Source organism: Dermacentor albipictus, chromosome 2 (genome assembly GCF_038994185.2).
Source record: "Dermacentor albipictus isolate Rhodes 1998 colony chromosome 2, USDA_Dalb.pri_finalv2, whole genome shotgun sequence".
NCBI classification, from domain to species: Eukaryota; Metazoa; Arthropoda; class Arachnida; order Ixodida; family Ixodidae; genus Dermacentor; species Dermacentor albipictus.
Window position 1 is genome coordinate 84641699 of NC_091822.1, and position 576716 is coordinate 85218414.

At 46.4% G+C, this 576716-nt stretch overlaps 9 protein-coding genes, 1 long non-coding RNA gene, 5 other non-coding genes and 3 pseudogenes across 23 annotated transcripts; 5 read left to right on the plus strand and 13 right to left on the minus strand.

The window, feature by feature from the left end:
* Positions 1-19565: 19565 nt before the first annotated feature.
* LOC135901456 (uncharacterized) lies at positions 19566-295654 on the plus strand. 7 transcript variants are annotated; one of them, XM_070533718.1, is made up of 6 exons: positions 19566-20031; positions 150700-150765; positions 152322-152483; positions 152646-152886; positions 153118-153225; positions 153995-157783. In XM_070533718.1, the coding sequence occupies exons 3-6, from the start codon at positions 152404-152406 to the stop codon at positions 154913-154915; spliced, it is 1350 nt and encodes a 449-aa protein (XP_070389819.1). In that variant the 5' UTR covers positions 19566-20031; positions 150700-150765; positions 152322-152403; the 3' UTR covers positions 154916-157783. The 7 variants fall into 7 exon arrangements, 3 of the variants coding, with proteins under 3 accessions (XP_070389819.1, XP_070389821.1, XP_070389818.1); XM_070533720.1 differs by lacking the exon at positions 150700-150765; XM_070533717.1 differs by lacking the exon at positions 19566-20031 and having other exon boundaries at positions 148052-150765.
* Positions 36463-37826, minus strand: LOC139055729 (piggyBac transposable element-derived protein 3-like). Its single transcript, XM_070533262.1, has 2 exons — positions 37130-37826; positions 36463-36734 (listed from the first exon to the last, which is right to left on the minus strand). The coding sequence occupies exons 1-2, from the start codon at positions 37824-37826 to the stop codon at positions 36463-36465; spliced, it is 969 nt and encodes a 322-aa protein (XP_070389363.1).
* Positions 48945-56331, minus strand: LOC139055730 (uncharacterized; annotated as a pseudogene).
* LOC135916874 (uncharacterized) lies at positions 202327-205528 on the minus strand (annotated as a pseudogene).
* On the minus strand, positions 250103-273045 carry LOC139055468 (uncharacterized). 3 transcript variants are annotated; one of them, XM_070532958.1, is made up of 6 exons: positions 272839-273045; positions 272668-272768; positions 268531-268623; positions 254732-254829; positions 251866-252085; positions 250103-250232 (listed from the first exon to the last, which is right to left on the minus strand). In XM_070532958.1, exons 4-6 carry the CDS (start codon positions 254816-254818, stop codon positions 250150-250152), a joined length of 390 nt encoding a protein of 129 aa, XP_070389059.1. In that variant the 5' UTR covers positions 254819-254829; positions 268531-268623; positions 272668-272768; positions 272839-273045; the 3' UTR covers positions 250103-250149. The 3 variants fall into 3 exon arrangements, 2 of the variants coding, with proteins under 2 accessions (XP_070389059.1, XP_070389060.1); XR_011511779.1 differs by lacking the exons at positions 250103-250232; positions 251866-252085; positions 254732-254829 and adding exons at positions 265048-265110; positions 266396-266478; XM_070532959.1 differs by lacking the exons at positions 268531-268623; positions 272668-272768; positions 272839-273045 and adding an exon at positions 257948-258085.
* LOC139055731 (uncharacterized) lies at positions 290672-292939 on the minus strand (annotated as a pseudogene).
* A 701-nt stretch (positions 295655-296355) lies between the features above and the next one.
* On the minus strand, positions 296356-346116 carry LOC139055988 (acetylcholinesterase-1-like). Its single transcript, XM_070533716.1, has 3 exons — positions 345850-346116; positions 318668-320182; positions 296356-296723 (listed from the first exon to the last, which is right to left on the minus strand). The coding sequence occupies exons 1-3, from the start codon at positions 345921-345923 to the stop codon at positions 296453-296455; spliced, it is 1860 nt and encodes a 619-aa protein (XP_070389817.1). The 5' UTR covers positions 345924-346116; the 3' UTR covers positions 296356-296452.
* Positions 334717-338939, minus strand: LOC139055987 (uncharacterized). The gene is made up of 2 exons (XR_011512071.1): positions 335862-338939; positions 334717-335269 (listed from the first exon to the last, which is right to left on the minus strand). It is a non-coding gene; the product is annotated as an uncharacterized lncRNA (long non-coding RNA).
* A 3572-nt stretch (positions 346117-349688) lies between the features above and the next one.
* On the minus strand, positions 349689-370063 carry LOC135904934 (sterile alpha motif domain-containing protein 3-like). Its single transcript, XM_070533263.1, has 11 exons — positions 369355-370063; positions 364600-364710; positions 363396-363490; positions 363110-363289; positions 359862-359955; positions 355925-356083; positions 355553-355759; positions 355357-355492; positions 354411-354484; positions 353722-353883; positions 349689-349736 (listed from the first exon to the last, which is right to left on the minus strand). Exons 1-11 carry the CDS (start codon positions 369481-369483, stop codon positions 349689-349691), a joined length of 1395 nt encoding a protein of 464 aa, XP_070389364.1. The 5' UTR covers positions 369484-370063.
* Positions 370064-376613: 6550 nt separating this feature from the next.
* Positions 376614-378635, minus strand: LOC139055732 (uncharacterized). The gene is made up of 2 exons (XM_070533264.1): positions 377699-378635; positions 376614-377203 (listed from the first exon to the last, which is right to left on the minus strand). The coding sequence occupies exons 1-2, from the start codon at positions 378633-378635 to the stop codon at positions 376614-376616; spliced, it is 1527 nt and encodes a 508-aa protein (XP_070389365.1).
* Positions 378636-400005: 21370 nt separating this feature from the next.
* Positions 400006-464641, minus strand: LOC135900989 (scoloptoxin SSD14-like). Its single transcript, XM_065430614.2, has 11 exons — positions 464354-464641; positions 455757-456011; positions 451750-451872; positions 443756-443853; positions 432968-433157; positions 432194-432363; positions 426919-427193; positions 418498-418700; positions 410829-411069; positions 402321-402437; positions 400006-400659 (listed from the first exon to the last, which is right to left on the minus strand). The coding sequence occupies exons 1-11, from the start codon at positions 464590-464592 to the stop codon at positions 400477-400479; spliced, it is 2094 nt and encodes a 697-aa protein (XP_065286686.1). The 5' UTR covers positions 464593-464641; the 3' UTR covers positions 400006-400476.
* Positions 439547-439620, minus strand: TRNAS-GGA (transfer RNA serine (anticodon GGA)). The gene has a single exon. It is a non-coding gene; the product is annotated as a tRNA-Ser (tRNA).
* An 8335-nt stretch (positions 464642-472976) lies between the features above and the next one.
* On the minus strand, positions 472977-477734 carry LOC135900967 (endothelin-converting enzyme 1-like). The gene is made up of 5 exons (XM_065430594.1): positions 477708-477734; positions 477307-477372; positions 476939-477043; positions 476271-476341; positions 472977-473134 (listed from the first exon to the last, which is right to left on the minus strand). The coding sequence occupies exons 1-5, from the start codon at positions 477732-477734 to the stop codon at positions 473035-473037; spliced, it is 369 nt and encodes a 122-aa protein (XP_065286666.1). The 3' UTR covers positions 472977-473034.
* A 2050-nt stretch (positions 477735-479784) lies between these two features.
* Positions 479785-479857, plus strand: TRNAS-CGA (transfer RNA serine (anticodon CGA)). The gene has a single exon. It is a non-coding gene; the product is annotated as a tRNA-Ser (tRNA).
* A 393-nt stretch (positions 479858-480250) lies between these two features.
* Positions 480251-480323, plus strand: TRNAS-CGA (transfer RNA serine (anticodon CGA)). The gene has a single exon. It is a non-coding gene; the product is annotated as a tRNA-Ser (tRNA).
* A 3385-nt stretch (positions 480324-483708) lies between these two features.
* LOC135900932 (neprilysin-2-like) lies at positions 483709-550967 on the minus strand. Its single transcript, XM_065430531.1, has 22 exons — positions 550926-550967; positions 548419-548621; positions 546595-546734; positions 544971-545036; positions 541671-541835; positions 539000-539089; positions 536731-536957; positions 524153-524329; positions 520199-520279; positions 518815-518948; positions 517111-517318; positions 514299-514403; positions 513711-513761; positions 505721-505848; positions 498292-498347; positions 498127-498178; positions 497258-497325; positions 489044-489174; positions 487350-487415; positions 486982-487086; positions 486312-486382; positions 483709-483946 (listed from the first exon to the last, which is right to left on the minus strand). Exons 2-22 carry the CDS (start codon positions 548610-548612, stop codon positions 483847-483849), a joined length of 2415 nt encoding a protein of 804 aa, XP_065286603.1. The 5' UTR covers positions 548613-548621; positions 550926-550967; the 3' UTR covers positions 483709-483846.
* Positions 490222-490294, plus strand: TRNAS-CGA (transfer RNA serine (anticodon CGA)). Its single transcript has one exon. It is a non-coding gene; the product is annotated as a tRNA-Ser (tRNA).
* On the plus strand, positions 490688-490760 carry TRNAS-CGA (transfer RNA serine (anticodon CGA)). The gene has a single exon. It is a non-coding gene; the product is annotated as a tRNA-Ser (tRNA).
* Positions 550968-576716: the final 25749 nt, after the last annotated feature.

The following is a 576716-nucleotide window of genomic DNA, read 5'->3' on the forward strand; positions in this document are numbered from 1 at the left end:
TGTTTTGAACGACTTCATATCTCTGTGAATAAAGAGGTTTGTGGAGGTGGGCAGGGGGGTACAGCATCACGTTCATTTGAAGCTTCAGGCATTTTTCTTCATCGTGTTGCACATACTTATGCTTCTGTAGTCGCTTGAGGGTTGTGTTCGGAGGCTTGCTCGAAGAAAGCTGCCTCTACAGCAACACATAACGTTCACAAGCTTTTCCAAGTACTGCACTACACTGTTTGTGGTGCACATATGATCTTGTATGTCGCTGTTTTACTTTGGCTTGATGTAATGCACACCGGGCCGTGCCTAATTGTCAAGCCGTCTGCTTCTCTAAGGATGATTTCTATTATAATTTTGAAGGTAGTATAGGCGCTCGAAATAGCATTTTGGGGATTTTGTTGTAGCTTTTCATGCAGCAAATTAGGTGCGATACTCTTCAACGACAACACTTTCCATAACTCAAAAGATTCCACCAACGAGCTAGTTGGTGAATTCGCGTAAAAGGACTCCCTGATAGCCGCTGCATGGCGTCATCTTCAATAAATTAAAGCTTTCAGTGTAGGGTACAGAAGGCAAGATCACGGCCGTGAGCTTCTTTATCACAGTGAGTAGTGCACATTTTGAAGGCAAGCGCAACAACATTTCATGTACGATTGGTTTGCCACCTGCATGAAGTGCATCCCTGCAAGCTTCCGCCGAAGTGCCTGCCAACACTCGAGCTGCTTCTGTTGGTGAACATCGCTTTTGCATCACATTTATTGGCTTCGACATGTGTTCGCGAAGACCCTGAATAACTAGGTCGTGGAACAAGCGTCCATGTTTCCAGTGAGAGATCAATATATATTTGTTCCCAAGAATTAAAATATAGATCGTCGTTCTTAACATGACGTTCACACACGTCGGACTTATCTGTGGGGCATTCTTTCTTTCGTGCAGCATGTGATTCTATATAAAAAAACTCTCTGCCGTTGTCGTGGTGCGAAAAAAAGAAATGACCACCAGCATCACGTTGCATCTGGCCACTGGAGCAGTCGTGGGCAAAGCAGAACTGCATAGGCAACTTCATCCCATTATGAGACGCCGAAACGCTTCAGTGCGAAACCTTTCGCCGGAAGAAACCGCCGCACATCACACGACGCCAAGAACACGCTCACAGTAGCGGCAGACGAAGCAGCACCACCGAAATGAATGCAGAAATGAAAGTAGAAGCGAAACGGGAAGTGGTAGAAGTGACGAGAGACGCGACCGCAGCGCCACTAGTTTGCGGGACCGCCATTTTGGCCATGGACGTCTTGCGCTGGAGTTTGATGGCCTCGAGCTCCACCACTGGAAAAGCTGGCGCCACCGTCGGCGTGACGTGCTAGGAGGGATCACGTGGACATAGCGGCCGCGTCGGCTGCTTCGGGCGCGCCGAAGCGAGCTGAATACGAGTTTAAATTCCCTCGTACGCTGCAGTCCTCATTTAGTGGCGAAATTTTCCAGCTTCGAGTGTCTCCTTTACAACGCTTGAAAGCACTACAATAGGTAGTGGCTGCCTTGGAAGGCGCGCAACGTGGTAAGCTACTGCTCGGTGCCGCAGGGCCGGACGCACGTAACGGAGGCCGGTGTCAGCCTTATTCACACGTAGCCGCAGGACAAGACGCTGCGTGAAGCTTGGCTCGCGAAACATAAAACCGGCAAATAGTCATCGGCTACAACTCGGGTATGCAGCAAGCACAGACGCGAGGAAGATTTCTGCTACGGCGCCGGGACTGCGATGTTCCGAAAACGTGCACTGAGACGCTCGCCCGAGTCAGCTGCCCGACTAATGTCATGACGGTTTGGTCTATGAACTTGTCGATGCTATAGATACTGGCAAGTTCAGTGGAGTGGAAAGGCAGCGGTAAGAAGCACATTTAATAAAAGCATGGCATATGGTCATGTTTGTGTTATGAATTAATGCACTGGATTACAAAAAAGGAGCAGCGGGAAATCGCACGCTGAGAACACCGATAAACATACAGTGCGACGCAACTCGAGAAATAGTATTGAAAGGTCAAAGAATTTAGAAGAAAAAAAAAGATTGAATCGTCGCGACGGCACATCACAGTCCCCGTGGGCGTCGAAGTCTCTACAATGAAATTATTTTTGAACGGCTCTGATAGCGCCCACACAACAATGGTTGCTTGTATACTGTCAAATGCTCATATTCTGCGGCCTAAAGCTCATGGCACGGTGCGAAAGCGCGCGCGGAGAAAGCGAAACAGTGTGCGGACAAGCATGCAGACGCGCAGTCGGTCGCTGCGAATCTGCGCGATCGCTGCATTGAGGCTTCGTTCTATTACGCTCCATTTAGTTATACTAACGCTATAAGAACATATTTCCCATAGTCTGCTCTCAGCGTTTACCTCCCTTTCACGCAAGAAGCCGGTTTCGGGAGACTCCATCGCGGCGACCGCGCGCAGTGGCGTTCAGTGTACGTATTCGGTAAAGAGATAGCGTCTGTAAACGATTGTGTGCTCTCAGTTTGCCCAAGATTATTATTTAGACAGTAAGAAGCTTCTCTCGTTTCGAAAGTACTTACAGAGATGTCCGGGAGAGCTCGCGCATGGTGTTTTCATCGAGCGCTGACAGCAAAACCTATGAGGAGTGCGCCGCGTGATCCCTCATACTACGCCAGCGAGGCGCTTCCGATAGATGGCGACTCCGTAACTCCTCGCCGCCAATAGTAGCGGCGCCTGGTGGCGGCGCGGGAAACGACATCTGGGTCGTACCAGCTTGGGTCGTATTGAGCCCTGGCTGTGGCGAAGCACGTTTCTAGGCCGAGTTTTGCGTCGATTCGCACTTTTTTCTGCCCTGTTGCTAGTGCGAAAAGGCTCTTCACTTCTCACAGACCACGCCGACCACGCTGCGAGCTCGCCGCAGCCTATAGTTTAACGAAAACGGACTCTCCGTGAGACGTATTGCTGGAAGCAGACGGAATCGGCGACGCCGATCCGGAGAGACTTAGCTCAGCCTCGAAAAAGCGTCACCGTCGTTACTTGTGCGTCGTCGGCTGCCATGAACAAGAAGGCCTGAATCCCAACATCAGATTCTACCGTTTTCCTTCAAGGCCTCACGAAGCGGAGCGTCGGGCGCGCTGGTTAGCTGCAGTTCGTCGCGCTGGGTAAGCGAAACTTCGCGCCATGCTGACTGCTTCGCCTGCCTTGAACCTTGCTTATCTTCGTTCTAAAATTCGGTCTTTTGCACCTACAGTCCCGACGGCAGACCGACATAGCAGCAGGCATGGCTGGTGGTTCACGATTTGAGACCCAGCCACAGCGGCAATTAACAATTCGACCCGTGCGAAGTGGTGCGTGCAAATGAGCACAAATGGTCGGGCTGATTCGGTGACAATTCCCTACCCCACTACGAGCAGCACAGGTTAGAGAGTTAAATGTGCTTATCCTTGACCTCTAGCCAGCACGTTCATGAGGCAGCACACCAAGGTAGTATTGATTGCAGCACATCGATGTTCGAGCGCTGTCATTAAAAGCTACATCAAGCGAGCAGCGCACGAGCTCGCGCGATTCGCACGTAAGTACGTTACTGCGCGAGCTCATAGCATTGCATCAGTTATTTATCAATTGCTGAAGGGGCAGATGGCCGTTACTACAGTGCAGCAGGCATAACTATTTGTCTAGCGGCATGCAGTCAACAAATATTGCAGGAGGCCCGCCGTTTTGCGGCATGTCGAAAGACCGCTGCCGTTGCGGCGCGTACGATCGCGCGCTCGAGCAGTTAGTAGATCGCGGCATGCTGAAAGACCGCTGCCGTCGCCGCACGTACCGTCCTGCGCTCGAGCAGTTCCGTACACATGATGCCGGCTTATCGCTGCTGTGAATTCATTTATAGCAAGCATTTCCTCGCGTTTGTGCGCCTGAATCTAGCAGCGTGCAAAGCTTACCTGAAGTTCAACTTCGTACGCAACTCGCTTCACTTGCGATTGACACCGCGCTCAAACTTCCACGCACACGTATTCGGCGTTGCATAAGTCGTTGCCTTTACGCAGCGTGCCACCCCTGAAAAAAATCTGCGGCGCCCGATATTCGCTGCAAGCCGCGGTACAAAAAAAAAAACGAAAGTGGCGGGTCCATATTGTAAACGTGCTTTTCGAAGCAGACGACCGAGCTTGGTACTACCCAGTTGAGGACAGAGAGCGCTGTTTAGCACCATTTTCGCAGCGCCCCCTGGGCAATGCAAGAGCCCCATCTCCCAACCGGAGCTGTGAAACTGAACGGAAGGCCGTCTTATGGAAAAGACACATGGTGCTTTGTAAAAAGCGCTATTTAAAAATGCACATGATAAAAAACGCAGGAGTCTGAGCCCCTGAGCACCTACATTTGCCGCTCCCAGCTGTTTCACTTCACCGTTTATTTTTCTTCGTGCCTCCATGTTGACTACCTTCATACCTCTTGAGGTCTCTGCAACCGTGTTGGCTGCAGCTTGTTGCATTGCTTGTGGCCAGTGTTGCCAGGTTTGTCTACATATAGCCAAATTGGGCTACAGAAAAACAGTTTTGGCGTTGACTTGGGCGAGTTGGCTACGTGGCTATGTTTGGGCTACTGAAAATCTGCAGATTGGCTTTGTTTGGGCTATGAACGGCACCTTAATCCACGCTCCAGAGGTGACTCTCATAGCCTTCAAAATTTGTTTCTACTCTATGTTTTAGCTGGTTGAGCCATCAGCGCGGCTGTGCGTGTGTGCGCGAAATACTCTCCTCCCCTTCAGTGCATCGTTCTCTGAGCCGATGATTTTATCATTGACGCACTTAAATTTACACCGTGCTTCACCGTGCCAACATTTACTCCAGCAATGTCGTCTCATCATCTTATCCCGACACCCAATCCCCGGGCATCGGGATGGGCCTGGGTGTGGAGGGTGCTTCACAATACACTGTACTAACATGGCTATTAGCCCCGAGAACGAACTACAGGGGCGCTGCGAGCGCCGCTCGCGTGACGTCAGGGCAAGGACTCGCGCCTGTCGTCTGCTACAGTTCGGGCAGTGTCCGGGCGCTTTCGGCGGTGTTGTCGTTTGCGCGCCCTCGTTCTCTTTGCTTGTATACTTGTGGCGGTCGTTTCAAATACATTTTTACGACGTCTTCATTTGCGAAAATTTATTCAAAGAGCTTATTTCTTAGACGACAATGCAGCTCTCGAAGGCAACGCTACAGTGCCAGCCGAAGGAGCGCAGACAAGCCCATTGCGGGTTTTTCAATCGACAACCGCAAGAACATAGAATATAAGAATTCACGTATGATACGATACCTGCCGCGGTGCAACAAGTATGTCGCAGACGCTGGCTATACATGACTTCTGCAACAATTACAATCCGCTAAAACTTATTTGCTCACGACGAGTAGTTCATGGTGTAATATCGAATTTTTGCGTTTCTTCACAGAAACGCTCAGCGGTTACAATACTGCAGTTAGGTTCTACAAGTACAACTTGCTTCTTTGACTGCTTCTCAAAACTAGGCGGTTCTTCACGTGTTTATATTAAGCGGCGACAATTTGAAGTAAAGCTAATGAAGGCTTACGTCTATTTACAGAATACAAAATGGAGTGTACCAATATATATTCCCTTTTCTGTGCTACACGTTCAACTCACTTGAGAAATTTACTGGTGCTTGTTACTTGAGGAATATACATGACGAATTTGTTTGGCGAACTGACAGAGGCTGCTCGGCCTAAATGTTTTGTGAAATATGCCTGTTGCACCGCATGCTGCAGCCAGAAAGAAGTCGAAGCGTCAATCATTAGTAGTATGGGACATATTGAAGATATAATTCCCCTGTGGAGGGTCAGAAATCAAATGAATATATATGTAAGTCTTGTGGTGTTTTCTTTATGAATGTTTGCGATTGGATTGGAGCAAACTTTATTTTGCCTGCAGTTGGGCGAGGTTCTCTTTTATGTACCGACGAAGCGAATAGTTCTCCGTTTGCACAATTAAACAACGCTGGATCGAGACATGGTGAGACAGAAAGCGCTTGAATTTAGCTTTTCTGGGCAATCTAAGCTGCGCTGTATTAGCTCAAGAATATTTTAGCCATTCCAATTGAAGCTGTAAAAACATGCTTTATGGTTTCAATTCGAAATTGTAGTGAACTGATGGGTTTCACGAACAAAGCGTGCCTCGCCATACCGACAGTCGGTTGCTACCGTTGCGTGATAGGTGTGCCATATTGTCGACAGTGGCGTAGCAACAGGGGGGGCCGGGGGGCCGTGGGCCCCGGGTGCAAGGGGCTAGGAGGGGGGTGTCATATACGCCTGAAGACACCCCTCTTTCCGCCGGCTTGACTGGGCGCAAATTGCTAAGAATGTTCCGGTATCCAGTAGCCCGAGCTCATGCACCCGATGCATTGCGCCGCAGAATTGTCGGCTGCAGCTCTATCAACACCCCACGAAATAATTCCACGAATGTGCGGGCTAACAAATTTAATTCGCGAAATGGTCGCTAAACTATTCGCCTTAGCGAAACGTTTCATGTGGGGTGCGCTCGTGCTGTGCATTCATGCTGGGAGCAGGAGTCGCGAAACATACAGTGAGGCGTTGTAAGGCGTTGGGGCTCTTGGGTCCCTCTTCCGTTCAGAACGCGCAGCGAAGACGAACAAAGACAGCAGCAAGAGGGCGCTCAACCAGCGCGCCCGGCGCTCGCGTTTACGGCGAAGTGTTCGTTGAGAGCGACGTAGCCTAAGTGGGGCCGTCAAAAGTCGCGAATGGGATTCTCTGGATCGCCTTCAGACTCGGTTCGGCCAAAGAGTTTGGAGGCGTATGACTCGACAGGCTGTAGTCGCGGGCCCGGCGCGATGCCCTGCTCGCTTTTATGCGAAGCATACTAGCCGCACAACCGCGCTCTTCCTTGCTGCGCCGCGCGCGGCCGCGTAGCTACCATATGACGTCATAACAGCTGCAAAAGTGGAGGCTCAACTCGTGCGCTCGCTTGCGGCCGCGTAGCTACATTGGCCTCGAGCTCCACCACTGGAAAAGCTGGCGCCACCGTCGGCGTGACGTGCTAGGAGGGATCACGTGGACATAGCGGCCGCGTCGGCTGCTTCGGGCGCGCCGAAGCGAGCTGAAAACGAGCTTAAATTCCCTCGTACGCTGCGGTTTTCATTTAGTGGCGAAATTTTCACGCTTCGAGTGTCTCCTTTACAACGCTTGAAAGCACTGCAATTGGTAGTGGCTGCCTTTGAAGGCGCGCGACATGGTAGGCTACTGCTCGGTGCCGCAGGGCCGGACGCACGTAACGGAGGCCGGTGTCAGCCTTATTCGCACGTAGCCGCAGGACAAGAAGCTGTGTGAAGCTTGGCTCGCGAAACATAAAACCGGTAAACAGTCATCGGCTACAACTCGGGTATGCAGCAAGCACAGACGCAAGGAAGATTTCTGCTACGGCGCCCGGTCTGCGATGTTCTGGAAACGTACACTGAGACGCTCGCCCGAGTCCGCTGCCCGACTAATGTCATGACGGTTTAGTCTATGAACTTGTCGATACTATAGATACTGGCAAGTTCAGTGGAGTGGAAAGGCAGCGGTAAGAAGCACATTTAAAGAAAGCATGGCATATGGTCATGTTTGTGTTATGAATTAATGCACTGGATTACAAAAAAGGAGCAGCGAGAAATTGCACGCTGAGAACGCCGATAAACATACAGTGCGACGCAACTCGAGAAATAGTATTGAAAGGTCAAAGAATTTAGAAGAAAAAAAGATTGAATCGTCGCGACGGCACATCACAGTCCCGTAGGCGTCGAAGTCTCTACAATGAAATTATTTTTGAACAGCTCTGATAGCGCCCACGCAACAATGGTTGCTTGTATACTGTCAAATGCTCATATTCTGCGGCCTTAAGCTCATGGCACGGTGCGAAAACGCGCGCGCGCACAAAGCGAAACAGTGCGCGGACAAGCATGCAGACGCGCAGTCGGTCGCTGCGAATCTGCGCGATCGCTGCATTCAGGCTTCATTCTATTACGCTCCGTTTAGTTATACAAACACTATAAGAACATATTTCACATAGTTTGCTCTCAGCGTTTACCTACCTTTCACGCAAGAAGCCGGTTCGGGAGACTCCATCGCGGCGACCGCGCGCAGTGGCGTTCACTGTACGTATTCGGTAAAGAGATAGCGGCTGTAAACGATTGTGTGCTTTCAGTTTGCCCAAGATTATTATTTAGACAGTAAGAAACTTCTCTCGTTTCGAAAGTACTTACAGAAATGTCCGGGAGAGCTCGCGCGTGGTGTTTTCAGTGAGCGCTGACAGCAAAACCTATGAGGAGCGCGCCACGTGATCCCTCATACTACGCCAGCGAGGCGCTTCCGATAGAGGGCGACTCCGTAACTCCTCGCCGCCAATAGCCGGGTCTCAGCTCGTGCGCTCGCCGGAAGGTGACCATCTGTCACGGTCACGCGCTCGCCGGCGCGTGACCGTGACGTCATGCGCTCGCCGGCGCGTGACCGTGACGTCACGCGCCGGCGCAGCGCCCCTAGCGGGAGGAGCGGGAGTCAGGTGGTGGCTGCGGCCGCGCGAGTTGGGCCCCAGCTTTTCCTCCGGCTGTCGTGACGTCACGTCACGTGGTTAAATGGTGGCTGCCCGGCCACGCCCTAGGGCTGAACTGAGTGATTGCAATACGCAACGCATAACAACTAAAATAAAGGCTAGTACGCTTCGCATCCTGCGCTTAACCTTAGCTAAGCCACAGTCATTTTACTTTCCTTCTCCTGCTCGCTCCGAGAAGCCGCTGCGAAACCTGCCGTTATGTTTCACGCTTTTCTTCTTACCGACGAAAGTTTCAGAAAACTGTTGTTGTGTGACTTCATGTCACAAGTACAATGTCTGTATCAGATGCACAGAATTTTATAAAAAAAGGTGAATTTTGTAAGGATATTTCCCGATCGAGATTCTATGAAGTTATGTCGTTTTCTGATTACTAGGAACTCGGTAGCGCGAAATATATGGCAGATAAGTAATAAACATATGCTTAATAATCCCGTAATTAGTACTTATAGAGGAAGCACTTCAATTTGAGAATTGAGGACTCAAAGTGATATTATTAACTCAACAAAAACTTCTTAAACAACATCGTTTTGGGTGCTACAACCTACAGTACTTTGGCACTGCGGGCGGCGCCCAGTATAGACCGTTTTTTCGTAGGCGCCGCCATATTGTGAGCTCAGTGGCGCCGCCTATGATCAGCGCCATACTGGCTTGGGTGAAAGCGGTCTTTAGCATGGCAGGTATACGCACGGCGGTCGGTTCTGGCGTTTGTTTTCGCGGTCGTGCGCTCTGTTTAGTATGACGTGTGTATCCTACGTGGTGAACGGTTCTGTGAGACGTGCTGAAGTGGTTTAAGGCGTTATGGCCGGAATTTCTGCTGGCGTTGAGGTGGACGGAACACGCAGCGCGATGTGTGCGCGCATATTTGAGCCTGCAATCAGCCTCGGCGATCAATTGTGTATTTCTGAATGTTCTAGTCATTAATGTGACCTTATTGCAGTATTATCCTCTAATTCTAAGCTGCGGTTTACGAGCCATGAAACATACGCGATGATCGTAACAGCGTGGGTACCGTTCTGCTACGATAGGAGCTGTGATGTTAAACTTTGACAACCGTTCAAACTGTTCGCTGCAGGTTACATTGCGTGACTACTTGGTTCGATGGATGAGGTTTTTGCCCCTGAATAAAATAGTTTTGGCAAGTAATAGCAGCATACCTTACAGTCTGAATTAGGCTTGTCCAGCAAAGGGACTGTTTACGAACTGCGCGAGCATCCTAAGCAGTGGTAGGTGCTGGATTACATATATCTTTGTTCTATATACCGCATGGTCCAAGCATACGGCATCAACGGTTATATATTTATAAACGTTGTGCGGCGTGACTATGCGAGGTCCTATTGCGGCGTTAGCCCGTTTACTCTTGCTCTTGAAAGATGATGATACCCGAAATTTTTTTTCGGTTGTGTTCGTTCCGTTCTCTACGACGCACTCACACGTATTACGAAAATTTTGTCCTCAAAAATAGGCATCGCATTCTTTTTATGCGATCCCTCTCATATATTATGGCGGTATACAGGCCAAGAAGGCAATGCCGGAGCGCACAGCTTACATATGTATCGTGCTGGTTCACCAATCGCATTGATCGCTGTGTTGAGCAGCGCCATCGGCCTCATGCAGGAAGGCTAGCGTAGACATATGGTAATTTGAAGCCTACTAGACTTGAAATGCGCGAGAACGATGCCGGCGCATCACAAGTATTTGATAGCACCTGCCGCTTAGATGTTTCGTGGTTGCTTTAGGTTGGCCGTACACGAGCATGCGCTCTTATGCTTTATGTTTTACTCCCTACGCCAAGCGATCAGATAGTGAGCAGATTTACCTTTTCGTGCGGCTAATACAGAGACACCGCTTTCCTTTGTTGAATTAAAACCTATATAAGCAAAATAATTCACAACACATACACACACCGCGACTGATGATGTGCGTACACCGCGGCTGATAAAATGCGCCACATTTTTGCGCCCCCAAGAGATATTTCTGCCTACAGTAGCTACCGATGCACCGAAAGGCTTCCCTGACGACCTTATATGAACGGACACGGCGTAAATTTCACAGAGTACGATCTAAAACATCAAGAAATCGTTCCGCAGCACGCGACAGCAATACTTTCAAGCAGCGCCGCGCCGGATCGCCCAAGCCAGAGAGGAGGAAAGGCTCTCCGCGCGCCCAATCCTCCTCGCTCGATGAAACGGTCTATATGGCAGCTGCGAAAGAAATCTGAAATAGTGGACCAATGACGTTGATACCTTAATCCTCTCCATTGCGAGTGCAGACAAAAATTAGTGCAAGCTTTCGCTGGCACGGGCTTCATCGCGCCCTTTTCTTTCTTTTCTTTATGATGACGCCAAGAATCGACGCAACGCGTGTTCTATTCTGTTCCCAATCTTGCTGTGGTACCGCAGCTCGGATAATCACGTTTGTCCGTATAGCAGCAAATGAAAACAAGGCTTTATTGATAAGAATGAAGATAACTTGTAATTGTCATAGCATTGGCGCCCGCGCAGCGGGGAGGCAGGTAGCGTTTCCTAATAGGGTGGGGACACCAGCGTCACTGACAAACAATTTAATATTCGTTTTCGTTCAGCGATGCCCACAGACAAAATACTGCGTGCCATAGTACAGTGGTGAGCAGCCTTGTCTAGAGCGCGACGACGGTGCTCTGCGGTAGTGTTCCTGCGGAGCAAGTCAGCGCCACCTAACGTTGCGCTCTGGGTTTGAGTTATGCGTCCCGCGCGCATGCGCGGCAGAATCAGAGGCATGCCTGCTCATCGCTTCCTTGTCCAACCACCGCCTTGCGAGTTCGTTTCGTGCCCCGAGGGGCGCGCTGCTTGCAATTGTGAGGCTGTGACGGCGGCGAGGGCATCGCCGTGCCACCGTGTTTGACGAGTGTAACGAGACGGCCAGGCAAGCAAGCGCGAGTGATAGATTACCGCGCATTTCTGCACAGGCACCACTCGCCGCGGCCATAATGTCTTTCGGCGTGTATCTGCACTGTGTATTTAGCTAAGGGCGACAGCCGACGAAAATAGGCGATGAAAATAGACACCAAACAACCACATAGGCCCAATTCTCGCACTCTTAGCCTGGTCTGCGCCTGAAACGCGCGATCACCCGCTATCACTTGGACGTGCTTCAGAAACGCGCGATCACCCGATATCACTTGCACTTGCTTGCCTAGCCGCCCCGTGATTCGCGCGAAACGCGTTGGTTTTCCGTCCGCTGTTACATATCATTCAGCGCGGCCCTGGCGGACTGAAGCGCAAGCACTGAGGCCGAGAACCCACGAGCAGGCACCGCTTTATTTTGGCCGCGCATGCGCACGAGACGCATAGCTCAAACCCAGAGCGTAACGTTAGATGGCGCTGACTTGCTCCGCAGAGTAAAGCCCCTCAATCTCCCAAAGTAGCGCCATTCACTTCTCTCCTCCTCCGCTCGGCGCGGCCTCGACGGTGGCGCCGCCGGCAGTGGGCCTGCCGTAGCAGACGACGGCTAACACGCTACGGGAGGAAATCTGCGGAAAAGTTAGTTCGAGTCCTGCGGAGCAGTTTTTTCAATCTAGATCTTGCTTTGTCAGTCGGTAACTGGCCTTAAGAATGTCGTGTCGGATTTGCGGAAGAAATAGAGAAAAGCACCATTATTCAAGGCGTATTTAAGGCGTAAAGCGCGCGCACGTTGAAAGTTCGTGTTGCTGAAACACGACACAAGCACGCGGTGTGCTCAGGCACGCGAGTAATTACCAGAGTTTCAGGTTTTGACAGCGCGAAAGTATGTGCACGTGGTTTCGTAGGTTAATTTACGTACCTGCAGGATGCTTTTGTTCGGCCGGCGCGTGAGAGATTCCGACTGTCTGCGGTCAGCAATGCCTGGCAGCAGGGCCGTTTCTGTTCCGCGCCTTTTACAGATGTACGTAGCTCATGCACAGGTTGTGGCGGCCATGAGCAACGTTTTCACACATAGGCGGTATAGATAATTTTAACAACTTACCAGCATATGAAATCGTTATTTATTTATTACAGTGCAAATGGCTAGAATTTGATAGAAAAGAAAGAAGGAACTTGATGGGACAACTGGAAAGAGGTTCAGAAAATAATTATCCCCCTCCCTCATTGGCACCAGCAACACTTTTGTTGAAGTGCTAATTTTATCTCTGTATACTACGTGCGTCTGTATTCTTTTGCGTTGTAAGTTTTCACAAGGAAGCAGTGTTGCGTTAACTGGAACAGTCAAGGCACACAAAACAGAAGAAAAGTTGATTCTTGGGTTTTACATCCCAACACCACGATCTCATAAGGCACGCCATAATGGGGGCTCTGGATTAATTTTTTTTGCAGCTGGGGTTCTTTAACGCACCCCCAATGCACTGGACACGGGCCCGTTTTGACACGGGCGTCAAAAGAAGAGGTTGGAGGAGCCGTGTCACTTAACAAAGCCGCGCGTTCTTTGCCACTTGCTCGAAGTCAGCCCGCCCGATCTTGTGAATCCACACTTTTCTTCGTTTTGCGTTGCTCCCGGCGGATGGTAAAACAAAAAGCTTTTTGCCGTCACTGGGTCTGTTGTGGCAACCGTAGGCGCAGCAGCACGGCATCGCAATTAAGCACTCGGCCCTAACACATTGTATAAAACTACCGCGCTCCTTCAAACCGCCTGCCGTACTTCGTCGCGGAGGCCCAAAAATGGGGGTCGCAGGCCCAAGATTGGGGGTCGCAGCGCGCTGGAAAGAAAAGATATACAAAAGCGCGGCGCCTGCTCTGCGCCGGAAAGAAAAAAATATACAAAAGCGCGGGGCCCGCTTTCACGTGACACAGATTGGCCAATGGGGGAGCGGAGGAGGCTGGGGCGACAGGAGGAGTGGAGGAGGAAGCGCCTGGGTGAGCGGGGTGGCGGAAAGATCTAAGAATGGCGCTACTTTTGGAAAATTGAGGGGCTTTACCGCAGAGCACCGTCGCCGCGCTCTAGACAAGGCTGCTCACCACTGTACCTACGAAGATTTTTGTGAAGTTGTTGTTGGGCAAGATATGAATGTCGGGCTTCAGTTTTGCAAATTCAATATTGCCGCTAAAATTGGTAATTAAAACTTTATTATAAGGATATTTTTGTTACTTGTGACGTGAGTCATGTTTTCCACGATGCCGCATTTGTATTGGCTGCCAAGCCTTACAGTCTCACAGAAGATGTGCACATGGGCTTATCACACGTTATCAGTGCAGTACCCTGTGTTATTTGGTGCAGGAAAAATAGCGTGTATATCTGCTGCATTCGCGATCTCTCGAAAAGAAAGCGAAGGAGAGGGGGACCCGGGGAACGTGCGCCGTATCCAAGGCGGCTGTACATACTGGTTCTGAAACCCGGAAATTGTCGATATCTTCGCCTTCCTCGACTACATCAGGGGGGGGGGGGGTGACAGAAGACCTATGGGCCCCGGGTGCCAGACGACCTAGCTACGCCACTGATTGTCGATAAAGGTTACTGAGGGCCACTATGAAACACTTCATCGCTTGCAATTGATTGGCCCTCGATCTTAACAACGAAACTTTGCTCTCAGTAGTGATTGCTACTATGACGTATTTCTGAATTAACTATGTAAATACTCTACATCACGCGCCATCGTGTTAGCAGCCAAGAGCAATTCGTTTTTTGGGGGCCTGTTTCAGAGAGGGGTGAAACTAGCAGGAAACGTTTTCATAAAAGATGGGCGCCTAACTCTTTTTTTTACGTATTATTAAATGGCCATATTTGGCTAGAACAACTCACCAGAGTAATAAGAATCATGATGACAGCTTCGCTGGGCAATGTCTTTCTAACACGGATAACATGCTGACGCCAATTACCAAGATTTTTCTTTCATGTAAAATGCAATGTCTCTCATAGCTAAATTCTAAGGGAATATTAAGTGTTTAGCCAAGCATCGTACACAACTTCGCGTATTGAATTTGCGGACATTCTTTTTACGCAAAACTTATGGACAGACACGGCGCATATATACATTGTAAAACCAGTAGCCCCGTTCAACGCTATATAGCTTGCGATGTCCATGCCCCAAATTTTATTGACTCACGTGCTTTAGGAGAAGGAACTGTGGTTCAGGCATGGCAGCAGAAAGAAGCCGACAGCCTTCAATAAGTGCGGTACGAGCCACCCATGCCTCAAGCATACACGAAGGGCACGAGCGCGTGCGGCCGCCGAGCGAGACGGAGCGAGCGGCGTCCTGGCCGTGACGTCACACGCGAGAGGGCGCCACTCCTAATTCTCGCCGCTAATAATGCTGAGAAACGGAGAGCAATACGGTTAGGCGATCGTGACGCCGACATGAAAAAAGGGAAGCACGGGTAGATGACACGCTTCAGTGCGCCCATGGCGAAGGCGTCTGGTTGAAGTATGGTGCTGGGCACAGTGTTCGACCTAGTCCGCGTTTCTCACGGTAAGCTTTTTACTGCCATTTTCATTTGTGTGCGAAATACACTTTAACGCGACAGGCGTTAAGGGCGCCGTGTCGCGGAAAATCCGGCGTCGACGCCGTTGTCCGTGTGAGAAAAATGATCGCGAATCACGTAGGCCCTTCGGTTGGCGCATATGCATTACTGAAATAATTGTTTTTCTCAAAGTAAAACACCTCAGAAAATTCATAAAGTATGACTTACACTCAACCTGCAAACATGGTAGCGTCGAATTGTAATTTAAGTATACGTGAAAACATGTTTGTTACGCGGAACCTCCAACACAAACCCCTTTTCCAGCTGCCATTCGAAGTCTTAGTAGGGGGCCGATGGTTTGGGCTAGTTGGTTTTCCATGAGACTGAGTGATGCAGCGCGAAGCAGCACAGGGGACACTGGGAAAAAACGAGGACAAGCGGTTACTGCCAAGTAGGAGCGGCGCGCCCCGCTCGGTTCCATGCGACACCATCCAGAAGGCACTCGCCTCCGCGGCAGCAGGGGCGCTTGCCGTGCGAGTGGAATGAAAAAAAAAAGAACCAGAAAGCTCGCCTTCGTGTATATTGTTCGCATCCAGTGTTTGCAGGTAAACATTATGGTTGCATACGCTGCAGTTGCCGGGAAGCTTGAGAAGCACTCGGGGATCTTTGAATGCTATCACGTTCCACTCTTCAATGTGAATATTAAAGAGCTGAGAACCAGTTTTCATGGTACCTATTTTTTAATACAATGGAAAGTTTACCGGTCAGAGTGTGTAATCTAGAAGTGGTAACGCGGAAAACGCCGTGAAACATTTTTTTATCGGAATTATTTTATCTGCAGTGAGGATGTAGTCTTTCACTGGCAACTTGCTGAAAGCGGTGATAGGTGAGCGCGATAGTGATTATACGCCGGCATTAGTGGGAGGCAGACGAGAAGTGCGGCCGTAATTGTGACAAATTATTTTGTCTAGCAATTCGAAATTCCCGCGATTCATGTTTTCGGAAGTGCTAAGTACTTTTGCGGTAATAGCTACGTGTTTACATTTTTTCCTGCCCAACTGCTTTGGTATTTAAACAGTCAAAGTAAAACTATTCGGATTGAAAACGAAACGACGATTTTACACGTGATACGCAGTTCAGCGTGTTGCCGTAGCCATGCGTGCGCTTTTGTTTTCCGAAGCATAGAATAAAGCGAAAGTGTCTAATATTACAGCAACTGCAATATTAAGGAATATTTATGTTGTACTTAATAACAGCCGACTTACAGTAATCTCATCGACTACATCCGATGTACCAAGATTTCATTGCCAGGCCTCGCCATTTACTGGCTTTTGAGATCTTTGTGAATTTAAAATTATAATCCCTACTTCAATCGCGAACAGCATGTTTGTTTCTATCACCATAAATCGTGATCAGTTCATTTCCATCAACGTCTCACAACACTTTCTGGCCAGTTGTCCTCCAAGCGTCCTCCAAGTTCTTTGTTCGTGCTTCCATTCGACATTCATTTCGATGGTGGTGGTGGTGAAAAACTTTTATTTATAAGAAGGCCAAAAGTAAAAAAAAAATTAAAAAATTAGAAAGTGCAGCGCAGTAACTGTCTCTGCACTTTACCCCAACCTTTCCTTCCCATGAAGAATCTCCTTCTCTCTTACTGCCTCCGTCTACACTTCTACCTCTGTTGAGGCCGAGGAGGCAGCTATTGCCCTTGCCGTCACGCAAACCTCCGCGAAGTACATCTTCAGCGACTCTAAACCTGCGGTCTACAACTACGCGGTTGGACGGGTGGCACACCCGGCCATCGGAATCTTGCGTTCCGATACCGTTCCCTCTCGCCCCATCCAAATCATCTGGGTGCCCGCTCACGCGGCCCATCCTGGTAACGAGGCGGCCAATTCCATCGCTCGAGATTCGACTGACCGAGCAAGCCCGCCCCCGCCGGGAATGGATACGCGCGTCGCGCTCCTCACGTACCGCGATATCACGCAGCGCTATCGCCTCTCTCATCTCACCTTCCCCCCTCCGCACCAATCCCCTTCCCAACCCCGCCAACACTTATGGCGCCACCTTCAGGCCCATACCTATCTTACTCCCGCACGTCTTGCCCTCTTCCACCCCGGGACGCACACGCCGGCTTGTCCTTTATGTGACGGCTCCCGCGCCGATTGAGTCGGAGAGAATTGTCAGTGACGGCAAGGGCATGTGCTGGGTAGCGGCGGTACCGGGCAGCATCTACGTAAGCCACGGCGGCCTGCCGTTCGTACTGACGCCAGAGCGCAGAGGCTCGCGCTGCTCTACGGGAGGGGTGGTGTTCGGGATGCATATTTTTAGGGAGGGGTTTAACGGTTAGGAGGGGCAAGACATGGGAAGGGATGGGCAGTGATGTGGGAAGAGGAATAAGAGGGGAGAGATTAAGGGTGGAGAGAAGTGCGCGACCCGAGCGGGTGCGGGAGAGACGGAGGAGCTGGGCAGAGGGTGTTGAGCTGGGCCGTGCGGTGGGCCTCCGTCAGCTCCGCCAGGGAGTTGTGGACGCCCATCGACAGTAACTTGAGTTTCCGGGGCCTAAAAAAAGTGTTTTGTGGGCAAGCATTATGTAGCTGTTGTAGATGTCAAACGTCGACCGTCACGGCATCACGGACATTTCTTTTTTACGACGGGTTGTACAAGGGGTTACTGTAGTCGAATGTGAAAATGTATGTACATACAGACAAAACTGAAAATAGAAATGGCTATATTTGGCTACAAACTTGTTTTGCTATTATTGTGTTTGGCTACATTTGGGCTACAGTTTCTCTAGCTTTGGGCTACGCCGCGTGGTCCGGCCTGGCAACACTGCTTGTGGCATGGCTTGTGGTAATGGCGCTTTGCTTGGTAGTTTAAACCACGACCTACTGGAACTCCAGACCTGCACAGATATCCGGCTTCTATGGGAGCAGCTTGCGCCCACTTTCGTTCAACCGACTGCCGTAGGTGGCGCTTTTATAACCTGTTCGTCTGCTACGCGGTGGGCGGTTGTGCGGCGTTGTAAGTAGTACGGCAGCTGTTGTGTTGCGACGAACTGCTTCTCTAGTTGACGATTTTTGCTAACACAGTGACAGAGATGTCACAAGGCTTTGACCGGTCACTTGGCTCCAAAAGTTGCCTCCCCGAACCTAAAAAATGTCGGAGCATGTAGTCCGCTGCTCTCTAAAATAGCGTCAAATAGCCGCCCCCACTGCCTTTTTCAAGGAAATTATTATAAATCGCATTGTGTATAGAGTTCGCAACGTACCCAACAGTTTCATTGTACACGTTGTAAAATTCGCGTCTGCGCTCTTTAGAAACTTGAAGCCACCGTAATGCTCGACGACAGAACGATTACCACTCATTTTAACTCTTAAAAGTTGTCCGTGAATGCGTCACGAGTTCAAAAAGTGAATTACGCACACAGCTGCACTGCGTGCGTATCTTCAGCACCACCGTTATGTTGCCGCGTACTACGCGGAAAAGCTAGCTTTACAGTTTGAAAAGAGTTCCGTGACATGATTTTTAAGGCCTGCACTGCAGCACGTACGTTTTAAAGCACTGGGATCGCTTAATTTTTTGCAAGCTTTCTACTGAGCTAGACATCCAACGATATTAAAAACAAGATATGCTCACCTTCCCTTGAAACAGAATCGATCAGACTATTGCACATATCGGGTGGAGGACTTACTAGTGAATACTTTTACTATACTTTTACCAGATCATCTTCCTTTCACTACGGCACACAGTAGTAAATCCTAATGTCATCTACGACATTAGGCTGTCTGTAATCAACTAAAGAAAGCTAGAATATTCTATGAATCTTTTTAAACAATTTTTCCAGTCTCTTAAGGAGGCTAGGAAAGGGAAATTTATGCCGTTTATCTAGCATTGCAGCGGCCACCTATGCTCGTTGTTTACATTTCTTGCACCGCTCATCCTCTTCTAGTTTCACTATTCAAACGCAAAGCATTCGCAAAGTTGTCTTCTTTTGTATATTTGTGAATTTATTCATTTACCGCCAAAACAAGCGCTTTGTGCCTGCCGAAATGGCAAGACAAGCGCTGAACAGATCGCAGAAGCAGACGACAGCGAACAGGTTATGACTAGCGCCACTCTGCTCGTACGTTCTTTCCCTAGCGGCAAAAGGGGCGAACTAGACCAGGCGTGCTGGAGGAGGGAGATCTGTGCAGGTCTGTAGTTCAGTAGGTCGTGGTTTAAACGTGCACGCCTGTGAACGTTGATCCTGTGTGTGGCGCGTGTTGTCGCGCGTGTTGCATATTTGTGTGCAAGTGACACGGATTTAAGTATAAACCCCATGCAAGCGATCTTGCACGCGACAGCGACAAGCGACGCGATGGAGATGGCCGTCGTGTTCGCTCGTCGCCTACAAGTTGCACCCCATGCGAGCGACGACTTCGAGCGACGTCTCCCCAGTGTTGCCGGTATGAGGGCAGCAATACAGGCGCCGAAACTAGCTTGACGCGTGCTTTATTAACTTAAGTTGATGTATTTTACTGCAAAAAACAGCATAAAATATTTTTGAAAGTCTTGCAGTAGGTTCTTATCCTTGCACGTATAAAAATTCAATCGTTTGCTCGTTCCGTGCGACAATCGGAAGTACTGGAGTTATGTACATCCAGTTCCGGCTTTGCGCTATTGGCTAGTCGCTCATAGCACTTCCGGGCGACGAGCGACGAATTCTAGATTTGCAAAACCGAGCGATCGCGCGACAAGACCGAGCGATCTGTTCAAGCGACGGCCCGATCCGTCGCGCGAACCCGTCGCTCGTCGCTGTCGCGCACAAAATCGCGCTAATGGGGTTTAGCCTTTAACCATGCGGATTCTTCGACCTGCGGCTCCCTGCACTGTCGCACGCCGGACAAGTAGGAACTCTGCCTCAAGCCGTGTGGCAGTTGCCCCTCTTCTCAAGACTGGCACCAGCAGCCGTAGAGGAAAACCCTTTCTTTCCATGCTGGTCTTTCTTCCCTGGTGCCGGCAGTACACGATGTCCACGGAAGAATCAAGGGCACCACCTATTAAAGGTAGGAGTTCAGATATATCCGGATATGTAAAAAGGTGGGCTGTGTCTGTTGTCCCGGCTGTCGGGAAAATTTCTGAAACGATTTTCTCCCTGCACTCAGCTCCTATTGGCTCTCGGAAGGTTAGGTTAGGCTAAGGCACACCTGCAGGCCCTCGAGTGCACCTGCAGGTGGTTTCTTTCCAGCAGTTTGTCACGTGACTTCCGAGCGCCAATAGGAGGTGAGTGCCGGGAGAAACTCGTTTCACAAGTTCCCTCTGCAGCCGGTAGAAATAAACGCTGCCTAAAAGATGTGTCATTCGGAGTTGCGAAAACACAGCATGCTAAGTGTGTTGCAGCTTGCTCGCAGCTTAAACTGCTTTGCAAGTTGTCTCGGCATAAGAGTGGTGCGCATACATAAAACAAAAAGTTCGGCGACATGTTACACTCCTGTAACACGTGAAGGCGAAAGCTTGCTGTACACGTGGTAATGCCGTAAGTTATACGATCCGAGTTGTCAGACTCTTTGCAAGACATAATGAGCTGCAGTGAGAAGTAAACGTATGGGGTTTTAGGTGGACCTCCTCAACGACACATGCGAGCACCTAATGCACCAAATAAGGGTTCCTTCTTTCATTCTCTTTCTGTCTTCCTTTCTTTCTTTCTCTCTTTCATTCATTCATTTTTTTTTCATTGTTCTTTCTTTCTTCCGTTTCTTCATTCATATGCAGCCATTGCTTTGCTTGCTTTTGCTGGTATGAACCATTCCTGACGATAGTTTTTGCATCACTGGACTCGACACCACTTTGTTTGGGTATAAGCCATTGCAACGAGCCACATAAGTTTTTTGCCTTAATACAAGAGCACGCTCTCAGTAATGCTTTTCAGGTAAGCTTTATTGTGTTCATATATGAAATGCCTTGGTGTGACTCATTGTTTCCATTCCATGGCAAACTAGGATACAATATGTTTTCGGAACTTTGCAGTTCACAAAGGGGCCTTGAAAAACGTTTTTAAGGGTTAGTGATGTGCTTTGTGGGGGTTTTTGTATTCCTCAGCTCACTCAACAAAGCTCTTACATTTATTTGTACAAGCTTGTCATACAGCTTCTTCAGGTACAGCAGCTCTTGTAAAATTTGATGCGAAATTTTTGCTGTTTCAATGTTTTGTGTGTGCAGTGTGTGAAAGCTGCACTAAGTCATACACCGATAAACATAAGTTCAGCTTATATGTGCAGCTTGTCTGCCTTATAAGAGGTGACGAACAATCATGTTGCCGCAACGGTGACAATAGAGAGAGACAAGAAGGGAAGGCAGAGACGTTAACCATGGTCTCGCCCTGTTAGAGCGTGTGAGTCATGTGGCAATACATAGTGGGGCTAAACAAAATAGCTTACTTAGGAACACCTTCAAGCCACCTTCTGTGGCTTTTTGTTCCGGGTTCCTTTTCCTGTATTGTCATGGGAATCAGTAAACGTCGATTCACTTTTGTCACTGTCAGTAAATTACAGAACAACTAGCAGTGTGGAAGGTTGCTCCTTAATCTGTTCAGCTACACCTGAGCAACACTGGAGAAGTTCCGAGTCTTGCTGAAATATTGCTTTCCTGATGCTAGGTAAAGCGACCTTAAAGACATTGTCCCCACTCATAAACAAAAGCACAGTGGCATTTATAGTGCACAGATGAATGGGCAGCAAAAGTAAGCAGTCTTCCTTTCCTATAAAAGAACTTCAATTGGAAGCCATGATATTCTGATTAGGCAACTCCATTTCTTCATCTTTCTATTTTTCTAATGAGAAGTTTGGGGCCGCCGCTAAAGTGCCATGGGCCTGCTGCAATTAATGGCAGATAGATACCTGCCTTTGGCATTTTAATGTGGAGGAGGTCTATGTTGAGATATATTAATCTTCATGTAGGCCTCACAAGTACAGGTCAGCTGGGCTGGAATTTCACTTTGGCCATAATTAAGTAGTATAGATACTTTTTCCAAAGCAGATTGCTCTAGAAGAACAAGATGGTGCATTCAGGGGTGAATGCCCATGAATACGAAACTATCACACTGCACTTCATTCATGCTGCAAACTGTGGAACAGTAGAGGCATGACATGCGAGTGGCTGGCTGTGGAAATGGTGACTGGCAATTTAAGGAATGGAATGAATCTGTGTGACCTTGTCCACGGGCCGCTGCTACGTAAGGACTGCTTGTGTTGCCGGTCCTTCACGATGCATGGCTTTCCTCAAAGATAAAAAAATGCACTCTTCCACCAGTGTTGTATCGCTAACCTCCAAAGGAGGGACTTCAACCCCGAACATCGGAAACATGAGTACGATTCGTCAGGCAGTATCAAAGGGAGTAGCATCACTTCATGGCATAGTTTCTCGCACTTTATCTACACACATCCACCACAACTCATGTGCTACCTTATGCCCACTTTATTACCAATGATACAAAATAACTGAATGGGCGCAGACCCAAACAAGTATGTCGAAGCATGGGTGATGGCAACTACACTGACTACACATGAATGTTCGAAGCTGAATGTTTTGGGATAGTCCACAGAGTAAGTATGGGACTAGTGATAATACATCTTTGGTGCAAGCTATTACAAAGTGCAGAACATCTAGGTTCCAAGCCTTGTGCGCAGCGGGAACAAATCTATTGCAGCTAAGCACACCCTGAGTAATTAGGCAGAAAATAAATGATCAGATGGTGACAGCACTGGAGAAATTTCAACGAGTCAGAAAACAGAATATACTGACCCTAATTTAATTCATGAGTGGAAAGTTTGAATAGCTTGGAATACATTTCTAGGCCTTGTGCTACTTGCGCTGTTTCAACAAGGCCTAATGAGCACTGAAAGCGTTCACATGTTCTCTGAAACTGTGGTCAAAGCTTCACACATCCACCCATCGCCATCTACGATATCTGTCAAAACGGAGGTTTGCTGAGCCGAACAGGCGCCATGCACCTCCATTATAAACACATAGGCTATGGAGGCAGCTGAGGCAAGCAATGGACGTGTCACCACATGATGAAACATGTTGTGCCCATGGAATTACCATGAAAAGGGTCTAAACCATATGTCCCAGATAACTTGGACCAAGCTATTAAAAAGCCAGTTGTGATGATAAACGTTTTTTTTTATCAGATGTCATTGTCGACAAACTGGAGCCTGTTTGCTGACACGAAAGTTTTTAATTGCACTTATTTTGCTGGGCTAGGTAGCCGTCAACTGCATTATTGCAGTATGATACTTCGATTCTGTGAGAGTGCCACTAAGAATTAATTACAGCACTTTTGTACATCCCATTAATAAGGTGTATCAAGCACAGCACTGCTTAAAATGTGAGAAAGACTCCTTACGTCACCGGAGGCGGAGGGGGTGCCATGTGATATCACAATCAACTTAAAGGCAAACTGCAACGAAATTTCACTTTGGCCCAATTGTTTGAGTGGTATGTATGACTGAAGAAATCTTGGCAAAGCTGCAGGGCTGCCTTATTGTCAGCCTGGAGGCAGCATCCAAGCCGACAACACGTGCACGCAATAGTTAGTGGCTGTGGCGCAGATCCCAGTGCATCACATCGACGATTTTCCTGCGTTCTGCGGGCAGCTGGGGGCATCGCCTAATCTCGGAGGTCATGCTGAGGAGCCGTGCACTCTTGGTTGTGTGTCACTTCGAGTGAGCTGTAATGGTAGCATTTTTTTTTTCTTTTCAGTTTCAGTGTCAGAAATGGAAATTACTGCAAGCTTTTCATAACGCTTCCAGTCGTTCTGCAAACATGAAGTTTTGCACAGCAATTCCTCTATAGCTGCACAGCTTAAACTGGGCTTCTTATGTGGTTTAGTGTTTTGTTGCAGGTGGCCTTTAAAAACTCAGGAGTCAACCCAGTGCAATCATTGAAGGTTATGCAAAGACTGTTGCCAAAAGCTGCTAGATTGGCCTTTCTAGTTGCTTGTTTTTCTGGGAAATGCTTTCCCCTTTTGTCCCATCGAGCACTCAACAAACTCTGATGGCCATGTGTGTACATGTGAGTTGAATCTAGGACCACAAGACACTGCAGGTTTTGGTAATGTTTTCAGTCTCTTTTTTTCACATCCGCAGCCACTCTGCACTTGACAGGTACAGTGCTCACGGAATGAAACCCGTCAATTTAGGCTTAAGTAATGCGCATACTTTTGTTTCCACCGGCTGCAGTTCGTGTCGCATCGACGTAATTCTGGCGCGTAGACTTACATCGGGCTCCTCGGCACCTTTGGAGACCAAATTCCTAGCGACATGACATAGTGCTTTCGCGTTCGTTGCACATATGCAGGGTTCTACTAAATGCTCCGTGTCGCGTTTCATTCCATGAGCACTGTACATTGAACTGGTTGAATATGTTGCACTTTATGAAAATAGAGGTTCCATAGCATATTTACTGTGTCATTGGCAGTAGAAAAGAAAGGCAATATTCCGTCAGCACTCCTTTAATTAACCAGCTAGAATAAATGAATTAACCAATCCTAATAATGCTGCTCCAATAATGTTACTTCATTCAAATTCTAAATTGTGCTTGGCATTCTAAAACGTCATATTCAACAGTTCATAGTGTGAGCCGTAGCAGGTCCAGCGCTGTGAATGTGACGTCATCACTTAGTCACATGGATTTTGGTACCAACGGATGATAACGCCTGCACTGGAATTTCCGCTGCCTGGGGCATACAATGCTTTTGAATAAAAAGTTACAAGCGGGCATGCGACCTTACCTGCATGCACAGCAACACATGACATATTTTCATAATGTGTTTCACAACTATGAAATGCAGGCTAGAAGCCCTTTAACGTCGTGTTCTTGATGGCAAAGTAAAATTGCGCAATTTTATGCCACTGAACCCCTCTTTGCATGAGCACTTTAATCTGTGGAACGGCAGCTGACACTGTAAGTGCCGTTCAAATGAACAGCAGTCCACCATATAGGCTTACGGGCCTCAATCTTTTTTTCACAATTTTGACGAGGTGCAGTCCTTGCACAGGACCGTCCGTGTAAGCGCTACTGTTAGGTGGCTCTAGGTACTAGATGCAGCACTCCCACCACTGGAGGCAGTTATCTTGACAGTTGAAGCTGCCGTGCAGCACTGCTCAACTGCAACTGTTCGTCAGTTAATACTTAGTTTCTGCTAATTGCATGTTTAAACAGAGAAGATGTCTAACTTTGTAGGAGGCTACTGCTGATGGAACACTTCGAGTGCATCCTCGCATCCTGTAGCCTCTCCTTAAGTAGCATGGCCGATGTTAGTTGGGGCAAATTGAATAAAGTTGAAGTGAGCTTGGTCAAACTGCAGTGCTGGTGGTTGCCCAATTTTAAAATTAACAATCTTTACATAGTAGCCTAGCAGACACTATAGGCACATGTTGGTAAACGGGTATGACGCGAATTCGAGGCATGATAGCGTTGGATTGTAATTTGGGTATATGAGAAAACATAATTCTGTTAAGCGGAAACTGGCACAAACCCATTTTCCAGCATTTCTAAAATTCACAGAGCTGCCATAGCCTCCAAGATTTGCGCGCTAGTGCACGCGAATCTCGGCTATAAAGAGGCACGCCCGGTCTCTTGCAACGCCTCCAGATGGTGCTTGACTCTGCAGCATCGCAGTCCACGCAAGAGGTCGCGTTTCTACCAGAAAGCGTGCCTTTGTGCAAAGCATTTGCCACCAGCATTTCCCAGTAAACATTACTGTTACATCAGCTGCCTTTGCCGGGAAGCATGAGAAGCAGTCTGGGACCTTTGAATGCTGTCGCGTAACCCTTTGAGGGTGGACTTTTTGCACCACATGCGACCGCCCAGGGTCAATTTTTTTATTGCAAATTCCAATGCTTCTGAGGGACCTATTTCAAAAAAAAGAAAAATACCGTAATTTTTCTTGGGGGACCGTAAAGTAAGAAAAAAATATTTTGCACTGGTATATATGTACTCTTTATTCATGGATAAGAACAAAAAAAAAAAGGAAATGAACTTATAAGAATTAAAAATTTGATGCATTGTTATAGTTCAAGGCTTAGAATATGCGTATACGAGAATATTTATCAAGTCTCAAATGTTCCTGCTGTTACACTAATATTTACGTCCAAAGTGTAATTGAACTGCCTAGGTGAGCGTACTCGAGAAAACTGTGTGGTTGTGTGCTTGTCATAAAAGCAAAACCTGTGACAAACTTCCGCTAATCATCTTATAGCCAACCAGAGGCATTTAGATATCACGAGCCCCCCCCCCCTCAGAAGAAAAGCAAACGCATGCACGGCGGCATCCTTCCTACGCTCACCCATGTGAGCACTAAACGAGTGAGAAACAGGCGGCTGCCCTTTGAGCGATTAGTAAGGAAATAGCCATCAGTTTTGCGAGTGCAAGAAGCCGAAACTGCCCGCGGAACAAAACTCAAACCGCCGCCCACCCGCGCGCGGGCCTATGCGTGAGCGGCAGTATATAGACGTGCTGGAGCAAACTAGCTCTAAAACAAACCATGCAACGAAAACCGGGAGAGGAGGCTAGAGAAAAAAATTCCCTCTATTCCCACATAGTGGAAAGCACATGCCAGGAAAGAAAAAAATTACGAAATTGACGCGCTTTTTAAACATACAGGCGCGATAAATATACGACATCGGCCATTTTGGACTTGTTCAAGGGGCCGTACATTTATGTCATTGACCCTGAAAGGGTTAAAGGCGAAGCTTAAGCATTCCGCACATTTTTTAGTGCTGCTTGCAACTTGAAAGTCTTCTGCTCTTACCATGTTTCTACATTTGTTTTCATGATAGCCAATCAACATACCTGGTGCCACATATAACTATCAATTCCCATCACAAACGTGGCTGCCAGGGATGATGGTTCAGTCTCAGTGCTGTTCATCAGAGTGCAAGACCTGGTTGGTGTCATCATCTGCTGTTGTGGTTGCCACCATCCTGCTGCTCCCGCGCACTAGTTCAAAGGGCAGCGCACCATGCATGTAAACTGACCCTGTACTGTGCTTGCACTTTTCTGACACAAATGTCGCCATGCAGACAGTGTGTGGCTACACTCTTGACACGAATGGGAAAGGGCAACTCCATCAGGAACTGTATTATGTAGCGCGGCACAATTAATGGACCCACACTTTGTAAGCTCAGCCACTTGCAAGAATATGGCTTTTTTCCATCTCTTTTTATAATGTTGCACTGAGGTGTCACTAGTGGCCTGCATGCCTCACTTAGCTGGCTCAGTACTCTGAAAGTTTTTAGAGTGCGTAGGAAGTGGTCATGCAACTTGCGAAGTTGTGACTAGTTTGTTATGCTTTAACATAGGACTTTCAGTCCTGGGGCTCATGAATAAATGTGCCTCTATGGCACATTTAAGCTAAGGGTTAAATGATAGTGTGAGAAATTCTGTGATATTCGCCTTAAAATGCATGTTAGAGCATATGAACCTGTTGAAGCTAACAATGAAATATAATTCCTGTTTATTATTTCAGCATGTTTGTTATGCTTGCTCATTTGATTGCTGTACTTGGCTGCATAACATAAGTGAAATTACCAGTGAAGAGTGCCTGTAGCACTAAACTTTTTAGGTCCACCATGTTTTGTTCTGTGTTGACCTAATTTGGTGCGACATTTCTGCATTCATATCGCAATTTCGTTGCTTGGTCAGGTGCTTGAACAGATGAAAGGGAACAGAGCTTGCACCTTCACTTATACTAAATGCGCCTCTTACAAAGCACAGGCAAGTTTGATCTTATGAAGGAGACGCACATTGCACCTCTTCAGATGGCTCTTGTTGTGCAAGTGACCCTTGATACATCCGAGTGCAACATTATTGTAGCTGTATGTTTACTTGATATTCCACTGGTTATTTGACACAGTTATGATTTTGTATGAAATGGCAGCAGTTGCATGTTGGATTTCATACTGTATGTTTTTAACTGGAGATCTGCAAGGGGGTGGGGGGGTATGTTGTCAGCCATTCTTTCTTAGCACTTCCCAAGTTTTGACTTTTCCTTTGCTGCCATGCATGCAGTTTCGAATGCAAGGTGCTACTTTGTTGAAGGACCTTGAAGATGTTCGCCATTTATACTTCAGATAGTATGCGCAGTCGCTCGTTCACAAGAAGAACCTCCTGTTTCTGTTTTGTCTTTTCACAGTGGCACAAATTGCCTTGGGTCATTGTGATTTCAGCAGCTCTTCTGTCTCGGTTTTGTGCCTTCAAATATTTTTGTATGCTTCAAAACAGGCTCGCCAACGGTCCTGCCTTTTGGGTGCGTGATGCTTAAGCAGAAAGTTGCACATGTATTTCTTAGCCATGTATGGCCACCTGAGTTGCCACTGATGACTAGTTATCAGGACATGACTTGGAAGGACAGTAGGTGTAAAAGACATTTATTCAACCAGAAAAGGCAATGAGCCTTGCAGCCGATTGAATTTCCTTACTTGTTGGTGTGTAGGCTCAATTTGTTTTCAGCTGCTTCTGTGTTAGCATGACCAAATGAGAAGAGGTAGCTGAAACGAACAAACAAATACAAAGTACAAGGGATGTGAGCTTATTAGCTGCAAGTGCAAAAAGGTAACATGGCATTTTCAATGTCTTTGTTTCTTTTGTTTTTTGCAATAAGCAATGGTTCAAATGCAGTGAAGCCTAGCAGTGAATATGTCCCGTTGCAGCTGTGGGTATTCAGCTTGAAAGTCCTGCCTGGAAAACTGGGAGACAGATGTCTTGTCACTCCCTGGGAGAAAATGTTCAATATTTGCAAGCTGCTGTCACATCTCGGCTGGATACCCACTATCTTATACCCCTGTCACATGGGCACCTGAAAACTCCTTTTAAGGCTATGTTCACTCTTGGGAAGTGGCAAGCAGGCAGGAAGGCCAAAGCGGGTGAAAAATCTTTTCCGCGCCTGTCCAAGATGTTCACGTTTGTTTTGCCAATGCAGTGGAAACCACTGCTGCTTTCGCCCACATCCATCTCGTCCGCATGGTGGCAATGTTCATTGCACCATTTCAAGCCGTGCTCTTTCATTGACCCATCAGTTACTAAAAGCTATCATTTTGCGCAACTGCATGTGTCGTCTTTAACTTTCGTCTGGCATGGAATAAGAAAAAGACATAGTTTTGATACTTTTAGCTAGTTGCTTTTCCTAAAATTGGACAATGAACCACGGAAAACGTTACATTTTAGGACTTGATGTTTGCATGATAGTGCAGCTTCCGGTGAAGCAGAACGGCCTTCCACATCGCCCTGGCGAAAAAAATCGGTCCGAGACCAATTGAGCTCTCCGCCACAAAATAAAGCTGTTGCAGAAGGCAGCGGGAACTGCAAGCCGAGTTCAAATGCATTGACGTCTCGGCTCGATGCTGTGGACCGTCGTTGTCTAGACTCGTCAGAAGTGAGGTCATGTAAACGCGGTCATGTTGAGATCAGTCAGCTCGATTCCTGACTTGATCTGCTCTCTTCAGGTTCATGTAAACAGCCTTTGTCATGCTAGTTGTGCAGTGGCTGGTGTGGACACTTGGGATTGACACCGGCACAGTAGACCAAATAAAAGGAAAGCCTATGAGGTCGCCATGCATGAAATGTGGCATCTTGAGTGTAGTCTGCAGCAGTTCGGATAGCAGAACGCAGAGCCTACTTGCCACGCTATGGTGGCTAGCATCGCTGTCAGCACTGCTATCTTTAGCGAGCGCACTTTGTTTCTTAATGAGGCGCATCCGTTTCGCATCGAATATATTGAATATTACAGTAAAACCTCGTTAACTTGAACTCGGTTAACTTGAAATCCTGGATAATTTGAAGGCTTTCTGCGGTCCTGTATTTTCCGATGTAAATTTGAACCGGTGGCCTAGGCCAACCTGGTTCATTCGAAGATTTGGGGTGCTATGCGGTCATTCCCGATCCCGATTTCACCAGATACCCTACGAAACGACGACCATTCAGAGCCACGAGGTGATGCCACATAGCATTTGCGATTACTTATAGACGAAGCGCCCGACCCATAGTACTGCTAGCAGAAAAATCAGTCCACGGTACACCCCGCACACCGCCAAAACGCATGCCTGCAGAGGAGAAGACATGCTTCACTGCAATGTAGCGGGCATACCGATTTTTGTCACATGCTCTCGTGCTCCACTACGCACGCTCCTCACAGTTGCAGCGGTCACAGCATCAGCACGTGTTCTGTGCCGCTGTCACTGGCTGCCATTTGCCCATTCTCTCTCAGCAGCTGCGGCGATGTATATGCACAGATTACCTGTCTGTGCCATTTCGTTGTGTGCGGTGGTTAGGAGTGTTGCAGCTAGTGTCGTGCTTTTTTTTTTCTGAACTGTGCAGAAGTGCCTGTAAGCGATGATGCGAAAGTATAAGACTTTAACGCTGCAGCAAAAGTTCTGCTTGACCCAAGAAGCGTGTAAGAACACGTGTTCCAAGACAGAGTTGGCTGAAAGACACAGCGTGCCCCTCTCGACGTTGTCCACAGTATTGAAGAACAAGTCGAAGGTACTGGAGGCCTACAGCAAGACACATTCTTCGAAGGGGTCACGAGTACAGGATCCCACGTACCAAGATGTGGAATCAGCTTTACTTTGCTGACTGCTGAAAGCAATCACAGCCCACCTTTCCATAAGTGGTATGATACTGCGGGACAAGACCAAAGACTTGGATCCACAACTTGGACACGAAGAGTTCAAGTGTAGCAATGCATGTTTCAGCCATCTTAAAGAGCGCAATAATTTGACCTTTGTAGCTGTCTGTGCCGAGAGCAGCAGCGCAAACGAGAGCATCAGCGATGACTGGAAGAAACATGCGTTGGCTCCGTTGCTTTGTGAGTACAGTGCAGACACTGTTTACAACCTTGACGAGCCAGCCTTTTTTCACAAGATGCTGCCCACAAAAACGTTCGCAGCGAAGGACACCGCAATTGAGGGTTGAAAGCAGGGCAAGGAAGGAATTGCCGTTCTGTTTGGCGCGTACAGAATGGCAACAGAACAGTCCAGGACTGTTTGGGACAACAAATCAAAGTGCGACTGTTACTAAGCGAAGAAAAACTCCGTTGTCACCGCCAGCATTTTTAATGTGAAACTTCTTATTGGTATCAACCGTTTGATAAGTACGTAATGATGTACGCAATATTTGCAGTGAAATACAATGGCAGAGTGCAGCTGTATCATGAAAATAAAATGAAAATTAAAAATAGAACATAATGCCATCTCTTGGTTTCTGAAACGCACAATGAGCACTTAATGCACGAACCCATACAAAAATACCACATATGCATAACAGCTAAGCATAAACATACGAAAGGGGAAATGAGACATTAAAAGCAACTCTTGCAAAGGAACACTTCTCACAGTGGTGTTAGTTGCATTCTCTCCAATAAGATAAAACACAAATGGCACATTATCAGACTTAATTCTCATGAACAAAAACAAATTTCACATATGCAAACCTTAAAGCACTATTTGACTAGCCTTGTATTCAGCAAAAGAAAAAAATAGAAACAATGTGGTGAAGCCTAAAGGAGAGCAACAGCTGAAGGCCCAAAAGAGCAATATATGCTATAGGAAAAACAATCTGAAAACTACAAATACGTTAGCACAATGATAAATTCTGTAAGAGAAGCAGGCAACCCCTTGCAGCAAAACGGTGCCAAATTAGCTTCTCCATAAAGGAGAAAAATTTGGAACACAGCTGCCGCGTAAAAAAATATAGTTTCAATATATTGTTCTCACTCAACGAGGAAGTCATTTTTCTCGAATAAGTAAGCATGCAGTACAAGTACAAAAATGGTATGCTCTATAAATTATTCGAGTAGAATAACTATACCATATTTCCATGCGAGTGAGACTACAGCCAATTCGTGTGTAGATTCATGGATCATAACGAATGTTAATGTAGTTGCAGTTAGTGGTTACCTGGCACCACAGCACACTTGGCTTGCACTAGTCAACCAAATGCAGTGGTACCAGGCCACACCATGCTGCTGAGAGTGCTGAGCAACTTGTAGAAGTATCAAATCGGCCCTTTCCTTTTAAACTGTCTTACTGCTTTCCGTACACTCAGACTGACATCATGTAACAAGATTCTGTATATGTCACCTGTTTGAAAACATACAGCACTACTTAATATGCAGTCAGGTGCCACGAAAGGCCAAAGCATTGATTCATCTGATGCTGGAGACGACCTGCTACATCTACATCTCTAACGTTATCTGGTTGGTGTTCATACACTGGGCTCAACATAGCAGCATTTGTTAATTGCATTGGCCCCTGCAGTATTAATACCAAGGAAACGTGTTGCAGTGAGTGCTCATCTTAACCCATTGAGGGTCGAGCTTTTTCGCCATATGCGACCGCCCAGGATCGATTTTTTTTATTGGAGATTGAAATTCTTCTTAGGTACTTATTTCGAGAAAATATTTACCGCAATTTTTCTAGGGTGACCTCAAAGTGAGAAAAAAATATTTTGCATTAGTATATACGTACTCTTTATTCAGGAATAACAACAATAAAAAAAGATAAAACTTATAAGAATAAACAATTTGATGCATTGTTATACACATAGTTCAAGGCTTTGAAAATAAGCACACGAAAATATTTTGTAAGGCTCAAATGTTCCTGCTCTTACACTAATATGTACAGTCACGGACAGAATAAAATGGACCATGGGATCTCTGAAAACGTTCAATTCCCGAGCAGCCTGTAGCAGTAACCAGTAAAACTGCCCACGACAACGTTGTTAGCGTATTCTAGTCGAGGTCCAAAATGCAAATACCAGATTGCGTTGTGAGGTTGCGGAGATATTCAGCTTTTTCTTAGATTTCATGGTCCATAATATTCTGTCCGCGACTGTACATCCATAGCATAATCGAACTGCTTAGGTGACTCAAGAAAACTGAGGTTGTGTGCCTGTCAAAAAAGCAAAACGTGTGACAAACTTCCGCTAGTCTTCATCTTATTGCCAACAAGAGGCAATTAGTTTTCGCGAGTGGCAAAAAAAAAAAGAAAATGCAACCGATACGCATGCACGGCGGCATCCTTCCTATGTGCACCCCTGTAAGCACTAAACGAACAATAAACAAAGTCGCCCTTTGAGCAATTAGTGACGAGATAGCCATCAGTTTTGCAAGCGTAAGAAGCCAAAACCAGCGCGTGGAACAAAACCGAAACCGCTGCCTGCCCGCTTGCCAATGCGCAAGCGGTAGTATATAGATGCGCGGGAGCAAACTTGTTGTAAAACAAACCATGCAATGAAAACCTAGAGAGAGAGGCATGCAAAAAAAAAAAAAATTCCCTGTATTCCCACATAGTGGCAGCACATGACGGAATAGAAAAAGTGAAGAAATTGGCGCGCTTTTTAAACATACTGACGGCGCCGTAAATTACGGCATCGACCATTTTTGGACTTGTTCGTGGCTCCGTATATTTACGTCATTGACCCTCAAAGGGTTAAGGTTGCCACTTCAAAGGGAACATTATTTTTGGGTGCTGAAGATGGTGAGGATGAGGAAGAAAAAACTTTATTTAAGGCCAGCACTAAGGCCCAATAAACTAGAGTGGTTGTCCCGCTAAGGCTTGTTGTTCATCTGCCGAGTCCGAGTGAAGCCAAGCACTCCAGGAAGGAAAATAAGGAGAGGTAATGGCAATGTTATACGAGTACAGAATGTTCTGCACCTGCCCTTGTCTCCGGACAGTTGGGGTAGTGAGCTGTGCTACACCAACCAAAGTTGTAGTGTGTTAGTGGCTTGAGAAGAGTGTTCGTCTGATCTCTACGAAGGACATGTGCTTGTTCCGTTTTGAGTGAAGGATGAGGTTGGTGGAAAATAGTGCGGTTTTGCTTGATGTTCTTGTATTGTTCAACTATTTGCGCTTTGTACGTGGCAGCGTCTTCCACTGTCGTTGGATTTGGTCAGGGAATCGAGGGCGCCCGGAGGTAAATTTCGCCTGCACGTTGGAAAATCAACTAAATTCCCTCGATCCCAGCATGACCAGGCACTCAATGCAGGGTGATTGTAATGTTCGGTTTGCGGTTACAGGATTCTAATAAGATGTCATGTAGGCGTGTTCCTAACAGTCGGTGTTGTATGTTACGAATGGCTTTGCTAGAGTCGGTATAAGGGTTGATGTTACTGGACTGGTGCTTAGTGAGTAGAGAGGCTTCTTGTATGGCATATATTATCGCATGAGTTTCCAGAGTGGCTATGTTGGGAGGGTTGGAAAATGGCCCAGCTGTTTGGATGATCGGTTCTGTCTGCCCAGGTGTATATATTGCATATGCATATGATCCCTTGTCAGACCGTGTGGCGTCTGTGTATACGTGTAGTGCATGCTGATGGACGTGCCACCGGTGGCGGCCTTGGGCAGAACACACGGGAGAGGAGCCAGCCATGCGCCATAGCTTGTTGCATCGTCAATAGTGCTTCTCTGTCTCATTCACGTTTTCAGAGCAAAATAGGCAACACCCTTCACATGTGTGGGGTGGCCAAAGCTTCAAGGAATGTCGAAGAAGAATTGTTGCAGGGTGGGGGGCTCAAATACCGGCGAAAACGTGCCGGCGATACGGCTTTAATCATTCCTCGCAAAGCCTCATCAGCGGGAGCAACGGTAGCAATGGATCATCGCTTCGGTGGGAATCATAGCTAGACGTGTAATTGTCGAAGTTTGTCTGCAGTGCAGCACGCGGTTTAAAGGCATTTTGCTAAAGTACGGAATGCCATTTGCCGCTTATATTGTTTTCCGCTTCTTTACCGTGTTGCGCTAGCTAGGCAGCACAACTGCATGAGTGCATTGTGTTGTATGTTAAAGCTATTGAAGTTTGCAAGAACTGAAATTGTTGGTTTTATGCGGCCCGGTAAATCCTCGCACCAGCTGTCACGCACTTCATGTTTTTACATCTATTTTATGCGTGGCTTTGCATATGTTTAACTGCTGCTAGTTGCTTCATGCATAACTTAGGTTGATTCTCTTGAGCTGTGAGATGTTCACCCTGCCTCGTTTGTACAGGGCATAAATCGCGCTGTGCCATATTGGAATGATATCAAGCAAGTGCTTTAACTGGATTATTCTTTTCGCCTGAAGGCATTGTGGATATTGTGGTTTTTTGGGAAATGTGTTTAGAATATAGGTAGTTCAGGGGGCGAGAATTGCTAATAGTTGCTGCATATGGTATTTTTGTTCCATTTCTTGCTGAGAAGTTTGTGTACAGTTTGGGAAGTCATCACACCTCGATGCTATCTGAGCAGACTTAACATGCCGAATGATTTATTCGTTTCACAACGTAGGTCCCATCTTGCATGTGAATATTTATACTCGACTGAATTCTTTCTTATTATGCTTACGTCACAGAGGACTAAGCCCAGCCTTGCCGCCAGCGCTCGTCTATTTTGACTGGCGCTGCTCTACCTTTATATATATCATATGGCACCTCTCTCTAGTAAAATTTAAAAAAATAAAGGTACTGAAAGGTTGGTCAGACTTTATATTCGTATGTTTCCAAGCAGCTCCCTTGCGGAATTTAAAATTGCAAGAACTGCAGTGGAAACAGTAGTTCATCGGCGTATGCAGCAGCATTGCATCAGCGGTACAGCACTAACACGCGCTTTTATTAACCCGCGTGTTTGGTGACTTCGTTGACTAGTGTACGCGTTTCCATCAATACATTCGTGATTACTCTTCTTGAGGCCACTTTGGCTGCACTTATTTGGCGATGTCACATGTATTTATCAGCAGAAAAATCACAACGGCATATGCAGACAATGCATCATGCGGATTTGTTTGATATAAGTCTGCGCTAACGATGGGTGCTTGTTATTGAGGTACAGAAGCAGCATTACGGCAAGGGTAGAATTGAAAAAAAAAAACGGTCGAGACATCGCACTACTCAACAAAATTTATCGGCTAGTTAACACGAGCTCCACTTCATGTAAATGGGGTTCATGGTGTTTGGCTGCAGGACGCACCTGGCACGCATGTGGACCATGTTGTCCCAAACACCGGTAACATCATGTTTGTACCCGCACCCCCAGAGGTCAGCATCTTCCCTACCTCTGTCACCACAGAAGTAGCAGCGTGGCACCTGAACAAAGGAGAAATCGCAGCCACGAACTTCAGCCATCCTTGCTGCCGAAGGTTGTCGTCTGCTACTGCTCCCGTGCGTACTGTTGGAAGCGCCCGCTAGGTGGCTATCAGTGGCACCTCTATAGGTGGTGCACAAGGCGTATACAGTAGAATCTCAGTGATACAAATCTCAAGTGGAGGCGAAAATATTCATATCACCCGAAATTTCATATCACGAAAAAATGAGCAAAATTTGTCCCAAAACCATGAGACACGCACAAAAAAAACATTTATTTACGTGGAAAGAAGTCACGTATGTCCTTCTGAGTCTTCTCCGCGAGGTCAGCCAGCAGAGAATTTTCGAAGCTGAAGAACTGGGCTGTAGTGTTCTCATGCACAGTCTCAGATGTCACAGCACGCCGTAGAATATTGAGGGCGTGCACTTTCGGCTGCCGACGGTGGTTGGTCATCACCATTTTGGCACTCGTCTTCTTCATCACTGGTCGATATTCCAGGCTGCGACGATACATCCTCCACTATGTCTTCCACTGTGCGCAGACCACACGTGACGAGATCGTCGTCCGCGGTGACGAAATCGTCGGCACTGCCGTCAACGCCAAGCTGGTTCCAGACATCAACCGGAATTGGATCTGGCACTTGCGAGGTGGTGGCCACTGTGGATTTAAAAATCCCACACTTTGCGAAACAATTCGCGATAGTTGCAGGGGAGACGTGCTCCCAGGCCACTGCAATAAAATGCATAGCGTACAAAAGACTGATCTGCATATTTGCATCCTTATGGTCAATCTTCGCAAGCAAGCGGCACACAAACAAACCTTTAAAGTGGTGCTTTACGTTTCTGATAACACCAGCATCCAGTGGCTGCAAATTACTAGTAGTAGTGTTCGGGGGCAGGAATACAGGCATGATTGGCCAACAAACGGCGGGATTTGGTCAGCCACATGCGAAACAATTGCACCTGTCGCACCATACTGATGTTTTTCACTCTCATTCAGCTTTGTTGTAGAGCCCTGGTATACAAGAAAATCATAAATGTGGCCGGACTCACCACATAGCATGAATGCCTTCACACCCCAAGGGTGAGGCTTGCCCTTCACATATTGCTTTATGTCCAAACGGCCCTTGAAAGGAACAATCTGCTCATCAATGCACAGATGCTCCTCTACCTCAATATCGTGGCACCTTGCTTGAAAATTCTTGAGCAGAGGTCTCGCCTTCCAGAGTCTGTCATTTATGTCTGGCTTGTTCGCATCAACAATGTGAAGATTGTTTCGCAGCTTCTCGAAGCGGTTGCATGAGATCTCGCATGATGTGATGAGAGCGGTTCTCATTGTAGGCTTCCAATATAGGCGTAGCCTTGCACATTTAAGGACACCCATTATCAGATGGAGAGCCACCAGTCGGCTGATTTCATCTTCATCAGTGTTTACAAACGTGCCATACTGAAAAACCGAGTACTGATTTGTTTTCTCAGCAGGCACAGTATATATGCTCTTTGGGACATAACGGCTAAAATAACCAAATGGTGAGGGTATGTCCCCTTCGATGTGAAGGTCTTCGTGAGCTGCCCCTTTGAACACGGTCTCTGGCACCTTGAAAGGCTTTCTCGCCCATCTGCTTGCTGTTGCTGGTGCGCTATCATCTTCCAAATCAGCTTCTGAACTATCACTCTCGCTCTCTGCTGGGGCTCCAAGCACGTCCCTCTCGTCACTGCTGCCGCTAGACTGGTTGCCCTCGCCTTCCATGTCTGATAAATTACGGTTGTCCAGTTTTTCAAAGAGACTGTTGTCCAGTTCTTTAGAGGGACTATCCGTGCATTCTTGCAAGCGTCATGAGCATTTACCATGGCATGAATGAAATAAGGCCGCCGGCATCGATGCACCTAAGAAGTATGAAAAAGAATGTGGCTAAAATGACGAATGCACGACTTACATCCACTTAATCCTAATGTCGTCAAAAGTGGATATGTAAACAAAGGGCCACTACAGAAAAAATATGCAGGTTAGGCCTACAATTTTTCGCATGCCGCCTACGCTACAGTAGGAAATAAATATGAAAAATACCAGCAACGAATACTCCAGACTTCAGGAGTTATACATTGTGAAAGTCGATACTTACCCGAAGGCTGCTCAGCCATGGTACGAGCGAACACTTCATCGTCATCTTCATGCGAGTTTGCACAAAATTCTCTGCTGCTGATGGCAGTGGCGATAGAGCTCTCGGAGGAACACCCCACAAAAAAAAAAATTATTGGTTTCAGTTTCGGTTTTACAAGTGAGAATTGCATTTTACTTTGTGGGATCAATTGATGACGCCAGGGCTGAAAGGGTTAAAAAAAACAGCAAGCAAAATTTTAATACTTTTAAAACAGTCTTTATTAATGGTATCATGAGTATCATCAAGTTCGTCGTATGAGAAATCACCATCTGATACATTCCTGTCTGCAAGTCTGGTGAACAATAGGTCCGTTCGATTTACCTTGCATTGCGTGAACTAGTTCCTGGCAGTTTAGAAAAAGTGCCACACTCATGCAGCGCCAGTTCAGCAGTGCAGGCATAGTGCGACACTAGCGCCAAACTGAAACGAATGCTGAAGTGCAGGTAGTGCAGGCCTTCTGCTGGTCTTGGCGTTTCGCCAGCTGCACGTCGACTTTTGTTCATGTATTCATCCAGCCTGCCCGCGGTTAGGCGAAAGTGTTTTGAAGGGTGTACAGGCTGGTTGATATGGTGGAAAGCGCTATGGATTGCGGCGCATCATCTGCAGCCATCGTTCAAACAGTTATTGAGCTGATAGACTCGGACAGTGAAGACGAGGACTTCGACGATGTTGTCACAATTCTAGCGCTGAAGCTAACTAGGTTGCAACGCTATAGAATTCCTAAGTACTGTGAAGAAGTCATGAGTCGCTACTTTGATTTTGAATTTAAAAGACTTTTCCACCTATCGCGCAAGACGTTTGATAGACTTGCTACCGGATACATGACGTCGCCGTTCTCCCGAGTGCGACAAGAAGAGTACGTCCAAGGGTTAGTGCCGAAAAGACATGCTTGGTGGTTTTGTGTTACTTGGGTGGACAGTGCAGTATGTACTCTTTGGCTGACCGCTTCGACCTTGCTGTGTTGACTGTACACAGCTGTCACGTGCGAATGTTGGATTTCCTCAACAGTGTCAGTGAGAAGGTTATTGCGTGGCCTGGCCGGCAGGAGCAGGAACGCAGCAAGGCGAGCTTCCTTGCGAAAACCGGTGGCAAGGGGCCCCAAAACACAGTAGGCTGTATTGACGGCTGCCACGTCGAGATCAACAAGCCGACGGAATCTCCTCATTCTTACTACAACCGAAAGAAGTGGCCTTCAGTTGTGCTGCAAGGCATTGTCAATGACAGAAACAAGTTCGTGGATGTATTTATTGGATTCCATGGCTCGGCACACGACGCAAGGGTGCTGCGTGAAAACCCTTTCTTTGAAGAAGCCGCGTTGAAATGCTGCAATGGATATATCTTTGGAGGTTCAGCATATTCCCTCCTACCATGGCTGATGACGCCTTACTGAGACAACGAAGCTACTTTCCCATCATGGAAGAAAAAGTTCAACGAGGTTCATTCGCAGCAAAGAGTTGCAGTTGAGAATGCTTTCGGATTGCTGAAGCAGCGCTTCAGGCAGCTGTATCTCGTCGGTGCTGCAAGCATCAAACAGTGCGTACTTACTGTCATGGGTGCATGTGTTCCGCACAACTTGTGCAATGAAGAGAGAGATTTTTTTGACGAACTGCGGCAGCTGCCAGTGCAAGAAGAAGTTGTCAATGATGAAGACACCGATATCTTCATTGACCATAGTGTGGCAGGTTTCAGCAAGAGCTTGCCAGAAGATACTGATCAGAATCAGTGCTGATGCTGTATACATTTGAGTGTACACATCAAGCATTTTTTGTCATGGGCATGTGTGCACAAGTGCCAGCAGCAAAGAACAGTGTATTGAATAGCGCATCCATTTCTAGTACCTGCAGGGCTGATACACTGCCTTTATAGCTATTCTAATTACTCCTATAGTCACTGCAGCTATGCTCAATATGAGCAGCTATGTACAAGGTGTGGATGCACAGTTTTTGAATTTGAATGTTGCTGAAAGTTAATGCCATTAGCTATTGACCCAATAGAGAAAGTCGATAAATGGTTAATGCATGTTGGGGGGCTGTGTGTGATTTACTACATAGCCGAAATGGGGGCTGACGCAGGATGTGTTGCAAGACACATCGTTATAGCACATGCGTTAAATGAGGCTTGAGAACCACTGCCAAATATGCTTGTAGTAAAGCATGTTTTGATCATCTTATATCAGTGACTGGTGAGAAAGCAACATAACAATCAATGTTTTTGACAATTTATTCGACCTGGGTAGCTTTAGCCTCAACTGCTGTAACAAGCCGCTCCAGCAAAGCCATCTTTTTTTCAACGCGCTCGGTCCGATCCTTTTCGGCCTCCTGGAAAACATCCAGGAGGGTGTTGATGGAAGTGTCTCTGCGGCGCCGCTTGTAGTGTACATCATCCTGGGGCTGTTGCGATGGCCCTGCCTTGTTGTTGCAACTGGCCTCTGTGTCTGAAGGTGTACTGGAACAAGCATTTTAGGTTGAAAACACTTTTTGGAACTGCTCCATAATTAAGCTCAGGCAGTCTTACCATGAATCCTCAGCCTGTATTACTTTTCCTGGGGCTAAAGGGAATGGGGGTGCAATGTGATGCTCGCGCTCTAGTACCTCACCTAGCTCCCTAAACAAGATATGTTCAAAACATTCATGAATGGCAGCTCAAGTAAAACCACAGTAGCAAGAACCTCAGAACATTTCGTGATGCAGCACAAAAGGCAAAATGAGCACAGGGTTTTTGGTGAGCCTCTGTCTGCTAACCAACGTTCCAAGAAGTAGACTTGTCTGTCTTGGTGACAACAAGTCCACTTGTTAAATGTTGGCTATCAGGCCAAGGCTCTCCTCTACCTCTTGTTCAGTTTGCTACGATTTTGACCTCCAGTAAATGTACTTACTCTTCATGGCTGCAGTTGACGCGCGAATGGCCTGAGGAGTTGTTCTTCGTCTTTGCTCGTTTGTATGCCCTTTCTAAACTCTTCCATTTATTTTCGGCCTGAATTGGGCTCACATTGCAATCAAAGCATTTGTTTATTGCATTGGCAAGGGCTTGCCACAGTACCTTCTTTGTCCTGAAAAGATGCAGAGCATAAAAATATATTTTTCCATTTAACAAAACAAAAGTCAGCAACAGGGGTTTCTCAAAATGTCTGCAGACCAGTAAAGACCACTGAGAGCATTTAGAGGCTCCTGCACTTGTTTGATGACCTCTAGTGTGGACTCGCAAGGAGCAAGGAAAATGATCTTGTTCAGCACAGTTTCTGAAATTTCATTATTCTCAATGGCCAAATTGGCATTACATAAAGAAGGAAGCTTCATCAAAATGTAGTCATATCAGCATTTTGTGATGATCATGATGTTACTAACAGGTTAATACCAGTTATTTAAACAGACGAGCCAAACCTACCAGTGCTGGCAGCATGATGAGAGTAAACATACACATGAAGGAATATTTCGACAGCGCTAAAAAAGACACACATATAGACAGGGTCAGGACAGGCATGCCGAGCTTCAACTGGCTTCATTTTTTTTTTAAACAAGTAAAAACGAGAACTTTCTGTGGGTGCTTCACACTGACTGTAGGCATCCGAACCTGTGTACATACATACAAATGTGCATATTAGCAGCTAGCTAGGTAGGTGTGTATATATATATATATATATATATATATATATATATATATATATATATATATATATATATATATATGTTGCACAACATATATGAAAAAAACCAGGGAATGAAGGAGGGAAACCGCTTAACTTATGGTCAGTAAGCTTGTCTAATCACTCAGTAGCTTGGCCAAGCATGATAGAACCCCACAAAGACTTTTAACAAAAAGCTTACTGGAGGCCCCCTTTTTTCCCAAGAAGAGCCTTCTTTTCCTTGTAGTCCGAAATCGGGAACCGTGTCCTGCTTTCAGACCACAGTTCAGTGGTATCTGATTCCGGCACCTCCGGTGCCACTTCTGCAGGTGCCTCCTGTGCCGCCGTTTCTGCTGCTGCTGGCGACTGGGTGCTGGTAGGCGGCTGCTGATCCGCAAACACTACGGACATAACTGTCCCGTCTGGTTAAGAAGTAGAAAATTACTCAGTGCAGCATAATAATCTAGTCTGTGGCTGTACAATGCCGGATGTACAAAAGCTAACAATTTTTGTTTTTGTCAAGCGCAGTATATCCCAACAACGTAAACACAACTGTTTAGACTCGAGCGTACCGCACCCAATAGCTAGAATACCATTGAGTGCACATGCAGAATTAATATAAGTATAAAAAGTGTGGTCTCCCCTGCAACGCTCACGGCGCGCACGCTCCGATTCCGCGCGTGCCGGACAACCACCGCGGGTTCGAGCACTCCGAGCCGCCGCGCGTGCAGGGCGCCGCGTCCGCGCCTGCTTCGGCCCGCTCCGGCCCGCTCCATGTGCCAACGCGCAGCTGCGCGCGTACGTGCCCCGCTGACCCCACAGCTTAGGGGAAGGCGAGACCGCGCGCGCAAGGGAGACCCTAGGCAAATCTCTCGAGAAGTCACAAAGAACATTTATTAAACTGGGACTCAATACAAACATCAGTTTTAACGTCCCGTCCGAATCTGAATCTAATTACACAAAACATGGCCGAATGGTCGCCGGTGGCCGCTAATGGCGCATCGCGACAGAGAGAGAACAAAGAAATGAGCAACAAAGAACAAAGAACCCGAGCAGTAAGAAGTTGCCTATCCTTCGGTCAGCACCTGCCATCGCGCGCCCCACAGCAGAGAAAAGGGAAATAGAAAGAAACGACAGATGGGGGGCACGATCGGCAGACACTGCCTCAGGACATCGAGACGACGGAAGAGTGCACGCGCACCCACCGAGGCCGGGACCCCGACAAGCCGAAGTAACCATCGGCCGGCGGCGGACAAAGGGGGCCGTCGCCGGCAGAGAGGAACACGTACGCACCTTCAGACGCCCCAATGTGGTCTCCCCAGGCGCCCGTCTTGCGCGCGCTTACCCGGAGTGCACGCAAGCAGGGCCCGAATCCCGCCAAAATGTCGGCCAATGGCGAAAGCCTGTTGACCTTCGCGTGGGCGGGATGACAGCAGAGCGACAGTGTTTTATGACCCGCTGCCACCCCGTCCAGGCAGGGAGGAGAGGGACACGGAGCCCCCCCGGCAATACAACGCAATGGCCTCTACACAACCATCGCCAGAGCCTGAAAAACGCCGCGAGAACGAAAAACCCCACAAAAGTTACCTTTAAACGTTAACCTACGCACCGATATTGCGCCCCGCTAGCACACACAAAGAGGTATTAGTGCTAATACGCACAAATAGGTATTAGTTTACTACAGATAGTCGTGTGCCAAGGAAAGGTAAGCTTTCATACAGAAACTAACTCGCAGCAGTTAATAATGCGATTAGCGCGCTGACTACAGCGAAATATTTCTTGCGGGTATGGCGTTACAAGCAAAATGCTTCGTGCACCCACGTGTTTCATGCAACATGGAGCTGTGCCCAAACATACCTTCTGTCCTGTACGCATAGCCGTTCTCTTGCCAAACACGGCTCCCATCTTCATTGACGATCGGCGTCAGCTTCGTTGACACGCCGTCTATTGCAACGCAAATGCTGCCGTCGTCTGCTGCCATGTCTGTTGCGCTTGTGCACGACCGGCACCAACCTCCCAACACGGTGCAGGTTCTGCCTGAACTAGCCCTGCATGACGCCTGCACTTGTTTAAAACGAACGCCGTAGTTCATAGGGCGCCACGTTGCACTGCCAAAACGAATGGTCGAGTGTGGCACTACATGAACTAGTTCAGGTAGTGCAGATAAATCAAACGGACCGAATGCTTCCGTGGCGCTCATACATGCTCTTGGTCGCTGATTAGAATGATCATCGAGACCTATAAAATGACAAAAATATAAAATAAAGAAAGTATTCATATAAAACAAACACATCAGAATTGAACAAACCACTAGGAACATTCAGACAGGGAAAAAATATGCAGCATAATTGCACGACCGAGGTGCCAAGTTCACAATTGTGCATGCAACGTTTCCTCAGTACTGTATTGATTCATCTTGATGCTATTGTAAATTCATTTTACAGTCGGAAGGAAGGCTAAACGTTACACTTGTGCCCCATATAAGTTTTATCTATAAAAGCAGCTCAGCTGCGTTAATTGAAAAAAAAAAATGGAGGTCATTTACGTGCCCTGCAGTAAAATGAGGAGGCAGTTTGTGCGAATAATTTGCGCTGCTGAAAGCAAATGGTGCTAGAAGTCAAACTAAGAAACATACCGAAATGTGCACACGGCATTTCTTCCCGATGGCAGTGAAGTGTGGTGCATGCAGGAGTTTCGAAATTTGCATGCACAGTCGTGTGCACAGTCGCTGAATGGGATATTGCGTTGTACTGAAGCTCCTTGAATGGTATTCAACAATATGCAGCGCAACACGCGAGGCAACTGTTGCTGCAGAGCAGAAAGCCACGCCCGTAATTTCCAGGTGTCCCAGAATGCTGCGGTCATAAACGCGCTAGCGGCATTGCATTTCGATGGCACCCAAGAAGAGAATGAAGGAAAACTCGGCATTTGCAGCTAATTCACTATTTTGGGTACCCACAACTGAAACCACTGTTCAAGAGGGGGAACTTTGGGCCAGTTGGTCCAACATGTTTAAAGTGGAAAATATCTGCGACTTCAGGCGGGACGTCAGATGAAGAAGTGGACAGGACAAGCGTTATACCACTGTATACACCATGGTGTGGTATGCTCACAGCTTTGCTGCAGCAACACTAGAGTGTCATTGCACATAGCCTTCATGCAGAAGTTCCAGCAGAAGGGAGACTGCTACCTTGTCCCACTGCAGAGCTTGAGTGGTTTGTGCGTGACGGTGCATCCACATAACTTAGTCGTTTACTGAGCATTGTTTGTGTCTCTGGACACCTAAAACTCGCGTGCCGGGTATGCGCCATAGATCATAACAGCATCACAACGGTGGCACTGGCAGTAGCGAAAATATGCCTGGAGTGTTTGTATACACTGAAACCCTGTTCATACGTTTTTCACCAGACCGGGGGGAAAAAACGTTACAGCCGGGAAAACGCAACAGGGAGGAAAGCTCCAAAAATGAATGAAAAAAGTGCAGCTTCAGCTATAGACAATTTATTTCCACAGAGTGCGCTTTGGACTTAAAAAAGTCCAGAATGGTGGCTTGCCGTTTCTTTTGCTCGCTTGAAATCACCACACGTTTCTCAATACCCTGGAAGGCCACATTGTTGTCAGCGTCGCTGTGAGGTGTGACGTACCTGCTGAGGAGGTCCAGAGCCGCGACGGCTTCTCCAAAGCTCGGATTTGGCAACTCCCCAGCATCATGCAAATCGTGCTCCTTGTAGTCATCGCAGTCCGCGGCTTCATTCGTGACCGATCTTATCGATGCTCTGACACTCTGGCGTCACAACAGCAGCATCCACGGCGATGTAGTCGTCGTATGCGACTTGCCTCAGCTACTCTTCTTCACAAGAGGTAGTTTGCAACTCTTCAGCTTCCATGGCAGCTTCCATCTCGCCGTCCACGCAAAAGCCACACCGCGCAAAGCAGTGCTGCGCAGTTGGCGGACTCACTGCAGTCCACGCTCAAGCAACGTAGTGCATAGCGTCAAGCGTCAAAATGGTCGCAGGCTACTGTCCGCGATCAATATGCGTGAGCCAACGCTTGACAATGCACTTTCTGTAAGAATGCTTCAAGTTTCTTATGATGCCGGCATCCAACGGCTGCAAATGGCTTGTTGTATTTAGTGGTAAAAACACAAGCTTTAGGTTCCGAAGAAACGGCGGGTCTCTTGGGTGGGAAGCACAATTGTCCAGAAATAGGATGACACCCCTGCACTGGGCCCCCATCTTGTTGCCAAAGTACCGAAGAAATTCTTCGAACAAAGAACATGTCATCCATGGACGACTGTTACTACCAAGTAGCTCGGTAGTAGCTGTTGCTACCGGTTACTACCGAGTAGCTCCTTGGAATGCTCAAAAAAGCAGTCCTCAGTAAACAAAAATGGCCAGTTTTTCCTTACCTCTGTCACACTCCTTGAGTGATTAATGACCAGTCTTTCAGTTTCAGTTTATTATTCTTTGTATATTAGTCTTTGTAATGTATACGTCTCAGTCATTAAACGAGTGGCAAGCTGCTTGTTGGGATGCATTTAGCATACTCAGAAAGGAGCTGCTGCTGCTTTTCTCATTGTGTCAACAAATTTTCTTCACTCGGTAACTCTGGATGCCATTCTATACAACCATAGGAGTCACAGGTAGATTGTAGACGGGGCTGGAAGGAGTCTGGGTCATCAACAAGTTCTGCAGGCAGCACTTGTGCAGTTGGTCTCTTGTTATTGATGCAGTTTTCGAGCTTTCACATCGATGTCTGAATTCCTGTGCCAACAACTGCACCCTGTAGCAAATCGTGAAATGATGAAGGGTACATTGATGCAACTTTTGTTGCAATTATTCTCAGTTTCCGTCTGCCAGGCACTGAATACTTATCCAGGATGTGAGAACTCAGTATTCTCACCATCTGGTTCAGATTGGCATTTGTAGGCCTTTCTTGTACTTTGCATGCTTGAAGTAAACTTGGCAGAAACATTTCCCAAGGGATGCAAAATTTCTCAGCCCATTCATCCAGCTGTAAGGTGGCATCTGAAGTCACCTTAGCACAACTGCCACTCTGCCCTGATGGGACAGGAGCTATGCCGATGGTTTGAAACTTCTCAAGCAGGATGCACCTTTGCACGAGGGCTAAGAAGTCCAAGTCTGATTCTGGTAGATACCTGCAGTGTCTGACCAGTGGTTGTGAAGTCCTCCTTGCTGAGGGCTGGAAGCCACTCCTGAACAAATGACATGAAGTCGTCTGGGCTGAATAAAATTTAGCAATGAAACTGCATGCTTCAGTGCAATGACTGTGACTTTTGGATGGCCAGCATCATGTGACTCAAGTGGATAGCAATCTTGAAGGTCCTGAACAAAAATGCACTACAGTGTCCAAACAAACAGACTTTCTTGTCCGAACACGAACAAGAAAACAGACTTTCTTTTCGAGCAATAAAATGAAAATGATCCCGCCACACACCAGCCTGCTTTCCTCACAACCCAAAATCATGGCCATGCTTTTGCTTTACTTGATGCCCTTGTATTCAACTTGGTATGTGCAATACAATTCTTTTCCTGGTTCTCCACAAGTTTTGATGGCTTCCTGAACTTCCATACTGAACAAACTAGGGTAAAAAAGAAATGTAGAGTCAATCACTAAGTCTCTTTCAAAGTGACAGCTATTCCCCCTGAATGTTTGAAGATGCTGGTGTTTTTCAGCAAGTGTTAGTGTCATGTTAATTTCTGTGCACTTAGGCACTTGCGAAAATAGCCATGCTTGCTTTCATAACACACAGTCCATAACCTAATAAGCGGTCCAAACTGAGTAATGAGATAGGGGTAGTGAACCATGTAAAGGTGCTTCGGTTTCAGATGTGTACCACGGAAGAGCTCAGTTCTTCGGTCAATGTAATCTTTTATCAAATCTTTGAGCCTCATTACCATGGACATATTTATTTCTAGAGCACAAGCCAACTGAACAAGTTCAGTGAGCATCAATACTAACTCCCATGCACTCATTTCTGCACAACTTGTCATTGAAGAAAGTAGGGTAAAAACCGAAGCATATTCCAGTTCTGGATTGCTTGTCGACGCAGCTTTTTAAAGGTTTAAAATCTCCACCAGATAGTCATTCACGTCTAATCTTTTGAACTTGAATGAAATAATTCTTTTATTCAGTTCTTCAACAGATAACCATCGCTACTTGGTGATGAGATATTGCAGCAACAATGCAAGATCAAACAATACATCTTCCAACAGGTCATGTGCTAAACATGGAGGGAGCCCAGGAGCACAAGCATGAAAGTATATTTAGGCTATTAAACAAAGCATCAAATTTAATGCAGAGTCATCCTGAAGTTTCTTCGCTGCCTCTTTGTAGGTCAGTTCATTTCTTAGCTCACTGGTGTTAACAATGTTTTTCTCAAACATATTTTCATGCTTTACTAAACAAAACCTGGAGATGTATTCAGCTGTGCTTAAATTTTCCATGAATCCACTAATACTGTGGCTGCCTAGGTTGTTGCTCAGAACTGCCACCACAGTGCTGTATGTGGGAACGCTGTCCACCAACTTGCAGCCAGCTTCTAGCTTTTTGATGTCACTATTCAATGAAGCAAACACCTTGTCCTGTCTAAAAAACAGTCACTTTTTTTGCAAAGAAGCACTAAGTGAACTGCACAGGTATGACTTCCGTTCCAAGAACGTAGGTTTCGAAGCAGCAGATACACAGCTTGAATTTTGTGCCTCTTCTTTGCCGCACCTAAAGGATTTACCACTTCAAATCAGTATTGGTCCAGCCATTTCAAGTTTTGGAGCCATTTTTGGAGCAGAAAAATGCCCATTCTGGAGCACTTTTGTATCGGAACAATAATTCTGGAGCAACCTCGGAGCAGCACGAACAGAATAAAGGAGTCACCCAGAAGCGGTTGTTATTAACGAGATAAGGTTCAGCCATGTGTAACTCAGAAAAAACAAAGGTATTCACAAAAAACAGTGACAAAAACATTTTATTATTGCTGGCACTGTCTTGCAGGCGTGTTCAGTCAAGCGTACTCGAGTCCAAAGAACACGTTTACTATAACCATTTTTTTTATGTCGGCACTATCTTAACGCTTCTTGGATTTTTTTACGAACTCATCAAGCTTGCGAAGTGAATCAGCAAGGCTGGAATTTCCTTGTTCTAACAAAGCTTTACCTCGTTGCACCTGCTCCAAGCTTTTGTTCTTCAAGCCAAAAGAAATAACTTCTTCGGCCCTCTTCAGGGTTGATCGACATGATGCAACCTTTTCATCGAGTTGCTTCCGGGACCGTTTCACATCACAGTCATCTCCGTCATCCGCGGAAATCTCAGGTGTCTTTCTTTTTAGGTCCACTGCTCGGCTTTGAATTCTTTCTGCGTACCTGGCTTGCGCTCTTTTTACGCTTTGAAGAAGCTGTGGTTACAAAGGCACCTTCGTGGCATCGCTGTCGTATCTTCTTAAATATGTCTTCACATGTCGTAAGCCATTGATGCTCTCGATGGATAGTGAAGCTCGACTTTCAAGCATTCGTTTGTTTTGACTGAAGCCACGCTCACAGTCAGCATTGCCGTGGGGTAGAGATAGCAGCACTTTTACCAGATTTGAAAGAAATGGATACCTAATTTCACCAGCCGCACTCTTTTGTTGAAACAGCTTTGCCCACTGATCATCTATACGGCCTTCTGCAAGGTGAATGTTGTTAGCCAAGTCACATTTGAGCATATGCCACTCATCTACTAATCCAGACACTTGAGTACTTTGGATGACTTGTGGAAGTTCGCAGGCGAGCATTTGTAAAGAACGCACTTCGGCATCTACCCTGCCAAGCTCAATTCCAAGAATACTTGCACTTTGAAGAACTTTGTCGTTCAGAGGCAATTTCTGCGTTCGGTCCTTCGAGCAAGCCATGTAGAATGCCCGTGTACCAAGCCGCAATCGCTTTATTTGACTCGCGTCCCACGCCACCATAGCTTGCTCGGTGTCCGCACCAACTTTGGGTTTCATTTTCCACAGCGCGGGGTCCTCCACATTGAGAACCTTCAAGTCATCTGGACTTTTGTTGATGTAGGCTTCACTTCGCAAAAACCGACTGAGGATTCGCTTCACTAACGACATCATCTCCAAGTGAAGCACATGCAGAAGTGGTTCTTCCTTTTGAAATAACTTCTGGAAACCCGAGAAAAGGTCTGCACAGTTCTTTAAAAACAGCACCTTTGCATACAGGGTTTTGTCTGAAAATGCAAATAAATCTTGTTGTGCAGGTTTTGAGGTTCCAAGCGCCGTCCAGGTAAATCATCCTTGCGGAAGTATGTCTGGAGTGCTTGAAACTGCTCCTGTATGTGACAAAGAGAATCTTGAAGCATCAACCAGCGATTTGAGACATGCCTAAGAAACACATGAGAAGAAATTCCTAGCGCATCTTGACATTCCTTAATGCCTTCGCTACGGATGGCGCCCTTAACCCATATATGCCTGAACTTGGGGAAATTAAGAAAAGTGATTTATTTTCCCGTAATAATTGCTTCTGGTACCTCAGAAAGTAGAATCAACCTTTTATTCAAAAAAAAAAATTTTTTTTTCGAACTGCGTTTTTGTAGCCGTCCTACATATAGGACACTAGGCACATATACTACTCCTTTGAGTGGTACAATTTGAAACATTTCACATGGACTCCGATGTCGCATTTTTCACAACGTGTTGTGGTCTTCTCATGGCAATGAGCACACCTTGTTTGCTTCTCTTGAAGAATCACTGTGTGGTCAATGCGGTCAAATCGGCTTTGGGCTTCCAGTAAAGATTGCCGGCTTTTTCCACGCAATGGCTTGGTGCCATAACTCTTCATATACGACATCGCTATCGTCCTTCGAAATGTGAGGAGCTCTGTTTTGGTCGTTCCAATTCTGTACAACTGGAATGCATTATTCACACATGCATCAACCAGATATGTCAGGAGTGAAGAATACCACTTCTTTCCTCGAATGGCTGTGCGGTACTTTGAAATATTTTGGTCTAGTCTGTCAACTCCTCCCATGTTGCCATTATAGCTCGAAATCAAGAACGGCTGCTCCACCGTGACTTTGGACTTGTTTTCTCTCGAATATCTTTTCACCATTTGTGTTGGCTCGACCCCGTGAGCATTTGAGACGACAGTCACTGTGCTGTTGTCCTTCCAGCGACATACAATAATTTCAGATTCAGCGTCGACTTTGTAATCGTAGAAGCCTCGATTCTTGCTTTTCATTTCTTTCTGTGTCAGGATGGGACAGTTTTCTATTCGGTTATCCTGCACGGTGCCTGTGCACTTGACACCCATTGACGAAAGCATTCTAACAAGTTTGAGACTTGAAAAGAAGTTGTCAAAGAACACATGAAAACAGTAATCAAGCCTTTCTTTCAACCTGGACACCATTTCTGTAACAACAGATCCTCCTAGACCAAGCTTGTTTTTATCATCCACATTGACGCCATACCTCCCTTGGTAGGGCTCAACAGAAAGCAAATAGCCCAATGGGGTGCAAATGCACCACAATTTATAGCCAAATCGGATTGGTTTCCCTTTCATAAACTGCTTGCATCCATGCTTTCCGAAGTACTCGCACATGCTTTCATCAATGCTGAAGCAGTCTAGTAATGGAGCATACAACAGAAACCGTTCATTCAAGAGCCTAAACAGTGGTCGCAGTTTTGTGAATTTGTCTTCTTGTACTAGGTTGTTGTTGTCAGCCACATGTAGGTTGGTGAAAATGGCTTCAAATCGGTCCCGCCTCATAGAGTTCGCGACGAGTTCATTATGAGAATCACGCGAGTTTTCCCACAACATGCGACGCCTTGGAACCGGCACATAGCCACTGAGAAGCAGAATGCTGAGAAAGCATCTCATCTCACCTGCGTTCACGTTCAACAACCGATTCTTCTGTTGTGCATAGGTGTTGGTGTTTGCAACAAGCAGGTTGATGACTTCATCATCGAAAAATTTTTCAAATGCCTCTACTGGAGTTAGCGGTGCTCCTTCAGCGGAGTCTGAATCACACGAGTGGCGAGTTAAGAAACTCGCGTTCAAATCGCGTTTATCCCACTTGACACGTCGTTTCTGTTGCTTAGCTGGTGGCTCCTGGTCGTTCTCGTCCTCACTTGACTCTGAACAAGTGTCCAGAACTTCAGCACGAAGAGTGCTCTCCGGCAGATGGTCCATGCTGGTGCATTCTTCATCACCGCTTTCTTCATCTGTCACTGCCGCCGCGTGATTTTCGGGCGGAAGAATGGCCACCGTAGACAGTACAGCTTCCCCAGCGTCAATCTGGTTTAGAATGTCGTTGAGCGTTTGCGGATCTCTTCTGCGGTAAAATGAACTGCAGGGAATCTTCTGACTGCAATTGGAAAAAAAAAGTTTCTGCCATACGTCCATATGTATTTTACTATGCTACTTCAACGCTACGCGCGCGATGCATCGTGCGTTCCAGAGCGACACAACAGCGACCCCCGATCTGCCTAGCGTCCTACATATAGGACACCGCTGTTTGACAGATCGTAAACAAAAAAATGTTGCCTATACCACATTGACATTGCTTTCACAGCATATTCAATTACTCAGGAATAACTGACAAAACTCTCGAAAACATCAAAAATCATTTCAATTTATATTACTTACATTTTCTTTCTCGGCATGGCGTTCGTCGAAGCTCACGCGGAACGCCGATTTTGAAACTGCAAGCACGTGGCGAGCTGTGCTCCCACGCTAACCAAGACTTGCACGCGAGAAGGCCATAGCCTCAGAAACACCCCCTAGGGGGCGCTAGCTTTTTGATTAAAAAAAATTTTTCGAGTTCATTGAAAAATTTCAGTGTCCTACATATAGGACACTAGGCATATATGGGTTAAAGTAGTAGTAGATGCGTCGCACAAGCTCCTCGACGTCCGCACCAAATGCCTCCAGACCCTTTGAAAAGGCGTTATGCACTTCGTGCAAATTGCAGTGGCCAATATCCACCAGGCCTGACGTGTACTTGTCAAGTTTGTTTCTGACGCTTTTCATGACATAAGGGCCGTCGCTAAAGAAGCAAATAAGCCCTTGCTTCGGAAGTTCTGTCAAAGCATCTTCAATGCACTCAACAATTTTCTCTGCAGTTCCACGTCCAAGATCAAATGATTGTAGGTGGTCAACAACCACTTGTTGCAGCTTGTTAGAAAAGTACCTTACAAGTACATCCAGCTGCTGCACCCTTTGCTTGGGTTTTGGGGTTTCATCAACCATTATTGAGAAGTAGACATTTGGGTGGCACAGTTCACTTATTACTTGAAATTTGAAGTATGGACCAAGCCCATTAGAAACAATGCGGGACAACTTGGTCCTGCGACAGCTGAACCCCTTTGCAACGTGACTATCTGGATACATTCACTGGTACATTTCTGTTGCTGTGTCTCCCCAGGAAAAAGGTACAGAGTTGCAGACGACGGACATAGCAAAAACGGCTTCTGCTTTCATAACTTGATCTTGGACAGATATGCCAGCTGTCCCATGTGAAAAGTCCAACGTAGTTTGCACTAGCTTCAGTGGCTGCAGGTTTCCATCCTTGTTGCTGTGCTTTGCAGCAAATTCAACGTGCTTTTTCATCGTTGCATGGCGTTTGATGGCCGCAATTCCATGCATAGCGCATGAAATGACTGTATTGCAGAGCACACAAATAGCATCTGTTTCTTTAGTTCCTTTTTGCACCACACATTAATGACATCATTGTTGGAGTCTACTTCATTGAGGATGGATTCATTAAATTTTGTGCTTCTTCGCCCTAGAAAGACAAAACATTAAACTTGGCGTTACAAACAGGATCACACGTTTCAATGAAGAAAATAAGTAATTCCACACTGAGCATAGGTTCCCATCAAGAAACATTAGCCCGATATAAATCCCCTGAAAAAAAAAGAAAATCGGAGCATCTGCGTGGAGTCTTGCTAACGGACACATTAACGTTCCTCTTTCGATAGCCACCAATACGCAAGCGCATGTTAAAGTGGAAACTTTCAAAACTCGAATGGTTAACTCCTGATGGGCGAAAGCGCGCAAATGTGAACGTGCCCAATTTCGATACTGTTCTATAGACGATTCCGTTGGTCGTTAAACAAGGTTCCCCACTATACTCGTCTGACTGTGCATGGAAAGACATTCGGTGGTGACAAAATCCAAAGTCTGAAAGCTCAATATGTCCGCGTAAAACCTGTTTCACATGCAAGCATTTGAGCGAACGCGAGAACGTGAAGCGCGAATCGCCGGAGAATTTCCGACCTGTTGAAACTACACCGCTCTGCCAAAATTACAAGCCGATTCTCGCACTGCAGTTTCTTACTCTGTGATTACACAACTCTAACCTGAATAGCTTAAATGGTGTAAATGTATTTCACTTTAATGACACTTTAAAGAGTACTAACGGTAATGTATCTTCACGTTAATGAAACTCCAAAGAGTGCTAACAAACTGCCCAAACAAAGAATGACAAGCCACGCCTGCGCACACACGCCACTTATATCCCACAAGTGCAGAAAATTATGCTTGTTCATCATCAGTGATCCCACGAAGAGCTGATAAACGAACGGTGTCACATAAACCACAGCCGCGCTCAGTAGCACGAAGCGCGGAATTCCGATGCTGAAGGTCGCACTTGCAACGCTGCCTCGTTTCACGTGTTCATTGCATTAGAGTGGTTAGAGCAGTGATGCCAACTCAGGTCAACGTTTTATCCCTAAAACGAAGCCCCAGAAATCCCTAGATTAAAGAAAAATCCCTAGATTTTTTTGTTTACTTGTTAATGTGGCGATTTCAGCTTTAACAAAGTCTCAGCGCAGTTCACTGTTTGTTCCATTTGTTATACATTTTATCAGAGATAAATAAATGTGTATTAGCCGCATCTGTAGCTTTTTTCTTAATTTTTTGTAGAGTTATCATGCATATAGGGTCAACAGATGGCACCACCAGGTAGAGGGGGAGTCAGCAACGACACTCTGCTGACTCCCTCTGTATCTGAAGTGAACTTCGAGCAGACGACTCCCGTTTTACCACACCGCCTTTCAAGCTGCTCCTTCAGCAGGCTCATCTTCACGCGCAAAGAACCCATGCAGCCCTTTAAAAAAAGAATGGTCCCAAGTTGAAAGAGCTGGACATTGCCTGCGAATCCCCGTCGTCACACCAAGGTATTTTATTCAGACAACATCAACAGTCTTTTTATGATGCGCACAGAAAAACGAACATGTTGGACTTCGTTAAAGTTCCCTTCTCGCCTCAAATAGAACACTCAGAAGTGGTGAAATGGCGTACCTCACCGCACAGTTCTTTATTTATCAAAGTCTCAATCAAAGATTGTCGAACAGTAGTTGGAGCGACTAAGAAATGACATCACGAGAAACTGACATCTCCAAAAATGTAATCTTGCTAGTTATAGAGCAGTGATTAAGATGTAGAGTTGATAATTACAAAATCAGAAAATGGTTCCTTAAAACTGAGAATATATATGTTGTTTTGGTTGCGCAGCACGTTGCAACAAAGTGGTCTAGCATACGTGGAAAATGCTTTTCTCTAAAAAAAAAAATGCTGCACAGTAGCATTTTCTTCAATAACATAAAAACACGTACGACGCAAATGATACTGTATGCAAAGATAACGTAAACATGCGTGCAGTGTTGACGTTGACGTGTTAAGATAGGTTTCTTAACACTCTAGAATGATTATATGGCACACAAACAAGGAATTAAGACGCGCACACAATCTTAAACTCTTAATCATCGTACATATCTTTGTTCATCCTCTCCAAATGAGAAGGAGTGATCTTGAAGCTGTAACAGCAGCTGTCCTTCAAGGTTCTTTTTGCGTGCAGCAAACCGCACAACGCGTCTGTCGACAATCTGTTTCTTTGCTTTGTTTTCAGCAGGTTGACTTGCGAAAATACGCATTCGACAGCAGCGCTGGAGTGTGGTAGGCACAGAAGGTTCTTCATAAAACTTGACAGCAGGGGGTACTCTTGTGATCCGTCTCCTTTTTTCATTTGAGACACTTTGTGCCAGAACTGGCACGCAGTCAAGTCAACGTGGTCCCTCAGCGCCATGTTGCAAAGAAGTCGCCATTCCCTGTCCAGTTCGTTCACTTCATTTTCTTTCACGATCAGGGGAAAGGAGACCGCAAGCGATGCGATTGATGGTACCGTCTTTCCCAGGACAACTTTCGGGTCTATGACTCGAAGGATTTTCATCTGTCACTTTTTAGGGGGAACCGCAGGTAGATCTGGTGAGCTGCTTCAATAAAGAACTCTGAACACCGCAGCCGAAAATTGTGAACCTGATTATCGTTTAAGCCGTGCATGTTACCGGCTGGTGTGGCAGTTGGCTTTGCTCCGAGGTAAATTTCTTCCAATGCCAGGAACTTGGCTGGGTCTTCGTACCGCACATCGGACAACGGCGTGGCCTCCAGGTACTCTCGGTTGATGTACATTCCAGTATGCATTTCAGCATGGCCGAAACCTTTTCATGGAGCAAGTGAATTCTGGTTTCTTCCGACTGCATTTCCTTATTTAGGTTAGTGAAAAAAGGCAGGACGTACTCAAGGTAGAGTTTCGTTGACGGGTCAGTCAGTTTTTCCAGAGTGGCTTCTGCAGCAAACAGGCGGTCATCAGTGGCTGCTTTCTTGAAAAACAAAATCAGGGCAGGCATCTGCTCAAGCAAGCACGTCACAACTTGGAGAGACAGCCACCTTGTTTGGCTTGGGTGCAAGAGCTTGTGCGTTTTCACCTCTGCCAGCTTCTGGAATTCTTGGAAGGCAAATGTCTGCTTCGGCGACAAAAAAAGTAGTTGAAAACATCGCGTGCCAGATCTTCAACTCCTCTTGGAAGTGTTTTAAACGCATACGAGGCGCACAGATGGAACGAATGGCAAACGCACTTCATAATGAAGAGGCCTGGAATTTCTGCTTGTAGCAGCGACGCGACGGAATGATGTGCACCCATCATTACGTTCGCTCCGTCGACCGCAAAACCAATCCAATTTTTGTCGTACGGAATTTCCGCAGCACTGAACACCGCCTTTAAGCTAGTGTAGAGAGCTGACAGTCGCATCACTGACTGGTACTAAGTCCAAAAACGCATCCATTATGCCGCCGTCGGCGTTCATTACTCGGGCAACAAGTGACAGATGCTTCACCGTAGCCTTGTCAGTGGATTCGTCCACCAGAAGGGAGAACTTCTGTGTGCGGAAAAGCTCACAGAGCTCTTCGCGACTCTCCTCTCCAAGCACATTCTTTATGATTGCAGCGCACTTTGTCCGGCGGCAACTTAAGTTCTTTGCAATCTGCGAGTCGTCACACGACGCCTTGACAACATCAACTAAATGCCCCATGGCATTAAAAGGTAGATTGTGTTCCGTGACAAACGCGGCAAGTCTGATTTCAGCCTCTTTGACTGATTTGTCTATTTGAGTTTGCCCACTTATTTAAGGCATGAATGTCAGTGCGCGGGTCGATTGCAAGCTTGCAGCGCTTTTCTTGTGCTTGGAGCTTGCAAGGTGGCGGTCGATTTCTGATTTTCTACCTTTACAATCGGATCTGCATGCTTTGCAGGAAAAGTACAAGAGCCCTTTTTTACTGGCTGACAACCGCCCTCTGTACTTCGGATCCGCTTCCCATTTGGTCAAATATTTTTGGTCGTACGCTTTCGCTTTCTTTTTGCTTGGCTCACCATCATCAGTCTCCTGGTTCAGAAGTTGCCATCTGACATGCAGCACGTTTGAACGGTGAAGGTACGCGGTGAGCGTAAACGTAGTGCGTTGATGCAGACACTACAAGTCAAAATTCAACTTTTTCTTTCGTAGAGCAGCAGTCACTCGTAGCGCCGGAGATCACACGCACGATTAAACAGTTTGAAAGTCATATGGTTTCGTTTTACCTCACTGTGCAGCAGCCGATTATTTCGCGTTGCAGAACTGCTGTCGCCATCTATCGGCTTGGCAGAACACCAAACATAGATAAGCAGTAACTAGCATTTTTCATAGTATTTTCTGTTTGGAAGGCAATATAATCAGATACGCCTGCCCTGAGGCCGCCTAAAGTAACAATTATACGGCCTCTTAAAATCCCTAGATTTCACAAAAAGACACTAGAACCCTAAAGCAAAGAAAAATCTCTAGATCTAAGGATAAATCCCTAGGGTTGGCATCACTGGGTTAGAGTGAACTCTAGTTGCGTGAATGAACAGGTAGTAGCTGCTAAATTCTACCACGGGCCACCAGCGCACTGGGTTGCCAACTGCGGAAACGTTTTAGTAGGTTGCCAACTGAAAGCTTGAAAGGTTCCAAAAATAGCTGTTTTCCCACGACCGTGTCGTTTTTTTGGCGCAGCTAGGGCGCAATATTGATGAATTTGCCGCTTCTGGAGCAGAATGGTGCAATTGGCGCAGCTGGAGCACCACTGCTTCAAATGCACCTGGTAGAAAAAAAAAAAAACCAAATGCAAAGCAGTGAGGTGATCCTGAAATAGTGGTATTGACTGAAAGACATTCCCATCAGTGAAATCCTTAAAGACACCTGGTTCATGAACATTCACATTCATACACTGATCTTGAACAGTTATCTCTTAGCAACGATTTTATCATTTCAATTATTGGGACATAATGAAAATGAGCATCTTGATTGTTCTTGTTTTTTTCCAAGATGCACAGCTACTGGCCGTACATAATTGAATTTGCTCTGAAAATACTCCATTCAAAAGTAAGTGCTTCGAAAAGCTCCGCCGTTGCTGTGCAGGTTAACAATAACATCACTTTCAAACAAACTTTTTACAGCTAGCTCAATGAAATCCCCATTGAAGCGCGCATCTCTCATCTTTCTCCTTAACCCTTTGATGGTCTAACTTTTTGAAAAGAGCTTTCCCAGATGGTCAAATTTCTTTATTCTGGATTTTGAATGTACAAAATCTGTAAAGTTGGGAATAAATTATAAAAAATAGGTATTTTAGTGTCAGCATCACTCAGAACTGCATAATTTTCGACAGTATTTTAGAGTGTGGTATTCCTTGAAACATGGGTCTACGCACAGCACCTTATCGCAGTGTGCACACATAAAACGCATGTCTGTTCTTCTCTTGGAGCAATGAGTTGTGTTGGCACACAAATAACATCTTCTCTGCGTGCGGCTGCCTTGGGCAGAGGTCCGAGGCACCATCTCTGGGAAGTGATGTGTTGTCAGTCGCAGCAGGTTGTGTGAGGTTTGTCTTCCGCGCCTTGGTCGTTAGAACTAGGTCTGTAAACCGTTCTAATATTTGAGTCGCGACTATCATTCTAAACACAGCAAGCATCGTCGGAGTGCCAGTTCTCTCACGGTAGAGAATATTTTAAATACGTTCAGCAGTGACATGTCGAGCAAGTGAAAAAAGAGCTTTTTGTTCCACTTCAGTGTTTTCCTGATGCTTTTACTGGAGCCAAGCTGCATGTCTACTCTGTCAATGAGTCCCATTTTCTTCGTGTATTCAAGTACACATGCAGTACACACACATATTTTGTCCGGTTGCTCTGTGCACATTATCAGAATCTTGTATGTGGGGTCCATGTATTGTTGTCAAAATTTTTATTTCACCCTTCATCTTTTTGGAAGAGGATAGGCCCTTCGTGTTGATTTGTACAGTTCCGCATGCATTTGTTCTATTGTTTTGCAGAAATTCGAAGAGCACTGGGCTTTTGTACCAATTGTCCACAAACAGAGTGTCGTTTTCCAAAAAAGTCTGCCAGAAGGTCAGCAACAACAGAGCCTGCATACCAAGCTTCTTTGTTTTGGCCAGACTAACTGTAGCTCCTGTATAAACTAGAACCTCAGTAAATACCCGGTTTTCATATCACACATAATGAACATCTTCACTCCGAACCGGTGTCTTTTGGGTGGTATGTACTGCCGGAATGAAAGGCGGCCTGTTCAAGGCATGAGAGATTCATCTATGCGTAAATCTTGGTATGGAAAAAAAAGTCTGGAACATTTTGCATGAATGGCCTCCGTGACCGGTGTGATGGCCCTTACATGATCGGTTTGCACCGTTATCGAACTGAAGTGCAGGATGCACAGCAGAAAGCCAAAGTGGTTCACAGAAAAAAATCTCAGAAAAAAAACTTGGTCACCAGCATTGGGTCCATCGACAATAGTTGGAACAGGGTGTTCTTCTGCACCATGCCCATAAGCAGCACTATTGCCAAGAAGTAGTAAAGCTCCGGGAGGTCCACAGCCACCCAGGCTCTGAGCCGCGATGTGCAGGAGTGACATGCGCCTGCTTTGACGATGAGCGACACAAGGTCTTCATCGAAAAACAGTTTGAAATAAGCCATTTCACTTGCTTCAGGCGGGAGAAGAGAGGCCTACCCCTGCCCTGATTGCGAGTCGTCAAAAGTGAGAGGAGATGGCAAAAAAGTCACCTGTGTCCCACTGGGTGTGGTAGAGTCTTGCCCGCTTTCGAGATGTTGCGGCTGCGCTGAGGTTGGAGGTAGAACTGGTTGAATGCAATTTGTCGTCCAAAGATGAGGTGTCCTCTTAAGAAAAACTGTCTTCCGAGTCAGACTCGGTGAATGGTGCAAAATCTGAGTCGGAAGAGTCATCGCTGTCAGTGTCAAGAGAATGTGCAGTTTGTCTGGCCATATCGCCGCTTTGTGGTGCACCTGGAAGAAGAAATTGGGGTAAAGTGCAGCGCAGTAACTCTCTCAGCAGAGGACACGTCAACCGCGCTGCACAGGGGGGGGGTAGGGAATGAAAGTAGAGGAAGAGAAAGAGCACCAGAAGCAGCAGTACGCCACGGAAAAGCGATGGAGTTAAAGGCGGTCGGCGCGGCCGATGGTCTCGGCGAAAGTCAGAAGCGCGCGTAGTAGCGTCCTGTGTCACGAGGGGCAGCCCGAGGGGTGCAGGACTCCGTTGAGCACGCAGCCGCTGCGGCGGCGAACACTGCGGGGGTGGATCAGAATGGCCTCGGACTTCTTTGACGACAGCCGCAAGCCGATGGCGCGCAGGAAGTTCGTGACGATGTCCAGCGCTGCCTGAAGCCGGTAGCACATCTCGCCCGTCGCAGAGGTCGGCCCACGCACGAAGAGCGCAGTGTCGTCCGCGTAGAGCACAGCATGCACAGGGAAGGGGCCCGTTTTCGGAATGCACTCGATGATGGGCGCGAGGGCAAGGTTGAACAAAAACGGGCTCAACACGCTTCCCTGTAGCACACCGCAGCTCACAGGACGGGGCGAGCCGACTGCCCCTCCAACTCGGACAGCAGATGTTCTGCCGGCGAGGAAGGCCTCGATGTAAACAAGGAGCCTGCCCTCCACACCGAGAGCCCGCACGGCCGAGAGGATGCCCAGACGGCACACTTTCGTCCATAGAACATCCAAGGGACATTTCTTTCTGGACACCCGGATGTCCTGCGGACATCCATTTACCTCCGCGATACATCTGAAGGACATGCAGTGGACCATCCGTAGCTAGACCTTTCAACATACATAGACAGGTCCCTGGGACATCCAAAGACGGATATTCGGATATTTCTTGCAGAAAGCTTGCGGACCTAAATTTAGGCACTAATCACTTTTTACATGCTTTTCACTCTTAAAACCACGCAAGCATAGCTGAAAACTACAAATTCCATGACCTACACGGAGGTTTTAATACTTTTATTTCAGAAATGTAAGCACGAAGGTACAAAATATATAGATCTTCAAAACATAGCAGCAAACTCGCTGTAGTACAACACACAGTTGGTACATTAAATAATATAACTAGATTATCACACTTTAAACAGTGCCATAATGTAAAATATCGATCTTTGAAATAGCGCAGCAAACTCGCAGTAGTAAAACACCCACTTGGTACATGAAATGATGTAACTAGACTACCGCACTTTCAATGCCATATTGTAAAAGATACATCTTCGAAGTAGCGCAGCAAACTCACAGTAGTAAAACACCCGCTCGGTACATGAAATAATGTAACTAGACTGCCGCTCTTTAAACAATGCCATAATGTAAAATATACATCTTCGAAATAGCGCAGCAAACTCACAGTAGTGAAACACCCGCTTGGTACATGAATTAAATGATGTAACTAGACTGCCGCACTTTCAACAATGCCATATTGTAAAATATACATCTTCGAAGTAGCGCAGCAACCTCACAGTAGTAAAACACCCGCTCGGTACATGAAATAATGTAACTTGACTGCCACTCTTTAAACAATGCCATAATGTAAAATATACATCTTCGAAATAGCGCAGCAAACTCACAGTAGTGAAACACCCGCTTGGTACATGAAATGATGCAACTAGACTGCTGCTCTTTAAACAATGCCATAATGTAAAATATACATCTTCGAAATAGCACAGCAAACTCACAGTAGTGAAACACCCGCTTGGTACATGTAATGATGCAACTAGACTGCTGCTCTTTAAACAATGCCATAATGTAAAATATACATCTTCCAAAACTGCAGCAAATACACACTAGTAAAACACCCGCTTGGTACATGAAATAATGTAAGAGACTGCCACTCTTTAAGCAAAGCCATAATGCAACTAGGTTTAACCTTTTTAAAACAAAGCACTACTCAGGATATTACAACACAAACTGTAGGCCCTAGAATAGAATGCTTGGGACCATGATGTGACTAGCAGTAGTGGTGTTTAAGCATGGTCAGTGGTGCTTTAATGCAACTTGCAGAACTAGGACACAGGTCATGACTAGGATCATAAGGTGAGTTATTGAGAATCAATGCAGTTTTGAACTTTTTAAATAACAGTAATTGCGCTATAGCAAGAAGACATCTGTTAAAGGAATGCAACTTATTTTTAGTATTGATCTTCTAGTTCTCAACTAAAGTCCTACAACTACAACCTTTTGAAAAATGCTTGGCATGCCTTCCAGCACGCTAATGAATTTGGTATAATGCATTTTCCACAGTCATTCTCAGTTTTGGTCATCAGAAGGTGGCCACACTGGAGCAGCACATTATGAGGCTTTGACACTTCTATTTGCTGTCGCCGTTTATGCTGCCTACCGGCTGAGGCCCTATGTAGCAGCAAGCAGATGACTGAGCAAGCCGGAGTGAGTGTCGAACCCCCATGATGTGTTGCTTCTGTGTGACCACTTCCCGATTACCAAAACCAAGTCTGGCTGTGGGAAATGCATTAGACTGAATTATTTAGCACGCCGTGAGGCTTGCCATAATTTTTTCTAGTGTTTAGAGTTGTAACAACTTCACTGCATACAAAAAAAAATGTCCGTAGTCCTTAAACGCAAAATGTGATACCTAAAAACAATTCACCGTGTGTAAAAGGAACATCTGCACTAGAAACAAGCTCGTGGCTCCTAAATGGAAGTTATGCAACTAGAATACATTCTGCAGCTCTGATATATGCAAGTAAAATACAGATCTTGTAAGTACAAGTCTTCTGCAGAACATAAAGCCCTGTACAATACCTGGAGGTGCTATGAAACACGGGTTGCTTGAATACATACTGCAATAGTGGACACAAATTATAAAGCTTCAAAGCATCTCACTTGGCTAAAACAGAAGTCATTGGTCTAGAATAAATTAGAACTGGAAAACCTTCAGTACCCATAAAACACTCCATGGAACAAAAATGCACCTAATGATGTTTTCGGACACAAGCTCGAGCACTTGAAGAGAATTGGTGGCTTCTTGAACACGTGGTTTTAGAAGACACCTCATCCGCAAAAAGGCTTGAAGCAATAGTCCTCCAGTCTGCTATTCTGCTCAGAGGGAGGAGAAAGGAAAAAAGGGCAGTATGAGGAGAAATGATAAAGATAAGGAGTAGGATAGTATGTCAGGTAGTAGTATACCGAAGCATTTTGAAACCTCACAGACAATGCAGTAATGATGCAGCATTTTTAACATTAGTATTCGTGGCAGCACACATAGAAAATTAGACATTATGCCATCCACCCAATTGCAGCAATTGGGTGAAAGAAAAATTACCGTATTTACTCGCATAATGATCGCACCTTTGTGTCAGAAAAATTGACGCAAAATCAGGGGTGCAATCATTACGCAGGTTAAATTTCCTGCGAAAAGAAAAAAATTTTTCGTCCCGCGTTTGCTGCGGGACACCAAAACAAAAATTGCGGCCGGCGGAGCAAGCCGAATGCGATGTTTTATTATTCTCGTGAGCACATTACGTGCATTGAAACAGTTTCTTCCGTATCAGTAATGAATGATAATGTTAATATCGGCAAGTTTGCGGCAATAACAGCCATGTCCACTTTGAGCGGACAGAAACAGATGGGCGCTCTCAGCTGCCAGTGACATAGAAATACATGGCCGGCATGCTGCGGAAACTGTGGCGTCTGTCTTCACTACTATCCTAATACGGCACGTTTCCTCTAAGGGTGGGTGAATATCTTAGCTGTGTTACAAGCGTTGGCGCATGAATAGGGTACACTTTTAACGTATCAGTGTAAACGTGGCTGCTATTGTTGCCGCTCGCGATTTGTTGCGTGCCCACAAGTGCAGATGAGAAAAATTGAGAGACGCCTTTTTTGTTGTTGACAACCATCATAAAGCCTACACATAATAACGGCAGGTTTGGTTGCAGCTTTTTTTTTTTAGTCATGGACGTGCGGAAAGTGATGAAAGTAATGAAATGAGGCGTGCATGTTTGGTGCGTGCAGACTGCTTGGTTTGTCTTGAGGAGTCGTTCGCGTAGCATTCGACAGATGGTAAGCGTGATCAATATTAGCTAGACTTGGCACACGACATATCGCTGCGGCAAGTTCGGGGTGCGATCATTACACAGAAAATTTTAAAAATCGAAGTTTGACGACAAAATTCAGGCGTGCAATCATTATTCGAGGAAACACGGTATCCAGGTGGAGGGATCGAACCCAGATCTACTGATTTTTGTGGATGAGGGTGTGATTTGCTCTCTGCAACAGGACCAAATCGGTGCTCGACATTGGAACTGTGATTTTGAATAAAGAAAGGAGTTTCCTTTGTCATGAATTGATAGATATGAGTGGATGGGATCATGTATTTTATTGAAAGGGAACCCCTCCACCCTTCTGTAAAAATAAACAGCCGTACACTATAACCTAGCCCTCAAGTTCATTTGTGCGTGGCATAATTACAGCATCGACGCTAGCCATCGTGGCCTGTCTACTAGCAATCAGAGGCGCCCGCATTTTTAGATATCTCCCATAATTTGACGCGAACTTCACTAGCGCTTTACAAATTTTTCTACAAAACCTTCCTCATGCGCTTCAGGAAAAGACCAAGCTGTGTGACAGTGTATACGCCATCAAATTGTGGGTGCAGAAGTAGAGCGAGAACAAAAAAATAAAGAAATTGCTGGGGTTTGGTTGTGGAAGCCAACGTTCTGACAGAAGAGCCAGTTTTTGTGGCAGCTCTTTCAATTCTGTATATAATTTTTATATGGTCAGTGCAATTGTACATGTCATGCAAGCATGCATTGTTAGAAACCTGAAGGAAAACACTAAGTGGCAGCAAATGGGTTAGGTAATCATCCCTGGAATGTGTTCTGGAGTGGCTGAGTAATACAGCAACAGTACTAATAAGATGTGGAGAAAAAACATGCATTTTGGAGCAGCTACATGTCGAGATGCCATAATGTTTAGGGTTGAAGAGGTTTCCAACATTCAATTCCTTCTCATGCTTATGCCTTGTCGACCTTCTCATGTCACAGCTTTTGTTCCTGCCTTTGCTCAAGTACTCCAGAAGACTTTACAATTTCAACAATGCAATCCACTTGTTGCCACTTTCCTTTGAAGTTGTCACACTGACATGACATCAGCACACTAACACAGCTCTTTAAGAACACAGGTGCCCACAGAAATAGCTTCAGTTCAATCGTTATGATGTCCAAATTTGACAGAAACCTTAATTTAGATGACCCGCTGTGGTCACTTAGTGGCTATGGTGCTGCGCTTGCTAAGCATGAGGTCGCGGGATCAAATCCCGCCCACAGCAGCTGCATATCAGTGGGTGCAAAATGCGCAAGCACCTGTGTACTTAGATTTAGGTGCACATTATGAAGAACCCCAAGTGGTCTAAATTATTCCGGAGTCCCACACTATGATGTGCCTCATAAACACATCGTCGTTTTCGCATGTAAAACCCTATCATTTTCTTTAAGTTTAGATCTCATTATTAATAAGCTTATAGATAACTGTCCTACAACGTAGGAGATCTGCTACTTTGAATATCATTGTATAGTTGAAAGAATTGCTATCTCCCCTGCTTTATATTTGGGTATTTTTCCAAGCCATCGCCAGCACCCACTACAGTGGCTCATTAAGTGCGAATTTATCGTGCAACGTCCTTTACACTACATGAATCTTCTGCAAAAAAAGCTAGAAAAAACAGAAAACGAGATGCTCTACAAAAAGCATCAGTGTTGCTATTTACATACTTCAAAACGTAACTAAAACAAAGGCCAGGTATACTTAAATTTTTGTGCATTAAATGTGGCAATCCCATCTTTGCTATGCAAAGATAGATGACGACATTACAGCTAATACACACTGATAACAGCCACTGTATGTTATTTAATGTACAGATAGAAGGCAGAAACAAATCAACACAAGTTGGTTTCAGACTCAATTGAGTGATGGGCTAATGAAAGTGTTGCATAGCCATGCCTATACCTAATGCACAGTTAGGCGTAGCTATGCCTAATACCCCTGTCACACTGGGCGTTTTAATGTAATTCGAATCGAATGGCATTTCGTGCAACGAACGTCCTTAAATGTGCTCTTCCATGCCCTGTCAACTGCTAGTGGCGAGAGCTGCAGCACACGTTGCGGCAGCATCTACGTAGACTGCAAGTGAGCAGCGAGATCAGCTGTTGTGATATCAGTGGTAGAAAATTAATTCCATATTCACTCTGACACCAAAAAGATGCTAGTTTTCCAAGATATTTCATGGTACGGAGGAGGGTAGCAGAAATGGCGGAAGCGGAGGGTTCATAAGGAGCGCTCGACCATGTCCCATGAAATGGTGGCACTGCCTCTTGATCCATCTTGTACAATCTACTTGTACATGGTGGGCTCACAGACATTCGTAAGAGCAGGCACTTTCTTAATTAGAATATGTGCACATTTACCGCTCTCCTTGCTAACTGTTCCAACCATGTTAAACGCTGACTTATTGGTTCCTTTTGCATCAGACAGCAGCTAGGAAGGATATTACACAAGCGAGTCTGCAGAAATTATTTTTGAAAAGGACAAAGCACTGTCCAAGAGGAAGTCCTCCGTGGTGTTGTAGCTGTGGCGACTGCCCGTATGAATTTAGCTACTACCAAAGCAGTAAATTGTTTGTACTTTTTAATGGAAATGTCTTCTTTGAGAAATGTTCCATTAATCTTTTTTGTTCTTTACACATTTTCATTTGAGAAAGTAGAGAACAATTTTCAGTATCATTGGGCCTGAATAAATATTTTATTAAAAAACTAAGCAAAATCGACCACAGCTAAGACCTGCAGAGAAGCTTCCAAGTAAACACCTGCCCACAAGACCACCTGTCAAGGGCACTTAGTCATGCAGTAGGTTCCCAACTATGTCACTACATCTTGATGCGCAGAAATCTGCGCTTGCAGGTCCCGTAGCCTTTGCTCCACTGTGAGGAACTACTGAAATAGAGTAGAAATACTTCCTTGTTTAATAGAATGAAAATTTACCCGTTAACTGTTAACAGCTGTATTCAAACTTGGAATATTTGCCCATCTATAACAAAAACTGCTGTGCATGCATAGTGTGAACTATCATTGCATGTGGTGGAAGTAGTATGACCCCAGGAAATTTTGGAAGACCAGGCTAACACTCAATAATTACAATAGTATTTGCATACAGGAAGTGGCCATGTGGAAGGATTCATATGCACTTACATTGTCCATGTGCAGTAAACAAAACGGTTAACAATTATATATACGTGTTGATGAGCAGCAACAGTGGCACTTACCAAACAGCCCCTTCACCTGGACCTCGTATCCTTGCCATGGTGGCAAGTAGGAACATGGATGTTTTTTTCTTATCATAGATGTCAGTCGGTCCAATGGTACTTCAGGCCACATGCATATGTTGTCCGAGATCCATGAGGATGGCACAACCTCTACCTCTTTTCGACCAATAAAATCGACATTTGCATAAGCCATCAGGAAACAGAACTTTGCATGAACATAGACCACTTTTTCTTCACAGGAAACAGAAACATCAAATTAAATGAAGCGTTGATTACAACACTGAAAGGCAAGTGTTACGCAGACCCACTGGAAGAATGAAATCAAGCACACGAATTACGCAATTCAGTTGGTGTGGATCTCTGGAAGAACTATGTACTGGCTGGCGAGAGGCAGCAACAACATTTTCTTTGGATTCCTTAGAGGCCACACCTTATTCCTTGACAGAGTGGAGACCAAAAAAATTCCTATTCGTGAGGACTCGAAGGGTGATGTGTAAAAGTCTTCTCTGTGATTAAATTCTTGTCCTACAATGCAAACTTCGTTTGATGCTTTCAGATAGCAAAACTTCTGCTCAAGAATTGTGTGACCGTCAAGCATTACACAATTGTTGCCAGTAGATCCACTAAGCAGGAAAGTGCCGCATCTAGCTGCACCAAATTCAGGACCAGTGCAATAAGGTGGCAAAGGTCCAGTGTCCTGCGGGCGAATGAGCTCAAAATCTGTTGGGCCTTCAAGAAACACGTCTGGCAGCTGTAACCTTTCCAACATTCTATTTCATAATTGTTGTTATGACTTCTTGTGCTTTCGAAGCTCTTTTTTGATATGACGCATGTTATTTTCAAAGGGGAAAGCACTGAACGTGTCAACAGGACCATGAAACTTAACATCTTCAGCAAGGTGTATAAGGCAATGGACATTGTATGAAACGTGTTCTTCTGCATAGATTGTAGTGAAGGAGAGAACGAAGTGCCTCAGTAGAGCTCCAGCATAGTCGGCATGTTGAGAACACAATTCGTTGTTGGCGAGAATGGAGAGTGAAGAATGCCGAACTGTGAAGTTATCATACAACTTGGGGCTTAGCACAGATTTCACTATAAGAGGGCCGGTGTAAAACAAAAAGAGGCGGAGTTCTGCAGCTTTCCACCGTTCAACTTCAGTAACAGGACGTGTCTTTCTGGAAAATTCTATAGCAATGTGCAGCTTCAAATTTTCACTGGCCTCATTCATGAGCTTGAGCTCAAGGGGGCCAAGACGAATGGACAGGGGCCCAGTCAGCCAAAGCATCAAAAGTTTTTTTTACTACACCAAGCAGCACTAAAATGCATATAGTCCAGTGGAATGTTTCTCACTGTGTCAAGTGGCAAATCAACAAGAACAGAGGTACCCCTGTGGTGATCCGCATCTTGTTGTCTACGAAAGCTGCTATCAGTGCGCATTTCACAACCTGTCTCCAGAAGAACTACCCTGCCTCCTCTGCAAGAACCTTCACATGTGCACTTCGGACAACTACTATAGCCAGAATGGCCTTTAGTTGAAAGGACGAATGAGCGTGCCGGAGCATCACATATAATTGCCTTCACTGATACAGTAATGCTGCAACCACTAACGATTAGGCCATCTTCAAGCAAGCCTTTTAACTTAGTTACAAATGGTAGAAGAAAGTCATTTGCAGACTCTGGCTTGCTTGGCCTAACAAATGCACCAACGAGAAATGGAGTTTGTTTGTTGCCTGCCGTTGACAATAAGGCACTGTATCGGCCAAAGATGAACGTTGGAACTTTTCGATAATGGTAGTCAGTCAATATTAAACGACAACAACAGTGTTTCTGGCAACTGACCACAACCACTTAATGCATGCAGCAATCCTCTGTGAAGCCCGAAATGACAGTAATGACCGGGAGAAGGAACAGTAATAGGGCATTCGAAGCATGACCCTCGCGGCGTTTTCAAAAGAGTGCGGGCGTCGCTCGGGAGAGCCGAATGACATGGATGCTGCCTCAAAATTTTTAAAAGGTCACTCAGTGCATCCCTTTTTATCCTGTGGCTGACGGCCCATGCCTGTAACTCTCTACCAAGGTTTTTACTGTCCCCGGTAGCTGACTCGTTGCTCAAAGTGTCGTCTGGTGATGGCCCAAGGTCTTGCAAATAGAGCAAATTGCCGCAAACGCCACCCGCAGCAGACGAATCTGGGTGCAATGTCATATCGTTTACGCCAACGGACTTCGTCGCGACACTGGCATCTGACTGGGGTCGACAAAACAGCTCTGACCAGTTCTCATCGGAGGTAGACCCATCAGGAGCGCTACGATCTCTGTTAGGACAGTTATCCAAAGGCACCACTCCAGCCGAAGTTCCATTGTTGGCAAGAACACACGTTCGCCTAAGATGTCTACAAGTTGTTTACACTGCCGACCAGCTCGCTGAGCAATGCGGATCCGCTTCTTTTCAAGCTACTACAATAAGGAATAGTGGTAGGGCATAATCCGTTGTTTTATATGTGGCGTCAAGACAAACCACATCATCACTATACTTGAGCTATATCACTATATCAGTTCCCTCATTACCTCAGTCTGAATGCAAAGCAGCTGTGTCTGCTCGCATTCCTGTGCAACAGTTTCCAAAGCGTCACAGTAAGGTAACTCATCCTGTGGCTCCTCTTACCCTTCTGAATGATTTTCCACTGACTTCACATGATAGGGTCGAAAAAGACATCTTGTTCCAGGTGCTTTCTCAATCATTTGTTCAACATTGCTACATTTTCTTGATCAACTGAACTAAATCTATCCTTACGGAGTGCCTTCTGGATATGATTTTTTGTCTGTCTTTGTAGGGTAGAAATCTCTGCATGTGGTCGGGGGGCACTGCTTGTTTGAGAACAGTACATCTCGGCCAAAAAACCTGAGACAGCTCTCAACTGTTTTTACAGATGTCACACCTTGTTGTACAAGCTGACAAAATTTTTTGACACTTCTGAATTTATTGGCTGCGCGTACCCTGCACACCGGGCATCAATGTCATGGTTGCAGTGACTTTCCCTGTCGGACATGCAGACATAGAAGCGATGTTGGCGCAGAACAGGTTTACCACTAGCTTCTTCTTGCAATGTCAACCTCAGCCGGGACATCACTTCCTTCGAAGCTGTCTCGTGCTGCCATTTGGTACATTGTTCTGAGATGTTAATCTAAAGAGAAAAGAAAAGAGCAGATGGTAAACAGAGTAAACAAAATTAAGTGGTTGTGAATTTTGTCTGAAGGAAATACTAACCACTTTCAGTGATAGAGAATAGAGATAAATTTGACACATGAAAGCAAAGGCATGGCAGCTGAAATGCATAGGCATTAGAATCTCATGCCATTATATTGGTGGCATTACAGAACAATAATATCAGTACAGTAGCACTACAATAATTCTAAAAACTTTTTTACAGCTTTATCAGCATTTGCCAGGGGGTGTATACATGGCCAAGCATCCTTTATCCACAAATACTGTAATTCAGTGCTGTAAAGCGCACTTTTTTAATGCTTCTCAACTGACAGTTTCACCTATGGCATCAAATGCTAAGATTTTGCATCAAGAATTGCAGTATGAATAAGTGAAAACATCCAAACAAAAGGCAAGAAATAATAATGACAACAAACAAGAAAAATCTTGTACATTGGTGCAACAGTCAAATGTATTACAAAATGGAGACTGTCCATGTTTGTCAGGAAGCATTTCAAGATGTCTGTACAACACTCTTGGGGTGTGATCTTGTACGCGTTCCAAAATAGAACGGAGGCGGTCCGTTCTTTACGTCGCGAAATAGGCGGTGCGTTCCATTGTATTCGTCCGATAGCCGACGACACGGAGTGATTGACAGCAGATATCACAGCACAATTGACGTCATGGCATTCGTCACGGTTCAAATTGACCAATCGTGTGTGGCTCGATGGAACGGACCGCCTCCGTTCTATTTTGGAACGCGTACAAGATCGCACCCTTGGTTTCTTGGGCCTTGTAACATGCGCTAGCAATTGTAGTGTGAAATCAAACTCATGTGGTGACCCAGCGTTCCAAAAGAAGTGTAGAGAGGGATATACCTCATCTCAACAAGCATACTTGGATCATGAGGTTATTGTCATGACATAGAAATAAATTAATAAAACAAGTAACGTTCACAAGCTGAATAACATTTCATTCAGTGACTGCAAAAACAGTCATAAATAAAGCTGTAAAACTTGTAGGTTGAATAATTGTCCGTACATCTCTAAAAAAATTGATTATTAGAACAAGGGTTTAGAGGGGGAGGCGTGTACTTAAAATTTAATATTGCTCATACTCATAGACATTACCCCGTCAGTTCAGCCACTTTCAACCAAAGATACATTTCTGCACTCGAAGAGGAGCAAAGAATGTCATTCAGTGCTGATTGCAGAAAAAATTAAATTAAATTATGGGGTTTAACGCGCCAAAACCACTTTCTGATTATGAGGCACGCCGTAGTGGAGGACTTTGGAAATTTTGACCACCTGGGGTTCTTTAACGTGCACCCAAATCTAAGCACACGGGTGTTTTCGCATTTCGCCCCCACCTAAGTGCGCCCGCCGTGGCCGGGATTCGATCCCCCGACCTCGTGCTCAGCAGCCCAACACCATAGCCACTGAGCAACCAAGGCGGGTTGCTGATTGCACAATCTACATGCATTCAGGCAAACATGTCTTTCATAGCGCATATTTCAAACCACAAGTTTATTTCACAAAATTAGTGCCAACTAGTTGTGCTTAGTGGATGCCCCCAATTTTAACACTCCAAATTATCCTAAAATAATTAATTAAAGTCAATGTATGGAGAGAGTAAGAGTTTTTCATTGGAAAAGAAAAATGAGAATTTAGGCATCATTTGAAATTCGCTGCATGTCAGTTCATTACTTATTTGACTGCAAAAATCAACATTTTATTCATGACCGCTAAGCTGATGAACTGAATGTCCAAGCTGAAATGGTCTAATTTCAAGTCTCCTAATTTAAAAATAAACATGCAGTTAAAGAAGGCTGTTTACGTTATCAATGTTGATCTTCCTGGGCTTCCAGCGAGTAAATCAATCCTAAAGTCAAAAGGTTATATATAGGGTATGTGTTTTTGTGTACCCTGAATTCCGGGAACAACTCCACTTGTTTTACATGCATCATTGCAGTGCAGCCCTTCTTCGTTCCTTGTAACTTCACCTTTTTTCGTTGGGAGGTAGCTGCTGACCATTCTGCATCTTTCTCCTATTCAATGAAGAGGCGTATCGAACATCAGTATGCTATAAATAATGACAATTACATTTGGATGAGTGCATGCAGTTAGTGCATTCATTATGAGGGCAGTATTGGTTTCTTGCTCATGCTCGTCCCTTACGGAACAACAAGTTACATGGTCGCTTTAGCTCCTGCCAGTTGTCAATATTATAATTTAGCTTCGGAGCAGCACTTCGCATCTTCCCTTGGGCACAGGCACCAAAGCGCTTGGCTCGCGTTTGCATTAGATCAACCCTCCTTCCCTAACTCCTCTCCTCTTCATCCCCCACTGAATTCCGTGGATTTTACAAATTTTATAGTGTATAGTGATATAAATGCTAATAGGGCTGGGTGCTTAAACACTTTAATCTGATTAATACCTAATGTTTGAATAACTAACAATCTTTTAACTGTCGCATTACTGATTTACAAGCATATAGTACCTAAAATGGAAGAAAACTGCATTTGAAGGAGACAGGTCATTTTTAATTATGTCCACTTTCACATTATTTGATGCTCCCTGTGCTACTCATTTATGGATTTGCCTGACCTCTGCTGTGTTAATTTTGCAGCATGCCATTGGTAACAAATAAACCCTGCAACCAATAAGCTGGTTCCAATGTGCCTTACAAAACACTGGGGAGTTCATTCTCACTCTTTTTTGAGCACTTCATAAGGATCCAAAAGAATGACGTGTGGAATGTGTTTTGCAATATCTTCAATTTTCTTCAGGTTAATGTCGACTGTATGAACGTGACACCCAGTCACCTTCATATTTCTCCGTGCTACTAATAGCAGGCTTACAAATTTCGCTTATTATATTTTTCCATGAATTCTGCCATGACACACAGCACTGGAAGTCCTGCTACTAGAGTACGGTTAACTTCAGTCTAACCTCCCACAAGTGCGTGTCGCATTTTTAGATGGTATTTTTGACTAATACCAAGGTTGAGACTTCCATCCTCATTAGGGCTATATTAAATTGATCAACAGGTGAATGGGTAAATTTCCACCCCCTAAATATTAACCAATTAAAGAAATATGAAAGCATCCTGAATAAATAGTAAACGTTAACGATGTTGACAAGCATATACTTGAATGGATGCACTGTCCACTTCTGTTTCTTCAGAAGCATCGCCATTGCTCAGTTCTAACGCTATTAAATCATTACAGAAACTATATAAATACTAACTTGGAATACTTGTCCATAAATCTGTTAACGGTAAGATCCTGTTCTCTATAATTAATTACTCACGACCAGTTTCCTCACTCCACATCCACTCGGTTCACTTCTACTAACAGTTATTCATTACTACAACCTAGAACTAATCATGGCAAATTCACTACTAATTTTTCCGCCACACAACTTAGGAACTCATTAACTTGTCGTATTAAGATACACTTTCATTTATACACATTTAAATCGACCCTCCGTGAATTTTTTCACTTAGTATGTTCATTTGATCATCACCATTTTATTGTCAATTATTTTCTGTTATTAAAGTACTTACAGTGTTAGCTATAGTATCTTATTTTGAACAGTGTCCTGTGTGGCATATAGGTGCCTTGGATTTACTTATTCTACTCATCTCTAGCGCAAGGTTCCTTGTAAAGTCTGTTGACCTACCTCTGTATGCATGTATTATTTTCCATTTAAAACCTAAAAAAATTATAACATTTCACTGCAGTGATGCGGACGGCATATATGCTATCGTGAACGCGCATAAGCAGAATTTCTTGCGACGTACCGATGCTTGCACGATTCAGTGCGCAAGATATATGAGCGCGTTCTACCCATATCGGCTCCACATAGTGTCTGTTCAATTGCCACGTACCTGTCGAGCACTTCTTGAATCTTGCACCTTGTGAAGGTCTCGCCCAAAGAGGCAGCCCCTGTCCACGGTTTGGACAACCTTAAAAGGCATGTCTTCATTCACGACCACATGTCTGCGCCGAGTGCTGAACATCAGCCTTGCCTGATATAAAATAAATATTTATATAATCGTACCGTCGATCCTGCACGCGGTACGTACGTACGTACTACACGCTTGCGATGAACATACCTTTTGGCTTCACGGAGTGCTCAGTTTGGAAGCACACATTGACAGCGGCGAGGTCCCTCAGAAGCTCTTCGTATACTTCTTTGGAGTCTGCGTAACCGGCCCAGGTGTTTCCACACTTTTTGAAGTCCCGCAGGTGCTTCTTCAGTTGATATCGGAACGGCAGGCTCCATCGTGACCCCCGCCACAGAAACAAGCGGGGCGAAAACGGCACGGCCTTCGAGATTTAAGATCGAGCGGTAACCGTCGTTGCGCCCTGGATTTGGACAAGACGTCCCACGATTAATTTAGCCATTTGGCCTTCCCTCCATATAAAGCACGGCATGTAAAAACAGTTTTTACGAAATATTTTTTTGCGGAAATACACCGTTAAAAACTTAGCTGCACGGATATGTAGCAGACGCCCAGTGCGTCCTAGAATGGAAACACGTAACTGAAGCGTTCATTCGCATCGTTTGTAATAAACTCAATAATTAACCTGCGGACTGCAGCATCTATTGCGCGCTCATTGCGCAAAGCTTAAAAATTAATTGTACAGCCGACGTCCACACACGCACTCCAGCGTATATACCCTACTCACTTCATCGGTGGGAATTCAATTGGGCCGGGCGAGAAGTGCGTAAATTAATTACTGCTTTAATTTAAAACTTACTCCATTGTTGTAAGTACTGCGAACGACCCCTTAGGTGACCCTGTCGCAATGTCCGCATTGGGATTCTTATTGTAAGTGCGGGCGATGTTCGGGCACGGCTTCGGACAGGCTCAACATACATCCGATATAGTAAGTACCGCAAACGTCCCGCGGACGTTCCGCTCGCGACGTCCGCTTAAGGACGTTCGCTTTATGTCCGGCGGATGTTTGTGCTCGGCTCCGGACATGCGGACCTAAATCGGATATCCGTCGGACAATGCGTGCCGTCTGGGTGGTGTCGTGAGTCAGGCAGTCGAATGCGCTCTGGACGTCGAGGAGCAGCAAGAAGGCGGCCTCCTTGTCCAGCCTAGCCTGCTCGAGGGTGCCGACGACGACAGCGATGCAGTCCGCACTGCTCGGGAGGTAGAGCACCGTGGCCATCCGCAATCCACTGGAGCCGGGATAGAGCCATCGCCTCCATCGTCTTCCCTGGGGTATACGTGAGTGAGATGGGCCAGTATGAGGCAGGGCTGCGAGGTGGCTTGCCACGTTTCAGCACGGGGATGGCAACAGCATCGCGCCACGAATCCGGAAGGGAGCCGCTGTGCAGGACGTCGTTGTAAGCGTCGAGCAGGAGGGGGCGCTGCGGCTCGTCCAGGTTCCGCAACATCTGCCGCATGATCCGTGCCCCATGCGCACTGCGACATCGCCGGCCGCGCGACAGGGCCCGCTGCAGCTCGTGATGAGTGAATTCACCCTCGCGTGGTTTGTGTGAGCTTCGCCCCGCACGAACACCGCAGCGTACAGCGCCTGCAACGCAGCCGTGGGCGCGCTGGAAGCGGGAGGGGTGGCAGCAAAAGCATCCGCCAGAATCTCGGCCAGCTTCAGCTCGCTGAGCCTTGCGCTATGGCGATGGCCAGCACCGGGAACCGCTGTGTCTCCGGGTTCAGCAGGGCACGGAGGACTCGCCATCTATGGCGCTCATTGCACGGCTGGGCGAGTGACGAGCAGAGGCCGGCCTATGATCGGCGGCGCAACTGACGGGCGTGTCGTCTGCACACAGTGTCCAGGAGCTTGATGGCCAGGCAAGGGGAGCCGGCGGGTACGACAACACGCGACGAAGCGCGATTCGCGTAGTCTGCGATGTGCGCGAAGAAATCATCGCCGCGCGGTGTTTCGGCACAGAAATCGCGGAACATGGGCCAACGCACGACCGTTTACACACGCGTGTTGCCGCGATTCCGCCACACGAGGGAGAGAAATATGGGGAAGTGGTCGGATTACACGGTGTCCGGGGCGCGCTGCCAGTCGTATGAGCAGCGCTCCGAAACAAGCGTGAGATCTATCACTGTGGCGGTCCCGCTGCGACGGGCGAAGGTGGGCTGGCCGCTATTGATGACTCCGAGGCCGGACGCGCACATCAGGTTCTGCCCCCGAATGTTCGTCTTGGCAGAGCCCCAGCTCCCGTGATGCGCATTGAAATCGCCGCACACCACACAGTCACGCGCAAGCGAAGCGGCGAGGCGCGAGAGGAAGGACATCCCATTGGACCACAGATATCCAGTGCATGTCCAAAGGATGTCCTACAAAGGATATTTTGATGTCCGTCGGACATCCCTAAAAGTCCCGATGATGTATTACGGATGTCCGTAGGATCGTCCGACGCAAGAGAATTGCACATTCAACGAACATCCGTCGTACGTCAAAATCAAATATTCGGACGTGCACAGGACATTTGAAAATAAGCTTTTCCTATAACAAATGTCCATTGGATGTCCTGTATAGTATACCTTTAGGACATATGGTGTGGAGGATGTTCAGAAGTAAACATTTCAAAAGCAAAATGACCAGTGAATGTCCGAAGGACTACACGTTCAACTGCAGGATTTCCACTGGACGTTCAGAAATACGTTTGCCTAAGGAAAATGACCACTAGATTTTTAAACAGTATGTTCTTAAGTGCAGGATGTCCACAGGAATATTCCTTTGAAACCCCCTAGTGAAGTTTTGTGTAAGCTATGCCTGCAATCTATGAATCTCCTCGACGATAGTGAGGCTGCACTTATGTGAGTAGTGGCTGAAATTTATTGCCCTGTGTACAAAGAATTGAAAAGCAAGGCTTATCAGCCTGCTGTGCTTCATCAGCAGGGCCCGTCGCAGGTACTGTACCATATGGCTTTGGGAAGGTCGAAGTCTAGCGCACTACAATGGAAGAGAACCTTTGCGAAAGGATACAAGGCAGTGCCAAAGAAATAAATTAAGCATACCTGAGTGCCTGTGTATTTTGGTAAAGCTGCAACTTCAGTAACAGCCTACTACTACTACTGAGCCAGCCATGCAAAAATACCCTATGTAAAATAAAATCATACTACTTCCCACAGCAAGTGGTTTCTTCATCAGTGCCCTGAACATGAACGAAGCTCAATGCATTATCAACAAATCTTGTTAAAATATGTTATTGTAACAAAATTTTAAAAATGTTTGATCGGAGCAGCGCAACAGTATTGAAAAATACTGGTTCAAGCTGCCATTTCATAAATGTGACGGAAAACATAAAAAGGTGCAGCTCAAACAACAGAAGTGGCCTACAGCCAATGCTACTTATTAGGTCACCATGTCATTTTCGTTACATGAAATATGACATCAACGTGAAATTTGAAGCACAATTACTAACAAGAACAAAACTAGACAGCACCAAACACTTTTCAGGCTGAGAATACAAGGCAAAAGCAATTAAATGTATACTAAAACAGCTGAAGCACCACATCACAATAGTGTTCTCTCCAAAGTACAATTGAAAATGCCCAACAGCAACACAAAAATTGCAATGGAAGTAACCAAAAAAGCACGTGTGATCATCCGTACGAAATTTTAAATATGCTTAAACGCAACCACCACTGAGCGCACCAACACCAGTCCACACATGAGTACAGTGTGGGTTGAAAAATTGCTGAGGGAACTACTGACATCAACAACAGCAAAGAATAAAATAGACTTAACAAGGCTGAACGACCAAATAATTAAATCTATATGAAGAGAATGAATGTGATTGAATAATAAGCTCGCTGGTGAAAGATAAAGCTAAGAGCTCCAAGAAATCAACCTGTTAAGAACATGAAACTGTTGATGAACACACTGTGTCGCTTAGTACATGAAGAATGGAAACAAACAAATTTGTATCTTAATTTGCCCACAACAAAATGATAATAGCTTAACAGAGTGAACAAAATCACGTGTTATGACTAGAACTGCTACAGATCAGAGCCTGCTATAGGTTAATGAAGCTGAAAGCTCAAAGAAATAAATCTTGTCAAGCACATGAAAGTGTTCCCTGGATAATGAGCATTGATCACACATTGCTTAGCGCATATAAAAAACAGAAACAAATTTGTGCCTCAATTTGTAGCTTGTAGCATAAACAAAACAACGACCTGTTATGAGTAAAACCGCTACCCACTAGAGGTTGTTGCAGGTGGAAAAGCCAAAAACTCTGAGAAATGAATCAGTATCAAAAACATGAATGTGTTTCCTGGATAACGAGCACTGACACGACATACTGCTTATGAAAAAGCAAGCACACAAATCAGTACCTCAATTTTGTCTGCTACTAACCACTAGAGCTCTGAAGCAGAAAAAGATCTTATTTCTTGTGGCAAGAAGCACTAATCACGAGAACTGACGATGGGTATGCATTAAAAGTAATCTGCAGAGTGATAACAATGAAGTTGAGCTTTTTACACAGCAATGAATTGACAGAATAACTCGCAAATAACAGCGATAAATCAACTGAATGAACAGCACGAGTGCATCAATGCGAGATTGTTAGGGTCAATCCACAGCAATGCATCCTTCCCTAAAGAAATTCAGTTTTTGCTAGGTTTAAAGAAATGGAATGCAGCCCCGCAATATTTTAGGTGAAAGTAATTTTTCGACATGAGAGGGCAATTTAAATTTCATTGAATGGCGCAAATCTAGGCGTTAGGAAAAGCACAGCCATAATTTGAATGTTTTGTGCATTGTTGTAAGACATGCACTTTTGGTTATAGACAGACTTCTGCTTTCATTGAAAGAGGTTTGTATAAAAATTTTTCTTCCCTTACAAAATTAAAAACGACCAAATTCGATAAGTTACACAGAAATTGTAGCTTAGGAAAACTTGGAACTACTACATTAGAGCTGCGACTAAAGCATACCATGTCTTGAAATTTTATTTGGATCTAATATTGTACACTTCCTGTGAAGAAAGCTTGAATTCCTAAAAAATATTTAAAAAAATTTTTAGACATGAAATTTATGTGGCCCTCTCATTTACAAAATATTTCACACAAGAAATTTTTTCAGCTCATCTCTTTATGCCTAGCGAGACAATTCTTTAATAAAAAAACCAGAAATCGTAGAGTTTCCCACCGAGTTCGACACGGAGTTCGACACAGTTCCTACCGACTTATATTTCTGCGCGTTTACCCTTAATCACTGTGGTCATTAGCGACTAAGTCTAGCTACAATAAAAAAAAAATGTCTTACGAATATGTCTTACCGGCATTTCATAGGGCGCCACACCCGTTGTTGCTGGTCCCAACGGGTGCAGAAAGTAGCTTCGTCACTAAAAACTACAGCCCTCCAGTTTTCGGACGTCCATTCTTCCACAACTGAAGCAAACTCGAGGCGCTGTTGCTCATGCGATCCTTGAAGGTATGTCTTCTGTGCAGCGACTCTGTTCTTTATGCCTGCTTCGTGAAGCCTGCGTCGGATGGTGTCCGTGGAAACATGCCCCGGCTGAAGTTCATCCCGAATTTCGCGGGCACTGAGAAAGGGGTCCGCAACTGCGGCTGCCACTATCTATCGGTCTTCTTCATCCGTGGTCCTCCTTCGATGTGGATTTCGGACGGTATCAGCAAGACGACCTTCTCTGTAATAGGCCTGCAGGACTGTATTCACTGTCGCCATCGGACGCCCTGTTGCTGCACATATGGCTCTTTGAGACATCATTCGTCCCATTAGGCAGATGGCTTTCCTTTCCTGCAGCGTCAAGTGCGGAGCCATCGTTGAAACCCATGTGCAGCATTTTTGAAACCGCACATGGCTTTTAAATGCATTGCTAGCTACTGCAAGTGCGTAGTAATGCATTTGCGCATCGAAAAGCGCGCATGTATTGACAAAGAAAACGATGTGCGTCAAAGTTCGAGCATGAAAAAATTTTCCTAGACGTGTTATCTCGACCTCGCTATTGCGGCTTGCAGCGCCTTCACCGGGGATCGTTAGCAATCGCGGCTGTGAACCGAAGCGGCGATAAAGCAGCAGCCAATGTAACCAGTGAAACGGCGCATGCTTAGATGCAGGTATCTCGAACCGAGTGTTATCGGTAGGCGTCGCGCGGGCAGAAAAAGCGGCCCTTGCCAGCGCTCTAGACAGACGTGCTGACGACTGTACGACCATCTTCGGGTAGTTCTGCTAAAGAGGGATGGCTTCGTAACAACTTCAGTAAATCGGTAACTGTCCTTTTGATATTATGGTGAACAGCCCACATTCGTAATTTTTCTCGAAAGTTGCCTTCCGTGATCACTTTGTCAACGCTATGTGTCTCCTCCTTGTCGACAGGATTCGTAGAAAGTGGGCTGTCTTGAACAACCGCATAGGAAGCAGTGTCGACAGCATACGCTTCTAGTGAGCGTGTATGAAAATCAGCACGCCGATACTCGCCGCTGTCCACGGCATCGCAAATGACGGCGTCAGTTCTATTCTGAACATCGCGGGAAACTCCGGCTACGTGCTTGGACGGCTGTTCTTACGAACGTTGATCCTGCAACGGGTGCTCGCTTGCGCACTCAAGAAGCGCCAAAGATTTCTTCGCCTCTCGACGCGCTTTGTCGGAGACGTGCAGTTCTACAGGACGCGCCAAACACACTTCGTGCCGAAACGCGTGGCGCAGGCGTCACCAAACAAAAGGCAATATGGAAACTATACCAAGCGCGCGCAAACTCTAACACGCCCAATGGCGGCACGTCCATTTTCGAAAATCGAACCTTAATCGGATCAAGGTAACAAAGGAATACTCACATCTCTACAAGAGAGCTCTTCGCACGCCACCGAACGGAACACCTGTTCGAGGCCAACGTACGCAGCAGCATAACCTATGACAAACTACAGAAGCTACAATGCTGCACATATAGGCATAGAATAAAGAACCAACTATAGACGCCGGGTCCGCCGGGTCACTAGGCTCAACACGTGGCTGCAAGGAGTGCGAGGCGCGGATAGTAAAGTGAGGCCCCTAAGCGCCCCGCCCTCCTCGCTGCTCGCCCTCTCAGTTCGCTCTTTGTAATCGCGGAGATCGCGCGGTGAGCAGCAGGGCGAATGTCACGGTGTCGACGCAAGCAAAAAAAAAAAAACAGTTGCAGTGACGTTTCACTTCGTGAAAGCGGGTGACGCGCATGCGACGCCATCGGCCTTCGGGGCGCCTTGATGCCTACACTGTCCGCATCGCAGATCGTATTCAAGACGGATCGCGTGGCCGCGCCATACGCATCAGCCGCGAATAGAACGCGCCGTTGTAAACATTTGCTTAATATGAAAGTTACCTAGCATGATGTCAGCGCGCACAGGCAAACGTGAACACATCACACTCGATAACCGCGGACCCACGCTGTCAAATCACAGGCGTGAGCAATCGCTACAGCAGCAGCAGCGAGCGAATTAAGTGGCATTCGTGGTGTCTGTCGATCGCTTCCAACGCAAACTGAGCGATGAGAACACAGCGTACGCAAAGGTACGAGCCGTCGGCCCACCTGGACTGTGCCCTCAAAACAGATCGCTTTCAAGGTAAAGCCCGCGCGGATGCATGCATCTGAGTGGCAGCTTCATATGTGATATTGCTGTCTAGCTGACGTGTCTTTTCGGAAAAGCGTGCGCTGAGGGCAGCCATGGAAGAGACTTAACATTCTGCGATATGATCACGTAGTACATATCTTCGATTGTGTGTTGGTCCCACAATCGTCCAGTATGGGACATCCCGTTGAGAACATCCTTCGGACATCCATAGGATCAAAGTTTTGGGATTTGTGTAGATCCCAGAACTTTAATCCTGTGGATGTCCGAAGGATATCTTAAATAAGCTATCCCGAAATTAATGTCCTCATGTTATCCAGTGGACGTCCTAACTGGGACTTGGACGTTGGGATCTAATCGGGACGTCCAGAGGATATTCGTGGTCCAATGGGATGTCACACTGCAGAGCGGGGCGCACGTACACACTCGCGACCGACGTATCGGTGCCGCGCATACGGACGGTAACCGCCACGCACTCGACCACCACACAGCACGGATGTTCCGTGGCGATGAGGGAATGCGGAAGAGAGGCACGCACAATCACCGCTGTGCGAGGGAGGCCAGGCGGGTGCGCCTCGTCGGTGCAGGGCGCAGCGTCGCAGTCGTCGAGTCGGTACTCCGTGGGGCTGCTGTATCCGATGTAGCCGGGCAGCGACACCTCCTCTGCACGCGCGTACGTTTCCTGGAAGGCGAGCACGTCGTAGTCGTGCAGAGGAAGCTGCTCGGCTAACTCAGCGTGCCGACGCCGCAGGGAGTTGCAGTTCCACTGCAGGATGCGCGGCCGACATTCAGCAGGGGCACTGACCATGGTGGTTCGGTGGCTCGCTGGAAAGCCACTGCCTGCAGGCAGATGGTCCGAAGCGTGTGGTCAGCTGGCAGAATGGTGCTGACTGCTTGCGTGGTGAGCAGCAGATTCGCAACCAGCTGATCCACAGTGGTTTGGGCAGGTGGGGCAGCGGTTTCCTGTGTCTGCTGGCGTTGGAAAGCACGAGGGGCTGGTACCGGGCGCCTGGGTGCAGGGCTGGGGCCCTTCAGTGCACTGGCGTAGGACCGCGGCGAGGGTGAGGACTGCTGCGGTCTCTGCTACTCGCGAACTGCTGCCCTGACAGCGGGCCTCGAAAGTGTCGAGGTGGAGGAAGCCATGATTGTGGCCACCCTCCTTTCTGCCATTTGGGGCAAGCAGGAGTGTCCGCCCTGTGGGAGCCCCCGCAGTTCCTGCAGCGGACGGTCTGGCAGGAGTCGCTCGCCGCGTGGCTTTTGCCGCAGGATATACAGTCGCTCGGCCACCGGCAGGATTCCAGGACCTGCCCGAAGCGGCCGCACTGCCGACACTGTACTGGACGGGGCCTGTCTGGCCTCACCCTGAAGCTGAGCTTCAGAAGGCGTACGTGCTCAGGGGTGACCGGTCCCGCGAAGCGGATGGTGACAGTGCTCCCGTCCACCGTTGCCGACAGCACAGGAACGCTGGACTCGATCGCCCCCAGCATGTGTCGGAGGCAGCCCGCTCACCCCGTGTAGGAAGCCGGTGCTCTTGCCGCGCTCAGCCGGTAGTCGGGCTGTCACGGGGATCGCGTGCAGCTCGGCGAGCTTGAGCAACCCATCCAGGCACTGCTGTGTGGTGGTGTCAGCGGCCACGATGTTGCGCCTGTGGTTGACGCGAACCGCTGCAACACCTTAAGCCACTCAAGTTTTCAAATGTAGCTCCATTCTGAGATCTTTCCGCCACCCCTCTCACCCTGGCGCGTCCTCCTCCACGCCTCCTGTCTCCCCAGCCTCCTCCGCTCCCCCATTGGCCAATCTGTGTCACGTGGAAGCAGGCGCCGCGCTTTTGTATATTTTTTCTTTCCAGCGCGCGCCGACCTCCATTGTTGGGCCTGCGCGACGAAAGTACGGCAGGCGGACTGACGGAGTGCGTTAGCGTAATAGAATGTGCAGGGCCGAGAACATAATTGCGATGCCATGCTGCTGCGCCTTCGATGACGAGGCATTTGGCTAGATACATTTTTTATCAATTTCCCCCACTGGTGGTCGCGGGGTGTTGAGGAAGGCCTGGACAGCCTAGATGGCCAGCGGGGCAGCGTGGTCCGTGATGGGCGGCGGAATTTCCCTTGGCGCCTTTGAGGTGAGAGTTGGATTCGGTGTGGCGTGAGTCCAGGCTTCCTGCTTTCTTGTCAGCCACCTGGTCAGAAAGAGAGAAAACAAAAAAAACAGACAAAAAAGCGATACCAGAGAGGGAACTCGGACGGTGAAACGCGATAGGAATACAAGATACAATAATGAATGTCATGCAAAAAAAAATTATGGGAGGAAATAACCATAGTGCTATTGCGGCTGGGGTTGGCTCCCACGCTAGTTTGCCGGGAGCCTTATATGTGGGATACCCTTTGTTTCCCCAGCTGAGACCATGTATGGGCCGGAAGAATCGGTAGCATTGTGCTACAAAAAGAAAAAAGAGGAGTGACGCGCGGAAAGGTAGAAAAAAAGGGAGAGAAATAAAAACGGAGGGAAAAGGAATGAAAGATACATATCACACTAATAACAATAAAATAACGTGATAAAGAGGAATACAAGGTAAGAGAGAACAAAAGAGAAATGAAAGCTGGTAGAGATGAAAGCTGATGCAGGCATCAACCGGGCTGCAAATTCCCCGAGGTCAAGAGACCACTTGTTTCGAGAACCGGTTAAGGCAGATAAAACTGCCCACCAGTGTTCTGGCCGCAAGCCAGGCCAGTTCCCCTTCCCGTAATCCAATTTCCTTGGCAGCCTGTTTGGTGCTTGGACAGAGGAGACCACGTGCACCGAACGCCAGGCCTAGGACCTTAACCTTCTTCTGAGGATGGCGTTCGCTCAGAACGGAAATAAGGGGTTAGTATTTGTCCCTCTTGTGCGTGCACATTTTCTCCAGTGTATCTGTCCTGGCATCCCAGGCGACCGCCACATCCAGAATGAACGTTTTATCTTTCAGCTCCAGCACGATATCAGGCCGAAGCCTGGTACCGCACTTGGCCACAAGGAGGCGCTCGCCTGAGACGTCAGCATCTGGATGATGCTTTTTAAGCTTATTAATGATGGCGTTGCTGATGAAGTTATGCCGTGAGCAACGCGGCTCGTGGATGGATTCACACATCTGGAGGATGTGGTAGGTTGTTTCTTGTGCCTTGTGGCACCTTCTACAAAGCTTGGCCGAATCGTTGTTACTGTGCCGATTGGAGAGTGTCCGAGTTGGGAATAGGTTGGAGCGTAGCCGCAAGGCTTTGATACGGTCTCCGTCGCCCATGAACCTGGAGTCAGGTCGGAGCCACCTATTCCCAACTGGATCATTCTCAAAAGCGAATAAGCTTTTGTTGTTATATTTTGATTTAACTTCCGCCAGGTGTGTTTTCCTAGCAGTTCGTAGGGCTTTATCCAGAGATGAACTTTCGACGATTCCCGTCGGGACCCCGATCCTATCCTCTGGAGTTCGCCGGGTACCGTCGAGTGCGCCCTCTAGAACCGCGTCCACGATTGGGGAGCCTAGACGCTGAAGCCTCGCGAAGGACTTTATTTGATTTTCGGCCGATGCGCGAGAGAGCTCCAAGACGCCCAAGCCCCCTGCTCAATGAGGGGCATGAACAAGAAAGTCGGGAAAAGAGAGCGGTAGGTGGAGGATGCGTTTAACCTCCTGCCTAATGCTTCTGTCCAGTGCAGAAGCAATAGGCAGTACTGACAGGGAGCTGGAAGTAGCGTGTAGCAATTTTGGCACCAGTAAAGAGGAGATGCAGTGTAATTTTTAAAAGGGCTTCAGTTTGGCCGAATTAGGTCCAGTTCTTTCTGAATTGCATTAACTGAAGTCCTTGGTGGCTTGTTGACAAAGAAGTCAACGCCAAGATATCTAATGGGCTCGTTCCGGCTCTTTGGGATGACCACGGCGTCTCCCAGCCGAAGCTGGGGGACGTCGTAATCAAACCATTTGAGCCGGTGAGCCTCATATCTCCAGCCAAAGTACTGGGTCTTTTTGGGGTTAATATCTAATCCAATTTTCCTGAAATGATGCTGGGCTACCCCCAGATTCCTTGTCATTTCCTAGAGGCTTGAGGCGACCAGGATGATGTCATCGGCATACGCCATTGCAGCCACAGTCGAACCCCCTGAGTTATAGCCAAACCCGGATGAATTGAGCTCGTGCAAAAGCGGATCAAGCGCTAGGTTGAATAGAAATGGAGAGAGGGGGTCGCCCTGCTTGATCCCCCTTCGCACGGGGACTCGCGTCCCATCCATGCGGCCCCTGTAGGAATAAGTAATGAACTGGTCAGCGTACTGATCTGCGATTGACTTCACGTAATCATCATGCGCCCCGCCCTCCCTTAGAGAGGTGAGGAGTGCCTGATGGCTGACGGAGTCAAAGGGTTTCCTTAAATCCAGTGAAGCCACAAAGAAGTGACGGTTAAATCGTTTGGCGTGTTTCATGATGCCTTGTAACAATAGGAGGTTCGACTGAGCGGCCCTGTCCCTGGAAAAGCCGCTTTGGAGAGGGTGAAACATGTGCTGCTTTTGCAACCTAGCCAGCAGCAGGCGCGAGTACAGTCGGATGAGGACCGAGGAGATGGTTATCGGCCTCAGGTCCGAGGCGGCGGCTGCGTCAGGGCACTTCGGAATGAATACTGTCCGCGGTAGGCGGAGCTCCTCAGGCAGATGGTGGTGTGAAAGCCAATTATTCATAACGAGTGCCAGGACCTCTGCTGGGAGCTTGCGCAGCTCCTTCACCGACAGACCGTCCGGCCCCGGAGCCGATGCCGTCCCCATGCCCTTCAGTGCCCCAGTAAGTTCGTCTGTGGAGAAACGGGGGCATTCTGAGGGCAGGCTATTTTTCGTGCCTACTTCATTAACAGTAGGTGATGGGCGATTAAAGATCGGATCATAAACGGAGTGAATTGCCTCCAGGGTGATGGGCTCAATGTTACCTGTATCTAGGATGAGTTCCTCGAGCAGGACTTTTGGGCCTAGGGCGTACAGGCGTTGGTGTTCCTGAAATAGGCGCTTCTTGTACACCCGCGAGCGCTCGCCAGGCCGTCTCCTTAGAGGGGACTCTTCAGTTGGTTGCCTGCTAGAATTATTTCGCCTCCTCGCACGTCGCGAGCGCACTCCAAAGAATTCAAAGAGGTGTCTAAGGTCTGACATAGTCAAGGGATGTTAGACCAGGTTGGCAGCCATGCCCACGTCGTCCAATCCGAAGGAGAGCAGAGTCGCGTGGGCCTCGACTCTACTAGGGAGTGATGCTATTTTAACTGGAATTTTGGTGTCGGTCGTTGGCTCATCAGGCGTTGGCTGGGGTACATTTGGCGCAGGCAATGGGGTGGACTCTTGGGCCAATAACTCGCGATAGCGGCCCTGCCTGCGGAGGCTTTTGATGGACTCAGCCGATCGGGATGGATATATCGCGGCAAGGGCGGCGTTGACGAGCCGCTCTCCGGGCGGGTGTCTCACCTCAGCCTGTGCCAAAATTATCATCTGCGGTTCCGTCCATCTCTGATAGGAGCTGGCCGTTGGAGCCGCAGATGATCTCTGCCTGCCCTGCTCCGTCTCTCCCCGGGGAAGAGTGCCATCTGCTGGCGCGGCAGAGACGGAGGGGGATCCCTGGGGTAGCGAGGTCATAGTGTCGTCGTTAGGTAGGGCGCCATGAGGAAGTGGGGTTTTTGCGGGGGTAGCAGGAGAGGCGGGCGGCATCTGCCCTGATGTAAGTGGGCATTCCTGCTCCGAGGTGGGGTCCTCCTCCCCCTGTGCCTGTATCACCCTCCCCCGTAAAGCCGGATCGGGGTGCTGGTGCGGCGGGTGACTTCGGCCGGGGCGTGAGCCAACGGCTTTCACACTCTACCCTCCCGGCAGAGGGTGGTGATTGCCGATGTGTTGCGCAATACCCCGGCGGATCAGGCCAGACTCGCCCAACAGCCCAGTGGGTGGTAACTGGGGGGGGGGGGGGGCCCTGAGAGTCTTCCAGCACCAGAGTGCGCGCACTAACCCCTGGTGGCACTCCGGCATCACCGGCAGGGTGGTAAACCTCCGAGGAGGGATCTGCTAGGGGAGCTGGTGTCCTCTCAGGGGCGGGCGACGGCGCGTCCTCGCCGGAGGAGGAGGAGGACGAGGAGAGGTTCAGGCGGAGGGTCTGAATAGCCGCCTTGGGCCTTATGCCTTTCGGCTGAGGTCGTGTCGCGCGAGAGGTTGGTAATAACCCGTTCCATTCATTGACGCCACTGCCCTCCGCGACCGCTAGCTCGCTTTTCACCTAGGCCTCGATGGTTCTGTATTGAGCCGAGGTGACGAGGGAGGCGATGTCCCAAGTTGACCTCCCAGGGATCCAGAGGCTGGTTCTGTAATTGGAGGCAGAGTCCCCCAGCCGTAGCCTGACGGATGCGACTCGATGGATCTCTGTTAAGTCCCAATGGTGAGGGGATTTAATGCCTGATTTCGGGGGGGGGGGTAGTGGGGGATGAGTAAGATGTTTTTGAACTAGAATTTCGAGGTATCGGCCGAATTGCAGTTACTGAGGGAGGGGTTGGGGTCTTCGTGAATTTTGGTGTCGACGGGGGAAATGAGCCCACGGGGCTGCCTTTGCCCTTCGGTACCAGCGGACGAGGATCTGGCTGGCAATCCGGTGACTTGTCATGGGGAATTCTCTTGCGGCACTTAGCGTAGTGCGAGGAAGCAGAATGCGAGGTGTGGTATTGACCCTTCTGACAGGCTGTGCACTGCCATATCACCCTGAGGCTGTGTTCTTTAGTGTAGTGGTTCTCAAGATTCACCCGTGAGGTGAGCGTGCTTGAGCACTTGTTACAGTTATTATTTACGGATGGGTAATTTAGGATGATGGTTGGTTGAAACTGTTGAGTTTTCGCCTGCACCTAGCCCTGAGTCGGAGCCATTTGGGAGGGCCGCGTCGACCGCATCGTCAGCCTGTTTGGCGTCGGATCCGGGCGGCAGCGGTCCATTGGCCCGCCTCAGAGCCGTAGAACAGTGCGAATAATGAGAGGCTATTCCTCTAGAAGTTGCCTTTGTCAATCCACAGATCGAACAGGTCCATCTGATGGAACAGCCGTGCTGCTGGCTATAGTGAGTCTCCAAAGCTAACAATGTGCGCTCCGATGATGAACCGCACACATGGCAACCAGCTGGGGATAATGGGTATTTCTTTATTACAAAGTTCGTGGCCATAACCCCTGAGTAGAAGCGGGAGTACAGGTGCTTCTCCGGGGATTTAAGAGGTCCCTGTGCGGACTAGTTGATTAAAAGGGGGAGGTGATTTATGGGTAGTTTTCAGGGCTGTTGATAGGTCCCTGTGTTTAAAGTCGTTTGAAGTAGAGTGTAAGTAGTTTATCGAGCTTCGTGCGGACGGTTGTGGTAGTGAAGTGTAAGAAAAATTAGGAGGAGGAAAAAAAAATAGAATAACGAATGGGGATAATAATAAAAGGAAAAAAAAAGAGAAAAAGAACTGCAGGTAATGGAGAATTCGAATTCGCGACCCCCGGATCTGGGCCCGAGAGGTGGCTCGGTCTGTTGGCCCGCTATGCCACAAGGCATTTTGAGCAGGCGTAGCTCCTCTCCCAGGCGTCGCACTCACCTGGGGATGCCTTCATTGTGTCCGGAATAGGCATACTTTGGAGAAAAAGTGCCTCATCTGGGTGAAGCTCGAGCTTGCGAGGTTCTGAATACTAGGAAAACGTTCTGCAGGTGGCCGGTAAGGCGCTGCAAACTTAAGGAAGCTAGCGTGGGGGGACGGCGCGAGTCGCCAGCCCGCTGAAGGAATGCTCGATCGAGCGAATACCTTTTTAAACCAATTATTAGGTCCTTATTTACGATTATTTTTAGAGGAAGCGCGCCCGAAGGGCGGCAATCCGTTGGGTACACCCTTAGCTGGGTAACCCTTAGTATAGGTGCAGAAATTCGCATTTATAAGGTACATTGTAACTAATATATTATAAGTTGCATTGTAACTAATACAAAATATAAGGTACGTTGTAACCATTATATTGCAAGGTACATTGTAACCAATATAAAATAAAAGGTACATTGTTACCCTTGAAAAATATGCAGCTTTAGAGGTTACGCTGCAGTCCTTTATTTTCTAAAAGCAAATGTAACCTCTAAAGGTTGTGTTAAATTTAGGGGTTACTTCAGTAACTTATACGGATATTTTCTTCTTGATTGCATTCTATTTTTATAGCCAAACTAGAAAATTTGCACTGTTCCACTACAAGATATTGCCATCTCGAATTGGGGCGATATTGTCACGCCTGCCAGCTGGCTATCTTCTCACCTCAGATTATAGTTATGCTGGTGTTTAAATTGTGGGACTATACAAGAACAGACTTTCACTGTCAATGCATTTCATTAAAGCTTTAAAGAGAGCGTGTAATTTGCTCGGATTGGTATCGACCCAAACATTTTTCTTTCAGTCCCATAATTCAAACTTCTACATGACAATCTGTGGCGAAAAGAAATCAGAGGCAACTGACAGGCATCACAATGTTGGCCCCATTCGAGATGCAGAACATTTTGAATCGTGACGCCATGATAGATTTTATAGGTTAGCTATAACAATACAGCGCAATCACAATAAAGACATCTGAATAAATAGCCGAAGTAACCCTTAAATTTAACATAGCCTTTGGGGGACAGTTCCTGCTTGACTGCTAATATAACTCAGCTGTAAGTTTCTAACATATACTGCCATAACATAACATATAGTTAATGTCCCTCGAAAATATGTGGAAGCCAAAAATACCTTCAGTTCCTAGAGTATTACATACTTGTGCAGAAAAGCCACTGTTTATTAAAAATACATCTTCCAAAGGCACAAAATTACTTGAAGTACACACAATAAAGAAAAACACTTGGGGAAGCAACATATGCATGAGTATTGTAGATTGGCCATAATAATTTAGTTCAGGTGAGCAAAAGCATACTGCAAAGCGCTGCTGGCAATATTGTGACAATGAGTTGTTTTAATGTAGTTGAAGGCAATGTCATTATTTCACTTCCTAACTATGCACCTAGCCTTTGTAATAAGCTGTTCCGTTTAATATTCTGTGAATGTTCTCGAAAAATAAGTTGGAGTACTCTCAGGTACGAAATTCTTTATTACAAGTTTTTTGTTCAACAAGGTCTGATACAGAAATACTATCCATGAGGCCTCCCATATACATTGAAGCACAACTGTGTGAAATCACAAACATCAGAATTAATGCTACTTAATAACTGCAATACTAGATTTCTGCACAGGCACAGAGATATATACCGATCTGCTCACTGAGCAAAGGGCAAATAGAGTGCATTCTATTTTGCAAAACAACCATCTACGTGGGTGAATTAAATGCTTAAGCTATGTTTATAAGAAATTCTGAGGCCTATGAATACACAAATCAAATAAAATTAACCAGCGTTCACCACAAGGGAGAGGAACAGATGACTAGAGCAAGTAAATGCACTGCTTGTGACTAGAAGTAAACAATGTATGACGTGAAAAAAACAGTTGCTTATGTTGTAAGCCTCTCCCTCCTTTGGAGCTAACCAACCGCATTGAAGTAAATCCCACACTATGTTGTTTTTTTCTTTCACTTCAGGGTTGGTGAAAAACGTGGAAAGCAGCGCGAACAGCACTACTCCCTAGATTACATTTTTACTGCTTAGGAGCGCAAAGAGACTATCAGACGGGTAGAAAGCAGTCCTTTCACTGGCTTGTCTCCTGGCAGCACAACTTTTTGCACGATAGCAAGTATTTGGTAAAATGCAAATGGATATTCTAGAGTGCCCGTTGTATTCCAGACGTGGAGACGGTGATGACTTCGGCTTGGCTGCCAGCAAAAATACATGTCTTGTCAGGAGCGCAGTAAATGTGAGGTGCTGTTACTTGGAGCTCATCAGCTGGCAATGCCATCTATGAAAAGAAATTAAAGATGACATAAACCACTGCCCGAAATTTATTTATGTAGTTTAGAGCACGGCATGCATGTCGCATTTTCCCACATAATAAAACAAAGAGATGTACGAACAAGGGCAAAAGGAGAGAAGTCAGCTAGGAAAGCTGGCACTACTAAACCGGGTAGGTGTGTTACTCACAGTCAACATGTATTGACTGTGCCTTAGTAGTTTGGATTTCCTCACTGAAAGCAACTAACGCTCAAAACTCGCATTTGTAGCCAAGTAGGTTGAGCCAGTTCCCCTGCGTTGTTCTCTTAAATGTTCGCATCTCTTTACGCAAAACAATATCCACTGTCAAACGTTAAACACGAACAAGAGCACGGATACCTGTCCAGCTCAGCTGCATTGCACTGCTCCCGACGGCAGACGACGGGCGCGGCTGTGCTCGCATCACTGCCGACGGCGCCGCTAATATTACCGTGTTTTCTGCATTGTGTTTAATTAGTGCGAAGAGCGACAGCAACGGTATGAAATATTGCGGCTTGTGAGCGTCGGTGATTCATTCCGAAACGCCATAAGCATTCGCTTCGACGTGAACCGGAAAAGGCCTAGCGACGATATTGGCGCCACTGAGCGATGAGCGGCGGTAAGGCTGCCGACGTTGCCAGAACGACCACTCCTCGGTCGCTACTTCACCGTACGGATGCGACACAAATGGGTCCCGGTAACATCATATGATCACATCCTATCTACGGCAAGTAAATCTCGCCGTTCGCGAGGAAAGCCGCCGTCGAACGGCGGCCCGCGAACGGCGCGCGGTGGCCTGCCGTGCCGGTAACATGGACGAGCTAGCCCTAAAGTGTCGTTTTTGAGCGTGGAAGAAACACGGATGCATTTCCGCGCAAATCGCTGCTTACCCCTTTGCTTTCTCTCTCTCTTTTTTTTTGCACTTCCCTGACCTATAATGAAAGAAAAGCTGCAGCCTATATGCTGAATACAGACAAACCAGTACAATACAAGAACACTTACCAAGTTCGTCTATTTTCCCATGCGATCCGGGGCTGTGGTCGCAGTAGTCACAGCGAATGTTAGCCGAAATGAGGACTTTGAAGCACTCACAGTCACAAAATGGCTCTTTGCAGCGGCCGCGCATTATCCCAAACAAAGTCTCTGTTCGTCACTGCCATTGCCACTGACAAAATTGGCGCCGAAACTAGCAACAAAACACAGATGCACAGCTCACAACACCATGTTTGCAACTACTTCCCGTCATGCAATGCTAAAGCTATATACGGAAACGCGGAGAGATGACATAAAAACCGCTGCTTCTGTACTGAAGTACAGTAACTGAATGCACGATTCGGACATTCTGATCCGGCTGCACATATTCAAACGAAAACAGGTTCGTTGAGGGTAAAAAAAACACAAACTTATGGACATAGTCCGCTCTTGGAAACAATGCTGCTGCATTGAACAGAATTATTCTTTATAGCTATCATGGTGGTAGAACTTAAGCCAACTGTACTTTTCATCTGTCTACACGGCTCCGTTGTAATGGAGCGGCTGTATGCGGCTTTTCCGTGCTGGGTTTGCTGCGCTGACATGCATTGGCGCGTTGCATCAACCGTGTTGCTGCTGTACAATATAGGGAAATGTGGCGCGTTGGAGACGTTGACTCGTACCGTTGCTGAGTGCACAAAAAATAATGGGAGAAACGTGCCAAGCGTTTTAATGATTGCATTTTGTTTGCTCCGAATTCGCACCTCGGCTGCAAAGATTGTTTGGTAAAATGCTCAGTTAATATATCTTCCGTTGGGGCAACACTCATTAAATTCTTTGGACGCTTTCTAGGCAACGACGCATTGCGCTGGATGGCTGTAATATGAGGAAAATGTTCGTACATCAGTCTGCGATTGAGCTTACTCCATGAATGCACCCAACCAAATTCGCACTGAGTAAACATGGCAAAAGGCCCTTCCAGGTTCCTACCATATAATAATTATAACCATGCTTCTTTTTTCTCCCCTCATGAAGAAGGCAGAAGTGCCAGAGGAGCATTATTTTATCATGTTATATGCTAAACGTATGTCAAAAGGGCTCCCCAATCCGTGAATGTGAGACCCATAAGAAACACCAAAAACACTTGCGGCGGCATGTGTCGGCAGCGGCATGCGACGGCAACGAGATAGATTTCTGCAGGACACATGTAGGGTCTGTGAAAAGCGCTAATTGTATATAAAACTTGCTCAGTCGATGGTTGTACTTCCGGCAAGAATCGTCATTATTCTTGCAGAACGTTCTTTTCCCGCGGCCTACTTCCGATATGCGGCTCTGCCGGCTCAATGAGTAATTCGTTCTCACTTAAAGGAGTACTGACACAAAAAATTTGAAGTCGAGATAACTTGTGAGATCGATTTAATGGGTCACACACACACATCGTGCGTAAAATATCAGCGGTGAATATCGCTTAGAACATATTTAAAATCAATTTTAAAGTACGTGCGCGCAGCCAACCGTAAAACAGAGCATCTCGCGACATTGACATCACCCGGGTCTGTAAATAGCCAAGAAAACGCTACGTCATGTGGCTACGTCACGAATTTTCGTTGGCTGCCATGCGGCTTTACACGTGCTCTTTACACGTGCTGGCCGTCGCCTGCCGCAATATCCGAGTCGCTGCTCTCCAGTGGGTCAAATTGAAAGTGATTGGCCACGTCTAATACGGCGGCGACTCCCACATGCAGGAAATCGTCGCCGCTGGACGACGAAAATGAGCACGACGACGACGATGATGGCGAGGACATGGCAAACCACGTGCCAGCGCGCCGCACGCTGGCTGCGCGGCAGAGCATACGTCATGGCTTTTTGCGAACACGTGACCACTTTGTTTACACTCCCGGTGGACCGTTTCGTTGCTCTCTGAAACCGAAACTTGGACTGGTCGCTACAAAAAAGACTGCAGATAATTACCTGTCGCGCTCTGAAGTAAATGAGGTCTCGTGCCGTGATTACTGGGTCATTAACTACTTATTAAAGCAGAAAAAACCACATGGATTTTTTTTGTGTCGGTACTCCTTTAAAATTTGCCACTGAACACCCGTACAAGTGCTTATCAAATGGATCAACCATGTGTGCACGCAGGTAACTTATCCTGCGCTTTGTTAATGTGTAAATTGCGAACTTCCCCTCCCCATATAATGTCTCCGTGTGGTCTCGGTTAAAGGTTACTAAAATTTTATAGGCTACAATATAGAGGTTACATGCTGGCAGCAGATCAATGTAACTTAACTAATAAGCAGCACCCGTCTCACTCAGTTTCGTCATTGTAACCCTTAGCATGAGCAATATAATGAAAACATCAAAAGGACGGGCGAAGTAACCGTTATTTTATTCGTTACTCATGTTTATAGGTATACTTATAGGCTACCAAGATTAGAGTGTATGACTGTTTGTTTTGATTACGTTTTCTCTTTTCTTTCTTGTTTACGGGATCGAATGCGAGTGCTGCATATATGTTTCTGCATGTGTTGGCTATTGGATGAGTTACTATTATTATTAAAATTATGGGAGAAGAAGATTAAGGAGAGTTGGAATTATTTTAAGGTTGAGTATTGTATCGTGGCTATGAGGCGCACGAGAGGGTTAAGATTTTAAATGTACACGTGCTCGACGTCGGCGCGCCGGCAGGTGACCGCTTTAGTTAAGAGGATTATAAAATGAAGCACAGAATATTTAAATTTAAAAATAATAATAATAATAATTAAATAAATAAAAAAAGCGAGAGGCATAGATTAAATAAGATTATTGCGCCGTGACGCGTAGGGAGGAAACTTCAGAAGTAAAAATGCGTGGCGCCGTCGTGCCCGCAAATATTTAAGAAAATGTGTAAGTTTACAGCAGTTAACATGACAATGCAGCACTCGAATACGTCCGGAAAGGAATTTACTATAGGAGGACCATCCTTGCGATTAAGGAGGCATATTAGGTTTCTAAATATGAGTTAATTTTTAAGAGATGAGGCGAAAAGGAATGACCATCGCGCTTACCGAGAGGAACCGCCCGCACGGCACTGGACCAAGAACGCTACTGGGACATTGGCCGTGTGGTTGACACAAACGACCCCTGCCCCCGCCGTTCCGGCGCGAGCAACGCGCGTCCGCATCCGCTACGGCGAGAGGAACCGCCCGCACGGCACTCGACCAAGAACGCTACTATATACACTTTATTCAGTTTTTCCCCCACTGGTGGTCGGGGGGTGCTCAGGAGAGGCCTGGACAGCCTAGATGGCCAGCGGGGTAGCATGGTCCGTGAAGGGCCGCGGGGATTTCCTTGGCGCCTTTAAGGTGGAACAGAGTTGTTTTCGGTGCGGCGAGAGTCCAGGCTTCCTTGTTTCTTTGTCAGCCACTTGGTTAAAATGGGAGAGAAAAGCAAAACAGAGGAAAAAAGAAAAGAAAAGGACAAAACAACCCAAACAGACACAAAAACACATGGAAACACAGACGGAAAAACATGATGGAAAAACAGGTAAATAATGAAAGGCATGCAAAAAATTATAGGCGGAAATAACCAGAGTGGTAATGCAACTTGGGTTGGCTCCCACGCTAGTTTGCTGGGAGCCTTGTATTTTGGTTTCCCTTTTGTTTCCCCAGCTGAGGCCATGTATGAGCCGGAAAGTCGGTAGCATTGGGCTACAAAATTAAAAACAGGAGTGACGCGCGGAGAGATAGGAACGTAAAGTTAAAGAGAAAAAAAAACAGAGGGAGAGAGAAAAAAAGGACATTTACAAGTAATAATAATAAATAACGTAACACAGAGGTCATGAAGGTAAGAAAGGGAAAAGAGAGATAGAAAGCTGCTAGAGATGAAAGCTGATGCCGGCATCAACCGGGCTGCCAATTCCCCAAGGTCAAGAGACCACTTGTTTCGAGAACCGGTTGAGGCAGATCAAACTGCCCACCAGTGTTCTGGCCGCAAGCCAGGCCAATTCCCCTTCCCGTAATCCAATTTCCTTGGCAGCCCGTTTGGTGCTGGGACAGAGGAGACCACGTGCACCGAACGCCAGGCCTAGGACCTTAACCTTCTTCTGAGGATGGCGTTCGCTCAGAGCGGACACAAGGGGTTCGTATTTGTCCCTCTTGTGCCTGCACATTTTCTCCAGCGTATCTGTCCTGGCATCCCAGGCGACTGCCACATCCAGAATGAATGTTTTATCCTTCAGGTCCAGTACGATATCAGGCCGAAGCCTGGTACCGCACCCGGCCACAAGGAGGCGCTCGCCTGAAATCTCAGCTAGGGTGCCTCGATGCGCGCGCCCCCGCTTAGGGTGAGGACATCTGCGTCGTCTGCTACGGCGGCCGCCATTCTCGCTCCCACTGCATGCTCGTTCTCGCGGAGAACGGACTCCTCCGCTTTCCGGCTCCCTATCTCACGCTCGGCAGCGACTGGGGCTAACCCCCTTTCTCCCGCGCTGTTATGCGGAGGGCGTTAAAAGGCTGAATGGGCATTTTTCTTCGTGAACGGAGGCGCGGTAAACAGGATTGCATGGGAAACCTCACTGATGTCCCAATGCAAGTGAGTGAATTTGATCGGTAAGAAAATTCAGCCGACGCGGTCAATGCAACAACGTCTTGGTTCTGCACGCTTTGAAGAAACAGCATCAGCAACGGTAATAAAATATAAAGTCCCCTTTTCGTCTGGTAACAGCCAGATGAATACAAAAGCTGTTACCCAAGCAAACATGAAATCATTTATTCAGTGCTTATGAAAACACACAAAGTTAGAGATTTGTGTTTAATGGGAACGTGAACACTGAACATTATTGCACTTTTTAAAAGTCGACATTTATGTTAAATAGACCGTAATTGATAAAATAGTTGTGATCACTATATATATAGATGCAGACTTCAGACTTTGAAGGAAAAGGCTCGCAGAACTGCAGATTCCAGCTTGCTTACGCAAGGCTGACCCCTGCACAAGTCTTGCTTCCGTGGCCACTAGGATGAGTGCTCGGAATTTGTCGGAGATGAATTCGGAGCCTCACTCTGGCATATGCAGCAGTCAGCATTTTGCTTATTCGTTCTTTGTGAGCCATGCATGTGTTCACTGAGGGTTTGTCTATGCCTTCGAGATAGGCTATCAGAGAACGAAGTGGCGACTTCATGGTGAAAAATTTGCCTGTGCACCATGAGTTGACAGCGGTGAAATGTTCCTCGTAGTTTTTTAAAGTTTTCATGACATCAGCGCTTGGATATACGAGGTTTTGCCCATCCCTGACGTATTCCTTGAGTGCAGTCAGGGAAGCATACTGATCGTCAGGCTTGCCAAGGAGAGCAGCCTTGCACTGCGGACAAGTTATAGATTTCAAAATTCCTTTCAAAATAAAACCGCCAAGGTAAAACAAGATGCGGCACTCGGTTGACGTGAGCTCTTCAATGAACAGAATTTCCGTGTCGTTGATTTCATCGACTTCGCTTTCTGCACATTCCTTCTTGCTATGTGCAAGCAGATCGACAAGGTATTCGCGGTCGTCAAGTTCGTAGCTTGTTGATCTCGGAGTGTGAAGAAAGTGGCTGACGCTGACGAGTCGGAGTGCACACTTCAAGTCATACGCAGTGGGCACTGGCTTCATGAGCCGCACCACAGAAAAAAGGTTTTCTAGGCAGTCTTGCAACAGCCTGCTCGTGAGGAGGAATTCATACCCTTCACTGCCAAGAAGCACTTCTTGAAGGCGAAGGACAGCCGTTGTCGCAATTAGGACCCCTGCTTGCGATGGCTTCCACTGAGATCCAGTGCCCATTTTCAGTTCTCTGATGGTGTCTGTTGCCGTGCGTAGTGTGTCCAAGGCGGCATGATATTTAGTAATGTTCCTGCGGCTTAGCGCCATGGTGGGATGACGCGATGACATGAGGGCATACCACCTAGAAACGAGGTCCATAAACCACGCTGTTGTTTCGGCCTCTGGCTCAATCACTCCTTCTTTTATTAGGAACCGAATAGCTGGTGGGGCTTCACGGAAGAGCTGGACAGCGACTCCTACTTTCATTTTGGTGAAGTGCCCACAACTAATGTGGGTTTCTGACAAATTTGGTGCTACCTTAAGTTCGTTGGCTGCGTCATAATCCAAGACGGCCTGTACATGCTCCAATTTCACCTTCGAGGCCGTCAGTCCGTTCCTGCTTACTGTAGTATCACTGAGTGTGAAAACTTTTGAGCTTAGAAGCTGTCCTTTCAGGTTCTTAAGGACATGTGCCGGGTCCGAGATGAAAAAAAGTTCCTTCCCTTTTAAGGTTGGGTGAGGTATTGAGCACGAAGTTGTCGAATGGCGGTGGCTCGAAAAGCCAAATTCTCTCCACATAGCGCGGTTTGCTGCACCCATGTCACATGTGATAACACGGACTCTTAGAGAAATCTGGCTGCATATCTGCACTATTTCCAGGACATATGCCTTGAGTACAGAGCCGTCCACGTGCCTACCAGTGAATTCATAGGCTATCACTTGCTTCCATCTCTGGTTTACCCCACCTAGCATAAACACCAAAGCATGATTGGCTGGCTCTTCAGGCTTTGAGGGCAACGTCGTTCCTCCCAGAAGCACGTCTTCGCCACGGTCGAGTTCAAATCCGGGTGCTATCTCCATTTCATCTAAAAAGAGAACGCAGTCTTTCTTCACGTCCTCCATTCCCTCTGCTTTCGACCTCATGACGTCGATCACTTCATGCAGGATACCTGGCAGAAACTTCAGGCCCTGAATTCTTCTTGCTAACGTTCTGCTGGATGGAAGAGGGTAGCCAATCTTTCTGAGTGTTTCATACCCGGTGGTTCCACAAGCAAATTTAATTTTTAGACCTTGCTTTACTGTTTGCGCTGACCACGAACTACCATGATTGTTGTTCCGAGAAAGAGCACGAATTTGGTCTTCATTTAAAAACTTCGTATTTCGTGAGAAATTAGTTGCCTCTTTCTGCAGCTTGCGTACCTGCATCTGTAGTTTTTTGACAGTGTTCTTAGATTCGTTATGATGTTGTCTAAGCTTATTATTGGCTGCTGTGAGATCTGCAATCTTCTTCCTAAGCTCAGCTGCCTCAGAATCGAGGGGTTGGGTCGCAGTAACTATTGCAGTTTCTTGAAGCCGTGCATCCCTGGGGGTCGAAGTAAGTTGCCCATTAGCATTGTTGGTTTCCGTAGCCGCCAATCTCTCATTTATCTCCCCGTCTGACGAAGAATCAGCGGGAGAAAATTCCTGCGTAGTTGAGGGAAGAACGTTTCTCACTTCTCGTGAAGAATTGTGTGCGGCTGCGTCGTCACTGAATAATGCAGGCACGTGTGCATTTCGTTCCCTTGGTGGCCTTCGCTCTTTAGGAAGTTCTGGAAACAGATAAATAAGAAAAAATGCCCATTACATATATTTAAGATTGTGTTAACTAAAAGCAGAATAGAAGGCGCGCCAGAAAATTTAATATGTATGCGCATGAATCGTTTCCTCACATAACTTTTTCAAATGTAGATAATGAGCCGATAAGCAACGTGGTAACAAATACCAGGGTCAGGAGGCATCTCACCTTTGAATGGGAACACCGTTGGTACAGCATTAGGCTTGAGCTTCTTCCACCCATCCGCGCGGTTCTGTTCGAAGCTGCTGGCTTCGAAATGAGCCTGCAGATGAATTTGATATTGAAATTAGCGGCGCATTTCCGGCTCGATAATGAAAACAATGAAGGCAGCACGCAAGAGAACACAGTAGTCCAAATATCAGTCGAATTACTCGAATGAGAGCCTCAATCTGCACATAACATATCCTGTCTATCTCATTCACTGACTTAATCCGCCATCGCAGAACGAAGCGTCGGGTTAACAGGCCAAAGAACAAATTAGTCGAAATATCAGGCGAATTACTCGAATGAGCGCCTCAATCTGCACATAACAACGATCTCTGTTAATCTCATTTACTGACATAATGCGGCGTCGTAGGACGAAGCGTCCGGTTAATAGGCAGCGGAAGCTACCCAACGCCGCACACATGTCAAAAACAACTTCAGAAATCGTGAGTGAATTAATCAAAATTGGTTCCTGGACCATCCATTTGCACAGTAATTGCCACAGCTTATGTGCCCTTGCTTGTCCTCATGCTCTGTGCCTTGATGCAATGTTTGGGCCCAGACCGCAATTCGCTGGCAAGCGCCTAGTAAAGGCAATTACCTTTGAATGAAAAGAAGCGGCGAAAGCACGCGTGGTACGTATTCCCCAGCGGACACGTGTCGTGCAATTTCGGATGCGAACAAGCAAGCGGCAGACAATGGCCTGTACCGCGCTGTAGTGAAACTCATTTACTTTGTTTTAGTGCTTCACGCAGCTTTTTTAAGCCGAGCAAGAAGAATATTGAACGACACTTAGCTGCCCAAACGCAACAAAATACAAATAAATCGCAACAAAAACAGCACTGAACCAACATGTGGCACTTACGCTGCAGACACACGAGGAGTTCGTCGGTTGCCACTTGTCACGCTTGACTCGCACCAGCCACAGAAGCCGCCTTTTTGGGTCCCTTGGAAAATGGAACATCCTCCAACCATTTCTCGAATGGTTGGAGCACTGAGGAACACAATATCCAGGCATTCTACGCCGATGAAAGCCGCGCGAACGCAGCAGCGTTTCGAGGACGCCCGCACAGCAGCGCGGCGAAGTCGACGCGGGCAACGCAATGGCGGAGGGAGCGCGCGAAAACAGGTTTAGGCGGCGCCGGCTGGTTCAAAGGGTGACCTCACCCTAAGCGGGGGCGCGCGCATCGAGGCACCCTAATCTCAGCATCTAGGTGACGCTTCTTAAGCCTATTAATAATGGCATTGCTGATGAAGTTATGCCGTGAGCAACGCGGCTCGTTGATGGATTCGCACATCTGGAGGATGTGGTAGGTTGTTTCTTGTGCCTTGTGGCATCTTCTGCAAAGCTTGGCCGAATCGTCGTTACTATGCCGATTGGAGAGTGTCCGAGTTGGGAACAGGTTGGAGCGCAGCCGTAAGGCTTTGATGCGGTCTCCGTCACTCATGAACCTGGAGTCAGGCCTGAGCCACCTATTCCCAATTGGATCATTCTCAAAAGCGAATAAGCTTTTGTTGTTATATTTTGACTTAACTTCCTCCAGGTGTGTTTGCCTAGCGGTTCGTAGGGCCTTATCTAGGGATGAGCTTTCGACGATTCCCGCCGGGACCCCGATTCTCTCCTCTAGCGTTCGCCGGGAACCGTCGAGTGCGCCCTCCAGGACCGCATCCACGATTGGGGAGCCTAGACGCTGAAGCCTTGCGAAGGACTTTATTTGGTTTTCGGCCGACGCGCGAGAAAGCTCCAAGACGCCCAGGCCCCCTGCTCGATGAGGGGCATGAACAAGAAAGTCAGGGAAAGAGTGGGGTAAATGGAAGATGCGTTTTACCTGCTGCCTAATGCTTCTGTCAAGAGCTGAAGCAATAGGCAGTACTGAGAGCGAGCTGGATGTAGCATGTAGCAATTTAGGCACCAGTAATGAGGAGATGCAGTTTAATTTTTGAAAGGGCTTCAGTTTGGCCGAATTGATTAGGTCCAGTTCTTTCTGAATGGTGTTAATTGAAGTCCTTGGTGGCTTGTTGACATAGAAGTCAACGCCGAGATATCTAATGGGCTCGTTCCGGCTCTTCGGGATGACCACAGCGTCTCCCAGCCGGAGCTGGGGGATGTCGTAGTCGAACCATTTGAGCCGGTGAGCCTCATATCTCCATCCAAAGTATTGGGTCTTTTTGGGGTTAATGTCTAGGCCAATTTTCTTGAAATGGTGCTGGGCTACCTCCAGGTTCCTTGTCAGTTCCTCCAGGCTTGAGGCAACTAGAATGATGTCATCGGCATAGGCCATTGCAGCCACAGTCGAACCTCCCAAGTTGTATCCGAGCCCTGATGAGTTGAGCTCGTGCAAAAGCGGATCAAGCGTTAGGTTAAACAGAAACGGAGAGAGGGGGTCGCCCTGCTTGATCCCCCTTCGCACGGGGACTCGCGTCCCATCTGTGCGGCCCCTATAGGAAAAGTTAATGAACTGATCAGCGTACTGATCTGCGATTGACTGCACGTAGTCATCATGCGCCCCGCCCTCCCTTAGAGAGGTGAGGAGCGCCTCATGGCTGACGGAGTCAAAGGCTTTCCTTAAGTCCAATGAAGCCGCAGAGAAGTGACGGTTGAAATGCTTGGCGTGTTTCATGATACCTTGCAACAATAGGAGGTTCGACTGAGCGGCCCTGTCCCTGGAAAAGCCGCTTTGGAGCGGGTGGAACATGTGATGTTCTTGAAGCCTAGCCAGCAGCAGGCGCGAGTACAGTCGGATGAGGACCGAGGAGATGGTTATCGGCCTCAGGTCCGAGGCGGCGGCCGCGTCCGGGCACTTCGGTATGAATACTGTCCGCGATAAGCGGAGCTCATCAGGCAGATGGTGGTGCAAGAGCCAATTATTCATTATGAGTGCCAGGACCTCTGCCGGGAGCTTGCGCAGCTCTCTCACCGACAAGCCGTCCGGCCCGGGAGCCGAAGCTGTCCCCATCCCCTTCAGTGCCTCGTCAAGTACTTTTGCAGAGAAACGGGGACATTCTGAGGGCAGACTGGTCTTAGTGCCTACTTCTCGCACCCTAGGCGAGTTACTAGTGAAGATTGGGTCGTAAATGGAGTGAATTGCCTCGAGGGTGATTGGCTGGACGTTAGCAGTATCCAGGATAAGCTCTTCGAGCAGGACTTGAGGGGTTAGGGCATACAAGCGTTGGTGTTCCTGGTACAGGCGCTTCTTGTATACCCGCGAGTGCTCGCCAGGTCGCCTCCGTAGAGGGGACTCTTCAGATTGCTGCCTGCTTGGGTTATTCCGCTTCCCCGCACGTCGCGTGCGCACCCCAAAGAACTCGTAAAGGTGTCGTAGGTCTGACATGTTCAACGGATGGTCAATAAGGTTGGCCGCCATGCCGACGTCATCTAACCCGAAGGAGAGCAGGGTCGCGTAGGCCTCGTCTCTTGTATGGGGTGATGTTAAGTTAGTGGAAATTTTGATGTCGGTCGTCGGTTCGATAGGCGTTGGCTGGGGTACATTTGGCGCAGGCAACCGGGTGGATTCTTGGGCCAGTAATTCCCGGTATCGGCCCTGCCTGCGGAGGCATTTGATTGACTCGGCCGATCTAGATGGGTAGATGGCAGCGAGGGCGGCGTTGACGTGCCGCTCTCCGGGCGGGAGTCTCACCTCAGCCTGCGCCGAAATTCGCATCTGCGGTTCCGTCCATCTCTGATAGGAGCTGGCTGTAGGTACCACAGAGGACCTCTGCCTGCCCTGGTCCGTCTCCCCCCGAGGATAAACGCCATCCGCTGGCGCGGGAGAGACGGAAGGGGATCCCTGGGGCAGCGTAGCCAAAGTGTCACCGTTAGGCAGGGCGTCCTGAGGAACCGGGGTGTGGTCGGGGGTGGCAGGAGAGGCGGGCTGCATCTGCCCTGGTGTGCTTGGGCATTCCAGCTCCGGGGTGCGGACCTCCTCCACCTGTGCCACTGTATCACCGCCCCCCGTGAAGCCGGATCGGGGAGCTGGTGCGGCGGGTGACTGTGGCCGGAGCGTGAGCCAACGGCTCTCAAGCACTTCCCTCCCGGCAGAGGGTGGCGATTGCCGACGTGTTGCGCAATACTCCGGCGGAGTCAGGCCAGGCTCGCCCAACGGCCCAGTAGGTGGTGACTGGGGGGGGCCCTGAAGTTCTGCCAGTTCCAGTTCCAGTTCTGCCGAGGAGAAGTGCAGGTGGAGTGCCTGCTGAGCCGCCTTGGATGTCCTCCTGCCTTTTGACAATAGTCGTGTCCCGCCACGGGTTGGTAAAAGCCCGGTCCACTCGTTGTCGCCATCGCCCACCGCGACACTCAGCTCGCCTTTCACCTCGGCCTCGATGCGTTTGTACTTATCTGAGGCGACGAGTGAGTCGATGTCCCAGGTTGACCTCCCAGGGATCCACAAACTGGTTCTGTAACTGGAGGCAGAGTCCCCCAGCCGAAGCCTGACGGTCGCGACTCGACGAATTTCGGTTACGTCCCAATGGTGTGGTGATTTAATGCCTGATTTCGGGGGGGTAAAGGGGGATGAGTTAGAAGTATTAGGACTAGAGTTTTGAGGTGTCGGCCGAATTTCAGTTACGGAGGTGGGGGTTGGTAGGGTAGTGACTTTTGGCGTAGACGGGGGTAGTGAGCCTACAAGGCTGCTCTTGCCCCTCGGGACCAGTGAAGGACGGCTGGGTTGGCCCTCCGTTGACTTGTCGGTACGTGCACTCTTGCGGCACTTGGTGAAGTGCGACGAAGCGGAATGCGAGTCGGGGTACTGAGCTTTCTGACATGCCGTACATTGCCAAATCACCCTGAGGTTGTTTGTTTTGGAATAGTGTGCCTGAAGATACACCCGGGAGGTGAGTGAACTCGGGCACTGACTACACTTGTTATTTGATGACGGATAATTTAGAATGATGGTGGGATTCGAATGTTTTGAGGTCTCGCACAATCGTGAGTCGGAGCCGCTGGTGAGGGCCGCGTCGACCGTGCCGTCAGCCTGCTTGGCGTCGGATCCGGGCGACAGCTGCCTGTTGGCCCGCTTCAGAGCTGTGGAGCAATGGAAATAGTGCGAGGCTATTCCTCTAGAGGTTGAAGTAGTAGCTTAGCGCAAATAAAACCACGAACACAAGGGAGACAGACAAGGGCAAGCGCTACTCACAACTGTTTATTGGAAAGGAATATGGACGACCAACTAGCCCAACAGTCAACTCTCTAGAGGTTGCCTTGGTTAGTCCGCAAATAGAACATGTCCATCTTATGGAAAAGCCGTGCTGCTGGCTATAATGCTCCTCTAAGGCTGTCAATGAGCTCTCCGACGAGCCGCATACATGGCATCTAACTGGGGACAACGGGTATTTCTTTATTGCGTAGTTAGTGGCCATGAGGACCGCCTCTGAGTAGACAATAGAAGAGGTAATAAGGTGCCTCTCCGAGGGTTTGAGAAGTCCTTTTGTGGACTAGTTGAGTAGGAAGTGTTTATAGTAGTTTGATTGAAGCTTCCCAGGGGAGCTGCAAGGTCCTTGTGCGGACTATTTGTTTAAAGGAAGAGATTATGCTATTTCGGAGAGAGTTAAATAGTTCCGTGCGGACGGTCGCGGTGGGGAGTGTAGGGTGATAAAAGAAAAACAAATCTAAAGGAAAAAAAGAAAAAAAGTTTGAGGAGGTGGGATTCGAACCCGCGACCCTGCGAACTCAGCCGGAGAGGTGGCCCAGTCGGTTAGTGCGCTATGCCGCAAGACACTTTAAAGAGGCATATCTCCTCTCCCAGGCGTCGTACTTACGTGCCGATTCCTTTATTGTGTCCGGAAAAGTCGATGGAATGAATTGTAGAATGAAGTACGGAATATGTTCGGGAGGAAAAAATAAATAAATAAATAAATAAAATAAATATGTAAGTTAAAAAAAAACGAGAGGAATAGATTAAATAAGCTTATTGCGTCGTTATGCGTAAGGAGGAAACTTTAAAAGTAAAATTGCGTGGCGCCGTCGTGCCCGCAAATATTTAAGAAAATGTGTAGTTTTAAGGCAGTTAACATGGCAATGCAGCACTCGAATACGTCCGGAAAGGAATTTACTATAGGAGGACCATCCTTGCGATTAAGGAGGCATATTAGGTTTCTAAATATGAGTTAATTTTTAAGAGATGAGGCGAAAAGGAATGACCATCGCGCTTACCGAGAGGAACCGCCCGCACGGCACTGGACCAAGAACGCTACTGGGACATTGGCCGTGTGGTTGACACAAACGACCCCTGCCCCCGCCGTTCCGGCGCGAGCAACGCGCGTCCGCATCCGCTACGGCGAGAGGAACCGCCCGCACGGCACTCGACCAAGAACGCTATTATATACACTTTATTCAGTTTTTCCCCCACTGGTGGTCGGGGGGTGCTCAGGAGAGGCCTGGACAGCCTAGATGGCCAGCGGGGTAGCATGGTCCGTGAAGGGCCGCGGGGATTTCCTTGGCGCCTTTAAGGTGGAACAGAGTTGTTTTCGGTGCGGCGAGAGTCCAGGCTTCCTTGTTTCTTTGTCAGCCACTTGGTTAAAATGGGAGAGAAAAGCAAAACAGAGGAAAAAAGAAAAGAAAAGGACAAAACAACCCAAACAGACACAAAAACACATGGAAACACAGACGGAAAAACATGATGGAAAAACAGGTAAATAATGAAAGGCATGCAAAAAATTATAGGCGGAAATAACCAGAGTGGTAATGCAACTTGGGTTGGCTCCCACGCTAGTTTGCTGGGAGCCTTGTATTTTGGTTTCCCTTTTGTTTCCCCAGCTGAGGCCATGTATGAGCCGGAAAGTCGGTAGCATTGGGCTACAAAATTAAAAACAGGAGTGACGCGCGGAGAGATAGGAACGTAAAGTTAAAGAGAAAAAAAAACAGAGGGAGAGAGAAAAAAAGGACATTTACAAGTAATAATAATAAATAACGTAACACAGAGGTCATGAAGGTAAGAAAGGGAAAAGAGAGATAGAAAGCTGCTAGAGATGAAAGCTGATGCCGGCATCAACCGGGCTGCCAATTCCCCAAGGTCAAGAGACCACTTGTTTCGAGAACCGGTTGAGGCAGATCAAACTGCCCACCAGTGTTCTGGCCGCAAGCCAGGCCAATTCCCCTTCCCGTAATCCAATTTCCTTGGCAGCCCGTTTGGTGCTGGGACAGAGGAGACCACGTGCACCGAACGCCAGGCCTAGGACCTTAACCTTCTTCTGAGGATGGCGTTCGCTCAGAGCGGACACAAGGGGTTCGTATTTGTCCCTCTTGTGCCTGCACATTTTCTCCAGCGTATCTGTCCTGGCATCCCAGGCGACTGCCACATCCAGAATGAATGTTTTATCCTTCAGGTCCAGTACGATATCAGGCCGAAGCCTGGTACCGCACCCGGCCACAAGGAGGCGCTCGCCTGAAATCTCAGCTAGGGTGCCTCGATGCGCGCGCCCCCGCTTAGGGTGAGGACATCTGCGTCGTCTGCTACGGCGGCCGCCATTCTCGCTCCCACTGCATGCTCGTTCTCGCGGAGAACGGACTCCTCCGCTTTCCGGCTCCCTATCTCACGCTCGGCAGCGACTGGGGCTAACCCCCTTTCTCCCGCGCTGTTATGCGGAGGGCGTTAAAAGGCTGAATGGGCATTTTTCTTCGTGAACGGAGGCGCGGTAAACAGGATTGCATGGGAAACCTCACTGATGTCCCAATGCAAGTGAGTGAATTTGATCGGTAAGAAAATTCAGCCGACGCGGTCAATGCAACAACGTCTTGGTTCTGCACGCTTTGAAGAAACAGCATCAGCAACGGTAATAAAATATAAAGTCCCCTTTTCGTCTGGTAACAGCCAGATGAATACAAAAGCTGTTACCCAAGCAAACATGAAATCATTTATTCAGTGCTTATGAAAACACACAAAGTTAGAGATTTGTGTTTAATGGGAACGTGAACACTGAACATTATTGCACTTTTTAAAAGTCGACATTTATGTTAAATAGACCGTAATTGATAAAATAGTTGTGATCACTATATATATAGATGCAGACTTCAGACTTTGAAGGAAAAGGCTCGCAGAACTGCAGATTCCAGCTTGCTTACGCAAGGCTGACCCCTGCACAAGTCTTGCTTCCGTGGCCACTAGGATGAGTGCTCGGAATTTGTCGGAGATGAATTCGGAGCCTCACTCTGGCATATGCAGCAGTCAGCATTTTGCTTATTCGTTCTTTGTGAGCCATGCATGTGTTCACTGAGGGTTTGTCTATGCCTTCGAGATAGGCTATCAGAGAACGAAGTGGCGACTTCATGGTGAAAAATTTGCCTGTGCACCATGAGTTGACAGCGGTGAAATGTTCCTCGTAGTTTTTTAAAGTTTTCATGACATCAGCGCTTGGATATACGAGGTTTTGCCCATCCCTGACGTATTCCTTGAGTGCAGTCAGGGAAGCATACTGATCGTCAGGCTTGCCAAGGAGAGCAGCCTTGCACTGCGGACAAGTTATAGATTTCAAAATTCCTTTCAAAATAAAACCGCCAAGGTAAAACAAGATGCGGCACTCGGTTGACGTGAGCTCTTCAATGAACAGAATTTCCGTGTCGTTGATTTCATCGACTTCGCTTTCTGCACATTCCTTCTTGCTATGTGCAAGCAGATCGACAAGGTATTCGCGGTCGTCAAGTTCGTAGCTTGTTGATCTCGGAGTGTGAAGAAAGTGGCTGACGCTGACGAGTCGGAGTGCACACTTCAAGTCATACGCAGTGGGCACTGGCTTCATGAGCCGCACCACAGAAAAAAGGTTTTCTAGGCAGTCTTGCAACAGCCTGCTCGTGAGGAGGAATTCATACCCTTCACTGCCAAGAAGCACTTCTTGAAGGCGAAGGACAGCCGTTGTCGCAATTAGGACCCCTGCTTGCGATGGCTTCCACTGAGATCCAGTGCCCATTTTCAGTTCTCTGATGGTGTCTGTTGCCGTGCGTAGTGTGTCCAAGGCGGCATGATATTTAGTAATGTTCCTGCGGCTTAGCGCCATGGTGGGATGACGCGATGACATGAGGGCATACCACCTAGAAACGAGGTCCATAAACCACGCTGTTGTTTCGGCCTCTGGCTCAATCACTCCTTCTTTTATTAGGAACCGAATAGCTGGTGGGGCTTCACGGAAGAGCTGGACAGCGACTCCTACTTTCATTTTGGTGAAGTGCCCACAACTAATGTGGGTTTCTGACAAATTTGGTGCTACCTTAAGTTCGTTGGCTGCGTCATAATCCAAGACGGCCTGTACATGCTCCAATTTCACCTTCGAGGCCGTCAGTCCGTTCCTGCTTACTGTAGTATCACTGAGTGTGAAAACTTTTGAGCTTAGAAGCTGTCCTTTCAGGTTCTTAAGGACATGTGCCGGGTCCGAGATGAAAAAAAGTTCCTTCCCTTTTAAGGTTGGGTGAGGTATTGAGCACGAAGTTGTCGAATGGCGGTGGCTCGAAAAGCCAAATTCTCTCCACATAGCGCGGTTTGCTGCACCCATGTCACATGTGATAACACGGACTCTTAGAGAAATCTGGCTGCATATCTGCACTATTTCCAGGACATATGCCTTGAGTACAGAGCCGTCCACGTGCCTACCAGTGAATTCATAGGCTATCACTTGCTTCCATCTCTGGTTTACCCCACCTAGCATAAACACCAAAGCATGATTGGCTGGCTCTTCAGGCTTTGAGGGCAACGTCGTTCCTCCCAGAAGCACGTCTTCGCCACGGTCGAGTTCAAATCCGGGTGCTATCTCCATTTCATCTAAAAAGAGAACGCAGTCTTTCTTCACGTCCTCCATTCCCTCTGCTTTCGACCTCATGACGTCGATCACTTCATGCAGGATACCTGGCAGAAACTTCAGGCCCTGAATTCTTCTTGCTAACGTTCTGCTGGATGGAAGAGGGTAGCCAATCTTTCTGAGTGTTTCATACCCGGTGGTTCCACAAGCAAATTTAATTTTTAGACCTTGCTTTACTGTTTGCGCTGACCACGAACTACCATGATTGTTGTTCCGAGAAAGAGCACGAATTTGGTCTTCATTTAAAAACTTCGTATTTCGTGAGAAATTAGTTGCCTCTTTCTGCAGCTTGCGTACCTGCATCTGTAGTTTTTTGACAGTGTTCTTAGATTCGTTATGATGTTGTCTAAGCTTATTATTGGCTGCTGTGAGATCTGCAATCTTCTTCCTAAGCTCAGCTGCCTCAGAATCGAGGGGTTGGGTCGCAGTAACTATTGCAGTTTCTTGAAGCCGTGCATCCCTGGGGGTCGAAGTAAGTTGCCCATTAGCATTGTTGGTTTCCGTAGCCGCCAATCTCTCATTTATCTCCCCGTCTGACGAAGAATCAGCGGGAGAAAATTCCTGCGTAGTTGAGGGAAGAACGTTTCTCACTTCTCGTGAAGAATTGTGTGCGGCTGCGTCGTCACTGAATAATGCAGGCACGTGTGCATTTCGTTCCCTTGGTGGCCTTCGCTCTTTAGGAAGTTCTGGAAACAGATAAATAAGAAAAAATGCCCATTACATATATTTAAGATTGTGTTAACTAAAAGCAGAATAGAAGGCGCGCCAGAAAATTTAATATGTATGCGCATGAATCGTTTCCTCACATAACTTTTTCAAATGTAGATAATGAGCCGATAAGCAACGTGGTAACAAATACCAGGGTCAGGAGGCATCTCACCTTTGAATGGGAACACCGTTGGTACAGCATTAGGCTTGAGCTTCTTCCACCCATCCGCGCGGTTCTGTTCGAAGCTGCTGGCTTCGAAATGAGCCTGCAGATGAATTTGATATTGAAATTAGCGGCGCATTTCCGGCTCGATAATGAAAACAATGAAGGCAGCACGCAAGAGAACACAGTAGTCCAAATATCAGTCGAATTACTCGAATGAGAGCCTCAATCTGCACATAACATATCCTGTCTATCTCATTCACTGACTTAATCCGCCATCGCAGAACGAAGCGTCGGGTTAACAGGCCAAAGAACAAATTAGTCGAAATATCAGGCGAATTACTCGAATGAGCGCCTCAATCTGCACATAACAACGATCTCTGTTAATCTCATTTACTGACATAATGCGGCGTCGTAGGACGAAGCGTCCGGTTAATAGGCAGCGGAAGCTACCCAACGCCGCACACATGTCAAAAACAACTTCAGAAATCGTGAGTGAATTAATCAAAATTGGTTCCTGGACCATCCATTTGCACAGTAATTGCCACAGCTTATGTGCCCTTGCTTGTCCTCATGCTCTGTGCCTTGATGCAATGTTTGGGCCCAGACCGCAATTCGCTGGCAAGCGCCTAGTAAAGGCAATTACCTTTGAATGAAAAGAAGCGGCGAAAGCACGCGTGGTACGTATTCCCCAGCGGACACGTGTCGTGCAATTTCGGATGCGAACAAGCAAGCGGCAGACAATGGCCTGTACCGCGCTGTAGTGAAACTCATTTACTTTGTTTTAGTGCTTCACGCAGCTTTTTTAAGCCGAGCAAGAAGAATATTGAACGACACTTAGCTGCCCAAACGCAACAAAATACAAATAAATCGCAACAAAAACAGCACTGAACCAACATGTGGCACTTACGCTGCAGACACACGAGGAGTTCGTCGGTTGCCACTTGTCACGCTTGACTCGCACCAGCCACAGAAGCCGCCTTTTTGGGTCCCTTGGAAAATGGAACATCCTCCAACCATTTCTCGAATGGTTGGAGCACTGAGGAACACAACATCCAGGCATTCTACGCCGATGAAAGCCGCGCGAACGCAGCAGCGTTTCGAGGACGCCCGCACAGCAGCGCGGCGAAGTCGACGCGGGCAACGCAATGGCGGAGGGAGCGCGCGAAAACAGGTTTAGGCGGCGCCGGCTGGTTCAAAGGGTGACCTCACCCTAAGCGGGGGCGCGCGCATCGAGGCACCCTAATCTCAGCATCTAGGTGACGCTTCTTAAGCCTATTAATAATGGCATTGCTGATGAAGTTATGCCGTGAGCAACGCGGCTCGTTGATGGATTCGCACATCTGGAGGATGTGGTAGGTTGTTTCTTGTGCCTTGTGGCATCTTCTGCAAAGCTTGGCCGAATCGTCGTTACTATGCCGATTGGAGAGTGTCCGAGTTGGGAACAGGTTGGAGCGCAGCCGTAAGGCTTTGATGCGGTCTCCGTCACTCATGAACCTGGAGTCAGGCCTGAGCCACCTATTCCCAATTGGATCATTCTCAAAAGCGAATAAGCTTTTGTTGTTATATTTTGACTTAACTTCCTCCAGGTGTGTTTGCCTAGCGGTTCGTAGGGCCTTATCTAGGGATGAGCTTTCGACGATTCCCGCCGGGACCCCGATTCTCTCCTCTAGCGTTCGCCGGGAACCGTCGAGTGCGCCCTCCAGGACCGCATCCACGATTGGGGAGCCTAGACGCTGAAGCCTTGCGAAGGACTTTATTTGGTTTTCGGCCGACGCGCGAGAAAGCTCCAAGACGCCCAGGCCCCCTGCTCGATGAGGGGCATGAACAAGAAAGTCAGGGAAAGAGTGGGGTAAATGGAAGATGCGTTTTACCTGCTGCCTAATGCTTCTGTCAAGAGCTGAAGCAATAGGCAGTACTGAGAGCGAGCTGGATGTAGCATGTAGCAATTTAGGCACCAGTAATGAGGAGATGCAGTTTAATTTTTGAAAGGGCTTCAGTTTGGCCGAATTGATTAGGTCCAGTTCTTTCTGAATGGTGTTAATTGAAGTCCTTGGTGGCTTGTTGACATAGAAGTCAACGCCGAGATATCTAATGGGCTCGTTCCGGCTCTTCGGGATGACCACAGCGTCTCCCAGCCGGAGCTGGGGGATGTCGTAGTCGAACCATTTGAGCCGGTGAGCCTCATATCTCCATCCAAAGTATTGGGTCTTTTTGGGGTTAATGTCTAGGCCAATTTTCTTGAAATGGTGCTGGGCTACCTCCAGGTTCCTTGTCAGTTCCTCCAGGCTTGAGGCAACTAGAATGATGTCATCGGCATAGGCCATTGCAGCCACAGTCGAACCTCCCAAGTTGTATCCGAGCCCTGATGAGTTGAGCTCGTGCAAAAGCGGATCAAGCGTTAGGTTAAACAGAAACGGAGAGAGGGGGTCGCCCTGCTTGATCCCCCTTCGCACGGGGACTCGCGTCCCATCTGTGCGGCCCCTATAGGAAAAGGTAATGAACTGATCAGCGTACTGATCTGCGATTGACTGCACGTAGTCATCATGCGCCCCGCCCTCCCTTAGAGAGGTGAGGAGCGCCTCATGGCTGACGGAGTCAAAGGCTTTCCTTAAGTCCAATGAAGCCGCAGAGAAGTGACGGTTGAAATGCTTGGCGTGTTTCATGATACCTTGCAACAATAGGAGGTTCGACTGAGCGGCCCTGTCCCTGGAAAAGCCGCTTTGGAGCGGGTGGAACATGTGATGTTCTTGAAGCCTAGCCAGCAGCAGGCGCGAGTACAGTCGGATGAGGACCGAGGAGATGGTTATCGGCCTCAGGTCCGAGGCGGCGGCCGCGTCCGGGCACTTCGGTATGAATACTGTCCGCGATAAGCGGAGCTCATCAGGCAGATGGTGGTGCAAGAGCCAATTATTCATTACGAGTGCCAGGACCTCTGCCGGGAGCTTGCGCAGCTCTCTCACCGACAAGCCGTCCGGCCCGGGAGCCGAAGCTGTCCCCATCCCCTTCAGTGCCTCGTCAAGTACTTTTGCAGAGAAACGGGGACATTCTGAGGGCAGACTGGTCTTAGTGCCTACTTCTCGCACCCTAGGCGAGTTACTAGTGAAGATTGGGTCGTAAATGGAGTGAATTGCCTCGAGGGTGATTGGCTGGACGTTAGCAGTATCCAGGATAAGCTCTTCGAGCAGGACTTTAGGGGTTAGGGCATACAAGCGTTGGTGTTCCTGGTACAGGCGCTTCTTGTATACCCGCGAGTGCTCGCCAGGTCGCCTCCGTAGAGGGGACTCTTCAGACTGCTGCCTGCTTGGGTTATTCCGCTTCCCCGCACGTCGCGTGCGCACCCCAAAGAACTCGTAAAGGTGTCGTAGGTCTGACATGTTCAACGGATGGTCAATAAGGTTGGCCGCCATGCCGACGTCATCTAACCCGAAGGAGAGCAGGGTCGCGTAGGCCTCGTCTCTTGTATGGGGTGATGTTAAGTTAGTGGAAATTTTGATGTCGGTCGTCGGTTCGATAGGCGTTGGCTGGGGTACATTTGGCGCAGGCAACCGGGTGGATTCTTGAGCCAGTAATTCCCGGTATCGGCCCTGCCTGCGGAGGCATTTGATGGACTCGGCCGATCTAGATGGGTAGATGGCAGCAAGGGCGGCGTTGACGTGCCGCTCTCCGGGCGGGAGTCTCACCTCAGCCTGCGCCGAAATTCCCATCTGCGGTTCCGTCCATTTCTGATAGGAGCTGGCTGTAGGTACCGCAGAGGACCTCTGCCTGCCCTGGTCCGTCTCCCCCCGAGGATAAATGCCATCCGCTGGCGCGGGAGAGAAGGAAGGCGATCCCTGGGGCAGCGTAGCCAAAGTGTCACCGTTAGGCAGGGCGTCCTGAGGAACCGGGGTGTGGTCGGGGGTGACAGGAGAGGCGGGCTGCATCTGCCCTAGTGTGCTTGGGCATTCCAGCTCCGGGGTGCGGACCTCCTCCACCTGTGCCACTGTATCACCGCTCCCCGTGAAGCCGGATCGAGGAGCTGGTGCGGCGGGTGACTGTGGCCGGAGCGTGAGCCAACGGCTCTCAAGCACTTCCCTCCCGGCAGAGGGTGGCGATTGCCGACGTGTTGCGCAATACTCCGGCGGAGTCAGGCCAGGCTCGCCCAACGGCCCAGTAGGTGGTGACTGGGGGGGGGCCTGAAGTTCTGCCAGTTCCGGTGTGCGAGCACTAGTCCCCGGTGGCAGCCCGGCATCGCCGGCGGGGTGGTCAGCCTCCGAGGAGCGACCGGATAGGGGAGCTGGTTTCCTTTCAGGGGCGGGCGCCGGCTCATCCTCGCCGGAGGAGGAGGAGGCCGAGGAGAAGTGCAGGTGGAGTGCCTGCTGAGCCGCCTTGGATGTCCTCCTGCCTTTTGACAATAGTCGTGTCCCGCCACGGGTTGGTAAAAGCCCGGTCCACTCGTTGTCGCCATCGCCCACCGCGACACTCAGCTCGCCTTTCACCTCGGCCTCGATGCGTTTGTACTTATCTGAGGCGACGAGTGAGTCGATGTCCCAGGTTGACCTCCCAGGGATCCACAAGCTGGTTCTGTAACTGGAGACAGAGTCCCCCAGCCGAAGCCTGACGGTCGCGACTCGACGAATTTAGGTTATGTCCCAATGGTGTGGTGATTTAATGCCTGATTTCGGGGGGGTAAAGGGGGATGAGTTAGAAGTATTAGGACTAGAGTTTTGAGGTGTCGGCCGAATTTCAGTTACGGAGGTGGGGGTTGGTAGGGTAGTGACTTTTGGCGTAGACGGGGGTAGTGAGCCTACGAGGCTGCTCTTGCCCCTCGGGACCAGTGAAGGACGGCTGGGTTGGCCCTCCGTTGACTTGTCGGTACGTGCCCTCTTGCGGCACTTGGTGAAGTGCGACGAAGCGGAATGCGAGTCGGGGTACTGAGCTTTCTGACATGCCGTACATTTCCAAATCACCCTGAGGTTGTGTGTTTTGGAATAGTGTGCCTGAAGATACACCCGGGAGGTGAGTGAACTCGGGCACTGACTACACTTGTTATTTGATGACGGATAATTTAGAATGATGGTGGGATTCGAATGTTTTGAGGTCTCGCACAATCGTGAGTCGGAGCCGCTGGTGAGGGCCGCGTCGACCGTGCCGTCAGCCTGTTTGGCGTCGGATCCGGGCGACAGCTGCCTGTTGGCCCGCTTCAGAGCTGTGGAGCAATGGAAATAGTGCGAGGCTATTCCTCTAGAGGTTGCCTTGGTTAGTCCGCAAATAGAATATGTCCATCTTATGGAAAAGCCGTGCTGCTGGCTATAATGCTCCTCTAAGGCTGTCAATGAGCGCTCCGATGTGCCGCATACATGGCATCTAACTGGGGACAACGGCTATTTCTTTATTGCGTAGTTAGTGGCCATGAGGACCGCCTCTGAGTAGACAATAGAAGAGGTAATAAGGCGTCTCTCCGAGGGTTTGAGAAGTCCTTTTGTGGACTAGTTGAGTAGGAAGTGTTTATAGTAGTTTGATTGAAGCTTCCCAGGGGAGCTGCAAGGTCCTTGTGCGGACTATTTGTTTAAAGGAAGAGATTATGCTATTTAGGAGAGAGTTAAATAGTTCCGTGCGGACGGTCGCGGTGGGGAGTGTAGGGTGATAAAAGAAAAACAAATCTAAAGGAAAAAAAAGAAAAAAAAGTTTGAGGAGGTGGGATTCGAACCCGCGACCCTGCGAACTCAGCCGGAGAGGTGGCGCAGTCGGTTAGTGCGCTATGCCGCAAGACACTTTAAAGAGTCATATCTCCTCTCCCAGGCGTCGTACTTACGTGCCGATTCCTTTATTGTGTCCGGAAAAGTCGATGGAATGAATTATAGAATGAAGTACGGAATATGTTCGGGAGAAAAAAAAATTAAATAAATAAAAAAAAAATAAGTAAGTTAAAAAAAAACGAGAGGAATAGATTAAATAAGCTTATTGCGTCGTTATGCGTAAGGAGGAAACTTTAAAAGTAAAATTGCGTGGCGCCGTCGTGCCCGCAAATATTTAAGAAAATGTGTAGGTTTAAGGCAGTTAACATGGCAATGCAGCACTCGAATACGTCCGAAAAGAAATTTACTTTAGGAGGGCCATCCTTGCGATTAAGGAGGCATATTAGGGTTCTAAATATAAGTTAATTATTAGGAGATGAGGGGAAAAGGAATGACCATCGCGCTTACCGAGAGGAACCGCCCGCACGGCACCCGACCAAGAAGGCTACTGGGGCATTGGCCGTGTGGACGACACAAACGACCTCTGTCCCCGCCGTCCCGGCGCGAGCGACGCGCGCCCGAATCCGCTACGGCTGCGCAATGATTGTTCACTTTGAAAAGAGCTAACTCGAGACGCTCTGTATGCTATGAAAACGTTCTGCAGGTGGCCGGTAAAGCGCTGCAAACTATGGAAGCTAGCGTGGAAGGACGGCGCGAGTCGCCAGCCCTGTAGAGGGATGCTCGATCGAGCGGAATACCTTTAAAACTAATTATTAGGACCTTATTTAGGAATATTTTGAGAGGAGACGCGCCCGAAGGGCGGCGATCCGTCGGTTATGAATGTTTTGTTTGGATTACGTTTTCTCTTTTCTATCTTGTTTACGTGAGCGAATGCGAGTGCTGCATGTATGTTTCTGCCTGTGTTGACTATTGGACGAGTTATTATTATTATTAAAGTTATGGGAGAAGAAGATTAAGGAGAATTGGAATTATTTTAAGGTTGACTGTTCTATCGTGGCCATGAGGCGCATGAGAGGGTTAAGACTTTAAATGTAAACGTGCTATAAACTCTTTATTTGCTTCCCCTTCGGTGGACAGGGGTAACCTTGCTGGAGCCGGGAACTTGAAGAACGACCGTAGTAGGTCCGCTTTGAAGGCTTCATGGGTTTCCACTTCACCTCTGTGGTATTGATGTTGCTGTTTTGCTGGGTCCGCTGTTGGCTCCAACAGGCTTGAGAAGTCTTCCTCGGTTTACACTAATAAGAAAAAAGGTAGTAGTAACAACAAAACACAAAAAGTAGGGCATGCAAGAAAAAAGGTTAAAAAGGACATGCCGAAGAGACCTATGCATCGGGGCGATGCTCTCGCGCTTTTGGCAGAGCACCGGAGAGGCAGTTGTGCACTGACGTTTCCCGATGGGACCAGCTGAGTGGCCAGAAGAAATTTTTATGGTGTTTAACCATGATAAAAAAATGCAGCAGTTGGAAAAAGTAGGAATGTAATAGTGACATGTACATGTTTTGCTAAGTACCCCTAAACCCTTGCTATGACGCCTCGATATTTCTCAGTCGAGGAATTAAGACCCAAACAGATGTTTATAGGACCCTCTAAGTTTACTAATTGCGGATGCTATTTTACCTATTATATTACCTGAAAAATTTGTGACACCTAGTACCTTATACATTTAACTCATATTTATCATTACGTTTGCGCACGGGAATTTAAGAAACAAATGTGTCACGCCTGAAACCTTATACTCTGAACCTATACTATCATTACCTTTACGTACAGGAGTTCACACGATTTTAGTGAGTTACTGGGGGAATGCGGGGGAGAAAAGTAAAAAAAAGAAAAGGGGGGGGAACAGTTAAAAAGTTAAGTATTAGGTGAAAGCAATAAAAAAAAAGGAGAGGGGAAAAATAAAAAAAGGCAAAAAATAAATAAATAATAAAAAAAGGGTGATATGCGGGCTGAGCTACAAGGATGGCATCAAGAGGGCTGCTGTTTCCCCGGATCAAGCGATCACTTTTTTAGAAAAACGGTTGAGGCAGATAAGGCTGCCAACCAGTGTGCGTGCCGCAAGCCAGGCTAGTTCCCATTCTTTTAAGCCAATTTCTTTCGCTGCTCTCTTGGTGCTGGGACAAAGGAGACCGCGTGCGCCAAACGCCAGCCCTAAGACCTTCACCTCCTTTCCAGGGCACTTGGCCTGAAGTACCGGCACCAAGGCCTGGTACTTCTGGCGCTTAGCAGCACACATGCCTTCCAATGTCTCCGTTCTGGCATCCCAAGCGATCGCCACATCCAAAATGAATGCTTTTTCCTTGAGCTCGAGGACAATGTCGGGCCTAAGCCTTACACCGTCCCCGGTCACCAGGAGGCGCTCGCTCGAAATCTCAGCATCCTTGTGCTTTTCCCGCAGTTTAGTAATTATGGCCTGAGAAATGAAGTTATGCCGTGAGCAACGCGGCTCGTGGACGGATGGACACACCTGGAGGATGTGGTATGTGGTTTCCTGTGCCTGATGGCACCTTCTACAAAGCCTGGCCGAATCATCCGCGGAGTGCCGATTGGAGAGCGTCCTTGTTGGAAATAGGTTACTACGCAGGCGCAGGGAGCGGATGCGATCGCCATCTCCCATGTACCTGGTGTCTGGCCGAAGCCACCCATTTCCAACTGGATCGCTCTCAAAAGCAAATAGGCTTTTGTTTGTGTAATTTTTTTTCCAGTCCTCCAAGTGTGTCTTACGTGCTTGCTGTAGGGCTTTCTGTAGAGACTTAGGCTCTACGAGGCCGGTCGCAACGCCCATCTTCTCCTCGATTGCCTCCCGGTCTCCACGTAACGGTCCTTCCAACACCGCGTCCACGATTGGAGACCCTAGACGTTGGAGCCGAGCGAATGCTTTCACCTGGCATTCAGCCGCCACTCGCGAAAGCTCCAGTACGCCAAGGCCTCCTGCTCGATGAGGAGTATGGATGAGAATGTCGGGGAAGGAAGCCGGGAGATGAAGGATGCGTTTGATCTCCTGACGTATGTCACGGTCGAGTCTTCTGGTTAATGGTAGAACTGTGAGAGAGCTGGAGGCTGCGTACATCAATTTTGGAACCAATAAGGTCGAGATGCAGTTAAGTTTTTGAAATGGCTTCAACTGGGCCGAATTAATCAGATTGAGATCACGTCGAATAGTATCAATTGAAGCCGTCGGGTGTTTGTTTACGAAAAGGTCGACTCCCAGGTATCGAATGGGTTCGTTGCGAACCTTTGGGACGATCACGGCATCCCCAACTGTTAGGTTAGGAATGCCGTAGTCGAGCCATTTTAGTCTGTGGGAGTCGAACCGCCAACCAAAATATTGGGTTTTTAGTGGGTTTAAAGCCAATCCGATTTTTTTGAAGTGACTTTCTGCAACCTCCATGTTTCTCTTCAGTTCTTCGTAAGATGAGGCTACAAATAATAGGTCATCCGCATAGGCCATCGCGGCGATCGTTTGAACGTTGATGGCATAGCCAAAAGCCGAGGAATTAAGCTGGTTTAGTAGAGGGTCCACTGTTAAATTAAAAAGAAATGGAGACAAAGGGTCCCCCTGTTTAATTCCCCTTTGGACATACACCCTGATGTTGTCGCTTGTCCCTCTGTAGGCGTAAGTGGTTGCTTGCGAGGTATACATATCCCTGATACTCTCCAAGTATGCAGTGTGGCATCCGCCTTCCTCCAGAGCCGCAAAGAGTGCGTTGTGGCTGATTGAGTCAAAAGCTTTTCGAAGATCAAGAGAAGCAGCAAAGAGGGGCCTGTGGAATTTCTTGGCATGCTTCATCACGCCCTGTAAAAGGAGAAGGTTAGATTGCGCAGCCCTGTCTGGAGAGAATCCACTTTGTAGTTTATTAAAATCATAGGAATCCTGCAATCTTAAGAGAATTAGTCTAGAGAAGGTCCGGACAATTACTGACGAGATTGTTATCGGACGAAGCTCAGCCGCAGAGGCTGCATTACAAGTTTTGGGAATGAAAATTGTCCGGGAAAGACGGAAGTCATCCGGCAGACGTCGGAAGCACAGAAAATTATTGAAAATTACTGTCCAAATGGCATTCGGGATTTTCCTCATTTCCCGGACGGTTAGGCCATCCGGTCCTGGTGCCGTGCCTGTGGCCATGTTCTTAAGAATTAACTGGATTTCGTCCTCTGAAAAGAGGTTAGCCTCATGAGGCAAGGAATGCTTTGCTATACCAACGTTATTGACCGGAATAGATTCTGTTCCTAGGATGTCATCAAAGACGCTATGGACGTCACTCAGTTCGATTACCCCCAACTCCCCCTGTTGACAAATTAATTCCTCTAAAAGAACTTTCGGCCCTAGGCTGTATAAGCGCCGATGCTCTTTATATTGACGCCGCTTAAAATCTCTAGCCTTCTCGTTTTTATGTCTAATCAAGCGGATTTTGGCGTGCTTCGCCTGCTTCGACTTCCGTGCCTTTATCCCGAAATGGTTATAAATAATTGCTAGATCTGTCATTGTTATGGGCGTGTTACAAATGTTTTCGGCCAATCCTGGAAAATTAATGTTATAGTCTGTAAGGATCTGAGTGACGTCCTCCACATTCAATGATTCTATCGTGGGGGGCAATTCAACATCATGGCTCTCCTCGAGAGACAAAGGGCTGGGCTCACTGTCGTCGTGATTCTGGCACAGCTCGGACTCTCTGGCGAGAATCTCTCGGTAGCGGTTGCGCTTTCGGAGACCTTTGATTGCGTCCAGCGATCTAGAAGGATAGATCGCAGCTAATTGTTGATTTACGTTTTTTCCACCGGGGGGAAGGGACAGCTCAGCTCTGGCCAGAATACGGACCTGCGGTGTCGTCCACCTACAATAAGAGCTTGCAGCCGGTACCGCTGCCGACCTTACCCTACCCTGCCCGTCCGAACCCGGATTCAAAGGCGAACCTGCTACTAACTCGGGTGACTGAATGATATTTAAGTTGTGAGATAAGTTAACATTACTTGGACTAGAGGTATTACTTGCTTGATAGGGGGTTGGAGCCGGTGACGCAGGGGCGCATCCATCCTCTGGGGAGAGCCCGTCGTCGGGACTAGAAGAAGACACTGGCCCTCGGCCAAGTTCGTGGAATGTGGTGTCGTTTCCAACCCTCTCCGTACATAGTGCCCCATTCCCAAGACCGTCGTTTCGGCCGGCTAGTGAGGTCAGGGGGTGGGGAGCGAGCGTACTCAGCTGAGCCGGGTCCTCATCGAGCCCCCCTCCGGCCAGAGTGGGCGAGAGATGCTCAGCAGCGCTGTCCCCGGCTAGCTGGCATGCCCGTTCGTCGTCTACGTGGCTTTCGGAGTAACACTCGGCCAGAATACCCTGGGCCGCTCCAGCGAGCTCTAGGTCGCGAGCCTGTTTCTCTACGCACCCTGGGGGCACACCGGCATCGCCGGCAGGGGGCAAAGGTTGTGGGACATTGTCTCCACTGGGCCCAGGGGCAGACGACGACATGTCCCCACTAGAGGTAGAGGTCAGAGAAATTGACAAGTCCACAGGGATGTCTGACTTCTGTGCAGTTGCACCCGCTGAAGGATTATAACCCCGCCTCCCCGGCTCACAACGAAAAGGGATTTTAATTCTCTCCGAATCAGGAATGCTAGATTCAAATTGCAAAAATTCAGTCGACCGAGTCAAGCATGCCACGTCCGCTGCCGAACGGGCCGGTAGGTTTAAACTTAATTGGTAGGCGCTGGCAAGCGAACCCATCTGTGCCCTAGAGGCGACGACCACACGCATCTCCCGCTCAGTCCAGGCCGACTGATCTCCTCCCACCGGAGTCCCTCTCCCCGAATCATCCCCAGGTTTATTTTGCCGATCGACTTTATGAGCCCGGCTACCCCTGTCTCTCGAGCTACTTGAAGCTATGTGCCTAGAGTCTGACAAAGTCTCTTTATTCTGAGTTAACCTACTGACGCTGTGGTTTCCCCCAGACGAGGGCTGCGAAGAAGAATGTTTCTTGCGACATTTTGTAAAGTGGGCGGATGCCGACTGCGAGGTTTTGTAGCTGTATGTACTACAACTGCTGCATTGCCAAATTATAGTTAGCCCGTGCTTAATGAGTACGTGCTGTTCTACTTTAACCCTGGAAGAAAATTGTGCAGAGCACTTAGGACAAATGTTGCGGGAAGGCGGATAACTTAGTGTAAGCTCCTTATGTTGGGTTTTAGCTTGCGAGGAAACACCCTTGATCTCTGCCGAATCGACTTGCGATTTACACTGGCTTACCACACTATCCACACTTGAAGTAGTATCGGTTATGGAGGAGTCTTTATTCTTAGAGCAATAATTATAATGAGCAGCGACTGAACGTGATGAACCCTGGAAAGCACATAGGCTGCATTGCCATTTAATGAATAATCCATGTGTACCTGTATAGTGCCTCTCCAGTGGTGCCATTCTACGCTCGCTAAAGTTGCATAGGTGGCAGTCCAAATGGGGGAGGGGGTATGGTAGTATGTGGACGTTAGAGGCCATTGTAAAAGTAGGGAAGTGAAAACAGGTAAGCCCAGCGCTCCATATCCGCCCCCGATTAGTGGGTTATAAGTTAAACGTAGAGGCGGAGAAGAAGAAATATTCATTACTAGGGAGAAAAAAAAAAGAAGGGACAGGAGGAGTGGGCTAAAACAAAAGGTTTTTTTTTTTGTAAGTGGGGGGTCGAACCCGTGAACTCAAGGAGTAACGTGAAAATGGTAGCCTAGTTGGTTAAAGCAATGCGTCGGCAGTACTTTCAAATTGTTTTTTTCTTTTAACTGGGGACGTTTTAAAGGAAACTTTGCAGCACTTTGCCACAAGCCACACTTTGCAGCAAACAGTGTTGCGTGGCTGGAAACCGGACCGGTCAAGTGAGAAAGTAGCGCCACGTCTCGCCCTAAGCGAGCACTACGACACCTACTGGTGTGGCTTTGGCGTCCAACAGACACCAGGTGGCGCTCTCTACACACTTACAGTCAAATAGCAGAATTTGAGGGAGCGTGAAGCAGACGACCAAATGTAACAGCAACATGGCGAGTCGGCAGAAAACGTTCAAATACCGATGAACGCATGAATGCCCGCCACCGAGCCGCCAGTGCTGTGTTTACCTCAAGCATCTGCATGCCTTTTAAGCGCTTGGCGCAACTGCACTTGGATCCTGAAACTTGTTAAATTAAGGCTGCCACGAGCCAGGGGATGTGAATGCCTAAGCATTCTGACGGGAAGTGTTTGCCTTGGATTAGAATTATTTGTTTAAACTATTTGAAAAACCTGAAACAACCGACACGGCTGGAAAAAAAAAAGCAGCCGGTCTTAAAGGAATTATTTAAACTTGTTTAACCCATAACTTTTAATACAAGGGGAAAAAAAGGAAAGAAAATTGCCGCCTCTCACGACATCGGGAGCGGATACCAGGCCCAGGGCATGACCAGCAGGCTTCAGCCGCACATCGGTCCAGACGACTCCGGCGTGTGGCAAAACACAGTAGACTGAGGCTGCCACCGCAAATGCCTGGCATATGTATACCCCCTAGCTCCGCCCCGCGACGCGTGAGTGGATGCAAATCCTATGCCCTGATATTTTAAAATAGGAAAAAAAAGCAGATACGGGCAAGATTAAGCTGCAGTTATTTTATGCAGTGTAGCCATTGCGTGGCGGTTTGACACACACACAAAAAAAAAGCGGGCCTGTTCAAACGTAGCCAAGAATGAACGATAAATGACATGAAAGAAAAGAAATGATTGTAGGCTACGTGAATAGCCAACAGTGCATAACTGTTTAAATCCTGTTATCCGCCCCCTATGTTTTCCCCTTTCCCTTTTTTGCTCTAATAGCAATGGCAGCAGAACCAATCTAACCAAGCGATCAGCGCCAAAGGGAAAAAAAAAACGAGCAAACACAACCCCCCCCCCCCAAAAAAAAATAAACCAGAAGGTGCGAGGGGTCGCAAGCCACACTTTGCAGCAAACAGTGTTGCGTGGCTGGAAACCGGACCGGTCAAGTGAGAAAGTAGCGCCACGTCTCGCCCTAAGCGAGCACTACGACACCTACTGGTGTGGCTTTGGCGTCCAACAGACACCAGGTGGCGCTCTCTACACACTTACAGTCAAATAGCAGAATTTGAGGGAGCGTGAAGCAGACGACCAAATGTAACACAGCAACATGGCGACTCGGCAGAAAACGTTCAAATACCGATGAACGCATGAATGCCCGCCACCGAGCCGCCAGTGCTGTGTTTACCTCAAGCATCTGCATGCCTTTTAAGCGCTTGGCGCAACTGCACTTGGATCCTGAAACTTGTTAAATTAAGGCTGCCACGAGCCAGGGGATGTGAATGCCTAAGCATTCTGGCGGGAAGTGTTTGCCTTGGATTAGAATTATTTGTTTAAACTATTTGAAAAACCTGAAACAACCGACACGGCTGGAAAAAAAAAAAAGCAGCCGGTCTTAAAGGAATTATTTAAACTTGTTTAACCCATAAATTTTAATACAAGGGAAAAAAAAGGAAAGAAAATTGTCGCCTCTCACGACATCGGGAGCGGATACCAGGCCCAGGGCATGACCAGCAGGCTTCAGCCGCACATCGGTCCAGACGACTCCGGCGTGTGGCAAAACACAGTAGACTGTTCTATCGTGGCCATGAGGCGCATGAGAGGGTTAAGACTTTAAATGTAAACGTGCTATTCATAGTTCCTCATAGTTACACACGCCGTTTACCCGCGCTTTCCTTCACGTTGACATTCAGAGCACTCGGCAGAAATCACATTGCGTCAGCACCGTCAGCGGCCCTCGCAATGCTTTGTTTTAATTAGACAGTCGGATTCCCCCGGTCCGTGCCAGTTCTGAGTTGGCTGTTTTCTGCCGGCCGAAGCAAGAACCTCAGGCGCGAAGCCCACGGAAAATGCACAGTTTGGCTTTCCACAGGAAGGTCCCGACGCTAGTCCGGGCTCGGCCGCACCGCTTTTTACAGCGGCGAGCCTCGCTCAGTACCGGTGCAGCGCCGCAACAGACACAGCGAGGGCAAAAAGCTTTTTGCTTTGCCGTCCGGCGGGCGCAACGCAAAAAGGAGTGTGGAGTCGCAGGATCGGGCGGGCTGACTTCGAGGAAGTGGCAAACAACGCACGGCTTAGTGAAGTAAGGGCCACGGCTAGTCACAACCTCTTATTTTGAGCCTAGTTCAGGCCTTCCGTTTCGAAAAAGTGTGTGTTCATGCTCTGCGTGGTCTTTAGCGCGTTGTTTGACTTTTTTTTTTCTTTCGAATGTGCTCTCTTTGTTTCATGTAGTTTCGTCTTGCGGTGAAATGCACGCATCTGCAGCTGGCCTGTGACATAAAAGCGACGTTGTTCACGGTGTGTTTTGAGCTCCACAGAAGTGAGCACATTCTCGACGCTTTTGCAAGGCTCACTGTGACTTACGATACAGTCTTTTAGCTTCGAATGTACGCCCGCATGTATTGATTTGGTTTGTGGTGATTAACGTTTCAACGTTCCGAAGCGGCTAAAGCTAGGAGGTCGTAGTGGATGGCTCCGGATAACTTTATCTAGCTCGCTTGGGTATGTTTAACGTGCACTTTGATCGTAGAGTCTTACGTGGGCCGGTAAATTCCTCGTTGGCGTTTCATAATACTCGCGCGCTAGCGCTGCTTTAGAAGTTGGCGCCTCGGCGCGATTGTATTTCTTCAATAAATTTTATTTACTAGTTGTAACAACGTGTCATTATTTCGTATTATTGACGGCGCCTCCTGGGCACCAAAGCGGCAACGGGAACACCAAAGCTAGAACCAGGGCTGGATGGGGCTCGCCGAAGTCTGTGCATGCCAAGAGGGTATAAGATCGCGGACAGCCAATTTTGTATGCGAACACTCCCTGCGACGCCTGCATTAGTGTAATGTTACGTGCTCTTCAGAGGCCTCCGTTAGCCATTACATGTGCCCTCCTGGAGCAGTACTTGTAAAACAAAAAATATATCGTCACGATTACCAAAGCAACCCGCAATGAAAAAAAAACGGCCCTGTTGCCAGGCATTGCTGACCGCACACAGCCGGAATCTCTCACGCGCCGACCGAACAAAAGTGTCCTGCAGGTACGTGAATGAACCTACGAAACCACGTACACATACTTTCACGCTGTCAACACCTGAAACTTTGGTAATTACGCGCGTTTGAGTACACCGCGTGCTTGCGTCGTGTGTCAGCAACACAAACCCTCAACGTCGCGCGCTTTACGCCTTAAATACGCCTTGAATAATGGTCATTTTCTCTATTTCTTCCGCAATTCCAAGAAGAAATTCTAAAGGCCAGTTACCGACTGACGAAGAAAGATCTCGATTGGAAAAACTGCTCCGCAGGGCTCGAACGAACTTTTCTGCGGATTTCCACCCGTAGCGTGTTAGCCGTCGTCTGCTACGGCAGGCCCACCACCGGCGGCGCCACCGTCGAGGCCGCGCCGAGCGGAGGAGGAGGGAAGCGAATGGCGCTACTTTGAGGGGCTTTAGCTACACCGGGCCGCGAAGAGAGGGCCGCAGCGAGTGCGAGGCACGGGGCTTCCTGAAAGGCTCCGCCCGGCGCCGAAGGACGGAACAGCACGGTACCGATGACCGCAGGATCAAGGGGCTTTAGGTCAACGGGGAAGGAAGGAAGGAAAAAAACTTTATTTAAGGCCAACACTAAGGCCCAGTGAAGTAGAGCGTCTGCCCCGCTAAGGCTCGTTGTTCATCCTCCGAGTCCGAGTGAAGCCAAGCACTCCTGGAAGGAGGGGAAGGGTAAGGAAAATGAGGAGAGGTAATGTCAGTGTTACATGAGTACAGTATGTGTTCTGCACCTGCCCTTATCTGCGGACAGTTGGGGCAGTGAGCTGTGCTACGCCAACCGAAGTTGTAGAGCATTAGTGGCGTGAGAAGAGCGTTCGTTTGAACTTTACGAAGGACATGTGCTTGTTCCGTGTTGAGTGAGGAGTGAGGTTGGGGCAAAATAGTACGGTTTTCCTTCATGTTCTTGTAGTGTTCAGCTATTTGCGCATTGTACGTGACAGCGTCTTCCACTGTCGTTGGATTTGGCCAGGGAATCGAAGGCGCCCGGAGGTTAATTTAGCGGGCACGTTGATGAACCAACTCATTTCCCTCGATCCCAGCATGACCAGGCACCCAACGCAGGGTGATTGTAATGTTCTGTTTGCGGTTACAGGATTCTGTTAAGATGTCATGTAGGTGTGTTTCCAACAGTCATTGTTGTATGTTGCGAATGGCTTTGCTGGAGTCGGTATAAAGGTTGATGTTACTGGAGTGGTGCTTAGTGAGTAGAGAGGCTTGTATGGCATATATTATCGAGTCAGTCTCCAGAGTGGCTATGTTGGGAGGGTTGGAAAATGGCCCAGCTGTTTGGATGATCGGTGCTGTCTGTCCAGGTGTATATATTGCATACGCGTATGATCCCATGTCAGAGCGTGTGGCGTCCGTGTATATCGTGATGCATTTCCTGTCTATGTGGTGATGTTTTGCTTGCGCTTGACGTCGACCGTCATGTAGGTGTGGCATCATAATTTTTGGTATGTTTGTAAATGCAATGTTGCGTGGTAGCGGAGGGCATTGGTTAACTGGTGTCAACTGGATAGGGGCGATCACTGCTCGTTTCAAGACGTCGCATCCTTGCTCCGTACAAGACAATCGCGCTACTTGTCTGTCTCGGTGTTGCTGTGTTAGTTCTGCGAAAGTGTGAAAGAGGCCCGTTTGTTGAAGGCGCTCATTTTAGGTGTATATCGGTAGGCCCAGGGCGGCCTTGTGAAGGGTGTTAAGTGAAGATTCGAGTTTTCTAGTTTGTGTTTGTGTCAGTGTTAGGAATGGGGCGGTGGACAGAAGCCTACTATACATGAGCGCAGTCATGAGCTGTGTTGCTTGTTCTTCTCTCAGTCCGTGTTTTTTGCTAATGATTCTTCGCATTAGGTGCGTGAGATTTCGGCAGTCTTTTTGATATTGTATGATGTTAGAATTAGCTTGTTGTGATTTATGATAAAGCCGAGTATTCGACACGATGTAACTTTTGGTATCTGCTTGCCTAATAAGGTGAGTTGTATCAGGGCGTTTGTTTTCTTTTGGTAATGTGTTCGATTCATGAGGAGAAGTTCCGACTTTTCTGCTGAAGGTTTGAGTCCGGCTTTATGTAAGTGGTTAACTATGGTCTCAACGCCTTTCTGGAGGGTCGTTTCGACGTTCCCTGGAGATCCGGTTTCGCACCATAGGGTAATATCGTCGGCGTAGAAAGTGTGGTGAATGTTAGGGATTGTGGATAGCTGCCTTGATAGCGCTGTCATGCAAAGATTAAAGAGGGTGGGAGATATAATCGATCCTTGAGGTGTTCCACGGGAAATATTGATGGGGGAGGAAAGAGACTGCGCTGCCTTGAAGCGTGCTGTCCTGCCTTTGAGGAAACTGCGTATGTAATTGTACATGTTGGCGCCACATCCACTGTCGTGAACCGATTTGAGTACATGATCATGTGTGACATTATCGAATGCCTTTTTTATGTCTATTGCCAGAAGGGCTTGGGTCTGTGCTGTCTTTGGCTGCAGAAGCGTGTTCTGTAGTATGAGAAATAAGTCCTGTGTGGAAATGTTCTTACGATAGCCTATGAGCTGGTGCGGAAAATGTTTCGTGTTATCCAAATGTTCTTCTAGTCTGTTCAGTGGAAGCCGTTCCATTGTTTTGCCCATACATGATGTTAAGGATATGGGTCTGAGGTTGCAAAGCGTGGCTTTTTTCCCTGGTTTTGGGATCATGGTAATGTGTGATGTTCTCCATTCGTCTGGGTGGATGCCCGCGTTCCAATGCTCATTTATGTGCGAGAGAAGTGTTTCTTTATCTTCATCGGGCAGATTACGCAGAAGAGTATATGTGATGCTGTCAGGACCCGGCGCCGTCGCCCTATTGTTTTGCAACAATGCTATGTTTACTTCTGCCATAGTGAAGTCACCACCGATGTTGTCGTTTGGAGGGCCCGTATAGTCTGTGTACAGTGACTGATGTGCCGCAGGTATGTAAAGGGTCCGGAGTTCATCAAATGTTTTTTTTGTTTATACCTTGTGTACTGGCGTGTTTCTCTATGGTAGGGATCACTTGTTTGTGCTGAGCACGGCACGCAAAAGATGCCACGTGTGTTTTTTGTCTAACGTATTCTGGATGCTATCGCAAATATGGTTCCATTCTGTCTGTTCGAGCGTCCTGGCATGATTGATCGCTTGAGTAGTTATATCATCTACCTTTTCACGAAGCTGATTGTTATGTGGTTGCTGGGATAAGACTCAATAGTTTTTTGCGCTTTTTCCAGACGTGTGTGAGGTGTGGGTCGGGCCGGTCTGCTGGTGCTGAAGTTGTGTGCGTGTCTGTGATTGCTGTCTTAGTTTCTATGAGGCCTTTAGCCCACGTGTCCAAGTCATGCCCTGTGTCAGTGTTATTCTCCCTCAGTTTCGGGAATTCGTCTCAATTTGTGAAGGTGACTGTAGCGCGGCGCTTTCGAGGCGTCATGTGTATAATGATGTTTAGTATGTCGTGGTCGCTAGTTAGGTTTTCACGGGTGTTCTCCCAGCTCGTAGCATATTCACCTTTGTGCAACGCGAGGTCCGGTGTAATAGGAACTTGATTTTCGCCCCTGCGCAAGTTGTTACCCCCGGAGTGTTGAGAATTGTGTACTGAAATTTGTTTATGTTGTCTTCCGGCAACCTGCCCGTTTTCGTGTTCGCCTTGTATCCCCATGATGTGTTGGGCGCATTAAAGTCTCCCATGATGTAAATGTCATGAGTCTTCTCATCTTTTTTAGCGTGCATGAAGATCTGACTAAGGTTTTACGTGGATTTTGGTGGATTGTAGACGTTGTACAGCTTGGCAGGTCGTTGTGAGTTGTCCGGGTATATTGTGGTTATTAAGACATACTTTGCTAAACATTCTGGTGCTATTTCCGTGTAGTGTTTAATGTTATGTTTTAGGTACGTTGAAATTAATGGTAGGTTGTATTCATTGTGCGCTGAATGTGTAGCTGTGTATCCTGGGATGTTCTGTTCTTTGTATGTTTCTTGGAGAAGTAACACATGTGGTGGGTTTTTCAGTTTTAGGAAGTATTGCCTCATTATTGCTTTTTTGTTACTGAGACCACGGCAGTTCCACTGCCAAACGCAAAATTTTCCGTCCCTTACTTCTGCCATGGATTAGCGACCTTTGCAGTCTTAGACTGGGTGTTGGAGGTGTCGATTGGGTCATCAGAAAGTTGTCTTTTGCGAATGAGACATGTGGTCCATGTTTTCGGAGCTAAGATCTTCATCTGGAAGAAGGCGCTTAAGCATGCGGTCTACTCGTTGTTCCAGCACGGTTAGGCGTTTCGTGACGTTCGTAGGCTGAGGCAAGTTTTTCGGCAATATCAGTGAGGCGGTCGAGTTTCTTTTCTATGCTTTCAAAGCGTTCTAACAGGGTCTCTGATTTGTTTAGACGAGACTCTAGCGTTGAAGGTGTCTTGTGGGAATGCGCGTGTAGAACGTGTTGCTGATATTGTGGTGCTTCGTAAATTGGAGTAGGAGACTATGCTTGTGATGTTAGGGTCTTGAAGGATGGGGATTGCGGGATGATAGGAGTGCTTGGCTTACCAGGCGCCTTGGGTATGATTTCCCAGACTGTGGGGTGCGCGCAGGGCTTTTGCTCGAGGCCGGTCGTTGCACGTTCGGTGTAGCGCTTGCCGAAGTCGTCGGCTGTGACAGCAGTGTGTTAGGTAGCACGTCTTGCTGCTTCTTCTGGGGCTGTTGCGTCTGCGTTGTTTGCTGTTGCTGTCCGTGCGATAATAATGCAGGGTATTCGCGATAGTAATCAGTTGAGGTTGCGGTGTTAGGGGCGCTGGAACCAAGCGTAGGCTGTTGCTCGTTGCGCAGTTTGATGCGTTGCAAGTAGGCTCGTTCTGTCTTGTTATGGTCTGTTTTCCTTTTAATTTGGCATCTGGGGTCGTTGGTTCTATGATCGCCACTGCAGTGCAGGCAGAGGAGAAAGCATTGGTGTTCCTCTCCTGCCTGCTTGAATTGTCTCGTGCAGTCAGGACATCTGAAGATAGTTGATTTGGTGGGGCAGTTGTCAGCACGATGATCATACATCAGGCATAAGGAACAGAACTTTGCTTCGGGGTGGTGTGGCAAACATCGGAACATAGCTCGATGATAGAGGACTTTCCTGGGGACAATGCTTCCTTCAAATGTAATAATAGCAGTCTCTGAACGGCCCATCATCCGGGAGGCTAGTATGGTGGGCCCAAAAGTGTCCAAGTTCTGCATCAGGTGCTCCGAAGATGTGCCGGCGTCAACTCCATGGATAACCCCTCTGCAGGAGTTGGCCGGCGCGGTTATGTATGCTGTGACAGTGTGCGTGGCTGGTCCAAGTGCGAGTTGAGACATGGCAGCGATTTTCTCCGCTGCTATTGAACTTGGGGTCTTGATAACAATTATATTGCTTCGCAGCTTAATATGCAGTGAGAGATCCAGGGCTTCGTGTGGGCTGAGGGAGGCTTGTTGCCGCACGGGTTGTGAGATGTGGTGCTATTTGTGCTGAGGGAGGTGCACATCACTCTGAGGCCTAATTACGACTGTGTTGAGCGCAGCAGGGTGAAGGGGGGCGGTAAGATTCTTCTTCTTGTATTGAACTGTTGTCCAGCTGTGTTCAGCAGCATTCTCGTTTTGCTGAGTGTCCATTACATTGGCTGGCTCGGTTGCGGCGGCAGGCAGGGTAAGGTCCATTCTAAGTGAGCGAGGCGCCTCCGATTGCACGTTGGCGTCTACAGCACCCGACACCTCGTGGCACGCAATCGCGCGTGGTGGCGCGAGGCTGGCGTCGACGGGAGTGGGGATAGGTTCCAGGATTGCGTCTCAGCTCTGGCGTTAGGCGTAGCGACGTGGTCGGATAAAAAACCCTTGTAAAATCCAAAAGATTGTGGAGGGCACGACATCCAGCTGTTCCTTGAGCGAAGCCCAGTCCGAAGATAATGTCGTCGATAGGCTGGTAGCAGGAAAAAACGATGAAACGCATGAGATTGTCGGAGCTCGATGCGAAGGCGTCGTGACTGGTCGACGCCAACTAGCGTCCTCGGTCAACCGGGAGTGCAGCAGTCTCCGGGGCCTTCGCACGCCGACTGTCCCCCCTCGACTCTACGAGGGTGAAACCGTCTGAGGTTGGCTCGCTGGCGGGTGGTGTCTTCCTCTGTAGAGACGCTGCAGGCACGACAGGGGTGACGGGTAGCGGGTGGGCGCTGCGAGTCGTCTGTAGCGTCGGGAGACGAAGGCGAGGCCAACGGGCGAGGCATCGGCAGGAGCTTTGTTGTGCTTCTGCTGCTTCTTCCCCTTGCGTTTCGGCAGCTGAGCAGGCTGGCGTGGCGGGTCCTTCAGGAACCGTGCCGCGGGGTGCTCGGGGTCCTGCTGGGACGAACCAGTGGGTGCATCGTCCGCCAGTTCCATCGCGTCGGCAGCGTTCTCGCGTGCAGCCGGACCGCTAGCAGACGACGCTTCGGGGAAGCGCTCAGCGGTTGCTTGCGACGCGTGGTTGCCTCCTCGTCGCTTTCCGTTTCGCGAGCTCGTTTTCTGGAGCTCGACAGGTCCATGCCTCGCCGTCAGAGAAAGGGAGCGGGATTGAAGCATGGGGCTCCTCATGTGCTGGGAAACCGTCCACGGGGTGCTCCAAGGCTACCTCGGGGGCTGACGGCTTCGTGGGGTCACCTGGGGTATCTTCAGGCTATGGGGAAACCACGGATGGAGTGGTGGTGCCCCGTTGACGGAGCCATTCGCCCAGCATGCGAGTGGCCTGAAGATGAAGGTCCTCGTCGAGGGAAGCTCGTCGAGGGACGCGGGGCTGAGCGTCACCCGGCTCTAGCTGGCGTGGCGTCGGTGGCGCACGGGCGGCGGGCGCTCGCTTGGCGAGCGAAACACCATAAGCTGCGAAGGCCTCTTCTCGCGTGCGGGAAGAAGCAATAACTTGAAGGAAACTCGGTTATGAAGGAGAGCGAGAATACCTCGTGAGCATTGGTGATGGAAAAGTAGGAAGCCCACATGTCACCTGGCTTAGGGTGGTGATATCTCTCCTAATGTTGCCCAAAACTGCCGCTAAACTTGACGGGCAGCCATTTTGTTCCCCAGATAGGGAGCACCCCACTTCTAGCTACCATATCCCCGGTCGCAGGGCTGATCTGCAACATTAGTTTCTGTTCTAGTTTTTTGACATTTCTGTTGAAGTTAGTGCCACCCGAAAAAGCTGTTCCGACAGTATACAGCAGTTAATCAGGGATGGTGCGTTACATCGAATATGTCGTTTCAGCACCCGTGTCACGTCTGCGTGCATCTTGACGCCAGAGGGCAGTGTTTATTAATTACGCAAGGAATCACGAAAGGGGTTCCTCATAACGATAACCACTGCCCGAGCTTTGATGTCGTGCATCCAGAATTTAGTGTTATGACGGTAATCGAAAGTTTTCACAAGACCAACTTTTTACCTACACCACAATGGCATTTACGCGTGCTTGATGCAATGAGCTACACACTTGCCTACGAGTGCACCGTAACTCAAACAAAAAGGCAAAGTGCACTTTTGAAGAAAGCTTTTGGGAATCCGGAGGCTGAAATTAATGATTACGATCAAGTGTTGTAAGCATTTCAGTTTGTACAGATTGCCACTGAGTTAACCAACTTTAAAGCAGTGTTTCATGTCATATTAATGCTTTTCACACGTGCGTTAAGAAAATAACTTGCGTAGTGTCTTCCATAGTATGCTCAAATGTTCAGTGTTGTGTGAGGTTTGCTGAAATGGAATTGGAGAAAGAGAAGCAATGTAAACAAGGGCACCCATAAGCGAGACGACCTAAAATCATGAAATCAAATAATATGTTCAGGCACCTTCGTGTCAGCGCACAAGAAGCTTCTTTTATTGATTTCTATTGCCAGCTCTCAATCACTGGTAACTCTCAAACAATGGGAGATGCTCATTTCTTAAGTGGATAGGAAATTACGGCTTTCCGTCATCAACATCTGTGAAACCAGAGAAACATTAGTACACGACTCAAAATCACTCCTGTAAAACATATTTGGTGCACACTAGTGATGTAACTGCGAACAAGTTCACTATATTTAAACACTGATGTAAAGCAGCTTCATTGCTCAATGCACACTTTTGCATAAAACAAAACATACTGATAGCTGCAAAAAAAATCAACATCAGTGCACTACAAAGGACAAGAAATGTGCTAAATTAGGAGGTCTAGTAATGCAAACAACCTAAATAACAATGAGTAACATCATGGCAACTCTCTGTGGGAGTGAATGACTTAGAGCTCCTAAATAATGCAAGGAATGGTGGTGATGGCTTACGGCTCTGGTCACACAAAGAAGACAATTGCGGTTATTTCTGACTTGCAATTTAATGCTCACTTCCCAACACACTCTTGCCTCGTGAAAAAACTTGAACCAGTGGTTTACACATTTGCATCCAGATTCAACACTCACTCCTGTAAAACTTCACCTCTGATGAACACACTAGTGGTATACACTGCAAACCAGTTTGCTATTTCTAAATGCTAACCCGAGCAAGGCAGTTTCATTGCTCAGTGCAGACACTTTGCAAGCAACAGCATGCTACACAGAGGTCACATAAAACAAAGTGCACTTAAAGATGTGAACAATTTACGGTCGAGTAATATACGCATGACACATACAGCTGAAGTGGTAGAGTGTTATAGTCGGATACAACGCAAGAAAAAAGTGACAGATGTCCCTCAAAGAAGGCCCTTCAGCCAATTGCCTCGACCGATTTTGATGACCCCACGGTTGATACCAAGGAGTGGCATTGTTGGGAGTGGCAAATGAAAGGCAGTTAACCATGGCTTAATTGGATCAGCCGTGGCGTCATTAAAACCCATTGATGCCTTTGGCTCGAGGGCTTTCTTTGAGGGGCATCTGCCACTATTTTCTTGCATTGTATCAGACTACAGATAAACACATCACGAAAGCAAGGCTGTATCATTGATCAGCTCACTGGAAGCATGTAAACATGATGTTACTGCATTCAGACCAGGGTTGTTGCGGCGCATGTTTTACTAGACATTCCATCCACCTTCTGTGCATGCTGCTGTCGAAGATGGATCCTCGGTCTTGCCCTCACATACTTTGGCAGGAGGATCTTCCCTGCCTGAGTATGGTGTGTTTCACAGCAACCTAAGTTCACTTTTACAGCTTTGCACAAGGTTTTAATGGTTAAAGTCCTTCTCTGGTCTTCTTTGAGGAACGGGAATTTCTTCAATGCTGTCATTTCTTGTGCTGACCTTGATTTCTTCACAAGACTGCAGTTATCTCTTTGGTTGCTCATGAAGCCTCTGTAGGTTTCTGTACTTTTGAACCAAGTCCTTGTTCCTTTTTCTCAGCTCAGCATTCTCTCTGTGAATAGACAAGAGTTGAAGCCGTAGTTGTTCCAAATGTGAATGTAGCTTGAGAGATCTGTTTACTTGACGGCTCATTATAATGATGTGGCCTTCCAGCACTTGAGGATTCTGCCTCCATAGGTGAAGCTGTACTCAAAGGAAGGCTACCTCTATCGATGAAATCTTCCCCGCTGGCTTTGTCTGTTCTCAGACTGGGCAACGCTGTCTGTTTGGCCAACAGTGTCAGCAGCTATGTGCGGTAGCGAGGTGGCTGCCAAAGGTAGAGCATTCTCTGGTAGAGTGGTGGAGTTTAGGTTACATACGGCATCCTACTCCCCCCCCCCCCCCCAAAAAAAAAGGATGTCTCTGGAGCTACTGCCAATGCATTAGCACTTTTGGACGCAAACATACTCTCACAAGCTGGACGTAGCACTGGAGGAACTACCAGTATCTAAGAACATTGGAGTGGAGTGGCAGTGTCCTGGGCACTAGTGTTGTCACCCGCAGCTAAGTCTTGTGTTTGGTCGGCCGTTGGTGTGCAGACATGCTTAAGTGCAGCACTACCATATCGTTCACTTCCAGTGGTGTCAAGATCTGGGGCTTTGCATTGGCGTGGCTGTAGGTAAGCAAGAGGATTTTTTTGAGGTTTCTGGTGTTTCGGGATGGCTACAATAAAAAATTTTATTCAATAGGTTAACACTACATTCAAGAACTGCAGAAATTCTGCATTTACAAGAGAGCAACTTACTCCCTGTACAAAGCATCTGCAAAGCAACTCAGGGAATAGTAATATCAGCTGGGTTTTAAAACTCCAAAGCTGTACTGTGGGGCTTCATATTTCCTGCCTTCCATGTATAATTAATGGCATCTGAAAGCATGCAATTACTGGTGATGACTCATTCGTGCAGACTGTGCTCAGCAGCGGGTCGCGTTCACCGCTGAGGTACCATAGGTAGAACTAGAATTACATATTGTCCAGAATTTTGCCATTTTGAACTTAAATGTATGCCCGATGATAAAGAACAAATGAGACAGCACAGAATACAGTCCGCTACAGGATATTTGTTTACTTCAAGGCGCTACCTTTCACACCGGCATCAACTGAATTAGAAAGAAAAAACTACCGGGGGCACTTAAGTCTCCTTATGTACTGTAAATGCATAAGTAATAAGTGCTGCTGTTTCGCTTCTGTTGTGTGTTTTCGGGAACCTCGCATTAACCACAGCTGTGGTCTAGTGGTCTGGGCGTCCGCTTCAGCTGCGGGAGGCGGCTGGTTCGAAACCCACCGCCGGACATGTCCTTTTCTTTTTGTATTTTTTTATTCAGTTTCTGGTTCTGCGGACACTTTCAGCTCATGCAAAGCATGAGCCAAGTAATGCTTACGCATTAAAAGGACACTATACTTGGTTCATATAACCATACTCTAGGTGTCTCTTTGAATACAAGGCTATATCTGTGTTTTACTTTTTCTATCTGGGTATCTTACATATGAGGGCATGTAATGTGTAGAGAAGATAAGCAATGGACCCTTAGAGTAGCAGTGGGGGTTCCAAGAAAAGGAAATAGAGTATGGGCAGGCAGAGAGTTAGGTTGGCAGTATAGATTATAATGTTTGTGTGAATAATGTGGCCACAGATGGCACAGGGATGGGTAAATGGAAGTCAGTAGGAGAGGCTGTCTCCTGCTGTGAACCTTGCTAAACTGATAGTGATGAACCTTTGCACTCTTCTATAATCAGCGGAGCTCACACGTTTGAACTTGCACGAAGCCACCATAGCACTACTGTATATGCGGACATGGCAAACCTCTTTGCATATATTTCATATAAATAGGGCTGTGCTGTATTCAAGAGATGAATCACAATTTCAAGCTTACCTCGACGAGGGATAAGTGTGGGAACTGCATCTTCGTTGTTCTTTCTTCAAACAATGAATTTGTGCTTCGTCCCATCGTCGACAGGCTTTTGAAGCGAAACTTTGCTGTTCCGCATACACTGGTCACGGTTACTAATAACAATGTTGTTCTTCCACTTCTGAATTTCAGCCTGTGCTCTCAGTGCTTCCAGCTGGCATGTTCTTCGCCAGCATTTCTAGTTCTTCCGAATTTGACATGAGAGTCTGAATGGCAAGACTGGTTTATTATCGCCAATTGCAGCTCACAGCTCTGGTTCCTTAACGGATGACTTTACAAAAATGATTTCACCTGACCTCACCTCTGCACAGGCCACGGACATACATCTCCTGCTGGAATCATACAGTGACATCTCTGATTTCGTCGACATGCCTTTAGGCCAAACATCTGTTGTTCACCATCGAATAAACGCTGGAGACACGAATCCTATTCGTGGGCGTTCCTATCATGTATCACATGCTGAACGTAGTTATCCAATCAGAAGGGGACAAAATGCTCTGCAAAGGGGTCATGAACTATCAGCCAACACTTGGGCTTTGCCTGTCATCCTTGTGAAAAAAAGATGGTACCTGGCATTTTCACGTCGTTTATCACCACTTAAACAAGATCACGTGAAAAGACATGTACCCACTACCCTGCATCTCCACCAGTCCATCGGTTCGGTTGCCAAGAAATTTCTAAATTATTTTTTTCGCACTCCTCCTCGCCCTGACTTGGAAAGTATCACTTGATGGGTGTCCAGTTCTTAGCAAGTCTGTATAAGGTCGTGAACAACCTTAACCAGCGGACAGAAGTATAACCCGGCACTTTGCTATATTCCTGATCACAGAAGTCCAAAAAACATTTTCAATTCCCCTACACATTTCGAGGTAGAAAAAGATTATTTGAAGACCTTTAGTGCAAGTGTTTTGACGTCAAACTTTCGACTTCACTGCATGCTTGTCAGCGTTCTGCGCAACATGGCAATTACAATTGGCCTCCATTACTTTCTGCATTTTCTAGAAAGCTGAGTTGTGTTTCCCATAATTTAAAGAAGCAATATCTGGGCTATACACAAGGGCTCGCGCTAAAGAAAAGCCCACCTTCTTCAATCTTGTTGCCAAGAGTTCAAAGATGGCGCCAGAAGTCTCATTTGCGTGCTCACAGCAGTTGATGAGAGCATCTGTTATTGCGACACCATTCACATCGTACAAACTCACTGCGATGGGGAAAACATTTCTATTTCCCTTGTTGGAGGCATCCGCGGAGAGAGTAAACGGAAGGTAGTAGCCAGCTGGGCAAAGTTTCCAGACTATACACTTGATGGTGTAAGGCGCCAGTGCATACTTCTCGAGATGTTCCATCTTCATTCTTTCTCAAGTCACATTCTAGGAGCAACGTCCTTTTTCGGGAAGACATATTGTGCCAACTTGCTGTCACAGTTCATTGACAGGTAACTGTAGTTGTGCTTGATCCCGTTGAATATGGTGCCCAGTTTTACAGCAGTAATATTACCTTCTGCGCTAGAAGTTGCTGGAGCAAAGAACTTCGTAAGTGCAGCCGGCTGTTTTGAGGCGAGGCTCTTATGTTTCTGCATTGATACATGATGCTTAATTGACAGCATTAATGTCGTCGAATTGCACTGTAAATGTGCTTGCACGTAAGGGGCACCTAGCGGCTGTGGCGTCATCATCCATGGGCAGGAGCCAGTTCTCGTACTCGGCTTGAGACTTCCAGTCTTTCCGGAACACGCGTTGACGTAATTTACGCCGTTACGAAGGCAGATAATTCGCACTGATGATGCAAGCATAGGGAGCACGTAACCATTGATGATGATCTTTGCTCTATTCCAAGAATTGGTATACTTGAAGGGATCTTGCCTTGAGATCTTGCCTCCCGTGCTCATAGTGGTCGTTTTGTTGTGTGTTGTCCCTACCACTCTTCCTCCCTTTCCTTCCCCTCCATATAGAGAACCGCGCTTGCCCGAGCACTTTCTGTGCTCGTGTGTCTTTGTGGTGCTTGTGTAATTCAAGACATTCTCTTTCTGCCGACAAATATTTATCGCTCTTATTCTACAGAGACTATCACATTATTAGAAGCCTTAGCATATATCCACACCCTGCCTCACAACATCCTCCTACTTTCAGATTTATTCAGATTGCCTCTCATTACTTACGGCGCTTGCTAACCTAACCAAGGACTGATATCTATGTACATGAAATCAAAAACTTACTCTTCTCCATCTCCTCCCTGCACCTTGTGGCACTTTTCCATGTGCCGGCGCATACCGGTGACGTCGGCAATGAGCTTGCCGACCTCATTACCAACTTTGCTGCATCACAAGGTTTATCCCGATTCATTCTTGCTAGTCTGGCGTCTATAAAAACAAAGATGCATGCCCCATCCTATGCTCAGTGGAATGTGGCTTGGACACATGAAAATCGCAACGCTAAACTCTTCAAATTGATTCCGGTGATTGACAGTATACCACCCTTTTTCCCGCCAAAAAAACCACCGCGCATCTCATCACAGCACCTGCCAGGTTACCCTTCTGTTATTTCCGTTTCACTCTTTCACCACACAGTAATTGTGCGTATGGTGCGACTTTCATTGACATGCAACACTTTTTCAATGACTGCCCTTTAACTTATCAGATCACTTGCTTGCTGAAAGACAATAATGCGATTATAATAATGCCTGCACAATGTAAAATGCTTCTATCGTACAAGCAAAAGAGAGTGCTTTTAATTCCTCTCTACTGTCTCGTATTTTCATTCACATTCCCTGCGTGCTCTTTATTCGGTGTACATACCATGAACGGGGTTTTCATCTTCATGGTTTCTTTTTTTTTCTCTTCCTTTCTTCTTCTCTGTCCTCAGCTTTCGTTTTGTAGTCTCCTCTTTTATGCTAATCAAAGCGGAGCCAGTCTCCGAGGACACTGCAGGCGGAATGTCTGATTTCATTTCTCATGGTTGTCAACTTCATTTCTTTAATCAGCACCTATAGTTGCCAGTTCACTTTTATGACTGGTAGTTTTTCTCTTTCTCTCATCCACATGACCGTTTCTTGATCTTTTTCACCTGTCATTTTGGTCTCACATCCACCTTACATCTATGAGTTCCAGATTTCCAGTTTCACCATTGGAGCACACAGTCATGCCAGACCATCAACCTGCATCTCGTGACTTCTCACTATGCAGAACCTGCCCGGGCTCTGTTTATGGCGCATTGACCCAACGATGCGCAACCTATTTTTTCTCCTCCTTTCTTGTCTTTCATGTTTTCCATTTCCATTTTTTACTTCTTCCTTTCTTTCTGTCCCTCATTTCTTTTGTTTCCTTCCTTAGTGTTTCCTTTTTTACTTTTTCTTTTACATCTCCCTTTCATCTTTTGTACCAATAAATGAATTGGATGGTTGGTCGAGATGCTACATGCCATCTCAGTACAAACTCTTCGCTCATGTCATAATCTGTTAACACTAACATTTATTTCTACTTTGTTACTATGACTTCTCCGCGGCATTTGTTACTTTACACAGTTGGCTTTCTTATTAAATTCCCTCTTTTGTTGTCTTCCCTTTTTCATTTTCTTTTGATTGGCTTTAAACCTGCGATACTAATGGTGGTGTAGGTTCCCCCACTTTTCTTTAAGTTCTTTTTTGTCTTGAGGGGCTCAAACATTTGTTGCAGTTTTGAATTGATGCTTGCAAAACATAAAATAAAGAATGGCGATATGATGGTCAATGATGGCCGGTCTTTGGTGCGGAGTGGCAACTGACCCACTGTCTGAAAAACCAGCCTGGCGGGTCGGAAACCGGGCAGGTGGCAACCCTATTTTTGAACCGTGTACTCCAGCGCTGAAGGCATTGCCTCCAGCAACTTGGTGGGATAGAGGTCTGGCGAGTGGCACACACGCTTTATTAGAATAAAATCTGGATTTCTATTCCTGAGCTGGCTCCACAGAGAGTTGTGCTCTCCGCACATCAAGTTTGCACCACCTGTTGCTATTCCAACACAGTCTTTAAGGCCGAGCCTGTGATCAGGCAATATGTCCATGAAGCACTGATGCATCACTTCTGCTGTTCCATTTGATACTTCTTTCAACATGAGGAATGTGTCTGAGATGCAGTTTGTTTCGTAGTTGAGAAAGTGAATAGAAATGCAGAGTTGTTTTGCAGCAGAAGCATCTGTAGATTCATATAACCTTTAGGAGTAAAGCCCCCGGGGATTCCTTCACCATTTTATCCAGCTTGCGCTTTAAGTGTGGTGCCAATACATTCTTGATGACAGCTGTGCATTTGGTACAGTTCATTCCAAACTTCCTGCTCAGTTCTTGCAGAATTTCGCCAAGCTCGCCAACCACACTTCCAGTGTGTGCAAAGTGGTGTACAATGTAATTCGAACTTCCAGCCTTGCTTGGTCAAAATTTGGCTTGCTAACCTGAGCCAAGAACTTTCCTAAGTTGCTGTGCAGCAGGCACAGGATAGGCTTTGTGTTTCTTAGAATCGGTGTGCTTTAGGACACCCATGTAATGAGGCCTCAATGCGCAGTTGCAGTATTTGCATTTCACAGCTTCTCCATGTTCCGTTTACGATATCCAGTCTGGAAAATGTACCGAAAGGCAACAAATCAGAAAAAAGTAATAGCTTAAATGCACAAACTGTTTAGAGAAAATAAAACCGCTCTGGCGAAAATTTCGTACTACTTTGCCAAATAATAGGTTTCCTCGTTCGCTTTATGGCATCAAAAACTAAGCCATGTATGGCCTGCGTCAGTATAGAAACAACGATATACCGCTATTGGCAATGGAGTGAAACCGCCTGACTCCTTATGTTCATAAATACAATATGACCATCCTTCAAGACTACCATAACCACAAAGCCCCTGTAGATAACACACACCTTTAGGTTTTTGGTACAGGAGCCATTCATCATGAAATCTTTTTGCATTAGCGTGCTTCCCCATGCTCCAGTAGTTCCCCTCAACAGCAGGAGAGGTAAGGGGTGCACAGCTTTCCTGCAGATAAATGAAAGAATTTCATTGCAGTGGCATCATGCCAAGTAATCCATCAACTTAATTGCAAAGCAGCACGAATAATTGCTTAGAAAGTATTGCGTAGCCCTCACACTGCACGCACCACGCTTCAGACATGAACTGTGCGGTCAACCTTTCGCTGCACCTTTGCTTCAGTGCAGTTTCTGGACACTGCCGAGACAAGCCGACGTTCTGGTCGGGCCATAAAGTATGTCAACAAAAGTAATGTCTGCGTGCAGAACTAAGAGGTATTACAGCAGCGAAGACATGCAGCCCCACAAGCTCCGCTGTTGCCAAGCCATTCAGAAGAGTCGCAGTAAGCAGCCAACTCGCCGTCTGACACCAGCACCTTGCAGATCAGTTTACTAACACACATTTCGCCGGGGGACATGCCAGTACCTCCTAGATAAATTTAGGAGGTGCCCAATAGCGCATCATGCGGGCCTTCTACTTGTGAGTCCAAAACCATGAGAAGAGAATGTTGTCACCTGTTTGTTGGGATGACACTGAGCCTAGAATCATTAACTCAGCCGAGACCTTAGCCGAAAATTGCCAGAAATTCGCCATGTTGCCATTCATAATTTCAGGTCATCACGAGCCTCTCAAGTTTGCCAATTTGGCAAAAAGTAGCCACCAGTGGCAAGCACTGGTGGCCTGCTGCTTGGGACTAGACTAAATGTAATAGTGATGTTACATCCTGTCAGAGCCAAGGCAGACCAGAAGCCGCAGATGGTTTGCAGGTAGTCCGGGTCTGTATAATCGAAGAGGCCCAATGTAGTCAGGCTGGCATTGCAAATGCTTGCTGCCATTTTGTCTGTGACTGTTGGCTCTGATATAGCAACGATGGTGAATATTTGCTGCAAGGACAGTAGCGAAGTGCTGGCGTGACCATGTGTGACAGAGGAAGGTGAGCTTATCTTCTAAGAAGATAACATTATCTTACAGATATCCCAGGCTATATACAGCAGATGGTAAATTTTGTGCAGTTAGAGCCGATCTTCATGACATCATGTGGGCGTGCCCCTAATAGGAACCAAAAAGTGCAACAGCTCATTACCTCTTCTTCCCATCACCGCCCTAGAGCAGTGAAAGACTGCACTGCTCAGCTGACCCGGATTTCCCACTCTGTGTCCAACGCCGCCAAAGCGTAAGGCCTGGCCGCCGCGTGAGGAAGAAGACAGGCCCTGCAACTCCCCTCCTCCTTAAATCCCACCTGGGATTTACTAGTACAGGGAAACACCGTTAAACCGTAGTTGGCCTGAGCTCAGAAAAAGTATGTACTAAACAGGAGCACTGCTTAACTAAAATAGCATGAGATCGTCTATTCACCTGTCAAAAACAGAACTTGGAGAGAGCGCGATGAAAGTGCAAAAACATGCAATAATTATTCATTTCGCGCTACAAAAGTGTGTTATTTTCGTTTGCTGCCGCGGGCGCCCTAGTGGCGACGACAGCGGCCTCAAACTTACTGAAGCTGTGAGCCAACTTTTCAGCCAGCCCCCTCTTCTCGGCAAACACTTACATGATACATTCCTCGTTGGCATTGCATAATAGAGCTCTGTGCACGGGCGCGATAGTATTGCAGAAGTCGCGGGGCGCTTTTTCTGTTGTGGGGTGCTCTTCTCGTCAAGACGACTGCATTCATGAGGCTCACTAAGGCGCAGCTGCTGCCACTGTCGGGTCGGAATCGTCCGTGCTGTCACTTTCAGTGTCGTCCTCATTGCTGTCATCAGGCAACACTTCGGCAACAGAGGCAACGATGGCAAAATGTCGAACCTTGTAGCAGACATTTTTTCGCGGTCACAGCAGCGCTGCCGAACAACTTCACATTCCAAATGCCACACAGCATAGTCATAGGTAGATCCCTGTTGCATGCCAGCGCCGAGTTCTTCGTGTCAGGTAGCACAAACAATTTCCAATTTTTATTCTATGCTGAGCACCCGGTATTTTTTTAATGCGAGCTTCAGCATGATGCGTGTCGCTGCCACGACCTCGTGGCCCTTGTTTGCACAACGCCAAAATGATGTTGATGTGGCTTGATGGGCAAACGAACAGGGTGCTTGGAGACCATTGTTGCGATCTCTGAGGCTTGTTGTTCTGACGGGCCACCCGATGGGGATGATGCACCGCCGTGATTGTGCGAAGAAAAGTGGAAACACTTCGTGTTAACCGGTACCTATCCAATAAGCTGGTACGCGTTATGCGGATACAAAATGCATTACATTCAATGGCCGCTGACTCCGGGATTTGGCTTTACTACTTTTAAACCGCAACTACCGTTTAAACAGGTATGGTTTAACGAGGTTTTACTGTGCTACTACTACTACTCACAGATGGTGTGGGCCGTTTCAGACTATGGGCTGTATTATACACATATGGGAGTTGTTTTCATGTACTGTGCTTTCAAGATGCATTACGTTGCAGTTTGGCTAGATTGGTTGATGAAAGGATATTCATACATTAGCGTTTAGTTTCAGGCAAGGGCATATACACAGCCAGTAAGGGCAGAGTCAGGTGCTTCTCATTTGCTGATGCAGAAGCCTACGCGCTGTCTGCTCCGATTGGCTACAGCCCAGCGAGCCAAGGGCAGCACACTACGTCAGAGCCTCTGCCCAGCACTACACTTGTCTACACAAGCCTGTATGAAGTGCAGTTAAAAAAAAAGAAAAACCCCACTATCTCCTATAATAACCGCTCATGCTAACCACGATTAACAAGTGCAACGTGGGCCACAAGTTAAGAATATAAAAACAAAGAGCAGAAGACAAATGCTGGTGCAAATTTTGTTGTTTCTAAGCCATATGCCATGCTGTCAGGGGGCCCGGCAGTTCACTTGCCGGTGGGGTCAAAAATGAAGCTACAGAGGGTGTCCTTGCTCCGATTGCAGCAAGTCAGTGCTTCTTACTTTCAGTGTGACCTGTCACTGCTCATCTTCCCATGTTGCTGAGCGAAAACTGCTTTCTGCGTATAGTGCGCTGCATTCGCATTATATTCAATGGGCCTAACCCAGGCTGCACACTCGCAATGTTTCGGAATAATCGAGTGCTGGATGAAAGTGCACTTGAATGAGGTCATACTTGCCACATCAAACAAAGCTCGCCTGCGGCGCCACTGCAGTGATGAAAATTAAGTCTGTTCAGAATGGTGTCACTAAAGACGCGACACAAATTGTTACTTTGTACCTCTGCCAGCATCTTTTTATTTGTGCTGTGTGCTTTTCTTGTCTTTTTTGCGCTTGCTATGTCTCTCCCAATTTCATAGCAGGTAAGTATTGTACATCTGTAAAAAAAAGATATTTATAGCTCATATGCTGCACTAGCCTGTTGCATAGACAATGTCAACTTTGCAAGAAAATAAAAATCTATAATCAATCTTTTATTGGCGGGACCATTAGAGCAAACTATACAAGTCTGATTTTCCATCTTATACAATAGTGTATAATTTACATAAGAGGTAAACACGGTCCTGATGACTTGATGGTAGTGTAAACGCATGCAACTTGTATATCTGGTGTACCTGTACAAACGAGGGAAAAACACAGGTGAAGTACACAGGATTAAAAAGAACCTGCAACTTGCACATAGATATGAACATGTCACTGTGACAGCCTGAGAGCTGTTGTTTAGCATTTTCTTAGCCTGTTGGTCTGTGGGCACAAGTGCCTGTCTTGTATGAAGTGGCTAAGCACAGCTTTGTGACAAGACTTTTTTCTATCTGCCACCTAAGAATGCGCTCTGTAGTAGTCGGGCTCCGCCGGGAGACTTCCGGCAACAGGAACATAATGTGGGCAATGCAAGTGCAGATTTTGGTTGCTAAAGCTATACCAGACCGATGGCAAGCAAATTTTTTAACACAGTTGAATATCCGAAATACTTGCGACTTCTTAGAAGCAGAATGATCAGGTTTTCAAATTAAATAATACAAAGTGAACCTGCCCCCATTAAAACTTCATCTACAAGAAACACATTCCTGACAGATTGTCGACACCAGCTGGTGTCGTCAAGAACAGTGAGATACTGGGGGGACACTCTCTAGGTGCTGCATTCTGCCCATGCTAGCTCAAATAGCTGACCAACAATGAGTTGGAAACTTGTTCCTTGTGGTTGGGCTTTGAAAATCCTGTTGCCGCAGGCAACCATAAAGCAGTTACGTAACTACTAGTGGAAATATGTTAATGCATTGCTAACAAACAAATAAACCTCTTAAGAGCATTGAAGTGTACAAAAAAATTGCCGCCGGGGCTCTGGAACAATAAAAAAAAGTTTCGCATCACTGGGTTGCGCCATTGTTTACTGGCAGCTTGTGAATACACTGAAGCCCAATTGTAACTGGTGTATGCACTAAATATAGTTCACTATATCAGGTAATTCATTAAATTCAAACTTGTCTATAACAAAATGAAGCAAACTCTTGTATTATGCTTGTTCTACGCAAATTTTGTCTTCAGTGGAAAAATTAAGCCAATGTTGTCTGCTTTTTTGTAAACAAAACCACACATAGTAGACAGCAACTTTTACTTGTGCCTTAAACAGCTTGCCAGTCACTAAAAATGGTGACTGGCTCGAAAATGGTGACTGGCTCGATGGGATCTTGCTTGTAGTATACTGCCGGCATGCTTCTGAGTATTCTCGAATTTAGGCACAATAAGGAAAAGAAGAAAGCACGACAACAAAAAAGTTGCCTCTGTTATGAGTAAGCGTATTACTTGAGTATCAGTCAACAAGTTTTGTGTGTGCGATATGGAGGATAATTCACTTTATGCTGGTTTGTTATATTCAGGTTTGACTGTAGAACTGTACAAAGAGAAGAATGCTACCTACTGTGAGTGTGGATCTTTGCCATTACAGTAGCCAAACATGACATCGAGCACACAGTTACTTCTTATCCAATTCATCTGCCAAAGGGCCAAGGGATCTTCTGTGAAAGCTTCTTGAGCAATAGACTCAACAAATATCCAGTGCTACTCCACTATATATAGTGGTAGCCTGCACACACAATGCAACTCGTAAATCCAATTTTTTGGCCACACACGAACAGTGAGGGAGCTTGCAAGTGGAAAATCTTCCGTGTTGGCCTTTTGTGTGCATTTCAGCCAATGTTTGCGTAACATACTCCGATTAAGGCTTAAATTTTCTGGTGTTCTATCCGATGCTACATAATATGTATTTGCAATTGCGAACAAGCCACAGTCAAGCATGTTGCACTTGTTTTGTGCCCTTAAGTGGAAATGGTCAGCGTTGGCAACTAATTTTAGCATATGACCGATTTGCTTGAGGGCATCGGAAGGGGTGGGGTACCTTGGTCAATTGAGTCATATACGAAGACCGTGTTTACATCAGCATCAGCATTGGTTACTGTAAGCCAGTGATTGGGGTTTTGTATGTGCTAGATTTGAATAAAAGGGCTTTTTACTTGAGTATATAGTAAACGATGGCCAAGTAGCACATCTGGAAAGCTGTCGCAATGATGACATTTTTCATAAATAAAGGTTTGTTTTACATTAATCACGCCGTCTGATATCGAGATACCCTGTACTAAAGCATTTAAATTGGCATCTGAAAGAGAGTAGCATTTGCAGACATTTAACATGTTTGCTGTCACCATTGTAAGGCTTACTATTTTCTTCTGTGATGGCAAAAACTTGCACTTAACAGCTTTGATTTTCTTTGGCTGTCCTCTTCTTGCTTTCACCAAAGGTACACCGAGCTTTGTAATGTTATAATGCCTGCAACCGCTTGTAGCAGCTATTTCGGGTAATGGAACTAGTGTACCTTGTAGGCTAACTGTAATTTAATTACTAGGAAAGGTGGTTAAGTTCCTGATGAATGTGTCACATGATGCAAGTTTTCCATTATCTCCTTCTCACCACAATTAGATAATATAGATTAGCCACAGTCTTTGACATTTCACGAAGTCTCTTGCAGGTGTATAAATACTTTTCTTGTGTAGTGTCGAACTCCACGGATGGTGGCAGCTGAATGCTGCTTGTCACAGCTGGTGTGGCACTTGAGGCCATGCAGCTATCACTCAGGAAATTATCCTTGTACCACCTGCCCAGTATGCATGCTTTGTCAAAAAGGTCTTGCTGGGCAGAATGGCGAGCTGCTAAAATGTGTGCACAAGGTAAACTGTACTGATTATAAAAAGCACGCATGCAATGCGTCAGGCATAATGAAACGCTGTGCTCAGAACGCCCCGAAGACACTACCTAAGAATTAGTATTGGAAGTGACCAGATAACCTACTTCTTTAAATGCTGCTCAAATACTCTGCTGCTCTGCTTTAAATGCTGCTCAAGTAATCGGTACACGGAATGGCCGTGCATGACGCCTGCTCGCAGCCAACAGCACTGTGGTAGCTGACGAAGCCAGGCAGATTGAGCTCTCCCGGGCGGACGTGGGTTTCTTGCAAAGCAAGCACGTCGCATCCGTCCGAAAGAGCCCCATCCGCCAGCTCTGGATGACGAGCGTTCCATTGAACGATGCGCGGCCGTTGCTCCACTGGTGTGTTAGCCATGCTGGATCAGGGCGTCATGCATTTCCAGAGCTGCCACACACATGTGGCGCGCTGGCGAGTCGGCAGGTACCGATTCCAAGAGTGCACGCAATGCCGACGCGAGCGTCGTTATAGACGAGGCAACCTAAAGTTTGCCCGCGCGGCACCAGCGCCGAATGCTCCCCTAGCGGACGGATGGAAGTTTGGAGGGTCGTCGGTGCGCGAGCGCGCGCCCGTGTTCTGTACGGCGGGAGCGCTCGCGCTGGCTCGCGCGCGTTGTTTTTGCGATGGCGAGTGCGACCTCATCAGCCAGGAAAGGTGGCACGCAGTACTGCTGTGTTGTTGACTGCCACAACAGCCTTGAGAACACGAAAGGTCGAACGCCGCCCGTGAAATTCTACAGATTTCCGGGGAAGTGGTACGAGAAGGGCAGACGACAAGCATGGATAACTGCAGTGCGCCGAGTCAAGTAAGTACCATACTTTCGAATTCGCGTGCAATATCACGGCCGCTCGATGAAAACGGAATAGTGATATGCCTGTTTTTAGCGCGCAACCGTTTGTTTAGTCGTGCCGCGTTGTTGAATTGTGTTGACATCCGCCGCTTGTTAGCGGTAAATGCATGCGTGTTGCGCCGCTGAGCTCGACGACGCGAGCTCGATTCCCGGCCACGGCGGCCGCATTTCGATAGCGGCGAAGTGCAAGAACGCCCTTGTTACCGTGTGCTTTGATTTTTGTGCACGTTAAAGAACTTCCGGAGGTAATAATTATTTCCGAGACTCCGCATTACAGCGTGCCTCATAATGATTTCGTGGTTTTGCATGGTTTTTGGCAGTTAAAAGCCCCGAATTTATTTGGTTGTACTGTGCCTTCACTCGCAATCGGCATGGACGAGCTTTAGATAATTATTTCGCTTTTCCAAATGCTGCAACTTAATTTACTAGTTGTGCAGGTAACGAGAGGGGACGCGCGCTACTTTTGTGTGATAGCAGACCGCATTTAATGCAAGCCGCGGTCGTCGCGAGCGTCGGAGCGACAGATCGGAAAGCAGCCGCTCGAGATGTGCGCGTTATGTTTGTTGTTTGGCCACGCTTTCTAAGTTCACAATAGCCAAGCTTGCTTTAAGGTAATTACCACCTTGCACATTCTTGCTGATTCACTCTTCCTGCCAAAAATTTTCGTTTCCTGTAGTAACCGGCCATTGGTGCAAGCTTACTTTAGCTGTTCGTCCGACGAGGCACTAGATTTGCTTTGGTGAGGCAGGTATCTCTGATGCTCTAATAGTGCTGTTGGTCCTAAGGTAATCGCTTGTTAACGTGGTCTGGGTTCATTTCGCGGAGCAGTCTGTACGAGCCAATTCTCATTAGCAGTGAAAAGGCACCTTGCTGATTAATGCGATGAGTTGCAATGACTCCAACATCTGCATTAAATAAGGCGTGATTTACACTAAATATTTATTGAAGCATGATATAAAGCAATATGCGCCTATGTAGTACTTAAATTGTTAATTTTGAGCAGATGTGTGTTTTGGCTGTTGTGCTCTAGGATTTAGTGCACTCTGGGAAGGAAACTGCTTTAGTGTTCTGGTGAAGCAGCGCACTGACCAGGACAAGGCAGACACACACATGAATACAAGACACTTGGTGTGCTTGTGTCTCTCCTCTTTGTACTGGTCAGTGCGCTGCTTCACCAACACGGTATGATCATTAATCACCAACTCGCCCAACCTCCCACATTACTGCGTTAGCTTTATAATGCAGTTCTCTTCGTGCCATGCAGTGAAGTTATTGGGACAAGAAATAGGCAGCACAAGTTACAGGCACTAGCATCTCAGAATCGCCATGTATAAAGGCATGTACAGTTTGCCAAAAACATCTTAATCTGTGATTTGCCTGAACCTAAGCCTGAGAGGGTATAATGAGCTATAGGCTAGGCCACGTTGCTAAAGATGGGAAGATGGTCTTTCTCTTTGGTATAGTTCCATGCCTATTTGTGTCTAATACATGTCTTCTTTCTGTGCTCGCAGTGTTGATGACACTCCCTGGGAGCCATCCAAAAGCACACGAATTTGCAGCACCCATTTCGTTGGAAACTGCAAGAGTGACCTAATGGAACATCCATCATACATCCCTACCATCTTTCCACCTGTGTACCGAAAGAAGGCACCAGATCGAGAGAGGGCGGAAAGGTATGACTGGCAATGCGCAAGTATCACGACTTTTAGTGGTAGCACTCTTGTAGAATATTATATGCACACATTACCTTTGCGAACATTACCTTTGCAAACATTTTATTGGAAGTAATTTAATTCCCATGACAAATAGGCTCATGTCATTTCTATGCGATGCAGATGGGAGCGGCGTCTAACAGAGCAGTGGCAATCGCAGCAGTCGTCTCAGCAGTCAGCACCACTAGAACATGCGCTTTTGGACTGCAGTGACACAGCTCTAGAGCAGCAGCAAGACACATGTGAAAGAGATTCCACAACGTGCCTTTCTGAATTGACAGAACTGTCAACAAGCAACCCACTGGATTTCCAGTCATCGAGTAGCATGACAACAGAAGTTCCTGCTGCCAGAGTGACTGATGTTGTAATTACATGTTTTTATTCATAAACAGGCCAGCATTATTTTATCGTAGAGAAATATTTAATTTTAAGAACGGTAGCAAGAATGGCTTTAGGTGCACTCCTCTGTCCAGCAACTCTGTGCTAGTTCTTGTCCTGTCATTACTATTTTGTAAGTGCCTTCAATATATTTCCATGTAGCAAGCTGTGGCAATTATTCATTGAAGCCTGTGCTGTTCTGTGGCAACTATTTCAGGGATGCCAGACAGAATGTTCTGCTTCAGGCAAGCTGGACCTCCTGCTCTCGGCAACCAATGGGACTGAAGCATCAACGCAAGTCACGCATGCTGAACAAAGTGACAAGGTTTGTGATTGTACAGAACTTGCCAATTACATTTTCAGTTTTTGTGAGGAGAGTACTATGCAAATGAAACCCAAACTGAGAGGTAGATAGTGGAATCTATGCTGAAACAGCATGACTTGAACAAAAACAAAAAGCTACACACTACAAGGAAAAAACTAATAATTTTGTTGGTGTCCTTGTTCCAGTTGCACCTTTTTAGCTTAAATTTAGGATGAACCAACTGAGCCTGCACCAAGATGTTGAATTTAAGAACTAGAAATGAACAGTCAGGGAACATCAACACATTGTTCCAGCAAGATTTTTAGCCATGCTGAGGTAAAAATATTGGTGCCCGTCAGCCATCTACTGAAAGCTTTCTCGCGCGTAAACAAACTGTTTTTTTTATTTTCTCAGAAAGAACAAATTCTGGAGAAGCTTATTACCTAAAGCTGTTATGGACAGCATGACTGGGTCATTGAACCCTTTACTAGGTAGTTGGGACTAGAAAAATGTTTCCCACAAAATATAACACATAAAATGATAAATATGGCATATTTGCCACTATTTCATTATACCAATTACACTAACGAAATTATTAATAAATTATGTCAGTACACCATATGCAGTTTTATTAAAAAAACACAGATGCCAGAAAAAAATATTGAATACTCATGTAATCACGATAGCAATAACATGCAGTGGTTTCGTGAGCTTCCTAGCAGTTTATTACTGACCCATGGGTATATTTTTTTCAGTGCATTATAGTAACCATTTCCTCCAATTTGTTTAGGTGACTGGCACAGACTATAACTGGAAAAGAAGATGCAGCTTTGAGGGCTTCAACTCGGTGAAGGACAATGAGGAAGCTCTGCGTGACCTGTGCGGCGTTACACTGCCTGTGTTTAGTCTCCTGCTGAACCTTCTCCCTCATTCGAGGTACAAAAGCACTGATGTGACGCGTGAGGACAAACTTTGTTTGTTTTTAGCTAAACTTCGGCTTGGTGTGACATTCAGTGCACTTGCTGCAATATTTAGTGTGAGCACCACAACTGCATCAAATGTGTTCAGGAGAACACTTGACCTCCTTAGTGTTGCCTTGGAAGACTGGGTGTTTGTGCCTTCACGAGATGTTATCAAACTCTCTTTGCCCCTCCCATTTAAAGAACATTATCCTAATTGTACATTTATAATAGACTGCACTGAAATTCGAACAGAAATGCCCTCTAAAGTGGAACAGCAACATGTAATGTTTTCTCATTATAAAGGGACTTACACACTCAAGTTTTTGGTAGGTATAATTCCTAATGGAATGATAGCATTTATGTCTAAAATGTATGGTGGGCGGCATACAGACTCTTTTATTACACAAGACTCTGGATTTTTAGAGCTTCTAAAGCCTGGAGATCTAGTGCTAAGTGACAAGGGCTTCCCAAGAATTAGGACAGAAGTTGAGGGAAAGGGAGCAGTACTGCTGATGCCACCGTTCAATACGAATGGAGGGCAAATGTCTCAGGAAGACATGGACATGACGTATCAAATTGCATCAGTTCGCATACATGTGGAGAGGGTAATTCGAAGGCTGAAGACATATCGTATTCTAAGCAACACAGTGCCCCTGACTTTAGTACCACACATGAAGAAAATAGCTGCTGTGTGTGCTGCCCTTGTGAACATGGAGCCCCCTATAATCAAGAAGCAAGAGTCCAACTAATTGTTCGTTCTGCAGACTACTGTGTTTTACATGCTGTATTTGTTCTGGAAAACTGCTTCTAATACTTCATTGTGCAAAGCACTTTATTGTAAGCCTACCTTTAAATTCACCTTCCTTGCTTGTAACTGCATTCAACCAAGAACATTCAGCTTGGTTTTGATGTAAGCTCATGCAACAGCATCGTTTAATGTTTGTTTTAACATGAGAAACCAGTGCTTTTAAATGTGTGTTCTGTCCTATTATGCCAACTGGCAATTCCTCTAATGTAGCATACCCTTTACTTTTATATTTTGAGTGTCACTCATGTTCACATAACAGATCTGACAACAACATACTGTTCAAAAAGGGCTTTAGAAATTCTTGTAGTTATATTTGTCAGACAGAAGAACCCAACAATCATTTTAGCACATTTTAGTGTTTTGGCTCTCTTAGTGGAGGCTCGGTTAGTGTAACATGCATTCCATTCTGTTTGAGTCACTCTGTTTTGTGTTGAATAGCTTACATGTTTTCTTTACGAAATGGATAGGTAACATGGACCAGTGACTTCAAAAGAAAAGGACAGTTTTATTGTTTTTGTTGTTGCACAACAAACTTTATTTACAGTTTCATACAGGCTGCATTTGAATGCTAATACAAGAGACTGTACGTGTTTAAGCACACTTTACATAGTGTAGTGGCGAACCTGTGCGTAGCTATTCGTTGATTTGTGTAACTTTCTGTTGCAATGTAGTAACAAGAACATAAGAACTGCTGGTGTTTCTATTTGTACTCATCTTTACATCACAGTCTTTACGTTACCCGTGCATGTGACTAGAAGCACTAAGCATGAAAGCTTTTTGTTGCAAACGAATTTATTTTGTTAACTAGCAGCACACCTATTTAAAAGCAGTAGTATTTCTTGTAGTTCTGAGTAGTGCTTTACTAGTTGCAGGTGTGACTGCAAAGATGCTGTCATTTAAACTGTTGTTACCCGTGTTGTTAGCATGACTGGTATTAGTGTTATTAATGCAGTTGGGGTGGTATTGGTATGAGATGATGATATGTAGCAATGGTAAGGGACAGGAGTATTGTACTTTGGTGAGTTACTTCATGACTTGAGTAGGAAAAACAGTACATTCAGATGAATGTGAAAAATGGAAAACAGTGATAATAAACAATTGTCAAGCACCAATAATGTTCTGAATGTACACACAACATAGGGTTGCTTGGGCGATTATGCATGATTGGCATTTGGTTGTTGGGGCCATTTACTTCCCCTTCATAGCATATTGATGATGCACTGTTATTGCTTCTCAAATAGTAAGCATGCAACAGACATTAGAGTGCTACATAAAAAATGTTGTGTTATCACATTAGTCTCTCTGTTAGAGACACAGAACACCGCAAGCAATGCATGCCCATGATATTGGTGCAACAAAAACAATTCTGGCCTTTTACATGCCATAGCAGCAGATGTAAATTTGCACCATCTGGAGTTATTTAACGTGCACAGTACCTAATGTTTAGCCGAACAATGATAGCTAGCAGAGAGAGTAGGAAAGAAGCAAAAGGTTTACATATAGCAAGAAGACAACATTGAGAATTTAATATACAAAAATCTTGCATAACTGAAGGCACAAAATCAGAAAGTTAAAATGGAGCAAGGCGCAGTGCCATGACTAAACCATAATTTAAAACAATGCCGGAATTAGAAATTTAAAATAAAAGTACTCCATCTTAGGAATCAGCTTCCACAAGAATAATTCATCTCTCTTTACATTCACAATAATGCTCTGGTTTGGGCTGTACACGTACAGAAGAGCCCGCTGAAGGTTTAGAACGTACAGCTGAACCTCAATTTGTGTGTAATAACTGTGTGTCTTCCTTAGCTCAACAATGTCGTTAATAAATGTAAGGTAAGGCAGCTCACAGGTCCTTTGCTCGTAATTGAGAAAGGGTGCATTTCTGTACTTGTATGTGCACTTAATCTCTATGAAAACAGTTTCGCCACCGAGATTTGCAAGTCCGTCGGGGCTGCAGCATAGCCATGGTTGTTCTGGCAGAACAATGAGACCCATCTAGAGGAGACAATGTGTGTAAGTTAATGCAAGTAATATTATAGCTAGCATAGATTTTGAATATGTGCACTTACTCAATGATAAAGTAATAAATGATTGAAACTCATCAAGAATGTCACCTGAACTATGCGTACACCAAGTTTTTGCTCCAGATTGCGCCTAGCTGTGGCCTCAGTTTTGATTCCTGCAGAAAAATTTATTCAGATGCGCACATGTGCATGTCAAACGGAATGGTAAAGAAGGCAGGCACAGCACTTTATTTCTAGTCTTCATTTTTTCTGCCCATCTATTGCACTGTTTGATTCCATTCAACATGCACCAACTGTACCAGTTAAGCTCACAACTGCAGTACATGTGCAATAAGATTTGCTTCCATTTTGTCATAAATTTTGTTATTGTCTAAGTTCTGTAAAAAACATGTGCATGCAGTGCAACACTTTTGTGCTTAGTAACCTTACCATAATGCATTGCAGCACTTCTGTAAGTGCTGTGCCTCAGTAGCTGCTGGGCTGCACTTGTTAATCCTTCATCATTTTTCTTTGTTAGAATGCTGTGAGCCTTTGTACTGCTAATTCGCACTCTTCGTTCCTCATGCCACCTGTACATTTCAAAAGTTCCAGAGTCTGTATTATTGGATAGTCATGAAATGCGTGAAACGAATTAAATAAAATTGAAGTTACCTTGTGCAGTTTGCTTGCTCTTTTGTGAGCAAAGCAAGCCTTGTGAATTTTTCTTTCAAGATCACTTTGGTGGTATATTCATGTGCCTCTTTAGGCTGTAGCTCTGAAACAAAATCCCACTGCTGTGTTGTCCTGCTGTCAACGACAGAGAGGTAATGGTACACTGGTCTGCTAAGCATTGTAGCAAGCATCTCGTCAAGGGTGGCTTCATCTGCTGCATTTGAGGCCTGCTCAACAAGCTTATCCAGAACCTGCCGGCAGGTCAGGTCGTCCTTGTGCATTTTGGACAGCATCATTACCTCTTTCAGGGAACAGTCTATCTCTGCATAATGTAGTAGAATGTCTCTCGATGCCTTTTTCATATCCTTTGAGTTAGATTGTTGAGCTGTTATGGAGAAAATGTGCATAATGACTGTGCATACCAGGGTCTATGCAAGCTGTAATTAAGTTGATGTATGAACTCATTTAAGTCTAACTTGACAGCAAAAAAGTGTGCAGGAGATGGCAAAATTTTTATACAAGCTCACCTGGAAACAAGTCTAGGAGATCTTGTTCTGGCTGCCGCAGGGGTTTGCTAGTTGGCTTGCCCCACTTTTGGGGCTCACTTGTGCAGGAGCTGTCTTCGTGGTTATTTATGTATAGGCACACAGCAGCGGCATGTTTGCACTGGCCCTGAATACCGGCTTTGCAGCTGCATTTTCCTTTGCTTATATTTAACTGGCGCTTTACAGGGCATGACCACAAGAGCTGAAGAAACAATGGCAATTTAGGTGCATTATTTAGCTGTCTGGTTGTGTCAAGTTTCATATCAATGTCTTTAACCAACACTACTATAATATTGTCAAATGCTTGCAAAAGTTCCTTCCCTTCCCCAACACACGAAACATGTGTATGCCTGAAACACCTAGATCATCCATACACAAATATATTGACTCATAATGACCCCGCATTTACTTCACGGAAGTACAATGGAACTTGAGTGATGAAAGGCAGGCATGAGCATGTTAGTGAGTGTTGGTGAGTGGTAGTAGACATGTCAGCATGAGTGGGTGCTGGTCAGTGAAAGTGACTGAATGCGAGTGAATGCAGAAACGTGTGGGTAACTACATATATAACCCGCAAAAATAACAATGAGTGAGTATCAGTTTAATTATTCTGCTGGCCTGTGGTCAGGCACAGGTTCCTTAGAGAGAGCACAAATATTCTACTTTAGAGGCTACTGTCACTGCTGGCAGCATAGTAGTGTTGTACAAATTAGCCTGGGCATGCAACGGTCTTCCACCAAGAATAAAAGCCAACTGATATGATAGACACAAATGGTTACTGCATGTAGTGGCTGCAAGACTGCATGTCTAGAAGTTGTGTGCATGGTTGCTGTGTTGCTGCCTCTAAATGGGGGTTCATATTTGAGAATTCGCATTTGGTTATTCTGCACAAATCGCAGCACAAGGACACTTTGCACTTATGCTCGACCAAAACCTGCACCTACTAGGCAAGTTGAACTAGGCTAAAAGATTACTCCTGACAGTCCGCAATTGCATAAAAGGAATCTGCGCACATCACGCGGATATGCAATTTTAGCTTTGTTACCATGCATACCAAGGGCAGACAAGCGCAAGTTGCTGATAGAACTTACGCTTTTAACTGCAAAAAAAAAAAGATACATGTGAATCCTGAAAACACTCTTTACTCCATTATTTTCTCGTGACCAAGCAGAGCTGCTTAACCTGTGCAATAAAGGTGGAATCGCAAGATATGCGCCGTTGCCCGTAGGTACGCAATTTTTGATTTGTTATACGTAGAGCAGACAAGCATAGGCGTAGCCATGGGGGCATTTAATACCCCTCTCTAAATAGGTTATGTATAAACACACGCTCGCGAATATTGGGGTGCCGGAACACTACCTCTCGCTCGTCTTAAATGAGCTGTGCCCCAGTAGATAAGCGTAAAAGGTATAGCTGATGTAGCACAGCTGCAAAGAAAATATTTTTGTAATGATCTATTGGGCAAGTGAGTAGGCGATGATGATCCTTTAATCAACGAGCAGCGTCGGAAGACGCAGGCAACGGATCGCATTTTAAGCACTGAACTCTCTCAACACGTGATATGTCAAATGAAACCTCGCAGTGACACTGGTTCAATGCAAAAACAAGCAGGCTTCGCGAAGCGATGACATCGATAACGCTTGCCGTTGTTCACTGACAGGTCCGCGCAAATCAGAACGAACACAAACGTGTAATTTACTAATGCTCCAGCCAAGAAATTTAGCAGCAAAAGGTGGAAGCACAAAATGAGAGCAGCCGTGTGCGCGCGCTCAGCTACCGAGGAAACTAACGGCAATCGTCACCGTTCCTGCACATCTCTGCAAGTATGCATGGCCGCTTTGTACCTGCATTATATAGAAATACAAGTGGCTAAACTTCTGAACTTGGTGCATACCTCTAACTCGACGTCGTATACGATCTTGTCGGACACCTGTGACACGCATTTAGCTTTCACTGTCACATCACCGTCCACGATTTGTTCAACGCCGTACACGTGCGGAAGCAGACGCTCCCCTTTCGTGAGGTTTCCGCCACGAAAAAATCTGTCGGCGTCGGCAATCTTCTTGAAGCCGCATTGTAGTCTTTGCATCGCTGTTGCGCAAGCAAGCGATCTGCCGCCGTCGAAAACGGAGCGCCGTGAGCACGAGCAGCGAAGAAAAGCGCGGACGAAACAATGTAAACCAAGTGGTGACTGCGCGACAGCGCGACCACGCTGATTGACCTTTCCACATTGGGGGCGCTGTGAGGCGGCGCAGTAGCGCCGCCTGGCCATGGTTTTCTCGTCTATAACGAGGTCACGTGCATCGGGTCTTGTCGCGCTGCGGGGCTGTGCAGGGCTACAGTGCTCTAGAATATGGGTAGTGGGTTCAGGGAGCGGCCGCCGGTGAGGCGGCTTGTGTCGACGATACCAGATGGCGCCACCAGAGCATAGGCTGTATGAGATGCGGCGCGCTGCGCCGTGGCTGCGCACTGTGTATAGAATTGTCGCAGAAATAAACAAGGCTCTGTCTTTTAAAAGAGGTCCTACAAATAGGTGAGGCTGTACACAGATATTGTCGGCGAATCAAGAGAATTAGATATAGTAGTAGCCAACAGCCGATAGCGCGGTCGTGCGGACGAGCGGTCCCGTTGATCCTTCGCAACGCTGATCGCGCTCTTTTGCAGGTACGGCTCCCATATTTCAACGTTAGTGCATAGTAGTATTATCGCCGCCCATAGGAAAGGCTGAGTAAAGGGAGAGGAGTAAACATCCTATAGATCATCGGGGTTATCCAGCCGCCCACTCGAAACTGTCGGCAAACGTGGCTGAGCGTACTCCAGCTTGAGCCATCGGAAGTGTTTTAGTAGAGGGGCGGGGCAACGAGAAATCGCAATAAAAAAAAACGCTTCACTTAGAGACCGTTGTGTGTACCGCGAACTATATCCGAATGCGATAATATTAAGTGTGGTATGCATGCCCCTGCTTTAATTGTTCTGATGCATGCATTTCTTTTTCTTCAAAACGAAGGGTCAATTGCCGCCGATGTATAAACGCTGATGAATGCAAGACAAGACAAAATAACTTTTATAAAATAAAGCACTCCTTTATTGCAGCGCTCCAACTATGCCCAATGTGAAACATATTCTTGAATTTAGCCGCGCGACTATGAGCACTTGCCCATCTTAGCATGAAGCTTCTTTTTCCTTCGAGCTTCTCGCGACTCATTGATTGATTGAACATAAAAATCTAACCTTGTCAAAACATAAAACTTGACAATGCTGGCTGTGAGCGCTTCTGAATGCTGGCTGCACCCTACACCACATGAAATCTGAGATTTGCCCAGCACCATAACATCTACTATTCTGAACCTGCACAGGCTTTCCTGACTAAAAAAAGTTGTGAAAAGGTTTTCCAGCCTTCTCACCGTCAAAAAAAGCACGCGGGACGGGTAGAGCAACCCTCCTTTGTCACAAATTGCAGTGAACTCATTGTCCTGGCTTTTCTCATTTGGCGCCTGTAGCAGCAAGTTTTTGCATTCGACACAGTCAGTGCGTGCAATGAACTTGCGCGCTACATAACCTGCCATGTAGTGTATTAGCCGGTCATCGCTGTTTTCAATGACATAACCGCTGTGATCTGGAGATATTTGGCGTAGTTTGCCTTCAGCCAATGAGAGATTGCCCGACTCTATGAGTTTGTCAATGTCTTCCTCTGCAGTGTTGGCATCATATGCATCCAGCAAGGAACTAAGTGGCTCATTGCTGTCGGCGTTTCCTGATCTCACTACGCTCGCTAGATTATAAAACGAAAGACAATTCACTACAATCAAAAAATTGGGTTGGTGTAGGGTGATCGTTAGATCCACAGGACTGCCTTACGATACCGAAAAAGTTCTCCAATAGATCCTGGCTCAAGCGCGATGTCATTAAATACTTAAAGCCCTGTGTACTCAGGCGGCTGGGTAGGACTGCTAGCCGCGCGGGCGGGCGCGCCGAGCCTACAGCCCACGCTACAACAGCGCCACCGCTTAGATCCGGGACCTGTCGACACTCGCCGCCTCACCGCATCGCATGGAGCGCGGCGGCTCCTGAACCCACTACCCCATATTCTAGAGCACTGTAGCAGGGCTGCTCTCGGCGACTGGCTGCGGCGCTGTGTTGCCGGTCAGTACGTCGCGAAAGGAGCGTCCCGGCTGAACCGTCTGCGATGGGCGTGGCTCGGGGGCGCGCTGTCCGGTGGTGGCAGGCTGCTGGTTCCGCGCTGTAGGGGCACTGCTCCTCGCGAGAACCAAGGCTTGTCGGCGCGTGATGCGCGGGACGGTTCTCGTGAGTATGCTCGCCACCCGCCGCTCAAGCTGCCAGTTGGGGCAGCGTGGCTCTGCTGACTCGTGCGGGCCGCGGCAATTAATGCAGCGGATCCGCTTTGAAGTGCACGCGCTCGTCGCGTGCGACCCCGCGCACTGGAGACAGCGTGGGTCGCGGGAGCAGGTCACTGTGGCGTGCCCGAAGAGCCCGCATCGACCGCACTGCAACGGCCGGTGTAGCTGCGGACGCACCTTGCGGCGCTGCTTAAAGAGGTGTACCACCTCCGGCACGTCTCTGCCAGCGAAGCGGAGTGTTGCCACATCGCCGCTCCAGGTGACGGCGAGTACGGGCACACCCGGCACTCGATCCCCTCAATGATGGAAGGTCCATCGATCGTCGGGTCCACGTTGAAGAGCGTGCCCGTGCAGGAGTTGGCGATAAGTGCCTTCGCCCTGACGGGCACGTCGCATATCACCCGGACGGCGAGTAATGCAGAGAGGTCCGTGACGGGCAGCGCGTCGACGGCCACGACGTTCCGTCGAAGGTTCGGCCGTACTCGATGGGTCCCTGGAACTCCAGCGAGGAATGCCGCAATCGCGTCGCGCGATGCCGCAAGGAAGTGAGCCTTTCTTGCGAGTGGTCGGTAAAGGACAGTTTCCCGTGCTTCCGTGGGCGGTGCGGTGTCTTGTACTGCAGCAGGGTACGCTTGAGCGTACGACCATGGCAGCGACGGTGGTGATCGTTGTCACCGAGCGCATGTTGCGGCGTTTGCGCCGGCTGTTTTTTTTTTTTTTTTTTTTTTCTTGCCCGGCTGCATCGCGATGGGGAGGAGAGGCTCCGCGGGTGGAGGCGGGGCCTCGCATCGCGTATGCGCCGTGACGTTGCTTGTCGGCGCATGCGCTGTGGAGCTACTCTCGGGAGCGTCGCTCTCCGCCGCGTTCGTGCTCGCCTCGGTCTCGGCGGTGGCGACTACGGGTGCCGGGGGCTCGAGCGGCGCTCGAGTAGGCACGGCTTCAGCGCTTCGGTCGGCATCAGCGGCGATGCCGACACTTTCCTCTTGCGCGCTGGGCGACGGGGAACGGCTGTTCGTTGAGTCCGTGGCCAGGGTCAGCTGGCTGTCCTCCCTGCTGCTCGACGAGTACGAGCAGGAAGGCGGGCAGCTGCTAGAGCGGCCAAGGTAGATGTACTGGTAGCGAAGGCTCCATGCAAACTACGCAAACGTGACGTAGAATGACGTCACGCATACGTATGCTTCTGGCGCGAATTATAAAGCGGTCTTTCTGTAGGATCCGCGCTTTCGAGCCCGTACCTCTCGAAGGTTGCTGCCTTTCAGCGCGCCCTAACCTTTGCCAGTCAAATGTGCTAGAGTTCCTGCTAGTTATGGCCTTGTTAATGTGCAATTGGGAACGCAATGAAAGTGACTGATAAAGGAGGGGCAGCATAGAAAGGCAGCAACACTTCCAGACACTGGCGAAGCATGCATGATTCGTAGTGCAACTACTGGTGCTAGTACTTTTGAGAGCTTTTGAGTACAGCAAGGTATGATGCACAAAGCACTGGCTCAAGTGCACAGTTCGCAATAGAGTGTACGGCAAGTATGGTTTTCATAGTTTCATATTCATTGTTTATTGCAGCAACCAAACAAATACAGTCACAAAGCACACCCTTGGCACACAAACAAAAAATACATGTCACAGGCAGCACAAGCAGTATTGTTTAAGTTGGCTAATCATCTCAATAGTCACAGTGCAGATAGGAAAAAGCCCTGAAGTGCCACGAACGTTGTCAGTTAGGAAATCGAAAAGTATAGAAAACAATGCTACGACAGCTTCAATTGAAGCAAACATAACATGACATAAGTAGGCGCATCAACACAGACCATAGAGCACACTGGGATTATTCTTCACATTTAATTTCTTCAGCTGAAAGAATATAGCAGGTGCGTTTAAATCTGCAAGGCAATGTTAAAGCCAGCTTTAGCACCCTCAAACGTGCTCAACGTAGGAGCAAATACCATACATTGAGCCGGCGTACCATCTCCAGAGTACTTCTAGTCGTTAGCCGGATCAATTTGAAGTAATTTTACGTCATCAAAAGTACACATGAACGTCAACAAAAGTACACGCTGTCGCAGTGTACCACGGAGCATCGTTTCTTCACGTGCCGCAAGCTCATCTTGAAATGAAGCGCTAAGCGCTTCAAAAGAAGAGCGCGAAGCGTGCAAAGACGGAAAAAGACTTCGCACTGGCCGCACGCTGAAGGAAACGACAAAACCGAGAAAACTGCCGCAGCGGTGCAGCGGGCTGCAAATCTTACCGAACGGTGACAAAGAAGCGACGTGCAAGGACGACGAAAACTTCGCAAAAGGAGCATTTTGAGACCGGCGAGCTAAATTTATACGCTTTACCAGGCGCGCCATCGCAGACAGCTGGCGATAACAAATCGCTTCGTAAGCTCCCGCCACTGTGGCCGGCTTAGCCGGGTATCGAAACAAGGCCTGCAAAGACGCGCTGTAATGCACCGCACACTCATAAATAGGGGGCAGGTCAAGAGTGTTGCAAAAATACAAAATTTGCCAGGTTTTAAAAAAATGACTTACCTCTTTCATAAAACAAGGTGCTAATATATTTTTTCTTTTCTATTGGCAGATTACATTCCAATTTTGTAGCTTTATCATTTCTTTATATGAGTGTTTTGCCCCCCATCCTCTGGTTGTGCTGCAGTCGCGCTAAACCACTTTTCGGCCCAGCCTTCGCCACCACTTTAAATCCGCCTTGGAGCGGCGCGAGCTGCCAGTCTCGTCGTCGCTCTCGGTGCCGGTGTTGTCTCCGCCGTCCTCCTCGTTAACAGGGGCAACGCGGCCGCGTCGTCGTCGCTGTGTTGCCGCTGGTGCAGTAATCTCTGCAAGTTCCCGACCGTAGGAACCTCGGGGATGGGGCAGCAGCCGCGGCAGGTTGCTCCTCGTTCGTGGTGGTGGCGCAAAACTGCCGTCTCGCTTCCGCAAGAAGCAGTTTGAGCGCCGGCGAGTGCGCTGAGGTGGGGCCGCGTGGCTCTTGCACTGGGTTGTCCGAGACGGACATCCTCAGTGCAGTGGAAGAAAGCCCTGGACGCTGGGACCTCCGACTGTGTCTGCACCCTTGGGAGCCCTAAAAAGGGCTACGCTCGAGCGCGCGGTCGTGGGTGCAGAACACGGGCGGCATGGAGGTTCGCTGATGAGTTCGATCGCGGACCTCAGGCCTGCCTGAAAGCCTGCTTTTCCACTTTTCCAATGGATTCATCGCGGCCTCTTGGCAGCACCTTCGTGAGAAGTGTGAACAAAAAGAACAAGCACAGATACTGCTGCATTAACGATTGTCACAACTGCGAAGTCGGTATCAAATTATACCGCTTCCCTACAAAACCGGGGGAAGCAACGCGGCGGCTGAAGTGTGTCGTCGCGGTTCGTGTCGGTCTTGCGAATTTCTGTTAAACGAACTAAGACGTAAATGCAAAAACAAGAAAAATAATAAAAAGGAACCAGCAGCGGCATCCGTAAAAACACGCAATAAAGCGTCAACTGCATAAAAATGCGTGAACTGATTCCCGCTCTTGTAAATCAGTTTAGATAGTTGTTTAGCTCGTCTTGCTCCAAAACAAACGCAGAGTGGTTGTTACGTGTCAAATCTAGCTTTGTAAGCACTCCGTGCTGGAGCTTTGTATGCGCTGTGTTTCTTCCTGCGTCAAGATCAAGACGCGAATGCTGGAACCGAGCTCATTCGTGCCGATATTTTCTCGAACTTAGAACAACAGAACTAAGGTTGGAGTACACTGCTGTGGAGTATTGGAAAATTAGCATTTATCTCGTGCATGCTAGCGCATCTTTGTTCAGTCTTCACATTGTTTAGTCTCAGCTGATTGCTCTCTTTGATGCTTCAGCGGTAATGCGTTCTCATATTCGAGTCCGAACGACAATACCAGAATATGCCCGAGGCGCTTCGTCAACGAAGAAAAAAGCACTTATCTGCCAAATTCGGCAAAACCTCTAGAATTGTGAAGTGCAAGGCACGCTCCAAGTAATGAAACGACAAATGACAGTTCAAAGACGTCCACAGCCGTATTTGCTTAAGTGGCATGAAATAATGATTTGTTAACTCACATTGAGTTCGACGTCGTAAGCATGCTTGCTTTGTTGTGACAAATACTTCGCGACCTGCGCTGGTTGCTTAGTGGCTATGGTGTTGAGCTGCTAAGATCGAGGTCGCAGGATTAAATCCCGGCCTCAGCGGCCGAATTTCGATGGGGTTGAAATACCAAAACACCCGTGTAATTGGATTTAGCTCCACATTAAAGAACCCCAGGTGGTCCAAATTATTCCGGAGTCCCCCACCACGGCGTGCCTCCTAATCAGATCGTAGTTTTGGCACCTAAACACCATAATTTAACTTAAGCACCTCGATGTGATGTCCGTGCTGTTTACCTCTTTGACACGATACACATGGTTGTAGTCGTAAATTTTACGTCCGTTCTCAAGCGCTGGCGGTCCAAAATGGGCCTCGATGTTTTCGACTGTCTCAAAACTGCAATTTAGAACGTCCGACAAAATTCACGCGAGTGCCGCAAAAGCACGCCTCCGTAGCAGTGGCCGCTTCGCTGTTTCGCACAACTGACACGGTGGCGCTGACGGCTGAGCTAATCGCAGCGCCGCCTGACCATTGCAGGGAGCCTATTGAAGGCCTGGCTGTCTCCATCACATAACATAGTTGTGTAGCGGAGCCCATGCCTTTATAATGAGTGGCCAAATAAAGTGTGTGCCGCTTTTACCTCCATTCGGCCTGGCTTACTGGAGTTGTTCTTTTGGCAACTGTAGCCAGCTAGCATACCTTGGGTCATCCTCCTTTGACCCTAGCTGGCACCCCAAACATAAGTTCGATAGGACGATGAAGTCAAGCACATATCTTGTAAATAGCTCGATCACTGTCCCAGCACATATATGGGATGAGTGGCCCCTGGTCAACCAAGTCGCACCAGTGGAAACAGTGATGTTTCCAGGATTTCCATAGTTCAGATCAGCATACAGCCTTTTCACGGTGCTCGCGCAGTTGTCAATAACGAACGCGGCAGCCTTCTACGAGGCAGGGTTCATCTTCAATTTGACATAATCTTGGTAGGTCTTCGTGTGCATCCCTCTCTGCGAAATATTCAGGGTGGAAAAACGATCATTTAGTGTAGTTTGTCCATTCCCTGTGCTCATTGCCGCGCGAACCGCGAGCGCACTGATTTCGAAAGGGCCGCGCGCCACGTCCCCCCCTGCTCTCGGCGGGCTCCATACAGTCTTCAGTTCTCCGCACTCATCACAGGTCAGCGCAAGTTTTGCAGCGATGCTATATTCTTCGTCTTCTTTGGAGATGCTGCCAGGCCCGCCAGACACACGGCATTTCATGTAATGAAGCAGTTCATTCACCAACGCTAAGCTTACGATGGTGAATGGCGTTCCAGTCGTCGTGGCTCCTCCCAAGTCTCGAAAAAAAGACCGCTTGCGTCGTGTGGCTGACGTCGATGAAAGGTCTTGCTGTATATTACTCGCACAGCACTCGATGGTCACTTTTTCGGCGTCGGAAACCCAAGGAGTGTCAACACGCACAGCTCGCGCGTGTTCTTTGGTCGCGGCTATCGTGTCCGCGATCGCGGGTGCCGCGTTCATGATAAGGCCGGCACAGCCTGCTTCTGTGTTCTCGGCGGCAGAAGGTCTCGCTGGTGATACGCTGTGTGCTCTTGAACGCCGTTTGGCCGTTTTCTCCTCTTCCCGAACGCATGAACAGTCCGGAACTTCCGATGATCGCCTGCCATCGCACCAATCGCACAGCCCATAGAGTTAATATACCCAACTCCAGAGGAAAAGCTGGCCCAAAAAAAGTGGGAACCGCTAGGGCGCCGTTCTCTTGCTACTAGTCAACATGGCCAGCGCAGTTATTATTGAAAGAGCTGAGAACAAGTACAGGGGACCTTATGCTTCGTCATTGAAAAACGCATACCTGATGGCTTTATGAAGGTGATGTGCGATATAATTGCACATGGCTCAGTGAATGTGAACCATGTTGGCCCGCGAAGTGCAGCCACCGAAGAAACAGGCCAAGCACGCCTAGTAGTAACGAACTCGCATCTTTTTATTCCTCGAACACGACTACTGCGGCCACTTATATCTTGCCCGCTAGGCATGGCGCAGCAGCAACACAAAAAAAGAAGCAGTGCTGCTTGGGGGCGCTGCACTTCAGCTACTTTAACATTGTATCACCCCTTCCCTCTTAAGATATATGCTACGAGGAGTACTTGATCACTGGTTTTCGAGTTCTTGTGCTACGTTGCAACTTTGGAGTGCAAGGTAAAGACATGACAGGGTTGTCCACGGCACAGCTACTTCCACGTGCACTTCCAGGCGATTGTTCCTCATGTAGCACATCGGGTGCAGCTGCGAGATGTATGGCTGGTTCTTTTTCATGAAGCACATCTGGGACAGCTGGAGAATAGAGGGGCAGCTGCTCCAGTTCAGGAAAAGCTACTGTGCCAGCAGGACAAATGGTGCTGACTGCGCAAAGTGCAAATGGTCGTTGTGTCGGCTGCATGTCGAACCGTCTTGACAAAGGACATGGGCTGACGGTGGATTGACATCCAAAACACTGGCAGGTACCCATGGTACTAGGTGTTACTACGCCTAGTAGTAACGAACTCAATCTTTTTGTTCCTCGAGCGCTACTACTGCGGCAACTTGTATCTTGCCCGCTAGGCATGGCACAGCAGCAACACAAAAAAGGCAGCGCTACTTGGGGTACTGCATTTCAGCTACTTTGACATTGTATCAATGCGTTAATATTAAGCTTGCAGAAATCGCGTGCTAAGTGCGTGACTTATGTAAATCACGATCTACGCATTCATGCAATAAAGCATGGCTTGAATATCGGTTCCGAATCTTTTTTTGGCGTCACAGTAGAGCATTTTCTTACACGCGGAGCGGTGTTTTTATCTGCAGGCTTCCCTTTAGTAGGGAATTCCGGTGCCCCGGAATTGTATTGGCGAATCTACAAGCAAGTTATAGAATCTGTTTAATTATAGAACTTTGAACAATCATGCTTCTACAAAGGTCACAGCAAAAAAACAGCCTGATGTCGAGTATTTCTGCGTTAGGAAGCAATCAAGAGGCGAGTGCCTAACGAAATCGAGTGCATGAACCCATATATTAATAGCGTAGACGTTTTATTAACTATGCAATATTTTGATCACTTCCTCGCATGCCATTTCATGTGCCATATCTTTTCTGGTCATAAATGTGTGCAGCGAATCTATTTGGATGACCGACTCCGGGCCTGTGGGATTGTTCACTTACACTTGATGCTGAGTCTTTTGCATGTACCAATAAACTGCAGATATGCACATCAGATTCCTACGAGCATTCTCAAAATTCAATTATTTTAGACAACATGCACATATGCAATACCAACATAATATCAAATACCACTAAGCAGTTGGGACACATTTTTGTTGAGTATATCGCAGGTAAAATAAGTAGATAATGTGGACAGCTCCAGCTCATTTTCCCGCAAAATCACTAACACTGCCATGGCGCTCTTTGGCCATACCGGGCCCTCGTGCCACTAAACCACATTCATTCATTCATTCATTCATTCATTCATTCATTCATTCATTCATTCATTCATTCATTCATTCATTCATTCATTCCAGCTCATTTTCCGTAAATCAATGTGTACAAGCGGTATGCAAAAATAACTTCTCGTGCGCTGATTATTTTGCTGTATAAGCAAGAGAACCCCCCACATTAGTGTAACTGATATGTTGTACATCACACTAATATGTGTTATAATTTACCAAGTGAGATGAGTTACTTTTATGGCTCATTCAGTCAAATTACACAGCAAGCTGCATTCATCAATCTTCCATTGGATTTTGAAAATATATAATAAAACATGTTTCCGTGTTATGTAGATATGCAACGGCAAGCCCTTATTTGTGTTCCAAAGGTAAAATTTAAGCTCTAAATTAAAGAAGACATTTCTAGTCAGAAACAAGGAAAAATGGTGAATGCATAGTATCAGAAGCACAAGGTACAGAAATTATGAGAAGTGTCGGATTATTTTAAGCAAAGGAGGGTATTTGAAAATGCAAGACTCTTTAGTGGAGGTCAAGCAAGTCAATAAAGGCACAATACTCTGCAAAGTTATGCGAGTAATTGGACAGCAAAAAATGTGTAAGGAAATGTTTCTTTCTGCGACAGAAAAGCTGATGATTGTCAATACATTAGTCACTTTAGCATCATGAGACTGCTGCTTGATAAATTCAGAAACAAACCAAAAAACAAGCCACACAAAAATAAAAAAACAATTTAATGATGCTGTCTCTACACTGGGATAAATAAAAAGAAACGAATCACATCTAATGTGGACATATCAGACACCTTGCGAAACACTGAAAGAAAAATTTCATTTCGAGCTATGGCACTTGCCGCATAGATGTGAGGGGCCTTGTAACAATAGTGATAGTTACCACGGCATTTAGAAATTGAAAGCATTCATGCAGACAAGGATGATTCATTGTATTTCTCGCTACCGCTTCAAATGCCTTCATCAAGTGTTACAATGCTGCACGCAGCCATACTAAGGATCTCACAGCAACACCTGCCGGTAAAAAGCAAAACCAGTCAAAGTGCTGGTGTATTCTGGACACTATCTTTGAAAACTTTTAGGCAAAAAACTGAAAGAAGCAGATATAAGAACTGCATTTATTTTCATAATTTCCCATTTGAATGGCCTTTTCTTTTTGCTTAGACAATGCCTACGCCTAGCCACAGTAGCTCCCTCATGCAGACTCTGCAGGCCAAGAGGCCTTGGAGGCAAGTGCAGGAAGTAGGCAAGAAGCAATAGCACTGGTACTGACATTCATCCACTTTCTTTCTTTTTCTTATGTTTAGGCAGCCAGCACACCTCGAACAGCCACCTTGACTGTGGGTGTGTCACTCAAATTGCCAAGGAAACATTTAAGGGAAAGCGACAGGCAATGTAAACAGCCACTTCTCCATGTAAACGATACTCTTTCTCTCAGATGACTCCTACGCCTCGCCACGCCAGCTCACCTGTGCAGACTCCACCAACAAAGATGCCATGGAGACATGTGCAGGTCAGAGGCAAGTAGCAGTGGCACTGGTGTTCACATTCACCGAATTTCCTTTTATTACGCTGAGGCAGCCAGCGCACCTTGACTGCGGGTGTGTCAGCAGGTTCCTGTTGTACATATGTTCATAATAAACTTCAGCAAACTTGAACTTGATTATAAACTTGAAATCAAATGGGACATGGTGCTTTGCTTTCTTGAACATGTAGTGTACACATGTTATACTTTGCAGTGCTACAGAGCGTATTTTGAAGCTTTCCTCTACATTTTCACCTTTAATTACATATGTGTTGTGTGGCTCTCAATACTGCAGTTCATGTTGTGGCAGCAGCGTTGCCTGTGTATTGCACACTGGATTAAGCTTGTGACAACCACATGTGCAAAATGCCTTTACTTCTCTCACATATACAAAATAAGCTCCCATGTAGTTCTCAGTCTTACAATAAAAATAAAAGTAAACAATCCGATCGTGGAATTGTGTTTATTACAGTAATTCCTATGACAGTTATTCACAAGTTTACAACTTGAACTGGTCAATCCGTCATGAGAAGGAACTGTATGTACGCATATAAAAAGAAGGGATATGTGTGCGTGTTTGTAGGGGGGTATAGGATTAGGGCAGCATGAAAAAACGTACCAAGACCTCCTCTAGACCGATTCCTTTAAGGTACCGTAGCAAAGCGTATTATGCATACAGTTCACACAGTTAACTCTAATATTACTACATACGCCAGGTGATGAGAGCTAGATATGCCACGACTCTCATTCGTGACTGCACCGGATGCCCACCATATTAACGCGACAGCGTTAAGGAGCTCGCGTCGCAGAAAAGCCGTGGGCGTCAGCGGCGTTGGCCGTGAGCGATAAATCCCAGAAGGCACTTCATAAATAAAAAACATCTTGCAAGATGGGCTGGTGGGAATGGAACCAGGGTCTCCGGAGTGTGAGACGCAGACGCTACCACTCAGCCACGTGTTCGATCGTTCAAAGCGGGACAAAATCGCCCCTGGTGAATGCAGTGTTGCCTTAGAAACCTGCCGTAGAAAGTTATACTGCGGTGTATATCGGTAATTAGGTATGACCACGTTACGCAAGTCTTTCTTTGGCTCTTTTTGATCCGGAGTCTGTTACATTCGCATTCATTTCTTGAAAAATGGCTGTTGCTGCATATTCATGTCCAGTATTGAAGCGTAGCACTGCTTCTGCTACGGCTGCCTCCACAGCAAAAAGGGAGAAATGCTGCTCTTCGGAAATCGTATTCCAAATGACCGAGTGGAACGATTCATTGGAGTTTTGGGTTCTGCCTCGCTTGCACCTCTCCAGCAGCTTTCCATCTGCCAAGCACTCATACACAGGCAAAAGGGCCTTTGCCACATCCGCTGGCAAGTTATACTTGTGCCTTGGTTGTGGCTCACCTTTTGCTGTTGCCATATTATGACGGCACCAAGAATCCTTGCCACTTGGGCACAGGCTGTAGTTAGAGCAGCTATCGGTTGATGTGACATGGTGGTCAGTTGCCCCTACAGCTCTCATTGCGTCTACATCACGACGTCACATTGCGTCTACATCACCACAGTGAGACTTGAGTGCTTGACCATAATAGGCACTCAGTCTGTTAAAGGGGTCGGCTGTGAGCTTCCCCTTCCCACCAAGTCCCCGCATGCCTTCACTTTTGTGCTTCTAAAGCAGGTTTCGAAGCTCTGCACCCGTACGTTTTTGTATATGATTGATGCAGTCTTCTTTCTGTAAATCTACAAAGCCATACACCTTTGCATTCTTGATAGCATTAAAAGTGCGGCTGTCACCGTCACACAGCAGGGTTGTGTACATTACTTTGTTGCATTCTAAAGATCAATCCAGCCTCAACTTCCTTTTGGGCAGATTTGCAATCAATGTTCTTCTGGCATGGATGGGATTTCCTCCACCCAGCACACTCATCAGAGTCAGGTTTGGGTCCAATTTCACAGCCCAAACGAAATTTCAAAGCACGACGTAGTCCAGGATGTAGCCAGTAAATAACTCTGCCACTGCACCGATTCCTGTATGCGAAGAATGACCTTGCATCATCCAGGTGCCATCAAAGCACACAGCAGTGTTGCTTTTGTGTTCAAAACACAAGTTTTCATAAACTGCCAACGCTTTTTTTGTGCCCCGCACCATAACAGCCTCAGTTGCATGCGCCGCAGCGCGGTTCAGAGTTTTTTTCAAATGCCGCTGGAACGTCTTGTTACGGAGACCTCGGCCAGACAGGCCCATCACTGCAAAACTGTCATTCATGGCTGTCTGACCGTTACCTGTTGCGAGCATCGCGCGCCCAACAAGGATATTAATTTCAAACGGGTTGCGTTTCTTTTCACCCTGTACCTGTCGCGAACTTCACTCAGTCGCTATCTCGGCACACCACTTGCAGATCAGCATCAGTTTCACATCAAGGCCATATTCGTGATCTCCTGTCACCATCTCCACTAGTCCTTGACAAGTCTGGCAGTACAAAGCGCCAAAAGGTCATTTACCGCACGCATGTCGGCGGCTGTAAACGCTGCCTTATGCTCGTCTGTGACCGATGCTGCTGCGCCGCTGAGTTCCGTGAATGGCTCCATTTTTCGCATCATTGCTGCCATCGACGCAAGCAGCTCGAGCATAGCCTTTCCACGAGCGCATGCCTCCCTCACGTCACTGTCGGTGACAGTTTTCGAGTCAATTCTCACTCGGCCGGAGACTGCAGATGCATTGGGTCCACTGTCCTGCGATGCAACATTCAGCAAGGCATTGTTTGGTTCTCCGTGGCAGCCGGGGGATTGCTCGTCCGTGCGTCAGTCGGTGAGTCTGGTGTCCGCAGGCGCGTTGGGTGCACTGTCCAGTGAAGCATCGTCCAGCAAAGCATTTTCTGCTTCTACGCGCCTATCGGGTGGCTGACGATCTGCAGAAGTGATGGGTGCACTGTTCAGCGATGCGTCGTCCAGTGAAGCATTGTTTGCTTCTCCGCGGCTATCGGGCGGCTGCTCGTCTGCACTTTCTCCTCGTAGGTCGCTGACTTCAGACAGAATAGAAGATGATTCCCCTACTTTCTTCTTTCTTTTCCTTTGTCTCCGGCTGAACATATACATCGAAAAGTGCTTCTTTGGTCCCCCGGGCATAGTTCCGTGCCGTAGCAAGGACTCGTTCAAAGTGGCGGCATGTGCACCGCTCATGCCATTGCCAGGGCAACCGGCCTAAGCCTATCAGATGGTGCCATTCGGGTCACACGCTTTTGCTGACCAATGAGAACGCGCGTTGAAGAAAATTTTGTGCTTGTTTTATTTATTATGCAAAAAGTGAGGCGGGCAGACAGGACACAAGAGAACAGAAGTTAGTGAAGAAGAAAAGTTTTACTGTGGCTGGCACATGGTGGCTGGCCAAGAGAGGATGGGAAGCCGGATGTGCGAGCTTTCAAACAAGACCAACATGGCATAGGTGCGGCTTTTCGTTATTGCGCAGCGCACGGTCGAAACTAGCGCTGTTTGTCCTCAATTTACAGGGCGTTCTTAAAGACTACGCTATTTTAAATCGACATTACGGTGCAATTACGCATCAGATTTATATGGAAATTTGCTCAAAGGTGCAGAATTATGCGAGGAATACAAAAATGAAAAGACTGGAAATCTGCTTTTTTTGACCGATTTTAGGTCCCAAAGAGCTGCGTCTCCTCTTCAACTCATCGAAGTGCCACTTCGGACGCCGAGAGATTACAGTGCTAGGCCATCTCGTCGATGCTTGCGGAATACAACCCGACCCGGAGAAGGTTCGAGCGGTAACAGCTTTTCTTGTACCTCAGTCTGTCAAAGACGTCCGGAGTTTTTTGGGGCTATGTTCTTATTTCTGACGGTTCGCGAACGATTTCGCAGCAATCGCTCGACCACTTTCTGAACTTCTGAAGAAAGGCGCACCTTTTACGTGGGGTTCCCCTCAGGGTGCGGCATTTTCACACTTTATCACGATTCTCACCAATCCACTTGGCCCACTTTGACCCGTCGGCACCTACAGAGGTCCGAGCCGATGCCAGTGGTTATAGGATTGGCGCCGTCTTATCGGAACGCCAACACGGACACGACCGCATTATAGCCTACGCTAGCCGGCTCCCGACTGCAGAGCGCAACTATTCGATCACCGAGTGCGAATGTCTTGCTCTTGTCTGGGCTGTTTCACCTCAGTAATCACAGACCATCATGTGCTATGTTGGCTCTCGTCGCTCAAGGATCCCACTGGCCGGCTCGGCCATTGGACCTTCCAAATACAAGAATATCCCTACACAGTGACTTTCAAGTCGGGACGCCAACACCAGGATGCAGATTGCCTCTCTCGCTACCCAGTCGAAGACGCGACCTCTATGTCTGATACTGACACCGACGTCTGTGTTCTCACTGTTTTTCCACTGCTCCATGCCGCCGATAAGCAGCGCCGTGACCTGTCCTTGCGTATCATCATTGACCGCCTGGAATCGTCCCTTGCTGACAGTTTCCTTCCCTTATTCACACTTCAAGATTGCGTACTCTACCGCGACAACATTCTCCCCAATGGCTCTGCGTTATTCCGTGTGATCCCTAAACACCTTCGCGCGGCAGTTTTCCACGAACTTCACGACCACCCCACTGCCAGTCACCTGGGTGTGTCACGTAGCTACACCGGAGCCGTTGACACTTCTTTTCGCCAGGGCTTGCTCGCTCCGTTCGAAGATACGTAGCTGCGTGTGAGAAATGCGAGCGACGCAAGACACCATCGACGCTCCCTGCTGGGTACCTTCAACCACTCGACATTCCCGCGGAACCATTCTTTCGGATTGGTTTGGACTTACTTGTCCCTTTTCCTCTTTCTACCTCTGGGAACAGGTGAATCGCTGTGGCCACGGATTACGCCCCACGCTACGCCACCATCCGAGCACTTCCTACAAGCAGCGCCACAGATGTTGCCGATTTTCTTCTACGCGTCTTGATTTGTTACATGGAGCTCCGTGACAACTTCTCACCGACCGTGGCAAGACATTCCTATGAAAAGTTATCGCGGCCATCCCGCAGTTGTATGCCACATGGCATAAGCTATCCATGTCATACCATCCGCAAACAAATGGCCTCGTGGAGTGTCTCAGTCGCACTCTCACAGATATGCTCGTGAAATATGTCTCTTCAGACCGCACTGACTGGGACCGTTTGTCACATTTGCTTATAATTCCTCGCGCCACGACACAGCTGGTTATTCCCCATTTTTCCTTCTGTTCGGCCGAGAACCAGCACTGCCCCTCGACACAACCAGTGAATATGCACTTGACGCCATCGCTCGCTGTGCCCACGCAAGGGAAATTGCCTGTGACTGCCTTCTGAAATCCCAAGGAAGTCAAAGGCATTTGTACGATTGGCGACACTGAGACGTGCACTTCCCGCCCGGTTCTTTGGTGCTTCTGTAGTCTCCGTCGTGTCAGTTCGGCCTGTCAGAAAAACTGCTGTCTCATTACACAGGCCCATACCGAGTGCTTCGTGCCGCGACTCCAGTCACCTATGAGATCGCCCCTGATGCCCCATCTGCTTCCCAGTCCAGTGATATCGTGCATGTTACACGACTAAAGCAAAATCGCCCTCCCAGTGATGACATTTAGACGCTCCGGGACGTTGCTTCTGCCGCCGGGGCTAATGGTACATGCATATTGCGTTTTCTTGTGGCTGATGCACGTGGGCGTCCCGACGAAGACGACGAATGCTCATTGGCTTTCGAGCTGTCAGCTGAACTGGCCAGCGCTGCAGTTACCTCTTGTAAATGTACTTTGTAAATAGTCTTCAGTCTTAATCCTTTGTTTGCATAACAATATCCAATAAACAGACGGAATCGCTTAAAATGGCGCACAACTAACATATACGAACCCACGACCCAGACATTGCGTGTGGCAGTGGCTGATTTTTTCCATAGCCTCCTTTATTTTTCTGTGCCTGGTCAATGGCAGCCGGGGCCATTGCCAGGCGCCGTTTGTGCAAGTACGAGAAGCCGCTCCCAGATGGCGCGCGCAGAAGTAATACGTAGCGTAGAAAACGTCGCGCTTTGTTACAGCGCAGCTTCCATTTTTTTTCCAAGCATACATAACGTGGGAGAATGGTCGCAATGTTGGCTACCTATGTATTGTTTTCATACATATACAAGTGTATGTAAATGAGTAGTAGTAGTATAAGACTTTATTCAGGCACAAAACATTAGGCGCCTAGGATGTCGATGGCCTGATGCACGAGAAGGCGTCGTTCACCTTCAGCTCCAAGCCAGTCTAGCCAGTATGGGAGGGGGTGGGAAAGGAACCTGATTACAGAGCAACAGGGCAGGAGAATAGGTTGGCATAAAGGGCAGGGCAGTTGGGACATAAAAGATCGCGACGGAATTTGTATACGTAAATGAGGAGTTAGATTACCAAGCAAATTGTGAACAGGACAGCTGGGGCATACTGATAGCTTGCGGCTGCAGCATAGTTACGATTCCAAGGTGAACTTTTAGTTTGTCGGCTTCATCACCGACGATGCTATTCGTTTTGCTAGTTCCTACAAAAAAAAAAACGCACTAGCGTTAGAACGCTTAGCTTACCTCATAAACAAACATTATATGAGAGTATTGCTCAATGGCTAAAGAGTCTGCCTGTGAACACCATTTCATGTTCCGAAGATGTTTTTTCCAGGCAACCTTGAAAGTGTAGGGGAACGAAAAGACAAGGAGCATCTATTCGACATGCAAGAACTTTATTGTCATAAGCTAGAAAAATCATAACGGCAAATACATGTCACAGCTTCAGCAACTTCCTAGAAAGTGGCTTGGATGTAAGTGGCTTGACTATGACCCTCCTGTCTGTCACAGACAAGGTATAGTTTGTGCATACTGGTCTGAAGAACTTTGTGCAAACTGGTTTCAAAAGTTTGTGATGGTCACTGCAGGCACATGCACATTTTAATGCCCCGTGTTCTGCAAGGACATCCACGGCAGTTGAGACTACCGCTTGAAGGGGCTTTGCCAGAAACCTTCTTTTCTCTAGCATCACTTCCATGCACTTTCGCAGTGTGTAAAGCACATAGACGAACTCGGTAGATGGATAAAAAAAGCCCTCCCCTGCCCTGATGTCGTATCAGGCTGTCGCTGGGCGCAGGTGAGCCAGATCGTGTGAGAAGAACAGTGCAGGAGCTGCAGTCCATCTTCTCCTGCACAACACGGGCCAAGTAGCCTCCTAACATGGCAAGTGCCGCAGTGTCTGGTGTAGGCAGCAACCTTTTTGGGTTCTTGAGGAGATCACCAAGGAGCCTCCTTATCTCTTGTGGAAATAAATCCACATGCTGGGTCACTGTAGGCTCACTACTCAGTGGTGCAAGTGAGTGGTTTGAAGTGTCAACAACATTGGTGGTTAGCGAAGCTGAAACTAAGCCAGTCTTCAAGTCCTTCTCCACACCAGAGAGGATTGCTCGAGCATCTGTGTGATCGTTGCTCCCAGCAGATCACCTTGATCATCCAAAGAATGATTCAGTTGAGTCCGATGAGAATTTTCTTGTCAGAACGTACTTGAAGCCTTCTACAGCAAGGAGGTGCTTGACGCACTGCACATTTGATGTTGTCACAACAAGGGCTTGATAAGTTTCCTTGCTAAGGAACTGTTTCGCTTGGCGATGACGTCGCATGTTTTCAAGGCAACTTAGGAATGACGTCATTAGCCAGCTTAGATGTGCATCATCAGCACTGTCAGGCTGCCTGCTGTCTGACAGTTTTTAATGAATGTGTTGTGCACAGTTGCTCACATCAATCAGCAGGAACCAATGGTGCATCATATCCATAAACTCAACTGTAGGCCCCACAGCAGCAAAACTCATATCGCATGTGCGTCCATCTTATTCTTTCAGAAGCTAAAGTGCAGCAGTGACCAGCGGTGATAAAACCTACACAGCTCTTGACACATTCATTTTTTCAGTATTAGATGAGAAAACATGCTTCCTTGTTAAAAAGCAAACCGGTTTAACAATGCTGTCTTGCTGCATCTGGTACAGTTCTTTCAGGCGTGAGGAAGACACTTCATCACCTTTTTCAAGGTTCCTGGCAAGGAATTGGGACCGCACATTCTTGATAATGTGACACTGGTCGAGCGCAAGGAACAATTTTTGTTTTGGATCTTCAGGGTGCTGTGTGCAACGACTTAAGCTTCCACCACACAGAAGTTGAAATGCAAGGACATTAATCTTGTGATTCTCAGACACAATGCACACAATCTTAAAGCTTATCACTTCAACTTCCTTTATCGCAAGCTTTATTTATGGAAAGAGCTCCTGTCCAGTGCAATTCCTTGTGAAGAAATATCCAACAGGCATTCGAACCTGCACCGACAACCCTGTTAGCACAAAACACAGAAGTGAGTTAGCCAAAACAGGTTCACCAGTAGCTGTTTCTTGAACTCTATTTCCCACATCAACTTCTCCTACAAACGCGTCTCTTTGCTTGTACTGTAGTCTCTGTTGAATCTGCATCTCGTCCACAACTAAGGAGAACACTTTAGCTTGCTCGGCTTTTAGGTTGCTTACCTCCGCCTGAAGCCATTGTTTCACAAGGGAGGTGAACTCTACCTCGCAAGAATTTATTCCTAGGTATCTCTGTAGGGTTGACCGGCTTGGCAGCTTCAGAATGCCTTCTTTGCGGATATGCTCGTGGGCCTGGGTTAATAGATTTCTAAGAATAATGCAGTGGCGCGCTACTAGATCTGACCAGGTAGGTCTGGTCTTGCTGAAATTCTTTATTTAATCTACGAAAATGCTTGCACCCAAGTGCTTCTCGCCCGCCGACTTTGACAACACAAGCAAACGTAGCGATATTGCACTCCTCTTTCAGTCACCTGAGCTCCTCCTTATACCTGTCTACAATTCGTTGATTCACTCTATTTTGAGTTTTCATGCCGCGCTCTTTTCGTCGCCACTTCTGGCGTTCTATTACAGACATCGAGCTGTGAACATTACTTGGGTCGCTTCGTCTTTCATACTGCAGTAGGGCTCGACGTAGAGCCGATCGTCACCACTTGCAACATCCATGTTCGAGGAGTCAAACACGGGGGACGATGCAGTAGGTAGCGGAGAGTCGGCAGTGACATCGCGAGGCAGCACCTCTTTTAAGCTTTCTAGTCTTGCATTCTTGCTTGTAGTCGTCAGGCAGGAAATGTTTGCTGCCTGACGACTACAACGTCACTTGCAGCCACTTCACTCTTAAATCGTTGTCAATAGAAATTTCATGGAATGAAATTTCTGGCACTTTCTGCTTCGCTTCTGATTTGCATCCCGGCACACAGCAGTATGCCATAGCTGATGGCACACGCGAAACGCTGCGTAAACACAATGCAAACGAAACGCCAACTGATCGCCGCAGCCCGCATACCGCACAGCCCTTGGATGGATGGATGTTATGAGCGTCACCTTTAGAACGGGGCAGTTCCAAAGAAAAAAAACTGAACTCTCACAACCAAATTTTCTGATCCCCTATTGCGAGCTTTGCTTTTGTACGTCTCCGTTTTTTTTTTTGTCATTTCCCTACTTCCACCAATCATCCATTCGCCTCTTACTAATCTCTATTGCGGGCACGTTTACTTTTCCACTGCTCTCGCTGAACCCAAGAGCTTCAAGAAGACCATTGGTGCCTAAATCGGCTGCCGGGCAGACGTCTTCGCATTCTAATAAAACGAGCTCCATCGTTTCCCTAGCTTTACCGCACCAAGCACATGCTTCTTCCTTCTTATCTCTCGCTTTATAGGTGCGTGTTCTAAGGCATCCCGATCTCGCTTCGGAAAGTAATGAGTTCCCTTTGAGTTATCATAAATTGTTTCTTCCCTGATTTTGTTTTTCCCTGTTAAGTAGTTACTCATGGCATGTTTCTTTTCCTTTGTTGCCACCCATGAGATTATTTCAGACTCTCTGACTTTCCGCTTGACCTTCTTGGTTGCTGTGGTCCCCACTTTACAGGCCGCATACTTGCTGGTAAGCTTCCTAGTTCTTTTCCACCAGTGTGAATCAGTGTTTTTCCTGTACAGATACCTGAACACTCTCCCAGCCCATTTACTTTCTTCCACATTCCTCAGTCGTTCTTCATAATCAATTTTAGTGTGAGCTTCCCTCACTTCAAAACTAGTCCAGCCCATATCACCCTATACAGCTTCATTTGTAGTAATCGCATGAGCGCCCAATGCGAGGCGTCCCACTGACCTTTGGTTGCCATCGGGTCCTGATTGCACCCCTGATTTCAAACAGACAACTGCATTTACAAAAGTAAGTCCTGGAACCATTACACTTTTCCACATACCTCGGAGGACCTCGTACCTATTGTGTCCCCATAGCGCTCTGTGCTTCATTATGCCTGCATTTCTCTTCCCCTTTACTCTTTTGGTTTTTTCCTCTGTTTCCATATATATATATATATATAGCCTTCGTTTATCCATATACCAGGGTATTTATATTCTGTTACCTGAGGTATTTCTTGGCCCTGTATCCCCACTGTCTGGTCACTGTTTTCATTGAATACCATAACACCTGATTTTCTAACACTAAATTTCAAACCTAAATTGTTGCCTTCCTATCCACAGATATTAGCCAGACGTTGCAAATCACTTTGCTTGTTAGCTAGCAACACAATGTCGTCCGCATAAAATAAACCTGGCAGTTGCTGCTCTACTGCTGTACCCACCTGTTTGTATGAGAGATTATACCCGATATAACATCGTTCTATCGCCCTCTCTATCCTCACCATGTACATCATAAACAGCAGCGGGGATAAATGGCACCCCTGCCTCAGTCCATTGTTGATATGAACTTTCTCCTCGCTCCTCATCCCTTTTCGTTCAGCACAAACGGTATTTTCGAGGTAAATGTCTCTCAAGAGCTGTAGACAATCGTTACCTAAGCCTTCCCCTTCCAGAATATCCCACAAAATGTTGCGGTCTACATTGTCATAGTTGTCCATCTTCATCTAGGATATGTTGTTGTATTGTGTTTGACTTCCTGCCTAATAATGTTATGTGGTTCCAAAATATTCCAGGTGCGGCCTTCTTTTTTTCAAGTATTTCTGTCAGCCAACGTTCATTTTCACCTTTTATCTTTGCTTGCACCAGTATTTGAACCATAGACTTTTTCTCCCGGTATATTTCCCATTTCCTGGCTACTTCATCCTGTGGCAACTGCACCTTCTTTGCCTGCCTGTGCTCTCGGGATGTTTCTGTCGTTCGGCGATCGCTTCTGATATCTCCCTGTTCCACCACATTTTCGGTTTATTTTCTCCTTTCCAACGAACCTGTTTCTCTTTTCGTATTCCTGTCGTTACTACATTTAAAGCTCACTATATTCCCACTCTTTACTTGGCCATTTGCCAAGTTGTTCCTCGACTATAGTGACTAGATTTGTTATTTCTTCAGCGTTCAAATTTGGACTGGCCATTTTGCACTCCTTTCTCTCTTTCCCAACTAGATATCGCATTTTCGAAATGATGCGTTTATGGTCATTCCCTACGCTGCTAAACCCTTCCTCATTGATGACCATTTCTCTCAACTTATCATGAATTCCTTCGGTCATTAGAGAGTAATCAATGGTCGATTGCTGGTTTCCCACTTCCCATGTGATCTGCCCTTTGAACTTAGGCCCTGTATTCACGACAACGAGGTTATGTTGCTCACAAAGGTACAGCATTGACTTCCCGTTATAATCAGTATGGCCATCTAAATCCTGTATGTGGGCATTCATGTCATCTAATAGGACAATTTCAGCACCGTTCCCGAAACCCTTAATACCAGCGCTTATACATTCCACTAACTCTTTATTCTTCTCTCTGCAATTTTTTCCGTTCCACAAATACATAACGCCCAGCCAAGATTCTTTCCTAGTCATTGTACCTGATAGTCAAAGATGCTCTTGACATTGTCAATTTACTCTTTTCCATTTTCCGACTCCCCCTCCCTTTCTTTCCGACTTCGTTCTGTTGCACCCTTCCCAAACATAATTCTCAATAACTGGCGGCTCTTCTGAGTCTCTAAGGTGCGTTTCTGCAACCACATACACCCTGTCAAGAATGGCGAGTTGCGCAACAAGATTGCCACCTTGCCACCCGATTACGACAAGGGGTGCAAGACGCGCACCTCTCCCTCTCCGTCGCTGCAGCTGGGAGGCGTTCAAAGAAGCGGCCTTTGCGCTGGAATCCGCCGCCTTCCTCCAGCCCCTTCGACATTGTGACGGGACGAGTTCGGTGCGTGGACAATGATTCCAGAGTTCCCCAACGCGGAGCTGATTTGACACGCCTGGACAAGCCGCCGTGGGGACGACGTATTTTTGTGCTTCTCACGGTTCGGAGTGGCACGGAACAATGAGCGACGCTCTATCGGCAACGATAGTTTCCCGGAACGGCACCCCGCGCGGTTGCCTCTGTGTACAGAGCGCGGTTGCCTTTGTGTACGTAAACTGATCTTCAGAGCAGCTGCGAGTTGGTGATGTGTAAACGAACAGTCGCCGCGTCGTAGGAACGGCGGATCGAGTGTATAAAAACTGTGGTTGTGCGAATGCTGAGGACACACTTCTCTTGAGCAGTCATGATAGACTGAGTCACTTCTCTCATGCAGTCATGTTGGACTGTTACTCTTTTTCTCAAGCAGTCATGTTAGACTGATTTAATTTCTGTAAATAAACCCTTTTCCTCGTTCTCGATGAGAAGCAGTTCTTCACTTCATCAACGATCTCAGCGTAAATAAGTTGGACGACGGCATGGGCCAGCTACCTTCGAATTCATGCCACACTCCAATCTTTGCAAAGGACCACGGACGAAGGGATTGAGCCCCCAATCCTGACAACTGGCTGACAGCGGTGGGATGGACTTTGCGACATGGTGCTGTATCTGCGGTGAGTGCTTGGTTTTTGCTTTGACTCTCTAGGCTTCATTTTGTGGTTGTTCTGTTTAGAACAGTAGGGAAGCTAGATTGTTGTGTGTTAGCTAGGTTGTGTTTTCCTAGCTAGATTTAGAGAGCAGAATCAAGGCAGTAAAGCAGCAGTCATGGAGTTAAGGACACTGCTGAGAGACGAGTTGTTGATTGTTGGTGAGGAACTGGGCCTAGATGTACGCAAGGAAATGCTCAAATCGGAATTATTGGAGCTAATTTCCAATCAGGCCAGTGAGGAAGATATTGAAATGGGAATGGAACTTCTCAAAAAGAGAGAGAAACGGGAAAGAGAAAGAGAAGAACGGGACCGAGAAAGAGAAGAAAGGGACAGAGAAAAGCAAGAGAGAGAGGAACGCGATAAAGATCGCGAGTTTCAGTTAAGGAAAATGCAACTTGAACTTGAAAGCAAACGTTTGGAGTTGTCTCAAGGAAGTGAAGGCGCTCTGGGTCGATCAAGTGAGGCAGAATCGTACCGCATGGACAGGCTATTAAAGCCATTTGAGGTCGGAACCGACATAGGCTTGTTCCTATGCAATTTTGAAAGGACTTGCGAAAAGATGAACTTCGGCCCGAGTACATGGCCGCAGCGGTTGCTGTCTATGTTGCCGTGTGAGGCGGCGGAAGTAATCGCCAGACTGAGTGTGCAGGATGCATATGATTATGCAAAAGTTAAGGCTAGTCTCCTGAAGAAATACCGCCTTTCAGCCGAAGCTTTTCGGCAAAGGTTTAGGAGCACAGGCAAGAAAGATAGCGAGGGCTATCCGGAGTTTGCATATAGCTTAAAGGCCAACCTAGTCGAGTGGCTTAAAAGCGCGGAAGCGTACGACAGCAGAGACATGATCATTGAATGCATGTGTCTAGAGCAGTTTTACAAAACCCTCCCCCAAGCTGTGAAACTGTGGGTGCAAGACAGAGGTAATGTAAACACTGTGGAAAGGGCGGCTGAATTAGCCGAAGAGTACGCAACCCGTAGAAAGTTGAACGCCGAGGAGGGAAACTGGGACGGTCGAAATGGACCGCGGAAACCATTTCCGTTCAAAAAGGGTGCGCAAACTAGACGATCAGAGCCTGTAGACCTGGCGGAAAAGCCCGCAGAAAAGAGCGAGGAGAAACTTAACGGAGAAACCGCACAAAAAGAACAGAAAAGAAAATTCGAATCTGTTAGACCAATTCGCTGTTACAAATGCCACAAACTGGGACATATAGCTGTAAACTGCGAGAAGTCTAGCGTAGTTTTTTCCTACGTGGAGGAAAAAGATGAGAATATGGAACTTTTAAGTCCGTATCTCCACAACCTGCAAGTTAATGGAAAACCATGCCGAGTGCTAAGAGACAGTGCCGCCACGCTGGACATTGTCCATCCGTCTTACGTGATGGTAGAGGACTTCACCGGAGAAGTAGCATGGATAAAACAGGTTGTAGAAGAACACAGCGTGTGTCTGCCCATGGCCAAAGTCAAAATCAGTGGACCATTCGGGGAGCTAGAGACTGAGGCTGCAGTTTCCAAATTTTTGTCACTGCAGTATCCCTACATCTTTTCGAATCGTTCGAATCAGTTACTGCGTGACAGAGGGCTCAAACTGGGAGAGGGCATAGTACAGGCATTGACCAGAGGCCAAGCTCGTAAGATCGCGGCGCTTTCGGCTGAAAATGCTCAAGCTCCTCCAGCTGAAGCAGAAAAGGGGATAGCTTCAATACCCGAATCCGAGCTAGGCCCGAGGGACAAAAGAACAGTTGAGGAGAGCCTGCCAGTTGACCAGCTCAATGAGAGCGTAGCACTAGAGTGTCAGAGTTCTAGCCTGCAGGAAGAGCATGCAGACGCGCTCACAAGCGAGACAGGGTCGTTATTATCACCGGCCTCAAAGAACTTTGATCAACTCTTGCGCGTGGATAGAGAGTCACTGGCAGCTGAGCAAAAGAATGATGAGAGCTTAGCTAAATTACGTGACACAGCTAAAGAAGGCATTGCTAGGCGCAACGTAACGATACATGAGAGAGGAGGATTGTTGTATCGGCATTACAGAGATCGAAAGGGTAGGATTTTAGATCAGTTAGTCATACCTACTAAGTATAGGGAGGACCTTTTGAGTCTTTGTCATGGAAATGGGTGGTCCGGCCACCTAGGCATAAACAAATCAAAGGAAAGATTGCTTATGGAATACTACTGGCCTGGCTGTTTCAAAGATGTAGAAAACTTTGTAAGATCATGCGACGCCTGCCAGCGTTCTGGTAAACCAGGAGAGACTTGGAAAGCTCCACTGAAGGTAGTGCCCTTAATAACAGAGCCTTTCAGACGACTTGTAATAGACACGGTAGGGCCTCTTCCAAAAACAAAATCAGGCTACAGGTACTTGTTTACCATGCTGTGTCCGGCCACCAAGTTTCCAGAAGCAATCCCTTTGAAAGAGCTCAGCTCCACCGAAGTAGTAGACGCGCTTTTGACAGTGTTTGCACGAGTTGGGTTTCCAGCCGAAATTCAGGCAGATCAAGGGTCAGTATTCACGAGCGCACTGACTTCCACATTCTTGAAAAAGTGCGGGGTAAAGTTAATACACAGTTCTGTCTATCACCCTCAGTCAAACAGTGTAGAGAGGTGGCATTCGGTGCTTAAGCGAGTTTTGCGTGCGCTCTGTTACGAGCATAAGGAGGACTGGGAGAACTGTCTGCCGGCAACTTTGTTTGCTTTGCGAACGGTTCCACATGAAGCGACAGGGTTCTCACCAGCAGAACTAGTGTATGGGAGGACACTCCGTTCTCCACTGAGAATGTTAAGAGAGATGTGGGAGGAAAGAGGGGAGAGTCCAATCGTGGTTGAATACGTGCTAAATTTACTGGAACGGCTAAGCGCAACCCAAGAACTAGTCGGAAAGAACATGGCACTAGCTCAAAAGAACGCCAAATTCTATTACGACAGGAATGCGAGGCTTCGTACGTTTAACGCCGGAGACCAGGTAATGATCCTCAAACCTTCAAGAAAGAACAAGCTTGAAGTTCACTGGGACGGGCCCGTTAAAGTGTTGCACAAACTTTCAGAAACTAACTATGCTTTGAGAATGCCCGGTCGCAGGAAGGAAGTGAGGATATATCACTGTAATTTGATGAAGCCGTATGTAGAGCGGAGCGGAGTCGTTAACTATACTGTCAAAGAGCCGGATGGCATTAGTACCAAGTTTAAGGAGTATAGGGCAACCTCCAACTCTGAAATCGGCCTAGAAGAAGTAGTAGAACACTCGGTAAGCTCTCATGCTCTAAGACCCGAGCAGCTAGATGAGCTAAAAGGGGTGTTAGGGGAATATCTCGACAGATTCAGCGATCGGCCGGGTAGAACCGAACTGATAACGCATGAAATTGAGCTGACCTCTACCGAACCAGTAAGATCAAAACCTTACAGGGTGTCTCCAAGACAGAGAGAGATTATGGAGGCAGAGATACAGCGCATGCTAGAGTTGGGAGTTATTGAGCCCGCTGAGAGTGACTACACGTCACCGCTAATACTCGTAGAAACCCCTAACAAGGACCCTCGTCCGTGTGTTGACTACAGGAAGTTAAATGCCATCACTAGGGATCAGCTGTACCCGATACCCAACATTGAGGAACGAATTGAAAAAGTTAGCGCTGCTAAATACATTTCAACTATAGATCTCGTGCGGGGGTACTGGCAAGTTCCCCTTTCAGAAAGTGCCAGCCGCTATGCCGCATTCATCTCGCCTGTAGGCACTTTTCGCCCTCTCGCACTCAGCTTCGGGCTGAAGAACGCGCCGTTTAGCTTCTCTAAGTTAATGGATATTGTCCTAAAAGACTTACAGGAGTTCGCCTTACCTTATCTTGATGATGTAGCCATTTTTTCGGACAGCTGGGAACAACACGTATCGCACCTCAAACAGGTGTTCTCACGGTTGAGGGAAGCCGGCTTAACGATGAAAGCGGAAAAGTGTAGGTTTGGTTGTTCGCAGGTTACTTATCTGGGCCATGTTGTTGGTCAGGGCATGAGACGGCCGGCTGAGCTGAAAATAGCGACGATTGGAGATTTTTCTCAGCCGCGCACGAAAACGGACGTTCGTTCATTTTTGGGACTTGTGGGGTACTATCAACGGTACATTCCGAATTACTCGCAATTGGCAAGTCCATTAACAGACGCCCTCCGAAAGGGAGCACCGAGTAACGTACACTGGGATAAGGACAAAGAGAACGCTTTCCAAAGTTTGAAAACGCTATTGGTTTCTCGCCCTGTGCTTCGCGCGCCAGACTACACAAAGGAATTCATAGTTCAATGCGCCGCAAGCGACAGAGGTATGGGCGTGGTACTTAGTCAGGTCGGCGACGATAACGAGGAGCATCCTATCCTCTACGCCAGCCGTAAACTAAATGTAAGAGAGGAAGCCTACAGCGCTTCAGAGAAGGAATGCGCTTGTTTGGTTTGGGCCGCCCAGAAGTTGTGTTACTTGTACGGAGCGAAGTTCATCTTCGAGACCGACCACTGTCCTCTGACGTGGCTCAATCAAATGTCACACAAAAACGGCCGCTTGCTCCGATGGAGCCTCACTCTCCAAGAGTACAACTTCTCCGTTAGATATAAGAAGGGAAAGTTGCATAGCAATGCGGATGGTTTGAGCAGGCTAATTTGAATTCTGCGTTTGAGGGTCCCGCCTAAATTTTGGGGTTACTAGTGTTAGCTTTTCTTTAGGCGAAGAAAATCCCCTCTCATTCAGCAGAATTCCCTCCATTAATTGCTGAATTTGTCAGCAGGAATTTGCTTCAGAAATTGGCATAGTGAAATGTAGCATTTTTTTTGTTTCTACACTTTTGTTGTTGTTGTTTTTTTTGAAGCCTAGCGAGTCTAAAGTGAGAGCCCCCCGCAGGGGCGTCTGCGCAAGCAGGCGTTTGGTGTGTTGCGACACCACGGACCCGAGCACACGAGGGTTGGACCCTCCCGCGTTTAACCGTGCGTGGCTTAGCCGTGTCCGGGGAAAAGGGGATCCTGGGGGTTGAGCCGATGCTGGGTGTTCGGACCTTTAAGGCCCCCCGGCGGAGGCAACACACCCCTTTGGCCTCGGCTTCACGTAGACGGCACCCCCGGACTGACCCACCCGGGGGAAATCGGTAGTTGCCTTTTCCTGTCTCTCTCTCCCTCCAGTCTTCGTCTTTTTCTCACTTTTCATCTTTCCTGTCTTCTCCTAGCTTCCGTTTACTTCCAAATTTTCCAGGCAGCAAGGGTTAACCTTGTGTGAATAACCAACCTAGGTTATCTCATATTTGGTTATAGTGATAACGTACAACTGGCGTTTGCAGGACCTGTTCTTACAGTCCCTGTAACGTCCCCTAGTAGGGCTCCACGGTGGGTGGTTGGCGTTATTGCCGAAAATCAAATTATTCTATGGCTAGTTCCTTCCCTACCCTCCCAGATCGCCCTCAGAAAAGAGGGCGCACCGAAGACGTATTTCAGTTTTTTGGACGACAAAAACCCAACTTCCCACGATTTCACGTAATTCATTCGGAAAAGTCAGATAAACAAGTACGCACGATCTCCCCATTTCTAGTTTCGAAGTCTTTAACTGAGGTTCTTGGTTCAGGTTACAAGGCATCAAGGATGGCAAGTGGAGATCTCCTTTTGGAGCTCCGTGACCTGAAACAATACGAAAAGCTACCTAATCTAGTGTCTTTTGGAGACTTTCAAGTGACAGTGACTCCGCACCGCACTATGAACACTACACGCGGCGTTGTCTCAGATGATGACCTGCTTCAGTTGACAGAGGCAGAGCTCCTAGAGGGCTTCAATGAGCAAAATGTTGTTAATGTGAAAAGAATAAAGATGAGGCGCGATGGTAAGGAAATTGCGACCAAACACCTAATTCTCACATTCAATTCAAGTGTCCTGCCCGAATCAATCGAGGCCGGGTACATAAAGCTCCGTGTCAGGCCTTACGTGCCCAATCCACTCCGTTGTTTCAAATGTCAGCGCTTCGGCCACAGCTCGCAGAGCTGCCGCGGCCGCCAAACTTGTGCTAAATGCAGTGCCACAGAACACACCACTGAAACTTGTGAGAACGCTCTCCGCTGTGTAAACTGCGATGGGGAGCACGCCGCGTACTCGCGGTCGTGCCCTTCCTGGAAAAAAGAAAAGGAAATCGTTACAGTCAAGGTCAAGGAAAACATAACTTTCAGAGAGGCACGGAGGCGGGTATCATACCTGCCCAAGAAAACCTTTGCCGATGTGGCGCGTCAGGGGGCAGCGTCACAACGGTCTCCGGCGACTGCCCGACCCACACGCAGTGAGTCGGCAGTTACGCCGTCTGCCCCCACGGCGGTTGCAGCTAGCGCTGCTCCGCCTACCGAGGAAAAGGGGCCATCGACCCCGAAGGTGGGTGCAGCCGAGGCTGCCTCAACCTCCCAGGTCCCTCCTAGCGCTGGCAACGGCCGGCGCAGCCAAATCCCCCAGGGAACCCCATCGACCTCCGGGCTGGTGGGCGCAGGGGTCTTGCCCTCCAAGGCGAGACTCTCCCTGGTGACTTCTCGCTCGCAAGAGCAGGTGTCCGGCGCCTCACAAGAGGCAATGGACACTACACCTATCCTCCAGGGGCGCCAAGCGCCTAAGGAGCGGCGAGGTTCACTCGAACGCTCCAGAAAGGGCAAAACTCCCGTTACAGGGCCTCGAAAGGGCTCTGTAATTTAATCACAGCAATTTCCATAAACACTACTTCTGTTTCTGTACACACAGCACATATTATCACCCAATATGGATACACAAATTATTCAATGGAACGTCAGAGGTCTTCTCAGAAACCTTGATGACGTGCAAGAGCTCATTCAAAAACACAATCCAAAAGTGCTGTGTCTACAGGAAACACACTTAAAATCCAAACACACAAACTTTCTCCGTACGTATGTTACGTTTCGCAAAGATCGCGATGATGCCGTTGCATCATCGGGTGGTGTGGCGATTCTCACTCATAAAAGTATAGCATGCCAATCTTTACAGCTACGTACGCCCCTTGAGGCAGTGGCGGTGCGAGCTGTTCTGCTAAACAAACTCATCACTATTTGCTCGCTTTATATACCCCCACACTACAATCTAAACAAACATGAATTTCAGTCCTTCATAGATGAATTGCCAGAACCGTACGTTGTACTTGGGGATTTCAATGCGCACAACAGCCTTTGGGGCGACTCTCGTATAGATGCGCGAGGTCGTCTTGTTGAACAGTTCCTCTTCTCTTCTGGTGTATGCCTGCTGAATAAGAAGGCACCCACATATTATTCTCTCGCCAACAGAACATTTTCATCAATTGACCTCAGCCTAGTTTCCCCGTGTATATTGCCTGAACTCGAATGGGAAGTTATGGAAAATCCTTACGGGAGCGACCACTTCCCCATACTGATAAGAACATCTAAAGAAAACGAATGTCCTCCACAAACTCCTAGGTGGAAGATAGACACAGCCGACTGGCAGAAATTTCGAACTCTCTCTAGCATCGCATGGGCTGACCTATCTTCTTTAGAAATTGATGCTGCTGTGGATTATCTTACAGCATTCATAATAGATGCCGCATCACATTGCATATCCGAAGTAAGTGGTTTGGCATGCAAACCACGTGTACCGTGGTGGAACAGTGAATGTCGGACCGCCCGTAAGAACCAGAACAAGGCGTGGGGGTTGCTGCGAGCTTCTCCCACCGCTGAGAATCTTGTCAACTTTAAAAAAGTAAAATCCCAAGGCAGGCGAACCCGCCGACAGGCCAGAAGAGAAAGCTGGCACAAGTTTTTATCGAGTATTAACTCGTTTAGGGATGAGGCCAAAGCTTGGAACAGAGTAAATAGGATTAGAGGGCGGGAAACATATTCACTCCCCCTGGTAAACACACAAGGCGATACCCTGCAAGACCAGGCAGACTCACTTGGGGAATATTTTGAGAGCGTGTCAAGTGAAACAAATTATACACAGCCCTTTCTCAAATACAAACAAACAGAAGAACGTAAGCCACTAACAACAAAAGATCGAGAAAATCAGCCTTACAACCGTCCTTTTAGTATTGCTGAATTGAGAGCTGCCTTGAGCGCATGCAAGAGCTCCGCACCAGGATCGGATCGAATCATGTACGAAATGCTCAAAAATTTACACAATGATACGAAAGTCACACTACTCACACTCTTTAACACCATCTGGGATGCAGGGCACCTTCCAATTGCGTGGAAGGAAGCCATTGTGGTCCCTGTTTTGAAACAAGGAAAAGACCCTTCCTCAGTGGCGAGTTACCGCCCGATAGCCCTCACAAGTTGCATTTGTAAGGTGTTCGAAAAAATGATAAATCGGCGACTCATCTTTTTCCTTGAACAGAGCAAAATTCTTGATCCTTATCAGTGCGGCTTCCGAGAAGGACGCTCCACAACTGACCACCTTGTACGTGTAGAAGCAAATATCCGGGACGCATTTGTACACAAACAATTCTTCTTATCCATATTCCTCGATATGGAGAAGGCGTACGATACGACGTGGCGTTACGGAATCCTAAGAGACTTGTCAGAAATGGGCATCCACGGTAATATGTTTAATATAATAAAAAGCTATCTGTCAAATCGTACCTTCCGGGTAAAAGTCGGCAATGCACTCTCACGCCCTTTTACCCAAGAAACGGGCGTACCCCAAGGAGGCGTGCTCAGCTGCACGCTTTTTATCGTGAAGATGAACACGCTTCGTGCATCCTTACCACCCGCCATGTTTTACTCTGTTTACGTGGACGACATTCAAATAGCTTTCAAATCTTGTAACCTCGCAGTCTGCGAGAGACAGGTACAGCATGGCCTGAATAAAGTCTCAGTGTGGGCAGACAAGAATGGATTTAAGATCAATCCTAACAAAAGCTCTTGCGTTCTCTTTACAAGAAAGAGAGGCCTGGCTCCGGATCCTTCCTTAGAACTGTGTGGACAACGAATACCTATCAGCAAAGAGCACAAATTCCTAGGTGTCATCCTTGACTACAGACTCACTTTCGTCTCCCACATTAAATATCTTAAAGAAAAATGTCTGAAAACAATGAACATAATCAAACTTCTATCCCAGACTACGTGGGGTAGTGACAGAAAGTGTTTAATGAATATCTATAAGAGCCTCATTCGATCACGACTAGACTATGGTGCCGTGATCTATCACTCTGCAGCCCCGAGCGCGCTAAAGATGCTAGATCCGGTCCACCATCTAGGAATCCGTCTGGCCACTGGTGCTTTCAGAACGAGCCCGATTCAAAGCTTATACGCGGAATCAAATGAATGGTCCCTCCATCTACAGAGAACTTATATCAGCCATACATATTTTCTGAAAGTCCACTCAAATCCTCAACATCCCTGTTTTAATACCATTCATGACATGACATATGCTACACTCTTTCGCAATCGTCCCTCCGTAAGACAGCCTTTCTCGCTGCGTGTGAGGGAGCTTAGTGAAGAAATGCACGTTCCACTCCTCGAGCTTCGCCTAATGCATCCAGCCAAGCTGCTACCTCCTTGGGAGTGGCAGCTCATACATTGTGATATATCTTTCGTGGAAGTCACAAAGCATGCTCCAGAGATTGAAATCAAGATGCATTTCCGGGAACTCCAGCACAAATACTCCTGCACGGAGTTCTACACAGACGCATCAAAGTCACACGACGGGGTGTCCTATGCAGCCGTCGGTCCATCCTTCTCAGAATCCGACGTACTGCACCCGGAAACTAATATCTTTACGGCTGAGGCCTATGCCCTGCTGTCGGCCGTAAAGCATATAAACAAATCAAAACTCCCGAAATCAGTGATATATACGGACTCCCTCAGTGTTGTGAAGGCCTTGATGTCTTTCTGTAATCATAAAAATCCAGTAGTTATTGAACTTCACTCCGCACTGTGCAAATCATATATATCTAACCAACATGTGATCATATGCTGGGTGCCTGGACATAGGGGCATCGAGGGAAACGTTCTAGCTGACCAGATGGCCACATCAATCTCATTGCATGCAGATAATCCTACTGCTTCGGTCCCTGTCACAGACCTGAAGCCTTTCTTAAGAAGGAAACTACGAAGCCACTGGCAACGTATGTGGGACAAAGAAATAAATAATAAACTGCATGTAATAAAGCCACAATTAGGTTTCTGGCCCCCTGTAACAAAATCCCGCCGGACAGATGTCCTATTCTGCCGTCTAAGAATAGGACACACTTTTGGCACACATAACTTTTTACTCACGGGAAACGAGCCTCCAACCTGTGGTAGATGCGGGGAGAGGCTGACCGTCCTCCACGTCCTCCTGGAGTGTCGGGAAGCCGAACATGAAAGAAAGAAGCATTTTCCCTTAGCATACCGGCAGCGCATCCCCCTTCATCCTGTTATGTTACTCGGCCCGGAACCTCTATTTGATACTAACGCAGTCTTAAGTTTTCTGAAAGATGTTGTCTTGCATGTTTTTAGCCCCACATGTTCGTAGCGCTTCCTCTCTTCAGAGGATGTCGCTGTGATCATTATTTTGAATAGCACATGCCTCTAGGCCCTTGTGGTTCAAGGGCTCAGGCGAGGCAGCAGTGCTCAAAGTAATTTTACCATCTTATATATTTTATATCTTGCATCATTATTCTACGATGGATTTTAGTGTTTAGAGTATTCGTCATTAGTCATCGCCATAATTTTATAGCACGTAGATTTTACGCACTTTACAGCGACAATTTTTTAGGCCACTTTACAGCCAAGTCACATCTCCATATTACATCGTCAACATCACCACTTGTCATGGCGCTCATTGGCCAAACCTGGCCCTTGCGCCATTAAACACCACATATCATCATCATCAAGTGAGAGCCAATGCACGTCATCTCGGCGCAGAGCCGTGTTGTGGGGTTCATTTTGCAGTTGCCTGTCCTTGTTGAATGTTTTGGGGCGGTGACATCAATGCACAAGTGGTCGCTGCGAGCCAAGACATCAATCCCCCCCCCCTGACCAACAGCCGTTCTCTTCCTGCCTAGCGGTTGTCAGCGCTAGACAGTCGAGACTTTTCGGGCCATGGAGGCGCTGTCAAGAATGGCGAGTTGCGCAACAAGATTGCCACCTTGCCACCCGATTACGACAAGGGGTGCAAGACGCGCACCTCTCCCTCTCCGTCGCTGCAGCTGGGAGGCGTTCAAAGAAGCGGCCTTTGCGCTGGAATCCGCCGCCTTCCTCCAGCCCCTTCGACATTGTGACGGGACGAGTTCGGTGCGTGGACAATGATTCCAGAGTTCCCCAACGCGGAGCTGATTTGACACGCCTGGACAAGCCGCCGTGGGGACGACGTATTTTTGTGCTTCTCACGGTTCGGAGTGGCACGGAACAATGAGCGACGCTCGATCGGCAACGATAGTTTCCCGGAACGGCACCCCGCGCGGTTGCCTCTGTGTACAGAGCGCGGTTGCCTTTGTGTACGTAAACTGATCTTCAGAGCAGCTGCGAGTTGGTGATGTGTAAACGAACAGTCGCCGCGTCGTAGGAACGGCGGATCGAGTGTATAAAAACTGTGGTTGTGCGAATGCTGAGGACACACTTCTCTTGAGCAGTCATGATAGACTGAGTCACTTCTCTCATGCAGTCATGTTGGACTGTTACTCTTTTTCTCAAGCAGTCATGTTAGACTGATTTAATTTCTGTAAATAAACCCTTTTCCTCGTTCTCGATGAGAAGCAGTTCTTCACTTCATCAACGATCTCAGCGTAAATAAGTTGGACGACGGCATGGGCCAGCTACCTTCGAATTCATGCCACACTCCAATCTTTGCAAAGGACCACGGACGAAGGGATTGAGCCCCCAATCCTGACAACCCCTATTTGTTCTCTATGCAACTGCTCCTCAATCTCTGCCCACTTTTCCTTTCGTCTTCCGCCCTGCATACTTATGCGCTCTTTTTCTTGCTTTCCTTCTTTTTCGGTTATCGACGGCTATGCTCTTCCGTTGTTCCCCTAGGAGACCTTCTTCATTACTATCTACTCTGACCTCCTGAGCGCCCGTGGGCCCCTGAAAAAGCAACAGCGTGACCACCAAGTCGCCAGCCCACTTCTCGTGCCAGCCTGTAATGAAAGTGGATCCCGTCTCGTTTAAAACCACCACACCTTTTCACGTCCCAGTTTAATTCGACAACCTCGAAGCCTTTCTCTCGGCTCATTTTCCATGTTGCCTCATTAGGAGCCACTAGGGCGCTTTCTACGTGACTGTCACGTACAGGCACCTCTGGCACCGTGCACACCACGATGTGCACCTGAGGGGATAGCTCGCGCAAGTCGTCCACCCCCTTCGCCAAGCGCTGGCATAGTCCTGTCCCTTTCCTGTTTAGGACGTCATTTAGCCCACCTGCTACTATAACAAGGTTATCCATGTGGGCATTTTTCGCGAGCTTTGCTTTTACTCGCTCCATGACAGAACCAAGCACCGCCACGGAAATGTCCCTACCGCCACTCTTTTATCGCCTTTCACCCTCTCCACTATTGGAGCTCACCTTCGCCAGGGCTGGCCGTGCCGCCCCGCGGAAAAATTCAGCAGAGGGGCATTGCCTTCAGATGGCACTTCAGCAGCCTTTGAGCAGGCACAGAAAAAAATAAAGAAGTCTATGGGTACAGTGGCTACAAGGGGGAAGTGTGAGGAGCGCGCCCGGGCAGGCGAAGCGCTTTGGAAGGAAAGGGGCAGATGGCGCTGCAGCGCGCATACACGTCAGATTCTTCGGCTGCAGCGTTGGTAAACGCGTGTTTTATACGCGCCGGACGCAGTTTTTCTTTCGTCATGTTTCCATGGCTCTCACTATATTACAGAAATCGGTTCTGCTGGACACTTGGTTGTACAAGAGAGCCGGAAATATTACTGAGTTAATTCCAAATTGAGCAGAATGTCAAGAGAAAGCAGACTTACCGTTTCCATGTTGGATCGCCCAACAGCGTAGATTATTTCGCGACGGGTTGATTTCTGCTGTACTCGGACAAAGCACCACATGTTCAAATGCGCAAAATTTCTGAATAAAGCTTTATTTTGCTAAGCTGCTCTGGTAGCGGCAAAATAAAATGATTTCCTGGTACTTGGGAGTGAAACCTCTTCCAAACAGTCCTTAGGTAACCCGCCTCAGTTTGAAGTGCTTCTTTTTTTCCCGCGATGATTCCCTCTCTTTGTTAAGGGATTTCATGTAGAAATGAAGGCGTGTTAGCAGGAAAAACTTGGTGATGTGGTTGGTAATACTCAGCCCATGAAGTTCACAGCCAATCAAGACATTGTTCTTCCTGAGACAGCATGTCAGCTGATCAAGGCTGTCATAGTGCAGTTGGTTGTTGCTAAACCACATAGAAAAGGTGAGTTCTAACGCCTCTACAAACGAGAAAAGTTCGTGGGATGGGTAGAGCAGACCACCTTTGTCACAAAATTTGGTAAATGTCGAGAGTTCTTTGTTAGCATTCTCCGGATTCACGAGAAGCTGATCAAAACAGTCTTTGCAGTGAGTTTTCAGGATGGTCTTTCGTGCAACATACCCTGCAATGTAAAACACCAGGCGGCTGTCGCTCGTTTTTTCATTGTACACATGGTCAGAGAGAAGCTCAGATTTCTGGAGCCTTTGTGAAGCATCTTCTATCTGTCCTCTGTCAAGAAGTTCATCCACTTCACCGCCTGCTTCCTTCTCACCCAGCAAAAACTGCAGGGTGCCTCCTTCACAGTTTCCGCTGCTCGGCGCTTTCACTAAGTTATAAAAACTTAGGCAATTAACAGTGATGAGGAACTGGGTTGCGTTGGGGTGGTCATTACAGCCGGAAAACTGACGTATGACGCCAAACAGTTTTTCCAGGCTATCCTGACAAAGGCGGCTTGTCAGCAAGTACTTGTACCCAAGCTTGTCATGGACATACTTTAACAGATCTAATGTTGCATGGAGGGTAACCCTCAGTCCTTCAGCTGTGCTTGCTGACAAAAAACCTACTCTGGAAGGTGCCAAGGATCTTTCCCATTTGTTAAGGTACTCGATGAAATCTTTGATGTTTTTCTCTTGAATGGACCCAAGTCTTAGAGCTTCGGATGGAATACGTGCTGTCATCGCCTCTATTAGCTTGGCCATTGTGCTGACAAATGCCTCAGTTGCTGCTGGGTCACCCCAATTCCTTTGAATTTCATTCTTGTAAAAGAAAAGGCCACGAACGACTTCTGAGCTGAAAAGTTGGAATGCTAAGTTCACCCTCATTTTCTCAAAATTATTGGGCTTCACGTGGCATGCACTAATTTTTGGCATGACCTTGAGGGTGACTGCACATTTATCTTCCTCGTGTGCCACCCTGATGTGCTCAATGTAGGCAGCACCATCCGGAGTTTTGTAGAAGCACTTCAGGAAACCGTTCCTTACGCATTTTATCAAGTGGGGAAAATCTGACATAAAAAAAAGACGTCTTTCTTTATCAACAGGATGAGCAACCGACGACTTCACACAGCTCGAGGAACCAGATATTCCAAATATGCGCCACATAGAGCGGTTCCATGAAGCGCCATCAGCTGTCACAAAATCAACCTTCAGGCCAGCTTTTTCGGCAAGAATAACAGCTTCTAGGACGATTTTCGACAACAGAGCTGCCTTCACATTGCCCCTTGAGGCAAAAACACCAAGTATTTGATGCCAAGAACCGCTTAGAGGTTGAAACATGACCACTAGACCGTGATCACAAGGCACATGTTTCTCACTTTCGGGGGTGAATTTTCCTAAGTCCACAAGTCCCTCAATCTTTCCCCCTCCAACTACACTGAAACACTCCGACAGTTTCATCTCATCTATTATCAGGCCACCGTGGCACCTGAATTCATCCATGGTCTTCGTTTTCTTGCCAATCCCTGCAAGCACAAGGGAGTTGAAGCCAAACCCGCTCTTATACTTCCGCATATATGTCTTCAAGCAGGTTCTGTTCGGGAGTGTTAGTATTCCCTCTCTTCTGACGTGCTCGTAGAGTCTTGGACTCTTCATGCGCATTATAATGCACTCGAGTAGCCAATCTGGGTTGTATTTCATCCCTCTCAGTGATTTGCGACGAGCTGCCTGAAAACACTGCAGTACCGCGAGCCTTTGCTTAGGTGGAAGAGCTTTTAATCTGTCTTCCAGGACGCTCTCTTCCAGTTCTACACTCTGCCTCTCAAGATCCTTGATGGTTTGTGTGTAGACTGACAACTTGGCCTTGAGTCGCCGAACAGTTTGCGTTTGAAGTTTTTTCTTCCTTGAGAGTCTGGGAGCTGAATTCTGGCTACGACGCTTTTTTGATCGCTGGTTCAAAAGAGCTTTTCTTAGATGCTTGCACATCACACATGGCCTACTGTCATGCGCTACACCACGACACTTTATGCTTGAAATGATTGCGTCAAAAAAGTGAAATTTCTTGCTTCCCAACGCAAACGGAAATTCATCGACTGTGCCGGCTCCAACACAGACTTCCATGCTGTCGACCTCTTTCAAAAGAGATGTAGGATCGGTGGATGACAGCCCCGACTGGCGCACTCCCTTTAAAAAAACATCTTGTTTCACACAGTTCGCTTCTTGTGAAAACACAACCAGCTTGCTTGCATATAGGACCCGTTTATCCTTCCCTGGTTTGCACACACTGTAAGCCACAGTCAACGGCGAAGGGTTCAACGTGTGCATGCCCCACGAACACGACGGTAAAGTGAGGTCCTGAAACGAAGCTGTGCAGTACGGAACCTCCTCGAAGCCCACACTCACAGAAACGGCACTGTCTTCTGCACATTTCTTCTTGGCTGGAGCTGTGGGTTCAGGCTTTGCGGGCCGCTTCCTGTCAGGCGGCAGTTGCTTCGATAAATACTTTGGTAGGTTTGGGAAAAGCGTGGGCACAGCTCCAGGAAGCAACAGAGGCCTGCTTCTTTCGATTCGGACGAGCTCTCCATTCACTGTGTGCTCAAAGTACCTTGAAATGTACCTTGTGTCGAAATGAAGCTCGCACACCGCAGAGTTCTTCTCGAGTTGTTTGTCAGCACGCGGTATAGCCCGCTGCCACTGCGCCAACGCCAGTTCATTCTTGGGTACACCAAACAGCGACAGTTTCATCTTGCACGATTTGTAGCCAGTAGTGCACCCAGGCACAAAACAGTGGCTCTGTTTTCTGGGCATCACCACACATACAGCGCACAAGAAATAACTCACACAACTGCCGGCAAAGCCGAGAGAAACACGTGCAGCACAGCTCACGCCAGCGTATGCCACCGCGCCTTGCCCATCGACTGACGTGCAAACGTCGTCGAGCGCCGCCTGTCGGATCCTCCTCAAAGGCCTCAGTGGACCGCATACGGCGAGCGGCGCGCTGCTCACACTTCCCCCTTGTAGCCACTGTACTATGGGTGGGCGTGATGATGTCGATGCCGATGCACCGCCCATGCCCAGTGACGTCACATTGTTTGCAAACAGGGAGAGGTCTATAGTGTCGTGTCGAAGTGCAGAAGGAACGCAAAAATACGCCGGGAGCCCAACAAACAAACTACATCCAAAAGCGACGGGTCGCCGAACAGGCGAACTTCGTTTGCGCAACCGGTGTCACTGGTTTCGGAGGCCTGTTCTACGCATGACACATGCATCTGTCATGCCTGGCGTGCCGTAGCTTGTTGCTTGGTGAATGAAGAAAAATAAAGTGCAAAGTATAGGTTCATTTATACACAAAACGTTATAGTTTTAGCGGGAAAGAATTAAAAAATGAAACGCTATCTGCAGTGGCGTAGCCTGAAATCTCATTCAGGGGGGAGAAGCTCGCGTTGAAGCTCGCGTTGAAGCTCGGTCTCCTCATTATGAAATTTGTCGAGGGATCAAATACATGAATAATAACTGCATTGCATTGCCAAATAAGCTGTAAACGAATTTGAACGCTATGCATTGTGAAGACAGGGAAAATATGTATTTTTTATATACTCGTATGTCCGAAATATTGTACCTGGACTGATAACAATGCTTCCATCCTTTTTGTCTATTTTATAAGTGAAAGAATATCACACGAACTTTATAACTATATCAGTTGGAAACCAGCAAAGCACTGCATGCTGCTCATATAAAAAGGCTGTGAAATGAACAAGTTGAGGACAAATATTTTAGTTTTGATAAAACTCTGTCATTCAAGAACCTTGTTTACATTTTTGTGCAAATGCAACGGCGAAGGAAAAATCTCGAAGATGTTGTTCTTTGTTCCAATGTATTGCGCAGGCGCAGCGGCAACGAGTCGTGTATTGTGAGTGATTGCACCGAAGTTATAGTCGCAACACAGAGCACACATAAAAAACACGAGTTCTGCAAAATATACGAGGCTGAGTCAAATGAAAGTGAGCCAGTGCGACTATATGACAAATGGCGTACTTTATTTAAAAGTAGTCTCCACGACCATATAGACATTCGCAGTGGTGATCCAGCCACTGCAACTTTTGGAGCAGAGAAAATGCTGCTTTGGAGCAACTTTATATGAGAACTTCATTTTGGAGCAGCAATCGGAGTAGCAACTAATTGCACAGGGATACCTCTCTCATGACCACTAAAACTAAGGCTTTGATGACTGCCACAGTTCTGTAAAGCCATATTTGTCATAGTTCTCTATCACCAGATTAAGTCTTCACGAAGAAATGAACCAGACCATCAGATTTAATGCAGTACTGCAAATGAAGGAGGATGTACAGCTTATTAAAGTATACTAAAAGTCCAAACACCAAACTGCAAGGGGTGTCTTTTGACTTTTTTTTTATTTACTAAACAAAGATGTGCATTTTTCAGCATTTACTGCTTTTTGCTCGCCTTGTTCAGTTCTTCCAGCTGTGAGAGCTCAAAGTGGAGTTGCCTTCAGCTAATAATGTATTCCCACCTTCAACTTCTTCCAGGCTCTTAGAATTCAGTCCAGAAGAAATGATGTCTTCTGCTCGCTTCAGCAATGCCCTACATGAGGTGACCTTTTCTTCCGAGCTCTTCCGGAGCCACTTTTCGTCGACAATGTCAGCACCAGTGCACGGTGGAAGATAGTATTCTTCCATTGTGCACCACTGTCTTTGCCTGCAAACCTTTTCCTTCTTTCCGACTGATGTGCACTTGCAGTTCTCTCTGCATATCGGGCTCTGGATCTCCTTACACTTTGCTGGCATCTCCATCATAGCGGCGAAGGTACGTTTTTTCTGGTGCAGTCCATTAATGCTTGTGATGCATAATGAGTAGTAGTTTTCGTACAAGCGTTTATTTTCACTAAACCCTCGTTCGCAGTCTGCATTGCCATGCGGTAGACACAGCAGACACTTCATGAGCTTTGACGACAACGAATGCTTCGGTTGACCTCCAACAGTCTTCTATTCAAATATTTTGGCCCAATGAGCATCAATTCGTTCATTTTCAAGGGCCAGAAGGGGACCATTGGAATCAGACTTCAGCATATACCACTCATCAATTACAGACAAAGCTTCTTCATTCTTGATTACTTGAGGAAGCTGCGGCACAAGGTATTTTAGTGATCGCACTTCGGACTCAACATTTGTTGACTGTAAACTGAGGAGGCTGGCGCATTTAAGAACTCGATTGTCAATCGGAAGCTTATGAAGAAGGTCCTTGGCACAGGCCAAGTAGAAAGCCTGTGCTCCAAGATAAAACCGCTTCTTCTCACTCAATTCCCATTGATTTTTCGGTGTCTGTACGAACTTCAGGTTTTGACTTTCAAAAGGATGAATCCGTCACGTCTAGCCTTTTCAGTTCTTCAACGCTCTTTTCTGCAAACGCCTTATGATGCAGAAACCGACTTAGGACTCGCCGGACTAGAGCAATTAGTTCTCTGTGAAGTATATGCAGGAGTGGCTCTTGCATTTGAAACAGCAGCAGAAATCCACTAAAAAGCTGCGCACAGTTCTTTAAGAACAACACTTTAGGCAAAAGTTGCTTCTCAGAAAATGCTGACACAAGCTTGTGGTGGAGGCTTCGACTGTGGTATCGTTGTTTTGATGTATTTCCCTTTACCCTTCGAGGGTAAATGACGTAAATATACAACGCCGCGAACAAGTGCAGAAATGGTCGAAGCCGTATATTTACGGCACCGTCCGTACGTTTAAAAAGCGCGCCAATTTCCTATCTTTTTCATTTCTGTCATGTGCTGCCACTGTGTGGGAATATAGGGAATCGCTTTCGTGCGCCCCCCTCGTTTTATTTTCGTTGCATGGTTTCTTTTAGAGCTAGTTTGCTCCGGGGCGTCCATATACTACCGTTCGCGCATTGGCGCACGCACGCACGGGCAGGCGGCGATTCGGGTTTTGTTCCGCGGGCGGTTTCGGCTTCTTGTGCTCGCAAAACTGATGGCTATCTCATTATTAATCGCCCAAAAGCGACTACTTCTTTCTCACTCGTTTAGTGCTCACAGGGGTGCGCATAGGAAAGATGCCGCCGTGCATGCATTTCTGTAGCTTTTTTTTTTGACATTCGCAAAAACTAATTGCCTCTGGTTGGCGATAAGATGAAGATTAGCTGAAGTTTGTCACATGTGCTTTTTTGACGGGCACACAACCGCACAGTTTTCTTGAGTGCGCGCACCTACGCAGTTCCATTATGCTATGGATGTACACATTAGTGCAAGAGCAGGAACATTCGAGTCTTGCGAAATATTCTCGTGTGCGCATTTTCAAGGCCTTGAACTATGTGTATAAAAATGCATGAAATTTTTAATTCTTATAAGTTTATTTCCTTTTTTATTGCTATACATAAATGAAGAGTACATACATACCAATGCAATATACTTTTTTTCTCACTTTACGGTCACCCTAAAAAAATTGAGGTACATTTTTTCGAAATAAGTCCCTAAGAAGAATTGGAATCTGCAATAATAAAATCGACCCTGTGCGGTCGCATATGGCGAAAAAAAAATCGACCCTCAAAGGGTTAAGAGAATACATACAAAGTGCTTCACACTGTTCTTCAACACGGCACAACGAATCCTGTAGTGTCAGCCAGCGATTAGAAACGTGGCATAGAAATACATGAGAAGGCATTCCTAAGGTCTCCTGGCATTCTGTCAGTGCTTTAGCGCCGACAGCACCTTTAAAGTAGTAGTAATAGATGTTTCTTACTACTTCTTCGACATCCAAGCCAAATGTGTCCAAGCCTTTTCCAAATGCATTATGAACCTTATGGACATTACAGTTGCCAATGGCGACTAAGCTTAGTGCCACATGCTTCTGAAGCTTGTTCTTTGCGCTCTTCATAACAGTAGGCCCATCGCTGAAAAATGAAACAAGCCCTTGTTTTGGCAGATCTGTAATTGCTTCTTCTATACAGCCAACAATTATTTCAGCGGTTTCACGGCCAAGATCGAATGACTGAACATGCTCTACAACAACTTCCTGTTGGCTGCTGGAGAAGCAACGTGCCACGACATCTAGTTGCTGCGCCCTTAGCTCTGGCTTTGGTGTTTCATCGATCATAATGGAATAATAAACATTTGGCTTGCATAGCTTGTCCTTTGAAGTAGGGACCCAGTCCATCTGATACAATGCGTGCCAATTTCATCCTTCCGCAGCTAAACTTTTTGCCTGTCACTGTCGGGGAACATGCAGCGGTAAATCGAAGTTGCCGTGTCTCCCTATTAAAAAGGAATTCCCTTGGCGACAACAAACAAAGCAAAAATAGTTTCTGCCTTGCTGACTTGGTACTCAAGTGATGCATTACCAGACCCATTAGAGAATCCCAGTGTGCCTTGCACCAATTTGGGTGAATAAAGATTCCCGTCCTGGCCTCTGTGTCTAGCAGCTGCATGAATGTGTTTCTTCATCCCTGCATGACGCTTCACTGCTACTGCTCCATGTTGCACACAAGAAATGGTGCAGTTGCAGAGAATACAAAATGCATCTGTACTTCGGGTTCTACTCTTGCACCTACGATTGATCGGATCATTATTGTAGTCCACCTCGTTGAGTACAGAGGCATTGAACTTAGTGTTGCGGTCTGAAAACACAAGAGGAAGTTATTTGATGGCAGGAAATTTTCACATGACGAAAGCACGCTTTAGAAAGACTACCCAAAACCCAATTTGTTTTTAGAGTGTAGCACGTGACGTCGTGCCAAGACTATTTCGTTGGCAAATCTTCTTACTAACTCTACGGTGTTAACACCAAACGTTTAGTATAATGCGCAAGCATTTTGCATACAGCTTTGACACATGATGCGAATTTGGATGCCAGTTTGTCGTACGACTATCCTCACCTTAAACGCGCGGCGTCAGATTGCTGTCAAATCGCACGTTGCACACGTGACCAACTTTCTCGATGTTGCCGTGCTGCTGTCACGTGGGGCTGACGGCCGCAGACAATCGCACTGCCCTGGCAAGGCGACACAAGGCGCTATAAGCCCCATTTACATGAATGCGACAGTGGCGCATTTGGGAAATGCAATGCAACGCTGTTTACATGTAGCGCATTAACTCTTGCGAGAACGTAGCGCCACATGGTGTCGTGTGAGGGAAGTGCAGCCAACTTCCGGTGCAACTTGTTTCCGGTAGTCGGCCGAATGCACATTGGTGGCAGAGTGCCGACTGTACTGACTACCGAGAGCCTGATGCTTGTGCAAAATGCTTGGGAATGCAGCATTCCGTCTCCACCTTATGCTACTTTTGTCGGTATGGACCAACTTTCACGTCATCTTGTACGCTGTCGCCGGCATGCCGCATCAGCAGCGACGTCGTTGGATCCGGTCGGCCTACATGAAAGCACTTGCGCACGCAATAGGTTTGGCAACATGCTCTGCCGTCAACGATTTGGTTGTCATACAAGGTGAGAACATATCTAAAGGATCCTGTTAGGCAGACACTGTGCTATACTTGTTGATGAGAGAATTTAAGCCTGCTAGTACTCCCCAAAACCAAGCAGTGTACCGAAGCAGTGTACGAAGACGAGTGGCGTTCGTAACGAAATATTTTCGACAGGACTCGCGTTGTGATCGGCAACAATAGCCGTCACACGGTCCAGATATTATCATTGAGTGGGTGAGCTTTAGCGCAAATTCGCGATTGAAAACATCCATCTGAGGCCGGGGATCAGGTCAGCTGGCTGCCAAATTCTGACTACGTGTTCGTGAGCCTGACCCAAAAGTACAGGGAAGTGCTTCGAGATGTTCGTTCACGTGTTGACAAAAAAAAGAATAGACGCATCGCGTGAAGTGATAAATTTTGGTGGCCGCACTACTTGCGTAGCTTCCACAGCGTTGCACCTGATGTAGGAAACGGGGTATAGAAACGGGAGGTTGGTTTTGCGCTGAGGCAGCGCCGATTGTCGGAGTTGAGCCCACGGGCTTAGTAGCTGTCATCCGCTCAACACATCGTCCTTGTCACGCTGCTTGCATCATTTCCGTCACGCTTTCTCTATTTTGTTGACTACAGATCGCTAAAATCAGTTTGCGCCACCGAGTATCAAAACTAGATGCAGCAGAGAGAAACACCTGTCAAAGCTCCATGCAGCTGCGGTGGGGTTGACGACGCGACAAGGGTCTGGTTGGGAGTTCCGGCGGCGCGGTGGGCAAGCTGTGTGAACGATGCGAATTTCAGCGGCAGGAGAATTCCGTTCGCTGTAGACGCCGGATTCCCCAGTGTAGAAGCGCTTTCTTTCGCTGCCAGCGCTGTGGCTGGTACGCTCGGGATGAAGTCTTTGAAGCGCTTTGTAGAACATTATTGCGTGCGATAGCCGAAAAAGGACAAAAGCGATTGCTTTGCTTTGCATCGAGTGAGAAAAGTACTGGATGCTTTCTTTTGCGGTGCACAATCACAATGTTTGCTTTTGTGTGGCCTGTACATGTATTCTAACTGACCAAAATAAATGCGTCAACTCTGGAAGTTAGTGGTAAACATCAAGATTTCTTTATTCATATCACAACAGCTTCTGCCATGGGAGCAGCACGTTCTTCAGGCTTCAAAAGTTCTTAATTTCACTGATCGTCCCACAGCGCACACATCACCCAGTGCTGTCTTCTGTTGCATTTGGATGCACTGCTCTTGCAAGCAACATTTGACACTTCATGTGGCGTTTGTGTACATTTTAATAAGTATATTATTTATGTGCTACTTTGCATTAGCAGCTTTTTTCGAAATATTTCATGGTTTCTCACCTTTGTTATGGGGTCTTTGCTGGAAAAAGAATGGAAGCAGAGAAGTGTCTGGATGAAGACTCGTTCTAATGACTGGTGGGACCGCATCGTGGCAGCACAGTTCACCGACGAGGACTGGAAAGATAACATTAAAATGAGCCGAGCTTCATTCAGCGAACTTGTTTTACTTTTGGAACCATTCATGTCGTCAAAGACATAATGTGTGCGACAACCACTACCAGTGCAAAAGAGAGTACCTGTTGCCCTTTTCGAAATGGCCAGCTGCAGTGAATACAGAGTGGCAGAAAATCAACTTGGTGTTCACAAAAGCAGCGTCAAAAATTGTGTTTACATGTTCTGCCAGTCGCTTGCACAGCATTACCTGAACAAGCCTATAAGCATCCCTACTGCCACAGAAGCTGAAGCTATTGCCAGGAACTTTGAAGCAAGGTACCACCTCCCTCAAATATTTGGGGCCATCGATGGTACTCATATCCCTATCATGGCACTAAAGAATGGATATCGTGACTTTGTGAACAGAAAAATGTGGACATAGTACAATGTGCAGGCTGTAGTAGATGACCGAGGGCGGTAAGTTTCATTTCACAAAGCATTCAGCTCTCTTTTTCTCTTGGGAGTTTTCTCCCAGCAAACATGGGAGCCAGTTGCCTTTCCTCCCACAAGCTCGTTTCTTGCACCATAGTTTGTTGTTTTTCTGTAGCAAGGACTGCATTAGAGCTGGCCAATTAATGTTGGTGAATAGATTGCACAAGGACAGTTCACTTGTAAGTTGTCATAGAAGAGCCCTTGTTGCTGGAAACTATATTCTTACCATGTGTCTAATTGTAATTATGTGTCTAGTATGTATGTTTCAGATTTCGCAGTGTTACCTGCAATGCCCCAGGAAGTTCACCTGATGCATCTGTGTTGAGGCTGTCGTCACTGTTCCAAAGGAGTGAGGAGCTGTTGCCAAGAAATCATGTTGAATGGCTGTTCAATCCTACTCATGCTATTGGGGGATCCTGCATATCATGGTTTGCCTTGGATGCCGAAGGGATACACCTCTCAAATGAGCAGGAATCATTTAATGTGTTCCACAGCAGCGGTCGCAATCTTGTGGAGCATGCCTTTGGGAGGCTAAAGGGGCGATGGAGAGTGCTACTGAAGCGAGCCGACATAAATTACGAATTTATGCCGACGTCACAGTAGCTGCATGCATTTTGCACAATTTTTGTGTAGAGAGAGGAGAGACAGTAAGTGATACACGGATTGGTGATGTTAAGTCATCTGAAGATGAGCTTTGCCAGCAGCCTTCAACCAGACCTCTGCACACAAGCTCTGTTAGTGAAGTGCGAGATTTCCTCTGCAATTTTTCGGCTGAGAACTTTACACTTCGGTCTGCATCGTAGGGAATTGTATATTGTGAAGTTCTGAAGACAGTCAAATGAAACAGAGTTTTAAGCACGGTTTTTAAAAGCAGTGTTTATTTGTTAGAAGTACAGCTCCCTCACTTCACTGCTTCACTCGGGCTGCTGCCTTGATCCTGAGGGTGTTGTGTAGAAAAGAGAAAGTCCTTCTTGCTGGAGAGGCTGGCTAAATGAAAAGGGATGTGGCATCTGCCCAAATGGTGCTGAAGGCTGGCCAAATGCTGGCACAGGCTGCCTGACGAATTGTGCCATCATGGCTTCGTTTCCTTGAAGGAATGATGCCGTAATTCCCGCCATTACATCTTTGAAATTATGATTTTTCTGTTGTAGGAGCTCTTTCCGCTGCCTAAACAGAACTTTGTTTCGTTCTTGAAGAAGTGCAGCTGTACTTTGATGCTGCTGCTCCAATAACTCAGGCAGTGCCAAGGTGCTGTTCCTGGACCGCTTTGCTGGTGGCATGGTAGAGCCAGTAGTTGCTGCAAGAAACAGTGCACTACGGTAATCACCATAAACATAGGAAAACCTTCGTTTTTGGCCATACTGTCACATCACATGGGAAAGCCATTTGAAATTGTTGCATCCAGAACAATAAATGAAGTGGATCCGGCGCATTGATGTTACGAAAACCATTATGCTGGTAGCTGTCTACCTAGCATTGTTGATGATTATGCAAAGTACAATCGGGGGAACCAATGTGCTTATGCAAGAAGAACCACTATGTGCCTTACGCAAATGTGTGGGTGTGTAAAGACAGCAGCAAGATGACGTCGCTGAAGTCATTTCTACTTTGGCCGTTGGACGCGAGCTTACGAAATGTTTGGTTCCCCACGGGTACTGGACTAGCGTAGAAAAAGGAAACGTGGAGTGCAACATGATCAGCGGCTCCATGTTATGCCATCACATGTACATATAAAAACATTCCATGTGGTATGTGCACATGTATAAACATTCACCTGTCCTCTCTTCCATCTGTGCCTGTAGGAACTGAACTACTCCATTGCTAACAACACAGACTGTACCATTAAGAAAACACCACTTACGACTTGAGCTCATTTCGGAGGTTTTGCTGCCACCAGGTGAATCGAGGCTGTCAAAATGCGAACGCCTCTTGTCATCACTGTGACCTGAATTGAAAAAGATGATGGTGTCATTGCATACCTCACCGTTAAATATACATCTGCTCATTTCATTTATGTGTAAAACAACTCCTTTGCTCACATTTTATTTTCTCAATTTCTTGTTCTGCTTTGCTACAAGCCTAATTAATTGCTTCTTGTTCTGCTCTTTCTGTTTCCATGTACACAAATATTGTATGCTTGCACACCTATTGCTTTTGCTTCCTGACCGTTAGCTCCAGTTTTTTAACATAAGGCCCCTTTTCATTGCACAATAAAACACCCTTGGCCAGTGATGCAAATGTCTTCAGCGTTTGCAATAAATGAAATCATGAAACTTGGGTTGCTTGTCTTAATGTTTAAGTGCCAAATGATGGGAGATTACAATTTCATCAGGAGAATTTGTTTCATCCGGAGAATGCAGCTTTACTAGTTGTTGCTGCTACTGGTTCAGAGCACAGATTTGCACACTCAGTACGCTTATGCCCGCACTCGTTTTTAACGTTTCTAAAGTGAACGGTGGTGAGCGCGTGGAAGTAGGTGGTGCGCTCACCATCGCTCGCCATTATGTGTGTGTATATATATATATATATATATATATACACACATATATATATATATATATATATATATATATATATATATATATATATATATATATATATATATTACGATATCATATAATAATATAATGAGCGTTTGTCCAGGAATTTCGCCTTGGCAGCCTTCATCGACTGGTCTTGCATCAGCTTAAAATGGGGTGCAGCTTCAAATAAAACTGTGCACGCGAGAATGCTGAGCTGAGAGGTTGAACACACGGGAGAAAAAAAGCCGTTCCACTTGTTTTACCTGTGTCGTCCTCGTCGGCGACACTGACAGCATAACTGTCAAGGCCATATTGATGGGCCTTGACCATGGAACGGTGGCAGAGATTGGCGCTTAGTTTTTTATACGATCTCCATTTAGGTGGCGCTGCGCCGCTGAACATTTGTAGCTCTTTCCCAGCAAGAAATTTTTCTCGAGACATGAGTGTGAGTCCGGCAAAGCCTTTCAGAATATCAGTGAGCTCAGCAAGACAACTTACCTTGTTGTATTTCCCTTTTAGATTTTTCCAGTAGGTACGCAGCTGTTGCCAAGTCCGTACATATCCAATTAGAGCCATTTCTTGAGCCTTTGCGAAATAAACTTGATTTCTCTTGTGGCGTGAATCTAACAGCTCACCACTATTTAATTCAGATATGATTGCAAAGAAAGCAGTGGTTTCCACTGCGGAGAAATAGGTTGGCGTAGAGCACGCTGCGGCGAGCGAAGTTGCCGTGGGGGACACCATTTTGCTTCTGCTTCAAGCGTTGCTGTTTCCCAGTTTCACCAGTGCGGCAGTCTTGCAGCTAATTCCTTCCCATAATGCCTAATGCGACGATCCTTTGTTTACATGCTCCGCGAGAGTCGACTCGCGCCCGTAAATCTACCTTCGCCTGGCGCATTAATGCGATATGCCTTCTTAGTGCATTACTGTTGTTTACATGAATGCGATGCGATAGAAATGTCATGCGATGCGACACTGTTGCATTCATGCAAACGCGGCTATTGGCGGCGAGGAGTTACGGAGTCGCCCTCTATCGGAAGCGCCTCGATGCCGTAGTATGAGGGATCACGTGACGCGCTCCTCATAGGTTTTGCTGTCAGCGCTCACTGAAAACACCACGCGCGAGCTCTCCCGGACATTTCTGTAAGTACTTTCGAAACGAGAGAAGTTTCTTACAGTCTAAATAATAATCTTGGGCAAGCTGAAAGCACACAATCGTTTACAGCCGCTATCTCTTTACCGAATACGTACAGTGAACGCCACTGCGCGCGGTCGCCGCGATGGAGTCTCCCGAACCGGCTTCTTGCGTGAAAGGTAGGTAAACGCCGAGAGCAAACTATGTGAAATATGTTCTTATAGTGTGCGTATAACTAAATGGAGCGTAATAGAATGAAGCCTCAATGCAGCGATCGCGCAGATTCGCAGCGACCGACTGCGCGTCTGCATGCTTGTCCGCGCACTGTTTCGCTTTCTCCGCGCGCGCGTTTTCGCACCGTGCCATGAGCTTTAGGCCGCAAAATATGAGCATTTGACAGTATACAGGCAACCACTGTTGCGTGGGCGCTATCAGAGCTGTTCAAAAATAATTTCATTGTAGAGACTTCGACGCCTACGGGGACTGTGATGTGCCGTCGCGACGATGCCATCTTTTTTTTCTTCTAAATTCTTTGACCTTTCAATACTATTTCTCGAGTTGCGTCGCACTGTATGTTTATCGGCGTTCTCAGCGTGCAATTTCCCGCTGCTCCTTTTTTGTAATCCAGTGCATTAATTCATAACACAAACATGACCATATGCCATGCTTTCTTTAGATGTGCTTCTCACCGCTGCCTTTCCACTCCACTGAACTTGGCAGTATCTATAGTATCGACAAGTTCATAGACCAAACCGTCATGACATTAGTCGGGCAGCGGACTCAGGCGAGCGTCTCAGTGCGCGTTTTGAGAACATCGCAGACCGGGCGCCGTAGCAGAAATCTTCCTCGCGTCTGTGCTTGCTGCATACCCGAGTTGTAGCCGATGACTGCCGGTTTTATGTTTCGCGAGCCAAGCTTCACACAGCTTCTTGTCCTGCGGCTACGTGTGAATAAGGCCGACACCGGCCTCCGTTACGTGCGTCCGGCCCTGCGGCACCGAGCAGTAGCCTACCATGTTGCGCGCCTTCAAAGGCAGCCACTACCTATTGTAGTGCTTTCAAGCGTTGTAAAGGAGACACTCGAAGCGGGAAAATTTCGCCACTAAATGAGGACCGCAGCGTACGAGGGAATTTAAACTCGTTTTCAGCTCGCTTCGGCGCGCCCGAAGCAGCCGACTCGGCCGCTATGTCCACGTGATCCCTCCTAGCACGTCACGCCGACGGTGGCGCCAGCTTTTCCAGTGGTGGAGCTCGAGGCCAATAGGCTACCCCACCACTGCGAGCGGCGCCACTAGATAGATGGATAGATACTGTGGCTTTGTCCTTTGTATCGAGCGGTCACACCGTGTGTCCTAGCCGGAACAAAAAGAGAAGAAAACGTTGCACACACACAACATATACATCACAGCCCAGGAGTACTGTGCCCACAAGAGTGTGGCATAGTCAGTCTGAGTCTAGTGCGGCGTATTGCCACCCACCATTCAGAGAGTCGTTACTTAGTTACTGTCACTTCAGCGTTCGTCTTGTTCATAAACCGAGCGCCTGCGCCAGCGTAACACCCCCTCCTGGAGTCGGTGAGAGGCCAGCACAGCGCAGGATGAGCTGCTCCGCAGTTTTCTCGCCCACACCACACATCCTGCACGTTGTGCTCTGGAGACTTGAGTTGAAGTGCTGCCGGTAGGCAAGAGTGCGTAGAGCTCCCGCTCGTGCCTCGAAGAGAAGGCTGCTGCCCATGCCATTGTCAAACAGCCGCTCCATTCGAATTTCCTGCTTGGAACTCCTGTACAACTCAAGCGTTGGCTTCATATCCATCGCCTGCCTCCACATCTCCCTTTCTCATTCGCGGACTTGGGTACCGACAGCCAGGGCCCACTTGCGCTTGCTTGTCTCTCACAGGGTCGGAGAAAAAGCTGTATCGCTTGCACAGATATTGCAGGCGCTTGGTCCACCTGGTGTGCACCCCACAGCGATGTAGGTAGTCAGACCTGTTGACCCACTCAAGTGTTCTGCAGCTTGACTTTGGCGGAGACACACAAATCTGTTTTAAAATGTATAAATGCTAAAGACTCTCGAGTCTTGGTGTCTTCTCTTTGGTTCTATTGCGGCTGGCTCGTAGTAAGCGCATGCAATGGTTGCAGGAGTACTTGAAATGCTGGCAGATTTGTCCTGTTTGAAATCTGGACAGTCTGGGCTCTGCCATGAGTGGCATGAGGTCTTCACACGACCTGCGAGACTAAAGCAGAGAATGGATGGACGCGTATGCGTTTCCTTACGACTATGCTAATGCTTTCGCGTTCATACATGTAAGCAGCTTTATGTGCCTATAACTTTTTGCTTTTATTGTAGCTTTTGCTGCCTTACGGCTTCAAGCACTGATTCGTTATTGGTCGTCTGTGTTGTAATACTGACTTCACTTAGCTGTGGTATGGTTATCTTATAAATTGAAATGCAAATCAATCACACGTGTAGTCTGTCAAACATCTTGTCGAGCATTTGCTTGCCTACTGGATACAGCTTTGTCTGCCAGGAAGGGCAACTGTCAAGCCTCCATTGCTAATGATTAATATTTATTGTCATGTACTTTTATTTAGTATGCTGGGCTGCTGGCGCAAACCTTGCACTTCATAGTTTGCATTCAATAGACAAGAGCTAAATGCTGTGTTATCATTCGGGTACCATGCGTTGGCTTGTATTCAGTGCTTCCATTTCAGCATTTTGCAGCTTTGTAAGATAAGGAGAATGCACGCATATGCAGTGCCAAAACACAAGGTGACAATTGTAGAACCTCTCACCACAAAATAAAATTTAAGCACAGAACACTTAATGCTGCAATTATTGTACACATTTATTCATTAACGAAAACATGATTGCAGTTGTCAAGTCACTTTGACGCTAACATGAAACTGCAGAAAATGAATCCAAGCGAATAAACCAATTTACTGACATTACCAGAAGCAAAGCACCTACTTAATTATGGGTGCCTCCATGTTCACATGGGGCACCCATAATGGGCACTCACATGGGCACTCACATGGAGCACCCAGTTCACACACTGAAATGACTTTGTTCATGTGCGGGACCAGACTTAGCAGTACTGTGTTCCATAGGATATGATAAATCTTCAACTTTGGATTACTCTTTGTACATGGATGCGCACAGAAGCAATCTCGTATGTATTCTCCATGTCGTATGGAGACAGTTGTCTCCTGAATTAAAGGGAAGTATGAGTAGCACCGCACCACTCTCCTCTACAGTTATTCAGATGCTTGGAAATCCTTTGTCATTTAACATTAAGTCCCCTGGTTTAAGAAGCTGCAGGAAGCCAGAGTCTTGAGTTATGAACGAATCGGTGTGTCGTCCTCCGTACATCTTCAGTTTCAGTTTATTCGTCATTGGATGTGAAACTTATGCCATCTGAATTATGCCTATTAAGACCTTCAGTGTGTATCCTCCTTTTTAACGTGAATATAGCATGTGCTGACAATCTGGATTTGAGGGTGCTTCTGTGCGGATCGCTGTGCAATCTATTATTAAGATACAATTTGGATATATTTATTTAAATGGGTCAGGCAAAGAAAGCTTGATTATTTCCCGGGAAGGGATGAAGACCCAGTTCTTCACGGCAATGCTCAGAATACCAAGCGTTTGCCTGAACACGGTTGATGCTGTTGTGGCTGTAACACTGAATACTGCTCCTAGGGCACTGTATGTTATCCCAAGTCGCAGCTTGGCCGCGAAGAAGCACAGCTTGTCTTCACTTGACATCGCATTGCACCTGACCTCGGTGGTGGCAACATGTTCAGAAGAAGGCAGAAGGCTTGCAGGGTTACTCCACACAAATCTTGCAGTGCCTCTTCCTTTTCCTTTAGAGACTCAAAGCCCCAAAATTCACGGTCTCACGTCTAATTCCCATCCGCGCTTGCAACTTTCAGAATGAAAAAAAAAACACAGCATGATGAAATAAAAAAAGAAATAGGTAAGAGGAATACAAAGTGGAAAAAGTTATATGCACTCCAGTGTAAATCCATTCATCCTGGAGAGGAAATAAGCAACGCCGCTATAAAACGAATGTTAGGCAGGACTTATGGACATAGGACATAGGCACAGCTTATGCTTATGTATTACAGCATATGCAATATAGAGCGAGAATTATTCTAGATTGTCTTGCTCCTCTTGACAAAGCTCAAAAATGCCACCATCGACATCGACAACTTCATCTGCATCTTCTTTAAGGTCAGCAATGAGATCCCTATCTCTCAAAAAGGACAAGATCCTGCGAGTCGTCAATGCTATATGAGCCGCTCCGACTAGGTTGCGAAAACTGAGCCAACACAATCACTCCAAATATAGATTGAAACTCCCTGGCACGGGGCACAGGTGTTTTAAACCTGACTGAGCTAAACAAATGTTCAAAGGTATCTGGCTCAGTCGACTCAGCATCAAAAACTTGAAAGCTTGCTTCATAATGTAGCACTTTCGCAAAGCGAAAGCAGCAACGATTGACAAAACAGCGCCAGCCTGCATAGGTTTCCAGGCTCCTTTGCCAGTCTTCTCAGCTATCATGAGCCCTGTGAATAAAGCAATGAAGTCTTGCAGAAACTGCATGGCATTGTCTGCTTTATGGGGGCAAAGATCACTTAATGCAGTCTTTCTTGTGCATGACGTCATTATTGTGAACCAAGAGTATACTTGGTCAATAAAAAATGCGGTTGTCAGAACTGTGTTTGGCAGCAGGGCTTTGCCAACCAGGTACCACAAGGCCGCACCTGTGCTATGATGCATGAGTGAATGTGCCGAGGCGACATTCATCTTTTCCTAATGATTTGGGTCTAGGTTACAGGTCTTTAGATGTGGCATTAGCTTCTGTTTGTGCGTCTCGACTATAGTGCAAGCCTGTGAACAAGTTCAAGAGAGACCTGCAAAAAACAAAAACAAGTTACAGTAGACTCATTTGTTTGATTATTATGGCATCTGTAAACATCAGTTTATAGCTCTGAAGACATCTGGAGAGTAACCGGACGCCTTAAATATCCCTCACAGTGTGGTGTATCAGGTAAAGAGCTATCATGCATTTTGCAGACTGACCTTGTTGCTGGGAGGTTTATGCCTGGCAACTGTCGCTTTATCCAGGATAATTTTCTGGCCCCTGACCAGATGACCTCTCAAATTTTTGAGTAGGTGAGGCGAATCCGCTAGAAAATGCAGCCGTCGCCCACTGCCACAGGTGTGGTGACATGACGTCTGGGGCTTGCCATATTTCGGAGCACAGAAGCCACAAAGCCTCTAAATTGCTTTGTTTCCTGGGCCCATTTCAGTGACCACTGCATTAACTATGATACCTGCAGCTTCTGCTCTCCTGAGGGCATCGAAAATGCACTGTTTTACTTGCTGAGCACCAAAAGAAGCTGGTAAAGGAACAAAGGCAGAAAAGGTTAATAGGGCACCAAATATAAGTGGCATACTCATAAAACGCAAAAAAACTACGAAAGGTTAAACCAAAACGCAATCCTATAACTGAATGTTCTTATGTAATTGTTATTTCACAGCAGTAATGTTGACATTTCCTAGCTTTCATGCCACTTATGCCTAAATATTGCTTTAAACTAATGCACCAAAAGCAAGCACACAATAAATACGCTGTATGAAGGAGATTTGCAAATAAACTGATAAGCAACAGCCTGCTTCCATCGAGTCATCAGTCCAGCCAGCATGAACACCAGCGTATGGGTTGTGAACTCTCCCTTGAGGGACGGATTAGATAACCTAAATGTGGGGTGCCCTGCATTGGCAAGCAGCGATTTCGAGAGATTACTACACTGTGAGCACTTTCATGGCAACGCAATACACAAAGTAGTGGTGGGGTTGGTTAGGGCAGCTGCTAGCCTGGCAGACAGTGCCGCGACGGCTGGACGACAATGTGATGACAATGATGCTCTATTCGAATGACTGGAAGCGATCGATAGTCATCAGTGTCATCACAAAAATGGGTCGTCATTATTATTGGGTGGCTAAATTGCTTCAATATAATCGCATTACTGTCAACATTTGGTAACTTACCGCGCGGTGTAGAAAACAAGTCTGTCACAGGAACGTCAGTGTTCGAAAGCTTTCTGTTCATCGCCCCTGCAAGCAAATAGGTGATTACGAACACTTAAAAGTTTTCCTTAGTGATATATCTGGCATCGCACAAAGAGCAGATTCATGCAGTTGCAGAACATTAGTTAGTGCCCACGTCGTGCCATAAGTACAGTGCAACACATCATTTATTCCTCACTACCCTAGAAGTAGAATCCGCACGGGGCCTAGAGTGTTACTCAAGCAAATGCATTTGCTCACCTGAAGGTGCTGAAGGTCAAAGGTAGTACTGGCCTCCTCTTGTGGTGCATTTAATGTTGAGCAGTCTGCACGCCAAAGAACTGCACTTCAAGAGAACAAAGACAGGAAGTGTCGCTTGCACTATAGAAACGCTAGAGTGGTGGTACGCTCAGTGTACGTACAATGCAATTATCATTCAGTACACAATTCAACACTAGCAGACACTTGTCTCCACTTATAAGGACTGCAGTGTAGGCTTCAGGGAGTGATAACATCTGCGTGTGGCCTTCTGTGTGTTTAAAAAGAGCATCCTCACCTACGCCCTCAGACATGGCAGGTGTATCTTGCGGTACCAAGTAGTCTGCATGATAAAAAAAATATACATCAGTAAAACTGCCAGAACAAGTATCGCTTAGACTAAGAAAAGCTACGTCAGCAGTACTCGCAATGCCTGCTGCATTTATTATTTGGTACCTGATTCAGCACTAGCGAACATTCCTGTTCACTCATGAGGGCTAGAGTGTAGGCCGCACAAAGCAATTGGACCAATAACATTATCTCACCCGCAGACGCCTGGAGTGTGGCAGCTGCATCTTGCAGTACTGAGTTGTCTGCGCAATAAAAAAAACATACATCAGTAAAACTCAGTGAACAAGTATCACTTGGACTAGGGAAAGCTACGTAAGTGGTACCCCAATGCCTGGTGCATTTATAATTCAGTACACAATTTAGCACTAGGAAACATTTGTCTCCACTTATGAGGACTGTAGTGTGAGCTTCACAAAATGATAAAGCCAAGAGCACTATCTCACCCGCAGCAGGCGGGGGCGTAGCAGGTGCATCTTGCGGTATTGAGTCATCTGCATGATTAAAAAAAAACGTGCATCAGTAAAACAGAGAGAACAGGCATCGCTTGTACTAGGAAAAAAATGTCTTGTGCATGATTATTTGGTACGTAATTTAGCACTAGCAAACATTTGTATTCTCATGAGGGCTAGAGTGTAGGCTTCACAAAGCAATTTGACCAAGAGCTTTATCTCACCCGCAGCAGCGTGGTGTGCGGCAGGTGCAACTTGCGGTACTGGGTCATCTGTATGATAAAAAACATACATCAGTAAAACTGAGTGAAGAAGTGTTACTTGGACAGTGATACTCGCAATGTCAGGTGCATTTACTGTTCGGTACACAATTTAACACTAGCAAACATTTGTATCCACTTATGAGGAGTGGAGCGCAGGCTTCAGAAAATAATGGCCTGTGCCTGGCCTGTTAGGTGTCGACCAAGTGCATTAACCTACCTAAAGGCGCTGAAGCAGCCTTGAAGATGACAGGGTTCTCTTGCGCCATTTCTAGTGCTGAGCAGTCTGTACGATAAAGCAGACACGAGGAAAAGATAGAAAATAAGTGTATCTATAAACAACTAGTTGCGGTCGCTGAGAATGTCTGGTTTGGGTCTGTAGTCTCACATGATCTTGATGTGGTGACGCTATGAGGTGCTTCTCCACGTGTGACTAGTAAGGGTTAGGGTAAGGGTTAGGCTATAGGCACGGCAATTGAAACTTAGTGAATGTTCACTGAAGGTGTAACAGCCCCTTTTTAAAAAGGATAGCATTGGCATACTCTGCTGTGCACTTACAAGAAAATAATATGCTAGGCGCAGCATTTCCCTTTAATCGTTTTTTTCTCATTCCGTCCTTCGTCAAGAAACTGATCAGGTGTGAAGTGATATCCTGCGTGCAAGTAAACCATCACGGTGAGCGACCACACATCATACGTGGCACGAGATGTAAATGACCGGCACCATTATACAGTAAGTTTAGTACTATAAATCTTTCTTTCATCCAGTGTTCGTTTACCAAATCTATCGTTTTCCGCTTGCGTAACGTATGAAAGAAAACATGCTAAATAGACCTCAATTTTCTGTTTTTGAGATATTAATACGACACCCTGCGAGCCGCTGTTACGTTACCAAGTCTTTCGAGAAAACAATGCTCTACAGCTGCGGTACTGAGGGCTCGCTATCGGATGCTCCTTAACAGATGCCCCTCTACAGAACTATACTACCCCTAGTTACCACACGTTAGAGGGGCAAATTGATTGTGCAAGCAACTTAAGTATACTAAAGGCTTAGGAATAGTTGAGAGGAACAGCGCCCTACTTTCACACATACTAGTCCTACGTATGTTTCACTTGTCACGTACCACCTCTGGCTCAATATCACTTTTTGCATTAAAAATGCTGCTTTTTAGTAATGTAACCATATTCTATAGAACCCAAAGTGGGACGCGGGGGGGGGGGGGGGGGGTTAGGCAGGTAGGTAGGCACAAAGAGACCATTCAATCATAAATTTTTATTTCAAACACGCAAAAGCCATTTTTGTTTTTCTAAATCAACCCGTGCGAAAAGTTTCTCCTTTACTACTTCTGGCTGGAATGTATTTTCTTTAGCAAATGTTCCTTTTTGCAAAAATGCGCAAAGTTTTGCTAGCACGTCATGCGTACATTTACCTTTAGCACGAGCATGGCTTTTAGTGTCGCCACTTTAAGCTGCGTCTTCTCTGCGGTCCATATCTTGTTCATGAGAGAAAACACCCTCTCTACTGGTGCATTTGTACCTGGCAGGCACATGCAATATTCCAGCACGGTCATCAAGTTCTGACAAGGCACATCATTCTTCTCGAAGTGCCCGAGAATCTCCACCCAGCGTTCCCCAGCAGATATTTTCTGCGCCTTCCATTCCTTAATTTTTTCGGCGGTCACATAATGTGAAACATTATTGATTTCATCAAACATGGCATTCTCATCAACAGTGACATGATTGAACTCTGAAGTTATGAGTTCTACAGCTACCTGCACGTCATCCCAGCATGGGGCTGACCCAAGCGAGACCCATAGAAGGCTTCTGACTTCTTCATTCATTCGGGCAGCTCCATTTCGGCCTCAAAAATAAGTGAATGAATCTTAAATAGTGTCTCTGAGCGTTTCCATGCCGGAACCTTTCGCAGCTTTGTGGCCATCCAGTTGGCCGCCTCCTGGCATTCGTCTGGTGGGCTTTCGGTCCTGGGTACTCCAAGCTTCCTAGTACTCTCAATTCTGCTCAGTGTGCTGCTGCAGCTACCCAGTGCTTCCTGTACAGCTTCTTCAAATGAGTCATTCTTTCTTCTTTTACTGTAATGACAATGCCGCAGTTTTCATGGGGAGTTACACACACATAAAAAGTTTTGCAGAAAAAATTAACAGCAGAGCTACCGAGACTGTGCTGTCGAGTACAGTCGCACATGGGAAGGCTGCGCTGGCGGCTGGGCTCTGTTTGTGGCACTGTTGGACCTGGGTGACGCATGAAAAGAAAAATATCATCTCTTAAGAGAGATACAATGTAACATGCCTTGAGACAAGCTCACCCGGAAGATGCTGCAGCCTCAGTCGGGGTTGCACTGAGCAAGCTGAAATACATAGAGAATGTGTTTCTATGAGACAACAGGATATAAAACGTCCAGTATGTGGTGCACAGCATTTTACTGCCAGCAAGACAATTTATGCAATACATTATCCGTCTTTGTAAGCAATAAACTATTTCATTTAGCAAGTGTGTTTCATGCATGTGTGTTCTATGATTGATCATTCACAATAAATTCTCAAGTACCCACCCACAGCTCTCTTCATCCTCTGAATTGAACACAGGTGTTCTCCCAGAGCATCTGCATTGACATCAAATAACAAACAGAAGTACGTAGACGTGATACATGGTAGTGCTAACAAAATGTGACAAAGCATACATTTCATCCAGCACTTCTTCAGCACACTGTAAAATAATTTACACCCCTAAGGGTTTTTTTCGGTGTCTATAACTAACCCCCTAGCACCCTTGAAAAAGCTGGGTTTTATAGGGAATTACACCCTTATGATGGTTATTCTATATTCCAATAACACCCTATCCCTTGAGGGTGTTTTGAACAACATATTACCCTTCGACCCATGGGGTGTAAGGGTGTGATCAGGAATATATTACCCCTTCACCTATCGGGTGTAATGAGCAATATAATAGCCCTTGAAGTACGGCATGTGGAAGCGGGTACATATGCACTTCATTGTTTGTTTCTAAGTCTACAGTTAGGCTAGCACACAGAAATGTTATGTATGGTGTGCATACAATAGGTAATGTGTTTACAAACGCACTGCATAGCAACTTTGAGAGAAAACACATTATCACTTGTGAGTGTTCTGCGTGAAATGGTCCCATTTATCACAGATACAGATTGACTGCATGGAGGGTCATTTATTCTAGCCTCCTGTACAATATTTTGAGCTTGCACTATGCCTTGTGGTGACAAGTCTTGCGGCCGTTCTACATTGAAGAACAGTCTCATTCAAACCAAAGTTCCAGGGCACAGGCGAGGATGATGATGCCTTTTTGTACCTCCATTCCAATGTCCTAAGGCGAGCCATCATAGATGAAGCCATTTCTTCATTGATCACTGTAGCCATCTGCTTCGTTTCTACCTGCAAAATGATTTCTTGCAATTTAATGTCAGGAAAAGTACACGAAACATGACTAGCAGCGCTTCCCTGCATCATTCACTTTAATATTTCAAGATCACATGAAGAGCAGGTTAAAGAAAACAAGCACAGATAGTGCTTACTTCCAGGAAATCGTTATTTCGAAAGAATAAGGCATTTAATCTGCCACATCATGAATGTAGGAGAGACAGGCTACACAACTATATGAGGGCAATTCAGAAATTATTGCCTCCAAGCCCACTACTTTGCCAATATTACAGCAAACAGTTTGAACTTTTTATCATTGATGCACTTATGCTTAAGCTATCGAATGTCACTTGCCTCGTCTTCCTATCTCTTCTCGTTCCAGAGTAATCGAGCAATTCATGGCATCCAGTGGTGACGTCCAGTTGAAACAACAGGCTGTAATTGAATTTCTGACTGGGGAAGGTTGTGCGAATATCAACATTCATGGCCATTTGACTGCAGTTTACAGGAATGCCTGTGTTGACGTCAGCACTGTGCAGAGGTGGGCAAGGACTGTGAAAGACCAAAATCCTACCACATCAAATCTCCCGGATCAGCACCGAAATGGATGGCCCACAATGGCTTCTGATGAGGGTCATGAACATCAGCAGATGAGTTGACTCGGTGCAATCGCAGAATCAAGCAACACCAGATTGCAACACTCGCCATTTCCATTGCCTCAGTGAACCACATCATTAAAGACTTGCGTTACAAGAAGACTTGCGCTTGTAGGGTGTCACGGTAACTGACGACTGACATGAGAAAGTCGAAGCATAGCCAACAAGTTCAATTCTTGTAACCCAGGAGGTTTTTAATTATGTGGTTCACTGAACCAATGGAAATAGCGAGTGTTGCTGCAATCTGATGTTGCTTGATCCTACGATTGACCCGATTCAACTCGTCTGCCTGATGTTGATGATCCTCATAAGAAGCCATTGTGGGCTGTCCAGTTCAGTGCTGATCCTGGACATTTGATGCGGCTGGATTTTGGTGTTTCTCCGTACTTGCCCACCTACGCACAGTGCTGATTTCAACACAGGCATCCCCGTAAACTGCTTTCGGATGGCAATGAATGTTGAAGGGCGCAGAACCATCCGCAGTGAGAAATTCAATTACAGCCCACTGTTTCAACCGGACATCACCACTGGATGCCATGCATTGCTCGATTACTTTGGAACGTGAAGAGATAGCAAGATGGGGCAAGTGACATTCTATAGCTTAAACATCAGTGCATTAATGATAAAGAGCCAAAATGTTTTCAGTACTACTGGTAAAGTAGTGGGTTGTGCATCAGTGCACAACCCACTTTTGTGCCTCAGTGCATAAAAGTACATTTTGTTAAAAAAGTAAGTGGAACAACAGTGCATTTTTCCGGCAAGTTTGATGGTGCATATCTCCAAACTGACGCCATTCTGGAAATCAATTCCAAGTAGATACACCTTGTAATCTCACTGGCTATGATTCGTAAATTACAATATGTGCCCCAGATATGTGGTGGCGCTGGCAAACACTCCCAGCGTTCTACTAGGAAGCATAAATACCCAAGAAAGTGATGGGGAAACGGCGCCCGCAGTAGCTCAATTGGTAAAGCATCTAACGCGTAATGCAAAGACGTGGGTTCGTTCCCCACCTGCAGCAAGCTGTTTTTTCATCCACTTTCATTTCCATTAATTTATCATTTCTTTATTTCATTTGTTAATCACAAGTAATTTACCCTAACTTGTCCTTGGTGTCAGTGTTTGCTGGCTTCTTAGGATATGATTAATAAACATCGGGTTTCTTGGTTAAGCCCCTTTCTTTTCGGTTATATTAGCTATAATGTAATTCATTCGAAAGATAATTTTTTTAATTAGTTTAATATGTTTCGATTTCTTGTGCTAGATATATCTGCGTGTTTGAATATTTCTGCTCAAGGACTAGAATTATGCTATATGCAACAGGACTATATTTAAAAATTCCACAAGACTGAAAATCATCACCCGGCATAAAAACAGTGTGAACTTAAAAACAAGCTTCAGTGAACCTTATTGAATCAGCAAATGGCCAGTGTAACTAGTCTGATCATCCTGGAAATCTTTTGTAGCTTATAAGCATAGTGAATTTCAATTCCACATTTAGGAGTGCAAATTTTTCTAGAAGTCAGCTTTTTCTTTTTAACAGCTAGCATCCCTGCCAGTTTGCTTAAACATAATGTTGCATGACTTCAACAGTACTGCACAATCACTTTTTTCTGCTCAGTGTCTAGTGATGTGTCTTTAGCAGCTGAGATAATTAATGTTCATGCAGATAAACATCAGAAAACATTGCAATAACTGCCAAGAAAATGCAATCATGCGTTTTGTTTACAAAAGAGCATGTGCTCTACCTTCTGCCAGGTTTGTTTTCCGTGTCAGGCTAGAACGGAACTTGCACAAGAGGCACCTTTTGCATCCATGAAGATATTTTATGAGGTTATGGTGGTGTCGAAACATGACATCAACCATAACACTTTAAACTATTTTATGAAACAGGTATTTGTACAAAGATAGAAAAGGAACCAAATTTGAATTTATCACATTTGGTTTAGAGTACCATAGTATAAATGGCTCAACTAGTACAGGTACGCAAACGGGCTAGTTGGTATTGGTCGATGACGTTAGACGATGTGAACTCGACAAAGGATGGAGAAAGAGGCGATAGCATTTGTTCCATTTCTCGCCACTTTTGACGTCCCTTGTACAAGTCTGTGCTGTCTGTTGAACATCATGGATCAACTAGTACAGCCTGAAAAAAATATGTCATGAAAGAAAACTTGACTTTCAACCTCGACAATTCTGCCTGTTAGGTATTATGGTTTCTTTAGAACCTATTTCTTTATACAAAGTCAGACCCATCAAGTAAAGCTTACTGAGAAAGAAATGAAGAACAACGTCAACACCTCTCAAGGCACATGCATCAAAGGAGTCAGAGCATCATACACATTACCTTTAGGTGCAAGAGTATTCTCTTTCTTAGGCAAACTGCATTTCTAGTTTCTTAAAGCCTATATATTTATTTGTCACAGCTATGGGAAAATCACAAGGTGGAAAAGATGTGTTGGTGCAACTTCAACTATTATGTACAACAGCAAAAGGTAAAGCACAGGAAGTCTCACTGCTCCTCTGTCTAAATGACATTCAGTTTCATTTGTCATGTCCACTCCTATCCTGATGGCAGCAGAAACAGGAAGACAGCAGCGTGGTTCAGAAAGTAGATGAACGAGCTGATATCCTAGCTGACATAAAGAGTAAAAAAAGGGAGCTGGTCAGGCCATGTAGTGCAGACGTGAGACATCATTAACTAGCGCGAAAAAGACAACGGACGACAGCTAGAAGCACACAGGACAGAACTCTAGGCTTCAACTGAAATTTTGGCTACACAGAAACATAGGATTCAGGGGATGCGACCTCAACGCATGGAAGCAACATTTATCTTTCCTTTTCCCTGCCTGACACAGGAGGTATTGGAGCCAATCGATGGGCAGGTTCATTTCGAGATACGAACACTCTTTTTTGGCGAGAGCAAGGGAAGGGGTGCTTACACACTTATCACCCGCTTTTCGATGCAAAGTGCTTCGAATATTTTCATGTCGACCTGCCTCTAGAGCCGCGTGGGCAGATGAGTGCTTTGAAACTGCTCAGTGCATGAGCACTTACAGCAATGATTGGCCAGATGGCCACCAGCCATGACAGCTGCCCTATCCTTGTTCCCCCAAGCGGTCGTTTAAACACCGACCTGTTTGGCTTGAGGACACATAGGGCAGCTTTGAGTGCCTTGGTGGCTGGTGGCCACATGGCCAATCATCGCCATACATGCTCATGCACCGAGCAGTTTCAAAGCAATCGTGTGCTCAGGCAGCTCCAGAAGCAGGTACATAGGGAAATATACGAACCACTTTGCATCAAAAAAGTGGGGAATAGGTGTGTAAGCACCCGTCTCTGGCTCTTACCAAGAATGTTCGTAAGTGAAATTAACCTGTTCATAAATTTGTTCCGATAGCTCCTGTGTTGTTTCTGTCCGTCGACATTCTGTGCATTCCATGTTTCTGTGTAGCAAAAATTTCATTAGAAGTCTAGACTTCTTTCTTATGTGCTTCTTGATGTTGTCTTTTTCACGCTAGTTATTGATGTCTCAAGTCTGCACTGAGCACCAACTAGCCCAAGTGCCTTCTTCAACCATGTAATGCATAGGGCAGATAACCGGTGGCACATTCGAGTTACAGAATGGATGCCAAGAGAAGAGAAGGGTAGTCAAGGACGGTAGAGAAGTAGACTACGATCAAGTCAAAAAATCTTGCAGGCTTCACTTCGAATCAGCTAGCGCAAGACAGGGGTAATTGGAGCTCACTGGGGGAGGTCTTCATCCTCCGGTGAAAAAAATATGTAGGCCAATTGTGATGAAAAAAGTATACCTGTCGGGTCAGACGTCTTCACTGTCTTTTCAGCAACGTGTAGGCCCAAGACAGCCAGTCGGTTCCCATGCAATTGCTTCATGCTGACTGCAATTGCTTCATGCTGACTGCAACTGCATGGGCACAAGAAAACAACCCACCATTAATACCATTCGAGATTGACGACTCAATAAAAGGACCTCTCAAAACTGCAAATACAATTAAGCATTTACCAGCTTAATAAATACATATATAAAGGCCAAGAATAGTTACAATAACCATACACTTTATAACTAGACATTAAAATAAGGTAGTGAAGCGTACAATAACCGTAGGACGCTAAGTGCAATTCATTTCAGAAATACTGTTGACAACTGACAGGACGCCTTAGGCAGGGTTCAGTCACACAACAAGAAAACAAATAGTAGTAATAATAAGCACGCCTGCGTGAAACCAAGAAACGAGTACAAGGACGAGAAAAAAATTGATTAGGCTCGGTGTGCTTATTTATACAAAAAGATAAATTTATAAACAAATAGCGCAACGACGCATTCATCCGCAACAGCACGACAGCTTCTATAACAAACGAGCACAACTTAAAGCGATTGATAAGTACATAGCCGGGATGGTCGTGGTTCTTTTCTTTTGCATTAGTTCTAGTCATGAAACCACAAGCATTGCAAGCTGCCTGCGCCATTACCTACCACGGGACCTCCGACAAAAAAAAATAATAACAATTGAGTGAAAGTACACAAGCGACATTTAAAACGGTTGTCACACTGCACACTTTTGGCCGCGATCGATCCTGACTGGAATCGAATTTCTGGACGCGTTTGGCCTCGTTGCACAATCGGTGGACGGGAGCCAATCGCGGTCGAAAATTTCGATCCAGAACGCGCTCAATCGTGCTCGAAAGTGGCCGTGTGACACCGGTATAAGTCTGCGCCCATCTTTGGTAACAGAAAGAACCAATTAGTCAAACCAAAGTATTATTTCCCTGCCTGCGCCGAATACTGACGCGTAGCAGTACTTAATTCTCTACAACTCTAGTTGAGGACACGTGAACAATGAAACATTCTTTTTTTTTTCTTTTTCACATTCGGTGCCCATAGGCTACGCCTGGAGTACATATACTACACTCGCATCCAACACACCTTGCGCTGTCCTTTAAATAAATTACGCGAAAATTACTACCACAATGACGCACCATAAAAAACGCGACGCTGAACGTGGCTACGTACGTACCTTTTATATGAGCAGTTCATGCGCCTTGCAAAAGGCCCTCGGTTTGAAGACGGAGCGCTGTCACGATCTGTACTCTGGGCACGCCGTTTCGTTTACGTAGTGGATGGACCATGTTGACGATGCATTCCGCCGAAAAACAAAACGTCCACTTCATCACTGTTCAGGCCGAATGGAAGATGTTTTCTCCTTCGCCACGAATGACGGCCGTCGTAGGCGTAGTAAACACACTGTCACAAAGAAACACCGATGTCGTAGGCCGCTGGTGCCCTTCTTTCTCACGCATAATCGCGTCGCCTTCACTCCGGACGCTCACTTCGCGTCGATGAGCACAAAAGTACACGAAAACGACGAGGTGGTACAACCTAAACGCAGCAAAAAACAATCTAATTACTCACAACTTCAAGAATGTCACGGAGAACACACACATGTGCTCCCGGCGGCCCGCCGCGAGACGCAGGAAATGACGTAGCGGCGATAGCGGCGACACCCTTCGGGGGAAGTTATTTCAATTTCGGTTTCGTTTTCAAGGCATAAAAACAAATATTCTTTTAAACTATGTGTGTGTATTACTTTCAAAGCTATTTATTTTACGCTACCTCTAAGCCATTTTCTGTGTTTACGAGTAGTTTCACTGGAAATTTATTTCCAGAAACATGGGCTGATATCAAATCAAATGGGGCAAAGGTGGGCTAGTAACTGCGTGTAAGTGAATTTATTTGTCGATGCTTTCTTTTTTGTTTGTTTGCTTGGACGTTCATTTGTAAAGAGACGTGGCCCTTCCTGATTGTATAAGATACAGAGGTACTTGCGAGTCTGTCTTTTCTTTTATGCACAGAGAAACAGAGAGAGAAAAAAAGCTTTAATTGGCATTTTCAAGAAGTTCACAATGCTCATATTTCTGAACTGGAGTGCTCACTCAAATTTTAAATAGCTTGGATTAACGGCAGATATAAAAGTACTTGCATAATAGCTTTCTAAACGTATAGGCGACACCACGAAATTTCACATGTGCAGAATTACACGAAAACCTTAAGTTTCCAAGTACGAAAAGTCTTTCTTTGCGTGGTGTCGTGAAAGTGCAACCGAAGCGAATCCAGATCTCGGGTTTTTTTTTTCTTTGTTTTTATGAGCGGGTGAGCGAGTGGGGCCTATGACCGCTCAAAAGCAAGAACAACTATAACAATGATTCCCCTCTGGTGGACAGCACCATGAGTTGTCGTTGTCATAATCTGATGTCGGTCTTTGTCTTACTGCAGTTGCTTATAATAGCAGTTTGACGGGTAATGAGGAAGATATATTCAAAATCGAGGTATTTTGTGTATGCGGTAGACAAGTCATTTTCGACCCAACTACGCTCGCCCTCAAACTACCACGAGCAGAGCAATTTAGTATTGTTCCCATTCAATAGCTGTGCCTATACCATCGCCGAACCCCTTTGCTCGGCGAGGGTGCAGCTGTGGTAAAGGCTATTGAATCACAACAACAATTTCCTGGCAAAGTGTGGGAACTGTGATGACATTTCGTCTGGGTGTTGGCTTTAAGCATTCTCTTGTCTCCCCTTAGTACCATACTGTCTCTCCTCTGCGCTGTTGCATGTGAGTACAAAAAAGTAAGTGCTGCACCTTCTGCACTACTTTTGCGGTGGGTGGGGGTGGGCAGAAGGGGGCTAACGCGTAATTAGTCTTCCAGAGGGCATTGTGTCGATGGCCAGGGTGTTTCAGTGGGCATTGGCCAAAGAGGTCCAAAGAGTATTGTAGCGATGCCCACGAAGTTCTCGCTAAAAGGACTCGCACACGCCTTCCCCGCGTCCCTCTCATGTTCATTATGCACGCTCTCAAACCAGCCACCGACGCGGCTGGCAAGCCAGTGACAGCAGCAGCAGCAGATTTGGAAAAAGTGAGGGAGGAGGCACAGAAAGCTTCGCTTTAAAATCTGGCAGAGTGCCCCTGTGCACGCTGTAACCTGCAATCCAGAGCTCTGGTGTTTTGACAAAATTCAATTTCATTCTGCAAAGTATTTCTTTCCCGTATTCAGCATGTGCACCTGTCCTACCCGTCTCGCGAGGGGAGACGGGCGAGTCTCGCGCAGGTCTACATATGCCAAGACATCGCGGGCAGGTGGGCAGTAGCGCGCACGCTTGAAAAATGCCTCACCACTGTTCCGTGAACAAAGATGGGTCTGCAAATGCCCCGCCAATTTCTGGAATCTCGTTATATCTACAATGATTGGCTTGTTATCCTATTCATGCATGCAATAATACTGTCTCCAATTTGGGAGGGGAAATATTTCAGTAAATACCGTTGTTAGTCGGTGTTGTAAATACTTTATGCATCGCAAGTTGTACGTTGGTTCTCTATACTTTCTTAGATTATTCTCCCTTTCTTTTTGAGCACTCCGTTCAGGCAGCTGTTTGTAAGCCAGTAGAACGTTCCTTTACTATACAACTACAAACTTAATAGTTTCTTTTTGTACAGCCAGCTTCGTAAATTGACGCAGACGCGAAGCCATGAGCGTTTTGCACGGCTCTTTCTGCAGATGCTGCTTGAGCAAAGCAATGTGGTGGGTGAGAAGGCTCAAGTTTGCCAACGAACCTACCTTGTTTATAAACTTGAGAGAAGCAGAACGAATTGGGGTTATTGATTCGGCGAAAGAAGGTCAGGTGGGGTCAAAGCTTCTCGAATCGGCGTATCTTTTGTCCGCGTATGGTTCGTCGCACCCTTTTCTGCCTGTTTTGTCATGCTTGAAAGAAACCTAGACGACCGCACTGCTTTAGAGCAATTGTGGCGCGTCCAGCTGCATGCTGTCACGTGGCCTATTCATTTTGCTAGATTCCTGGCGTCCCAAAAGCAAGAGCTGCACTAGTTCTGCCTTGCTGAAAACATTTTGAACATTTTTCTTTTGGTTAAGTATTCAATACTACAAAAAGTAGGTGCGCGCTTTTGGATTCCGCGGAATTTGTGCGTAACGACATTTAGGAACTGTGTGCCACCTAGAATACTGTGACATAATAGATAGTAGTGCTTCAGCAACAGGTTTTTCCCAGGACATATTTAAAATGGCTTATCAAAACAGACAGTGAAACGGAGGGGGACTCCCTTCAGGAGTTTTGTCGGCTTTGAAAGCCCGATATGTCTCGGGGGAGAAGAGCTTGGGGTAAGCCAGGGCCCATTTCTGGATCCGCCACTGGTTTTTAGTGCCGTGGGACACGCCGTCTCTTCGTGCAATTGTATGTTTGTGAATGTGATAAAAACAAACAAAAACACCCTTGCACCCACCCCCAATATTCTTAGTCAGTGCACCCTTTCGGTGGGTAAAAGGGTGTTATGGCATCCAGAACTGCCCTATGCTTCGCAAAAAGTCATGATGATGGGATGTTTCTTGAATGAAAACACCCTTCAAGGGTGTTATGATTCGCAATTCTCACCATCAAGGGTGTAAATTATTTTACTGTGCAGGCGACGGGCTAGGCCAACTGCATATAAGATTTATCTATGTTGAATGAATATTTGTCAGAGTACCACATGCAGGTCCCAGTACGTAAACAGAAACAAACAAAATAACAATCGCCTGCAGCACTGGTGGTTGGCAGTGCCTCTTCGGCCTGCTGTAGGTGTCTGTGAGGGCAGGAATCATTATGTAAACACCTAAATTAAGCATTCAAGAACATAGGTAAACATAGGATCAGCACCTACCCATCTTGTGGCACTGGGATATTCGTGGTTAATCTGGAAAGCAACCACACAGCGGGTATTGTATTCCACGATACACACACATAGGTTAACATTTCTCAATTATGCGGCTATATGCAAATAATAAACGCTGTCCTGCATCGTACCGTAAAACCCCCGAACAACAAAATAATGAAACGTAAAAGTGAGAGTAATTTAATAGTTTTATTATAACTGCTTCGATAATGTCGCCTATGCGAGAGCAGTGAAATATGAGTTTGCAAGCACGGGATATCGCAGCCATCAGACGGGGGCAGGAAAATGTTGAAAATTTCAGTGGTAGGTATGTGGCAACAAATGCAGTCACTTTTTACATGGAGAAAGGGCGAGCGCACGGCCGGCAGAAAACAAAACCGCGAGCAACCGAATTTATTGTTTCTACGTAAAAATGACATGCATGAATGTGTTCTAGGATGAAAAGTCCTTATTTAACGAAGAAATACAGAAATACGTCCGGCCGTGCGCCGCACGAATGCGCCTCGGGCACGGCGCGTAGGCACATGCCTCTTCAAAGTATCGAACAATACAGCACCCTTATCGAACATGATAAGAGAGCGGCCGTATTCAGAAATTAATGTCGCGGCTGGACTTGGTCAACATGCCCGAGAGGGTCATTTCGTTTCCTTCGGCGCATCAGCCGTTCACGTGAGCCACGGCAAAGCTAAGTCGCATTTCTGAATACAGTAGTAAATGCACCCATGCACTAGCGAGCATACATTTACCCAGGGAGCAAATATTCCAATATACGCACCAGATCAAGTCCCTGTGCGAGCGGAAACAGAGGTGAAACAGTCTTCACAAGTGCATCTTACTTTTCCGCGTAGTATGGCGTCTTCCGCCGAAAACTGTCAAGAATGTTATAGTACGTCCACTCGGTTTTGGCTTTCCCGTCCTTGCCGGGAGCACCACTCTTGTAGGCCTTGTTTTTCTCGACCGCTACCTTGAGCCAGCGGTCGCGGAAGTTCTTAGACTTCCCCGCTGCCTGCTCGCCTGCATGGTATGTACAAACACTATGACATGCTGACACATGTTCCCGAAACATTAAGAAAATTTCACCAATTACTCACCTGTCATCCCAAACTGTTTTCCGATAATGTGCCAGCGGTTGGCGCGCAGGTCCTTATCTTTGAAGTCGGCGTTCGATTTATCGTACAGGCATGGATAGTAGCGCAAAAACGCTTCCATTGCGACTTCTTCGACGATGTCTCGGTGGCAGTGTGGGAAGGCTTAAAGGGACCCTGAAACGAATTTGGCGATTTTCTACAAACGTACTGAGTCGTTAGAGTAGGTTCTTCTGATCATTAATTGATGCATCTAAGTGCTCTGCGTAAAGCGTGTAATTTATTATAAGGTTTTAAAAATACACATCGCTGCCGATCGCAGCGCACTGCTCGGCGGAATTTTAAGCCGCCCCTACTCATATGATGCAAATAACCCATATTACGTCACATGGGCGAGCTATCTGATTGGCTGACCAGGGCGCGAGGTCGATAATTTTTCCAACTTTATGGTAAACAAATGACGTTAGTAATAGTTTGAATGTTAGTTAATTTGTTTTTATAACAAGAAAGTAACAAAGAGAATGCACAAGAACAATTTTTCAGTACACTTAAGCACTTCCGGCACACAGCAAGTGTCGTCTGCTTGTGTTACAACGTGCTCTGTATTTGACGAGAGCTCCGCCGTCAGTGTCGGTTTGTGTTTTCGCGAGCGCTATGATTCGACTTTGCTGCCTTGTGGACTGCAAACCTAGCGACCTGCAAACCGCGAGTCCAGTATTAGGGCAAACGCAAGCGCAAGGGGACAGGGTCTGGCCGCTTGACTGTGCGGGATGAGCCACGAGATGAGAAGGGCAAATGTGAACGGTCTGCACGGTGCAGCCACCTGGTGGCACAGAGCTCAACCATACACAGTAGCAGCAACGAAGTGTATTCTTTGCTGCTGGTGTGTATTTTTCGCAGGAGTGTAATCATCAACACGTTGATTTATAAATGTTTAAAATGCTTTACACTTGGTTAGAGCAATATTAGCGCTTTGTTTGACTGGTTAAGAGCTGCGCCAGCAAGTGTCTGGACCGTGCAGACCGATCAGGCTGCTCACGTACGTCTAGGCTAAAGTTCCTTCATCAGCTTGAATTTATGCCTCCAGTCATTTGCCGAAATGACCAGCTTGCCTGTTTTTAGCGGAGTACCGGACACATTCGGCGCTACGACAGAATGCTCGCAACGCACGCTGCTTCGATAGCTCTCGGTCGACGGCCAAGCGGCTAGCGGAGAGGTCTCGCGCGGGAGGGGGCGTGTTCCTAAACAACCGGAAGTGAATGATGTGACGTCGCATTGTGACGCTGAACCAGTGAAGGCGGAGCTTAGCGCCGCTCACTCGGGGAGCGAGTTGAGGAGGAAAAGCATAGCTAGGGAGGAGGGTAACTTCTAATCGCTTGCAGCTCCATTAATACGTAACGCTTCACTTAAATTGTGGTGCGAATGTTCTACTTAAGCTGTACCCTACGCGCCTGCAAAATTTGTCCGAACCGTTTCAGGGGCCCTTTAACAAAAACAGCCCCCTTGACTGGAAATGGCCTCTGAGATTTTACGGCGTGCGTGTCCGAGATTTACGGCGTGCGTGTCACGGAGCCCATAGATTATGATGCTTTTGCTTATGCGACAGGTGGCGCCACAACAGCGCGGCTCGTAAAACGGCTCGCTTCTGATTGGTGGTCGTTTTGCGTCTGCCGCGAAAAATTGGTCTCGCACCCATTCGCGCGTTTGCCGCGCGTTGCTGCCGCTTTTCGTGAATCTTGCCGCGCGCGTTTTTGTCGCTAGTGTGGACGTACCATTAGAGACATTCAGTGTGTGCGAGGGATTGTGGGCAGTCGTGAGTATGTTCACAAGCCTCTTGTCTTGCCACCGTAGGGCCGCCACATTCCCTTTTACACGGAAGGTGTGACCCACTTCTTTCATCTTGTTCTTGAGAATCTCGGGAAGCCCTTTCCTTTGCTGTCGTACTGTGGCAACTGAATAGATACCTTCTTCGAAGAGGTTGTGGAGCAGTTCTGTCGACGAAAAGAAGTTGTCGAACACCACCAGGCACTCGGTTTGTGCCAGTTCCTCAGTGAACGTCTTTACCACACGAGTGCCTAAGCCACTGCCATCACACTCTTCTCCGGTATAAACGTCAAACTGGATCACAAAACCAGTAGTGGCATCTGCGCGCACCGAGACTTTGAAGCCGCTCTTGATGGGTTTTAGAGGCATATACTGCTTGAAGGACTTCCTCCCCTTGAAACGAACCATGCTCTCGTCAATTGAGTAGCAGGAAGGTGGTTGCTAGCACTCTCCAAATTTGCTCATTACTGACGCCATAAGCAGCCGTATCTTGTGCGATGGGTCATGACCTGGCTCACCTTTTGGCACTGACGTTGTGTTGTCATTAGCATGGAGAGTCCGCAAAAGCATAAAAAAACGGGATATTGGCATGATGCAATTGATCGCAGGTACGGTGAAGTCGCTGTCGGTACACCGGTGATCCCTTCGGTTCTCGAGCTTGTGAAAACCCATTTTTATTATCATGCCTAGAAATGCACGCATCTCTTCGATTGTTGTGTCTTTCCACCCTTTTAACTGTTCTTGTTTTGTTGGTTTCACGCACAAGTTGGTTTCACGCACAAGAATTTCCTCAGCTTCACCAAACAGTGCCTCGAAAATCTGCAGAGGTGTGCACGTCTCGGGGAGCTTTGACGACGCTGGCGGAAATGACGAAAATTTCGGAATGCTTTTTTCATGCGGAAGAGAGCGCATGCCCCAATCTTCATCATCACTTTCAAGTTCTGCAACGCTATCGCTGCTCGAGTTGGCATCTGAGGAGTTGATGCAAGCTGCAATGCTGTCGTCTAGATCTTTCGGTCGGGTAACAACTGCTGCTGGCTCATCAACATCGTCATCTTCACTATCCGTCGAGTGGTCTACATCGTCAGGAAGTGAAAAAAAAACAGATCTAAAGCCTCTTCTGCAGTCAGACGTCCGGCCATCTGGAGGCAGAGAAAAGATAGGGAAACTGGCCTGAGTTTGCGTGCAAAGCCCGTAGGGAAATATGTTCCCACATGACAGGCCTGTTTCACACCGCATTTTTCTCACGTGACAGCTTGAACAAGGCTCTAAAACACCATAATACGTTAAAGGAGACTTCAAAATATCGATTGTATATAATTTACTTACTTCACTGGCAGCAGGGGACACAGCATCCGTAATTTGATCTCCTCGTGGCGATCGACGCGCGCCAGAGCACTCGGAACGAAAAAAAGGCGCCAAGTTCCAGAAAACGTGCAGTGGCACCTAGCGGGTCGCAAAAGAAACCATTCTTTTTTTTGGCTATGTTTCCAAGACCTTCCACTAGAGGGCGCCACAATATTGTATGCGAAGTCACATGCCTTTGGCAAGCATAAGCATTTGAATGAAGTGGGAAATATATTCCCTGCGGGCGCTTAAGGGTTAATACACAGTTGAATTGGACATGTGCCTGCAAGGCAGTGAACAATTCGTGACGTGCATTCGTGGTTAGCTTACATGATGCCAAGCTATAACGAATTAACAAAAATCAAAACCAGCGTGCGGCTCTGCTATCAGCGATTTGCTTTGTCTAAAAAGAAACTTTTCTTCTTCTTTTCACCTAAGGAAAAGGAAGAAGGTAGCCATTATGCCACACTTCCACCAGCTTTCGCAAAGGTTGAAAAAGGTGGGATCATGGCATGGCCTAGATGTGGTGTTTTTTAGCAAAAAAAAAGTGGGTAGTGTCTGCGCAGTGCAAGAAAAATTGGAGGACGCTTAAGCTTCGCCTTCAAGAGTGGAACGCGACAGCGTTCCCATCGACCCGCCAAGGGGTGTAAGACAATGCGCTACGGCGCAGGGATCACTTACGAGGCGCCCCGCATCGGACTTTGCGGCCACCTATCACACGGAGAGCGTCGAGCAACGCAGCGTTCGGCGCGGCAACGAAACGAGCGTCTGAGCAAGCGGTACGAACCAAAGAACTCGGTGTCTCGGAGGGGGAAACGATCTACGCCAGCCAAACGTCGTGATCGGCACGGGCAGAGAGATAGATAGATAGTAATCTAAAGAAAGGAACGGCGCTTGATTCTGCAACCCGCGTGGGAGCACGGCGAAGCGCCGTCAGGGGAGAGGGAGTCGGGGCAACGACGCGCCTGGCACCGGTCCGCGCACAGCGCGCCACCTGTCGGGGCAGCGCCGTACATTGAGAGGAGGGGGTCTTCTGTGTTTGCCGCAAGATGACTCTGCGTGTGCGGTAAGCGCAGAAGAAATGTAGCGCAAACGTACTTCGCTACTCGTGTAAATGCGACTTCTGTAATTTACATGCTCATAATTACCGATATACACCGCAGTATAACTTTCTACGGCACGTTTTTAAGGCAACACCGCGTTCACTAGAAGCGCGTTTGTACCGCTTTCAAGCATCGAACTCGTGGCTGAGTGGTAGCGTCTCCGTCTCACACTCAGGAGACCCTGGTTCGATTCCCACCTAGCCCATCTTGGAAGTTGCTTTTTATTTATGAAGTGCCTGCCGTGATTTATCGCTCACGGTCAACGCCGACGACACCGGCTTTTCTGCGACACGAGCTCCTTAACGCTGTCGCGTTAAAACATGTGGAAATAGGTGCAAACGCAAAAGATGTCTGCCCTGTTAGGCGAACTGATATGTTTGTGCCTTGTACCATTGCAATCATGTACAGCATCCCCCTCAGGTGTGGCCAAAGTATACGTGGGACAATTAGTGCAGTGTGTAAACGTGCACATGAGGGAGCACCAAAATGGACTGAAAGGCACTGTTTGCTCCTCGCACATGGCAATGCATTGCCGTGACTATGGGTGCACTGCAGAATTCACCATGACCTAGATTCTTTTTCGCCACCCAGACCAATTGACATGTCATATTTGTGAGGCTTATAGAATACAGAAAGCAGGACCAGAATGCATTAGCCAGCCTTCAATAGCACTCCAACAAAAAGTAATTTCCGCTGTAGACGACGCAAATTGTTGATAGCCAAGCAGCCAGCTGGCTTTTTGTTAATTCATTATTGTTTAGTGTGAAATGCCAAGAACCACTAACAGTTATGCATATATTACTGACATGCACATATATTGAAGTACACAGACGAATTCTTTTCCACAGTTATATAAATTACACATACCCTAACATACTACCATAATTTAAGGAGATGATGCGATAGTTTCATTACCTGACGGGCGGAAATTTCTAGACGACACTGGCATTTTACATAGAATGTAAATGAACTAGCCTTTTTCTTTTTAAATTGGATTGTAAAACACCTTGTATTTGGCGCACCATAGCCTTAGACGCCTTTGCGCCACTAAACCACATTTAACTAGCATCCCGGATGGGGGGCAGCGTGGGGGCCGTGCGAGACGATCGCCGGCGGCGTCCGCGGCGACGGTTTCGCCATACAGAAAGACATTCAACCAGAGCCGACATTCCCATAGAGCCCAGCGGCCGAATTGACTGTAGCGCACCAAGCGCATGGGATTACTCCTTCCGGTTTCGGTTTTGGGCGCGCGCGTTTTGAAGGCTGTTGGCAGGCGCTACGCCGGCTGCGCTACTCGGCGCTCTTTGTCTCTTCTATTGCTCATTCGCACACTGTCTTAGTGCGGAATCGTTTGTTTATTTAAAACGATTGCGACCGATCTTTACAAGCCTCCATCGAATCTGTGCCACATGCAATTTCGTGAACTTGACGCAAAACGCCTTGTAGATGAGGGAATGTTTATTTCGCTCTATATAAATGCTCGTTCCGGGCTTTTTGTGCGTTCATCCAATGTTGTGGCACGAGGTAAGTAGTAGTAGTTCCAGTACGAAGCTCCACTGGACGGCATGAGCTGAAGAAAGTAAATTACAAGCATGTGTCATTTTGGTATTTAGCCCTTATAGGAACAATGCATGTAGAGGGGAAACATCCCAAAATGCTGAATGGGCTACATTATAAACAAAAGCAATTCGCTTGTAGATACATGGTGTTGAAAATACCCGGCTCATTCCATGCCATACCGTACATTTTGAAGAAAACGTCTGATTCCCAAGCATCCCCTTCATTCCCGGCCATTATTTCCTGCACTTTAAAGGCCGAGGTACATGAAGTGCTTTTCTCCACGAATTTCGCACAGCAAGAAACACCGAAGTGGCATGACGCCCAGCTTCTGCTGGCTGAGGTACATGGAGCGAAAAAGTGGCACGTTCCGCCTCAGTGTGGCCAGACAACGCAAAACTGCTTTAGCCAACATGAAATGCACAAATAAAGTTTATAGGCCATTGCTCTTTCTTTACAACAACAAAATATAAAAGAAAAGCCCTAAAACATTGTCTAAAGCTCCTTCCGTTGCTTTTAATAATGTGTCAGTATATTTTGTGCCTGTTTAGCGGAAAGATTGCGTTGGAAATAAGCGGTATGGCCAAGTTGTGCTTAATCGGAAAAGATGGACCTACAGACGTGCCTCCGTCTTTGCGTCCTGTTTCTGTTCCCCTACTAGTCACTGTTCTTTTTCAGTGCCTTCTTTATGGTTAAAAAAAGCCTTCAGACGCACTAAGAGCGACACAGGAAATATTTAACGAAGTAGACTCCGCTGCCTAGATTGTCTCCGTGGGGGGTTCTTCGTCGTCTGCTTCTAGTGAAAAAAAAGTTGCTGCTAATGAAGCTGCTCGAAGAAAAAAAGAAAAGGAAGCGGAGATTCTGAATACATCCAGTGTAGGAGGCAAGAAAGCAGGAGGGCGATTTCCACACCGCAGTGTGTACCGCTTTTGTTAATTGCGAGCGTTTATCCTCTCTTCTGGATGCCTTACAGTGCAACCTAGTAATCACCCTACCGCTTTAAGAGATAGCTTACCTGCTTGCGCCTTCTATAATCAGACTTTGCACCGTTAGAGGAGCACTATAAATGAGGCAGGTCTTCAATCGCGATCAGCTAAGGCTCTGCAGCGGAAGCTACGAGCGCGCGCCGCTAGCTTCCAGGCCTGCGTCTTTGGCCAATGAGCGCGTGGAAAGAGCACGTTCGTAGGAGCTGGCGCATCGCGCGCGCGGCTTCCGCTGCATAGCCAGAGAAAGCTGTCCCTGAAAACAGCATAATCTTCATGATTTGCACTTTCAGGATGCCAGCTCAAAGTCAAGCGTATGCCTTGGCCGCTCTTTTTAAGTGTTGAAAAAAGGCAAGGATGGCTTCACATGAGCTGCAATAATTGTACTAGAAATGGGAAACTTCGTGGAACGTCATCGTCAGTATTTGCATTCTCGTAGGGGTGCTTTCTCACATAACTCGGAAAATCATTGTTGCTGCACTTGTCTCCGAGTACTCTCACTCATTTTAGCCGGTAGATCAGTGGTAATGGTGCTCGGTTGCTGACCCGAAAGACGCGGGTTTTATCCCAGCCGTGGCGGTTGTATTTCGATGAAAGTGAAATGCGAGAGGCCCGTGTACTGTGCGAGGTCATTGCATGTGAAGGGCCTCGGGTGGTAAAAACTATTCGAAACCTCCCACCGTGGCGTCCGGCATAGCACAAGTCGATTAAGGATGACCAACCCCTAAACCGTTAAACCTTTGCATCCATTTCCTAGACGACAGAAAGACATCCTAAGGATGTCTGAATTGAGATATAGGTACATTCCAGGGATGGGGGGGGGGGGGTCCCATTTACACCCCGATGATACAAGTGACAAAAAACTGACACGAAAAGTAAATTTTCTTGTATGTCCCAGACTGGGAGGTTTTTGGGACCTTCCCGGGAGGTTATTGGGATGCCCCAGATTGAAAAATTTGACGGGGTTATTGGGATCTCTTGCTGATTTTTTCTTTTGCTAACTGCTTCACACTTTTGTGGGATGGCAATTGTGAAATATATTCACCGCCGAAGTCAAGAAACAAAAATACGACAGGAAGTGATCACCAAAATTATTTATTGCACAGTTAAGCAGTACTTAAGGTGCACTGTCTCAAGAAATGAGAGCTTCGTCGTCCTGTTCTGAAGTTCTGTTCAGTGGTCTTTGTTGCTCTGATGCTGCCCTTTCTGTGGTATGGCAGAACCTAGACATGGCTGCTTTTTCGATGTTTTTTAGAGTAGCTTCCTCCTGGTTTTGCTTGATATTTTCTATCAGGCAGGCTGCATAAGAAAATAAGTGTCCAGGGTGGGAGGAAAATGAGCTACGGCAATGCAGGCAACGAAAGTCATAATATTGTAGCAAAATACTTAGTGCACAGTAGCTTGTAAACGTTCAGCTCACAAAGCTTCATTTTGCCTTTTGCGCCAAAACAACTGCACTGTTTTGCCATATCCCACGACATCACGCTTTTTGAGATGCATGCATTCTGGCTTATGGTGTCACCATCTTGGACAACCATGTGTCTTTTCTGGTAGAAAATGAAATAAGCAATAATCGGTAAATCACTCACGTGTTATATGAATAACGCTCAGTGAAAAAAAAAGAAAACAGTGAGCTTGCACTGCAACTCATTTTGCAGAAAACAGTAAGAAAATGAAGGGGAAACAGCTTCATTACCATTCGAAGCTTTGCTTCCTTGTTGACCCCGAGTTGAGGATCCCAATCAACCATGTCTTTTGTGGTCAAAAATGGCAGATCACGAAGGTTTTTTGGCTCTCTCGGCATACTTCTTCAGCATTAGTCCTAACTTCTGCCGAGAGCTGTGTGTGCGTCTGTTGTACCTGAATTGTATTCAGGGTGGACAATATCCTCTCCATGAAGGCTGAAGCAACATTTTCACATCAAGATCAGTTATGTCAACACATCTGCGATGCTCATACAAAACTGTTGAAAGTGAGCAGTGCCTCATAATTCCATTTACGAGTCATGTTCAAGCCCACCATGCTGAGTCTTTTAGCATTGCATGCGTCTTGAAAAAGTGAAGAATCATGCTGGCAAGAAATCGCTCATTACAAACAGCAGAATGTTGAACAGGGCCACAGGACACAAAACAAGCCCACGCGGCATTTCATCCTATGCCTCATATGTGTCACGCTGCTCAAAATTCTGGTGTTTGACAAGATGTACTATTCAAATCAAACATGAGAGGTAAAACATCGGCATCATACCAAGCAGTTGCGTATCCGTTCGTAATCCTGAGTAACTGGGAGATGGGCTTCAAATTGAGAGCCCCGCAGGGGCGTCTGCGCAAGCAGGCGTTTGGTGTGTTGCGACACCACGGACCCGAGCACATGGGGGTTGGACCCTCCCGCGTGTAGCCGTGCGCGGCTTAGCCGTGTCTGGGGAAAAGGGGATCCTGGGGGTTGAGCCGATGCTGGGTGTTTGGACCTTTAAGGCCCCCCGGCGGAGGCAACACACCCCTTCGGCCTCTGCTTCACATAGACGGCACCCCCGGACTGACCCACCCGGGGGAAATCGGCAGTCTACAGTGGTCAGGTATCAGCCTCTGTAAATATCCCACTGTTTTATATGCTACACACGCGCACTGTCGTGTATCTCGAAATGCGCAGATGATATCGAGTTTACCCTCTTTAGAAAAAGCATGGCGAGCTTCGTGCGATCCCAAGTGTTTTTTTTTTAGCAGACCTTGTTGCTTTCAATTCTGCCCGTGAGATTTTATTCTTCTTTTCTACTTCCTGTACATGAAGGTGCTACCGATTGCGATGCCGACGCTACGACCACTGAAGAACACAATGGATCTTCAATGAATGGCAAATTGTTCTGCACTGAACAAAAGTCTGTACAGAACTACTGTCTACGGCGAGCTCTGTTAAGCTTTTCTTTCACGGAGAGTCCGCGCATTGTACCGTTCTCCTTTCACTATAAAACCCTCATCAACCGGCGCGCCCGCTCTTCCTCTTTGTTACAGAAATAAGAAACAGAAAGGGTCCCTCTCCTTTACCACTGCTCTACAAGTCTTTATTTTTCTGTGGCTTTGAGGAAGAAATACTAAGCTTAGGTGTTTATTTTACCAAGTTTAGGCTTTAGGTGTTCATTTCACTTAACTAGAACATTACTGTTTTTATGCTAGCTCCTTGGCCTTCTCAAGTGCTAATTCAAACACAGGAAACACACTCAAGAACTGCTCAATTTAGGAGCAGGCATCCTCCAGAGGAGCACTTGGAGCTATACTTCACTGCGTTAACTCATATATCAACAATGTATTCAAAATATGTGCAGCCAAATACATTAGTGGCAGGGGCTTTTGCGAAGACGCTAGAAAAACGTTTTTTTTCTTTGCCATTGTCGTAACATTTGTACTATTTGTTTCGTAAAGAACAAATGCTCAATTAATGTAATGATGGACAAAAGTATAGGAGGCAATGTCTCAATAACCAACATGTACAGATCATGCCTGAAGAATTTTCGTGCCCTGTTAAATCTACCTTAACGGTTCATTTACATTACTGCTTTTGAACTATCAAACACATGTTCAGCTGCATCCGTTGGTGTACCTGCAAGTGGGGCTGGCCAGTTAAGAAAGGCGAAGTAAGTAAGGGCACGTGGTAAGTATGCTTTCGATACAATCACCATTGGTTCTAATGGAAGCGGAGAGGGGGGCAGAGCTTACGGTTGCTTTCCTGAAGAGACCCTTTATTATGCGACGTTTCTAAATTTACACCGAAACAAGTTCCTTAGCTTCGAAAAACACACTTACGAGGTCGCAAACGACATGTAGATTGTGTGAATTTTTTTCCCATCCGCTAATTGCTGTAGGGGGATACCCACCATCATTCGTTGTATACAGCTCCAAAGCAAATGTGGATACAGCAAAACTCGCTTCAGGCTTGGAATAAGCAGTCTGCTGCTCAGAATAGGCTGCACCATTAACCAATGCCTAACCTTTATTTCTTCTCGAAAACACAATTTTGTCCCCCACAAAACCAGTCTGTGGTATCGCCACTGATCATTCTCTATAAGTGAAATGCTTTGTGCAAGTAAATGGCAGCCAAGAACAGTATGTAGCTGATCTGGTTTCAGACAAACATAGAAAATTTTCCAATATTATGAACAGTTGAAACTTGTACTTGGTTTAGAGTGATTCAGTTTGCTCCTGTTAGAACAACATTCTTTAAACTGGATCCCGAACTTTTTGCAAGTTCATCTAATAGGACATTACTGCATGTACGGTATCTTGTGTTACATTTACATGGATGCTTGCACAGACACACATATACACAATCTTCCTGCATTGCTTCTTTCCCTTAGGTGCAACTCAAACTTCATTGCTGAAGCAATTATGCCCTTTACCTTAACAAAGTTAGTGCTGGGCACAGCAAGTGCAATGGTTATGAATGATGAAAATTTATTTTGGTGTTGTACATTCCAGCTCCGGGGTGTTAGTGGACAAGCAGGGAGACAAAGCTGCTGCTTGATTTGTATAGCACTTATTTTCCTCAAGTGGTCCCTCTAAAATAAATTAGAAACAAAAAAGCCACGTTCGAAAAAATGGCAGTAGAGCTGCAACGCAGAACTGGTACGGTCAAGAGCGGAGAGCAGTGCTGCACGAGGTACAAAACAGTGCTAAAGAGGAAAAATGTAGTAGTGGAAAATAACACATCTGGCAATTCTCCAGCTGATGTCCCTTATGAAGATGAGCTGGAGAAGATCAGGTGGCTCGATGACAGCCTGGAACCAGAGGTAGTGAGAGATGCGAGCGGTGTGGTGTCAAGAAAGACACACCCACATTTGCCAGCATCAGAGTCCGTCTGCCATGGAATGTCTAGCTCTGCAAGTTCAACTTCTAGTTCCACAGAGACTGCAGCTTGTTCCCTTGAGCAGGAGCAACAGCCAATAGACCATGACAGAAAAAATTGCCCAAGTACAGCCTGGATGCTACAAACGACTGCATTTTTGGAAAAAGTCGAAGAAATTGAAGAGCGCAGGGCAAAGCGAAAAAGGAGAGAGAGACATAAAAAAAGAAGAACGGCGACATGAAAAGATGCAGAGGCGAGATCAAATGCCTGCAGAACAGATGAACCTTCTGCGTGAAGCTTTGGCTTAAACCAAAATGATTGAAATGCAATAAAAACATGTTTATTGCAAAGATGGTGCTCCTTGACATTACTAGAGTATTGGACATATTCCTTGAAGAAAATAAAGCAATCACACTTTGACAATGCATAACATTGCACATACGTATACACAACACCACTTTTCCTCCCTCTGAACATTGTATTGACAATGTAAAAGAAAACTGTTACACAAAGATTGTCTTCTGCCATATTTTGTTACTGTGGCTTTTTGTATTAATTTTAATTATTTTAGGTCCTTTTGCTTTATTGAATTACGTTTCATAAATAGCAGCTGCAAAAGTGTTCTTTCTTAATAGGATACAAAGTTTATTCCTCTTGCGCAGTACGAAGCACTACATGAAAGAGTGGAGACTGGGCAAAAAGCTGCTAAAGGCAGCTGAGAGAGCACCCAGTGCCCCAGGTACACATGAACAGCAACGGGTTGGTATATACAAGATTTGCATGCAACATTTTTCAACGGAAAATCAATATATGGTGCATTCACACACTACAAAAGAGAAAACAATACATAATGTCAACCTAAACGTTTACAATATAATTTATGCCTATTCACAATGTAAGAGGAGTGGTTTCAAAATACAAAAGCATGGATGTCAGCTGATTTCAGGATGTACCTTCTAAACATACATTATTTTCAGCAAATATGTTGAGATAATGAGACACATTGTATGATAAAGATTGTCTGCGATATAAGGTGCGGCAAAAAGGTAGACGACAAGGCCAGTGATGTACATTGTGGGGAAGGGTATAATGATGGGGGTTAAACTCTTGGTATAGGTTCATAACTTGATATAATTGCATTTTTGTGCATACACAATAAGTTGAATGGATATAAAGCATTAATGCTGAGAATACCAAACTGTTTAAAGTACAGATAACTATGGGATTTTCATGGTAGATTTGCAATTAGCTTTATTGCTCGTTTCATGTTCTAACTGTTAGGCCATGATCACGCATCTACTTTTCTCATCCCTGTGGAAGCTAACTCATTTAGATGTCTGGTGCAAGGAGCATGTCGCAGAGCACGAGCCTGTGGCACATGCCAGTTTTCATAATTATTTTCCATACATTACTTGATTACTTATAATTTCATTGCATTACAATATTTACATGACATAGTCACATTATCTCTTACATAATACACAAGAAGCTACCAGTTTGCATTTCCTGCTCAAATGTACATTGCTTGAAGCAAGCATTCCCGCTTCGCTTCGCCTTGTCGAGGCAGTGCAGCTTCACTTGATGTCAGGGAGCCGCAGTTCTGGCTGTCGTCATCTGGTGGCGCTTGCCAGTCCCATGCTGAGCTTGCGTCGTAACTATATGGTGGCACATCGACATCACCACAACTAATGCACAGGATGTGCAAAACACAACAAGCAATGATAAACTTGTCCATCTTATCAACAACAAAAAAATCCAAGTGCAGCAGCTAGCGGAACCTGCCCTTGAGGTCCCCGCAGGCGTTCTCAATTTTGACTCTCGTTGCCGAAAATTTTAGGTTAATGGGTCGCTGTCTTGAATTTAAACGTCCATAGTCGCGAAATGATGTGATGAGATAATCACGAATTGGGTAAGCATCATCCCCAAGAACATGGAACTTCCCAGAGCAACAAATGCTAGGCAACCGTTCGGCAAGCCTAGACTTTCTGAAGATCCTTGAATCATGAATTTTGCTCGGATTGCGTCCAGAAGCCTCTTCTTGTAGTCACAGACAGCTTACGGAGTCAACGATGGGCAGTTGTGCCTGTTTACGTATGTAGAGCGCACCTTCTTGGCAGGACATCGGACGCTTACATAGGAGCCATCGATACATCCAATAGTATTGGGCACACGCGACACCTGCAATATTAAGAGAAATTTAGGAACATCTCTGACATATTTAAAATTTAAGCATCTTAACTGAATGAATGTGCTTCTCTTGAATGACTAGCCATATCGCCTAAATGGGGATTGTTTTTAATAGGGCTGGGTATACTTATGACGATATAAGCGGAACTGATGTCAAGATATGTAAAGGGAAAGCATGATGGCACAGACTATTGTTGCTAAATAGAGTGCGTGGCATGAAAGAGTGAAATATCATTAAAATTCTTACTTGCTCAAAGTGTGCCTATAGCTGATTGAGGTCTGCTGGGAATATTATGAGTTCTTTGGCGATGTCCACTAAATGATCAAGTATACGCTCAACAATCCTGAATCCCGTTGCATCCCAAATGCCGAATCGACTGGCCACATACCTCAGGCACGCTTGTTTGCAGCGAACCTGAAAAAAGTATACAAACTTTGTGAGGAATCTGTGTAAGCTAAAAAGTAAAAAGTAATACCAGTTAAAAGTAATACCTTCAATAAAATGCTAACCGTTCACATAATGGTATGCCCTTCAATCTCTTCAGGTGCTATGCACGATAATAAAGCTTGCAAGCTTTGTGCCTCAAAAGTAGGAATATTAGCCATGTATACAATGTATTGCTCACTCCTTACAACTTTTTGAACGGAAAAAGGGGTGGAAGCCTGGCTACTACAGGCTGCTTTTATCGCTATGCCTATGATATATGTACAAGTGTGTGCACAAACGTCATTAAAACTTTCATCCTTCAACATCTGTAATAAAAATGTGCAAGATAGACTGCAGGTTAGCTTGTAAAAGCTACACTGTGTATAAAAACCGCCCTTGCGTTCCCTGGTTTTCTTCATCATATACACCCATCAGTGCACGTGTGTTGCATGCAACCAGTGGACCTTATACTGGACATTTATGCACTGTCAGCAATCCTCACATGCATAGAGACAGGAACAGGATTTCTGCGTGAAATGGGAATTTCAAACGAGTAAACATTTAAGGTTTGGAATGACCTCGGAATTCAAAAATACTACCGCTCGATCTAAACCACGCACCTTGTGCGTTTTTATCGCGCCGCCGCGACAAAACGAACACCAAAGAATTGCATTATATTTCACTACTTCAAGAAAGCATGACGTAAGGTTAAGTAAACAGGCGCACAATACTTAACACAGCTCGATGACCTACCAAAGGAAGATCAGAACGTCCTCTTCAGCGGTTTTCGAAAGGGACCCCGCCACGATCACTACGTGGATAGAACTCGGAGTCCTCAAACCTCCTTATCAGGTCCTCCGCTACACTTCTAGAATCTAAAGTTCCTGCGAAACTGTAAACAAGCAAATATTTAATAAATACAATAACGAGACATCTGCACTATTATGTGGTGCTATGCTTACCTCCTCATCCGAGCACAACTTCCTCAACGAATCTGACAATCCTAGGACATTTGCGCGGTGGTTCTGAGAATGCCTCTGAAAAGAAAGCTTCGTATAGTGATTGCTTCATCTCGCAATCGCTGTAGTCCGAGCTGGAAGAGCTGCTACGCGGAACTCTCATCGCTAAACGCGAGCTCTGTAGCAGCACCGACCGCAGCCATTTTGCTAAGCAACACAATGTTGTGCGTACCGACCGGGTACCGATTTCGCTTGAAGGCGGAAGTGACGCGTTCCATTTCCGCCCGAATCCGCGTCTCGGCGGCGGAGCAAGTGAGAGCGATCCGGCGCGGAGCGAGTTGATCCGAAACGACCAGTGGAACGCGCGAACGCGCTCCAGATCGACCAGTGAAATTCGGATTCGTTGCCGCGGAGCAAAAGATCCTGCTCCGAATCGACCAGTGAAAAACGCCATTATATTCGCCATACCTCTCATATTAGTTGCACGTCGCTGGCGTCCACCGCTGCTCGATTTTAGGCAACACAACGCAAGGAGCCGCAACGGCGGCTACGGTAACGCGTGCTCCATGCGCGCTCTTTCACGCCGGCGCGATAAGTTGCAGGCGCCAGGCTTCGCTGCCGGCGTGGGTTCTCTGTCGAGATTGCTTTTGCGGCATTGTCTCCAGCAGTGGGTGTAATAATTATAGCAACGACGCCTCTCAAAACAACTTTAATTCGATACTACAATACACAGCCCGTTATGAAACTTTCTTTTCAAAAGTACCGTCAGGAAGAGATGACTGGAAAAGCGAATCGAAAAAAAAGAAAAAAAAACTAGTCGCTCGTGAAAGCTTATTCACGGAAGCAGATAAAAATGGCACTCCGTGGGTTGAAAAGGTCCTCAGGGGGATGAAAAGTTGCCGTCGACCGCGATGACTTGTCCTACTCGCCTTGGAATCGAGTCATAGAGCGCTGCCACTAGCTCCGGTCGTCCGCGCAGCGCTTCCCACTCTTCCTTCACGACATGCCACAGCTGATCCGCGGTGCCACCACAAAGGCGCCAATAGGACACCGGCGTTCAATATTTCCTTTTTATTCTCTGAAACGCCGTGGTCGACGCGCTTTGTAGTGCGCGCTGCTATCCAGATTTTGGTTATGTCCACCCTTATGAAAATATGAGATGAGTTTCATATGAAAGTCAGACGAGTTTTGACATCACAGTCATCTGACTTTCTGATGAGTTTCTTTGGAATTTTCTGATGTATTCCTAATGTCATTCTATAACATATTGGCCACCGTCTTTCTGTAGAATACTTGAGTGTTTTTCTTGCGAGCATGAAATGTCTTCCTAACGTGCACTCCAGAGTAGTTTTCTTGCGACTTTGTAATGTCTTCCTAATGAACTTCTAATGAGCTTATGCATTATTTTACTGGCGTTTAAAGCATGGCTATAAAAAATTAGGCACCATGTGGTAACGTTTTTCGATGCGTCCTGATCCACAGATATTATTTAGAGTATACACGTGCCTGCAGCTGTCTTTGGTGCTTGATATGTGAAGCCTACTTATATGTGTATATCTCAAGCAAAGGTGCAGCACATTTTACAACATGTATGTGACTCATACGTATGCTGCACATAAGACAAATCTCAACAAAAAGAAGTTAAAAACATTTAATAAATACACACATGCTTCTTATACACTGTACAGGTAGGTTAAATGAACGGAAAAAAATAGCATGTCTTGTATATCCTAGTAGTTTCATTTAATCTCCCTGCTAATCATGGAGGACAGGCTGCTCTTGATCTGGAGAGTGGTAGTGTCAAACTGGGTGCACGTGTACCCTGCATGGAAGAAAAAGGACAAAATTAACAAAACTTGGCAATCAGCCAGTGAAATACACTGTATTTAACCAAATCATAGACCACACATAGCCGATGTGTATCGTGTACAACACCAAAACTGCCTCCACAGCTTTTGCAACCGCCCACTTCCAGAGCTAGTGTCATCATCACAATGTGTGAGAACGCATTCCACATACACTAGTGATAATGTGCGAGGTTAGCTACTAAAGCTAAATGAAAATATTTGATGTGCTAAGTTATAGCCACAGCACACCACAAGTTAAACTGGTAAAGTGGTTAGTTTAGGCATGTGTAATCATCCTGCTCATGGCTTTCAGTCAAATATCAAATGCAATGGGATCTATGGGGAGCAACATGTACCGTATTTACTCGCATAATGATCACACTTTTTTGTCAGAAAAATGGATGCAAAATCAGGGGTGCGATCATTACGCGGGTTAAATTTCTGCGAAAAGAAAAAAATTTTTCCTCCTGCATTTGCTGCGGGACACCAAAACAAAAATGGCGGCCGGTGGAGCAAGCCGAACGTGCCGAATGCGTTTTTTCTTCTCATGAGTACATTACGTGCATTGAAACAGTTCCTTCCGTATCAGTAATGAATAATATTGTCAATATCAGCAAGTTTGCGGCAATAACGTAGCCATGTCCACTTTGAGGGGACAGAAACACATGGGCACGCTTAGCTGCCAGTGACATAGAAACACATAGCCGGCATGCTGCGGAAACTGCGGCATCTGTCTTCACTACTATCCTAATACAGAATGTTTCCGCTAAGGGTGGGGGAATATCTTGGCTGTGTTACAGGCGTTGGTGTATGAATAGATTACACTTTTAACGTATCAGTGTAAACCTGGCTACTATCGCTGCCGCTCGTGATTTGTTGCGTGCCCACAAGTGCAGATGAAAAGAATCGAAAGGCACCTTTTTTGTTGTTGACCACAACCGTTATAAAGCCTACACATAATAAAGGCAAGTTTGGTTGCAGCTTTTTTAGTCATGGAAGTGCGGAAAGTGATGAAAGTAATGAAATGAGGCATCTACTTAAGAATGTTTGTTGCGTGCAGACCGCTTCGTTTGTGTAGCATTCGACAGATGGTAAGCGCTATCAATATTAGCTAGACTTGGCACACGACATATCGCTGCAGCAAGTTCGGTGTACGATTATTACATGGGAAATAAAAAAAATTGAATTTTCATGACAAAATTCAGGGGTGCCATCATTATGCGAGTAGAAACGGTAGCGGTCCACAGATAGCAATAAAAAGCTGCCTGATAGCTCGGAAATAAATTTTCATCCTGTGAAAGTAAATCTGCATCTTTCTTGATTGCAAGATGCGATTCTTGTGTTAAAAATTCTGTGGGCTTTGTGTGGCCCATGCTATGGTGGAGGGCTCAGGATTAATTTTGATCCACCAGGATTCTAACACGCTCTGAATGCATGGCACATGAGTATTTTTGTATTCCGTCCCCATCAGAATGCGGCCACTGCAGCCTTGATAGAACCCACAACTAGACTAGTGCATCGATGTGATACAGCCTAAAAGTACACAATGCTACAAACAAGGATCATCTTTCTATGTACTGCATCTTTGTGGATTAAGCTACTACATACCAATGACAGCATTCAGCTTTAACGGGCAAAGCCCTTCTTTCACTGGGCCCTCTTTGTTGGTGTTCGACCCCTTCCCGTACAGGGATTTTCCCCGGAGGCCTTCATCTCCGAAGACATGTCGCAACAGGTTGCGGGCAAATTTCGTGGGCAGGCCACCGCAGTGTGCACGGAGGCGGCTGAGCACTGTTTTTTCCACCAGAATGCCATTTCCAATGTCCACCTGCATAAAGAAGGCAAAAAAAGACACATTGAGATTTCCTTAGTTAAGGGCTATGTACACACAACGCAGGCATTACAATGCTTTAAATGTAAAAAGAGCTTGCACTTGATCTAATAAAACAATGAATTTAGTTTGTTATAATCTTTTCTGCATATATAACAATCCAAGGTCAAATGCCCTCCTGCATTCCAGCAAAACCACTTTGGATACCATGACTTGCAACACTAGCTGTAGTTGCAAAATAGTACAGAAGTCGGACAATAATATTTGGCGAAATATACTAAAAAATCATTCCATTATTCAAGATGCCTATATTTCATATGAGGACTTCTAAAAGTGTTCTGTAGACAAGCATTTTGATCTATAGGCACAACAAGAATTATCTGCACCAGAGAAAAAGGAAAATACTTATGTTTACTCATGAATCATTCATGTAATGGCGGCCAATATTTTGGTTTCCATCACATTAATAAATGGATGGTGTTAGTATTTGAAGGCTCAATTAATCCTGCAGGCACCAAAAATCGGGGTGAAATATTGGTCAGGGACTGTTTTTCTTTTTTTTCTTTCTTAAGTATAAATTTGGCCCTAAAACCGGGCCCAAATCAAAAATAGTAAAGTTACTAGTGTCTAAACAACATTCACAAATGAGCTTTAAGCATATGGCATCTTACGACTGAGTACTGAGTATTGACAAACCATAAATGCTGTCTGCATTACCAGCGCGAAGCTCTACCAATTGAGCTACTGTGGCGCCGCCTTCCCATCCACTTTCTGTTGTATTTATGTTTTACTAATAGAACTGACCCTGGGAATGTTAGCCAGTGCCACCACTTACTAACCTCGCTAGTGGATGTCGAACATCCTTTCTGCCGCAGGCGTCACGAGTATGTGATCTTTCTGGGTGAAGGTATCTGCTCAATAAACCCGCACATGCTACCTGAAGGCATCAATGTTGCGGGATTCGAGACCCTCGTTATGTAAGGACGAGAAGGGGGTTAACTGACGGGCCCAATTTTTATTAATCGTATCATGAGAAGCCAACAAACGAAGACACCAAGGACAACACAGGGGAGATTAATTTGTACATACTAATCGAAATGAATTCATGGAATGGAAAGTGGATGAAAAAACAACTTGCCACAGGTTGGGTATGATCCCATGCCTTCGCAATACATGTGCGATGCTCTATCAATTAAACTAGCGTGGCACCACCTTCCCATCCACTTTATGGGGTACTTATGTTTTACTGTGTACTAAAACTAACCCTGGGAATGTTAGCCAGCACCACCACTTGCAAACCTTGGCGGCGGATGTGGAACATCCTTTCCGCCACAGGCGTCATGAGTATGTGGTCTTTTTCGGTGAAGGCAACTGGTTGTTCAACATCCACTGCCAAGGTTAGTGAGGGCACTGGCTAACACTCCCAAGGTTAGTTTTAGTAGCAACATATAAATACCCCAGAAAGTGGATGGGAAGACGGTGCTGTGGTAGCTCAATTGGTAGAGCATCGCATGCGTAATGCGAAGACGTGGGTTCGTTCCCCACTGCAGCAAGTTGTTTTTCATCCCTTTCAATTCCATTAATTTATTATTTATTTATTTCAATTATTAAGTACAAGCAATCTCCCCTGTGTTATCTTTGTTGGCTTCTTAAAATACCAGCATAAATGTTTCAATTTTAGGAGTCGTAGTGCCTCTGGGGAGATTCGACCATTGGCAAAGTTTCGTATGGCCGTCTGGGAATCACTGACCATTATGCCCGCTTGTGTTTGTGCTATGGCTAGCGCGATAGCTATTTCCCTTGCTGTTTCTGCGGCACAACTCCTAAACATAGCTAATAACAACCACGACAAAGTGTCTATCTTATCTGGACAGCCGCTCACCCAGTACCAGACAGTAGCCATGAGGCAGCGCACCGCATGGCTCGAGAGCTTACGGACCGACCCTGGGTTAGCCCCGCCTCACCGACTACAGATGAGCGGGAAGATCGAAGGACCAGACTTCACGAAATTACACAACACCATAGATTTCAGAGTCGTACATTCCCGCTGCCAACCCCAAAATTAACGAAAAGTCAGTCTGTCAAATGGCGGCATTTACAGACCAGATCCTGTCTGAGCCCAGCTACTATGCATCTAATACACCCAGATTTATACACGACGAACAAATGCAGATGTTGCGACTCTAGAGCCACCCTGGAGCATATCCTATGGGAAAGTACAGCTGTAATACAGGATAACGGTGACCAGTGGCGTAGCTAGGTCGTCTGGCACCCGGGGCCCATAGGTCTTCTGTCACCCCCCTCCCCGGGTGTAGCCGGCTGAAAAGGGGGTGTCTTCAGACGTATATGACACCCCCCCCCCCTCACTGGCTCCTTGCACCCGGGGCCCACGGCCCCCCGGCCCCCCCCTGTTGCTACGCCACTGACGGTGACCCAGCCTCAAACAGCGACAGCAGCGCGCTGGGAGGCTGCGTTGCTCAGCTCAGACCTGCAGCACCCTCTGGGCTGTCCAGCGAGCCAAGGAAGACAAAAAGGGGCCACCAACCCTTGGTCGAAACCTAGGCGAGGTCCAGGCCTACCCCACCAAATCAGAGGGCACTGAATAAATGAATTAATAAATGTTTCAAGGAACAGGCATCTTACTTGCTCGGCCTGCACCACTTGTGTGGCCTTCTGCACGTCCGCCAGGCCCTCTAGCCTCCTGACTAGCTTGTTGGCTTTCTTCAGCATTGCGAAGGACTCTAGAGCAGACACAGAATAGGAAAGAAACATGGCATCATTTCATACATAACTGCACAGAACTCCAGTTACATGTCATGCACCTGTTAGGTCTGTGTAATAGTTGATGTACCATTCTGGTCTTGTGAAAGTGGTGAAGTCCCTCTTGGAATTTGTGAATACAGTTAATAGATACGATGCTAAATTACTAGCAGTCAACTGTATAACAGGTGTACCAGCTAACAAGAAACAAGTTCTAAAGAAAAAGCTTTATGTGCACATGTAAAACAATTCAAATAGAAAGTCGGTTAATCAGTGATAAAGCCCCGCAGGGGCGTCTGCGCAAGCAGGCGGTTTGGTGTGTTGCGACACCACGGACCCGAGCACATGAGGGTTGGACCCTCCCGCGTGTAGCCGTGCGCGGCTTAGCCGTGTCTGGGGAAAAGGGGATCCTGGGGGTTGAGCCAATGCTGGGTGTTTGGACCTTTAAGGCCCCCCGGCGGAGGCAACACACCCCTTTGGCCTCGGCTTCACATAGACGGCACCTCCAGACTGACCCACCTGGAGGACATCGGCAGTCGCCTTTTCCTGTCTCTCCCTCCTCAAATCTTCGTCTTTATCTCTCACTTTTTTACCTTTCCTGTCTCCTTCTCTCTTCTTTTTACTTCCTTTCTCCTGGCGGCAAGGGTTAACCCTGTGTGGCTATCCAACCTTGGGTACACCATATTCGGTTATAGTGACGGCGTACGACTGGCGTCGTGCAGACTTGTATGCAAGCTCTGCCGCGTCCCCTCGTTGGGCTCCGTGGTGGGCTGTCGGCGTTGTTGCCGAATATATACAATTTTTCATGGAAACTTCTTTCCCCTCCCTTGCTGATCGCCCTCAGAAACGAGGGCGCACCGAAGATGTCTTCAAGTTTTTTGGACGTCAAACCCAGAATTTTCCCCGCTTTCACGTTATTCATTCTGAAAAGCCAAACAAAGTAGTCCGAAACATTTCACCATTCCTTGTTTCAAAATCCCTGACTGATGCTTTTGGTCCCGGTTACAAGGTGTCGAGAATGGCAAGCGGCGACCTCCTCTTGGAGCTCCGCGATGTAAAACAATACGAGAAACTACAGCAACTAGTGTCATTTGGCGAGACCCCCATAACAGTAACCCCACACCGTACAATGAACACCACCCGTGGTGTTGTGTCAGATGATGATTTACTTGAGCTGACTGAAGCGGAACTCCTGGAGGGGCTTCAGCGAACAGAATGTGATCAACGTCAGAAGAATAAAGATGAGGCGGGATGGTAAAGAGATTCAGACGAGGCACCTAATAATTACTTTTGGATCAAGTATCTTGCCCGAGTCAATCCAGGCCGGGTACATCAAGCTCCGTGTTAGGCCTTACGTGCCCAATCCACTCCGATGTTTCAAATGTCAGCGCTTCGGCCACAGCTCGCAGAGCTGCCGCGGCCGCCAGGCTTGTGCCAAATGCAGTGCCACAGAACACACCACTGAAACTTGTGAGAACGCTCTCCACTGTGTAAACTGTGAGGGGGAGCACGCCGCGTACTCGCGGTCGTGCCCATCCTGGAAGAAAGAAAAAGAAATCATTCAAGGAGGCACGCAGGCGGGTTGCATACCTGCCAAAGAAAAGCTTTGCCGAAGTGGCGCGTCAGGGGGCAGCGTCACAACGGCCTCCGGCGGCTGTGCGACCCACAAACAGTGAGTCGGCAGCTACGCCGTCAGCCCCCACGGTGGTTGCAGCTAGCGCTGCTCCGCCAACCGAGCAGAAGGGACCTTCTACCCCGAAGGTGGGGGCAGCTGAGGCTGCCCCAACCTCCGCGGCCCCTTCCAGCGCTGGCAACAGCCAGCGCAGCCAAATCCCCCACGGAGCCCCATCGACCTCCGGGCTGGTGGGTGCAGGGGTCTTGCCCTCCAAGGCAGGGCCCTCGCTGGTAAATTCTCGCTCGCAAGAGCACGTGTCCGGCGCCTCACAAGAGGCAATGGACACTACAACTATCCTCAAGGCGCACCCAGCGCCTAAGGAGCGGCGAGGCTCCCTCGAACGCTCCAGAAAGAGTAGAACGCCCGTTACAGGGCCTCGAAAGAGCTCTGTAACTTAAGGCATCACCTCCGTTTCCATACCCCGCAGGGGCGTCTGCGCAAGCAGGCGTTTGGTGTGTTGCGACACCACGTACCCGAGCACACGAGGGTTGGACCCTCCCGCGTGTAGCCGTGCGCGGCTTAGCCGTGTCCGGGGAAAAGGGGATCCTGGGGGTTGAGCCAATGCCGGGTGTTTGGACCGTTACGGCCCCTCGGCGGCGGCAACACACCCCTTTGGCCTCGGCTTCACGTAGACGGCACCCCCGGACTGACCCACCCGGGGGAAATCGGCAGTCGCCTTTTCCTGTCCTCCTCTCCAATCTTCGTCTTTCTCTCTCGCCTTTTTCATCTTTCCTGTCTTCTCATCACTTCTCCTCACTTCCTAGTTTCCCGGCGGCAAGGGTTAACCTTGTGTAGCTAGCCAGCCTTGGCTATGCTGTATTTGGTTATAGCAGCGATGTACGGCTGGCGTTGGCAGGGTTTCTCTAGCAGCAACTTCTGTCACGTCCCCCTGTTGGGCTCCATGGTGGGTGGTCGGCATCGCGGCCGAAAACCCAACATTACTTATGGAACATGCTTTTCCTCAACTACCTGATCGCCCTCACAAACGAGGGCGCACCGAAGAAGTTTTTCAGTTTTTCGGACGCCAAGTCCACAATTTTCCCCATTTTCATGTGATCCACGCAGAAAAACCAGCAGCAAGTGCGAACAATCTCCCCGTTCCTTGTATCTAAGTCTCTTACCGAAGTTTTTGGCCCAGGATATAAGGTGTCAAGGATGGCTAGCGGTGACCTCCTCTTGGAGCTCCGCGACCTAAAACAATTTGAGCAACTGCCTAAACTTGTATCATTTGGGGAGACCCAAGTAGTAGTAACCCCGCACCGCACGATGAATACCTCCCGTGGCGTTGTCTCCGATGATGATTTGCTAGAGCTCACTGAGGCTGAACTGTTGGAGGGCTTCAGTGAACAAAATGTCATAAACGTCAAAAGAATCAAGATGAGGCGAGAGGGTAAAGAAATTGCGACCAAACACATAATACTCACCTTCAATTCAAGTGTCCTGCCCGAGTCAATTGAGGCCGGGTATATCAAGCTTCGTGTAAGACCGTACGTGCCAAATCCCTTGAGATGTTTCAAATGTCAGCGTTTCGGCCACAGCTCGCAGAGCTGCCGAGGCCGCCAGACATGTGCGAAATGTAGTGCCCTTGAACACGCCACTGAAGCATGTAATAACTCTCTCCACTGTGTGAACTGTGACGGGGATCACGCCGCGTACTCGCGGTCGCGCCCCTCCTGGAAGAAGGTAAAAGAAATAGTAACTATAAAAGTAAAAGAAAATATAACGTTCAAAGAGGCACGCAGGCGGGTAGCATACCTGCCAAAGAAAAGCTTTGCCGAAGTGGCGCGTCAGGGGGCAGCGTCACAACGGCCTCCGGCGACTGTCCGACCCACACGCAGTGAGTAGGCAGTTACGCCAACTGCCCCCACGGTGGTTGCAGCTAGCGCTGCTCCGCCAACCGAGGAAAAGGGGCCATCGACCCCGAAAGTGGGCGCAGCCGAGGCTGCCTCAACCTCCCAGGTCCCTTCCAGTGCTGGCAATGGCCTGTGCAGCCAAATCCCCCAGGGAACCCCATCGACCTCCGGTCTGGTGGGCGCAGGGGTCTTGCCCTCCAAGGCGGGCCCTTCCCTGGTAACTTCTCGCTCGCAAGAGCACGTGTCCGGCGCCTCACAAGAGGCAATGGACACTACACCTACCCCCAAGGCGCCCCAGGCGCCTAAGGAGCGGCGAGGTTCCCTCGAACGCTTCAAAAAGAGCAAAACCCCGGTTACAGGGCCTCGAAAGGGCTCTGTAATCTAAGACATCCCTTCCGTTTCCGTAAACACAGCACCAATTAAATTTAAAATATGGATACACAAATCATTCAATGGAATGTCAGAGGTCTACTTAGGAATCTTGATGATGTTCAAGAACTTATCCATAAACACAATCCAAAAGTGCTGTGTTTACAGGAAACACACTTAAAATCCAAACACACAAACTTTCTCCGTACGTATGTTACGTTTCGCAAAGATCGCGATGATGCCGTCGCATCATCGGGTGGTGTGGCGATTCTCACTCATAAAAGTATAGCATGTCAATCTTTACAGCTACGTACGCCCCTTGAGGCAGTGGCGGTGCGAGCTGTTCTGCTAAACAAACTCATCACTATTTGCTCGCTTTATATACCCCCACATTACAAATTAACTAAACATGAATTTCAGTCCTTTATAGATGAATTGCCAGAACCTTATCTGGTTCTTGGCGACTTCAATGCACACAACTACCTGTGGGGCGACCCTCGTATAGATGCGCGAGGACGTCTTGTTGAACAGTTCCTTTTCTCTTCTGGTGCTTGTCTACTGAATAAGAAGGAAGCGACATACTATTCTCTTGCAAACAGAACATTTTCTTCAATAGATCTTAGCCTAGTCTCCCCGTCACTATTGTCTGAACTCGAATGGCAAGTTAACAACAATCCTTACGGAAGCGACCACTTCCCAATACTGCTTAGAACACCCGAAGAAAAGGAATATCCACCACAGGCTCCTAGGTGGAAAATTGACACTGCCGATTGGGAAAAATTTCGAACTCTATCTTGTATTTCGTGGGATGACATGTCCTCGCTAGAAATTGACGCTGCAGTCGAATATTTTACAGCCTTCATAATAGATGCCGCATCTAAATGTATATCACAAGTAAATGGTCTATCCTGCAAACGGCGTGTCCCGTGGTGGAACGACGATTGTAGGATCGCACGTAAAAATCAGAACAAAGCGTGGGGGTTGCTACGCGCCTCCCCCACTGCGGAGAATCTTATTAACTTTAAAAAAGTAAAATCACAAGGCAGGCGAACCCGCCGGCAGGCCAGAAGAGAAAGCTGGCAAAAGTTTTTATCGGGCATCAACTCTTATACTGAGGAATCGAAGGTCTGGAACAGGGTTAACAGGATAAGAGGACGACAAACTTATTCACTCCCCCTGGTAAACACACAAGGCGATACCCTGCTTGAACAAGCAGACTCACTTGGGGAGCACTTTGAGAGTGTATCAAGCTCCAACCATTATTCGCAATCATTCCTGAAATATAAAGAAATAGAAGAATGCAAGCCACTCATCAATAAATGCCGACAGAATGAACCCTATAATTGCCCATTTAGTGCTGCCGAGTTGAAAGCGGCCTTGAGCGCATGCAAGAGTTCCGCACCAGGATCTGATAGAATCTTATATGAAATGCTCAAAAACTTACACAATGACACGCAACTTACACTACTTACACTTTTCAACACCATCTGGGATGCAGGGTACCTTCCAACCGCGTGGAAGGAAGTCATTGTAGTCCCTATTTTGAAACAAGGCAAAGACCCTTCCTCGGTGGCAAGTTACCGCCCGATAGCCCTCACAAGCTGCATTTGTAAGGTGTTCGAAAAAATGATAAATCGGCGACTCATTCATTTCCTTGAACAGAGCAAAATGCTTGATCCTTATCAGTGCGGCTTCCGAGAAGGGCGCTCCACAACCGATCATCTCGTGCGTGTTGAAGGGAATATCCGGGACGCATTTATACATAAACAGTTCTTCCTATCGATATTTCTCGATATGGAAAAGGCGTATGACACAACGTGGCGTTACGGAATCTTAAGAGACCTGTCAGAAATGGGCATCCACGGTAATATGTTTAATATAATCAAAAGCTATCTGTCAAATCGTACCTTCCGGGTAAAAGTCGGCAATGCACTCTCACGTCCTTTTACGCAAGAAACGGGTGTACCCCAAGGAGGCGTGCTCAGCTGCACCCTCTTTATCGTGAAGATGAACACGCTTCGTGCTTCACTACCACCCGCCATCTTTTACTCTGTCTACGTAGACGACATTCAAATAGCTTTCAAATCTTGTAACCTCGCAGTCTGCGAGAGACAGGTACAGCATGGCCTGAACAAAGTGTCAACGTGGGCAGACAGGAATGGATTTAGGATCAATCCTAACAAAAGCTCTTGTGTTCTTTTTACAAGAAAGAGAGGACTTATCCCAGATCCTCGCATAGAACTGCGTGGACAACAGATACCTGTAAACAAAGAACACAAATTTCTGGGTGTCATACTTGACTACAGACTCACTTTCGTCCCCCACATTAAATATCTTAAACAAAAATGTCTCAAAACAATGAACATAATGAAACTTGTATCCCAGACTACGTGGGGTAGTGACAGGAAGTGTCTAATGAATATCTATAAGAGCCTCATTCGATCACGACTAGACTATGGTGCCGTGATCTATCATTCTGCAGCCCCGAGCGCGCTAAAGATGCTAGATCCGGTCCACCATCTAGGAATCCGACTGGCCACAGGCGCTTTCAGAACGAGTCCCATACAAAGTTTATATGTAGAATCAAATGAGTGGTCACTTCATCTGCAGAGAACATACATTAGCCAAACATATTTTCTGAAAGTCCACTCAAATCCACGACATCCCTGTTTTAATACCATCAATGACATGACATATGCTACACTCTTTCGCAATCGTCCCTCCGTTAGACAGCCTTTCTCGCTGCGTGTGAGGGAGCTTAGTGATCAAATGCATGTCCCACTCCTCGAGCTCCCCCTAATGCATCCAGCCAAGCTACTACCTCCTTGGGAGTGGCAGCTCATACAATGCGATATATCTTTCATGCAAGTTACAAAACACGCTTCAGACATTGAAATCCAAATGCATTTCCGGGAACTCCAGCACAAACACTCCTGCACGGAGTTCTACACAGACGCATCGAAGTCACATGACGGGGTGTCCTATGCAGCCGTCGGGCCATCCTTCTCGGAATCCGACGTACTGCATCCGGAAACTAGTATCTTCACGGCAGGGGCCTACGCAATATTGTCGACCGTGAAGCATATAAGGAAATCAAAACTCAAAAAATCAGTTATATATACGGACTCCCTAAGTGTTGTGAAGGCTTTGATATCGTTCTGCAAGCACAAAAATCCTGTTATAATTGAACTCTATTCCGTCCTATGTAAAGCATATGTATCTAACCAGCATGTGACTATATGCTGGGTGCCAGGTCATAGGACCATCGAAGGTAATGTTCTGGCGGACCAGATGGCCACGTCAGTTGTACGGCCTTCTGCTAATCCCACTGCTCCAGTTCCTGTCACAGATCTGAAGCCCTTCTTACGGAGGAAACTACGGAACCACTGGCAACGCCTATGGGACGCGGAAACAAATAATAAGCTCCACGTGATAAAACCAAAGTTAGGATTCTGGCCCTCTGTAACAAAATCACGCCGAACAGATGTCCTATTCTGTCGTCTGAGAATAGGACACACATTTGGCACGCATAACTATTTACTCACTGAAAATGATCCTCCAACCTGCGGTAGATGCGGGGAGAGGCTGACCGTCCTCCACGTCCTCCTGGAGTGTCGGGAAGCCGAATATGAAAGAAAGAAACATTTTCCCTTAGCCTACCGGCAGCGCATCCCCCTTCATCCTGTTATGTTACTCGGCCAAGAACCTTTATTTGACACCAACGCAGTCCTGAGTTTTCTGAAAGATGTTGTCTTGCATGTTTTTAGCCCTACATGTTCATAGCGGGTCCTCTCTTCAGAGGACGCCGCTGTGATAGCTCCTTGGTATAGCACATGCCTCTAGACCCTTGTTTTCAAGGGCTCTGGCGAGGCAGCAGTGCTCCAAGTAATGTTACCATCTTATACATTTTATATTTTGCATCATTCTTGTACGATGGATTTTAATGTTCATAGTATTCATTAGTCATCGCCATAATTTTATAGTACGTAGATTTTACGCACTTTACAGCGAATATTTTTAGGCCACTCTACAGCCAAGTCACATCTTCATAATACACCGTCAACATTACCACTTGTCATGGCGCTCTTTGGCCAAACCTGGCCCTTGCGCCACAAAAAACCACACATCATCATCCGTTTCCATACACACAGCACTTATTTACCTTCAAAATGGCGACACAAATTATTCAATCGTACGTCAGAGGTCTTTTTAGGAACCTTGATGACGTGCAAGAGCTTATACAAAACACAATCCAAAAGTGCTGTGTCTACAGGAAACACATTTAAACCCACAACACGCAAACTTTCTCCGACAGTATGTCAAGTTCCGCAAAAATCGCGATGATGCTGTCGTATCATCAGGCGGTGTTGCCATCTGTATTCATAAAAGTATTTCCTGTCTGCGTTTACAGCTACAAACGCCCCTTGAGGCAGTGGCGGTTCGAGCTGTTTTCCTAAACAAACTCATCACCATTAGCTCTCTTTACGTGCCCCCACACTACAAGTTAACGAAACACGAATTCCAATCCTTTATAGATCAATTGCCAGAACCTTATGTTCTTCTTGGCGATTTCAATGCGCAGAGCTCCCTGTGGGGCGACTCTCGTATAGACGCGCGAGGACGTCTTGTTGAGCAATTCCTTTTTTCTTCAGGTGCGTGCTTGCTGAATAAGAAGAAACCCACTTATTACTGTCTTGCAAACAATACCTTTTCTTCAATTGATCTGAGCATAGTTTCCCCGTCTATACTGCCCGAACTCGAATGGGAAGTTACAAATAATCCCTACGGAAGCGACCACTTCCCCATACTATTAAGAACACTTAAAGAAAATGAATATCTACCACAAGCTCCTAGGTGGAAGATTGACACAGCAGACTGGGAGGAATTCCGAAATTTAACTAGTATATCATGGGATAACATGCGTTCTTTAGAAATAGATGCTGCTGTGGAATACTTCACAGCCTTCATAATGGATGCCGCATGCAAATGCATACGTGAAGTAAGTGGCTCGGCATGCAAACGGCATGTCCCGTGGTGGAATGATGAATGTAGAGTCGCACGTAGGAATCAAAACAAGGCGTGGGGGTTGCTACGTGCTTCGCCCACTGCAGAAAATCTTGTTAACTTCAAGAAAGTTAAGTCTCTAGGCAGGAGAACCCGCCGACAGGCCAGAAGAGACAGTTGGCAAAAGTTTTTGTCGAACATCAACTCGTTTACAGATGAGGCGAAAGTATGGAACCGCGTAAATAGAATTAGAGGCAGACAAACATATTCACTCCCTCTCGTAAACACACAGGGTGATACGCTGCAACATCAGGCAGACTCACTTGGCGAACACTTTGAGAGTGTGTCAAGTTCAAAACATTATTCGAAATCCTTCCTAAAGTATAAACAAATCGAAGAATGTAAGCCACTCAAAGGAAAATGTCTACAGAATGAATCGTACAACTGCCCTTTCAGTATTGCCGAGTTCAGAGCTGCCTTGAGCTCATGCAAGAGCTCTGCACCTGGATCAGACAGACTCATGTATGAAATGATCAAAAACCTACCCAGTGATACCCAAGTTACACTACTCACACTTTTCAACACCATTTGGGCTGCAGGATACCTCCCAACTGCATGGAAAGAAGCCATTGTGGTTCCTGTTTTAAAACAAGGCAAAGATCCTTCCTTAGTGGCAAGTTACCGCCCGATCGCCCTCACGAGTTGCCTTTGTAAGATATTTGAAAAAATGATTAATCGGCGACTCATCCATTTCCTTGAAATGAGCAAAATGCTTGATCCGTATCAGTGCGGCTTCCGAGAAGGGCGGTCCACAACCGATCATCTCGTACGTGTTGAAGGAAATATCCGGGACGCATTTATACATAAACAGTTCTTCCTATCGATATTTCTCGATATGGAAAAGGCGTATGACACGACGTGGCGTTACGGAATCTTAAGAGACCTGTCAGAAATGGGCATCCACGGTAATATGCTTAATATAATAAAAAGCTATTTGTCAAATCGTACCTTCCGTGTAAAAGTCGGCAATGCACTCTCACGGCCTTTTACGCAAGAAACGGGTGTACCCCAAGGAGGCGTTCTCATCTGCACGCTCTTTATCGTGAAGATGAACACGCTTCGTGCTTCATTACCACCCGCCATCTTTTACTCTGTGTACGTCGATGACATTCAAATAGCTTTCAAATCCTGTAACCTCGCCGTCTGCGAGAGACAGGTACAGCATGGTTTGAACAAGGTGTCAGGGTGGGCAGAGAAAAATGGATTCAAAATCAATCCTCACAAGAGTTCTTGTGTTTTGTTTACAAGGAAGAGAGGCCTGGTTCGAGATCCCTGCTTAGAAGTGTGTGGACAACAGATACCTGTAAACAAAGAACACAAATTTCTAGGTGTCATACTTGACTGCAGACTCACTTTCGTCCCCCACATTAAACATCTTAAAGAAAAGTGTCTAAAAACAATGAACATAATCAAACTTCTATCCCAGACTACGTGGGGTAGTGACAGGAAGTGTTTATTGAAACTCTATAAAAGCCTCATTCGATCACGATTAGACTATGGTGCTGTGATTTATCACTCTGCCGCCCCGAGCGCACTAAAAATGCTAGACCCTGTCCACCATCTAGGAATCCGACTGGCCACAGGCGCTTTCAGAACAAGTCCCATACAAAGTTTATACGCAGAATCAAATGAGTGGTCACTTCATCTTCAGAGAACATACATCAGCCAGACATATTTTCTGAAAGTCCACTCAAATCCTCAACATCCCTGTTTTAATACCATTAATGACATGACATATGCTACACTCTTTCGCAATCGTCCTTCCGTAAGACAGCCTTTCTCGCTGCGTGTGAGGGAGCTTAGTGAAGAAATGCACGTTCCACTCCTCGAGCTTCCCCTAATGCATCCAGCCAAGCTACTGCCTCCGTGGGAGTGGCAGCTCATACAATGTGATATATCTTTCATGCAAGTTACAAAACACGCTCCAGAGATTGAAATCCTAACGCATTTCCGGGAACTCCAGCACAAATACTCCTGCACGGAGTTCTACACAGACGCATCGAAGTCACACGACGGGGTGTCCTATGCAGCCGTCGGTCTATCCTTCTCGGAATCCGACGTACCGCATCCGGAAACTAGTATCTTTACGGCTGAGGCCTACGCACTGCTGTCGGCCGTAAAGCATATAAATAAATCACAACTCCAGAAATCAGTTATATATACGGACTCCCTCAGTGTTGTGAAGGCCTTGATGTCATTTTCTAAGCACAAAAACCCAGTCATCAACGAACTCTATTCCGTCCTATGTAAAACGTATATATGTAACCAGCATGTCATCATATGCTGGGTGCCCGGTCATAGGGCCATTGAAGGCAATGTTCTGGCGGACCAGATGGCCACATCAGTTGCATCGTATTCTGTAAATCCTACCGCAGCAGTCCCTGTCACAGATCTGAGGCCCTACTTGCGCAGAAAACTGCGGAACTACTGGCAACGCTCGTGGGACATGGAAACAAGCAATAAACTGCATGTAATCAAGCCACAATTAGGTTTCTGGCCTCCCGTAACAAAATCCCGCCGGACAGATGTCCTATTCTGCCGTCTAAGAATAGGACACACTTTCGGCACACATAACTTTTTACTCACGGGAAACGAGCCTCCAACCTGTGGTAGATGCGGGGAGAGGCTGACCGTCCTCCACGTCTTACTGGAGTGTCGGAAAGCCGAATCTGAACGAAAGAAACATTTTCCCGTAGCATACCGCCAGCACATCCCCCTTCATCCAGTAATGTTACTAGGCCCAGATCCTTTATTTGACACCAACGCAGTACTAAGCTTTCTGAAAGATGTTGTCTTGCATGTTTTTAGCCCCACATGTTCGTAGCGGGTCCTCTCTCCAGAGGATGCCGCTGCGATAATTATATTGAATAGCACATGCCTCTAGGCCCTTATGGTTCAAGGGCTCTGGCGAGGCAGTAGTGCTGTAAGCAATTTAAAGTCTCGCATATTATAAACATTGCATCATTCTTTTACGATGGATTTTAAAGTTCATAGTATTCGTCATCAGTCATCGCCATAATTTTGTAGCACGTAGATTTTACGCACTTTACAGCGACTATTTTAGGCCACTTTACAGCCAAGTCACATCTTCCATAATACATCCTTAACACTACCACCAGTCATGGCGCTCTTTGGCCAAACCTGGCCCTTGCGCCACAAAACAACACACATAATCATCAATCAGTGATAAAGAAACCATTGAGAGGAAGCTTTAGCTCATTTCCAACTCCTAATTTCCCATTCAAATACATGTAAAATGCACAAATGCTTTTATGAGGCAACACTAGACCAATCTGAAAGAAGCTTGTCACATTTGAAAGAAAAATTCTAGCGGCTCAAGGAAGCAGAATTCTTTTATAGGGCCTGGAATCTTTCGCAAAAATTCGCATAACTGGTATGCCTAAAAAAAAATAATGCAAAAGTTTACAACTCCATAACTCTGCACCAAAAAGCAATATCGTGCTTCTGTAGACTGCATTTGCTACAGCTACAGCCAACAAATTTGACACAGGAATTTATATATAATGTGGAATTGCTGCAATTTTTTATGAGCGTTTAGCAAAGGTCCTACTGACAAATTAATGGTATATATTACGGCAATTTCGCATGCTTACAGATTTATTACTAGTAGTAAGTAACAGAATTCTGATACCATTTTTATTGCTTAGTTGTACATTCGATAAGAGTTTTTTTTTTAATTTTCAATTTTTAAGAATCTTCTAAAAAATATTGATGGCCTATATAAAATTTTGGCTTCCTGCAGTCAGTAGGTTTTAACTTTTCTTTTTAAGTGCAACAAAGTCAAACAAAATCAGTGCAGTGGTTGCTGAAAAAAAGTATTTAGATAGGTGCTCCGGAGCTAAAGCAACCTCTTAAGAAAAATCTATGTTGTTAGCATCGCTTCTCCAAAGTGTTGCTAACAACATACAGATGATTTCATCTGCACAGAAGGCTTGTTTTTTACTTTTTGTGTGTGTTAGCAGGGATACCCCCCATATTTAGAAGTTTTCAGTAAAATAATGACTACACGATAATGAAGATTTGTCCTCAAAAAGAAGCATGAATCTAAAATATTCCAGTGAAACAGTGATGGCCTTAGTTTGTGCTACACCACCTAAACAGAATAATGAACGTTGCAAGATATATTGCTAGCCCATTTTTTACTGACCTAACTGCAAAGCACCTTTAACTTCATTTAAGAAAACATAGGGCCGATAATTTGTTTTGTGCTTATTAAACCTACCTGCCTCAATGTTCCGGCTACTTTATCATTTATTATACAACTGTTGCATAATGCGCTGTAAGAAAGACACCGATTGAATACATTTAGGAATTATTCCTGTGGCAGAATTCTTGGAACCATCCTGCGTCTATTAAGGTAGTGTATGGCAGAACAGGTTCCAGTGAAATAGCAGCAATAAAATTTTTTATTCATACCAGGCATTTCATGAAACAGTGAGTGATTTGCAAATAAAAAGCCTATAAGAGAAAGACAGGCAAATTTTTAAAGCATTATTTGTGGTGGCAGACATTACACCTATACACTAATCACTAAAGCAATCATTAATAGAACACCTGCAATGCAGGTGGCGATACTTGTTACAATTTTTCTAATAGCCATGTCTGGCTCCTACATAAATAAAGCGTATGCAGGTATCTGGATCGGAAATATGTGACAAATAGGGAAAAAAATCTGAGACGTGTGGAAATAAATATCTCACCAAGGTTGTTGTTTGCCGCTTCTAGCTTCGTTTTCAGCTCCTGCACCTGGGCCTCCAAGACGACGACCTTTCTCGAGGCCTCACAGTCACACCCTTCACAATGTGCCCATAAATATTGCACGAGTCAAGATGACAGTTTAATCAAGCATCAAGTGCATAGGGTGAAAAAAATCCAATGGCTTCCTTTTTAGTAAACAGTGCTTCACCAAATTTATTTGACCTTGTGTGAAAGTCACAAAAAGCAATGACAATTCTTAATACGAGTGCATGAATATTTCAAGTCCATGAACAAGGCACTTGAAATAAAAAATTACCAAAATAATTTAATTATATTTAGAATAATGGATTTCACTCTGCGTCGTTTGAAGTATTTTCTACTTTTTCAACTTGCAACAGCTACATTTGCATGTTTGGCAGGCTTCAAGCAAGCAAGCAAAAAAAAAAGATTGCAGAACAAGAGTGTGATAATTACCACAACCTAGGAGTTGTGCAACTAAACCAATGCAGTAGTGATGGCGTCCAGATGTTTCTTCACTTTTAATGCACCCTATCTCAAGGATAACTGTGCTTTGTTCAAGAGAAAGCTGTTATGACTACAACTATGGAATCTATTCATATCATGAAGGGTTGCAAGGAAGTTTCCATAATTTAATGCACGATTTAAGAAGTATTTCTGAAGTGGGGCCATCAAGATCTGTTCTAGACAATGTACAACTCCATATTACACAACACTTTTTTGATCCAACAACCTCCTTGAGCGAGCTAGCTCGTGAGCATTGAAGGTGCAAGGAATGCAGAACTCCAGGACAAACAGCGCAAATAACAAAACAGCACAGTAACAATACCTATGAACTTCCGCTGGATAGAAATGCAACAAAAGAACAGAAACAGGAAATGGTGGACCAACAACATCGGCTATATCCATGGCTACGTATAGCCACTCCATTGACTTCTACGATGATGATAGCGCATTTTCAATTCATGCTTCTGTTTTACTAGCAAGGCAGCATGTTCGAAATGACGCTCTTGTTCCTATGCTTTCTTTGGCACAGGCTTGGTGCAATCTTCTGCTATATGTCATGTTAGAGCAGAATGGCAGAGGACTGTTCTTGGCATAATTTGGCACCAGTGTACCACCACTGAACACATGTGCATAGCATGTAGCCCCTGACAGAGGTGAGCTAATGATTTATTTGACAGTGTGATAGATAGGTAGATGATGCATTCTCACAACCATCACCTTCTCTTTGAGCACATTATGCTTGATTTTGTCAACAGAAGATTAAAAGAACACCAATTTAACTGACCCGTTGTCAACACAATCAAAGCTCACTGTGACAATTTATTTCACTGGTTGTGTGCATGTGTGCTTGCCAGGATAAATGTCTAAACTGACTGTGAATGACCTACATTTAATTACAGTGACTACCAGCTGGCAGATACAGTACAGTGCAAGAGGTTGATGTAATAGTTCTGTGGAAACCCGCAAGATGGAAAGAAGTAATTAATAAAGGGAAAATGGAGATGTTCACCCAATCGTAGCAATTGCTGCAAAGAAATGCCTCGCACTCCCGGACCAGAATGAATTTTTCTTCAACTGCGAAGCTTTTCTTTCGAGGAACCCATGAGTTTTCTTTGTGGCAGTTGCTACGAATGGGTGGATGTCTCAGTTTCCCTTTATTAACAGTGCAAGAAGGGTGAGCTTCCTGCAAGAAATTGCTGCCTCAGTTTTAGACTCAAAAAGCAACACGCAGTAGATGAACTAACAGCCACGCTTCCACTTGGGCAGAAATGAGCCCAGTTATGGTGTCCTATGTGCTCTAAATTTTGCATGAAAACAGCTGGAAAATGTGCTCTATCAAAGCGGAAAGTTGGACCAGTTGGTATATGCTCATAACGACAACGGAGTGAATGGACACAGGACAAGCGCTTTCCTGTGTCCATTCACTCTGTCGTCATTTTGCTCAAGCTGTTACCATTACAAATGTGCTCGGTTGTGTCAGTGCCGAATAACCCGGCACATACGTGCTGAGCGGTGCATAGCAGAAAAAGTTGCTGTCAGTGTAAGAAAGAAACTGCACACTTTGTAACACGAAGAACAAAAATAGTTTACGGTACAACTCTGTTGTACAACTATTGCAATGTTGGTCCGACAGGGCACTGCAGTGACGCAACAGTCCCGTGTGCAGGGGCAAGCTCTAATGGGGCTGAAATCGCTTGAAAATCATATTTGCAGGTATGCACATTTCTTTGAAAGTCCATATGTTCTGGTGAAGCATCAAGGTACAAAATAAAGACAAGATGACGCATAGTGTGTTAAAAAAAAGTGGTAGTTGCATGAGCAACTTTTTGATCATACTGTCAAACTAAAGGTGATCTAATCTGTGCATATCATATTGACCGCAAATAAAGACGGGCACTGTGGAAGGGAACACATGAACGACTCAGGCGGTAACTATCAACTGGTTTATTCGCGGCAGCCCATGGGCATATACGGACAAATAGAACATGCGCAGAACACAGCAAACAAGAACACTCATCAGCCTAGCGGGGCAACCAATTATAAAAAAAAATCTATTTCCCATTTAAACAACTGAATGGAAGTGTCACTAACACAGTCTTGGCCTTTCTTTTTTTATGTGAAAAGCCTCCATCGGTTCCCATGCAGTCTGGTCCTAGCTTCTCCCCAGAATCTATCTCCTTAAAAAGAGGTGCACAGTGACAGGCATTGCAGTGCACAGGCAAGTGCGCGAATTCATCTTTCGTTAACTTTTGTTCCGTGTTCCCTGGCTCGATCATTCAGGTATCGTCCTGTCTGCTCTATGTAGGACTTGCCACACGCCAGGAGGATTGCGGCTCTGTCGCCGTACCTGTCGCGATCCTAATGAAAGGCAAGGCTGTGGCAAGAACCATACCAAGCCGCATGCAAAATTCAATGTAGGAGTTGTGTACATGATCCCCCTGGAGTGTGGCAAATCCTACATAGGGCAGACAGGACGGTACCTGAATGATCGAGCCAGGGAACACGAACAAAAGCTAACGAAAAATGAATTCGTGCACTTGCCTGTGCACTGCAATGCCTGTCACTGTGCACCTCTTTTTAAGGAGATAAAGATTCTGGGGAGAAGCCAGGAGCAGACTGCACGCGAACCGATCGAGGCTTATCACATAAAAAAGAAAGGCCAAGACTGTGTTAGTGACACTTCCGTTCGGTTGTTTAAACCAGAAATATATTTTTTTTTATAATTGGTTGTTCGCTAGGCTGATGAGTGTTCTTGTTTGTTGGGTTCTGTGCATGTTCTATTTGTCCATATATGCCCACGGGCTGCCGTGAATAAACCAGTTGAAAGTTACCGCCCGTGTCGTTTGTGTTCTCTTCCACCGTCCCCGTCTTTATTTGCGGTCAATATGATATGCAATAAACACTAACTAGGCCAAACTGAAGTTCTGCTGAAGGATGTAATCTTTATGAGGGGGCTACGTGATATGCACACATATTGACAAGCCGATGTTGTGAAAGCGCCTTTCACTGCAGTCAACATGCTCTGCAATGGAATGCATTTTTTTCAACTGAAGTCAGCTGAATACCAACATTTTTGCACTATTGTGTCATTATTCCTTAAATATGCTGGAGATATCCAGCCCTTTATGCAATATCTACTTGCACTTAGAAATTAGTGGTAACTCTGATAGTGTGCTATATTTATTAGGACTATAGTTGCACAGGTGTAGGTGAGCTTTAGAAGAAAGTGCTTTTAGCATAATTTAATCGCCATTATTTGCCTCTTAAGCCGACGTGATATCAGAACAAAGAACTACAACATAATTGTTTGTGCTGTTACCACCACCTAAAATTATATATTTAGAAAGTATTTTACTCATTGTATTTTGCCTGTTTATCCTGCTCTACTCACTCCCCCCTGTAATGCCTCTGGAGCCTGAGGGTATAAATAAATAAAACTTCAATCTCCTTTCGCACACGGTTCACCAGTGCAAGACTGCGACTGCAAGAACACATGCCTTGCACCGCACTCGGAAAGAGTACGGCGCAAGGGCCAGCCCGCGGCGGTACGCAATAAGCACAGCTTTGGCAACAGCAAATTAATAGCAAAATGACGAAAACATTTGCCGGTGTACCTTTCTTTTTGACGCCACCTGTCCCAGTGGCTGTTCGCCCCTCCGCTGCAGGACCGCTTTCACTAGCTGGGTTCTTTTTTTCTCCAGTGCTTTGTGCACGCCTGCGTATTTGATGCGTACAACACATTCGCGATTAGGAAATTTACAACCATTGTGCCATTCTGCACTCACCAAAATCGAGTAATTGTGCCTCCGCTGGCGCCGAGTCATCGGTCCACTTTATCGACACAGTGCTGCCCCGGACCTGGTCGATAAAACCTTCTTCCGTCAGCAGCTGGAATCCCAGCTGAGCGTCGACGATGGCGCGCACCGAATACACGTCCCAGGACTCTTCTGTTAGCCATTTCACCAGCACATGCGTCATGCTCTAGAATTCAAGCTGGCCGCTCCGCTACAAAAAATATATCTATACACAACCAAATGCGCACGTGGGAAACGTCACCGCTAGGCCTGCCTCAATATTTATACCAAGCCCGGCTGAACGAGCGATGGCGCTGCTGTCTAGACAACCTTACATGGTAGAGACACACACACGCAAGCATAATCCGAGAGGCAAAATCCATAAATTTATTAAAAAATTAAGTAATTGTGTTTAAACGGACATATAACAAGGGTAATGTCGTACTAAGGTACCTATGGTAGTGCGGAATATTCACGAAATGAACTAAAATAAATCAAACAAACATTCATGCCCCTCGTAGCCAAGCCGCCTAGCCTAGCCACAGCCACCGCCACAGCCATTCGCTGGTGTTCGTCGTTGTACAACGTGCGTACGTCCGCGGGTTTTTGTTGTTGCCTTTGGTTGCTTTGTGCTCTGTAGGTGTGATTTCGTTTATCGTTCCAAACAAATGCGTGGGCATGGCACCAAAAAGGAAGTATATCGAGTACCTTTGGAACTCTGAAGTTGAAGTGCCGGTTCGCACAAAACATCGTGTCAAGACGCTAGCTGCCACCGACAGTGATGCCCGATCTTCAGAACACCACTCTGCGGACTCCGTGGAACACCTGCAACCGCGCTCCCCCGTAGAGACGGCCCGTGAAAGCTGTGACATCAATGCTTTTGCATGTGCGCCATTGCCCCGTCCCGGCACTTCACAGGCTAATAGCGCCCCTCTGGATTCTGATGATTCATCTCAACTGCATTTCGACACACTTCAGACTCGCTGCAGTACTGACGACTATGACAGCGCCAGCGAAAGTGAATTGGACGAAGCCGCAGAAGGCGAAGAACCAGATAGCGCACCGTCGGAGACGAACGCTGAGCTGGTAAGATTTTAGGGCATCTAAATTAACGGTACCCACACGGATCGCCAAAGTTTTGCTTTATGAAGTTAAACTCCATGGGCTATATTAAGTTAGTGAAATTAGGTTCTTATTTCATCTCCAATTTTATATAACTCATTGTCGGGTACTTTACAGAAATATTAAGCTCCAGAGTGTCAGAATTACCGTGACTTGAGTTTACATTGAAGATGAAATGAAACGAACATTACAATGTCGACTGGAGAAAAAAAATCCAAAGTGAAGGAGAGAAGCTTCATGTTCATTTTTAACAATTAGCTGAACTCTCAGTGGTAATAAATCACTCTATTCGATGTAGGTAGCAAACAATCGGTCACCGTTTGCAACGGTCAGTTTGTTATAGGCTGTAGTAGCCTCACATACAAATGCATAGGCTAGAAATAACTGTTATAAATTATATAGGGAACAAAGAACTGCCGGTCAGCCAGGCGCATCTCCAGCCTATTAAATTCAATGAAGAATTGCCGGTTCTGGCTACTTGCAGGGAAAAACCTCCACACCGAGTTCTACCTCTAGCTTCTTGCATACCCTGTCAATAAACTTCTTGACAAGGAATATAAAATTATCAGAAAACAGTGTATTTAAGACCTATTAAAGCTTGTTTCCACAACCCTATTTAGGCAAGCTATTCATTTTTTTGTTTAAGCATTGTGTAAGTGAGACAGATTAAAACAATTCTTAACATGAATCTTTTTCTGTACCTATGACAGGACCAACCATTGTACCCAGGCTCAAAGGTCACTGTGGCCGAAAGCCTTCTACTCATTATGGGGCACAGCATTCGCCACGACGCTTCAAGAGAAGCAACTGAAAGTCTTCTGAAGCTCCTCCATGCACATGTACCGGAAGGAACGCTGCTGCCAACGTCAAAGTATACTTTCTTCCAACATTTTAATGGGGTCGACATGAAAAAAGCCAGGCACTTTTATTGCCATAGTTGTTCATCGTACCTTGGCCCTCTTGAACAGGTTGCACAAGTTACGTGTGATAAATGCAAGGCTCAGCTTCAGGTGCCTGACCTTGTGAAAAAAGCTCTATTCTTTTTTGTGTTAGACATTGAAGGGCAAGTACGAGATATTATGAAAGCAGGGCGCACCATACCTGTTCAGCAGTCAGCTTCGCTTGACGTTACTGACATCACTGACAGCGTGGGTTATCGGAAGCTTACGCTTTCCGCTAGTGATATCAGTTTAACGTTCAACACAGATGGCGTTTCACTCTTTGAAAGCAGCAGTTATGGAATTTGGCCACTTCTTGCCCAAGTAAATGAATTACCGTTCAAAGAGCGGGCTAATAATCTAATTCTAGCTGGTTTATGGTTCGGTAACCACAAACCGGCTATGAACACTTTTCTTTTGCCTTTTGTGCTCAAGATGAATGAGCTTTCATCTACTGGTGTAAAGTGGCAGGATTTTGAAGGTTCTGAGAGAACAACCAAAGTGTATCCTGGTCCTTGCACTGTTGATAGTGTAGCCAGGAGTGAACTTATGGGCATGACCCAATTTAATGGAAAACATGGCTGTGGTTGGTGTGAATCCCCAGGGCAGGTGGTTGCCCGAGGCAACGGCCACTGCCGTGTCTACTCTGCGCCAAAGTCTATGCCCAAGCTGCGCACAAGTGACTCGTTCATTCAGCATGCCCACAAAGCCAGAGCACTAAGACAGAAAGCAAGTTGTGGAGTCAAAGGCACAAGCGTTCTCACACTTCTGGCTTCATTCACATTTTGTTCTGGCTTTGTGGTTGATTATATGCATGCAGTGTGCTCCGGCTTTGTTAAAGCAACAACATTAATATGGCTCAAGTCAAGAGCATCCCAGGGCTTTCACCTTCGTGATCGGTTTGAAGAGATCGATGAAAGGTTGTTGGGCATACGTCCTGTCTGGGAAATGTCTAGGCTGCCTAGGTCGCTGAAGGAAATGAAGTACTGGAAAGCTGCTGACTGGCGAAACTGGTTACTGTTATACTCACCTGTTGTTCTCTCTGGGTATATACCTTCAAGAAATCTTAAGCATTGGCTGTCTTTTGTGAACATGATGCATTGCATGTTGAGTGACCGGATCGCACTTGAGAAATTGCATGCCATAAAGATTAGAATGTTAAAGTTTTTGCGGGAATATGAGGAGCTCTATGGCCTTAGTAACATGACCTTTAATTCGCATTTACTTTTGCACCTGGCTGACACCGTAAAGGAATGGGGCCCCCTGTGGGCTTACTCCATGTTCCCATTTGAATCGATGAATGGCAAGCTTACAAAGATGGTTAGGGGTACCAGACACCCTGAAAGGCAGATTGTCGAAAAGTTTTGTTTAATGCAGGCTCTTCCACTGTTATGGCATCATGTCACAAAAAGGAGCGCTGATGTTGACGACATTTTCCGAATGCTAGTAAAGGGCTACAAGCTGAGAAAGAAATGTGTGAAAATTGGGGAGGTCATGTTCTATGGCAAGGGTGTGCATAGGACTGATGGCATTCACTATAAGAAGATGGCAATAGGCTCCTTCACATTTTGCACTGCGGAACTTGATAAATCAAAGAGAGTAAATTCTTTTGTTTTTGTGGATGGTAACTTTGGCCGTCTAATTGACATAATTGCTGTTTGTTTTGAGGGGCATGCGAAATGCACATGTCTGAGACGCATTGTGCTCCACATAGAAGTGTTCAGGGTATGCGGCGATGTATTGGGAACATTTTGCAAGAACAGTTTCTCTCAGTTTGTCTTCGCCAAATGCACTGGAGAACACATCACAGTGCCAATGGCTGATGTGCAAAAATGTGTTGCTGTAGTTTGCAATAACAAGACATACTTAAGCATACTGAATGATAAATTTGGTCTTGAGGCGATTTAAAGAGTTGCTAAAGAGAAAATTGTTCAAATCAAATTTGGGTTTTCACGTGCCAAAACCACTTTCTGATTATGAGGCACGCCGTAGTGGAGGACTCCGGAAATTTCGACCTCCTGGGGTTCTTTAACGTGCACCTAAATCTAAGCACACGGGTGTTTTCGCATTTCGCCCCCATCGAAATGCGGCCACCGTGGCCGGGATTAGATCCCGCGACCTCGTGCTCAGCAGCCCAACACCATAGCCACTGAGCAACCACGGCGGGTCAAGAGAAAAGTTGTTTTGGGTAGTGTTAGTACATTGCTCTTCTGCAATGCCAAAACAGCCACTCTTAGATGCTTGGTAAGCCAGAAAAGATGTAAAAAAAAATGGAAGTCTGGTGGTGACACTTGGAGTTCCTGCACCGTCTCACTGTAACATCATGGATTCCTACTTTGTCCCTTCAGGCGTAGATATATTTTCATTGGTCAGAATGAATTACATTGAATTCTAATAGAGCCAAATTTTTAACTTGGGAACTTTCAAAAACATTACGTGAACCACAACAGCTTATATGCAAGAAGAATATTGTGGCATCCTTGATGTCACACTGGTGTACCTACCCTGAGATATCAGCACAAAATTCACAAAAGGTACTTTGACCATCATTTTCTCTTCTAATATATCAACTTATTGCATTTAAATCAATAAAACTAGCGTTCTTCCAGAGTAACTTATCAGTCCCAACAGATTCAGTGTTTCTCTTTAGTGCCCCTTTAAATACTCCTTAAGCCAATGCTTAAAATTTCTTGAAGGTATATACCCAGAGAAAGCGTTTGATTTTGTCGAAACCTCAGCAGTCATGGAGGCATTACGGAACCAGGGTGTAGATGCGCCGTATGTAAAAATACTGAAAGATATCTATAGCGGCTCCACAGCCACCATAGTCCTCCATAAAGAAAGCAACAAAATCCCAGTAAAGAAAGGCGTCAGGCAGGGAGATGCGATCTCTCCAATGCTATTCACAGCATGTTTACAGGAGGTATTCAGAGACCTGGAGTGGGAAGAATTGGGGATAAAAGTTGATGGAGAATACCTTAGCAACTTGTGATTCGCTGATGATATCGCCTTGCTTAGTAACTCAGGGGATCAGTTGCAATGCATGCTCAATGACCTGGAGAGGCAAAGCAGAAGAGTGGGTCTAAAAATTAATCTGCAGAAAACTAAAGTAATGTTTAACAGTCTCGGAAGAGAACAGCAATTTACAATAGGTAGCGAGGCACTGGAAGTGGTAAGGGAATATATCTACTTAGAGCAGATAGTGACGGCTGATCCGGATCATGAGACGGAAATAATCAGAATAAGAATGGGTTGGGGTGCGTTTGGCAGGCATTCTCAGATCATGAACAGCAGGTTGCCATTATCCCTCAAGAGAAAAGTCTAAATAGCTGTGTCTTACCAGTACTCACCTACGGGGCAGAAACCTGGAGGCTTACGAAAAGGGTTCTACTCAAATTGAGGACGACGCAACGTGCTATGGAAAGAAGAATGATAGGTGTAACGTTAAGGGATAAGAAACGAGCAGATTGGGTGAGGGAACAAACGCGAGTTAATGACATCTTAGTTGAAATCAAGAAAAAGAAATGGGCATGGGCAGGACATGTAATGAGGAGGGAAGATAAACGATGGTCATTAAGGGTTACGGACTGGATTTCAAGGGAAGGGAAGCGTAGCAGGGGGCGGCAGAAAGTTAGGTGGGCGGATGAGATTAAGAAGTTTGCAGGGACGGCATGGCCACAATTAGTACATGACCGGGGTTGTTGGAGAAATATGGGAAAGGCCTTTGCCCTGCAGTGGGCGTAACCAGGCTGATGATGATGATGAAATACTCCTGAAAGCAAGCTGTGAAAAGAATTAGTCTTTTAATACGACCATGGTCTGTAATACTTAGACCAATTTATTTTATTCCATAGAAGGGATTCTCAAAGCATGTTTGTGCATGTGTGTAGTACGGTATTTTGGGACTAAGCTGTGGTATAAGGTGTTAGCCAAAAGTTCCCGGGCTGGTGTCATTATGTGGGATAAAAGAAAAGCATGTGCTTCACATGAGTAAATGTATTGAGTGGTGAGGTGATAGGAGGGTGTTCCAAGATTGGCAAACGCACTGGGACAGATGCATTCAATCCCACGGAGACTGCTTCAAAAGGTGTTAAGCTTAAATCAACGTATGATAACAATAAACCGTTCTGTACACCCAGTCCAGGAGCTTTCGTATACCACCTCATATATTTCCACATTTGCATAAACTATGGCAGCTGCTAGATGGCATTACATGGTGGAAAAAGTCTGTTGCCACTAGTCTTTGGTACATTATAGTGTATACTGTGAGTGACTATCCGGAGATGGTTGTTTACCCTGAACAATGTGTAAAGGTGAAAATTAAATTAGAGTTTTACGTGCAAAAGCCACCATCTGATTACGTGGCACGCCATAGTGGGGTCTCCAGAAATTCAGACCACCTGGGGTACTTTAATGTGCACCTAAATCTAAGCACACGGGTGTTTTCGCATTTTGCCCGCATCGAAATGTGGTTGCCGCGACCTCTTGCTTAGCAGCCCAACACCATGGCCACTAAGCAACCGTGGTGGGTAGTGTGCAAAGATAAAACTCTGAAGTTTGGCAAAACAGCCTTACAGACATAGGAGCTTGTTCCTGACACATATGGCAGCGAAACATAATTGGTATTGGAAGTATTTTAGTGGCTAAAGAACTTTGTCTGTAAGAGAACATTGGCAGATAACACAAGGCAAGGGCACCCTTCAACCTCACAGAAGGACTGCAATGTGGCTTAGATCAGGAAAATCATACAGCAAAACAGTCCACATGCTATCATATGCCGTCAACATCACTATGGCTATATGATACCAGATTTTGCATGAGAACTTAAACGTAAGCTAAATGTTAGACTAGTGCCACACTCGCTTAAAGGGACACTAAAGGTTGCTATGAAGCACGACCGGCTTTATTGCTCGCGACCTGCTCACTATGCCGGCTCTTATGGTGGCGCGTGTCTGCGTAAATATCACGTGACTTCAGGAGGGACAGGGCGCCGCAACAGGTGGCGCCACAAGTTACCCTCATTTCGGCAGCGCCCGCCGTACGCTTCTGTTAGCTTCAGTACGCTTGCGTTACCATGTTGCCGGTAGGCCGCGTTAAACCGCATCGTTTAAGCACGCACCGCAAAGACGTGTTAATATTCATCAGATGCAATCATCGTGGACAGCTTTCTGTATACAGTGGTAGTTAAGAGCGCGAGCTGTCAGCTAACACGCCTAAGTCTCTGGCTCATGAGCGCGCGAGAACAGCGCAGAAGCAGGCGTCTTGTGCTCGTAGCAATTCCCCTGCATAGCCAGAAAAAGCTGTACGCAACTAAAGGCTGATAGCGGTAATATTTTTCTTTCTCAGCGCAGCAGTTTTGCAGCTAAAACAAGCTCAAAAAGAGGTTGTAGTGGTGGGCGCGGCTCTGGTGCTACTCAAGCGGAGTTTTTTTTTTCTTTCTTTGCGCGCACAGCTGCACAACCTGAACACGATTGCTTCTGCTCTGTAGCTAGCAGCATCCCAGGGTGAAGCCGCGCTACTTTCCGCCAATTTACGACAAAAAGCGCACTATGCACACTTACTCGTTTTCAGGAGCATTCACCCGATTGTTAATCATTTCAAGACGCACTCTACATGAAAAATGAATAAAACCAGACTAGAAAAGCTTGTTTGCCAGACACAATAGCCAGTTGTGACCAGAACTTTATTTCAGGTCAGCCAGATTCTTACACTTTTAGGACCGTTCGTGATTTCGTTTTGGCACTAATTAATTTTCATTTGGTGTGCTCTTCTGTGAGATAAGAAGCAAAATTGGACAAAAATGGCCTCATAAACTTGTGGACAATCAGCTTTAGCAAGGCCCTTCTGTGAGGCTCTGTGGTGTCCTTCAAGCACACAAACAGCGGATTTTTTGTAAGTGACGGCAGCACTAGGTCTGCAAACTTCTTATGTGGTGTTGGCCCCCTAACAAGCACAGGAGCGACACTTGATGCAGCACCTTTCAGGCGGCTGACAAACCCTGCGAAAGCCAAGGTAGGGTACGATAGCCCTCCCCTGTCCATGCCTGCTATGATGGCAGTAGTAGTAGACTGAGAGGCTGGTGCCCTCAAATTAATGAGACAGCCCTCACATGTGATACCCTTTGTGTGCGCCCGCTCGATTTGCAGAGCGGAACGCAGCAATACATCATCGTGGGCGATGATTTTTACAGCCTACGAAATGTAAAGGCTCTCAGCAGTAATTGCGTTCTTGGCACGTATGTGGGCAGCAATCAGAACAGCCGGAAACACGGTGTTCAGACAAGCACAAAAACACAACGAAGAAGCCGCCACTGCTACCGCTACACCAGCCCGCACTCGCCGTGGGGGTAAGTTCTGGCGCCACGGAGAGCAGCGGCGGTTGGGCGAACTAAGAATGAACTAAACAAGCAGTAAAAAATCGGTGGCTACGGAGGCGGCGCCGGTGAACAGGTCGCGAAGTAATAAAGCCGGTCGTGCTATGAAGTCAAGGTAAAGTGATAAAGCAATGCTCTAGAACCTCTAAGGCGTCAATCCAGAACAAGACTGAGACGGCTGTTATGCTCACTCAATGTGCTGCCAAAAATCACCAAATCATCAAGGTAGCGCAAACAAATTTCCCATTTAAGTCCTCTGAGGATAGTATCCCTAAATCGTTCGAATGTTGCTGGCATGTTACAAAGGCCGAATGGCATAACATTAAATTCATAAAGACCGTCTGGTGTCACGTCTGGTGTCTGGTGTCTCCTTATCTTCTGGGTGCATGGGTGTCTGCCAATACCCCGATTGCAAATGTAGTGATGAAAAGTAGGCAGCGGAATGTAGACAATCGATGACATCATCAATTCTAGGAAGCAGATACACATCCTTTTTGGTGGCTGCTTTCAGTTTCCTGTAATCAACGCAGAACCGCCATGATCCATCCTTCTTTACTAAGGTTACTGGTGCTGCCCACGGACTAGAGGACTCTTGAACAACACTTTTCCGTAGCATGTCTTTCACCTGTCTAGCGATAACAGTCCTCTCCGTTGAAGAAAAGTGGTAAGGCTTTTGCCGAATGGGGTGCGCAGATCCGGTGTCAATTCTGTGGCGAGCACGAGAACGCGGGAGTGAAGCGTGCTGGTCGCCTTGTGTGAAACCGAACACAGAAAGATGTGCCCACTAAACTTGTGCGAGTGTGTGGTGCTCATGTCAGGGTAGCGTCTTGTTGATCATCCGTAGGATCTGTTCTTCAGAAGTGCTTCGGTGAGGATTGCTAGTATGAGGCTGCTCCTGCTCGCTTAGAACTGTAATGGAGTTGTAAGTAACCTTGTCAAATTCAGCGAGCGCGGGAAAACAGCAGGGAGGCAAGAACAATTGCAAGCCCACAAGTTTGAGGTGCCATTCACTACTCTCGCGAGAGAGCATGGTACAAATGCATCTTTCTTCGCGCAGCTCGACGTAAGTGGCTGGACTTGCGTGTCAAATGATGAAAGGTCGGCAGCAGCGAAATTGACAGGGATACGTGACAGCGACCAAGGCGGTAGCAGCAACTCGTTCGAAACAACACTATAGTTTTTCTCTGGTAAGGATGTGTCGGCAAGGGTGGCGAGAAGCGCGCTATTCAAAGCAATTTCACCTGTGCCTCAGTTAACGGATGCACGACATTCCTGAAGAAATTCAATCCCGAGAATCACATCATGAGTGCACCGGGGTAGTATGAGAAATTCTGTTTTAAGATCTTCTCCTCCGAATAAAACACTTGCAACACACGCACTTTGTTCTTCACCTTCACAATAGGCAGAGGAGTATTTCGCAGAAACGCAGACTGTCCGGCGACCTTACCTCCATCGGCCACGCCGGCTAGTTTCCCCACGGCGGTGGTGAGGTAGCACGTCGCCGTGGTATCAGAATCTGTCGGCCAATGGTCGTCATAACTGTCACGTTCAAAATTAGGCCATGTTGGTGGTGGGTCATATGTTGTCTGTCAGCGCCAGTGACAAAAACGAGCAATCTGTCCTGAGGCGCCTCAGCTGTAACGCACAGGCAATGCGTGACCAACGCTTTAAGCCTTGGGGTCAACCCTGGGACGCTGCGAATAGTAAACGCGATCTTCCGAATTGCGATCCGTGGTGGTAGCTTGACGAGGGCGTTGATCGTGCGTCATGTCGTCGGGAAAGGAACGTCGGTGCTGTCGCAGCTGATTGACTCGACAGTCTGCAACGCCTGGTATGGCAGACAATGCAGACACAACAGGTGGATGTTCTTGAGGTTGGTTAGAAGCGCAACCGAGCTCCAAAAACAAACACACCAGAAACTGCTGCCGAGCATATATACCGGTCACAACACGCAGCATTCACCCAAGCTATCAAGCAGACATCATATAGATATCACCACTGCCTACGCAATATGGCGATGGCCATGAAAAACAGGTCTATAGCAAATCACAAGGTGTAAACAACATTTTGTGCCATTTTCTGTCTCATGCATAGTCTATGGAATTAATATATTACATGGGTCAGCGTTCACTGCATATCCACTGAGTGTGCATACTCCTAATGCAAGCAGCCTTTCCAAGGGGTTGTACTTGTGTACCATAGTGGTTTTATTTTTCGTATGTTGTGTCATGATTTCTTATAAAGAATTAATTTTGAGCTCTGTTCATTTATTGTTTGACATGTTCTTGTGAGACATTTTCTGTAAGGTATAAATAGTTTGCACATGCTTCACTTCTGGTCTTTTTTGCAAGTATGTCTGCCATTTCCATTGCTCACGCTGCTCTATTATTGATCCAAGGTTCCTTGTTGTGTCCTGATCATTTCAGTCTGTACAATTGTTGGTTGTCACTTGAAAAGAAGTAACACTGCCACGAAGCCAAACTACACAGAACCAGGCATACACTATAGGTCTGCACCGTTTACCAAATGTGATAACATGGCAGCAAGAACTCTCAGTGCTGTAAAAAAAGAAAGTTGGGGCCTTGTTGCTAGCCCGACTAAATCTGTATCATTTATAAAGCATGTATCACCACTTTTATTTATTTAAGCGATAGATTCACGATTGTGGACTGCACAAGGGACAAAGAAAGTGAGACTAAAAACACATTCTGTTTGTTATATCGCTTACGTTTCTTTCACTTAGACTGCCCCCAACCATGAGTCGGACCAGCTTACCAATTTGCTGCTCTTGTGAACACAAGGATTGTAAACTAAAGCTAATTAGTGTGGATCTAATTAATTATGTCCAACCGCTGCAGTTTTGCCTGAATGCAAGGAAGCATGAAAGATTGCAGTAAACTTAAAGTTTTGTGGCTGCTTAGGCTTCACGACACTATACTCGCTTCATAAAGACAGAGTGTACCTCCCATCTAGTAAGCCAGATTTCACGGAAAGGAGTGAACACATGATTGAAAGCTTGTGTTCTGCACACACATGCACACACACAAAAAAACTGCATGCATGTTTGAATCTGTGTGACAGGCAAGTCTTGTGTGAGCCAAGAAAGTTTTCACTGCCGCACGCAGAAGAACATGTTTTAATTGTCTCGTCTCACTGAGCATGGTAATAAGGTGTACCTGATGGCAGGTGCTGTGCTGCTAGGTTTTTAACCAAAACAATTGATAGCTTACTGTGATTTATACACTTTAATTTCTTGCAGAGTCGATGTTATTTGTAGAGAGCACCAGGTAATTATAATTATATTTGCACATATCATGGCTGATATCACCTCTGTATCACCTCTTTCTGAGGCTCGTGTCAGCTGCACAAGCCAATCTTGTACGAAGGGCAAAATTCAGGACTTCTAATTGTTCCATTGCACAGCTCCTAGGCCAATAATCACCTGGCATGTATGCATTGAAGTGAGCGACAAACACAGAGCGTAATACAAGGAAGGTACCTAGCAAAGGCGGATGGTCAGGAGAGGCGATGAATGTGAGGTGACATGCGCGATGAATGTGAGGTGACATGCACACTATGTATACAATTTGATGAAAGGAAAATGAAGCATAAGACAGTGAACATGTAGTTAGTGAGTCCTCTCTTTGAATGACTAGTTTGGGCAACCTTTGTCTTTTTGTTTAATCTATGTCCCTGTTAAACTTCCCTGTATATACCATTTCACCCTTGTATATTACTTTATTTACCTGAATAAGATCAAGACATTATTCTTTGATAATGTTGTTACCACATGTTTTATGCTCACCTGCAGTGCTGTAATTTCCCAGACCAACTGTAATAATAACTGCAATGGGACAAATTATGCAGGACTGTACAAAGGTAATAATTGACAGCTTGCATGTTTGCACCTAATCTAGCCTGGCACATTGTGTTTTCTAGAAAGTTGTTATGCTTTGTTGTTTGCTGTATGTTTTCATTGTATTTTGTACAATGCCTCAAAATGGTGCGAAAGTGTCTATGCATGGCGATCAGGCTTTTATATGTTAAGTGCTTGTTTGTACTTTTTTGTGTGTTGTGAGTTTGGTCATTTCTTTTACTGTTAGTTGGCATGACTTGTGTGAATTCTTTGTCAAACTAATAAATAATGTGTGCACAAGTGTAAATGTGGGAAAAAATAAATTTTGCATGGTTTCTGAATGAGTGTTTTTAATAGCTTTTTTTAAATATACCACCACATTGGTAGCACTGCTCCATCGCTCCATAGAACTTCATCCAAATTTACTGTTGCAGCCCATTCCGAACATCACATCTTTACCTACGAAAGATGTTTTCGTGAACAAAATGTTCATTTTTTGGGGGGGAAAGTAAATGAAAGAGCAACTACTTGTGTCTACTAAATTGAAAATCAAATTTGTTTCTGTGTGTATGATACTAAGGTTTTTATAAGAATGTTAAGCATAGTTTGGGTGACTAGGTGCAATATAGGTAAACATATCCTGATCACATGATAGGATCATAACCTGATCAGTAAACTTTTCTGAAATCGGTATGTGATAGCTCTCTGCAGCTTAACATACTATTGATAGCACTTAACTGGTTGAAAATGTAGGCACGTGCCACATAGTAGATTGTACTAGTTCTCTTATGAAGCACTGATTCCAATTTCACTTGTTAATATATCTGGCAACTTTCTTTTCATCAGGAGAGCTTATTCACCACCCGACATATTCAGGGCGTATGTATGCTTTGACAAGAATAAGAATGTAAAAATTACCATATTTTAATGCTATTAGCCTGCTTGGGCAATTCACCCAGTGCGTGTATGTCTGCACCTAAACTCTTTCCCACCATCTTGGGTCAGCTTGTAGTCCATCGTCAAATAGGTAGAGCATCCAGTTGTAATGACGTAACTTGCTCGAAAACCGTCCTTTGGACTGACTTGGCTCACTGCCTATGTAACTCTTGGAGTTTGCCGGTCTTCAGTGATCCTCTTTTACGTCAACTTGGGTCATTGGGTATCTACCACTGTTGTGCACTGTTGTGCACTACCACTGTTTATATAATCATTATATAAAACACATAAAAAATTACCCACAACCATAACATGCATTGCTAATAGCGTTAAAGATGCCAATCATCTCGATGCACTGCCACATTTTTTTTGTTTACGCTCATGTCTCCTTTTGTTTTCCTCACTTTATCCCGAAAAGATTGTAAGAGTGTTCACTTTTCTAATGATTGTTTGCTTCTCAATTTAATTAGCACCCAATTTTTAGCAGTTCTTTCATATGTCAACAAGAATAACTCCTTTACTACTAAAGATTTTTAAGTGAAATGTGGTACACTCATTTCTTATATAGTCGAATGAATTATCACAAAGAATTACTGTACAATTTCTAATATGGCTTCATTTTCTAGTATTGCATACCTATCAGAAGAGCATTTTCTTCTTCAGTTAATTCATCATTGTGTTCCAAGGACCTTTAAGATGTTTAATAGTTTTGTTTCATTGCACAGATCAATGTCTCCTCTATGTGACTGCCAAAGATATATTATGGTTAGCTAAAGTTATAACTGCAGGCATGATAGTTGCCTTTGTTAACACGTTAAGTAATGAAATAAAATGTGTTGGGTGCATGCTAAAGAACTTGGTGAAAATTAATCTGAAACCTCCCCTTCCACCCCCACCCCCCACTGCACTGTGCCTCTATTGTGGCTTTCGCATAAACCCCAGAGTTGGTTTTAAATCAATATTTTTGGCAAAATATGTAACACTGGGATTTGCATAAAAATGTACTCTATGTGATAGAATAATCTGTATTATTAATGCTGAAGCATTATATGGCTCATGAGGTGGGAAATCTGGCATTGGCATGACCAAACGATGGACCAAAAAGTCAAGTGAGCCAATTGAGGCAGTTGTTGATGTTAATTAAAGCTGGTTTAATTAAGAGAAAGTTCATTATGACACTAACCCATGTTCTTTGATGTTAAAGCGAAGCTAGTTAAGAGACAGTTGAGATATAGTTAAAGCACTCACACTCATCACCTTTGGTGTTAATGCATAGCTCATTACGGCACTCAATCCCACAAACTATGGGGTTAATTAAGACGCAGCTAATTACATAGTTAAGGTAGTCGAACCCACAACCTTTGATGAGAGTCGTACCCCCGACCTTTGGTGTTAAGACAGGATAATTAAGACAGTTGGGATATTTGAACCCACGACCTTTAGTGTTGAGGTAAACTTAGTCAAGATATAGTTAATTAAGGCACTCGAAGCGACTACATATGGTGTTAATTAAGCAGACGTTAATTAAGGCACTAGAACCGACGACTTTTGGTGTTAAGTCGAAGTTGCTGCACTCGTACCGACGACTATTGGTGTTAATTAAGGTTTAAGGTGAGGGTAATTAAGGCACTAGAGCAGACTGTTATTGTTAATTAAGGCACTCGCACCGACGACATTTGGGGTTAATTAAGGTGAAGTGAATTAAGGCACTCGGACCGACGACTTTTCGTTTTAAGGCGAAGTTAAGGCACTCGAACCGACATCTTTTGGTGTTTTAATTAAGGGGAAGTTAAGGCACTTTAACCCGCGACTTTTGGTGTTAAGACGAAGTTGAAGTTAAAGCACTCTAACCCACGACTTCTGGTGTTAATTAAGACAAAGTTAATTAAGGCACTTGAACCCACGAACTTAGGTTTTATTAAGGCGGAGTTAAGACGACTGAAAGAGCATTGGCCTGTCCCTGTGGTCGCAATGCTTTCGCATTCATCACGTAGAGATAAGTGCCTCTTAAAATTTTCTCCTCCCCCCCCCCCAAAAAAAAAAGATTCATGACTCAATTGACGTCGTATACTATGTTATGTGATGTGCTTTGACATTAGCAATAACAAAGAAAGTCTGTGTACTCCTCTCATCAGAAATCCTATGGTGTATTGTCATTTGAGTTTCTGATGTACTTCTAATGCTAAAAAACATTAGACGCTGCATTTCTGATGCTTTTCTGATGACACATTAGGAATGCATCACGTCCTCTACAGAAACTCATGGTTCATTTTCATAAGGGCAGCCAATTGACCCTGGCGGACTAGGGCATGTTTAAAAACGAGAACGGTCGCATTGGCTTCGTCGCAAGAATGCCATCTCGGGTGGTGATCAGGGAGAGAAGGCGCATCGTGCGGCTTTGCATCGAAGGTGTCCCTCAGCGTGAAATCTGCCGCCGCAACAGGAGGAGCAGAACATCGGTGAACCGCATTATTCAAGCCTATAGGCATGAATACGGTAGAATTAGTGGGCGGCCAAGGCTTACAACGTTGGAAGAGGTCGAATGAATAATTGCTGCTACTGGTATTGACCCGTTTCTGAAAGCCAGAGAAATTCACGACGCACTGGACCTCAGTTGCTGCTGCGAGACTATCAGGAGCAGATTGCGAGAGGCAGGTCTCATGAACTGCGTTGCCGCTCAAAAGCCGCAGCTGACGACGAAGCAGAGGGAAGAGCGACTCAACTTTGCCCGAGCGTTCGAGCAATGAACTGCAGAGGAGAGGCGGGAGGTCATCTTCACGGTTGATTTAACGTTCTGCACACTCTGGGACCAACAGCAGCGTCTGTGGCGTCCGCTGAAGAGCAGGTACGACCTGTCATCCTTGCAGCTAAGGGAAGTTGCGCGTAAAGTTCTCATAACTAGTCAGCGCTGAAAAATAAGGATTGTTTCCAACGCATACGAGTCTTAAAAATACAATACAGCCTCATTTGTCGTCTTACTGAATGACTTGACGTAGGTTCAGTATTGACTACGAAGTGTTTCTTTTACGCCATTGCATATCAGCGAGCTGAATGTTAGACAGGGTATGATTGGAGCCTTCATCTTTATTTTCTTTCTAAAGCAGAGTGAGGTGGCTGTGCGTTAAGTTTGTACCCGACATATGTTAATGACTACTCTTTCATATACCCAGGTATGTCCCCGGCCGTATCCACAGCGTGCTCACCAGCGGCCGCTGCTCGGTTAGTGTTTGGGGCGCCATCAGTAGGGACGGCCTTGGCCCACTCGTGCGGGTCGAGGGCTCGTTCACCGGGACCAAGTACTGCGAACTCCTCGTCGAGCACTTGATTCGATACGTTCTAGACGGGGCATTCCAGGACGGGTGCTACGTGTTCCAGCACGACTACAGCCCTGTGCACAAAGCACGCGCTGTGAGCGCACTTCTGGACAGCTACGCCGTGCGTCAGCTTCCGTGGCTGCCTAACGGGGCTGATCCTAACCCCATCGAGAACATTTGGGGAATATTGAAAAAGACTCTTGCCTCACGGCGCCTTTGTGGTTGGCACCGCGGATCAGCTGTGGCATGCCGTGAAGGAAGAGTGGGAAGCGCTGCACGGACTACCGGAGCTAGTGGAAGCGCTCTATGACTCGATGCCAAGGCGAGTAGGCCAAGTTATCCGGTCGACGGCAACTTCTCATCCCGCTGAGGACCTCTTCAACCCACGGAATACCATTTTTATCTCCTTCCGTGAATAAGCTTTCACGAGCGACTAGCTTTTTCCGATTTGCCTTTCCAGTCATCTCTTCATGGCGGTACTTTTGTAAAGAAAGTTTCATAACGGACTGCGTATTGTAGTATCGAATTAAAGCAGTTTTGAGAGGCGTCGTTGCTATAATTATTACACCCACTGCTGGAGACAATGCCGGAAAAGTAATCTCGACAGAGAACCCGCGCCGGCAGCAAAGCTTGGCGGCTGCAACTTATCACGCCGGCGTGAAAGAGCGCGAATGGAGCGCGTGTCACCATAGCCGCCGTTGCGGCTCCTTGCGTTGTGTCGCCTAAAATCGAGCAGCGGTGGACGCCAGCGATGTGCACTAATATGAGAGGTATGGTGAATATAAGCAAAATAACAATCAGAACGAGTCTTCGTTCCTTCTCAGTGCCGCGGTTTGATGTCCCGCGTCCGCCAGCTACGCTTCGACAGTGCCATGTGCTAAACTACCGACGATGCACCGTCCCCCTCGTCGCGACCGTCAGCAGCAGAGCAACTGAACGGCGCACTAAAAATTTATCAGGCGTGACAAGGCCCCGCGCGAGAGCGAGGGCGAAGTCTGGCGTCACTCGGGGCACTCTCGCCGCCAGCGCGCGGAGCGAGATAGCAGAGCTCCGGCGTTGCCCCGCAGCCGCTCCGGCCACCTAAGCCGTGGTCCGTTTGCTTTGTTGGCCGACAGTACAATCGATTCCTGTTCTGACACAATTAAGAGACCAGGAATGCATTTCTCACATTAGTACAAGCAAAGTGACTGTTCTTTTTTCTCTATGGCGATGACATTAAATGGCAAGAAATAAAAGCAAAACATTGAACTATTAAGCAGACATATAAAAATAGTAAATACTTTCTCTAAAAAGGAAGTCTCACACATTGAAGTGTGATATCTGAAACAGGCCAAAAGTGGATGTTAAAGATTGGATGCCGAAAATATGTTAATAAGAGCGAATTTTCATAGATAGGTATAAAGGTCTCACAAGTTCTGGTACTTCCTTCCAACAACCACAGGCATGTGGCTCACAGCACAGACTGCAAAGTTTTCATCTTTGACAATGCTATCATCATTTAGCATGCACATGCAGTCCCTCTTGTTCACTTTTATGGCGATCTCGAGAAAATAGGAGACCTTTGAATTGAGGTCCTACGCAACGGAGTGGAAGTGGTCCATTATCATGCTTCATCAGCAGTTCTTCCTTTTCTGTGAAGCATACTGAGCCTGAATCAAGAGCAATATAAATTTCTGGTCTGCTGGACGTGCTAGCCAACGCCCGCTCTTCCATAATTTGATTGGGAAGATGCTGAAGAGGCTTCTCAGGCTTACATACTTCTTTACCCTAGGCATGTAATTTTCGAAGAGGAATGCACTGTAACTATGCAGAGGTCCATGAACTCGAACGTTGTCTGCTACGTGAACCAAACAATGGATATTGAGTGAAACATCATGCTCACAGTATATTTCAATGAACACTTTAACAAAATGCACAAGCAACCCCTCTGCATACTCCCAAGTTCTGAGTGCATGACAACGGGCTACACAGAATGCTCATGGCGGCCTGCAACACCATAAAATTGTCTGCCAGATGATCAGGTATCTGACTTCAGGACCACGGGGCCAGAGTACAGCATAAGAAGCGGGAACTCTGAAGCCTTCTACCTCTCATTGTCTGACAAGTTCCTCGGCTTTCGAGACATCTCTGATGGCAGGTAGTGCCGTATTTCAGTACTTGCTCCTAACACAGACTCTCTTGATCCTTTCCCTATTCTATGAGGCTTTTATCCTTTAATCCAGAGCAGCAGAAGCTTACGAACGACGCCTAAACAAGCCAGGTGCATATACTAAAGTGGAACCTGCCTAATCAAGTCAATGGGAAGATCGTTGAGGATTGTTACCATAATGCGGTGATCTTCCTGATATACATTACGAAAGCTTGCATCTGTTCGCAATGGGGCATCAAGTTCACAGCAGCACATACGACCATGCTTATGGTTCCCTTCGCTTGTGCGTTTTGGACAACTGAAGTATCCACTGTGACCCTTAATACCCAGAATATAAGCCTTAGCAGGTGCATCACAGAATATTGCACCAAGTTCCACACGAATCAGTTGGCTTCCGACTGCAACACCATGACGCAGGGCCATTTTCAAGTCAAACACAAACTGCTGTAGGAAGGCATTAGACTGAAAAGCCTTAGACTGGCCATAATAAATGCCAATTAGAAATAGCTTACTACTTTCACAATTTGCTGCTCTGTAGAGAATAGGCCAGAACTGGTCTCTTGTGCTTTTTGTCAAAAGCAGTCCATCTACACTCACTTGGAGTATGAGTGGGTTATGCACAGGCAGAACATTTTTCAATGCATCCTGAAAGCTCTCAGTTAAATCAAAAGGATAATACTGGCCTGAACCCATTGGTTGAACACCATAGGCTAACCTTGGTGTTGACGAGAGAGCTCTAGCAGATTTCGGGAGGCCAGAAAAGCAAGCATGCGAGCGCATAACCTGCAATACATGTGTGACAGTAATGTGGGGCACATATCTCTCTATGCACCGGACCTGCAGCTTTTCTTTGAAGGAAACTTTGTTTGGCTGGTCTCCTTGGGACAATGTATATCACCTAGGGAGCGCATTCGTTCAAGAGTTGAATTACATTGCCCACCATCTCTCGCTGGGCTGTCAAGACATGCACGAACTTCGTCGGTGCTCACATCTGCCTCCAGAAGTTCAAGTGGAGTAAGAATACTGCAACTAGGCCCATCACCACTCCAAGAAACTGAATGCTGAAACGACTCGGCTGCCGGCCTTACCACACCCTCTGTAGTGGAATAGGCACTCGGGGCTTCAGTTAGGCATGAATCTGAATCTACCACTTCAGCAGATAATATTCTATACTTCCAACATCCCCATAACAGTATTAAGTTAAGGTCTTCCTACACGGCGTGGCGCACGCGCCGGTACGCAGTCATTTAGCTGTGTCAAACGCACACACGTGCCCAAGAAGATCCATTGGAATCTCTATTAGACTGACAGTTTCAGCAATACATAGACACTATTCGGATGCAGTAATTTCCGCGCAAGTCAAAGCAAAGAATGACATCACCTAAACTTACTCCCACTGGCCATATTTGCCGTACACGTGTCCACAGTCGGCATGCACCAACACTAGAATAGGAAAAGAAAGAAGACGTGTGAAAGCTGCTAATAATGCATACTAATGCCCATGCAGTAATCGCGAGCGTTCAGTATATGAAGCACTTACCTCGAAGCTTAAGAACCCAGGGACTTAGTTCCAAAAACCTTGCTACGATGCTGGATATGTTAGCACTAATGACACACGTACTATAGTGCTGTTTGCGTGTGGTTTAAACCAATCCAAATGTCAAACAACGCCGCGGAATGTACCAGCTGTGTTGCCATAGTGTTGCAATGATAGCGATGGCGCTGGTCATTACACGCCGAACTCGCACCTTAAAAATAAATATTGGAATGTTATTATTTTTGTTGGGTAATTACCTATACTTCTATAAAGAATAATTTATTTTGGCGCTTCAAATATGTTTTTTCGTTCTTTTTTAAGCTTTTAGTAATGCTAAACCACGGCTTGTTCAGCCGTTTTCTCTCCGTCATAGAGTTTGTCACTGAGAAACTCTATGCTGTCTGTATGCGGCTTGTGCCGTTACGCGTCTGCAAAACACGTACGGCAGCTGTCAGGTGGTGTCGGTGTAACAATTCATTGTAGGAAGACACAAGTGAGCGCAATATATTTGCATTTAACGACATTCGCGGAATTTATACTTCGTGGAAAACCCGCCGTGGTTGCTCAGTGGCTATGGTGTTGGGCTGCTGAGCACGAGGTCGCGGGATCGAATCCCGGCCACGGCGGCCGCATTTCGATGGGGGCGAAATGCGAAAACACCCGTGTGCTTAGATTTAGGTGCACGTTAAAGAACCCCAGGTGGTCAAAATTTCCGGAGTCCTCCACTACGGCGTGCCTCATAATCAGAAAGTGGTTTTGGCACGTAAAACCCCAAATATTATTATTATACTTCGTGGAAAATTATATTTAACAATTTTCCATGACCGCTGTGCCGCGCGCGAGCCCGCCACATTGAGGGAAATATTGGAGTTCTAGACCAATAATGACAATCAGACACGAAAACATCAATTGTCACTGCTTTTTGACATTACTCGACTAATGCAATGGTGGTGCACTCCCATACACGAGGGCACCAGTTTGATGTCCTAATTAAAGCCGACCATGGATATTTTCAGGATGATCCCAACGTGTACGTCCCTAGGATGTTTTCGGGAGCTCCATGTTTGGACGTGGGGTGTTTGGACCTTTTAGGGACATCCCTGGGATATCGTGCGTCGTCTGCGAATCCGCATGGGCCGAGGAACGCAGCCGGGAGTTAGGAATTCACCGTGAAGCAGTTTATTGTGTTTGTTATAAACAGCCAGCACGAGCCTGTTGCATACCACTCTCGACTCCGCGCTACTCACGACAGTAATCGTGAGAAAGTTATATTTTGGGTGGAGATATGGCTATTTAGTACTTAAACAAACGCTGCAAGATGAAGTGACCACTGCATCTCTGATTAGCTGTTCGCTGCACTTCAAAAAGTGCTGCCCCTTGATTGGCATGTATTGAAAGGATAAGGCAGAAACTGTGACTTTATCATGAAGAGCGGTATGCCCTTAACATATTTATTTTTGTTTTGCTGTCAATATTTGAGTACGAATTCCTGACGAAAGACCCCGAAATGTTTTTTTTCTATACTACAGGATGATTTCGAAACAATTTGGCGACCTTCATAAGCTTGTCCGTGAGGACTTGGAGCGCCATAACCTCTGCCGGGAGCCTCTTAGTTCTAAAGAAAGGTTGGCTATTACTCTCAGGTACTCCAATACTTGTGACAGCACTCACGCTTTCACCCAAGTTATCACCTGTTCTTTTGTTGTACGTAGATACCTTTTCTCGGGAATGGCCATCAGGGAGGTGGCTATGTTGTTGATGGTGGCGCCATCAACATACCGGCTATCATCCATGATACTTACAGAAACATCTGGAGCCACTCTACTTGCCTGTGAGTATTGCTTGCCTCAGTTTCTTGTCACCTCTTGTTTTGTAGCGTGTATGTTTTATACATATTAAAGAGCCACAGATGCAGCAAAATAAAGAGAATTGTGAAGTAATGTAAAATGGCTGAAGTCAAGTTAAGTAAAAAGCAAAATCAGTTTCGGCACCTCACTAGCATGCAAAACTTTTCCTTCATTGTGGTGTGCGTTTCTCTTTCCGAATTCTAGGAGCCACGACCAGAACACTGGGAAACCATAGCATGATACTTCGGCATCCGCTGGCACTTCCCCAACTGTGTTGTGGCAGTTGATGGTAAACACGTGCAAATAAGTGCCTCTACATTCTGGCAGCAGGTTTTACAACAAGGTATCGAACAAGCCGTGCAGTTTTGCATTAGAAAAATTGAGGTCACGGTCAGTGGTCTCTTCTGGGAGTCAGTGACCCTGACCTTCAATAGAGCACATAATTACTCTCCCCCCACACACCTTCCGTCGACCAGGTCCCTTCCACGAAAAAAGGAACCTATGATGACACGTCAGGCGCTGACACACGATGCTACCTCACATTCCTCCACCAACGTTATGTAGTACCCCTTTCTTTTCAATAACACACCCTCGTTCGTTGCCTCGTCCACCGGCCTTTCAATAAGCGGACCACCAAGGCACGCTACCAAGTACCTGTTTGAGATGGCCACCGCGTGTTGACAATTATTATGAATTTCTACTGTGGCACATAGCCATAAGGAGGGATCAGATGTGAAGCGCATCCACATGTTAACAATGATGGTCATTATTTCGATACCATAGTTATACGTATACAAGACACCTATACATATACTATACCTCTACCTAGACATACCTATACGAGGCAGTGGGCTATGATGTAGTGGCCGCATACGCCATAAGAAGCAATGAGGAAATTTGCGCCAATAAAAAAAAAAAATTCCACGTTGCGTAGCACGGGTGACCGTGAGCACATGCGTGCGCCTGTTTACGCCAAAGGTGAACGAAACGGACAAATATATAGCGTTTTATTAACCGCAACATGAAAGCTTCGCTTGACATAGATTCCAACGTGTGCTAGATGTGCATAATCTTTTACTACTGTTTTTATGCCCCTATACAGGCACGTTGCCCGTTGTCAATGATTGCATCATCGCATGCATGACACCATTGTTTGGCGCACATTGGGCATTACTGGCCCTTGCGGCATGGAACCCTGCGCACCACTGTCCTCATCGTGTTACGAGTTCTTCGTGTGCTTAATAATAGAAAAACTAGCAGTTGAATCCTCACCATTCGTTTCCCTAACGACCAGACATATCCGGCACACGACGTACCAGTGCATTCGCACCTTACTCTGAACGAAGAGAGACATTGAAGTTACCTTGTCTACATGTACAATGCATGATTGGAATTTCTTACCGCGAAGATTTTCATAAAATTGCAGTCCTTCGTAATTCATTTACATTGTATTATTTATTTTCACCCTGCTTAAACGTTCTATGCGTAGTGTGTATGATGTATATAAAATAAAATAATATGTAGGTGAGAAATTTATGCGAGACCATGTCGCATATAGAGCCGCATAAGTTCTTCCGCCAGCCGCCGCAGGCTCCCGTCGAAGACATTCAAGGCTGTCATGGCCCGCTGTGACGAGCTGACCGGCTCTAGTCCTCTATCTTTGAGGATATCTTCATCCAGCAAGCAGTCGTGGTCTGGGGTGCTGCTGTAGTTGTAGCCGTCGTGCGTGAGCCGCACCATCTCGTCGTTGGACCCATTGTGAATCGCCGGCCACGAACTGCCGTCTACCAGCTTCGGCACAGACCTGCGCGACCAGCAAGATCCACAAAGTTGCGCTGCGTGCGTTCGCTCCTCGCGACCTGCGCTAATAAAGCGGGAGATTGCTGATGCGCAAATGCGACAACGAAATGGAACGTAAAGCAAACCCATTCACTGCCGTGTCGAACGCGCAAGCAGCCCGCTCCTGCAAACTGAACGTGCTCGTAAGAACACGATGCATTTATCACAGTGTGCAAGTTTGTGTGACCGCGCATATACCTGGGCTCGCCACCTCTAAACCAGCAGGCGCCGTCAAGCGTCGTTCGCAAGCACCAGAGTTGCACGCTTATGTTCTCTGCACAGCAGAGAATAGGTATGTACTTTTGACATGAGTACAGCTTTGCCGCAACCTCGCATTAAGGCGCTTGAAAGCAGGGACGTTTACGTCATTGGAATTTCACGTACAATGTGGCTCGCAGCCTGAAATTGTTGCCAGTGTTCCTTTTAATTAAATTATAACTGTTATCAAGTCATGTCTCGGCGCAAGCGAAATAGTTATCGATAGTTGCAGTATCGGAAATGTCTTCATCGTTCTCTCCAGCTTCATAAAAAAAGAAACGTCTGACGCGTTCCCAATAGTTTCGTATATCACTTAAAAATGTTCGCTGACAATTACGATACTCTCTAATGCAAAATTTGAGCGCAGCTCTATAAGTGTTTTCATTTGGCGTGTCATTATATTGTAATATGAATATATAGGTACTCGGCTTATATTACGAAGAGAACGCTGGGAGTAGCACCGCTGGCGCACCCAATCTCTCTCTTGCGGCATATTGCAGTTGGAGCAAAGTGTGGTGCGACTGCCTCGTTAATCGGGAGATCGTGTGAGGCAGCGCGAGGGTGACGCGCTGACAGACTTCCGTTCATGTAGCGCTTTGTTTCCATACAGGCGACGTGTACTACTCTAATACCATATCGTAACCATCGTCGCCGCACAGCCCGTCTTGCGCGGTACTACGCTTTTCACGCTTTTGTTCCACCGACGACGATAGCGGCCCTTCGTCGCGAGGAAGTAGTGGCACAATTGGGGGGGGGGGGGGGGGGGTGTTTGGAGGGTTTTGTCAGCGGCGACAAAATCGAAGGGAGCGCAACATCGAGCGTTACTCGAAGTCGCTCGTCATTGCCTCTTGCAGGAGCAGACTACCGTGACAAACACTGATACCGCGGACTGACCTCAGCAGCTGACGTCGCGGGCGAGTGTAGCCCTCCCCATGCCACTGCGCCTGTGCTCATCTGTGCCTCCCCCTGGGAAGCACAGACGAGATCGCCCACGCGGCTGCGGATGCCGTGGCCGCCGGCAACTTCGCACATGCGCAGGCCATCTCCCCTTTCCTGCTCTTCCGCTTTCAGCCTCACGCTTTCACTGTAGCTTTCTCCTTCACTTTCCTTTTCGCCCTCTCTTTCATCTCCGCGTTCGCTTCCATCTTTCTTTCTGCTCGTTCGCTCTGTTACGAGGTACGGCGCCGATGCAGGCCGACGCTCAATGGAGGAACGGGCGCATAACAGCTACGCTCTAAAAATTCTGGAGTGTTACGCGCCAGAACCCCAATCTTAGGAAGCAGGTCGTAGAAGGGGACTCCGGAATAATTTTGACCTTCTGTGCTTCTTTATCGTTCATTTAAATCTTAGTACAGAAACGTTTCTTTGCATATCGCCCCCATCGACATGCGGCAGCCGGGACCGGGATCGAACGCTCGACCTGGAGTTCTGTGGCGCAACGCCATGGCCACTGCAGGTACCGCTGCGACTAGTGTCGTATATCTAGAGTGTCCGTGAGCACCAACGATGAATCTTGACTATATGGTGACAAACGAATAAATAGCGCTCAGACTCGACCCTAAGGATTAGATTGCACGATTGTGCTAGCTGCCATCACTATGATTTCAGTGCTTTTTCCCCCGTGTATTCAGAAATGCGCGCTAACTTGAAACAACGATTTGGCCAACTCCGACACTGGAGAACACCTGACAATGATCGTGCCAAAAATTATCTTTGCCCTTCCTTCGGCGCGCTTACGTCAGGCGTTATCTTCTGCTGGAGTTCAAGTCGTGGCTTCAAGTTAAAGCGAATTTCTGAATATGGGGGTCTCGCACTTTTGGCCGTTTCGGTTTTTCGCCATCATTACAAGGTGAAACTGAAAAAAAAATTCCAGTGAAAAGTTAGGCGCTTATGGCATCGTATGTCGCAGGCCAGCGTTTTCTGTAATAATTGCTGGAGGGAAGTGTGGCGCTGCGATTGTTCAACCACCATGGGAATGATGGTTAGTACATGGATTCCTCTGATGTTCGTGCTTGTGGCTTCAGACATTCTTGTTGTTTCGTTCATTACGCTTTATCTGCCTTCATTGGCCGAAATTACGGAGCAATCTATATTGTGAAGACAAAGATGCGCACTTGGGCGCCGGCGCTCACACTGCGGGCGCGAGAAAAGAAGATAGAAGTAAACCGGGCGTTCTGGTGGACTGCCGATTGTCTGCTTCACTATCTCATTACAATGGCGCAGCCGCCAAACGAACCTTTGCTTGACGACCCACCCTCGGTGATCGCGTTGCGGAGCTGGCGAATCCTCCAGCATCCTGCTGCTCCAGCGCTTGCCGCAGCGCTCGGACACGCGCTCGCGGTTTCTCGGCCTCCCATCTTGCCGCCCCGACGCCTGTCATTCCAATTTCTCAGGTCGTGGATCCCCCTCACGTCGCTATGCAAAACGCTTTACCGCCAAGGGGCGGCGTGCACGCCCCCTTGGATGTGGATTCCGCTGCCGCGACTCAAGCGCCTAATGCATCGGCGGCGGACGCTGTCCATAACCCCTCTAGTGCAGCCTCTAGCCACATGGCTATGGTCACACAGGCAATTGCAGCGCTGACAAAGCGCCTGGAAGACGACACGGGTTCCATCCCTACAGCGCTTGCGCGTAGCGCACTTCCTTCACCATCTCCCGCGGAAGTTCCCGATTTCCACGGCTTCGACGACGATCCAAAGTTGTGGTAAAACACAGCCAATTCATTAGCCTGTCGACACGCCTTGTCGGAGGACGTGAGGATGTCGGCTCTCCGAAAGCCGGCTTGGGGATGCCGCCAAAGCGTCGCACAAGTTTGCGGCTGTATGTATACTTCCTGGGCCGAATGGAGCGCTGCTTTAGTGACTTCTTTCCGCCAGCTCCCTTCCTATGACGATCGCATAATGCGCATGCGCGGCCGCCGGCAAGCACCAACCGAAGAGATAACGCTCTACGGGTGTGACAAGGTCAACCTTCCCGAGGACTGCGGCATCAGCTGGCTCTTTCGTGCTGCTCGCCAGTATGTGATCGACGGGTTGGTCGACTATGGGCAGGTTGCAAGTGCTAGGCGGCGCCCCGTTTTTCCGACCCCTAGCGCCATCTGACGAATAGTTGCGCGAATGTGGTAGGATTACTCACGGCGTCAGCAGCCCGCACTGCGTGTTTGGCGTGCTGTCAAACGACAGCGATGGCGCGAAACAGCGTGCCGATATTAATTTTAGCCGGGTTTCGGGGAATCACAAGATCTTCATAGCTTTTTTCGTAAAAGGAATTCAGAGAAAGGAAGTCGTCTATTTGAAGTGGGGCACGTCTACGACGTGAGGGAAGTGTTGAACTCGCACTGATCGGAAGCGACTGCTAGGTTTATTCCGCAAACGAAAAATAATGCACCAGCGAGATGCGTGAAGCTCAGCGTAATTTACTTCGTTATCTACGGTGTGGACGCATAAAAGTGCAGGCGAAATTGATTCTTGAAGATCGGCGACAGCAAACAAATCCTAGCGGGGAGCTGCGATTGCCGTGCTGGCATCGCAGGGAAGTGCAAGGACGCCGCGGTAGTTTCCCTGTACATACATGACGGCAAATACGAATCCAAAACATCTCATCCAAGAACGTGGGGCGTATGAACGACTCGTAAGACCTACCAGAGGTATTCTAACGTTGCTCTCCCCAAACACAAAAAAAAAGGGGATGAACTTATCAGTTGTGTAAGACTACGCTGAGAAAATATTTTCGCCCAAGTTACTGGAAGTGCGATACTTTTATGTTGCGATTTTTCAGTGCGTGCAAAGGAGGTTCCAGTAAACCACGTTGTCAAAAATTTTGGTGATCTCATCTGCACCTTCGTTGATATGCTGCCATGGGCGCAGAAGAGTGTATGCCAGCTCAGCCGGCTGCAACCCCTCCTCAAATCTCTAAGCAAGCCCTAGCGCTGTTTGAATGGGAGAGGATTGGGAAAGAGTTCCACGGCTTTACTGCGGTACAGTGTAGGAACAAACTACTTTGTTTGATGCATATCCTAGTACGTACTGCAGGCAGTGGCGTAGCAAGGGGGGGGGGGGCTCCGGGTGCAAGGGGCCAGTGGGAGGGGGGGGGGGGGGTCATATACGTCTGGAGACACACAGAAATTGTTGATATCCTCGCCTTCCTCCAATAAACCCGGGGGAGGGGGGGACAGAAGACCTATGGGCCCCGGGTGCGAGACGACCTAGCTACGCCACTTACTGTAGGTGTCCCGTTGCTGCCATCATTGCTGTAAAAGCAAAGAATTCAGCGTTATAACGCACTTGGCATAACGCCGGAACTTAAAACAGCTTATGCCGTCGGACGAGCGCTATCCAGTGTGGACGCCGTTCTGCTTCATACGGTCGGCTTGGAAACCTGTAAAACTTTGTTCATCGTGAGCTGGTGTACGTGCTGTTGCAGCCCACTACTCAACAGCTCAAGTTGCACTTCGGCATTGCTCAGAAAAGGCAACCGCTACGCGCGAAACAGTGCACATACAGGCTTTCCGAACGCAAGCGGGCCGGTCGTATCCTGCCGGTTCTGCGCTCGCCGCCGCGAGGGGCGCCCTAGTAGGCGCGGGAACTACGTTCGCAACCTGCCTATGCTTCCATCTTCTGCTCAGCCTCCGTAAGCAGCCACCTCTGTTTTCGCTCGAAAGGCAGCTGAACTGCAGCATAGCAAGCGCCCTCGTATTGCTGCAGGCATGCCGGAGGTATGACCTTCACTGACCATCTCCACACGACGCGGCTGCTTCTCTTGTGCTCGTATTGGCCACAATGACAAGGATTGCCCTCATCCGGGAAAAACCCGGATCCAACACCAGGCCTGCCAATCTAATGTATTAACAATATTTGCGGAAGGGATAGACGACCTCTTGGCGCTTGTGGATGCCGGCGTTGAGAGGACCGTTCTACACCAACCTCATGCTCCTGGCATAATCCGTCCATGGACGCAACCTGCGCTCTACAGGCTAGAAGGCAGCGCTATGCCAGTGGGCACGCTCGACATTCATCTTCCGAATTCGGCCGGTACAGAATCCTCTCCAGCTGTTCCCGTCTTCGAGGACCTCCAAGCCGACATGATTCTGGGGACGGATTTCTTGCTGTCCGGCCAGATTAAAATCACCATCGACCACGGTAGTGTTGAGCTCCGCCCTTCTACTACTCTGACCCAGAGCACTATGGCTACTTCCACGCCAGTTCCGACACCGACAGGTGAGCCTGCAAATTCGTCTATCTTGTGCTGGGTGCTCGCTCGCCACGCTGCATTGTTCGCCCATAGCACGGTTGTCCTCCCAGGCAATAGTTTGCAGGTACATTATGTACCCACGGCTGACCTCTTGCCGATATATGTGCCACTGAGGAGGTACGTGGAACGGGTGCATACCGTGATCGCAGAACACGTGCGTGAAATGCTTGATGCGGGCATCATTCGGCCCTCTATAAGCCCGTGGGTAGTTCCCGTCGTGCTTGATCATTAAAAGAATGGTTCTTGGAGATTTTGCGTCGATTACAGGCAGCTAAACAAGTGTACGACGCGACGCGTACTCACTACCTCCAATTGATGACGCTATTGATACGGTCGGCCATTCCAAGTTCATTTCATGGCTTGATTTACGCGCGGGATACCAGCAGATCAACGTCGCTGAAGAAGATAAGTGCAAGACAGCCTTTCGGACTCCTTCAGGCTTGTACGAATTTAACTGCATGCCGTTTGGTTTGCGCACGGCTCCTAGTGCGTTTTAGCGTGCCATGAATTGCGTGCTAGGGCCTCTGAAGAGCCAAGCTTGTGTAGTGTACCTGGACGACATCCTGGTCGTTGGCGCAACGGAAGAACACCTTCGCAATCTGGACGAAGTATTACACAATCTTTATGAGGCGGGCTTTCTGTTGAACCGCGAGAAGTTCCAGTTTGGTCTCTCCAAGATTTCATACCTAGGACATACTATCTCTCCAAACGGCATCCAGCCGCTGCCGGAGCGCATTGCTGCTGTGGCGGAATATCCCGCACCAACTTGCCTGAAACAAGTTTACAACGCCAAAGATGTCTGGCAGGCCTGAAAAGAAAATGAAAGGCAGAAACTGATCAAAACACTTAGACCGCAACAAGGTACACCTTTAGTACGAAAATATAATGCGCACTGAGCATGTGAATGCGGCCCATGTTTACCATCACGGCTACACAACTCAAGAAACCATGGGTAGCTCCATGTTTCACTGCTTTGTTGCACAACGGACAACAGATTCCTACAGAAATTCCATAACTGGCTCTGTTCATAGCCAAAAGTAAGCAATACCATTTTCAAAGATTTGTTACTGGAGTATGTGACAAGAATGCAGTGGTCCCCACTTTCTATCCCACTTCTACATGAAAGAGATCTTCCGAAGTTGCACCAGCCAATTATAGCACATTTCCATGTTGTCATCGAAAACTGCTTTCAATATTGGCATTCCTGAGAAATTATATTTTAAACCACAATGGAACAGAGGGCTGATGCACAATGGTTTGTCAATTTAGCTTGTACTGAATTCTTAGGTTGTCATTGAGTAGACCTAGTATACTTGGATGTTTTAGGCTTGTACATCTTTTCAAGGAAATCTTTATATTCATAAGGTGAAAAGGAGATAAAAGCAGGAAGAAAGGCACGCTGCCCGTAGGCTCTGAATTCACATTGCGCTGCGACAGCTACAAGTTCCTTCATAACTTAATGTATATCTTTACAAATGCAGCCTTGACTACAGGTCTCCTGCTCATACCAACGGTAGCGGGTACGAAGCGGTTCCTATGCTGCAGCCTTGTATGCAGGCACTTCGCTACATGATCCTTTTATGCCACCTGATCCCTCAAGACTACCGATTTCGAGGCCCCACTTCAAGATGTAGAAAAAAATGAAAAAATTGGAAGGACTCAATTTGGTTAGGTAGACACTAACGTGAATGTACATTAAAATTAATGTGTACAGTGAAAATGAGGCAAACTAAACAGAAGCATAGAATTAGTGTAGATTAAAAAGATGATCTTAAACCTTATTTTTCATAATCTCATAATGACAGGTTAAAAAAATGAAGGCCAAACTTTTTATTTTATTTTGCTCCGAAACCCCAGCACTTGTATGTTAGTGTGACGCTTGCACTTCAAACAATCTCCTTTGTAATTGAGCCAAACAATCTCCTTTGTAATTGAGCCATTGTGGCACATTATAAATTCTCAAATCCTGCAGAGTTCAGTCTTTCGAACAGGCAGAATACAAGAATACTACCTTGACCAACTAAAAATTAATAATTAGGCCAAGAAAATGCTGTCAAGCCCGCATAATATTTGCCTTACTAAGCCACTCTGGTAAGAGCTGCTTTCTTTTTAGGTAACATAAAAATACAGCACAGCTTATTCTGCTTAGCGCCCCTTTAGATTTATATAACCAGCCTCAGTCCCTCTACCCACTACGGTGTTCATATATATAACCACATATTTGAAAACTATAGAAAAATCCATGAAGGATGATGCAAGATGGCTTTAGATTAAAGATATTTAACACAGGATTCAGCATGCATTGATGGACAGGGTTAACTGGAGGTAGCTAGGGGAGACCTTTGTCTAGCAGTGGACATAAACAGATGATGATGACAAGACGGGTAGTAAATTTTGTGATACTACTGTGCAGCTATATTAACTGAAGCAAAGTGATTTCGTCTTCATACATGCCCATCATGAAAATTTAATGGCAATACTTTTATGCACCGACACTCTCCAACTGTAACAGAAGTATGTTTTGTTTATCGTGCCATATGTACTTAACATTCTTGATAATGTAAAGGTTGCTTAGGTACCATCTGCTTAGGACAAATACTGAATAAAATGCATATTATCACAAGCTGGCATTGAACAAATGTCTGACCACTTTTGCTTCATCCCAGCCTTGGTTACCAACCTCTGGCATGTTCACACTAAGGTACTATATTGTTGAGATATCATTCCGTTTAACACTCCAGAACAGCACAGCGGGCCATGAGAAATGCTGTAATGGAGGGCTCTAAATTAATGTTCACCATCTTGTGTTTTTTAAAGTGTACATAAATCTAAGTACACAAGCATTTATTGATTCTTTACCCATAAGCATACGGCTGCCACAGCTGGGAACTGAATTCGTGACTTAGTCTGCAGCAAAATGCCATAGCCACTGTGGCAAATCGGGATGGTTAATTGTGTAACAGTCCACCTAGTCGACTGTTTATTTCGTACATTGCTGTTCGGCTGGAGCTGAACAAGCAAAAATGAGTAAGGCGCCTCCAGCATGCCTCCTCTTTGCTCATGCTGCTTCAGCCAATTAGCAGCGACTGAAATGGATGTTCAACTAGGCAGACCCGTACAGAACAACCCCCCTGGTGTAATGGTAAATAGACTACACAAATTAACAATAAAAATGGACAGTATGAAGCAACAACCAAAATAATATTCAGCCAGAATGGCAAGGCATCAGTAAAATCTACAGGGTACATACTCACAGGTTCACTGATTCACTCGAAGCTTCTGGGCGAGTCTCATTATTTTCATACTCACATTGGTGCGTGACTTTTTTGCACCTTGACATCTGCTGCCCTTTGACGGATTTATGTCAAATATCTGTCTGTAAAACAAGTAAACACATCAGACACAAATTCTCAGTGTGAACAGCCTTGTTGGCATTCTCAAGTGACTTTTTTTCTAGCTACCTAACCAAAAAAATATGGGTCAATTCCAAAGATAGTGCAGCCAAAAACTGAAGGAAGGTTAAAACTGCACAAAAAAAGAAAGAGGACAACGAAAGGAACACACAAGACACCACAAATGCTTTTGGTGTGTTGTGTGTTCCTTTCCCTTGTTCTCGTTTTTTTCGCACAGTTTCAACCTTCTTTCAAGTATGAACCAACTAGCCCTCAAGAGCATCCTACTAAAGTCTAAAATTGTAGACTGATCCTGCAGGTAGCACAAGTCTGACATTGTGGGCTTAACCACATTCTCGTTGCTCTTCAATTGAAAAGAAATCCTCTTAAATTTATGCGACGCTACATAGAACTTTGTCACACAAGCCGGGTTATCAAAACTGCACTTGCTCTGGTAACCGATTCCGCGAATCAGGCTCCACCTTCAATGTGGTATGTGACGTCACATGTATTATAAAACGCAGGCACCTTCCGTGCCACCTCACTCTACCCTGGTTCCTGCATCGAGTTCATGTTGCTCTACAGCACCATCTCGCACCAGAAATTCCAGCTCAGTATGCAATATATTCATTTTCATTTCAAAAGAATTTTATCCACATACTTAGATAGTCCTGATATATGTGGTTTGCCCATTCGTTCTTTTTGAAGTAGATGCATCAGTTTAGAAAGTGCCCACATTTCAACTGCATTGTTTATATCTCATTTGTGATGTTACATGCCACGAGTGTGCCATCCAGTCAGAGTAAAAGCATGTAACCTCTACAATTTGAAATAGTAACTAGTCCACTTTAGTCTTTGTTCAGGAATATAGGTACGCAAAATTAAAATGAAGCACTAAAGGAGATGCATGAGGAGCAGTTACAAAGAAAGCAATCAAGCAACAAAGCAGAGGGCACCGGACACTAGACAGAATTCTCTGGTAATCCAAGTGCTGATGTGCAGGTGGTACACCTAGCAGTTCCTTTTTAGCTGTCCTCCTTGAATCTGAACAAGCAGACTATGTGTTCCTGTATACATTACTACGAAGTCCACAGCGTGTTATTTGTGTGGCTATTTTTCATGACACCTATTAGAAAAGGCTGTCCATAAGATAAACATTAAAATTAGGAGGAAAACATGTGTTTGTTCCCAGTGCCAAGCCTTATCAGACCAGAAATACCATTCTGCGCTATAATAAGAACACTAGTCAATGGCCAGCTGTAATTTTAACTGATTATCAGACCCAATAACGCCATGTAATTCAAAACTCTATAGATGGTGCAATGTGCAATGCTGGAACAGAAATAAGCTAAAGAGGGCAGGAGCCCAATGCACTTGCATGTGGTTGCAACAGTTCAAGAAAGTACATATGCCTCTGGTACTGTAAAAATGTAGAATGGCACTTGTTGAAAATATTATGTTGTGTATGATCAATATGTATGATAACTCACAGAAGCGGTGTTAATACACCGAAAAGCTTTGAAAAAGAAGCAAGTGAGAGAATTTATCAGTATGTTACATTTTGCAACTTAAAACTAAGAGAATACCGATACACATTACACAGGTAAATAAAAAAAACATCACACGTGGCTTCAGCAACTTGCAATTGACATGCTCAATGAATGTTGCATACGGTGTCTTGTACCTTTGCAAAAACTCCAATGTGGTGGCTGCTCCATCAGCATAGGGCATATTTAGTACATAGTATGTTAGGAACAGCAGGCACGTCGCCTCCACAAAATCTAATCCTTCTGAAAATAGGAGCTGCTGTTCTGCTGCTATATAGCAGTCTGTTTTGAAGATGCTCCCTGCAATAATTGAATGATCAAAACACAATTACACTCTATTTCAAAACATTTATTGACATTTTATAACCTGCATTATTTCCCTCTGGAAAAAAGATATAATGAATAAATTGTTGCGCCAAAAAAGGAAAATAAAGACTTGGGAAGGAAGAGTACGAAACGACAGATTGAGCACTGATTGAGCGTCGTTGGGTACTCTTCCTTCCCAAGTCTTTATTTTCCTTTTTTTGGTGCAACAATGTATTCATTATATCCCAACCAACTCGCCCAGCAACAAGTTCTACTCAGAAAAAAGATAGCAGACCATCGATTCCTCCTGTTCTATACTCGTTTACTGTAACAGCAGCACCTTCCCGCATTGGAGACCATGATGTAGTTTTTGCTTGCCTGCTTTCTCTGGAAATAATTTTGCTCACCCACTACAGGGGCATAACAATAAAAAAACTAGTGATTGTAGGGCTGTTGATTGGGCTAGATGTTGTAAAATATTGTATTAGATTAGGAATTTGAAAAATATTTCAAATTTTATGTAGCCTTCTATAAAGAATATTTTATATAGCCTTTCAATGAAAATAACATATTTTGGTATATCAAAGAAGGAAGAGAGTTGTTTAAATGAGTAAGTTGCAGCTTTATTGTGTTTGCCATATGCACCTTCTTTTCTGTATGACAAAGTAATGCATTTTGTCGAATGTGAAACATGTAAAGTGTGGAGCATTTAGGGCTCACTAATGCGTAGCTCTCATACTGCTGGCGCTATAGCTGCAAGTTTTTGTTGAAGCTGTGCCAATGCACTGCACAGATACGTAGAAAAGTACTGGTGTGCCCCTAACCACAAGTCATCTGCTGCAAAGTTGAAACATTGTAAACTTGCAAGAGGGAAAATCAGCACAAGCTCTACACTGAGGTGTTCCCTTTAACAGTGGGCTACACTGCAGCTGGCATGTACAGAGGGTTCAGAAAATTTCTGCCTTATCTCTGATGAGGCAGAAAATCCAGCATGATCAAGCGGTGGTTAGAAAAATAGGGCCGACAACACAAGGAGTAAAAACATGTTTAAACAAAGTAAATTAATAACTCTGAAAACAAAATTTCGTACATTTGGGTCTAGGTGGGAGTCAAACCCAGGCATCTGGGGTGCGAGACAAGCAAGCTTCACCAACGCTACGGCAGCTGGATGGTTCTGGCTGACTAAAAATATTCCTAGTGCGTGTGTCATTGCACACATCACGTCACAGCCATCTGGCTGTGACATTAGAGTAGAATAAGGTGGTTGAATTAATTAAGGAAAAATAAGACATCCACCCATTCGTAAGAATTGCTACAAAGGAAACCCATACGGGTTCCTCGAAAGAAAAGCCTCGCAGTTGAAGAAAAGTTCGTCCTGGTCCGGAATGGGTGGATGTCTTATTTCCCCTTAATTACTTCTCACCGCCTTGCGAGTTTTTGCACAACCATTACGTCAAACCGTGGCCTTTGCCTTGAGTTGTTGGCAAATTCGACTTCGCCCTGCCATTTACCAGCCGCCTGGTTAGCTCAGACGACAGAGCGGCTGCCCTGGAAAAGTGGTGGTCCCGAGTTCGAGTCCCGGACCAGGACGAACTTTTCTTCAACTGTGATGCTTTTTCTTTTGAGGAAACCGTATGGATTTCCTTTGTAGAAATTGCTAGAAATGGGTGGATGTCTTATTTTCTCTTAATTAATTCTCTCCACCTTGCGGGTTTCCGCAGAACCATTACGTCAAGGTTGTTTAATGTTGGTGCAAATTAGAGCAAGGTGAATTAAGGTAGAGTTGTAACGGACACGTGTGACAATGTATGACATGTATCATGGATGTAACCGATTAATTAGAGAAGACAAAATGATTTCGCATTCAAATCATGTAAGGACTCAATTTTTTCTTTGTGCTATAGCGATGGTGAAGCTAGGGTTGATGAGGTGGCCTGATGATAAGAAAGATTAACAGTGAAGGCGACAGTCCTCGTCAGCGTAAGAGTGGACTAGAGGTCGCATAAGGTTTCAAGCCCTTTACTGCTGCGTCAGTAATATATTCCTTCAGTAAAAGAAGTAAATCTCCTTCATGCACTCTGGCACAAGCAGGTGCAATGAGGTTGTGATCACACAGTCGACAAATAATATTAATGCTGCAACAAAACAAGCATATAGCTCCAACAATGCCTGTTTCACATAAACATATTTTTGCAGCTTTTTTCCACAGCTTCATATTTTCAATTCACATGCATTAATGGCTGTTGCTGTGGTTTTTACATTTTGGAGCACTTTGAGGAAGCCTTAGTTACTGTTGGCATACTCATTTATATTGCTACAGGAAAAGCTAACAGCTGCAGTAAATATATCAACAAAGAATGGACAAGAATGTTAATGCAATATCCCTTCTCAGCCACATTAGTTGCATCTCCACTTCATAAGCAATGTCACAGATCAGTCAAATGCATGAAAGGCCCAAGGTCACATTTTCTGCACTTGTGAACATGTGTGAAATCATAATTAAAATTACACCAAGTGAAACAAGCTTAGTAAGTAGGGCAGGTTCCCTCCAAAAATGTGCAGAAAGGGGAACGTGACAAATATGACTTCTGTAACCAAAGAGTTATGTTCACATCTTATAACAGACACGCTTGCTGCCTAGATATTGTTGCACCATAACAGACACTGAAATTCAAGACACATAATTTGCCGTGCGTAGCAGTGCTGACACTGTGGTCAATTGAATAAGGAATACAAAATACAGAAGTATGAATTCCGAACAACAATTGTTAAACACTTTCATTCTTTATGTGTATTTCAAGATTAGACTAACAGCTATCTTTCAACTCCTGTTTCAGCATCCCATAAATGACACATAAATTGTAAGACTGCCTTGGAAATGAATATAACTTTTATGGCTCCAAAGTGCTTCCACTGTTAGCTTCAAGAAGCACAACTAAATTCCAGAAACACACATGGCCCTGGTCTCATTTTTGCCACAAACATAAAAATGCTCATGATGACAACAATAGAAAAATACTTCTAATTCAACAAAAGGCCGTGAAGTAATAGGAAGGTGCTTAGGACAATCAAAGAATTGCAGATCCAGTCACTAGAGAGCTTTAGGTTCTGGAACGCAAGCCCCACCCAAGTACTGGGGGTCTCAATACGATTGTTGACACTTCGCGCTCTTTTGTGCTTGCTTTGGGTTCTTTTGGGTTCAGTGTAATCGGGACTTGTTGGCTACTTAACTTCTTTATACAAGGATCAGTGGACATTAATATCTGCATTGGAACCTACCTAGTACGACGATGGTAGGAGTTGAAGGTAGCTGACCAAGCTCCCCCACAGGACTGGTGCCCTCCTGGATGAACAAAAGGATCCCGTGTACACAAACTATACACACCAAGTAATCCCACATGCAACTGCTGTCCTTACAAAATCTCAAGCATTAGAGGTGCCATTCTACACAGTTCACTTTTAAAGATGAGGTCTCCCTTGACAAGTTCAGATAAATTTGAGATATCTGGAGTCTGGGTGTCTAATCACTACCGTCTGATAAATTAGACGAATCGATGTGTTCTAGTTCACATAAAAAGGAGTCAGCATGAAGCTTGGAACAAAAAAGAGCACACCAGGTTAGTGCAGAGTTGTGTACAGAACAGTAGCATTGCATAAATAGGGGAAAGAAAGAATATGCTGAAATTAAACCCAGATCCACTTGATAGAGCTATGCTCGCTTAAAACTAAAACTGGAAGTGTGGCAATGCTTGACTACTCAACAAAAAATGTAAGCACATTCCAAAGTAGTGCAGTAAAAAAAAATGAAAAGGGCTACTTGACAGATTGAGGTCCCGGAACAGAAACATTCATCTTCACACTTCTCAACAGCAAAAACTATTCTCAATTAGTCAAAACGATATCGAATTTTTTTACAAAAGCAATGCACAAAGATACAACCTACCTCAAAGACTTGAAAAAGGCACTTCTCGTCGTCTTTGAAGTTGGCACACAGAAGGGGAAGCACAGTCACCTGAACTGCTTCCTCATTTTCATTTTTATGGTCCTGGACATGCACGACTATGTGCATGGTGTCCTTTTTTGGAGTTAGCTCCATTAGGTGCATCAGTTGTGGCGCACATTCCTGAACTGCTTCCTCATTTTCATTTTTATGGTCCTGGACATGCACGACTATGTGCATGGTGTCCTTTTTTGGAGTTAGCTCCATTAGGTGCATCAGTTGTGGTGCACATTCCAGCATTCTTTCACGAAACGTGGCCTGTCAATGTTGCAATTAAACAAAAAATTACAAAAGAATGAATATGCTACAACCAAGTAGGTCTACTTATTGAAAACATATAGCTGTGAGAGAGTATCAGAGAATGATTTCACGAATTCAACAACTATCATAAGCAGAGTAACTAGCTGGGCTGGTTGGTTGAACATTGTGGAAGGCTACAGCACAAGAACTGACGGAGACAAAGGGGGCACACAAAGTACACAGACACAGCGCTGACTTTCAACAAAAATGTTAATTTTGTCGCTGCAAAGCTAGTTTTAAAGCGAACACTTGGGAAAAAGAAACAAGGTCACGCATGCGCACAGAACCTGCTTGTATTGCTATCGCACCCTGACATTTGAATCGAGGTGCGTCAGCTATTTTTCACACAAGGCTATCGAGGGACAACTGACACAGTTATTTCCCACACGTGAAATTGCAACAGCCTCGATAATTTCTCTAGTGAGGCTTGATTGTCTCCTAGATGTAATCTTGCATTTGTGGAAGATAGGTTTGCACCCACAGTCGCTACAGTGCATGCCTAGATGACATTGAGTAGTGTTGCTAACATTGTTGTGGTGTTCCCTAAGCCAATCGTTAGCCAGCCAGTTTGCCCGATGTAGACATTACTACATGAGATAGGTATCTCATATACGACACACTGGGCACATTGTGTGATGCGCTGTCTGATTAGTTTTACACTGGGCCTTTTCTTGGGAGACAGCGTAAGTCTGCTTGCTCAGTCACACCAGTTTTCCATGCGCGAAAGAACTTCAGCATTTGCACTTCGGCCAACCTTAAAATATGGAATAACTGCCTTCTTTACGTTGTCACTACGTCATCCTTCTGTGAATTGTGTCCTTGCACGACCAACTTTTCTAACTTTCTTAACTAAGCCTTCCACGACACTAACCTGCAAGCACAAGGTATATCCAGCTGTGCCGAGGCGGGATACTTGCGACCGAAAGTTTTCTGCCGCCTTGCGCACACAAGATTTCTTCAAGGCATTTGAAAGGCAAGAGACAATACTTCTCTTCAAGAGTTTAGAGTGTGCAGACCCATATGGAAGTAAAGGTTTGTTCACCCTTGGACGAATCATCAAGCACACATGCTGCATCAAAAACTGAAGCCGCACGTCGAAAAACCGAATGTTATTTTCTTCAGAAAGCTCATGTATCAAGGTTAGGGGTCTTCTATACATATATAAGAACACAAAGCACACTGCGACAGTGAATTCACCGTTATTTGCAACGTCAAGAACTAAACAATCATCGACGTATCTAAAAATATGAACATTTAAACCATGGAATTGTAAGTAAAGATTCCTATCACATTTGGCTAAATATAAGTCACTGAGCACAAGCGCAATCCTGTGTGCACAAGGTGGAAGAGAGCTTTCAGTCGCAGGTATCCTGCCTCAGTGCAGCTGGATATACCTTGTGCTTGCAGGTTAGTGTCACAGAAGGCTTACTTAAGAAAGTTAGAAAAGTTGGTCGTGCAAGGACACAGTTCACAGAAGGATGACGTAGTGACAACGTAAAGAAGGCAGTTATACCATATTTTAAGGTTGGCCGAAGTGCAAATGCTGAAGTTTTTTCCACGCATGGAAAACTGGTGTGACTGAGCAAGCAGACTTACGCTGTCTTCCAAGAAAAGGCCCAGTGTAAAACTAATCACAGACAGCGCATCACACAATGTGCCCAGTGTGTCGTATATGAGATACCGTTCTCATGTGGTAATGTCTACATCGGGCAAACTGGCTGATGCGTTAACGATTGGCTTAGGGAACACCACAACAATGTTAGCAACACTACTCAAGGTCATCTAGGCGTGCACTGTAGCGACTGTGGGTGCAAACCTATCTTCGACAAATGCAAGATTACATCTAGGAGAAAATCAAGCCTCACTAGAGAAATTATCGAGGCTGTTGCAATTTCACGTGTGGGAAATAACTGTGTCAGTTGTCCCTCGATAGCCTTGTGTGAAATATAGCTGACGCACCTCGATTCAAATGTCAGGGTGCGATAGCAATACAAGCAGGTTCTGTGCGCATGTGTGACCTTCTTTCTTTTTCCCAAGTGTTCGCTTTAAAACTAGCTTTGCAGCGGCAAAATGAACATTTTTGTTGAAAGTCAGCGCTGTGTCTGTGTACTTTATGTGCCTCCTTTGTCTCCGTCAGTTCTTGTGCTGTAGGCTTCCACTACCATAAGCAAATTGAGAAAACCGATTGTTTAACTGTTCCAGTTATTCACTGGAAAATTCAGTGATGTTCACCTTGGCATTACTCTCAAGGTTGCCTTGAGCTTAGTACAGTAAGAAAGGGGCGATGACTACTGGCATCACGGCATTGGCAGGGCTACTGTGCATGTGATGAATCTGGAAAGATTTGTCTGCTCATTTACACTTGATCAGCTTTCAAACTACGAACCAGCTTACGAAAGTTGACATTCGGCATCTTATTTCTGAACTACTCCAGAGAAATTCAAATGGCTTTTGAGATATCATTCATTTTTGTTTCCATAAATTGTATTTAAGCATTGAAGAGGAACATTCTGTAGTTGAAGAAACATGCATGATCCTGCTTTACAATATTTGCTTTTAATCTAAACACTTGCTCCCTTGCAACAACTGGGGTAACTCCATACCTTCACATCCTTCCCGAGAAGTTTGTCCGCGTGCTTGTAGAAGCAAGGTGTGATGAATAGAAGTGGCCACTCCTCCTTCACTTTCGATGTGTGTGGACATGGATCTGTATTAATGAATGTTCTTTGTTCTATGTATGTGTCCTGCATGTTTTGTGTTGCAAGAGTCATATTAATTTCTTTGTAGTTTTTCCTTCCTTCATGTTTCATGAATTGTATTTTTTTCTTTGGTGTCATTTGGGGGCTCCAATCTACGGACTGGCTGCCAGTTGGCACAGCCATACGCCCACCTTCTCACTTTGGAGCCCGAAACTCCTGTCGTAGGCGAGGCAGACCGCTTGCCGCGATTTAAATTTTCAATTCGGTTCTCCAGCTGCTGGAAAAAAGAGTCATAACCTCTTCCCAGCAGCCCCCCATCGAACTTCTTATCTTGAAGAGAGAGGGGATACACAGCTACAATTTGTGCAGCTGTGCTGCGTATCTCCTCTCTCTTCGGTATTGAATACAGATTTAACAAATTATCTGCCACCCGCCTCACCAAGTCCCTTCTCTCCCTTGGAAGGAGGGGCACTTGACTCCCAAGGGGCTCTCTAAGGCTATTCGGGAAGCTGCTAGTGTCTAACGGAGGTGGGCTCATGTTTGTAGTGTCAAATGTATTTGTGGCGGCATTCAATGGGGCTTCATGCTCGGGTATGCCTAATAGGTAAAAGGAAACCGACATTTAACAAGTAAACCCACGGACTCGCGTGACGTGACAGAAGAGCGTAATGCCTTCACATTGCTCCTTCGCATGCTTTGCAGTTGCCGCACCATATACAGGTAAAAATAAGTTAATTTGAAGCGCTGAGACTGTGCAGCTTACACGACGCTACATATAAAGGTTCGAAAGCAAGGGTCTTACATGCATTCCATAATGGCTTCACTGCACGATAGCTGTGTAATGCTGTGAAGGGACGCGAGAACAAGTGCAAACCACGTGTCATTTTCTTCTGACGCGCGCTACCGCTGACAGTAAATTTTCTCGCAGTTCGCAACTTAAGAAAATGGTCAACACGGCATACATACGAAACGCAAGCACAAAGTGCCATGCCTTTGGATGGGCGAAAGAAATGAGGTTGTAGTCCTATAGCTTCACAGCAACAAAGGCAATCCAGAGTGTTGTCAGATACGCCCGCAGCTGAACGACAGTTGTTGCCACATTCGTTTTCCATTGCTGCTTTTGTGTCAGTCTATATATGTCCCATAAGCGCTGAAAACATCGAACGCGTGAGCCCTTTACGCTCGCCAACGGAATTCCTTATAGGGCTCGCACGTGCGACTCTGCCCGACTCGCAACAGTGATGGGCATTTAGGGCTTTCCCGTGTGGCTTACAACTGCTGTGCATAAGATCACTGACGAAAATAGTAAAATAAAGCTTACCTGATTTTAAATCAGAAGTCCAGCGACGAGGCACTTGACGAAAGACGGGTCACACGGCGCTGAAGAAACTTGGTCAACCTGACGACCACAGGAGCAGCGGACCGAGTGAAGTGTCGCCCGTGTCGCCACCTTCCGCTTGCGCAGTCCAAATTTGTGTCACCGCTGGACAGCTAATGAGTACTAGCTAGTGAGTACGCGTGATAATGAGCGCCTCACCTCGACCGCACAATATTTTCTGATTTCTATTTATGATAACAGTCATCGCCTCAAAGAGACATTCGGATACCTGCAGTTTTCACTCTCAGTGCACGCTGCCCGCCACAATTTACGGAAATTCTCCGTTTTTGGAAATACGGACGATAAACACGTTTTTTTTTCTTTTTAACTTATGCTTCCTCCGTTTTCGACAAAACAGAAGTGTCGTCCGTTGTTTTTACGTAGAATCCCTCCGTTATTCATAAAACATGACACTGCCTGTATTTTTTACGTATGTTTTCTACGTTATTTTACGGAAATTTTTTGCAGTGTGGCTGCGCCGGCTTGAATGCCGGCCTTCATTCTTTCTGGCAGAGACACGTAGAGAGCCTCGACGAAGGCTGTGTCACTTTGAGGGCGTCTCCACTCTTCTTGTAAAGCTTCCCACAGTTTATCAGCGGTCGCCAAGTTCAAAGAGAGCGTTGAAAGGTTAGCCTTCAAATGTGCCCAAGCATGCTCTATTAGGTTCATGTCCGCACCCGCCACGCACCACTGAAGGCACATTACCCCTAGTTTATCTAAAATATGTGTCACGCCATTTGCTGTACGGAAAGGAGACAGCTGCTGTAGGAATAGATAGTACCTATCCGGGTGTGGACCATTCGATGCATGTGGGATCATCTCGTGATACAGCAATGTGCAATACGCAGCACTCGTAAATCTCCCAGACATGCTTACAAGGGAACTTAGGCCGTCGCGCGAGATAGCCGTCCACTCGTTTACTGAGGTGCGTGCGCTTGCGGCCACCTCCTCGATGTTCTGCGGACAGACGCGTGTGTTCTCTATGCGCCACACTCTTTCCTGCTGGTACCAGTGGCTTGAGAAAGTATATTCGCCGGAGAGGACGACCTATTTCCAATTCGACATCCTCTAGCTGCTGTGATCGAACGGCGAACCTCGGCGGAGCAGTTTCATTGGCAGCTGTGAGAAGGGGCTTCTGAGCGGCGACGCAACTTCGGAGGCGACGCAATTCGCCGTACCATGCTGTCACTTACATTTGCTAGGTCGAGAGTACTGCGCACGTCCTTCGCACCTTGAAATGGCTTCTCATTCACTGCAGAAACAATTTGTAGGTCTTGGTCCATCGACGTGGCGCGGGGTCGCCTCTTGAGCGGCGCATGCTTAATGCATCCTTCATCTAGGTATTCTTGGACTATCCTGTTGACGGTCTTCAACTGGCAGCCTGCCAAGGCAGCAATGTTGCGCTGCGTGTAACCTTTTTTCGGCAATTCGACGACTCCTCCCGCTTATGCAAAGCCACTCGCGACATCGTTACACGCTGAAACACAGATAACTGCTAGGCACGGACAGCCGTGATCTGCTTTTATAAGCATATTCCACGAAAGAAAATATAAAACAGGTGTATGAATTATCAGCCAACGCCACCTAGATATAAGCAAATCCAGTGAATCACGGCAGGCTACGTCACGGCCTCTCCCTCAGTAGTTACCAAGCTTGATGGGTCATTGGATGTGGTTTCGCGCACTCATATCGACTCATATAATCGCTTGCAACCGTTGACACGCAATCAGCTGCCATATCGTAGCAACGCTAGCGAAGCGGGAGTGCAAACAGCTAGCGGAACCGTGTCGCCCTTTTCACTTTGTTTCCGACAGCTGCCGCCGCGGATCGCCCCACGTCGGGTTCGAGGCTATTTGCCACGCCCTCGCGTGTTCCCGCTCATATTGCTCAGGACAGTACGTACGAATTTAGAATAGGTAATCGCTAATGACGTCACAGCCGGTGTTTCTCTTGCACTCGTCCACTACCTATGTAAACTAAAAAATCGCCGTGTCGTAAGCTCGCGTCGAACGGCCGCCGTAGAAATCTCGCTGTTGCCGTCATACGTTCATTTTCAACGTGGTCGCCGTCGTGCTGTGGTCACACGCACGCACGCACGCTCGCAACCCATACACACGACTGCTCCAGTTTACACAAACGACTGCTCAATTTAAACAAACACTTTGCTCCACCTGGAATCGCTTTGCAGAGCCCCAACCAATGCGGAGCGGGCGACTTGGAGGTACGGAGGTAAGAAAGACACAATCGAAGGGAAATAATTCTTACAAAATACTGGCCTAGTCTGGGTCCTCCGGTGACATCAAATGCATCCGCCAGTTAGTTGATCTCGTACTTACGAAATAAAAGGCAGACGGATTTAGCGAGTGTTAACACGAAAGTGGTTCTTTACACGTTGGTTTTTCGCGTACTCGTGATCGGGATTTGTCGAAGTTATGTCACTCACAGCTATTTAGTAGATACAAAAACATTTCTAAGGAGGATTTCTTGTTGGGCTATAGTTGGTTCGAATGACCATTACAAGACGGGAGCAAATTGACACACATACGCAGAGGACAGACGATATGAGCGGTCTGTTTCGTCTCGGCATTCGTATGTCGTGTCTGTCCTTTCTATGTGTGTCAAAGGGTGCGCCCTCACCTAATGAAAACATTTCTCGGCAAATTAAAACACTAGTGAACTTGCGTGAATGTGTTGTTTTTCCAGAGCTAGCAAAATTCCGCCCATCGTTTTCTTTGTGCGTAAAATATTGTTCTGTGAATAATACCAACAAGCGTCTTACCCGTTATTTGCGAAATTGGAGAGTGTGCGAATCATGCGAAGCGTTGTGGCTCTTTCTTCGCCCGTGCAAAGCTCAGGGTAGAGAAAAGTTAGTGTGCCGAATAATACAAGCACCTCTTCGCCGTGGGTTGTGCGGTCGCCATCGAGCAACGTAGACGATGGCTTTGGCTCGTAGATGTAGTAATAAACGGTCGCCCCGCTTTTCGCGAGCTTGGTTGCGAAACTCATTGCCGGACAACGGAAGAGCATGCCGTCGATCAAGTCGACCCAACCTTTATAGTCTGGGTCGTCGACGTCGTAGTGCTTCTCTTTGAGGATGTCGAGCATGATGTCAATAACCGGATCGCTCACACCGCCTAAGCGTTCCTTGAACACCGCCCTGATGGTTTCTTTGGGATGCGTCTGCTTTTTGCCTTGAAACTGCTGCCGAAGGGTCTGGAACAACGACGTGGCCTCGTTCAGGGTATTGCTCATCATAACTTCTAGATGCCTTATGTCACGTTTACCAATTTCTACGGCGTCCGCGGGGAGCAGTGGTCCCTCTCGGCTCGGTGTGAGTTGCATGTGCACTTCTTCGGAGGCTTCGAGGAGTGCCGAGGCGTTTCGCTCTTGAAGACAGCGCAACACGGCGGTCGCATTATCCGACTGGCACTGAGTGGCATCTGCAATCGCTTCGAAAGTGGCCCGTGCCTTGCTGCCCGCGTTAGGCATCAGGTCTGGTATCACGGTGCCACTCAGGAGGTAAGCCCTACGGAAGGTGGACGGCGAACCCAGTGGACTAGCCATCAGGAGCGTCAGCGATGTGGCGCCTGCGCTGTCGCCGGCGACCAGGATTTTGTCGCGGTCTCCGCCGAAGCGGCCGATGTTGTCGCGAACCCATCGCAGCGCCAGAACTTCGTCGTGCAGACCCATGTTGCCCCGCACGCCGTGACCCGTGCCCGAGTTGAGGAAGCCGAAGAGTGAGACGCGGTAGTTGGGCACCGCGACCACCAAATTGCCCAGACCGGACAAGAAGCGGCCGTCGTAGAAGTCGTAGCTGCTCACGCCGCCCGCGAAGGCGCTTCCATGCAGCCAGAACACGACGGCGTGCGCCCTTCCAGGATTCACGCAAGCACCTGGTACCCATACGTTAATGTGCAGGCAGTCCTCAGTCGTGTTGGAGGTATTCATGGTGTAGTTCCTTGACTTCTGCGTGTCCGGCTGCTTGCAAGGTGGTCTCTTGTATGTGGCGTCGAAAACTCCGCTGCGCGGTTTCGCGCATTTGGGCACCATAAATCTGTTTCGGCCAAAGGGAGGTTCCGCGAAGGGGATACCGTAGAAGGCGACGGTGCTGTAGACGGTGTCTGCGATATTGTACTGAACGAGTTTGCCTCGGACTTTTCCTGCCGAAGTCCATACGACCAGGCATTCCGACGATGTCCGAGCAGCAGGCAGAGGGTCCTTGAGTTCTAGGATGATCATGGTAGTACAAAGGACCAAACCGATGAGGCAGAGGCTCACGGCAAGGACCCTGCAACTGAAATGGCATGATGTAAACACAAATGAAATAAACAAAGGGCAAGGGAGATGAGCAGCGTCTTGGAAAACAAAAAAGCTAGCAAACTGCATTTACATCTTATATCACTTGATTACTGTGGTGAGCATCAGTGAGATGCCGACTCGTCAATATAGGCCCGCGTTATCTTGTAAAGAACACTGTAGGAGGTGATTCCACGTTGTTGTAGAACCATGAGTTATAGGTATAGTTGCACTTTACAGTGTTCTTCTACTGCTTCAAACGTTTTTTTAAAAGCCCCAATATCTGTTTGAATTACTTAACTACAGAATAATTATGTCCTGGTCGAAATGATTTCCAAGGAAAGCCAGGGCAATCACTTTATTATTAAACTAATTACAGTAATATACTGTTTAGTTATAGGCCCTACGGGCAATGCTTATATGTCAAAGTGGAAGAAAGTGCAGTTCCATACTCCACGCTACCTAGACTTTCCTCTAGGTGGGGTTGCTTTGCCGCGGGCTGGCGCGCTCAACGCGCTCCTGTGTATACTCTCTCCAGCGCACAGTTCTCTTTTCCACCTCCAGGCGCCTTCCTCCTCCGGCGCTCGCCTTTCTCGCGGCAACACACATAATCTTGCCGATTTCACTGACGGGGCATGTACGCGTGTGCGTAAAAGCAAAAACAAACGAAGAAAGTGCGCCGTAATGTGACAGAGAAGAAACTGATTTGTGAGCGGCAGCAGTGGCACCTCGTCAAACGTGGTTCCAGAGATCGCGTACCGTGTGTACAGCGTGTGTGGGCGTCGGAAGGGAGGGCTTGCGGCCCATGGGGAGCAATCGCCGCCCACGTAACTACGCCTGCGCCCGAACCGACGCTCTCACCAGCTGAGATACCACCTCGGCTGGGTCTCCCGCTGGATTACTGGTCCAGGAGGACTGCCGTCCTTGAGCCTTGCTGAATGAGCGCTCGGGAAAGCGGAACTAGGTACACCTTGTCAACTGTTGAATGTGACGCGGTGCGCTACTGCTGTGTGCTCCCGAGCCCAACCCCGCATTCTGAAAACCGAGCATGCAAAGGCTCTGATTCGTCGACTGGGGCGGAGGGACGCCTGAGCTATATGCGGCCAGAAGACAACGCCTGCCGTACGACCCTGCAGTCTGACACAAGTTCCACGACGTCTCCTGCACGTCGACAGCGGCTTCTACCAAAAGTGTAGGTTGCATGATTACCTTTCACTAATTCATATATAGCTGTGTGTCCTCTAGAATGTATTTTAGAGAACCGTCGCGTGTGTGCTACTTCGATCTGGAAGGTGTGTCTAATACATGTATGACGTGTGTTTGCGCTTCTGCGTGCTGCATCCATTCTTTCTCCAGTGATGCCGAACTCAATGCCATCACGCACATTTGCGCCGGCGGTTCTGTACTCAAGCGATGGCCACCACGACGCCGGCACCCTGAACGTATACATCGAGTCCTGCAGTCCGGAATTAGTGAAATGGGTTGCTTCCCTTTACCTAGGATTTCTAATTACGCCGTTCTTGGACGGTCCGTTTCTCACATCAAAATCCTTGCTGTGCTCCTTCGCATTGCTGCGAAGGAGCGATTGCTGCGCTCCTTCGCAGCACAAGGTATTGTATCGCTTGCCATAGAACAAATTTGCTGTACTTCATGGGCGTTTGCACGTTTATATAATAGTGCTCGGCTAAGCGCAAAAATCGGAACTGATCGCGAAGTAATGCATTTTGGGGAAGACGCACTATTTATTTCATGAGTACGCCACATATAAGTAATGTTCGCGATATATATATATATATATATATATATATATATATATATATATATATATATATATATATATATATATATATATACACACACGATTTATCTTGGCGCTATTCCACGGAGTTAGTATTGATACACCACGTGGTTTAACATGCAGACACTTTAAAAATGCGCAGTTTCACTGAAAAAGTGAAGCATAGATTGCGATCGCAAATTATGAGACAGCTATACGAAGACGGTACTTTTATCGGTCGTACAAACTTGTAAACGTTCGCTTACTGGGTGAATTAACAAGCATAAAGTTACGCGCGCACAGGCCAACAAGAACACATCTCACTCGATGACCGCACAAACTCGCTGTTGGAACGCTAGCCAGAGGAAGAGTGGCAGCAGCAGCCAGCGAATGGACGGTTCGTGCTCCCTCTCGCTTCAAGCTAACTGAGCGATGAGAACACCGCTCACACAAAGCTATCAGCCCTCGGCGCCGAGACCCTGTAACCATTGCAGATGGCTTTCGAGACGGAGCCCGCGCGGCTGCGTTCAGCCAGCCGCCGCCAAAGTACACTCTAAAAACAGTTTGCACCCTTTGGGGTGTATATCTGTCCCACAACAATAATCGTCATCTGCCTTGCTTGCGTTTCCTTTCTTGAAAACTCGGCCCTCGCTACTTTCCTGTCGAGAATGCTGCGTCACACTGATAACGCGCATGTCGTTCGTGACTGGGAAGTACCGGGCTCGCCACGTTAAAGAAAGGAAACGCGGGCAAGAGAGATGACGATTATTGTTGTGGGACAAATATACACCCCAAAGGGTGCAACTGTTTTTAGAGTGTAGAACTACTCCGCCGCCGGAGTAGAAAATTTGGAACTGCTTGGCGCATTAACACAAGCACAGAATCTCCGCCCACACACTTTTGGTGGCACTGCTACAGAAAGTTGTCGAGTGTAGCTTAGACAAAATTATACGTTGGCCTATACAATCTAATTCCACATTCCTGTATACTATAGTGAAATCTATTACAGCGTGGCCTATATTTTCCAAAGCCAACCTCTTCTCTAAGCCCGAACCACACGAGCGGTATTGCCTCCCCCTCGCAAGAAAAAAATGGCAGCGATATCTGGGAGTCGAATACACAACCTCGCGCTCGGTAACTAAGCCACTGATCCACAGCATCGGGTACTAAACAGGAGTTGAAAGTACAGTGCATGTTAATTACCGTATGGGAGTTCACGATTCAAATATGCATAACTTTAATGAGCTTCTGTGAATATTGTAGCCTAAACCCGCCGTGGTTGCTCAGTGGCTATGGTGTTCGGCTGCTGAGCACGAGGCCGCGGGATCGAATCCCGGCCACGGCGGCCGCATTTCGACGAGGCGAAATGCGAAACCACCCGTGTACTTAGATTTAAGTGCACGTTAAAGAACTCCAGGTGGTCGAAATTTCCGGAGTCCTCCACTACGGCGTGCCTCATAATTAGAAGGTGGTTTTGGCACGTAAAACCCCAAAATTAAATATTGTAGCCCAATAAAAATTGTAACAGTACGCTCACATACGAAAGAATTTGCTAATTTTGAGGAGGCTAAGAAGGAGCTGCCGCGACGTTTTCTATGCTTCGTCACAAAATGCGCGGACGGACGCCTGCATAAAACTAGACCTGCTAAAATCAAGTCATGCGCTGACAGTTCATCGAAATGCACGTATAGTACTTCTTGTGCGGCCGGACGTTCTTTTTTCTTTGCCATTGTATGCGTCGTAGGACAGCGTGTGATGGGTTTGAAGACAGTGCGTGTAGCGCATGACTAGTCAACGCAAGTTCGAATTTTTGCCATTGCACCGGGGCTTTCAGCCGTTACCCAACTAACGTGGCCCAAATAGACCAACCTACATGACCGCCCACCTCTGCAGCGCAACAAGATACCATACCAGCGTGTCGAACAAGGTCTTTTGAGGGTTCGGTTCGGGTCGGCGCCTTTCGGTTCGGTTAGCAGAACACAAGTGCAGGCTGAAAGAGAAATAAATGACCTGTGCGGTGGGCGTCCAGCTTTCAGCGATACGTTTATTATGCGACTTACAGCCATTACACCAGGATTACTCATGCACGGTTCAGTTGTTTTGCATATCACGTGACCACTATCTCTAGTCTTCCTGACGTGTAGAGAAGCGGGTGTTTCGAACTGGTCACAGTCGAAGAGGATATAATAAGTGGTCTGTCGAGCTTTCGAGGAATTGTGGCACATACTGTAGTTGGGAGGTCGAGAGATAGCATCATCATCAGCCTGGTTACGCCCACTGCACTTCAAAGGACTCTCCCATACTTCTCCAACTACCCCGGTCACGTATTAATTGTGGCCATGTTGTCCCTGCAAACTTCTTATTCTCATCTGCCCACCTAACTTTCTGCCGCCCCCTGCTACGCTTCCCTTCTCTTGGAATCCAGTCCGTAACCCTTAATGACCATCGGCTATCTTCCCTCCTAAATACATGTCCTGCCCATATCTTTTTCTTGATTTCAACTGAAATGTCATTAACTCGCGTTTGTTCCCTCACCAAATCTGCTCTTTTGTTATCTCTTAACGTTACACCCATCATTGTTCTTTCCATAGCTCGTTGCGTCGTCCTCAATTTAAGTAGTAGAACCCTTTCCGTAAGCCTCCAGGTTTCTGCCCCGTAGGTGAGTGCTGGTAAGACACAGCTGTTATTCGCGCTTTCTAGATACGCTAGCGCCGCCGCGCGCATTATTTTGGAACGCGGGAGGGGGTGATAGATTTCCCGCTCACGCGGTTTCCGCAGCTGTGTTGGCATTTTGGTGCTCTTCGTTCTGGAAGAAAGCAGCCGGCGAGCGAAGAGCAACCGCATGTGCAGTGCGCCGCAACGCACAAATCGTGCAATATTCGGAAAAAGTGAGCCTCCACCACTTTCCAAAAGAGAAAAAACGGAGGGAGTTGTGGGCGATCAATCTCCGCATCGGAAAGCAAAGAAATGGTCGTATGTAGCGATAATTTTAACAAAGACGACTTCTTTTGGGGCCACCTTGGTGGGTGTAATTGACTGTTGCGCTGCTCTCAATGATTTCATTTGATTTTTGTGGTGAGCTGATTGTGAAATTTTGCCTTAAAGTCGAGTTGAAGCCCTTACCAATGCGGCTGAAGCGAAACGCCACGCCTTCACAAAAGATCCCTCTGCGCTCCCACGAAGGGAGAGTGAGGCCTAGGGTTGGCCGAAGAAAGCCCCGCCACACAATCCCAAGGTAAGTTTAAGTACCCAAGTGTCACCGTTTATTAAATTTCCTGCTTGTGTCCGTGCTGTTTCGGTAAATATTCCGTGACGGTGCCTGACGCTGTGTCGTGAGCATTGCAAACTACAGAACGTATTACGCAACTGTTCTTAGTCGTTCTGTGTGAGAATCAAACAGGCGGTCAATGCACAAGGCGTTCCCTGCTTTTTTGGCTGAAATGAAAATTGTGTAGCCATCGGAGGTCGTGCGCACGCATTTGTGATTTTTTATTTGTTTTGCTTGGTCATAAAGCATCTCTGCTATTGACCTAACAATGTTGCAGGAAACAACGGCCAACAGGACTACGTACCTGAAGCGGTCATTGATGACGATTGCGCATGCGAGCCTCCTGATAATTCGGAACAAAGTGAATACAATAGTGAGGATTATTTTTGTCCGACCCTCGCGCCCAAGTTTTGAGGATGTATATTGCGTTACCACAGGTTTAAGTTTGCAATTTCACCCAAACAAGGCGAGCTAGGTTGTGCAACTGTAAAGGGCAATATATCGAGAGTGCTACCGTCGAAAGATTTTGGGCACCTAGATAAATACACCCTCTACTCTTAGTAGACTAAGGCCTTTGTGATGTCACCTTAGGCAAGTGACCTACTGGAGTGACTCTGACGCAATAGTGTTCTTTTGTGTGTGTGCATTTTTGGATTGTAAAACTTTATTTGTCCAACAGATGTAGGGAAGGCTTTAAGTCTTCCCACCTAGACGACGGCCAGGAGTCCTTGGACTCTAGCGGCGATTTCGGCCAGTTGGACGGTCTTTAGTTGAATCTCCGGACCGGAGCTGAGTAATAAGGTCTCCCATTGTTCTAAAGACTTTATTCTTCCCTCAGAGGGAGCCTGTGGGCATTCCCACAGAATGTGATTAAGATTAGCCCTGGCTTTACATAGCTTACACTGGCTAGAGTACTGACCCGGGTAGTAGAGGCTGCACGACACCGGGCTTGGAAACGAGTTGGTTTGCAGGCGACGCCAAGTGGAGGCCTGGCTCTTGTTTAAGGATGCATCAGCCGGAGGATATTTAACCCGCCCTAGTCTGTAGTGTTGTGTGATCTTTCTGTAGCACACTAAGCGGTCTCGCCCCATGAAGCCTTCGGCTAGCCCACCAGCTCGGAATGTGAGTCCTCGAGCTAATTCGTGGGCCGCCTCGTTCCCAGCGAGGGAGGCGTGCGCAGCTGCCCAGATTATTTCAATTTTCCTGCTATCTCTGCAGGTCTGCAGGATTCTGTTCGCCTCGGGAGAAATTCTGCCTCTGGCAAAGTTCATCACGGCAACCTTAGAGTCGCTGACTATAATTTTGGCTGAAGTACGTGCAATTGCAAGTGCTATGGCAGATTCTTCTCCAATTTGAGAGCAATCCGTTGGAACTGTGCCACTGGCTATCAATCTAGTTTCAGCGCTCGCTACAGCTAGGGCCATGCGGCCGTTGCCATAGTCTGCAGCATCAACGTAGAGCACGTGCTTCGAGTTTTTGAAACGCTTCTCAAGAGCCTCGGCCCGTTTCTCTCTGCGTTCCTTGTGATGGATCGGGTGCATGTTTTGAGGCAGTGGTGGGATTATTAGTCGGTTCCGCACGCTTCGCGGCAGGTCGACTTTGATGCCTTCCTGCCCCTCATAGTTTATGCCTAGCCTAGTTAGGATTTTCCTGCCCGTAGGGCTTCCCGCAAGTCTCTCATACTGCGAGATCCTCACTGCTTCAATAATCTCCTCAAGCGTGTTGTGGAGCCCTAGAGCTAAAAGCTTTTCATTTGCAGTGCGGATGGGAAGCTCTAGCGCCTGTTTTATACTTTTACGTATGATGCCATCAATCTTCTTCTTCTCGAATGACCTAAAACTGAGGAAGGGAGCAACATAAGCTATTCTACCTATCACAAAGGCCTGGACTAGCCTAACTAGATTCGCTTCTCTCATCCCGGACCGCCTGTTGGCGATCCTGCGGATCAGCCTCATGGTCTGCAGTGCGCAGCCGTCTAGTTTCCTTATTGTTTCGCCATTAAAACTGTTGGCCTGAATCAAAAGTCCCAGAACTCTGATTTTGTCCACTTTTGGAATGGGGACCCCCCCAGCTGTGAGAGAGATTTGCGGTTCCTCCTTACTGGCCCTGCCTTTCGGCTGGTATAGAAGCAGTTCCAATTTTTGCGGTGAACATTTAAGTCCCCTAGGTCCGACGTAACTTTCAACTGCCTGGATAGCCCTTTGGAGGTTTCCTCTATTTGGGCATCGCTGCCCCTATCTATCCACAACGTAATGTCATCAGCGTATATACTGTGATTTAGTCCTTCAATAGCCTCCAGTCTTTCAGGGAGTTTGATCATGGCCACATTGAAAAGAAACGGCGAGAGCACAGAGCCCTGTGGGGTCCCTTTGCTGCCTAATTTAATGTCATCCGATTGGCATTCTCCAATCTGGATTTTTGCTTCTCGGTCTGACAAGAAGTCCCTAATGTAATTGTAGGTTCGTACGCCTACTCCCAAGTCCTGAAGGTTCTCAAGAATGGCTTTATGTGTGACGTTATCAAAAGCCTTCGCTAGGTCAAGCCCTAGAATTGCCTTTGCGTCCCCCGTTTCCGCATCGATGATTTGGTGTTTTAGTTGCAGCATCACGTCCTGGGTGGAGAGCCTGGGCCTAAAGCCCACCATCGAATGCGGATAGAGGTCATTATCGTCCATGTAGTTATTGAGCCGCGTTTGAATAACGTGCTCCAAAAGCTTGCCTGCACAAGAGGTTAGAGAGATAGGTCTTAAGTTCTCTATCTGGAGTTTCTTGCCTGGTTTTGGGATCATCACCACCTTAGCGGTTTTCCACTGATTTGGTAGTTTACCCTCTTCCCAACACTTCTGCATAAAGTTAGTTAATGCAGTTATAGAGGTATCGTCTAGATTGCGTAGCATTTTATTGCTAACGCCATCCGGGCCTGAAGCTGATTTGGTTTTGAGCTTGGCAATCTCCGCCCGGACCTCCGCCTCGCTGATGGGTTCGTCTAGGCTGGAGTTGCCTACACCTTCATAGTTAGGTAGGGGTTCCTTGCTAGTGTCCCCTATGTATCTCTCCTGTATGTCCTTCATTAATCTACCTCCGTACCTTTGTACAAGTGAAGAATTTTTTGAAGGTTCTGTCGCTGCGCTGTTTTGCAGCCCTGTGGATCCAGCAGGTAGCGGAGTAGATTCCATGTCCTAGCTAGGCTGCAAGGGCACTTGTTGAACTTCAAGAGCTGGGCCACACATCCAAGCTAAACAAATCCATTCAAGTGAACTCACTGGACTTCACACATAAATTTAGGATTTCGGGCGTGCTTCTTTCTGACGCTCACCTAAATAATTTGACTGGCGTACCTTGCCATGCACTTCCAAACAAGATTGTTTCACTCGTAGAGAAGTATGAGGCGGTGAACAAGATGGAAGCTTCTGTGAGGGACAGAGTTGTTTTGGTGTTCATGGTTCGGAAACAGGCTATGTCATTTTCCTGTCTCTGTGTACTTTCTCAGTGCAGCATTTCGTCCGTGCACAGATATTTTGTGCACACACTGCCTCTTTTTGCTGCAGTCCTGAAAGCTGCCATTGTGTGGCCTTCAAAGGAGGCCTTTGAAGGCCTCCTTTGCCTCCAAGGCCTCTTTGAAGGCCTCCAATATGCCTTTGCACTTTAAGCAATATCGGAGAGTGCGAGGTGTTGTAGATTGCACAGAAATCCCACTTGAAAAGTATCGGTGTGAGAAATGTCGGCTGCTGATATATTCACAACACAAGTCGACTCACACTGTAAAATTTCCCATATGTGTAAGTCCAGCTGGCACAATAACATTCATCAGTGAAGCATTTGGTGGACGAGCCTCAGACAAAGCCATTACAGCTGAGTGTGCAATATTGGAGAAGTTCGAGTCATTCACTGATGACATGGTTGATAAGTTTTTTTTTTCATTGAGGACTTGTGCAGTGTCCTTTTAATTGGCCTAATTCGGCCACCTTTTCCTAAAAAGGACTGCCACTTTGACCGCAATGATGCTCTTAGGACAGCTGATATTTCTAGGGCACGAGTTCATGTACAATGACCAATACACCGAGTTAAAGTGTTTAAACTCTTCAACTCAATCCTGTCCTGGGAAATACTGCCTTATATCAATGAGCTGTTCACAGTTGCGTGTGGTAACTTGTGCACACCAATATTGGCTGATGATAAATTTCAGTAAGCGCGCTTGCAAAGCTGACACAATTCATCATAATCCTCACAAGTCTATTTTATGTCCACTACCTCTCCCTGCGATCTCCAATTATCCCTGTCATGTGCCAGCCGATTCCAACTAGTGCCTGCGAATTTCTTTATTTCATCACCCTAGCCAGACTACTGCGCTTCCCTTCTTTTCGCACCAATTCTGCAACCCTATGGTCTAGCGGTTATCTATCATGCGCATTACATGATGTGCCCAGCTCCATTTTTTTCTATTAATGTCAATAAGTATATCGGGTATCGCTGTTTGCTCTCCGATCCACACCGCTATCTTCCTGTCTCTTAACTATATGCCTACCATTCTTCGTTCAATCACTCTTTGCGCGTTCCTTAACTTGTTTTCAAGCTTCTTTATCAGTCTCCAAGTTTCTGCCCATATGTTAGCACCGGTAGAATTCACTGATTCTACACCTTTCTTTTTAATGATAATGGTAAGCTTCCAGTCAGGTTTTGGCAATACCTTCCTTATGCACTCGAACTCATTTGTATTCTTTTGCTGCTTTTACTATATCTTGGAGATTGCTGGTGCTATTACCATGCTTATCTTTCAGTGCATACATCTTGGTTTGACCTATGCCAAGTTTCCTTCTCACTGATTTCATGCTGCGTCCATCTTTTACTGCTTCAATCTTTCTCACGTTGTAATTTCGAATATCCCGTATTTTCTCTTTGTTTATCACTTTTGACAGTTCTGGGAGTCCTTTCTGATCTCTTGAGCTGGACACGTTCATTCTTTGTCGTTTCTTTCTTAGCCGCTTTGTTACTTGGGAGAGCTTGCCTACTGGTTGCCTTGGTGCCTTACCTCCCACTTCAATGGCTGCTTCTGAAGCCAGTCTAGTTACAATTTCATTCATTACGTCTCTGTCATCTTCATCTCTCTGTTCTAAGGCTGCATATTTGTTTGCAAGTATAAACCTGAATCGGTCTGCTTTTACCCTTACTGCGGCTAGATTGGCTTGTTTCTTCCTGGCCAATTTTAATCTTTCTCTCTTGAAATTGAGGTGAATCCTAGCCCTCACTAACCTATCCGCGTTGATCAGACACATATCGCTATGTTTACGCAACACTAACTGGCGAGTGTTAATGTTACTTGAACAGAACAGTCTCTTTTGGTTTGTATTCCACTTAATTTTAGTGACATCTTCAGCTGTTCAATTATAAGTACTGTCTATAGTGTATGCTGTCGGGGCAAATAAGTGGGATGGTTATTTTTCATTTTTTCATCACTTTGTCGTGTACATTGCAATGTGTGACTAAGTACAGCTGTGAACGTGTGGGCATTGCAACCACAAAGACGTGAAGAATGTGAACCGAGAGCAGGTGGCAAATATAAAAGCATGCCAGAAGGAAGAGAGACTGCATGGTGAACGTGAGGGAGCTCTCGCTGCGAAGCCGCCGAAGCCGCAGGACCAGTGCACCGTCCCAGTACTAGAGCTGCTGTTTCCATACCAACCGTTGGCCTGTGCTGGGGGAAGCCCACCCAATGCAGCTGTTTAGCCCATTCCTGGGGCCAAGAGTGATTTCTGCTGAGCAGCACTTCTTGGAGTGCCATTACGCACATTGTCTTGGAGAGTAACCATAAGCACTGGGTGCAGAGCCTGTGTCTGGGTTGAGGTCCACCAGAGGTGCTGATGGCCGCCGAAGTTCTCGAGTGCAACGTGGACAGGTATTGCGCACGGTATCACAGTGATGTGTTCTCGACTGTCAAAGACAGCTATATAACAGTGCCACCGGTGCCTCGATTCAGCTCCAACGAGAAGTACACCACCAGGACCACAGACCCACCACTTCTATAACGTCAAGTGAAAAACTGTGAGACGACATTCACAGTTTTTGGACACTATGCACTCTCGATGTAGTCGTTTTTACTTTCTTGCATGACATGTCGAACTAAATAACATTTTGTATTGTGTCTACCAAGTTCTTTTCCCTTAAGTTGTAGCCGATAAATTTTTTTTTGCTTCGAGTCTCTCAGGTGTCCTTTAACGTCTCATGACACAAACAACTGACAACTGTCCCAACTATACCAGACCTGTATTCACATGTGGCATACATTTATTTTCAGACAGCCTATACACATGGAAGTGATGTCTACACATTAAGACATATGAAAGTTGAGGTGGGCGAATATCAACATTTTCTAGTATAAATTGTAAATATTGAATATCAGATAGCAAAGCACAGACACATATATACAGCAGGAATGTTTATTGTGGTATGTTTATAGGTATGATGCGTGCACTGCCAAGTCCAAAAGAAAGCTGCTAACTTTATCAGGTAGAAATGACCAGTTTTAAATACAAAAACTAATTTGCAAGTAAAAAACTATACTTATATTTGCTCAACTATTTTAGAGTGACTGCAAACAAGCTCTTCAAGAATTATAAGCTGCTGTGCGACTAGCTTCCCGAAGAATGTAAAATAATCGCTCAAATACAGAAAGATCAACAGCTTTCTTTTCTGTCTTCTGCAACACGTGCACTGTAGACACTTGTAAAGGTGTCATTTGCAGGGAATACATCAAAGGCTGTAGCGTAAAAAAATGAAACTCCGTGACTAGACATACTTTCTTTAGCAGGTAGTGAACAGTAAATATAAATTAACAATGGCTTATTTGCTGCTACATATATTGCAATTCTTAAATATTACAAAGTACTGAATATCTTTTCTTCCAAGTATCCCCCCTCCCACTGAATGGAAGTGATCAACAACGAAAAAAATATTTGAACATCAACATACTTTCAAGCCTTGCTAATCTGCACAAGCTTAGGTAGTACCCTTTTTAAGTAGACATGCTGCAGTCTGTCTACAAGTACCTGCATATGCTCGGTGTCTCTCGGCACATGTATGACTAGGCTCTCTACTTGTGAATGTACTATAAAATGACACACCTTCATGTTAAGCAGGAGCACGCCCAGTTGAATCTGGGAATGATACTTGTGAGCACGTCTCAGTGCATAATTTTCTCCATCACACACAATAAATGCCAGCTTCTTAGCATTTACGAGGTCTTGTATGTTAAAGTGCTTGCCTTGAACAGGACACTTCACTTCCAGCAAGACATTTGTTCCCCTCTGCTGACTTATTCCATCCGGGCTGTAGCCAAGCCAAGGAATATCTGGAATCACGACGAGTCCCAGCTGGCTCACGCTTTGGTTATGTGTCTTCTCGTACTGTTCAAGTGCAAGAGGCTCGTTATCTTTTCCATACATTGTGGCTTCATTTCCCTTGAAAGGCTCCCTGCAGTACAGCCTGTCCAGCTTTGCTTCCAAATTGCGTGTACCCCTTTCTTCAAACGTGTAAAGCTCTCTGCAGATGCTTCCAGTAATTCTTTTTTTTCTTTCGCTGTGCCGCAGAGTGTATGACTGATCGGTTCTCTCGCTGCATATTTCCCTAGCTTTGTCATAGCAGAGGTACACATTTTGAAGCTAGAAACTATTTTCATTTCCATTTAGATGTTCAAGAGTAAACCTTTTCAGGTCTGTTTTTTCACCATCTAGCACTGATTCAAAAAATGAGAATTTTGTGTACTCTCTCAAGTAGCAACCTTGCGTGAAAATTGTGTCGATGGCGCGGACTATGTCGAATTGCTCGTAGAAGGGGTTGACTTTCTTGTACGAGCTGTGTGTTTTCCCATTGCATCAATAAGTTCTTTCCTAATCATGGCTTGGAACATCTTCAGGGACATTTCTTGGTTGAAGCTGCTCGACGTGGCAAAACAAACTAATCGGCCTTGGTTTGTAGATGATGGCAGAACTGGCACGTCCCCAATGTTGTTGCACCTCCGTGCATGACAATGAATCCAGGGATGTGGCATCTGTCCTGTACATAAAAATAAACATACCTTGCTGAGATACTCTCTGTTCTGGCTTTCTTGTGCATTTTTCATATGATTCAAGAAAACGTTTCCTAACAGTGTCGCGATGGGGAGAGTTGGAATTCCATGATGTAACTTGGTAGTGCGAAAAGAAATGAGACAGGCGGGAACCATTTCAGTTTTGCGTTAGCGCTTGTGTGCGTTGGTTCCATATTGTTTCATCCTTTGTTTCCGTGTGATAAGTTACATCAACAATATTTACAGCACATTCAGAATAAAAATCCCACAGTAAACAAATAAAAAGCCCAGAGGGTTTAAAACATTTCTGGGCCTTCTGTGGTTATTAATACAGCCTGTGCCCATCTGAAGTGACTGAAGCAACCCATACTTGATTGCTATGTAGAAACATGTTCTTGAAACTCGGTTCTGAGTGTAACAACAAGCACCAGATGGCATTGAAAAGGCATCATTGCCATTGGTTTCCATATTTGCCTTTTACAATGTGGCTCTTAGTTCGACATAACGTAAACGAATTCACTGCCACTAGGTGCACATTACAGTCAAGCGAACCAACGAAAATAAATAAACACATGATGTAAAAAGTTGAACCTGTTCAAATATATCAAAGTGGCAAACACATGTTTGTATCGACCAGAGAGATCGGCCTTGCACGGGCATTCTCCCTGAAAACAAATCAACGTTAAGCACGCAAACGACCTTAAAACCGCGCTAATTATTTACAGAGTAAATGGGTAGGCTTCCACATGCATATTGAATTCTGGAAGCCGAAGACAACACATTGGTGCTTTTATGACACTAGAACGACGAAGTAGCGCAGTTTAAGCCCGAAAATTTAGTTAAAAAAAAGTGGCATTTAACGCGTCGCACTTTGGCAAAATCGCCGTACAACACGCGAAAACTCTAATCGTGCTGGAAACGGGGCACGCTGGCACACCTCATCGTCTTGGTCATATCTTGTAAATGGGCACTACTGAAATGTTTCCGTGTTACCTGGCATTTTTAACAAGCATTCCACAACTAAGCCATTGCAGGGAGCCATGAATGCACATACTGTCACGAATACAATGTTTATTTTATGCAGCGCCGTTGGGGGTACAGCGCTTTGTTTACATCCGAGCGCTACCAATTAACTGCTTAGTATCAATTCTCGTACATCACGTATTGCTTAAGAACACGTAAGGAGAAATACTGACCTTTACGGCGCCGGTTACATTGCAGACTTGAACTTTTATAGTATGCGGGGGGCCTCTTAGGGCGCTTATCTGCAGGCAGAGTGACTCGACCTCGACAGCCGCGCTTGTCGTCGCTCGTATTTCAGAGCATAGTATATGGCCAGCGTTACACGCACCCTCTCCTTCTACAACATATCTGTGCGTTTCCTTAGTGTTGTGGCGAGTGGCAGAGTAACGGAGACAATCCAAGAGCACGTACCGCACTGTTTTATTTCAGTGACAGCGAACTATATATATAGGCTGCTTGCCTATGACGTAACATAAAAAGAACGAATCATGTTTGACACGTGTGGCACAGCACTTCATATCACTTCTCCCTTTCTTCTAAAACTGAAGTCTTTGCACGGGTCTTCGTTGTCGGGTAGACCTCCGTAAAACCGGCGGACTTGGAGGACAGAGAGCCTGGTCGGCTGGGAGGGACGTTGGAGGTGTTGTCGAAGGAACAGGCGCAGCGCCAGTTGCTTCTGGAGTGGCCAGGCTGCACCGGCCTTCTGGCGTTGACGTGGGCCGATTCTTGTTGTCCGGGCTGGGTTGAAGCGAGTCGGGAGCCTCCGCTTTTGGGGTCACGGGTGACGCAGGCACGCGACGGAAAATTTGGTCGAAGTGACGTCTGGCTAGGTCATCTGGAGTGTCGACCGTTACAAGGCGTGAACCCTCTGTGCTCTTGACGATGCCTGGACGCCAATGCTTCCCTTGGCCAAAGTTGCGCACCCACACCTGGTCGCCGGACTGGAACCTGGGAGGCTGCGAGCAAGTTCGAGGTAGAGACGGGACGGAAGTATCCAAGCGCGAACGAATTTGGTAGTTCAGCAGCATCTCTGAAGGAGACTTGCCGCACGGTAGTGGGGTACGTCGATAGCCTAGGAGCACTCGCGCTAGTTTTGTTTCGAGGTCGTTCACCATCGAGTGCTTAAGAAGGCCATCCTTTTTTGTGCGGACCGCACGCTCTGCCAGACCATTAGATTGTGGGTGGTACGGTGCACTACGTAGATGAGTTATGTTGTTGACAGTCATGAACTGGGAAAACTGCTGACTTGCAAACTGATGCCCGTTTCTGATACAACTGTTTGCGGCAAGCCAAAACGCGCAAACAATTCTCGAAGCCGCGCGATTGTGACTTCTGTGGTCGCCGACTTGACGGGAAGTGCCTCAATCCATTTAGTATGCGAGTCGACGACTATCAGCAGCATGCGTCCCTCTATCAGTCCGGCGTAATCAGTGTGAAGCCTTGACCATTTAGTTCCCGTTTCTGGCCAACAGATAGGAACCTGTCGATGGGGCATTGGCCGAGCTTGTACACATGAGATGCACGAACGTGTAAGGCTTTCGATCTCACCATCCAACCCAGGCCACCAGAACAGCGTCCGAGCCAGTCTTTTCATCGCAGATGCACCCTGGTGTGACCGATGTAGCTCAGCGAGCATGGAGACTCGCGCTTTGCGGGGTACGACGATGCGATGACCCCAGTAGAGCAGGCCTTCAACGCTTGACAGTTCCTGTCTTCTGCAAAAATAAGGTTGAAGGTGATTTTGACACGGTGACAAGCGTTTAGGCCATCCATTCAGTACAAAGTGCTGCACAACGCTAAGGTTTTCATCGCCGTTCGTCAGCGCCCGTATGGCATCCGCTGGCACGAACGAGCTGTCAAGGGTCTCTGAAGACAACACGTATTCTGGTAAGGTGCCCGATCGACAAACGTCTGTTATTGGCACGGGCAAGCGGCTGAGTGCGTCCGCGTTGGCGTTTTCCTTGCCGGCCTTGTACTCTATGCGGTAGCTATATTGGCTTAGAAACAGAGCCCATCTCTGAATACGTGCCGACGCCATTGGGGGCACAGGTCGATCTTCTCGTAGAAGTCCCACGAGGGGTTGGTGGTCCGTGACCAATACAAACTCGCGGCCCAGCAGGTAGTCTCGAAACTTTGTTACTCCAAATACCAGTGCGAGCGCTTCCTTCTCGAGCTGAGAATAATTCTTTTCGGCGTGTGTTAACGTGCGTGAACGGAAGGCAATGGGCTTATCCACTTTTCCAATTCGGTGCGAGATTACGGCACCTAAACCCGAAGGTGACGCATCGCATTCCAAACGCACTGGTTGGCTGGGATCGAAATACGTCAGAACAGGCGAACTCAGAAGTGTTTGTTTAGCCTTGCGATACGAATTTTCCTGCGCCGTTCCCCAGTGCCATTTACGCTCTTTTTCAAGCAGAAGATACAACGGGGCCAGCATCGTTGACATGTGTGGCAAGAACCGGTGATAATAAGTCAACAGACCCAAAAACGAGCGCAGTTCGCTCACGTTCGTAGGCCGTGGCGAGTCGCGTATTGCTGCCAGGTTCTTTTCAAGCGGATGCAAGCCGTCTTTGTCAATGCGATGGCCCAGCTAGACGATTGAGTCTTTGCGAAAATGGCATTTTTCGGCCTTCAGCTTGATACCATTTTCTTGAAGCCTGCGCAAAACGTCCCGAAGTACTGAGCCATCATCGTCTTGACGTTCCGCAATCAATACATCGTCCAAATACACCTGCACGGCTGGAAGACCGGCCAGGACCGTTTCCATGCGCCGCTGAAAAATCGCGGGAGCCGAGGCAACTCCAAACGGAAGACGGTTATAGCAGAACAACCCTTTGTGTGTGTTTGTCACGGCCAACTTCCTCGCCTCCTCTTCCAATGGGAGTTGGTTATAGGCATCCTTAAGGTCCAGTGTTGTGAAAAATGATCCCCCACGTAGCGACGCGAAAATGTCTTCAATGTTTGGTAAAGGGTACTGCTCAGTTATGCACGCAGCATTGATTGTGGTTTTGAAATCGCCGCAGATGCGAAGGGAACCGTCTTTCTTGAGTACTGGTACGATTGGCGCCGCCCACTCAGAATGTGCTATGGGCGATACTCTACTAAACGGTCCAGCTCAGTTTCCACTTTTTCACGAAGAGCATAAGGAATTGACCGCGCCTTGTGGAACTTCGGTTGGGCGCCTTCTCGAATGTGGAATTTCACAGGTGGCCCCTGTATGTTTCCAAGTCCTGGCTCAAAAAGGGCAGGAAACTCGGTCCTGAGGCTGTCGGGATCTGCTGACGTCGATTGAACCGTAGCGAGAAACCCGGACGGCAAAAGCGAGAACGCTTGAATTAAGTCCCTTCCACAAAGGCTGGGACCCGAGCAGCCTGTAACTAGCAATGTGGCAGGTACAGTCTTCCCCGCAAAATGGGCTTCAAGGAGCAGTTCACCGACAATGGGTAGCTTGCCCAAGTAACAGCTGAGCGAGCGTTTGCATTTCGATATGCGTGGCCAAGTCAGACGGTGCTTTAGATGAACCTCCTGCGGAATGATAGAAAACGGTGATCCGGTGTCAATAATCATGTTCAAGGGCACGCCACCCCAGCGGATAACTCTGCGGAACGCCTGGAGCAAAGATTTCTTTTCCCGTGATTCCTGCAATGTGAAGACTGATGAAATATCGCCTTCCTCCGTTTCAGACACAGCGCTCTCATAATGAACTGCGTTAGCAACGCCATCGCGCCTACGACCAGCCCGGAGGCCCGACTGGGAGCGGCATTTTCTTGCGAAATGACCAGTCTTCCGACAGCGAAAACACTGCTCCTTTTTGTGCAGACAGTCGCTTGCTTCGTGATCGTAGTTTCCGCAGAGCGCGCACTCAGTATGGCTTTGCTTATCTTTGGTGAAGGTCTGATATCGGCGCGATTTACTCGCTACAGTGCACACCGCTGCCTCATTATCAAGTCTAGTCATGGCGCTTACTTCCAGTGCGGCTGTCTCTGCCGCTATGGCAATCGTTTCAGCTTGGGCAAGTGTGAGCTCAGTTTTTTCAAGCAACGTCTGCTGCACCGCCCGATTTCGGATGCCACAAGCAATGCGATCCCGTAACATACGGTCCAAACTAGTGCCGAAGTGACAATTATCCGCAAGCTTGCGTAGCTCGACAACATAGTCCCGGACAGATTCGCTTGCAGCCTGATCCCTTGTAAAGAACTTGTAACTTGCGGCAACCTCATTAGTCTTCGGCGCATAGTGGTTATTTAGAATGGTAAGTGCGTCCTTGTAACTCAGGCCATTTACTTTCTGGGGGGCGCAGTGCCCAGAAACAACGCCTACCGCCTTCGTTGACAGTGTAGAAACCAAGAGCGCCCTTTTCTTATCATCTGTCGTAATATCATTTGCTTCAAAAAATGCCCCCAGTCGAGTCAAGTAAATATCCCACTTATCTTGATGTTCGTCGAAACATGGGGTACCGAGGTTCGTAGCCAGGGCCATGACCGCCGATGCTCCGTAGACTCGATTACTTTCAGTACCCAGCAGGACTCCCAGCGCTACCAAGACGCCGCTATTCGTGGCGGCGGCTCCGCGGCGTGATCATCCTCGTCGCCACTGTTGTGGCGGGTGGCAGAGTAACGGAGACAATCCAAGAGCACGTACCGCACTGTTTTATTTCAGTGACAGCGATCTATATATATAGGCTGCTTGCCTATGACGTAACATAAAAAGAACGAATGATGTTTGACACGTGTGGCACAGCACTTCATATCACTTAGTAAGGTCAAGGATTGTGCTTAGAGATACTAGAGGCCCGTGAGCCGCCAGTACATGGAGACGCCCAAGCTTTCGTGTGGCCTCCATCACCTCTATCTCCGCCATATTGAAACATCCTCCGCGCCACCTATAGGCGCTGGAAAGTGCGAATACACTTTTCTCTTGAGGGATAATTGCAACCTGCTGTTCATGATCTGAGAATGCCTGCCAAACGCACCCCAGCCCATTCTAATTCGTGTGATTATTTCAGTCTCATGATCCGGATCCGCCTTCGCTAACTGCTCTAAGTAGATGTATTTCCTTACCACTTCCAGTACCTCGCTACCTATCGTAAACTGCTGTTCTGTTCCGAGACTGCTAATCATTCCTTTAGTTTCGATACACTGGCCAATCGAAACACTGGCCAGCCTTTTTGTGGCACCTTATCCCTGTTTACAAATTTTTACTCCATTCTACATGGTAATTCTAAGTCAGTAAGGGTCGCTCGAGGCAGGTTAGGCTGAAGACTTGCAATTTGTAGAGAAAGCTTTACCTCCCTTGGGAGCAACCTACAGTAATGCTCTGCCACCTTTTTCAAGGATGCGGGCTCAGGTAATGACAGTGCTATCACACAGTAAAGCTGTTGTGGCTCTTTGCGAATACCTCTGACAACTCGCCAGATTTTGTTCAGTGGTTTCCGTATGCCCATCGTACCCACAAAAGTTCCTCCACCTTTTTCGGTTCAGTATGGTGAGGCAACGCCGCATGTGTCTTTGGGCCCGTCCACAAGTTCTGAGGGCTTCCGTATTATTAGCACGTAGAGCCAACCTTTCGGCAGGCCCTCAAATGGCGCATAACCTTTCGAATTCTTCGTCGTTCGCCGGTACATAACGATGCTTAGTGGCAGAGCGGATACCTTGAAGCAGTGAGCTGTTCTCGGTATTATTTCTGCATTCGTAATCGAGGCTGTGATGTCTACGGCTGCTGTGTAAGTTTCCCAATCTACGACTTCAGTTTCGCTTTTCCGGACGATGTCCGATAATGAAGGCCAGAGATTAGGATCGGGTAGGATCGCTACTGTGAGTCTCGAAATCTGTACACCAGCCGCACATATAGGCAACTTCTCTTATGCGAATGTGACGTCAGTGCAGCTAACAGTCTTCGTGTTTTTAGGTATCTTGTGCTGCCATCATTCACCAGCTCTATATTGTATCTTGCAACAAGGTTCACCAGTTTAGCACCACAAGCAAATGTATGTGAACTGCCCCAGACCTCGTTAAGTGCCCTGAAACCGCCCCAAATAGTATGTGGAAATTGATACCCTTTTCTCTTGACGGATAATGGCAACCTGCTGTTCATGATCTAAGAATGCCTGCCAAATGCACCCCAGCCCATTTTTCTGATTATTTCAGACTCATGATCCGGATCCGCGGTCACTACCTGCCCTAAGTAGATGTATTCCCTTACCACTTCCAATGCCTCGCTACCTATCGTAAACTGCTGTTCTGACTATTAAACATTAGTTTTGTTTTCTGCAGATTAATTTTTAGACACACCCTTCTGCTTTGCTTCTCCAGGGCAGTGAGCATGCATTGCAATTGCTCCTCTGAGTTACTAAGCAAGACAATATCATCAGCGAATCGCAAGTTACTAAGGTATTCTCTATTAACTCTTATCCCCAATTCTTCCCAATACAGGTTTCTGAATGCCTCCTATAAACACGTTGTGAATAGCATTAGAAAGATCGTATCTCCGTGCCTGACGCATTTCTTTATTGGGATTTTGTTGCTTTCCTTATGGAGGACTGCGGTGGCTGTGGAGCCGCTATACATCTTTCAGTATTTTTACATAGGGCCGTCTACACCCTGATTCCGTAATGGCTCCATGACTGCTGAGGTTTCGACTGAATCAAACACTTTTTCGAAATCAATGAAAGCTATATATAAGGGTTGGTTATATTTCGCACATTTCTCTATCACCTGATTGATAGTGTGAATATGGTCTATTGTTGAGTAGCCTTCACAGAATCCTGCCTGGTCCTTTGCTTGACAGAAGTCTAAGGTGTTCCTGATTCTATTTACGATTACCTTAGTAAATGGTTTGTAGGCAACGGACAGTAAGGTGCTCGGTCTATAATTTTTCAAGTCTTTGGCGTCCCCTTTCTTGTGGATTAGGATTGTTAGCGTTCTTCCAAGATTGCGGCGCGCTCGAGGTTATGAGGTATTGCGTATACACGGTGACCACTTTTTCTAGAACAATCTCCCCAGCATCCTTCATCAAATCTGCAGTTACCCGATCCTCCCAGCTGCCTTCCCCCTTTGCATAGCTCCCAAGGCTTTCTTTACTTCTTCCTGCGTTACTTGAAGAATTTCAAATTCCTCTAGACTATTCTTTCTTGCGTTATCGTCGTGGGTGCCACTGGTACTGTATAGAACTCTTCAGCCACTTGAACTATCTCATCCATATTAGTAATGATATTGCCGGCTTTGTCTCTTAACGCATACATCTGATTCTTGCCTATTCCTAGTTTCTTCTTCGCTGATCTTAGGTTTACTCCGTTCCTGAGAGCATGTTCAATTCTATCCATATTATACTTCCTTATGTCAGCTGTCTTACGCTTGTTGATTAACTTCGAAAGTTCTGCCAGTTTTATTCTAGCTGTAGGGTTAGAGGCTTTCATACATTGGCATTTCTAAATGAGATGTTTCGTCTCCTGCGATGGCTGACTGGTACCTTGTCTAACGAAGTTACCAGCGACTTTTATTGCACACTCCTTAATGATGCCCATAATATTGTCGTTCATTGCTTCAGCACTAAGGTCGTCTTCCTGAGATAAAGCCGAATATCCGTTCTGTAGCTTGATCTGCAATTCCTCTATTTTTCCTCTTACCGCGAACTCATTGTTCGGCTTCTGATGTACCAGTTTTTCCCGTTCCCTCCTCATGCCTAGGCTGATTTGAGATCTTGCCATCCTATGGTCACTGCAGCGCACCTTGCCGCGCTCGTCCACAGCTTGTATGATGCCAGGGTTACCGCAGAGTATGAGGTCTATTTCATTTCCTTTTCCACGTTCACTTTCGGCTATCCCGCTTGCGGAAGGAGGTATTCATTATCCGCATATTATTCCGTTCTGCAAACTCTACTAATAACTCTCCCCTGCTATTCCTAAAACCTATGCCATATTCCCCCACTGACTTGTGTCCAGCCTGCTTCCTGGCTACCCTGGCATCGAAGTCATCCATCAGTATAGTGTATTTTGTTTTGACTTTACCTATCGCCGATTCAACGTCTTCATAGAAGCTTTCGACTTCCTGGTCATCATGACTGGATGTAGGGGCGTAGACCTGTACGACCACAAATTTGTACCTCTTATTAAGTTTCACAACAAGACCTGCCACCCTCTCGTTAATGCTATAGAATTCTTGTATGTTACGAGCTATATCCTTATTAATCAGGAATCCGACTCCTGGTTGTCGTCTCTCCGCTAAGCCCCGCTATCACAGGACGAGCCCGCTTTTTAGCAGTGTATATGCTTCTTTTGTCCTGACAACTTCACTGAGCCCTATTATATCCCATTTACTGCCCGCTAATTCCTCCAATAGCACTGGTAGGCTCGCCTCACTAGATAACCTTCTAGCGTTAAAAGGTTCAGATACCAATGGCGGCCTGTACGGACCCATAGATATTTAGCATCCTCTGCTGCGTCACAGGTCTGACCGCCGCCGTGGTCAGCTGCTTCGTAGCTGCTGAGGACTGGGGGCTGGGGTGTGATTGTTGTATTCGTATAGGAGGTCGTGGCCAAGTACTCCACCAGGGTGGCCAATCCTGCTCTGGTGAGGGAGTGCATTGCCGGTTCTGGTCACCGGGATCATGCCGCACTCCAGGCCTGTTTATGCATTTTTATGAACACGCGAGTTTTTTTTTAATCCGGTGGAAAGCTTCGCGGCACCGGGGTTCGAGCCATGGTTCTCTTGCATGCGAGGCGGATGCTCTACCTCTACGCCACCGCTGCCGACAGATATATCATGAAGCAAAATAAGCAAGATAAGAAATGTCTGTACTCAACTAAATTTGCTCACGCTGATCATTGTCCGGCAGAAGATAAGGTAATATAGGTCATGTAATGCTAAACTTCCTATCGACCAGGGTTAATTTTTGTATAAATGAAAGAAGGCGCCTATTTCTTAGAAAACACGTCGGACCATTTCCCAATAAGAAAGCCGAAGTAACCAGCGCAATATTAAAATTCACCCTGCACAATTTTTGATATTTAGCTTAGGTGTACGGGCGTCGCATAAATGCAAATAATAAATAATTTCCTGCAAAGGTCACGTAAAATTCTGTGTCGACAGAGAACAGTTTGTCGTGCCGGCACTGAGTGGAACACGGTAGGTATTGCGTTAAATTTGTTTTAGTGTGAATGACAGGAGATACTGGAGAGCTACAACTTTTTTTTGACATTCCGTAACGATACATGTTCCATCCTGGCTTTCTTCAGGATGGTCGCTTCAACGCCTTCACAAGCAGGACTAACCTAAAACATATACAAAGACGCTACAGTGACAGAAATTCGAGGTAAGACCTAATAATAGCCGAGCACAGCGAAACCAAGTCGCCTTGTGCACGTTGCCTGGAAAATTTCGGCGAAGCCCCAATCTAGACACAAGAGCAACAGCAGACACCGAACGTGCCGTACTAATAAACTGCAAAGGCACACCGGACAGCGAAACCCCCACGCCGCTGTGCCTGTACATAACTGTTGACGTAAGCACAAGCAGTATCATCCACGACGACACCGCGCCGCCGACGCTCCGTGTAGACAGGGCGCGCCTACTTTGCGCGCAGTGCACATTTGAGCGGATCATCGTACGTTTTAGCCGCTGCGATCGCTGTGTAGAGCCACGCGATTGTTTCCGCTCAGCACCAGAGTGCGATGAGAGAGCGGGTCTTAGGAGCCCACCGCGCGCTGTGCTGTATGGACGCAAGAAATATATGTTCTCGTGGAATTGCGACAAACACAACCTTGGGCTGAACCTGGGGCGCCACCGGATCGGCACGGTTTCTCCTAAAAGTTCCGCTTAGGGCTCAGCTCCGATGTAAACTGTCCATTCGGTTCCGGTACAGCTGAAATATAAACGGCTGAGCTCCAGTTTTCGGTTCAGTCCCGGCTAGGTTCGACATCGTGTGTGACCATATACGCACGCCAGCGTACACGAGCAGTTACAATGTAGTAGTTCTTTGCCGCTGCTATGCACAGCGCAGCCTTGTCCAGAAAGCTTGGATCAATAAAGGAAGTGCTCAGGGAATAAGCCGCCGCGGTAGCACGCTGGCTGTGGCGCTGCGCTGTTGGGGTCGAGGTCTTGGGTTCGATTCCGGTTGCAACGGCCCCATTTCGACGGAGGGCGAAATACAAAAATGCTCGCGTACTTTGCGATGTAGGTGCACGGTACAGAACGCCACGTGGTAAATAACTTAGTGCGGAGTCCCCCGCTACGGCCTACCTCATAATGAGATCGTGGTTTTGTGGACGCGTGAAGCGTCAGAATAAAACGCGTTAATGTAACGGCGCTGTAACTGGCGCATTTAACGCATTCTGTGAACGAGGATTTCTTCGGAGCGTCTCACTTTCGTAACTGCTCGGGCTGGGAGATACGACAAACGTGTCTTGTGCTCGAAGCTTCCCAGTACAATAAGTTACGCAGGGTGCCCCAACTATCATGCACAAAGATTTTTAAAAATGTGCAAATGCCACGTAGCTGGACAGAAACGAGGTAATGTTGTTTGTCGTCGCTTGGAGATATTCTGATTTTTTTTTTCTGCATTCCGCCTAATAACATCATTAATCTTAATTAATTCACATGTCAAATATTTTAATTAAAAGAAAAGTAGGAAATAGAAAATTGCAGAGCGACATAAAAAACTCGCCATACTGTTTTCTGTTCTTCAATATGTGCTTCCAAAGTGGTTTTTCTCAGCGTGAAAAAATCCGCGAATACACGCGAAGTGCCTCGAGTGGTCGGTCGCGCGGCAATTTTTCGTGTATTTGTGTGCTTCCTTCACGCTCGGAAAACATTTGTGTAGCACGTTGTGTCGGAAGCACTTTATGTTGCCCCCCACCCTCTACCATTCTCTGATTCATATTTTTTATCTAATTGTAATATTTTAGAAGATCGGTGAAAAACACTAATTGGGCAGAACGCAAGAAATAATCTAAGTATCCCCTAGCGACGCCAAATAACGTTACCTTGGTTCTGTCCAGCTACGTGGAATTCGCATATATTTACAGTTTCGCGAAAGTTACGCGTGACACCGTGTATTTAAGCGCAACATTTTCACCATAGAGTCTCTCCACAAACTTTACCATCTAATTTCTCCAAGAGTTACAAATATATTCGTATTTCTATTAAACAAACAAATTCTGCACTTTTACTTAGCAAAACCACCATCTGATTATGAGCCACGCGCTTTGACCACAACGTGCACCTGAGTTTAAGTACACGAGCGTTTTTGCATTTCAATCTCACCGAAATGCGGCCTCAGCGACCGAGATCGAAACCGCGACCTGAACCATGGCAGCGCAACGCTATATACTCAGTGGGCTAGCACCGCGAGTTGAACTAACAGATCGCCCTACTTGCTGACCAGGTGTCCTCCGACGAAGTTCCGATGCCTCGCGTTAATGTTACAGCTACCCTCTCAGCCGTGTGGTGGTCAGGCTGTGATTTCTCCAGTTGTACGCTATCTACATCTTGGTAAGCTAAATCTAGAAAAAAAAACGAAGGCCTGTTGGAAAACTCACAATCCTGGAACTGTCTTCTTGAGCGCCACAGGTGGTGTCGCCTTCGATGTCGCCTCGTTGACAGGAGATTTCATCTCTTTGACCTCGTCGTTCTCTTCTTCTAAGAACCGGCTCGCATACTCAGAGAACGCACGTGCGGCAGAGCAGCACAGCGTGGTTAACTCGCAGAACAGCGTTCGTTGAGGAAATTTGATTTTAATGGCGCCGTATACCGTTGCGGCTGAAATGCACCGTTGCTATAGACTTCTTGCTGAAGAAAAAAAAAGGTCTTTTGATTTTGCAGAGGCCAGAGTAGATGCGAAATTTATATTGCTTGCGAGGGTTTCGACGTATCTTGAGGCCAGACCGAGACATTGGTTTCCCAGGACATATATATATGGAAATGGAGGTACGATATTAGGTGCACGGCATGATCTGTGAAATGCGCTGAGATACTGCAATTTCATTCACACCAAGTACAGAGAAATCGGCGTGATAGGCTGCTCATTTCGCTGCTACTCCGCACTGCAAAAGAGGAAAAAAGAAGCAAGAGTACCAGTGATGATAAGCAGCAGGGAAAAATTATTGTGAGGCAGATCTACAGTCACGCCGAAATAAAATGCGAATGCGTCAAAACGAGGCCAATTTTCCTGTACACGTTCACCGTTTATGTATATGACAATGGGGTTATTTCTTCAGTGGCTTATTTTTGGGACCACAGCATCCTCGGCACCCGGCTACGCCGCGATCACACAGCTATCCTTGAAGTGATCAGACGTAACTGGTCGTGTATTTTTATTTATTCATATGAGAGCTTCATTCTAGCGTAATAGCATATTGCGCAACAGCCGCTCTCTTAAAGCGGAGCGTCCGGCCCCGTGCTATGCAGCAAACTGAAAAGGCAACCTGCAGTCGCGACTAGTTAGGCGGCGCAGCGATTGCTCACCTGTCAGCGCCGCTGGAGTTATGCGAAATCTCGTTGCGGTGGCTTCTACGAGGGCTTGGGCAGAGCGCATTCGAAGCGCGTCTGAAACACGGTTTTGTATCGTGGCCTTAGGGTAGCCAAAAACGCTAGTGCCTATTTTCCACCGCCGATATGTTAAAGTGAACGTCGGCTTTTCCATATATATATATATATATATATATATATATATATATATATATATATATATATATATATATATATATATATATATATATGGTGTTGGAAAGTAGACAACACGGATGACGCAGGTCAAGCATATTCGCGACGTTTAACTGCAATTGAGGAAATAATTGTTATATTCAACTTACATGCGCAAGTACCGCCACATGCGTTTTTCAGTGGTCATTTGTAGTTTCATTACAAGAAGCTGGACATGGTCTTTCGCGCGATGCGTGTAGAAATTCATCTTGCACCTTGTGTCCGGGTCGATGAACGACTTTCCATCAGGTTGGTAGTTCGCTTGCGATTTAATGGCACCAGCACACGTGACGCCTAATATTCATCTCTTTCGTTTCGCAGTTGATCTTCGTTCAGAACACGACGCTTTGACGCCCTCGGTGACTGTAAACACTGCGGAGCTGTCATTGATTTACATCAACCTACCCGAAGACGTCTTGTACGAAGAGCCCGCAGTCTTGGCAAAGCCATCGACAACGTCTATACATGACAGCAAAGCGCCACTGAGAAAGAAGCAGCCGTCGACATCTTGTACACGGCTGGACATATTGTAGGCAAGCAGCCCAGATGAGTCCTGATCGTGCTTTTCGTTATGCAAGTGCTTTGAGCGTGTTCTCGTATTGCCGTCGGGGTTCTCCACCGTGAGAGCAATCATCATTGCAACATAATAGAGCGCGATCAGTTGACACTGCTAAACGTTAAAACAGTCATCAAAATATGCGAGTGTGCGCGAGTGAAATCCTCATTGCAGAAAACCCGACTTGTGCTGCGATGCGCTACAGCGTTGCTGTGCGCTATCCTTAGTTCAGTGGTAAGCATGAAAAATTATCGTCATTAAGGAGACCGGTGTCCGCACCCCACGAACCAAATTATCATTTTTCATTTTCCCCCAGTTACGCCGTCTGGTTCTTTGCGCACAAAAGAGTCGCACGTGTGTGCTAACGCACAACAGAAAGCACGAGCTAGTACAAAGCTTCAGCACGGAGCGCTTACCGGACAAGGCTAGATTTGACACCCAACAATCATAGCGCGTTTTCTAACTAAAACAGTTTACTGTTTTTCAACACACAATGGTTTTATAGAAACTAGCGACAGCACGGAAATTGGTCTACGAGCTTTTATATGCAAGTATGGCTTTATTGTGCGATTTCGAAGCAGCTGCCTGCTACTTATTTTGACCTTGGGCAAGTTCCAGTTTGTTCGAGATAAGTTAGCAACAGCGACACTTGACACATCTAACCGCGATGATCAGCTTCAGCCACCCCCTGGGGCGCGATCGGAGATATTTTGTTCGATACGCGTTCTGTTCAGTTGCTGCAACGTCACAAAGTTGCAGTATGCAAAATTTGTGACAGCGGGGCGGAGAGAGCAGCCAGTCAGGAAGCGGTCACCTCCCCGGAAGTTTACCTCCGTCGTTTGTCGTCTGCTTGCAAACAGTATACTACAAAGCCAAATGTTTCTCGTCTTCCAATTGAATGAAATCTTTGTCTAAAAAAATGTATTTTTTCTTCTCAAGCCCAAACACGTTTTCAAATAGCAGTACGTCTGACTACTGCAATTTATAACTATTAGGTTCTTTGCGTCGTCCCTAGGTGGTGTCGCGCACAGCGAGAAGGAAAAAGAAAAAAAAAACGACGGGAAGAGTGGCGCACTTTTCAAGAGGCAGCGACAACAGCCCAGTGGCTCGCTGGCACCGATGATGTTGTCGATTTCTCTGTGCAACCAACGAATTATTTGTTTCGAGAAAGAAAAACGACGCCGGAATTCACTTTCTGTCATTTCTTCAAACGCGTTTCGCACCGCCACCCGCTATCCTCCTTCCTCTAGAAACGCCAGCGCAACAACCTAAGTTTCCAACGGAAGCGCCATTTTCTAGAATTAAACTATGGATCAGATTCAAACGTGCTATTCCGCAGCCGAAAAGGCCGCCTGTTGGATCCAATCCACCAGACGCGCCATGCGAAGCCGTATGATCGCTCCAAACTTTTCAACTCCCGTCGCGTTCGGACGAAATGCTCGGTGGGCGGATGATTGACAGGAGCGTGTCGTCATTTTGACGTCACCAAAAACGGGGCGGTGCCCCGCGGCTGGCGACGTCGGCGCGGAGTAGGCCAATCGCGCGCGCCGGTAACCGAACGAACACGCCGAACAACCATCTCCGATCGCACCCCTGTTCCGTGCTACAGGCTTGAAGGAAAGCGACAGAAACTGACGCCGACGTCCCTTGTGCGGTTGTGGCAATATTTGAAACCGTAATATCTGCGGTCATTCTTATTGGCATTAGTGAAGGACAAGCTACAAAAAAAAGAAACATACCGGGGCAAATGCATCGAAAATTGTAAAAGCCTGCGTTGTGGTAGTAAACGCGCTGGCAGTGCGGATTACGAACCAATGGGCAAATGGCGGTGACTGACAGCTAGCGGTTCCTTTCCGGAACTACGATGCGGCGCGACGTGTAGACCTAAACAACCTTGCAAGGTGTCTATAGGGATGTTATTTTCTCTCTCGCAGTTGTATGTATAGTGTAACCAGACGCTGGATCGATAAGAGCACCCCATTACATTAGTAGAACGGTTTCCTGTAGAATGCTGGCCAGGAAAGCGTCGAGAGTGGCCGTCGACGCAACAAACGTGCTGGGCAATCTCAAAATGCGTTTTCGGAGCGCGACAGCTCAGACGCAGGATTCTGCCTGCAGGCCCTACATCTGCTCCAGCATCAGCTTCAGAAGCAGCTTCTTGTCGCTCATCTAAACACATGTACCCCCACGGAAACGAGTTACTAATGAAGTGCATCGCAAGATCAACTAAAATGGGAACGCTACGACCAGCATGTCGGCACCGTACTATTTATCGTCATTAAGAGAAAGAGAGATTTACTGACAGGACAGACAGATAGGCAGGCCTGGTCTGGTGTGCTTTAGTGGTAGTTTGAGGGGCAGGCCCTATGTAAGAAGAGGCCTACCTTCAATATCCAAAACAATATAATGTGCTCCCTCTGACAGTAAACACGACAAATTTGTTAACACGGTGCTGCTTAGATGCTTGATTTGCTGCGGTATACCGAAGCACACAAAGACTTTGCCGACAGATAGCCTAAAAAAACAGAAGCCGTCTGTTCGTTTTGCGCGTCTATGCCAAAATGGCTGGGAGCACGACGCGTGTTTATTTTAAGTAGCTATCATTGGTTATACTCCTGAAGAAGTTTGCACCCTTTTGGGTACAAACTCAGTCCGCCCACCTTCCGCGGCTGTCCGAGAGAAAGAAAGAATGCATGTAGCAGTCATGTGCGCGTTTTATCCAGTTTTGCCGGACTTCAGACATATATGACACCCACCCCTCACCTGGCACCCCTGGCCCAAGGCGCCCCGGCGCACCTTTACTACGCCACTTTTTCTGCCGCATATGTTAGCACCGGTATAATGCAGCGAATGTAAACCTTTCTTTTAAAAAAATAGTGGTAGGCTCCCAGTCAGGATCTGGCAATGCCTGCCGCATGCACACAAATCCATTTTTATGCATTGTGAGTTATTGAGCTACACACTAAACAAAAATAACGCGAAATGGGAGTAAATCGCTCGTCCTGTATCGCATTCCCTTTTCTGGGTTTTTTTTACTACGTACCAGTCGAGGTAAAAATTTACTACCATGCTGACCAAGTTTTTTGCATGTAGAAACGAGAGTAATTTTTTAATCTGTGTGAAGGTTTTTAGGGATGATAGTGGCACTATATTTTTACTTCCATCACAAAGTTCTAGCGGCTATTCCTGAGAGTTATTTTTCAAGCCCATTCGAGAGTTTCTTGCGTCTGATGCGAGAGTATTTTTTTACCTCTTTCATTAACTTTTCTCAGCTTTTTCCGAGAGTAACTTTTCAAGCCCATTCGAGAGCTTTTTGGAGGTGATGCGAGATTCCTTTTTAATTCATTTATCTGGTTTTCTAGGCTATTCCTGGGAGTTATTTTCAGGCCTTTTTCTCGAGTTTTTTGGTACTGATGTGGGGGTATTTTTTTACCTCGTTATCAAGGTTTCTCAGCTCTACCTAAGAGTAATTTTTTAAGCCCATTCTGTAGTTTGTTGGAGCTGATCTCGTAGTATTTTTTTACCTCGTTCATCAGGTTTTCTCGGTTCTTTCCGAGAGTAATTTTTCAAGCTCATCTTGGTGTTTCTTGGGGCTGATGTGGAAGTATTTCGAAGTCAATTGAAAGACCACAAGGATGATTTCAAAGATCCCAAGCATGAGTGATTTTTTTATTAGTTCTGACATGTTTCTCATAAAAAGTCAGGCATGAGTTAATCATCACAAAACTGTGGCCTTAAAAATGCTGTGATAAGCATAATAAATATTTGTACTAACAAACAGACTGGGGGCTGGTAACTGCCCATTATATCTCTCATAGCAAAGTAAAATATGACAACACATTCAATGTGCAATTTCACTAAACTACAGTGAAAATAAAGTGACACACAACACAAAATCTAACTCATAAATACACAGGCGGTACTAGAGATGTTCACATTAGACCCACTGAATATGCAGATCATTCCTTCAAACAGGCGGTTGTCCAGAACATGGGTGTGCAGTGCATTCAATGGATCAGTGTGAACCATAACTATTCAACATAAAAATATTGCACTTAAGGCCAAATGACATCTGCTAAAGGCCACTACTGCCCCAGACGAAATGAAACAACCATGTGGTAAATACAGCAAGCGTTCGTGCTATCACAGTGCAACACATTTAAGAAGTAGTGAAGCTAAGTCAGTAGTAGAGATGTTCACATTAGACCCACTGAATATGCAGATTTCTTCAAACAGGCAGTTGTCCAGAACATGGGGTGTGCAGTGCATGCAATGGATCATTATGAACAATACTATGCAAAATAAAAATATTGCACTTAAGGGCAAATAGCATCTGCTGCTAATGACCATTACTGCCCCAGCGGAATGAAACAATCGTGATAAATACAGCAAGCATTCATACTATCACATTAGTGTAGGCAACTGCCCACCATATATTTCATTGCAAAAGAAAAACTATCACAACACATTCAAGATTTAGTGAAAGTAAAGTCCAGTGAAAATAAACAAGTGACAATATACAAAATCTAACTCTTAAGTATTGCAACAAACAAATGAGAGAGCACTAGAGATTATCATTAGACCCAGTGATAGCGTACTGACCTTCAAACAGCTAGTTGTCCAAGACATGGGTGCACAGTGCAGTGAATGGATAGTTATGAAGAAAAATGCAACTATGAGCAACATGTTCTATCAACTTTCAAACTTTCAAGAAAAATGACCTCACTCAGATGAGGAAAGTGGTCATTGCTAATATACACATGACAAAACATATATGTGAAAACAGCCATTAACTGATACTTGTCCCCCTTGTGCTGAAAGAAAAAGTATGCAGCCCTTTTTCCACAGAAGAGGAACATGTTGCACAACTGTATTGCGGTACTCATGCGTATAAGCCAGATTTCAATTTCGTTGCCTAAACATTGTAGTGCTTCTTAGATAGTCTAAAAGGTAATTGAGTCTGTTGCCCTTATCTGTTTCTAGGCATGCGGTTGCGATGGATGCCCTATGCTTGCGTCACAAGTTGAACATAGTGCTACCTAGGTGCGACTACAAGTATGTGTATTTGTAGCTGCCCTCAATCCCCTTCATGTTGCCAGTCAGCATCTATGATGTCTCTTTGTATTGTTCATCTAGCACTGTTTACACACAGAAGGCGTGTCTGAATACCAAACCACCTTATTGTCCAGTTACTTTAAAGTAAATGCGTTGTGACAAAGTGTAATGTTAGAAGTACATGATAAAGAAAAAAAAAGAAAAATAGCTAATTCAACTCCCCCTGCATTACCCATTCCTGGACCATTATGTTTTGCATAATACACTTGTGCTGATTAAAAAGGGCCACGTTGGCCTAACCCTAGTGGCAAGGACATCCTTCAAATTATCAGTTGGTACAGAACCACTGAGCATGCTGCTGGTGCTCTTGCCTCTGCTGAGAATACCAGTCGCATACTAACACACATTTTGTTGCTAAAGGTTCATTACAGAGACTTTAAAGAGAAACAGTAAACTATTTTAGACTGATAAAACAATCTTTCAGAACTTTGTATTCATGAACATTGTGGCAATAAGCGGATTAATAGAAGAGAAAATGGAGATTTAACTTTCATTTTTCAAATTTTATGTAAGGCGCCACACATCAGTGTGAAGTCGTACTTCAACTAAGTTTATTCTTTGACACCTTTAGAACAGAATTCATCAATATTGGCCAGTAGAACATGAACTAGACCCAAACAGACACCGTCAAATTTCATAGCACAGCGAGCTGGTGCAGGAATTATAAGGTGGTGGTGGCGACACCAGTTTTCGTTTTTGCAAGTTATCTGGCTTATCAAGCCAATTCTAACGGCAAGAGTTGTTTTTTTTTCGGTGTTGTCGAATGATTTGATAGAGCTCAAATGAATTTTGAAAGAATTTTGCCCTTTTAAAGCAAGCACTGTGCTACATGGCTTGGGCAACCTGCCGGCCACAGAACCCAGAAGTGCTTTTGTTAGGCAAAATAATTTTTACAGACGTTTCTGAGGATATGCATCCAAACATTTTTTGCCTAGCAAAAGTTCTTGTAAAAGTTTACTAGCTCCAATGCCTTCACCCGTGGCTTTGTGTGACTCAAATCTAGAAAGCAGTGTTCAGTGAATGTTAAAATCCTGTGGGCCTTCTTTGGGTATATCACATGGAATACCCAGAACGAAGCGAAAAGGCAGGCCAGGCCTGCCAGCAGTGATGACGTGACAAACAGTCGCTGCGCATCGATGTGTAGCGCGAGGGAGCCATCAGATGCCCTCTGGAGGCATGGAGTTAGTGGGACCGCAGCTGTCTGTGGAACAAAACAGAAATTAACAAAAAATTTATTACACAAACCTAAGGTCACTCTATAACAAGTCCTTAATTTTGATGGTTACAAAAAAGCAAATGCCTTGTTTTATTCATTCATAAAGTGTGTGTTATATTTAAGTTTTCCTAAAAGGGGGCATGTTTAGATGTGGAAATAAATTTGTCTTACTGAAAGTCACAGCATATGTGCGCAAAGCACACAATTCAGAAATACACTAACCAAGACCTTAAATAAAAGCTAATACACTGGGACTGCACAAAACATGGTGATTAAATTTTCGCTAAGCATTAGTTTTCGGCAACAGATGTCAGATGAAATCAGTGTTTAGGTTCCCTTGAGCAAAAGGGTCAGCAGCTCCCATCTAGCGAGGGAAGAGCAGACGCGCAGGGCCCCCAGAAAGTTTATAGGTAGAAACAGGCCCCACATGCAGTCCAGAAGGAGATTAACACAACTGTGCTCCAGTCCAGCTATTGCATGTGTTAATAGCTCCTCTGTCTTGAAGCACTTACCTCTGTTAAGATAGCATCAAGCGATTCATTGCAGCGGCCTGCAATGAAGTCGAGGACGCCAAGCACACCATCCTCTGCAAACAGTGAGGGACACACTTCAGTACTATTTTACTCTCAAGACTTATGAACTATACATACATTTTATGTAAAGAAAGAAATTAGCTAGAGCTATGCATGTATCGGCATAGTTACTTCATGCATAAGGCTATAAAGAGACAGGGCACACATCTTGCCATTTCTGTAGCGCTGCTGCATGCTGGGCTTGTTGGCATGCAAACTTCTATATTCTTGCACAAGCACACAGGGACAAAAGGTAGATGCATGCACCACATCCAAGTCTTCATTTTATCTCGGTCTGCTTATGCAAGAATGTTATCCAAGTTGTAGTTTTTGCTATAAACTTTTAATGCAACAGTTGTTTGCAATGCTGTTATATTATTGCAAAGCTGTTTCATATTCATTGGAAAGTGTACCCATGCCGTGTAGTCAGCATTCCTGGCCATCTCAAGCACACCTTAGACAGCATATTACAAAGAAAACAGCTCATTCTTAGTGTTCAAGAATCCAATCCGGATGTTAGTAACCTCATGCAGATTTCTAGTTTTGAATCAGAAAATTCAGTGTGGTGCCAGAACTACATCTTTAGAAGACAGTTACCAATCAGAATCATCACATGAAGTCACATTAAGCAGGCTCCTACAAACTCGGCATGCTCTCTCATACTGGTTAATCCTCTACAGCTTGAAAAAACCTGTTGTAGCTTGCATGTGAAATAGTAAAGAAGTTACTTGCTCTGGGTACATTTAGCTCAAGTGAATAAAAGTAATTATGCAAAAAATTTTATTATAAAGTAACTCATGTATATACAGAAATGGTTGATCCCTGAAAGGAGTAGCAGTTTTGTCAACACTGAAAATCTATAAAAAATAGAAACACATAAAATTACCAGCAGCCATGGCAGAGAACCGCACAACCTCGTCCTGCTCCGCGTGGTCTAGAATGATGCTGCACAGACGGCTGCAGCCATGCTCAATACTGTCGAGTATTGTTCTCTTGAACAATATGTTGAACTCCATCAGCAGCTGAAAACGGAACCATTATGATTAGCATGAATGGCATGAAAATGTTAATCATAAGCGTACCGAGTGTTCTGTTGCCAGGAAAGGATACTGCAGGAGCGCCTCCGACAACGTGACTCGCCGAAGGCACTCGTGCCGTTCCTTGGCTGTTGCAAGAAGACGTGGCCGCAAATCTTCTGGATCAGCAGTTGCAAAATGTTCCTGCAGCCACTCATTATGTTTTTGTCGTGACTCCAAGGTCTCTCCATAAATGATGAGGTCATTGTTGTTCTGCAATATGTAAAACCAGCACCTCAGTGACGAAACTTTGATAGTTAAAGGAAAAATATCAGTGAAACAAAAAACAGCCAAAAGATGTGCACCACTGACAACACTTTGCCTGCATTTTTCAGAGGGGCATGCAAAACAAAACAGAAATAATTAACAAACACTAACAGAGAGGCGGCATAGCTTCTTGTTCGCCACCTCCACCACTGGCTCCCTGGGAGTTTTGCGGTAGCTCTGGGCCCGAACCGCTTGCATTTCCGACGACACATTCACTGCCTTCTTTCTGTTGTTCTTAAACTTGTTCTTGAGGGCAACTTTCCACGATTCCTGTAGTATATTTGAACAAAGATGCATAAAAGACATAACTTTCGTTAATTTAGTGCATAAAAACACACATGAATTCCAGTTGGCTAAAGAAATGTGTATGCATACCTGGAAGAAAAGCCTGTTACCTGTTACGGTGCATCGCAAACAAATTTTTTTAAAGGTACTTGTTCTATTTATACCATTTCATTCTGTTGGATATTGGTTGTTTTACTTGTGTAAGTAAGATTGCCACCTTTACAGACTCGCGCTGCCCTTAGCAGATTACAACACAGTCAGATTGACTGTCCAGTTGTGCGCAGCATTAATGATTCTGCCAACAAAATTGTCTCATATGACATATCTCTCGTTGCCCAACGCATACCTTCACACATAAAGATCGCCACAAATAATGAGGCTGTTCGGCTGGCTTCACTTGCGCTCATAACAGCTGTGCCTGCCCTGAAATATTGTGCAAGCTTGATGAAGCTCGTCTGGTGATTTGTCAACACCTACTCAAGCAGCATCCAGACTAGCGCGTCGCAAATGGACTGTTCCCACCCCGTGTTCGCGATCAAGGCTTGCCTTGTCGCACTAGAGCACTACTAATCAAGCTAAGGGTTGGCTGTGTGAACATGTGCGAACGTTTATAATGACAAGGACATGTGGCTGGTCTATCGTGTCCATTGATACTGTAGTGTCCTGCTTCCACAGCACAGCGCACGTCGCTTGTGAGAGAATGTCACCTTCTTGGCCTGCAGTGTACGACACTCAACGAATATTTGTACCCCAGTGGTTGTGCGTTTTGACGCAGTCAGGTGCATCACTCTTACTTTTTTAAAAGAATCTACCTTAGGGTCATATTTGTAGCCTATTTCTGTTTCCGGGTGACAGGAACTCTGACACTATTTTTTCTATTTCGACAATATTTAGTGGCGTGACCTGCAGTGACCAGCCCTACTGTGTGTGACCTGTATTGTGTGCGTTCTACCTAATTTTTTGACATATGTAGTCTTTCGTTTATCTTCCATCCCCTTCTTCCTATCTTCTATTGCTGTTGCTGTCTCCTGTTTTCTGAAGAGTAAGCAGGCGTTGTGCCCCTTCCGGTGCCAGCCTGCTCTTCGCATCCCTTACCTGTCTAGTATATGTACAGGTTGTTTCCGCAAGCACTTTAAAGAAATTTCAAAGGTTGCCTGCGGCAGATAGCACAATTCTGGTTTATGAGCTGGTCTATTCAATGAGACAGACATTACTTGCGCAAAAATCGAAATGCATAATCAACATAAAAGGACATCTTGTTGGGCGAGTTGGTCACAATCCATCTTGAGTACTAGGTGCGAACACACACAAGACGCAAGGTAGGAGACGGGACAGAGCGCCACTTACAACTGCTTTATTCGGAGGCATACCACACACTTATATAGCCGTCTTAGGCGCAAGGAACGCAATCAGATCAAGATTGATATGGAAGCGAACTGGTTAAATATTTCTCAGCCATACATAAAGATGTTCACGGATCGCTGATGCACATACTTCCTTTCTTTTCGAAAAAGAAATGGCTTGCAATGCACCGTTGAAGTGCCTGAGGGTAACTGCCTACAGTTTCAAGATATAAACGTTGAGTTTTGTGCGGATCAGATTTGTTGGGCATATGCACCTCGTGCAAAAAAAGAGCTCCTGCCATGCGACTCCGCCCATTTGAAGTTAATAAAAAGGGGGATTGCTTCACTTTGCCTGAAATCCGCCCTCGGAAAATCGTGCCCTCACAGAATGCAGTTTTAGCTGGCAGAACCAATTGGCTAGGCTGTCTCCAGCTGGATTCCCTGATTCGATTGTGATGGCAGTCGCTTAGAGCCTAGTACAAAAAATGAGTGCGGCTGTGAGAGCTGAGGAAGATCCCCCTCGAGATGAGGTGGTGAGGCCTGTGGTGGTGCCCTATGTACACAAGATGGCCCACAATTTAAAGAAGGTTGCTAGCAGACATGGGGTACCGCTTGTGTTTTTAGCCCCCAAGAAGCTAGGAAGCCTTCGCTCTCGTATTGAAAGAATACGTGAAGATAAAAATCGATGTGGCACCAAGCATGGGAGACCGTTCATGAAGTGCACCGAAGGTGTCGTGTACGAAATCTCCCTCCTATGCGGCCGCTCCTAAAAAGGGCTAATTCAGCCCTGCGTTAACGACCGAATTAGGGAACATGAAAGAAATGTAGAGCAAGATAAAGAAGGGCCAAACATATCCAAGCACATTAAGTCCTGCCCGTCACGCTCTTGTGAGCCATGCTTTGCAGGGACGCGTATTCTAGCAAAGAGTAAAGATAAAAAAGCTCAGGAAGTAATTGAAGCTTTCTTTATCAGAAAGAAAGGAAGCATGTGTGTCAGCGACCCATCAAAATCTTTATATATGGTCGAGAAGAAATATTTAACCAGTTCGCTTTCATATCTATCTTGATCTGATTGTGTTCCTTGCGTCTGAGACGGATATCTAAGTGTGTGGTGTGCCTCCAAATAAAACGGTTGTAAGTGGCGCTCTGTCCCCTCTCCTCCCTCGTGTCTTGTGTGTGTTTGCGCCTAGTGCACAAGATGCATAATCGACTAATTAACATACATTCCCTAATGACATTTTTGAACTGATTACCTTGTGGCCTGTATTGCAATTTACAAATTTAGCAGTGGAGTTCGCAAGGCGGATCCATCTGGAACGAATTCACAGTATGAAACCAGTTTCAAGATATTAATTCCCGAAAGTTGCGGAGAAATGCATTGGCATTCCAGTTACTCTCCTCATGAAACATCGTTATATGCATTAAAGCACGAAAGTAACTTGAATGCCAATGCATTTCTCCTCAAAGTTCGGAAATCAATATCTCAAAAGTGGTGTCATCCTGAGAATTCTTTCCCAGCGAATACGCCTTGCGAATTCCACGGCTAGAATTTGTAAACTGCAATATGGGCCATGAGGTAATTAGTTAAATCTTATTAATTATTTAATTAGTAGATTATGCATTTCAATTTTTTGTGCAGGTAATATCCGCCTCTTTAAACAGACCGGCTCATGAACTACAATTGTGCTATATGCCACAGGCAACCATTAAAATTTTGAGTGTTCGCTAAAACACCCGGTATGGTTTCAAAACAAATAATGTTACTGTGCATGAAAAAAAAAACATTTCAAGTACTAGTTCTGTTATGCAAAAAAAGTAAGGCGTGCAGACAGGACACAAGAGAACTGAACAACATGCCTCACTTTTTTTGCATAATGAATCCTTACCAACTAGCTCAGCTTTCTGTCGTTCTATACTAGTTCTGTTTCTACCATTTCATTCTGTTGGATCTTCCTTCTTTTACTTGTGTAAGTGCACACAGGATACATAACACTGAGAACTCCATGAAGCTTTTAGTGATGTATGGTACCAGCACACCACCAGAGATTTGAACTTTGTAGCACGAGTTTCCCAGATTTTGATATATTCTATCCATTTCCTGGATATAATCTGAGCTTGTTGCATATTACATAGAAAGACTCGGCTATTTGAGGTGCCTGAGTGAAGTTACACACTATTCAAGGTTTCTGAATTAGGCTTCCTAGTTTCATAAACGCTAAATCATTAATGCCCATCCTCATCTCAACATTGCATTGAATAAACTGCGCATCTTTCTTCTTGTTGTCCTTGCCTGATTATAAGACCCTGCAATGAGCTCTGCCACACCACATCAATCCAGCTGTCAGAACAACTGCATAAGACCTCAATGTGGCACCTATGTACTAAAATGGGAAGGAAAAGATGGCAAAAGTTTTACTCACCATGCCACTACCTTTCTTTACATTGTCACGCAAGTGCGGATATTTTTGAATCAGTTGTTCCACAGCAGTGCAGTAAAGCTCCTTAGAAGGGTACCTATTCAGAAGAGATGTATCAATACGTTTGTATTATCAGTACAGTATGAAAACATCTCAGGAAAGCACTAAAGTTGTAAAGAATCTTCAAAAAGCCAATTAACGCAATAATTATTTCTTAGGTATATTATAAATGGTCGAAATAAATTATAATTGGTTATCAGCCCCTGACTCAACATAGGCCAACCTGCAAACCACTCTATGTCCAAGCAAAAAAAGAAAAAAGATTCATGTCAGACAAAAAGTTTCATTTTAAAGGAACTCAGGAAATACACTACGCAACTTCAGTTTCCTACATCCATGAATGGAAGCATTTAAACATGCACACATGCACACATACATAGGCAATGCAGTAAGCTGTTTATAAAAGTGCAGGTTGCAAGTGGCACTACACCTCTGTTAAGGGCATGCAACGCATCCCCTCAGTCGCTGTACACATTTGTAGACAAGACTTATTTTTGCCATATCTGTGCAGTTGTGGCAAGGAATAGATCATAAAAATTATGCTTAAGGTAAATTGAATGTTCTTTTTACCTCTAGTACCTCCGTTGTACTGAGGAAAATCTATCGCTACCGAAGATCGCTTTGGAGAAGGCACTACAGTGTTTGATGGGTGGTGTAACAGGGGACGTTTCTGTAGCAATTGCGGAATTTTTTTTTCTTTCTAGTAATGCTTGCAACCAATAATGAACTTGCACAAGTAATCCATGCTAGTCTAATTCGTGACTGAAGGGGCTATCTCGCTTGTTAGTCAATTGCTACTCTTTGGCACTTACATTATAACCTATTAAGGTAGTGAGACTATTCTGCCTGCAAGTCACCTTGCAGAAGCAGAACTTATGTGTGAAATTGCATTGTTGTGTAAGAATACGTGGAACTAAGAAGGTGCCACCCTCCAGCTTATTTTACTCACAACAATATAGCCACATTAATATGCATCTGCCTGCAGTAGCATTAACACATACCTACAAAAACTACACCCACATTGCAGCACTTGGACTAGGCAATGCACACAACAGCCACCCAAGTATAAATCTAGAAACTAAATTTCTTCATTAGCAAGCACCAAAGAAGCTACGCTGGCACATTTGTAATGACTACGCCGGATGTCTTTCACGTTTTCTTAACACAGTGAAAGGCATCCGTAATCACATCAGTGGCACTTTAGATGTTCCTTCTTGTGTGGGTTTTTTGAGAAGTTATTTTGCTTTTCAGTTATGAACCAACTAGCCTGAGAATAAGTGCTTCTGTTTATCTGGGCTCAGCACTTTTTTCTTGCTATTGGAATGCTACTTCAGGCAGTATAGAAAGTGTTTCAGTGAACACTTGCAAACATATTTAAAGGTTGCCTGTGGCAGATAGCACAATTCTAGTTTATGAGCTGGTCTACTCAAAGAGGCGGGCATGCAAAAAAAATTTTAATGCCTTATCGACTAAGTAATAGAAGTGCACTAATTGAGTTTTCTTAACTAGTTACCTTATGGGCCATATTGCAATTTACAAATTGTAGCCATGGAGTTTGCAAGGCGGATTCACTTGGAACGAATTCTCAGGATGACACCAGTTTCGAGATATTGATTCCCGAAATTTGTGGAGAAATGCATTGGCGTTCTAAGTACTTTTGTGCTTGAATACATAATACGATGTTTTTTAGGAAAGTAGTTAATTAGTGAATATTAATTATTCGATTATGCATTTCAATTTTTTGTGCAAATAATATCCGCCTCTGAGTAGGCCAGCTCATGAACTAGAATTGTGCTATGTGCCCCAGGCAACCTCTAAAATTTTTTTTAAAGTGTTCGCTGGAGCACCCAGTATTAAAAACAGTTGTACCCTCCTGAATAGTTGGCCTGGTGCATTCTGTGTGCTTCAGTTCACCCTTCAGGTTAGATAAATTTGCAATCGATTTCCTGATAGTCTGGTACACAACAAAATTGTGAGCATAGCACTGAGTTCCAACAGCCTCTCAGTCACTAGTGCTGTGGACTGCCATGTGTTCATTGCAATGTCAAAGAATATTTTTACTGTAGTTGCCTAGAGCTTGTTCGGCTACGCGATTACTGCACCTTGCAATGGGCCTTGAGACGGTTCGTATTGCAATATGAGTTGGGCACTCAGATTTAGATCGCTTACCAGTTCAACTGGTTTTTTAGCCAATTCCCTGCACTAAGTAAGCAGTTCCACCTGGTTCACTAGTTGTTGCAGCTGGGAACCCGTTAATAAATCACCGCATCTAGTAACAACCAGCTGAATATTTTTTACTATTGCACAGCATATACAAAATTTATTACTTTTTGACCATGAAAAAAAATCATATTCTTCGTTTACCACATATCTTAAAACTAAAGAAAGGCAAGAAGAACCTGGAGGAAGCTGTGGGAAGTGTTAGTACAACCAAAACCACTAGAAGCTTGCGGAGAAATGTGTGAAAACTATCCCGAGGTTAAATAATGTGGAAGCTATGGCTGTCAGAACTTTCCCTTATAGAGAGTATACGTGTCTGCAATATCACACAATACTAAGATCAACAGCTGTTCCAGTTTATAAACATAAGTTCTCATATCTCAATTCAACACTGAAACACTGCACGAGAAATTAAGTTTTTTGCTGTAATACACCGCTTGTGCAAAAGCAAAAAAAAAGTTGAAACGGGAAAGAAAGAAAAATAGACGCGCGTCATTAGTACTGTGATTCAAACTGCCTGCCTTGACACCAAAGGTGAATGCCCTAACGACAGTGTTACGATGGGAGCCTGCTTTCTCTTGTTTCATGAAAAAAAGAAGGCAGCAGTACCATGACAGCAGTCTTAGCAGCACTGTGAGAGGCTTACCACAGATGGTTTACCACCAGAAATAGCTGTGCTTTATATCAGCATTAACCTAGTGAAATTATTTTTTTATTTAGTGGTATAACTGGTTTATTGCCAAATTCAGTCACTCCAGACGGATACCAGTAAGACCTATAAAAAAATTATTTGGCACCAGGTGCTTCGAACTAAGAATTCTACAATAAAGAAAGTCCACCAGTCATCAACATTAGGGATCAGCGTGATTGCTATCACTGCGGTCCTTAACAGGTGGGACTGGAGACCAAATTCTATGCATGTCGACATAACATGGGACCATACATTAGGTTAATGCAAAAGCACTGCTTACCATACTATCTCGAAACAAGCTTGAAAAAGGCGGTTGATGATTGCTCGCCTCACCGGTCCCCCCACGGGCTCTTTCCGCTGTAGGACCTCTTCGTATGGGCCGAATGATGGCAATTTAAAGTCCAAATAGTCAAACTGCTTTTGAAGTGGCACATGCACCTCCACGATGGAGGAGCCATCGCTGAAAAGGATTGTTATTGTTAAGTTCACAAAATAGTAACTGCTTTTAGCTGCAGTGAATGACAAAGGGCCTTTCTGTGCCTTTTCTATGAAGTACCAGCTCTTACCTGAGACCAAGAAGCTCATTAGTGGGGCCAGCATTGTCGGACGCACTTGAGAAGCTGGTGTCCGGGCTCGTGCACTGCACAGCAACCATGCTTTCCTGCAGCAACAGTTTCCGATTTGTACATTAACAGAGGTCCTCAATGAAAGAATCAATGTCACTTCACTAAGCTGTGCTTTCAATTAATAAATTCAAGCATATTGCAACAAGGCCATTTGTGGTGCTGGCAATAATTACAGCCCTTCGAAATTATAGTTAAACGTGACCTGTCGCAGCAAGGTACTTGAAATTGCTTGAAAACCTGACTTGGCTTAAAAGAATATTTTCCCTTTTAAATGTAAGATGCACCAGCTAATTCCAGCATAATAGCAAACACTACTAATACCAAGCAGCATGACAAGCTAGCAAGTCTGCAGAGTCAGCCAAATTCTATGTAGCATAGGTAAGAGGAACGAACTATGGATTACTTGAACCTGATACCTAAGCCTGAATCTGCACCTGCATCAGGTGCAGATTCATCAGGTGCGGATTGAAAATTAACAGCTCCACATCCGGACTCCCTTGAATTTGAATGCCTCTACCAAATGTACCTTCCTTCTCCATCTCCTCTGACAACTAAATCAAGGAGATGTCATGTTTCCATTACAAGTATTGCGTCCTTTATTATTTTTTCTCTTCCATTTTCGCAGTGCACCGCACTTACAATTATATGTTTCGCAGGTTCTGCATAAAATGATTTACCAAACTCACGTGTCATAGTCTGCAACATTGCAGGCAGTGCCTCTGATTTTCATACTCCGGCTAAATGTGGGACTCCCTTGAAAGGAAGGGCGCACAAGCTTCAAATTCGAATTTCAGCTGTATTTTGCAGGATGCAGTGGTTTGATACTTCACAAACACAATAAGTGTGTGATCTACACACCAGGCTTGTGTGTTTGCATTGCCCTAACCTGATGAAGGGCCCTTTAACTTGTTTCCTTACCGGGTCATAGGAAATGGGTGAATTGGATCGACAGCTTTTCGACATGTGCTGCCTGAACTCTTCCAAAAGCAACGCCATACACCGTATGAAATTAAGGCTGCACTTTTAACTGTGTCAAATTTTTCCATTTTTACCACACTGAGGAGACAAACAATTAAACACAAGCATGCTCTAAAGACAATCCCCTGGTGGCTGCTTGACTTCTATTTCAGAAGAATACACTCACATCTGTATGAGGCACTGTTTTTCTTGCCACCTTTATCTTCGCCTTGGTGGGAATTATGGCATCTGCCTCCAGGTCAATGAAGTCATCCAGATCGTCGTCGTGGATTTGGAGCTGAACAAGGCATTTTAATTATAAATATCAGTGTTTCTTGGGTGCACACATACTATTACAGCTCTTCCAATGCCTATCAGTGCAGCCTGCTCACAGCCCAAAAGAGCAAGAATAGAAACATATTACACATGGTGTAGACTCATGTTGTTACATCATCATCAGCAGCAGCTTGGTTACACCCACTGCAGGGCAGAGGCCTCTCCCATACTTCTCCAACAACCCCGGTCATGTACTAATTGTGGCCATGCCGTGCCTGCAAACTTCTTAATCTCATCCGCCCACCTAACTTTCTGCCGCCCCCTGCTACGCTTCCCTTCCCTTGGGATCCAGTCCGTAACCCTTAATGACCATCGGTTATCTTCCCTCCTCATTACATGTCCTGCCCATGCCCATTTCTTTTTCTTGATTTCAACTAAGATGTCATTAACTCGCGTTTGTTCCCTCACCCAATCTGCTCTTTTCTTATCCCTTAACGTTACACCTATCATTTTTCTTTCCATAGCTCGTTGCGTCATCCTCAATTTGAGTAGAACCCTTTGCGTAAGCCTCCAGGTTTCTGCCCTGTAGGTGAGTACTGGTAAGACACAGCTATTATATACTTTTCTCTTGAGGGATAATGGCAACCTGCTGTTCATGATCTGAGAATGGCTGCCAAACGCACCCCAGCCCATTCTTATTCTTCTGATTATTTCCGTCTCATGATCCGGATCCGCCGTCACTACCTGCCCTAAGTAGATGTATTCCCTTACGACTTCCAGTGCCTCGCTGGCTATTGTAAATTGCTGTTCTCTTCCGAGACTGTTAAGCATTACTTTAGTTTTCTGCAGATTAATTTTTAGACCCACTCTTCTGCTTTGCCTCTCCAGGTCAGTGAGCATGCATTGCAATTGGTCCCCTGAGTTACTAAGCAAGGCAATATCATCAGCGAATCGCAAGTTACTAAGGTATTCTTCATTAACTTTTATCCCTAATTCTTCCCAATCCAGGTCTCTGAATACCTCCTGTATACACGCTGTGAATAGCATTGGAGATATCGTATCTCCCTGCCTGACGCCTTTCTTTATTGGCATTTTGTTGCTTGCTTTATGGAGGACTACGGTGGCTGTGGAGCCGCTATAGATATCTTTCAGTATCTTTACTTACGGCTCGTCTACACCCTGATTCCGTAATGCCTCCATGACTGCTGAGGTTTCAACAGAATCAAACGCTTTCTCGTAATCAATGAAAGCTATATATAAGGGTTGGTTATATTCCGCACATTTCTCTATCACCTGATTGATAGTGTGAATATGTTCTATTGTTCAGTAGCCTTTACGGAATCCTGCTTTGTCCTTTGCTTAACAGAAGTCTAAGGTGCTCCCGATTCTATTTGCGATTACCTTAGTAAATAGTTTGTACGCAACGGACAGTAAGCTGATCGGTCTATAATTTTTCAAGTCTTTGGCGTCCCCTTTCTTATGGATTAGGATTATGTTAGCGTTCTTCCAAGATTCCGGTACGCTCGAGGTCATGAGGCATTGCGTATATACAGGGTGGCCAATTTCTCTAGAACAATCTGTCCACCATCCTTCAACAAATCTGCTGTTACCTGATCCACCCCAGCTGCCTTCCCCCTTTGCATATCTCCCAAGGCTTTCTTTACTTCTTCCGGCGTTACCTTTGGCATTTCGAATTCGTCTAGACTATTTTCTCTGCCATTATTGTCGTGGTTGCCACTGGTACTGTATAAATCTCTATAGAACTCCTCAGCCACTTGAACTATCTCATCCATATTAGTAATGATATTGCCGGCTTTGTCTCTTAACGCATACATCTGATTCTTGCCAATTCCTAGTTTCTTCTTCACTGTTTTTAGGCTTCCTCCGTTCCTGAGAGCATGTTCAATTCTATCCATATTATACTTCCTTATGTCAGCTGTCTTACGCTTGTTGATTAACTTCGAAAGTTCTGCCAGTTCTATTCTAGCTGTAGGGTTAGATGCTGTCATACATTGGCGTTTCTTGATCAGATCTTTCGTCTCCTGCGATAGTTTGCTGGTATCCTGCCTAACTGAGTTACCACCGACTTCCATTGCACACTCCTTAATGATGCCCACAAGATTGTCGTTCATTGCTTCAACACTAAGGTCCTCTTCCTAAGTTAAAGCCGAATACCTGTTCTGTAGCTTGATCTGGAATTCCTCTATTTTCCCTCTTACCGCTAACTCATTATTCGGCTTCTTATGTACCAGTTTCTTCCGTTCCCTCCTCAGGTCTAGGCTAATTCGAGTTCTTACCATCCTGTGGTCACTGCAGCACACCTTGCCGAGCACGTCCACATCTTGTATGATGCCAGGGTTAGCGCAGAGTATGAAGTCTATTTAATTTCTAGTCTCGCCGTTCGGGCTCCTCCACGTCCACTTTCGGCTATCCCGCTTGCGGAAGAAGGTATTCATTATCCTCATATTATTCTGTTCCGCAAACTCTACTAATAACTCCCCCCTGATATTCCTAGTGCCTATGCCATATTCCCCCACTGCCTTGTCTCCAGCCTGCGTCTTGCCTACCTTGGCATTAAAGTCGCCCATTAGTATAGTGTATTTAGTTTTCACTCTACCCATCGCCGATTCCACATCTTCATAGAAGCTTTCGACTTCCTGGTCATCATGACTGGATGTAGGGGCGTAAACCTGTACAATCTTCATTTTGTACCTCTTATTAAGTTTTACAACAAGACCTGCCACCCTCTCGTTAATGCTATAGAATTCCTGTATGTTACCAGCTATATTCTTATTAATCAGGAATCCGACTCCTAGTTCTCTTCTCTCCGCTAAGCCCCGGTAGCACAGGACGTGCCCGCTTTTTAGCACTGTATATGCTTCTTTGGGCCTCCTAACTTCACTGAGCCCTATTATATCCCATTTACTGCCCTCTAATTCCTCCAATAGCACTGCTAGACTCGCCTCACTAGATAACGTTCTAGCGTTAAACGTTGCCAGGTTCACATTCCAATGGCGGCCGTTGTTACATTCCAACCTCTTAAGACTTTTTCCCCGAGCTGATGATGCAGTTTCCTATAGATATTTTTATCCATGTAATAGCTACACCCAAATTATCCAAGAACTACAAACAGGGTGGCTAATTACAACATGCATCTGAGTGGCACGTGCTTTATTGATCGGGAATGAATAAGGGCATGCAAATGGTGTAACATCATGTTGCATACTAATAATATTTACTTTAGTGCGGTGATGTGTCATGCACCAGAGGCCTCAGGAGAGCACCTTGGCAAAGTAGACGGCACAGAAAATACAGAGCGTTGAAGTGGCAATTATATGTGAACAGGAAGAAAGCAAACCTAGGGGCCCAATTTTTATTAGCCATTTCATAAGAAGCCAACAAAGATATATATAGGAACAACTATGCATAGTTGTGTTCTCATCCATTCTTATTTTCATTAATTTATCATTTATTTGACTCAATAAGTGCAAGTAATTTCTCCTATGCTGTCCTATGACTTGGCTTCTTATGATATGACTACTAAAATTTGGGCCCTTCGGTTTCCTTTCTTCTCGCGCGCGCATATATATATATATATATATATATATATATATATATATATATATATATATATATATACATGCGCTTTCACGTAGCTTGAGCAAAATTAGAGTATGCAAATGCCACATAGCTGAGAGATACTGAGATTATTTTTTGCGTCTGCCTAATTAGATGATGTCTTAATAAACTTATCAGTTATTATATTTAGATGAAAGGTCTAAATAAAAAAATTGTAGTGCAACATGAAAAACTCCCGATGCAGCTTTAGATGTTTTTCTGAACGTAAAAGAATCCCACGAATGCACGCAAAATTTCCGCGCGACAGGCCGCTTGAGGCACTTTGCGTGTATTCGCGGGCATCTTTTACACTAGGAAAAGCACTTTTATGTACCGCGTATTGAGCAACAGAAAGCTGTATCGGGAGTTATTCGTGTTGCTCTACAATTTTCTCACTTACACCATTCATATGATCATAACTGGGAAGTTTATTAAGATCAATTATCTAATTAGTCGGAATGCATAAAATATCTCCAAGCGACGGCAAACAACTTTACCTTGGTTCTGTCCAGCTACCAAGCATGTGCATGGTTCAAATTAGGTGAAACACCCTGTATGGCGCTGAAGCACGTGCCGATTCTTGGTAGTATTAAATTTTTGTCACGTTCCGAAAATTACTCTCACGCATGTAAATATACCACGTGCGGACAAATCTCACAACGCGAAGGATATGCATGTTCTTTGTTTCAACTAGTGGGTCAATGCAGCGATTGTCACAAGTATCTTGTAGCGCGAAAAAGAGACTAAGACAAAGAAACACAAATCGAAAGTACGGGAGCCTTCGTTTTTTCAGTCCATAATAGTTGTAACAAAAGTACCCAAAGTTGCTAGTTGGCATGCATTCATGCTTGGGAAGTTACAAGCAGCGAGAAAAAGCGCGCGCACATGCATAGAGAAAGGGATACAAAAAGCGCTTCTCTTGTCATGAGTCCCTCTGTAGCTGTCCGCGCTGCTTGTAATTTTCCAACTATGCATGACTACTCACGGAAGTGACACTATTAACCATCCAACCCAAATGCAAAGCTGTCAAGGTATTCAAGGTACTCACCAGTGTGTTCTCGTTGACGGGCACAAATGGCGCCAAAGCCGCCAGAAGTTCTGAATGGGCTCCTGTCGGCAGCACGAGCTTTTTACGCTCGCCTGTTTCCAAGATGGCTAAACACACTACCCCCGCCATCTCGAAAGGTACTACTGCCGGACGTCAAAGTTCGTAAGCTGGCGGGAACCGCGGAGCTCGGGAAGTGCGCGTACTCGTAGAAGCGCAACGGACGGCCGCGCACGTATGACCTTAGCGTAAGGAGCATATAGGAACTACTGAGCGCCAAAACGAGCAATCGCAGGGAATTGCGGGGCGCGCCGCTAGCTATAGTAGCTTCTGATTGGACGACGCGGCGGCATCAGCGGCATGCCCGGCGCGCGTATTTTTCTGCGCGGTTTCAACTGTTGATCGTGCGAAGCTTTCCGTCCGCTTTGTCGATCAGCAGTGTCGTACCATTCATGCCGCTGATTTCTGGGTATCAATTCGCTCTGAGCGCGACGATGACGAGCCAAGAAAAGCAAGAATACGCAGTTTTTCTTTTTCTTTTTTTTAAGGATACGCTGTTTTCACAAGCGAACTCTGGTTTTCGTTTCGGCAGCCTTTTCTGTTTCTGCCAGGTTTAGCTCTACGACATTTACCGCTGCTTCGACGCACCGTCACTGACTGCTGTGCCCGCGGGTCAGTCAGACGTACGGACTAAAAAGCTATCTTTATCCGATAATTTATCTAGCAAGGTTTCGACTTTTGCGCTGCTGCTTCTGTTTCCTTGCGCGCTCGTCGGGGAGTGGCTCAGAGCATGTGTGTGTGTGCGTGTGTATATATATATTTATATAAGGAATTGAGCCGACGCCAGAAACTCGTTTGGACCTTTTCATCGAGTGGCATGTGCGCAATGCCCTCTGGAGCTCCCTGGGAAGTCTCTGAACCAACATTATATGTTATATGGTAGAATCGTAGTGGGATATGCCTATTTCGGGTTGGCCAAGAACGGACGGCCACCCAGTGGCACATGCTCAGTGTTGTATAAAACTAAAAGTAAATCAAGAAATTCGTTAAATAAAATTCACCAACATTCCATTCACACATCGGCGTGCTTTGTAGGCGCCTGTGAGGCGACATTATATTTTCAGGTCTTATGTAGCAATAATAATAATAATAATAATAATATATGGGGTTTTACGTGCCAAAACCACTTTCTGATTATGAGGCACGCCGTAGTGGGGGACTCCGGAAATTTTGACCACCTGGGGTTCTTTAACGTGCATTATGTAGCAAGCTTTCTCTCTCTCTCTGTTTTTTTTTTCAAACATATAAATATATTCATTTATTTATTTGGTCAGGATACAAGGACTATGTAAGCCACTTTATAAGTCACTATCATACAATGGCTATTGGGGGCGAGGACTTACGGAGTCGCTATCTGTCGGAAGCGCTTGGCTTGCGTAGTATGAGGGATAACGCGGCGCTCAATAAAAACAGCGCGCGGGAGCGATCCTGGACATTACTGTTACTCTCGAAACGAATGAAGTCTTTTACTTACTGTAAAAATAATAATCTTGGACAAAACAGAAATACACAATGGCTTACAGACACTATCTCTTTACCGAATGGGTACAGTGATCGCCCAGTGCGGGTGGCCGCCGTGATGGAGTCACCCGAACCGGTTTCTTGCGTGAAAGGTCGGCAATCGCAAAGAGCGAACTATGTGAAATATCTTCTTAAAGTGGGCTGTCTGAATAACCAAATGGAGCTTAACAAAATGAAGCCTCCATGCAGCCATCGCACGGGTTCGCGGTGCATGCATGCATGTCCGCGCACAATGTTTCACTTTCGCACCGTGCCGTGAGCTTTAGGCCGCAGCATATGAGCATTTGACAGTACACAAGCAACCATTGTTGCGTGGATACTGTCAGAGCTGTTCAAAAATAATTTCGTTATAACAGGGACTTCGACGCTTATGACGGTGACTTGTGATGTCCCGTCTCGACGATTCAATCGTCTTTTTTTTTTCTAAAGCATCGGACATTTCAGTATAGTTACTTCTCAAGTTGTGTCGCACTGCATATTTATCGGTCCTCTCAACAAGCAATTACCCGCTGCTTCTTTTTCTTAATCCAGTACATTTCATTGGTTTGTGCTACACAAGCATGAGAATATGCCGTGCCTTTTATTTCAATGTGCTTTTTACCGTTGCCTTTTCATTGCAATGAACTTGCCATTATCTAGAATCAACAAGTTCATTGCCCAAAGCTTCATGACATCAACAGGGCTGAGCGCGCGGGCGAGCGTCTCAGTGCGCGCTTTCTGCTGCTCACCGAACATCGCAACCGCGACGCTGGACCAGAAATATGACTCGCGCAAGTGCTTGCTGCACGCCCGAGTTGTAGCCGACGGCTGCTTGTCAGTTCTAAGTATCGTAAACTTCACGCAGCTTGTTGTCCTGCGGGCTGACATATGAAGGCTGACATCCGGCTCCGTTGTGTACGTCCGGCACTGCGGCATCGAGCAGTAGCCTACCATGTCGGATGCCTTCAAAGGCAGCCAGTACCTATTATAAAGGTTTGCGAGTGTTGTCAAGTGCACACCCGAAGAGAGAAAACCTCCCACTTAATCAGAACCGCAGCGCATGTGCGTCTTTCATTTTCAGCTCGCTTCGGCGCTTCCGAACGCGGCCGCTGTGTGCACGTTATCCCTCATACCCCGTCACGCTGACGGAGGCGCCAGCTTTTCCAGTGGTGGAGCTCGCCCCCAATATAAGCGCAAAGGTACAGGAAGAGATGATATACGTTACGTAAGGAAGAGAACTATTTACATTCATACAGCCGAGGAACTAAGTAAAATTTATTCGTAGCTCGCTTGTAGATCGAGTGCTGGGGAGTTTAAACCACCCGACCGCGCACACCGGCACTGACAGAAGCCGAGTCGCGAGGCTCGAGAGGCCGGGCAGCCGACAGGAAACTCGTTCGCGGACTTTGTTGTAACCACTGGTTCATATGTAACAGCTGCGCGCTTGCAAATCCGCTTGTGACGTGTACGGCCCTGCAGTAGTGAGCAGCGGGCAAGTGTGATTCTTTGGGAATCGTATCATATAAAAGTTGTTTGTTTCTTGTAAAGGAGAGAGAGCGGTCACAGCTTTTGGAGCTCTGTCGCTCGACAAGCTATGGTTGACATATACATTTGTAAATAAAACCTGTATATGAGATGCTGTCGCAAGCCCCATTTGCAACGCGTGGACTCAATATCAAATAGGGTGAGGAGATCGACAGTTTTACCATCGCGAGAGGCGGCCCTGCAGGGGCCTGAAATTATAGCGTCATCTTCAACTCGCTCTGTATGGAAATATTCTGCCGACGCGCCAGGAAGGCACTTTGCGGTCAAAATATATACTTTCGTCGACGGACTAGCACAACAAAATCTTGCTGTTCACTTATAATCTCGATCCTTGCACACAAATTAAGCCCTCTACTGTGCGGGTTCGGCTGTAATGCCGACTGTTGAATGGCGTAACTGTCCAATAAAAGGCACTTTTCATGGCGAAGCAACGACAAAATACGTGCGTCTTTTCGCTTCCGGAACAAAACTAATTGACTATTTAAGAAGGTATTTACACGAGTCAAAATGCAGCAAAAGAAACACAGATTGCCAAGTCTTGCTCGACACCAACACGATGTTTCAGCTCTCATTTTTCTCGGAGGCATCAGGGATCTGCACCTTTGTAGTAGTATAAGACTTTTATTCAGCCAAAAATTACAGGCCGAGCATATCGACCGCCTGGGCGGCCAGTCGACGCTGTTCTTCTTCACCTTCAGCGCCAAGCCAGTCGAGCCAGGTGGTGATGGAAAGCGAAGGGGGAGGGTAGGAACTTGATTGCTGAGCAGTCGGACAGTAGAATAGGCAATGGGATAGGTCTGCATAAGTAGACGGGCAGTTGGGACAGGAGGGGTCGGAGCGATAGCGATAGAGAAAGAGGCGGGAAGGGGTAACCAGTGCATTCATTTGGATGTGCCGCAGAAGGCGAACCTCCGGCACAGTGAGTGATGGATGAGGGGGAGGGTAGAGGCGCTTGTCGAGACGGAGCTGGAGGTAAACTTCCTTGATAGTGCGGCGCAGGGAGAGTCCCCCAGAATCCTGCGAGGGCCCCGACCAGGGGATCAACGGTGCCCGGTTAAAAACATCACGGGCGAGCTGATGGGCCAGCTCATTGCCGTCAATCCCCGAATGCCCAGGGACCCAGCGGAGGAAAACGGTGGAAGGTTGCAGTGCGGAGACCGCTCGTTCGACCTCTTGTTGGAGTGAATGGGGTAGGGTGCGGTTCTGTATGTGGCGAATGGCGGCTTGGGAGTCGGTGTATATCGTGTACTCTGGGAGCGAGGGCAGGGAGGGAAATGATTGTAGGGTATGTACAATGGCAAGGACCTCGAGAGAGAGTGCATCCGGAGGGTGTAGGTACGGCCCACTCGTGTGAGTTTCAGGTGCTGGGAGGTGGGGATGGTAGATAGCGTAGCCACAGGAACCTCGAGGGGCTATGAAAGAGGCATCCGTGTAGGCTACTCCCTGGGTAGTAAAGAGGGGGGAATGATGCTGCGCGGCCGCGTGACGACGGCCGGCATGTAGGACAGGGGACATATTAGACGGGAGGGGGAGAATGCGAAGATTGGGCGCCGGGGTGGATTTTGGAGAGGTAAAGGAGGAAACGGGAATGGGAGAGATACCCGCCTGGGCCAGTAACCACTGACCCTGACGGGTAAGAGAAAGCCGGGCAAGCTGGGAGTCACGGTGGAGAGAGAGAAGAGAACGAAGAGGATGGAAGAGGCCTGTGGCAAAGAGCTTAGCAGTGGAGGTGGTGATAGGGAGGTTGAGAGCTGCCTTGTAGAGGCCAACAAGGGCGGTTTCGAGGGTGTTAAGCTGAGTGTGGGTGAAGGAAACGTAAGGCACAAAGTACAAGAACTTGTTGAGGGCGAGCGCATGGGCAACTCGACACGCATGAGCCTCGTGGAGGCCCGAGCGCCGAGTGACCACGCGCCGCAGGAGGTGAGTTACCGAGTGACAAGTCCTGACCGCGTGGTGTAGGGCTTGCACATTCTTGGCTGCATGTAACGGGAAGCCAAGAACTTTGCATTGGGGGACAACAGGAATGGGAGAGCCGGAAAGATGTAGGGAGATTAGGGCGTTGTGGGAGCGCTGGTATGAGGAGTAGTTAAGAAGGAGAAGCTCGGATTTCTCCGGAGCAGGTGACAAGCCAGCAGTGGGGAGAAAGGAGTTAATGAGATCGAGGCCACGTTGCAGGGTGTCCTGTACGTGACCGGGAGAACCAGACGAACACCAGAGGGTGATGTCGTCGGCATAAAAGATGTGGTGGAGGTCAGGAATCTGGGCTAGTTGGGAGGCGAGAGGGGTCATAGCAAGATTAAAAAGGATAGGAGAGAGAACAGCACCTTGAGGAGTGCCACGGGTGAGCGGGTGGGGATCGGACAGATGTGTGTCCACTCGGAAACGAGCCACTCGGTTAGAGAGAAAGGAGCGGAGATAAGAGTACATGTGGTGTCCGCAGTCTAGGGAGGAGATCTGAGACAGGATATGGTCGTGGCACACACCATCGAAGGCCTTGCGGACATCAACAGTCACAAGAGCGTGGATCTGGCTGGGATTGGGTGAGAGAAAGGTGTGCTGGAGGATCAGGAACATGTCCTGTGCACAGACGCGCCGTCGAAAGCCGATAAGAGAGTGGGGGAAGAAATCTTTCGCTTCAATAAGATCAGAGAGGCGAGTCAAAGCCATTCGCTCAAGGGTCTTGCCAACACACGACGTCAAGGAGATAGGGCGAAGGTTAGAAAGGGAGGGAGGTTTGCCCGGCTTCGGAATCATAGAAATAAGAGAGGATGTCCAAGCGCTCGGCAAGCAGCCGCTGTCCCAGGCATTGTTGAAAGTCTGAAGGAGGAATTCCTTGGAGTGGTCGGGGAGGTTGCGGAGTGTAGTGTATGTGATGGTATCCTCACCGGGAGCCGAGCGAGAAGCATTAGCAGCCAGGGCAGCTTCGAGCTCCCGGAGAGTGAAAGGGCGGTCGAGGTCTGGGTTAGGATCGCCAGAGTAGGCTGGGTAGGAAGGTGTGAGAGGGGGTGGGAGATACAAAGAAGTGATCTTGTCAAAGACCTCGGAGGGAGTCCCCTGAGTGAGGGCTTTTGCTAGAGTGGGAGCAAGTGCAGGCTTCGTACCTAAGAAAGATTTAAAAAGGGACCACGTGGATCGCGAGTGTAATGCAGAATCGAGGCCGTCACAAAGCGCACTCCAACGAGAATGCTCGAGGGACGTGCCATGGGCGACTATCTCGCCCCGCAGAGCAGCAATCCGAGAGGAAAGTTGGGCATTCTTGGGTTGGGAGCGCAAAGAACGTTGGAGACGTTTCATCCGACGCCATAAACGGAGAAAGTGAGGATCCGGGTCTGGGATAGGATGCCGTGAGCGAACGCGACGGCTACTGGTCGAAAGCGCAGCGGAGATGCGCGACGTCCAGTCATCGTAAGATTCAAAGGAGGCGGAAAGGAGATTAGTGCGAAATGCGTGCCAGTCAGTGTGAGTGGTTGAGTGCGATCGAGGGATGTGGGAAAGTGAAGCGGTAATATGAATGAGGAAATGGTCGCTGAGGAGTGTTTCAGCTGTGACCTGCCAGTGAAAGGAAAGGGAGCCCCGAGAGAAAGAGAGGTCGGGTGTCGTGGAGCGCTGTGAGACAGTGCCCGCTCGAGTAGGGGAGCCAGGGGTATTAAGAAGGGTGAGGTGGCGTTCCTGGGCAAGACAGTGGAGAAGGCGGCCGGGCTTGAGGGTCTGGGGGTAGCCCCAGAGCGTGTGAGGGGCGTTAAAATCGCCCCCAAGGAGGAGATGGGTGGTGGCGGGAATAGAATGAAGGAACTTGCCCAAGGCAGTGAACAAAGAGGATGTGGCAGGGGGATTATAGAAAGACATAAAGGCGAGTGAGATGCGCGATGAAGGTCGGTAATACACAACACCAACTAAATATTTACGGAGGTTGGAGGGGATATCAAGTGGCTCGACGAGGACGTCGCTGCGTACATAAATGGACGCAAGCGGCGTGCCCGTCGTGGCATGGTAGGCGCGGTAACCTGGGACGGTGCGGGCCGTCCGAGTCTCCTGGATAAGGAGAAAATGGGGCAGGGAAGGGCGGGTGAGGAGATACTGGTGGAGGGGGGTCTTATTGTGGCGAAGGTTTCGACAGTTCCACTGCACAATCTCGAGGTCCTCTCCAGGCGCCATGTTTACGATAGATTAGAGGTAGAAGAGTTTGCGGGGACACGTTCCTTCTTTTTGGCCGGGGGCAGTGACTCCTGGAGGGAGCCCAGCATAGAAGCGAATGATTCCAATTGCTTGGACTGGGTTTGGAGGGTGGTGAGGATCTGGACAATCGAAGTTTCGAGCTGAAGCAAGCGAGTGTGGTGTGCAGTGGTGGTGGTTTCTACCAGGTCAGCCAATGGGGCGACCTGGGCGTTAGGGGACGGGGTGATGAGCGTGGCAAGGTGCTCATTTAGCTTGGTAAGCTGGGATGTAAGAGAGGAGGTTGTTGTCTTTAGGGTTTGTGTCAATGCGTGGATTTGCTGTTGTAAATCTTGGGAGATGCGCTGTTGTTCGCGCTGGTGACGCCCAAGCATTGTGAGCCGGAGATCGAAGGAGCGGTTCTCGTCAGTCAGGGATGGCGAGGGTATAGTAGAGGAAGAAAGGGATGCTTGCACCGAGGGCCCTTTGACTATAGCGGCGTAGGAGCCTGGAGGTGATGGAGCCTGACTTGACGGAGATGCATGATTAGCAAAGGAGGCGGAAGAAGGGGTGGGCTTCGTGGCCCTCCGCAAAGCTGTGCGACGGAGAAACGCGGCTTTGGCACACTCGCGTTGTTTAGCGAGGAGGAAGGGGCAAGTGGGGTCGAGAGAGGGATGTGTGTTTACCTGGCAATGAATGCACCATGGTTGGGCACACGCGTGAGCGGTAGGATCTGCGGGTAGGGGTGCAGCACAACGGCGGCACTTGGCCGGAACGTCGTGCTGAGGGCATTGGTGAGCACGGTGTCCCAGAGCAAGACAACGGGTGCATGTGGGGGGCTTAGGCTTATGAGGGCGGCATCGGAAAGCGACGCGTTTAAAATATACGAAGTGGGGTATGACGGTGCCAGCGAAGGTTATGAGCACTGATTCTGTGCTGCCCATCATACGAGCAGCGAGAATATCAGTCGTGTATGATTCAAGGTCATGCATGAGCTGAGTAGGAGTAAAGTGACCACCAACGTTATGAATGACGCCGAGGCAGGAAATGGGAGGATTGGGGGCATATGTTTTGACGGTGATTGGCTTACCGTGGAGCTGAAGATGCGTGAGAGAAAGTAGGAGTTGGGCGGTGAGAGGGGAGTGTGTTTTCAGAAATACAAGGCTCTGAGCTGGCTTGGCCTGAAGGGTGATCTCTGCGCTGGTTTTGGAGGAGAGATGTGCGGCGGAGACGATGGCGGCAAGCAAGTCGTAAAGAGGCAGCTTGGGAGTGAGGGTACCGGGCAGAAGTTGGATCCCAACTGAGATGAGCTCGGTGCGAGGGCGGGCGGCGGAGGCAGGTTTGCGGCTGGTACTGACGGTGCTCCAGCCGCTTTCTAATGATGGCGTATTATGGTCGTTGTCTGGGGACGACGTGAAATCCATCTCCGCCGACGAGTCGTCAGCCGGATACACAGGGGTCAAGGAGGTAGGGGCGACAGAAACACATCTCGAAACATTGGGAATGACGTTGGTGGGCGTAGAGTTTGCACTGTCCAGCACGGCAGAAGTGGTGGATCCGGTGGGAGCGGCTGCAACAAGCGCGTTCAGCTGCGATTCTGATGTCTGATTGCAGCACTTTACAACAGGCGCCAATGTGGCCGGAATAGACGCGGCGGCATCCGTGGCGGCGACGGTGAACGCTGCAGGCTGCGACACGTTTAGTGGTCCGAGACTCTTGGCGTCGCTGACAGCGTGGAACTTGGTCGTAGGAGGCATTGAGGCGACGAACCCTGACTGCGACGCGGCGGTCGAGTCAGAGCTCTCAGCGTTGCTCACAGCGTTGAACGTGGCCGGAATATGCACGGCGGCGTGTGCGGAGTGCAGGAACGCAGCCGGTTGAGGCAGGGCTGCCGGCTTAGAATTAGGCACGTCGCTGGTAACATTCAGCGTTGACAGAGTAGGCTCAGTGGCACCGGCGGCGGTAGAAGAGGAGGCCAGCGGGGCATTGGTGGCTGTCGGCTGGCGGGTCTTCGTGAGACGCTGCATGTCAGAGGTGCAGGCGCGGCGAGTTAGGGCTAGCGCGGCGCCGCGCCGCTTCGTAGATTTGGAGGGGCCTGGAGGGCCAGCCTGGCGTCGGACCGGGAGTCGTATGGTGTCCACTTGTGGCGGAAGTCTTCGTGAAAAGATGAAGAGTAGACCCAGGGGCGGGCAAGGCCCTGGACCGGGCCAAGGACGGGTGAAAACGGAGCACGATATGCAGCCAGATAACCAGAGTGGCGCCACCTATCGATCTTCTGCACCTTTTACACCCTGCAAGTGGCAATCAGTGCGTCTCTTCAAAACATGTGGAATACATGTACAGCATGATGTTCCGGATCTTCGTGGCGGAGACCGGGGTCTCTGACTATATATATAAAGCAAAACGCGAAGTTGCCGCATATTATTCACAACAACCGTGAGGCAGAACAAGAAGAAAAAGAAAAGGTGCTGGAAAACAAGCGTGTCAATCGATGTGGTTTAACTCGCTACAATTTGAAGCATAGGATAAAATTAAATAAAATGAACACATTATATTCGTGTCCCGAAACCAAATTATAACGCGAGGCGCGTTATTAGGGGAGGAAATTCCGTAAAACAGCTCCCATTATATTGTTGCAAATACGGTATTTGTTAACGTAAAACTCGGAGAAGCAGCACAGCCTCCGAAAACAGCAGTGGAAACTCTTGCACCTATCCCTTCTTCCTTCCTACCACGGATCTCGGAAGTCACAAGTACTCGCTTTTTCTATCTAAATAGAGTTTCTTTCTATCGAGATAGAAATGCAGTGATTGTGGAGAGGAACAGGCGCTATCTGCAACGCGCGAAAGATCGACAAGCAAGCGAGCTGTCGCTGTGAGCACCCACTTGCACTATATGGAAAGAGAGAGAGAAAGTGATCGCTTGGAGGAAGAGGTGCTATTGGCGCTATTTTCGCGCGCGAAACTGCGAAACATCGACGAGCGAACCACCTTCAGAGTGCTGCGCTCAGATTCTGTTCAACTTCACGCAGGGCTCCCTTCCAGAGTGCGATGACGTTTATAAGTACATTTATCTTTTTGTGAGCCGGAGGTTACGCAGCCACGGCGCTGCGTACTGCGTTACGCTCCTACGGTAAGTTGCATGCAGCGGGTATTCCCGCGTTCTTTATCTTATATATGATGTGAATAACCAGTAAACTCAATTGAACGGTTGTTGTTTAGCTTAACTTTTGCGAGGATTTTACTGAGCGTCCCCTGAAATAAGAGTCCTTGTAGAATCACCCGGTATGCAGGGTGTTAATTTTTAAGTTTTACGGAATTTTTAGAAATTGTCTGTGGCAGGTAGCATAATTCTTATCACTTAGCCGGGTTATTCGATGCGGCAGACATTAGTAACACGAAAAGTCGAAGCACATATTTAACAAATTAAAAAAATCGCTAATTAACTTCTTAGTTAATGACTTTACGACACATATTTTAATTTACGAATTGTAGCCGGTGAGCTTGTCAGGCGTATCCACTTGGAATGAATTTCCAGAATGCCACAAGTTTAGAGATATGTGCCATCAAACTCGCTGTGAAGATGCATTGTTCCATTTACTTTTTTACCATAAAGCTGTTTTATACATTGGAGCACAAAAGCAACTGGAACGCTCATGTATTTCATCCCACAATTTGGGAAATATCTCGAAATATCGTTGAACCTTGCATTTGCAAACAACTTTTTTAGTGAATTGCAAACCAACTTGCGGATCACAAAAGCTCCACACACAGAACAATCGTTAAATTAAAATGAAAGAAGAAATACGGACGTGGAATCAAAGTTATACAATTATCACAATACAGTACGGAATACGTAATCGCGCAACCATTAAACAGCGCTATTTTTTTTACGTATGGTATTTATAACAATCAGTGTAATGGTGTATGTACAGGAACTACATTTACAAAATTATGATCAAGAGATGGTTATAAACAATGACAGGATAACAAGCAGTACACACAAAGAAAACACCATACAGGGGAAAACCTTCCATCTCCACGAGAATTTGAAAGAAGTTCGCCACCTAATCAAAAGTGTATGTCAATTCAGCTAACATTCATTTTGATCGTAGATGTCCTTTAGGCGAATAATCATATGAGAGAAATGTACTCTTGAAAAAGATATTCTTTCTGCATTTAGGTCTTGCATACGAGTTTATCATAGGCTATACCAATAATTAAGCTGGCAGCATTGGCCTTCACTGCATGTTGCCTAATGCAGGCCTACTGATAAACCTGCATTAGGCAACGCTCGGTCAGTGCCAACAGTGCTATCTTATTGGCATAATTGGCACTCTTGGACTAACACTGTAGCGATGGTTATAGTTATGGCAAAGTGTACGGCATTCTAGTTCACTGTAGTTATGGTAATGAAGGACACGCCCTTTCTTTTGTGAAAACTTTATACCCATTGTGCCTGTGAGCATTTGAATAAAAAGAAGTATGACTTACAGCCAATCATAAAAAGGTTTTGTGATGTTCAGGGAGAGACGAAGTCTTCTAAAAAAATTAACACAAAAGATTTCTTTTGCTTTTGAGGATATGTAACAAGCAGTGGAAGAAATAAATGTTTAAATCATCATAATAAACACGCATCTAAGCACAGCCTCTCTAGATACACAGGCAGAGCTTTTCAGGCTCTCTACAGAGACATTTCATACAATTTTTGTTCACACTTTTACATAAGTGAACAAAATTTCAGATCATGAGGGAGAAAGACTTCTTTTGTCAAAAATGCTCCACTTAACCAGAAACGTCTACAATGGTCGAGCTGCCAAGCCTGGGACACTTGACATGGAATGACCCAGAATACGAAAAGAAAAGAAAGAAAAAAAAGTAAAACCACAGATGTATCTTAACCTTGATATATCACACAGATTTGGAAGCCCACTCAATCATGGACACACAGTGGCAGCTTTGTTCAATGAGAAGTATGCCCATAGTGCATCCCTTCATTGTGGGAGACCTCCGTCAGGTCTATATATGCCACGCCAGCATGCCGGCGACATTGTCAATGATTTTCCGCTCAGCTAGAGACACACGGTATGGGCGGCGCCACACGATGGATGTGTCATCTGTCAGAATGCAATGCTCTGCAACGGTTGCTTGGCCCAAGATCAACGAATAGACGTCAAAAGAAGTAGCGTGTTTTTTTTTCAACAAATCAAGCAGCTGTTGCGTCTGCGCAGGAGTCAAGTCAGAGCTGATGACTGCTGTCAGGGTGGTAGACGAAGAAGGGTCCTCAGAATAGACTGGTGTAAGTGGTAAGACACATACAATACAAGCAAAAATCGGTTGACGAAGTCGTGCCAGTAGTTCAAAAGAAGTCCGTAGTTCCAAAGGAAATTTTTAGCTTCACAAAAAGCTAAACGGTTCTCACCCATTGATCACACAAGAATATAAAGATCTTTTACTTAAGTTATACATTACGATTATGCTTATTACTATTATCAAATATTTTTTGGGGTCATGGTATTACTCATACAGTGACTTCATTGGGTCCAATTGGAATCTATTACCTCCTATTGAAAGATTCCATTGAACTCAATGGTTTTGTTTTGACTGGGTGGGTTGCTATCAAGCACACAAGTACTTCAAAAACTTTTTTGCTGAAACCATATTGTCCTGTTTGCATCAAAAACTTTTTTGCTGGAACCATATTGTCCTGTTTGCATCAGGCATTCTATCACATGCTATGTTCTTTCCCAACTGATGGATGAAACCAGCATACAAGTGTTAAGATAACTGTATTACATAACGCACAATGCATGGGCTGTTTGTCTATTTATTGAATTATTAAATTATGAATTTATTAAATACAAATGATAACTTCCTGTGATTGCAAGATGTTTAACAGTGTAAATGGTGATATTCAGGTACCACTGGAGCTTTCGCATTCTGTCTAGTTGTTATAGCTATGTATTACTACATTCTTTCTCAATAATGTACTTTGCTATTCCAGATGGACTCGACGAATGCCTATGCTTGTCCCCGGTGCCACCAAAGAATGTGTTCTTTAGCTACCCTTTTCAGGCACTTCTGCACATGGCATGGCACAGAGAGTAACTGGCATTGCAATCTGGAAGGGTGTGTCAAGACTTACAGACTGTATAGCACCTTCCGGAAGCATGTCAGGCAACACCACAACCATTTGTTCCTGACAAGTACCAGTGAGACCCCTGTGGAGCCAGTACACTTCAACAGTGCACATGGTGCGATCGAGGACTCCTTCAGTGTGTCCAGTGATGAAGAGCCTGAATAGGGATGTAGCAGCAATACTGTGGTGCTTGACACCAGTGATCAATGTGCAAAGCATTTGTCCTCTCTGCTGTTGAAGTGGCAAGAGGGGAGACAATTACCGGAAAGCACGACTAATGAAATTGCCAATGATTTGCTCCACTTCATTACAGAGTTCAAAGCAACATGTAATTCAGTGGAAATCACAAGGCTTGAGCATCTTGCGACGAAATCCGGACGGGAGAACTATTGGAAAAGTGTATTTCCTTTTGTGTCTCCTAAAGCCATGTATCTTTCAGATTGCCAAGATGAGTGCTTTGAATATGTTCCGATCCTAGAAACTATAAAAGCGGTTGCTGGGGTGCGCAAGCTTTTTGGAGAATTCAAAGAATCATGTTCAACCCTCTTGCAAGACATATCTGATGGCAGCTATTTTAAAGAGCACAGCATATTTAGAAATGCCAGCACAAAAAGATTATTGGCCATTCACCTCTATTTTGATGACTTTGAAATATGTAACCCCCTGGGAAGCAAACGCGGAAAGCATAAACTTCTGGCTGGGTACTTAACAATCTTAAATCTTCCACCACAATCGCAATCAAAGCTGAATGATAAATACCTTGTAATGCTTGCAAGGACATCCCTTGTGACCAAATTCACTCTTCATAAAATTCTTGAACCACTTCTTAAAGATCTGCAGCAACTAGAAGCAAATGGCATTGAGCTTAACGGCGAAGTTGTGAAAGGCTCACTTTTGTTTGTGAGTGGTGACAACTTATCAAGCCACCAACTTGGTGGTTTCCGTGAATGTTTTTCATCTGGCCCTATCTGCCGGTATTGCATGGCAACCAGAAATGAAATTAATGACAAATGGCATGAGGATGACTTTGTTATTAGAACAAAGGAAATGCATGCCCGTCATATTCAACTCATAAAGCAAGATCCAGCTCTCTCTAATACCTATGGTGTTACAGGTGAAAGCTGTCTAAGTGCTCTTAATTCTTTTGATGTGACTCAAGGGTTGCCACCAGACGTTATGCATGACCTTTATGAAGGGGTCATCCCATTTGTCATGAAGCATGTCATCCAGCACATTGTATCAAGTCAGCTTCTAACTCTAGACCAGCTGAATGAGCGGCTTGCCGAATTTCCTCTTCGAGGAGGGGACAAAAAGTCTCGATTGCCACCCCTGTCACGTGCAGCAGTGTTTGGAAGAACAACCATCAAGGGGTCAGCTGCTGAAAAGCTCTGCTTTTTTCGTTTTTTCTCTCTGCTTGTCGGAGACAGTGTCCCAGAAGGAAATCCTGCGTATCAAGTATACCTCGAGCTCCGTGCTATAGTGGACATTGTTCTTGCACCACAGGTGTCTCGTGGTTCTGTTGCCTATTTGAAGGTGCTTATTGAGGACTTCTACAGTGCATTTAAGGAAACTTTTGCAGATGTCAGCATTATCCCAAAGATGCACTATCTGACTCATTACCCCAGCTTTCTACTTTTTTATGGCCCTCTTTCTAAACTGTCCTGCATGCGTTTTGAAGCAAAGCACCAATTTTTTAAGTCTCTCACTAGGAAAGTACGCAACTTCAAGAACATTTCAACAACACTGAGTCGTCGACATCAAATGCAGCTTATGTATGCTTTGACACAACCTCAAGAATCACTGACCATCATAGGGAGCAAGAGACTAGAGCCAGACTTATTACCTGACCTCTTGAAAGACAGACTTCGAGAACTCTGGCCGAATACAGCAGACGTGCACTGTGCGGATTCTGTTACTGTCTCTGGAAGGACGCTAAGTGTGGGTGCTGTCGTACCTTTGCTTGTACCAGATGATGACCTTCCTGAGTTTGCTAAAGTGACACTGATTGCAGTTTGTAACCTAAAGTTGTTTGTTTTTGCCACCATTCTTGACACAAGATATTTTGATGAGCATTTTCATGCCTTTGTTGTAGAGAGCACAGCTCATAATGTCATAATTGATAATGTTCCGCACCATAGGGAATTTTATGACCAGCTGTACATGTACAAACAGGGAGGCAATAATTATGTTAGCCCTCGTTATGCTTTCCTCACAGATTTAGATGAGTAACATGCAGCAGAAAAGCTCTAAACTTCTACATTTTGTGCTCATCCTTGGTTTTTCTGTAAGCATGTTCATTCATTCAAATAACTTTATTAAGTGCCCTGCGATTTGTTGGGGTGGGTCTCGACCCCGCCTAGGTGTCGGCCAAGTGTTGTTGGCCCTTGGCGGCTTCCTCGGCTCGCTGGACGGCCGAGAGTTGGTGCTGCAGGTCCGGGCTGAGCAACGCAGACTTCCAGCGTGCGTGGAGGTTGTTGCTGTTTGAGGCTGCACCAATGTTACTGTGTATTATACCCTTACATTCCTATCGGATATGCTCTAGGGTGGCTCTAGAGTCGCAATTAATGTCTGCACTTGTCAGCCATGTATAAATCCGGGTGTATTAGGTACACGATAGCTCGACTCGGATAGGATCTGGTTTGTAACTGCCACCATTTGACAGACTGTTCTTTGCTTAATTTGGGGTGAAGCAGCGGGAATGTGCGCCTCTGCAATCTATGGTGTTGTGCAATTTCGTGAAATCTGGTCATTCGATCTTCCCACTCCCACTCGTCGGTAGTTGGTGAGGCGCGGCTAACCAAGGCTTGGTCCGTAAGCTCTCGAGCTATGCGGGGCGCTGCCTCATTGCTACCATCTGGTAGTGTGTGAGCAGGGGTCGAGATGCACACTTTTGTCGGGGTTATTACCTGATTTTATAAGTTGTAGTGCCTCTGGGGAGATTTGACCGTTGGTGATGTTTTGTATTGCCGTCTGGGAATCAATGATGATTACATCCCCTTGCGTTTGTGCTGTGGCTAACGCGATGGCTATTTCCTCTGCGGTTTATCCGTGTGGCGTGTTCACTGTAGCGCTTGTCGTGCATTTTCCCTCGCAATTTATCACCACTGCTGTATAGGCGCGCTTGTGTCTGTATCTAGCTGCGTCTACAAATGTGGTGTCCTTGCTGTTACCAATTTCTGTATATCGCAGGCTCTGCTTTCCCACCTACCCTGATAGTGAGTGGGATGCATATTCTTGGATAGTGGAAGGACGGTTATCGTGCCTCTGATGTGTCTGGGTATATCTGCTTTGATGCCATGTTGGATATGATGCCCTATACCCAGGCGACTCAATATTTGCCTATCTGTTTTAGTTTGGACAGGCGTTCATACTGTGCTGTGTGCTGTGCCTTGATTAGCTCACCCAGTGTATTGTGTAGACCTAGCTGCAGTAGTCTATTGTTGTTGGTGGTATTGGAGAGTCCGATAGCTTGCTTGTAAAGTTTTCTGATTAAGCAGCCTAATTTGTATCATTCTGACGAGTACCATGGTAGGTACGATGCCACATATACTATTCTGCTCAGTACGAATGCTTGGACTAGTCTAAGCAGATTGTCTTCTTTCATTATTTATTTATTTATAAATAAATAAATAAATTCCACTATGTTTTTTGGCTATTCGTTTGAGTAGCCGCATGATTTGAGATGTTATATTGTCTAATTTACGTATGGTCTCCATTGTAGCTGCTACTTTCAATGATGAGCCACAATACTCTGATCTTGTCAACCTTGGGTGTAGGCGTACCATCCGCCGTAGTTAGGTAAATTTCCGGATTGTTTCGTTCCTCGTAGTTGCGTGGTTTTCGGCCATGTCGCGATGGTATATAAATGAGGAGCTCAGATTTCTCTGCTGAACACGCGAGTCCGGTTCCTGCTGGGTATTGTTCAACTGCTTCTATTGCATGTTGTAATGTGTTTTCAACGTGTCTATCGTTGCCATCGCTTACCCAGAGGGTGATATCATGAGCGTAGATGGTATGATTGCTGCCATCGATTTCCTGTAGCTTTGGCGGTAATCCGATCAGAGCCAGATTAAACAGCATCGGTGATATTACGGAACTTTCGGGCGTACCTGCTCTTACGATTTGTAGTTCTTCAGAGTTAAGGCTTCTATCTTAATGTTTGCTTTTCTGTTAGTAAGGAAGTTTTGTATGTAAGTATATACTCGTTGGTCTAGGCTTAGCTCATTTATTCTGTTTAATATTGTACCGTGGGTAACACTGTCAAAAGCTTTCTTTAGGTCCAATCCTAGGATAGCTTTGGTCTTCCGGCTTGTGTTATCTATAATTCGATGCTTAAGTTGAAGCATTGCATCCCGTGTAGACAAATTTCTCTGGATGCCCAACATTGTAGGGGGGAGAATGTCGTTGTCCTCGAGATAGTTGGTCAGTCTCATAAGGACAACATGCTCCATGAGTTTGCCCACACAGGACGTGAGTGAAATCGGTCTCAGGTTCTCCAACTGTAACCGCTTGCCTGGTTTAGGTATTAGAATAATCTGGGCCATTTTCCATTGTTGTGGTATTGCACCGAATTGCCAGCATTTGTTTATATACTTGGTAAGTTGGTCTACAGAGGCATCATCGAGATTTCGAATCGTCTTGTTTGTTATTCCGTCTAGTCCCAGCGCGGATGTAGTATTAAGTTTTTGTAGAACTGCTCTCAATTCCGCTTTGCTAATCTCTTCGTCTAATTGTCTGTTTTTGGTGCCTGTGTAATCTAGGTGAGGAGTTGGCTTAGCCCAAGATAAGTACCTTGTGGTTATCTCATCGATAAAAGCTTTTTCAGTTTTGTCATATGCATGTAAGATTGTATTTATGTTTTGTCTGTACGTGGCTTTACTTTCCTCAGAATTCAAAAGGTGGCGGAGCAAAATCCACATTCTGGATAATCCTAACTGATTATTCATATTGGTCCATTATCCGTCCATTGCTTGCTGTCATTTTTCCATTTTCAGGTCTAAGGCTATTAGTGCATATTGTGTTTCCATGTCAGAGAGGGATCTTGAGGAAGAGGCAACTGGAAGCCTATGACCTGCTGTCTCTTGTAAGAGGACTGCCCCAAGACTGTACGGTGATGCATCTGCAGACACAGTGAGATGACTGCAAGGGTAGTAGTTGGTGAGCACCAGTGTCGTCGTCAGTGTTTTTTTTTAATAGCATTGAAGCTCTCTACTAGTGGTGTATCCCAGCACCATTAAGCATCACTGTGAAGTAGGTCACGTAACAGTTTTGTGAGCTGCGAGAGCCCTGGGAGAAATTTGGTCAGGGGATTAGCCAATCGCAAGAAGGATCTCGCTTCTGTTGCATCTGCTGGCTCTGCTAGATGACAGACCGCGTTGACCTTTTCAGCATTAGCACTGATACTGTTTGTTGATACAACGTACCTAAGGAATCTCACCGACTGCTGGTGTAGTACACACGTTGCTGAATTTAAGGTGGTGCTAAGAAGTACTCTGTGGAGTCATGCATCATGTTCTTCCTTCATGCAGCCAAACACTATCATGTCGTCTTGCAGACATGCTTGGCTGTGCAGGCCTTCTAGCACTTTTAGCATTTCCCTCTGGAAAAATTCAGGTGCTGTGGAAATCGAAGGAACTGAAAACGGCCAAATGGCATCAGGAAAGTGGTGTACCTCTGGGACTCGGCTGGCAGTGGAGTCAATTGCCAATAACCGGAACTTGTGTCGAGCTTGCTAAACATGCAGCTCCAGAGAATTTGGCAAAGCATTTATCGATGGTGGGCATTAAGACTTGTTCACGCAGAATGTTCTTCAACCCCTCAAAGTCAATGCAGATTTGAAGCTTGCCTCCTTTTTTTTTTGCAACTGCCATAGTTGCACACCACTTTGTGGCCTCTTCAACCTTTCTGATGCGACCCAAGCACTCTAATCTCTTAACTCACGTTTGGCATAGGGCAACATGGGCAGAGGTACTCACCTCAGGTACGTAATAGCACATAGGAATATCATCATCTTGCATTTTGTCCTGACTAGGCCCAGGCATGAAGTCAGGTATAGAATGTTGTACAGGTATCAGGTATAGAAAGTAGCATAGAATGTTGGATGGGTCGCTGACCTAGCAGGTTGACTCTTACCTCCAGAACGCTTGGTAGGACATCTAAAGTAATTGATCGCGAGACGTCCAAGAAGTGCGTGACTCTGTCGATCACACAAATTTATTCTTGACACAACCGGCCACTCCAGCACAGGCTTGCACTGAACAGTTCAATCGTTACTATTTTGGTCCTGCTAAGTCCAAGTAGCTGTTTTTTTTTTGCTTGCTTTAAGTTGCCTATAACTTCTTCGTTGGTATAGCGGTTATATCCGCGCCAGTGTTTACCTCGAACTTCATGGGCAAGCCGTTGACTGTCGCACCTCTGTTACGCCTTTTGTAAGCGGATAAGCACACGGCGGCGAAGTGCACACGTCCCTTTTTGTCAAAATCACTGCACGTTTTGCCGTTCGCTGGGCACACAATGTGTGATGGTGGGAGCGTCGTTGAGCCACACCCCTTGCACGTCGGCGCAGTCTGCTCGCGCTGGTTTTTCTGAGCCTACTGATTTGACTTTCCTTTGCTCTTGGAGTTGCGAGCACGGGTGGCGGCGGCTTCTCGGCGTTAAGTTGCAGCTTCTCGCTTAACCACGAGCCTATCTCGGATCAGTCAGTTCATCTGATCGCCATACTCGCAGGTTTCGGCTCGTCTGAATAGTTCGGCGGCGAACGTATCGACTGTCTCGCGCGCTTCGTGCTTCCGGCTGTTGAACTTCGCACGGTCGTGTATGACGTTCGTCCGCGGCACAAAATATTTCGCGAACGCTCGGGCATCTATGGCTCGGGTTTCTGTGTCGTAGCCGAGTTTCTCGGCGTCGCGGAGCTAGGTAATCTTCGGCTTCACGACCCATGGCATAGACGAGGGCGTTTACCTGCTTCTCGTCAGCTTGCTTCCCAAGTCCTCAGATAGCGCTCCCATCTCGTGAACCACCGTTTCCACTCTTTGGATCGCCGAAACTGGTTTTTTGGGCTGTTCAACTACGAACGGGTTGAGCGGAGCGGTAAATTCTTCGTTGGTAACGTTCTCCTCGCACGGGCGCGGTACGTCGGATAGACTTTCTCGCGCCTGCGGTGCTCCTGCTGCATGCCGGATTATACTTTTCTTGCGCCTTGCGGCGCTCTAATTTCAATATAACTTCACTTTGAGTTGAAATGTTTTGGAAAGTCACGGAGAGCAGCATACGAAAAGCCTGGCACAAGCGAAGATACTACTACAAGAGAGCAGGCCCGGTCTCTACTACGGCCCCTACTGCTCCTCTGGAAAAATCAGTTATGTTATATTGAAGGTAGAGCGCCGCAAGGCGCAAGAAAGGTATAATCTGGCATGACTGATACAGCACGAGCGCCGCAGCCGCGAAAAAGTCCATCCGACGTACCGCGTCCGTGCGAGGAGAAGGTTACGCCAACAAGGAATTTACCCGGAGCGGAGCTGTAGGCATTGAAAGCGAAGCCATGTGTAGTGAAGTTTTGTGTCCGGGGCACTGCGCCCCTGCGCTGTGGGAGTTTTCAGACTTCTATTTCAACGGTGCGTTTCTCACGGCGTTGTCGAGCATCCTGCCGCTGCCACCATGTCGTGGTCGTCTGCCGAGCATGTGACGAGATTGACGAGACGCAAGTGTTAATTAACAACTGTTTAATAAGCCACACTCGCATGGCTACATGCCGTCTCGGCTGGCGCCGGCCGCGGTCTGCTAGAGGCGTCATCGCGTCATTCCGCATCTCACCATATGATTTCACCATGGATTGATGGATGGCTGAACCATTTAGATCGGGCGGCGGCCCACACCACCTAGCCGTGACTATAGTAATACGTGTGACTGCAGATAAGTAGTATGCATGTAGTTGTACTTAGTGGAGGGTTACATTTCACTCGTCTTAATTTTAACCACCAAACAGATAATCTCTGTTTGGTTATTTCTACCTTGTCTGCGCTGCCCCTAAACCACAATGCTTTGAAAAAATCCACCCTGTTGCTTTAAACTGTAGGGTGAAACCCTTTATAGAAAAATATCAGGTGTTCAGCCGTTTCTTCCTCTTCACACACACCGTATAACGTGTCTATCCCTTGATAGTTGGTTCGGTACGTCTTAGTCCGCAATACTCCCGTCCCGTCCTGACTTCAAACAATAAAGATCTTCCCCTAGAATTATTGTAGATATTTTCTTTGGCAATTTACTGCTTGCAAAATATGTATGTTCCCAGTGCTGATTTCGTCTGCATGCCTATTTCCCACAGACCCCTCTCTGTTTGTTAGACCTTGCCCTTAACCGATGATTCTTGGCTTGGCCTCCTGTTGCTGTCCAGATATTTGCTCGACAATTTTCTGGTTCACTTCCTCCATTTTGTGTCAACATTCCTCATGTACAAGTAGCAGAAAACTTTCCTAGCCCACTGCTTCTCCCCCATTTCTCTCAATCGCTCCTATGTCCTGCTGCTAGCTTCTCTGCTCTCAAATGGTGAGCACACTGTCTCCCTGTACCCTCTACATGGTGTATTTCCATGTGCTCCCAAAGCAAGCCTACCTACCCCACATGGCTTAATTTCCAACCTTTCTCAAACCTCTGATCTCACGCACAGGACTGCATTGCCAAAAGTCAAACTAGGAATCATCACTCCTTTCCAAATCCCTCTCGACCACTTCGCACCTATTGTAATTATTTACTTGTACCTATTAATTATCACCTATTGTAGTGCCCTATTTTTCACCACAGCTGCATTCCTGCTACTTTAGGTCCTATCTTTCGTGTTCCGTTATGTACTCAGCTCCATTGTTTATCCACATGCCACAATATTTGTGCTTATCCACTACCTCCAGTGTAACGTAGCTCCTGTATCCTATGCTTGCCACCTTTATTTTGATTAAAAATCATGATTGCTGATTTCTCATTACTCAAGTTTAAACCTAACCTAGCTGCTTCTTTACTGCAGATGTCCATCGATCCCTGCAAATCTTCCTTGTTGTCAGCCATTAGTACTACATAATCCGCGTACATCAGTCCTGGTAATGACTGTTCAATCTATTCTCCCTGGTTGACCAAAGAAAGGTTGAAGCCAAGTCCGCTCCTCTCTAATTTAGCCTCTAATCCTTGTAGGTACAGTGTGAACAACAAAGGTGCCAGCCCCTGTCTAAGCCCCGTTGTATCTCTATAGGCTCAGATACCTTTTTTTCCCATTTTATAATCCCCTTGAGACTGTTGTAGATATCTTTTAAGAGATTAGTTACTCCATGTTCCACATCTAGTGTGCCCAGTCTGTGCCACAAGTCCTCTTGAATTACACTGTTGTAAGCTCCCTTTATATCCAGAAATTCTAGCCATAGGGGCATGTATTCCTTTTCTGCTATTTCGATGCACTGTGTCAATGTGAACAGATTGTCCCCTAACTCCTTTGTTTCTGGAACCAACCTTGTAGTTCCCCCAGCGTCCCTTCACCCTCCACCCATGCCTATGGACACGTGCGCGTAGTGCCATGTCATATTAGTCCCGCACACGAAACTCCCTCGAGGACAAACATACAGCAAAAATGCAACATTTTATCTAAATTTACAACTGTATGTTATTCATTGTTAGTCTTCTCGGGTACTGAAGAAAACTGGAATGATTGATTTAAAAAAAATTAGCATGCGAACTAGGGCCTATATAGTCAGTTTTCATAAAGCTGTTTTGTTTACAATACCGTTTGATTAATATAAGGCTGTATAATGGGCACCTGATCACAGTGTCCTTTATGCATAGAGAAGCTTGCATGGCGTTATGGCTATGGGAACTACAAATAGGAGTCAGAATAATCTATTTACTTTTGGTCATCTGTGTAGCCCATATTAGTCATTTCTCCTTGAATTCCACATTTATTGGCAATTATTCCTAATGGGACAAATTTTTACCTATTTTATGGCCCATTCCATTTTCCAATAAGAATTTGTTGCCGTCAGCCCTTGTGTCTTGCTTAAACTAAGGGATTCAGAATAATAATTTCTAGCTGCAATACAACATGAGCAAACTCCCCCATATACTGTAATATGTACTAACTTCTAACAATTCAACTGCATACATTCTGCTGTCATCTCCCAATGGGAGCCAGCATTAGAGAGTGGCCAGTAACGTAATAACTGCTCTCCAAGCTGATGTTAAATACCAGTATGCTGCTATATGCTACATCTGAAAAAAAATGAAAAAAATATATATATAGAGCTCTAGGTAACAGATTCTATATAGCAGTCACCATGTAACAAGCTTTCTTTTACGTGTGTTAGAGAAGAAAGGAAATGTGAAAACTAGTAGATCTCTTGTACAATTAAAAAAACTTTGTCTAAAGTGGTCTTGTTTAAGAGTTTTTTGGTGTTGCAAAACGAAGAGAACTACTCTTACTAGTCATGGCTGACAAAATGCTTGTTGAATGAATTCGGTGATATGTAGGGCTTTCATAAGGAAGGGCAGCAATTGTGTCTTTGCTTTCAGTTAGATCACACCAAAACAGCATGAAAAGAGTAGGCTCAACTCTAACAATAGAGGCTGCTTTAAAAAGCAACTTCAGAAAGCCCACCTTACCTCTGATGAGTTTGTAGTTGACACTAGCAGTATATGATTAGCTTTAGTAAACAAAGATCTCATGTTTCCAATTATAACATTTGTGATTGTTTCTAGATACCTAATAAGACTGATGCGCTGGCAAGGCTTTTGAGTATGTGCTTTCTGATTGTTCGGTAAGACTAAGGAAAAACTAAACATGAAAATTTTGAATGTTTTGGTTTTAGCCAAGCGAAATAAAAGTTATATCAGAAGGTACTTTTGGCAGAAGATACTGAAAAGCTGAAACCCCACTTATGAGCACACCTTCTAAAAACAGCTGTGAAGAATAGAGCTTCGTTAGTTGCTGCTTTTCTATGCATATGAAAAGTTTGACAGAGATCACAAATATGCGAGAATAGTATGAATGCATGTTTGCCTTAATAGTGCAAGGAATTCAGACAACCACACAAGAGAAAACTACATGACAATGAAGCACTAACTTCAAACTAAAGCTAATTCGTGATGAAAAGCACCTATTTGACCACAATCACAATAACATAAGAGCAATAAACACAAATAAATCATGGCTCTTGTGCCCTCAAAAAACCAAAACATCAAATCATGGCTTATCACACTGTTGCACCCTCAGGAAAAAAAAACTGAACATGAAAGTGAAAACCATGCCAGAGCTCGTATGCCTGCACAAAAGGCAGACAGGTAGTATCAAATTGATACTAGACACAACTTTTGGGGAATTACAGTTAACTGTTATCAAAGGGTGGCTAACACTCGAGCCATTTTTGTGGATGTAGAACGCTTGATCTATTTCTCGAGTTAATCTATCTTGTATACACACACGGTAAACCTATGCTGTACATGCCTAGATACACATACAAGGTGTCAAAACTAAATATAGAGAGAGACTCAGCACCAATGTAGATGCATGTACATGAACCTAACTAGGCCACTGTCATGAGGCATTATCTGAATTGTCTTTAAGTATACCACCTTTGAGAGGCAAATATTAGGGCAGTCCCATTCGTGCTTCAATTCTGTGGACGGGTTGATACATGAATTCCTAATATGACTCTCAATCTTGTTTTAACGACCTAGCTGAATCAATGACAAATAAAATATGCAATGATCACGATAGAATTATGATAAAAACATGCACCTGCTAAGCAGCACTGAAGGAGCATTGAAACTTTTGAGGGAGGGTCGACAGACATCCGAACAGAGATTTGGGAGCCCATCACTGCTTCGCTGCAATGCTCGCTCACAGGTCCTGTGGGATGCATGTTATTTTTTGGCATTTCACAGCAGTCTTGCAGCACCCCTGTTGTACACCACTGGGTTAGGGCTCTTTGGCCAGCATTGCAATAGCTCCTGCCAACTTGGATTAGAACCTCCTGCACATTTCTGAATGGATTTGATAATGTTAGCTTAGCCTTTGTCAAATCTGTATACCGAGAGGGAATGCCACAAGTTCCAAGTACATTTTCAAATTTTAATAGAGCACAATATGGTGAAATTAAGATGGCTGTCATCACCATGCATCACACCAACGTTGATGATAGGATAATGATACGTATGTCCCTCAGTAACAGCCCCGAATCTGGCCTTTGGTTATATACTAAGTGGCATGAGTTTAAGTTTGGAATCTTGTATCTCTGGATTTTGTTGTTAGCCAATGTAGCCTGAGCTTTGCAAGATTGGACCAACTCAGCTTTGTTAATACCGTTTTATTTTATCTAAGCTAACACATAGTAATGCAATCTCCAGTTGATATAATCAAATGAACTTATTCTGGGGTTTTCCTAGATGAAGCAGGTGAGGTTACGATAAGTTGAATTGGCTGTGCTTAAACAATAAATGTAAAGGCATAGCAAAACCATTAAGAGCAAAGCAATACAGCCATAGTAAACACATTCATATGGGCTTTAATGCATTTTTTCTCTACAGTTACAACAGAAAAGCATTTAGAACGAAGTTGCATTAGGCTACTGTTGACTGTTTTAAACAAGTAGGACTGTGTGTGTCATCATACCTGTAGACCTGTTTCAGCACAACACGTTCAATTTTGCTAAGGTTGATGCAGATTGAACTCAAGGATGATTGCGCACTGATTGACAGTCATTTTCAAGCACAGGAATGTGCATGCCAGACATAACTCACTCCTTGGTGCAGTGCTGCTGCACAGCTACTCAAGGGTATGCAGAGTAACATTCAGAACACGCTCAACGAGGTGGCTTGAGTGACTGACCAAGCAACACATCGCTCAAGCAGCATTGATTTTCCCCTGCATTGAATCATACATGATTGCAGTGTTTTAAAGCCATAAGCTTAGTGGCTTAGCTTAGACTATGGTTATAACAGGTAGCGTATGTCAGTGCTTCATGTCTATTTGGCAAGCTCACCTAGAGGTATCAGTTTAGAAGGTGTTTTTCATAACTTGTCTTTCAGCAATTCACTCTTGTAGGACAGCTTTGGGTGCCTTCTTTGTGCATTTGAGAGTTGTCATTTGTATCCCAGTCAGCAGACTGACTTGTGGTGGTATTTTGGCTCATATTGTGCTGGCATCACAGTCCTGAACATGCAGAAAGCTGCATGTTCAGGACGGTGATGTGAGCACAATGTAAATGAACAGTCATTGTAGTAGGACGTACCAGCAAGTTTTTCTAGCTCTTGGAGATACCTCATGTGTCTTGCTTCATGCGTTGCCTGCCACCTTTGTATGATTTCAAGTGTCAGTGCTATCCACGACCAGAGCCAATGCAGTATTACTTCCTCTCACATAGTGAAGCTGTGCAACAAGGCAAAGAGGAAATGAGCCTCATGCTTTTTAGCAAGAAGTCGTTATTTGTTGGAAGCAAAAACTGAAAGCTGAGCGACTTGGAACTGATTCACACTGTGGGCTGTCATGATAAACACACGAACGAGAAATGAAAGCGTCGATGGCACAGGCATAATCCATGCTTTGATTTCTCTTCCTTGTGGTTATCATGCGACCCACGGTATGTATGTTAGAAGCAAGATTAACACCGGGGTTGTCTTGATGAGCTTCATGTACTGTTCTGTTGTTCCATGTACTGTGTGACGAGAAGACAAATATATTTCTTGGAAGATAATGTGCATGCACTCAGGTAACCGTCATCTTGTGATTGACAGCTGCTTCTTTCCTCACTCCCAGGCTAAGTGGGTGCTTTCGTACTTTTCTCACTTACTAGCTAATTGCTTGCACAGTTTGGTTTCTATATGATGATGGGATGCACTGCTTCCTAGGTTAAAAAAAAAGGCATTTATTGTGAAATATGTATAGTCCATAAAGCTCAAAATAAACTATGCTGCCATTGAATACTGTCACATATTTGTGTGTGTCTATTCACTTGTGTAGTTTCTTGCAATAGAGGGATAAGGCAGATGTGAAGAAGGCCTGTGATGGCACATGCTACTTTCTTGTAGATTCTTGCTACTGGTGTTGCTGTTGCCTTCTGAGGTGAAAGTGTTGAGTGCTATTTTATACTTCACTAGTTCAACGTACTTGATCAGGGGACACCAGTTGACTTAACTGACCTTGCTGAGAATAGCATGAGTCATATTAGCTAGAGCTAGGGGCTCTGGAAGTGTATTTGAAATGTGGGGGCAAGAGCCAGACTCCTTATGCCTACACAAACTTATCTCTTTCTTATTCTGAGCCCAGTTAAGGCTTAATATTTTGTACATTAGAGGGGGCCAGTTATCCACTGCAGTGAGCGCCGCACAGATTCCATTGCAAGTAATGAGCTTGGCAGAACATAATTTTTGGCTTGGGCAAGCTATTCGAGGTCATGAACATGAATTTTGTCTATCGAAACTGCCTATTGGTGGCCAGGTATTTATTTATAACTGGGCAGCCACATCTTAAATTTAAGAATCACTCTACTGCAGACGTGCCATCGCCCTGTAGTTAAGAATTCCTGAACATGCTTTGAAGCATACAGAGCACCTAGTGTACAACTTAATATGAAGTTTTATAATTTGCGTAACCTAAGTGGTTTGGGTTCTCAAAGAGACCTTTGCATATGGAAAGCGTCATACCCCACTTGTGTTATTTTGTGCAGCTTTGGGATTGTCTTGTATAAGTTTCTGGCACTCTTTTGTAAGCCCTGCGGTTTGTGCCCTCTCTTTGCACACTCAAAACTTAAAGCTCCCTATTGTCAAGGGCATGAATTTCAAGGTATTTGGCACAACTGGCAGGATTCAAGGAAATTCTGCTGTTGGTGAGCCGCGGTTACACTTGCAGTTTAACAGGAGGAGTTCCGAGTTGAGATTGAGCTGTTTGAATTACATGCATGCATTTTTGGAGATTCAGCTGTAGCCACTAGTGACATCAAATCAACTTTTGTATGCCCGACATCATGGTCAAAGTAACACGTAAAACGCACAAATACACAGCCTTTGCCACTGCAGACGATAGATGGCAGCCAACAGCAATCAACGGTGCTTCCTTGATCAGTAGATGTGGGTGTTAAGGTGTACCCTATGTTTACACTGGGAAGTCAAAGTGCTACGTAATTTAAGAGCACTATGGTTTGAGTCGTGAGCCCGTGCCATTGTGGCTCCCACTAAAATCAGTGATGGTTGCTTTTATGTAATATGACCATTGGCCACTGTTTTGCTTGGTAGAATGCGTTTGGGTCTGAGAAGGTGTTTGTACTGAGGGAAAGGTTCTGTAAACCAACATTGATGCTAATCAAGTTCTATAGCTCCTCAGCTGCATGTATAGAGTTACATTTGTTTGGTGAGGAGCAATTATACAATGTGCATAGCGACCGTGAAGCAGTATGTTGAAAACATTGGTGTGCATGGCTGTTTACATAATGGGTACAGCCTTGTGAAATCTGCTGTGGCAGCAATTAAAAAAAAATATGGACAAATCTGCTCATCCACAATTTGAACCCCCTGTTGGAGTAGAAGAATGAGCGTTCCAAGGTGTTTTTTTTTCTTTATTATACCATTGTCACACGGCCACTTTCGATCGCGATCGAGCCTGATCCCGTTCGAAATTCTCGATTATGATTGGCTTCTTCTCACGGCTTGCTCAAGGAGGGCACACACGACCTAGAAATTCGATCCTGATCGGGTTTGATCGCCATGAAGAGTGCGCGGTGTGACACCCACATTGCACTACTCGGAATACGAACTAACGCTCGACATGATCGCATCTATTTCTAGTGCGTGAGGCTTTCCATTGACTGTCGCTACAACTAACCAACGTTTTGTTTCTTTTGCGCTGCAGTGGGCCGTGACGATTCCGTTTATAGCTTCAAAATGGACAATAGACAGCCGTTTTCTCGCTCGTAGAAGCATGAAAAGGTGGGCTTGTGCTTGGTAATGAACTCTGACCTACACGTTTGCTTCCGGCCGGAGCAGCAGACGCGACAACTCGCCGTTTGTAGGCTGCCGGCCGATGGCGGTATCCCTCGCGAACGGCGAGATATTTCCCTGCCGTTTAGAGGATCGGTCCAGGAACGATTCTTGAGGCGATTTTTGTCGCTGAATGCGAGCATGGCCCGCCGGTTCGCCGTGCAGAGCGGAATCGGAACATTATTTTTCGATTAGTTCGCACTGACGCAAAGCAGTCGGTTGGCTCGTCGGTCGTGCAACGGGCGGCGCGCCGGCATAAAGCCGCGTCCACTTGAGACACGCACAGTACATACGTTCCAAGTCTCCAACGTTCTGCGGTTCTGTTGGCGGATGCACCGCCACGGCATCTATATTTGCCATTTCTGCCGCGGCCGTGCCCGTCGCCGAGCATATATATATAGGCTTAACTGGATCAAGCAGAGCTTGCATGATTGCGGAGTATAGTGGTAGTATTTAATCACGTGACCTTCAGGTTGGTTCCAGATCACGTGGTTTAGAACTCTCAATAGATGGTTTTTGGTTACGTGATCTAAAACTCCGTACGTCGTGAAGCCGGCTCATGACATCCTTTTACTACGTTTCTCAGAGCTGGTACTAAAACGATGTAATGTAACGCATTTTACTGCCTCATGCCAGAGTAATTTTCTGGTGCAAGGTAGTCTTCAAAGCTCATGAGCCGCAAAAACCCCAATGTCGGCTCGCTTTTGTTTACAGTGTAGATAAACGTACTCCTTCACAGACTTTAGAAGCTGACTGGCGATCTTGAACTCTTGTTCCGTTGCCAGGCTATTGAACACTATCTGTCTTCTACATATTAATATTTAACCCCACTTTTACCCTTTCTCTCTCAAGGTCCTCAATTGTGTTTAATAAATCAAACAATAATGCTACCAAAACACCGTTTAAGTATTCTAAAGAAGTACATAATTTACACTAAAATTGCATTCGTAGATCACTATGAGTAGCTATTCCTCCATTTGTGTAGGCAGTTAAAAATGGGTAAAATGGTTTGTTTTGGCTTGGGGGGGAGGGGGGGGGGTGTAACCTCTTATGTCGCTTACCTCTCCGTTTATTGCCGACGTATGAGTGGTCGAGAGAGTGGGGAACCAAGTGTTTCCCTACCTTTTGCAACTCGATGATCTGCCAGTTCCTCTCGGGGAACAGACGTCATAGCGGAGTTTTAATCATCTAGGGAACTGGCACGCAATGCGCGATGCACGATGGTTTTTTGCATTCAATGTTCACAAATGCCAGTGCTATCGGTACGCATATATTTTAATGTTATCAGAACAAGGCATTCTAAAGCTCTAGAGGTTTCGGTAATATTTAGAAAGTCTGTACTATAGCGGACGGTTGAGACACGAAGTAACTGCGATAAAAATGTTATCGCGAAGGAAGCGGTCACAAACACGAAGCCCTAAAGTCCAGCCATAAAAAAAGGGAAATGCATGGAGTGCACAATGACAAGGCAACTCGTAATGGCTCTTCGCAAAGTGACTGCATAAAAAAAAAGAATCGACAGAAAGCTATGAGAGTGTGTCTAATCTGCTTCCTCTAGGATGTTTTACGGGAACTTAGGCAAGTCTTCAAGGTGAAATTCAGCGCAAGGAAACAAATAAATAAATAAATAAATTACCGCGTGTAATATGTGACTCGAATTCCACAGGCGCCGAAATTATATAACGTGCTGAAATGCTCACATCTAACATTTTGCGTGAGTAAAATGTGTCAGGGTGGCAAACGCGGCTTCTCAGTCAGTTGTCCTCCGTCCGAAGACGCGATGGTACCATCGCGGTAGTCGTGGCACGCCTCGTAGATGGCCCCGCTTCGACGGCGGACGGCAATCACGGCCCCTGGCCACGTGAAGGCTCTCAGCTCGTGACCGCGCCACTTGAGACTGGCCAGCACGTCCTGAGAAGAGGACACGCTATGCGTTAAGCGTACAGTAAAATCAAGTATCCGAGCTCTACGGCTGTATGTTCTCTTATCCCTGAACCTAGCTCTTCAGAAAAGCCGTTCCAGATTGCTTATTTGAAAGTTCTGCATTTACTGCTACAACCGACTTCTGCGTGTTTACTTGTATTACATCGTTGACTGTTAAGCCTATGTGTTACTGTTGCTACTTGTGAAGTAAAGGGGGCGAGACCTTGGCGAACATAATAAATGACTTTCTGTTTGTGCGCACCACAGTGAACATTTCACATTGGAACAAAAGTTCATTGATCACTTGACTGATTGACCTATGGCGTCCCTCATGAATGTACACTAAAGCGTACATTGAACATTAGAACACGCACTACCGCACCACAAGCATTTAACTCGCCACATTAATCTGCATTGTAAAAAACCATTCATATAATATACACTAAAATAGGTATTCTCCCAAGCGCGTGTCAAAAATAATATTCTAGTTTACCTTCGACTCAAGCATGAGGGTAGGCTCAGGATATATGGGACGTTCGTCACTCTAGGAGAAAGCAGCCTCTCTGATACATGGTAATCGCCGAGGACGTAAGGCCGAGTTCACTGAACATGATGGAAAATTAAAGGTGAGCAAAATACTAATGCTGCTCTGAAATATTTTTACGAAATTCACTATGAAGCTTAAGAACGGTTTTACACAATACAAGTCATAATATACGTGAACAGAATCAACAGTATTTGTTAATTGGTAAATGAATGCAACAAAGCTTAAACCATCTCTTTCACAGCTGAATAATGGAAAACTGTGCTTCGTGTTGCACGAATTGTGGCTGTTTAGTTTTTCAAGGATCCTCGCCATGTATTTCAATCTTTCTAGCACGCCTCACCATTCGGTTGCAGCTATTGCACTTTGGTGCTGAGCAGGAGGCCCCAGTTATTCTGCGCCTTGGTGAAAGAAAACACCTCCGCCTAACAGTGGAGGCTAAAAAAATGCGCTACAGAAATCGTGGGCGACTTTCCGCAAGAAAGCTTCGCGTGGTTATAGCGGCGGCAAGAGTGTAAGGCGAACATTTAAACTTGACGAATGAAAGCCACGGTCCTCGGTGTAAATAGAAAAGGCACTGTTGATGTTCTAAGCCATTGAATATATATTTAAGTAGAAGATCCCCGTAGCATTCTTTATACCAAAGAAAAACGAGATGTAAAAATTGCATCTCGTTATTCGTGGCGGCGGAACCTCACAGCTCAGCAGGGCTGGTAATTGCATGTCATTTGGCGAAATTTACTAGCGCGCCTAAGGCGTACGCAAAGGTTTTTGATGGCACAGATTGTTACAGATTTCTATGGCAGTGCTATATGCCTATATATCTACGATCACAGTGGTTTTGAACAGCGAGAGAACGGATATAGCCACAATGCACGTGTAAGCGTTACAATTCGAGTTCGTAGCAGAGCATGCTGCGAACTGAACAATACAGAAGCAGTAGAGAAACGAGACGAACGCACTGCTATTATTATTCGTCTAATTTGGTGCTGCTCCTGGTATGTCTATTTCGCAATGAATCAGGTTTAGTTCATGGAAACTATGGAATCATAGTTTAGATGAACTAGTGTAGACAAAAGCGCAACATTTTCGCAAAGTTCAAGACCTTATCGGTGGTGTTCTCGTGGTAGACGACGTTTTCGGGATGCAGCTGGTTGTGAAGGCGGCCGGCGTCGATGCTTTGCTTCACGTTGTGAGCCATCCACAGGCACCGTACCAGAACCTGCATACACCACAGACAGGCTTGTTGTTTTGTTAATGTCGTTAAATGTGATGCAAATAGCATTAAATGACCCATTGCGCAAGAAATCCGGCGTCTGTAGCAGCGAAACGGTACCCTAATTCCTGTAGGCTGCGATGGCACGTCATATGCGCGCCCCGACGGAGCTGATCGGGCGAAAGGAAACACCTGCTGACCCGCCAGCTGTTGAGTCAGGGGAGAGGGCACCGCCACGACGTTACGTCGCCATCGCTATCGGAAGCTTGTGTTTTCCGCGCGTTCTTTATCCGCGCAAGCTCTCGCCTGCTTTCTAACTGCGCATCGGTAATCGCTATAAAGAAATGTATAAAGAACAGAATAAATTCGAACGGAGAAACGCTGGCAGTACTGAGTTTCAAACCTACGATCCCAAGCTCATAGGCCAAGTGTCTTGCCCACTGGGCTAAACCAGCGCCTCCTTGATAGCGGGCCTCTGCACTGTGCTTTATGGCATCATTCTACTTGGTCCGAAATTTTCATTGCCAAGCCCGGCGTGACGAAAGCGATGACGTCGAAACCACCGCGGCTTATTCGGGACCGTCCCCGATAGATTCTATGGCAGTCGGGCAAGGTAGCATGACGTCACGCATCGAAGTGACCTGCCTTTTGCTATTTAGAAGGGGTGGGTCATGCAACTCAACGCGCTCGCTTGCCCGCGAGGAGTCCATAGCTCGAAGGTACGCTCAGTGGCGTTGTAAGGGACTATAATGCTTTCGCATTCACAACTCATTAGAAGCGCTGTGGTGTCTTCGGCTTTTTTATTGTTTAAAAGCTGCTCGGGAACAGCACCGCTTCAGGTCCCATCCGACAAACTAGCTTCTCTTCAGCTCATCACAGCTGATCTTTTCCATGCGCGTAAGGGAAATATCCTCCCATGTTTGTTCAGCACAAGTGCAAAAATATGTTGGAATCCCACGCTTATGAACATAGGCGACGTAATAACAACGAAGCAGTCGCTTAAGCGCTCAGAGCTGTGCTTCACATATTAAGTGGCACTTTCAAGTAGCACTTCTGTCTGAAATGGCGGGATTTGTTGCATATCTAGAGTACCTCTTATGGCATATTGAAAACAAAAACAACTCCTGAGTCACCTATTGCACAGCAAAGAAGCTAGGATGAATAGCTCATGGTTAATTTTCAGCGGGTGTTCAGTGAAACGATGCTTCCGTTTTCTCCTCGCTTCCCAGATTCAGCAGTTTTCTTCGAGGACATGCTTACAAGTGTGTTTTGGTGATCGTGATGTGAACCGGTGAGACGTTGTTGCTAGTCGTCCATGGCGCTCGCACAACGAAACTTGCTTACGCTAGTTATGTAGAAACGTCTTACTTGCTCACCTCGTGTGAACACGATTATTTTGCTATTCCATTAAATCGGCAGGTTTCTCCATGCACCGCTTTTTCTGTGCGGTACTTCACGTGTTTCTGTGAAATGGTGCCGTGAAACTCGGAAACTATATTAATCAACGACCGAAAAGCCCCCAGGACCGACTGACGACGAGCGCACACATGGATTCACCGGGAAAAGCGGATTCAACGCAGGCGACTGACCTCATCCATTTACCGACAGCCGACAGGTACAGGGATGTCGAGCTTACCACGGAAAGGCCACTTATCAGAACGACGGTAAGCCTGGCCTTCAATGATGTCTTCGTGGCACTCAGTGAGGCGACACTTCAACTTCCTCTCATGAGCACCCGTCTCGAAATACTTCAGGAGAGGCTTTGTTTCCTGGACGAAAAGGTCGAAGTATTTACGACGACGCAACACATGAAGAGTACACCCTTGAGGTAGACTACTGGGATAAATTGGTTACGCTGCAGTCTAAAATCAGACTTGCTATCGATATGAGGCACAGTCCAAACAGCGACGACGTGCCGTAGATCGCTAGGCGGCGAAATTGTCAGTTTAGTACTCTTGCGCCTTGAAGCGTTGCATAAAGCAGAACCGGTAAGAGACTGCAGGAGAGAAGCTTCAAGCTGTGACCAGACTGAAGAAGGTAGAAGAACGAACGGAATTAAGAAATAAATGTTCAATTAAATTCTAGCACCTACTGAAAAGGAAGTGCGCGAGTCTAAAATTTGCTGTAACATTGGTATTGATGTGATGAAGGAACTGAAGACATTTACCAACCAATGTCATCGTCTTCGACTTTAGAGCTGCGTTGGAGGCACAATAATAATGAACTAGAAGCAGCTCCTCTAGCCACAGTGATAACGAAAGGGTCTTTGTACAGTGTGCAGGACACGCGACCGATGAAAATAGCAACACACCGTTCATGAATGTCTTTGACGAAGAGTCCAGGAGTTCACGAAGATCTCATTTTCACCTAGGAGTCGCGGTGCTGTACAGACAGAGGACCGCATACTCATTGCATTGATGACCACGAAGGCTCACGCATGAACCAAAGCCGATGAATTCGAGCCAATACAGGCGCCTACGAAAGAAGGCCGATCGACGCTGCGCAGTCAACGTAGAATAGCATGTGGCCACACCCCTGTCGTTCGCTGCCAGAACTGACTGTTTTAACCCTTAAGGAATCCTATGTGGCACAACCTATAACGTCCAACCATTGAGGCATTTATTGGCGTAGATGCATGAGAGACCAGATATCATCTGCGCAAAATCAATTCATCGCAAAAACAAAACGAGGTGCCCATTGCGCCGAGTGCTTTGTCATCACATGACGATGTTTACGCTGTTTCAACGGAGATGAAGCAACGACAACAGCTTAGTAAATGTATCCTCCTAGAGCATCGTACATACTACGCATGCACATTAGAACTTGCAATGCAAAACAAAGTACAACCAGAAACCTTCTATGCGTTTGAAAAACCCTGGTACAACTGTAAATTCGGAAAGACGACAAGGACAGGGCACAGATCGTGGTGACTTCCGACCACAAGGTGTACTTGCACGAACCAATGAACGAGGTCGCGATGTTTCCTTCACATTCTCTTACGTACTGGAACTTCACCGTCGTTTTTATATGGTGTAACCTTATTGTCTCTTCGCCACGGACACGGAAATTAACCGTCATGTCGGTGTGGGGAGTCTGCAGAAGCTTCATCGTCGTTTACCTGCTGCCATCATTATGATTACTTTGCAGTTCCATTAAAGCACCATGTTTGCCCTTTGGCCGCTCTTTCTGCCTATATGGCCCTTTGCGTGTTTCTACAAATGATTTGTGGTAACATCTCGATATTCATCCGTAATAAGTGGTTGTCAGCGACCGCCTGATATTCGAGCCAGACGCTTTTCGTCCTCATTCGCCGCAAAAAAGGTACGGATGGCACACTGAGAAATATTCTGCAACCTTTTACCATGTTGTTCGTGAACATTACCTAAGATTTGATGGCGGGTAGCCACTGCATTTGGAGTGCTTTAGCGAGTAAATTATATTAAGAAACTTATTGAAAGGAGCTGGCCCGGCTTTTCGTTTGTGTGAGCAAGCAGACAGCGCACTTTAGAGAAATTTGAAGCTTGAAGTGTACACTTTGATGATAGTCAGCACGTGTCCCCGAGCAAGCTGACGGAATTTGAGCGTATTGGGTGCGGTAGAAAATTTGCATTTGAATTTTTATAGCGGACTGAAAGCGTACGGTACTATGGCAACACTAAGTGGAAACACTAAGTGGCAACACTAAGTAAAAAAAAAAGTCGAAATTGCACCCACGGGACCGGCTCCTCGGAGTAACATAAGCCTATTTCGAAGGTCTTGCTTATGTGTGCTCCAACACCGGAAGCGAATGCAGGAGCTATAAATACGATATGGCCGCCATGAGTCGTTTAGTTTTTGTATGTGCTCTCGGCGCTGTGCTGCTGCTGCTGCTTTTTATCGTGTGAGTGAAGAAATTACCGGCACATTTCAGCTGCGGTGCCCCTGCTGCGCCGCTTGGTGCCATAAAGTGCGGCAAAAAACTTCGATGCGATCTCCAACTGTTTAAGAGCATTCAACACGGTGATTCCTGATTTACTGAAGTCTCAAAGTCAATGCCAAAATGACGGGCCCTGTCGGTGGGAGGGGATTTGAGGTAGCGATCCCGAATTGAAATGTTTAGTGAACAGCTGTCCTAAGGGCGTAGTATTTTGTGTTTACCATAATACTGGGCCCTCTACTCTCAGAGACAATGATGAACAGAGAACAGCCTAACGCCCGTGTCATGACCTGTTCAACGAGGGAATCTCCTGCTACAGACAGTTGAACTGTTCTGCGGCAGCAGAATGCCGCTTAGCTTCGGTAATAAAACCAAAACCGGCATGTGCGACATGAGGTGGCCGTTATGCATCAAACGATAACGTGATGTGCAGCATTTATGTGTGACGGGCGTTGCAAGACAACGTGGTACAAACATGTAGATATATTTTCCGTACTTCTGTGTTGATCAGCATTGCAAGATAACGTGGCTTGACCATATGCGCCTCCTATGCGCAGCATTTCTCTGTTGATAAGCGTTGCTAGATAACGCAGCGTAACTATACACATCTTCTAAGTGTATTTCTGCAAGATAACGTAGTTAGTGAGGTAAAATAAAATCAAGAAATAGATAACCTAGTGGATTTGTACCGCTGTTGCCGCACGTTATACACAGATTAGTGTACCAGACTAGTGAGCGAGCCGAAACGAACACAAAAATGTCTTGATGCTTAACTCCCACGTGACTACCTTGTGGGTCATAACATCAATAGCCATGCATCTGAAATTGAAGAGTTGTAAAAAAAAAAGACCTGTTACAGGAGTAAGAAGTTTTGCATCTCAAATTTACCCAGTTTTTTGACACCATCTCTGATTCTGATTAAAAAATCATAGTATTTTATCTCATTGTGGGAAGTAACGATTCAGGTGATTTCTTCCCGAAAAAAGAAATGCCGTGAGGGCCCTTCACACAGCGCACAGAAGTGAAACTGCCTCGTTGAGAATAAGTTATACAATTATTGCTTCGGTTCATTACTGCGGAAGTTTATTGCTGAAATCTGGAGGTGGCGATGTTTCATGTCTGCTATAACTTAATATTTCTTGTTTGAAGGTCCAAGTAAAAGCAGCGCCTATTTAGCATTGTGTAGTATGTGTTATCGCCCATTTAGTTGGAAAGAGTAGTAACTTTTGTTTAAAAATTGGAGGACGCTTAAGCTTCGCCTTCAAGAGTAGGACGCGACAGCGTTCCCGTCGACCCGCCAAGGGGTATAAGACAATGCGCTACGGCACAGCAATCACTTACGATGCGCCCCGCATCGGACTTAGCGCCCACCTATCACGCGGTGAGCGTCGAGCAACGCAGCGTTCGGCGCGGCAACGAAACGTGCGCCTGAGCGAACGAAACGAACCAAAGAACTCGGTGTCTCGGAGGGGAAACGATATACGCCAGCCAAACGTCGTGATCGGCACGGGCAGAGAGATAGATAGTAATCTAAACCGGGAGCACGGCGAAGCATCGTCAGGGGAGAGAGAGTCCCGCGACGCGCCTGGCAGCGGTCCCAATGCGCGCGCGGCGCGCCTCCTGTCGGGGCAGCGCCGTACATTGAGAGGAGGGGGTCTTCTGTGTTTGCCGCAAGATGGCTCTGCGTGTGCGGAAAGCGCAGAAGAAATGCAGCGGAAACTCACTTCGCAACTCGTGTAATTGCGACTTCTGTACGTTACATGTTCATAATTACCGATATACACCGCAGTATAACTTTCCACGGCTCGTTTCGAAGGCAACACCGCATTCACTAGAGGCGCGTTTGCACCGCTTGGAAGCATCGAACTCGTGGCTGAGTGGTAGCGTCTCCGTCTCACACTCCGGAGACTCTGGTTCGATTCCCACCGGGCCAATCTTGGAAGTTGCTTTTTATTTATGAAGCGCCTGCCGTGATTTATCGCTCACGGTCAACGCCGACACCGACGCCGACGACACCGGCTTTTCTGCGACACGAGCTCCTTAACGCTGTCGCGTTAATAGAAAAAAGATGTTTGATCTGAACAATCACAAGGTTTCGCAGAGCTCGTTCTTTGTTTCGCCTCCACAGCACACCATGTCGACGCCCGCATTCCAGCAGGCGCCTCTTTCTTGTGGTCTAAATGAGCGCGCTGCTAATAGTTCGAGCCATCCAACTGCCCGATAACGATTTCAGTGATCTCGCTGAACGCGGCATCACGCTAAAATATAGATAGTGTCAAAGCAATGGAACTCTGAGCAGGATCTTCGGTTTTCCCGGGAAAGCGAAAGTCGGCCCTTTCGCAGTCACACAGTACTTCAACATTAGGAGCAGGCACATGGCCGAAAAACCCTCGCATGCTACTTGAAGGCGTCAAACGTGGTGGAGTCGGCACACCCTCGCCATACAGTGAACGAGTTCAAAAGGAAATGAGTGACCAAATTCTTTTTAGCCACAGTCATATGGGGCCAACAGCTAACGAAGCCAAGGAATGCATAGGGGATATACGCGTTCGTCTTCAATTAGAATGTAGAAATCCTAAAGGGAAAATGAAATTGTACGAAAAGGCTACTTGCGGCCGGGGTGAGATTACTTGAACGCCAGAGCACGCCGCATGTATAATTAGCTATCAAAATTCTGGGAGTCGATCTCCTTGTTAATTGAGGGCACATCATCAAATTAACGATTTGAAGTCGCTCAGTGCCACGCTTCCTCAGCCGTGTTTCAGAGTCGTAAATACGGTTTTAGATATCGCCTGGTAACAGTGCGGCAAAATGCATTTGTTATCTCTCAGAAATACCTCCTTAAAGGGAAGCTGGAAGGTTTTCCAGAAAAAATGAGTGAACATCTGTACATAATGGTTTTCAACCCTCCGAATTCGAATATCGTAGCGAAATTGAGCAAAAGAAAGCGCAAATATATTTTATTTCGACGAAAAGTGCAGCAGCGGACACGCCCAGCTCGCGCGTCTCGTTTCCGCCTGTGATTGGTCGGGTGCCTCGTGACGTCAACTCTAGTAACCGACCGCTGCCGCTACATATGAAGCGCGGTGCCAGGTAGTTTGGTGCTGTTTTTCTGAGACGGTAATGGAAAATTTAGAGAGACTGCGTTTTTCTGAGGAGTTCGGCGTTACTCCCTACATGTACGAGCCGATTGCGAAGAGCCGGCCTCTCGAAGAAGCAAACGATGCTGGTGCGAGCAGTGCTTTCGACGCGAACGAAAGCAAAGTCTTGGGATCTTTTTGTGTTGGAAATGCTCTTTGGGGAGTATGTTTTTTGCAAAGCGATCTAGTGAGCTCGTTTCCGGTCAAACAACTGTAGTATTGTGTTCCTGCATGCCTCCACGTGGAACGTAAGCGGGCATGCGATCGTCGGCATTTGTGCGCTGTCTAAAGCTGTCGGCAATCTACAAAGACGGTTCAAACGCGTGAAAAGCTTCCCGGTTCATGAGTACGTGTAGTGACCTTCATATGTTGACTACCACGTTGACTACCACTCACGTTGACTATACCACGCACGTTGACTGCCGCTCTACATACACGCAGACGCACCAACAAAGGAATGCAGGGTCGATCGAAGCAGATTACGATGGCACGCACGCAGAAACAAGAGCGGTCAGGCACGGTCGCCGACGCTGCGAAGGAACAAAACACTAGAGTTGACGTCACAACACCGCGGTTTCCGGTCTCCGCTCGCATCGTCAGCGTCAGCAGCAGCGCGCGGCATTCGACGGGGGGCGGAGCTACAGCGCAATTTCAACCGACGATTACGTCGCTCCTAATTGAAAAAAAAAACAAATTTTACCTACATGGTTTATAAGTTTCCCGCATGAGCGTCTTATTGAATTCGACAGACTCTTCAGCTTCCCTTTAATTCGTTGCGAGACAAGCTTAAGTTCAACACCAATATCTATATAGGGATATAGGGAGATGGATATCTCTAAAGTCGATATTGTTTAAATAAGAATTTCAAAAAAATTGAACATGATTTCTGTATAATGGGTTTTTAGTATAGCGCAAATATAGCATGCGTGCTAAATTTGCCAAAAAATATTTAGTGTGTACTTGTTGACTATCTAAATGAATATACTGATTTCTCATGAATGTTCTCTCCATCATGTAATCTCTATAAGACGGACAAAGTTAAACCAGTTACGACGACCAATGTTCGATAGGTCAGCGAAGAAAGACTAAAATAAGCGTGTAACTTGACACCTAAGATCGCACGTGCGTTTTGCTTGCCTTGTCTGTCGCTCCAGTGCTGCATTAACTAGTTTACTATTGTTCCCGCGCCCATCTATGGACAAACAAGGCAGTTAGCTATTTGTGTCACTCTGTCATCTGTGCTAACGCTTTGCAGTTGCGAGTTCTTAGCTTTGTCCCAACGGGTCATGTGTCGACGCCCAAGTTTCGGCGCAATAAAAGAAAGAACAAACAAACTTCTACCTGAACTATGCCAGAGATGATCGCCTGTCCGCCCGTGGCACTTGTGGCGAAAACGACGTTGCCTTTCTCATCGACAATCAGAGTTGGGCAGAACGATGACAAGGGGCGCATTCCGGGTCGGATATAGTTGTTCTCGCTGGAAGGCATTGCGTGTCCACTCTGTTCGTACGGCGAAGAGAAGGCGCTCATGTAGTTGTTGTACCACACTCCGGTAACCTCCGACAGGAAGCGGGCCCCGAACCTAGACGTGACCACGAGAAACATGGTGGTATAAAAATATTTTGAGACTGGTTCTGTTTTACGTAACTTATTCATGTTCAACCAGTGTCACCTTTGAAATCGTCTCAAAGGTTTCTCACCGTCTGTGTGACTCTCGCCGCTTTTAACTGTCAGACTCGGCCTTCATTAATGCATACATGTATAACGAAAATTTTGTCAGAATCTACTGTGAATACAGTGCGCCCATGCCACTTCTAGCAGCAACGTGCCCTCGAAAACAAAAAAATGATAACCCCTTTCCCTACAAGAAAAAAGGGGTAAGCGAAGCTTGTCCTGCGTGCACCTGACCTTCGTCACCGTTATGTAAACCACAGGTAACGGTGGCGGATTGGTTCTGCCTCCCGCTCTCTCAACTGGGGATCTTACTTTCGCTGCTGTCGAATTGTCTGGGCTCGGGAGGCTCTCACGGATGGATCGGCGCCCCGGCGGCGATCTCTTTCACAGGCGACGCCTGCGCTCGTCGAATGCTGCCTGTTCTTCGGGGGAACGCACAACGCGTGGCCGTCCCAGCCGTTTTCTGAGATGGAACTGAACGAAAACGAAGCCGGCGCATCACCCGCGAAACCCTTTCCCTCCCCGGCAGAAGCAAAACGGCTCTGAATGGTGGCGCGCGTGGCATGAGCGCGCGCCTGTGCAGCTTGAATCCTAGCTAATGACTGACGCTCGGGCACCGGCGCAGTTGTCAACTCATCAAACAGCCCTTTCCCGAAGCTGCCCTGCTGTGGGAGCAACTCGGTTTTTTTTTGTGACCACGACAACGCCACCTTAACATGCTGGTCAATGCAAGCTTCGCTCGAAAAGATAAAAAAAGAGGCATTGCAACGCGTCGCATTTCCAGACATGTGCATTAAATGTGGGTTTTTTTTCCCGACGTCATCTTCCGATGCGCTGATAGTCGGTTCAACAACTTGCGACGTCAGTTGCAGTAAACAAAGGTGGAGCAACGAGTATCTCAACCGGAACTGTCGCTTTTTGGCCAAAGCAACCATTTACACGACAAAAGCCGTCGCGCAACCTCGACGCTGTGTGTCTCTTTTGTGGTGTGTAGTAAAAGCCTTTACAAATGCTGTTTTGGATAGCATGCACCAACACTTTTTAAAAAAGAACCTACCCGGGGAGTTTCCTTAGGTTAAACACATTTTATGCGAAGCATATTACGAGAGCTCAACCCAGCTCCTCAGGCGCGGCGGTGTCGCCATGAAACCACGTGACACCGTGACGTCACGACAGAGGAGAAGTGGCTTTGGCTCAACTCTTGCAAGACGGGCTGGGTGGGAATCGAACCAGGGTCTCCGGAGTGTGGGACGGAGACGCTACCACTGAGCCACGAGTACGATGCTTCAAAGCGGTACAAAAGCGCCTCTAGTGAATGCGGTGTTGCCTTAGAAACGAGCTGTTTCTAAGGCGTGCGTCTCTTGCTCAGGCGCACATTTCGTTGCCGCGCCGAACGCTGCTTTGCTCGACGCTCACCGCGTCCAATGCGGGGCGCGTAGTCGCTGCCCTGTAGCCCATTGTCTTACACCCCTTGGCGGGTCGACGGGAACGCTGTCGCGTTCCACTCTTGAAGGCGAAGCAGTAATGCATGAGTTGTTTCTTCGTCTAGCCGAACCAAATATAGCCAAGCAACAGCAGTTCACCAGACTAAACAGTGGTTCAACAACTAAAATAAAGGCTAGTATGCTTCGCATCCTGGGCTTAACCTTACCTAAGCCACAGCCATTTTTTTTAATAAAAAATAAGTATAAACGTAGCGACCACGCACTCCCTGCAGAGGATTTCCTGGGCGAGGCGGGCATAGTTTGACCCTAATAAAGTGAACGCCAGAAGTCTTTATCTTTAACTATTTTTAACAAACATTTTATTTGAATTTTCACACAACTATTTAGAAGACAAACTTGAAGGTAGTCACATTTTAATGCACTATCATTTTTAAGCAAATGTTAGAAATTGCACCTTATCTGCCATATCCTAGAACTATAGTAGATTGGAATAAGCTGGCCGATAGAACTGTAACACAGGACTCATTATCACTTTTCGAGACATATCTTTATTAAAAATTTTTTTTTGCACTTGCTGAGATTGTTAGTGATAGCACTGTTTTAGTGTATGATTGGGAAATATCGCTGAAGTAACGTTAAAGCGCTTGTTTTTTAGCCTGTTTTTTGCGCTTGTGTGAAGCGCTTGTGTGAAGAATGTTTTGAGCGCAGTTCTTCATTCTTGCATTTATTTTGTTCTGTAAACTTACTCGTGTACCACGCTGCTCAGATCTTGTATAAGATCGCAGTATTTATAAATTAATTAAATAAATAAATACTTATCGAGATTCGCTGTTAATCCAGGCGATATCGAAACCGAGTGCGCCGGGAGTGGATAAGAGCCGGCAGTGCTGTCGTATCAGGCAGAAACGCTGTGACAAAAAGCGCGACAAAGTTTGATACTGAATGTAGCGGCCAGTCGCAGCTGACAGTGACACGGCATGTTTTTCGGCAAGGAGGAGGAGGAGGAAAAACGTTTATTCAGCTGTAGAAAAAATTGATGAATTTCGCGGAGTCAGATGGTGTCTTCCATCTTCTTAGTAATGGCCGTCTGCCCATAGTCCAGGGCTCCGCTGGATGCCGCTGCCAGCTGGGCCTGTCGGATCAGCACTAGTTGGACGTCCTGATGGTCGCTGGAGAGCATTCCTTCCCATTGCTCTGCACTCGGGTTTGGTATTATTGCTGCCGCATTTGTTTTCTGGCAGGCCCACGTTATATGGTAGAGCGTGGGTGTTTGCTGGCACCATGGGCATTTGTCAGTGTACTGTGTGGGTTGTATTTTACTGAGTGTGTTTAAGTTCGGATATGCACCCGTCTGTAGCAGCCTCCAAGCTACGGAGTCCTTTCTAGTGAGAGAGCTATGCGGCGGGGGGTACCACTTCGTGCTGCATTATAGGGGTTTAGGATAGCCGAGTGTTCTCTGGGGACTGGCTCGCGAGGTCATTGGCGGAGGGTGCTGGGTATGTAGTGTATCCTCGAGCTACCCTGTCGACCTCACGTTTGCCTTCCACGTCCGTGTGACCCGGCGTCCACACTATCGTGTGTCTAATTGGTTGTTCTTTTCCTGGGTTTTGTGTGTGGTGATCTTCAGAGCAGAGTACGCGGAGAGCTCCGTGACCTATTCTGCCTAACATGTAGTTTCGGCATGCTGTTTGGGAGTCGGTTAGTATTGTTAAGGACGGCCTAGTCTGATAGCCCTCTGCTGCCGCTAGAGCGACGGCCGCTTCTTCAGCCTCGACTACTGTTCAGTGCCGTAGAGATACGCTGAAGATTTCTCGCATGTCCGAGTTTATCACCGCCGCTACTGCGTGGGGTTGGTCTGTCAAGCCCTTCTGGTGTATGTGGCTGCGTCCACGTATACCGTTGTTGCCTGGGAAGCTAGTGACTCTTGGATGTATTCGGCCCTCGCCTTCCTGCGTTCTTCGTGCAGGTTGGGGTCCATGTTCTTGGGAATGGGGGCCACCTTGATTGTGTTTCGTATTTTGTCCGGGACAGTCGCGGTTCCTTGGGTTTCGTGCATCCGTTCGCTGCATCCCAACTTCTGCAGAAACTCCCTGCCAGACGGTGTCTGTTGTATGCGCAGCTGAGCAACATGTTGTACCTCTCTTAGTTCTTCGAAAGTGTTATGATGTCCTAGTGCCAAGAGCTTCTCCGTGGATGTGCATTGTGGTAGGTGGAGTGCCGTTTTGTATGACTTGTGTATAATCGCGTCTATCTGCTGAACCTCGCTCTTGATTGGGTTGTAGTACAGTAGACTAGGTAACCCGGCTGATCACCAGACTCTTAACCAGCTTTAGGGTGTCTTCCTCTCGCATGCCTGAGAGTCTGTGGGAGATGCGCGTTATCACGCGAGCGACTTGTAGAGTTGTTGTCTTGAGTAGAGCAAAGATTTGTGAGCAGCATTGATTCGACTGTATCCACATGCCCAAAATTCTTATGAGCGTTTTCTCCGGTATTAGTTTTCCCTCGAGGTAGACGCCAAGCTTGAGCTCGTCGCTAGTCGGGCTTTTTGGCAAGCATCTGCCGCGACGTGCCGTACGAGTACTTTTCGTCACGAGGCGTTTTCGTCTGACGCAGCATTGGCGCTTGCTCTGTTTCGATATTGCCTAGCCTGAACGTTGAAATTCGAAGCTTAATATCTCGAATTAGATGCGATTTTGAAGATTACAAAAATTGGCATGCCGTAAAACGTGCCTACCTCAAAATTTCGTACCTAAGCCTAAAGCCTAATAAAGCAAGTTAGCTTTTGTTAATTTGACTTCTGGAACTCACGTTATTAAAGATCGCCCATTTAAAGTGATCAAAATTTAATCGCCCATTTAAAGTGCGGCCCCTTTTTGCTGACACTAATCTGTACCGTCATTCACCATTACTTTTGGCAACATATAATTGGACTAAACTACCGAGGGACATTGTATCTGCCAGACATCCACCTGTTCGTAACATTTGCTACAAAGCAAACCCATGCGGGTTCCTCGAAAGAAAAGCCCCATAGTTGAAGAAAAATTCGTCCTGGTCCGGGACTCGAACCCGGGACCACCGCCTTTCCGGGGCAGCCACTGTACCGTCTGAGCTAACCAGGCGGCTAGCAGATGGCAGGGCGAAGTCGAATTTGTTGACAACACGAAGCAAAGGCAAGAGTTTGACGTAGCAGTTCTGCGGAAACCCGCAAGGTGGAGAGAAGCAATGAATAAAGGGAAAATCAGACATCCACCCATTCCATAGTCTCTTCAACTATGAGGCTTTTCTTTCGAGGAACCCGTATGGGTTTCCTTTGTAGCAATTACTACGAACGGGTGGATGTCTGATTTTCCCTTTATTCATTACTTCTCTCCACCTTGCGGGTTTCCGCAGAACTATTACGTCAAATTGTATCTGCCAATAATCATGATGTTTTTGTTAACAAGTTGAAGGTTTTCCTAAATGTATGATTATTTCTGTGTTGAGTGCCTACTTGCGTATGTTATTTTTTCTGTACATAATTATGTCCCTGGACCTTTCCAATGTTTTTTTTTACACGTTTGTAAGTGTAACTGCCCCCCCCCCCCCTATGTAATGCCCGAATGGGCCTTTAGTGTATATGAATAAATGAATAAATAAAATATGTGCGCCTCGTCTAGGAAACGCTGCTGCAATAACGCCACGTTTGCTGTTCTCAGTCTTTTTGCAAAAATATGTATAGCACAAAAAACACCCTGTATATGCAAATAAAACGAGCTGTATGCTATCAGCTATTAGAAGAAGCCGGAATTATAATTAGTTTGCTTCATAGTAGCTGATCAGTAGTTCCTAATAAAGCTGTCATTCTTATAATTGCGACACCTTGCGAACGTCAAGCGATTCGAGCACATTTCGCAACACGAGTTTGATATCCTTGCGGTCCGCTATTGTCATGCAAACAATTTATTTCCCGCATTTAAGTTGAAGTCGGTGAAATTAAAAAGAAAGGCTGGTAGGAACTGTGCAGAATGTCACTGAAAAGCAGTGCCAGCTTTTATAACGCCCTAGGTATTCACCGAGTGGTTGTGGGACATCTTTTAAATTGTACTGAAAATTTTAGATGCGCTCTACGGGAATTTCGCACAGTACATCTAAACGACGAAGCATTGACAAGGGTGCGACAGATGCGGGAAGGAAGCCCACGATAGGCAGTCATTCACGCGCTGACGCAAGAGGAACTGAGCTGGTACTGCAGATCCCCATCGAGCGAAACCTTTTACAGTGCCATAGCCATGGGCGCCGCCATATTTGGTCACGTGACAGTGCCCACCATTCAGTGCTTTCTAACTGACATTTGCACTGTTGTTTGCAATGGCTACCGCGGCCGTATGCACGGCTCAGCCAGTCGCTGTGTATTATCACGGTGATCTGTGACTTCGCAAAACTTTGGTTAAACCTGCAGAGGTCGTGTAGGTACGTTTTATTTAGTCCCTTCGTCCGTATTGCAATCTTATTGTGGGAAAGGTTGTCGGCTGAAGGCGTCGAATGTACGAGCCTGATATTTGCTTTTACTGTTTATATTCGCATCTTTCAGCGGTAGATTTGTGAGGCTCTTACGACCGTGCGAACGCTTTCTTCGTCAGCTGTATTTGCAACAAGTTCGTGCGCGAATAAGTGTTTGGGCACGTGAAGCAAATGCCTGTTAGCGACCGGCTCCGACCTGGGTGGTACAAAGCGACCGACTTGTTTTTGTCACTAGCATTAGGCAATTTGGAAATGCTTTTTGCGTTATTTACAGCGCAGAATAAAATATATTCTCCTACGCATGGACGAAAATGTTGCATGAGGCTGAGCGATCACTGGCTCGCTTTATGATTATCAGCTATGAAACCAAACTCGGGGTGCCCGCCTATTCCACGCTCGACTTCGCTGCTATAGAAAGTGAAGTTGGTCGATTAAGTGACTCGCGCTTGCGGGGGGAAGACGTAGCGCTGACTTGCGTGCGTATTGTGGCTGAGCATCTTGTGGTATTTTGTGCTAGTGGTGGCGGCAACGCTGTGTTGTTGGTGCAGGTGGTGTTGGCCTAGAAGTCAATGCCGGCAATTCGCTATTCACTGCTGGCGGCTGAGCTGGTGGGGCTTGCCTTGCGCAGAACGTGTGCGTGACCAGGGGTCGTAAACACTGGCACTCCTTGTGCAGCTAAGGCGGCTGCAGCTCGCGCACCATTTCATCCCGCACCTTGAAGTCTCTGTTGCAGCTTGTGCCACTCACTACAGAGCATATCTTCGTTCTCTGTTCGACATTTTAAGTGAGTACTATTAAGCGATCCCTTTCCTAACGGCGGAACGTTGCAGGTGCGACCGGAGGAGGCTGATGCCTGCTTGCTCTCCATTCAGAAGGCATTCAATGGCGGTGTGCCCGTGGCGTCCCCCTGGTTCGCGGGGCGCAGACTGCTCGCTGTAAAATCTGTATACTTTACGCTATACCCTCTGCACTTACACGGTTTGTATCGAAATCTATCATCGTCGCAAAGAAGCTAACGCTTACGAAACAGACGCGACATTTAGACTAGCCGCAGCAGAGCTACTCTCAAGTGGCGCGTAGCAAGACAAATGCTTTGCGAGTCGTTGAAGCCGATATAACTGTCCTAACACGCATCATGACCTTTAATCTGTGTTTTTAGCGCCTAAACTACATTCTGATTACGAGGCCTGTGGTATGGACGATCTCCGGCGTAATTTTCACCACCTGAGTTTCTTTCACGTGCACCGAAATATATGTACAAGAGTGGTGTTCTATTTAGCCCCATTGAAGTACGGCCGCCGCGAAAGGATGAAACCCGTGACAAAAAGTATAAAACGATAACGAAAAGACATCATATCAAACAGGAAACAAATTCGGCGGCCATAACTCACGGTGCATTCAGACTGCTGACGAGGCAGAGCGCATCACCATCTGGGCTGATGACGCACATCTGGCCTGAACCATGGTCGGTGCCAGATGACGGCTCGAGTCCGTAGTAGCTAGCGTCCGCGTTGGGCAACTCTCTGATCCACCCGCGGGCCACGGATTCAGACACATTCCCGTTCAGCAGCTCCTTCAGCAGCCTCCTTACCGACTGTGCTTGCAAAATGCGATGCACAGGATTATTAATAATTCGTTTTGCCGAAATGAGCAAGGAGATGCATAAGCTTTGCCGAAATATTCAAGGAGATGCAAGTTTCATATAAGGAAAAAAAGGTGTCATTGATCTGAATGTAGCGGAATGGTACAAAGTGTTCCAACGTATCAATGGTAGATCCACAAATGGCGGGCTTGGGGGCTCGTCTTCCTTTCTTTCTAGGTACGCATTGATGAGCACGACCTCCCTTGCCCCCTTCCCTCGCCGCGCGTCCGACAGGCTACCTTTTATCCACCCGTGTGTGGCACTACTCCGCGCTTTGGCCAATTGAAAACTTTCTCTTACATTATGTGAAGAGCATCAGAAAACCACGAATGGTAGTTGTTAATCGCTACGTCTTCGAATACCGCGTAACATTGCGCGAATGCGATGTGTTGGGACCAAGTAGGACGAAACTGAACACCGTTTTAGGCACGCATATCGAATGGTACCCGAAATTGTGGAAGCAATCGGTATTGAAGGCTACAAATATATGTTTGAGCCAAGCTTCTGTAACTCTGCACATTAGTGACAGATTTCTTGCTGCCAGCCCTGGGTAGCAGGCGTTTACGAATATTCGGAACTTCAGAATAACGAATCGAATATTGCCCCATTCGATCCGGTTCTCGAATTGATTAGTCACTATTGGAAAATCCCATTACTTTAAAGTGAATCTGTGTGTGGCTAGCCGATTCGTCTGTCCGTCGCCTGTACGCCGAAAATTCCTCCGCCGCAACCCCACGAGCATGTGCGAAAATAAAGAGGGGCGCGCTACTGGCTGCGTCATTAGTGACGTCGTTGCTCTCCGTCTCAGCCGAGCGCCCTCGCAGCAGTTTCTCCGCGGATCCAAAATGGGTAGGTCGCGCGTCACACGTGCTCCCGAGCCGCAAGCAGATTTCGATCAGCAACGCCGCGGGCAGACTCGGGAACGAGCTCGTCTACAACGTGCGCGATGCTGCAGCCCGGGCACAAGAACGGGCTCGTGCAGTTGAGCGTAAGAGGCAACTGCGTACCGAGGATCCGACAGCCTACCAAGCTGTCGTTTAATGAACCGTCGGGATTATTCATGGGATAAATACTGGGGCCGCCCGTTTCAGCTTCGCTGGCTGACCATGTGTAAGGAGTGCTTGCTTGGGCGGTGATCTTTTGCTGTTAGATATCCTGCAGGTGGAGTGACATGACACTGAAGAACATCAGACGTGGTCGTGGAAGGCGCAAGTCGAATCCGCCACCTTTGGTGGGAGTCGAACCCATCTGGAGATATGGGCGAACGCACGATATCTACAAGTTAGATTCCAATTGACAGCGCGAAGGTCGAGAGTCGAACCCTCGAACTTTGGTGGGCGTCCAACCCACGTCCTTTGGTGCGAAGGCACTCGAACTCACGACGCAACATAGAGATATGGCGAACGACAAGTATCTCGCAGTTTGATTCCAATTGACGTCGTGCAGGTTGAGAGTCGAACCCGCTACCTGTAGTGTTAAGGCACAGTTCATTAAGTTCTGGTTAATTAAGGCACTCGAACTGGCGACCTTTGGTAGGAGTCGAACCAGCGACAGTCGGTGTTAAGTGAGTCACAATTAAGGCAGGAATAATGAAGACACTAGAACCCACGACCTTTCGTGGGAAGAAACAACAGGAACTAGCAACGCGTTCAAATGAAAATGTCAAGTAATACAATGAATCGATCGTGAGGGCGTAGACTTTCGCTTTCATCCGCTTTAGCGTATGCTAAAGTGACTGTCAATTTTTTTTCTTCGTTGTCGTGCGTGGGATCCACGTGTTCGAGCTCCACAACTTTATGTGGAGGTGGGGGTTTCCGTGCTCTATAGTTACAAATGGTTGTTAACCAAGAGCACCGTTTATCGCAAAGCACCAATGAGAGCTTTACCTAAACGGATTCCCACAGCGAGTAGGATCTGTAATGTTTTGAACATATATGACCCATGCATAGCCTACAAGTAAGCACCGGTTTCATGGACAGTATAGAATGCTTGCTGTACCATAAATGTCGGGAGGAAGTGGGTTCAAACCAAGCGGAGATGCGACGCCGTCGCCTCAACCTGGGGCGCAATGTGCAGCGTGAGTATGCTGGACGGCTCTCGCTAGGGTCTGACCTCACCGCCGGTGGGACTGCGGGCGTTTGTGTGATTGTGGCGCTGCAACTAGACGCTGGATTAGCTGTCCGGCAGGAAGGTGCAACAACGTCCCATCCTGTAGTCTTTTTTATTTTTTTTTGAACTTCCCAAAATGTCAGGTCGTCGACTGTACACGATCAGGCATGGAGCGAAATTGCGACATCTTTCACCTTATCCACGGTGGTTTAATGTACTATATATAGCACGATCCGTCGCTCAAACAGCAGACATTTATTTCTAAATGCGAACACTGACTATAGAACGATCACGCAAGGCAGTCGGCAGTGGCTGTCGCCTGGTACTATTCATAAGTATATTTGTGCCCTCTCACCCTCTCATCAGATAATATAGGGTGTTTTTCTTAACCACACACGCACAAAAAAAGAAGGTATCTGTGCCAGTTGGCACAATTTCAACCCTTTATCTGAATTACACGATGAAGCGGTCATTATTACTACGAGAAAAAAATTCTAATACAGTAATTAACATAAATAGGGTAAAGAGTTTTAATCAATTACTTTATTTCAATCTGCAAATTGTAGCCAGTGAGTTCGTAAGGCGTGTCCACTTAGAATGAGGGCTATGCAAGTTTCGAGATATTAATTTTCGAAGTGCTCAACGAAACAGATCGGCGTTCCACCTAATTGTGTGTTTCAATGAATAAAACAGCGTTTTTTTTTTCTACGTGGAACAACAGTGCAATGTTACCGCAAATTCGATGTCACATATCTCGAATCGTGCGCCACGCTCAGAATTCTTTCCAAGTCAATACGCTTTAAAACATCACTAGCTACAATTCGTAGATTTATATATGTCCCGTAAACTAATCAGTTAAACAGATAAGTAGTGTAAAGGTATTCATTATTCAACTGAACAGTTTGATTTCTGATAGAAGTAATGGCCACCTCATCTAGTATTTAGACGAAGGCCTTGAATTGCGCTATTTTCCACAGGCAAAATTTAATAACTTGGTGGAGATTAAAAAAACAACATCGCATACATAAATACGTTTCGACGCAACATATTTTATGCCATAGTAGCACACCATCTGGCGTAGCTGTTCGAACTGAAAAAAAAAAACGCTTTCCCTTTCGGCCTGCCATATATCTTTCTAGACTGTAAGATAATGCATGGTCGCACAGGCTCCAAGGATCCCCCGAGTTTGAGGTGATAAAGATTGCTTAGTTGTTCCTGATGCTATTTGTCTCTTCAAGTAAAGCATGCTTTAAAATGTGCAGTGTAATGACAGAAAATTTCGAATGTTGATAATACCCAAATGTGATTTTCTCACCATTAATAGTGAGAAGGTTGTGCACATTGTTCGGAAGTTATTTGAAAAAAATATTCTATATTTGAGTAGATAGGATTTGCTTCTGGCACCATTGTGTTCGTATTTGGTTCGGTCACAAAAGCTACTATTCCCAAACCCCTACCTAGTAATAGAAGATAATGCTCGCATAGTGTTCCATTCGTGCCGTTATCGTGCAAGTTCTGGCATGTGCATGCGCCATGAAATACATAAATGTACCAATGTGTTTGACAAAGAACCGTCTGGCCAGGTGAAGTCGCACTAAAGTAATTATAAATCTTGTCACTAAACAATGCAACAGTGAAATTGATGTGTCGGTGCCCGTACTGCAACGTTGTAGATAAAACAGAAAAAATGACAGTCACCTAGGTATCCTTACGTGATTTGAACGCGAAATCATGAGGACTTGTCAAGGCTCTCACCTTTATTAAAACTCCACCTTAATCCACTTAGTTCTAACTTGTAGTGACCTTAATCACCCTAATTCACTTTATCTTAATCCACTTTAGTCCGCCTTGAATTCAATCCTATGAGTGGGACATAGCGTCTGGCCGAGGCCGTGGCTGTTAAACGTGGGATTTCGTAGTGCGCACCGAAGCAGGTCCAGCACCGGGAACGTGATGTCATCACTTGGCCACGTGGGCTTTCTTGCCATCCGACATTGACACCGGACGCCGGATTCTTCGCTTCATGAGGCATATAAAACTTTCGCCTTAAAAAGAAAATGGTGGACGCTGGAACAGCTTATGCACTTTTAAATTTGTGACGAAGCGATTTTGCACAACTGGGGTGAAGATAACCATCCATTCTGTTAAGGGTGCTTCTCAGCAGTTCGAATCATGAGTTATTCCAGATGAAGCCGCGATGACATATTTCGGTCTGTCGCCAAGCTGACTGACGAGTCCCAACCTATGGTGTGTCCAGATGGTGCATCGCGCACCAGTAATTTGTTTGTCGACATGTTTGTGTTTGTTTGTTTGAATACCTTCAAGCCCCATAGGGCGTTACATAAGGGTCCACTGTTGACGTATTTTGGAGAGGTGTCAAATGTTGAATTAGATTTCCCCTCTCACCCATATCATTTGGTACTCAACCAGCGTATGGTATATTCTATATCCTACCAGGAAACTTGCATCCGGGCAGGGCGCCATTCATGTCGAAGATATCTTAAGTTTACGGCTTGGCGCGTGAGCTATATATATGCATGCTGTGTTTCCGGAAAATGTACGAAAGCACTTCACTTGTCTGCGCCATATACGGAGCTGCTGCACATTTTTGGAAATGCTGGAATACATACTTGCCTTTCCATTGACTTTTGATGGCGTGTTTCGTGGCATTACAAATAAAATGCTTAGGACACCCATTGCGCTAGACGTTGCCTTCAGTCTTTCACTCCGCTGTTATATTGGTCTTGTGTTAAATTGGTCTGCATGATTAACAAGTGAAATCACGGAAACCGCTTATGACGCGCCGGGTGCAACGAATTGAAGTGGAGGTATCTACGAGAATGCGTAGGCTTCTTGTACACAAAGACAGCCCACTGAAAGACTGTTCTACTGGCGCGTCTAGGAACGGAATGCAGCCATCGGCCTTCACTTCGACAGTGCCACCCGCCGTGATGACGTGAGTCTTTGCCTTCCCAGACAATGATGCGATAACTTACCGAAGGTAACGTGACAGTCGGAGTAGGGGTGGGTGATTGAAGTCGACGATCGGTCCTAGCGGCGTTCCACTCTTTTGCATCTTGCGTAAACCATAGATGGCTGGTCCAGAAACATTAGTGCAAAAGGGCTGACGTAAAAATGATCTGATGGTAACTTCTGTAGGGCACTGTATTTTTGAAGTGGAGTCACTGCAGAGATTTCGGTACGTAATGCCGTTTTCGAATAAACATGCCATCTTCACTTCACAGGTGGTCCGGTCTGTGACAACGCTGACGTTTCCTATATCAGTAGGTAGCACCACAGTATCAAGGGTGCTCTTAACAAAGCTAAGGGCCTTGCGTTCTTCTTGAGCAAGAACTTGTAAGCGCTTGTACTTCCGTATCCGTGAAAGTATGCCCACCGCCTTCGTTCGAACATCGTCAAGCTGCGAGTAGCTCTAATTGATGCACTTCCGGATCAAGCGCAGAGTAGCACCTTTTGCGGCGCATACCAGTTTTATCGAGTCCGGGGCTTTGTCTTGATTGAAATTAAGGCATTTGCTCATAACAACCTCTTCAGCAGCAGACAGCCTGTAAGAAGACACGTTCCGCACTTCAAAGCCTGAAGAAGGTGCTGGCCTGTTCGTGCCGCTAGCAGCGCTGTCAATTTTAGTTCTTGCGATCCTTTAAGTTTTTCTTTTGTCCGTAGCATCTCTTGGTTGGCTGTGAACTGGGTACCAGGTAGACCGTTGGGTACGGCGCCTAACAGTTGCTTCGCAAAGAAGGCCTCGTTCCCAAGGCGACTAATGCTATTCCCACACTCTCCGATGTGTGCTATCAAGGGCAAGCTCTTGGCCATGGCGATAGCTTGGTGACCGAAAGGCTCATTCGCGGATCGCTTAAGTTGCAGGGAGTTCGGAATTGCTTGACGATTCTTCCAGGAAAGGTTGCAGTTGAGATTCGCGCTGAAGACTGCTAGTTGAGATCAAAGGTTAACAAATCAACAGCTTACGGTAATGACCGTTTGCTTATGTTGTCGTCATAGGCTGTTGTAGTCAAGTATTTGACGGTCTAGGGTTTTACCTGGCTAGGAAGCATTGTAGTGGAGGGATTGAAAACCTCGTCACTGACCAATACAACTACGAAATTGATGTTTCGGTGCCTATGCGGGAACCTTTTCAGAAAACAGAAAAGGTCGCTTTCCACAGAAAGGGAATGCATTGGTAGCAATAGCAAAGTATTATTCAAGTATACGAAATGAAGTTCATAGCCTGATCAGCCGTATTAGCTGCAGTAGACATTCGCTTACAAATCAAACTGGCGAGCGTGGTATCACGCGCGCACACGCAAACATGGGCATATCTCTTTCAATGACCGCGAACACATGCTGGCGAAATGCTAGCGCGATAAAGAGCCACATCATGTTTCAGCGCGGCCGCTGAAGGAGCGAATGCTTCTGCTGCCTATCCCTTCAAGCTTCTCCGAAACATGAGATTACGCGACCTCCACCACTAGGCACGTGCGAAGATAGAGCACATGCAGCCACCAGCCATCTCCGCTCGGCCATGATTTGCACCTGCCCGCCAAAGATCGGCTCCAAAATAGGGCGCCGATGGCGCACAGCTGGGACAAAGGAGGAAACGGGCATTCATTCCCCACCCCGCATTACACGGGCTTTATCTCCTGACCTCTAACATTGCGCAAGCATCATGCCACCATCCTTCTCTGTTCCCAATCGCCCGCCTCTCCTCACGGCCACATCATACGGCGTCGGGGAGCGAAAGGATCTTCTCGCACACGGACTTGATTGGACACTTGTTTGGACGCCGACGACGACGGTTTAAATTCGCCTAAGGTATCTGTACAATTGCTGTTAAAATAAAAGGAAAGTGGACACCACTGGAACAGTTTATGTACTCTTAAATATTGTCCTGTTGATTTGATTCAGACGATGCAAGCACCTTGGCGACAAACAGAAAAGCGTTATCCCTGATTCATCTAGAATCACTCATTATTCAAACTGCAGCCAACACCCTTAATAGAATTGATGGCAATCTTCACCTATCTATGCGAAGTCACACAGGCTCCAGGCCATCTATTTCGCCGTTGTATTGGTCATTGAGAATTTATAATTGCTGTACATATAGGACATAGATGGATGCATGCCTGGAATACAACACTTCTAAATAATACTGAGCCATTGTCACGTTTTGGACAGCCATGAATTCTACGAACGGAGATTGCTCGTGTTGAAAGCTACCTTTAATGCAATGCATGCTTGTCATGATCACGCCCTCGAAACGTACCACTTTGCTCTCGCTTGGTTTTCTTTCGTGCAGGTGGGCGCATGACACTGCCGTGATTTATATCACTTGAGACGCAAATAAAATGCTCATATTTAAAATAAATTATTTGTATTTTAAGGCCATATCCACGCAACGTCACACGGAAGCAGAATGTTGCGCAAGAAGGGACGTAGTCTATGTCCACGTCTCAGCTACCAATTAGGCTACGTTGTGTGCAGCGTTGTTAACAAAGCAAGCATGGTACGCGAAGCGTTGAACAACCTGCCAAACACTGCCTGAATATAGCGACATTTGGATGCATCGATAGTTTCACTATGCATGCCAACTGTTTATTTATCGTAAGTATGCGTTTTGGCAGCTTTATCGGCATTTACCGCAGTTTTTCTGGCATAAGTACATACTTCGTTTCGCTGATGAATTCTCAAACCATTTATTTGCAGGTGGGCGCTACCGCATATTGCACACACATGTATGATCATGTGGTCGGTGAATTACGTGCCTTTTTACTTTGTTCAGCATTACCGTCGTGACTCACACCAGTTCTGAATAGATGACTTTTGGGCCAATTGGTGCAGGTTGGTGAATTGTTGAGCAGGAAAAGGACGGGTAGAAACGAACTCAGCTGAATGATACAACATTGTGTAAGTTTGTTTAGTTATTCCGTTCTGAGTTTTACGTATTTGCCCCACAATGATACCTTTTACATGAAAAGTGTCGAATCATGACGCGCCGAAAAATCTAAAGCAATGACAGGGATGGCCACTCGCAGCGCACACAAACCTGTCTGACTTCCGGCGCCTCTGGGTCTCCCAAATGAGAGCGCCGTGCGAATCCGAACTTGAGAGCCTCCACAGTATAGTGCGCACTGCTGATGTCGTCGGGAAGGCGGCCGCCGCGCTGGATCTTGTCTACAATAGACATCACGAAGGCGAGAATAGCGCCAGACGTCGGCGGCGGCGTTGTGAACAGTCTGAGGTGCGAAGATATCACCATCGACACGGCAGCAGTAGCTTCTACCTTGAACGATGCGAAGTCCTCCGCGGTCAGTATTCCACCTGGAAGAAAAAATTGAACATGCTTGCTCAGTAACGAACAGAAACGAATTCCCTTGGGCATTTAGAGTGAGGGCGTCTGCACGTGCCCTACATTCGAAGCTCTGGCACAAAGTCACTAGGACAAAATATGTGACGCTTTATTCCACTTCGGAGAAAGATGCAACCATGATTATGTAGTAAGGAAGAGCAAAGAATTATCTCGGGCCTTTCGATTAAGGGCGCCTGCACGTGCACCAATTCAGAGCTCTGGCACGATGTCGAAGCCGAGGCCAGAGGGCTGTTGCCGCCGCCGACGCGCCGCAAAGGTCCAAAAACCCGGCATTAGCTCAACCCCCGAAGATGCCCTTTTCCCCGGTCACGGGTAAGCTGCGCACGGTTCGACGCGGGACGGTCCAACCCTCGTGCGCTCGGGTACTTGGTGTCGCAACACACCAAACGCCTGCTAACGCACACGCCCATGCGAGGTAGCCTTAGAATGCGTAAGCATTAATATACGCTGGGAGTACCTAATAATCACAGGGCTTATATTGGCACTTCCACGTTTGCAGCGCGCTTGCGCACCCAGCGCGGTTTGCTAGCAGAACATGGTGCGGTGCAAGCCCCACTCCTTGTGAAACAGTCATGGGAGAGGGTGCCCAGGGCACCCTCCGCCATGCCTAGCTACTCTGGCCGCCACTAGATGTCGCCACAAGCGGACGTGCTTCTCCTTGCTGCCACTTTCTGGCACTCTAAGCAGCCTCCGCAGAACACAGCCCGCGCGCTCGCGTGTTTTCTTTCGTAAAGCAGTACCATGTACATTGCTAGCATGTCGGCGAGGGTGTTCAGCCGCTGCGTGAGACTATTCACCGGCGAGTGGTAAGAAATTATTCTCCTGTGGCTTGTCTGGCTATTACGGGCGATGACTTACGGAGTCTCCATTTGTCGGAAGCGCCTCACTTGCGCAGTATGAGAGATAAGGCGGCGCGCTCCTATAGGTTTGGCTATCGGCGCTCAATAAAAACAGCGTGCCGGAAGCCCTCCTGGACATTTCTCTCAATACTCTGAAAACGAAAGCAATTTTTAACTGTCTGAATAAGTCTTGGAAGAACAGAAAGCACTGAATGGTTTACAAACGCCACCTCTTTCCCGAGTACGTATGATGAACGCCCACTACGCGCGGTCGCCGCGATAGAGTCACCCGAAACGAATTCTTGCGTAAAAGGTTGGCGCTCGCAGAGAGCGAACTATGTGGGGTATGTTCTTATAGTGTCTATATAGCCAAACCGAATGGAGCATAACAGAATGAAGCCTCAATGCAGCGATCGCACGGGTTCGAGGTGACTGACTGCGCGTCTACGTACATGTCCGTGCACTTTCACTTTCGTAGCGTGCCGTGAGATTTAGTCCGCAACACATGGCAGAACACAAGAAACTATTCTTGCGTGGACACTGTCAGACGTGTTCAAAAATAATTTCATTATAACAGGGACTTCGACGCCTACGACGGCGTCTTGTGATGTCCCGTCGGGACGATTCAGTCTTTCTTTTTCTTCTAAAGTCTTGGACGTTTCCATACAAGTATTTCAGAACATGCACCGCACTGCATGTTGATTTGTCATTTCAGCGAGCAATTCATTAGCCGCTGCTCCTTTTTCTTAATACAGTCCATTTCATTGTTTGGGGCGACACAAGCAGAACCATATGCCATGCCTTTTTTAGTGTGGTTTTTACCGTTCCCTTTCCATTCCAGTGAACTTCTAATACTCTCTCAAGCCGCCTGAGGTGATCCTCGAAATTCCCGGCGAAGACGACGAAGTCATCGAAGTGTAAAACACAGGGCTGTCACTTCGTAACACCGTGCCCATCACGCGCTGGAACGTTGCAGGCATCGAGCACAGTGCGAATGAAATAACCTTGAACTCATAGAGGCCGTCTGGTGTGATCAATGCGGTTTTCTCGTGATCCTTCTCGTCGACTTCTATTTGCCAGCTTAGCCTGTCTTGAGATCCATCGAAGAAAAGTATTTGGCATGGCAGAGGCGATCCAGTGCGTCCGTGGCAGGGGGTATACGTCGTTCTTTGTGATCTTGATTAGTAGACGATAATCGACACGGAAACTTGGGATTCCGTCATTTTCTTCACCGAGACTACAGGAGATGCCCACCGGCTCCTCGACGGCTGGATGGTGTCGTCGCACAGCATTTCATGGACTTGTTGCGTTCACGTTCTCGCGTCAAAATACGGTAAGGGTTCTGGCGAAGTGGTCGCGCGCACTTTTCGGTTCTTACGCGATGCTTTGCAATTATTGTTTGCCCAATCCTCGATGGCGTCGAAAAGCAGCCTTTGCATCGTCGGAGAAGGCTTCTGAGCTGTTGCTGCTTACCCTTGGGGAGGCTTGGATTTAAGTCGAAGTCCGGTTCGAGAACTATGGTCATCGAGGTAGAGGGGGCAGAATCCGAGAGGAGAAAAGCATTGCTGGTTTCCACAATTTCCTCGATGTATGCGATCGTCGTGCCCTTGTTGATGTGCTTCAACACCTGGTTGAAGTTTCTGAGTTATACGCTCGCTTTCTCTCTATGCAGTGGAGCGATCCCTCTTGCGACCCAAATTTCACGATCGACAGTAGACGTTGGCCGCCTTCCATGACGCCTTCTATGTCTGCTAGTGTTTTCCTGCCGACAGAAATTACAATACTGGAGCGTGGCAGGATGCTGACTTGATCTTTGAGCACGCTCAAGGCGTGGTGACTGCGAGAGCTCTCCGCCAGTATGGCTTGATCTTCGGAGAGCGCTATCAAGTTCAACGTAAGGTCGATGATTGCGCCGTGTTGGTTCAGGAATTCCATGCCGAGAATGACGGCTCGTAAACAGTGTTGAAGGATAACGAGGGCGGCAAGGTACACCCTGTCATGAACGGTAATTCTTGCTGTGCATATAACAGTCAGCGTAATGAGGTATCCTCCAGCGGTACGAATTGGAGGGCCTTCCCATGCAGTCTTAACTTTTTTCAACTGCGCGCCGATTGGTCTAGTCATGACGTAGCAGTCGGCTCCTGTGTCCACTAGACCGGTGGTTGCGTGGGCGTCGAGGAGCACGTCGAGGTCGGCGATTCTTTTTCTTGCGTTGCAGTTTAGTCGGTGCGTTGGATAATGGCTGCATCGTATTGTTCTGTTGTTGTTCAGTGGCTGCGACGTCGCGTCGTTAGTTGTTTTGGTGGGATATTCTTTGCTTTTAGACGTGATGACGGCGTCTCGTTGGTACGTCGTCGAGATAGTATTTTCGGCATCTTCACCTGCGGCGTAGAATTTTCGACAGTTCGACGAACGGCAACGGCCCCTCCATCGGTTACTGCTTTTACTTTTCCGGATGTGGGCTGACAGGCCGGCCCCGGGCTGGCTCATTGTATAGTCGGCGTTGCGGGGACAGGTAGCGGTCCGGTGACGGCGACGGTCGTGGAACGCTCCACTGGCGGCGAGGTAGTCAGTGATATCACGTAGCCGTTCACCTTGCTGTGAGCGCGGTGCATTAAGTCGAACCCTCGCAGCCCCAAGTAGCGGTATGGGCATTGGTGGAAGACATGGCCGGCTTCGCCGCAGTGATAGAGCAGGTGGTATTCGGGGGCGTGCCAAATGTCCCTCTTCCCCGGATACTTGCGCTGGGCGATGTGCGGGCTGACGACGGCGGCAGTGGAAGGCTGAATATCGGCGTTACGAGGCGCTGGCGCGGTCATGGAGGGAAACCTTGACGGCGTGCCACTGTGGCCTATGTCGCCGCTTCCGGCTGGACTTTCGGCGTTGCCAATCGAGGCTACCAGGGTCTGAGACGTTGGGGGTCAGCTTTTGCAGCTCTTCCCTTACGACCGCTCTGATCGTCTCACGCAGGTCGTCAGCGCCTAGCGATTGAACTGCGACGCAGTTTTTTGTAAGTGCACGGTGGTTCTATTTCCTAGTGCGCATGCCAAGCGTTTACTCGATCGCTGTGGTCTCCGAATGAAATTCTGCTGCAGTCTTGGACGGGTTCTGTTTCAATCCGGCGTATAGTTATTCTTTCACAGGCGGATCAAGAACCGAACTTTCTTTTGTTCAGCCATATCGAGGTCGGAGAAGTGCAAGAAGCCAGTCATCTCCTACGCGAAGATCGCTATGTTCTGATTCGGTAGTTGCACTCTGCTATCTAAGGGATCTTCGGCCCTTTCCTTTCGCATGACGCTAGTGAAGGTCTTCACGAAGTTCTCACAAAACGGGTCCCACATCACCAGGACGGTCCCTCTGTTCTCAAACCAGGTCCGAGCGGCGTCACCGAACAAAAAATAGATAGGGCACAGTTTGTCGTCGCCGCTCCAGTTGGTGAGCGTCGCGGTCATGTCGTATGTCTCAAGCCAGGTTTAAAGGTCTTCAGCCAATGATCCGCGGAAGGTCGGTGGCTCTCTAGGTTGCAGCAGCATGGGAGATGCTTGGGCTGTGTTTGCGGTCGTTGACTTGGACTTCATCATTGTAGGCTTCTCGGGAAGAGTTGTCCTTACGTTGGTGTTGTCTTCTGGTTTCTGGCTTGTATCACGGCTTTGCGGGGGCGTTTGGTACGTGAACGTACCGAGCACATCCACCAGATGTGACGTAGTAGGGACAGTGAAGAACACAGCGGCAAAAGTATGAGCGAGGAAACAAAATTTTTGTCGGGCGAACTTGTGCCCACAAAAAACAAGCTGCATTCAAACCAGAACAAAAACGGCGAACACAGTCGGCGATCCATCGGCGGGTCAAGCGCGTTGGCTTTTATACTTTACTCGTCGAAGCTTCTAATGTAATCGCTGGAGCCCACGTAGTTTCCAGAAACTACCACACCATTCGCGTTGCGCATGTAATTTGACAATACAAGGTTCGGCGACGACATACACAACAGACAAAACGAACGACAACGTTCGCGGAAGTTCCAAATCATGCAGGTGCGTCTTAACATTTGTTAGCCGGTGAACAGTGGTCACCGGAGAAAAAGAGACATGCGAAGATGTCATTATCTTGCTCACCATCGCTCCTGAGCTCCTTGATCGAGGCTTCCATCACCGGTCCCGAGTGGAGAAAGCGCCCCCTCACGGGACTATCGGCTATCTGGCGAAGCGTTTCAGCCAGCTTCTCGTTGCGGTACACGTCGCCAGGCTTAAGGACGCGCGTCGTCGTGGGGTTTTGCAGATACTTTCTGCGCGTTAAAAGCGGAGGCGAAGTTAACATCGTGACTTTCAACTTTTAACACCAAATACAATGAACCAACTTGCCCAACAACGCATTCTGCTAAACTTTAATCTGTTACATGCTGCCCAAGTGATAGATAAGGTTCCTAGAAAGCGAACCAGATTGACTGCACTTGTCCCCTCTGTCCCGAGGACACCAGAGGAAGCGGCTGGAAGGGAGATGCCGTGGCAAAGGATGGCGTGGAGCCGAGCGCGAAGGAACAGGTGAATAAGCAGAAGTTTTTGGTAGGAATAACAAAATGAAGTGTTTTTTGGTCGTAGGAATGGGTTTTAACAAAGCCATGTCCAATTGCGATGATGACAGTTGTACGTTTCCGAGATGACAAAACCGTATATAGAACAATCCTAAAGAAATTTCTTTCAATTTTAATATTCTGTTTCTACAGCTAAATATGAAAATTTTTAACAATGCTCCTTCTACTGTTTTTGTTTACATAAATAAGCACTTTACCTTTGTTTCTTTTTGTGCTTGTTTTTGTTTTGTTACCTGTCGCATAGGTCAACGAGCCTTTATGCAGCGCTTGCAAGCAGTATAGTATGCTAACGCCAAACCTGGCGCTGAAGTCTGGGTCGTCAGCCACTGTGGCGATGTTGCGGGCCAGATCGTCGTACACCCGAACACCCCCTGCGGCAAGCGTGATCGCATCCTCGAACAGTTCTCGCCAAGGGACGCGGCTGCCGGTCACGTTGAGCAGCAGTTCGTAGCCCTTCAGCTCGCCGAACGTCGCTACAGCTCTTACACCTGCGCACACGCGTTACGCGCACAGTAAATCAGTCGCAAGGTACTCTGACCAAGCAGTACAGCTGTGCGCTGCTTTTACTCTACTCGGTATCTTGTTTTAGGCCGAGTACCAAGCAAATCAGGCGTGCGCTCCGTGATTCGTAGTTTCGTCTCGTGCAATACTCAAAAGGGTCAAGACACACCCTCAAACCACACGGCCTGCACATTTTAAACAAAAAAGGGGTTAAAAGGAAGATGCAGATTGCACGCGATCGAATGCGGTAGAACGGAATACATTTGGACGAAAGGGCAAGTACCTTTGTCAAAACGTTGGCCCCTGACACATGCCTCGTTCAGCCAGCGATGACCTCCACATTTGTCTCTGCTGTCGAGTGCGACAAACGTATCGCTTATTTTTTTTTTTTGCAAGTGGTATTTCACAAACGCAGGATGATAAATAAGATCGTGCATTGTACAAAGGAAGAATACAGTGTCGGGCGCGTTTAATTTATTTTCATAAAACACGCAAACGTATTTTAACATGAACAAGCAGACTATTGCGGAATTAAGGCCAAATGGCTACTCGTTGGAACTATGCCACCGGTGTTATTATTAGTTATGTCTCATTTCAATAAAGTCTATAAGTACGCATACTAGAAAATTTCATGTGGCGGCTATTAAAAAGTTGGGTCAAGAAACAGCCGACAAACACCTAAGATAGCGTCACAGATTTGGTCTTGTTCAGGGCAATAGTATCTGCACTGCTTGACACATTCCATAGCCTAAAACAATAGGGCATCCCATTGAAACAGTTCGCAGTCACTTTACCACATTGCTTCACGTAAAAACATATTACACCAGCACTCTGAGCAGGCTCCATGCTTATGTTAACGAACAACAGCCATAGAAACAACAGCAGCTCAGTGGCTGCGTCATTCTGCTGCCGAATACAAGGTCCGGTCTTATTCCTAGCCACGGTGGTCGCGTTCCGGCTATCGTTGCAATGCGGATGCAATCCTCGTCTGTTGCAGTTCACTTGCTTCTTGAAGCACGCCACAGTGCTGTAGTTCATCCGAAATCTTCCACTACTTGACGTCACTCACAGCCCCCGCGTTGCTGGAAGACTATAAACTTAAAAACTGATCACCGATCATCAATTAGCACAGAACCGTAATTTACTACGTTCTCAATGGAACGTAGTAAGCAGCTGGGCAGAGACCTCTTTTGAAGACTCGGTAAAACCGGGTTGCTGGAAGTGTTGCTGTCTATGAAGACTCCGAGAAAAGTTGTACAATTTTCGTTGAGGATGGTTCTTTTCCATCCTATCCTGAAGCTGACCGTTTTTAATGCACACCGCATAATAAGCGGCAAAAGCATTCTCACAGAAACGCGACCCATAAAAGCACTGCTGCCTGAGTTCCTAATTTAAAGCCTTTGCGGAATTACGTTTTGAAGGCGATATGTAAGACGATGCGTAGACGATACGTAGATAATACGAAGATAATACGTAGACATTAGGTAGATGATTCGAAGACGATACATACATGATACGAAGACGATACGTAGACGATACACGCTCATTCAAAATTGTTGCTGCCTGCGTTGTCAAATGCCAGCACTTCAGGTGAATATAACTTTTTACTATGAAGCAAACCACGCCTCTGCTGGGGCAGACCGAGCAATCGCGAAGCTAGCGAATCAGGCTGCACTGTAAAAGGACGAATCCACGGAACCAATGAGCACTTTGAGAACGATTAAAAAAATAATTACACAAAGGAAAAAAAGCAGCAAATTAACAAAGGCTGACTCGTTGCGTCCAGCACAAAGCTAGCATGGAGACCATAACGACAATAAAAACATAGAACTGCATCTAAAGGGTCAACGAAAATTTCTCATGTGCGTCAAAATAGGGAGAACTCGCGCGGTATTTCCGCTGCCTTGCCCTCTGACTTGGTTTCACGAGGAGGAAGACAGACGAAACGCAGTCTGTAACCACAACGAAAGAACGCACGAACGAATGAACGAACAAACAAACCAAGAATATGGCCACACGACCGAAAAAACAAAGAAAATCACGCGGAATGTCCTCTGGGAGTTCTTTAAGCATGCGTGAGCATTGTGCCGCTTTCTCATCTCCATGCAGCCTGGTGTCATTACCGATGTTATGAAACATAATCCGGCCAGTATAAATGGCGGAGCTGCTATGGCGTGAACTGCTGCGGACGGCGGCACAAATGAATTGACCGAATCTAACTACTCCAGGTAGCGGCGCCAGGTGGGCTGATGACATTCCGGTTATTTTTAGCCGTTATCGCTCACTCTTTAGCGCCTTATCCGTCCGCGTCAATCCAGTGCCAACCGTGATCATCCGTATTCTGGCGGCGGCTGCGTATGGCGCGGCCGCTCAGGCCTGTGTTCTAGCCGCTTAGGAGAGCACTCGGAGCTACCACCGTGTGTGGACGTGAGGTTTGGAGGTCCTGCGTCAGTAGCAGACGCTACAGCGTCTTACGCGCTCTTCCTCGCCCTATTCCGATCACGACAACGGACGCTTCCTGCGACCTTCCATGGCGACGTCGAGATCACCACCGATGCAGCAGGGACGTTCGCGGCGTCTCTGAGCCACCGTGCAGGTCGTGCTCGAGCTAAGCCTCAGCGTGGTCAGGATCGGCGTCCAGGGACTGCCGACCTTGTCCAACACCACGAACACCCATTGACCACGATCGTAGAGGTAGAAGCTACCAACGGCGACGATCCAACAACAGAAGGGTATCCAGAAGACCCGGCGGATGGATCATGGCTCACCGCTCGTGGCAGGCAGGGTCGTGGTGCCGACGCTAAGCCTCACCCAGCAGCCCGCCGCCGAGAGACGCAGCATTCGAACCAAACTGTACCACGACGACCCTAGAAGCCCCCCACCTATGCCCATTGACGATTTTAAAGTCATCCTGTCCCCGAGAAACGGTCTGACGTTCGGTGAGTGGCCTCGCCACTCTCTGACTCGCGCCTTCGGCATCGAGGCGCGCCTCAAGGAACAAGAGGTTGACGAACTTCACCTACGTGTTCAACGTGCTCAAAACATCACCCTCATCAGCACACCAAGCGAAAGAATCGCGACCAGCCTTAACAAGATGACATCGCTTACTCTTGGCTCGCATCGCTACCCCATCTCAACACACATCGCCTCCCCTGATAATTCGTGCAAAGGGATCATCACGGGTCCCGACACAGGGACTACATCAACCGAACCTTTAGACCATCTGTTGGCACCTGGGGTGGAAATCCTCCATGCTGGCATGATGGGGTGAACTACCACGGCAATCATTACATTTGCTGGCCTGAAGGTACCGCGCTACGAGAGGTATTATGGGGCCGAGTACCGGTGCTACATGCACACCCCGAGGGCCCAGGTCTGCAGCATATGCCTTACAGTGAGCCACCGTGCGGACGTCTGCCCCACGCCAAGCATCAAGCGCTGCACCACATGTGGGACTGAAAACCCATCCACCACCGAACCTCACCAGTGCCAACCCCGGTGCCTGACGTGCAAAGGGGACCACCTGACAACCGATCCCAGCTGAAGTAAAACTCTTGCTTGGGCTAGTTGGTTCATGCTTGAATTAGTAAAGGCAAGGCGCAGAAGACCATGACTGAAGAAAAAGAACGCAAATGAGAGGATCCAGCTGTCCGGGTCGGGCAGGAAAGCCACGCAGCAAGCAACGAGTGCGCCAAGAATTAGAGAAACAAAAACGGAAACAGCATCGTCCGCTGGCCTAATCTAGATAGCGACGAAGCCGATCGCGGTCCTGATGCCGGTCTCGATCTCGGTCCCGATGCCAGTGCGCCGGCTCCGATCCCGGCTCCGATCCCGGTCCCGTTCTCGGTCCCGATCCCGGCCACGATGTCGGAGCCGAGGCCCTGGCGACTGTTCTAAGAACCGCGAGCGGGTGCCACCGTCATCTTCATCATCATCCTCGTCACCAGCGTCGTCCCCACCACCAGTGGCACCACCACCGGCCAAGAAGAAGCCGCCACCACTGCAGCAACAGGTACCATTAGCAGCGCCCGAAGCACCAGCCGGACCTAAAGGGGTAAGTTGGCAGAGGGCCCCCACCTTCACTGCGCAAATCTCCCTCACACTCATCCAAACCTCAGTACCTACCACAAACCGAATCCCGATCACAGGCGCCTCGCGCCAAGATCCCTCCCCAGTCCACAACTGCATTGTGCCGCGACATACAGCATCAGCTTCGACGAGCATTGCACCGAGCTATGTAGGAGATGCGAGAAAGCATTCTCACGGAGGTCACAGAAATGATCCGAGCCGCCTATGTAGACTTCGAAACTGCCCTGCTGCAACCAATGCTATACATGAAATCACCAACGATCTCACGCAGAGCGCGAGAGAGCTCACGGCACAACGCCTTCCCCCTAAATCATCCTCCTCCTCATCCTCACTAGTCGCACGCGCTACAGCTAAGGTCCCTCTATAATAAGGTAGCGACGGGGCTTTAAGCGACATCCGCCGCGCGCGCCACCTAGTAAGTTCCTGTAGTAGACGGCGCCATAGGTCACCTGCGGCGCCACGGCGTTCGTGAAATGAAAAAAATATCTGCACACGCGCGGAAATAAAACCTACTGGTGCCTGACTGTGGTAAAAACGAAAGAACGGCCCGAACTGCTAACGCTAGTCATTTTATTTCAAATGAGCGCTGAAAGGAAAACGCTCAAGGGGGCGGAATGAAGCCTTGATCGCCTCGATTCCGTATGTTTACATTTTGTTCGTTTGCGCTCAATCACCGCGCGAGCCTTGGTGATTACTTGCGCTTAATCCCGTTTGCTCTGTGAATTCCTTTGCTTGTGTCTGTGCTGCGTACACATAGCGGTTACCTTGAACGGATAATTCGTGCAGGAAAGAAGGCTCACAGTCGCTTGGACCGAAAAACTTTCGATATAACGTAGCGGAAACATGCGACCCTCACGGCAACTAAACAACATCATGTGTGTGTGTGTGAAAACGAGTGCGCCAACAGTCTTTTTGCCGCCGAGTGTGTCTTTCTGTTAGCCATTACACGACGACTGTTGTGTTTTGTGGTTCAGTGCTACGCGCAAGTGCAGCCATCGTGACATTCTGAAGCGGCGGTATGGATCGTGTCAGCGAGTCTCCTCGATCGTGTTCGGGCTGCCATCGCGATCTAATCTCGCGGCACACCAACATCGAGCGCAGTCTGTGCGCGTGTGTGAATGCGGTTTACTGTTCTCGTGAACCGTGCGACGTCGCCACGTAAACTTGAATCCCGACGCGCAATGTTGTGTTTATGCTTTTTCGCCTCCGTGCGCCGCTAAAGCCGCGTAAAAATTAGAGGGCCCTTATACGAAACGCACGCGGATTGGCCTAGCCATTACAGCACTGTGTTTTGTTGGCGATCCGTGTATCGCTTCTGGCGTTTTTCTTATGTAAATTTGCAGATGTGTGTTTTTCATCAATAAGATGGCATCGCCGATTACTGAAACATCTTCGAGTGTAAGGGAAACTTGGAAGGAACGAGCTCGCAGATGTATGTGATGTACTTAATATATTGTATTATACTTTAATATTTGATGACCAGTAGCAGTGGATATGCAGCATTTGTTTTTAAAAGCAGAGTAATGCAGGCACTTAGGAATATATTTATTCACATATTCAATGCACAAAATACGGTTAGAATATACGGAGTTGGAAATGACTTTTTGGACATGTTGTAAAGCGCAGTTAATAACGCGCGCACGAACAAAGGAAAGTATACAAGTAGAATTCGCTGCTGAAATTTGTTATTTTATATCGCACGTAACGCAATGCGGATATTTGCCAGCGAGTTAATGTGCTTCTGCCACACTATTTACTCGCATGCTAGGTAATACGGCACTTGCTAAGTCAACGGGCTCATAATGCACTAAAATCAATAATCTCCACAAACTTCGGCCGTCAACATTCATGCGCGCGAATGAAATACTATCCAAGCTTTGCACATACACGTGCATATTTTCTGTCGCACCTTCGTATCGCTCTACGTTACTTTCCTCGTATAGTCGTGCAGTTACGGGCGGTTCAGTCTTTCCGTCCAATTCTGTGCAAGCATACTTTTCTTCTGGTTACGTTCTGGTTCCCGCGCGCGATGCAAAATAACTTCTTGCCGTCCTTCGTCCGGTTTCGGCACCCAACGGCGCAGCAACATGGCATTTCGGCCCTCCCGGAACGAAATTATCGCAGCAATGGGCATAGCCCAACAGGCGAAACGCGCGCACTTCGCCCGGCGCACAGGAACCTTCATGAATAAAGGGAAAATCGGACATCCACCCGTTCGTAGCAATTGCTACAAAGGAAACCCATACGGGTTCCTCGGAGGAAGAGCCTCATAGTTGAAGGAAATTTCTTCCTGGTCCGGGACTCGAACCCGGGACCACCGCCTTTCCGGGGCAGCCGCTCTACCATCTGAGCTAACCAGGCGGCTAGCAGATGGCAGGGCGAAGTCGAATTTGTCGACAACACGAAGCATAGGCAAGAGTTTGTACTAGTTGTGCGGAAACCCGCAAGGTGGAGAGAAGTAATGAGTAAAGGGAAAATCAGACAGCCACCCGTTTCTTCAACTATGAGGCTTTTCTTTCAAGGAACCCGTATGGGTTTCCTTTGTAGCAATTGCTACGAATGGGTGGATGTTTGATTTTCCCTTGATTCATTACTTCTCTCCACCTTGCGGGTTTCCGCAGAACTACTAAGTCGAACTTTCATGGCGGCAAAGGGGCGGGAGCAACGTCAAATATCACTGATCGGCCTATTGCTGGCGTCGTCGGCTGGATCAAAGCCTTTCTGTGCTTTAAAATTATTGAGGAACTTTAGCTTGACCAACCTCAGCGCCGTCACTAGCGACAAGCGAGTGCGCTCACCTGTACGTTCGCCCAGCCCAGCTACAGAATGATGGCTCCTGCAATGCAAATTCAAAATAGAACGGCGGGACTAACGCCGTGGCAGTGGAATTGCAGGGAGTACCGATCTAAACGGGGCTCACTGCAACACTACGTCGCCGTAGCGTCAAACCGCCAGACATCATACTTCTCCAAGAGCCCAGGCGCCACACTTGCTCCTATCAGTGGCTACGAGACCATTAGGCGCTCGGACGAGGAGAAAGTGTGCGTGCTCGTGTCCAGGAAACTCGCCTATGCCCATGCTGCTGTCACGTCAGACATCCCTCATCAAATCATTGAGATTGCCCTCACGGACAGGCGACAAAATAGCCTGTATATCTTAAATGTATACAGTGCACCTTGTGCTCGGTGGGACAATTTTCAGTGCCTACTCTTGGAACGCATCACGTAGGGCCCAATGTCCGTATGTGCGGTGACTTTAATGCCGCTCACGTGGCCTGGGGCTATCGCAGTAACACACCAAAGGGCACCCGACTTTGGGACCTCACACATAATCACCTATTCACCCTCATAACAGGTCATACCCAGCCTAGTCGCCAGGGAAATAGTGTCGACAGAGACACTTGCCCGAATCTCACATTCACTAGGGGCGTCCAGGGCGAGTGGCTGAACACTGGTGAGACGCTGGGTAGCGATCGCCATATTCTCATCATCCGCACCACTCGCACAAGTTACAAACGCCCTGAAAATAAAACTAGCATTACAAATTGGACACAAGCGGTAGGCTCACTGTCTGCACCGATTTTTCCTTTGAATGTTTGAAAAATAAAATGTTATTTCCCGCACCCGTCTCGTCGTAATGTCGCGGTGAAAAGAGGGAGGGGGGATCATTTAGATTTTTCGAATTTAAGCACCCCCCTCACTTTGGGCATCGCGATCGTGAAAAAAAGGGGGTGCTTAGAATCGAGTAAATACAATATCTCTCCCGTGGCTGTAAGTAAAGCTATCCGGACTATTTGTATAGAGAAGAAAGTGACCCGCTAGGCACTGACATAACTGTCCACGCAATCAAAGCCGCATTCGCAGACATTCATATGAACACCGCACCCGTAGAGGTCGGGATACAGTACACTCTACTGCGAAATCTCGCGGATGAGGACCTGGAAACGCTCTGTGCTATGTACAGTCAGCACTGGCACGCCGGCACTCTCCGTCTGGAATGGCGACGTGCCGAGATAACTTTCATGCTCAAGCCCGGAAAACCCCATGTGATTCTAAACTTACGGCCAATTTCCCTCACATCGTGCATCGGAAAGCTGCTTGAGTATGTACTCCTAAAACGGCTTCAACCTTTCTTGAAGATGCGAAATTCCTTCTCCCATACACAGTTTGGATTTCGCCCCCATTTGTCCGCTCACGATGTTCTTCTTCAGATAAAAGAGGACCTCGCTGCAACACAACCTCCCGGTTCCGTCGTGAGAAACGCCCACTCCATGAGAGCACAAAGCTCTCGTGACCTGCAGGACCTCTAATAAAGTTGATTTCCTTCATTCCTTCACCAAAACACGACCACTTGATCATTACAGACTCCCAAGACGCATGTCGAGCCTACGTCAGGGGTCATATACCTCAGGAAGCCGATCGCGCTCTCGGCAGCACACGTAAGCTACCCGTCGTTCCAGATCCGTCAATACCACGCATCAGGCTGATTTGGACACCTGCTCATGCCTGATTGTCGGGCAATGACTGCGCTGATGCGGCTGCCCGAGAGCTAACCTGTCGGTCACCTGGCAGTGAGGCGAGCAACCCATATCAAGCCTCTCAGAATTTGCCCAAGACATAGCGCGACACACCAGACTTTTACAGACTATAGGGCGCTTGCGATATCACCATCCACCCAAATCCTTCTCCCAGAATGAAGCCGTATCCCTGAGGCGGATTCAAACCAACTCATATCCGAACGTCCTCCTTCTCAACAAGCTCTCCCCAACGTTATATCCCACCACCTGCCCAGGCTGCGGTGCACCACCGACGGCGTTCCACGTCACGATTGAGTGCCAAAAACTACCTAAGGATATCACTGTTCTATGATCCCCCCAACCAACATATGCGCAGCGGGAGGCGACTCTGCGTCGCTCCGAGCCTCAGGTCTGGCTGGCCCTGATACGAGGAGCACGAGCGCTAGCGACAGGCATTGGGGCCTTGGACTGAGGGCCCCAACCACATAAATCCTTTCACTTTACAATAAAGTTTCTTCTCTTTCTCTCGCCGCTTAGTTCGCGTTGAAGGCAGACGCGCGGGCACTATCTTGAAAGGGATCTGCGATGAGAACACAGTGAAGATGATAGTGATCTAAAGAAAGGAAAGACGCTTGATTCTGTAACCCAACACAGTGCGCCGGGTGCTGATAGCTTCGTTTGCACTGCATTGTCACCGCTTAGTTGGCGCTGAAGCGAGAGGCAGCACAAAGGTGAATTCGCTCGCTCCTACCGCCCATTTCTTCAAATCGATTGTCTTACGTGACGGACGGATCAACAGACTGACGGGTTTTCTAGTTTTGTAGGCATAAACTTACGCATTTAAAAAATCCGCGTGTCGTGCCCACTTCAGCAACAGCGCTCCACGGGATCGGCTTGGTCCCACTAGCCAACGCTTTTACCGCCACTGAAGTCACGCGATACCTTTGTTATTTGTTCGCTGTCTCCTCTGCGATGAATACTGACGTAGAGCTGATTTGTGCGAGGTGACGATTCCGCGTCGCGCTTGCCCACGTGAATAAATGATGACATCTTTCGCAAATCTGGTTTCATTCAGGTGCAAGTGGCAATCACCTTTCGTGGAGCGCTGTTTTCGTAATATAATGTGAGCGGGGACATCTTAAAGTGACTGCACCGTGCTTTGAAGCTTGAAATATCTAAACGATGATGTTAAACGTCCGTATGCTGAGCGGCGTGCTACGATAAACGTCATAATGCAGCTGTGTGTATTAATTTACACTCCAGAAGGATAGACGTTTGGTCCAGTTAGTAGATCTTAAGAAGTTAAAATAGTGCGACACACGTAGAACTCAGAGGAAAACGAGACTCACCAGATCCAATTAATACTCGCGCATACGCTTGGTTGAACAGGGTGTAGGGTTTATATCGGGTTGTAATTTGTAAGTTAGTGATCCTTTGTCTTCTTTCAGTCCTCTGTGTATCCCACCATTTCAACGTTTTGATTTTGAGCCCAAGGTTTTCATTAACGTCCACCGAATGCAAAATACAAAACCATTTTTTTCCCTACGCTTATGTAAAGGTGCCGTCGCTGCGGTTAGGAATTGAAATTGAGACTTGATTCTCACTCGTAGAACACCAGATCCACTGCGCCGACGCGGCGGCTATAGAACGACGTCCTTTACAGCAGACGTCTCCAAAGTAGGCGTTTTCACGCTTGTAAGTTGTGAAGTAGATCAACTTTTCAATTATGTACAGCAACAGCGGATGACAACCCATCGGAAGCGACGTGGGGGTGACTAGAAGCATCAAAACACGGGTGCTGGGCTGGTCGCTGCATGAATAATTGCGAGAAATGTGTTGCACTAAAACAGGAGGGACGACGGAACCAACACAGAGCGGTGCACTCGCTGACAGGCACGGCAGTGCTCCTGTCTGTTTCTTCTGCCGTACGTCATCTCTTACAGTGCCACAACACTGGTAATTAACCAGAGTCACGCTCACCGGTGAACGAGGCGTTGATGTTGCTCCGGAACATGCCGAGCGAGGACGCAGCTGGGGCCCTGGCCGTGGCCAACACAGCCGTCGCGTTCGTCGTCTTCCTGCGGGCGTCGTCGTGACATAGGTGAGCGCACCGAGAAATTACGACAGTGAGTCGCAGTTTTTCCGGTTCTGTTCATCGAGATGTGTATTGACCACAGCATCTACCAAGCTTTCGACGTTTAAGCGCGGTGATAAGGAGGTCGGAGATTTAGCTCTATCTTGCAGCCCTCAGAGCGAAATGCACCTCCTGTTCGTTGCAGAGGCATAAGAGCCAACAGTAAGAAAAATGGCGAAGCGGGTGAGTTGGAAGTAATTTATTGTAAGCAGCGTGTAAGCTGACGAGCACAACTAAATAAGAGTGCAGGACGAGTGCTTTCTATCGAAAGTAAGCGTGTGCATAAATGCATGCAGACATGAAAATGGCAGCCTCGAAACAAATGAAGCAACGTTAAGGTCAAACAATCAAAATCACGTTCCATCCATGAAAGACATTTCCATTGCTCATTGTTAGGAATGGCCGGACGGGGTGGCAAGTAACGTGCCAGCTTTCAGCCCGCTGCACGTGTTCCTATCCAACCGGACGGGGCGCCCTTCAGAGAACTGCGAATAAACCGGCAGCCACGTGGCGCGGGGTAAGCTCGGGAATGTGGTACTCGGCCGCGCCACCCAGGACAGAGCAGAGTTCTACGAAGCCCCTCTGACGTCGCCTCCGGACCTTTACACCTGTGTGTGTGCGCGGCACGTGTATGACAGCCCTCATCCTCCAAAAGGGCGGGTCATCTACGGTGATGTCGAACGGTGACGTCGAACGGTGACTGGACAGACTTTCCGTCCACTGGGAATCAAGGGGATCAAGTGCTTATAAGCAGCGTTTGCCGGCTGCTAGTGTGTGCTCGTCGGGTTCTCGTCGTCGGCAGCTGAGTGCTCGTTGTCATGCTAGAAATGTACTCGTGAGCTGTGTGCTCGTAAGCTGTTTGCTGTATGTTAGTCTTGCGGGCTCCATATGGTGGTCACGCTAGACTGTCGATATATGTCATGTTTCAAATGCAAATCCTGCAAATAAACCCTGCTCGCCTAAGTCCTGACGAAGAGTCAAGTTCATCCCTACAGTTACGACTGCCAAATCTAATATCTGGTTGGCAGCGGAGAGATCAGCCTACGGCTCCTAGATCAGCCTACGGCTCATAAATCGGCCTACGACTCGGAGACAGCAACGGTAGCTGACGGACGTTGGCACATGGTGACCGACCAGCATCCTGATCAAGTTGGAGGCGACTTGCCATTGACCACCTCTTGCAACTGACTGGACACGGCGGAGGACTGGTGATATGGTGCTTCTTCAGTGGGTAAACGTTTGGTTTTCTCTGTAAGATTTACCAGGCTTCAATTTCTCTGTGTTTTTGGATTTGATTCGCTGGGATCTTTTACTTGTATTCTTGATTTGCGTGGGTATCGCAACAAGTATTGTGTGACAGCAGAGCCAAAGCTTGAAGTAGCGACCATGGTCCTAATGTGTTTGACGAGGGCTGACCGGTTCTGGTTGTGTGAAGAGATCGAGGTAGACGTAGAGGAGGACTTGAAGGTATCAGAGATTCGTAAAACCATTCTAGAAAGTAACAATGATACGAAATTCATAGAACAAAGGGGTAACCGAATTCTAAGTAAAAAATGGGAACAGGAAGCAATTAGGCAAGAACAGGATGAATTTAGGCAAAACAGGAAGAAGCTAGGCAGAAACTGAACGGGGTTTCGCAGGAAGAAGGCATAACAGAAGTAACGAGGCAGTACGTTGCTGCATTGAACAATGAGATTCGATGTTTTGAGCAGTTAATCGAGCAAAGTCAACAGCGGCTTGAGAAATCTGTAGGCTGGACGCAGCAAAAGTGGGAAGAAGTTGATAACAGATTTTGCTCAAAAGCCGAGAGAAGTAGCAGCACCTGCGAGATTAGCAGCACGTTCATAAGTGAACTCGATGTGCTAGCAGCTAACAAAGCCTTAGTGGCAGCAGAGGCCGTTAAAGGCCGGAGTGAGAGCGACGAGGTGCTGTGCCAACAGAGGACTGTAGAGACAGCTAGGCCAGCTGCGAACAAATTGGCATAGTTACCGCGCGTGTGCGTCGCTTGTAATGTTAGCGAGGTTGCTAGCGAAGTAAAGCGTACTGCTGACCCGATAGACACGGGCACCCATGTCGAGTCAGATCTGCGTGCCGAAGAGAAGTGCCAGCTGGACGATGCAGTTGAGAGTAGTTCTCGGGATGGCGAGCTCCGTAGCTCACGAGAGAACAACTGCATTGTTCAGGAATCGGTGCGGCTCTCCGCCAGTCTAGGTAGCCAAGAGAGGAATGATTTAGTTAAGGATCATTCAGACTGTGCGGGTAAGAGACCGATCCGGGCCGACGTGATGTGTAACGGCCAGCAGGAGGCGCGAGATGACAGCATCAAAGAGAGTTCGAGGGGAAAGCGCCGCAGAAAGAAGCGCCGAAAGGATCGGAATGCGGTGGCTAATGTAGCGAAGCCAAAGACGGCGACAGGCGCGAAAAGGCAGGGCGCGGAGAAAAGAAAGATGCGGTCGTCACGGACGACGTGTGCGCATCAAGCACGTTTTAGCGACCGGTCAAAAGGAGACCGAGAAGCATGTTCTGCACGGACGCGGACTAAGGGCACGGGGAAGTTAAATTCCTCGTCGTTCCGTCGTTCTTTTCGAAGCTCAGCGTGTAGGGCGAGGGAGCGCAAGGTGGCAAGACGAGACCAGGTGGGATGTAGCGATGCGTTCAATCGAGGTCATGATGAAAGCGGCGCTCCAGGACGAAAATTGGCATTAAACTGTAACGTCTTGGGGGAGCTGACAGTGAGTCAGCCCTTTTGTTGTTCCTCGGTAGCCAGAGTAGCTTTCGGACCGCGACCACCTCGGCTACGGCTCAAAAGCATGAGTCAGTCGTAAGCGTTTGGAATGGGAGGCCAAGAGAACTTCCGTAGAAGGAAAAAAATGCTGTTTTGTTTTATTTTTTAGCATTTGGAAAATATCGCGATATAAGACTACAGTTTCTTTGAGTATGTAAGGTATGAGCTTTGTTTATGTTTTCTTTGAGAAGCTCCGAGAGTTGAAAGACGCGTTTTAAGTAAACCTGGAGCTTAGCGAGTTGTTAGTTAATAGGCTTTCTTTTTTTAGTGTCTAAGTAACCAGGTGTGAATGTTATCGTTGAGAGGCCTATGGTAACGCGCGTGCGTATTAGTTGACCTTCTTTTTTTATATAAGCGTTTTTTTATTTTCTGAGGTTAACCGCGTGGGCTTTCAGTAAGTGCGTGATTTGCACTGAGAAGAGCTCTTAGTTCCTTTAGCGCGTGTCCTGTGTGGACGGAGTGAAGCAGATTGTCAATGACTTGGTTGTGCTCGTGTGTGTCGAGGGCAGCCGTATTCTGACTTCTCTAGTACGCGTGCGTAGAGCTAGTTAGTAAAAGACACATTTGTTCAAAGGTTCCTCTGTGTTGCGTAAGTTACGCAAATTTGGTTGTTTGTTTAAGGAACGTGTCCTGTGTGGGTTAAAGGAACAAATGTGAGTAAGCGTCGCAAGTACGCGTTTTGAATAGAGACCACAAAGCTAGCGTGATTCTATTTACGTACCTGTGAAATTGGCCAGACGGTTCAGCGGCAGCAGTACATGAGATAAGTACGCCACTGTGATAGGATAAGAACAGGCTGTTCGCGAAGTTAGGCTGCTTAAGTTATGTTTGGGTATTGGTGTTTGCGAGCCTTCGGTTTAATTCTGCGTAAACCTTTACTCTTGTGCAGCGCGACGGTCGGGTTTGGTCGAACTCAAGAGGAACGTGAACGCTCGCTTTGGCGGCACAAAATTTTGGGGCAAAATTTGGCAATTCCCAGTTTAGTGACATGCACTGAAATTTTGATAGGAGGCCTGGTGGGTTAACAGCTGATTCTGGGCGTTTGCATGTTGAGTGGTATTGTGTTGCCGGGTCGACTCTTCTGTGCCAGTTGTTGTGAGATGGTTGAAGGCATTCCAAGTACGCGGGAAGTCAGAGAGCAAAGTCATCGTCTAGCTCGCCAGCCATTCTCTTCCTGCCCAGCGGTTGCCAGCACTGGCCAGGCGAGATTTTCCGGGCTATGAAGGAGCTGTTAGGAATGGCCGGACGGGGTGGCAACGTGCTAGCTTTCAGCCCGCTGCGCGTGTTCCTATCCAACCGGATGGGGCGCCCTTCAGAGAACTGCGAATAAACCGGCAGCCACGTGGCGCGGGGTCAGCTCAGGAATGTGGTACTCGGCCGCGCCACCCGGGACAAAGCAGAGTTCTACGAAGCCCATCTGACGTCGGCTCCGGACCTTTACACCTGTGTGGGTGTGTGCGGCACGTGTATGACAGCCCCCATCCTCCAAAAGGGCGGGTCATCTACGATGACGTCGAACGGTGACGTCGAACGATGACTGGACGAACGTTTCCGTCCACTGGGAATCATCATCATCATCATCAGCCTAATTACGCCCACTGCAGGGCAAAGGCCTCTCTCATACTTCTCCAACTATCCCGGTCATGTACTAATTGTGGCCATGTTGTCCCTGCAAACGTCTTAATGTCATCCGCCCACCTAACTTTCTGCCGCCCCCTGCTACGCTTCTCTTCCCTTGCAATCCAGTCCGTAACCCTTAGTGACCATCGGTTATCTTCCCTCCTCATTACATGTCTGGCCCATCCCCATTTCTTTTTCTTGATTTCAACTAAGATGTCGTTTACCCGCGTTTGTTGCCTCACCCAATCTGCTCTTCTCTTATCCCTTAACGTTACACCCATCATTCTTCTTTCCATAGCTCGTTGCGTCGTCCTCAATTTCAGCAGAACCCTTTTCGTAAGCCTCCAGGTTTCTGCCGCATATGTGAGTACTGGTAACACACAGCTGTTATACACTTTACTTTTGAGGGATAGTGACAACCTGCTGTTCATGATTTGAGAATGCCTGCCAAACGCACCCCAACCCATTCTAATTCTTCTGGCTATTTCAGTCTCATGATCCGGATCCGTGGTCACTACCTGCCCTAAGTAGATGTATTCCCTTACCACTTCCAGTGCTTCGCCACCTATCGTAAACTGCTGTTCTCTTCCGAGACTGTTAAACAATAATTTAGTTTTCTGCAGATTAATTTTCAGACCCACCCTTCTGCTTTGCCTCTCCAAGTCAGTGAGCATGCATTGCAATTGGTCTCCTGAGTTACTAAGCAAGGCAATATCATCAGAGAATCGCAAGTTGCTAAGGTATACTCCATCAACTTTTATGCCCAATTCTTCCCACTCCAGGCCTCTGAATACATCCTGTAAACATGCTGTGAATAGCATTGGAGATATCGTACCTCCCTGTCTGACGCCTTTCTTTATAGGGATTTTGTTGCTTTCTTTGTGGAGGACTACGGTGGCTGTGGAGCCGCTATAGATATCTTCCAGTATTTTTACATATGGCTCATCTACACCCTGATTCCGTAATGCCTCCATGACTGCTGAGGTTTCGACTGAATCAAATGCTTTCTCGTAATCAATGAAAGCTATATATAAGGGTTGGTTATATTCTGCACATTTCTCTATCACTTGATTGATAGTGTGAATATGGTCTATTGTTGAGTAGCCTTTACGGAATCCTGCCTGGTCCTTTGGTTGACAGAAGTCTAAGGTGTTCCTGATTCTCTTTGCGATTACCTTAGTAAATACTTTGTAGGCAACGAACAATAAGCTGATCGGTCTATAATTTTTCAAGTCTTTGGCGTCCCCTTTCTTATGGATTAGGATTATGTTAACGTTCTTCCAAGATTCCGGTACGCTCGAGGTTATGAGGCATTGCGTATACAGGGTGGCCAGTTTCTCTAGAACAATTTGACCACCATCCTTCAACAAATCTGCTGTTACCTGATCCTCCCCAGCTGCCTTAATAAGAGGTACAAATTGAAGGTGGTACAAGTCTATGCCCCTACATGCAGTCATGATGACCAGGAAGTCGAAAGCTTTTATGAAGACGTAGAATCGGCGATGGGTAAAGTCAAAACAAAATACACTATACTGATGGGCGACTTAAATGCCAGGGTAGGCAAGAAGCAGGCTGGAGACAAATCAGTGGGGGAATATGGCATAGGCTCTAGGAATAGCAGAGGAGAATTATTAGTAGAGTTTGCAGAACAGAATAATATGCGGATAATGAATACCTTTTTCCGCAAGCGGGTTAGTCGAAAGTGGACGTGGAGGAGCCCGAATGGTGAGACTAGAAATGAAATCGACTTCATACTCTGCGCGAACTCTGGCATCATACAAGATGTAGACGTGCTCGGCAAGGTACGCTGCAGTGACCATAGGATGGTAAGAACTCGAATTAGCCTAGACTTTAGGAGGGAGCGAAAGAAACTGGTACACAAGAAGCGAATGAATGAGTTAGCGGTAAGAGGGAAACTAGAGGAATTCCGGATCAAGCTACAGAACAGGTATTCGGCTTTAACTCAGGAAGAGGACCTTAGTGTTGAAGCAATGAACGACAATCTCATGGGCATCATTAAGGAGTGCGCAATAGAAGTCGGTGGTAACGCCGTTAGACAGGAAAGCAGTAAGCTATCGCAGGAGACGAAAGATCTGATTAAGAAACGCCAATGTATGAAAGCCTCTAACCCTACAGCTAGAATAGAACTGGCAGAACTTTCTAAGTTAATCAACCAGCGTAAGACAGCGGACATCAGGAACTATAATATGGATAGAATTGAACAGGCTCTCAGGAACGCAGGAAGCCTAAAAACAGTGAAGAAGAAACTATGAATAGGCAAGAATCAGATGTGTGCGTTAAGAGACAAAGCCGGCAATATCGTTACTAATATGGATGAGATAGTTCAAGTGACTGAGGAGTTCTATAGAGATTTATACTGTACCAGTGGCACCCACGACGATAGTGGAAGAGAGAATAGCCTAGAGGAATTCGAAATCCCACAGGTAACGCCAGAAGAAGTAAAGAAAGCCTTAAGAGCTATGCAAAGGGGGAAGGCAACTGGGAATCAAGGGGGGATCAAATGCTTATAAGCAGCGTTTGCCGGCTGCTAGTGTGGTTGCTCGTCGGGTGCTCGTCGTCGGGATCTGAGTGCTCGTTGTCATGCTATAAATGTACTCGTGAGCTGTGTGCTCGTAAGCTGTTTGCTGTATGTTAGTCCTGCGGGCTCCATATGGGAGTCACGCTAGACTGTCGATATATGTCTGGTCTAAGATGTAAATAATGTAAATAAATCATGTTCACCGAGTTCCTCTCTACGACCTTCAACTCCTTCAAATGGTGGCAGCGGCGAGATCGTCCGACGACTCCTACATCATGCGCTGATAGTAATGCTTCGCAAAGCAATAAGAAAGCTGCGATTACATTCTGAATAAAGATCCAAACGCAGTACTAGGCATCGATCGAAAGAAATGCACTTTTCTTTCTGGTGTGTTTACCTGCGCTATTCTTAGTTTTTCATTCAAGCGTACACCTTTCAACCGTAGATATTTTTGCGACGTGATAAAGGAAACTACAATCTAACAAGTAAAATGATGTGTTGATGAAATGATTACCTTATTACAAGGCCTGTCGATTTCTTCTCGCTTTATTTGCTACGTAGGTATTCGAGCATATATTGCGTATCTTTAAGTGAAATTCGTTCGGCAGTCAAGGGGCCCTGCATTACACGTGTTCGAGTGGTATTGTTGTTCTAAACGCGCAGTTACAAAGTGAATCATGTATGGTTCACTTTGCATGGAAAACCATGCAATGTAAAAGGGTGGATGGTCGTAGCAATGCAACTTCGAGAAGGAAGTTAGAAAAACAAGTGGCAGGTCGAGCCTTCCACAATATCTAAATGCACGTACTACCTCCCAATCTGATCTCATGGTTCTTCGCAGAATCTTGTTGCAGATTGTACGCTCTAAAAGATTCTATCATGCGCAGTCTCCGCACCGGTTGTAGTAGGTGGCCGCGAATCCCCCTCCAAGTCCGCACCGGTGAGGCATGACGACGCACATGCACAGCATGGTGGCCACGGCGGCGTCGCCCACGGTTCCGTTCTTGATAAAAATATTTCTGCGGGACAGAGAATGAGACATGCAGTCAGAGTGTAGCCAAAGTAAGTGTTTCGTTGCCCCCTTAACATCCTCAGATAGTATTCCTTATGGACTGTTTGCAATTGGCGTCCCCATGGCCGCTATATTGGGCACTGTACAAGCAGAAAGAGACGTGACACCAGTGTTGGACTCGTTCGTAGTGAGGACTCCTAGCTAGCGGGCACAGACGCCAGCGACATTAATTTCGTCAGCGTCTGTATCGCAACAAAGGCAGGTTACCTGCTGCACTGAATACCACGCACTGACGTCATCGTGGTCATCATGTTTGGGTGTTAGCACTGTGAGGTGGGGTCGTGTCGGTGACGTCGGGTGAAAACGTTTAAACGTTACCAGAATAAGGGCCACGAAAACGCTGAGATACTAAATGAGACCCTTCGCTTTCGAAATCCGGATGAGGGGTTATGCCGATGGCCAAAGGCAACCTACGTTTCGTGCGATAAATGCGTTTAAACAAGCACTTCACAACGCGCTTACGTTATTTAGAATACGTTCACTGCATATTAGGATGTTTGGCTACTTCCTATTCATTTGGATTCACTGTGACTAGTGTTCCTGCAGGTTTATTATTCATCACACAATGCACCTGGCCACACTCCCAAATCAAGCTACCTTTTGACTGTCGTACCCAGCCCGTCCCAATACATAGAAGAGCATACCGATTCGCAATTTGCACAAATTGGCACGTCTAATCAGACCTGTTTTGTACTGTTTTGTAATCCGAGACTCACTGGCTAAGTTGTGCGCTTATTACTTCTGTGCACGTGGGTTGACCGGCGCAGCATGCTCGCGTTATTCTGTGAAGTCAATGCGGGCTCTTGTTCAGTAGTTAAAATACGTGGCCGGAAGCCTAAAGTTTAATAACGAAAGCTGTCTCCAGGACCAACGGCATGTTGAGGTAACTGGCGCTGAATGCTGAGGTGGCATCTAAAAATTTAGAGGACGCTTAAGCTCTCCTTTAAGAATGGAACGCGATAGCGTTCAAAGACCGCTTACTGCTTTTCGTGCTTCCCGGCAACTGCGGCTTACGTAACGGTAACGTTTACCGGGAAGCGCTGGCTGCGAACGCTATGCACGAAGGCGAGCTTTCTGGTAGAAACGCGGCCTCTTGCGTGGGCCGATCTGCTGTTATTGTTTCGCACTTCTAATATTTCAGTCTGAGAAGAGCTGACATAAAGGACACGCGCTGTCGGGTTTTTTTTTTCATTACGTTTTTTGTGGGCTGCCGTTCTAAAAATTCCGAGGAATAACTTTGTAAAGAATGAAAGACAAGGTATATATGAACAACTATGGTGGTAGAGAAGTGGTTGCGTATGCGTGGTTCGGAATTTGGTTAGAAATTATTTTTGCCGAGGCGAAGTCTGACGGCGGACGCCGGACTTTCTGCGACACGGGCTCCTTAACGCTATCGCGTTAATACGCAGACGTCAGGCTATTTCTACAACGTTGCTGATGTTAGAATGTCGTATAATGACAACATGGAGGCACTTACGCAGAACGTGTTCAACGCGAAATCGAATGCATATGACCCTGAAAGCATCCTTTTGCTCCTAACAAATGCGCACTTCTTACCCGATATCATAGCACTGCTAAAAAGTCACAGGACATTGTACGCCTCCGTCACAATATGTTCGCAGGAGTGTTGAGTGCGCTATAAAGCAGTACTCTCATGGCGAAAAAGCGTTGAGCGCTGACAAAAGGACACAGAAGACTGAAAAACCTGGCTCGTCACGACGCAGGCGCATTAAACGGACATAACGACGACTTGTATAGAACTTAGGCAGCATAATCGTATAAAACGAACAAGTGGAAGAAATTAGCTTACGAAACTATGGCTGTAATGTGAGTTGTTAGTGCATAGCGTGACCGAAGGATAGATGCAACAAGAGAAAAGTGGCCGAACATGAGTGCGCATTTTCAGTTTTTATTTTATTGCGATAGCAATTACACGAACACTTCAGACACCGTCCGCGTGACCGTGTTGTCCAGTGTAAATTCAGGTTCCGATAAGATTCCATCGTGCCTCGCACTACGCATGCTGTGAGTGCGAGGGGAGGCGCGCAAGCTTGAGCCAAGAGGGATGGTCGCTTGAGGCGCACCATGTTATCTCGGCTCACGATGAAGGAGGGAAGCGCGCGGTACAGTGATCAAGCGTGTGCCAGAGGGGCGGGGAGGGCGGTAGTGTAGGTGAGGGAGGAAAGAGCGGCAGGAGATTCTGCGTCAGCTCCTCTCGTCCAGCCGTTCGTTGCCGCGCCGTATCATGGAGATAACCTCTGGCAATGGCAAAGGCGGGGCGAGCCCAGATAGCTGGTGGCTGCGCGTGCGCTGTCTTCACGCTAGCGTAGTGTAGTAGATCACGTAAACTAAAGTTTCGGAGAAGCATTAAAGGTAGAGACACCAGAAGAGTTCGCTACCCTTGGTTTGCGCTCTTATCACGTCAGCCTTTCGACAGCGGGTTTCCGTGGAAATCGAGTGCGATCGTTTCATGTGCAGGTGGGCGCGTGACACCATGCTTGCTAATTTAATTGGTTAGGGAACATTCACTCCAGTTATACGGCAGATAAAACTACAAACCTTACGTCGTGAAGTTGTGTAATTATTTGCAATTGCTATCAAGGTTCCGGCTTTCAGGCGAAACGGAGACTTCTCTTAAATTTTATTCCTTGTATTTTCTATTACTGTACGTCATTCTATCCAAACAATAAAACTCGTTCTAAAAGGGGATTGTCTCGTTTTCTTATAGATAAGTATAAGCACTGACCGTGTGCTAGCTAAGACAGCTCACAGAGGAATATTTCAGTGACAAACCTGACTTTGTGTCGAAATGCTTAACGCAGTATCTACAAAGAGGAAGCACATCTGTGAAATGCGGTATAACGATTGAGCTGAACGCGAAATTCAGTGGCAAAGGAAACCGATGCGAATTCCTGGGAAACAAAAATATGTCGGTGTTCGTTCACCTGACTGACAAGTATCGAGAAAGCCCTACTCAGACCGCAGGGGAAGCACAAGGCCAATACAAGCGCGTATATACTCAGCAAAACAGATGGAACGATGCTCAGTTCCATTAGAAAACGCTGACCTAAAACGCCTCTTGTGGGATTGTGAAAATTAGAGCGGATTCGCCAACGGGTAATGAAAGACCTGCCTATGAAACAGCGAGCACATTCCTTCTGTATGTGTATTCATCCCAAGGAACGGTCACTGGAGTAAAAAGAAGCGTCGGGCAGCCTCTTGGAGTTCATCCGCACAGCGCAGCCCAAGAATTTCATTTAGCCCTGATAAAGCTGCCAAATGAGTAAGCGGGAGCACTCATAGAGAGAGAGAGAAATGCGGAAAATTCTGCCGCCGTATATGTAGGCGCCTGCATGGTACTCTGTATAGAGAAGGGGATCAGTGACAGAAATGCCCCAAAGGCATGAAGGCGAAAAACATTTTTTTAAAAGAGACAAAATGTGTGATCACCGTATGCGAACCCTAGGCGCTTACTAGAGACAACAGTGGGAAGGTGGGAGATATGGAAATTCAAGACGATGGGCAAAGCTAAAGCCAGGTGAAAGGGGGAGCCAATGTTGCGGCAAGTTGACTTGTCTTGAAAAAGAAAAGTACACTTGGGGAAATGTTGCCTCCTGCTTTCACCTTGTTCTAGTTTTGCTCAGGCGCTTACGCTCTTACTATTAATTTACCGCGCATAAATTCACTTAGAATAGCAGCATCGCTTTTATTCTCCGCTTAGAGCTACGTTAACGCAAACTCCAACTTTCACATTTCGGCAATACGGCATCATTTTCGTGATCGCTGCCTGTCTGTAAGCCTTCGACGTCTTAGCAGACGCTCCCGCCGTACCTGGTGACGTTGTTGCACTGGCGGGCGCTCGAGACGACGACCCAGTCACGGTAGACGCCCATGACGCTGGGAGAGACGAAACGCGGCTGGCGTTTCGGAGTGTAGTGCACCGTGCCGGCGTAGAGAGAAAGCATCAGGGTGACTAAAATCGCCACCATCACCAAGACCGAGAACACAGACAGGGTCAGGATGGTAGCGCGTTGGCCGCACATCGGGAAGTGGCAGTCCTCGGAGCGAGGGGTCTGCCTGCTGCGGCTGTTGGCCGATATAGAGAGGAAAAAAATATTGTCCTTTACGAGCCAGAAGGCGGAGCGCCAACAGAGAATGGTTACGTTTAGAGTTCTTGGTGAACTCTTAGAACGGTGTTGAACTATGCGCGGATGCGATTGTACGCTGGTGCGCCGACACTCCTAGCACCTTTAAATTGTGACCAAGCCTTGTAAGGCCTCTAATGACATCGCACAGTCGCAACTTCTTTGACGGTGAAATTGCATCGTTTTCAGATTGCGAGCACAACTATTGTTGTGCACTTTTTCATATCCTGAGAATATTTAAATGATAGGCATGGGCTGTGAATGAAGCACTTTATTACCTTTGTTCGCGCTGCACGTTCTTGAAAATTATGCAAAATAAATGGCCTCTCTGAATCATCTCCAGTTACCGCTGTCTCGTGCTAGGCGATTGCAACTTGCGCCAGCAAATTTTCTAATTTCATCACCCCGCCTAATTTTCTCTCGTTCTCGACTGCACTTCCCTTCCCTTGGCGCCCGTTCCGTAACTCTAATGGTCCACCGGTTCTCTGCCCTACGCATTACAGAACCTGCCCAGCTCCATTAGTTCCTTTCTTAATGTTACATACAATATTGGTTATCGCCGTTTCCTCTGATTCACACCACTCTCTTCATTCCTCTTAATGTTACACTTAACATTTTTCGGTCCATCGCTCTTTGCGCGGTCCTTCACTTGCTTTTGAGCTTCTTTGCTAACCTACAAGCTTCTGTCCCATTTGTTAGCACAGTACATAAATAGCATGTATATATAGACAAATGTATAGGTAACATCACGGTAACGGCGACGCCTAAACCGAAAATTCGCCTGGAGTTTCCATATAATTGCTGTCGCAATAAAAAGTTTCAGGTAAATGAGATGGAAAATGCGGTGTGAGCTGCCCCTTAACTGCAACATGTATTGCGAGATACACAACGGAAAAAAAATGTTTTACGTCGGTAATACGTGCGTGTTGGAAATCCAGCCTAAGTGAAGTTTGCTTTATTCGCTTCGATTATACGCAATGGAAAAGAACATAACATGGCGCGCACAATTTTATGTTACTTTCAGCCTGTGCAATGCTTCGCCCGCGTCGCAGTTGAGTAGAAGGCTCACGTCTACGTGTGCCTGGCGAGACACGAACACCAAACCCGTAGAGAGAGACGAATAAGCGGACATGCCAAGTCCACATGCTACACCTGAGCGCTTGTGCGCGATAACATCAAGTTTATCGCGATTGTAGTCGCTCCAGGATCGGCTCGCCTTACGAGCCGTATAAAGCCCTCGCGATGACGTACATCGTGCACTGGCGTCAGGCCCTTCCTGTCAAGCCACCACCTTTGATTACACAGTATCCGGAATGGGCCCAGTTTTAATTGCACCATCTCCGGGATCGGCGCAGTCTACATTTACACTGTCCCCGAGGTCGACCCGGTTGACTCGGCTAGAAACTGAGCACCAACCTCTTGAAATCCTGGGGAGATAGGAAAACATAAGTTAATTAAATAGTCGATTCGTGCGACTGGGGAACGATCAACACCAGAGAGAGGGAGTGGCGGAACTGACGGTGATTATGCAATAAAGCAGAGAGAGAAAACTCTAACATGGCCCCCTTGTTCACGGCTGTGAAGAAATGACCAGGAGTCACTCAACAGTTGCAGTAGACTACAGGAAGTACGCAATGGCACTACCTAAGTGGCAGCGGCAAACGTTCAAAAGCGGCCGTCGCGCATTCAACGAGCACTGAGCTGTTGCTCTGCACATGTGCCAGGAACTACGTGTGAGTTGACGACGCGCGCGGCACTCGACATTCGAGAACGCGGTGAGTAAATCCTAATGGCCGTTCAGAGGAAGCTGTACCTCTGGCCCAAATCTGATGCCGGCTATGCAAATAGGTGCGAAACGCATAAATGCTTTCATGAGATAGTCGCTGGACCGATTTTAATGAGATGTGTTGAATTCTGTAGCGAGACAAAGTAAAATTCCATTGACTGTAGACAGCATAATTTTAACGCGACAGCGTTAAGGGCTTCATGCCGCAGAAAATCCGGTGCCGGTGTCGGCGAGGTTGCCCGCGACGGAAAAATTTCGTATATTGTGGGCATTTATTTATAAGCTATTCCTTGTCATCTGTACATGATCATCATCATGTGGGATTCAAATGGGTTTCTTCTTCAGCATCGCTTGTGGGGCTCGCTCTTGAGTGTGATCCGTGCTGTGGGCGCGGTCGGTTCGCCGCATCTTCGACGCGTAAAAAACGTCGTGATAACTGCTGCGTCACAATATATTTAGGTATACTATGTATATATGCCGCGCCTTTCTATATGACATGCGGTATATGCAGGTTACATTACCACACCGTTCTATCACTAAAGTTGTTCATGCCTTCTTTTATATTTTTGGCACAGTTATTTCTCGGAATTTTAAGAATGACAGCCCACAAACAAATGTCTTGAAATAAAACACCGACAGCGCATGCCTTCTGTGTTAGATCTTCTCAGACTTAAATATTAAAAGTGCGAAACAATAAGAGAAATGTGAAAATGATGTAGTCTTTTTTGGCGCAGCTGTGCACCAAATCCAGGTTGGGCCCCCGCAAAAGGTGCGTTTCTACCAGAAAGCTCGATTTCGTGCATAGCATTGGGCGCCAGCCTTTCCCGGTAAACATTACAGTGACACAAGCTGCAGTTGCCGGGAATCGTGACAATAGTTAGGGATCTTTGAATGCAATCGCGTTCCACTTTTAAAGGTGAAGCTTAAGCGTCCTGCAAATTTTTTTATTTTGCGCCAGATTTCATTTTCAAACGTTATAAAACATTCGTGAGCCTGAAAAAAAAAATAGAATGGAAGCACGAAGTTTACACATACGTTAGTCTGCACGAAAAAGAGAGATCGCAGTTCTGTCAACTGCACTGGTTAGAGCATCTAGAGCAGACAAATTCAATACATATGCAGCTTGCGTGAATCAGTTACAGCGTTTACGATGGTTTTGCAAAGATGCCTGTCCATAGGTTGGCTTATGAATCACAGGGAAATATAATAGTAATCAGGTCTGGAATTCTACATGCCAGAATTACGATATAATTATGAGGCATGTCGTATTGGGAGACTACACATTAATTTTGACCACCTGTGGTTTTATAGCGTGCACCCAATTCAAGGCACATGAACGTTTCTTGCATTTCGTCCCCATCCAAATGCAGCCGTCGAGGCCGGGGTTTGATGCTCCGCCCTCGGGTTTAGCAGCGTAACACCAAATCCATTACGCCACCACGGAGGGAAGGGCTTAAATTATATCAATTTCGCGTGCTTTAGATGCATAAGTAGATGCAGTCTACAAAATATTTACATAGTTTTCTATTGTACAATTAAACAGCTGTAAACTTGATTGACACCCACCGTGGTTGCTCAGTCCTTATGGTGTTGGGCTTCTGGGCACGAGACCGCGGTATCGAATCCCTGCCACGGCGGCCGCATTTCCATTTCCATTTCATGAAATGCGAAAACACCCGTGTACTTAGATTTAGGCGCACATTAAAGAACCCCAGGTGGTCGAAATTTCCGGAGTCCTCCACTACGGCGTGCCTCATATTCAAAATGTGGTTTTGGCAGTAAGACACCATAATTTAATTTAAACTTGATTGACTCGTTTCTCTAAATCTTGCACACCTATACGGCCTAAAAAAAAAAAGAAGACGCTGCCTACATTCTGTAAATATTAACTTTGTTTTTTGACTGTACGAAACGTGATCAAGTTCGGTGCAGTGGTTGCCGAGAGAAAGGATTTTTCTTTTCTCATGTATTTCGATACGAGACCCCTGAGCGAAAGCTTCCTTTTAAGTGCTAATGAGTAAGACTAATATGCTGTAAATGACTTCTGTTAACACGCGATAAGCGCAAATGACGCGTTCCACATGCACAAACGTTTACTGTCCACGACGGTTGGTGGTTCTTCGTACGGCGCTGTCTGGCTGTATGGCTGTCTGTAACTAATAAAAATGCGGGATCCGAGACACAGTGGTGGATTTTTGCTAGGCAAGCCACACACGCACACACACACACACACACACACACACACACACACAAACACACACACACAAACACACACACACAAACACAAACACACACACACAAACACACACACGCACACACGCGTGCGCGCTCGCACGCACGCACAGAGAGAGAGAGAGAGCGAATCAACTTTTATACTGAGCCCTTAGTAAAGGTTGGTGCGCGCTGGCATTAGATGGGGTGGAACCTTCTTCTCAGGTCCCATATGCGTTCAGCAGTTCCTGGCCCCTAGCCGCCAGCGCGAGCTAGGTCGGTATGTCGGGGGACTGAACTACAAGGTATCCCATCGTTCGGGGGGGGGGGGGGGGGCTCGGGAGGGTGGGGGGTAGGGATGGAGGGGGGTTCTTAAACTTAGTGTACTCTGCAAGGATGTGTGCTAAAGTGCCTTTTGATCGTCTGCAAAACGGGCATGAAGTGTCATGCTCTGTTGGGAAAATCTTGTGCAAGAGCACGGGATGCGCTAGCGACTCCGCTTGCGTGCGTCGCACGATCGTTTGCTGCATTCGGTTGAGTTGCGGATGCGGACGGGGAAGCCTACATCTGCCGCTTCTGTACATTTGCGTGATTTCTTTGTAGCTTGTCACGGGGGGCGGTAGCTCTGGCTGGACCTCGGCCCAAATTGACAGTTCTCGGGCATAGTTGTCGGCGAGTGCGTTGCCTTCCACTTGCGAGTGAGCCGGGACCCACACGAGCTCAACGGCTCTTCCCGGTGGTTTGAGTTTGGTGAGGATCGCTAGTGCAGCTGGAGAGATGTTCCCCTTGCGGTAACTTGCGTAGGCGGTCTTGGAGTCTGTGACCACGGCCCTCACTCCCGGTTGTGCGAGTGCAAAGGCCATATCTTCTGCTTCTGCTGTATTCGTCGTCCGTATCGAGGCGCCTGTGTGCAGTTTATCGATGGTGGTGACGACCGCCGTTACTCTGGTGCCGTGCTTGGGAAGCGAGGCGTCCGCGTAGAGAACCTCGGGATCCTCTTCCAGCTGTCGAGCCAGTGCCTTGGCCCGCGCAGAGCGTCTCTCGTCGTTCCTCCACGGCTGCATGTTCGGGGGAGGGGCTTGGTCTTAATAATGTCCCTCCACGTCGTGACAGCGGCTCCGTTGTCGGTGGCTGTTCAAATTGCCATCCTGTCGTGCGTAGGACGGCCCGACCGTGCTCTGTCCGGCTCAGCCTTACTCACTGGTGGGATAGGCGTGCTTTCACCAGCTCTTCCACCGTGTTGTGGGCACCCATTTCCAGCAGCTTCTGCGTTGACGAGTAGACTGGGATGCCCGTGGCGAGTTTGACTGCTTTCCTTATCGTCGCGTTCAGCGTCTCGCCGTGCACCTTCGCAAGGTGGAGGTACGGCGCGGAGTACGTTACGCGTCCAACGACGAATGCCTGCACCAGGCGCAGTGCGTCTTCTCGCTCTCTCTCTCTCTCTCACACACACGCACGCACGCGCACACACACACACACACACACGCACACACACACACACACACACACCTTGACGGATTGTATAGTAGCCTAAACAACTAAGATTCGCATTTGAGATTCGCTAATCATGCGTGTTCTTATCAAGCTTATACCGTCAGTGCCAGTTCGATGACGGTAGCTAATGGCGAGTTAGTAACGAATGAGTATTTGTTGCGAATAAGAAGCCTTTATTTAAAACGTGCTGACACGGAGTCGCGCCATATATTTTGCGCCAAACCGAAACTGAGCGCGTCAGCAGTGACCGCAACAACTTCATAAGTAATCTTGGGCGCCAATTTCTCCCTTAGAATAGATGCAAAACGCAGAAAAGATTTTATGAGACAACCACTAGACGGATTTGAATAAACTTTCTTTCAGTACACAAAAAAAACTAAAATGTAATCATTCTGAAAAATGGAACATGCATTTTAATGTTCGAAAGTGCATTAGAGTTTTTCCAGAAAATTATCCACATCCCAGCACCGATGGGATCAATCGCACGCTTGTTGATCTACAGTCGGAATACAAGTATCTAGGAGTCTATTTCACCGAATCACTCTCTTGGCATCAACATATTGACACTGTCATAGGAAAAGCTAGTAGGATGCTACATTTTATTCGCAGAAATTTCAAACAGACAACACCCGAAGTTGAAGAAACTTTATACTTCTTACATGTCAGAACAATAATTGATTTTGCGGTGTCTTATGGGATCCCTATCAAGATTACCTCATGAATAGACTGGAAAAACTAGAGAACCAAGCAGTAAGGTTTGTTTGTAATAATTACAGCCAGTACTGTAGCGTTTCAGAAATGAAGGCCTCTTTAGGATGGGATCTTCTACATATACGTAGGTAGAAACTAAGGCTCGAACTATTGCACCAAATATATAACAGTCAGACAGGTATCCATCGCTGTAACTATCTTCTGGAACCAGATTACATATCGACTCGCGGTGATAACAACAAAAAGATGTCAGCCTATTACTGCAGAATAAACAATTTCTACTACTCTTTTTTTCCCCAAATCTATTAGACAATGGAACATTTTATCAAATAATACAGTAAATGTGTCGAATAACGAACCATTCTATTCTAAGCTGTGACGGCGCTCTTGTAAAACAACTGTAAGTGTTATATATCCTAAAAACCTGTTTGTTTCACCTTACTTGCATGTCTTTCTCTAAATGATATTGTTGTGCTTCTGTCTGTGAGTATAACTCTGCAAAAGATTTTTCTGTTTTACTGGTTAGGTTTTGTTCCCTATACTTGATGCATTTATGGCGATGTAGGTACTGTGTACACGAATGAATGAATAAAATAAAAGCGGTACTTTAGTTTATGGCGTAAAAGATTGTACAAGGATTTCCGAAAATAATAAGTTAATAAAACAAGTGGAAGCATCAGGTTTACAAATCGACAAGTCTAAACAACGAAAACATGGACCGCTGTTCTGTAAAATATTCTTCTTAGAGCACCTAAGCAGACAAATTTAATATATGAATTTACAGTTTATGTGAATGTGTTACAAGCTTTACGAGGGCTTCGAAGTAGTCTTACCCACATCATAGAGGCATATTTCAGCAAGGTGTGCAAGACATCAAGTTCGTCCAATATTATTAGTTGCAGTTTACGGATTTGTGGTGGCGTTCCTCCTTGCTGAGTGAGAGAGTTGTGAACTTGGTACTCTAGCTTTGTATCTTTAATTTTGCACATTTCAGTTTTATCTTTAAAAAGATTGACGGCCTGAGTAAAATATTTGCTTTACACAGTATCTAGTGTATAATTTTTTTCCTTCAAGTGCGAGAAAATGCAACCACGTTGGTGCAGTGGTTCCTGAGAAAAACTACTTCGTTCCCATTTATGTGGCTAGGAGTCGCCGAGGTAAAGCTTCCTGTAAGGGTCTTTTCTTTCATCCTCCATTTCCTTCTTTATTTATCCGGAATAAAGCGATTGCATTAAACACAATCCTCACCTGTACATATATTGAGAATCCAGCAAAATGCAGTTCGACTTCGTTACGCTTTCCTTGGCTAAATTGTCTACTGTCTTCGTATGGTGGCTACTACAAATATATAACGACACAGCCATAAACTACTGCTTAAGTTCAGAAACAGACACGCATTCACCTTTATTTTCGAACTGTATTTCTTCAGTGGGTAGAATTGATTCGGTAATATTTTTGATTGAGTGACACAATTTATAACATCCAAACTTGTTCAAGTTATAATATACTGCTTAGTGAATGTCTACGAAATAAATATGCGCACCGAGTTATCATTTAGCCCTCCTCAATCAATATTAGTTATGACACTGCGCCCACTTATGAGCGGAGCTGCCAAGGTCGGCGTTGCAACGCGCCTTCCTGTGATAAAACGAATAAAACGATAAATAAAAGGCGGAAGAGTAGAACGCTTTCTACCAGGGATGACTCGAGAATGAATGATCCCATTGCTGTTTGATCGGCCGCAAGGGATTGTGTGCGCTACAAATTGAGCGCGGAATCTTTAAACAAGCTGACAACGCACGGAGCCCTATAACCTCGCGTATTGTTAGACAGTGCAGCGATAGCGCAGCCACAAAACGCGTGTTTTGTGGCTGCGCTCGTGTGGTAGCCTCTCGGTTACCACATTACCAATTCGGCTACCAACGACGAAGGGTGAAAGGACGGAAAATTAAAAGAATAAGCAGAGAATAGCCTCGTGAGACCCCAGCTGACGAGGCGTTGCTATGCAAGCGCTCGTGCTTTTGCACACGTTACCGTCGCAAGTGTAGCGTCGCGTACACAGTGGATGGTTCGCTCCTCACCTGTAATAATTGTATCCAAGGTGCGTGCCACGTGACCTGGATCCGCTGGTGGCGCCCGGGCTCCGTGTCCCACTACGCGTCACCATAGAGGACGGGGTCGTTGAAGGCGAGCGGTGGCCGTCGGCTGTAGCCAAGTGGCTCACCGGCGGAGAAGGTGCCGACGGCGTTGTTGGCGACTTTGTGTGGGGCGAGTGCCGTTTCCTTGGTCGCCGCCCGCCGTCCATCTTGGGGCTATCCATCGCGGTTGTACTTCTTCTTTTGCGTCTTCTTCGTGTTCGCTCCGTAGCCACGGTACCCCACAAACTCAACGCTTGGCTGGGGTTTCACGTTTAACAACGACATACTCGGCAGCCGTTGTCCTGAAGGTCTGGCATTCGTAATGACCGGCGTCCTGACTTCAGCACGTGGAATAAAGCGGACCCTTCCTAAGCTTTCTGCGCGATGCGCGGTTGCATAGGTTTATAAAGTTTCTTTTTATTCGTGTGCTTTATGGCAGCCCACCACGGAATGTCAAGAACAAAATCATAACACATGTCCCTAGGAATTATCGACAAAGCAGCTATGCTGAAGGGCGAAGCAGAATCAGAATATATTTATGGTTGCTTGTGCGTACGACTACCCGGTTTTTGACTAACCCCGCACTATTGATACGTGCCCTGCTTTAAACGGTCATAATGATCATTATGACTGCTATAATTCTGTTAACTCAATGACTGCGAACGGTACATACGAGCACCCGGCTAGTCATTGCGCTTCTAGACTACCATGTCAACTTGAGAAGAAAAGCACGGTGCTCCCGAAAACATCAGGCCGAACTGCGATGAAAATTAGCTCTTGGAGTGACTGGAATACTTTCTGAAAGGTGCAGCTCGTCTGTAGTAGTAAATGTGCGCAGGTACTGCATTTCTAGAGCACAACTTGATTTGCCTTCCTATGCTCTTTCTCCAATATCCCTATTGGTAAAAATCTTGTCCGTAGCATCATTTTATTTTTATCTGGGGATCGCCCCTCCACCACCGATGACAAAAATCTGTCTGTGCAACTCGCGACTCCATGTAATTGCTCGCTACCTAGCGGCCGTGCCGAGAACGAGCTGATCCAGGTTCAGGTTTCAAGCGAAAGAGGGTGTCCTATCATGGCACGTGCTGAATTCCTCGTATTTCTCAGATCGTTGCAATGCCGCTGCACACAAGCCAGAACAGGAAAAAGACGACGTATGTCGAAAGATGTTTGCTGTGTAGTATTATGCGTGTCATCGCGGTGGAAAGACAGCAATGTATGGTTTCGTCGTTCTTAGAAAGAAACAGACGACGCGCATCGGCGAGCGACTTGGATAAGACTGGAAAAGGTGACCGATATTATACTGGTATCGAAACACTTCAATCGGGTTGACTTGTTTATTCTCAGCGAGTAGACCATTGTTTTCTTTTTGTTTATTTTAAATATCTTGCTGGCGTTTCGAATCGCGAAGTGCATGTCGTGATGTGCGCTTAAGCTTGATTTGTTTTTTCGTTCATCGTTTTTTGCCGCAGCATTAGTGATACTAATGCTTTAAGCACCAGGTATATTCTCACCAACTTACTTTTATCTGCAAGCATGGCAGCAGGAGTGATAACTGCCTCGGGAGATCTGAAGCTGATCCAGACACATGCTATGCCGCGAAGTGACTCGACGTTTTCATGGGGTGATTTAATTTATGGGCACATGCAGAGCGTGTTGTTTTCTCATGCAACGGGGGTAGTTGCCAGTTTATTTCCTCTACCTGCGTGTCCATTGCCTCTACTGAGGTGCTGGAAACGCGCTCTTGCGAGCGCCCTGTTTGACGTGAAGGCCCGTCTCGGTAGACGAAACCTTTGAGGGCACCAGCCCGTAGGTCGATGGCCCCTTCTACTCGGGTGGCGGAGCAGCGCTAGCCGCAGTCGCCAAGGGGGCGCATGGTGTCACTGGTGCGTCTGGGCCGGTCAGCCACCGGAAGCCGCTGTGTCGCCGCCCCCTGACGCGCCACGTCGGCAAAGATGTTCTAGGGCAGGTATGAAACCCGCCGGCGTGTCTTCTTGAGTGATACGATCTCTTTTACCTGGCGCGTTACGATTTCCTTTTTCGTTTTTTTCATGATGGGCAGGACCGCGAGTATGCGGCGTGCTCCCCAGCGCACTTCGCACAGTGGAGTGTGTTTTCGCACGATTCAGGGAGGCGTTCAGCTTCACTGCATTTCGCACAAATCTGGCAGCCTCGGCAGTTCTGTGAACTGTGTCAGAAACGCTGGCACTTAAAGCATCGCAGAGAGTTCGGGACATACGGTCTGACCCGGATCTTGATATACCCAGCCTGGATTGTCTCGGGCAATACGCTTCAGCCAACGGTGAGAATGAGGCGCTCCGTCTGGATTTATTTCCATTCGTGCCTGATCTTAATTTTTTTCGCACTGACCACATTTTGCTCTTTCCGAAGTTCCATAAGGTCGTCATCAGAAACAACGTCGCGGATGGTGTTCATAGTTCTGCGTTGGGTAACAGTAACTGGAATGTTCCCAAAAGACAGAATGCTCCGGAGCTTTTGATGTTGCTTCTTGTCATGTGCAGTTCTAAGAGAAGGCCACTAGTAGCCAGTTTAGTAGCTTTGTAGCCTCGGCCTATGGCATGACTCAGACATTTCGTAACAAGGAAAGGTGAGGTGACTCTCACGCTCTTTTCTGGTTTTTCAGTGTACCACATGATACTTGGGAGGTTCTCTCGGTTGCGGCCAAAAATTGAAATACTTCGGTTCACCCTCGTTCGTGAAGGTGATGAGCATGTTTCGGAAAAAAACTGTGCATAAAGAATCTTGAGTTTTGGGCAGCAACGCCAGCCACTCACCATGGAGCCCAACTTGGGGACGCCGCAGTAAGTGTAAAACAGGTCCTGCAAATGCCAGCTGTACGTTAATGCTATGACCAAATATGGTATACGAAGGTTGGTTGCACCACAAAAGATTATTGCTGCCCGGAATATCCGGAGTAATTAGAAGTAGAAGATAGGAAAGATGAGATGTAAGAGAGAAAGACGAAGATTGGAGGGGAGGACAGTAAAAGGAAACTACCAATTTCCCCCGTCTGGGTTACCCCGGGGGCGACGTCTACGTGAAGCTGAGGCCAAAGGGGTGTGTTGCTTCCGCCGAGGTGCCTTAGAGGCCCAAGCACTCAGCATCGGCTTAACCCTGAGGATCCCCTTTTCTCCGGACACAGCTAAGCCCCGCACCCAATCCCCACGTGCTCAGGTCCGTGATGTCGCAACACACCAAACGCCTGCTCACTCCGACGCCCCTGCGGGGACGCAGACGACCTTATCACACGTACCAGCTAACTATACAAAGAAAACTGTATCCAGACTCACAGAGAGAACTATAAATTGTTTTTATGCCAAGACACACTGACCAAGTAGCATTACAGTTTCTACCCTCGGTCTATCAGTGCAGAATATCCGTATAAAGCTACTGAAAGTACGACAGACGCTACAGCCTATAAATTGTGGGACGCTGTATGTGATATACTATAACACGAGTCTCAGTGCGGAGCTGCCTATCAACATCGAAAACAGTCGAGTATCGTACCTGTAGCAGAGGAGCAACACCACGTACAAGTGCTTGTACCTTTCGGGTTCCCGCTATGCACAGGCACTTCATTTTTGTAATCTCCTGCTCGCTTGATATGCTTTAAAGAACTCTGATGCAGCTGCCTAGTCAGGCCCGATGTTGGCATTCACTCCGCAGCTATTCCCGCGATTTTGTTGCGCATATGCTCGAGACCGATCAAAATAAGGCAATAGGCAGTAAGACCTCTTTCAGCTTCCACGAAACACTTCGATTCCACACAAAAGAGAAACGTGATCACAGCACCATGTGAAAGAGCCGCCATGAACCTTGACGTATAGTCATCTCTGCTTACTTCGACAGCGTCGCCAGTCCAAGTAGCAGATTCTGGAGTTACCAATAAGGAGACGATAACCGCTGTGATGGCCAACAACGGCGATGGCCAATCGCAGAAGTTACGTACGCGAGAGAAGTCTCTCTATACGGGTTCAGACCTTTATTGTTGTGCTCCCGATGCTCAGCTTAGAAATGCCAGACAACCTTAGTGACAACCGCTCACAAAAGTCCAAGGAGTTAGGAAGCATGAAAAAAAAATCAGGGATGCCCGCACAACTTTCCGAACCTGCACCTCAGACTCACAAGCTGCGAGTACCGTCTCGTGAGCTTCTTTCACAATATTACTTGTTTAAGGTTTAGCGATGCACTGTGTGGCGTTAGGCGCAGCGAGAGTGCCATCTGCTGCTAGTTCGCCCACACTTTCAACAGTTCGTGCAGTTCATAGTTAAAACTTGGCAATTGAGCCGACCGACAACAGAAGTTATCCTGTAGATTTCGCAAAACTTTAGAGTGGGGTTTTAAGTGCCAAAACCAAGATACGATTATGGGGCATACCATAGAGAGGGTAACCATAGAGAGGATCAGGTAACAGCAGATTTGTTGAAGGATGGTGGACAGATTGTTCTAGAGAAACTGGCCACCCTGTATACGCAATGCCTCATGACCTCGAGCGTACCGGAATCATGGAAGAACGCTAACATAATCCTAATCCATAAAAAAGGGGACGCCAAAGACTTGAAAAATTATAGACCGATCAGCTTACTGTCCGTTGCCTACAAAGTATTTACTAAGGTAATTGCAAATAGAATCAGGAACACCTTAGACTTCTGTCAACCAAAGGACCAGGCAGGATTCCGTAAAGGCTACTCAACAATAGACCATATTCACACTGTCAGTCAAGTGATAGAAAAATGTGCAGAATATAACCAACCCTTATATATAGCTTTCATTCATTACGAGAAAGCGTTTGATTCACTCGAAACCTCAGCAGTCATGGAAGCATTACGGAATCAGGGTGTAGATGAGCCATATGTAAAAATACTGGAAGATATCTATAGCGGCTCCACAGCCACCGTAGTCCTCCATAAAGCAAGCAACAAAATCCCAATAAAGAAAGGCGTCAGGCAGGGAGATACGATATCTCCAATGCTATTCACAGCGTGTTTACAGGAGGTATTCAGAGACCTGGATTGGGAAGAATTGGGGATAAAAGTTAATGGAGAATACCTTAGTAACTTGCGATTCGCTGATGATATTGCCTTGCTTAGTAACTCAGGGGACCAATTGCAATGCATGCTCACTGACCTGGAGAGGCAAAGCAGAAGAGTGGGTCTAAAAATTAGTCTGCAGAAAACTAAAGTAATGCTTAACAGTCTCGGGAGAGAACAGCAATTTACAATAGGCAGTGAGGCACTGGAAGTGGTAAGGGAATACATCTACTTAGGGCAGGTAGTGACGGCGGATCCGGATCATGAGACGCAAATAATCAGAAGAATAAGAATGGGCTGGGGTGCGTTTGGCAGGCATTCCCAAATCATGAACAGCAGGTTGCCGTTATCCCTCAAGAGAAAAGTATATAATAGCTGTGTCTTACCAGTACTCACCTACGGGGCAGAAACCTGGAGGCTTACGAAAAGGGTTCTACTCAAATTGAGGACGACACAACGAGCTATGGAAAGAAGAATGATAGGTGTAACGTAAAGGGATAAGAAAAGAGCAGATTGGGTGAGGGAACAAACGCGAGTTAATGACATCTTAGTTGAAATCAAGAAAAAGAAATGGGCATGGGCAGGACATGTAATGAGGAGGGAAGATAACCGATGGTCATTAAGGGTTACGGACTTGATCCCAAGGGAAGGGAAGCGTAGCAGGGGGCGGCAGAAAGTTAGGTGGGCGGATGAGATTAAGAAATTTGCAGGCACGGCATGGCCACAATTAGTACATGACCGGGGCTGTTGGAGAAGCATGGGAGAGGCCTTTGCCCTGCAGTGGGCGCAACCAGGCTGATGATGATGATGATGATGATAGAGAGGGATTCCGGATTAATTTTGACGATCTGGGGTTCTCTACAGTGCACTCAAGGAACGGTACACGGGCGTTCTTCTAGCTGGGCAGTGCGCTCTGTCATCCTGGCGTCTTTCGGTGCCTGCTGTGCCGCCTTCAGTCGGTTTTCTTTTTCTAGCTGGGCAGCGTCCATGTGAATCAGGGAACAGTATGACGTGGTGCGGTGTGGGCTGGTGGGGTGTGCCGTTGCGAACATGCACTCCGCCTATTTTAAGATTGTGTGCTAGTATCATCTCCAACCAATCTGCCTTGCCGGTTGCCATTTCATGCTTACATCTACACTCGACTTTTTTATGCATCTGTTATCGTACTTTCGTCATCATGGCGTCGTGGTAGTGCCATCGTCATTAAGACTTTGTCATCCGTTTGTGATCCTACTGTCGCCGTCATCCCATTGTCCCCATGTCGTCGTTATACAATCATCATAACTATTAAATTGTCATCTCAATGCCGTCGTCGTCATACCTTTGATTTCCATCGACGCCACTGCGTCGAGTTATCACCTCTCCATGCTCTTGGACAACCTTTGCAAACGAGTTTCATAGCGAAGTGGCGCGATAGGTGAATATGTCGCAGATAGTCTAAGCAACAGAAGTCTCAGGATGACCACTAAAGGTGTTAAATAAACGTGACTTCAAAATTATGATCTGCGTTATACAACTCGTTATGATCTGTCGTTGTACAATCGCATTAGCATCGAGAGTAATCATGAAATAAGTTCTGCCGTAACGTTTTTTGTGAGGGCTGCCTTTCACTTCTATTGAGCGAGGCCATTTCGTTATAAAAAATGGCTGTGGCTTAGGTAAGGTTAAGCCCAGGATGCGAAGCATACTAGCCTTTATTTTAGTTGTTGAACCACTGTTTAGCCTGGTGAACTGCTGTTGCTTGGCTATATTTGGTTCGGCTAGACGAAGAAACAACTCATGCATTACTGCTTCGCCTTCAAGAGTGGAACGCGACAGCGTTCCCGTCGACCCGCCAAGGGGTGTAAGACAATGGGCTACAGGGCAGCGACTACGCGCCCCGCATTGGACGCGGTGAGCGTCGAGCAAAGCAGCGTTCGGCGCGACAACGAAATGTGCGCCTGAGCAAGAGACGCACGCCTTAGAAACAGCTCGTTTCTAAGGCAACACCGCATTCACTAGAGGCGCTTTTGTACCGCTTTGAAGCATCGTACTCGTGGCTCAGTGGTAGTGTCTCCGTCCCACACTCCGGAGACCCTGGTTCGATTCCCACCCAGCCCGTCTTGCAAGAGTTGAGCCAAAGCCACTTCTCCTCTGTCGTGAGGTCACGGTGTCACGTGGTTTCAAGGCGACACCGCCGCGCCTGAGGAGCTGGGTTGAGCTCTCGTAATATGCTTCGCATAAAAAAAAAAAACTCATCAACCTTCGAAGATCTGCCGCCCACTAGACCAAGAGTGGGTGGGGAGGGGTTCCTCAGGACACATTAAAGTTATTTCCTCCCTCCTTCGAAGATGCCGCCCGAGTCCAAGGACTTCGAGCTGCCACCTAAGGTCACCACAACAAAAACTGCCGGACTATTCTTTAATAAAGTTTTTTCTTCTCCTTCAACCTTCGTCGTGTGGGCTATAGTTGCCCCTAAACAAGAATGGCGTTCGTGGCAAACACCAAATAACGCTTTGCCCAAATGGACTCCCAAAGCGTGTGCTATCAGTATAATTTTAGATGCGCTTATCATTCTTTGTGAATTTCTCACAGTTTGCGGTCGGTTGGTCACCGGTCGGACGGGTGGTTTGTCTGTCTGTCCCTCAATCAGTGCGTATGTATGTAACCTCTTTCGCTCCAACTTGGGTCACTGGATAGGCCGTTGTTAATGGGTAGATAATTATCGAATACGCAAAATACGAATGTTCTTTTACTGATGCGGGAAATTTCGGATGCCCGCAAGTATTGAATTGTTAGATTCCTTCCGCAATAGTTACTTGCGTTCCGAGTAATAAGGGGCAGTACTATATTCCTAATAGTATGTGTACGCAGGAGAACAACAAAACAATCATGAGTGTATGTCCTCAAGTTCCCAAAAAGAAATCGCCCCTGAATATTGGTGCTAAAGCAGAGAGAAAATGCTTAGTTTACGCATAGATTATTTATATCTGTAAGACAGGGACCTGTCCAGCCATGTAGCCTTGCAGTGATTGCTGCTAAGCGTATTGTGCAAATTTTCGCGGCTCCTGGAGGAGCTATCATCATGTATTTCCTACGCCAGTCGCTGCAAAGCAAAATTCTATCTCATTCCTGCATTTTATCTCTGGAGTACTTATGGTGGCTGTCGTCTTGAACTGTTCAGTCAAAGCTGTTCGTGCGCAACTTATGCTCCAGGTACCCCGTGCGACATCATGATGCCACATTTCTGTATCAGTGGTTTAAATACAGTTTTGCTCCATAGAAATGCATGTTTGAGCGATACTAATGGACTCTATCGCGATTACCGAGAATGCATCACAAGAAAATATTGCGTAAACAAGATGAAGGGGTTTGATATATTTTCACAAAACAGTTGTTTCTTTTATTATTCCAGCTATTTCGTGTAGAAGGCATACACCGATCTCCTGTGGCCAGTAAACTTCATGAGGAGCGTTGCATACGAAATCACAGAAGTGACAACACTTCAGGCACTTTTTTCACAGAATATTTATTTGAGGTTAACCTTCAAGTTTGTTTTCCTAATTCCCAATTTCACAGCTTGCCGTGCTCCTATAAAATTGAACACTTGTCAGGCGTTCCCAGGACACTCGTATCCGCGCAAACAAAGTCTTTTGACATTCGAAACGAGCTCTGCATGGGAACCACAATTCTGCAGGAATAAAAAAGTACAGTTACAGTTTCCGTTCCAGAGATTCATTTCAAAAAGTAGCTGGCAACGGTGAAATGTGGTAATACTGGCATGCTCTACTTTTGAAGAACTTCAGCATACGTGCTTTCAATTAATGTCGTCAGAGCACGAGAGTGGGCGTGGACAACGCATCATATTGCTACATGTTCTGGCGAGAAACAAAGGAAAGAAAGACGAAAGTGACCGCGAGGCAATTTTGAGTGGTAGTGCGCTGCTCGCATACTAACATCCTTTGTAAAGTCTACAATAGCCTTCCACAAAATCGCGGCATATATTTTCACGCGGAGTAAGTATAAGCCTTATTATTTTTTTTATTTCGGTTACATTAACCGATTTTTTTAATGCATGGCCTCGCATACAGGTTGCGTTGTGCGCATAGAGATCGGCGTGGGAGGGTGACAATACTTTATGTATGCTTTGATGGTTATATTTCTTGATGTAACAATAAAACTTTTGACAATGGCGGTACCTGAAGTTTAGCGAAATAAGTATGCAGACTAGCAAATAATCCAAACGAACAATTATTTGGTTTCTAGAGTTATGATGGACACTGCGTACTTCAAGAGTTGACCCGTTCAGAAAATGCACAGTTGTAATTCCAGTTTCGTGAACAATCGCGCCTTCCAACACATAATTTTCACTCTGAATAATCACAAGCACAATAAAGCTGGGTGAAAACGAATGAGCCTGTATTCAGAACAATCTTTAACGCTGGCATTTTTCATTGAGAAAATTCCAACCAATTACTATGCCAAACCAACTATTAGGAAAGGCGGCCGGTGAATGGGAAAGAGCACTTCAAAGTAAGAAAGGTTTCTGAATTGGGCACAGATACCTCCGCGTGTGGAGTCAAGTTTTTGTCCTCTATTTTTATAGAGCTCGACGATTTCTTTTCTGCAAACTCGCCCCTGTGTTCTTCGTACGTTGGTTTTCAATTCAGGCAAATGGCAAATTTTTACATTATAAGCATGCTTCCACTTTCCGAATTCCTGAAGAAGAGTATGGTGAAACTTAATTTGCTTTATCAGCGCTTATCAACGGCGAGTACGGAGAACTTATCGATGGCTATAAAAGAAACGTTCGCAGTATTCATTAAACTCGGGGCTGGAGGCAAACTACCAATGTAAGTACAGCTTCGCTCTCGCAACGTTACGTCGTACTACAGTGCGTCAAGTGTTTTCATATCCCAAGTACGCTTGCCCTCTAACTAGTGTATTGATTTGCCGGTGTAATACAACTTCAGCGGAAGAGTTGCGACCAATTTTTAAAAAGAAATTGCCGCGACTGGTGCTAACCGAGTGGTGGCCAAGTTGCGCAATTGCTTTAGTAGTCCAGGTCATGAAATGAGGACCACCCAGCACTAACCTGACCGAGGTCTTGCAAGACACTTTGGTATGTCCTTTGGGACGCGGTTAGAACAGTGCATGATTGCGCAGTGGTGCCACCGTAGCATACGAGCACAAAGTGTTCCAACAAACCGACGTTCACCGAAAGCTAGCGCGAGCTTTGAGCGGCCGCAATCACCCCGAAACTGGCCACAAGCATAAGAAACTTGATAGATTATCAGTCGCTAGAAAGGAACAGAACCATTTTACTTTTCAGTAACTGACGCGCCCGTCTACAATGCTTGATTCTGCTGTACTAGTGCTGTGACAGTAGCAAAGTGACAGTGTCCTGCTGCTCGAAGCCATGTGAGGGTAGGTAGGATAAAATCTGCCGACGATGACTATTCATCTATGGAGCACCGGGATCCACCCATCGACGACCAGGGCTGAGTGGTCTCCTTAGGCTGCGTGGCTGTAAGAACCAGCTCATTATCTTGGTTCTTGGTCGTCTCTCCTCGTTGCCTTGAGTACCACGCCTTTAGTTTCCAACCAAGGACTTCAACCTAGACCTTAACTACACCCATATTGCACTCACAAACCCTATGATCTCGAGGGCAAGCATGAAAAACAAGAGCCTGTGCGTGAAGTTTTATCACAGCATTGGTGTTATGCACAGTATACTTGATCAGTATCTGTTGGCAACGCAAGCTTGCAGCAAAAAAGAAAAAAAAAGAAAGGCCGTGTCCTTCCACCTTGTGAAGAAGGATGACCAGCGAAGCTGTGTATGCGGGCCTCTTAAAGGCGAACTGCACCTCCGCCGTGGGTCAGCCCGGCATTGCACTATCTTTGGGATCGGGCCACATATGAGCAGTGCTTAACGCCTGCTTCACGTCCGCCGCGGGTCGGCCCGGTATTGCTCCATCTTCTGAATTTTGCGTCTATACATTGTTGCGGCTTAGGGTGGCGTTAGGGTAAGGAGTCCACCAAGCCCATCCACGGCTACGTGAGATTGTAGAAATGAAGGACAAAGGTTTTATAATTTAGTTACACGGCTCCAGTTACGGAAGCACACTCCATGCAGGAGCAAGTGAAAAGTCTGAATTCATATCAGGACCATCTGTCCTATTGCTTGAAATACCTCCGCTTTTATTACCGTCGTCTTCCCTAGCCGAGTCGACTAGGGAATCTTAAGACGGTCCAGCAGCAAATCACAATCGGAGCCATCGCGACACCGCGCCCATGCTCGCAACACTCCACAGCCTCCGAAGCCCGATGGTTTGGAATATGCGACATGATGGGAACCTGCGAGCGAATGCTAGGTCGCCGTAGTTGTTTGGTAGAATTGGTACCTCCCCCCCCCGCCCCCCTCTTCATCCTTAGCTCAGGCTGTCAGGTAATGGTGGGGTTGGTGGCCTTTTGTGGACCCGTCAAGAGTCGGTGTTCATGCTGCGCTGACCTCAGAATAGGTGTTGATTGAGGGGTGGTGGTTTGCCTTGCGGGAAACGTCCAATTAGCGCCTTTGCGGCGTTAAGACGTAACAACATGGACACGATCGCGGAGGAACTTGCGCTTAATAGCGGCCCGGTATTGCACTATCTTCGGCATCGGCCCACGTATGGGGAATGCCTAATGCCTTCTTCACCACCACCTTGGGTCGGCCCGGCATTGCGCTATGTTCGGCATTTTGTTTCTAGACACAGAGACGATCCTGGGGGAACTAGCCCTTAACAGCTTCACTTAGCTGTAGAAAAAAAAAAAAACTCGCTACTCACCGAAGCTTACTGTCTAAGCCTGTGAGGTTCAGCATACTCTTGTATTCTTTGCTCTTCGTCGTGCAGAAGTTCTGCGTAAGGAAACGCGTGAAGTGTTGAATAGGCACCGTATTCGAGGTGTGATACTGCATAATAAAAACTCGTACATAGGTGCAATGGTATTAACAAAATAAACGCAAGGTGGAAACTACTGCTATAAGAAATAACGTTACATTTGTTCAAAGAGTGAAATCTTTGAATAGGCCGAATACGAATTAAAATAGATAGGAGTACCGAATCGTGCGCTTCGGAATGAAATGCGCAATGTTGCGCATCCCCGTTTGTAAGGTTTTGCGGTAACATTTTGAGGAAGACTCATCCAATTTCTTTCTGAAGTGTCAGAGAAGAGCTCTCTATTCCAAAGGAAAAATATAACATAGTAGTGCAGCACAGTATAATAAAATAACTAATTTGCTGCGCATATGTTTCAGCATTTACTGCACAACCACTATGCGACTTTGCGCAATCGTGCAAGTAACATAAAGCTGCACTCTAAATATGCATTTCTCTTGCAGCTCGAAATTTGTCACTTTTGGGAGTACAATAAAAACCGCTCAATTACCGTATGCACATTTGGTGGTGGGCTGATTATCCCAGAACAACTGGTGCCTAGTTATTTGAACACGTACCATAGCGAACTGCAGAAAGAAGTATTGGTTTAAGGTGAGCTTCATGTCGGGAATGTTAGAGCTCACAAACTCTTCTTCGTACTTGGCCATGAATATTAGGTATCCCTGGAAGAATATTTTACGAATATAATTATAAGGACATGTTGGTCTGAAGTCAGCTTCTAGTTATTCCAATGTGTTAACAATTTCTCTAGTGGTCGCTACTGAAAGCTAAGAAGCAGGTTCGCGAGGAAGACATTTATGTGAGTTCAGCTGATGCGATAGCCACTTGACTGTCGACAGGTTAAGATAGCCAAGAGCGCAGCGTTTTGTTTGAAGGCCACTTGCATCTGTTACATCATTATTGCATATATTCATGCGTTAAGTACCTTGTACGCAAGTGACAGCCCACCAGACATCATAGTCAACTCCTCTAGTACCTGTGGATAATCCATCTGAAAAAATAACAAACAAAAACATTGGGTGAGCATAATTAAAAAGTGCAATTCAGTGGGACGTTGGCCTACACAAAATCTAGAGCGGAAGCTATCCACTCAAAATTTTGACTGAATTTATTCCTTGTAGTTCGATAAATAACCACCACACGGAGCAACGTACGCTCCACGTGCTATTACAACTTCCAGACTATTTCCATCTGCACAAAAAAAAGAAAAGAAAAAGAAAGAAGGCAAGAAACATCGTATCTTAGCTGAAGCTAGTCCATAATAATACAGCGTTCTTCAATTGCTTGTTGCATTTTTAGGAAATGATGCGACCATCATTTGCTAACCCTATCTTCTGGTTTGAACGATTCCATGCTATCATGTTCTGTTTGTCTCATAACCCACCCTTTTATCAGTCCAAAATTTGAATTTGCGAAATCGTATGTGTTTCTTTAAGACCCATACTCGCGTATGGACTACGTCAATATGCAGATTATGGGGCATGTAAATTATATTATTCAGCGTATTGTGATAATAGCAATGCCATTATGTGCTTCACGCGATCTAATTCCGCTTAAAATGGAGAATGGCACAGTTCACAAGCACGCACACAGAAGGAGAGCAGTTAAACGACAAGCGACTGCACTTTAGTAACCGCATTGAGTCCCAGTGACACATCGTTCAAAGCCAGCCTTGAGCGCTCGATAGAAAATATTCTCCAAAGTGATTTCGCAGTTTTCATGCCATTGTGCTAAAGCACACGCAGCTGAGGCTCTAATTGCTTCCGCTTAATTTCCGCGGCTGACATTGTTCGGGATAGTGTCCTTTAGCATTCAACTAATACGGCTCGTTATACCCGATCTAGCCTGTTTTCTGGAGCATCTGTGAAAAAAATTATTTTGTTACTCTATTGCAGCTTTGTTGCAACATTGCTTTCACAGCACACGTCTCTCAAGCTCATATACGTCGAGAGACTTCAACTTTCTTCGCTGACGTGCGCTACGCTGATCGGCGTGAATGCGTTGCGTTTGCGGTAGATTATTCTTTTTTACCTTCAAGGCAATGAAATAAATGGCCTTAATAACAAAATCCACCACTAAGAGATTTATGACATTTCTGTTCTTTTTGTTCTCTCTCTCTCTCTCTCTCGCTCTCTTCTGCAGCCACAGCGGACAACTTACTGTGGTGTTCAGTATGAACTGCAGCGTTGTGTCCGTGCGGGAAAGGTCCTAGACAGGCAGCGCCGAAATACACAATATTTGTTCATTAAGTACCAGGAGATGGAACGGTGTTTACTTCTCGAATTGTCGTAAGTAGGCGATGCTGTGCAGTCTTGGAGTCTCATAGACAACAGACAGCGCGTGGCAGTTTATGTTCAACGCGACTGTACGTTAACACTGCCTTTTGCGTCAAACAAAGCATTAGAAGGCCCGCGGATTGGGGTCGGAAGCGAACGCACCCAGAGCTACCTTTCACTTGGTTGATGCGAATACAGACAATACGTTCTGTTGTCGCGGGATGGGATAGCAAGCGCTCGTAGCCAAGAATGAACGTGTACACCTGAACAAAAGTAGCGTAAATGGCGACCAAATTTGATTCAAGCACAGGAATTGTAGTAATGCGAAGAGGTGCAGTCGCACGACAAACCTCACCTGCAGTAGGGCACCTCGATCTGCGATCGCATCAACATTTCTTGCAGTACAGTTCACCACGTCGCTGAATTTCTTCCTCGTGTACTCTGAGTGCCAGTTCTGGATTTTCAGTCGGTCGATAATGAAGGCACCTACAGAAATTAAGGAGATTAGGAGAGGGCGCGAAAAAATTCAGCGGTGATTTAGCAGTAAGTGTTAGAGAAATGCGCGAGCATTACGTCGCGCATCTTTGAGTTTCCGGATCCATGGCTTAAACATCGTTCATCACACCGGAAAGTGTTGTTCAGGAGTGCACTTCACAAACGTACTGCCTCTGCGAGGAGCAAATTGCAACTGACGGTGGTTCGGAGCAGACCACCGTCAGTTGCGTGCACGCACGCACGCACGCACGTACGCACGCACGCACACATCATATATATATATATATATATATATATATATATATATATATATATATATATATATATATATATATATATATATATATATATATATATTTATATATATCGGTTAACCGAGGGGCCCGATTTTTATTAGTCATATCATAAGAAGCCAACAAACACTGACACCAAGGACAACATAGGGGAAATTACTTGTGCTTAATAAATGAAATAAAGTAGCGATAATTAATGGAAATTAAAGTGGATGAAAAAACAACTTGCCGCAGGTGGGAACCAAACCGGTGGAAGGTCTGTGAGTGGTGGCACTGGCTAACACTCCCAGGGTTCTACTAGGACACATAAATACCCAAGAAAGTGGATGGGAAAACGTCGCCGCGGTAGCTCAATTGGTAGAGCATCGCACGCGAAATGCGAAGGTTGTGGGTTCGGTTCCCACCTGCGGCAAGTTGTTTTTTCATCCACTTTAATTTCCATTAATTATCGCTACTTTATTTCATTTATTAAGCACAAGTAATTTCGCCTATGTTGTCCTTGGTGTCAGTGTTTGTTGGCTTCTTATGATATGACTAATAAAAATCGGGCCCCTCGGTTAACCCCCTTTCTTCTCGTTATTACATAACGAGGGTCTCGAATCCGGCAACATTGATGCCTTCAGGTAGCATATGTGGGTTTATTGACCAGTTGTCTTCACCCTAAAAAGATCTCGTTCTCGTGACGTCTGCGGCAAAAAAGACGTTCCACGTCCGCCGCCTAGGTCTGTGAGTGGTGGCACTGGCTAACACTCCCAGGGTTCTACTAGGACACATAAATACCCAAGAAAGTGGATGGGAAAACGTCGCCGCGGTAGCTCAATTGGTAGAGCATCGCACGCGAAATGCGAAGGTTGTGGGTTCGGTTCCCACCTGCGGCAAGTTGTTTTTTCATCCACTTTAATTTCCTTTAATTATCGCTACTTTATTTCATTTATTAAGCACAAGTAATTTCCCCTATGTCGTCCTTGGTGTCAGTGTTTGTTGGCTTCTTATGATATGACTATATATATATATATATATATATATATATATATATATATATATATATATATATATATATATATTTCCTTTCACACCGCTGCAGCTAAGGGATTAAAGTAAGTCTCAGCTTTGCTTTGGGGCAGTACACATGCATCTCCTGCGTTCTACGAAGCTAAACCGCAGGAAAGACGAAGTAGTACTAAGCCCGAGCACCATTTGCATTCGGAAACGAAGCTTTCCCCTATTGCTAAATCTGCTGGGCTGCTGAGCACGAGGTGGCGGGATGGTATCCCGGCATCGGCGGCCGCATTTCGATGGGGGCGAAATGCGAAAAGAGCCGTGTACTTAGATTTAGGTGCACGTTAAAGACCCCCAAGTGGTTGAAATTCCCGCAGTCTTCCACTACGGCGTGCCTCATAATCAGACAGCGGTTTCGGCGCGTAAAACCCTACAATTTAAAGTGTGCGACACGGTCTGAAGTTTCGACAGCTGCGTGCGCATCACGGACGACCTTGTTCATTCTTTATTTATCAATGTCTGTTCCTATACTTCGTATCAATTTGCGCACGCTGTGAGGCGATCGTTAAGCACATCTCAAATTTGCTGTTGGATACACTCTGAGAAAAGCTTACACCCTTTGAGTGGTATCTTGCCACACAACAATAAACGTCGTCTGTGTTGTCCGAGTTTCCTTTCTTTAACGCTGCGAGCCCGGTACTTCACAGGAACGAACGGCATGCGCGTTGTCAGCATGACATAACATTGTCAGCAGGAAAGTAGCGGGCGCGGCATTTTCAATAAAGGAATTACCGCAAGCAAGGCAGGTGATGATTATACACCCTGTAACCTTCTTTTTTTTTTTTGAGAGTCTAATCGTCATTTCACCCGCATTTCGTTTTTTTCGACGCTGCAAGCCCGGTACTTCCAAGTCACGAATGGCATGCGCGTTATTAGACAGTTTTAGTTCGCCGTGCGTAGGAGCACTGCGTACGCAGCAAACCCGCGGTGGCGTCAGTGCGCATGCGCAGGAGCACTCACGGTATCTTGCGTGCGCCCGCAGCTTTTCAAAAGCTGCGTAGCGTCCGCTGCAGGCTCAGCGGGCCGTTCTCGCGTGTCCACGAGAGCGCGTTTTTCGATATCGTTCTTGCCGAAGATATGACCGGCTTGTGGTTTGGCTTCTTGGCGGCTGATATTGGCTACACAGTTTCAGAAGGTGGCATATCGCGGCGCTGAGTATAGCACACTACTGGTTCCTACTCAGGCAAGTAATCAATCCACTTCTCTACTTTCGCGTCCGGCCAACTATTGCCGTATCGTGCGCGCGTGCTTCGCTACACGCGCACAACCTCGCGCGCTGCGCACGTGGGCGGCTACGGACGCCCAACTAAACCTGTCTATTAACGTGACATAGCGTTCTCGACGGGAAAGTGGCGAACGCAGCGTTTTGAAGAGAGGAAACGCAAGCGAGGCAGATGACAATTATCCTTGTGGGAGAAATATACACTCCGAAGGGTGTAACTGTTTTAAGAACGTATAAAAATATGTGTGTCCTATGGTGGTATCGAACTTCTGAGTCCGAGCACAGCAGCCCAATGCTTGCACTATTAGGCCGCGATAGCACGCAAGCTGCTCTAATCCTAAAGTCGCGCCTTTGAAGTGTCTGGTGCGTGCGTCACGCGCCATTGTCGCGTCATTCTCTCATGGAAGATAGCGCTTTGAGTCGTTTTATTGGACTGCTCTTCTTTCGCGACGGGCCCGCCTTTAAGTGCGCTGCCTTTGGAACCGGCCTACATTTTCCGTCAGACGGATACCTATAGCAGAGTGTGCGAGGTCGGCCTATAATGCCATTGCATGAAAAGACCGCTATGCATTTTGGTCGTTTGGGTTATATGATTTCACGTTTACGAGTGTATTAACATGTAATGAGGCAGCTGCGAACTGTTAAATGCTAGATAAAAGAGACCGACGAATCTGCTGCCGTGGTAAACATTGTGTTTCCCGTCTAGGCACGGGAAATGTTCGCGCGAACCAAGTGCCACGCCGGCTGAAAGTTACGTGCGCAATAAGCCATTTGCGGATTCTGTTTATTGACTTTTTTATCCCCCTCTAACTGATTTCCCCTAATCACTGAGATTCGCCAATTTACCCATATGATCGAGTTTCAGTACCTTCTCAGTTAAGAGCACACGCAATACCTAACCATGACGCAAGGTCTGTATTATCCGATATGAAAATGGCCATGACCTTTTGTTTCCTGTGTGTTTCCTTCTTGTGCCCTATGTGACCTGTATGTTTCCTTTTTCTATTTGCGAACTTGAGGAAACATACGTCATGTGTGCCGCATCTTTACTCATTCTTTCGTACGATTCCAGTAAGCAAATATGTTTCTTGTAGGATGTGTCCTTTGTGTTTACGGAAGTATGTTACCTGTATGTTCACTCTATGTAACCTGGCTGTGCACTCCTTTTGGCTGTAACACAAAATGCACACATTGATCATCTGTTAACACATGCTGCAGCTAGATCTACCTGTAAGATGTAATATACATGTAGTGTCGGTATCCACGTAAAAAGGAGCTCAGCCGTTTCGCACCTTGGCCTTGTGTGATACTTTTCGTATGGTACTCTAAGAAAATCATACACTAAAGTTAGCTCACAAACAAATGCAAAACCTGCGGTCACTGCTAAAGATGCATTTCTTTGCAAAACTGCGTGTCGTTGCTCTGTTGATATAAGCACGGGTAGAAGTATGCCAGCCGCGATCCTGCAAATGCTTGCTTGTGCTGAGTAGTGGAAGTTGTATACGGAGCATGGCCGTATTTGTTTGTTTGCGCGGGCATGCAGGTAGTACGCCTATTTCACTTCGGCCGAAACTCCAGCTGCCGTAGCAAACGAGCCGTTGCCACGTTTTGGCGTCTTTGTTCCTTACGCTACGAGGAAATATGGTTCCGCGGATTCAAGATAACGTCAAATATTCTCTGAAACACGACGGTTGGCGCCATGACAAGCGTGTGCATGTCCAGTAATAAACGGCTGCCACAAACGGAAATGCCACATTTCTGTATCAGTGGTTTGAATGCAGTTTTGCTGCATAGAAATGCATGATTGAGCGATACTAATGGACTCTATCACGATTACCCAGAATGCATCACAAGAAAATATTGCGTAAACAAGATGAAGGGGTTTGATAAATTTTCACATAACAGTTGTTTCTCTCATTATTCCAGCTATTTCGTGTAGAAGGCATACACCGATCTCCTGTGGCCAGTAAACTACATGAGGAGCGTTGCATACGAAATCACAGAAGTTACGAAATCACAGAAGTGACAACACTTCAGGCACTTTTTTTCACAGAATATTTATTTGAGGTTAACCTTCAAGTTGCTTTTCCTAATTCCCAATTTCACAGCTTGCCGTGCTCCTATAAGATTGAACACTTGTCAGGCGTTCCCAGGACACTCGTATCCGCGCAAACAAAGTCTTTTGACATTCGAAACGAGCTCTGCATGGGAACCACAATTCTGCAGGAATAAAAGAGTACAGTTACAGTTTCAGTTCGAGAGATTCATTTCAAAAAGTAGCTGGCAATGGTGAAATGTGGTAATACTGGCATGCTGTACTTTTGAAGAACTTCAGCATACGTGCTTTCAATTAATGTCGTTAGAGCACGAGAGTGGGCGTGGACAACGCATCACATTGCTACATGTTCTGGCGAGAAGCAAAGGAAATAAATACGAAAGTGACCGCGAGGCAATTTTGAGTGGTAGTGCGCTGCTCGCCTACTAACATCCTTTGTAAAGTCTATAATAGCCTTCCACAAAATCGCAGCATATATTTTCACGCGGAGTAAGTATGAGCCTTATTATGTTTTTTTATTTCGGCTACATTAACCGATTTTTTTACTGCATGGCCTCGCATACAGGTTCCGTTGTGCGCATAGAGATCGGCGTGGGAGGGTGACAATACTTTATGTATGCTTTGATGGTTATGTTTCTTGATGTAACAATAAAACTTTTGACAATGGCGGTATCTGAAGTTTAGCGAAATAAGTATGCAGACTAGCAAATAATCCAAACGAACAATTAATTGGTTTCTAGATTTATGGTGGACACTGCGTACTTCAAGAGTTGACCCGTTCAGAAAATGCACAGTTGTAATTCCAGTTTCGTGAACAATCGCGCCTTCCAACACATAATTTTCACTCTGATTAATCACAAGCACAATAAAGCTGGGTGAAAACGAATGAGCCTGTATGCAGAACAATCTTTAACGCTGGCATTTTTCATTGAGAAAATTCCAACCAATTACTATGCCAAACGAACTATTAGGAAAGGCGGCCGGTGAATGGGAAAGAGCACTTCAAAGTAAGAAAGGTTTCTTAATTGGGCACAGGTACCTCCGCGTGTTGGGACAAGTTTTTGTCCTCTATTTTTATAGAGCTCGACGATTTCTTTTCTGCAAACTCGCCCCGGTGTTCTTCGTACGTTGGTTTTCAATTCAGGCAAATGGCAAGTTTTTACATTATAAGCATGCTTCCACTTTCCGAATTCCTGAAGAAGAGTATGGTGAAACTTAATTTGCTTTATCAGCGCTTATCAACGGCGAGTACGGAGAACTTATCGATGGTTATAAAAGAAACGTTCGCAGTATTCATTAAAGTCGGGGCTGGAGGCAAACTGCCATTGTAAGTACAGCTTCGCTCTCGCAACGTTACGTCGTACTACAGTGCGTCAAGAGCCTGTGCGTGAAGTTTTATCACAGCATTGGTGTTATGCACAGTATACTTGATCAGTATCTGTTGGCAACGGAAGCTTGCAGCAAAAAAGAAAAAAAAAAGAAAGGCCGTGTCCTTCCACCCTGTGAAGAAGGATGACCAGCGAAGCTGTGTATGCGGGCCTCTTAAAGGCGAACTGCATCTCCGCCGTGGGTCAGCCCGGCATTGCACTATCTTTGGGACCGGGCCACATATGGGCAGTGCTTAACGCCTGCTTCACCTCCGCCGCGGGTCGGCCCGGTATTGCTCCATCTTCTGAATTTTGCGTCTATACATTGTTGCGGCTTAGGGTGGCGTTAGGGCAAGGAGTCCACCAAGCCCATCCACGGCTACGTGAGATTGTAGAAATGAAGGACAAAGGTTTTATTAATTTAGTTACACGGCTCCAGTTACGGAAGCACACTCCATGCAGGAGCAAGTGAAAAGTCTGAATTCATATCAGGACCATCTGTCCTATTGCTTGAAATACCTCCGCTTTTAATACCGTCGTCTTCCCTAGCCGAGTCGACTAGGGAATCTTAAGACGGTCCAGCAGCAAATCACAATCGGAGCCATCGCGACACCGCGCCCATGCTCGCAACACCCCACAGCCTCCGAAGCCCGATGGTTTGGAATATGCGACATGATGGGAACCTGCGAGCGAATGCTAGGTCGCCGTAGTTGTTTGGTAGAATTGGTACCTCCCCCCCCCCCCGCCCCCCTCTTCATCCTTAGCTCAGGCTGTCAGGTAATGGTGGGGTTGGTGGCCTTTTGTGGACCCGTCAAGAGTGGGTGTTCATGCTGCGCTGACCTCAGAATAGGTGTTGATTGAGGGGTGGTGGTTTGCCTTGCGGGAAACGTCCAATTAGCGCCTTTGCGGCGTTAAGACGTAACAACATGGACACGATCGCGGAGGAACCTGCCCTTAATAGCGGCCCGGTATTGCACTATCTTCGGCATCGGCCCACGTATGGGGAATGCCTAATGCCTTCTTCACCTCCACCTTGGGTCGGCCCGGCATTGCACTATGTTCGGCATTTTGTTTCTAGACACAGAGACGATCCTAGGGGAACTAGCCCTTAACAGCTTCACTTAGCTGTAAAAAAAAAAGAAAAAAAAAACTCGCTACTCACCGAAGCTTACTGTCTAAGCCTGTGAGGTTCAGCATACTCTTGTATTCTTTGCTCTTCGTCGTGCAGAAGTTCTGCGTAAGGAAACGCGTGCAGTGTTGAATAGGCACCGTATTCGAGGTGTGATACTGCATAATAAAAACTCGTACATAGGTGCAATGGTATTAACAAAATAAACGCAAGGTGGAAACTACTGCTATAAGAAATAACGTTACATTTGCTCAAAGAGTGAAATCTTTGAATAGGCCGAATACGAATTAAAATGGGTAGGAGTACCGAATCGTGCGCTTCGGAATGAAATGCGCAATGTTGCGCATCCCCGTTTGTAAGGTTTTGCGGTAACATTTTGAGGAAGACTCATCCAATTTCTTTCTGAAGTGTCAGAGAAGAGCTCTCTATTCCAAAGGAAAAATATAACATAGTAGTACAGCACAGTATAGTAAAATAACTAATTTGCTGCGCATATGTTTCAGCATTTACTGCACAACCAGTATGCGACTTTGCGCAATCGTGCAAGTAACATAAAGCTGCACTCTAAATATGCATTTCTCTTGCAGCTCGAAATTTGTCACTTTCGGGAGGACAATAAAAACCGCTCATTACTACCGTATGCACATTTGTTGGTGGGCTGATTATCCCAGAACAACTGGTGCCTAGTTATTTGAACACGTACCATAGCGAACTGCAGAAAGAAGTATTGGTTTAAGGTGAGCTTCATGTCGGGAATGTTAGAGCTCACAAACTCTTCTTCGTACTTGGCCATGAATATTAGGTATCCCTGAAAGAATATTTTACGAATATAATTATAAGGGCATATTGGTCGGAAGTCAGCTTCTAGTTATTCCAATGTGTTAACAATTTCTCTAGTGGTCGCTACTGCAAGCTAAGAAGCAGGTTCGCGAGGAAGACATTTATGTGAGTTGAGCTGATGCGATAGCCACTTGACTGTCGACAGGTTAAGATAGCCAAAAGCGCAGCGTTTTGTTTGAAGGCCACTTGCATCTGTTACATCATTATTGCGTATATTCATGCGTTAAGTACCTTGTACGCAAGTGACAGCCCACCAGACATCATAGTCAACTCCTCTAGTACCTGTGGATAATCCATCTGAAAAAATAACAAACAAAAACATTCGGTGAGCATAACTAAAAAGTGCACTTCAGTGGGACGTTAGCCTACAGAAAATCTAGAGCGGAAGCTATCCACTTAAAATATTGACTGAATTTATTCCTTGTAGTTCGATAAATAACCACCACACGGAGCAACGTACGCTCCATGTGCTATTACAACTTCCAGGCTATTTCCATCTGCACACAAAAAAAGAAGGCAAGAAACATCGTATCTTGGCTGAACTTGGTCCATAATAATACAGCGTTCTTAAATTGCTTGCTGCATTTGTAGCAAATGATGCGACTATCATTTGCTAACCCTATCTTCTGGTTTGAACGATTCCACGCTATCATGTTCTGTTTGTCTCATAACCCACCCTTTTATCAGTCCAATATTTGAATTTGCGGAATCGTATGTGTTTCTTTAAGACCCATACTCGCGTATGGACTACGTCAATATGCAGATTATGGGGCATGTAAATTATATTATTCAGCGTATTGTGATAATAGCAATGCCATTATGTGCTTCACGCGATCTAATTCCGCTTAAAATGGAGAATGGCACAGTTCACAAGCACGCACACAGAAGGAGAGCAGTTAAACGACAAGCGACTGCACTTTAGTAACCGCATTGAGTCCCAGTGACACATCGTTCAAAGCCAGCCTTGAGCGCTCGATAGAAAATGTTCTCCAAAGTGATTTCCCAGTTTTCATGCCATTGTGCTAAAGCACACGCAGCTGAGGCTCTAATTGCTTCCGCTTAATTTCCGCGGCTGACACTGTTCGGGATAGTGTCCTTTAGCATTCAACTAATACGGCTCGTTATACCCGATCTAGCCTGTTTTCTGGAGCATCTGTGAAAAAAATTATTTTGTTACTCTATTGCAGCTTTGTTGCAACATTGCTTTCACAGCACACGTCTCTCAAGCTCATATACGTCGAGAGACTTCAACTTTCTTCGCTGACGTGCGCTACGCTGATCGGCGTGAATGCGTTGCGTTTGCGGTAGATTATTCTTTTTTACCTTCAAGGCAATGAAATAAATGGCCTTAATAACAAAATCCACCACTAAGAGATTTATGACATTTCTGTTCTTTTTGTTCTCTCTCTCTCTCTCTCTCTCGCTCTCTTCTGCAGCCACAGCGGACAACTTACTGTGGTGTTCAGTATGAACTGCAGCGTTGTGTCCGTGCGGGAAAGGTCCTAGACAGGCAGCGCCGAAATACACAATATTTGTTCATTAAGTACCAGGAGATGGAACGGTGTTTACTTCTCGAATTGTCGTAAGTAGGCGATGCTGTGCAGTCTTGGAGTCTCATAGACAACAGACAGCGCGTGGCAGTTTATGTTCAACGCGACTGTACGTTAACACTGCCTTTTGCGTCAAACAAAGCATTAGAAGGCCCGCGGATTGGGGTCGGAAGCGAACGCACCCAGAGCTACCTTTCACTTGCTTGATGCGAATACAGACAATACGTTCTGTTGTCGCGGGATGGGATAGCAAGCGCTCGTAGCCAAGAATGAACGTGTACACCTGAACAAAAGTAGCGTAAATGGCGACCAAATTTGATTCAAGCACAGGAATTGTAGTAATGCGAAGAGGTGCAGTCGCACGACAAACCTCACCTGCAGTAGGGCACCTCGATCTGCGATCGCATCAACATTTCTTGCAGTACAGTTCACCACGTCGCTGAATTTCTTCCTCGTGTACTCTGAGTGCCAGTTCTGGATTTTCAGTCGGTCGTTAATGAAGGCACCTACAGAAATTAAGGAGATTAGGAGAGGGCGCGAAAAAATTCAGCGGTGATTTAGCAGTAAGTGTTAGAGAAATGCGCGAGCATTACGTCGCGCATCTTTGAGTTTCCGGATCCATGGCTTAAACATCGTTCATCACACCGGAAAGTGTTGTTCAGGAGTGCACTTCACAAACGTACTGCCTCTGCGAGGAGCAAATTGCAACTGACGGTGGTTCGGAGCAGACCACCGTCAGTTGCGTGCACGCACGCACGCACGCACGTACGCACGCACGCACACATCATATATATATATATATATATATATATATATATATCGGTTAACCGAGGGGCCCGATTTTTATTAGTCATATCATAAGAAGCCAACAAACACTGACACCAAGGACAACATAGGGGAAATTACTTGTGCTTAATAAATGAAATAAAGTAGCGATAATTAATGGAAATTAAAGTGGATGAAAAAACAACTTGCCGCAGGTGGCAACCAAACGGGTGGAAGGTCTGTGAGTGGTGGCACTGGCTAACACTCCCAGGGTTCTACTAGGACACATAAATACCCAAGAAAGTGGATGGGAAAACGTCGCCGCGGTAGCTCAATTGGTAGAGCATCGCATGCGAAATGCGAAGGTTGTGGGTTCGGTTCCCACCTGCGGCAAGTTGTTTTTTCATCCACTTTAATTTCCATTAATTATCGCTACTTTATTTCATTTATTAAGCACAAGTAATTTCCCCTATGTTGTCCTTGGTGTCAGTGTTTGTTGGCTTCTTATGATATCACTAATAAAAATCGGGCCCCTCGGTTAATCCCCTTTCTTCTCGTTATTACATAACGAGGGTCTCGAATCCGGCAACATCGATGCCTTCAGGTAGCATATGTGGGTTTATTGACCAGTTGCCTTCACCCTAAAAAGATCTCGTTCTCGTGACGCCTGCGGCAAAAAAGACGTTCCACGTCCGCCGCCTAGGTCTGTGAGTGGTGGCACTGGCTAACACTCCCAGGGTTCTACTAGGACACATAAATACCCAAGAAAGTAGAGATGGGAAAACGTCGCCGCGGTAGCTCAATTGGTAGAGCATCGCACGCGAAATGCGAAGGTTGTGGGTTCGGTTCCCACCTGCGGCAAGTTGTTTTTTCATCCACTTTAATTTCCATTAATTATCGCTACTTTATTTCATTTATTAAGCACAAGTAATTTCCCCTATGTTGTCCTTGGTGTCAGTGTTTGTTGGCTTCTTATGATATCACTAATAAAAATCGGGCCCCTCGGTTAACCCCCTTTCTTCTCGTTATTACATAACGAGGGTCTCGAATCCGGCAACATTGATGCCTTCAGGTAGCATATGTGGGTTTATTGACCAGTTGTCTTCACCCTAAAAAGATCTCGTTCTCGTGACGTCTGCGGCAAAAAAGACGTTCCACGTCCGCCGCCTAGGTCTGTGAGTGGTGGCACTGGCTAACACTCCCAGGGTTCTACTAGGACACATAAATACCCAAGAAAGTGGATGGGAAAACGTCGCCGCGGTAGCTCAATTGGTAGAGCATCGCACGCGAAATGCGAAGGTTGTGGGTTCGGTTCCCACCTGCGGCAAGTTGTTTTTTCATCCACTTTAATTTCCTTTAATTATCGCTACTTTATTTCATTTATTAAGCACAAGTAATTTCCCCTATGTCGTCCTTGGTGTCAGTGTTTGTTGGCTTCTTATGATATGACTATATATATATATATATATATATATATATATATATATATATATATATATATATATATATATATATATATATATATATATATATATATATTTCCTTTCACACCGCTGCAGCTAAGGGATTAAAGTAAGTCTCAGCTTTGCTTTGGGGCAGTACACATGCATCTCCTGCGTTCTACGAAGCTAAACCGCAGGAAAGACGAAGTAGTACTAAGCCCGAGCACCATTTGCATTCGGAAACGAAGCTTTCCCCTATTGCTAAATCTGCTGGGCTGCTGAGCACGAGGTGGCGGGATGGTATCCCGGCATCGGCGGCCGCATTTCGATGGGGGCGAAATGCGAAAAGAGCCGTGTACTTAGATTTAGGTGCACGTTAAAGACCCCCAAGTGGTTGAAATTCCCGCAGTCTTCCACTACGGCGTGCCTCATAATCAGACAGCGGTTTCGGCGCGTAAAACCCTACAATTTAAAGTGTGCGACACGGTCTGAAGTTTCGACAGCTGCGTGCGCATCACGGACGACCTTGTTCATTCTTTATTTATCAATGTCTGTTCCTATACTTCGTATCAATTTGCGCACGCTGTGAGGCGATCGTTAAGCACATCTCAAATTTGCTGTTGGATACACTCTGAGAAAAGCTTACACCCTTTGAGTGGTATCTTGCCACACAACAATAAACGTCGTCTGTGTTGTCCGAGTTTCCTTTCTTTAACGCTGCGAGCCCGGTACTTCACAGGAACGAACGGCATGCGCGTTGTCAGCATGACATAACATTGTCAGCAGGAAAGTAGCGGGCGCGGCATTTTCAATAAAGGAATTACCGCAAGCAAGGCAGGTGATGATTATACACCCTGTAACCTTCTTTTTTTTTTTGAGAGTCTAATCGTCATTTCACCCGCATTTCGTTTTTTTCGACGCTGCAAGCCCGGTACTTCCAAGTCACGAATGGCATGCGCGTTATTAGACAGTTTTAGTTCGCCGTGCGTAGGAGCACTGCGTACGCAGCAAACCCGCGGTGGCGTCAGTGCGCATGCGCAGGAGCACTCACGGTATCTTGCGTGCGCCCGCAGCTTTTCAAAAGCTGCGTAGCGTCCGCTGCAGGCTCAGCGGGCCGTTCTCGCGTGTCCACGAGAGCGCGTTTTTCGATATCGTTCTTGCCGAAGATATGACCGGCTTGTGGTTTGGCTTCTTGGCGGCTGATATTGGCTACACAGTTTCAGAAGGTGGCATATCGCGGCGCTGAGTATAGCACACTACTGGTTCCTACTCAGGCAAGTAATCAATCCACTTCTCTACTTTCGCGTCCGGCCAACTATTGCCGTATCGTGCGCGCGTGCTTCGCTACACGCGCACAACCTCGCGCGCTGCGCACGTGGGCGGCTACGGACGCCCAACTAAACCTGTCTATTAACGTGACATAGCGTTCTCGACGGGAAAGTGGCGAACGCAGCGTTTTGAAGAGAGGAAACGCAAGCGAGGCAGATGACAATTATCCTTGTGGGAGAAATATACACTCCGAAGGGTGTAACTGTTTTAAGAACGTATAAAAACATGTGTGTCCTATGGTGGTATCGAACTTCTGAGTCCGAGCACAGCAGCCCAATGCTTGCACTATTAGGCCGCGATAGCACGCAAGCTTCTCTAATCCTAAAGTCGCGCCTTTGAAGTGTCTGGTGCGTGCGTCACGCGCCATTGTCGCGTCATTCTCTCATGGAAGATAGCGCTTTGAGTCGTTTTATTGGACTGCTCTTCTTTCGCGACGGGCCCGCATTTAAGTGCGCTGCCTTTGGAACCGGCCTACATTTTCCGTCAGACGGATACCTATAGCAGAGTGTGCGAGGTCGGCCTATAATGCCATTGCATGAAAAGACCGCTATGCATTTTGGTCGTTTGGGTTATATGATTTCACGTTTACGAGTGTATTAACATGTAATGAGGCAGCTGCGAACTGTTAAATGCTAGATAAAAGAGACCGACGAATCTGCTGCCGTGGTAAACATTGTGTTTCCCGTCTAGGCACGGGAAATGTTCGCGCGAACCAAGTGCCACGCCGGCTGAAAGTTACGTGCGCAATAAGCCATTTGCGGATTCTGTTTATTGACTTTTTTATCCCCCTCTAACTGATTTCCCCTAATCACTGAGATTCGCCAATTTACCCATATGTTCGAGTTTCAGTACCTTCTCAGTTAAGAGCACACGCAATACCTAACCATGACGCAAGGTCTGTATTATCCGATATGAAAATGGCCATGACCTTTTGTTTCCTGTGTGTTTCCTTCTTGTGCCCTATGTGACCTGTATGTTTCCTTTTTCTATTTGCGAACTTGAGGAAACATACGTCATGTGTGCCGCATCTTTACTCATTCTTTCGTACGATTCCAGTAAGCAAATATGTTTCTTGTAGGATGTGTCCTTTGTGTTTACGGAAGTATGTTACCTGTATGTTCACTCTATGTAACCTGGCTGTGCACTCCCTGGAGTGCGCATCCAGGTAACACAAAATGCACACATTGATCATCTGTTAACACATGCTGCAGCTAGATCTACCTGTAAGATGTAATATACATGTAGTGTCGGTATCCACGTAAAAAGGAGCTCAGACGTTTCGCACCTTGGCCTTGTGTGATACTTTTCGTATGGTACTCTAAGAAAATCATACACTAAAGTTAGCTCACAAACAAATGCAAAACCTGCGGTCACTGCTAAAGATGCATTTCTTTGCAAAACTGCGTGTCGTTGCTCTGTTGATATAAGCACGGGTAGAAGTATGCCAGCCGCGATCCTGCAAATGCTTGCTTGTGCTGAGTAGTGGAAGTTGTATACGGAGCATGGCCGTATTTGTTTGTTTGCGCGGGCATGCAGGTAGTACGCCTATTTCACTTCGGCCGAAACTCCAGCTGCCGTAGCAAACGAGCCGTTGCCACGTTTTGGCGTCTTTGTTCCTTACGCTACGAGGAAATATGGTTCCGCGGATTCAACATAACGTCAAATATTCTCTGAAACACGACGGTTGGCGCCATGACAAGCGTGTGCATGTCCAGTAATCACGCATTTCTGTTCGGCGGGTCTCGTAGCTGCCTGTATAGGCGGCCCGCCATTGCAAGCAGCCGGAGCTGCACGGGAAGCGCGCTGATTGGCTCGCGTCCACCAGCAAAGGTTCGCGCATAGTTTGCTTAAAGTGCCTATATATGCTTTTTTAAAGAAGACAGCAAACCCAGGCATTTGAACTCAATAAATAGAGTTTAAAAATGGCCTTCTTTCCAGTTACGACTTTCTCTGTGTAACAAAATTAAGTCGCGAAGGCCGTGCCTTTGCAAGCTGCATTTTTCAGAAGCGAACGTAGATGCTGGAGGCTACATTCACTTGTTAACCGCAGTACGGAGTTTCCGTAGCAAGAAATGTATGCCCGGTAAAGTTACTCGACGTGAAATTCAGCTGGGCCGCTGGGCCACGTTGTGTGACCATGACTGCTCGTTGCAGTAAGACTGTAATTTAATCATATTTTGGAAATGCCTAGATGAAATGTCGTCCCTGTCGTGCGCATTAACCATAAGGAAACCCCTGGACTCGTGTAAGGCTATTATTTTTGCGTATGTTTCGTGCGATACGCCAGTCTCTAGTATGGACTACAGCGCCCAGCCGAGCTGCCTTTATTCTCATCTGTCCTGGTTCTCTTCTGAGAAACGTTGTACTGTGGCTTCAAATCACGGTGTGTAGAAGGGCTTGTTGAAAGTCGTGCTTTTGTGTGCTGGAGTTCACCGGCGATTCGGGAGTGTTTGCGGCGCGAAGAGCGTTGGTGCCGCGGTACCCGCGAGATCAAGGAGCGTTTGATGACTTTGCATCTTGAAAGGTAAGCATGTCTCGTGCTTGCGCTCATTCTTATAGCTTGTAGTTCCTCTAATAAGCTTTGTGCAGTGAGAACAAAGCGCTTTCAGTGCGTAGGTCCATGTTACTGCGCACATTTAAGAAACAAAATTACGACAGTTTCTGTGAAATGTATTACTTCTTATTGCTTGCTTTCTTTCGGCAGGGAAGTATGTGCTACCACCCGTGAGTGCTGTTAGTGAATGCCCAAGCATTTATGTAAACGCTGAAAGCTACTGTTTCTTCGGTAGTTTTCCGACAAGAAATTCTTCCGTATATATGCGTTTCCGCAGGTTAGACGTCTAATGCATGGCGATGTGTTATGAGCAGCACGACTGGGCACGCGACAGCTGTTTTTGACAATTGCGCACACATTCGCGTGTGTGAAGATTTTTTTTATGGATACAGTTTAGCTTGCAGTCATGCTTCGCGAGAACCTGTCTACATTGTTTCTTTTCTTGGATGTATTCGCGTAGTTGTATTCCATGTTGCGCAGCAAATATAGGTCAATATCACAAAAGCCAACATTCTTTTTTAATCAAGACGTATAGATCAGACGCTGGCTTTTATTATTATTTGCATCTGCAGAACATTATGTCAGCTTTTGTGATGATAGTTTAACACAGTGGGTTGCAGCAGTGCATAATAGAATAAGGTGTGCAATTTTGAAGAGGGGCTTTCCACTCGATGTTTGCCTCTCTTATCACCCACCGTTCACGTGCGGCTATTACTGTTAACTCGGAAGGAGTGTCAATCAGACTTCTGAGGAAAAGGAATAGCAGTTTCGTACCTGACTGGACGGGCAGATAGCAAGATTAGTCTGTTTGAAAGAACAGTTAGTTTAAGGCTTTAGTGTTGCCCTAGTGTTTATGAACTATCTTTTGAATTCTTCATGCTTATTAGCTGTGTACATGCAGGGAAACTGTTCTTGCCTATATGAAATGAATTGCATAAGTGGAACCTTTGGCCTTTAATTGTGCGCTTTCTTTCTCAGGTGCCGACCGAGTTCTCATCCAAGCACCACATTCCCGAGGTACGTCTGCTTTGAGTAGACGTGCTATATCGAATAACAAGCAGATAGCCCAATAAACTACTTCTAGTCTCAACGAAACCGTTGCAAAGTATAGTAAAAATTTTCAGTTAAATTTGCAAGCATTTCTGCGACCTGAAATCTTTCTATCCGAATATTACACTTTATATTTGTGAGAAAAACATATTTAGGACAGCAACAACACTGCAACGAGGAAGGTACAGGTCGTACTCCAAGTGTTATATGTACTAAAATTATTATTATGAAACAACCTCGCGTGACTTTCTGTGCCATACAGCAAAGTTCTCATCAGTATTCTGCATATTGTAGAGAACAGTAACCCTATAATGAAAACCAATGCGAAATTTCGAAAGTTACGAAATCTGCATAAATGTAAAATTCGCACAGGGAACTCGTCATCTATGCAAATCTACATAAGATACAGAACTTCAGCAGTAGGGCCACATAAAGGGTGCATTAAAGTGGGACACATGTCGGAATCGTCAAAGCAGTGGCCAAATTTCAAGTTCTAGGATACATGAAGTACGGCGGCAAAAAGGACGGGCACATGCACGAAACATACAAGCAGCAGCCAAATTTCAACATGTAGGAAACATAAAGGATGTTACCTTGTGTGAACTCCAGGAAACATACAGTACACATAAACGACATACCTATATTCTTAAGGGATGCCCCGTCTTTGGTCGATGAAAGGATGCCGCAATTTTCTATGCGAATTTAGGAATCTTTATTTTAGTGTAGGAAAAGACTCCAGGCAAGGAGTGAAGAATTTCGATATTAGCATTCCCTTCTTCGTGCATGGGGCGACAGTGAAAATATTCTGGCTCAGACTGCCTGGGCACCGCTGACAGACAGGTGTCTTTTGCAGTAGCGGAGCCGGGCAGCAGTTCGCCCGAAAAGGTAACGAAGTTCGGTTACCGAAGAAAACGCTCAAGCTTTGGGGTTTCTTTGTGCTTATTGACCGTTATTGAAAACAAGTACGAAACTAAAATGAATATTTTCAACTGAAATCTTCCACAGACGACTATTGTGAACCACGTTTAGCCCGGTGCTTTTAAACTGAATACGCAGTGAAGCCCTCAACCCAGAAGAGACCTTTTCTTTTTTTTTTTTCATGCAGAGCGCAATCTTATTCAACCGTAAAATATTTAGTGTTTCCGAAGCGAAATAGAAGGCTCCCACCATGGTGCTCGGAAAGGTGGTGATGTACTGGAAGCATCAGCCATTAACTTTAACGGCTCAGACTGGCGTAGTCCTTACGCGTACGCATTTCGCTTACATAAAAAATTGGGCGGATATTATGCGTTGCAAGAATTAAACTACGAGGTTTACATAAGCGCAGTGCTATAGTAGAACAATGTAGTGCGGTGGCTCTCTTTAAATTAGGTGGGTAGTGTTGGTAAAATCTTTTATTTAGACCAGCAATGATTGCGCCGCACAAAATTCAAAAACTAACTTTCTCACCTGTGAACACGATAGTTTCCATAAACTTGATCGATATCATGGCGCCTATGGTACTGAATGCATACACACTGTGACGGAAGAAGAAGGCGATGTCACTGCACTTGAATGACAAACAACACGCGTCTTGTGAATGGGCGAAAAACAATGTCGCAGGTTCGCCCGAGAGTAGTTTATAGTAGTTTTATCTTACAATCTTTAGTATCTTTATCCGTACATTCTTTTCAAAATTCGCTTACTAACAAAATTATCAAGCAGTGTGTCACACGCGCAGGCAAACCTGAACACATTCGATGACAGCGGACACTCGATGTCAGAACGCGGGCGTGAGGGAAAGCTTTAGCAGCAGTGAGCAAATTGCCCTTCGTGGTGCTTGTCACTTCAACGCGAACTAAGCGGCGAGAACACAGCGTAGCAACTGTGTTACGGGGTAACTTGAGCCGTAGAAGCAGAATTTTAGCACATCTGATAGGTAACTTTATTCCTTGTAGTCCTAATCACGGCCCCTGTTTTTTTTTTCAGTTGTACAATCCCTAAGTAATTCTTTAACGAAATACTTGCCCTAGCATAATCCAGAAAGTGGCTGACTGATGGAGTGGCGCGTTGTCATACGAAGGCTATAAACGTGCCAAATAAGGTGCCTCGGAAAGGCTAGCCAACGTTTCGATGGGAGCACTTTTCATCGAAGCGTTGCATTGCCCAAACATATTAACTATGCTACGCAGATGAAAGATTGCTTGAAGTATCGTATACGTGTCAGCTTGCAGACATAACAGACATAACATAGACTTGCTACTGATAGCAAACAGAACTTGTCTATAGTACACGACGGCCAGCTTGAAGAATTCGTTAGTAAATATCGGTATACGTACGGAGGAAGTTCAGTCAGCATCGTCGCGTTGTGGATCATAACTATCGGGATCACTGAAAGCAAAAGTAGCCTATGTAAGCTCGCGACAAATTCACGACATGGAATGCATAGTAAGTGTATGCACTCATAGTGAAATGACACTTAATCGAAGTTGTATTTGCCTTACCTAACTTGTTACACCAATGCAAGTAATGAACATTGGTTGAAAACGGTGTGATGTACCTGCAATGAAAAATTTTTACAACTCTCACACATTAAGTGCTACGGATCATTGCATCAATGCATTCAATAAGCGTTGGTCTTCAATGTAGCATAGGTTGAGGCGAGGCCCTGAAAAGGATTTTTATAGAACAATGCTTGCGTTTGGATCAGTTATTGGCGATTCAGTATGACCTTAAAAGACATTTAACAGATAAAACGGAAAAATCGAAAAAGCGTAAATAGGAACACCACACCATCATTGTTCTACTGTAGTGTCGTCTCTTTGCGGGTTTTTGGGGCGAAGGGTATTTTTGAACCAAGGTTAAGGAGTCAAGTGTCCACAGGGATCCTTGGAGGTACTAACGTGGTGACATCTTTGGTGAAGTTCCTTATTAAGCCTGATAAACGGGAAAACATTATATAACCAGCACTCACGTGTTCTGCTCTTTGCTTTGTTGATTGTTTTTAATGTTTCATTGTCTTATTTAAGAGTGTAATACACTTCAGAGTGTTCATGCCTTCCTGACCAACAGAATTGAAGTACTCTATTGATCGTACCTCGGCAAGCGTTATAATGTCGCTATGCTAGCAATGCTACCACATATTACGCACTTGAACCAAGGAGCCTGGAGTACACATATTAGTGAGAACAACTTGCCCATTATAAAGTGTATAGGCATCGTGCGCTAAAGTTAGACCACATAGCCAAGCCAGTAGAGAAAGCGTATCTTACAAGAGAAGCCCAACTACACGTACGCTTCCCGACGCGTGATAGCTCGCGCTGGCGCGCCTTGCGTTTGTCGCGCATCGAGAGGAATGACGGTTCGCATACGCAAGACATGCCCCAGCGCCCGTCTACTTGGGTCACTGAGAGGCGTTTTGACAGACATCGTCTGTTATGCACTGTGCCTCGAAATGCTGAAAAACAGATAAACGCAATCGTTTTATATTTAGAGCCGAGAAAATAATTAGGAGCTATTTCGTTCGGTGAAGGTGGATAACCAGCGAAGCTGTTGAACATCACTCAGGGTTAGACATCGGTAAATGTATTTATTTTCATGATTTCGCAGTGGTAGTGACAATACCTCGGTGATTACTGTGATATACTTTGATTGGTGAAGTTAAAATTTTAGGCTGATTTTTGGCCATAGGTAAATTTATACGCGACCGTTGTTGAGTAGTATTGTGATTTGTATTGGTGTGGAACTTCAAACCTAACTCTTGTAGCACAAACTGAGCGAACCATTTTGTTGTATCGGCCGTTGTGTCGCGCGCTACACACTGCGCAAGCGTGAAGTTTTCTTTCTAACTCGCTATGTCCCCTTTCCATTCCCCCTCTCCTGGAATACTATATAATCACCCTGCTGTTGACAATAAAGGCTCATTTTTTACCTGTCTCGTTCCCGGGCGTGTACGTACGTTTCCTTCCTGCCGTGGCCTAACGGCCGCCACTATGTTACAGTGGCGACGAGTCAAGACGACACCCACGCAGTCAAGGCAGACCCAGACACCCCGGCCCTGAAGACAGCCGTGCCAGCGATTTCCATGGCTTTCCAGATGCTCCCGAGCTTCGACGAAAGCACAGATAAGTGGAAGCCGTACTTGATCAAAGTCGAGGCGTATTTCGAAGCAAAGTAAAAAGAGAGCACTTCTTGTGGCTGCACTGAGCACGCAGACTATTCAAATCCTTGCCGGAAGGGTGGCTCCCCACGCGCCTAACTCATTGAGTTATGACGAAGTTATCAAAGCCTTGAATAAATATTATGACCCTAAACGGAACGAAATTTCGGAGAGCTACAAATTCTTCAGCCGTTGCCAACTGGAAGGAGAACCTATTCAGGCTTTCCTCGACGAGATCCGCCGCATCGGACACAACTGCAACTTCGGCAGTTGCGTTGACAGGATGATCCGAGACAGGATTGTCTGCGGGATACGCTCAAGTGCAGTACGGAAACAACTCTTGGCAAAGAAAGAGCTCAAGCTACAAGAAGCCGAAGCGACAGCAATAGCGGCTGAAGCCGCGGAAAACGATGCGCTAAAGATTTCTTCAGAAGTAACGCCACTATTGAAAGTGCAAGTTCGACGCCGGCCAACACCCAGAGAAAGCGCCGAAAATGCAGCGTGTCGGCAATGCAGTAGATGTGGAAGCTTCAAACATGATTCTAACAGCTGCAGCTGGGCCAAAGTGCGCTGTTATCACTGTGGTCAACGTGGACATCTCGCAAAAATGTGTCCCAATCGCCGCGACAAGCAACTCGGGGCTGCTGCACTTGCGCCTCGTGGCCAAACATTAACAGTGCAAGAAACCACATCGGAAGATTGCTATGAAAATGCTCATATGTGGACTTTCGGCGCGAACGAAGTGTCTCGAGCCGCCAATTCGCCGCACATTCAATTGGGGCGGCGTAGAACTGGCAATGGAAGTAGAGACAGGATCACCAGTGTGCGTCATAGCGCGACAGGTTTTCGAAAAGCATTGCAAACACTGGCGAAATTTGAAGCCTTCACATCTGAAACTTTCGTGCTACGCTGGAAGGCTGCCTGTGTTAGGCGAGCTTCGGTTGGCTGTTGCGCACCAAGGTGTGTCAGTTGAATGCGCGCTCATAGTACTAGACTGCACCGGACCAAGCCTGTGCGGTTGAGACCTGTTAACCCTGCTGGATAGGGCTGGAGTTCCGGTACTGCAAGTCAGTAAAAAAAAAGTGCCGGTGACGGTAGCAGCCATCAGCCACCTCAACGCCTTACGCAGTAACTACGAAGATGTCTTCTCGGAGGAATTGGGCCTGTTGAAGGGACCCCCAGCCAGCTTGGTGCTCAAGGACGGTGCGGTAAACAAGTTTTGCAAGGCGAGACCGCTTCCGTACGCGCTCCGCGACAAGGTGGCAAAAGAGCTCGATCGGCTAGTGTCGCTAGGCATAATATCGCCCATAAAATATTCGGACTGGGCGACCCCCATAGTACCAGTTCTTAGAAAAGATGGCACAGTCCGGATTTGCGGGGATTTTAAGGCCAGCTTGAATCAGCAGTATCCCCTTCCGGTGATTGAAGACATGTTCGCGTCCTTAAGCGGTGGTGAAGTTTTTATTACACTCGACTTGAAAGATGCCTACAACCAGGTGCCACTTCACGAAGCTTCACGCAAGCTGTGCGTCATTAATACGCACCAAGGCCTATTCTGGTACAACAGGCTGCCGTTCGGTATTTCCTGTGCTCCTACTATATTTCATAGGAAGATGGATACCATTCTAGCGGGCCTGCCTGGAGTTCAGGCATACTTAGATGATGTGCTTGTGTCTGAAAAGGCGGCAGACAACGGAGCTCGGCTGAAAACAGTGTTGCAGTGGTTTCGAGAGCATGGCGTAAAGCTGCGATACGACAAATGCAATTTAAGGCAGCTATCGGTTACTTATCTGGGACACCGTATCGATCGTATCGGTCTTCACCCGACGGAAAAGAACATGGTAACTATCATGAAAGCACCGAGCCCTCGTAACGTGAGCGAGCTGCGTTCGTTTGTCGGAATGCTAACATTTTATTCAAGGTTTTTGCCGAACATGTTAAGCGTGTTGTCCCCGTTGTATCGGTTACTAGAAAAGACTGCGCGATGGCAGTGGAACCAGTGCCAGGAAACTGCGTTCGCCAAGGCCAAACAGTGTCTCAAGAATGCCGAAGTGCTTGCCCATTTTGACCCGTTAAAGGAGCTGAAACTGGAGTGCGACGCTTCCCCACACGGCATTGGCGCAGTACTGTTTCACACAGTAGGCAGCGTCCACAGACCGATCGGATTCCGTTCAAGGACTCTCACGAAAGCCGAACGGAATTACTCGCAGCTGGAGCGTGAGGCGCTGGCACTCGTTTTTGGGGTCACGAGATTCCGAGACTATCTGTTGGGCCGTGAATTCACCTTGGTTACAGACCACCAGCCTCTCGGATTGCTAAGGGCCGACCGCCCTACACCATCTATGGCTGCAGCTCGCATTCAGCGTTGGGCCCTCTATCTCGGAGGATATTGCTACAAATTTCAGTACACTTCCGGAAGACGACTGCTGAACTCGGACGCCCTCAACAGGCTTCCGCTGCAATCACCCGGTCCCAGTATGGAGCCCCAAGAGCCGCAAGAGTACGTTTTTTCTTTGGCAATCGTGGAAAAAGGCACAGTCACGACATGAGAGCTGAAAGACCTTACAGCCGTCGACTCGACACTAGATCGCGTCAAGCATTACGTGCTACGTGGTTGGCCTAGAAGCTCGAAAGGCCTTAAGCCGTGCCTGGCGGTATTTTTTGACCGTCGACTGGAGTTGTCCCTGGCACTTGGGTTAATTTATTGGGGCCATCGAGTGGTTATACCTGCCGGTGCGCGAAAGCGATTGCTGCAGCATGAAACCCACCAAGGGTCTTCGCCGATGAAATCGATTGCGCGTTCGTTGTTCTGGTGGCCAGGCCTAGACCGAGAGATTGAGGAAATGTCGGCTCAGTGCAAGAATAGCATCGACAATTTGCCCATGCCGCCAGCCGCTCCACCAGCAAGCTGGCCACAAACGTTTGAGAAGTGGTCGCGCATCCATGTGGATTTCGCCGGACCGATAGAAGGCAAGATGGGGCTTGTGCTAATCGATTCGCACACCAAGTGGATAGAAGCGCTTCCTCTGAAGCAAGCGACCACGACAGCTACAATTCACTGTTTGTGGGACATATTCAGCAGATTTGGCGTGCCCAGAACGATAGTTTCCCATAACGGAACACAATTCACTAGTCGTGAATTTACATTTGTCGAGAACATGTCGCACGTTAGGACCGCCCCCTTCCACCCGCAATCTAATGGGGCTGCTGAAAGAGCTGTCCGAACAGTGAAAGATGGTCTTCGGAAGTTGAATGAAGGAAAATTGGAGCGCAAACTAATGCGGCTACTGCTCAATTACAGAAGGACGCCTCAGAAGTGCGGGAAGTCGCCATCACAGATGCTGCTCGGATACCAGATTAGATCGCGCCTGGATACGTGTTTCCCGAAGGGTAGTGGAGACGCACCGTTCGATAACCAGGAGTGGCTGCCCCAACTAAAGAGCCGTGTGCACGTTCGCAACTATGGGGCAGGAGACAAATGGATACCAGGACATGTGACATCTACATCTGGGACCCGAATGGTTACAGTAGAAACACCTGGAGCAATTGTCCGGCGGCACGTGGACCAGGTGCGTCGTCGGCCTACAGAAACGCAGTCACCCGACACAGCGGAAGACGCGTGCCCGGACGGTGCTACATTCAGGCCAGAGGAATCCGCGCCACAGCTCGATGTGAGACTGGAAGCATCCGCCTTGCCGCCTGCAGTTGGGGATCATCATGCTGAGCGCGCCTTCCCGGCACTTCCATCATCCGGAGCAGTAGTGCCAAGCGAACCCGCTCAAGTCCTACGACGTTCGACGAGGACGAGGAGACCGGTTGACCGATTTTAGGAGGAAGAAGTGTTGTATCGGCCGCTGTGTCATAGTGCGGGCTACACACTGCGCAAGCGTGAAGTTTTCTAACTCGCGATGTCCCCTTTCCATTGCCCCTCTCCTGGATTACTATATGATCACCCTGCTATTGACAATAAAGGCTGATTTTTTTACCTGTCTCGTTCTCAGGCGTGTATGTACGTTTCGTTCCTGCCGCGGCCTAACGGCCGCGACTATGTTACACATTTCTTGTTTGGTTTTAAAATGTCCGCATTGAAGTCTCTAACGATGATCACAGGCATAGCGTCACGACGGCTAAGCCATGCCAAGTGCGTGGTCATGAACTTGTCGATATCACGCTCGGGTGTTCCTAGAGATTGTACACAGTGCAGATTACAATTCTGTCTTTCGGTTGTACGGCACGACCATCCCCAGAGTCGGTGGCCTTGTCCTTTTGCGAGCCAAATGTGTACGAGTGTAGATACATTTTGTCCTCTGCTTATATGGCAACACCTCCTGATCGGGAGTCCGTGTGCTGTTCGCAAACGATTCCATTATACCCACCAACTTGAAACAATTCACCTTGATTGATTTACTTCATTTATAATTATTTTTAATTATTATTAGGGGCGAAGTGCTTGAATCCTGCTTCAGATGCACCGCGGGTTGGCTCGGTATTGCACGATCTCCGGTATCTGGCCACGCTCACCTTTTTTATTGTTTATGCACAAACACGGAGAATACATTGAACCATAGCCATACACAGCTTCGCTGTTAAGGCACATTCTTGCACGACAGAAGTGTGCTTCACTGAGTGTTGATTGTACCACGCCGTAGCTGCGTAGCCAGGCTTGTGAAAATGCGAGGCAGCCAGAGCCCGATATCTGTCTGGAGCCGATATCCGTGCTCGCACCGCGCATCGACGCATACGAACTTGTCCGCACCATCTGTGCATGGGGAGGCGCGGCAGCACGTGCTTTCGCGCGCCGGCAAGCATACGTGAAGTTTGGCCTTTACGCTTTTGCGGTGTCCTCGACGCGACAATTTCTACCTTCCGCAAAGGTAGTACTACGTTGCAGGCTGTGTAGCAAAGTCCCATAAATTACGCGTCCGAAGGCTGCCATAGATCGGCCAACGATTCGCTTGTAAAATTCCAGCAAGCCATAAAACTAGCACGCGTCTGTTTTGTTCGGAGTGGCGCCTCCTTTCTGACGTCGGCAGAACTTGTATAAAGTTGAAACAGCCGCAACACCATATGGTTGGTACCCGGTGCCTATAGAGAACGTAGCTATTTGCATTTCTTTCTATTAACAAAAAAAAGTCATCACTAGCATATTTTCTTACATTGTCTGCCATATTCAACTAGAAATTATGGCACCAGCTCGTACTTAACGAATGACAGGAGGGTTCTCATCTCCCCGACTGAGTCTGTTCCATTTTCCGTAATATTTTTTGGATGGAGGAAGTATATCTCCGGAGATTTCGGGTGACGGTGATCCTTGCAACAGCCACCACTTGTACCTAGGTTTCACTGTATGAGGACGATGCCGAGTGCACAACATGATCCACTCCAGCCCTTGCTGCGGATCCTCACCAATTACTTTAGACATGGTCTAGGACAAAGACAGTCCGCGTAAGTCTGCTTAAGGGTGTGAAGTTGACAAGTGATCAGCCTGAACATATACAACGATGGCTCATGTGCAGTTACATATCACAAGTAGCTGTTGCAGTATCTACATTAGAGAAGCTTCCATGCTTATATGTTATTTAATTTTGGCATTATGTCTCATGGTTACCCATGCCTATGGAGTTAAAAAAAATCTGCGAGATTGGTTAGGTTTGTAGCATCCGCACTCAAAGTAATCAGAACTCACAGAAACACGGAGGCTCGTACAAGATACAAAAGTTTGCCAGTCACTGCGATGTTCAGAAGTTGTTGCTTGACAAAAATGTCCCGCTCACCCATGCCCTTTGCAGTCATCACCCGTGTCATTCCTTAGGAGCCACTTAAGTAATTTCGCAGTCGCATTCCGCCTGAAGTTCAACTCTATCCCAGCAAAAGGAAAGTCGTCATGCCACACGTCAACAACCTTCAAAGAGAAGACAGAGAAGCGTTAAACAAGCTCATAGAAATCAAGTCAAGCAAGAACAAATAAAGCAGCACTACTGATTCAGGTTAGTCTGAACCATAGTGACACAAAACATAAACTCATAGCAAATCATTCTAGCGTTATGCTATCTGCGAAAGCTTCGTAGTGGAGGTAGCAATGTGACTTGTATTAAAGTGCCAATGTAACTGTTTGAAGCAGTGTGGGCTTAATTCAGCTGCTGAAGGAAACTAAAGTAGTCTTGGTTGTGGCGGTGGCAAAACCTTTGGTGGCGAAGAATGATTAGGCAGTGTCTAACGTTCCTGAAAAGAACGAAAAGCAGGGTTTTAACTTAGCCAGTGCTTGTTTGCCCAGGAAGCCGAGAGGTGCTTCAGAAGTTGGAACATTTTCTTCTAACAGGAAGAACACGACATTCCAGCTGCTATCACAATTCGCAAAGTGAACCCACCAGATCTTTATACACGTGACTGAACAGGCAAACGCCGATCAGTGCCTCCAAACCTAACCTAATTTCACCTCTGTCATAGCGCACGCAACTGAAATTGTGCGCCTAGCTCGGCGTATTACTTGACCGCATTCGCGCATGGAATACGCGATTCTGGCGCCCGGAATTACGCACTGCTCCATGAACCACGCACTATGAAAAAAACAAAACTTTTTACAGAGCTGCGCGCGCCGTTTCTATTCCTGAACAAAACCGGCAAAGTAATTTCTTGTCTTTTTAAGACGCTTCGCAATGACATTCGAAACATAATTCCTGCGTGCCTGCATATTTACTTTAAAAATGTGATGTGCGAAGCAGGGTCGAATTAGGAAAATTTTCATACACTGCAAGTTGTGTGGCGCTGTTTAGTATGCGTTCCTACGCAAGATTTTCTGAAGCCGAACTAATTTGCGGAGATGAAGCGAAGCAAACCATTCGGAGCAATGGTGCGAGAAGGGATCATACTCGGCCCGAACTTGAGAGCTGTCTCTCCTCGGTTGGTTGCCAACCAACGTTCCCTCTTGGCCTTCTCACGGAAAAATTTGAGGACACCTAAGCACTTCCTGTGAGTGGTGAATGTGAAACCATTAATGTCCGATTGAACGCCGCTGAGCGGTGCTTCCGAGTTTTGCGCTGCGAGTAAAGTACCATAGCGGTATGTGCTGCCCGAGACGGCAAGCAGCGGCAGCAGCAGCCTGCGGTGCCAACACCGCATGCCACCATCGTCCTGAGCGAGGAGGCCAAAGGGGTAGCAGCGGCCACGAAGGCCAGTAAGCGCGCGCAGAAGCCAAGACCAGTTGGGGGGAGAGTGATACGGACCACGTGCCGGCTTCCGAGAGCGAGAGTGGCGTTGCATCAGGTAGATGCCCTCTCCCCTCACGCGACACCTGGAACGCTAGCGCGGCTACAGCGCTTCCCTTTTGCACGCTCTGCTCCCACGAGGCGCGCTCGTCACGTGGCGTCACAGTCAATGCGAATTTAGGGGCCCTTTCGCTGCTACACACACCGCGTACTTTTTCGCTCAGTTGGCTATTTGATCCTCTCGCATCAATAAAGGGTAAACTTATGTTATTTTAAAGTCACGAATTGCAGCTTAATTTATTTCAATCGTATAAACTCTCCAGGTAAACTTCCACCTTCGCTATCGCCACGATATTCCGTATGAAGTCGAAGTACGATCACATCGCGGCGGCGCGTCGTATTCTGCAAGTGCGATTGAAAACGTCCGAGGGTACGGCGACAAGAATAGCGGCGCGATCTCGCGCGCGCAAGGGCAGAAGGCGAGGAGGAAACGCCGTGTTCCGACACGTGCAAGGCAGCACGAGGCTCAGTCGTTATACTCTGGCGGAGGCTGCCTATGAAACGACTGAATGCCGCCGCACAGGCCCTATCTTGAAATGAATTTAGTTTAGTTGCGATAGTGTTCAGAGAGACAAGGAATAAAAGCTGACCAAACAGCTTGAGAGGACCTGGCCGCCCTACTCACACATCGGCATAACGGTAGTCGCAACAGGACAAAAAAAAAAACAGTATATACAACGCAGTGTACATGGCGCATGAAAGTGATCCGCAGTGGGCACAAAGACTTGCGCGCCGAGGGCTGATGGCTTATGTGCGCTACGTATTCGCCGTTTGGTTTGCGTTGAAGCGAGAGGCAACATGGAGGGCAATTATCTCGCTGCTGCTGACACTCTTCCTCACGCGAGCGTTCTGACATCGAGTGCCCACCGTCATTGAATGAGCTGTATAAAGGTTTGTCGGCGGGTGTGACATCCTGTTTGTTGATCTTGTTAGTAAGCGAATGTTGAAAAGATTGTATGGCAGAAACTACTATTCTTACTTTGTATAGCTGTGTAATAATTTGCTATCGCAATCGTTATGCCTTTCTGGCGAAACTGCAATATTTTTTTTCTCTCCTAGTTCGTGCTGTGCATTCCATTTCCAGCAGCGGCTCTACATGCTCTGCCTTTGACAACAATGCCCGCTTCGTTCGCGGTGCCTCTGGGTATTCGAACACTATGGGGGGCGCGTGCCGTGGAAGGCGAGACCTGTGACACCATCGGTTGCACACGGGGACACCAACACTCCCGTCTGAATAAGAGCACGCGTATGTTCGTTTGTATTTTTCAGCTTCTGTTATTTTATTTAGTTATGAATAGTGCCAATCTCAGGGAAGAGGTTACAAGTACGTGTACAGAATAAATCACAACGCCATGGCAACAACCGTGCAGTAAATACTGGAATCAAAATGAAATATTCCTAGAATAGTGTAATGAAGCAGAAGCAGACACGTGTATGTGCCGACTGAAGAGGGAGACGAAGGACCGTGCTGTGATCGCGAGCGAGCCCCGTGCTACGTGGAGCCCTTGCAGTGGATTTATAAACCTAGCGTTCCACAACGGTGTGACCGACAATAAACCTCGTCGCATTTGGTGGAGGTGCTGGGCTTCCATTTTCGCCGCGACGTCTTGACACTGATCGCCGGTCGGAAACTCGGCGTTCCCCTTCCCCAAGTCGGCGTTAGATTTCGCCCCTGCGTCGTTAAGCTCCCACTGAAGAGCAAAACTCACTGGTGCAGTTCCTGAGGCAAGAACTGCAAGTGCATCGACGTTCGCAAGACCTCAATCTCCGCCGCAAAATGTTGTCACCGTTTTCGTAGAGGGGATACCTGCAGTGGCACTAGGCGATACCGGAGCAGTCGTTTTGATCATTCACGAGAACCCTTGTCGCAAACTACGAAAAGTGACTACAGCTCCATCTGGCCTGGTGCTCGCCACTGCCACCGCGCAGCGAATTTACCCTTCATCTGTATGCACGGCCCGTGTCGTCATCAACGACGTTCTGTAAATAATGGAGTGTTTCGTGCTACCATCGTGCTCTCACGACCTCATCCTTGGTTGTGATTTCCTGACACGTCATCATGCTTTCATTGACTGTTCACATGCGGAAGTGTCGATTTTACCCCTATGTGAATCACTGCTGACAAGCTCTCCTCACTCTGCCGACAAACACACTGTTGATGCCGACACAACCATACCCCCTTAGTCGTCGATGGCTCATGTCCTGTCCTCTGATGCCGCATTTGACGCCACTGTAGTGTTCACGCCGTCCGATGTGTTTGCTCAGTGCAAGGGCATTGTTCTTCCGTTTGGCGTGCTCACTATAACATCTGGGTCAACTGTGATGCTGACCACCAACTACTACCAGTAGCCGATCAGCCTACTGCGTGGAGAGAACCTAGGATACTGCCAGGCGGTTGACTACGTTGACGATCTCGATATTCCTACCGACTCCCTCCGTTACGTTGACGCCCATCGCTTCGGTCTCAGACTCATCACCTTCAGTGGGTTTTGACAACGCCATCGACACTGTTCTTTCCCCATCTCATCGCCGCCAACTTCTCACCCCTTCACAAGTTTCTCTCTTCTTTCTACTGTCATTGGACGTCATTGGGCCGTGACACTGGTATTTCCCACACCATCGACACCGGTTCCCACTCCTACTTGCGATAGCTCCCCTATCGCGTCTCCGCCCAAGAGCGTCAAATCATTACGGGGGAAGTGGACGATATGCTCAAACGTAGAGTCATCCGTCCTTCTCAAAGTCCGCGGCCTTCACTGGTCGTATTGGTAAGAAAAAAAGATGGCTCCATTCGCTTTTGTGTCGATACAGACGCCGGAACAGATAACGAGAAAAGACGTTTATCCACTGCCTGGGATCGATGACGCTCTCAACTGTTTACAAGTCTCAGAATATTTCATTTCCTTGGCTCTGCGCTCCGGGTACTGGCAAGTTCCAATAGCTGAACCTGACCGTCCGAAAAGCGCATTCGTTACACCCGATGGCCTGTACGAGTTTAACGTCATGCCCTTCGGGTTGTGCAACGCGCCTGCTACTTTTGAGCGTATGATTGGCACCATCCTTCGCGGCCACTTATGGAAGACCTGTTTATGTTACCTCGGCGACATCGTCGTCTTCTGAACCGATTTTCCGACACACCTCGCTCGCCTGCATGACATTCTGAGCTATCTTACATCTGCCGGCCTACAGCTTAACCTCAAGAAGTGCCGTTTTGCTGCAAGCGAGCGAACCATCTTGGGTCACGTTATCTCAAAAGACGGCGTCCTCCCGGACCCAGACAAGCTCCACGCCGCTGCAGACTTCCCAACGCCCATGTCTATCAAACCCCTCAGAAGTTTATTTGGCTTATGTTCCTATTTTCGTCGCTTCGTACGCAATTTCTCATCCACCATGGCGACTTTGACAAGTTTACTTTCCGCCAGTAACGACATAGCCGCGTGGTCACCTGACTGTGCTGCAGCATTTCAGCAGTTGCGCCACTTGTTGACCTCACCACCGATTCTTTGCCACTACGACCCTGATGCTCCAATGGAAGTTCCTACTGACGCCAGCGAAGTTGGCCTTGGCGCGGTGTTAACGTAACGGAAAGCTGGCTATGATGAATATGTCATCGCTTATGCGAGCCGTACTCCAAAGAAAGCAGAATTAAATTGCTACGCCACAGAAAAGGAGTGCCTAGCGATCATCTGGGCACAAAGCAAGTTTCGCCCATACCCTTATGGCGGTTCTTTCGCCGTAGTACTGACCACAATGTCCTTTGTTGGCTTTCTTCCTCGAAAGACCCGTCGGGACGCTTGGGACGTTGGGAGCTTCGCTTGTAAGGGTATGACATCCGCGTCATATAAGGCTCCGTTTGCAAGCACTGCGACGCTGATTCGCTGCCTCGCTCCCCACTGACGCCTGATTTGGCGTCTCTGTCAGCTTCCTCGTCCACCCTGTCACCACTTACCTACACTGACATGATCACAGAACGCAAGGACCCGACACTTGTAATTTTACTTGACTACCTTGCCGCTCCGTCTGATGTCCTTTGGACACAAGCGCTAAGCCGCCAAGCAACCCACTTTTCCGCGCGGGACAACATTCCATATCGCCGCAACTGTATGCTCGACAGTCCGAAATGGCTCCTTGCTATACCTCGTCATATGCGCTCTGACGTCTGCGCGTCTTTTCACGCTGATCCCCTAGCGCTCATGCCGGCGTCCTCAAAACTTACACAAGGTTGCGTCGGCGCCGTTACTGGCGAGGCATGTATACAACTTCGCGCAAAAGTACATTCAGTTTTGTACTACATGTCAACAAGGCAAGACGCATACCCAGCGTTTCACAGGACCGTTTCAGCTGCTACCATGCCTGTCTCGTCCGTTCGACCGCGTGATACTACTACTGAGTGATAGGGGCTGTGTCTTCCTTTCGGAGGGCATCCAAGCCCTCCTCACTGTGTGCAGCATAATTCTCCGAAAATCTATCGCGTGCCATCCCCAAACCAACGGTCTGAGCGAGTGGTTCAACCGCACACTTGGCGACATGTTGCGGATGTATATTTCATCCAACCACTCCAACTGGGACACCGTACTCCCCTTTGTTACGTTCGCATACAACACCGCGACGCAGTCGACTACCGGCTTTCCCCCCCTTTTCCTTGTGTATGGCCGTCAGCCTTCATGCCCTTAGGACACCATACTGCCGTACCACCCTGACGCTACAAGTATACTCCAGTTTCCAAACTCGCCAAATATGCTGAAGTTTGCCAGAGCTGGCACGTGCCCTGACTAGCTAGACTCAAGAACGTCAAAAGACGTGACATGACCGTACTTGTCAACCACCGCACAACTTTGCTCATGGTTCCCTTGTGTGGCTTTGGATACCAGCTCAGATTCCTGGGCTTTCTTACAAACTGCGGATGCGTTGTCACGGTCCGTACCGTATCATCGTGGCCGCTTCACCGGTCAACTACATCGTCGAGCTGCTCACAGTGTCACCAGTCCTGCGCCCTCGTGGGCGAGAGACAGTACATGTCAACCGCCTAAAACCGTATTACAACCCGCTCATCTACGCGCCATGAATCTCCAGGATGGCTACGCTTCGCTCCTGGGGTATTGTAATGAAGCAGACGCGCCCCTGTGTATGCGCCGACTGATGAGGAAGACGAAGGACCGTGCCCTGATCGCGAGCTAGCCCCGTGCTACGGGCAGCCCTTGCAGTGCTTTTATATACCTAGCGTTCCACAACGTTGTGAACGACAATAAACCTCGTCGCAATTGTTACAGCACTAACAGACATAAACTCTTGTTGTAATGTAAGAACGACCCTAAATGGGATTAATATCAGCAAGTTTGTGCATGTTCAATACACCGCTACAAAATACAATATGTGATGTCCATGGTAATACAAATAAAATTAAAATGTAGAACATAATACTCGATAATTGTGTAGGAGTCCACGCCTTAGAAATCTCGATAGTAATTTGTCTTAATCGTGCAATAAAAGGAAATCTTACTCAATTATTCTTGTAAACTGGTTTAGCTAATATGCACTAGTGGTTAAAGTTACAGGGTCAGGATTATTACACTCTACTATTGCCATTGAAAAGCATTAATATTTCAGGCGGTTAGAGTGATACGTGTATTCAATGAGTGTGAGACTGTTGCGTGTAAGCCTCACCCACTTTATGCAAATGTATCTTGTATCTATATTTACCTGGCTGTAAAGAAGGTAGTCGATTATTTGAACCGTGCTTGAATCGCTCTATCGTTAAAGCTAAGATATTCAGCCATATTTAGTAATTCGGTGGGTCAGTTTGAAAGTTGCTATGTGTTTAATATACACGCACACTTAACCGCCTTTCTTCCTATGCTTCCCAATTTATTAATATTATGGTGCATGTTTGGGAACCATGCAATGCTAGCGCATTCCAGGACTATTCTAAATTTTTTTTTACCCACCGTGAGGTTACGTTAGACGAAGGTGTCTTCTGAGAAGAGATAGTTGTTTTAGAGCGGTTGGTGATGTGACGTCGCATGTAGAATCGTTGGAATGTAATCCAATGTATTTGTGTTCTAAAAGTCCAGTTGGTTGGCATTTAATGTCAGTATACTAAAAATAAGACAGCTGCTTTATTGTGCTTATTGTTAGGACAGAGAATTCAATAATGTGTAGGTTAATGTCAATATGTGCATCATTTAAAAACGAAGTCCAATGGCTCACTTACAATTGCATAGTTCTCAGATAAGCTACTTTCTTGGTAGAGTACTCAATGATCTGTGAACAGCCTAATTGGACAAGCAAACTACACGTAGGTGCTTGATGACGTTGTCCCACTAGTTGATCTACGCAAAGTTCCTTTCTTTTTTCTGCCTTGAACAAACCTGATGAGCCTCCGTTTTCATTAATGTAACATTGGTGGTAGACATGCTACAGCAGAACCAGAAAAAAATAGCCAGTGAAACAATAACTTAGCCCTCGCACCGTACCGTTTCTACTATTATCTATCGCTCACCCCGTCGTCTGATGTCTTCCCGTCAGAGATTTCTATCTTCATGGCTTTAATCTGCGATCAAATGTAAAAGGAAGGCACTCGTTGCAAATACAAGAAACATATTTTCTTCGAAGGAAGGAAACGACTTATTGCCCCAAATAAGAGGGGAGTTTTCTGAGTTTTGTCAGTCCATCAGTATAAAAACAAAAAAGCAATGGTGACACCTTAATATGAACTTACTGGCATGTCCTAGCTCCTACTTGAGAAAGAAGCGCCTGTTTGCGTAGCAGACTGCGTGCCCAACAACTATTGTACAACAACAGTAGAACAAAACGCCAAGACTGCACTTCATAAAAATAATACGATAGCGCTTCCGAGCTAAGATAAGTACGATGGAAGAAATCCACAACTAAAACATAACTTCATTGAATGATAAGATGACAAGCATCATCCTAAATAACTCTTTAGGATTGTTTGGTGCTCTTGTAAGAGCCCGAGACATTGCGTCGAGCGATTGGCGCAATGTAACACAAGGAGCGTTGTTTTCCTCTAGGCCGAATGAGGCGTGCATCCCATAGAACCCAACAAATAAGGGCTCCCTCACTGTACCTTCCTCATAGCGACTTCCTTGGTTTCTCTGTCCATCCAGCCCAGCCAACGCACTTGACCCAAAAATGTCTCGCGGAGCTCATGGGCAATCCTCAGTACGTATACCTGTGAGAGAAAAAAATTCATGCGATAAGTTATAGAAACGCACACCGATATGAATTCAGTTTTGGCAGTCGCCTCCAAGCTGACTACACCAGACCATCTAGGCTCCCGTTGCAGCGACAATGTATTGATTGGCATCTGTATGTTCAGCAGTTACATGTGCCATTTTACCACGCTAAGCAAAGTGCAGCAATGATGGAATTTACTGACGCTTAGGGTTGCTTAGTGGTATACTTGTGTCCAGTTTTTTCGAAGCGCACTAGTGCCCACGGCCGCTTTCACAGATGCAAGCCAAAAAGGTAGCCTGATTGTAGTTTGCGCGGTGAGGTGATTAAATGCCCTGCCCTAGCAGCATCTGCTGATGTAACAATGCCAAACGCGATAACAACCGTAGATTGTCGGCTAAGTTATGGCGGCTCCCTATATCTCTCAGTATGCGGCTTATGCAGCATTCAGTATTAAACAATGTGTGCATCTCAGAGCTGTACACCTCCGCCGCGGTACTACACTGGCTATGGCGTTGCGCTGCTCAACTTCAGGACGCGGGTTTGATCCTGGAAGTTGTATTCCGATGGCCGTGGAATGCAAAAACGCGCCCGTGTACCGTGCATTAGGTACATGATCAAGTAGACCAGGCGTTGAAAATTAATCCCGAGCTAACCACTTCGGCGTGGTCCAGCACTGAAAAATTTTGGGATATACGTCTTACAAAAGGCAGTAGCAAGTAAAGCAGGCGGGTAACGACATTTCGTGAAAAAAAACATTTCCCACATGATAGACATGGGTCAAGAAAAAATTACGCCTGAAATAACCTCACGGTGACCGGTGACGGTAATGCGAATAGCAATCGAGCACGGTAGCGACAGTCCACATTACTGAAGTCACGCTTATTTGACACGTGTTCTGGTAATCTTGAGACTTTCGCTGTTTCGGCTATATGCCACATACTGCGATGTTGTCCCACTCTGCTGTGGCACTCGCTTGCCAAGGTCACCCACGAGTATGAAGGCACGATGACAACTGCATGACAATGGCAATGGAATGACAAAAAAAATATAATGTCGATGGAGCGACAATGGCGTATAACGAGGGCAGAATGACGACAGCGATATGTAGGTTCTATACATGACGTTACAACGACGGCAACGTGACGACGACATGGCGCAAATGAGATGACGATGACTGAATTACGACATTCGCACGACGATGACGAATCACCACAACCGGATGAAAAAATAAGAATAATGACGATGGCACGACGCTGATGACGACGGTATGGCAAGGGTTGCATAACGGCTTGTTTGTGACAACGACGTAACGACGACGATGACAAGACAACGGTGGTATATTTACGATTGAATGACGACAGCATGGCTGTGACAAAACGCCGGACTACGAATGACGTCTTTAGAACGACGAAGGTGGTTTGGTAACGACGTCATCACGACAATACAATGATGATACTGAAGTGATGTCGATGACGAAACAACAGCGTGACTACGATGGTATGACAACAACGATATGGCAAAGAACACTTGACGATGATTGTATGACGATCGTGCAGTGACGACGATGGCACGACGACGGCATTAGAACAATGGTAAGATGACGAGTGTGTGATGACAATGGTGTGACAATGACTGTATCACGAAAGCTGTATGACGAGGGTAAGGTGATGACGATGGCATGAGGAAAGTCGGCTGAAAATGCTACAGTGAAGTGATGGCACGACCACGAAGGCATTACGACGACAGTCTGACAATGAATACACGATAGCGATTGCCTGCTATTAGACAACTAGGAACACTAAGACAACTAAGACTAAGACAACTAGACAAGACAACTAAGACTAAGACAACTAGGAACTAGAAGGTGCAACGACCAGGGCACGACGTGAGTAAGATCGCGTATTTGGAATGACGACAATGTAGCCATCACGATGGCATCATGACCAGAAGCACATACCAAGGGGCCCAAGCAACTAGGAGCACTTGGTTGGCGTAAGAGTCTACACAGACAGACAGACAGACAGACAGACAGACAGACAGACAGACAGACAGACAGACAGACAGATCGGCTCAAAACAACGGATGTAGCAAAATTTGTGCTGCGGTAGGAACAGGCATCTACTTTGTTCTGGTGTGGAACGCGGAGGAACATCACTGGTCCTGCGGCACAAGAACGGACGCCATGGCCCGTGGACAATGAGAGTCGCTCATGCTTGCAGTGGTAAGTACACGGTGCAAAAGAAATTGTCGAGATCACGTGAACTAAGCCAGAACTTGCTGCTGACCAGAAATTTCTGAGCAAGAGAGAGCGAAACAACATCATTGAAATAAAGAACGCGCGTGGAGTGTGGAGCACACTTCGATGTCCCCACAAGCTATTGCGGCTCGCCAGGCCTAGTCGAGGGTCGCCACTTGGTTTCCCAAGTCCCGTTCGCGAAGTCGCGCCTCCCACGACTAATTGCCCAGCAAAAAGAAAAGGGGGGGGGGGGGGAAGGTCCACCTGATGACAGTTCGGCACCAGCAGTGACCAACCTCGAGTGAAACTAGTCACATATTGAACATTACAAGGATGAACTGAGTGCCGCCAGTGTGACGGACGAACTGCAACGGCACGCTGGCAGATGATAGCGATACCAGACGAGTTGAATGTACAGGTAGAATAAAAATATCGGCTGGAGAGATGTCGAATGCTATAGACTCACGCAAGCTCTTCGGTACGATGTGGCCTGGAAGACAATTCTGGCGCTGGTTGCAGGCGCCATCTTCATGGCAAGCCTCGCGCACGTCTCCACTGTGTTGCGTGTGCTGATTACGTCAGTGCCGGTGCGGTAGAAGTTGGGCTGATGCTTGAAGGCGATGTGCCCGAGGCTATCCACTATCAGCCATCCCAGATAATTCACTAAGGCGCGCCTGCGTCGGTGCGTAAGAAAGAAAACCGCGACACGTTTAACCCTCGAAATAAAGATTACTATACAGAGGTTATGCTCACTCCACTAGGACAGTGGATGTGAGGTAAAGCTAAGACAAGAGCAGTACAGGAGGCACTTCGTCCTAAAAGGCGAAGCACGTGGATTACCTGTAAAGCTCGCACAAATGTTTTAGCCAGCGTCACTCACTACCATGGCGACGTATATGGTACATCAATTCAGCGGCAGGTGTGTACATTCATACGCGGGACTCACCTTGTACGCATGCACAATAACCCTACAAATTTGACGGAACTTCGGCCGCCGCTGCAGCGTACTAGAAAAGCGCATGAAGCTCAATTAGGAGGATGGGGGTTTGGTTCCCAGCTGCAGAAAGTTGCCTTTTTGTGCAGCTTCGATCCGGCTTTCCTTTTCATCTAATTTTTTAAAGAAGTTTTCCCCTATGTTTTCTTTGTCAGCATTGTCTATTTGCCACACGGATCCAGGTAACGCGTCTTACCAAGACAGTGTTAACACCCATAATAGTTTACATATTTTCACCCACCGTTGTCCAGCGTCTAACGAATGGCGTAAGGTTATCGCCCAGCGCAAGACGCGCCTTCCTTTGCTCTAACTTTCTCGGATTTTGTCGCCAATTTTATAGTGAGGGAACCTTCTTTAATCTTTATGCGTAAACGACGCGAATAGTGTTGTAAATTCTGGAACACACGCAAGCACCAGTAATTACGCTGGAATTTACGACGAGGAGTTTGTAAAGAGCCTACGCGCTTGACGCATACAGATCATATTTTGAAGACTGGCGAATGTGAGCTATAATAGTTTCGCGGAAACCCGCGAGATGGAGGGAAGTAATTAATAAAGGGTAAATGAGACATCCACCTAATCATTAGCTCCGATGGTAGAGCGGCTGCCCCGGAAAAGCGGTGGTCCCGGGTTCGAGTCCCGGACCAGGACGATCTTTTTTTCAACTGCAAGGCTTTTCTTTCGAGGGAACCGCATGCGTTTCCTTTGTAGCAATTGCTACGATTGAGTGGACGTCTGGTTTTCCCTTTAATAATTGCTTCCCTTCACCTTGCGAGTTTCAGCAGAAATATTACTTCAAACTCTTGCCTTTGCTTCGAGTTGTCGATAAATTCGGCTTCGCCCTGCCATCTGCTGGCCGGCTCGTTAGCTCTTATGGTAGAGCGGACTGCCCAGGATAGGCGGTGGTCCAGGGTTAGAGTCCCGGACTAGGCCGAGTTTTTATTAAACTACGAGGCTTTTCTTTCGAGGAACCCGTATGGGTTTCCTTTGTAGGAATTGATACGATTGGGTGGATGTCTCATTTTCTCCTTAATAACTAATGAATGTGCTCTCCTCTGTGGTTGTGCTTCAGTGTTACTTGCTTTTCTGGGCAAAAGTTCGTCCTATCAGGAGCTAGTTTTCGTTACTCAATTGTGCCACTGCCTGGTTTTTACCGTCACGAGAAAGAACACTTGCTTGTTATAAGGGTCGCTGAAAAGCCTCGTCAGGTATTCCAGGTAGGCCATGTTCCAGATGTTTACAGCCGCGTCTCTGACGGAATAGTTGTCGCGGTCGCCGTAAAAATCGGCAAGAAAGTAGTGCCAGTCTGTCTGCAGAAAATACAAAACAAAAAACACTTGCACCCACACACGTATAAACCTTTGGCATCCTTGGTTGCTTGCGCCAGTAATGCGGGCAACTAGGTGCATAGGTGTCCCTTCGTTTCATTCAGGCGCATCCCAAAAATACGCTCACATTTCACGGGTGCGAAATACACGTGTTTCTGAATAAAGCCACGATGACGAACCAATTGCGGGATAATATTTTCTTAAAAGCCCCGATGGCGTAACATGCGAGAGATTATGATAGAATAGGAGGATGCGAGTTCAGAAGGTCGCAGTGAAGCAAAGAAATTAACAAAATAACGTTCGAAAACTAGTGTCCGATCGCCAAGCTAGACAGCACATCATAAGGGACGCCCTGGTGGCGGGCTTCGAATTAATACTGACGTGCAGAAGAATAGAAAAGCGGGCGACCTATCCATTTCTTGTCCACTGCCACAAACTGACAAAGACAACGGAAATAGGATGGGACAGGCGCTGTTCTGACGATAGAAATTTGATTTGGAAGCAACAGGACTGTATAAATAATGAAAAGCATATCAGCAGGTCACGTGCATGACAGATGTCACGCAGCCACGAACAATCAATAAACGGAAACTCGTCATTCTACAGAGAACGTGAATGTTGACTAAAACGCACGTCCTTATTCTTGCTGATGTTATACGGCTGTACGACTTCACGCGCCCGAATATCGCGCCGTTTCATAACGACCGAGCTAACCACAAATGAAGGCACGCAGCCGCAACCATGGCAATGACCGGCAAGATGCGAAGACGCAGCTCCTTTTAAATAGTGAGAATGCCCACGTGACCTGACATTGATACACCGGCTTGTCAGCCCCATGCACACGCTTCCGCATGGCGCCAAAATCCTGTGAACCACCCCAGAGGAACAATCGGCGTACATGTTTTACAGAACCACCGTTGAGACTGCCTCTCACACAGTGCTTGATTAAGTTACATCCAGATCCAATGCTTGATCCAGATCAGCGCTTGACCGGTGCTCTTGCTGTTGTGTTAGTCAGCTGGCGCTGTATGAAAATTCATTTTGACCATTTAATGTTTTTTAACGCGCGCCTAAATTTGTTAGTACACAAGCGTTCTTGAATTTCGCCCCCCTTGTACAGATTTTAACGAAATCGAACGGATTACGAAGCAGGACAGCAGACACAAATCGTGCTATATACGGCTGGAACAAATTCACACCCTCTTTTACTTATATTAAAGGGAAGAACTTACCAACGAGTCGCGCGCAGTTAAGTTCTGCAGCGGAACACTTCCGATGTAGTAATCTTGGGGAGTTGGTTTGAGCCGAAACATCTGCGAAAGAAAGAGCGCGATGGAACTGTAGGTTAACATGGCACAACGTCCGAAGGATTACCTCAGTGACACAAGGATGTCTCGAGTTTCCTTCTGTGGCACGTTACGGCGTGCCAGGGTCGCTCAACTTGTATGCCTAATAGTCGATAGCAAAGAATAAATTAAAAAAAATTATGGGGTTTTACGTGCCAAAACCACTCTCTGATTATGAGGCACGCCGTAGTGGAGGGCTCCGGAAATTTCGACCACCTGGGGTTCTTTAACGTGCACCTAAATCTACGTACACGGGTATTTTCGCATTTCACCCCCATCGAAATGCGGCCGCCGTGGCCGGGATTCGATCCCGTGACCTCGTGCTCAGCAGCCTAACACCATAGCCACCGAGCAACCACGGCGGGTGTCGCAAAGAATAAATGCCCCATTATATAGTGGCCAATGGATATTTCTGAATCTCCGAAATAAAGAACGGCAGTCAAATTCTATAACGCATTGAAATGCTTGCTCGTGCTTCGTGGCTGCTAGATGCACGTCTTGGTCAGTGTCCAGCCAAATAGTTCCGGTACATGGTTGGAGAATCAAGTAGTAGTCAGTGGTAAACCAAGAATGCCGCGTAGGACGCTTTCAAAGAAGGGTTACGGAATTCTTGGGCTACTTATTTTATAAATCAACATCGTTGAACAGACTGCGGCTTACGAGCTCTCGAAGAGAGCTGCGGTTAGTCGAAGCACAGCCAATGACAGAGAGCGCAGCTAAGATATGGTCGCAGAAAAGCTGCCTCATTTTAGCTTCGAAAGCGAGAATGGTTAGATGGAGCTGCATATAATGGTTGTGTAATTTTTTGCTTTAGTGCAGATGATTATTATTATTGTTATTATTATTATTGTTATTACTAATAATAGTAGTAGTAGTAGCAGTAGCAGTAGTAGAAGAAAAATATGATACCCTCGCTTCCGCAGCGCTAAGAACCAGGGGGGGGGGGACCCTTTCCTCCTCTTTCTGCATGGCGGCGACGGTGTTCTATGCAGTCACGTTATCTTGACTCTCTAGCGGCGTCAGCGGCATCCAGCGGTATCAGTCGGTCGCTGCTAGCGCTGGGGGGATGAAAGGGGGGCGGAGCTGGTTACGAGGCCGACGACAACGCCGACGCGAAACCCAGGAACGGACGCCAAAGAGCTGCGCTCTAAAAATACACGTCAAGCACGCTGACAAAAGTGGCGCGTTCAGCTACAAGAGCTAAGGTTGGGAGAAGTTGGCTTTACATATAGAATGAGTGCAACGCACTGCTGCTAAATAAGGCGCAAGGATGCAAAGAAGTATAATTCAGTGTCTTCTGCGTCTTTTCTTTTCGTCCTTTCGATTTATTTCACAGTAGCGCGCTACAGTCAGTCAATATGTGCTACGATATTATGCTGAACCTTCTACTCCAGCACACAGCGCCAATTGAATAGGCTATGCCAAGACGACCTCCCTTATCGTACAGATAACATTGTAACATAGTTGACGACTGTTTCGTTATGCCTGTTACCTACATTTACCGCAGTTACTTCTCCAGTGCGACATGCTAGCCGAAAGCTAGGCCTCTTCGGATCGTCGACAAGGCATATCGTGTGAAAGCAAAGGAAAATAGCTGCACAACAGCATATCGTTGGAGCGCCGAGAACAGGCCGGCGAAGGAATTCTGGCTGCGGGACATGACGTCAGACAGAAAGGCCGAGGTGGTTAACACCAGTGGGATGCGTACCTCTATCGCGAAGCGATGGTTTCTTCAGGGTAATAAAAACAAAAGATACTGAATGTCGAAAATGCTAGAAAATAATTGCACTGATGGGCGCCTAGCACTGGCGCCATGACACGTTGACTGTAGCAAATCATTAGTAATAATAGTGAAAGCGTCTTTATTCAGGGGACGGCCCCAAGGCCTGGAAGGAGATGGGGTAAATGTAAGCAATGAGCAAATATATCTTTATCAAGCCCTGCCCTGTTCCTCAACACCACTACAAAATTGTGCGAGTGAATGACGTTTTGCATGGCTTCCAAAATTGTGGTGTTCCGCCGTACGTTGGAAAAACGCGTCATGTTGTGGTATAGGAGGCCGCACTTCTGGCGCTGGTGCGATGTTGTGGCGCGTCCTCAGACAAGCGGGAAAGTGCTGCTCATCAGCCTAATTGCAAAGAAGAGGCCGCGTTCGTCATTGGATATTTAATTTAAAGAGTTTAAGGCATCGATAGTCGAGAGAGAAATTTGTAACATCTTTTCGTATCTCCTTAAAAGGGCATTGCTACGAGACAGCGAGTGCTGTGCGCAATGATGACGAAATGTCGCGTGTTCTTTGGACGACACCTACTGAACAAGCACAGTTGCTCGGAAAAAACTTAGCAAAGTAATTGTATCTGTCGTAACCTGTCACTGACAAGTATTTGGAACTTGCCCTTCAACTATGCATGCCTTAAACGCCCTTGATCAAACGAATTAGCAGGGATTTGGCGTTTTCCGCGCATTTAATACCGCAAGAAGCACGTCGCAATTATGGGAAACACTATAGCACGAAAGGCAGTACGGCAAGAAGCTGCGGTGGAACACAGGTACGTGTCTGGAATGACATGCTAAGGCGACAATGATTTCCAACTGTCTGCAAAGCGTTCAAAAAACCACACTTGCCACGTGAGGACTAATGATTGACTACGCGGATGGATGTCGCAAAAGTACATACAGGCTTTTAGGTACGTTTTTCTGTGCAGAGTCTCCAACTACCGCGTGCTTCATAACCAGAATTTGGGTTTGGCACGTATATCTCCAGGATTCATCCCTTTTGTTGGTACTGCTGCTCTTCAACTTTCACTTGCAGCCACTTGTCACACTTTTGTCTCTCTGTTTTCATACCATGGTTCCATACTTCACGTTATTATGGCGCTAAAGATTCCGACCTACGTGGTTACGCATTTGGCCCGACATTCAGTTCTCTCACGTCGTCCTCGGTTGGAAAAATGCAATGTGCTAAATGCAATGCGGAATATGTCATTACATTAAAGAAAGCGCAGACATATATAGCATTTGGCGCTTCACCTGACTGTGTCAAAGTCGGACAGTCTTGGGAAGTAAAATTAGCTGCAAGTGGTAAACTGTACACGACAAGGACTTTAACAGTGGAGTGGGAACTGATCGGCCCTATTACGATAGTCATGCTTATGATATGATAGCGTATATATATGATTATGATACGAAAGGCAGTACGGCAAGAAGCTGCGGGGGAATACAGGCGCGTGTTTGGAATGAGATGCTAAGGCGACAATGATTTCCAACTGTCGGCAAAGCGTTCAGAAAACCACACATGCCACGTGAGGACTAATGATTGACTACGTGGTTGGATGTCGCGAAAGTACATACAACGCTGGGAACTCAGCGTTGAAGAAGCTAGACCCGATAATATTGTAGAATATTGTAGCAAAATGAACACTACCGTCTGCGGCAAACATGCACTAGATTACTGCGGTAATGAATTCGCGTGACCCGTTTATCTCACCATTTTGCTGTCATCCCACAGAGTGAAGGACAAAATGCCCACAAAGCACGTCATTTCCTTCGGAACATTCTGCCTGCCGAGCAACCGCTTCATAGGGTGGCGTACTGAATGAGCAAATCTAAGAACCATTATCAGAACACAGGCCTTAGCGCATAGTAGTCTCAGTTATAAAAAAGGGGTAATCAAAGCTTTAATACTTATTAGCAGATGCTTTCAAGACCCGAGCATTGCTTTTCGATGAGCACATCACCAAAATAAATTCATGTTTGGAGCATCGATCATGAGTAGACGTGAGAAAGGTAACAATATTTTTACCGTTCATGACATATTAAACTCCTTGACACTTTGCTCACCTTGCTGAGATAATACTGCAGCCTGATGATCTCTCGAGCGATGCCAGCGAGCTCTACCCGCTTCCTGAAGGCACGAAATACATCCGTGACTGCGTCTTCGTATTGCCGGAACACGGGGGTATCTTCTTTGCGCAGCAGGAGAAACTCCTCTGGCAGATAGAGCTTCGGTGGACCGATCTGTGTCATGATCAGGACGTAGGTGCATTCCTTACTTCACCTCAGCATAGAAGTTTAACGTCCTGACAATTTACACAGATAACCGAGCACAGGTTGATTATCACGTGGACAGGAAAGTACACATCCTAATAGTGCATGAATAAAAGTAAGCAAAACACGCATTGTTCGAATACAAAAGAATGCACTTCAGAGCCACTTCTGTGCAATGGCAATGGGATTTCCATGCCTGGAGACACAGTCGCCTTACTGGCTGGTTCGGCCTAACGAAGCAAAATATTAAGAAGTGGCGCAACTTCGGCGAAAGTAACCAGCGGCACGTTGCTCGCAATGTTCCTGAGTGACTCAGGCTATTTCGCACAGTGCACATAGTTAAATGGCAAATTTTTTTAATGCGAACGCCTCATATTCGTTTCGTGGCTTTCGTTCTGTAGCAGCCCCACTATATCGCATGCACGGCGACAGTGAGCAGTTCCATCCCGACTCATTACCAGTAACCTACATGCGTATCGTGTAGGTTACTACACTAACCTTACGCGTGTAGGTTACTGGTACACTATCGCCGCTCACGAAGAACACTACCACCGCTTCATAATGCTCTGACGCGAGAGAAAGACGTAATACGGCAGGAACTCCGAACAAACCCACATCTGCACATGAATCTCTATCGTGCCATAATACAACCAGCGCTGTATTCCTCTAAACACCCACACTACGATCAATGCGCAACGCTTCGCCACATACCATGGGCTTGCGCAAGCACACGAGACCTCGCACCCATAACACACCCTTCCACACGGCAATGGGAAGCAGCCTGTCCAGCGGCGACTCGACGGACCAGCTGAACCTGGCCAACCGAGCGAGAAGGGCAGCTAAGGCGACTGGACTCCTGGACTGAAGGGACCACCCAGTGCAGAGCGGAGGAGCAGCCTACGCTCGTGTGCTCTTTTGAATAAAGTTTATTTTCTCTCTTTCGCCTCCATGGCGCCTGAGAAGACGACGATGAACTCGAAGGAGACACATGCGCTGTGGAACCGGTCACTTCACGTTGCATCGGCCTTCGTGCTGAACTTCGTACATCACCGCCCGATAATAAAATGAAGTGCGTTCCCTTCACTTGTACTTGACAAAATTACAAAGCGTTAAAAAACAACTGTCGAAGTTGTTTTCATGTTATCTCTAGCGTGGCTCTTTTTTTTTTCTGGGTGATAGATGACATATTGCACACAGGAGAAGAAATTTAAATATTTATTTTGACTGAACACGATAATTCATTCACGGGCTCAACACTAACACTTATCCTGCCATTGCCGATATTGTGGCGGCGTTTCCTTCTTCGCTGTTTTCTAGATCACCCTTAGATAAATACACTGGGGAACTGGCGGTAACATACTACACTGCAAAATCTGAGGACACATGTGTAATTCATTATTAACGGCAGCGCGACAGCAAGGTAGCACAGCATTAATGAGTAATCATCATCATCAGCCTGGTTACGCCCACTGCATTGCAAAGGCATCTCCCATACTTCTCCAACTACCCCGGTCATGCAATAATTGTGGCCATGTTGTCCCTGCAAACTTCTTAATGTCATCCGCCCACCTAAGTTTCTGCCGCCCCCTGCTACGCTTCCCTTCCCTTGGAATCCAGTCCGTAACCTTTAATGACCGTCGGTTATCTTCCCTCCCCATTACATGTCCTGCCCATGCCCATTTCTGTTTCTTGATTTCAACTAAGATGTCATTAACCCGCGTTTGTTCCCTCACCCTGTCTGCTCTTTTCTTATCCCTCAACGTTAAACCAGCATTCTTCTTTTCATAGCTCGTTGCGTCGTCCCCAATTTAAGCAGAACCCTTTTCGTAAGCCTCCGGGTTTCTGCCCCATACGTGAGTACTGGTAAGGCTGTTATATACTTTTCTCTTGAGGGATAGTGGCAACCTGCTGTTCATGATTTGAGAATGCCTGCCAAACGCACCCCAGCCCATTCTTATTCTTCTTATTATTTCAGTCTCATGATTCGAGTCCGTGATCACTTACTGCCGTAAGTAGATGTATTCCCTTACCACTTCCAGTGCCTCGCTACCTATCGTAAACTGCTGTTCTCTTCCGAGACTGTTAAACATTACTTTAGTTTTCTGCAGGTTAATTTTTATACCCACCCTTATGCTTTGCCTATCCAGGTCAGTGAGCATGCACGGCAATTGGTCTCCTGAGTTACTAAGCAAGGTAATATCATCAGCGAATCGCAAGTTACTAAGGTAACCAATGAATGAGTACACACCAAGAAATCCCGAATTAGTATTTTTCTGACACGTGGGTTACCCAGAAATAAGTACATCTTCAAGTGAATAAATATCCTTTTCGGATAACGTCAGGTTGCGTATTCACAAAAAGCTATAACCATATACTTGCTTGTAGTACCAAATGTCAGCCAATCTTGATTCTGGAGATACAATTAGCCAAGGCGGCTAACCAATGGCAAATATCAATTACTCAAAAAACTTTGTGAATTCAAACCCGGAGATCGTATTCACAAAAAAAGTGGTTACACTGAAATTATTTGTGAAACAATACGCGAAGGCCGTTCGCAATGTTGGTCATACTATTCGCGAAGGCCGTCGGTGAGTGCAAAAAGCACATACGAATGAAAAGCTTTGTGCATTCCGTGTGATGAGTTGTGACAGCTTTCGCGGCGAAAGCGGTTACAACACGGCAGACATCGTTGAACGCTTGCGTGTAGTGGTAGGGGGCGGCGCGCGTTCTGAACTCGACAGGGAGCCGGTGTTCTATCTTCCGATGTTCTATTTTAGTCAGAACAGACGCGAGGGAGTGTTGTTTGGATCACCTCTTCGCAGGATCTCGTTCGCGTTCGCGACCTTGGGTGGCTACAGTGACTCCCTGTTTCTGGGGCCTCAGGTGGGACCTGCTGACGGGCTCGGGTGGCTACGTCGTCCGCTAGATCGCCGGCTCAAACTCCCAACGCGAGTCTATAGACAAGAGTGGGCACTTTCGCTTCACGAGCGCCCTTCGGGCTTCCATTCGGCAATATTGCTGTGCTGCCTTCGCGCTACCGGCTTAACCGAAGTGCAGCCTCTATGGTACTGGTGTCACGGCATTGTTCTCGGTTGTTTCCCATCTTCCTCATACCGTAACTGAGCGAAGTTACCGAAGCCAGTGTTGAGAGGACTTCGAAAATGTTTATTGCTTTCAGCGGCGACGGGAGGCTCGCGATAGCGAACCGCACCACGTACCCTTGGACGATATACAAACAAATTGTAGTTACTATGTATTTGTATCTGCGGTGTATCACAAAGCCGTGCTCTACATACATGTATTCTTTTCCCACCCGCGCCTTAATCTATTTTGCTTGAGCTCCGGGGCCCACGGTCAACTACACTGGGTATGTGGGTCCGTGTTTAATAAGCGCTTATGCTGGAACTGATCGTAAGCGCACATTCCAGCCAGTCTTGATGGTAGACATATTATTAGCCAAGGCGACTGGTCAATGACGATGAGTCCTTACGAACGAAGAGCGTTGGGATTTGGGCCGCTGAACTTGTACTATTCCGTGTGCAGTTTTAAACACGGACATAATTCGCCCAGTTTTTTACTGCGTTCGCAGTAGAGTCTGACAGAACGTATAGTAACGTTTTCTGGTTCTTTTAGATATTAGTTAGGTGGATTTGATATAAGTTAGTATATTGTTCTGGGTGAATGTTCTGAAGCAGTGATGATTAAGGAAAACGTGTTACCGTTTATACTCGCGTAATGGGTGCACCCGTGTAAAAGCCGCACCCAGAACTTTGTAAAAAGAATCCCGAAATGTACATTTAGTAATTACACGTGTATAATCGAACCCTTGCCTTTTGAGAAGGTTGGGAATGTTATCTGTTGTATGTCGCGATAATTCCGAAGCTTTTCTTGTAATAGAAAAACAAGGCAGCGGTGCCGAATTTTCGGCTCCATCAGGCAGCGAAAGCACAGCTTCAGAGATTCAGCAGCTGCCTCCGAGACGCTGTCATCACTAGTTTGAGGGGCGCCACAATTTATTACATCCGGCAGGTCAGGCGCTACGGGAATAGCCAAGAATAGCCGCAGCCAGTACAAGCAAGTACTGCAGTTCAATCAAGGCATGTACCACCGAAAATATTTACGAAGGAAAAAAAAATTGTGCGCCTTTTTCTGCGTGTAATGGCTGCACCAACGATTTTCACGCCAAATCTCGGAAAAGAACCTGTGGCCATTGCACAAGCAGATACGGTATTTTACAGCCTCCACCAGACTACTTGTGGTTTGTTTAGGGGTTTGTGCGCTGCTGGATACAGTGTCATCGATAGTCTGCAGCGTTCTGTGCTAACGTGGTAACTGTCGAGGCATTCCGTCCTCGCTCCCTTCCGCAGCTGTCCTTTCGCTAAGCTAGTGAATCTTCGAGCTATGTTACGAGCTGCTTCGGATTCCAGGAGTTCTTGTTTTGAACCCACCGTGGCGGCGTAGTGGTTTAGCCGTGGCTCTGCAAAGCCCGAGGGCGTGGAGTCGAATCCCGGCCAAGGCAGCCGCATTTCGATGGGGGCAAAATGCAAAAACGCCCGTGCACCGTACAAATTGGGAGCGCATTACGGAATTCAGGTGGGTAAAATTATTCCGGAGTCCCCGACTACGGCGTGGCGGATATTTATATCGTTATTTTGGCACTAACAAAAGAAGTCAGAATTTTTAGTTCTGCTTTTGCTTGTGATTTTGTTTGCTAGAAGTGCCATTATGGCCTTTGCAAAACTTCTCATAGCCGCCTTGTAGTCGCTGTCTTTTCTATTAGCTGTTGCGGATGCTATTTCCAAGGCGATGACCGCCTCCTGAGTGGTTTCCTTTTTCCGACGCGTGAATCCAGGTCCGCGCTAGTGTTTGTTGCGTATTGTCTTTTAAGGCGATAAACATGTTATATCTATTCGAGTATTCTGCCCACCAAAGTGGGCTACCCCAATAAGGGCTTGCCGTCGTTTGTACAGGGCTCTGGCTCTTTATTATTTAATAATAATAATAATAATAATAATAATAATAATAATATCCTTTATTTCATGAAAATAGTACACATTCAAAAAACCGGTCAGCCCAAGCCATGGAGGCTTGTCGGGCTGTACTCGGCAGTTAGCGACAAGTACTAAAAGAAATGAAATAAAGCATGGTTAGCAAGCCATAAACTGAAGCAATTTACAAAAAGCAAACTACAACGAGAAAGGAGGCTACAACACAAAAGCAAAGTACCACAAACAAAACGTTAGCTACGAGCAAACGCAAGCTAGAAAAGATACAAAGTGAAACAGACAAGGATACACACCAATCTAGACCAAACGAGACTAATCGAAACTATAGGACAGGCTCTAGTGAATGACAACTAAACAGAAGAATAATTAGTTTTGAGGTACAGCTTGAGTGTCCGTTTTGATGAGATAGAGTACAGTTCATTGGGTAAAGAATTAAAAACGTTAGGAAAATAATATTTTCTGGTAAAACGACCAAAACGGGTATAACACCGCGGGGTAGTGAACGTATTATGGTGCCTCAGTGGTCTGGCAGGAATCAACGGAAAAAGAAAATCACTGTTCCAAAAATCTTTTATCACCACAGTTTAGAAAAATAATGCTTCAAATGAGGGTAACTGCAAAAAGGAAAATAGGTTAGTATTAGGAGGAATGGTCTCATTGTATGCAACGTTGCGAAGAACAGATTTCAGAATAGAATTCAATTTTGCGCGCCATGTAAATGAATAGTGATAAAATATGGTAATTCCGTATCTAAGATAGCTGTACACAAGTGCGTGAACAATGACTTTCCGGACAGAAAACGGGAACAGGTATCTAGAGTTATACAGAAGACAGGATACTGAACGTAGCTTTTTGCTAATACCTGTAAAATGAGTGTTCCATGTCATATGAGAATCAAACATGATGCCTAAGTATTTTACATTAGTTGCGAATTCTAATGGTATGCATTTGCAGTTTATACAATTAGAGTTGTGAACAAAAAATGGCACAGGACGATCAATTTTTTTATGGGGATTATGAAAGCAAACTAGTTTTGTCTTTTGTCTATTAATTCCAATCCCGTTACTTGTACACCAACCCATTACAGACGTGGTATCTGCTTGAAGGTTATAAACGCATGTATTAAATGATGCATGAGTTGATAGAAGGACAGTGTCGTCGGCGTACTGGAATATGCAGCATTTTGATACAATTTGAGGCAAATCATTGACGTATAGGTTAAATAAAAGTGGAGACAAAACAGACCCCTGGGGAACATCCGATTTTAACATTATTTTTGTACTGGAATAGTCACCTATGCGCACCACCTGAGAGCGATTGCTAAAATAACTAGACAATAACTTTATAAATGGGCCCCTGAAGCCAATTCTTTCTAGCTTATCAAGAAGTAATGTGTGAATAACGGAATCGAAAGCCTTACTTGCATCTAAAAAAAGAGCGCATACGAATTCATTATTATCAAAAGCTGAATAGATAGCGTCCGTAAATTCGTCTAGTAGTGAAATAGTGCTTTTTCCCTGGATGAAACCAAACTGTGCTTGTGACAGAACATTATTTTTATTTAGAAAATTGGTCATCGTTACGAGCAGGTGTTTTTCAATTATTTGACTGATTTCAGGAAGAATGGAAATCGGTCTGTAGTTCTCTACTTTGCTATGAGAACCACTCTTATAGAGCGGCTTAACCACAGCCACTTTTAAATCGTCGGGAATAACGCAATGATCCATATACCCATTAATAATGAAGAGAAGAACGGATTCAAGCACAGAAAAATTACGTTGAATATCATGAATGAATACCAGGTGGTTTCTTAGGTCTAAAGCTAAATAAGATGCTGTGCAAGTCTGCTGCAGTAACCGGTGGCAAGAATGCCGATCGTACAGTATTAGGGACAGCTAGGGTGGTTGCTTGGGCTAGTTGGTAATTCATGATCAAAAATAATGTACAGCGCAAAGGACAAGGACAGTGATAGGCGACATACACAGCGCTGTTCGAGGTTCCACGGCAAACTTCGGCCCAAGGGCTAACACATGCTGGAAGCGTCACATCTCCAATCCGGTGCACATTGTTCCTCGGCAGGGGTTTCTTCTTAGGAGTAATGGCACGTAGTTGTAGAAGCGCATGTTGCCAGAGATATTCAGCAGTTCTGTCGACGATAGCAGACAACTCACGCCACTTTTTCTTTGCCGTAGACGGTCTGTCAGAACTGTGAAGTTGAAGAAACAGGACGTCACGGTAGAAGCGGGCCTGGCGTTGCCATTCCGAGCGCAGAATCTTGCAGATCCTCACGCTATGCCCACAAGAAGGTCTGAACCCACCACACAGGGCTGCCACTTCGGGAGGTAGGATCTTGACTCGGATGCAGTAAGCGAATGAACGAGCTCGGCACACGGCAAGAGCAATCAAACTGACCAAAACACACGGACTTGCTGAGGAACCGGGGAAAGACGAAGGGAAAGGGCCCATTGTACTAGAAATGAAGTGAACTAGGGTGGTTGCTTGGGCTAGTTGGTAATTCATGATCAAAAATAATGTACAGCAGCGCTGTGTATGTCGCCTATCACTGTCCTTGTCCTTTGCGCTGTACATTATTTTTGATTAGGAACAGCGCTAGACGCATCTGGAGCAAAAGGCTGAAGATGTGAAGACACTACAGAAAAAGAGTAATTAAATTCTTGAACGGCTGACGTAAGGTTGCTGAAATGTTTTGCGAATACTTCTTCTAAAGGTTGATTGGTGTTTCGTCCGAATACTTCATTAATAGCTGACCATGTCTTTTGGGGGGAGTGTTTGCTTTCATAAAAGATCTTGGTGTAATACTGACGCCTTGCCGACCGAATCATGGCGTTTGCCCTGTTCCGGAGCGATCTGTACAGATCTCTAAGGTGTGTATTGTTCGGGCAACGCTTACAACGTGACCAAAGGGCATCTTTTTCTTTAATAGCCGTCAGTATATCGCACGTTAGCCATGGAAGTTTGGGGTTGCGTTGTTTCACGGTGATTGTTTTCTGGGCGGTAATTTTTAAGGAACGGATTGCATCAACAAAATGCGTATAAGCGGTGGACGTCGTGACATTACGTAAAAATTTGGTCCTGTCATAATTGGCCACAAGACTGTCAAATTTAGCGATATCAAGGATGTTTAGGCGTTGAAGGTTAGGGCGGGATCTAAAGGGAACTTGAAACGCAAGATGACAGCCTACAATATAATGATCGGCCAGTTTACACTTTACTACCGCTGAAACAGTGCTAGCCAATGGGGCTCTTACATTCACATGGTCAAGGCAAGATGCCACCATTTTGCTTCCAATGTATTCCTCTGGCGTGTAGGCACTAATGGTTGGACTGACTCCCCATTTTGACAGAATGTTAAGGTACTCGCAAACCACTGGCCTTGATGGCGATTTGTGTCCCTTATGAAATTCAAGGTGCATGTTTCCGGTAAAGGGATTACTTGGATGCATTTCCAGATATCCCTGAATATGGTTGTTTTGGGCTTTGGTACGAAAGGTGTCTGATACGAAGTTGGAACTAGTACAGACCTTCCCGTCGCGCTTTCCGCGAGCCCTTCACACTGTGCTGTGAGGTGGGCTTAATTAGTTCTGCTAGAGTGTTGTGCATGCCCATGACAAGTAGTGTTGATGTGGCTGCCTGTCGCGGGCTCGAGCTCGAAAGTTAATGCAGCAATTCGGTGGAAACCCGGATACAGTCTACACAGATGTCGCTCGATGTGGTGCTTACAAATACGCCTTCGCAGTGGTAGGAGCGGCCGCAAATCAAGGGCTTGTGACTTGTGCCACGGCTAGAGTTGAATCTGCGAATACCGCAGAAGCTTCAGCCATCGCGCTAGCTATTAAAACTAAGGACGCTCTGGGACAATCGTCGATAACTCTTACAGATTCCCAAGTCGCATGTAGACTATTCCTTACCGGGAGGCTACCACACAGCACCACTCACCTATTAGGATCCAACCTAACGCAGAAACACATGATCATCTGGTGCCCGGGTCACGCAGGACTCGAGGGCAATGAGAGAGCGGACGGCGCAGCTCGTGCTTTTGTCAACCGAGCGGCCGACCACTCTGACGAAAACCCCTTTTTACCACGAGACATCCTTGAGCACCAGCGGCGCGAGCGACGAAAGTATAGTCCACCACACCCTGACCTATCCAGGCAGGACTCTTATGACTGGCGCCGAATACGGGCGCACACATTTCCAAACCTTTAATTGAAAAATGGCATTCACCCAACGCTGTACAGCGCTCGCTGTCCTTGGTGCGGAGGCCGGCCAACTCTCGCCCACATTATGTGGGACTGCCAGAACAGGCCACCCAAAATTAATACACCAAAAATAGCCGGCAAACTTTCCGGAAGGAAGCAGTGGGAGACTTGGCTCGCCAGCGAGGATCGGGAGATGCAACTAGCGCTCCTCGACCAAGCACGGCGGACCGCTCAAGCCAGTGGGGCCCTGGACTAGGGGCTCCACCCACTCGCTTTCTGCATATTTTAGAGCGCCGCTCTTTGGCGTCCGTTCCTGGGTTTCGCGTCGTCGTCGTCGTCGGCGTTGTCGTCGTTGTCGTTGTCGTCGGCCTCGTAACCAGCTCGCCGACGAATCTGCTGCTCCGCCGCCGCGCATGCGCGCTGTCGGCTCTCCGGGCGAGGGAGGATGATGGAAGGGAGGAGGAGAGACTGTGGAGGAGGGCTGGCTACACAAATGGCTCTTTGGCGTCCGTTCCTGGGTTTCGCGTCGTCGGCCTCGTAACCAGCTCGCCGACGAATCTGCTCCGCCGCCGCGCATGCGCGCTGTCGGCTCTCCGGGCGAGGGAGGATGATGGAAGGGAGAAGGAGAGACTGTGGAGGAGGGCTGGCTACACAAATGGCTCTTTGGCGTCCGTTCCTGGGTTTCGCGTCGTCGTCGGCGTTATCGTCGGCCTCGTAACCAGCTCCGCCCCCCTTTCATCCCCCCAGCGCTAGCAGCGACCGACTGATACCGCTTTCGTGAGTCCGCTACCGCACTCACGAAAGACGTCGTGCACTTCCTGCAACTCGCATTAACCGTCCATCGATCCACACCGATGTTAGTAGTGGGGAACTTTAATGTTGACATAAAGACAAACAGCAATTTCCTAACACTTATGCGGGAGAACATCCCGTTCCTCTCGCTCGTAACGCGTCCCACGGCTGTGACAACCTCGCGAGGCACTTGTATAGATCTCGTCTTTGAGAATCAAGCATTGGTGTACCAAGTCGAACATACATCAGTCTATTTCTCCGACCACAAAGCTTCCTTCATGACTGTCAAGAACTGTTAGTGGAGTCTTTGTTAAAGGAATACGTGTGAAAAATAAAAAAAAATTCTGTCATAGCGCATACATGTGTTGCTCGATTTCTTTGCCTCAATCTATCGAAAAGGTGAAACAGCTTATTTGCTGCGCTCAAATTTCGCATTAGGAAGTAACGTAATCGTCGGTAATTTTTTTTTTCTTTTAAATAAACGTTTTGATATATATATATGCCTGTCGCGGGAGTCTCATAGCTAGCTAGTATGCTTTGAGAATAGTGATACCTAGATTGGCTACCTGTGTCTTCTTTATATTCAAGTACGGGGTAGTTCAGGTGACTCGGCTAATGACCAAGGCCTGGACTAATTTGACTTGCTCTGTTTGTTTTTTCATGCCTGTGTGTTTGCTGGTGATTTAGGACAATAATATGCGAGCTTGCTGAACGCTGCAGTTTAGCCTTATTGGCGTCTAAAAGACTGGGGACGCTGCTTATTCTGACTCTGGTACTTCTGTTGCTTCCAATCTCTACCCTGATGTCGGGCGGCGGATACCGAGTAGGCCTGGTTCGGGTGGACCTTACTAGTAGTAGTTCTGACTTCAGCGGGGAGCATGCTATCCAAATACCCCTAGCGCGCCGTTGTACCACTGCAGCTGCGTGTTGCAAAGAGGATTCGTTGAGTCTATCGCAGCCTTCACCCATACATATTGTGTTGTCATCCGCACTGATCGTGTATTTTATCCCTACAGTGCTATTTAGCAGTTCCGTGTGTCTGTTCATGGCCACGTTAAAGAGGAGAGTGAAAGAACCGATCCTTCAAAGTACATAGACTACCGAGTCCAAACATCCAAATACCATCCAAACATATGCCATCAATCCGACCTCAGTCATATCTTCGCTGAGGAACTCCCTCTGTTCATGAACTCTCGAAACATCTTTTGTGTAGCCATGTCTATCGGGATCTCAAAATATGGTCTGAGTAAAGAGCAGAGTGAACATATTTCAGTAATTCTTGTAATGTTTCCGCAAGGTGGCGGCTATGATTTTCCACATTCGTTTAAGCTCCTTCGACGTTACAACTGCACCATGACGCTACGATAGAATCTAAATACAGATTTGAAAACTAACTTGCTGAAAACTAAATAAGCACTGAACAACCTGCTGGGAGAACTATAATTTAGAATGAATCATCTTTTGAAAATGATAAACGAGTAGATCGACGTATCCGTAGCAGTCACGGAAGACCAGGGCATAGAGCATTGCATCCCAAAGGACGATCGCTGGGGCACGCTTTTATTTGTGTCATTCTGAAGAAAGAGATGGCAGCGAGTATTTAGGTTATCTGCAAAAACTTAACTGTAATAAATAATCCAGTAATGAAGTTTTGGACTGCAAAGTGGGCAATAATAACAATATTGCCTTAGGTTGAAAAGACAAAAAAGGCAAAAAAAAGCAAACGCTATATTTAGGTGCAATTAGCAAGTGCTCTGCCGAAAATCACTAATAGTTTTTATCAGACGCAAGACCATACTGGGTCACAAAAAATTAACTGCACTTGAAGAGAAGTAAAAATGCACCGCCGAGAAACGCATCGGGATGTAGGTCAACAAACATGATGTACTCCCTCGCCCAGTACTTTAAGGCCGTGCGAACGCTAGCCCGGCAGTTTCGTAGTCGAGTCCTTTGTTATTGATAAGTATGTGATAAGCAGCTGCTAGTAACCATGAAAGATTGCTCTGTAAAACGTTTATGCATTTTGATTTAGCTCAAGCTGTCGCGTTCATCTTGACAATTTTCTGATGTGATATATATATATATATATATATATATATATATATATATATATATATATATATATATATAGTACTGCCGCGCAGATTGTACGTTCCCGAAAAAAGTTTCGCATTCTAAAACAGGGCCACATAGTTTACCCATTTTAGATTTTCGAAATCACGGAAGTGCTCTTCTACGTGCGCGTGCCACATTAGCCGGGCCAGCAACCGCCGTCAGTGCTGTTCCGGCTATACAGCAATACCGAAACCTTTGTAGCAGCGTTCGTCAGTGCCGCAAGGTTTGTTCTGCTCACGTGAAAGCTGTAGGGCCTGGTGTGGCCCGGCTGTCCAAACTGGAGGTCTCTCCGCACCCGCAGCTCAAAGAGACCCGTGATTCCGAGGTGCAGGAATGATTCCCGCAGCACATCGAACAGGTTCAGATGATCGTCCACCTCGAGCATGGGCCACCGTGGCAGTCCGATTCGTTGAAGAACGGCGCGTATCCTTTCCACCACATTGGTCGTGTTGGTGTCCGTTACCTCTGGAGGGAGCAAAAAGGATGGTCGAGTCAGGTTACAGTTCATTCGAGTGTGTTTGTCTATAAAAGGCATGACGCCAGAGGATAAAGCGTCTCTAGTCGCTGATTCATCCGTTTTGTGTGGAGAGGTGCGCATTATGCATGGAAATGTTTCCACTTTATCACATAACTGGCGATTATAGTAAAATAAATATGCAGATTCGGCGTACATGCTGGAATCTATGTGAAGCAAAACTTTCGTGAAGCGGTTATTCACATGCTTTATGTAATGGCAAATTTCAATATAGCGTCTTTGGCGTATAGGAAAGTGGTGCACCTACATGTGCTATCGCGCAGTCGTGCTTCGCGATGCGACGCATGCGGCGATAATCTCAAAGTGCCAGCTGGCGATGGCACAATAGCCGCGTATGCGTGATTGTGTCGCAGTGGTTACAATATCCGGCTTCTGTGCTGAGGAACCGAGGTTCGATTTGACAAACGGGTACGCATATTTGTTTTTACGCACAAGCGTAACTAGCCAGATCGTGAAATCAATGGTGTCTGTCTGGCGCCGCGATGCAAGCGAACGATGAAGGCGCCTGGAGGCGAAAAGAATTGCGCAGCAGATAAAGTACAAAGAGAGCGATGAGCGCGCGGTGAAGTAACCCCATCTAGAGGAATGTGTAGGGAACGTTGAGCGAAGTGGCGACGGAGAAACGAGGCCAAACGTCGCGGAGGAGGAAGGTAGACGGAGGCGCGCTGGGTTGACCTCCACTGGAACTTGCTGGAGGTTTTCTTTACATTGCTTACGCACCGGGATTGTCTCGTAATAACATCGTTCTTCGCGCGCCGTACGCCGTGTATGCGAGTGCAAGTGTGCGACAGTGAGTAGACGAAGGCGGCTTACCTCGCGTGCGCAAGGATAAGAAGCGTGTCGTATTCTGTCGCAAGGCACCGGGGCACGGCAGGGTGGCGTTGTACGTCGGTCGCGCGTGCGGGCTTTATATTGAAAGGGATTAGCTTGGCGGGGACAGTCTAGGTGGGCCGATGGCTCGTTGCTTTGCGTGCGCTGTGCTCTCACCGCTACGTATGCGTCGAAGTGATAGAGAACAAGGTCACTTGACTCGCTGCGGCTCTCGCGATTCCTAACGCTAGTGTTTTGGCAGCGAGTGTCCGCTTTCATCGAGTGTGCAGTGTTCATGCTTCACTGTACGCGTTGACACAATGCCAGGTAATGTAGATAGTAAATTAGTGCCTACAATATGGCGTTCTACACCGGCGGCTGCTCCGCGCGACCCCTGTCTTGAATACGATCTGCGATTGTAGGTGTATATGCGCACCGAGGGCCGATAACGTCGTATGCGCTGCAGCACCCATGCGCTCGCGCGTCACCCGCGTTATCGAAATGAAACGTCACTATAGGTTTTTTTTTATGTGTTAGCTATTTGGAAATACAGCAGCAGCACTCATCAGCCACTCTAAGGAAAGGCGAGAATGGTTCAGAAAAAAAGCTTCGCTTGAAGAAAATGTTAGAAGTTCTCAGCCATAACCTCAATTAAAAAAGAGACATCATGAAATTTGTTCAAAGTTCTTATAGGATTAGACCCCGCTGACGTAAAGAAAGGAAGAAAAAGTGAAAGAGTCGCCAAATAACTATTTATTATGGATCGGTACCAACTCGCCCAAATCATTACACTTCTGAGTCCTGAAAGCAGCTCCGACTAAAAAAGTGTTCCAAAAACGCAGTTTCGAATGCAAATAACTTTAAAAAGCCGTGAAATAGCAAGAATGTCGGTAGAGTATGCCCGACGAAAGTAGGAGACACATTTGAGTTGCGATAAATGAGCAGAAACCTGCATAATTAGTACGTCTGCCTAAATTACGCCTACCCCTCCAATAAAGTTACCTTGAAGACCTGCTCAGACTGCGTAATAAACATGGCTGCCTAGAGTGTAGCATGTACCACTAGCAGTAATTTTTGCAGCGCTCATAAAATGCTTCAACGATCTGTGTTGTCAGTGATTCTGTGCCATTTTTGCATTCATGACCTCACGCATACAGCTTACCGGGTTTGCATTTCTTGTAAAATCTACGCAAGAAATTGTAGTCCGGCGTGTGTGGTTCTTCGTCTTTAAATTCGAATTTCACCAGGACATCTGGAAAGAGCGCGGAAAATTACAAGTATAACATGTATGCTCACTTCGCAGCATATAGAATATGGGACATGAGTAGGTGAGCAGCTAGCTCTGAGTGCCTGCTATCAACCTCAGCCAACATAAAGCTCTATTTGCGAGCGTTCACTGCATTCACGACATAAGAATTAGTTTGTCAATTTGAAGGTAATTTTTTTTACTTCTTCCGTAAGTGCATGGTTTTGCCGTCAATTAGTGCGGGTTGCTTGCGCCGTGCTCTGTTGAATTCACTTCGTGCAATGGCGAGTTGTACAGAAGTTCACGTGTGTGCCGAGCTAGAACTTTACTAGCACGACACAAGCACTTGGTCGCAGGCGCAAGACACAGTTTCAGCTGAATAATAATGCGGAGGCGGTAGTTTCTACCTGTTTTATCAGAGCAGTCAGTCTAGCTGCAATAAAATTTGAGTTACAAATTTTATACATAATTTGTCTCCAGTACACGCTGGCAATACCGTGTAGAGGGCTTCCTTCCTTTCATTCGAGTGGTGCTGCAAAGCACTCTCCGACAAAAAAGAAAAAAAAAATCGCATCATTGGCCACGATATCTTTGGCGACACACCGTACTACCATATATATAGATGACTTATATGATCGAAAGAATGTGCGCTATGCTTCTATTGAAGCTGATTTATCTTTGCAGCCGCTGGCAATCCTCGATTTGCAAGCGCCACAAGGCGCGAGTTTGCCTTTGTTTGCGCGCCACCTTGCGGGGTGATGGGGACCGCCATGAATGTGAGTGGCTCTGTCATAATGCTGTTTATAATTTAATATAAAGAAACGGGTAGGCTGTATCAGCTATGCAGCTGCAATGGGTTACGTTAAATGGCCGGCGTGTGTTGAAGAAAAGGTGTATAGGCAATAAGGCACGTAAATTATATAGCGTGACACAAAAGTTCGCCTACATTTATTCACACATTAGAAATCACACATGATTAACTTATGTTACCCCTAATGGACGTTTTAGGATCAGATTTAGCAATCTTGCTCGCTCCCTATTCGTAGCGGGCCTCTATGCGGTGCACAGCGTGCTTGGCCACTAGGGGAAAGAAATGACTCCCCCCCCCCCCTTTCCCTATATTGCTGGCGCCCGAGAATGCTCAGCGTCGCTCGAGCCCGCCGTACTTGTAGATGGTTAGCGTTCCAGCGCGTTGTATGTGTTGGAGTCGGCCATGTAAAAAGGGGTAGCCGGCCCATGCCGTCGTCCGACTCATTCACGCTAAGGACGTTGTTGAAGGGAGGAATGTGTTCTCATCGAGAACAAGGGGTACTGGGCTTATTTTCAATATCCACATGAAGAGTGGGGAACGTTACATCTCATCAGTCTAGGATGACTGAAGTGAAGCACACCGAGGGGCCGGAAACGACTGCCTAAACTCCCTGTGTCATCCCTAGATTCGTGGGCAAGGGAGATCTGCCAGTGATCCTTTGTCCAGTCGCAGCGCCAAAAGCCTTTGAAGGACCCACGTTGAGGGCGACTGTTCAAACACACACTCCCGCACTTTTGTTCACTGAACATACAGTGAGGACAGTAAGGGCGGTAGCTTAGTAGACATGGGTTCTCACGCTTGACTCAAGCTTGCGCGTCTTGGTTCCTCGGATGACCCCGCAAAGTTAGCTGGAGCGGCTGTTAAACGACTGTGGCGGTTACCGGGTTCCGCGAGATAACGCCGTAGGACACCATTTTCCAGGACATTGGTTGCTCCCATTAGTCCGTGAAGGCAACAGTCAACCAACAAACAATACTCTGTCCGCAAAACATGTCTCGCCTTACATGCGCCGCACCCCTGTCCGAAGGGGACGCATTATTGGCTTCACAGAGGGATTCGACGCAGCAGGGCAGGAGAGGCTAGAAGGTCACTGCCCCCGCTGGCCAATCGTAACAGCTTGCGTCAGTCCCCCGCGCTCCCTTTCTCTAAAAAGATTGACGCGTTCCGCACTGGTGAAACAAGTTGGGTACCACTTTGTCTTGATGCCCGAGTCTCTTCACACCATTTCTGTATCCTTTTTCGTCGAAAGCGGGGACAAGCATGAAATTCATGAGTAAGCATAAAATTTATGCAACAACGCGCATACTTGTTGGCCCTATAGCTTCTTATGAGCGCCAGTATGTGTTTTATGAATTATAGCTGCTATTGTTCAACGAGCTTTTCCAAACGCGACCACCCCTGCACGAATGGACAAACGCACTGCTGAGCTAGGCCTCTGCGAATGCCGCGCGTGAGGCTGAAGTTAGGTCCGATTGCGCAATACGACGCTCAACGGCAGCAGCATCTGTGCACGCGACACATGTATGGCCGAGTAATGGCTAAGTCTTTCTGTACCTAGATACCAAAGTAAGGCGCTTGGGTAGCACGGTTGCAAACATATAAACGGTAATAACGTGCTTTCGGTAAATGCGGCTTAAGCGGGAGACCTCCTCTGACCCAATTGGAAGACGTGTTACGTCTAAAAAAAGAAGGCAGATAATGTTCTTCTGATGTGAAGCTCAAGGAAGACGCTACTGTGAAGTGAATTAGCTTGTTCCAGGCTCTAAATGCTCTAACCTTGTAGGTACTTGGCGGCGTTGTCGAACTGCGCCAGCCACGGGTTGCTGAAATGGCGCCGCCTGGTGGCCAAATTAGGGGACTGCCGGGCGCTGTTGCACGCGAAGCTCTCGAAGTCGTCGCACGGATCCACGCTGTAGTTGATGCCCGAGAGGAACTCCGATGCTGGAGAAGAGCGTCGCGCCAATGTGAAACGGTGCTTGCGCGTAATATACTTTCTTCGTAATCTCTGGCGATCCCTTCTGGACCTCGTCGACAAAGTTTTTATGTAGTATACTCAATTTACAGTCCTAAGAAAATACTATCGGCAAACATTGAGTGACTAGACCGATAACATGCCCTTTCAAAAACGCGGCTACGCTTCCGTCCTGCAGAGCGGAATTGTATGTGAGGAAAATTTTGAGCGAAAGTGACGATCAATTTGCATTTCAAGTTGTCCTCTCTGACGGAACATGGCTAACGCAAAGTACGCAGCGCCACGGCTTATAGTCAGAGGTGTTCAAGGTTAGGGGAGCCCTCCACCAAATTTCGGAAGTTTGGCTGGAGTCTTTTCTTCCCCGATCGCCTGGGCGGTAACTCGGGCCCTACCACCAAAACACAGAGAGACTTTATTTTTAATTAAGCGCTGCGCTGTGACAGCCGCCTCAAAGGTGACGTGCAGTAATCCTGTCAACCGCATCGGCTGAGAGCTCCGCGAAAATTGGGTGCCAAACTCCTGCGAATCATTAGTTTGCTTTTTATACAGGCTCCCTAGCACATTGTGCTGAGAGAACGTTGTGAAGTTGTAGCTTCTTTGAGCTATGCGACAACTTCCTGCATATCGTGCCGAAATGCAAATTCAATGACGTTGACACGGAACGAAAGTAACTTTTGTTGTCATCAGCGATTGACTAGAAGTTACCACTTGTGTCCAGAGTATTAAACGCCCGTTAGTGGTACCGTTTCTCTCTTTTCTTTTTCAGCGGAGACACTGTCAAAGAACTGGTTACCCTCTCGCTCTTTCATTAGACGCTAACCTAATGTTTGCCTTTAGTGCGCTCTTTGTGCAGACCTCAAATTCACTCCGTGTCGTCTGCTATCGGACGAACGCAACAGAACGGACCGCCTATTTAGTGACGTTAAGAACGGACCGCCTCCGTTCGATTTTGGAACGCGTACAAGATCGCACCCTTGCAGGTGCCTTGTAACGCTTTTTCGGGGGAATGCTAGCGCCCATTAAACCGGCGCAGATGGGTTTGGTGAAAGAATTCACTTGCAATTCTGCAACTCCCAGGCATTCTAGTGTACCATTCGGAACACATGAAATGCGGTCGCGTTAGCGTTAGTGAGAAAGCGGCATGTCGTTTTCGAGTTGGCGGTTTCACGCTTCATGAACGTGATTTTGGCTTGTTCGCTTGGTTTAACAAGTATACCATCTTTGACTACCTTGTAATTACCGGTACAAAGTCTTGCGCACGAGTTGTTGTTCGTATTAGATGTAAATAATTGCTTGTAATCAGTACATTTCTTTTTAATTTTGTAATTTAGCGATTACGTTGTTCTCTCGGTAACGCTCACTCTAATTCAATTACTTTTCTGGCATTAACAAATTACCTGTGCCCATTTACATTTTAACGAATCAGGGTATAACAGGCGACGTAGCATTGAGCACTTAAATTAGGTGGGAACAGCATAGTACTAAGGGATGAAAATAGGCACATGGGTTACCTCCTTCTCACAAGCGGCGTCCTTCAGCTACGTTTCGATCACCTCAACGTGACAGGCTATGCAGATTTTAACACTTTTGTTGGACGTATACTCTCTGAGCTTTCCTCTTATACTAAATTTCCCCCTCTGTCCTGGAAGCGCTTATAGGTGGCCTTCATAGGCGCTAAGAGCTGCTACTCAAGTTTCGGCTTAGTGCAGTTTACAACTTCTCTGATGTAGACAAAAGTTTTGGGTCATCATAAACTCTTTAGTTGCTATGTGTGTAACATTGCGTCACTCATATATATATATACCTTTTGTCGTGATTGTAACACACGAAAAGTATTTCTTTGGCTGAATGACCCGTCGCAGTGTATTAAATTACATTACAGATTCGGCCGAGTTTTCAAGGAACGCGATAGTTTAACGAGTGAAGGGCGCCGAGAGGTGGTACACCAGATGTTGTTCGACAGATCGAAAGGGCGCTTCTGTGGCTTGATAGCGACGGACACTTAGGGGGTTCGTGCGAGGGAATCACCTAATACGATTTTTATGTTCGTCACTACGTGACTACTCAGCCATTTTCTATAGTGCGCGCATTAAGCGACATTTCAGTGTCGCTGAAGAAGTCTTCAAATGAAAACAAGGGAAGAATACCGCATAACGCTTCGAAAAACAATTCTCAGTTAAAATAACGTATGAATGGCTGCGGCGTACGCATTGAAAGAGCTGGGGCAGCTCATTCAATTTGCTGTATTTGTGCAATGTTAATAAAAACGTAGGGTGGAAATTAACGTTAAAGTAATCCATTACTTTCTAGTAATTTATTTAAATGCTTTTGAGAGGCAGTAATTAGCAGCCGTTATCTTCTACGTTTTCAAAATGGTTATTGTAGTTTTGATCGAATACTTTTGTTTCTATAATGTGTGAAAGTCTGCAATGTACCAACAAATCTCTGCATAATAAAAACAAACAAGCCTACAATTACAATTGTACAAAACACCACACTCAAAGCAACAGAGAGATTTCGAGGTGAAATACTGCGAATAAAAATACTAAATAACTTAAGCAAAAGAAAAAAGCAATAAACGAAGATTAAAAAAAAACCATTATGTCAGTCTTCAGTATAGTTGGAGGCTAAATTGATTCAATTACTTGCAAGCAGTATAGCGCAAAGAAGTAAAAAGGATAAATTTTATGCCATCATGCAATCATTTGAGGCCGAATGCAGAGACAAACAGAAAATTTCGCCAAAGGACAACGCTGCCGTAGGGGCAATATCGACTGCATCATGGTCGCGCTGCATAACGGACATTATGTAGAGCGCGAAGACAGCCGGTTGTCCTGTTTGTTCATTAGTCCCGTCGTCTCTGCTGCCCGCCATCTTGAACAAAGTGAGCGCGGAGAAGGCATTACTTTATTTTTCTGAGAGTAACGAGTGATCGGCTTCGCGCAGTGTGTAAGATGAAGCGGTGAATGGCATAACTCATGCGTGCTCACGTAATGAATGAACACAATGCCGAATGGAAACTATGAAAGATGATATTGTCCAAGTCGCAATGCAGTAGATTTTATAACTACACGCGAACGGCAAACCTTGCTTGGCAGGCTTACCGTAGGTCAAACATGACGGCTTCGTACAGATGTCATAGTCGGGACTTTCGTGTCTGACGTGCTGTGCTGAAATAAGAAAAGAAAAAGCTGCTCATTTTTCTCTTTGATATTTTAGTAATAAAATTAGATAAGCTTTACACATTGCCAAAATTAGCTGCACCTTCATTTACCTGTCATTCCAAATTGATCATCATAATCGCCACAATACTTTGTGAGCACGCACAAAAAAAATTGAAAATAACATCCACGCCTCACAATATTCTATCAGCCTTAAATAAGTTTTTGTCTCACTCACTTGACCTCGTTCAAAGCGCTCCTTCACATTTATCGCTGCCTTGCAGAAAATAGAAACCCTGTGGTGTCGCTCTCCTATTTTTTTTTCAATTCACCTAATATCCCACGTAGAGGTTGCGTTTATGTTATATAAACAAGTGCGCACACTCTTTGCTTCACACGAGCTGTAAATACAGGGCCGGCACAGTGCAATCCCTCTTCTCGCTTCATTTCTTTCCTTCATGTCATCACCTGCTCCTGAGCGGCCGATACACTGTTGATAACGGGGTCGGAGCAGCGCTCTAATTCTTGATGAAATTCCAAAAGGATACCATTAGAATGAAATCGCTATGTTCTGGCCCAAGCCATGAAGGCGAAAATAGTTTTGGATATCAGAGGCCGAACGCAGAGAGCTTTCTTTTCTGAAGCGATGTTTGCCGATTGGCCAGTTGCCTCTGTCCGTCACTCGCTCGCTCGCTCACTCACTCACTCACTCACTCACTCACTCACTCACTCACTCACTCACTCACTCACTCACTCACTCACTCACTCACTCACTCACTCACTCACTCACTCACTCACTCACTCACTCACTCACTCGCTCGCTCGCTCGCTCACTCACTCACTCACTCACTCACTCACTCACTCACTCACTCACTCACTCACTCACTCACTAACTAACTCACTCACTCACTCACTCACTCAATCAATCAATCAATCAATCAATCAATCAATCAATCAATTATACAATCAATCAACCGAGCTAACTATCTATCTATCTTCCACTTAAAGGAGCGGAAACTAGGAAGTAAAAACTCTACGGAGCTAGCCTCTCTACGGCTCAGCAGAACAGTACATATCACATCTCACTCAAGTACACGTTCAGCAGCGCAGTACAATATCTTTCGTAGCACGATGCACTGACATCTGCTCCTTCGAAGAGTTCTAGCGTAAGAACGTTTGTTTGTCAATAGGTACCCAGGGATGATATCGAAACTGCTGAATCCTCTCAGAGCGTCTTTGTGCGTCGGTCGATAAGCGTGGCTTTCGGTTTGGGACAACAGTTTCAGTGGCGCACAATGACCTAAATACCATGCGCCTGCTCCAACTGGATACGTGCAGCTAGAGCGCTTAAATTTCGAGAACGATGGATCGATGACAAAATTGCGAGTACCTGCGCGCAGCCCTTCTCCTTCTTTACCGTACCCCACACTTTCCTTGGCCACAAAAAAAGTTAGTTTTATTTTGTAAGGTGTAATATAGAAAGCTTGCCGTAACAATTACAAACGAGCTTGTCATTACTTGGCATTTGACGCAAAAAATGTTCTAGCAAAAAAAAAAAAAAACTTACCCCTTTTGTGCATAACCACGAGGTAGGAGAGATAAGTTGAGACAATGGACAGCGCAATGATGACAACCCAGATTGCGCCCCAAAGGAGTTGCTCAGCTGGGGACTGCGCATCCCAGACCCTGTCTATCAGGCCATCCAGCCTTGAGGATAGAAAGAAAGAGCAAAATAAACGAGAATAAAACACCGTTCGATATTATAGCTCACAAGCTGTCGAGTTATGCAATCAGTTCGGTGACATAAAAAAAAAACATTATAGGGCGAGGAAGGCATAAATATAAGGGCGTACTTCGCCTCCCCAGTTTCGGCAGCTCCCGGCCGCGCCGGCCGCGCTTCGATGGGGCTGAAATGAAGGACTGCCCGTGTGCTGTGCATTGAGTGCACGTTAAATAAGCCCAGGGGGTGTAAAATAATCCGGAATCCCTCACTACGGCGCGCCTCATGATCAAATCGTGGTTTTGGCACTTAAAACCCCGAAGGGTCTTTTCATAACTGGGGTAAAGTTCCCAGAACGAAGGCAGGGATCATGAAGAGGCAACTGATACCATAATGCTTTTGTAAAAGAGACTGCAAAATATATTTTTTCTTAGTTGGGTGTGACGTCGTGTGATCCAGATTGTGGTCGGATGATCACGATTACTGCGTAAGAAGAAAAACGACCAAGCACGATGGACAAGTCGTGATATGTAAATAAAGACAGCTGTCATATGCCTTCGCTACGTGTTGTGTTTCAATGCACCGTTCACTAAAACTGGGAGAGCTTCGCTCACATGGAGAGACATCAAAGACGTCATCTGCACGATTTTACTGCAAGCTACACTGTGCCTATTTTGAAACGACTGCTGTCCTCAGAATTCGTTACATACGGTTGAAACAGGCCTGCACACTTACATTTAACTTCATACGGACATGTCGCGTGTGAACCCAAGCGAATCAAAGAAAGATCTGGTTAGGTACGTCTTCAAAGCTCACCGGCTACAATTCGTAATTTCCAATACATTGAGGCAGTTAGCACAAAGATTAATACTAAAAACGCAAAAAATGAGCCATTCCACTCTATGAAGGTGGCTGACCAGCGAAGCTCTTTAGCACATGACACGGACATGACACCTAATTTTGAACAAAGGTACGAACTCATTTATTGTATTGATGTGCGGTTATTGTTTCACTGGCAACAGCAATTACATTCTTTGGTAATGTCAAATCGATGCACGTACACCGCTGGGTGGTCCGTTGGGCCGGATCGGTGGGGCATCGCAAGATTTATGTCTGCAACACGGAACGCGTAGGCAGCTCCCTTTTTGGTACCGGCACATCCACATTGAAATCACCGACAACGACAACAGGGGCAGTGCGATCGTAGCTTATTCACGCAAAGTGAGCAGCCATGAACCTTACGGGACTATAAGTCGTTGGATTTTTTGCTTGCATGAGCCATTGCTCATGAGTCATTGGTGACAGTTTTCGACATGCTGTTCTGTATGTTGTATGCGTGAGTATAAAGAATTCAAGCACTGTTCGCTTCACTTTGCTTATTGCTTGTAGCCTCTGTCTTGCAGGGCTATGAGCCATTGCACTTTGCTTGCTCACGGGAGCATGAATGCTTACGTGGGTATGAAGCATTCATATTGATAGTTTTTGTTCACGGAGAACGAAAATGCATGGAACCCTAGGCAATACAGCTTCGCTGTAAAAAACAACGAGCCACGACAGCGTGTATATTCGGCACCGCGTGCACTCAACGTCGCAGTATAAACTAGTTGGTACGAGACACTGAATTGGTCCAAAACATAGTACTAATCAAGAGTTCGGTTTTTAGGTGCTCACTGTGACAAGGCGTTGCTCAACTTGCCGAAGCGATATCTTGTGGACATGGCGCTCGTCCTTCTGGTGTCAGGGAGTGATACGCGGCTAGCACGTGAGACTCTGCTTTTCTTCCTGGTCAACAGAGAACGTGTACTCGTGGCTGAGCCCGTGCGTTTTCTCCGCCGTACGTTGGTCGTCGGGAATCGTGGCGGCATCGATGAAACCTGCACAGGTGGATTAAACCGCTTTTAAACGAGCAAACTCTATCGAAAGAAGGTAGGAGAGAGAGGGTTGGTGAGGCGGCTTTAAGAATTATCCCTTCGAGAGAGTAGGCGAACATAATGCTTCTCTAAAACGCACATTCGGGCTATTTGGGCTTGCATAAGGAGCAAATCACAGCACGTTAGAGTAGGGAAGGTTGCAGGAAGCGCACTGTCAGTCTTGTTTCTGTCGCGATATTTTCGGGCGATCATTCTCGGAGACACTTTCATTTTCGCGAGATATCGCGACAGTAGCGCCGGACGCGTCGGCGTCTACAGGCGCCAGCGTTCCCGGTTTGTGGTCTGAGCACAGTTGGCGCAATGCCAGAAAGCTACGGGCCGTAGACGCCGAACGGGTCTGGTGCTAGTCTCGTGAAACCTAAAAAAAAAGATGAAAAAGTAGAAGCAGCTACGAATGTGATTGCCAGAGGATAGCACCCCTGCAGTTTTCCTTCCCTAATGTAGCCTGATTTGCCTACTGCAGGAGGTGGCGTAACTCCGACAGGTAAAATGTAAATCTGGATCACCATGACATCTGTGTGCAAACTGCAGGTTTTTCTTTTATCGTTGTTTGTTCTTCGGATTGCCAGCATGCAAAACCAAAAAGAATGTACGAGCCTTTGGCCACCGCCTATCGAAGCAACACGCCTTCCGGAGAAACACGAATGTGTCGTCTGACTGCGAAAAAGTAGGAAAGGCGTTTAACCAGAGAGGGCGCAACATCCTTCAGTGGGACAACGACGTGTTTATTAAGGCCTCCTTGCGTTCGCGTAGCGTGTGGTTTGGGTGTGGAGGTATAACGCCAAATCAGCAATGCGCACTTTTAACACATGTCATCACGACTAAACTTGTGCCATGAAGGGAAATAAAATGTTGCTTCAAGGCACTCCTTCCTGCGCTTTTCTAGTGGGGGTGGCAAATGATAAGAGGTATAGGCACAAGACAATTTAACAGTATAGCTTAAAGTATGCAAAAGACGGCATAAACTGAGTTACAAACTGGGAACGTCCCACTATCTCAATGCATATGCATGATCGTTCCGTAACTCGGGCATTAATTTGTGATTAAGTGTACCGACACCGCCCATGACGAGTGAGTGTTCATTGGCGCAGCCGTTCCACTGGCGCTGAAATAAACATGTTTGGAAAACAAGAAAAATTCAATACAATACAATACAATACAATACAATACTACTCCATTATGATTTTGTTGCAAACATGCGACGTCAAACGTACGCGACCACCGATGCAAGTACTGAGTGGGAACACGCAGCGTTGATTTAACAGCCCAACCAAATGGTCTCCTCGTTCATAGGAGGTCACGTTTGTTTGCTTTGAAAGCAAATATTATTTTTTTTTATTGAATGGGCTTATAATAGAAGTGTACAGGATTTCGGTAGGTACGAGCAAGCTCAATGAGAGAATATAACCGGATGAGTAGTGCGGTGCCGGCGTCCGTGATTGGTATGCGTCCTTTGCTTAGCTTGCGGTGATGCGTCGAAAATCGAGGCGGCGTGCATCACAAGGCTGAAAATGGCGCTAAAACGGATCCTAAGCGAAGAGTTGGTATAGAGATATATTATACGTTATATTTACGGGCAAAAATTTTTATTATGCGCATAGAAATTCATTCCCCTCGGCAGCTCCGAGTAGGTAGTGCCAGGGCGATCGGGGGGCAACCATCTTTTATCACTTTCGGAACGGGGCAGCATCCGGCTATTCTGGAAGAAACTCAGTTTTGTTCGGCTTAGGAATGTACCTTCAATGCGCGCCCATCACTTTGACGTGATGAGTTTTCGCAATCTTGAGACGTCGCGTGAGAGTCAGGCGAAGCGGGCGTGGCCCGAGAAATTTTAACCACTAGAGCAGGGCTAATGATAAGAAAGCCGCAGAATGGGAAATAATTATTTTTTGCTGGCTCGGCCTAATAATGCACAATCAGTGTGCACGTCATCTCAGAAGCAGAGTTTCCGCGGTTTTCGTGGTGTTGCGTGACCGACGGACGAAATGGGGTTTGTGCGAAACATTTTTGGCCAATCGTGGAAGCTTAGTGGCATAAGTGGAACAGAAAGTTTGGAATCGCTTTACCTAATGGCGCCGCGGACATAGGTTTTCGTTAGCTTTTTTAGGCTTCCTCGTTTCAATGCGACTAAGCTTGCAAAATAATCATTCATGGAGCAACTACAGAAATAATGAGTGTTTGCAGCAATGAATATTCACTGTGATTCATGTCATGAAGTAAATACAATGTCACATGAAAAGGACGTACCGGTATAATTTGTAGCCCAACTTCTTCTTGTTCTTCTTCTTCTTCCTGCAAATTTTGGCACGTACTCACGAGGAGGGGGGGGGGGTTGGCCATGGTTCTCAGTGGAAACATAATATGAACTTCTTGCTTCGTGTTAATTTATTGATCTGTAATATTCGTATTATTTAATAGTAAACATATATTAATTTCTGTTTCCGTTTCTTGATTAGTGGTTCTTTTTATTACGACAAAAATAAAGCGATTGAATTGATGATGATGATAATGAACCTCTGTCGTGGCTCGCCCCCACTGGGGGGATAGGCCGAAATTCGGCGGCAGGAGGTAGCTAAAGGAAATTCTTATTTGAAGACGATAAACGCAGAGTTGAAAAAATGAAAAAAATGACATGAAATAACTAGACTCGTTATTGAACTTCATGTTACAGAACTTAATTGTGAATTTTAAGAGAGGGTATAACAATGAAGGAGAACTTGAAACCAATTTAGGTGAAATGAACGCAGGTTTGATACCTAGAGTAAAAAGAGGATAATTAGCAGGGCAGTCGTTTTGTTGCAGTTAAATAATCAAATACTGCGGTACAAATATTTCGGTGACTATAGCCTTGTGTCAAGGCCCCAAATGATAATAATACTGGTGTACTTAACCCTAATCGAATTTTGAAGAGTGGAGCTTCGAGTAATATCTTTCTCTGGTGTGGACATCTACAAGATAAAAAGTAGTGGTCTATTGATTAGATTTCCTTACAATTGTGGCATAGACGGGACATCGTCAGACCAGCTCTATGTAAATAGAAATTCAATTGCGCGATGCGGCAGCGTAGTCTTGTGTATGTAACTTCCAATTGCCGAGAAGGACATGACTGTTTATTCGAGCAAAAACCGATATGCTGAAAGTGTGGAGATGGTATCAGCAATAATTTAGTTACATCCTTTTGCAAACAAAATTTTCTGTATCCTAAATTAAAGTACAACATGGGGTTTACGTGTCAAAACGACTTTATGAGGCACGCCGTAGTCGAGGACTCGGGAAATTTCGACTACCTGAGGTTCTTTAACGTGCACCTAAATCTAAGTACACGGGTGTTTTCGCCCCACACGAAATGCGGCCGCCGTGGCCGTGATTCGATCCCACGACCTCGTGATCCGCAGCCCAACACCATAGCCACTGAGCAACCACGGTGGGTTTTCTTTATCGTGATGCAGTGGTGAAGCTGTTTGCAAATAAAACAGCAATCAAAGGTCCATTTGAACACGTTCTGGCTAATACATCTACCATTTCATTTGAGTATAAACCGCGGTGGCCAGGAATCCACAGCAAATTATTTCTTTTGTAATGTTGTAGGGACTAAATTTTCAAACATACTTAAAGTTTACTGTATTCGTTTCCGTGCAAAGCGACACACGTACAGACAGAGAATTTGTAGCTACGACATCTGACGATTGATTAGCGGGAAGGTTGCGCAGCGCTAAACCAACAGCGAATAATTCTGCTATGAAAATAGGCGTGTAATCTGGAAGGCGTATAGAAATGGACCAACAGAGAGGAGTGGAAATGCCTACGCCAGCTTTTTCTTCAGACACTGAAGTATCAGTGGCTGTTATATTGCTTGTTTCTAGACGAGAAAGTTAATCTAGGCATTGGTCATTCAAATATTGGTATGGCATTAGTTTAGCATTTGAGGAGAAAATATCGTCAAATTCTATCTGGAGACTTACCTTGGAGTGACCTGTTGGTTGAACACGTTGAATTTGTACATTAAATGGTTTTATCTGTGCCTGTACAAATACAATCTGAGGTATGCGTAGCCACGACCAATCATTATTAAAAGTGAACTAGGTTCATTAATGAAAACATACATTGATGTTGTTTGAGGAGAACCGTAGCAAAATTTTCGGTACGTTTCAATTTTAAGGATCTTGAATCTACTTTTTAAACATGATATTCGTGCTTCCATATACAAAACAGTGTTTGCGACAAACTTAGGGAGTCCAAGGCACAACCGCAGGGCTTCCCTTTCTAGTAAAACCAGAGGCTGCTTTTTATAAGCTTGGTTGCCGGAAAGCAAGACACACCCAAATTCCAGATGGATCGGACATGAATTTTATATATCATAATTAATGTATGTCTTCGCAATCCAAATCGTCTGTTACTGATTTTACGCAACCATCACATGGCACAAGTTGCCTTAGGCTCGACTTTCTCAATGTGAGTTTTTCAGTTTCGTGTCCCATCATACATGATTCCCAGATATTTAAGAGATTCCACCTGGGGAAATACCTTTTGGCGATACGTGAGTGAAACGGGAACGGGAACATCTAAAGGAAAGAAAAGAAGTAGTTCACTTTTTGTGACGTTCACAGACATATGTATGTTATTTATCCAAGTTTCAAGAGTGCGTAAGTAATTTTGTAACGGTTGATAAAGTAAATGTAAATCATCATTCGATGAAAAAAAAGCGATTTCATCGGCATAAACGTATACCTGGATGTCCTGAAGCAAAGGAATGGAGCTTAAAAAATATTCTAAACAGGAGATAACATTGACCCAGGTGGTACCCCGCGTTTCTGCTTATACCTAGACGATGAACATTCGCATTCAAAACAGTAGAATTCTCTTTCCGATAAAAATTCTTTCTTCCGCATTCAGCAGACGTACACTGATAGGAGAATGTGGCCTTGTGGCTAAATTGTCGAAATTAAGCAAGCAAGGCCACCACCTCTGTCAGGTGAATCCGAGCAAAGTGATCGGTAATTCTTTAGGAACAATTTTGACCATTAGAAAATCAGGTTTCTTGTAAGACAATTATGTCTGGAGAAAATTGGGAAGAAATGAATGACGAATCTGTAGTAGCAGAAACAGTCGAACGGCAATTCCACTGTAATATCTCTAGAGAGCCCATGTTGAAGATAGAACGGTAGCGGAAACTGCGTGATCCAAAATACTCTTTCAAAAATTCCTTCTTGGAGAGGTTCTCTATTACATATTTTTAGTTTTCGGCTTAGAGCAAATTTTGAAGGGAAGGATATGTGGTACGTTTCAGATTCTTAAGTTCCATTTCTACATCCGGGAACTCTTCATAATCGTCCGTTAGTGGTTCTAGTTCCGTCTGCTCTACATAAGTAGAAGGCCCTGCACAAGGAAAATCAGCTAACGCATTGGGTGACGATGATCGATTTTGACCTACATTTACAATGTCAGTAACTTGGGATGCAGGACCCTTTCTAGAGGCAGAACTAACGAACTCTGCCAGCTGACTAGACATAATTTGTGCCAAGAACTGAAAAATAGTTGTCGCAAGACGTCCCACAGGCTTTTCCGTGGCTTTCTCTACTGCGTCTGCTATGACCTCGCATACAGAAACATCTGCACCAGCAGTGTGACGACCTGTTAGGCCTGCATAGCCCTGCGCTCTTCCTTCAATGTCAGTCACTGCTTTCCTACGTGAGCATCGCCTGCTTTCCGCCACTTCTAGTATTCTTAATGCTCGTTCTTTCGCAGAACAATCCGAATAGACTGCAGCCGTGGGCTTCATTACACTCTTAGCACGGTACCTTTTATGGTAACCTGTAATCACGAGTAACTTATAAAATAAAGGTTACATGCGACATATGTTGATGGTTAAATTGAATGTTCTAACGTATATATATATATATATATATATATATATATATATATATATATATATATATATATATAGGTTACAAGAGTCAAAATTGCCGGATTTAAAGGTTAATTCAGCGCAAAGCGCCTTGTAACCATTAGATTTTAGCCTCTAAAGAACACTGCAGCGCATCAGTGAGGAGACCTACATCATGGATTGGACGTTTGCTGATAAATGTATCCTAATGTGTTCGTGTTCTGCATTTATGATCTGGTTATTACAAACGTAGGATTTCGGCAGTTCGGGCTTTATTCGGTCTTAATTTCTGTCAGCCAAGCAGTTATATTTTTCACTATTTAAAACCAAAAAATAAATCTAGCACAATCGCACTTGCAAGTTCATCTGCGCGCTGTTCTTTGACGACCCTCCATACTTGGCGCTCAGCCATATTTGGAATATCAGCAACGAAGACTGTGTCATCGAATGATGTGGCGTGCACTGCCTGCCGAAACCCAGTGGTCGAACGTGACGGAAGCCCCCTGTTCTCCCCCGCATTCTAGCCACCATGAGACAGGCATGGAACATCGGTATTTCAACACGAGAAACAAAAGCGGGCGAGTTTCTTTAGAAAAATGAATATTTTTTAACAAATTTTATGTACGAGGCGAGAAAGAACATTAGAAGAAAAGCACATGAACGCGTTGGGTCTTTCAGTAAAACGTTGTTGAAAACATTGGATGGTTCTATCACATATCAATATAATTCAACTCGTCTACTAAAATGTCCCTGTGCAGAACCTTTCAGTTGTCTGCATACATTTTCTGCCTTTAACCGGGTTCGTTTCATTCCCTGCCTTGCCTTGATGCTGTCAACCAAAACTTTTCCATGCCTCAACCATAAGCGCTCAAGATGAGGTTAATAGTTAGTGTGCAAGAAGCGCGTGCCTAAGAAAACCCTGCCGACACGCGGTACCAGCTAGGCCGCGTGCGTACATAAGTATAAACGCGCGGCGAGGAAGCTGGGGATGCGGTACGCGTTAGGCGACCGGCGTAACTGCTTTGAAATAGACAACAACCTACATGTCGGCGAACCATTCTGCATTGCACTTAGGATGTTTTCTAATAAAACTTGTAGCAACTGATTCCACTGCCAGCGTTCTTTGGGCATTTTAAGCTGTGCCGAAGATTGGCACTACAACGACAGCAAATTTAAGTTACAGCAGACACGAAACGCGCCAAACGTTCAGTGAAATCAACAGGATGCCGCTACACACACATAAAAGCGAGCGCCGTCCGCTCCGTTGTCTTTTTACGAGACATAGACAGATGAAAAGAGCGATAAATGTGTGAAGCCGCCAACTGAGAAATGAAATCTTTATCACTGTCCAAACACGAAATGCTTCCACCATCACACCAATAACATCACTGACACCTCTGACATTTATTTCTGTAATTCATTCTTGTTTGCATTCTTTTTTTCATTTTTGCTTGTGCCTCTAAGTGGCTCTTTCTAATATGGCGGAAGCGATCAGGCATCACCCACACTGGAGTGCGGCCATCCACGGTGCTATCATCTCTCCTCCTCGGTCCAATCGAGATAGCTCCAGTTGCACGCTGGGAAGATTTTAAGCGGGGCGGGAGGCTCGGAGCCGGCGGGAGTGGTTAGCGCGCTGTCGTCCTGTCGTTGTTGTAGTTGTCGTTCTGAGACGGCCATTATATTTGACTTGTTTGGATACCATCCGATCACCATTGCGTGCTGCCACCACTTGTAGCCTGCAGTAGTTATTACCGCGTCTAGTGGGAACTTGCGCCATCCGCTGCACCCTCATGCCTTTGTGCAGCAGAGACCTTTTCGGTGTGTTGCGCGGTCGCTGCAACGAGCCGGGTTGTGAGTGCAAGCGATACACTATTCTGCGCCTGTCGGAAAGTGGCAACCTGGTGAGGTGTGACTATTGTGACCACGTCCCAAATGCACACGGAAGAATATGTGATCTCGGTGAGCAGAACTTTTGCTTTTAGTTATCTTTAGGTGGATTGTACGTGAATTCTTTGTAGTTCGCAATTCAACATTTGACATAGTGCATGCTCTCGCTTCGCGTAAGTGTTTCTGAAAAAAGTTATTGTTGATAAATTTGCTTCTTTATGCTCTTCGATTTACATTGAGCTAAATTCAATGTTGTCATGTTGTTATTTTGTGCAAATATTGGATTAGACCTTTCTAAAATATTGAGATTTTCGGCGGGATTAGTTGTGTCAGGGCAACTTAATGACCTCAACAATACGTTTCTTGTACTGGCACCGTGCTTTGGGCTGATGTAGTTGACAGAAATCGTTCAGTATTGTACAACTCGCCTCGCGCACCCTCCGTTAGCCATGATGTGGTGGTGCGTGACTGCCCGCGCCCAGGCCTGGAGGTAATCTCCGGTGTGTGCAGAAGTCGGGCAAGCCGAGGCGGCTCGTGGTTGCATTTCCGCTTTCTTTCGGTGCGCGTAGTGCTGGAGGTCGCGTAATCTCAAAAGTTCGGAGACGCGTTGAAGGGAGCAACAAAACCAACGTTCGCTCCCCTTTACGCTCTTCAAGCCAACTTGATAGTGATTGTTCGCGGTCGTCAAATGAGATATGTTCATTAATGCCTGTGCTCGCGTGACACCATGGTTATTAGTAAGCAAATGATTACTGTTACGGCAGGTACAATTACGTACCTTAGTTTGAGTAGTGGTCTAATGCTTTGCTGTCTTCGCTTTTTGGGTGAAAATGCGTGTTATTTCTATTTTCTTTTAGTCAAACGGGCCAATAATTTAATATGGGAATCGGTGGTTAGCATTGACTAACTGCGAAGAATACACAATTTTCTTTTTACCGGAACGTCACCCCTTCTCTTACAACTTGCATTCAAATTTCGCACTGTGATGTATAATTATATACAGCGTTGTTCCGGAGAATACTTGTTGTATAGCTTTCGCAGGAATTTTGCTTATGTACGCCTTTTTTTTCTCGCCTAGAGCTCTGCGATGCGCTCTGCATCACTTTGTGAACACTAATGATGTTCTTTCGTTGCGTCTATAATTTCAGAAATGAAAAATGCAGCCGAAGCAAAGGCGCAACCCTTACAAAAATTTTTATAGAAAGTCCATAGACAGTCCATAGACATTTGTTTATGAACTCTATAGACTGTCTATAGACATTTCTTTAGACTGGTCTATAGACAGTCTATAGATTTATGGCCATACACGTTTTATAGACTGGTCTATAAGAAGTCTGAGTCTATAGACTGTCTATACACTGTCTATAGACAGTCTATAGACTTATGGCCATAACTTTTTATAGACTAGTCTATAAAAAGTCTGAGTCTATAGAATGTCTATAGCCTGTCTATAGACTTATGGCCATACACTTTTTATGGAATAGTCTATAAGAAGACTGAGTCTATAGACTGTCTATAGAGTGTCTATAGACTTATGGCCATACACTTTTTATAGACTAGTCTATAAGAAGTCTGAGTCTATAGACCGTCTATAGAGTGTCTATGAATTAATTAAAATTCATGTTTGTAGACAGTTGTCTGCAGAATGTCTGTGGATAAGTGCATACCTACATGGTTACCGTACCTTACCATGCTACTTGCCTAGCACGTGGGAAACCCGCCGTGGTTGCTCAGTGGCTATGGTGTTGGGCTGCTGAGCACGAGGTCGCGGGATCGAATCCCGGCCACGGCGGCCGCATTTCGATGGGGGCGAAATGCGAAAACACCCGTGTGCTTAGATTTAGGCGCACGTTAAAGAACCCCAGGTGGTCAAAATTTCCGGAGTCCTCCACTACGGCGTGCCTCATAATCAGAAAGTGGTTTTGGCACGTAAAACCCCAAATATTATTATTAGCACGTGGGAAGGGTGTATTTCCCTCGAACTTATCTTTTCGTAAAGGGAAAAACAGACATCCACCCATTCGTAGCGATTGCTACAAAGGAAACCCATACGGGTTCCTCGAAAGAAAAGCCTCAGAGTTAGGCTGAGGCTTTTCTTTCTGAACACATAGGTTCTGCTGAACTCTGAGGCTTTTCTTTCGAGGAACCCGTATGGGTTTCCTTTGTAGCAATCGCTACGAATGGGTGGATGTCTGATTTTTCCTTTATTAATTACTTCTCTCCACCTTGCGGGTTTCCGCAGAACTACTACGTCGAACTTATCCTTTATGTTTGCTATGACTAGACTTCAAGAATGTCACGTGACGGCGCTTCATCTTTTACCTTCTTCGTATCTAAAGTATGTGTGGACTAAGCCAACTGAGCCCGTTCGTTGGCGTCGTAAACACGAATTGTGGGACAATGACGCACACAGCTTTAATAATTGCCGCAAGAAGTCAATCCCATATGCTGCGCGAGAAAAAAGAAAAGCAAGTCTATGAAGAGTGTATATCCATAAGTTAAATGCTATCTGCTATCTACAAGTTTACATTTTTGTTTACATATGGTAGCAATAAAATTTTGAATGTGTTATGCATGTGCACCTGTTGCTTTTAATCTGCACTTATGCATTAATGTTGGTAGAATAATAGTGCTCCTGAACCAGCTGTGCTCTCATATATCTTGCATAAACAGAAAGAATTGGAGTGCTGAATCATGCAGTGCAAGAAAGAAAACAAGTGCACCGGCAATTAATTAACTGTTTTATTTCATGATATATATTAGGAAAATTTTTTAAAATACATGTCTTATGTAATACTATGAAATAAATGTCTTATGAAATATTACTTCCCCTTGGCATGCATGGTCGCCAGGCTGGCCTTGACCTTGGTGTCGCTGGTTCCAAATGTGCTGCAGGTGTATGCTGCAAATAAGTAGATGCAACAACATGAGGCAAAAATAACAAGTGTGTATTCTTTGCATGTTCATTAAGCAGATTAATATACTTGCTCAAACCATCCAACTCAATACTTAAGGCAGTTGAACTATGACTAATGGCTGCTTGTCAATACAAATCAGTACCATTATACAATGTTTTATTTTTGTATATGGTGAACAATTAAACAGTCACACCTGCTGCTCATGCCAGCAACACTATGTTCCTTTTTATGACAAGTTCATATATTATGCATTAACGTAGTTATCCAAATGATCTCTATATTTATTGCTGAAACGTTTCCCCGTTGGACTGTCTGTACATTTTTTTGGCTGGTAGTTAAATATGCCCGTGCATAATGATATGCACAGAAGAGTGACTGGATTAATGACAGTATCATGCCAAAGATTGTAATTTATTTTCTTTAATACACATTTAAATATCTTTCTCATACTCTTAAATGAACACGTTATTTGCCATAACTTCAGTAGAAGGCAGATGGATTGATTGTGTGTACATAGTCAATTCTTAGTTCCTTAGAGATCACGAGATCTCTTGGTCATGCTGACATGGTTGCAAGTTAGGTGTACCACATGAGCACCAGAAATACCATGTGAGCACTTTCTGTGTCATGGCACGACACATATGCTCCTCCTGGGAAACAAAACAAACTATAGTTGAATGAATGCTATCACACTAAATTATTTAAGGTGCACTCAAATGTAAGCAATGAACACGGCGCCGTCACTATCAGGCCGTTTTTCTCAGAAGCTGAGGTGCCTCAAACACATTGAGGAGACAATCCCGCAAGCAGCGGACTGCATGCCTGCAGCCTCGCTGCCACCCCCGGTTCGACCCTCCTTCGCTGACCGATCTCCCTCCGCCTCGAGCCCCGCGTCTTACGACCCTGGCGGTGTACAGTAGCTGTGTCATTCAGAGAGAGTAAAGTTGCGTTTCAAAGAGAAAGGTTGTGTGTCTGTTGGCTGCCCCAAGTTTGCGAGGCGCCCTTTTTGCGTGGGAGCCGCTTGGGGCGAGTGTACGCGTGTGCCTTACATTGCATCGCTTGTTTCTCGTCCACAGTGGCACATTTGCGGGCCGCTGTCGGTCAGAGCTAGTTTTCTAACCAAGTGCTCGGTTAGCTAGTCGAGTCCACGGTAGGGAACTTTTTTACTTTTTGTTTACGCAAACATACAAATCTTTTCTAGGATTTTGAGTTTCCTGACTTTAAGTTAACGCAAGAAAATTTCCGTAAGAAATGTCATGTCAGTACGCTTGACTTTCATTTCTTTTTTGTCCTAAAAATGGCACTAATTTGTCAACTTCTTTGTGAGGTGAAATACTTAAAAAATATGTTTAAGACAGATTCTCTAGAGACCTTGTATGGCAATTAACTGAAACAAATTACTTGTTTAATGAAGCTGACAATGGCTTGGGCAAGTTCGTAATTCATGGCAAGATGAGCACAGCATGGAAGACAAGGACACAGACACATGACAATGACCGAAGAGATACACGGTGCTAATTAAGTCAGCTCTAAATCCAGGAGATTGGTGCTTGCAGGGGTTATATGATGCGGCAGAAGTGATGGTAAACCAAAACTACACAATTTGAAAATTATGGTCTTTTTCTGCGGTTATGTGTGTCGTTCGATTACCATCCACCAGACGTGCATAGACTTATAAGACAGCTACAAGCAGCCTCATGGCCGGGCGTCCAGCTTTACAGGGGTGGATAGCACGGGAAAGGTTTGCACATACCACTACGCTTGTTGTACAACAACAAAAAAAAAGCAACACAGGAAAAGGAAGCAAAGCACCACACAACACTCAAACAGCGTTTGCTATATATCACACCGCCAATTTCCACTAGGTGGATGTCCTTCCCAACTGTATGTTCCTTCGTATTAACTTAGCGCTGGGCCAGGAGTACGCCTGTACCTAATTTATCTGTATGCACCTGGCGACAGCTTCGTCTGCCTCCCACAGCATTCGCGGATGCTAGACTATTTCACTATTGCTGTAGCAAGACGACAACCCCTACAAACAACTGAGCGCCTGGCCGAAGTCTGCTTCTATCGCTATTATAAACTGCTGGGTGCACAACGGTAGGGATTGAATCATGCATCTTCCACAACCGCGCCAGGCATCCTAAATGACGCCCAGCTCGGATGCAGACTTGGCTATAGAATGCTGCCCTAGCAGTCTTGCTGCCACAGAATGGGGCACAGCTTTCAAGAGCAGATATCTCGTCTAAAGAACACCGGTTAGCCAGATTTCGCTTTATCATATGCTTCCGATGGACTGGGTAAACGATTGAAGGAGTCGATATCTCGGCATGGGTTTATGTGAAGGCCAAACCGACAGGGCTAATAAAGTACCAGTGATTCATGTACAAGGGTTCTCATATCAGCTTAAAAAAGATAGCTAAGGTATTTGATGTGGACTCTCTAATAACAAATCAAATAGTGTTCTATTCAATTCGGTCTTCGAATGATATATACACTATTCATAAACGCAAATATTTTTTGAATAGCTTTCGAATATCTATAAACGTCAACTGTGCCTAAATAAACAGAAAATTGAAGCAAGAGCATGGTAAATTTTCGGCCCCACGCCACAGTGTTGACATGAGAAATGGCAACTTGTGTAGCGGAGAAGGCTAAGCGACATAGGTAGCCATACTTCAACGGATGTACAGAGATCATTCGTCATCTCTGAAGTGCCCCACACATGTGACTAAACTACTGGTTTGCTGCTAATGGTCCATTTGTGCTTTAAAAAAAAACATGGCTTCATAACCTACACCTAATTATAGAAACTTGCTAACTTTAAGAATACTGAAATGTGAACATCGTTTTGTATTACTTGTGATAACGGCTATTATTTGAAACCTATTTGACAAGCATTCTATATTCGATTTCATTCGATTCGCTTCTGGCACTATTCAATTCATATTTGATTCGGTCTCAAAAATAATGATTTGCACACCTCCACTGATTGTATTTACCTCCACTGATTGTATTTTTTTCCTAAGCTTTATGAGCCAGCTAGCCCAGCAACAAGTTTTATTCAGCTGTGGAGAAATGTGAATCGGTCAAACTGGCACTTGGTCTGAAATTCCGCCAGCAACTGCAGCAACATAAAAGGCACACTTGCATCACATTGGTTATTGCATTCAGTCCTGTGCTTGTAACCCCCCGTTTCTTTAAAGGTATGTGTCGTAAGTAACCATATGGACCACAAAGCATGTGAAACCATCGAAGTTTTCCACATAAATAAAAACCATGAATTTTGCATCTCATGTTCACTTTATCAGCCATCTCGAATGCAAAATCTGTCTTGGAAGGTTTGGTCTAAGCTAATCGTATGACGGTGCGCTTGCAGTCACGCTCTTCGTATTTATCATTTGCAGTTTGCAATAAACTCTGTGTTGGACTCTGTAGTCCTCTGTGCCGCCATCCCTTTCACACTGCAGTCATAATGAGAGCACTTAAAACAAAGCATTCTGAACATTTCTGTCTCATAGAAGATCCTGAAGATGAATTCACAAAGCTTTCCATTCATAAATACTCTGTGCCATGGGCTGGCCGCATTCACTTATATGTTCAGCAGAAGGAATGACTTGATTTTGCTCTTACAGACAGTGATAGAATATGTACTTTTTGTGAATAAGGGCCCTGGTTTTCTTATAATGCTCCTCCTGTTGCTCTCTTCTACTCTCACTACCACCAGAATGTTTGCAGGTACCCTCGACCCGTCTCACACTAAAAAGTTTTCCCATTACATATTTCCAAGGTCTGTGCGAAGTTGCAGCATGTCTGCCAAACTTCCATGAACAAGTATGGAATGCATATAAGCACCACTGCACCTCTCATACTGGAAAATGAGCTGGGCCGAACCAGAAAGTTAAGTTTTAATAAATTTTGATTAATGTTTTTGCTGTCTTAATTAAATCAGATGTTCCTAGCCAAGCAGATCCCTGCGAAATATTTACCTCTGAGATGAAATCAGCCAGCAGGACATGAAATATATATGTGGTAAAGTTGGCATTATTGGAACTTACCAATAATTGTGTCCACCTTTGTTTTATCAAGAGCTGGCTTTGTAATCGCATCAGGGCGGTTGTTACACTGACGTCCATAGAGAGAGGACCCATTCAGCTCCTCCTGACTGAAGACACATCGCAACAGTGCCCTGGCAAACCTCGGTGCGGTTGGGCACATCGCTGTCCACTTCTGCAGCATGATTCTCGGAACTGTTATGCCATTTCCTATGTCCACCTAAATTTAGAAAGAAAGTGCAGTTGCTGAGAGCAGTCGGCATTTTTTGTAGCACTGGCACTTCACAGCTACAATTTCAAGAACTTGGAGGGCAGCTCATATTGACAACTTGAGGATTAGAGCTTAAACATGCAACATAATGATTACAGGTATGTGCTCTTTTCTGAGGCAAAAGTAGAAATGGGCTTTGTACTGGTCAGGAATGTATTTATGCAGCAAGTGACGGCATGACCAAGAAGACAGCAGCAAGGGGAAAACTATGAACATGGGAGATCTGGCAAGGATAGGTCCACCTACAGCAAGCAGCACTCCTACTCCTCTATCAAAATGGGGAGACACTAAACTTCTATGTGCACCTCACACTTCATTACACAATAATTGAGTAAATATCGACATTACCAACAAGCACAAATGTCATAATCGGATTATACCCAGACAGATTATAAATTAAGGATTAAGTGGTCCTCAAAAGTTCAGTAACAGCAGCAGAGCCAACCCAGTATAGCCAGACATAATTGATGAATTGTTGCTCCCATCGAGAGAGCCATGCTGCTGGTGTCGTCGTATTATCACTTTGTGCACACATTTCTTGCCGCAAGCAGCTACATCAGAAAGCGGATATATGCATTACAATTACTCTCATGAAATATTATGGATGTCTTATTAAACATCCTTTAAAGGCCTTCATGGGAGGAAAGAGGCATGAATATGTATGTATGCATAGCAAACCCACTATACAGCTTAATGTAAGCTTGGTTTGCATGCTGAGCTGACTTTAGTATTTTTCAGAAGTGCTGTGTGGGCAATAACAGTTAAAAAAAATAAATGGTGGGGTTCACCCTGCCAAAACACAATCTTATTATGAGGCACGCTGCAGCAGGGTGCTCCATATAATTCAGACCACCTGGGTTTCTTTAACGTGCCCCTAACTCAAAGTACATGGGTGTTTTCGCATTTCGGCCCTATCGAAATGCAGCCGCTGTGGCCAGGATTCGATCCTGCAACCTCGTGCTTAGCAGCCTAACACCATAGACACTATGCAGCTACGGCAGTTTGCAATAAAAGTTGTTTATACATAAGGTTCTTCATTTTTAGCTAAAAACTGATAAGACCTACTTTTGTGCAAGCCAAACGAAATTTATGAAAATCGGTTTACACCCTGCTTCTCCCAGCAGTTCACCCTTTCGTAATAGATAATAATAAATGCAGGTCTTACAATGACAATAAATGATGCAGACTTTCTGCATTTGTTTGTGAGTGATCAAGATACAGATATTATTCAGGTTAATTATATAGATACGGTATACAGGGTATCGCAACCATCATGCATCAAGATTAAGAAATGTACGAATGACACATAGCTTGGCAGAACCAAGGTAAAGTTTGCCTTCGCTTGGAGGTACTCAGGTTATTTCTTTATTCTGCCTAATTGCATAATTAGTCTTCATTAATCAACTAATATAATAACAGTGTATAGTAGCTGTGTCTTACCAGTACTCACCTACGGGGAAGAAACCTGGAGGCTTACGAAAAGGGTTCTGCTTAAATTGAGGATGACGCAACGAGCTATGGAAAAAGGAATGATGGCTGTAACGTTCAGGGATAAGAAAAGAGCTGATTGGGTGGGGGAACAAACGCGAGTTAATGACATCTTAGTTGAAATCAAGAAAACGAAATGGGCATAGGCAGGACATGTAATGACGAGGGAAGATAACGGATGGTCATTAAGGGTTACGGACTGGATTCCAAGGGAAGGGAAGCATAGCAGGGGGTGGCAGAAGGTTAGGTGGGCAGATGAGATTAAGTTTGCAGGGACGACATGGTCACAATTAGTACATGACCGTGGTAGTTGGAGAAGTATGGGAGAGGCTTTTGCCCTGCAGTGGGCGTAACCAGGCTGATGATGATGATGAATCAGCTCAAGTATTATAATTCGATGAAAGCGGTCAATGAAAAAATTGTAGAGCAACATGAAAAACTCCCACTACAGCTTTCTGTTGCTCAATATGTGCTACATAAAAGTGTTCTTCCGAGCATGAAAGAAGCTCACGAATACATGCAGAATTGCCACACGACTGGCCGTTTGAGGCACTATTTATTCGCAGGCTTCTTTCACGCTCGGAGAAACACTTTTATGTAGCACGTATTGCGCAACAGAAAGCTGTATCAGGAGCTTTTCATGTTCCTTTACAGCTTTTTCAGACACTTCTGATTTAATTATAATAGTTAATAAATAAATTAATTAAGACTTGTTATCTAATCAGGTAGAATGCAAAAATAATCAGAGTATCTGCAAGCGAGTGCAAACATTGCCTTGCTTCTGCCCAGCTACATGATATTTGCATATTTTTAAATCTTGGTGTATCATAGTTGGGACACCCTGTATATGCCCTGTTTCTGCTTAACATACAAGCAAGTACCATCTTAAGGGAATGAAAGTTTGTTGCTCTTTCAGTAGCCACATTTACATGACTACAACCATGGCACAAAACACCCCATATCCCGCACTTCACATACATGTAAATGGTGGTAATACTCTACCAACTGAATTACCACAGCACTTACGTTGTTCTGTAATGTGAAAGGTAGCTGTGACATCAGCAGATGTTTACTGAATTACAGCCTGGACAAGGTAAAATTATTCCAATCTGTTTATACTACAAATCCACCATTAGTCATATCATAAGAAGCCAACAAGCACTGACACCAAGGTGAACATAGGGGAAAAAACTTGTGCTTAATAAATGAAATAAAGAAACGATAAATTCATGGAAGTTAAAGTGGATGAAAAAACAACTTGCCGCAGGTGGGAACCGAACCCACAACCTTCACATTTCGCGTGCAAAGCTCTACCAATTGAGCCACAGCGGCGCCATTTCCCCATCCACTTTCTTGGGTATTTGTTTCCTTCTACAACCCTGGTAGTGTTCGTCAGCGCCACTGCTCACGAACTTTGGCGGCGGACGTGGAACATCCTTTCTGCTGCAGGCGTCACGAGAACGTGATTTTTTGGGTGAAGGCAACTGGTCAACAAAGCCACGCATGCTACCTGAAGGCATCGATTTTGCCGTATTCGAGACCCTCGTTATGTAATAAACGAGATGAAAGGGGGTTAATCGAGGGGCCCAATTTTTATTAGTCATGTCATAAGAAGCTGACAAACACTGACACCAAGGACAGCATAGGGGAAATTACTTGTGCTTAATAAATGAAATAATCAAACGATAAATGAATGGAAATGAAATCGGGCCCCTCAATTAACCCCCTTTCTCATTTATTATATAACGAGGGTCTCGAATCCGGCAAAATCGATGTCTTCAGATAGCATGTGTGGGTTTATTGACCAGTTGCCTTCACCCAAGAAGATCACGTTCTCATGACGCCTGCAGCAGAAAGGATGTTCCACGTCCGCCGCCAAGGTTTGTGAGTGGTGGCGCTAGCTAACACTACCAGGGTTCTACTAGGAAACATAAATACCCAAGAAAGCAGATGGAGAAATGGCGCCGCACTAGCTCAAGTGGTAGAGCATCACACGCGAAATGCAAAGGTTGCGGGATCATTCCCTACCTGCAGCAAGTTTTTTCATCTACTTTCATTTCCATTCATTTATGGTTTGTTTATTTAATTTATTAAGCACAAGTAATTTCCCCTTGTTGTACTCGGTGTCAGTGTTTGTTGGCTTCTTATCATTGACTAATAAAAATCGGGCTCCTTGGTTAACCCCATTTCTTCTCGTTGAAATCCACCATTAGGCCTCCGAGGTAGAACGAATGACTAGGGCCCAGCCCATATGGGCAGGTGCTGGACCCTTAAGTTTTACAGTATTTATGTGCATTACTCTCACAAAAGGGTGGCTGATTCATCTAGTTGGCATTCTATTGTTGTTGCAAAAGCACATATAGAGAACCAAGAAGGCAAGATGACGCAGAAAAACAAAAGGAATAACCTACAGGTCTAGCGTGAACACAGAAATACTCCCAATGCATATGATAACGTAGGCCTACAAGGGCTTGTGAGATGAGCAAAAACATCAAACCTCCTGTGAAGCACGTCATTGTGCACAACTTTTTGTACTGCTTTCCTGTTAGAAAAAAGTGCAAATTAACCGAGGGATCACTAAACACATCTGAATCGGCTGTTTTTGTCAATGTTGTTTCTTTTAAATGTACTAGTAATGCCTGAATGTCCCACAAAGGATCTGTACAGTGCTGCATGATTTGTGAGCAGCTCCCTTTGCTATTATATATTTCATGACTGATTTCACTAGTTTAAATAAAATGTTTGTGTCCAGAATGAGAGCGCTTAATCATTTGTAAAGAGCTACAAGGAAAATCGTGAACATTTGTCTGCTGAACAACACCCCATTTATTTGTTTAAAAATAATATGATTTGTATCTCCCCCCCAATTAAAATAAATTACAACCAAGAAATGAAAGACTCTTCATACACAGAAATGAATTCTCTAGTACATAAAATATGCTCATGTTACGTAAGGGTGTCTCACTTCTAGAAAGGAAAGTATGGCAAACAGATCTGGGCAGCAGCTTCAGGAGGTTCTGGAGGTGCAGGTGTTCGTTCAACTTTGTCGATTATTTTTTGTAATCTTTTCACCATTTTTGCAGCATCTGATATAAAAAATATGTAAGGCACAATGAAGTTTTCTTTTTCTCTGTGCAAAAATAATTTACATACATTGCTGATAATCAAGAACATAAAGGCACCAGCAAACAAGCAACAATCTTACCAAAGCAGCATAAAGTTGAGCTCTAATACACCTTGTGGTATTTCCTACCTGGTTTAGTGGTATTTTATGCTATCTAATTCCACAAAATATGATAATCTACCTTTTCTGAATGCAGATAGGTTGCTGTTCCATAATGAGTGCAAAAAGAAAATTATGATATTATTACAGAAGGGTAAAAGAGAAAGGAAGAAAATGGCGATACGCTGGCTGCGTGTTGTTGCTAGTCAGCCATCTTAACCACATTGACTCTGCTTGCATATATATTGTAAATACCGTTTGTCTATACTTCCAACATCCCTGTAACATATTGGTGGAGGTACGGGGTACCACGGCTGGAAATGGAGCTCCGCAGTGGACGTCACATTACCGTCCTCACCATGAATGATGGTGAGCATGTGGGATCAACATCACTGTCACCTCCAATGTCACCGTCACCAGCTACGTCACTGTCCCTTTCGGTTGTGGTTATGCAACCCAAGGATCCTGGAACTTTCTGCAGAACCGATGGCACCGACGCTGAAGAGTGGGTGGCTATGTATGAACGCGTGAGTGGAACCAACAGATGGGACCCTAAGATTATGCTAGCTAACCTGTTGTTCTACCTATGAGGCAGGGCAAAGGTGTGGTACGAAAACCACGAAGAGGAACTAACCAGCTGGCACCAATGCAAAGACAAGTTAACAGAGTTGTTTGGCAAACCAGATGGCCGTAAAATTGCCGCAAAGCAGGAACTGGCCTCCCATGCGCAATCCGCCACGGAGGTCTATGTCTCGTACCTCCAGGACGTGCTGGAACTTTGTCAAAAAGCCAATTGCGACATGACAGAAGCTGAGAAGGTCGGGCATACGCTCAAGGGAATCGCTGAAAACACCTTTCATCTGCTCATGTGCAAAAGCTGCTCTACAGTTGATGCTATCATCAAAGAGTGCCGACAATTCGAGCAGGCCAAAAGTCGACGCGTACAGCAACCATTCGCCAGAATTCCCAATAGTGCCGCAACGTCGACATGTGAAGATCAGCCAGCACAGCAGATGCGTTGCCATCAGAGGACGTGATGTGAATCATTCGACGTGAACTGGGTGTGATGGCGCCTGCAGCTTTCTGTTCGCGTAGTGCTGAGGCTACCCCTTTTTAAGTTCCCCTCCTACAAGCCACCATTCACCAGGAAATTGAGAACATTCTGTCTGTGCTGTCCCCAACCCCAGAGCCAACGAACACCCTTCTATTATTTTCGCTACACCCCGATGCTTCTTTCTGCATTATTGCAACCCAACTATATCTATTAATGCAGTTTACTAAATGGGATGACTTTCAGTAAAACTTAAGTACTTGCAGAAGAAGCAGACCGCCTATTCACGCTTGGCCGCAGCCGTCCACATAGGAATGTGTCATAGCCATCATGTGGTGTTAACTTCAATTAGTCCTGAGCACTCAACTAATCTCGAACCATGCAAAACTTGACATACAGAAGCCTTGACATACATCACTTTATGTAACAGCAGTTCTAAATGAACAATTTAGATGTGGCTACTATCTGTTGGTCAAGCTGGTGAAGGACAAAGACATACTGCACCATGAAGCACGGCCAGACTGGAGCACATGAGCACGAGTGTGCACTCTAGTGCTGTCGTGCTCCTAGCTAACACATTACAGTTGCATGTAGGTGTGTGTGCTATGTAATGTCTACAGCACGGCTGCCGCGGGGTGAAGCAACAAGCCTACTCGTTGAGGAAAACTGCATGTCCCGAGTGGTCTCCCTGGGCAGTGTGGCTTCAGGCCAACATTTTGTAGAACAAAATACCATTTTATTAATTTGATTCAAGAAAGCAGTTTGAATAATGAAAGTCTTCTTTATAATTCCCATGCGTGATGCACCCTATTATCACTATCGAGTAATAAGATTTGTGGACCTCAATAGCTATGGCCACTGACAGTTATACTCTACAGGCAATCAGGACAATGCTACCATCAATATTAACCTGTCAATGTTAAATAAGAATACAATATGTCTGTAATTTACGATCTAGAAAAGGATCATTTTTTTCCTAGACCTCTAAATGCCTCTCTCTCGGAATCGATGACACACTTTCGCGCTTGTGAAATAAATTATCAGAAAACGGTATTGACCTCGTCCGCCTGTCACAGGAAGCAGAATGCGCTCTCTTCCCCGTATACAATCATGGTACTTACTGTGTGCGATATTGATTCTTTCCTGAAATGGTTCAGGTGTTTTAGTTCTTTCTTTTCTGTTTGCTGTCCCAGTGTATGATTTTGTACGCCTGTATGTCATATTTCGCCGTGCCGAGAAAATGCTCTGTCTTGACCAGCTCTTATTGATCAAGTGCCCAATGATCCTATATGTTAGCAGATATTTTTTGTCCCTTTTGTTGTGGCCGATATAGTGATGGTTGCTTCGTAAAGTTGCTTGTCGATGTAGCCTGTAGTGGCAGCCCCATCCTTTTCGTTTCAAAAGGAAAAATTCGTGGTTTGATTGCTTGATTTCCACACGGGGACGCTTAACACAGATACGAACCTCTTTGCAAGATAGATGTGCACTCGTATGCATCCAGCAATTCGAGAACCGTGAGGCAATCTCTCGGTTCTGCTCTTTTATCGTTGACCGTACGATGATCGCGCCACAATGGCATGTTTTACAGTCTTTGTAGGCAAGCTTCAAAGGTGGGTAACTCAGGTCGGGATATGCCCTGAAAATGTTAAGTGCCATGTACGAGACGAGTCCTCAATAGTCGAAATGGAATAACTGCAGCATGACTACGTGAAAGAGTGGTGACGCATGAGAGCCTCCTGCCGTCATACTTTGTGTTCACGGCGTTTGTCAGTCTTAAAATGATTACCTGCAGACACAGCCTGAAGTCTGTTTTTAGCTGCAAACAAGGCATCGACCGCGTCCAGACAAGTGAATACTGACAAGGAATGCGGAATCTGCAATATGAACGAGAAGAAAAACGGGCAACGCCAACAAACTCACTGCTGTTTCATGCGGCCGTAACTGTACAGAAAAAGAACTACAGGATATCATGTCAATAAAGAAACAGTACACTGTGTATACTTAGTGTCTCAATGCAGAGACCGTGCCTGCCTACCCCATTTTCATCTGGTCAGAATTTCAAAAAACGCGCCACTTCTACAGCTCTGAGCACTACCGAAAGAACACAGCTTTCCGGCAGGGGACTTCTGATATCAGATGTTGGTACCGCAGACGCATATGCAGTGCATATGTTTGTGGTCTTCTGCGCCTGCTCTGGCGATAAATGCAGCCGCATGTGGAGAAAAAAAGTCAGTTCGTAGGTGAGCGATCGCCTTGTCTGTCCAGTGTTCTTAGTTCAGCGGTTACAATTCGTGTTACACTGCCAGAATTTTGTATTGTAGTATTCCGAAAGCTATCATATGAAAACTGCAGGCGTCACCACTTCCGCCGCCATGCTGTCTCAGGCCAAGCGCGGCCTGCGCGCCTTCTTGTAGATGACGTCATTTGGGCTTAGTGTGAAGGTTAACGTGCGAGGGGGAGCGAGATGGCTAGCGCCTTGAAAGTTTATTTAGGCTGCTAATGAAATGCTATGAAATAAATGCACTCGGGACAGTTGCACTTACCATTACATGCAACATCTAATCACATGATGTATTTGTTGGTGCACCACACCGCTGACAACGTTAGTGTCATGCCACGTTTATGGTCACACACTACACCTGTTCACAAGTTATGGCGAAATGCAAACAGCAGTTCAAGCGAGTGCACGCTGCGATTTGCATAAGTTGTGTAGAAGCAGTAATGTCACGATGACAAAGACGAGGATGGATATTTGTTCAGGGACGAATCATGCGGAGATATGTCGGCAGAGACAAGACGTGAAAGACAGGAGTCAGGTTTTGCTTCACATTCGCCCGCTTCATTATTGCGTCAATGGCCAAAGGAGAACTAGCGTGCGGGTATGTGATCCGCACATGATCGCACGCTCTTATACTCAACTGCTTTCAAACGTGCTGTAGTTCGTCAAGCACGCGCGAATCGCGCCAAAGTGCTTCGTGCCGGTGGTACGAGAGACGTATGCGCACGCTTATTTATTTATCAAATACTGCAGGCGTTCACAGAGGGCCCTGGCAAAAATACAGCAATGCACAATATACGTTCAGCGTAGTGACAGCACAAAATATAAGAGTTAATTTACAATGGGACAGGCTGTATAGTAAGAGGAAAAAAATTATGTAGTGTGAAACATGCCTATGAACAAAAAGCAATCAATTTATCAGTAAATTCAATGGTCCTCATCACATTAAAAGGCAGCTTTTTCCAATCCTCAATTGTACGTGGAAAAGAAGAATACTTAAAGACGTTTATTTTGGCATGGTATGGAATTAGAGATTCATCATCATGATGCCTTGTACGACGAGTAGTAGTGGGCGTAAGATAAGGTTGAGGACTCATAGAAAATTTATTGTTCATAAGTAAAAGCCGAAATTTTAGTGTGAATTTTCCTTCGTGGATGCAGTGATAGGATGGCATGTTTTTTTTCATTGAATCGGAAGGTGAATCTCTACTGCGGTATTTTAAAAAAAAATTTGCGTACGGCCTTCCTCTGGATTGACTCCAGTGTCTCATAATCTTTTTAGTGTAGGGGTGCCCAACTGTAGAAGCATACTGGAGCTTTGATCTGATGAGGTTATAGTATGCTAAATGCTTGATCTTGGGAGCATAACAGGATAAAAAAGAATATTGGGTGGCCCTATGGTTAAGAGATGCCGCTTCTGGACAGGCTTGAATCTACAAATAACGCGCCATACCATTCTGAGTAGGAGCTTTTCGGCAAGACAGCAAGAACAGCTGCGTCCTGCAAAGACCGTAAGGATTCGGAAAGAAAGCTTCGCTATAAAAAAAGCGCTGTCCTACTTTCCATAGTATATGCCTGTTCTACGCATTAGCTAAGTAATCGCGATTACCTAGAGATGATAAAATGCGCATGTTGGTTATGACACCCCAACTTGGACTCTGTCGCCGCCGCAAACCGACGCACCCATTGTAATTACAACGACAGAGCTGTATTAATTGTACGCCTGATTTCCGAGGTCACCTTCGGAGCCGCCCATCTTCTTTCTTTCTCGTTTCGGCAGATGCAGGCGAATTGCAGAGGTAGGCAAGTTAACTACCAATTTTTTTTTTACTCAGCGGAAATGTCGTAGACTGCAAAGCGTTCTCGTGAAACACGTCGGTTATGTTCGTTAATGAACGGTGCGCTTTGTTTCTTCACAACCTGAACCAACAAGGACGACGATGTGCACGAGCTCTCCTGCCCATCACCGATGAAGGGCGAGAGCAATAAATAACGTAACCCATGTCGGCGACACATGAAAAACGACAGGTGAGGCACGTTCCGCCATGTTATAATGATCGTGCCGAGGATTGCCATGACAAAGGAGAAAAAAAGAACCGGTCTACGTCTCTTTCTAAAGCTGGCATATCAGTAGGGTTCCCTCACTTCCTTTATTTTGGGCAACCCTGTTAGTTGTGCGATTTGCGCGAGTACATACCAGAAGCGTCTCTAAATGTTTCCGAAAATTTTCATTCTACTATGCTACGCCGTGTCACGGTGCGAAGCCTGTGATGTGGACGACCGTGAAGGTACGATTACCAGTAATCATTGTCATAGTACTTGTCTCTACAGTTAACTGCACTGCGCAGCTAAAGAGTGCATCACATAATGTTTCAGTTTCATTTCGATAAATGATATCTACCAGGTGGTCTTTGATGATCTCTTTCACGATCTTGCTTCTTTCAGCATTCATTTGAAACCAGTTTATCTTTAGTTCCCGCGATCGACTACTGCATGTGAGGCGGTGCATGTTCCTACGGTAATGTTATATGCTAAAACAGAGTGCGAAAATGTTATGTGAGCTTGGCTAAAGACACAGCAGTCATTGAAATTGTAGCCCCATTTATTCTACCAGTACACATCACAAACCTCTTCAAATAGTTCCGAAAATTTTGATTCTACAAAGACACGTCATGTCATGGTGCGAAGCCTCTGATGTGGATGACCGTGAAAGTAGGATTTGCTGTAACCATTTTGATAATGCCCATATCTAGATTTAAGTTCAATGCTAAGGTCGGGAGCGCATCAAATAATGTGTCAGTTTTCTCCGACGGTCATCATTTTGCGTCCAGTTCGCCCCCCCCCCCCCTTATACTCTGTGCTGTGGCTCTGAGATTATCAGTACGTAGCGCGTCTATAAAGTACTACACTCTTTGAAAAAATTGCATCTTTTGGGGTGTATATTTGTCCCACAATGATATTCGTCATTTGTCTTGCCCGCATTTCCTTTGTATAGCGCTGCGAGCCCGGTACTTCCAAGTCACGAACGGCATGCGCGTTATCAGCATGACAGAGCATTCTCGGCAGGAAAGTAACGAGCGCAGCGTTTTTAAGATGGAAAATGCGAATAAGACCGAGGACGATTATTGTTCTGTGGCACATATACTCCCCAAATGGTGCAATATTTTCTTAGAGTGTGCACTTTTAAAAGATTTGCACCACTTGGGGTGTATATTTGTCCCACAAGAATATTCGTTATCGCTCTTGGTTGCGTTTCCTTTCTTGAAAACACTGTGCTCGCTATTGTCCTGTCGAGAATGCTATGTCGCGTTGATATCGCGCATGCCGTTCGTGAGTTCGAAGAACCGGGCTCGGAGCGTAAAATAATCTTTTAAGAGTGTATCCAGCGGGTACACACGTTTAGGTACAGTAAGCCCGCTCAGAAATTATGAAGATTACCATCGCGACAAAAAATTTCCTGTCACAAAATACAAGATTTAAGCAATCAATTTGTGTTTTACGGAATGGCCGCTGACCCTGTTTTTTTAAACAGTTGGGTACCTCGTCAATTCATTCAGCCTTTTTTCCACCTGTTCCGTGTTATTTTGAATATGGAGAATAAAATAATATTCCAATTGGCCTGAAAGAAGAAGGCGAAGATGGCGAATGATAGGCTGCCTTTCCAGAACTTGTCTGTAATTTTAAGTTATTTTTAGCAAGCGTAGAGTTGGTTCTTGCTCTTTTGCTTTGCTCTCAACGATCGCCGATCTGGGGGTCACCGTCCTGCGAGAGAAGCACAGCAAGCGGATCCCGACGCCCACGGGGCCGAAGCAGAAGCGTAGCGGGCCTCCGCTGTCGGCCGCCCGAACGAAGCCCGCGAAGAATATAGCTGGTAACATAGAGGAATTATATATAATTAACCAGAGGGTCGCAGGTCTTGTTGTGAACCTAATTTGGGGTACAAATTGAAGGTCATACAAGTCTACTCCCCTACATCCAATCATGATTTCCAGGAAGTCGAAAGCTTCTATGAAGACGTGGAATCGGCGATGGATAAATTCAAAACAAAATACTCTGTGCTGATGGGCGACTTCAATGCCACGGTAGGCAAGAAGCAGGCTGGAGACAAGTCAGTGACGGAATATGGCATAGGCTCTAGAAATAGTAGGGGAGAGTTATTAGTAGAGTTTGCAGAACAGAATAATATGCGGATAATGAATACCTTCTTCCGCAAGCGGGATAGAGGAAAGTGGACGTGGAGGAGCCCGAATGGCGAGACTGGAAATCAAATATACTTTCTACTCTGCGCTAACCCTGGCATCATGCAAGATGCCAGGGTTAGCAAGGTGCGCTGCGGTGACCATAGGATGTCAAGAACCCTAATTAGCCTAGACCTGAGGAGGGAAGGAAGAAACTGGTACATAAGAAGCCAATCAATGAGTTAGCAGTAAGAGGGAAAATAGAGGAATTCCGAATCAAGCCACAGAACAGGCATTCGCCTTTTACCCAGGAAGAGGACCTTAGCGTTGAAGATATGAACAATAATCTTATGGGTATCATTAAGGAGTGTGCAATAGAATTCGGCGGTAACTCCGTTCGACAGAATGCCAGTAAGCTATCGCAGGAGACGGAATATCTGATCAAGAAACGCCAATGTATGAAAGCCTCTAACCATACTGCTAGAATAGAGCTGGCCGAACTTTCCAAGTTAATAACCAAGCGTAGGACAGCTGACATAAGGAAGTATAATATGGATAGAATTGAACATGCTCTCGGGAAAGGAGGACGCCTAAAAACAGTTAAGAAGAAATTAGGTATAGGCAAGAATCAGATGTATGCGTTAGAGACAAAGCCCGCAATATCATTACTAATATGGATGAGATAGCTAAAGTGGCTGAGGAGTTCTATAGAGATTTATAAAGTACCAGTGGCACCCACGACGCTAATGGAAGAGAGAATAGTCTAGAGGAACTTGAAATCCCACAAGTACAGCCGGAAGAAGTA

What these genes read in the sequence shown, in the direction of transcription:
- LOC135900967 (XM_065430594.1), bottom strand. Translation starts at nt 477,734, where the DNA reads ATGGAATCGTTCAAACCAGAAGATAGG. An exon ending in CGTTCAAACCAGAAGATAGG is followed by an intron (nt 477,373 to 477,707) that starts GTTAGCAAATGA and finishes TTATTTTTTCAG; the next exon opens with ATGGATTATCCACAGGTACT. An exon ending in GGCTGTCACTTGCGTACAAG is followed by an intron (nt 477,044 to 477,306) that starts GTACTTAACGCA and finishes ATATTCTTCCAG; the next exon opens with GGATACCTAATATTCATGGC.
- LOC139055729 (XM_070533262.1), bottom strand. Translation starts at nt 37,826, where the DNA reads ATGGAAGGCGAGGGCAACCAGTCTAGCGGCAGCAGTGACGAGAGGGAC. An exon ending in GAAGGCATTCATGCTATGTG is followed by an intron (nt 36,735 to 37,129) that starts GTGAGTCCGGCC and finishes TTAAATCCACAG; the next exon opens with TGGCCACCACCTCGCAAGTG.
- LOC135900989 (XM_065430614.2), bottom strand. Translation starts at nt 464,592, where the DNA reads ATGGATAGCCCCAAGATGGACGGCGGGCGGCGACCAAGGAAACGGCAC. An exon ending in CTTGGATACAATTATTACAG is followed by an intron (nt 456,012 to 464,353) that starts GTGAGGAGCGAA and finishes ATCGGCCAACAG; the next exon opens with CCGCAGCAGGCAGACCCCTC. An exon ending in CAAGGAGCTCAGGAGCGATG is followed by an intron (nt 427,194 to 432,193) that starts GTGAGCAAGATA and finishes TTTTTCTTCCAG; the next exon opens with GTGGAATACTGACCGCGGAG.
- LOC139055988 (XM_070533716.1), bottom strand. Translation starts at nt 345,923, where the DNA reads ATGAAATCTCCTGTCAACGAGGCGACATCGAAGGCGACACCACCTGTG. An exon ending in AAGAAGACAGTTCCAGGATT is followed by an intron (nt 320,183 to 345,849) that starts GTGAGTTTTCCA and finishes ATGCCATTTCAG; the next exon opens with TTGCAGGGTCCTTGCCGTGA. An exon ending in TCCAATTTCGCAAATAACGG is followed by an intron (nt 296,724 to 318,667) that starts GTAAGACGCTTG and finishes CTGGTCGCGCAG; the next exon opens with GTCTGTGCCGAAGCTGGTAG.
- LOC135904934 (XM_070533263.1), bottom strand. Translation starts at nt 369,483, where the DNA reads ATGGCGGGGGTAGTGTGTTTAGCCATCTTGGAAACAGGCGAGCGTAAA. An exon ending in AATGAGCTTCTTGGTCTCAG is followed by an intron (nt 363,290 to 363,395) that starts GTAAGAGCTGGT and finishes AATCCTTTTCAG; the next exon opens with CGATGGCTCCTCCATCGTGG. An exon ending in GTTCTCTGCCATGGCTGCTG is followed by an intron (nt 354,485 to 355,356) that starts GTAATTTTATGT and finishes CACTGTTTGCAG; the next exon opens with AGGATGGTGTGCTTGGCGTC.
- LOC135901456 (XM_070533717.1), top strand. Translation starts at nt 150,584, where the DNA reads ATGGCGAGTGCGACCTCATCAGCCAGGAAAGGTGGCACGCAGTACTGC. An exon ending in CTGCCAGAGTGACTGATGTT is followed by an intron (nt 152,887 to 153,117) that starts GTAATTACATGT and finishes CAACTATTTCAG; the next exon opens with GGATGCCAGACAGAATGTTC. An exon ending in ATGCTGAACAAAGTGACAAG is followed by an intron (nt 153,226 to 153,994) that starts GTTTGTGATTGT and finishes CAATTTGTTTAG; the next exon opens with GTGACTGGCACAGACTATAA.
- LOC139055732 (XM_070533264.1), bottom strand. Translation starts at nt 378,635, where the DNA reads ATGCAGCGTCTCACGAAGACCCGCCAGCCGACAGCCACCAATGCCCCG. An exon ending in CACGCATCTTCAGCTCCACG is followed by an intron (nt 377,204 to 377,698) that starts GTAAGCCAATCA and finishes TCCGTCGCACAG; the next exon opens with CTTTGCGGAGGGCCACGAAG.
- LOC135900932 (XM_065430531.1), bottom strand. Translation starts at nt 548,612, where the DNA reads ATGCCGCCACGATTCCCGACGACCAACGTACGGCGGAGAAAACGCACG. An exon ending in TTCAGCGACCCTTATAACAA is followed by an intron (nt 517,319 to 518,814) that starts GCAAGTGTTCTT and finishes GCACCGACGCAG; the next exon opens with GCGCGCCTTAGTGAATTATC. An exon ending in GGAAACTATCGTGTTCACAG is followed by an intron (nt 489,175 to 497,257) that starts GTGAGAAAGTTA and finishes TAATTTCTGTAG; the next exon opens with GTGCCTTCATTAACGACCGA.
- LOC139055468 (XM_070532958.1), bottom strand. Translation starts at nt 254,818, where the DNA reads ATGCTGAAGAAAGCCAACAAGCTAGTCAGGAGGCTAGAGGGCCTGGCG. An exon ending in AAGTGGTGCAGGCCGAGCAA is followed by an intron (nt 252,086 to 254,731) that starts GTAAGATGCCTG and finishes TTCTTTATGCAG; the next exon opens with GTGGACATTGGAAATGGCAT. An exon ending in AAAGCTGAATGCTGTCATTG is followed by an intron (nt 250,233 to 251,865) that starts GTATGTAGTAGC and finishes TCTTCCATGCAG; the next exon opens with GGTACACGTGCACCCAGTTT.